General features: G+C 43.7%; 20 protein-coding genes, 3 long non-coding RNA genes, 1 other non-coding gene and 1 pseudogene across 41 annotated transcripts; 14 read left to right on the top strand and 11 right to left on the bottom strand.

Moving 5' to 3' along the window:
* Nucleotides 1-910: 910 nt before the first annotated feature.
* Nucleotides 911-992, top strand: TRNAL-AAG (transfer RNA leucine (anticodon AAG)). Its single transcript has one exon. It is a non-coding gene; the product is annotated as a tRNA-Leu (tRNA).
* Nucleotides 993-1,147: 155 nt separating this feature from the next.
* On the top strand, nucleotides 1,148-48,734 carry POLR3E (RNA polymerase III subunit E). Of its 3 annotated transcripts, none has more exons than XM_028706837.2 (21): nucleotides 1,148-1,306; nucleotides 3,572-3,654; nucleotides 3,941-3,991; nucleotides 4,787-4,864; nucleotides 6,566-6,681; nucleotides 8,442-8,524; nucleotides 9,532-9,639; nucleotides 12,100-12,149; nucleotides 15,168-15,287; nucleotides 17,146-17,231; nucleotides 17,887-17,931; nucleotides 18,915-19,006; nucleotides 19,863-19,983; nucleotides 21,067-21,148; nucleotides 21,966-22,025; nucleotides 23,328-23,485; nucleotides 26,158-26,222; nucleotides 27,697-28,187; nucleotides 42,150-42,227; nucleotides 44,468-44,593; nucleotides 48,309-48,734. In XM_028706837.2, the coding sequence occupies exons 2-21, from the start codon at nucleotides 3,619-3,621 to the stop codon at nucleotides 48,372-48,374; spliced, it is 2,112 nt and encodes a 703-aa protein (XP_028562670.2). In that variant the 5' UTR covers nucleotides 1,148-1,306; nucleotides 3,572-3,618; the 3' UTR covers nucleotides 48,375-48,734. The 3 variants fall into 3 exon arrangements, with proteins under 3 accessions (XP_028562670.2, XP_028562671.2, XP_077774730.1); XM_028706838.2 differs by having other exon boundaries at nucleotides 1,154-1,363; XM_077918604.1 differs by lacking the exons at nucleotides 1,148-1,306; nucleotides 3,572-3,654; nucleotides 3,941-3,991; nucleotides 4,787-4,864 and having other exon boundaries at nucleotides 6,566-6,685; nucleotides 8,446-8,524.
* Nucleotides 48,735-49,617: 883 nt separating this feature from the next.
* Nucleotides 49,618-64,718, bottom strand: CDR2 (cerebellar degeneration related protein 2). The gene is made up of 5 exons (XM_077918605.1): nucleotides 64,439-64,718; nucleotides 57,419-57,531; nucleotides 54,345-54,493; nucleotides 53,554-53,718; nucleotides 49,618-52,682 (listed from the first exon to the last, which is right to left on the bottom strand). The coding sequence occupies exons 1-5, from the start codon at nucleotides 64,515-64,517 to the stop codon at nucleotides 51,788-51,790; spliced, it is 1,401 nt and encodes a 466-aa protein (XP_077774731.1). The 5' UTR covers nucleotides 64,518-64,718; the 3' UTR covers nucleotides 49,618-51,787.
* A 174-nt stretch (nucleotides 64,719-64,892) lies between these two features.
* On the top strand, nucleotides 64,893-82,590 carry LOC114584765 (transmembrane protein 180-like). 2 transcript variants are annotated; one of them, XM_028706841.2, is made up of 7 exons: nucleotides 64,893-65,023; nucleotides 69,106-69,284; nucleotides 72,986-73,717; nucleotides 74,930-75,084; nucleotides 77,669-77,752; nucleotides 78,326-78,469; nucleotides 81,371-82,590. In XM_028706841.2, the coding sequence occupies exons 2-7, from the start codon at nucleotides 69,132-69,134 to the stop codon at nucleotides 81,492-81,494; spliced, it is 1,392 nt and encodes a 463-aa protein (XP_028562674.2). In that variant the 5' UTR covers nucleotides 64,893-65,023; nucleotides 69,106-69,131; the 3' UTR covers nucleotides 81,495-82,590. The 2 variants fall into 2 exon arrangements, with proteins under 2 accessions (XP_028562674.2, XP_028562675.2); XM_028706842.2 differs by lacking the exon at nucleotides 64,893-65,023 and adding an exon at nucleotides 65,063-65,210.
* A 2,043-nt stretch (nucleotides 82,591-84,633) lies between these two features.
* Nucleotides 84,634-112,937, top strand: METTL9 (methyltransferase 9, His-X-His N1(pi)-histidine). Its single transcript, XM_028705847.2, has 5 exons — nucleotides 84,634-85,090; nucleotides 89,352-89,542; nucleotides 94,985-95,194; nucleotides 98,243-98,427; nucleotides 112,192-112,937. Exons 1-5 carry the CDS (start codon nucleotides 84,734-84,736, stop codon nucleotides 112,395-112,397), a joined length of 1,149 nt encoding a protein of 382 aa, XP_028561680.2. The 5' UTR covers nucleotides 84,634-84,733; the 3' UTR covers nucleotides 112,398-112,937.
* Nucleotides 101,440-109,227, bottom strand: IGSF6 (immunoglobulin superfamily member 6). 2 transcript variants are annotated; one of them, XM_028705850.2, is made up of 6 exons: nucleotides 109,085-109,227; nucleotides 108,361-108,714; nucleotides 106,397-106,503; nucleotides 104,806-104,844; nucleotides 102,986-103,066; nucleotides 101,440-102,278 (listed from the first exon to the last, which is right to left on the bottom strand). In XM_028705850.2, exons 1-6 carry the CDS (start codon nucleotides 109,149-109,151, stop codon nucleotides 102,237-102,239), a joined length of 690 nt encoding a protein of 229 aa, XP_028561683.2. In that variant the 5' UTR covers nucleotides 109,152-109,227; the 3' UTR covers nucleotides 101,440-102,236. The 2 variants fall into 2 exon arrangements, with proteins under 2 accessions (XP_028561683.2, XP_028561681.2); XM_028705848.2 differs by lacking the exons at nucleotides 101,440-102,278; nucleotides 102,986-103,066 and having other exon boundaries at nucleotides 104,614-104,844.
* A 9,239-nt stretch (nucleotides 112,938-122,176) lies between the features above and the next one.
* On the top strand, nucleotides 122,177-161,910 carry OTOA (otoancorin). The gene is made up of 29 exons (XM_028706610.2): nucleotides 122,177-123,187; nucleotides 124,710-124,738; nucleotides 124,831-124,861; nucleotides 124,956-124,983; nucleotides 125,482-125,569; nucleotides 126,920-127,051; nucleotides 128,025-128,260; nucleotides 128,529-128,632; nucleotides 132,261-132,367; nucleotides 132,985-133,124; nucleotides 133,993-134,116; nucleotides 135,013-135,228; nucleotides 135,466-135,633; nucleotides 135,886-136,026; nucleotides 136,881-136,936; nucleotides 137,391-137,508; nucleotides 138,249-138,322; nucleotides 139,704-139,839; nucleotides 140,383-140,573; nucleotides 140,991-141,084; nucleotides 141,968-142,100; nucleotides 144,523-144,716; nucleotides 147,902-148,057; nucleotides 150,320-150,462; nucleotides 152,447-152,583; nucleotides 153,673-153,770; nucleotides 156,094-156,286; nucleotides 159,751-159,846; nucleotides 160,398-161,910. Exons 1-28 carry the CDS (start codon nucleotides 123,106-123,108, stop codon nucleotides 159,816-159,818), a joined length of 3,417 nt encoding a protein of 1,138 aa, XP_028562443.2. The 5' UTR covers nucleotides 122,177-123,105; the 3' UTR covers nucleotides 159,819-159,846; nucleotides 160,398-161,910.
* A 7,355-nt stretch (nucleotides 161,911-169,265) lies between these two features.
* KDELR2 (KDEL endoplasmic reticulum protein retention receptor 2) lies at nucleotides 169,266-187,526 on the top strand. The gene is made up of 5 exons (XM_028705873.2): nucleotides 169,266-169,529; nucleotides 175,301-175,401; nucleotides 181,501-181,659; nucleotides 184,138-184,390; nucleotides 186,385-187,526. Exons 1-5 carry the CDS (start codon nucleotides 169,439-169,441, stop codon nucleotides 186,417-186,419), a joined length of 639 nt encoding a protein of 212 aa, XP_028561706.1. The 5' UTR covers nucleotides 169,266-169,438; the 3' UTR covers nucleotides 186,420-187,526.
* Nucleotides 175,412-177,388, top strand: LOC144325440 (uncharacterized). Its single transcript, XR_013390591.1, has 2 exons — nucleotides 175,412-176,308; nucleotides 176,535-177,388. It is a non-coding gene; the product is annotated as an uncharacterized LOC144325440 (long non-coding RNA).
* A 2,919-nt stretch (nucleotides 187,527-190,445) lies between the features above and the next one.
* Nucleotides 190,446-225,088, top strand: DAGLB (diacylglycerol lipase beta). 3 transcript variants are annotated; one of them, XM_028706996.2, is made up of 16 exons: nucleotides 190,446-190,592; nucleotides 193,049-193,173; nucleotides 201,000-201,151; nucleotides 204,047-204,221; nucleotides 205,767-206,028; nucleotides 206,592-206,717; nucleotides 206,909-207,036; nucleotides 208,663-208,789; nucleotides 209,703-209,786; nucleotides 211,429-211,506; nucleotides 211,701-211,781; nucleotides 211,931-212,058; nucleotides 219,035-219,103; nucleotides 219,209-219,281; nucleotides 220,832-221,085; nucleotides 224,015-225,088. In XM_028706996.2, the coding sequence occupies exons 2-16, from the start codon at nucleotides 193,079-193,081 to the stop codon at nucleotides 224,208-224,210; spliced, it is 2,028 nt and encodes a 675-aa protein (XP_028562829.2). In that variant the 5' UTR covers nucleotides 190,446-190,592; nucleotides 193,049-193,078; the 3' UTR covers nucleotides 224,211-225,088. The 3 variants fall into 3 exon arrangements, with proteins under 3 accessions (XP_028562829.2, XP_028562828.2, XP_028562830.2); XM_028706995.2 differs by having other exon boundaries at nucleotides 190,487-190,644; XM_028706997.2 differs by lacking the exon at nucleotides 190,446-190,592 and adding an exon at nucleotides 199,661-199,800 and having other exon boundaries at nucleotides 193,046-193,173.
* A 1,235-nt stretch (nucleotides 225,089-226,323) lies between these two features.
* Nucleotides 226,324-243,976, bottom strand: RAC1 (Rac family small GTPase 1). 2 transcript variants are annotated; one of them, XM_028706998.2, is made up of 7 exons: nucleotides 243,706-243,976; nucleotides 235,510-235,581; nucleotides 234,525-234,642; nucleotides 231,033-231,089; nucleotides 229,521-229,583; nucleotides 228,141-228,300; nucleotides 226,324-227,950 (listed from the first exon to the last, which is right to left on the bottom strand). In XM_028706998.2, the coding sequence occupies exons 1-7, from the start codon at nucleotides 243,738-243,740 to the stop codon at nucleotides 227,820-227,822; spliced, it is 636 nt and encodes a 211-aa protein (XP_028562831.1). In that variant the 5' UTR covers nucleotides 243,741-243,976; the 3' UTR covers nucleotides 226,324-227,819. The 2 variants fall into 2 exon arrangements, with proteins under 2 accessions (XP_028562831.1, XP_028562832.1); XM_028706999.2 differs by lacking the exon at nucleotides 231,033-231,089 and having other exon boundaries at nucleotides 243,706-243,969.
* Nucleotides 243,977-244,220: 244 nt separating this feature from the next.
* LOC114584853 (uncharacterized) lies at nucleotides 244,221-247,224 on the top strand. Its single transcript, XR_013390590.1, has 2 exons — nucleotides 244,221-245,164; nucleotides 246,471-247,224. It is a non-coding gene; the product is annotated as an uncharacterized LOC114584853 (long non-coding RNA).
* Nucleotides 247,225-250,262: 3,038 nt separating this feature from the next.
* On the top strand, nucleotides 250,263-279,555 carry FAM220A (family with sequence similarity 220 member A). 2 transcript variants are annotated; one of them, XM_028705529.2, is made up of 6 exons: nucleotides 250,263-250,401; nucleotides 256,297-257,198; nucleotides 263,386-263,486; nucleotides 271,812-271,971; nucleotides 276,737-276,917; nucleotides 279,300-279,555. In XM_028705529.2, the coding sequence occupies exons 2-6, from the start codon at nucleotides 256,374-256,376 to the stop codon at nucleotides 279,467-279,469; spliced, it is 1,437 nt and encodes a 478-aa protein (XP_028561362.2). In that variant the 5' UTR covers nucleotides 250,263-250,401; nucleotides 256,297-256,373; the 3' UTR covers nucleotides 279,470-279,555. The 2 variants fall into 2 exon arrangements, with proteins under 2 accessions (XP_028561362.2, XP_028561361.2); XM_028705528.2 differs by having other exon boundaries at nucleotides 276,683-276,917.
* Nucleotides 279,556-283,600: 4,045 nt separating this feature from the next.
* Nucleotides 283,601-285,309, bottom strand: LOC144325439 (uncharacterized). The gene is made up of 2 exons (XR_013390589.1): nucleotides 284,931-285,309; nucleotides 283,601-284,033 (listed from the first exon to the last, which is right to left on the bottom strand). It is a non-coding gene; the product is annotated as an uncharacterized LOC144325439 (long non-coding RNA).
* A 755-nt stretch (nucleotides 285,310-286,064) lies between these two features.
* Nucleotides 286,065-364,035, top strand: CYTH3 (cytohesin 3). The gene is made up of 13 exons (XM_077918601.1): nucleotides 286,065-286,683; nucleotides 330,944-331,026; nucleotides 332,033-332,097; nucleotides 333,629-333,695; nucleotides 337,630-337,748; nucleotides 344,400-344,480; nucleotides 345,664-345,776; nucleotides 346,290-346,438; nucleotides 347,656-347,767; nucleotides 356,417-356,493; nucleotides 356,585-356,656; nucleotides 357,389-357,543; nucleotides 358,287-364,035. The coding sequence occupies exons 1-13, from the start codon at nucleotides 286,653-286,655 to the stop codon at nucleotides 358,357-358,359; spliced, it is 1,197 nt and encodes a 398-aa protein (XP_077774727.1). The 5' UTR covers nucleotides 286,065-286,652; the 3' UTR covers nucleotides 358,360-364,035.
* Nucleotides 364,036-364,742: 707 nt separating this feature from the next.
* Nucleotides 364,743-401,596, bottom strand: USP42 (ubiquitin specific peptidase 42). Of its 5 annotated transcripts, none has more exons than XM_028706860.2 (17): nucleotides 401,420-401,596; nucleotides 393,043-393,292; nucleotides 391,512-391,715; nucleotides 390,813-390,923; nucleotides 390,161-390,263; nucleotides 389,990-390,057; nucleotides 389,800-389,870; nucleotides 388,072-388,154; nucleotides 386,981-387,092; nucleotides 386,308-386,448; nucleotides 376,707-376,807; nucleotides 375,549-375,699; nucleotides 374,186-374,932; nucleotides 372,929-373,020; nucleotides 370,109-371,404; nucleotides 367,597-367,912; nucleotides 364,743-366,266 (listed from the first exon to the last, which is right to left on the bottom strand). In XM_028706860.2, exons 2-17 carry the CDS (start codon nucleotides 393,281-393,283, stop codon nucleotides 366,198-366,200), a joined length of 3,906 nt encoding a protein of 1,301 aa, XP_028562693.2. In that variant the 5' UTR covers nucleotides 393,284-393,292; nucleotides 401,420-401,596; the 3' UTR covers nucleotides 364,743-366,197. The 5 variants fall into 5 exon arrangements, with proteins under 5 accessions (XP_028562693.2, XP_028562695.2, XP_028562696.2 ...); XM_028706862.2 differs by having other exon boundaries at nucleotides 370,109-371,401; XM_028706863.2 differs by having other exon boundaries at nucleotides 367,593-367,912; nucleotides 401,420-401,595.
* A 3,740-nt stretch (nucleotides 401,597-405,336) lies between these two features.
* On the top strand, nucleotides 405,337-430,016 carry EIF2AK1 (eukaryotic translation initiation factor 2 alpha kinase 1). 2 transcript variants are annotated; one of them, XM_028706151.2, is made up of 15 exons: nucleotides 405,337-406,129; nucleotides 408,967-409,125; nucleotides 410,496-410,632; nucleotides 411,716-411,747; nucleotides 412,803-412,902; nucleotides 414,660-414,740; nucleotides 415,577-415,676; nucleotides 416,173-416,227; nucleotides 417,009-417,297; nucleotides 418,180-418,288; nucleotides 419,173-419,279; nucleotides 426,301-426,421; nucleotides 426,512-426,591; nucleotides 427,212-427,445; nucleotides 429,814-430,016. In XM_028706151.2, the coding sequence occupies exons 1-15, from the start codon at nucleotides 405,991-405,993 to the stop codon at nucleotides 429,940-429,942; spliced, it is 1,872 nt and encodes a 623-aa protein (XP_028561984.2). In that variant the 5' UTR covers nucleotides 405,337-405,990; the 3' UTR covers nucleotides 429,943-430,016. The 2 variants fall into 2 exon arrangements, with proteins under 2 accessions (XP_028561984.2, XP_028561985.2); XM_028706152.2 differs by lacking the exon at nucleotides 405,337-406,129 and adding an exon at nucleotides 406,477-406,640.
* On the bottom strand, nucleotides 420,478-422,986 carry ANKRD61 (ankyrin repeat domain 61). Its single transcript, XM_028706154.2, has one exon. The coding sequence runs from the start codon at nucleotides 421,696-421,698 to the stop codon at nucleotides 420,757-420,759; it is 942 nt and encodes a 313-aa protein (XP_028561987.2). The 5' UTR covers nucleotides 421,699-422,986; the 3' UTR covers nucleotides 420,478-420,756.
* LOC144325438 (uncharacterized) lies at nucleotides 424,991-425,655 on the bottom strand (annotated as a pseudogene).
* Nucleotides 430,017-430,346: 330 nt separating the features above from the next.
* Nucleotides 430,347-436,005, bottom strand: AIMP2 (aminoacyl tRNA synthetase complex interacting multifunctional protein 2). 2 transcript variants are annotated; one of them, XM_028705973.2, is made up of 4 exons: nucleotides 435,902-436,005; nucleotides 433,908-434,114; nucleotides 432,201-432,432; nucleotides 430,347-430,883 (listed from the first exon to the last, which is right to left on the bottom strand). In XM_028705973.2, the coding sequence occupies exons 1-4, from the start codon at nucleotides 435,914-435,916 to the stop codon at nucleotides 430,498-430,500; spliced, it is 840 nt and encodes a 279-aa protein (XP_028561806.2). In that variant the 5' UTR covers nucleotides 435,917-436,005; the 3' UTR covers nucleotides 430,347-430,497. The 2 variants fall into 2 exon arrangements, with proteins under 2 accessions (XP_028561806.2, XP_028561805.2); XM_028705972.2 differs by having other exon boundaries at nucleotides 435,761-435,966.
* A 271-nt stretch (nucleotides 436,006-436,276) lies between these two features.
* On the top strand, nucleotides 436,277-452,522 carry PMS2 (PMS1 homolog 2, mismatch repair system component). The gene is made up of 15 exons (XM_028705971.2): nucleotides 436,277-436,503; nucleotides 436,858-436,997; nucleotides 437,279-437,365; nucleotides 438,791-438,893; nucleotides 439,127-439,310; nucleotides 440,124-440,291; nucleotides 440,709-440,806; nucleotides 441,687-441,786; nucleotides 442,026-442,110; nucleotides 442,900-443,052; nucleotides 443,916-444,783; nucleotides 445,319-445,486; nucleotides 447,003-447,103; nucleotides 451,039-451,208; nucleotides 451,409-452,522. The coding sequence occupies exons 1-15, from the start codon at nucleotides 436,484-436,486 to the stop codon at nucleotides 451,550-451,552; spliced, it is 2,589 nt and encodes an 862-aa protein (XP_028561804.2). The 5' UTR covers nucleotides 436,277-436,483; the 3' UTR covers nucleotides 451,553-452,522.
* A 1,707-nt stretch (nucleotides 452,523-454,229) lies between these two features.
* On the top strand, nucleotides 454,230-486,862 carry LOC114584521 (radial spoke head 10 homolog B-like). 4 transcript variants are annotated; one of them, XM_077918598.1, is made up of 21 exons: nucleotides 454,231-454,758; nucleotides 459,261-459,577; nucleotides 461,148-461,223; nucleotides 462,006-462,074; nucleotides 462,343-462,516; nucleotides 464,931-465,016; nucleotides 466,558-466,678; nucleotides 468,013-468,189; nucleotides 468,465-468,606; nucleotides 469,999-470,120; nucleotides 471,174-471,363; nucleotides 472,226-472,334; nucleotides 473,614-473,693; nucleotides 473,822-473,970; nucleotides 474,424-474,531; nucleotides 478,574-478,750; nucleotides 481,023-481,148; nucleotides 482,836-482,926; nucleotides 483,447-483,572; nucleotides 485,080-485,278; nucleotides 486,066-486,862. In XM_077918598.1, the coding sequence occupies exons 2-21, from the start codon at nucleotides 459,333-459,335 to the stop codon at nucleotides 486,277-486,279; spliced, it is 2,781 nt and encodes a 926-aa protein (XP_077774724.1). In that variant the 5' UTR covers nucleotides 454,231-454,758; nucleotides 459,261-459,332; the 3' UTR covers nucleotides 486,280-486,862. The 4 variants fall into 4 exon arrangements, with proteins under 4 accessions (XP_077774725.1, XP_077774724.1, XP_028562282.2 ...); XM_028706449.2 differs by having other exon boundaries at nucleotides 454,231-454,967; XM_077918597.1 differs by having other exon boundaries at nucleotides 454,231-455,008.
* Nucleotides 486,863-489,532: 2,670 nt separating this feature from the next.
* Nucleotides 489,533-512,682, bottom strand: CCZ1 (CCZ1 vacuolar protein trafficking and biogenesis associated). The gene is made up of 15 exons (XM_028705939.2): nucleotides 512,327-512,682; nucleotides 509,876-509,973; nucleotides 509,134-509,227; nucleotides 508,255-508,329; nucleotides 507,428-507,475; nucleotides 505,913-505,996; nucleotides 504,201-504,376; nucleotides 502,365-502,446; nucleotides 502,171-502,232; nucleotides 501,395-501,506; nucleotides 499,589-499,622; nucleotides 498,677-498,794; nucleotides 493,042-493,200; nucleotides 491,879-492,006; nucleotides 489,533-489,894 (listed from the first exon to the last, which is right to left on the bottom strand). The coding sequence occupies exons 1-15, from the start codon at nucleotides 512,423-512,425 to the stop codon at nucleotides 489,839-489,841; spliced, it is 1,425 nt and encodes a 474-aa protein (XP_028561772.1). The 5' UTR covers nucleotides 512,426-512,682; the 3' UTR covers nucleotides 489,533-489,838.
* Nucleotides 512,683-525,714: 13,032 nt separating this feature from the next.
* Nucleotides 525,715-536,141, bottom strand: LOC114584681 (parvalbumin, thymic CPV3). Its single transcript, XM_028706713.2, has 5 exons — nucleotides 535,850-536,141; nucleotides 535,021-535,087; nucleotides 531,873-532,005; nucleotides 528,782-528,891; nucleotides 525,715-526,127 (listed from the first exon to the last, which is right to left on the bottom strand). The coding sequence occupies exons 2-5, from the start codon at nucleotides 535,079-535,081 to the stop codon at nucleotides 526,102-526,104; spliced, it is 330 nt and encodes a 109-aa protein (XP_028562546.2). The 5' UTR covers nucleotides 535,082-535,087; nucleotides 535,850-536,141; the 3' UTR covers nucleotides 525,715-526,101.
* A 13,925-nt stretch (nucleotides 536,142-550,066) lies between these two features.
* LOC114584859 (parvalbumin, thymic-like) lies at nucleotides 550,067-557,715 on the bottom strand. Its single transcript, XM_028707012.2, has 4 exons — nucleotides 557,588-557,715; nucleotides 554,609-554,741; nucleotides 551,946-552,055; nucleotides 550,067-550,587 (listed from the first exon to the last, which is right to left on the bottom strand). Exons 1-4 carry the CDS (start codon nucleotides 557,646-557,648, stop codon nucleotides 550,559-550,561), a joined length of 333 nt encoding a protein of 110 aa, XP_028562845.1. The 5' UTR covers nucleotides 557,649-557,715; the 3' UTR covers nucleotides 550,067-550,558.
* Nucleotides 557,716-570,526: the final 12,811 nt, after the last annotated feature.

Genomic DNA, 570,526 nt, shown 5'->3' with positions numbered 1-570,526 from the left:
AGGGGAATGAAGGCAATTGTTGCTCTCCCCATCAACTGGTATTCAGAGATATACTGCCTCTGAATATGGAGGCTCCATTTAGCCTTCATGATGAATAATCAATGAAATCTTTCCCCAAAGAGTTAGCTGGTAGCCTAATTCTGATTATAGAGTTGCTTTCCCTCCTCCAAGCTGACCAGCCACACAAAATAATAATAATAATAATAATAATAATAATAATAATAATAATAATAATAATAGATTTCCATAGCATAACCTTTATTTTCAATGCACCTATTATTATTCCACACACTGTGCTATCTGCACAAATACAGCTCTGTCTCGTTTCAGACCTTGATGGGGAAAGAAAATAAATTTATTATTATTTAACCAGGGATGACTAAGATATGGAAGGCTGACTCAAATCTTGATGGAGAAGGGAAATAATAAAAATAAATAAATAAATAAAACAGGGCCAGGTAAGATATGGAAGGTGAACTTGGGATCTGGATGGAGAAGGAAAATTAAATTACAGTATTAGTATAATGATAATCATGATGGCAATTATTTAAACAGGGATGTCTACAGCATGGAAGGTTGACAGATCTTGATGGGAGAAATAAATGTATGATTATTATTAAAACAGGGCCAAGTATATGGAAGGCCGACTCGGATTCTAAAGGGAAAGAAAAATTAAATCAAAGCAATAGTATTATGGCGATTACTGTCATTTAAACAGGGAAGAATAAAATATGGAAAGTCGAGCTATACACCTTGAAGGAGAGTGAAAACCAAAATTACTTTTATTCCAACGGGGTGAAGAAAACGAGGAAAACAAACCATAAACTTTTATTATTATTACTATTATTATTATTATTATTATTCAAACAGGGATGGGTAAGAAGATATGGAAGCCGATCTTTCTCATCTCGGTAGCGTGGCCGAGCGGTCTAAGGCGCTGGATTAAGGCTCCAGTCTCTTCGGGGGCGTGGGTTCGAATCCCACCGCTGCCAATACGCTTTTGCTCGCTTCCTTTTATTCAAGGGAGCCTCTCCGTGAGGAGGCTGCGGCGGCGAAGCCTGCGCGCACACAGCGCCCCCTGGTGCCCGCGTCCTAGCAGGGCCGCTTCCCCGGCGAGCATTATGGGTAAGAGGAGGAGCTGAGGTGTGTTTCCCCCCCCCCTCCCACGTGCCTGCCGGAGTTACACCAACATGGCTGCTGGCTGAGATTTCCCCCCGTCGGACCTGCAGGCACGTTGCCGCGAGGAGGAGGAGGAGGAGGGGGCCGGGAAAGGCAGCCTCTCCCCTCCACCCCTTGGAGCCACGAGGTAGGAGAAGCGGCGGCGAATTGCCTCCCCATCCCCGGACTTTTGCAAGCTTCTGGGGTTGGTTGCATGCTGCTCTTTTTTGCAAGGCCCGGGTCGTGTGGATCCTCCCCCCCCCCCACCTCTTTCTCCCTCTCTCTCCCCCTGTTGCAAATCTTGGGAGTGGGGGGAGCAGGAGGGGAAAGTAAGGGGGTGGGGAGACACGCGCCAGCCCTGCAATCTTTGCCTAGCAAAGTGGGTGGGCCCTATAATCTAAGGGGGCATTTCAAGGGGGGGGGCGGTGAATTGCATATGTGGCGAGGGAGCCTTCACGCTCCTTTTCCTCCTCTCCGGCAAAAGTTACAAGGCCAGGGGTTCGAGATCCAGCGCTCCCCATCTCTCTCCGCACCCCCCCCAACTCCCTCCCAAAAAGCAACCTCCCTGAATATGTGTGAGCTCTGCAAAGCCTTCCCATTGCTGCATAGTTACATCAGCCGCACTCCTTCCCAGCAAGGAAAATAAATAAAATAAATAATGAATGAATGCTTTGAGTGAGTTTTTCAGGCTCTCCTTCCTGAAGTCTTCCCTGGGAAAATTCTCTCCTGATCAGGGAGAGAGTTGTTTCTGCTGGGGCAAAAATCCGTTTCCTCTTTTTCTCTTGTATTGGTTACATCAGGGTGACTTGACTTGGGAGGTTTAGTCACTGCCCAGGAAAGGAGTTTGTTTTGGTTTTTTTAAATGAGCAGGTGCCAATGGACACCTTGCTTCTTTTCCCCAGGGCGGAGGGAGTTATTAGTAAAGTAGAATAACCTCAGTTTCCCTCTGCCACGAGTTCTACCTTACATTGCAAACTTATTGAGATCTCCTGATAGCTCTGAGAGAAAATAATTGTCGTCCAGTTCAGCTTGAGCTTTGCAGTCATGGTGGGAGATTTATATATGTGGAAGGGTTCTTAGATCAATGACATTGGACTGGCTGTTTTTCACCTTATCCTTGGTGGCTGCTCTTTTACCTTTAGGAGTTGAATGTGGGTTTTGAGTGTTCAATGCTAAATTACTTTAGAGCAGGGAGTGGCACTCTGTACTTGGCCCAGCCTTGCACAGCAGTTGCGCTGACAATGAATGAGCTTTACCAGGGAGTGACTGACTGACCACCTGACCTGCCCCTGGCTCCTGAGTTGGCTTCTATTTATTACTCTGCCCTAACACAATATTGGATGATGGCTGTCCAAATAGATTCCTCTGCTAGGGTTGCCAACTCTCCCCACCCCTTACAGTCCCTGGTTGCTTCTGTGCCTATAGCAGCACTTTGCTCAGCAAAGCTTTGTGGGCGTTAACATTTCACAGGCTGCTGGCAAGAAATTAATCCGCTCTGAATTCCTGCAGATTGAGCAGCTGACCTTAGCAGGTAATTAATACACACACACATTATTTTCATAAAAATACAAGGACTGAATAAAAAACAACAGCCCTGTCCCTACCAATGCAACAGCAATGCTACACTTCCATGAGGATTAAGTCTTACCTCAACCCAATAATATTTATTAATTTTTACGCATTTACGCCACCTTTTCTCCGGGTGGCATCCATGGTTCTCTTCCTTCCTAATTTATCCCACAACAACCCTGTGAGGTTGGTTAGGCTGCGAGACTGTGACTGGTCCAAGGTCACCCAGTGAGTTTCATGGCTGTGCAGGGATTTGAACCCAGCTCTCCCAGGTCCAACACTCTAACCACTACACCACCTTGCGAGGGGTTGGGGGAGGGGTTGCTGGGTAGTCTGCCGTTCACATATGTTAAAAAAACGACAAACTATTCCTCTCCCCAAGTCATTGTCCTATCCTCTTGCATCTCTGAACTGACTTCTCAGCTCCTCTGCTATGGCAGCTCATTAGCAGGAACCTAGCAGTTCGAAAGCACATCAAAGCGCAAGTACATAAATAGGTACCACTCCGGCGGGAAGGTAAACGGCATTTCCGTGCGCTGCTCTGGTCCACCAGAAGCGGCTTAGTCATGCTGGTCACATGACCCGGAAGCTGTCCGCCTGCTCCCTCAGCCAATAAAGCGAGATGAGCGCCGCAACCCCAGAGTCGGCCACGACTGGACCTAGTGGTCAGGGGTCCCTTTACCTTTACCTAGTATTATCATTATTTGTTTACAGCATGGAGACAAACTTTAACACCCATGAAGTTCTGCACATCAAGCTGCTGTTATGTCAAGTTTGCTAACAAATGAGAAAAAAGAGTTCTGGCTTAACTGAATTTTGTTGATTTCTCTTTCTTCTTTTCCAGTTCTCTCGAAACAATACTAGCAACACCACTTTTCTTTCCATGCTACTATGGCAAATGAAGAAGATGACCCAATTATACAGGAGGTAAATACATACATGTCTTCCATTTGCATTGGCTCCAGGACAGATTAAAGAGCATTGTATGTTTCCTCTTGGGGTTTTCAGCTTTGTGGTGGTTTTGGCCATGGAAATCAGTGGCGAGTAATTGGTTCAGGTTGGGCTCCGTGATGAAGCACTCTAAATATGGTGCTGAGCCTGAGTGGCTGCCAAAGGGGGTTGTATAGTTCTTGGGGATGATTTTGTAAACTTCTATGTGCTAAATAAAATGTAACATGCCTTTTTTTTTAATCCCCCCTCCTCCTTTTGCTAGATTGATGTGTACCTGGCCAAAAGTCTGTCAGAGAAGCTGTATCTGTTCCAGGTATGTTAGTTGTCGAATTAACCTGTTTAAAGGGAAAACTAACTAAAGCAGGGGGCAAGGAGTCTGTTCTCCTTCAGCCAGTGCTGCCTCATTGGGGGGTGGAGGCAGTGGTGTCTTCCTAGCAACAGCAGTGCTGGGTTTGCTGGGATGGAGAGAGGCGAGGCAACAGCGTTGAAGTCAGGGGAGCTTCAGGGCAGTGGCTCCACAGGTGCGCAGACACCTGGGGGAGCCCCTGTGACAACCTGGAGCTTCCCCAAGCTTCCTGTGACTTTACCTGACCTCCACTTACCCTCACACCTTGAGTCACTCCTGACTCCAACCCGTGTCACTTCAAACCAAGCAGGGCCAAGTGATCGGAGTCGAGTTGTCATTCAACATCTAGAGAGTGAGAGATACAGGCAGGGTCTGGGCAACAAGGCCAAATACTCCCAACTAAAGAGATAAAGGCTAGTTTCTAACAGTGAGGAGAAGGGTGCCAGCACATCTCAAATCCTACAGATATAGGGTTGTACCCATTGTGGCTGTTGTGCTCGCTCAACAGGGCTTCTCCCTCTGCTCATCTTCCCTGCAGGCAAAATTTGCTCCAGAAGGTCAGGGGGAACCCCCAAAACGAAATAAGCCCTCTTATGAAGCATTGGATTTCAGCTGGAAATCATGGTTCATTGGGAGGAGGCTGCATCTTCTCACCCCCCCCCCCAATGTGAATGCCCCCAGTGACATGTTCCCCCCATTCTTGCACCAAAGGTAGTGGTTTGTTTTAGCCTTAACAGCAGCAACATCTTTGTATTTTCATAGTATCCCGTTCGCCCAGCTTCGATGACGTATGATGACGTAACTCATCTTTCAGCAAAGATAAAACCAAAGCAGCAAAAGGTTTGGGCCTATTCTCTTTTTTGGGAAAAAGTTGTTTAATAACCAAATTGAGTTATTTTCAAAAGGTTATGGCTTAGTAGAGCCACTGCAGTCACTGTGCCAGACCTAGGACAGCTGGGGTGGGGCATCACCAGGTAGGGCTGGGAGCATTCTTCATCCTCAACCCTGGAAGGCTGCTGTCACTAAGTGGAGACTGTGTTGGGCTAGCTGTACAAAGTGGTCTGGCTAGTTATTTCATTTCCATAGAATTTGTATAACTCTTGGTCATAGGAAAAAACCTCAAAGCGATCTACGAAAGGATAAAGCAATAAAATGATCACTAAAATATTTACAGTGATAATGAAAACCACAATAAACCACAGGTAAAGGTAAAGGGACCCCTGACCATTAGGTCCAGTCGTGGCTGACTCTGGGGTTGCGGCGCTCATCTTGTTTTATTGGCTGAGGGAGCCGGCGTACAGCTTCCGGGTCATGTGGCCAGCATGACTAAGCCGCTTCTAGTGAAACCAGAGCAGCGCACAGAAATGCCGTTTACCTTCCCGCTGGAGTGATACCTATTTATCTACTTGCACTTTGACGTGCTTTCAAACTGCTAGGTTGGCAGGAGCAGGGGCCGAGCAACGGAAGCTCACCCCGTCTGTTGCGGGGATTCGAACCGCCAACCTTCTGATCTGCAAGTCCTAGGCTCTATAGTTTAACCCACAGCGCCACCCGCGTCCCCTAAACCACAGTAGAATAGACTTAAAACAAATTAAAACTCATACAAACTTTTTAAGCACCTGAGAAGGGTTGTCTAAATAGGAATGGATTCAGCAGGCGCCGGAAATAATACAGTGAAGGTGCTCGCCTGGTATCAATAAGCAGGGAGTTCCAAAGTGTCGGTGCTGTCACACTAAACAGCTGAGTTGCTACAGATGCAGTGAGAGCACTGGCGGAGGAAGAGGCGTGCGGGGGGAGCGCACCGCAGCACGATCCTGGTGGGGTGCCATTGCGGCTGCCCCCCTGCCCATGCTGGGCGCCACGCCCCCAAGACGCACGCCAGCCCCGCCCCCTGGTGCCAGAGCATGAAGCTCCGCCACTGAGTGAGAGTATTATTTGGCACCTGTAAATGTGCCAGTTCCACCAATTGAAGCAGTCAACCATTCCCATCAGGCTTGCTTTCCAGACCCTTGATCATCTTGGTTGCCTTCCTCTGCACACGTTCCAGCTTGCCAACATTCTTCTTAAATTGTGGTGCCCAGAATTGGACACAGTATTCCAGGTGTGGTCTGACCAGGGCACTTAACGTATTTTTCCATCTATAAGACGCCCCCATGTATAAGACTCAGATTTAAGAAACTGAGGGGAGATGGCCCTGTGTAGAAGACACCCCCTAATTTTTGACATAATTTTTAAGGTAAAAAAACCTAGTCTTATACATGGAAAAATACGGTACTTTTCTTGAACTGGACACTATACTTCAGTTGATGCAGCCTAGAATAGCATTAGCTTTTGTATGTTGTCACTCTTGAAAACCTAATGCGTATTTTTTAAAAAAAGATTTAAACACATCTTTTTAAAAAAGATCTCTCACTCCAAATACAGGCTTACAGTTACTGTTAACAGATTTTAATCAGACACTTTGTGTTTTGGTTCATCTTTCCCTAATTATTCTATTCTCCTTATTAATTGTCAATGTACTGTTGATCTACCGGTGCTTAGGTTGAGCTGGAAATGGCCATTGACACTTTGAACCCCAATTACTGCCGCAGCAAAGGAGAGCAGATTGCGCTCAATGTCGATGGCACGTGTACAGATGAAACCAGCACGTATTCCTCGTAAGTACCATTTTTGCTGTAGATCAAGGAGCTGGGTTTTGACTCTACTATTGCTTGGCCAGCAGAGTGAGGCAGTGGAGATGTGCTGGGCCTGTAACCGAGACCCCAAAGCCCTAAAACGTCCATCGCTGGCATCTCCTCGGAGAGACTCCTTGTCTGCAAAACCTGGGCACCAGCTGCATGCCAGTGTTGGTGATATTGAGGTAGATGGACCACTGGGTCTGGCTTTTGGCATAAAGCTGCTTCCTGAATATAAGATCCTGAGTGTTCTGGGGGACGGCAGAGGATCTGCTTTGCAGGTGCAGTCCCTGGTGCCTCCAGAGAAGGCTGTGGAAAGCCTGAAACCCTGGAGAGTGGCTGCCAGTCAGAGTAGACAACACTGAGCTGTATGGACCAATGGCCTGACCCATACTAAGGCTGATTTCCCTGTTAAAATCGGAATATGCATATAGCCTGAAAGCTGAGCAATGGAGCAATTTGTTTTGCAGCTGCTCAACCTGTGGCTCTTTTATCACGTCTAAAAATATACGCCTGTGTTCTTTCCCTCTTCTGAACACAGAGCATCCTTCCACCCATTCTACACATCATTGTTTTCTCTAGTAGAGTTGCTTTCAATTGTCATCCTCTACTTGAATCTTTGGATCCAAACTTAATTACTTAAACGTAGGTCTCTTTCTCCTCCTCTTCCCTTTTCTCTCTCTGTCTTGGGAGTGCATTTCCATAGTAGACATACTAGTTTAGCGGCCACCCCTCTTCCCTAAAAAACTCTTTTTATTGTTTGTGTATGTGTGATAGAGCTCTCAAAACAGCAGCTGGCATTGACGATCCCCCAGCTTTCCAGGGTGGAGAAGCCAGGTTTAGATATAAATATCTTGATTGTGTCTGCTCTCTCTTATCCCCGAACTTGACTTCATATTCTGGTTTGAAGTCAGGAATTTGAACCACAGTTTCCTGGTTCAAGTTTCAATGTAAACGATGGATTGAAAAACTCAGGAAGCATAGAATTGCGATACTCGGGGAGAAAGTTCATGGGCTCAATGCTCATTCCCAATCTGAAAGACCATGGCTTATCGGTTATGTCAGAGCTTTCCAAACTGTTCATATCAGTGAAACACTTTTTATGTGTGCATCTTTTTTCGACACAGTAATTCAGTTTTACTAGCAGACTAACCCCTTTCCAGCCCCAGGAGGAGAATGGGGAGCGTTCACGTGACACAGCTACACACTGCAGCCATCCCACTAATGTGTGGCGACACACAGTTTGGAAAGCTCTGAGTTATGTACAGTGGTACCTTGGGTTACATACGCTTCAGGTTACAGACTCCGCTAACCCAGAAATAGTTCGTCAGGTTAAGAACTTTGCTTCAGGATGAGAACAGAAATCGGGCTCTGGCGGCACAGTGGCAGCTGGAGGCCCCATTACCTAAAGTGGTGCTTCAGGTTAAGAACAGTTTCAGGTTAAGTACGGACCTCCGGAACGAATTAAGTACTTAACCCGAGGTACCACTGTAATTTACAGGTTGTTAACATCTGAACTGGGCCTTGGATTACAACCCTGCGCATGTTTGGGGGCAAACTCTGCGGGCCTTCCTTCTGAGCAGACATGCAGTGCATAACTAGAATGTATACATTTGTACTGTGGACATTTCCCCTGTTTCTCCTTAAAAAGCAGTGAATGGGGTCTGATCCTGGGCTGTGACCTGCTAGTCGAATACCACTGCTCTGGTAGATATAATTGAGGTAACTTCCTGTCCTTGCAGGAAGATGATGGACAAGCAAACGTTCTCCTCCTCACAGACGACCAGTAACATATCGCGATACGCTGCTGCAATCTACAGAAAAGGTTACTTTTTACATTTAGCTTTTTATTAAGTATTTTCTTGTGTAACAAACAAGCAAAGAAAGAAAAGTAGAAAAGTTGACACTTGAAATCTCAAGACTTGTACCAATTTTGGTAGAAGGGATGGGAAACCTGTGGCCTTCCAAGTGGTTTGTTGGACTCTAAAATGCTATTAGCTTCAGCCAACCTGGCCATAATGGGAGTTTGCCAGTGAGCTTCCAGACCCAATTCAAGGTGCTTGTACTAGCATGCAAAGCCCTATATGGCTTGGGATCCAAATATCTGAAAGAGCGCTTTCCTCAGTATCAACCATCTTGATACTACAGTTGGCAGGTGAGGCCTTGTTGGTGGTGGCACCATTGATTGACCTGTGGCAGGGCTTTGTCAGTGGTGGCTCCCCAATCATGGAATGCCCTCCCTAATGAGGTGCATCTGCCTACATTAGCTTTCAGTAGGCATTTGAAAATCTTCCTGTTGATGCAGGCATTGGGTGGCTGAAGTATATTGTTCCTGGCAAATCCGAGATCACTGGATGTTTTTAACTATGACTGCTTTTATTTTATTTTTAAAAGATTTTTATTGGTTTGGCACATGCTTTTAGAATCTTTTAAAACTGTAACTGTTCTTAGAATGTTTACGGTTTTTGTTTTTCAGTTGTGAATCTGCCCTTGGCTCCTTTTAGGAAGAAGGGCGTGATATGAACAAACAAATTTACTAAATAATTGAAATAAAGAAATTTGCTGAATAAATACTAGTCCAGATGCCCCTGAAGGGTCACAGATTCCTCACCATTCCTTTAACAATTCAAATACTTGAGGACTCGTGTGTGTGTGTGTAGATATAGAGATATAGATATGGATATGGATTTTAAAAATGTGATTCTGTTAATGAGATGATTGGCGACAATATTTCCATCATTCCGCCTGCATGCTCAGGGGTGTGGCTCTGCCTGCTTGTTTCTTCCCTGGAAAGTGAAAATGTCTGTGAAAATGCCCATCTTTTCCCTCCAGGTGAGCTCCACCTTACGCCTCTCCATGGAATCCTGCAAATGAGGCCGAGTTTCACCTACTTGGACAAAGCAGATGCCAAATACAGAGAGCGAGAAGCTGCTAATGAGCGTGAGTGGCTTGCTAGGCTTTCTCTGTCAACTAGCTAGTCAGACTATGGGCCTTTCTCAGCGGTGGCTGCCAACGTAGATGGCTTTAAAAGGAGGATCAGAAAAATTCGTGGAGGAGAGAGAGGGCTTGTCGACAGCTACTAGCCATGATGGCTGTTCCTCCTCCACAGCTGTGCTTCTGAATACCAGCTGCTGTAAGCTGCAGGGGCAGAGGGTGCTGTTGTGCTCGAATCCTGCATGCAGGTTTCCCTGCAAGGAGTCTAGTTGACCCCTGGGAGAACAGGATGCTGGACCAAATGCACCATTGGTCTGATACAGCAGGCTCCTCTTTTAGGGTGCAAACGGCTACAGTCTTGGATGGCTCTAAAAGTGTGTTTGTGGAGGATCATCCCGTCAAGGGAAAACTCGGTGATGAATATATATTGCACACAGAGCTGGAAGCTACCGTATTTTTCTCTCTATTACATGCAGATTTTTTCTCCTAAAAAGGAAGGGGAAATGTCTGTGCGTGTTATGGAGCGAATGTGGGGGGGTCCCTGGAGCCGATTAGGGGAGCGCAGGAACAAAAATCAGCAAAAATCAACCGTGCGTTGTGTCGGAGAGGGAAACCTGAAAAGAGGAAGTGGCAGCTTTCCTGCATTCTGCCTCAGGGTCTTACTGCCCACCCTCCTCTGTTTCGTTGCTGTGTTTGCTCAAACGGAACAAAGAGCAGGCAAATCCCCTCCCCTCCAGGCAAGCAGAGGGGAAAGCAGAGGTCTTTCCTTCTAATTCCTCTCCGTGCTCCTCGCAGGCAGCCAGAAAACATGCAGGAGGAGAGAGAAAGCTGGCTTTGGTTTGTGGAAACTTTTGCCTTTCTTTCCTCCCTCCCGTAAAATCCCTCTCCTGCTTTCTTAGCCAGCTGCTTCTCTGCACACCGCTCTCTTGTCCCTTCTGTGTTTTTCCTTCACTCCCCACTTAAAATGTAGTTACAAAGCATGGATCCACATGGATCCTCAGGATCTTTGCATTGGGCCACCCCAAATTCACCATCAGATCACATAGCAGCCTGCCCCCCAAAAATCACACACCCACTGTTGCCTGGGGCTGCAATGTTGCAAAAATGTGGTTAAAAAGCATGGATCCACATGGATCCTCAGGATCTTTGCATTGGGCCACCCCAAATTCACCATCAGATCACATAGCAGCCTGCCCCCCCAAAATCACACACCCACTGTTGCCTGGGGCTGCAATGGTGCAAAAACGTGGTTAAAAAGCATGGATCCACATGGATCCTCAGGATCTTTGCATTGAGCTACCCCAAATTCACCATCAGATCACATGTCTGTGGCCACAGCATGAAGCACAAAAATGATACATCCACTGTTTCATTCAGAATTTTTTTCCTTGTTTTCCTCCTCTAAAAACGATGTGCGTGTTATGGTCAGGTGCGTGTTATAGAGCGAAAAATACGGTATGTACGAAAGAACAAATTGTCATTATCATTGTTATTAACGTTTATATTGTGTCCTTGCTCTCAAAGGGTGGTTATTGCTTTTGTGTTAATTATTATTATTATTATTATTATTATTTATTTGTACCCCGCCCATCTGGCTGGGTTTCCCCAGCCACTCTGGGCGGCTTCCAACAAAGATTAAAAATACATTAAAACGTCACACATTAAAAACTTCCCTGAACAGGGCTGCCTTCAGATGTCTTCTAAATGTTAGGTAGTTGTTTATCTCTTTGTCATCTGGTGGGAGGGCGTTCCACAGGGTGGGTGCCACTACCGAGAAGGCCCTCTGCCTGGTTCCCTGTAGCTTTGCTTCTCGCAGTGAGGGAACCGCCAGAAGGCTCTCGGCGCTGGACCTCAGCGTCTGGGCAGAACGATGGAGGTGGAGACGCTCCTTCAGGTATACTGCTTTTGGATCTCCCAGAAACAGCACATCGATCCCTATAGGGAAGCAAAAACGCTAGATTAGATAGGCCTGTGGTCTGATCCAAGAGGGCTCTTCTATCAGGGGTGGGTGTCCTCAGACTCGGGGGCCAGGTGTGGCGCTGTATGCCTCTATACCTGGCTCTCAAGATTCTCCTCAGGCCTCACACGCCCCTGCTTTGAACCCCCAAGTATATTTGTCTGGTTGGGACATATACCGGCTTGTTGGGGTGGCGGATGTGAGGAGGGATGTGTGAATGTGTGTTGCCTACTATGTACCAAAGTCAACATTTACATTTGCTGCTTTGCCCCTTCTTGGCCTCTGATCCTTCCCACCACCAGCATGTGGCCCTCAGGAGCCCATTCAGAATGGAACACGGCCCTCGGCCTGAAACTTAAGTCCCCCCACCCCTGTCATGAGGTTCCCCTGGCAACTCCAGAAAATGTAATGGCATCTATCTTGGAGATGGCACATCCCTGCCTGGAGAAATGTTGGCTGTCAAGGCATTTTAGTAGTGATTTTCACGTTCCCTTCCCCCTTGTTAACAGCTGGCGATTCTTCCCAGGATGAAGCAGAAGAAGACGTCAAGCAGATCACGGTAGGCCCAAACTCCCTGTTTAGCAGCACTTCAGAACCTGTAGCCTAGAAATGTATGCAGGAAGCTGCTTTGTACCAGCTTGGACTATTTGTTTATCGAACCCAGTAGTGCCTTCTCTGACTGGCAGCTTCTCTAACTGGAGAAGCTGGGGACTGAACCTGCGACATTCTGCCACAGAGCTAAGGCCTCTGTCTCTATAATAATAATAATAATAATAATAATAATAATAATAATAATAATAATAAAAAAAATAATAATAATAATAATAAATTTTATTTATATCCCGCCCTCCCCAGCCGAAGCCGGGCTCAGGGCGGCTAACAACAATCAAATCATCAAACAATCAAATAATCAATCTTTAAACTCCCTGTGTTTCTTTAACCAAGAGTGGCAAAACTACAACTCTTCCAGATGTAAGGAACATAGGAACCTGCCTAATGCCATGTCAGACCATTGGTTCATCAAGCTCAGGAGTGCCTACACTGGCTGGCAGCAGCTCTCCAAGGTTTGGGGCAGGGGGTATTCCTAGCCCTACTTGGAGATGCCAGGGATTGAACCAGGGACCTTCCGCATGCAAGACAGATGTTCTACCACTGAGCTGCAGCCCTTCCCCTTGCTCTTGCACTACAACTCCCATAATCCCTGGCCCTTGGGCCATACTGTCTGGGATCGAGTCCACTAGTGACTGGAGGCTACAGCTTCCTTGCTTTAAGGCTGTGCTTCTCAAATGTGGGTCCTCAGCTGTTGTTGGACTACAACTCCTATCATCCCAAGCTAGCAGGACCAGTGGTCAGGGATGATGGGAGTTGTAGTCCAACAACAGCTAGGACACCCAAGTTTGAGAAATGCTGCTAAGGAATGCAGTTGGCAGGGGGCATTAGACCCAACCTTTCAAACCTATTTCCTTGATTAGTTGAGTCTCATCTTCCCTTTACAGTAGTACCTTGGGTTACATTCGCTTCAGGTTACAGACTCCGCTAACCCAGAAATAGTGCTTCAGGTTAAGAACTTTGCTTCAGGATGAGAACAGAAATCGTCCTCCAGCGGTGCGGCAGCAGCAGGAGGCCCCATTAGCTAAAGTAATGCTTCAGGTTAAGAACGGACCTCCGGAACGAATTAAGTACTTAACCCGAGGTACCACTGTACTATCAGTCACATCTCTTTGTCTAACTTCCTGGCCTCCCACAAGTCTTCTTCTGCCTCTCCCTTCGCTAGAGAGCCATCTTGAGTATGCTAGGACAATGTTCTTCTAGACCAGCCATTCTCAACCTGTGGGTCCCCAGATGTTGTTGAACTACAACTCCCATCACCCCTAGCTAGCAAGGCCAGAGCTCAGGGATGGCGGGAGTTGTAGTCCAACAACATCTGGGGACCCACAGGTTGAGAACCGCTGTTCTAGACAACGTCCTTCAGCACCATCCCCAGATGTTGTTGGACTATGACTCCCATCGTTCACAGCAATTGTAGCCCACAGCCAGGGATCATGGGAGTTGTCGTCCCAACAGCGCTTGCGTTGAAAAACACTGGTCTAGGAAACCTCCTTGGGCTCCTCCCCTCCAGCTGTGTGCTTCCTAACATGTGCATGCCCACATACATGCACAGAGACACATCTCCATCCCCTCTGCTTCCTTATCCTCTCCACACTCGAGGATATAGTCCTGTATCTCTGGGCATCACCACTTCAGACAAGGAAGCAAGGGATCTCGTAATGCTGCTCCGTGCCTTTTGCCCTGCACATAGTAAACTTGGTGTGATCCATTAGTCTGCATAAAAGGACTGTGAAAAAATCCGGAAATACCGTATTTTTCGCTCTATAGGACGCACTTTTTCTTCTTTAAAAATTAAGGGGAAATGTGTGTGCATCCTGTAGAGCGAATGTAGGCTCCTTGGCTTCAGCGATAGCAACACGAAGCCTCCGAAGCGCAGAGGGAGCTCCGGAGGCTTCGTGTTGCTTTCGCTGAAGCCTGGAGAGCGAGAGGGGTCAGTGCGCACCGACCCCTCTCGCTCTCCAGGCTTCAGGGATAGCCGCCTGAAGCCTTCGGAGCGCAGCGCGAGTTCCCGCTGCGTTCCGGAGGCTTCAGGTTCCTTTTGCTGAAGCCAGGAGAGTCTTCCTCTCCCGGCTTCAGCAGAGAGGGAGAGCTGCGCAGCGCCCCTTCAGCCAAGCGGGAGGAGAAATGGAAGGGGCTCCGTTTCTCTTACCGCTTCACTGAAGGGGCGCTGAGCAGAGAGGGGGAGAATTTTTTTTTCTTGTTCTCCCCCTCTAAAACAAGGTGCATCCTATGTGTCCTAAAGAGCGAAAAATATGGTAATTCATAGGTGAGAACAGCGTAGAAAAGTAAAGGCAAGTCGTGTCCATATCAGCCATGAGGCCTAGGAACCCTTTTCCTTCCAGAAAACGGGAGTGATAAAAGGTGGAGCTGTGAAAAAGTGCAAGCAGTGGCGCTGGCCGCAGCTGCATTGCCAGTAATTTTGGTTGGCGTTCTTATTTTTTTAATTGTGTATTCTTTATTGAAAAATAAAAATGACAGAATTACAAGTGCACAGAGTAAGAGAAGACACAAAGAAGAAGAAGAAACAAGAAATAGTGCCCATGTAGAAAACAAAACAGAATGAAAAAGAAAAAAATATATTATGTACATTACAAAAAAAGGAGGGGGAATTGCTATTGTAGTTAACTAAACCTCTTGGTATTTATAAAAATGAATTTCAAATATTGTTAAAGTCATGTTGATTGTCTCTATTACCTCCTGCCAGATTTTTTTTGATGTAGGACATTGTACAAATAAATGTTTTGGGGAAGAATTATCCCAGTCGCATCTCCAGCAGCTTGATGTCTTAGAGACAGTCCTTTCAAAAACAAGCTTTCTGGCTTCAGTACATTTTAATTCCTTGAGAACCACTGTGGACTCAGAGAGGATTTCCATACATGGGATTGGGGCTTTGACTAGGTTTCTTCTGTCTGACATTTTTGACGCTTGGATCCTGTGGCTAATCGTGGGGAAATGACACCTTTTCCAGGTGAGGTTTTCCCGCCCCGAGTCGGAACAGGCCCGGCAACGTCGGGTTCAGTCTTACGAGTTCCTGCAGAAGAGGCAGGCGGAGGAGCACTGGGCTCACTTGCATTACTACGGCTTAAAGGTAGGCACATGTACTTGTGTTTCTGCTGCAAAAATAGTTATGCTAAAGACGCTTGAGTGTTTGCACAATGAGTTTTGCATTTTACACTACCCCCTTTGCAATAAACAGAGAGCTGCAGTTGCATGCAGTCGGGTCTCTGGCCTCGATTGATTGAAGGCCACTGGACTAGACTAACTCTCAGGGTCCCTATGATACTAGCAGCCTGTTCCTGTGAAAGTTTACTTCTCTGTATGGGGCAGCTGCATATTCCTGCATTGCAGAGGGTTGGACTAGATGACTCGCAGGCTCCCTTCCAACTCTATGATTATGTTGTCTTTTCGGCACCTGCTAAAGATGTTCTCCTTTCAACAAACCACCTAAGGTCTTTATCTCAGCTGGTATCTGTCTCAGACTTGAGCTGATTTTACATAGGCGCCATCGTCGATTTAAATTGTTTTTACATATGCAAATGTTTTAGCTGCTTTTATTTATTTCCCCCCATTCTAAATTTATTTATTCAAAGATGTATAAAAATACACATCCATTGCAAAGTATATATTTTTTTATAACATGCTGAGATAAAACAGCTACTTAGTCTAAAAGGGAACAAACTCAGAAGGAGGAAAATATAAGGAAAGTTTAACGCTAAAGAAAGAGGAAAGTGAGAGAAAAGGAAAAGGAAGAAAAAAACTAAAGAAAGATAAAGAAGAATGTTATACTGTAACTGTTTTATGTTGTGACATGGATTGCTTCAAGATGGAAAGCCATTAATAAGTGAAATAAATATTAAAATAGTGTGTTTTCTTGAATACATTAGAGATTAGTTCCAAGGAAGCCTAAGTAATACTTGTACAGTGTTTTTTCTCTGTCCCCCTTTTTATAGTCCCTTTTGGTGGTGATTTGGGGAGAGGGGCAGTGCTTCTCATGCTATATTATGTGATGGACTGACACACACACACCCCCCCGTCCAATTGTGCCAAGGGACCAGTTCACTTGGTAGACCATGAGACTCTTAATCTCTGAGTTGTGGGTTTGAGCCCCACATTGGGCAAAACCATTCCTGCATTTCAGGGGCTTGGACTATATTACCCTCACAGTCCCTTCCAGCTCTACGGTTCTATGATTTCCATGATCTTTGAAACATTCCACCAAACCTGGACTGTGGTGGAGTTACTGCAACCACAAGCCAGTGGCTCGTGGACCAGCACTGGAGTAAGAGATGTGTGACACAGGAAGTGTCCATATACCATATTTTTTGCTCTATAGGACGCACTTTTTCCCTTCTAAAAAGTAAGGGAAAATGTGTATGCTTCTTATGGAGCAAATGCAGGCTGTGCAGCTAAGCCCAAAGCCAGAACAGGGAGACAGAGCACTGCGCAGTGCTCCGTCTCGCTGTTCTAGCTTGGGGTTAGCTGCGTAAAGCCTCCGCTGCCCTGCGGAGGCTTCACAGGCTGTCCCCAAAGCCAGAACAGCAAGAGGCTATCCCAGAAGCCAGATCCCTCTGGCTTCTGGGCTTCAGAATTTTTTTCTTCTTGTTTCCTTCCCGCCCCCCCCCCCCCCAAACTAGGTGCGTCTTATCGTCCAGTGCGTCCTATAGAGCGAAAAATACTGTACTTCTGGTTTTCTCAGTGCATCCAATAGGACTTAAATTTGTGGGGGATGTGGGGGAAAGCTTTGCTTTCAAAACCCTTCCAAGTCTGTCTTACAGCAATTTGAGGGGAATGCCAGCTATTCTGTTTCATATTATATGGGGAAATGTGGAGATTAAGCACAGCGGGGGTCTGAGCAGTTGCTCACAGAGTAGCCCTTAAGCCTCTAAAGATTGCTTGGAATCTGTACCCCATCATGAATCTTGGGCTTCTCACCCCTTCTTTCCTAGGACAGCCGTTCCGAACACGAGCGCCAGTATTTGTTTAGTCAAGGTCATGGCATGGCTGGGAACACTGAATTAATTAAATCTCCAAGGTAAAGGTCTTTCTTTTAATTCCTCGAATTGTTTCGTTGGTGGCAGTTCTGAAGTTGGGGGGTCACAAGCGCACTTTTAATGCATTTTTTATTAGCATGGGAAATGGCATGCTTACCGTCCCCCTCCCCCCTGCATTTAATAAATTCCAGGCCTGACAAAAAGCTTGAATACATAGACTTTCTGTCGGCTTTTCCACCTCTGCAAAGTTAAATGGCCAGTTCACAATGCCTTGGGCCTCATTCTGCCACTGCTACCATCTCCCCAGATGATGTTTGCTGCTGTTGCTTTCTCACAGCTGTTCCCCTAGGGCTCAAATGAGCTGTGCTGGCAGGTTTCGTGTTCCTTGTGTGTGGGAAGGCAAAATGGGAGACGAGTTTCTTTTTTAAAAAAATGTATTTTTATTAAAGATTTTCTTGATTTACAAAGGTATGTGCAATGTCTCTCGTGAGATGAGTTTCTGAATGAAGATTCCCTAGATTCGGGGTGGAGGGGCTAGTCAACCTGGTGCCCTTCAGATATTTCTGACCATGATTCCCATCAGCTCTCATCATCGACCACCCCAGCAAGGGATCATGGGAGTTGTTGTCCAGGCCGCCATGTTGGCTATCCCTTCTCTAGGCAAGCAATGTGACCTATTCTTTCTCTTTCCCGCAGTGAGTACTTGATGATGCTGGTGCCTCCGAGTGTGGAAGATGAAAAGTAAGTAAGCCAAGGGCCACATTCCGTTCTGACCCATCTTCCAGGGGCCGCATGCCAGTAGTGGGCAGGGCCTGAGGCAAAAGTGGGTGGGGCAACAAATGTAAATTTTGCCTTGTGCAAGTGCCTGCTTTCTACCCAGGCATTTTTCACATCCAGGGGAGCAAGGGGCATTGGAGTTCTTAGGGACACTTTCTAGGCAGGAGGGACGCGGGTGGTGCTGTGGGTTAAACCACAGAGCCTAGGACTTGCTGATCAGAAGGTTGGCGGTTCAAATCCCCGTGACGGGGTGAGCTCCCGTTGCTCGGTCCCTGCTCCTGCCCACCTAGCAGTTCGAAAGCACGTCAAAGTGCAAGTAGATAAATAGGTACCACTCCGGCGGGAAAGTAAACGGCGTTTCTGTGCGCTGCTCTGGTTCGCCAGAAGCGGCTTAGTCATGCTGGCCACATGACCCAGAAGCTGTACACCGGCTCCCTCAGCCAATAAAGCAAGATGAGCGCTGCCACCCCAGAGTCGGCCACGACTGGACCTAATGGTCAGGGGTCCTTTTACCTTTACCTTCTAGGCAGGCAAAACAAATCAAGCAAAGGGGGCATTTTCTGTGAAGCTGACCTGTTCCCATTTGTAATAACCATGGTCGCATCTCCTGCTCTCACATCCAGTCCCCCCCCCCCCCAAATCTGGGCTGATTGGTTTCTCCCAAGCCAATATGGTGTAGTTGTTAAGAGTGGGGGACCAGGGTTCAAGTCCCCACTTGGCCATGCAGCTAACCGGGTAACCTGTAACCAATTGATCAGCATCACCTACTTTGCAGGGTTGTTGGGAGGGTGGAACGGGGAGGGGGAGAGCCACGTATGTCGCCTTGAGTTCCTTGGAGTATAAATGAAATACAACTTGCTGAAACGGGGAGGGCAGCTTTCCATAAATCACCAAATCCCAGTTCTCTGTGGTGGTTTCCCAAATGGTACCTTTCTTTCCTTACGTAGGGACAAGCCTGTAGCCCCAAGTAATGTGCTTTCCATGGCTCAACTGAGGACTCTGCCCCTTGCGGACCAGATCAAGATCTTGATGAGAAACGGTATGCTGTTCGACATTACGCAACTCACACGGCCTCTGTGAACTCTTTTCTTCCAGCCTCTTTCTACCAGCCTCTCCTGCTCCCGTGAACTCTTTCTACCAGCCTCTCCTGCTCCCGCTTCCTGGTTAATGGGTGCAGCCTGCCATATTAAACAGGGAGACACCTGAAATACATATTTAAAGCAGTATCTTGCCGCTAGAAGCAGTCATGGCTCCCCTCCCACAGCAAAGGATCTTGGGAACTGTAGTTTGTTAACGGTGCTGAGAGTTGCTAGGAGGTTCCTATTCCCCTCACAGAGCTAGAATTCCCTGAGTGGTTTGACAGTCCATCCCTCTTCCCAGGAATTGTTGCTCTGTGAAGGGGAATAAGGGTCTCCCAACAACTCTCCGCATTCTTGACAAACTACAGCTCCCAGGATTCATTGGGGGAAGCTGGGATAGCTCAGGCAGTAAGAGCATGAGACTCTTCTCAGGGCTGTGGGTTCGAGCCCCATGTCGGGCAAAATATTTCTGCATTACCGGGAGTTCTTTCAACCCTTCAGGTCTATGATTCTAGGATGGTTTAAAGTGGTCTGATGGCGCTTTAAATGTACTAGGGCAGATGGGCCGTATTTCACTGCTTGCAATTATTTGCTCTCTTATCCTATGAACTTTTAACTTCAACCAGAGATTGGAAAGCCTGCAGACATCCAGATAATTGCTAGACTCCAGCTCCCATCCGCCCCAGCTGGCATGGCCAAGGACAATGGGATTTGCAGTCCAGCAAGGTCTAGAAGGCCACCGGGACTCCATCCTTGACTTAGGTATTTGAATCTCTAAAGGAGTATTTGCATTTTCTGCTTTCCCCCCTTCTGCAGTGAAGGTCATCGCTTTTGCAAACCTGATGAGCCTCTTGGCTTCTGGGACGGATCCTACGGCAGCCTTGCGGTGCATACAGCAGGTGGCGCTGTTGGTGCAGGGAAACTGGGTTGTGAAAAGGTAAAAATGCCTTTTGTTCTTCAGGGACTCACCCCTTGCAAAGAACGCCAGTCCGTTGTTCGAATTACGGCAGCTCTTATTCTTGTTGTTGCTGCTTTTTTTACAGTGATATAAACACAATAGCACACAATGCAAAGCATGACAGTTTGTTAATGCAAGACAAGGGAGTATTGCCTGTGTGCCCATTGCATATTTTCAAGCTGGCTCCTTGTTGGATACAAGCGATGCACCTGAGCCATGCGGGATCATAAACAGTGACTCCCGGCACCCAAAGATCTCAGGGATCAGGCAGGGATATGAGCAATCAGGTGACCCTTGAAGTATCCTGGACCAAAGTTGTTAACGGCCTTGTAAGTGAATGCAAGACTCTTGGAACCTCATGCAAGAGTTGTGCAATTATATAAGTTCAGAATTCTCCTTGGGAGTTTCTGATTAGAGGGAACCGCTTGTACGTACACCTGTAGAACCACTTTTTCTTCCTCCTTCTCCTTTTCTTTTAAAATTTACCGTATTTTACGCTCTATAAGACGCACCAGACCACAAGACGCACCTAGTTTTTGGAGGAGGAAAACAAGAAAAAAAATATTCTGAATCTCAGAAGCCAGAACAGCAAGAGGGATCGCTGTGCAGTGAAAGCAGCAATCCCTCTTGCTGTTCTGGTTTCTGGGATAGCTGCGCAGCCTGTATTTGCTCCATGACGCACACATATTTCCCCTTACTTTTTAGGAGGGAAAAAGTGAGTCTTATAGAGCAAAAAATATGGTAGTTTTGAAGTTATTTACTACACCATCATTGTACACACCTGCATTGCACACACCTTTCTGGTTCTTTCAAAACCCTGCCAAATAGAAACCGGTCGTGTCACATGCACTTCTATGTAGCTTTCACTATTGTGAAATTCTTTCCGGCTTTAATATATACAAAGCGTTTTGGTTTCTCCTTGGAATGCCTTTAGCTGGTGGCTTGCAATCCCAGGCAACGTTTCAAGGTGCCATTGGATGGGTGCCCGGAATTTCTGTACATGTGTTATTACTGGGTCGCACTGTGGGGTCCTGCGGCTAATAAATGGTTTGTCTTCAACAGCGATGTCCTCTATCCAAAAGATACCTCCAGCCCGCACAGTGGGGTCCCGGCGGAAGTGCTCTGCAGAGGAAGGGATTTTGTTGTGAGTATCAGAAAATAAAAACAAGAAAGTCAAATCTTCCTTTCGCTGCAACAGCATTGCAAAGAAGTTTAGGAAATCCGTTTGCCCACTTAAACATTGATCTTCTCAAGTCCAGAAACCCTTGGAAGCCACCCAACACAAAATGTGTGTTCTCTACCAACCCTGCCCTTGTTTTGTTTTTTAAGTGTTCAGAAGCGTTGGGGGAGTGGGCAGGGGTTTGTTGGTCCCTCCCAGACCTCCATACAAGGCTCACTCCTTGTCCAACTTTCACTCGGCACTGTGGCAGGTGCTCGCCAGATTGAAATGTATGTTTGCCCTGGCAAGCACACCTGTGGGTTCCTGCTTGTGTTAATCATTTGAGGTTTAAAATTGAGGGGGGGGGGGAGAGAGCTTAGGATGGAATCCAACACAGCAAGGCCATTGTTCTGTCGGCACAAGGATTTCTGCTTGTTCAACAGAACATTTGCCCCCTCTCTCTTGTTGGTGTGTCCCCTTCAGTCTATCTGTCCAAGGATTTTCCTCAACCCTCTGGAACAGCATTGGGTGGGAGGCAGGTGTCTTGTTGCGTAAGAGGAAATCCTTGAATTGGTGGAACTGGTTTGTAGAATAATGCCCTTTTCCTTAACCGTTTTTTGCCCAGAGGAGGCCTTTACTTGCTACCAGGCTGGAACTTCAGTACATCAGGTTCAACAGCAGTTCCCTCATATTAACAGTTGTGCTTTTTTTAAGATTGTGGCTGTATTCACACTGGAGAACGGCCTCTTTTTAATACAATGGTGTCCTTCTCTCCCCTTCCCATGGCGTTTTCCCTCCTCAGATGTGGAAGTTTACACAAGACCGCTGGGTAGTTCGGAAGGAAGTAGCGACAGTTACAAAAGTGAGTTCCTTTTATAATTCTTTTGCTTCGTTCGGGACACTCATCTTGGTTCAACCTTCTGTTTTCAATCCAGGGCTTCGATAACTTCTTTCAAACCGTTCAGTATATGGTGAGCCTCCTGTCCCACAGCAGAGTGGCGAAAGGGGCCTACAGTTTTATAGGGGAGAGCTATAAAGAATTGGGCCTTGCTGATCTCCCCCTTGCTATGATGTAGCCTTCTAAAGGTAGAGGCCCAATGTGCTTCTCTTCAGCTCTCCAGTCTGAGGACAAAGCTGTTCTTTGGGTCTTGAACCTCCTTGCCAAGACATCTCCCCCCCAAAAGGAACAAAAAAATCCACAGAAAATTTGCAACCATGACAAATCACACAGATCATGCATGCTTGTTGCTGAAGTGTTTTGTCATGCACTCCCACGTACGCAACATTATTGTTATTTTTAAATCATCAGGCATAGGCAAACTCGGCCCTCCAGATGTTTTGGGACTACAATTCCCATCATCCCTGACCACTGGTCCTGTTAGCTAGGGATCATGGGAGTTGTAGTCCAAAAACATCTGGAGGGCCGAGTTTGCCTATGCCTGATTCAAAACAATCTGCTGCATCTTTTGGTACTGTGTCATCAGGGTTGACCCTTCCAAAACATCAACTTCGCTGCTACCGGTAAATATCCAGTTAATGGTTTAAAAGGAACAGTCGGGTTTTCCCCTTGCAGTGAATTCTTGTCACGTCCCTACCACAGGTGTGCAGGAAGCGTCCCTTAATTTTGCACGTACACACCACAATGCTACGGGGTAGGAATCGGATTAATATGCATGAGGCTTAGAGGAGCATGTTTCCGCTTCTGAAGTGTTTCCAGTGCATTTTCGTTATTTATTTAATTTTTATTGGAGTTTTATTTACAACATAACACAACCCTGGCCTCCTTGTTTACTTCTTATAAACTATTTCCTTTATGAATTATTATTAAGATTTTTCTAATTATAACTTAAATATCCCCAAAGTCTCCTGCATTTTCCTTAAATGAAGCGGCAATTGCTTTGTAGGGGAATTTTGCCTTTCCATTTGCATATGTACAAGTTTTATGCCCTAAGCATAGGGATTGCACAGGCAAGTTGGATCTGGTTTACCTATCGGACTTAATGTCATCTCTGAGTTTCGGCTTCTTGGAGGTGCAGTTTAGCCTCCCATGTTTTTCTTGCGGGGCCACACCCTGACGCTTTGTGTGGCCACCGATCTCATTTAAAAAGGGTTTTGGTTTCTCCTAAGCAGCTGGTTACATATATCTATTGCTTCGTTTGTGCAGCTCGGCCCAGAAGATGTGAAAGATTTCTTGGAGCACATGTCATTCCTGAGGATAAACAGGGGCTGGGAATTCAAGCTCCGTTATGACGAGGATTTTGTCCAGAAGCACCCAGATGTGGTCCAGAGGCAGCAGATGCTCTGGATGGGCATACAGGCCAAGTAAATGGTTTGCTTTTCCTTGGGGGCAGGAACAAAGCCAAGATGGGAAAGAAAAAAAGTTGGTTTCTCCCTTGCATCTTCATGCTACTTGTTGCAATACAGTTATGTACAGTGGTGCCCCGCAAGACGAATGCCTCGCAAGACGGAAAACCCGCTAGACGAAAGGGTTTTCCGTTTCGGAGGCGCTTCGCAAGACGAATTTCCCTATGGGCTTGCTTCGCAAGACGAAAATGTCTTGCGAGTCTCGCCATTTCCCCCCCCCCCCCGCTTTCCCCCCTTTTTCTAAGCCGCTAAGCCGTTAATAGCCTTTTAACAGCTTAGCCGCTAAGCCTTTAATAGCCGCTAAGCCGCTAAATCGCTAATAGCACTAATCCGCTTACCCGCTAATGGGGTTGCTTCGCAAGACGAAAAAACCGCTAGACGAAGAGAATCGCGGAACGGATTCTTTTCATCTTGCGAGGCACCACTGTAAATGGAGGCCGGTTGCTTAGACGGATTTAAGGGTTTATTTTCTGGATCCTATTACATACGCCTGCTTGGGCCCGATCTTATTCACAGCACATGGTGCCAGCAAAATACCTCAGAAACTTGTAAAACCATCTGCACACACCTCAAGTTACACTCAGAGATTCATAGTGTTAATGCCAAAAGAGAATAGGCTAAATTGCACATGGTATACTCCTCGGTCTTTGAATTGGAAAGATCGGTCCAGTATACCTGAAGGAGCGTCTCCACCCCCATCGTTCTGCCCAGACACTGAGGTCCACTGCCGAGGGCCTTCTGGCGGTTCCCTCACTGCGTGAAGCCAAGTTACAGGGAACCAGGCAGAGGGCCTTCTCGGTAGTGGCGCCTTCCCTGTAGAACGCCCTCCCACCAGATGTCAAAGAGAAGAACTACCACCAGACTTTTAGAAGACATCTGAAGGCAGCCCTGTTTAGGGAAGCTTTTAATGTTTAACAGACCAGTGTATTTTAATCCTTTGTTGGAAGCCGCCCAAGGTGGCTGGGGAAACCCAGCCAGATGGGCAGGGTATAAATAAATTATTATTATTATTATTATTATTATTATTATTATTATTATTATTATTATTTGCTGAGCAACACAGCTGGGTTGGCCAGACTTTCTGTGACATCACAGCAGCTAAGCCAGTGGCAACTCCAAGAGCCATGGCACTTTCACCTTACCAAACCCCATTGGTGAACATTCTGAGCAGAATAAACCAGTGGTATTAGGAGAAGCAAGACAGGCAGAGATGTCGGGCCTTGCAAGACCTCAAGGACCGTCTCTCCCCCCCCCCCCCCAAACCAACCTGGAACCTGTGTTTGTTGTTTGAGGCTCTTTTCTCCATGCTCCCCCTCCAATGAGAACAGGGCCTTTCCAGTGGTGGCTTCCTCCTTGTGGAATGCTCTCCTGCGGAAGGCAAGCCTGGCACCATGCATCCTATATTTTTAAGTGCCAGACAAAGACATGTCATTTCACTAATGCTTTTTGGTCCTTAATTAAGAGGGCATTAGGTATACCTGTGTCCTCATCCTCCCCCCTTTTACTGGGGTGGCTTGTGTTAGACCCACCTTTTTATATACATTATGGATACGTTTTTAGATTCTGTTTCGTTTTGGTTTTAATGTTTGCACCGTTTTTCAAATCGCTTTGGGTATCTTCCTGTGAAAAAAGTGGCTCTAATAAACGCAAGAAACATAAGCAGCAATAACCAGGTTGGATTCCATGAATACAGACGCTCGCCTTCCTTTCCACATCATCGCCAGTCTTCGCAGTTTGCAAAACGTGGCACAGAGGTCTTTTTGGCTTCGTCGACCTGGTGGGCACCAGGTCAATGCAGTCTGCTCTAGCACACCTTGGCTGTTCCCTTATTGAAAGGCTAGTACATTTGCAAAGCTAAGCAGGGTCTGGTATGGTGTCAAATTGGATGGGGGACCATGTGTTGATTCCTGCATTACAGGGGGTCCCTTCTGACGCTGTGATTCTGTGTGGTTCTTTCTGGACTCCACTGCTGAGAATCATAGAATTTTAGAGTTGGGAGGAATCTTGAAATTCACCCAGTAGTCCACTGTGCTGCTCGAGCAAGAATCTGCCACATTGCTGACAGATGCTTCAATACCTCCAGCAGCAGGAGAGAGCCGACCGCCTCCTGTGGCAGACTCTTCCGCTGGCCGGCGGATCTTACTGTGTTAAGAAATCCCACCTATTCTTGAGCTGCAATCTGCTTCCCAGCAATTTCCACCCATTGACTCCAGATCTGCCCTCTGGAGCAACAGAAAACAAGTCTCCACCAACATCTACATGTCAAACCCTTTGGTTTTCTTTGCTCCAAGCTAAGCAGCTCCTTCAGGCTGCAAAAGTATGATCGGTTTTTAAATGCATCTCTCCATTTGTATTCTCCCCCACATGTAGAAAGCTAGTACATCAGTACTGGGCCTGAAACCTCTCTTCCTAGACCCGGTTTTTGCAGGCTGATGTGGTTCTGTGCAGGAAGGGAGCTTGCTGTGTGGCTTGGCTATATGTCACAGCTCCACAAAGATGTATTTCATTGGGTGCTTGACATTTCCTGGGTTTTTCCTTGAACTGTATGGCGGCGGGATAAGTTGTTAATGGTCGTGATCTGAGTGTAGCTATTCGCAAGGCACTGAAATGCTCCTCCCACCCAATTTCAGGTTGGAGAAAGTCTACAGCTTGGCCAGGGAACACGGAGCACCAAAGAAACAAGCTGCGCAAGCAGGTGAGCCAACTTGATTGTTTTTATTTTATTGCATTTATATCCCCACTTTTTCTCCCAAGGAGCTCAGGGTGGCGTCTGTGCTTCTCCTCCCCCCTCATGCAGTCTTCACAACAGTTCTGTGAGGTAGGATAGGCTGAGAGTGAGTGACTGGCCTGTGTTCACCCAGTGAGCTTCATGGCTGAAGGGGGATTCGAACCCTGGTCTCCTAGGTCCCAGTCCAACCATAATGCCACACTGGGAACCAGAGGGTTTGATGCAGATTTTGTAGGTCGGTCGATAAGTTCTGTGGACATCTAATGGTGATATGCTCTGGTCTCCGTCCCCCCCCCCCCACTTTTTTCCTTAACATTAGGGCTAGGTGATGTCTGGTTTTCAACATCACAATATTATCACCAGCCCAAACATTGCGATATTTCAATATATCACCCTGTCTGAAATAATGAGGTGAACATGGGCTTGAATTCTCCAAAGGACCCTGTGTGCGTGTGTGTGTGTGAGAGAGAGAGAGAGAGAGAGAGAGAATGATTAATTCTGTTTTTTAAATCAAATTTATACCCCACCCTTCCAAACAAGTGATAAAACAATAAACATATTTTTTTGGGCGGGGGGAACCAACCTAAAGAAAGCATCTGAAAAAAATCCTATAGAGATCGAGACTGAGAAAGATTTCAGCTTTAAAGGCTTGTTGAAAGAGCGGGGACGCAAAAGAGACAGCGAGGACAGCTCCTGTCTAATATTCAAGGGGAGTGCATTCTAAGGGGCAGGTGCCATCACACTAAAAGCCCAACGCCTGCATTGTGCAGAGCAGACCTCCTGATAAGGTGGCATCTGCAGGAGGTCCTCACATGTGCTCGATTGGGTATATAAAGGGTTAGGTAATCTTTCAGATACAGTGGTACCTTGGTTCTTGAACAGCTTAGTTGACAAACAAATCAGCTCCCAAATGCCGAAAACCTGGAAGTAAATGTTTTCTAACGTTTTTCGGAAGCCCAGCGTCCGATGCGGCTGTCGGCTATTGGTTCCGGGGTGCCTGCGCCAGTCAGAAGCCGCGCCTTGGTTTTCGAACGTTTCGGGAGTCGAATGGATTAAGTTTGAGAACCAAGGTTCCACCATATTATGCTCCCAAGCTCTGTAGGGCTTTATGCAGCAGAACCAGCAGGACTCTACGTATATTGTACGCTAGAAACTGACTCTTCTTCCACCAATCCCTTCCCAGGTGTTTTCCTCGGTGTAGTCAAACTTGCTCCCTAGACACCCTACCTTGCTTTTCTTTCTCAGGAACTCTTGTGTGGTCTGCCTCCTTCTCACATGTGCTTAATACAAGGATTGGGAACCTGTGGCTCTGCAGATGTTGTTGTGTTCCATCTCCCAGCAGCCCCTGCCAACATGGCCTATGGTCAGGGATGGTGGATGAGAGCCAAGGTTTACTCAAACCACGGTTTACCCTCACACCCCTTCCGCTTGTTTTTTGCAGCTGCCCCCTTGCTGGTTTCTGGAGAGCAGCGGGTCAGTCTGGCGAAAGCAAGAGTCAAGCAGACCTACGGGCAGTTGGAGCAGGACTTCCAGAAGCTGAAAGCGGAGGGCAAAGCCAGCCAGGGCACTTGCCCGGTGGACATATTTGGCGTCCGTATAAAAGAGGAGCCCGTGAGCGATGAGGAGCCTATGGACACCTCTGTCTGCGACGGCCTCAATAATGGACTGGCCAACGGCATCCATTCGGAAGAGAACTCTGTGGACTCCGTGAACGGCCTCTTGCCGGTCCAAGAGAGAGTCACGCAAGAACTCAGAGCCTTTGTGGCAGCGACGTTTAAGAAACAGTATGTGCTAACCCTGAACGAGCTCAAACGGTTATTTAATCTCCACGTGGCTAGTCTGCCTCCTGGGAATCTCCTGTTCAGCGGCATTTCCGACAAAATGTTACAGGACATGGTGTTGGACATGGGCTGCAAACAAATTATGGTGCCTGTAAGTGATTTTTCTGCTCCTTTTGCTTATTTTTTTGTTTATAAGTGCATTTGCAGGCTGTAAGTGGCAGGTTCAATTGATGTGGCAGGAGGCTGGTGCAAGAGGTGGGGTCATGGTATTTCTGTCCATTGGCTTGGCTGCTGTGATGTCATGGAAGTGCTAGGCAGCCACGGTTTGGAAGGGCCCTCATTAGACCTGGTAGCTGGAATTCTACTTCTGTTTTAATGTGTTGCTGAAATACTATCTGCAGGCTTTGGGATTCAGATCTGTTGTGCAGTTCTAGAGCCTTTTAATGCAAGCTATTGGATGGGAAAGACCTGGTGTTAAAGCAACTGCTTTGCATGCAAAAGATCCCAGATATAGTCTCTGGCATCTCCCTGTTTAAAAGGATCAGTTGTTGTTGGCATCAGTCTTGAGAGACAATGGAGTGCACCTCTGGGGGTGAAGTCAAACCGTTATGTTAGCAGCACCAAAGTGACCTTCCTGGGGTGCACTCCTGGGCAGGTGTGTATGGAGGTCCTGGGCTGCTCATGCAACAAACCCTCCCTTTTGGCCTCACTGATGTGGTCCAAAGGAAAGCAGAACAATACCGTCTTTTTTGCTCCATAAGACACACTTTTCCCCTCCTAAAAAGTAAGGGGAATGTGTGCGTCTTATGGAGCAAATGCAGGCGGGAGGCTCTGCTGAGCGCTCCCTTTCATGAGTCGTGTGGAGCTTGCTGGCTTTTCCCCGAGAAGGGAGAAGGGCAGCCCGTCAGTCCCTTCTCTCTCCTCGGGGAAAAGCCCCCAAGAGCCGCACACATGCTCCACGCGTCTCTTTAAAGGGAGCGCTAAGCAGAGCCTGTATGCATCCCAGATGCGAATGCAGGCGGGAGGCTCTGCTCAGCGCTCCCTTGTAAGGGCTCCCTTTCGTCCCTCATCCTGCTTTGCTGGGAAGCCATCAGAACAAGAGGCGCTGCGCAGCTATCGCTCTTCCTCTGCTGGCTTCAGCAAGAGCTGCGCAGTTTGCTCTGCTGGCTTCTCAGCGAAGTGGGAGGAGGGACGGAAGGGTTCAAAGCAAGAAAACCGCGAGCCGCTAACATGCTCTGCGCAGAATATTTTTTTTCTTGCTTTCCCCCTCTAAAAACTAAGTGCATCTTATGGTCAGGTGCGTCTTATGGAGCGAAAACTACGGTGCATTTGGCACCAGCTTGGCTGCAGGAATTTCCGGAAGGAGGCATACAAGGCCCCACCCAACTATCTCGGGGACTCCACTCCGGATTTGTGTAGGTTTGCTCCTTAGCCCTTTCTTCTCCCGAAGGTATACCACAAAGCAGCGGAGGCTGAGGACCAAAGTTTTTTCCCTCCTAGTTAGGCAAAAACTCCATGAAATAAAATAGTTTTTAAAATGGCTCAGAAATCTCAAAATCCATCAAGCCATTAAGTCCTTTTAGGCCAGGGGCAGGGAAGCTCTGGCCCACCAAATGTTGGACTCTGATTCCCTTCGGCCCCATCCAACATTGTCAGTACTCGGGGGTGATGGTTGTTGTCGTCCAGTGATATCTGGGGGGCCAGCATTTCCCCAGCCCTGCTTGAGGCAAAGGCTGCTCAGAATAGGTGAGTTCTGAAGGCCCACTTAACACCCATATTGTAGCAGCCATACGTAATTCATTTGGGAGGGAGTGCCATAACAGAGGGGCCACCACTGAGAACGCCCTGTCTCTCATGACTGTCACCCTAAGTGATGTTTCTGATGAGCACAGAAGCAGGGCCTTCAAAGTCAAAGGTCGCTCCTTTGTACATAAACATTCTCTCCATCAAAAACTAGCTTAATAGCTTTTTTAAATGGCCTAGTTTTTACAGAGGTGGCAAATTCCATGGGCTTACCATTTCAGGCTGCAGGTGAGCTCTCATACAAAGGAATGCTTCTCCATACCACCACCCCACACACAAAAAAATGCCTCCCTGATATGCTAGTTTTCTGTGTGCAGGGAATTTAAATTTATTTATTAAGGAGCATTCCAGTATCTGAGGTCCCCACAGACTTTTAAATCCACCTTTGAAAAAGGCAGGTTTCTCCACTTGTTTAGTTGCATACCCAGTACTCCCTCCTGTACTTGCATGTTGTAATTAAAAAATATGCAGAGTTCCTGGACTCGTTTCGTTTGATCTGTAAGGAAGACGGCGGTGCCCATGATACATACCGTAACTGCAGGTAGCTAACTGGAGTGGAACAAATGCCATCTTGTCACAAGGAAGGGTAGTTGAATTGACTGTGTATATCTGTGTCTATAACAGTAATTTAAGGAAGTTACTTGTCTAGCTGGAATAAAACGATCATGGCTTAAAGGCGCTGGCATGTTGGAAGGGAGTGACTGTTTCATCGGTCTTTGTTAGTCAGAGCTTTGAGGCATATGTACTTTAAGCTGGGAGAGTTTTATGATGTTCCCTGTGAATGAGATTAATGCTGTTGCCTCTGGATCGCAAGGCACTTCCGCAGCCACAGATGTGATTAAAAAAAAATCCCACTGAGTAAACTTTGAAGAAAGCCAGACTCTCTTCTCCGCTTGCAAAGCGACAAGCAAGTATTGACAGTTGCAAGTATTGAAAGTTGCCTCTTTTCCCATGACTTCCAAGAGCAGGGCTTTTGGCAAGCTAAACCATGGTTCTAAGAAACCAGCAAACCCTGGTTATCACTAAGGTTTAAAATGTTATGTCTGCACAGGGCCCTTCTTGGAGTATTTTAAACCAAGATAAGGGACTAGGACATCCCTTTTAAAACATAGGTTTCTGATCTGCCACACTGTCCCTTTCCAATCCTTATATCTCTGCATGCTCTTTGCTCCTTGTGTTCTTTATCTCTTTCCATCTCTTTGGATTGTGAGCTGTCTGGGCAGTGGGCAGGATGGGCTTCACTTTGTTAAGCAGCTCATATGTATAAGGGACCGTATAACCATTGGAATTGGAGAGGACAAGGTTTCAGTTATCCCACTAAACCGTGTTTAAGGAATGTCATTTATGGTTTACTGTGATGTCACGTCAAACTAGGGTTTTTTGTAGACCGCAAACCAGCATCAGGCTTGTATTATTATTATTTGTATTATTATTATTATTATTTATACCCCATCCATCTGGCAGAGTTGCCCCAATAACTCTGGGCAGCTTCCAACATAATATAAAAACACAACTAAACATCAAGAAATTAATGCTAACCACGGTTTGGTGTGACTGCTGAGCCATAGTTATGGTCCCAACCCCTCTTCCTGGAGGTACCCACATCCTAGAGATGAGAGTGAAGGGAAGATGGAAAGACACAAACTATTCTAAACCATTGTTATATCTCAAACACTCCACAGATAACACCAAAGATTGGTTTGTGTTAACCACAGTTTAGGTTCAGGCCAAAAGTACAAACAAGTAACAGTTTGCATGGTTTTCCCCCTTCCTCAAAAAATCCCCACGTACTGTCCCAAGTAGTGGGCTTGGTGGATGGAGCAACGACCCAAACCATGACATGTTGGCTAAGATGTAACGCCCAATTACAGTTTACCCAAGCTCTTGTTTATAAGAGCTTGCTCCACTTCCCCACTTGGTGGCCACCTGCATGCCATAATTAGCCATGTAGTTTTGATTCATACATTGCAGCAAGCCATAGTTCGATGTTGCACCTGATTCGTCTTGGAGGCCTGATTCAGACCTCATGCAAATCTGTAATGGTGGGGAACCAGATAATGTACAGTTCCTGTTCCTATCAGCCCCAGCCGGGGGGGGGGGATGCTTTGAATTGTTGTCCCAATAACATCTGGAAGGCCACAGGTTCTTGGCCTCTCTGTTCTCCCTAGCCAAGTTGGAAAGCTTCTTTTTAAGCAAACCAAAGTTCCCTGGGTCATCTGAACCCCTGGAACTGTGGCTTGTTTAAACTTGGAAGTGAATTCTAGTCTCCTCTTGCTGGCATGTGAAAGGGGAAGCCCAAAGCTTGCTGTGGCTTGTTTAACCTGTTCTAGGTTAAAAATCTAGGAGTGAGGCACAGAAACCTAAAATGAAAAGAAGAAACTTGTTCTGAAAAATACCAGCTAGGTGGATTAACTACAGCTCACTGTGTTCCTTTTGGAGGAATCTAAAACTTCCAAATTATGTAGCACAGAATGAAGCATCTTGCACAGTTATTGCTGCCCGTCTTGGCACCATTTGAGATGGCTCCTGAAGAAAGGAACCCAGGTTCCAAAAGGCATTGGGCTGTAATAAATCTTTGCAGATGGCACTTCGGAGGAACAGCATTCTTTCCTACTTGAAGCAAGCCAGTATATTTTGGGTCGCGGTGTCTGAATTGAACCCAAACTGAGCTTGTTTCAAATGCAGGAAGTGAGAGACAAAGGAAGTGGTGCGGTCGAGAGTGTGGTCCTTTCTTTTAGGAGACCGGCGAATTAGATTTATCGCATGTCTGCAAAACTGTTGCTATAAATGGTGTTTGTTTTTAACAAGTAAGGGTGGACTCCTCCAGAAAGGCAATAAAACTGATTCACATCATAGCATACAACAGCTCTGGGCACTGCTTGGCCTGGAAACCCATCTTTTTGCCAGTGCGCTGTTCATAGGGAATGAATTCATCTTCTCGTTGCCATGAAAGCAGCTTTAAATATTTTAAGTGCGCAAATTGCCGCTCCTAGTTCCTGGGTGTGTGAGCGCGGGTGTAATTCTGGGAGCTGTAGCTTCTTTAGAGTGCAGAGAGTTGATAGGGGACCCCTGTTACCTTCGCAGAACTGCAATTCTGAAGGCAGCCCTGTTTAGGGAAGTTTTTAATGACTGATGTTTTAATGTATTTTTAATCTCCTGCTGGAAGCTGCCCAGAATGGCTGGGGAAATCCACCCAGAGGGGCGGGCTATAAGTAAATAATAATAATAATAATAATAATAATAATAATAATAATAATAATAATAATAATTGCAATAATAATAGCAATAATAGCAATAATTGTTATTACAGTGGTACCTCAGGTTAAGTACTTAATTCGTTCTGGAGGTCCGTACTTAACCTGAAACTGTTCTTTTTTTTTTTTTTTTTTAATTTTTTTTATTAAGTTTCATTTAATGCATACACATAACACAGGTAAATAAATATAGAGAAAGAGAGAGGAAAAAAGAAAAACTAAAAAAGAGAAAAAGGTAAGAAAAAAACAAAAAAACAAGGTAACATACAAATTGACTTCCATCCCTCTTGACTCTGGATTCCTAAATTTTTCCAAGATTTTGTCTTTACAGCTGTTGTTATTTAGTACCTTGACACATCGAAAGTTTTATAATAAACCAACTATATTTGGTACGTTTTCATAATTTCCTTCTATATATGTCATAAATTTAGCCCAATCATCCCTTAACTTTGTATTCTTTTGGTTTCTGATTTTCTGCGTCATATTTGCCAATTCAAAGAAGTCATATAGCTTATTTTGCCATTCCATCATCGTTGGGGTGCTCGTGCTTTTCCATTTTTGAGCAATTAGCAGTCTGGCCGCTGCTGTTGAGTACTGGAACAAAATTACATCTTCTTTCTTAATCTCCTCTCCTATGATGCCTAATAGAAAGGCCTCTGGTCTTTTTAAAAATGTGTATTTTAATATTTTTTTTAGCTCGTTGTATATAGTATCCCAGAATTTTTTAATATCCTCGCAGGCCCACCACATATGCATGAAATTTCCCTCCTTTACTTTACACCTCCAGCAGGCCCCGCTACCAATCTTGTATAACCTATTCAGTTTTTCTGGTGTTAGATACCATCTGTGAATCATCTTTTCTATGTTTTCCCTAATTGCGGCACACGCCGTAAATTTTATTCCCTTCTTCCACAGTTTTGACCACTGCTCATAGGCTATGTTATGTCCTAGATCTATCGCCCATTTAACCAAGACTTCTTTGATCTCCTCGTCTTTTGTGTCCCACTCCAATAAAATATTATACATTTTAGATAATAATTTAGTGTTACCTTCAATTATTTCAATCTGAAATTTCGATTTTTTTTCATTCATTCCAATTTTTTTGTCTTCCGCCCATATGGCATTGATTTGATGATACTGTAGCCAAACTGTCAGTTTTCCCTCCAGCTCCTCGTATGGTCTTAATTTCCACGTGTCTTCCGATCTTACCAGTAGGTCCTCATATGTTAAATTCTTTACTCCCGTATTTGTATTTTTAGTTGTTATAATATTAACAGGGGACAGCCACCAAGGGGTTCGCCATTCCAGTAATTTTTTATTTCTATTCCAGGCTTCATACAAGGGGCCTCTAATAATATGATTCGAAAATCCCCTATGCACTTTCCCTTTATTCTGCCATAGATAGGCATGCCAGCCGTATCTATTGTCTGCCCCTTCCAGGTCCAGTAGGTCGCTATTTTCTAGAGTGATCCACTCTTTGACCCAGCATAAGCATGCGGCTTCATGGTACAACTTTAAGTTTGGAACAGCGAAACCCCCTCTTTCTTTTCGGTCCGTAAGAATTTTAAATCTGATCCTTGGTCTTTTCCCCTGCCAGATGAATCTGGAGAGAGTCCGTTGCCAATCTTTAAACAATTTAGTCCCCCTAATTATTGGGATATTTTGAAAAAGGAACAACATCTTAGGAAGTATGACCATCTTTATCGCCTCCATCCTGCCCAACCATGATAAACTGACTCTATTCCAAACATCGAAATCCCTTTTGATCTCTTTCCAAACTACCGAGTAGTTGTCTTCAATTAAGTTTATGTTTTTTGATGTAAGCCAGATTCCTAAATATTTTATTTTTTTTGCGATTTTTATTCCGAATTTCCTTTCTAGTTCTTCTTTTTCATCACTTTTCAGATTTTTTGTCAGCATTTTTGTCTTCAGTTTGTTTAATTTAAAACCGGATAGCTTGCCATATTCCTCCATGATCTCTAATGCTTTGCCAATACTCTCTCGGGGTTCTTCCAGGGATAATATCAGGTCATCTGCGTAGGCCTTTAGTTTGAATTCCTTCAGACCTATTCTAATCCCTCGTATCTCAGACACGGTTCTAATTTTATTCGCCAATATTTCTAAAACCATAATAAATAGAAGCGGGGAGAGAGGGCAACCTTGTCTTGTTCCCTTTTCTATCTTAAATTGGTTTGTTAAATTATTATTTATTACCAATTTGGCCGATTGAGTTGAATATATAGCTTGTATTCCTTTCAGAAAGTCGCCCTCTATCCCCGCCTTCTCCAAACATTTTATCATAAACATCCATGATACGTTGTCGAACGCCTTTTCGGCGTCCACAAACATCAATACTGCCGGTACATTGTTATTAATCTCCAGGTACTCAATTAAATTTATAACGTGTCTAACATTATCCTTCAAAAACCTGTTCGGCAAAAAACCGGCCTGATCCTTATGGATTAAATCCGTTAGATGTTTTTTCAACCTGTTTGCCATTATGTCCGCAAATATTTTATAGTCATTATTTAATAGAGATATTGGCCTATAATTTTTAATATTTAATTTGTCAGTGTCCGATTTTGGAATTAAAGTTATGAAAGCCTCCCGCCATGACTCCGGTATTTTTCCATCCTTTAAAATATCATTCATGACCTCACAGAGGGCTGGCGCAAGTTGGTTTCCTAGGATTTTGTAATATTTTGCTGATAGGCCATCCGGACCTGGAGTCTTCCCCAATTTCATTCTTTTAATTGCATTCTGGATCTCCTCTATATTTATGGGTTTGTTTAGCTGTATTTTCTCTTCGGCCGTTAAAGTCCTCCCTTCACAGTTCTCTAAGTACTTTTCTATTAGGGTTGTGTCCTCCTCTCCTTTTTTATATAACCCTTCATAGAACTCCAGAAAATTTTTTTGTATCTTTTTTGGATCTTCTACTATTTCTTCTTCTACTTTTATTTTGTTTATCACGCTTTGCTTTTGTCTTTTCCTCAGTTGCCACGCTAATAATTTTCCAATTTTGTTGGCTGATTCAAAATATCTTTGTCTCATTAACCTGATTTTCCATTCAATTTCTTGATTCACTAACGTCGAATATTGTGTCTGTAGTATTTTAATTACTTGTATACTTTGTGTATCTTTTGGGTTGTCTGTCAATTTTTTCTCTAGCTGCCTTATATGATTGAGGATCTCTTCTTTCTTTTGTTGCCTTAATTTCTTTTTGTAACTGTTCTGCTGAATGAAGAAGCCCCTCAGCACCGCCTTACTGGCGTCCCAGGTTATTTCTGGGCTCACTCCTGTGTTAAGATTCAGTTCAAAGTATTCTTTTAAAGTGGCTTTTGCTTTTCCAATGACTTCCTCGTCCTCTAAAAGTTGTTCATTTAGTCTCCATCTAAAGCCTCCTTTTAATTCACTTTTTAATTCCAATGTTATTGAATTGTGGTCTGAGAGAGTTCTCGGGTGAATTTCACATTTCGTAGCTCTTAAGGAGAGTTCTCTCGACGTCCAAATTTGGTCTATTCTGCCCCAGCTCTTATGTACTTCTGAGAAGAAGGTAAACTGCTTTTCTATTGGATGTTTATATCTCCAGATGTCTATTAAGTCCATGTTTTCTTCCAAGTCTTGGAAAGACTTTGGCAGCTTTCCTTGGTTCTTTTTCCCCTTTTCTGTTTGTCTATCAATTTCTGGGATTGGCACTGCATTAAAATCTCCCAGCAGTATCGTCCTGTTATTTTCTAATTCCATTAAAACTTGTTCTAATTTTTTGAAAAACTCTGGCTTGTTTGAATTTGGGGCGTATATGTTTACCACATTTATTTTTTCTCCCTGGAAGCTGATTTGTACCCCCAATATCCTTCCTTCTTCATCCTTATAAATCAGTTTAGGTTCCCATTTTTCTTTAACATATGTTACTACTCCTTTTTTTTTCTCTGCCGTGGAGCTTATAAATTCCATTCCTAGCTTTCTATTTATTAATACACGATTATGCTTTTTGGCTACATGAGTCTCTTGTATACAGATTATGTCCAATTTTTTCTTTTTCAAAACATTTACAACTTTATTCCTTTTCGCTTTGTCATTCACGCCATTTACATTCCATGTTAGAATTTTTAGGTTCATTCTTGTTTACTTACTTATAAAACAGTAGTTTGCGGATTTAAGTTTCAGTTAGTTTAGATTCGAGTGGTTTTACTTTCTGTTTCTTCACCCTCCGCTCCCTCCGCTCCCTCCCCCCCCTCTCCCCCCGAGTCCCCCCCCAAACCCGCGCCATCTCCCCCGCCCCCACCCCCATCCCCGCCCCCCTGTACCTCTCCCGCCCCACCAAGTTCTCTCTCATATCTTCGTAGAAACTTCCTGATTTCCTGACTATCAGCAATTTTAAATCTTTTTTCTTTGTAAAAAAAGGAGATCCCTTCTGGGAACTCCCATCTATGTTGAATGCCATTCTTCCTTAGGATATTTACTAGCTGTTTGTAACCCTCTCTCTTGCGAAGGAGTCTGATTGGAATTTCTTTGAAAATAATGATTGGTCTTCCATCTATCACCAGTTTCTTCTGGTAACTTTCTCTTAAAATCTTATTTTTCAGCTCCGTCGATTTGAAGATTACCAGGCAGTCTCCTGAAATCTTTCTTACTCTGTTTTGTTTAGGTTTTACTTTTATTCTGAAGGCATTTTCTATTTCTTGTGTGACTTCTTCCTCCTTTAGATTTAGCCATCTTGCCAGTTCTCTTATCATTTTCCCTTTGACATCTTCGTTGACCTCCTCTCCTACCCCTCGGAATTTTAAATTTAGTTGTTTTTGTTTCATCTCCATCATTGCCAAATTGTCCAGAATTTGCTCCTGGCTCTTTCCTAATTCCTCAAAATTCTCTTTTATTTTCTCAGCTTCCTTTCTCTGATCTCTTATCTCTTTTTGTGTTTTTTTATTTGAGTCTTCTAGAGATTTGGTTCGAGTCGTTAAATCTTTTATCTTACTTGATAGTTCTCCCACCGCCCCTTCTATTTTCCTATCTATTGATTTCTGCATCTCTCCTAACTTTTCCTCCATGTGAATCTCATTCTGCTTAAACTCCTCTTTTATTTTCAACCAGAGTATATCTAAGTCTTTAATTTCTTCATGGCGAGACGTTTTCCTTTCTGCCGGAGTACCCACTGCTTTCTTCCCTTCCTTTCCTGCCATCTCCCCCTTCCTATATTTGCAAAACAAAATGCGTTTTTAAGACTCTCCCTTAGAGGGCGTACAATCTTATAGAAGCCACTTAATTATTCAGGCAATCCCGCCCACCACCGCCCCTTTGGCAGTTATCTTTGAAAGGAATGTTGTAAGGATGGGAAGATAAAAAAGGGGGGGTACACAGGAAACGAGGGAAATTTGAAGCGAGGGGGTAGGGTCCCAAAATAAGTGTCAGGGGGGAAACAAAGATGTTCGAATACCAGGTTCTATTGTGTTGCTCCTCTTCTGAAAACTTCGGCCACTTATCTGGCCTAATCCGCTTTTATATATCAGAGGGCTTTGTCAGGAAAAAGGAGTCTGTTGTCATCCTGCTGGAGTCAGTAATAGTGATTGGGAAAAAGGGCTGGTGGGGCGCGGAAAGGGGGGGAAAGCGGGGAGGAGGGGGGAAGCGGAAAAAAAGGGGGGGAGGGCAAGGGACGTCACAGGGAGAGGGGGATTCCAGGGAGGGGGGAAAAAGGGGAAGGCGTGGGAACAAGCAAGCTCACTGAAGGTGAAATAGTAGTTCTGTCTCTTTATATTCCAGGATTAAGCCGCAGAGAATGTATAAAAGAAAAAAAGAAATCGTTTTTGCGAGCGGTTTCTCGACTTTCTTTCTCTGCCTTCTTTCTCTTTGGGACGCGATTCTATGTTCTTCCAGCAGGGGACTAAAAGATCCCTCACTTGTAGATTAACAATGTCCCCACAATGTCCTCGCGTTGCTGCCGTTCTTATCCCACAGAGTCCCCCGGATCTCCAATATTCCAATTATATCCCTCCGAGCTTCCCCAAATTATATAAAAAATATCCGATCCTACAGTTATGAGGATGGTGCCTCGTCTCGCTGTAGCAGGCGAAGTAAAGAAATAAAGAAAAAGGAGAATGGATGTAGATGCTAGCTGACTGCGGGGACGCAAACTTCTGCAGATATTCTCTCCCGTTGCTAGTCACTAGCGGGAGGCGGCAGATTCCAAAGGCTGGAAAGAGGAGGGGGTTTGTGGGGCTTTAGTTATTTCGAGCCCAGCCGTGTCCGGGGGGGGAGGTGAGGTGTTTTCCCTTCTAGTTTTCTTTCTTCTCTCCCCTCCTATCTCCCAATCTAGTTAGAGCCTCCGTTCCGTCTCTTCCAGTCCCCTCCTGTTCTTTTTTGTAACTGCCCAAATGAAACAAAGTCTCTGAAACTTACTCTTTGTCCCGGTTTTATCTGTCAGTCATCCACTGCCTTGCAGTAACATTAGCAAGGACTTCACTTCTCTCTCGCTACAGCCGGTAAGTAACTAAGTCTCTTTGTTACAAACTTACGATTTAGTGTCCAGCGCCATCTTAAATCCAGAAATCAGGTCAGGCTCTTTAAACTAAATCCATTTGCATCCTTCGTTCCTCGGACCTTTTCATTCAGATTTTACCTCTTCCGTTGTCATACGATGTTAAGAACGTCAGATTTTTAGGGTTACAGAGATTTGTCGCTCAACTTCGGTGGGAGCTTGAGGCATAACTGCATGGGGTTCGCAGGCCTTACCGATGCGCGTCTCTCGATCCACTGCCTCCGGGTCTTCCTCCCCGAAAACGGAGAGAAAAAAACCTCCAGAAGCTTGCGGATCACTCCAACGCCGCTGGTTGCGCTTCTCTCAAGGGGGCCCCCCTTGAGATTAAAGTTGGGGTCGCAGTGCCTATGCGTAGCCCCTCAAAGTCCCCATGTAGTTCGGAGAAGTCTCTCCGCGCTCCCTTCCCGGTGGCGATCCAAACCGGAAGTCAACCTGAAACTGTTCTTAACCTGAAGCACCAGTTTAGGTAATGGGGCCGCGCTGCCGGAGCACGATTTCTGTTCTCATCCTGAAGCAAAGTTCTTAACCTGAAGCACTATTTCTGGGTTAGCGGAGTGTGTAACCTGAAGCGTATGTAATCTGAGGTACCACTGTATTGCTATTATTATTATTATTATGACAATTCCCAGAATGGTTTAATCCCTCTTCACAAAAACTCCGAGAATTGTAGTTCTGTGCGGGGAATACAGACCTCCTAAGAACCCTTAAGAAACTATGGCGCCCAGAATTCTTTGGGGGAATGCATGACACACCAAAGTTGCAGGTTCAATCCCCACATGGGACAGCTGCATAGTCCTGTATTGCAGGAATCGGACTTGGTGATCCTCAGGGTCCCTTCCAACGCTACAATTCTATGATTCTATGGCTGTATAAAGTGGTATGATACTGATTTAAATGCAGAGTGCAGATGGGAGTAGCGAGGGCCAGCAATAACTGTCTGAGCAACTGTGAGAGGGCCTCCCGCTTACAGACAGCAGTGACACAGTGCTTGCAACAGGGTTGGGGTTATTTTATATTTGGCCTCTAGAGTTAACGTACAGTCATACCTCAGGTTGAATATGCTTCAGGATGAGCGCTTTCGGGTTGTGCTCCGTGGCGACCCGGAAGTAACAGCGCGCGTTACTTCCGGGTTTCGCTGCTCGCACATGCGCAGATGGTCAAAATGACGTCACATGCATGCACAGAAGCAGCAAATCGCAGAACGGCAGTCACGGTTTGCATTCACTTCAGGATGTCAACGGGGCTCCGGAATGGATCCCGTTTGCATCCTGAGGTAACACTGTATGTGGTTAATGTGACTTGCTGGAATATTACAGCTAGGTAAGCATACAGGGTTGCAGGCAGCCAGCTTAAGTTCTGCTCAGAGTAAATCCATTAAAATTAACAGACTTAAATTGGTCGTGCCCGTTTGTTTGAGTAGGTCTTCTCCGAGTAGGACTAGCGTTGAATCCAACCCATAATTTCTCCATCAGACTATGTGTATAGAAATCATTAACTATGAAAGAACAGAGGTATTCAAAATCTTCACAGCAAAACGTTCTGGCTTCTGATGCTCATCACATTAGAGAAGCTGAAGGTGGACGTCAAAACGTTTTGCTTCAAGATTTTGAATACCTGTTCGTTAGTCACTGTAATAAAGTATATGGTGTTGTTTGTGCTTAATTACATCCTTCCAGGACCCAGAGCAAACCTGTCTGAAGTATGGTGTGATGATGCTTTTAAAAAACTGTGTTGTTGTTTGTCATGCATAACATTTGACTCCGAAAAGACTGACAACCTGCTCTTTCCTTTCCATAATTACGGTGCTCTGGAGGCATTACGGCAGCATTATGTGGCTTTTTAGACCATGCCCCAGGTTGAAGCAGAGCTGTAGGCAATCTAAAGCAAATAAATAGGGTGTTTTGTCTCAAGGGGTGTAGGAAAACCTCCCCCGCTTTGGCGCTAAGAGTCCTTTTGAGCCCCCACAAGACTGGTTCAAAAGTTCTGTATTTGTCACCTGCCACCATCTAAGCACATGTCAGACGCGCATGTGCCTAGGCATGAATGAAGGTGACGTAGAAAAGCTTAGACCTCTTCGTCTCCAAGTGCTGGCAAACCTATTTGCTTGGATCCAAGTGGGGTGGCAGTAATACGATCAGAATTGTGGGGAGTTTTCCAGTGAGAAGGATCAGGCACTAGATGCTAAAGCTTTGTGGCGTTTGTTGGGCAGGCTGCCATTGACCTCCTCTTTGCTTTAAATGCACAGAAGCAAAGTTTGCTATGTAAACAAGTTTTAAGTCCTCCTTATGTCCTCAAGATACAGTCTTAAAGGCTTTCCGCTCAACTACTCTCTTGCCAGGGGATACTGAGTTGTTGTTCTTCCTGCATTAAGTTGAAGCTTAAGATTGTAGCCTCTGCGTTCAGTCCCCCCCGGGTGCAAAATCCTAATTGAATTATTCTTTTTTCCAATCCTGTCTTTAAATACCCTAAAGCCAATAATCCTAACCAGTGCAACCTGTTTGATTTATTTATTTCTTTATTTTAGTTTCCCCCGCAGACGACTGCGTTGCTGGATGAACAAAAGGTCTTTGCACTTTGGGAAGCTGGCGACATGTACGATCAGGTAAGCTGGTAATTGGAGCTGTTGCTCCAGCAGAGTCCAGCCTAGAGCAAGGGACATTGGCACCCGGCAGCGTTTACGCATTTGCTCATCCTTCGTCCAGTCAGCAGCAGTGCACTTTCAGCTCATTAGGAAAAAAGGCTGGTCCAAGACGCGGTTTTATCCTCTGGGGCTCACTGTACCATCCACCCTTGATGATGTGCTGCTTTGATCGTTTAATTCCTCCTGCCTTAAATGATAATTTTAGGTTATATTTTAGTGGCTTAAGTTTTAATTTATATATATTTTTAACTGTTGCAATATCTGTATTGTCCCTGTTATAAGGGTAAAGGGACCCCTGACTGTTAGGTCCAGTCGTGGCTGACTCTGGGGTTGTGGCGCTCATCTTGCTTTATTGGCTGAGGGAGCCGGCGTACAGCTTCCAGGTCATGTGGCCAGCATGACTAAGCTGCTTCTGGCGAACCAGAGCAGCACACGGAAACACCGTTTACCTTCCCACTGGAGTGGTACCTATTTATCTACTTGCACTTTGATGTGCTTTCGAGCTGCTAGGTTAGCAGGAGCAGGGAACGAGCAACGGGAGCTCACCCCGTCGCGGGAATTCGAACCGCCAACCTTCTGATCAGCAAGTCCTAGGCTCTGTGATTTAACCCACAGCGCCACCCGCGTCCCTGTTATACCCAATTGCAAATTCAAATGTATCCCTATCGTGTTTTATGACTTCCTTGATATTGTATGTGGGCTGGAACTGGCCTTTGACCGAAATAATAAATTCATTCATTCATTCCTCCTGCACAGAAAATATTCGATTTGCCTCCTGCAAGCAGATAGTCATGTGGAAAGGCTGTGACTCACGGGTAGAGCGTATTCAAAATCGTAATCTGCTTTGCATGCAGAAGGTTTCGGGTTCAACGTATAACCCAGCTCAGTTGGTTAGAGTGTGGCATTGGTAACACCAAGGTCGCAGGTTCAATTCCCATATGGGACGGCTGCACGTTCCTGCATTGCAGGGGGCTGGGCTAGGGGATCTTCAAGGTCCCTTCCAACTCTACAATTCTAAGATTATAATCCCAGGCATCTCCAGGCAGGGCTGGGCGAGAACCCTGCATGAAATCCTGGAGAGGAGACAATACTCAGCTAGAGGGGCAGTGGTCTGACTCAGTGTAAGGCAGCTTCCTGTGTAAGGTCCTAGTTTCAACCCTGGCATTTCCAGTTAAAAGAGCCGGGTGGCAGGTGGTGGAAAAGACCTGCAGGACCCCTGCCAGTCAGGCAGGATTCAGGGAGGCTGGAGTCTGACTTGGGAGAGGGGGGCAGTGGTCTGTGAGGACCTGTGCCAGCCAGGAGGCAAGAATCAGTGGCAGGGGCAGAGTCAGATCTGGAGGAAGAGGAGGAGGAAAAGGCAGGCAAGGCAAGTGCTTCTTCACTCTCCCCTGCGCCACTGTCTCCCAGACCCAGGAGAGAATTGAAGTGGAAGAGCAGAAACAGCTTCCATGCTGGCGCCATGTCTTGCTATGTGAATGCAGCCCATCAGGGGAAGAAGGAAGATAAACTGCTACAGGGGAGAGGTCCCCAGTTGCTGCAACTGCTCCATAAAGCATGGACCTGAAAATAGCTGCCTAGATGCTAGAATGTTGTGTTCCAGAGCAGTAGAAGCGACTTTGTTCCCTTTGACAATGAAGAATTAACACTCCGCCATGTGCATTCCTTGGCTGTGAAGTGCCAAGGATGACCATACCCTCTGGTTGAGCCCCATGGACATCGCATTACTTCACAGTTGGCACAAACCAGGATCTACTTTGAGCCAGACTTCCCAATTCTGACTTTCCAGCTGGTTTCAAATCGTGGTTTGTCCATTTAGGCACCAGTCAAGCCTTGCTGTGATTTCTGAACTGAACCGCTCTAAAATTAGTGCACTTAAGTTGTTGTTTTTCTCAATCTTGCTCTTCTGATCAGTGCAGTGGGATGAATCTCTTGCAGCCGGCTGAGACTTGGCTAACTCAGTTGTTTTGCATGATGCACTGAACAGAGCAATCGGTTTCTCGATGCTGATAGACCATCCTGCTGGTCCGGGATTGATTAGAAGGAATCTGCTGAGAGGGGCTGTTTCTATTCCTAAGTCATCAAAGAGTGGTGCAAATTATACTTATGCCTCTAGGTTTTGTTTTATGCTGACATGAGCTTTTTCTTTCTTGTTTCCCTCTTGTACTAAATTGAAGTTCACTCGTTCTCTCCCTTTCTCAAAGCACCGGCAAATTTTGCTCGAAATCTTTTCCAAAAACTACAGAGTGCGCAGAAACGTCATCCAGAATCGGCTGGCCCGGGAATACGGAGAGGAACTAGATAAACAGGAGATCGATAAAATCTTGAAGGTATATATTGAATGGGGTGCGTGCAAGCAGTTTTAAAAGGAGACAGTCAATGGGCCCCCTGTTAATAGGATCAGTCCCTCTCTAACCCAGGGATGGTAACCTTCCAGGCTTAACTGGACTACGATTCCCATCATCCCTGCCCATTGGCTTTGCAAGCTGGGGCTGATGGGAGTTGAGAGTCCCGCAGCATCTAGAGGTCACCACCCTTGCTCTTAATTCATTTTGCAAATAGAGCTAGAGAGGGAGTAGACAGACTCTGCGAAAGAAGAGAGGTGGTTGGTATTAGGGGTCTGAACGTAACATTTGAAAGCTGACTTCTGCAGAGTCAAACCATTGGTTCATCTAGTAGCTTGGTATTATCTAGGCCCATGGGTAGGCAAACTAAGGCCCCGGGGGCCGGATCCGGTCCAATCGCCTTCTAAATCCAGCCTGCAGACGATCTGGGAATCAGTGTTTTTACATGAGTAAAATGTGTGCTTTTATTTAAAATGCATCTCCGGGTTATTTGTGGGGCATAGGAATTTGTGTTTGTTTTGTTTTTCAAAATATAGTCCGGCCCCCCACAAGGTCTGAGGGACAGTGGACTGGCCCTCTGCTGAAAAAGTTTGCTGACCCCCTGATCTAGGCTGACAGGCAGCTGGCATCCAAAGTGTCCTACCTGTGTCTGGGATTGAACCCGTGCACAATGCATGTGCTCTACTATTCAGATGCAGCCGCTCCCTAAGTATCTCTTCAGAACCTGTCCATTCCCGATTGTAGAGAACAGACCACTACCTGCTCTTTAGATGCAAATTTCTAATGATTTGCTAGAACGTGTTTACACACGTGTGTCCAGATACTTGCAGATGCATTGATGTCTGGGTGATAACACACTTAGCTTTATTACTGGATTGCTTTGCTCAAGGCGATTCCCAAAGGCCGCTGCCTTTTAAGTTTACTTTTAATCCATCGCCCTAATTGCATTGCATAACTGACTTACAGCAGGTCTCTACCTGGGGCATCTATATTGCTTAAGCTTTAATTAAAATCACCTTTAAAGATTATTTATTAGATTGGCCAATTAAGCAGCCGAGCAAGGGCCAGCTGTGGTATTGAGGCTGGAAGGTGGTGTTTGAAGCCCTGCAAAGCTTTGAAGTCCCCTTTTTCTCGAGCTGTGACCCTCTTTGCAGAGTGGCTGCGAGAGGTGCAGTCAGTTGTGAAACGCTGTTTTATAACAAACTATACATAGCTACTGTTGGGTGGGAAGAAATAATAGTAGTAGTAATAATAATAATAATAATAATAATAATAATAATAATAATAATAATAATAATATTTATTTGTACTCTACCCCTCTGGTTGGGTTTCCTCAGCCACTCTGGGCGGCTTCCAACAAAGACCAAAAATGCACTAAAATGTCACACATTAAAAATTTCCCTGAACAGGGCTGCCTTCAGATGTCTTCTAAATATCAGGTAGTTGTTTATCTCTTTGACATCTGATGGGAGGGCGTTCCACAGGGCGGGCGCCACTACCGAGAAGGCCCTCTGCCTGGTTCCCTGTAGCTTTGCTTCTCGCAATGAGGGAACTGCCAGAAGGCTCTCGGCGCTGGACGTCAGTGTCCGGGCTGAACAATGGGGGTGGAGATGCTCCTTCAGGTATACTGGACCGAGGCCATTTAGGGCTTTAAAGGTCAACACCAAAACTTTGAATTGTGCTCGGAAACTTCCGATATTGCAGATTTTTAGTGTATGGTTCTTGGTTTCACGAATTCTTGGAAATCTTGCTGCTCCCATCCCTACGTAGGCTTTTAATAACCCTGGGAGGTGGGGTCCCATTGATGCCCTCACACCTGTAGAATATTCTTGGAGTTCAGGGACTGTTTTCAACCCAAAGACTGCATACACTGCTCTGCAACCTTCTGGGGGCCACATACCGATGGTGGGCAGCGCCAAGGGCAAAAGTGGGTGGAGCAATGAATGTAAATTACCTTCGCTGTCCTTTGTACCTTCTTTCCAGGCAAGCAAGAGGCATTGGAGTTCAAGGTCACATTCCAGCCAGGCAAAAACAGAGCAAACAGGGAGAGGCCAGAGGGCCAGATAGAGAGACCTGGAGGGCCACATTTGGCCCTCAGGTTCAAAGTTGTCTAGCCATATTCCCCCTCACTTCCAAACTTCAGAGGTGAATACCAGTCCCCATATAACCAGAGTGGGATATTCCATGGATATATGAGCAGGCTTTGGGGGAAACCCCTAAGGCTTGCACAAATAAGGACCCCCCCCATCGGCGGAAGCTGAAAGGGCATGCTCAGTGAATGGCCATGCTACGCTGAACAGGTGGAATGGCATATTCCCAAAAAAGGGTACAGCTAGCTGGGGGGATTCCTTAACTAGGGTGTGCTATGCACTGCAACGTTTTGTTTCAGATCCCAATCTAGTGTCTTAATCTGACCGGTTTTGTTCTCTAGATTTGGGAGCTGTATATAGCACGGGTTGGTGGGGAAGCTGAAAAGGAGACAGGCCAGATGGCTGGATGTGATCTCTGGGAGTGCATGCACTCTCTCGCTCTTTTAATCTGCATTCAGAGGGCTAATTAGTTAATTGCACCAATTAGCGAATTCATGCTTTCTGGTCTCTAATGGCGCTTCCAGCCAGGTAACGAGTTGCAATGCTGTGTTGTGATTGTTTCTATAGGAGGTGGGAAAGGGGTGCCAAATGATTCCCATTGGAAGTGTTACCAGGGCAGGTTGCATTCTCGGAGGATCCATCTAGTTGCTTAGATTGTATCAACAGAAGTTGGCTGCAGGCACCAAAGCAGTTGCTTTTTCCAGCCGACAGCTCTTCTCTGTGGCTCCCCTGGGTTGCTGCCTCCCTTGAAGCTGCCGCCCTGTTCACCTCATGGGGAGCGATGAGGGAGAGTCCTTGGAGTTGTACAGTTTAGAGGAGCTTGGCAAGTAGCAAGGGTGGCAGTGAATTACACAAACACACCATACCTTTTTTTTAACTGCTTGGGGCTGTTGAGAATGATGGCTCCTTTCCTTTTAGTTTCTCAAAAGTACGTGTTGGAGGCACATGTTGAGAATCCTGAGTTCATTGAATGAGCGTTGACAATCCAGTTAAACCCCGCCATTCCTAACCTTCTGGGGTCCACAGATTCACTTGCAGTGGGTGGGAGGCTGATTTCCTTCAGGTGACAAGCACAGAAAGGACAACCTCCATTTAAGGATGTAGAGCTGGGGAAAAGCAGGTATCAAACCCGCAGACTAGCCCTCCACCTGAGTTTTAGAGCTGGAAAAGCAGCAGGCCGATTGAAGGTGCTCAGAAGTCCCCCTGATGTTGTGCTGGACAGGGACAGGGCTCAGGTGACCACAGTTTTTGTTGGCTCCCAACATCCGGCAGTTGCTGCCTCTTTACCTATTTTGCATTTCTGCATCCTTGTGAAGTGTGCAAATGGTAAAGCTTTATAAATAAGTTGACACACTTTATTTTAAAAAAATGCTATGCAGTATAGAGTTTGTAAAGAAAATGGAAAGAATTACTGTATTCCTTCCCCCACATTCTTGGTATTCTCAACATAGAGAGGACAATGGCTGCCTGTTCACTCTTCCCTCACCCCTCCACCCCACCTCACTGACCTTAATTCTGGTGGCATGCAATTGGGGGCAGAAATCTTCTGTTCCAAGTCTACTTTAGAAGATTATAACAATACTTCTCAACAGCTTTCCCCTTTCTTCCAGGACTGCTGTGTAAGCCAGGGTGGCATGTGGTATCTTAAAGGGACAGTACAGCAACCAACATCTTGACGAAAGGGGTTTTGCTTTAATCGCATCGAATGAACTCCAGGACTGAAGCGGAAAAGGTGGAACAGGCAGGAAAGCAAAATGATGAGGGGCAGAGCCTGTTCTCACAGCCCTATGGATGGATGAAGTTATGGACACGGAGCTGCTCATTTACATGTCTGCATGGCATCCAAAATGCCACCGTTCAACACAAAGAGAAAAAATGGATCTTTGCGAGTTGTTAGGTTAATTTGGGATTCCTAATATATTAACTTCTCATCACAAAAAAGGGGGAAAAAGCCCACCTACTGACCCAGATGTTACAGATCATGATCTAATGTTTTATTTTGTAACTAATGCCAATAAATTGCAAGTTTACACTTAGATAGTGGGAAATTATTTTTAAAATCCCAAATGTTCTTCTAGTTCACCCCCATCCCTTCTTTTTTTGGAAAGCAAGGAACAACCCTACCTCTGGTTCTAGGGAAGAGGAGTTGTACTAAATACTGTCTTGTGTATGAAGCTGCCAATTGTTTCTGGAAATAGGAAGATACACTATGGTTGGGGGGGGGGGTTCTTTTTTGCATAGCTAGCAAATGGTGCCTCGGCTATGTGCAGTTTGAATCACCATACTTGGTGCCAGTACAGAGCCTCCATTGCTTCAGATAAAATTTTACCTTGAAGGCTGACAATAGCATTAGCTTGAGCACCACCACTTTCTACCTTTGCCCTGAAGGTGGGTTTTTCCTATGAATCATAGAATGAATGCTGTAATAAACTGCAAGTGTAGTTAAATGTGAGGGTTTTCTCTGCTGCTAGTTGGGAAATCTGTTGAGATTTATTCCAGAACAAGTGGGCTTGTTAGCAGCTATGTATTTCATTTTAAATGTATAGGGTCATTGCTAGTCATCTTTCATACAATAGGTGCACCCTGTAGTTGTGATTTTAATGATCAATGATAACACAGCTCATCAGCCTCCAAAAAAACCATTTAGGCACATGAGCTGGACTGCAGTGTTCTGAAGTCAATGCAGGTGGAGAGACTTTATTCTTTTAAACAGACATGTGCCTAATACAGCAGCAATACCAAGTATACCAGTGATAGACTAAGGCTGCCCAGAATATCCTTCCCCTTTCCCACCCCCATAGTTGTAAAGGTATTGAAAAAAGCATTAAGTGGTTTTTCTACATGCTTCCAAGCACCTAGTTAGTAATCAACTGGCAAATCTCACTTAAACACAGACATGCACACACAAACTTCAGAAGCTTATTTGTTGAAGGGATTTATTTGTGATGGGATTAAAAAAAACAAACCAATATTCAGAATAGCTTACAAATCTTTAAATAAGCTTAAATACAGTTTGGTGGAGTGTGCCCATATCCAGGAAAAACATGTAATTCAAGAACAAGAAGCCATTCCCATTTTACACTGTACATAAGGCAGAGATGTTTGCAATAGCAGCAACCAAGTTAAAGCTGCGATATCCCTTAAGCCGCACATGTTCAGTTTAACTAGTAATGTAATAACAACACTACTGTTGACAGGTACAGTACCTTTTACTCTTGAAAAAACATGTCATCTTATGCAGTACTGGTAAACCCTTCTAAATCCTCAGCTCTGTTACTTATCATCTTTGTGTATTTGAGAGCAACTTTAGGGAACAGAGGTCTGTTCTTAGAGCTATGTGCTCAGTAATATAAAAGCACTGCAATAAGATTTGCTTTCAAGTTCAACTTGCAATCGCAGAAGATTCTTTTGGGAATAGTTTTGTACAGCCTAGAAAATATGCATAGTAACACCTACCCATTCCTTTTACAGCTTGTTCAAGGTTTTCTAGGCTACATGAAGCCATCCTCCATGTTAAATACAATATTCTTAAGACAAGTGAACAATTACATGCACGTGGTCTTGGCAACAAATGCCATTATTAGCAGCAGAACAGTGTGTTGAACCCATAACCTTCTGCCATAAGACAACACTCTATACATTAAATAAACCTCAAAAATACCCATCACACCGTAGTCCCTTTTACATACAGAACGTTTGCTACTCCAATGACAACTCCATGCATAAGAGGCATGGTCACTGGTTTAGGCAGCTATGATGGGGCCCATCTGATACTCAAAGCATTAATGTTCAAAATCTTACCAATTTAGTCTTAAACTAGATATGTAATAGGGGTGAAAGATCCAGGAAGAGAAGCTTAAGCTGCCAATTCATGTGAAATCAAGGTCCTGCCTGAAGAATTCTCTGGCATTTTTCCTTTGATGTGACATTATAATCACTGTACCTCATATAAAGTAAGCATTCAGCTCAAGCCTTGTTTAGTTCAAAGTACTTAATGTTTATGCAGTGAGAAATCCTGCCAATAGAATAGCCTAGGCTTCCTCAACCTCGGCCCTCCAGATGTTTTGAGACTACAATTCCCATCATCCCTGACCACGCTAGCTAGGGATAATGGGCGTTGTAGGCCAAAAACATCTGGAGGGCCGAGGTTGAGGAAGCCTGGAATAGCCGGACCTATTTGAGATGTTCAGTGAAAAAGACTGCCCATATTTCACATAACAGTGGAAGCAATCTTTGCTCATCTTTTCAGGGGATGAAAGCTTCCAAAACTCCCAGCTAGTCACTGAAAGATTGCTTGCTTCCAGGAGCAATTTGAAGTAGCATACACATAGAACGGATACATACAGAACGCTTGTTACCCAAATGTAGCACACTCTGCAATGGCCACTTCTCTGTTCCAATCATTCCTATAGCAACAATTTCTTCTCAAGACAGCAACTGTACTTTATTTCCAGAAGAACCAATGTCCATCTACTCAAGCAAATTAAACCAGTGCTTGATCTCTGCATGGACATTTCTTGTTAAATTTATTACTTTAAATCACAGGTCTGACAAAAACAAAAACATATTTGGAGTCAAATATTAAATGCAAGGAGGTTGCCTTTTAAAAATGTACCAGACTTGCAATTTAATTTCATACCATGTTTAATAGCCGAATTGCCATTGTTGAAGAGAAACACAACACTACAGAAGAATTTCTACTTTCCAACTCGGGACCGCAGAAAGAATCCAAAAACTAGACCTCCGTAAGTGACAACTATTTAACATGCAGCCACTGGGTGGTTTCCAATTCTCCAAAATACAACTTTTATTACCAGGCATTAGGTGCAGTTAGCAGAGTCACGTAACCATTTCATCTGCCAATTTAGCATAATCTGCAATGCCCTGAGCAAATCAGTGGCAACAACTGTGTCAAACACACACACACACCCCAAATCAAGTGGACCCAACCCATCCTACAAGTTCAAAAAGTCAACCTACATATACTCTAGCAGAACAGACATGCAGCAATGTCTCAAATGAAACATTCAGACAGCTACTTCTCAAGAACAACGGTTTTCTAAGGTAGTAGTGATGTACAGAAAGTTTGTTAAGGCTGAGAAGGAAAGGATTTATACTTTGCTCGGTGTTCATCTATTTCCTGTTTGGTTTTCTTGATACAACTAAAGATTTCCTTAAAGAGAAGCTTGTATTCGGGTGGAGGGTTTGAAGGCAAGCTGGCTGGGGCTGGGTCAGCATTTGGGGGTTCAGCTTCTGCAACACACATGTCCAAGGATTTATTCCCCACTCTGACATCTTTGGAATACTGTTTAGAAGTTTGTACAGCTTTGTGTTTCAATGACTCCTCGTCTAGTTGACACTTCTTCAGGAGTTCTTCATACTTGACCTTCAAAGCGTTATACTGTGCATCAACCTCGTTAAGCAGAGAGATGCCCCTTTGCTTTACAGCTTCTGCCCGCCGGATACAGGTTTCTTCATGGCCCTTTATTAGAAGATCCCCACCTGCAACACTGCCAAGGAAGGTCTCGCTGGTGCTTCTTTTGAGTGCCCTTCTGTCGGGTTCTGGGACAGGTAAAAGAACCCCGTCAGAAGAGCTCCAATCTGAAGGGCTCTGACTCAGATCTCTCTCTAAAGAATCTTTGAAGGAAATAAAAAAAGACTCTGGAACAAGCTTTTCCACCCCGTTAGCAAAGGTGCTTTCAGACTGAAATATCTGCTTCATTTCAGCCACTTCAAACTCAAGCTCTTCAGCTCTGGCTCGGTATAGATCGACATCCACCAACCTCTGCTCAAGATCACAGTTCTCCTTCAGCATGAGATTGTACTCTTCCTCCATCGTCATCCTCTTCTCTTTTTCCATGCTGAGCTGTGCTTGCAAAAGAGTCATTGCCTTTTTTAACCTCTGGTTTTCTTCCTCCAGAGGACTCAGTTGGCTATCCACAGAAGTAATTTTTTCCGCAAAAACATGGTCATAAACAAAATACCTAGACACAAACAACAAGAACCAATGAAAAGCATTAGTTTGCTCTTCCCAATAACTCGCTTTTTTTGTATACAAAGGGTAACTTTATTATGGATGAATAAAGCACAGCGGTGTGTGCCAGTTTCTAGACATGAACCCTAAAGTGAAAGAGCTGCCTGTATTAGGTCTCTACAAAAACTAGAGATTGTACCTTGTCTTTGTAAAAGGCTAGAAATACCTAGGTAAGCATTGTAGAGTTAAATCAACAACTTAGATAAATTTCTTCAGAAAGAGGATCTGGGTTGGACAATTTTACGGTTTCTACTGTCCTGAAATTCAGAGAACGCACATCTATATCAAAACTTGTAACAGTCACCAACAAGTCTCCATCCCTATGACTCTCTACCAACCTTCTGAAAGCCATACTGTTCATAAGGATACAATACCAGTTCTGACATAAGGCAAACACCTTAATGGTTGACCTTAAAGAAAAAGGTCTGTCACTAGTTGGCCTGAAGAGAACAGGAAATAGGCTGATTTAGAGACCTTTGAAGGGCTAATGAAAGAGACCTAGATTTCCCAGGAACTTCCTTTACAAAAATTCCCAACATCGTTTTCAACTAAAGTGCAGAAATCAGCCCAAAGTTATCCAGAGCGTCAAAAAGGTCAGAAAAATATACACACATGGCTATGTATGACAGGTTCACTTAAGAGCTGATGAGGACAGGTCTTCAATAATCTTTGTTTAATCATATGTCATCACTAAACTTGACACATTTCCTAATCAGAATATGCTTGACTCTTTTTTTTTTTTACTTCTCTACCAAAACTGAACAACATTAAATAACTTTTCCACAGAAAAAGACTGCTTTTAAAATGAACTTGAAACTTACTTGCGAAGGTCATACAATTCCTTCAGACATGCAAAACTATGAACAGATCTTGGATGCTCACACCGTTCACGATTCGCGTACCCTTGCCCAGAATTCTTCAACTCTTCCACTTGTCTCTGGAGATCATCAATATGTGCTTGAAGACTTTCAATAGTCTCAGTAAGGCTGGAAAAAAAATTTCACACACAGAAGTACACAAATTTGTCAGCATAAGTCAAGTTTGACACATCTACAATTGTTTAAACTGCAGATTTCTTTGAGAGATGTTTGTGTTCCAGGATATTGACTCTGGGAGTCAGAAACTCTGTCTTTTGGTTATTACTTGACCCCCAAAGTATCATTGGGAGAAGGCATCAGGGTTCATTCTTTTTCCACCACCATCCTGAGGAGGAAAAGCTAACAAGTACCTCCAAAGGCTCCATGTCACTTTAACAGACGTCTCCCTCACCCAAATAAAGACTCTGCTTTTCTAGTGGATTCCATTTTGCAAGATTAGAAAGAAGCTATATTCAAACAAGGACGGAATCTTTCAGTTCAGCTGTTAGCTTAATGAAAGTGGTGGCAGGAGGGATATAGGGAGACACAGGGAGAAAGGTCAGTCCCTACTCCCTACCTCAGCCCAGGCAGAATCCAGGAGGGTCAAGCAACAATTGAATTATACAGACATTGTTGGAGTAAAATATGCAATATATATATGGTGCACGTTAAGGAAGGGAAACAAAGTGCCATATTTGGTAAGCATATTACCTTATTATCTTTTGCATATTACCTTATTATCTTTTGCATATTACCTTATTATCTTTTGCTGCGAGGCTCTACTATCAAAAACTAGCTTTTGATTAGCATCTTCCAGTTCTCTGGCAGTGACATCAAGCTGTTCGTAAACTTTGGCATGTTGATCATTCATTTGACGCAGAAGTTCCACCTGCTTTGTAAGATACTACAAAATAATGTACAGTTAATGTTGCAAATGTAATTAAAGAGGGGTTCCTTAACCAGCGGCTGAAATTACATTATTTTTGCTGCTTTCCTTGCAATCTCAAGCAATGATAGTTCAGAAGATTAGCAGGACGATACTGAAGTACATACGCCTTCTTCTTACCCCAAATGAGAGGCACTATACAACTAACCTTTTCCAAACAACTCAGGCCAGAGTAATCCCTCAGACTGCTAAAGGTCTCTGCAGGAGTAAACACAGAGCTCTCCCATTTTACTCTCCAAGCACACAAGTCACGGTAAAGTTACGTAACAAGGAAGATAAAATTAGGCCTAGGATTCAACATAGTTTAAGTACATGGCCCAACAGGCTTTCTGTCTCAAACATTACCTCCCCCCCCCCTCCACCATGGCAAATCACTTTGGAAATTGATGGGAGCATAAAGTTTGAGACTAACTACCGTATTTTTTGCTCTATAAGACCTAAAAAGTAAGGGGAAATGTGTGTGCGTCTTATGGAGCGAATGCAGGCTGTGCAGCTATCCCAGAAGCCAGAACAGCAAGAGGGATTGTTGCTTTCACTGCATAGCAATCCCTCTTGCCGTTCTGGCTTCTGAGATTCAGAATTTTTTTCTTCTTGTTTCCTCCTCCAAAAACTAGGTGCGTCTTGTGGTCTGGTGCATCTTATAGAGCGAAAAATACGGTAATCTCTTGTTCAAAGTGAAACACTCCACTGGGCATGCTTAACCCTTAGGCACACTTGAAGGAGAGCTTTAGATTTTGACTCAAGGGTTTATTTCTAAAACTACAGACACTTTCAAGAAGCTGAGAAGACATAATGGGTAAATAGGGCAACACTGCATAGCATATCTTGTCAGCTGATAGCGAGTTCCTACTTTCCCCGTTATAAATTGAGTTACTCTTGCAATCCCCGTCAAGGGGCTCCTGTTTTAAATCTATATTAAATGTTTAGTGCAAGCCTCTTTATTCAAGAAATATAACAGGTTGTTTATTTTTAAAGCTGTGAAAACTACTTTCAGAAAGCCTTGGCTAAGAGGTGTCCGGCATAAGAATACTAAACCATTAACTTTAAGCTGCTTTGCAAGAGAGGCAAACTCTGGATTTCCGCCTCAAACACTATTCAATCGCATGTTCCCAACTATGAGAAACAGAAATGCAGTAAAATGACTTGAGATAACTGGTGAGAACAGTTCCATTTAGCATATTTCAAGTCAATCAATATGCCAAAGAAGTTGCACAGGAAGAATTATGATAACTGAATGCTGGAATTTTGTACACATTGCTAATACATGAATCTTTCAGAGAACCTGAAGTTTAAAGCCACTACTCTAAGTATCCGAGTAGCCTATTGATTATATAATCAAATCTTCTGTGCTGGAATCTTTTTATTTCCCTCATTAAAATGATTGATAGGCTTACATTTTGAGAAGTCTAAAGCAGGATTACAAGTTAATCTACTACCACCTGCAACCTTTACCCTATTAGAATCAATTAGACATATTACCTGTTGCAATTTATAGTCAGCCTGTGAGCAACACAGGGTTTAGCCAAGGTTAGCATTAACCTGAATCTCAGTGTAAACATGAACCAGATTAATTTTGTCTGCTATTCTGAAAGCAAGCTGAAGATCTTGTTATAATAAAGCACTGCCAGCTAAAATGGCATCTACAATGTCATGTTATCAGAAACATGGAGAGGAAGCTTTCAAATTGATCAGAGCCCACTTGTAGTTGAGAGTGCAACTAGCAATGCAATCTTGTATATTTTTGCTTAGAAGAAAGCCCCACTGAAATCAATACAAGTTATACCCAGGTAAACTGGCACGGTTGCAATTTAAAACATGCTTTATGTACAACTTCAAATGAAGTACACATAGATGCGCCACACCAGCTTTCCTCAACCTTTTGCCTTCCACATGTTTTGGACTTACATTCCCATCAGCTCTGACCAGTGGTCAGAGACGATAGTTGTGGTCCAGCAACATCTAGAAGGCAGCAGATTGGAACTTTATTCCGTACTCTTCTCATTCTGCAAACTTCCATACTCTAGAGGAGCCACATACTCCTTCAGCAGAAGCAGATTTGCACCCTTGGTTGGAAGATACAAAAAGCTGAATCCATGTAATTGAACAGAAAACACCACCCTCAATTGCAAAGCCTTTTACTGGGGGAACAGGCAAACTGCTGTGTTTATTTGGTACATTCATATTCTATTTTTATTTTTTTATTTTTTAACTATTATTATTATTATTATTAATTGAATTTATATACCGCCCTATAACTGGAGGTCTCAGGGCAGTTCACAGAATAAAATCAAAACATAAAACCACAAAATACATAATCAAAATAAAAACAACCACCCAATACCCCCCCCAAAACCCCACATTTTAAAAGAGCATTCTACCCATTAGTTCTACAATTCCCATGCCAGCTTGTAATACAAAAGTTAAACATAAAAACCAAATTGATAGGCACTGAACACTACAGCTAACTTCAATAGCTGGTGTCCTTTATTTTATCTGTTTTTAAAAATACATTCATACACCAATATGTTATTTCTCCCCTAGAGCTAGAAAAAAGGAAGGAAAAGGAAAATCCTCAGTGCCTTGTACACACCGAGCCTAAGATTAGCAATATTAAATATTTGGCTTTCATGTGCTCAAACATTTCACTTCCATTATCTTGCAGTAATTCTAACCATGACCCCATAAGGAGTAACCTAATATTGCAGGTAGGCAATGGGGCCATGTGAAAGATAGCTTGCCTGGGCCATCTGTGAGTTCATGACTGAAGATTCAAATAGAGGACGTTCTGGTCTGAAGTACAGTCACTGCTCTAGGCCAGAATAATGGGCATATAGCCTTTGGGCTGTACATTATGCTCACTTGCCCCCAATGTGCAGTTGTTACCTCTATCTCCTGCAGTTGCTCTTGATTGGTGGAATACATCTGCTGCAGGGATGTCTCCAACTCTGTGTTTCGATCCAAGAGTGTCTTCCCAAGCTCAGCAGCAAGATGGAGATCTAAAATGAGTTGTGTGTATTTAAACTGGTGCAAATGCTATTGTGTTTTTCAAGGACAAACTTTGGTAACAATGGTTATGGCACATTAAAAAAACAACACACCCTACAATTCCTAAGAACAACTAATCACAGCTCACATTTTTCCAGTTTTGTTTTTTTGTGTACTTTATGAATGTTAGAGTTCTGTCCATCTCTTATTTTGACTCTCTCTAATACATCCTCATTGCAACGGAAGTAGAGAGAAATTAGTGATGCCCTTCTAGGACTTGCCTACTTCAATCAAGTCATACAGTTTGAAAAGCAGGTGCTTCAAGTACTCTACCCAATTTCCTACCCGTGTTCTAGTGCACTAAGGTGCCACCTGACCACTAAGTTTTCAAGTTCAGGTATAGAGCTGTAGTGATGACTAGGTATCAGAGAATGCATGTTATTTAAAAACAGGTCAACTTCTGATGATACCAAAGGCTGAAATTCAACAGATTCTTAAAACCTGCACACCCTAAATACTATCATGAGAAGTCGGTAAAATCAAAATCTGTCATTTTAGCCATTTATGAAGATCAAGAGCACTCCCTGCCATCAGCACCCCCTTTTCCAACTGTGAGAGCTGACATATATTCATGTTGCCTGTCTGTGATGTGTCAAGAACCTGGTATAACCCTTAAAGATGAGTTTTGCTTAGATATCATGCTATTTGTCAACATGACATTTCTCCAATTCATTTTTGGAGCGGTGCTCCCTTGAACAGCATCACCTAAGCCCACAATTTGTACTATTTCATACACATTTTTATCCTTTTTATGTTTCTAGTTTTAAAAAACATTTAATAACTAATATGCACCTTTTAAGAAGAGACTTCTCCTAGCAGTATTTGCAAGACTTAAAAGCAGATAATTTGCAACTGACTGAACAAGTTATTCTGGTTACCAAGTGCTTAGAATACACAATTTTATTTAATGCTTTTCCTTTACAGCTACATAGATCAGCATCTTAAAATATATCAGGAAGAACTCACAGACTTAACAAGTTGCCTCCTCCTATGCCAAGTTAGCTTTTTAAGTAACAAGTGACCATTTTTTCTCTCTACGCCAAAGTTAAACTAAAATATACCCAAGCTAGAATTCAATACAATCCTCTAACAATCTCTGGAACTGCCATGAAGACAGCTGTTATCAGGTTTGGAGGAGAAAATGAAGAAAAATGCAGAACCTCTGTTTAAATGCCACCCAGAAGAGTGGCAATGCAAGAAAACTTGGTTAATACTTGAGACACAACCTTCCTAATCCATTACTCAACCATAAAATGCATTTGCCTATGCTTAACTGTTCAAAGTTCAGTTACTCCATCACTAACAATTTCCTGAACGTGGTATTAGATTCCCTACGAAGCTGCATTCAAAATTTAAACAGCAACAGGACAACAATCCCATTTCAACTCTCATTTTCTACATCCATCGTACTGCTAGACCTATGACAACACTGCCACACATATGCATAGTGTAAGCAAGTGCACAATCACTGTCACACCCATGCAGAGCCAGTGTCGTGAAGTGGTGAGAGTGCTGGACTAGAATATGGGAGTCCAGAGTTCAAAACCCCATTCAGCCATGAAGCTCACCAGGTGACCTTGAGCCAGTCACTCTCTTTCAGTCTATCCTACCTCACAGAACTGTTGTGAGGATAAGATGGAGAGGGTGGGGGGAAACAACCATGTGTGCTACCTTGAGTGCTTTGGAAGAGAGAAGGAACAGAAATGTAATTTTTAAAATGGACACTGGGGATGTAACTGTTAAAAGTTTAGATTTGGAGCAGCGACTGGGAATCTGTGACCCTCCAGGTTTGTTTAGTTCATGAAATTCATATACCTTTCTATATGATTCTTAAGATTCTCCCTAGGCCTTGCCCCCTCCCCTTCCTCAAATGCTTTTTTTGCCTGTGTAGAATATGCCCTTGAATGTCTCATGCCTGCCTGGACAGGTAGGTGTATGTGTGTAGAAACCTCTGATTTGTGTATAGCTGGAATGTGAAGTTAAGAGTAACCTACTGCTTCACTCACTTTCCCCTCTGTCCCAACAGTGGCAAGCAGCCCCCCCAGAAGGTCCCCCGTGGGGGAATGTAGTACTCTGGCTGAAAAAGGTTTCCCACTCCCGTTCTGAATGCTTGATAAAATGATATCTTTAATAACGATTCCATCACAACAGATGTTATACCAGCTGGCCTGCAGTTCCCTTGATTTCTTTTTAAAAAATCAGTGTTCTATTGGCTGCTTTCCAGTCCTCTAGTACAGAGGTCAACCTTAGGGACACGTTACATATTTTTGCTAAACAGTCAGCAATTTCATATTTGAGCTCTTTAACTCTAGATGCCAGACAGACAGACTTGTTAATTTTTAATTTGTCCATGACATCAAAGAACTTCGTCTCTTGTCACCACTGTTCACTTGAATTCTCCACACGCTCCGCCTGGAAAACTAAGTTCAGGCATCTGCATCTTCTGCAATCATAGTAAGGAAGCCATCATCCAGCGCCGAGGGCCTTCTGGCGGTTCCCTCATTGCGAGAAGTAAGGTTACAGGGAACCAGGCAGAGGGCCTTCTCGGTAGTGGCTCCTGCCCTGTGGAACGCCCTCCCAGCAGATGTCAAAGCAATAAACAACTATTTTACTTTTAAAAGTCATCTGAAGGCAGCCCTCTTTAGGGAAGTTTTTAATGTTTGATGCTGTACTGTTTTTAATATTCAGTTGGAAGCCGCCCAGAGTGGCTGGGGAAACCCAGCCAGATGGGCGGGGTATAAATAATAAATTATTATTATTATTATTATTATTATTATTATTATTATCAGTGAGACTAAACAAGGAATGCTTCTGCAAATTAAAGTCTCTTTGCAAGTTTATATTTCTCCACCAACATCTTTAGTGCCCGGAGAATTACCGGTTTTGCAATTTGTCATTCCAACTAGATTAAACAGTCTTGAAGTAGCAAGGCACAGTATGCTGCCTGAGGCTGCAAAATGAATCATAAATGCCACATTCCAAATATTGAAATGCATTAGCAGTATAAAAGAGGGGAGACTGAAGCTATTCAAGACAACTGCTTAGATAATGAGACATTATAAATCATTTGTCCACATGGTGCAAGACAAAAATTACAAAGCTTAAGGCAAAGTTATACATGTTTATTGAAATCTTCCATTGGAGAGACAAAAGCATATATTTTAACTTTAAAAAAAATACTTTGAACTGGAAATTTCAAACAATGGAAAATCATTTAAGTGTCTCAGAAACTTAACACTGTGTGTGTGTGTGTGTGTGTGTGTGTGTGTGTGTATGTATGTGTTTTCTAAATCACACCTTCCCTTTTCCACAACTTGAAAATGCCAATTTAAAATTGAATGTTGGCAGAAGAATGGTTAGTTGACTGCAATAATGCAATAAAGTTGGACTGTCAATGCAAGAATAACAAATATCAAGCTGACTTATTAAAGGAGCTACATATTCAAACATTTGTATAACAATGCAGTGAGCAAGAGCTTTGACTATATAAACACATCTCAGATGTGCCTTTGACTGTCCCCATTTCCTGGCTATTTCGAGGTTTTTAAACTGGGTAAGACAAGTCCTAGATACTATTTGAAGAAAGAGCTCTATTTTTAAACACACTGCAGTTTATTGGCTTATGAAGAAGTAATGCCTGTTGAAGTTACTGAAACTACAAGAAATGCTGTTACGTGAGCAAGAATACATATATCACATCAGCTTCTGCACAAACCAATATAACACAGAACAAAAAAAAATTGGAGAATTTCTACAGTTACACTTCCAGCATCCAAAGGTGAATTATGTGACACCCTCAGCTTCCTAGATACATGTCAGAGTCTTAATTCTTGGTCCTTGAAAAAACCAAGCAGAGCTGTACTGTAAAATATTGGCTGCTTTTACCATAAGAAAGGCACTCTTTCTACCTCTGTACCCCACAAGCCTCCTCCAGACTGCATACCAAACTCATTTTTCTTCTATACATACCCTACTCAGCAGCACAATTATGTTGTTGCCAGCTTTATGGCACATCTTATAGCACAACCTGCCTTATTCCTTGAAAAGCTATTTATTCTAAATACGAATACATGGGCACCTGTAATTTTTAATATTTAGGGTGCAAGAACAAGGTCTGAATCTTTCTATGGCTTACTTAGTCTCATTGAAGTAAGTAGTGCTAGAGTAAAATCTTGAAGGTCTTCCACCAACTGAATTTCTCCAGTTTAATTTATATTTGTTAACCTAGAATAACTCATACCCCAGTTTGATAATGAATTCAGACTAGAACCAGTGCTTCTTGCAAATGTGCATTAAATGGTGGGGAAACTGCATGTTTAATTTCACCAGTCTGTAAAGAGCTTTCCAGAAATCTAATTACATACTGTACATGTTTATTTGGCAGTTAAATTTCACCATGTTCAAAGGGCTTACTTATGAGACTTTCAAGCACCTTCACTCTTGAGAAAGTCCCACTGAAGTCTGAAGGATTCAATTTCCAAATAAAACTTGTAAGGAATTAGCCTGTACCTATATCTTTAGAAGAATCTAAACAGATTTAAATGCCCCTGAGCACACATAAGATACAGATACTTTTTTATGCGACCAGAGACCCAAACTAAATAAAACCAACAACTGTACAAGTAAAATACAATTGCATACAAAATCCATTAAAGTGGTTTGCAATGCTGGGCATGCATTTTGAGAACCATGCCTTCCTAACCTTCCATGGTCCTCTCCCCTCATCATGCATCCTCAATGCGTCTTCCACAAATTCTCTTGTCACAATTCCAGTTCCTCCCCTCACAAATAGAATTGTAACTGGTGTCCCCAAATCCCCATTACAGTGGTACCTCGCAAGACGAATGCCTCGCAAGACAAAAAACCCGCTAGACGAAAGGGTTTTTTGAGCTGCTTCGCAAGACGATTTTCCCTATGGGCTTGCTTTGCAAGACGGAAACGTCTTGCAAGTTTGTTTCCTTTTTCTTAACACCGTTAATACAGTTGCGACTTGACTTCGAGGAGCAACTCATTGAACGCGGTGTGGTAGCTTTTTTTGAGGTTTTTAAGACTTTGGTGATTTTTGAAGCTTTTCCAAAACTTTCCCGACACCGTGCTTCGCAAGACGACAAAACTCACGGAACGAATTAATTTCGCCTTGCGAGGCACCACTGTACTCTTCCCCAGACCACCGTCAAGTAACTTCTCTCTACCTAAGTGTTCTTCCCACTGGACTTCGGTCACCCTCAAGCCACTCATACCTCATAGCATACTACCTCCCAAGCCTCTACCCCTACATCCCTGTTTTTGTTACTTTCTCCCCATAAGTTCTCATTATTACTTCTTCCCCCCTCTCCTTCTCTAGCCCCTTAGGTGTGCTTTTATTATGCCACAAATCACATTTTGGGGTCTAAATGACTAGGGATACTCACTTATGGTGGAGATAAATAATTAAAGCTGAATATAAAATGTGCTTTGATGACGATAAAAGATATGACGGGCGGGGGAACTAAACCCATTAAGCTGATGGGTGAGGGATGGGGTGACAAAGAACTAAATCTGTGATCCTAACCATGTGTACTCAAAAGTCCTAATGAATTCAGTGGGGCTTATTTCCTAAGTCACAAAAGGTGCAGGTGAAAAGCGTGAGATGAATGATGAGGGATACACCCTAAAAATGAGCTAGTTGGGCGGGAGAAAAAGCCATGAGCAGGTGAGCATGAAAGGCATGATAGAAATACTTATCTGATACCAAAAGAAAAGAAAACAAGAAGAGATAAACTATGACTGTGAAATAAAGGAAAGACAAGCAGGGACCTACTGCTGCCAATATCCATTAATTGCTCTCTGCTATTGAGAGGCAGCTTGGCGTAGTGGTTAAAGTCCAAGCTTTCTCCAACTTGGGTCTCTAGAGGTTGCTGGACAACAGTTCCCATCATTCCCAGCCAGCATGGCCAGTGGTCAGGGGTGATGGGTGATGAACATCTGGGGACCCATGTTTGAGAAAAGCTGAGTTGGACTGCTGGACCAGAACCAGGGAGAAAGGGATTTGTTATCCCCCCTCAGCCATGAAGCTTCCTGGGAGACCTTGAGCCAGTCACTCGCTCTCAACCTAACCTACCTCACAGGATTGTTGTGAGCAGTGCTTTTTTCTGGGGCGACCTTTTTCTAAGTTTGGCCTTATTGAGGGACATTCTTTCAATAGGAGTCGGAAAATGAGCGTACCCCTCAACATTTTTTTTAAAAAAGCACTGGTTGTGAGAATGAAATGGGGAGGAGGAAAACTATGGACATTACCACCATTTCATATTTATTCATATCCCACCAAAGCGCCTAACCGCTAAAATAGAAACGTAGAATGCAATCATTTTTTAAAAATAATGTACTGTGTATCACCTTCGGCTCTTTGAAGGAAAAGCGGGATACAGTGCTGTACAAAGAAAGAAAGGGGCGGACACAGGCTGTGCTTTTTACATCCCGCTGCCCTTTAACGCCAGCCTTCGCTCTTCTTTCGCCTGGGCGCCCGGCGTCTTCTCCACACGGGCGTGTCCCGCGCGCATCTACCTGCGACACGTGAGGATGGATCTCCGCGCTTCTGAAACCCGCTAGTCCTCAGCGAGGCGCCACAAGGCTCTTCACTTATTCGAAAAATTAAAGAAAAAACCCCAACCGCCTCACTTTCCGTTTTAAGGTCTCTCTCCTCTCTTTCCCGCAGTTTCCACCTCGGCTCCCCTCAGCCATTGTCCCCCCCCCCCCCTCCATTGTCCCAGTCCCACCTTCTTCCCTCTCCGGCGGCTTCTCCTCGCCGCCTCTTTCCCAGCCCCCTGACCCACCCGCAGCCCCTCAGGACCCTCGGCCGACCCGCTCCTCCGCCCTCACCTTGCTGCAGGTCCTGCTGGTCGTACCACGGCTCATCCTCGCGGATCTCGAACTCCTCCACCAAACTGTCGGTGAGCATCGCGGAGCCGCCCTCGCCCTCGCTTCCCAACCCGAGAAGCAGCGCCGCCAGCCTCCCGGGACCGACGCCCGCTCCTCGCCGCGCCTCTTTATCCCCTGCCCGCCCGCGCTTCGCCTCAGCAGAGCGCTCCGCTCGCCGCCGTTTAAACCCGCTTCCGAACTTTCCCGAGCGCTTCCGGACTGCGCCGAACACCCCTCCCCACCAAGCCCGGCATCACCGCCGAAGGGGAAAGCGCGGGGGAGGGGGGGAAGGACGCCGAACAAGGAGACGGGCGGCTGTTAGCAGAGCAACGTGGCAAGAGGCTGGGGCGGTAGCGATTCAAAACACGGAGTCAGCCGGAGCCCACCCTGAGAAGAGCCAATGGCGGGCCGGCGTCCGCGGCTCCTCTGGCTTATCCCGTGCGGGCCGCTCCCGGTTTGGCCAATGGGGTGGAAAGGGAGGGGCCAGGCTCGAAGGCGAAGACCCGCCCTCCGAGTATTTCTGAGCGGCCCAAGCGCGAAGGCTTGGTTAGTATACACGGGTCGGAGGGGGGGGGAGGGTCGGGTTGGGGTGGTTGCTACGAGGCTCGCGCGAAGCGGGTTGCTAGGGAGGACGAGCAGGCGGGGTCCGCGCGCGGTGGGCTTGAGGGGGGGCGATGCTGTGCACCCTTACCTGCGAGTAAACCGCGTGCACCCCGGTGGGGCTTACCGTCGGGTAAGGATTTCGCGTGGTTTTCAGAGCTGTGGGGGAAATGGACGAAATGGAGTAGGGCTCTCTTATCAAATACCGCTGAGGAGGAAATAAACCTTGCAATCCCACCCCCTCAAAACCCCAACAACCTCGTCACATATTATATTTTGGGAGAGGACTTAACTAAAATTGCATTATAAAATCTTGAGGATGATATATGGTGTCCTCCTATACCTGTTTAGTCGGAAAGTCCCAGGAGGGCTTTACTCCCTCTTAAATTAAGATTTAAATAAATACATTTGGGGCCTAGTCGTCACAACAAAATTATCAAAGCCTGTTAACAAAACAGCAGCTTAAAAACAAGGAGCTCTGTTAAATGTTCATAGAGGTTTTAAAGCAACTCAGCATTGGAGCTTCAGAAATGGAAGAAAAACAAGAGTGTTGTATTTTCAGAAACAAACAGCCTTATGATAGAAATACAAAATAGATGGCTTTCGTTGAAGTAGCCGGATAATGCTGTTTTGAATTGTGGGTGCCTGGTTCTCCTAAATTCCTGAGTTTGATAGGTGTTGGAACTTAATCAATGCTTGGAGTGTTAAAAAGGCTGACAGACGCTGGAGTTAGCAGTATTAAAATACAGGCCAAACCAGCTTCCAGGTCAGGAAACCACCTGGGAAATTAGTTAAAGGCAAAGGCCATTAGAAATGTAAGAGAGACAAGACTCTGGGCCAGCCAGCAAACAGGCAGAGCCACACCCAGAACTCCGAGATAGTTAGCTGAGACAGAATAGTTGCAGTCTGTAAAGTGTGGCAAGATGGAGAAAGGGCGAGCCTTGGCTGGTGTCTTTTTGAATCCTAGGGTGTTGTGGCTATGGGAGAATCCATAACCTCTTGGGAGTGTAATGCTGGGAGCCCTCCATTACAGGCCCAGGTTGTATATATGTATAAATAAACCATATATCATAAAGAGACCACAGTCCCTGCTTTTCCTCATTTCCAGACCCTGGAACCTTTGGGATCTCGCACAGCTTGGAGATTGGGGCGGTGTGTAACGATGCAATTACTGTAACTGCCATTTGAAATGGACTGTCAAGTCCCACTTGTAGATCACAAATAGATTTTAAGTTACAGAAAGTAAAGAGTTGGCAATAGTGAACAGTTCTCCAAATGGAGAAAATGGAAAACTATAGAGTTAGGAGTGAGCAGTGAAGCTTCTACGTTTGCTGATAAGGTGTTTGGGATCTTCCCACAGGCGTCTGGTGGGCCACTGTGAGAAACAGGATTCTGGACTAGATGGGCCATTGGCCTGACGCAGCAGTTCTTATGTTCACTGCTGCTACAATAAATGTTAAGTTTTAAGGTACTGCGAGACTCATAAAACTGTCCCTTTTGTTAGAGACAGCTTGTGAATCAGGGTAGCCATATTAAAGGAGAAGGAGAGAGGGGCCTCCTGTATCTTTGATAATTGAGTAGAACAGGGAATCACGGCAGGACAAGCTGCACCTGACAAGCTTTCCTCTTGTATGCAGCTATTAATGGGCAACCTTTGTACCTTCAGGTGTTGTTTGATTACAGTTCCCATAATTCCTGACCATTGGCTGTGCTGGTTGGGGCTGATAGGGGAGCTGGAGTCCCAACAGTTTCTGAAGGGCCGCAGCTCCCGCCACCCCTGTATTTAAAGGTTATTATTCTGAGAGGGGGCAGCCTTGCCTCCTTACAGCAGAAACAGCAACAATAAATTGGCATTTCAAAAGCTGGGGAATGTGTTTGAATCATAAGCTTTTACTGGATTAGAGGTCACCTTCAAATAATTGCATTCTTCAGTTTTTATATTTAAATTGCTTTTTCCTGATGAAATTATTTGGACTATTCAGGACTTTTCTGCCGTATGTAAATAGCTTTAAGTAAGAGTTCCTTCATCTTTCCAGTGACATTGGAGGCTTCTGCTATTCATACTTTTAATGCAAGCCCTTGTTTTATACAATACATACTGTGGCATCATCAACAGACAGAGTTTGAGTATAATGGAGGTTACAGAGAAAACCTGACTAGTGCTCACTGTTCCTTGTGTTGATTATAATGCCATTCATGCTTACCTCAGGCATCTGTTTAAATGGAGGAATCGATTTACTTTAATCAATGTCATTATATGTCTACTTCATCGGTTGGAGCTAAATATTGATAAAGGTCACCTTTGCCATCCGATTAACTGTTTTTAGATTGCTGTTTCACCATTCTATTCAAGCGTTTCTAACAGTTTGTTTTATGATTCAGGTGACTTAAGTATCCCAGTTTTTGTTACAGTATCCTAAAAAAAAGATATGTTCTTACTCCATCTTCTCCCCCACCCACTGCCCCAGATAGATGGTGTGAGAGAGAGGGAGAGGTGTTCCCCTTTCAGTTTCACCTTCCATGATTTTTTTTTTTACTGGGAGACATTGCTGAAGAGACTACCACCAGAAAGCATTTAACAACACAGATATGGGATAGAAGGGTTTGATCCTGTTCTTGTCAATTGTAAAGTGGAAGCTGTGAGGGCTAAATATTTATCACAGTGTGAGACAAGGATAAATAGATGAGAAAATGTTGCCCTCTTGTGGATCATGTGAAGCCACTAATCATACATAGATTTATGTCCTCTGACAATATTCATCTTGATCCATGGAAGGCATTTTGCATTTATGGATATTAATAAAATAAAAATAGGGTTTTTTTTACTAGATTTGGAGTGTTAATTATTGTAACTTTCAAAATATTCAAATTCTGGCAACTGCAAAAAACCAAATAAATGTAAAGCTTAAGATTTAAAAAATACTACATATATATTCCATCACTTTAATTTTGCCTTGTACCTTCCTTCTGCTCACTCCTTGTGTGCAGGCATATACACATCCATCTCATGACAAAATTATTCCGAAAGGGCATTTCTTATTTTTTACAAAATTGTGGTTAATAGTCTCAAAATAGGAATCCATATCAAACAGTGACTTCCCTCTTAAAGCTGAATTGGAGATATGGTAATGCTCACAGTTAAATCTGCAAATAAAAATTGAAAACTCTCTTCCATACAGCAGCAAATCACACAAAAGTGTTTCAGTTTATTAGGCGCAACTATTCAGCAGCGGAACTTACTCCCTTAAGATGTGGTGGCCTGTCCTTCATTGGACATATTCAAGTAGGGATAAACCCTCCACAAGTTGTTTGACTACTCCCAATTGCTTTAGCTGGCAGGACCACGGTCAAGGATAACATGAGTTGTTCTCTAACATCTGGAGGTCCTTGGGTCCTCTATCCCTGAAGCAGAGCCATTTGTCTGTGACACTATAGTTAAACTGAAAAAAAGAGCCTTCTGGATCAGACCAAAGGCCCATTTCGTCCAGCATCTTGTTCTCACAGTGGCCAGCCAAATGTCTCTGGGAAGCTTCCAAGGAGGACTTGAATACAGCAGTTCGCTTCCCCACTTGGGATTCCCGGCACTAGTATTTACATAGAGACAATGGAGGTAGCACATAGCCTGTAGTTACCCATAGGCTTATCTGCTATGGATTTGTCTAATTCCCTTTTCAAGTCATTTAAGATGAGCAGCGGGCTTGAGGTATACAATCTGCAAGCTGATTTCCAACTCTAAAATTATGTTACTCTATGTAAATGCTTTAGATAATCAGCAATTTGCCTTTCTGTTTCCTATAATGTCGAGTCATGTGCCATATACTGTAGTGTTACTTCCAGCATTGTGATTTCGTTGTTTGCTGTTTTCCTCCTCGCAGTCCTACAAACATTGCACAGATATGCAAATGCCACAAAAATATCCAACTTTTCATTGGAATGAAACTACAAAAATCTATGCAGTATCTGAAGGCAAAAACTCCATTGGAACTGTAACAGCCTGTAACTGTTTTATCATATTATTTACCTTCTAGGGGAAGAAAAATACCACTGTGGAAAAATGAAGTTTTTTTCAAGAATTCATCCAAATGCCCTGGCATACTCAATGACGACTTTAGGTGCTGGGATGATGAACAGCATCTTTAATTTTTATTATGTTAAACTCTTTTTAAACAAATACAAGATATCTGAATCAGCATTCCATCAAGCACAGGTACAGTCAATGCCAACATTAGTTTTTCTGTTGTTTTTGGGTGTTTCCCAGGTCATTATTTTGAATACAGAATTAGCAGTGTTTCATTTAATGTAAGCAATTTCTATACTGCTTTTCAAGTCCTCACAAGGCAGCATGCAGTAAAAAAGTCACAGCAAAACAATGAAGTCCTTAATAATTACCAGCACAATTGAAATGAATATGTTCTTTTAATCAATAAAAACAAACCAGCAGCAGATTAAACCATATAAAACACCACTGTCTGCTCCCTCATTGCCAGCTCAGGATACTAGCTATCCTAATTTGACTAAATGAAAAGATGGTTGGAAAATAAAAGTTTTATGGCTTTCCTAAAAGAAATCAAGGACACTACTGTAATTCATTACTGTTTGTATGGTTATGTGTTAGTTTTGTGTTATGTATTCAGTGGTGTGGGCCTCAGAGGTGGCCTCGTCAGCTGAGAGTTGTTGATATGCCTTGTTGAGGGTGCACTTAAGGGGAATGACAATTGGGGTCTCCCATCAAGTGTGCAGAACTGGCTCGAGGAGCCCTTGTTCAATGAGGTGATCCAGCTCTGCATCGATCTTGGGCTTCAGGGCGAATGGCACCCGCCAAGCCTTCATGCAGATCGGTACTACAGCCGGGTTGAGTCTCAGTGCAACCGGTGGATCCTGAAATGTTCTGTGATTGTATATCATGATTGGATATCATGTATCAAATCAGAACACGGGCTCATAATCCTTAGTCCAAAACTCAAGCTCAGGCAAACACAGATCACTGAATGCATAACACCTTGTACATATGTTTATGATTAAAAAAATAAAAAATATATAAACTATTACTGACATTGCTTTGTGACATATGAGGAATGTGGTTAATAAATTATAAATTTTAGTTGGAATTTTATTTTAATGCTGCTGTTTTAGGTAATTGTATTTTTATATACTGGGACGCGGGTGGCGCTGTGGGTAAAAGCCTCAGCGCCTAGGGCTTGCCGATCGAAAGGTCGGCAGTTCGAATCCCCGCGGCGGGGTGCGTTCCTGCTGCTCGGTCCCAGCGCCTGCTAACCTAGCAGTTAAATAGGGACCGCTTTATAGCGGGAAGGTAAACGTTTCCGTGTGCGGCTCTGGCTTGCCAGAGCAGCGATGTCACGCTGGCCACGTGACCCGGAAGTGTCTCCAGACAGCGCTGGCCCCCGGCCTCTTGAGTGAGATGGGCGCACAACCCTAGAGTCTGTCAAGACTGGCCCGTACGGGATGGGGTGCCTTTACCTTTACCTTTTATTTTTATATACCAGTTATATATGTACCTTTGAAAGATACATACAAATATTTTCAATGTATTTCCTCGTGTACCACTGGTACATTTTCAAGTGGGTTTTCCAGAGTCAAAAAAACACCATCAACATATGCTTTTAACTTGTAATTTTGTTGGACTGTTCTTATGCCCCTTATTTTGTCATTACAGTGGTGCCCCGCAAGACGAATGCCTCGCAAGACGGAAAACCCGCTAGACGAAAGGGTTTTCCGTTTGCAATGCGCTTCGCAAGACAAATTTCCCTATGGGCTTGCTTCGCAAGACGAAAATGACTTGCGAGTCTCGCCATTTCCCCCCCCCCCCCGCTTCCCCCCTTTTTCTAAGCCGCTAATAGCCTTTTAGCAGCTAAGCCGCTAAGCCATTAATAGCCGCTAAACCGCTAATAGCGCTAATCCGCTTAGCCGCTAATGGGGTTGCTTCGCAAGACAAAAAAACCGCTAGACGAAGAGAATCGCGGAACGGATTCTTTTCGTCTTGCGAGGCACCACTGTATTCCTTATCTTTTGTGCGAATACCTTCAAAATCAAAATAAACAATAATGGAGACAACAGGCATCCTTGTATGCTTCCTTTCATAACCCTACATACCCATCAGTTGTATTATTTACAATAATATTTGCACGTTGTTCAGTATATATTGCTTCTATGGCCTTTAGGAAGGTTTCCCCCAGGTCCACTTCCCTCAAAACACTTTTCCTAAATAGCCAAGTCATGTTGTCAAACTCTTTCTCCATATCTAAGAATATCAACGCCTGTTTTTCGTTACGGACTTCCAAGTATTCTATTATGTTAATTATATTTCTAACATTGTCTTTTAACCATCTGCCAGGAAGAAAGACTCCTTGGTCCTTATGTATTAGATCACTCATAACTTTTTTAAGCCTGTTGGCCAATATTGCTGCAAATATTTTATAATCGCAGTTTAGTAATGAAATCGGGCGAAATTTTTTAGGGTTTGTCATGTTTAGGTATCAAGGTGATATAGGCCCCTTTCCAAGTTTCTGGTACTTTTCCTATTTCCAATACTTTATTCATAATGTATTTCAATGTAAATTAGGGACATGGGAGAGGGCCTTCTTGGTGGCTTCTCCCAGACTTTAAAACTCCCTCCCTAGAGATGTTAGACTGGCTCTCTCCTTGTTCTTCTGTCAACAGGTGAAGACTTTCCTGTTCCAACATGTTTTTGTGAACTGACTGCTTTTAATGAAAGGGCTGGTGCTATGCTGTTTTTATTGTACTTGATTGTACAGTGGGTGCGTGGGGATGTCTCTCTGAGCAGCATTTGAAACTTCCATTATTCCTGGCATGTTTTGCGACGGAATTTCATTAATGTGAGCAGTTTCTGAGCTCTAGGCACAGTACTGCGCCCAAGAGTTCAGATTAAAACTGCCACTGCTGGAAGGAAAGGAGGACCTTTTTTCTGCCTCCCCACTTCCAGCCACTCTGAAGACTGCAGAAGGGACTCTCTTATAAGATTATAAGGAGGGTGGGCAGGGGAAATGCAGCTTTCTTTCTTTTTTTTCCCCATTCTTAAGATGAGGACTAGACCATGTGAAAAATGAATTTAAGATTTTAGCTGCAGTTCATTCATTTTCAGCTTTGTATTCTTGTTACTAATAAAGTTCTCCTAGGCACTCATTGCAGTGCCCATAACCTAGGTTTAAGGTGCCATTCAGCTCCTAGCTTTCATATCTTAGTTTCTAACACTGTCTGTGTCTGTATAGATAGTTGTTTTTCTATGTTTTTAGTTCTTATTTTTACCTATAAGCCACTTTGAGTCCATGTCAAGGAAAAAGGTGGGATATAAATAAATAAATAAATAAAAAATAATAATAATAGTGTTTAGAATCAGTGTTTTTAATTATATGTGCAAATTCAGCAAACAGGATGGGACACACTCACAGCTTGATTTTTGTGGAAGTTCTCCTTGGCAGCTGCCATCAGCACAGACACTAGAAAATTATTTTCTTAGGCATCCCTAAGCCCCAGTTTCCCATCTCTACTCAACTCAAGAATAAAGCTCATTTGGTGATCTTGGACCAGCCGCTATCTCTTAACCTAAGTTAGGCTTGTAGTAAAGGCAAAAGGAGTGAGGGATATCCAAGCTTCTTGGATGAAGGTTAAGAGACAAATAGAATGAGTGCAACATTTTCTCCTGAGTTTTAAATCGCCCCCATTCCAACCACCTTTTCTTTACGTTACTAGTGTTGATTTGTCATTTATTTACTGATTTTAAACATTTTTCATTTTATAAACCATGTTATATTTTTATTGATACGATATGTTTTCAGTTGTACAAGCTGCTATGTGATTTCTGCTGAGCCATGAAAAGTGGTGCAAATGTTTGTAAATAAATAAACTGGTGTTCTTTTTTATTTTACTCAGGTTGTTTTTATGATCTGGAATGCCATTAACGACCCTCTCTTTGGCTATATTCAAGACAACTCCAAAGTGCCATGCTGCTCCAGGCGTCGGTTTTCCATTTTGTATGGAGCTCCCTTGTATGCTTTGGCCTTTCTTCTTCCTTGGTTTCCTTGGAAACAATATGAAGAAGGTGACTGGCTTAGCGGACTTCATCTTATCGTTGCTTTGTGCGCTTTCGATGGCCTGCTTACGTTTGTCTTGCTGGCACAGTGTGCCCTCTTTGCGGAAATTTCAACTAGACACGAAAATAGGCTCCAGCTTATTAAGTATAATCAAGTGGCAACCTTGGTTGGCTCCACCAGCATCCTTTTCTGTGGCTTAATTTCAGATAACATGGAGAACTTCACCTATTTCCAAGCATTTGCTGTTCTGGTAGGAGCAGTTGCCACTGCTTGCATGTGCTACACTGGAATGTATAGCACCACTCAGTATGAACAAAAAGAAACTCTAATGGAGGAATTTGAGGAAAATGCTGAGAGCTCTCTCTCTTGGTCCTCTGTGATTTTGTTGACAAAACAGATCATGACTCAGAAAAACTTTTTGCTTTTTGTGACCATGAACTTCTTTCAAGTCTTCCACTTGGCCTTCTGCAACAATTTCATGATGATCTTTGCAGATAACCTCATCCCTAAGGACGTTCTATCATCATCTATCAGAAGTATCATGTATGGGGCAGGTTTTATTTGTCCTCAGGTAGGCAGAGAAACCTTTTGTTCTTTTCTCTTAAGACGAAAATATGCTGGTTCTCAGCAGATTTATTTGCTTACACTGATTGCCAAGAATAATTATGCATTACCTTGCAGAAAACCTTTATACTGCAAAACTAACCTTTGGTGCTACTGATTTCTCCCAAAGGAATTCAACTGATGCACATACGGTTTGACTAAAGGGGAAGCTGGCTCTTCAGTGTGTGTGTGTGTGTGTGTGTGTGTGTTTGCTTTTTGGTACTTTTGTAAAAAAAAAGGTGGTAAAAACCTTTAAGAACAAGTATGGGATCAAAAATTGTGAGGGATCACATTTTCTGAAAGCCAGGTAAATCTACGGTGTTGAACCTGGAGCAGTAATTCTCAAATGATAAGGCTGGCCTCTCGAGGGCAGGGGAATTTAATAACAAATGGGCCCTTTACTATTCAGGGTGGAGGGCAACATATTTTACTTACTGATTTCCTTTCATTTTTTCCTATTCATTAGTACTGTTTTTTCCTCTGTTCTTCTCTTCCATATTTTCCCCTCACTAAATTCGGAGATTCCCTATACTTTGAAAATGTGAATAGGAGAGCAGCATCTATTTCATAGGGAAGGGAGGATAAAGTGTGGGACAGCAGTAGCTGGAGGGGAACACCACATGGATGAGGAGGAATTAAGAGACACAAGGGGATCATGAGCCACATTAAGCTGAGGCACATAGATGGGCCCTTAGCATGTTACACTGGAAACATGAATAAGCTGTTTACCTAGTACAGTACAATAGCTATGTATTTGCAAGTGACATTTTGATGTGGGTTTATAATTATTAAAATCCAGACAATGCAACACAGTGTGTGTGTGTGTGTGTGTGTGTGTGTGTGTGTATGGCTCAATCTAAAATGCCACTTTATTTTTATTGCTATTTTCAGAATGCAAATAGAACAACAAGAAAGGAACAGCGTCGGCTTCCATTAACAATTTAAAAATCCATCAGTCCTTTGGGCAGTCATTTGTCCAAACAGATATCCAAACAAGATTGGCTATTATAAGGCATATGTTCAAATGTTGATGATGTCATGCTGATGTTGCCTTTTTGAAGGATTGGATGGTCAGGGTATCTACTGTGGTGCTTTCTTTCTGGTTAGAAATAATTTACCGTATGTTTGACAGGGTTTCAATACTGTATTAATGTAGCTTAATATTTCTGTTATATTTCAGTGCCTTGTGCTAATCAGTCAAGCTTTGTTGAAGAAATTTGGTTACTATAAAGTGGTCTTATTTTCCTTCTACTTGGAAGCAATAGCTGCCGCTATCATGCTTGTTGTAGGTCCAGAACACTACTACGTATTGGCTATTTATCTTACAGCAAACATGTAAGTAACTTTAGTTTTAAGAGCATGACAATTTTGACCGGGATTCAGAGAGATCTATGGCCCAGGGGTGGGGGGTAGAGGAGAGAGGGGAAAGCAAGATACCCCTCAGTAGGATCTCCATGTATTATGGATGGAATCAATAGCGGTGGCTTGCTCACATCTGTGCTGTTCTGGGCCCAAGAAAAGCCTTTTGATTCTCCCTGTCTTCCCCTACACACCAACCATGTCAGCCCTAAGACCTAGCACCACTGTTTTAATCCCCCCACTATTCTATCATAGCATTGTGGAGTTATAAAATGGTAGTGCCTGAGCACTGGGGGAGGTAAAAATGTATTAAAGGTCCTCAAGTAGTGTGGGTCATGGAGGCACCAACACTAGGTCTCGTTGCAGAGGTCCTCTTACGTTAGGTACATGTGGGGGGTTTCATTCCTAGCCCCAATGTGCGTTGGTGGAGCATGCATAACTCCAAAAATGGTCACTGTCTGTACAAGCAGTAATGTCATTAATCAGGAAAATGACTGGTAGTTCTTTGGGGATTCTTTAAGGCAGATGGGGTCACAGATAATTTGGAACTGATTACATTTTTTAATAAGTAATGGTAATTGTCTTAAAGTGGAGACTATTGGGAACCACTTTTTCTAGTTTCCCAAATCTGGAATGTATTATTTTATTTACTTATTTATTTAAATGTTGCTTAATTTCCCCAAAATCTCTTATGTTGCTTAATTTCCCCAAAATCTCTTAAGTGTTATTAGAAAAATGAGACAACTTAACAGTGAGATCTTTGGGAGGAAAGCCAAGATTACCGTATTTTTCGCTCTATAACACGCACCTGACCATAACACGCACATCGTTTTTAGAGGAGGAAAACAAGGGAAAAAAACATTCTGAATGAAACAGTGGATGTATCATTTTTGTGCTTCATGCTGTGGCCACAGACATGTGATCTGATGGTGAATTTGGGGTGACCCAATGCAAAAATCCTGAGAATTCCTGTGGATCCATGCTTTGTAACCACGTTTTTGCACCATTGCAGCCCCAGGCAACAGTGGGTGCATGATTTTTTGGGTGTAGGCTGTAGCCATGGACATGCTATGTGATCTGATGGTGAATTTGGGGTGACCCAATGCAAAGATCCTGAGAATCCCTGTGGATCCATGCTTTGTAACCACATTTTTGCACCATTGCAGCCCCAGGCAACAGTGGGTGTGTGCTTTTTTTGGTGCAGGCTGTAGCCATGGACATGCTATGTGATCTGATGGTGAATTTGGGGTGACCCAATGCAAAAATCCTGAGAATCCCTGTGGATCCATGCTTTGTAACCACATTTTTGCACCATTGCAGCCCCAGGCAACAGTGGGTGCGTGATTTTTTTGGTGCAGGCTGTAGCCATGGACATGCTATGTGATCTGATGGTGAATTTGGGGTGACCCAATGCAAAAATCCTGAGAATCCCTGTGGATCCATGCTTTGTAACCACGTTTTTGCACCATTGCAGCCCCAGGCAACAGTGGGTGCGTGCTTTTTTTGGTGCAGGCTGTAGCTATGGACATGCTATGTGCTCTGATGGTGAATTTGGGCTGACCCAATGCAAAGATCCTGAGGATCCATATGGACCCATGCTTTGTAACCACGTTTTTGCACCATTGCAGCCCCAGGCAACAGTGGGTGCGTGATTTTTGGGGGGCAGGCTGTAGCCATGGACATGCTATGTGATCTGATGGTGAATTTGGGGTGACCCAATGCAAAGATCCTGAGGATCCATGTTGATCTATGCTTTGTAACCACATTTTAAGTGGGGAGCGAAGGAAAAACAAAGAAGGGACATGAGAGGGGTGTGCAGAGAAGCAGCTGGCTAAGGGTGGGAGGAAAGAAAGGCAAAAGTTCCCCCCCCAAGCCAGCCATCCATCTCTCTCTCTCTCTCTCTCTCTCTCTCTCTCTCTCTCTCTCTCTCTCTCCCTCCCTCCCTCCTCCCCCCCTCTCTCCCTCCCCCCCTCTCTCCCTCCCCCTCCCCCCTCTCCCTCTCCCTCCCCCACTCTCTCTCCCTCTCCCCCAGCAGCAACGGAGCACAGAGAGGAATTAGAAAGAACGACACTCTGCTTGCCTGGAGGGGAGGGGCTTTCCCTGCTCTTTGTTCCGTTTCAGCAAACACAGCAACGAAACAGAGACGGGTGGGCAGTAAGACCCTGAGGCAGAATGCAGGAAAGCAACCACTTCCTCTTTTCAGGTTTCCCTTCTCCGTGACTCGAGATTTGACTTTTGCTTGATTTTTTGGCTCCAGGGACCACACATTCGCTCTATAACACGCACAGACATTTCCCCTTCCTTTTTAGGAGAAAAAATCTGCGTGTTATAGAGGGAAAAATACGGTAAGTTTTCAACAGAAATGGACTTTATTCATTAATTTCTAGAACCCTTATTCTTCTGGGTCCTCATATCCTATTTTCAACTTTGCTGTTTTATTAATGTATTTATGTAGTAGTTCACTATACTGTACAAATATTTTATGGTACTAAAAATATCCAAATTTAATTTTTCTTTGTCCAAGGCAATTCAAATCTAAGTCACTTCTCTATTTATTTAGGGTCATCGTTCAAGCTTCTTTCAGTCTGTTTAATTTGCCTTTGGCCGATATTGTTGATGCAGATTTAAAGAAACATAAACGGAGGTAAGCATGGTTTGTTTACTTTTTTATGATATGCAAACTTTCATTGTAGATAATAAACGTTAAATTGTTTTTCAGTTTTTATTCAAAAGCCTCAACTCAGTATGCTCATTACACTACATAGAATTCTAACACTTTTCAGTGTATGGAGTGCTTTATCCCCCCCCCCCCAATACCCAAACAATTTGTCAGTGACCTTGAGTTGAGCAGTTTGGAGCCTGATTTTCCACTGTTTATTAAATTATCCCTATAAATTGCATACAAAAATACATATATTAGGAGAAATTCACACTAAAATGTTGATGGATTTTCATAAGGACTTTAAAAAAAAAAAAAAAAGGTGCAGCTGAAGTATAGAAAATGGAGTTTAAGATTGGAAAAATGAGAAACTGGGGAAAGCTGAAGTTGACATATTCTTAGTATTACTATTGAAGAATTGAGTATAATCCTAATAGTGGTACATTCCAGCATATTATAATGCTTTACTGTGTTTGACTATAACTTTCTGCTGAAGTATTCAATTTGCAATTTAAATAATCACTTGCAGTCTATTAAAATTATTGCTTAACATTTCAGATTACCACTTTCCTCCATGGTTTTTGGAACAAATGCCTTGTTTACAAAACCAGCCCAGTCTTTAGCCCCTATGCTTGTGGTTACCATACTAAATCAATTTGGTTATGCAAATCTGAATGGGAAGGTTGCTCATCTTGACCCAAGGTAAGTAAGAGACAATTAATTGCCATGGTGATGTTTTAATCTGATGAACCCTTTGGTCTATTTGGCTATTACAGCTTTCTTTTTTTATTCTGAAATTAAATTGTTGGGAATTTGTGTTCTGAAACATGTTATCTGGAAAGTTGCAATGGTTGAAGGTAATTTTTGTTTTACTATATTCACAAAGAATTTCTCTTAAGTGCATTGCAGTTTTCACTTGTGCTTCTTGAACATGAAAGTTTGCAGGTTTGTCCAGATAAAGCTAGGGACGCGGGTGGCGCTGTGGGTAAAACCTCAGCGCCTAGGACTTGCCGATCGTCAGGTCGGCGGTTTGAATCCCCGTGGCAGGATGCGCTCCCGTTGCTCGGTCCCAGCGCCTGCCAACCTAGCAGTTCGAAAGCACGTCAAAGTGAAAGTAGATAAATAGGGACCGCTTACTAGTGGGAAGGTAAACGGTGTTTCCGTGTGCTGCGCTGGCTCGCCAGATGCAGCTTGTCACGCTGGCCACATGACCCAGAAGTGTCTTCGGACAGCGCTGGCCCCCGGCCTCTTAAGTGAGATGGGCGCACAACCCTAAAGTCGGACACGACTGGCCCGTACGGGCAGGGGTACCTTTACCTTTACCAGATAAAGCTAGTGACCTTTCCCATGCAATCAGTCTAGTCCAGGCATCCCCAACCTGCGGCCCTCCAGATGTTTTGGCCTACAACTCCCATGATCCCTAGCTAACAGGGCCAGTGGTCAGGTATGATGGGAATTGTAGTCCTAAACATCTGGAGGGCTGAAGGTTGGGGATGCCTGGTCTAGTCTGTACTTGGTTAGATCTTCATTTGAGTATAGCAACAGTGTTTCCTGTGTTTGCAGCAGCAGGATGAACATACCTGACAAATCACATAGGTCCAGTTCGCATGACATGCAAAACTGTTCTTAAACCATGGTTTATTGAACAAACCACCCTTAAACCAAAGAACATTCTGCAGTCTATCAAAGTAACTGGTTTGTGTTGTCATCCTCCATCCCGCCTAGTTCCAACCCACAACTGTCTCTCCATCTGACACCCTTCAAGCTTTTGTGGCAACTGCTGGCATTTCCTCACCATGTCACTTTCCATTGGTCAGGTGTGGTAATCTTTGTGCTGATCTTCTGCAGCAGTCCTCAAGGAACTACTTTCCTCCCTTCCCCAGAAAAAAAAATGCCTATATACCTTTGCAGCTTGTAGGGTTTTTTAAAACAATTTTGCAACTGCTGTTTTTATATTCACAACCGACAACCACTTTTTACTGTACATTTATGCTTTTAGATTAGTAATCAGAACCTGTGTTGGTTGTCTCAACAAATGAAACTGATTTGTAAAAATGTTACATGGAAAAAATACAAGAGACGTTACACATACTTCTGTAAAGCAAGAAAATCTTTAATAATAATAATAATAATAATAATAATAATAATAATAATAAAATAAAAGAACCTGTGTTGGAGCCAACTTATTACTACTTCCCTATCTCTCATAGGAGGTTTGAAAAACTTGCTTTTACTAATGCACACTTAAATATTTTCATTTGTGCATTCTAGTCACTGTCAGGAACAGAAGCTCATTTTGAAGCCCCCTCACTCAACACCTGCTCTGTTTCAAAACAGCATTTCATTCACACTCCCATAAACACAGTCCTTAATGTTTTTATTTCAGTGTGTTAAAATGCAAACCTTTTCCATCTCCAAAACTTTTTAAGAATTAATATTTGCTGCCTGTGCTTTTCCTTGAAAAGTTGACAAGATTTATTGAAGGTAATGAATAGATGCCGACTCAATAACACGACCCCCCTTGGAAACCTAAGTCCTGTTTATTTGTGTAACTTTGGATTTATTGTTATTTTTCTTTTTAAAAATCCAGATTAATTTTTTTATATATATAAAAGCTGACCAAATTTATCATTCATTCATTTACCAACCAATAACAGTTAATCATTCTGCAGTCAAAACATCTGCAAAGCAATAGTTTAAAGAAGTTGCTTTTAAGTGTTCAACTCTCCAGTTCAGGCTGCTGCCACGAAGGGGGTACTGGGTAGAGTTGGGAAAGGAAGAGGATGCTGTTACCAGACAAAATGTGCAGCAGCAGCAGCAACTTCAGGAAATGCACCAGTGAGAGCAGCTGGGTACTCAGGGCAGCTTGTCTAGTGTCTCTGTTGCTTGGTGGGTGATGACAAAACAAATTATGCTTAAACTATAATTAAGTATGTGCCCATGTTTTCAGGTAACACTAAGCCATAATTAAGGCAATAAGCCAACAAAACAAACTATCTGAACAGACTATAGTTCAGACATTGCTGGGTTCAGATGTACAGCTAAGGCATGGTTTGTTAACTAAGGTTATTTAAACCCTGGTTTAACATATTATGCAAATCGGGTTATAGAGAAAGTAGTATCTTTTTCTCTTTTTTTGTAAACCGCTTTGCTGAAGTAGCCCTAAATATAGTTGCATCAGCCTCAGACGTCCAGAGACCTCCACAGAATACCATATAGCCTCTCTGAAATATTGTTAAAATGAACAAGACCGTTCACAACACGTGCTAGTTTTCAGGCCCCTTCTGGGTACCCCAGCATATAAACAGAATGGTAAAATGCTTCTGTAAAACAGGGTGTAAATGGCATTGTTCAGTAAATTCGCATTCAACACCATTGATTTCTCATAATCAGATAAAACAAGTTAAATTTTATATAGTATTGGTATTCCACTTAATTTATGTATACAAATGGGGATAGATGATTTCCTAATTTGAATTAAGCATGATCTTGTTGAAGTGCTGGAACACAACTCTGATAAATATATACTGCAATGAGTTTTGTTTTGTGGTGATTGCTGAAAAAAACTGAACATTTAAAAAAAACACCTTACTTCTCTTCCAGTTTGTTTCTAGGTCTCCACGATGCCATGTTCTACATGATCTGCCTGGTTCCTCTTTGCATTGCAGTTATACAGATTCTGACATGGACACCCTTTTCCATTCAGAATAGCCACCTTACACTTTGACATTGAATTGCAAATGTGTGGATCGGGAACGCAACTGTTCTTTTTTACAGAGGTCAGATGAACAAGAACATTGGACTTCCTTGATTCAGGGGGATCATCTGCAGCCTGAGCCAGTAAATTCTTTTCTGTTATATCTGTAAATCTTGTGTGTGCCTTATCATCATGCCATATCTCTTTCTAGTTCAACTGTACGCAAGTTAGAGATACCACATAGACTTACTGAGTACACCAAAATGCCACTACCTCACTGGACCCCCGAGAGATAAATGCATAATGGTGTGGTGTGATTCTGTGAACAATAAACTTGACACTCTTTTTAGAAGAACTAAGGGCCCGTGATAAATCATAAGAAGCTGCATTTGAGCACCCTCTCTCATAAAATGTGAAATGCTACCTCTTTGCTGCAAGCAAAACAAGGTCATTTCCCCCCATGGAATATTGGAAAATGTATGTTAGATTTCTCTCCCCCAAACTGGTATATGGTCTGCAAAACACAACATGGTTTCTCTACATGGGATACCTTAGCTTTGCAGGGGTTGGAAAGAAGGGCAATGACAGCATTGGAGCACATTGGATAAATTTGTACAGACTGTTCAGCAAAGAAAGCTTTGGCAGTATTTAGAGGGGGAGGCATGCATAACTGCGCTGTGGAGAGAACATGAACTGATGTTTATGTTTACATACTCATGACTACACAAGTAGTGCTGAAGATTGTCATTGGCAACGGAAAAGGGGGAGACGGGGGGGGGGGAAACAGTATAGTTGATGCAGCATAGTGGGAAACCCAATTAATCCACATGGTGGAGATGCAGGTGGCTGCCTGAAGTGGAGGGCAGAGGAGCTTGCACGGAAGCCTGTGGCTTGTGATGGGAAAACTTGATAATGAAAGAAAAAGTGTTTGGGCATCTCCAAAGCATAATAAATGTGATTAAATCAAACTGCTGGGTTTATGGGACTGTGGGGAAAATAAATTTACTGGGTGGTAGGCTCGTAAGCTTTGGATTTCTTGGCTGCTTGATGCCATGCAAAGAGGGATAATCATATGTAAAACTGTACTATAGCCCTTGGAACTTGCATTAAAATATACTATTTGAAATTGTCTGTCACATTTCCTTTATTGTCAAGTAGCTAAATGCAGCATTTTGGATTTGCCCCTGTTAAAGCCTTTTCCATTTTTCCTCTTTTGAAAAGATGGCGATTAAAGAGAAACTAATGCTGCTTGATATGTTACAAAGTCCGAATTATGCCATAATAAATCCTACCATCCTGTTCTTTATCCAGTAGATTATATATAGTAGCACTTTTATTTCTCATAAAGCAGTCTTTTATTTTATTAAGCCAATTCTTTATAGCTCAGTTCTTAATTCAACATTGGAGGAACAGACTTCTTAGCCTGTTTAAGGTGGGTTTTTTTTGGCTCTTTCCCAGATTTGTTTTCTTGTAGAAAAGAGAATTGTATCATTTTCTAGCCTATTTCTTACCCCATTCATTAGCTACTGTAACAGATAGTGCAGGGATCTCTAATTCTGCCTCTCTGCCACCCTGTACATTTATCTAAGGCTGCAATCCTGATGTGGGTAGGAGGGAATCTGAAGGCAGTTTAACTGCCAAATCTAGTGCTGGAGCTAGCAGGCTGGAAGTGAGAAAGTAAGAATGCTGCCCCTGTTGCTGTGAATCTTCCCCAGCCCTACCTGGCGATGCCAAGGATTGAAACGGACCTTCTGCATGCAAAGTAGATGCTGTACCGCTAAGCCAGGGGTAGGCAACCTAAGGCCCGTGGGCCGGATGCGGCCCAATCGCCTTCTCAAGCCAGCCCACGGATGGTCCGGGAATCAGCGTGTTTTTACATGAGTAGAATGTGTCCTTTTATTTAAAATGCATCTCTGACTTATTTGTGGGGCCTGCCTGATGTTTTTACATGAGCAGAATGTGTCCTTTTATTTAAAATGCATCTCTGGGCTATTTGTGGGGCATAGGAATTGGTTCATTTCCCCACCAAAAAATATAGTCCGGCCCCCCACATGGTCTGAGGGACAGTGGACCAGCCCACGGCTGAAAAAGGTTGCTGGCCCCTGCACTAAGCAATAACCCTTCCCCAGGCATAATGAAGTGACTGAACATAATGCAGTGCAATTCCCCTCACATCTTCTTGCTACTCTTCTGAAGCAGCTGTTTTATTTGAGCCAGGGTTCCCAAGATCTCGGTAGGAAGGCTGGGTCCTCTTGAGTGAAAAAATAATGGGTGAGGGAGCTCTCTTGAGCATGTACATACCACACACTCATACAGATTAGAAACAGCCCTGTTCTACCCCTACACATTTGCAATTTGAGCAAACGGGGCTTGGAAATCGGTGAGCGTGGGAGAGTGGGCAGAACAGGCAAAATTCATGGGAGGGAGGGAGATCTCTCAATGGCAGTTGCCCACCATACCTAAATAGAACTGCAAAGGCCAGAGGAGAGCCACCACCTTCTCAAAGAGGCCAGTTTGGCCACGGGGGGGGGGGGAATGGATGCTGGACTAGATCGATCTTGTCAGCCACCTCTTGTATTCTTGGTATATTCTTGTCACTCCTGCTTATTAGACTGAAGACAATAGCAGACGGGCCACCACCTTCCTTGCCTGTTTTGTGGGATTCCCAGGGACGTGTGCTTGGCCACTGGGGGAAACGGGATGCCTAACGAAATGGTGCGCTGGTCCCGATCCGTGGGCGCTACGTTCATGCCTTCCTGGGTGCGAAATCTGGGCTTTTATTTAGCCACCCCACGACGCCCTTTAGTCCTCTGCACCCCTTATTCCTGTACAATCGGCCATTCCCGTTCAGCACTGGTTGTCACAGCCGTGCCGCAGGGGGCGTCCTCGCCCACTCTCCCGCCTCCGAGTGAGCGCAGCCTCCGTGTCGAGGAAAGGCCGCCTTGGGAAGTGGAGGCGCCTTCCTCCTCCTCCTCCTCGCCTCCCTCCTTCCCCTCCCTCTGCGCATGCGCCCCGCAGCGGCGGCCATTGTGGCGCCTCTCGTTTTGAAAGCAGCGCCCCCAGAGGCGGTGCCCTGCGCCGCGCCCTGATTGGCCGAGAGGGCGGACAGAAAGGCTGGGCGCCCGCCCGCCCGCCCACCGGCCCGCGCGCGAGCGAGCGAGCGAGGCGTTCTCTCGTGCGGGTGGGTTGGGTTGGTTGGTGTCTCCGGCCATCCCGTCCGGCCTGGGCCCTCGTCCCTGGGCTCTCGGGTTCCGGCCTCGCATGTATGCATGTGTGTCTGTAATGTATGTGTGTGCGTGGATGTGCGGGCACTGAATGGGGAGCTCCGCGCTGGCCGCCGCCGCCGCCGTTGCTGCAGCCATGGAGAAAGGAGGCGGTGGTTGCGGGAGGGGGTGATTGAGCGCCCCTTTCTTCCCTCTCCCACCCACCCCCCACAACCCCACCCCACCCTCATGAGACTCTGCCTGGTCTGGCTGGGCTGCTACACCTTGTCTCTGTGGGTGCTGAGGAAGAGGATGTGGTCTGGGCCTGCCAGGTACCTGAGGAGCCCTTTATCCAGGTCTCTCTACATGAATATGATGGGCAGCCACAGCCAGCCAGCCCCGGGCATCAAGGAAAACCACCAGGTATGGACCCACCAGCAGGAGGAGCAGTACTTCTAAGCCCCCCACCCCCCCACCCAAAAACCTTTTTGTGAGGGGGGAGGGGCGGCAGGAGGAAGAAGGGGGAGGGGTGTGTTTTGAATGGGCCCCACATCGATCGCCTAACCCGCTCCTCTTACCCCCAAATAGGGAAGGATTTCAGGGTTTGGGGTGTAGGGTAGCTTCTCTTTTATATTCATCTCTCACTTCTTTTGGAAGCGTGTGATTTGAGGTGAGATATGATGTTGTTTTGGGGGAGAGAAGAGAAGAAGAATAAAAAGCTCCTTGAGGAGAGTTAACCTCTGCCCCACTCCATTCCCCGCACAACACACACACACAAAAAGAGGATTGGAAGAATCTCTCCATACTTGGCCTAAGAGACAGAGCGAGAGAATATGGACACATCCGGGTGAGAGATCAGGAGAAAGATTTGTGTGTGTTGTGCTTTGTGCATTTAGTCTGTGCACAAAATAAAGGAGGGGAGGAATAAATCTCTTATCGGACATCCTTTGGTTGTCGGGGAGATCAGCGAGCTTCTGCTATTTCTGTGGGTAACAAGACTGGCTCCTTTGCCCCCCTTTGAGTGTAGGGCAGGAGACTTCGGAAGAGCACATGCTACTGGTGAAAGGTGGGGATACAGGGGTGGGGGGGGAGGCGAAGCTGAAAAGTTGCAAGGAGGAGATGAGGGTTTACTTGGACCGTGATGGGACAGGGAACAGGGAACTTAACGTAGTATAATTTTTCTCTTCCTTTCTCTGCCTCAAAATGTTCTGAAGTACAATCGGGTGAATTTGTGCTGAATGTGCAAATATAAAACAGCGGGGAGGAAACACAATCTGTGTTCAAAAACAATAGTTCTGGCCATGAGGCAGCTTTGTGGCTTTTGTAAGTATGAGCTAAGCAGGCATGGGGAGTTGCTAGGGAAAACAAGGCACAACCCAATTTTTGTATGCTTGTACCTGTATAGACAAGACTTCTGCACACACTTAGAGCTGAAAATTCCAGCAGTGCTGATTGCTGTGCTGTTGCAACTTCCTCTCTCTCATCTTTGATATGTGATAACGATTCTCCTTTGTGTCCATTGACAGTATGGGATGGATAATTTAGCAGTCAATCCCCAAATGCTGCCCTTTATTCAGAACTCACAATTGGACTCCCAAAGTTTGTTTTCTTCTCCCAACTCCAATACATTTGTCATCACTTTGTGTTCTTTTCCTTACCCTTGTGACCCGAAGGACTGGAAACTCGTTTGCAAAACCTGTGTGCACCCAACCCATCAATCCAGTTTACTGAACATGACACCTGCCTATCCATATTTCTATCATTGCTTCCTTCCATCCTGACCATATATTTATTTATAAATATATTTTTAGCCTGACATTCATCACATGATCCCCAGGGCATTTTACGACCCGATTAAAAATACATCAGTTTGAAACAGTTAAGAGCAGAGAAAAACACAGTGCTAAAATTCCATGAAGAGTTTAGTCACAAATTGCATTAGCCAGCCTCCCATAACACCTGGGTAAATAAACTGGCCTTTGCATGGCACTGAAATGCCATAAGCATCAGCACTAGACATGCTTCCAGGGGAGAGATGTTCCATGGAGTGGCCACCACAGAGAAGGCCTCACACCTGTCAATCTTTCTCCTCTCAGCGTTTTTTTCATCTGAACAATCACAGATCTAGCCACTGAAGTTATCTCCCAACCTATACCTGCCTCTCATTCCCACCTCTAATAAGGCCCTCACGTTTCCTTCCTTCCCCAAGGACAAATGTTCTGCTTTGAATTGATGCATGTGGCCTCACCCACCTCTTTCCGCTGCTAGCAAAGTGCAGTGCAGTGGTACTGAATAATGTTGCAGTTTGACCTCCAAGACAGAAAATGTGAACTTGCATAGTGAGGTTGAAATACTCTGAAATGTATGCAAAGAGAACAGGAATCAGTGAAGCAACAAGATTAAAGGAGCTGTGGAGTGGTCGTGTGCAACAAGTTAGGTACATGTTTGTAATGTATTATGCATGGCTGGAAAGCTCCCAGGCATGCTTCTGGAAACTTAACACCACCTTCCGAAATCTGCAATATTTTTCCAGTAATGTGGTTGTAGGTAGCTTTGGGCTCTCTGTTGGCATAAATTGATGACTTCAGGGAAGGAATGCTAGTTTGATATGCTGGCATTCAACCTGGAACACTGCGTACAGACCACTGTGCTTAATATCTTAAAAGCCAACTGGAAAGAATGGATTTGTGTATTAAAATACCCAAACCATTTTAGATTCTTCCTTTTAGCTCTTTTGGTAGAGTAGGGTAGCAAGATTGAGAGTTGTATAGAGCTCATTTCAAAGCACAAGATTTGAATTGTTTGAGATATAAATATAAATTGTGTGTTAATAGTGCCAGTAGGCATTTATATGCATAAGTATTTTCAGGCCTTGAACAGGGAATGGCAAATGCTGGAATGTTGAAGTTTGAGCTGCGAGAGCTTTGTAGATACCACTGTCACACCGATTAGATATTATTCTGAACACAGTTGATTTTAGGTGAATTTAGCAGTCAAAAGCCAAATAGTTGATTGGGCCAAGAGTGTCTTAAGAGCTATCTGCTTCTGTACAAGCCTGTCTGACCCTTAGGGGAGGTCCTTCTTTGTGTACTCCCAACTTGAGGCAAGGCAAGTGGTGAGTGAGGATGGGACACTATCTGTTATTGGCACCCCAACTGTAGAATGCCGTCCCCAGCTAAGGCCAGTCTCATGATGCCAGTTCCTGTGAGCTGTAGTTTACTGCTTACATAGTACAATTTTCAGCACCCCTAACTAACTACAGTTCTCCAGATTCTTTGGAGGAAGTCATGTATGATGTAAATATGACCTGAAAGACATTGACACTCAGGGTCACAGCCAGAGGTCCTCATCACCTGATTCTTCTGTTTGCAAAACATGTGCTTTTCAACTAAGCTGCCACCCCTCCCCAATCCGAAGACAGTGTTAGAAATTGAGATATGAAAGCTAGGAGCTAAATGGCACCTTAAACCTAGGTTATGGGTGTAATAATGGAATGTCTAGGTGAACCTTTTTATAACAAGAATACAAAGCTGAAAATGAATGAACTGAATCTAAAATATTATGTTCATTTTTCATATGGTCTAGTCCTTCCACTGCCCACCCCCCCAATATTCTTAAGAGAGTGGCTGGAAGTGGGGAGGCAGAAAAAGGTCCTCCTTTCCTTCCACTCTGCAGTTTTAATGTGAAATCTTAGGCGCAGTACTGCACCCAGAGCTCAAAAACTGCTCACACTAATGGAATTCCCTATCGCAAAATGTGCCTAGAACAATGGGAGTTTCGAATACTGTCCAAAGATCATTCTCCTTTGCTTAAGCCTGGCTTGGCAGTGCCGACTAGGGCTGGGCGATGTTAGATTTTGAACATCATGATCTATCCCCAGCCAGATATCGTGGTTTGGTGATGTTGAAACAAGCTGCATTTGGCCCCAGCCAGCTAGACACAGGGTGAAATGGCCGCTGCTCTCACCGCTGGACCTGGGGCCCTTACACCCCAGTGCTTTGCAGGCTAGTGCCAATGCAGCTGAGTGAGCCCTGACACCTGAGCAACATCGGGGTTCACTCAGTTGTGGCGTAGAAGAAGTCTTCCCCACCCCATCTGATGGGATGGGGGGAGACTTCTTCCAGCCCCCAATCTGAGCGATCTGACACCACAGCAGCATTGGGCTTTTCACAGCTGGGGCGTAGAAGAAGCTTCCCACCCACCCCCAGCTGAGCGATCTGATGCTGCTGAGGCCTCGGGGTTGCTCAGATGGGGGGCAGTTTCACAGAGCCCCCACCCCACTGTCAACTTGGGCAAGCTAAGCGCAGACTAGGGGCTCTGTTAAACACTTGGCTGAAGGGAGCAGCAACCGGGTGCCCATCGGTTGAGCAGTTTAAAGATGTGGAAGGAAGGAACAAGCACCTTGCCGATAGAGCTTGTTCCTCCCTCTGCGCCATATGAGGGCAGACATTGGTTTCACTCAACGGTATATTGCTGGTGAAACCTCTGTGCTTCCGAACCCCTCTGCTAGCAGCATCTCCTGGATGAAGCTGCACTGCTAGCAGAGGGACTCAGGAGTGGAGCTGAGTGAAACCAGCATCACGGTCTGCTCCTCATACCGGTCCTGGGTGATAGGTCGCTATATTGCCCAGGCCTAGTGCCGACATGTTAATAATGATTCTTGTCCCTTTTCCTCCCCCTGCAGTGGTACGTGTGCAATACAGAGCAGCTGTGTGAATCTCTTCAGCCTATCTTTGTCCAGAGTTACCTTGACCAAGGAACACAGATCTTCTTAAATAACAGTATTGAGAAATCGGGCTGGCTGTTCATTCAACTCTATCACTCCTTCGTGTCCTCTGTTTTTAGCCTGTTTATGTCCAGGACGTCTATCAATGGGTAAGTGCCAAGTGGAAAGGGGCGAGGGGGAGGGTGTGTAGGTCTCAAGCTCAAACAGAAACCTCCTTGCTTCTCTTGTGCGGCTTGACTTTTGCACCAGGGACGTCCACTTCCAGATCCTAGTTAAATGAATTATCTAAGTGTTTTCCTAAGTGGTGTCTTATCAGATGACTCGGGGGCAGCTATGCCACGTGATTGCCCTGGTTTTTGGAGGGGAGCAGGAATTGTTGCTTTGACAGTGCAGCGACAACTTTTCCACGAAGAATGAGCATGCATCTTCTGATGTGTCCATCTCATTCAGTATCCTGCTTCCTGTATCTTGTTTCCAGATGCCTCTTGGGAAGCCCACAAGGAGGACATGAGTCCCTCAGAGACTGATATTCTGAGAGCTTACCGTCGCCATGGCTGATTGCCATTGATGGCTGGTCCTGACAGCCATCATACCTTGTAGCATTCGGGATAGCTCAGTTAATATTGCCTCCTGGTATCTTGCTCGCGACCGAGGCTGTTTTTTAGCCGGAACTCTCAGGAACACAATTCTGGTACCTCTCAGTTGGGCGCCATTGCCATTCTAAGAGAGCAAGAGAGGTGTTCGTGGTGGGATCCTGCACCTCTTTTCTGGAAAAATAGCATGATTATGACATTTGCAGCAGGAGCGGCTGGCGAAGAGGGACATTGTCATATACCTGGCCTCCTAGCACTAGCACTGATGCAGCTTACCTAGGGGGGGAGAAGCAAAGAGGCAGGAAGGTGGGCTCTGTGTGGATGTACCAGTGCGAGTGCTGGATTGCCTCTGCCAGCGCATCTCCCCACCCATCCCCTCACCCCCATCTTTCTCTCCACGCTAGTGCCGGGGGAGCCACTTCTGATTTCTAGAATTCCCCCATAGGTAGCATCTCTGCATGAAACATTTAAGTGCCTGCTTAAGACATTTTTGTTCAGGAAAGCATTCCTGGAGATGTAGAACGCTGAAATGTACTTTAATCTCTTTTTGCTTGCTGTTTGATTTTGATTGTTTTAAACAGCACTTTTAATAATTGATCATTTTAATCCTGTTGTGTGTTTTTTTGTAAACAGCTTAGAGGTGTTGTTCCAGTTGTGAGTGGTATATCCAAGTTGTGAAATAAATAAAATAAAAAATCCCATTTGAGCCGGAGCATTTCAACCGGAGCAGTTCTCTTTGCTTCCAAACTCAAGAGGAGCGTGCTGTAAAGCTTTTGCTCTCAACTTCTATATATCAGTGTGTACAGATGGAAGCAGGGAGAGTGGTATTCGATCAATAATCAAGTGGTTCTCCATTCTTTTTAGCCTAGGAAGACTGAAGATAGCCAAGTACAGAATGGAGTTGCTTGTCTTGGAAGGGTCTGTTCAAACTGGTTTTTCACAGGAAACTTGGAGCAGATACTCAGCATGGAGAGAGCTGCCCTTTAGTGTCCTTTGAAAAAAACACAACGCCAGTTCATTTCTACACATTAAGGCCACCTCCTCTGCTTTGCCTGAGCTTTGCCTGAGCTGACAAATTGAACTAATATGCAACTGGAGCCCTCAACCAAATTTTTCACTGTAGCAAATTTCCTTAGAAATGAGCCCATAACTAAGCATTCAAGCTGGGTGAAGACCTAAAAGCTGCTTTATTGCGGGGAGGGTCTCCAAATTCAATCAGAACAGTGATACTGAGGAAGAGACCTACCACTACCCAATCAGTATTCTTGAAATTACACGTACACACTAATAATACCTTTATTGTTAATGTACAAGCTGTGTACAATGAAATTAACCGAGCCACCCCCCCCCCTCACTCAATCCCATTGCACTCTGTGTGCTTGTCGCACAACACACCAACCCCAAACGTCAGTTGCACTATATTATTTTCTGTTCAGCAGCCTAACAGCCCATGGATAGAAACTGTTTTTTAGCCTGTTGGTACAGCGCTGTGGGTTAAACCACAGAGCCTAGGGTTAAACCACATAAATTTGTGAAAATGCCAATAAATATCTTTTTTAAAAAAAATAAACCACAGAGCCTAGGACTTGCCGATCAGAAGGTTGGCGGTTCGAATCCCCGCGACGGGGTGAGCTCCCGTTGCTCGGTCCCTGCTCCTGCCAACCTAGCAGTTCGAAAGCACATCATAGTGCAAGTAGATAAATAGGTACCACTCCGACGGGAAGGTAAACGGCGTTTCCATGTGCTGCTCTGGTTCGCCAGAAGCAGCTTAATCATGCTGGCCACATGACCCAGAAGCTGTATGCCGGCTCCCTCTGCCAATAAAGCAAGATGAGCACTGCAACCCCAGAGTCGGTCACCACTGGACCTAATGGTCAGGGGTCCCTTTACCTTTTACAACTGATTATACTTCTACATCTCCTGCCTGAGGGTAGAAGATTAAAGAGGTGCTGGCTGGGGTGTGAATCGTCAATGAGAATTTTTCTCACTCTCCTAAGGCAACGATCCCTTGCGATGTCGTCTAGCGGGCTCAGGGGACAGCCCATGATATCATGGGCTGTGTTCCCCACCCTCTGTAAAGACTTTCTGTCCGTGACTGTCAAGTCAACGTACCACACTGTGATACAATATGAGAGGACACTTTCTATTGTGGTCATCAAGAAGGAGGTCATCAATTGTTGTTCAACATTGTTCTTTTGCAAGACCCTGAGGAAATGGAGTCTCTGTTGGGCCTTCCTAGCCACCTGAGTTATATTTGGGGAGACGTGCGTTATACCTGCCAGGGTGGTGTGTCTTGCCTAGCGCCACCTTCAGTAATATAGAATCATAGAATCATAGAGTTGGAATAGACCACAAGGGCCATCGCGTCCAGTCCCCTGCCAAGCAGGAAACACCATCATAGCACTCCTGACATATGGTTGTCAAGCCTCTGCTTAAAGACCTCCAAAGAAGGAGACTCCACCACACTCCTTGGCAGCAAATTCCACTGTCGAACAGCTCTTACTGTCAGGAAGTTCTTCCTAATGTTTAGGTGGAATCTTCTTTCTTGTAGTTTGGATCCATTGCTCCGTGTCCGCTTCTCCGGAGCAGCAGAAAACAACCTTTCTCCCTCCTCTATATGACATCCTTTTATATATTTGAACATGGCTATCATATCACCCCTTAACCTCCTCTTCTCCAGGCTAAACATGCCCAGCTCCCTTAGCCGTTCCTCATAAGGCATCGTTTCCAGGCCTTTGACCATTTTGGTTGCCCTCCTCCGGACACGTTCCAGTTTGTCAGTGTCCTTGAACTGTGGTGCCCAGAACCGGACACAGTACTCCAGGTGAGGTCTGACCAGAGCAGAATACAGTGGCACTATAACTTCCCTTGATCTAGATGCTATACTCCTATTGATGCAGCCCAGAATTGCATCGGCTTTTTTAGCTGCCGCGTCACACTGTTGGCTCATGTCAAGTTTGGGGTCAACCAAGACTCCTAGATCCTTTTCACATGTACTGCTCTCAAGCCAGGTGTCCCCCATCTTGTATTTGTGCCTCTCATCTTTTTTTGCCCAAGTGCAATACTTTACATTTCTCCCTGTTAAAGTTCATCTTGTTTGTTTTGGCCCAGTTCTCTAATCTGTCAAGGTCGTTTTGAAGTGTGATCCTGATGTGATGCTGGCAGACAGCTGCTTGAGAGCTATGCATCCTGCATCCCAGTCATAGATGCAACCCTGGCAGTCTTTCCCATGCATTTGCACCCAGCTGCTCAGTTTCCTTTAGTGCCAGGCCCTCCCAAGGACCCCAGGCCTTATGTTTTCCTTTGATGCATGCTTGACTCTACATCCTCTTTAGCTGAGTGAAGGAAATACCACGACTCTTTTTTTTTTTAACACACCCTTTTACACGTTATCCTGCTATACAGTTTGATATGAGCTGCTGTGTTTTCAATGAGAGAGAGAGAGAGAGGAATTATGTCATGAGCCAATCATATTTCTCAGCTAGACGTTTCCTGTGGGGTGCACAGTCGACTGCAGTGCCTCGCTGTATCCCCTTGTATCCTCGCTGTTTTTGCTCCAGTCCAAAAGGTTTCTGTTGCTTTGAATGCCTTCTTGCGGTGTCTTTAGGAATCATGCCCTTGAGCCAATTTATGTGAGGGATGCTCAGATGTACTGCCAGGGGGTTGGTCTTTGAAAAGCGAATGCCACTTGCTTTCATGTTTTTCTTCCAACGCCCGTTAAAAAAATGGCAGTTCCCTCTGGACCATTCCGTTCCACGCACATTGGTACGTTTTTACTTTTTCCACTTTTTATCTGCTCTCATTGTCTTCACCAGCCGTTCCCTCTCCTTCCCATGTCCTCTCTCTTGATCATGATTCTGCTCTTTGCGGCTGGGACTCGCTGGCACAGATCACCTTTTTACCCTTCAGCTTGGGCTCCTTCCTGTGGTTGACCTGACTAATGCATTGCTTCCCTCTTGTGTCTCTTGCTAACCAATTATTTTCTTTCCCCCCTGGATTCTCCCACTCCTTATTCTTTCATTCACTTGCACCTCTGGCACAACTACTGTAATCTTACAATATAGACTTCAAAGTGGGACAAGCAGAGATGCCATTGATACAATCCACAGAGACCCCAATTGTCCCTGCTGCAGATTCCTTAATGAACGGCTCATTTGCCATTCCACGTTCTTTTCTATCGCACAAGGAAGCTTCGGATACCTACTGTGGTCTTTGCTGCTAGTTTATACCGTTTTAAAATATTAATCTCCTTTCCCACTGCTCTTAACGATGTCATCTTCAGCATCTCTTTCAGTCTGTTTCTTCTTCTGTTCTTTTACATCTTCCTTGTCGCTCTTGTCTTTTTAAAGCTAACCTTTTTTGAGTCCTCTTCTCCTCTAATGCCTTTGAATCTAAAGTCAGCATGTAAGGCAGGCAAGTCCAAAGTTTGCCGGTTGGTTTAATCTGGTGCCTGTGGCAGTTTATTTCCTGGGGTAAAATAGTAAAAAAAGCTCAACAATTTTGGTCGGCCCTTTGGTCGGCCCTCACACATGTTCACGTCATCAAATCTGTCCCTCTTTGAAAAAAGTTTGGACACCCCTGATAGGGCTTCATGGCATTGCAAGTTGGATGTCGAGTAGGTGGAATGTTGTCTCTCTTATTGGGCCAGGCAGCTTGTTGTAAAATGCTGCAGTTCTTAATTAGGCAATTTTAAATGCTGGTTAAAGGCCAACCCAGGTCAAGCCCTATCTGCACTATTCATTTAAAGCAGTATCGTACCACTTTAAACAGTCATGGCCCCCCCCCTAAAGAAACCTAGGAACTGTAGATGTTAACCGTGCTAACAATGGTTAGGAAAACCCATAGGGACTGAATGTTAAACCACTCTGGAAATGGTTAAAAGGTTTCCCATTACTACGTCTACACTGGTTTGAAATTAAAGAAATGTTGTCTCCACTTCCTAAATTTGCCCACTTCGTTCATAAGCAAATAAAACCTCATCGTCTTTTAACATTTCAGGTTACTGGGAAGAGGTTCCATGTTTGTGTTTTCACCCGAACAATTTCAGAGACTGCTTAAAATAAATCCAGACTGGAAATCCCGCCGGCTTCTCGATTTAGGAGCAGGAGATGGAGAAGTCACAAAAGTCATGAGTCCTCACTTTGAAGAAACCTATGCTACCGAGTTGTCTGAAACTATGATTTGGCAGCTTCAGAAGAAGAAATACAGGTATATTGCTTGCTAAGTGGGCTGCGTGCTACATCAGTGATACTACGTTAGCTATCTTCTCCCCCACCCCTGCCATGGTCTATCAAAGCATACAGGCTGTTACAAGATTTCTATCTGATAACAATAATTATTTCTGCAAATTAGGGAAGATACTATCTGTTTGCTTTTTTAAAAAAAAAATATCTCATTAGGATTTACAGTCGTACATTGGAAGTAAAATGGAATCCGTTCTGGAAGTCCATTTGACTTCCAAAATGTTCGGAAACCAAAACACGGCTTCTGATTGGCTGCAGCCAAGCGGAAGCTGCGCCAGATGTTCAACTTCCAAAAATTGTTAGAAAACTGGAACACTCACTTCCGGTTTTGGATCGGAAGTCGAAACATACGTGTTCCAAGGCGTTTGGCAACCAAGGTACAAATGTATATCCTCTCTGCAAAATATCCAAGGTGGTTTTTCAGACATGGGGCAGTGCGGTAATGTGTGTGTTTCCCTTGCGCTTACTGAAAGAAGGAAAGCTGAGCAATAGCCATGTTGTAGTTGTAGTAAAAAAGGTAAGGTAGGTAAAAGACCCAGTTAGTCCGGTCAAAGGCGACTATGAGGTGCGGCACTCATCTCACTTTTCAGGCCGAGGGAGCCAGCGTTTGTCCACAGACAGCTTTCTGGGTCATGTAGCCAGCAGGACTAAACCGCTTCTGGTGCAACAGAACACTGTGACGGAAACCAGAGCACCCAGAAATGCCATTTACCTTCCCGCCACAGTGGTACCTTTTTATCTGCTTGCACTGGTATGCTTTCAAACTGCTAGGTTGGCAGAAGCTGGGACAGAGCAATGGGAGCTCACCCCGTCACGGGGATTCGAACTGCCGACCTTCCAATCAGCAAGCCCAGTGGCTCGGTGGTTTAGACCACAGCACCACCCTGCTTCCTTTGTAGTTGTAGTAGTGCAGCAGCTGGGACCTTGGTGCCATGAGGCCAGCAGCAATCAAGACTCTTGAGTCACAGGCTGCAGAATCTCCAGCTAAGGAGCCAAACAAGGAACCGGACCGGCTTTAGGGCTCTAAGCCTGTTGGTGGAGACCAGGAGTCCACTAGGCCTGAGGCTGTCAGACAGGAGCCCCCAGAACAACTGTCAGGACTTGTAGGTCCAGAGCGAGGACCATCACAGGTATCAGAGCCTGAGAAAACAAAGGCTTCCCACAGTACCTCACCAGTCCATTGGTACAGGGAGCTAACAAGGCAAGAGGCTATGGAGAAGTGCCAGACGGTTGGTCCTCTAAGAATCCTAAGGTTATCCACAAGGGGTGGAGCCTTCAGACGTAGGCTAGTGGCAGAGGCTTAAAGATGTTCTGTCTGCTCTCAACCTTCATCAGAGCAAGTTGCTCACCTGGAGCTATCTATCAAAAATTTTTCTCCTTGTGTTTGAATTTCAATTGCTACAAATCTTCTTTGATCATCTTTAAAAACAAATTTCGCTGATAGGCTCTCTTTTGCATAAATAACTCCTCCTCGCTTTTTAACCTTGTCCGATGAAATAAACTCTTGGCCCAGTGTTTTATTAATCAATACTTTCCTGTGTAGCCTTATCACATGTGCTCTAGTGTCCAATTTAGCCTGAATTACCTTTGTGGGTCTCTTAACTTATAACTCTTGAAATTTTTTGTTCCTCCTTCCTTTCTCTCGCCTGCCCCCACCCCGAATTAAATATTGTGCCTGCAGTTGGACAGAAGCTATAGCTTGTGTTTTGCAGGATGACTGTACCATGATGATTTATTTTCTTTTTTAAAATAACCCATTCTTATTTTTCTGAATGAATATAACGAAAACAATGAACATTTAGAACAGGGATCTTCAGCCGTTTCAGACCCAGGATCTACTTTTAACCCAAGCAAGCATTTGGAGGCCCATTTCTTAAACCTTTACCATATATTTGCATTGTAGTAGTGCTCCTGCTGTGACCCACTTTGGATCAGACCAAGACCCACTAGGGCAGGCATGGCCAAACTTGGCCCTCCAGCTGTTTTGGGACCACAACTCCCATCATCCCTAGCTAACGGGACCAGTGGCCAGGGATGATGGGAATTGTAGTTGAAGACCAGTGGTTTAGAGCACATTAGAAGTATGGCCATCAGAATGCATCAAGCAGGTTTCCTTTCAGATACTTTGGACCAGGGGTCTGCAAACATTTTCAGCAGGGGGCCGGTCCACTGTCCCTCAGACCTTGTGGGGGGCCGGACTATATTTTGAGGGGGGGAAATGAACAAATTCCTATGCCCCACAAATAACGCAAATTATCTGAAGGACTCCAGATTGGGTAATGCTGATTAACATGTGCAAAGACCTGTTTGGCTTAGGTGAGTTTCTGGCAAAAAGATGCTTGTGACTCTGGGAAGTTGTAAGCCATACTCCCTTTTCTTTACAAATGAGAGAAATTCATCTTGTTTTGATTGTCCCCTGACGAAGCCCTCTATTATGTGTCAGCTTCTGCAGCCCCATTATTTGCCAAGTTCTGCTGTATCAGCTGTGGCTGGTATAACCTCTTAAAGTTTTCTAGTGTCTGGCGATTTCAAGACAAGCTGCAGCTAACAGAGCTAATACAAGCCCTTTGTATAAAATTGTCATTTTAGAGTTATTGCAAACAGATAATAATGCTAACACTGGCTCTGATGGAATTATTGACTGTATTACATCTGCGATCGTGACAGACACTCTAGGCTGCAACTGTTCTGCAAACTTCTCTGCGGAGAATATAAAGGTCCTGTCTGTTTACTCCCTCTTCAACATGTACCCAGCAAATTGCTGTTCGTGTGATGAAATCGTATTGGAGTAAGACGCACAATGTTGATTTGCAGATCTCCCACTGCAAAATAGATGCTAACGCTATAAAGCCCACACTCCTTTTGCGGAATCATCTGCATAGCGGCCTAGACTTAATGAGCAGAGGTTAACCCATTATTTGCTTACTTTGCCTCACATCGTTGTAGGCAGAAAGAGAACAATCTCTCCTTGTCTGGTTGTAACCCTCAACACTTTCCCCTCCTACCTATACAGAGTGCTCGGCATCAACGAATGGCAGAGCACAGGGTTCCAGTACGATGTCATCAGCTGCTTGAATCTGCTCGATCGCTGTGATCAGCCATTGACTGTATTAAAAGATATTAGAAGTGTACTGGAGCCGACGAGAGGCAGAGTCATCCTGGCATTGGTTCTGCCCTTTCATCCATATGTGGAGAATGGTAAGTGTTAAACAGCTGATTGATGGGGGTTGGGAGGGAAGGGAAGGGGGACTTCCTCACTCCTGCAATTGCGTGAGAATCTGTTCTGCAGGGGTTTCCCAAGAGCTGTTTGCAATTGCAGACAGCCTGCCTAGAATCCATGGGCGCTTTATGTCTTGCTTGGAGTGACATGGCTGGCCTCACTTCCACAGTTGCTCTGAAATGTTTAACATGTACACCAACAAGTGCAGCCAAACCACATTCCCAGAGCAGCAATGGCTCCACGTATGTAAAGTGCCTCTTAGGAGGAGTTATTTAGAAGCTTCAGCCAGTCATAGCTTGTAGTCAGAATAGAAGGCTGGACCAAGTTAATTTTTTAAGGAGCAATACCTGGTTGAGGCTATGTCTCCACACCCAAAGGACTCTGGTTGTAGTTGCAAAGGAACTACTCCACCCGTGCTCCAAGTTGACTTTTATAATAGTTCATTTTTTCCAATACTCTCTCTTTCTCTCTGGTGTGTGTGTGTGTGTGTGTGTGGTTCTGAGTTTTTGTTTTGTTTTGTTCTGAGTGTTTTTTTAAAAGTTTATTTAGTCTTAACTAAGTACAAAAACTCACATATCCAGCATTTTGGTCAATAATGCCCACTGTACAAAGCAAATTAAAAATAACCAAAGGAAGGAAACTAAGCTTGCAGCCTGTTTGTCATGCACAAAAGCTACAAAGACAAATCTTTGCTGGCTATATCCTACAAATACCCATACCTCAACATCATACAGATGACAAATTGCAAGAAAGTACTTTGTATACATTCAAATTTTGGCAGTCATGTTTTGCTGGTGGTGGTGGGAGTTAACATGCAAGAAAAAGAGAAATGAGGTGAGGAGAAAAGACTTGTTCTGGCTTTGAAATCCAGTCTTTCTTCTTTACAAGTTCAGTTTCTGCATTACCTTCTATTCCCACCCTTTGTTCATCCACTCATGAAAAGTGGGAAGGATGTGTTGTCTCTCTTTCTGTCTTTCTTAAAAAAATATATGTAAGCTTATAAATCATCATTTGTGGCAATAATATATCTTATGAGGAAGAGGTAGTTCCAAACTGGTTTGCAAGAAAAGCACAAACCAAAGTTTCCTGGTTCGGACAAAATGCCAAACTATAGTTTGCAACAAACCAGGATCTGTGGTTGGGAGCTGATGGTGCATGGCAGGGGACAGGGCACAGTCCAGAGCCCTTTCTGCACACTACCGTTTGGGATTCCATATGAACCAACCCAACAGATCTCTTAGCTTTTGTACTGTTTTGAACTACATATGTGCAAAAGTAGAAACATTTGACTTCCCATTAATTTTGATAAAATGCCATGTTGACAAAGAACTTTTTTTTTTTTGTCTTGCTTGAGCACTACTGAGGAGTGCACACAATTGTTGTTGTTGTTAGTATTTATATCCCATCTTTCTCGCAAATTAGGATTCTGGGTGGCTTACAGCTTTTAAAACAGCATTATAAAATACAAAGCGATAAAAACAAACTAATTAAAAACAATAATTAAAATACAGCAGAACACATTCAAAACCAAAAATTAAAACCCACTTTGCCCTGACCGCAGCCCAATGTCTGCAACCTCCGTTTTCAAAGGCCTATGAAGGCGTTAGCCTGCTGGTGGAAGGATACCAAATAGGGAGCCAGTCTTAACGTCTCTTGGGAGAAAATTACACAATGTGGGAGAGCAGCCACAGAAAAGGCTCTCTCTTGTGTCACCACCAACTGTGTCACTGATGTCGATGGGACTGAGAGAAGGTGCTCACCTGAGGATGTTAGCACCCGGGCAGGTTCGTGTAGAGAATTACGATATTTCCTGTATTTCAAGCATATAGGGCTTTATAGGACATAGCCAGCACTTTGAATTGTACCCAGAAACGAACCGGTAGCCCGTGAAGTTGTTTTAATGACAGAGTAAAATCATAATAATAAGGCTCTCTGCTACCGGTACCAGTCAGCAGTTTGGCCCAGAATCTGAACCAGCTAAAGCTTCCAAATACAGTGGTACCTCAGGTTAAGAACTTAATTCATTCTGGAGGTCTGTTCTTAACCTGAAACTGTTCTTAACCTGAGGTACCACTTTAGCTAATGGGGCCTCCCGCCACCACGCGATTTCTGTTCTCATCCTGAAGCAAAGTTCTTAACCTGAGGTACTATTTCTGGGTTAGTGGAGTCTGTAACCTGAAGTGTCTGTAACCCGAGGTACCACTGTACTTCTCAAAGGCAGCCACACATAGATCACGTTACAGTAGTCCAACTGGGGCGCATCTAAGTCACACATCACAGTGGCCAGATCCGATAAGGAATGGGTGCAGTTGGTGCCTGAGTTGCAATTGTGTAAATGCACTTCTGGTCACTGCAGCACCCATGTTCGGGGCAGAATCCCAGTTGTATGCCTGGAGATGCTTCTTAACCTCAGGTGTGTTGCCACTTTTGAGGGGACAATGGGCAAAGTGCCCTTGCAGGGGGAAGACAACACCGCCCTGGTTGCTCTTCTCCTTTCCTGCCTTGCCCTGGCTGCTTCCCTGCTTCCTTCCCACAAAGCCCTTCCCTGGTTGCTCTGCCACTTCCTGCTTTCTCCTCTACTGCTCCCTGCTCTGTGTGTTTAAGAGGCAGCAGCAGGAAGTGGTCTCTTAAAGGGAGAAGAAGAAGAAGAAAGCAGAACTGGGGAAATTAAGATGTTTGGTGCAGCTTGAACCTCAGCAGGTCTTTCCCTGCATAGCAAACCCACCCAGCTATTTAAAGGGGATACTTCAGCAACTGTCATCTGCCCCAGTATGTGCCCTGGACTGGTTGTTCACACCATTCTCCACCATGGACCAGTGCTGCTGTTTCTGGTCCATTTAGGGGGGAGCCCCCATAATGTAGCATGCAAGACCTAGGCCCCAGAACCTGTGCTTACACTGGCCTGAGTTGTGAAATGGTCCTCGCCCTTGCATTTTCCGTATCTTACTTTGCAATTCTACAGTTCTGTTTCTCTCTCTGGGCTTGTAACTTCCCAGGATTTCCAGGGTGTTGCTGTTTCTCTCCCACACCTTTATGTCCGGGATCCTGTTTGGTAACTGTACAATAAAACTTAACGCAACTTCCTGGCAAGGCAACCCAGCACATACTGGCATTTGTTTCCTCGTGGTTCAAAGACCAGTGTTTGCTTTGAGATCAGGATGCTAGATATGTGGGCCGCTGAAGTACAAGATGGGCTCGCCTTTTGAAGAGGCACAGGCAGCTCTAAAGCTAAGCAAAGAAGGGCGAGGGTGGGCGAGAGAATGTGGGGAAGATGGAAATCAATGAAGGGAAAAGGAAGGAACACCACTAAAAACTCAAGGACATTTCTGATTAAATAGGTTGTATTCCCTGTTAGCCCCCGCTCAAAGTAAAGCCACTGAAATTAATTCCACTTCTAGGCAGCTCCTGGCAAATGTGTAAATGCTACATTTTCATTTAACATTCTGGGTTAACTGTATTTCAAAAAGTAAAAAACCAAGACACCCTGAAAGTTGTTGAGCTTCTCTTTTCTTTTTTCTTTTTTTTACAAAAACGCCAAGAAAAAGTGATTTTTCAATTGATTCGCCTAAGATCCAGGACAAAGCGCTGCCTTTCAAAAATTCCCCCCTGGACGTCAGTTCCGCCTTTGAGATCCCGGTGATGTCCGGGAAAATCCAGGCGTATGGCAGCCCTAGCTTAGTATGACACAATAGGAGCTTTTTGCTATGTGAAGCTCACTTTTTCCCCTTCGGATGTTTAATGTGTGAATCACATTTCCAGTTCTACCGAACCCATGAAAGTGCATCTGCTATGATAATTCATCCATTTTGTGGCATTTATCCAAATGTCCCTGCAAGAAAAGAAAAGAAGCATGTTCAGTAGTTTGCTAGTGTGCAATAAAACCCCAAAATACTTGATCCCAAAGAGTCATGTTCACTGCAATGGTGCACCGCACTTCTCTGTCTCTTGTTTTTTTTAAAAAAAACCATATATATGGTTTGTTGTATCCATATACCAGCAGAAGAAAACGGCTGAATCATAAGCTTCCTAAACAACTGCAAATTCTCCGAGAGCTTACTCAGTGAAGGGAACTCTATACCATACTGGCATCCATTGGCAAGCTCAAAAGGATTAGCTTTCTATGAAATATTATTCTGTCCGGAATCTTTATGTGTAAGACTGGGTTGTTTGTTTTTTAAGCCTACTTTCTGTAGCTTGTTTTTCATTGCGACATTCCCATTTATACAAGATACATTTTTGTGTGAGTTGCAGGAAGGATTACTCCATTCTCAGAACAGCTATGCTGCCTTCTCCAGGTTGAAATGGATAAGGAAGGATGGGTGCCAAGTCACAGCACAGACAAGACAATAATAATTATTCTTTTTGCATTCATTGCTAAACTTAGAATGCTGGAGCAACATTGGCATAGCAGCATAGCCTATAACCCGGCCTCTGTGCTGCCGCCCAATTGGTTCCTTTCCCCTTCTGTCACCGATGCACTGCGATTGCCTGTATGAACACAGTTCCTGCCCCCTTTCAAGGCTCCTGGCTACTTACATGCCTCCGCTGCCTGTTGCGCTTCTTTTTGCCAAACTCCTTTGCGATCGCTCGACAAACAGCTACTTTGCTTCCCCCACTCTGGAAATTTAAAAGAGACTTTGAACACTTGTCCTCACCTAGCAGTGTGGGGCACATTGGCGTGTTGTTGTTTTTAAAACAGAAACTGAGAAAATGACCCCTTCTGACACTGCCGATGCGACAGGAAACATGACTGTTACTAACAGTTGTGGGGTGGGGTATTTATCAGCTATAGGACCGTAGCCTTATACAGAACCAGATCAGACCATCCCAACCACCCCTCTCTTCCTTGCTGTTATATTATGGAAGGGAGCACAAGTTGGTCAGTGTGCCCTGGCAAATAGCAGCAAGGCTATTATTATTATTATTATTATTATTATTATTATTATTATTATTATTATTATTATATTGCTCAGTGCCCAAATAGACTTCCAAGCAATCTCCAAGTATGAAAACCAGTTACACAAACCTTAAAATGCAAACGTTCATAATTAGCTACAGAGCCGTGTACGTTAATGGCACAAAATAACTAAATAATAAAATTGAAATACGCAATCAAAAGTACCATTTGGAATACCAACGTCTGTAATTATATCATGCAATGAAAACAATCCCATTTAAACATGGCAGCAATTAAAAGAGGAAATGTGGGTCGAGGTGCCTCTGAAAGAGAAGGGGCGGCAGCTTTCGCCAAGCAGAAGCCCAGGCCTCTTCCTTGCATTGCTTCGTTCCCTGCTGGTCCCTCTCTCGCTTTTGTTTCGGTCTAGCCAGGTTCCCATCTCCACAAATGCAGCACACCTGAGTGCAGCCCTGTGCCCATCACCTGCCTGTTCCCCATGGAACTCTGCCACTAGGCGGCTACAAAGGCAGACACAACAAGGAAGGGGCGTTGCTGTTCCTATTGCTAGCCATGCAAACTGGCTACTTCTAGAGCCGCCCACTCAGCATGTGCTCCCTTTCTCTTCCCTGTAACACCACAAGAGGAAGGAGGAGGAGGAGGAAGCAACCCTAGCAGAATTCTGTGTTTCCATCTCAGCATAAAGTGGTGCATTGTGGTGCACTTACTTTTCTGGTCCTCCTTTCCAAAGCAGAAATGGATTAGGGGAAAACTTTCGCGTCCTGGATGTTGTCGGACTCCAACTCCCAGCTTCCCTGAATACTGACCATGCTGACTAGGACTGATAGGAGTTGGAGTCCAGCAGCATTCAAATCGACCGCAGTTTCCCCACCTCTGTTCCAGATTGGCAGCAGTCATAGTCTGGCTCCATTTCCCCAGCTGGAGAAATTCAGTCAGGAGATGAGGCTGCACACATCTGTTTTCAGATGTCATATGCAGCAGCAGCGGTTCCCTGCAGGCTTTGGATTAACTCGCTATAGATAACCAAACTGCTGTGTAGCCTACAAACTTTGTGATCTTCCAGCTGCTAAGTGTGTATAAGATCGCAGGGTTTGAAATGCAACAGCCTGGACATGCAGCCATGTGGAAGGCTCCTATTCAGGGTTCCAGCCAGCCATGTCTTCTTTCAGGATAATCCCTCTTCCCCAAGTTTTCTAAGATGGTTTCTCTCTCAAGGGTGGCTACTGAGCATGCTTAGGCCTCACTGAGTAGCTTGGAAGGGTGTCTCTCTTAAGAACTGGGGTTTTAACTAAAGTTTTTTGTCCCTCTGTAAATCTCAGGGTTCCCCCAAGCTTGCTGATACCTCCCTCCTTTGCGTGGGTAGTTCCTTTTCCTGCTCATATAAAGATTCACCCTTGGAGAATGCATTAGCTACCTTGTGTACAGGATTGCAAACACTTACGCAAACATTGACAGGCCTCTCTGTTTTCTTGCGTTTAGGCTGTGGAAACAAAGGTGAACAATGCATTTTAGCAAAGGGGATTGGTACCTCTTTTTTTTTTAAGCAAACATTACACAGATTGGGGATGATGTGGTAATGGGTATTTTTGCTGTTGCGTTCAAGGAATCATAGTGATGGGAGCCACCTGTCACATGGAGAAGTAAAATGTTTGGGAGGTTAAATTGAAGAGCGGGTCATGTGGGGTGAAAAATGGAGATAGCAGGAGCCTGTGCACAGGGTAGAGTGTGGGATTTAAACTGTGGCGTCCCAGGTTCAAGTTACTGCATGGGCAGGAAGCTCTCTGAGTAATTTGGGCAAACTGCATCCTCTGTTAACCTAACCCACCTCCCGAAGTGATGATTGCTAAGATACAGGTCACATCCACACCACGCAATTAAAAACACATGGCTTCCTGCAAAGAATCCTGGGAACTGTAGTTTACCCCTCACAGAGGTACAAATGCACCCTTAACAAACTGCATATGGTGTGGATGTAACCGCAGTGTACTCGGGGATGGGTGGGGGATATAACCCACCCTGAGTTCTTTAGTGGATACAAGGATATTGTATAAAATTTATTGATTCATTGGATTATTAAGAATATTTATATCCTGCCTTTTCAAAAGTGGCAAACAAACAATGACTACATCAGTGCCAACACATTTTAAAACTCCCCCCCCCCCAAAAATCATATACAAATGAAATAAGCACAGTACCATAAAAAAATTCTAGCACTCAATGATATATGCAAGCAGCAGAAAACATCCAGTTAAAAGTGGCCAACTGCTAGACCAAAAGCCAGGCCCAAAAAAGAGGGTTTTGTCATCTAGACAGAATGCCATCAAAGAGGGAGCAATGCAAACCTTCCAAGAGAGAAAATTCCAATGCTTGGGTGCAACCACTAAAAAGGCCCCTCTCTTGTGTCCCTACTAAACACACCTCAAACTGGGCAGGAGAAAGAGAAGAGGTTCATCTGATACAAGTTCGTATTGGGGCAGGTATCCCTTGAGGTACCTTGGTCCTTAGCTGTTTAATGCTTTGAAGGCTGAGGCGAGCACTTTGAATTGGGTTTGGAAGTGAACCAGTAAGTCAACAAGTTGTTGTAACAAGAGAGTCACATGCTCCCTATAACCTGCTCCATTCAGCAGAACCACCGCAAATTCAGGCCAGCTGCAGTTTCCATAACTTTGTAAAGGCAGCCTTACGTAAGGACTATTGCAATAGTCCAAATCAGAAGATTCACCAATTGTATGATTCAGCATAAGGCAGCTTACTATGTACATTCCCAGTTTTGGGGTGTTTTGTTTTTTAAGAAGTGGATGTGGCTGACATCATATCTAGCTTGGCAGCAACCAAATTTGCAGAAGTGGCAAGGGTGTCCTAATCACATGCCCTCTTTTTTCTTTTATAAAAAAATATTTTCACAGCATGCAAATAGACTTGCAAGCCAAGGCTGGTCTTGGGTTTCCTTCATTGAAAGCATTGGAAAGCTACTAGGATCTGGTATGGGAGAGAGATTGAGAGAGAGGAGACACAGAGAGAGACGAACATACCTTAGTGAATAACTTAAAAACTGCCAACAAGGCAACAAGGTAGAGGAACAGCACAACTGAGATGGCCAGCATGCTGTACTCAACTCCTCGGCTGTATGTTCCACTCTCTTTTTTAAAATAAGAACAACAAAAAGAATATCGTTAGTTTAGTTTCAGTTTGCATTATTGGCATAGTACGAATGGTGATTTTCTTGCGCTTTTTAATGATTTCATTAATCAAAAGGAACAAGGAACAATCAGCGGAGACCTAAAAACAGTGATAACACCGCATAAAGTAAGGAAACCACCGGCTCTTCTATGTAAGGAAGGGGATGGGAAGGAGAGAAAAAGTAGGTGTGGAGGAAGAAAAGGGAGAATGTAGACCTGGGTGGCAGGAGGTCGCCATGTAATCCAGTTGAAGACCCAAAGGCACAACAGGTTGTGCAAGTTGTTTGTACATAGAGACCTATGTAGATGTCACAAAGAGTTCCATATAAAGTTATATTTTGCAGGTTCAATGTTCAAATGGGAACAATTCTTCATATATGTCCTAAAAGTCCACGAAAGAGCTGCAGAGTCCCCAGGTTCTACGTTTCTAGTTTCTTGTTCTGATTCCACCTTGAGGAGTCTAGACCATCAGAGCATAAGAAGAGACTGCTGGGCCAGTTGAGATGTAACGGTTCCAGCTTTATATGCCGCTGTTTATAAAACCGGTCAGTTCTCCAAGCTCCTCCCCTTACTCCTTCCCTGAAACACCAGCTTCAGCACTTCAGTCAGGTTCAAAGCAAATCGCCACTTCCCATTACACTCAAACCTTGCTGCTTAGGGCTGGTTTCCTAACCAGGATCTTAAACTAAGATCAAACCGTGGTTTTAGAAACCTGGTTATCAAACTGACATTAAAACACAGTTTTCTGTTTCTGAGATAGCAAGACACTCTTCAAATTGGGCTGAAGCACCAAAACAAGGGAGGAACACGCAGGACAAAAGCCCGTTCCCAGCTTCGTAAACCATAGCTTGTCACTTAAACTATGGTTTAAGAACAAAATTTGTTGGTCTGTAAGGTGCTACTGGACAATTTTATTTTTTTACATAGTTTATCATGTGTGATAAGGTTGTCACGTGTGAATCAACCGAGTTAGAGAGAGTTAGGCTTGCTTTGTATCTCTCTGGTTCTGATTAGTTTGAATATATGAAAATCCTTATGCAGAGCCAGAGCATTAGTCCAGCAAACCTTGGGAGTGTCTGCCCTGCCTGTCTACCCTGCCTTAGCAATTTTGCTTTACAGTTTATTAAAATAGTATTCGTAGGGAGCAGTCTTTGACCTGCAAGTGAGATATAAACAGTGGGTTTTTTCCTGGGGGGGACGCAGGGGTACACATACCCCTAGACATTTTGTGAATCTAAGTCTGGCCTCATTGAGGGGCAGTACAGTGGTGCCTCGCAAGACGAAAAGAATCCGTTCCGCGAGTCTCTTCGTCTTGCGGTTTTTTTGTCTTGCAAAGCAAGCCCATTAGTGGATTAGCGCTATTAGCGGCTTAGCGGGTTTAGCGGATCAGCTGATAAGCGGCTTAGCGGATCAGCTGTTAAGTGGCTTAGCGGATCAGCTGATAAGCGGCTTAGCGGATCAGCTGTTAAGCGGCTTAGCGGATCAGCTGATAAGCGGCTTAGCGGCTTGGGAAAGGGGGGGGGGGAGGAAAAAAACCCTGCAGGAACTCGCAAGACATTTTCATCTTGCGAAGCAAGCCCATAGGAAATTCGTTTTGCGAAGCATCTCCAAAACGGAAAACCCTTTCGTCTGGCGGGTTTTCCGTCTTGCGAGGCATTCGTCTTGCGGGGCACCACTGTATTTCAATATGAGTAGGAAAATGAGAGTACCCCTAAACATTTTTTTTAGAGAGAAAAAAAGCACTGGATATAAATCTCCTTAAAATAATAGAGAACCCTTCACCCCCAAAAAATAAAATAAATAAAGGAGACACCAACCTCTTATCACTAACACTGTTCCGCTTCCAGTTTGCTTGGAGGTGGAGGAATTTGAACTTGAAATTGCTACCCCACAAAAATAAATTGCGCTGTCTTCTTCATTGATTTCGTTGATCCCAAGCTGAGCCTGGTTCTTAGATGTTAAGTGAGACACTTTGAACTTGGTGCTGTTTATGCAGTTGGGAGTGCACAAGGCTTCGTGGGTATGCGCAAGATATCGAAACCACAGAATGGTTGGAGTGGATGTCGGGCATCCCTGAGCAGAAAAAGTACATGGTATAGCAATATATTTTGATGCAGGGTAGCCTTCCATGAGTGGAGGTTGAGACACTGTCACTTTGCAAAGGTTGGCACCTATTGAGGAGGATTAAACATACCCTGATGAGAAAGTCAATCGAAAAAGGGTGAGGAGTCGGTTCTCTGCATATTACAGTTTAGGAGCTGGCTGTTACCTGTTAATTGCAGTTTCCACAAGCCATTTGAAGGCTCCAGTCATCACCTCCACTAGTGTGACTTACAACCCAATCCTGTGCATTATTCTGCAGAGATAGAGGAGGATTAGCTTCCCCCTGCCCCCGCTGTTTTTTTGGCCATTTGCCTCACCCCACCCCTGCCCGAGTTTTGCTCAAATAAATCTGCTTCTGATGCTTTCTGCAAGAGCTGTTATTTTTAAAGCTTAATGACAACAGAAAGGATTAAGAGAGAGAGAGAGAGAATTCCTTACCTGCATAACATGTCACCCAGGTAAATTGCAGCACCAGAATCAGAACCCATTGCTTGAACGTTGCCATTTTGCCTGCAAAGTTTCCTCTGAAAGGGTTTCAGCTCAAGAAAGTGGAACTGAGGGGAGCCTGAAGTGGAAACGGAATGGGAAGCCCTTGTCAGTTACAGTTCTTCATATTGCACAACTGAGGAAGTTCCTAGCTCTGTATTTACATGATGTGAAATAAAGCACAGGGTGTCTCTCGGTGCAACTGTTTTCAGCTTATTTGCTGGGTTCTGTTTAGTAGCTACCCCTCAGGAACCTTTAAAAATGGAGGGAAAACAATTATTTAACTAAAGTTAAAAGTAAAGGACCCCTGGACGGTTAAGTCCAGTCAAAGGCGACTATGGGGTTGCGGTGCTCATCTATCTTTCAGGCCGAGGGAGCCGGCATTTGTCCGCAGACAGCTTTCCGGGTCATGTGGCCAGCGTGACTAAACCGCTTCTGGCACAACGGAACAAACACCGTGATGGAAGCCAGAGTGCGCAGAAATGTCGTTTACTTTCCCACCGCAGTGGTACCTATTTATCTACCTGCACTGGCGTGCTTTCGAATTGCTAGGTTGGCAGGAACTGGGACAGAGCAATGGGAGCTCACTCCTTCATGGGGATTCGAACCGCTGACCTTCCGATCGGCAAGCCCAAGAGGCTCAGTGCTTTAGACCATAGCGCCACCCGCGTCCCAAATTATCCTTTCCTGAAAACAGCAGATTCCTATTGTTACATCTCGTTCAAGCAAATGGGAAAGACACTCACAGAGTTGACAGATTATAAACATCATGCTTTCTTATCCCATCTTTCCTTCAAGGGGTGTGCACAGTTCCAACTACACCTTGGTTTCTCTTGGCCTTCACAGGAAGCCCATCCAGGGCCCCAGTGGTGCAAGGCAGTACAGTACTATGGAGAGGGCCGTGTGAGCAACAGAGTTTAGGGTCACAGCCACACCAGGCATCGAAAGCGCATGGCTCCCCCCCCCTCTGTTTTTCCTCTCCGTCTCTCATAGCACTAGAATCTGAGAACATCCAGCAAAGCTGAATGTTGGAAGAAAGTGCATGGTTAAGATGGAATTTGCAGTGGTGGCTGCCAAGCTGCATGGCTTTTAAAAACAGATTAACAATCCTACTCTTATCAGTACTAATGCCGATTTTAATTTTGAGCTGGGAAAGAGGAGTACATGGTTCACACCCGCTCCTCGGTTAATCTCTGCGACGACCCTATGAGGTAGGTAAAGAGGCTGTGACTGTCCCAAGGTCATCCAGTGAGCTCCATGACGGAGTGGGGATTTGAACCCTGATCTCCTAGGTTCTAGTCTGACACTCTAACCACTACACCACACTGGCTTCCTAGAGTTCTTCTGCTATGGGGCAGCTATATAAATTAAGCAGGTAAATATATGTGGAAAGCAATATGTCTGAAATACTTAAGGCCCCCAACCCTACAGTTATAAATGTGGGTAGCCATCTGAGTTTATTTTGATTTTAATCTGATTTTAAGCTGTATTTCAGTCGATTGCTGAATTTTTATTTTAATGTATTATATATTTTGCTGAGCCTGGTTGTGGCCGGAGAGGGTGAGATATAAATAAAATTAAATTATTATTATTATTATTATTACTACTACTACTAATTAAAGCTTGAATTTGTTTTATTCTGGATTGTTTTATTTGATGTCTTAATGTGTTATAAACTGCTTTGAGATATTTTCTTCAAAATATAAAGCAGTATAGAAATGAGATTAATCACCATCATCAATGGGGGGGGGGAAAGCACCTAGACATCCCATTGTGGCAACCATAACCTAGGTTTAAGGAGTCATTTGGCAATTAGCTTATCTTTCTGAGTTTCTAACACTGAGTTTCTTGGGGCTGCAAAAGTTTTACCGCCTCTGTCTTAAGTCTTCACATGGTGGCTCTTATGGTCCCCGCACTTCCTTTCTCTTGAAGATTGGGAATGAGGTGGCTCTCGCCTAAACTGCTTTGCCACTTCCCTCGCAGAAACCACACTGTGTGGTGATGAAAGAGCACTTTGAACATTGAAATTAGACTGAGGCAGGCAATAGTTTTCAAGAGCCTTGAAAGTGGTTTGAGAGAGGTATCGCTTCCCACGGTTTATGTACTCATTTTGTCCCACAATTTGAAAATAAACGTTTTGGAGTTTTGAATTTACATATATATTTAAATGCAGAAGCACACACATAAAAGGAAATAAATTCAAGCAATGGGGAATAACTCTCCTACCTATTGTTACAAGAAAGTAGAATAATTTGGAAGAAACCAAATGATTAAAATTATCTGGTACTTATTACAATAACCACTAAAATAAAGGAGCAGTATATATTTTTTCTTTTAATTTTTTTTAATTGATTTTCATTATAGACAAAATGCAGTGCTCATGACATCAAACAAAACCACACCAAACACCCAACACCACCCCTCAGTTACATTCATTAAAGAAATATGGAGAATAGTAATAATAAGATTTCAGGGAGACACACTGTTTAATTAATCTGTTTTGCAGTATTGGGATAAAGAAAAACACAGACAAGTGCATAAATGGTAGAAAGGGGGGGGACCTCATCATGAGTTTCAAACTGAGGCAGATTGCAGTGGGGAATTAATATCATTATCATTAAGGAATTTGTAAATTGGAAAGGCAAACCAGGTTTTAATAAATTTATCTGTTTTAGAAATTCCATCAAGTACTCTCAATTTGTGCACAAGTTTTTCCATATACCCATCAATGTTTCAGTGAGGGGAATTTGCATTTCTTGACCTAATAGGGAAAGGAGGTTTCTTTCCCTTGTTCCCGGTTTTTAGAAGATGGATTAAGATTATTCTCTTTCACCTTCGGATGCTGTCTGGCTGTTTGGGAAGAGTTTGCTCTGAGCTTTATGGCTCTTGGCTGCTCATAGGATTTGTCCATTATTGTTCTTGATTTGTTGTTGAAATTTCTGCCTTTCCTAATGGATTCGCAGCCTGCCTTGTTCGAGTCATTAGGCCAAAAAGCAGGATAAGTGAAACAGATTTAAATAAAGATAAATAACTAACGCGAACCCCATGTGCTTTTTCAGTAGGTGGCAAGTGGGATAAACCTTCCGAAGTTTTGGAAATCAAAGGACAGACGTGGGAGGAACAGGTGAACAGCTTGCCAGAGGTTTTCAGGAAAGCTGGCTTTGCCATAGAGGCGTTCACCAGACTGCCATACTTATGTGAAGGTGACATGTATAATGACTACTACGTCTTAGATGATGCTGTCTTCGTCCTCAAACCAGTGTAAATGTGTCTTCTGAGTCAAACCCAAGAAGCAGTCTGTGAATGAAGCATTTTGATTTTGGGGTTTTTTCTCGGTTTTTATTAATTGCAGGATGGGAGGAAAAACTATTGTGGTTATCCATTCTAAATCGACATCATGTATGAAGTCTAAAGGTCAAAATACTAATTTCTTTGTAGTATGTTTTGGAAAGGGGGGAAAAGGAACTCTTTCTTTAAAAAAAAAAAGACAGAACTTTTCTGTTGATGATTTCTTAACCCCCACGATGCATCTGCAATCCAACAATAAATCGAAGATATTTTTATACCTAACTATGGATAAGGATCATGATCCAGCCATAGCCAGGAAGCTACATAAACTGATCCAGTGCAGCTGGTTTTTCAAGGACATGCGAGAATACTGGCAATAAAGCTGTCCGTCCAGTAGAAAAACTGGATTGATTATCAAGTGTTGGGATGGATTTTCTTCCATGTTGATGAAGTTATTTTATCTGTTGGTCTTCAGCACATGTTTTTAATCATGCTAATAAAACTTTTTTTGAGATGACTCATGTATCCAATCTTCATTTATGCAAACGGAGTCTTGTTTAGCTGTAGATAACTTGGGTGTGTGCATGTAAACATAGGAAGTTGCCTTGTGGTCTGTATCATTCAGCACTGTAAACCCTTAACTTGCAACAACCTGGGATGAACTCTTTCCCAGCTGCCTACAATCCTTTAACACAGGTTAATCCTTTAACACAGGTGGGGGACCTGTGGCCCTCCAGGTGCTGTTGGACTCCAACTCCCATCAGCCCCAGTCTGCTTGGCCAATGGTCAGGGGTTATGAGGATTGTAGTTCAGAAACCACAGGTTCCCCACCTCTTTCCTTAGCAGGAAGTGCTGGAGACATAAACTTCACTAGTCTGCAAAGCTTGGCTGCTCTGCCTGCGGAGTTAAAGCATATGAACAAACGACACTGCCTTATTCAGAATCAGATCATAGGCTCAGTAGCGTCTATTCTGACATGCAACAGCAAACCAAGGTAGCATGTAGGTGCTTTCCAGCCCAGTAATAATAATTTTATTATTTGTACCGCCCCCAACTGGTTGGGTTGCCACAGCCCAGCTGGAGATGTCAGGAATTAAACCCAGGGTGTTTGTGCCCACAAAACATGCGTACTGCTATGGCCAAGGTTCTTGTTGCTATGCAGTGAGAAACGCACACCTAAGATGCTGATTCATCACAAACCGATGTGGAGAACTGATTGCAAGCTTGGAAACATGAGAAGCTGGCATTGCAGAGATTCATCCATCCCTGCATGCAAAGCTGGGAATTTCCCTGTTTTCCGTTTACGATTAAAAGACCTTGTTGGTTTCACTGTTCATTTGTTAGAAGTACATTTGTCCTGTTAAGCGTTGTTCTCATTAGTCCTGTTGTCATGTGTTCTCTTCATCATGGACTGCTTGGCATGGTTTGGCAGCTCCAGGCAGAGGAGGAGCAGATGGTGAGGAGCTAGAGGGCTGGCAACCAGAGATGATGTCCGAGAGAGGGAATCAGATCTGTTGGTTCTCTCTATTGCCCCTCCTACCCAGAGTGCAGAGCCTCATCAGGAAGTAGGAAGGACTCTAACCAGGCAGAGGTGTCTATTCAAATTGCTATCGTTTGGGATTCCTTTTTAATCGGCAGACTCTCCCAGGAAGTCTTCCAGAATCATTTTTCTCAGTTTAGCTCATCTGTTGGTGAATTCCCATGTGGGAATAAACACCTCACCCATTCCAGTTCTGCTTAAGTTATTTACTGAAGAATTAACATTACAACTTGTACAACTGCTGGTCTAAGGAAAATAAAGTAAAACTATGTACAGAGACTCATTCCTCCCCTCTGGACAGAGCAACAGCCCATTCCTTTCTCTCTTCCTGAGCATGTCGAATAAAGAAGTCTGTTGCTGGGGAAGACCTGTTGCTGGGAGAAAACCTGTTGCTAGGGGCAAAACTATGCAAGGATCATTTAAAGTCTATTTATAGATTACACAAAACAAGAGGGAGAGGCTGAACAATAGGAGGTGGCAGAGGGGCAGGGCATAGTCATGCCATCAAAAGCCCGGCACCAAATTCATAGGTGAAGTTAGATGCATCTGCTCAGACAGATCACATGTAAGCGGAGGGAGCATATCAAGGGGAGAAGAAGGCTGGAAACTTTCTCCATAATATCTAGTGTTATCTCTATGAAGATTTTCCCCCTTATGAGCCTCCGAACTACCTTGCAGTCTGAAATGGTACAAAACATGGACAAGTTTACTATCTCATTGAGGCCAGCTCCCATCAGATGTCAAGGAAATAAGTAACTGAAGGCAGCCCTGTTTAGGGAAGTTTTTAATATTTAATGCTGTATTGTGTTTTTAATATTCAATTGGGAGCCGCCCAGAGTGGCTGGGGAAACCCAGCCAGATGGGTGGGGTATAAATAAATAATTATTTTTTTAAATTTATTTGGCCTGAAATGACTCAGTAGCTGCTAAGGATATAAGACAATTGGACTCCTTTGAACTCTTACAACCTGTGAGAGGTCTGTTTTGGGAACTATTTAGGGATCCATTCTTTCAGAATTGGACATTCCTTTCATATAATTCTCCAGTTGCTTCTCTCCAAAGAACATAAGGCAGCATAATCCTTAGAATTTTCACTCAGAAGTAAGCTCCACTGTGCTCCATGGAGTTTCCTCTCAGATGTGCATTGGACTGCAGCCTATTATTCTATGAATTAGTAAGTTAACCAAGAGCAGGGAAGCAAAAAAAAAAAGCCTAATGTTGAAGGGAATCTTGTTGCTGTCCCCCTTCCTTCCACCTAGATGGCAGTGCAGCTCACGCTTTCTGATCTTTGTTCCCTGAAGGTTACGTTTTCCTGTATTTCAAACATCAATAATTCCTTTTCATATATGCGATAATCTCTAAGGAGAGAATTCGAAGAAGGGTGATTGTCATAAATAAAGGGGGAAGCATTCTTAAACTGAACAGGAGTAAAAGACTTTGCGTTTTCCGCATTTCGACACAATAGTTTGAAAAGAATGAAAACTTATATTATTTTGGCTGCCAGAACCTGTGAATTTGTACTTCAGTCTTGTAATAAGACACACAAACACTCCAGGGTTGTAGCTACAGGTAGGGTGGGGGAATCCAGACTATGGGTGCTTGAGAAAGTCATTCGCTACGCATTTTGGAGCAAACTGATACGGATCTCTGTGTGTGGTTTTGTGGCGCAGTCTCCAGTTCTCTGGACTTTTCTGCTGAATGATTCCATTGCTTACAGTATTTAAAACGTTTTCCCAGGGGTGACATTCAAGTTTTCATAGGTAGCAACAGCTGCTCTAAGTGGGAAGAAAGCACAGCAAATGCACTCTGGCAGCTCATTCTCTCAGGAACTTGGATGAAACAACAACAAAAAGATGGCTGCCACAGGCTACTTCAAGGAACTGTTACCTGAGGCAGGTGGATGAGAATGTCAAATCTGAAAGGCAGCCTTTGAAATACCTTGTGAAACTAATGAGTTTTCTTTTCTTTTTTTTGTTTACAAAATTCTCAGCTTGCAGGACAGCAAAGACCCAAAAGCGATGCCATACCCTCCAACATTTCTCCGATGAAAATAGGGATGTCCCATTCCATAATGATAATTTACTATTTATATCACACACATCTTATTGGGTTGCCTCAGCACTCTGGGCAGCTTCAAACATACATAAAAACATAATAAAACATTAAACATTTTTTTTTAACTTCCCTATACAGGATTGCCTTCAAATTGCTCAGGGGACTGGATAACTCTGTACCCTCCAACATTTCTTAAATGAAAATAGGGACATCCTAAGGAAAAGCGGGACATTCCAGGATCAAATCAGAAACTGGGACGACTTTTCTAAATTAGGGGTGTCCCTGGAAAATAGGGACACTTGGAGGGTCTGCGATGCTGATATCGAACAGAAATTGGTTTTCATTCATCCCTAGCCAGGAACCCTCAAAGACAATATTGGCCTCCCCATTATATTTTCAATTGTCATCCAACACCTGTCCTGAGAGATCTGCATTGGCTCCCAGTACATTCCCGAGCACAATTCAAAGTGTTGGTGCTGACCTTTAAAGCCCTAAATGGCCTCAGTCCTGTATACCTGAAGGAGCATCTCTACCCCCATCATTCAGCCTGGACACTGAGGCCCAGCGCCGAGGGCCTTTTGGGGGTTCCCTCACTGCGAAAAGTCAAGTTACAGGGAACCAGGCAGAGGGCCTTCTTGGTAGTGGCACCCGGCCTGTGAAACGCCCTCCCATCAGATGTCAAGGAAATAAGCAACTCTCTGACTTTTAGAAGACATCTGAAGGCAGCCCTGTTTAGGGAAGTTTTTAATGTTTAATGCTGTATTGTGTTTTTAATATCCGGTTGGGAGCTGCCCAGAGTGGCTGGGGAAACCCAGCCAGATGAGCGGAGCATAAATAATAAATTATTATATAACGTATGAGGAAAATATCTGTAAAAGTAGTATAAGGGTTCTCATGGGCATCTAGTTCACCACAGCAAGAACAGGATGCTGAGCTATATGGGCCACTGGACTGATCCATCAAGTTCTTCTTACGTTCCTGTGTTCCCCTCACACAATTGTTAATAGCTTGCAAGCGATCACCTGAAGTCTGCAACATCCCCACACGCAGACAAGCCAACAAATTCTCGGAAGAAGAACAAAAATCATCAAAAAATATGTCCATACAAATAAATTACAGAGGGGCATTCCCTACTAGTATTGATTCCATTACTCATGCTACTTTTCTCAGCAATTTTAAGTCCTCATCTGGATACTTTGTTCAGGCCTGGGCCTCCCATTTGAACTTTGAAAAGGTTAAGAGAAAAGAAAACTTACAAAAATGACGAGATTTTGAAGAGAAAGACTGAGGGAACTCAGCATATTTACTTCATAGGAAATAAACAGATGGGAGTTGTGAGTGGAGAGAGGAAAGGCACATCGGCAATTCCCCAAATTTCGTAAATGCTACCAGAAAGCAAAACATTCATTTATACAGGACAGCTCCATGTGAGATTATATTTGTGTGTATTGCTCAGCTGAATGGATCTTACACCCAAATAAATATCCATATGTGTCTACTCAGAGGTAAGGCTCATTGAGTTCAATGGAGCATAGTGCCAGGCAAATGAGTATCATATAGAATTGCAGCCTAAAATACTCAGTTAAAAATCATTAAGGGTGTTAAACTATTTCTAAACCTCATTTAGAAGTAGTAAAATGGAATTATAATGCTTAACTCTCTACACTAGGGTTGCCATATTCCAAAAAGCTGTATGTGTGTGTGTGTGTTGTTGCACCTGTGCAATAAGGCGGCTTGTCTTCTAATTTGTGCCAAAAGTTGCCCTTTGCTGTTGAAAACCAAACACCATAACCAGCTTTGATACTACAGCTTTGTAAATACAGAATACCTATTAACTCTTTTTAATGTGCCCTTTCAAAATAAGTTTATAAAAGTATATGTTGTTGATGGAAACTGTTAGGGCACTTCCTGGCAATTTGATATTGTGAGGAGGCTTTCTGGGTTAGCATTGCCCCCAGATCTCTCGAACCTTAAATGCAGAGAGTAGTACATGAGAATATTTTGCCCCTGTTTGTAGGGCAGTCCTTTTCCATCTCTCAGGTGACCGACTGCCTTGCTTGGAAGCTACCAGGACACTGAGCTGCAAACCCCAAAGGAACAGCAGACAAACAGAGTCAGGTCAGTTTTCCTGTTTCAAGTCACTTTTTCTTTGACATCCAACCCCTCTCATGTTCTTTCCCTTTTTCTCTCTTTTTGTAGCCTCTCAGCTGCCTTTTGACTTTCTCTTCTGTTCTTCTGTACACCTGAGCCTCTTTCCCAGTCTCCTTGTCTGTCTTCACCTTCCAAGGTGCAGCACTGGCGTTTCGCAGCAATCTCTTTTTCCAAAAAGTAAACCTCTTAGAATTCGTGGTGGAGCTGAGAAAAATAGCTACTTGCGACTCTCAGAACTTGACCTTCACAGATTTTGCAGAAGGTAAGTCACAATGTGAAGTTTGCCTTTTCATTCCACTACCATTGCAAATAGAGTAATACCTCTTTTTTAAATGCTTGCAAATAATATTTGGTTTGTTGTTTGGTCTTTTTTATTGCTTTGGTTTCTTTCAGTCAAAGTTTCTGAAGTAAAACAAGGTGTTGCTTTCCCCCCTCTGATGCTGAGCTGCTCAAAAGGAACAGAATCAAATCCTTCTTTTCCCCATTCTTTTATTTTTTATTTTGGCATTTGGCATCAAAGAAATTAAGGGCTTTCTAACATACAAGGACATAAGTTTGTGTGACATAAATGAATATAATTCCAAATGGTATTCATTTGCCAGAGATGATGGAAACAAAACCTGTGGTTGGAGAGAGAAATCAGGAACACACGATATATTTTCTGGGAATGCTTATAATCCATGAAAATGCCAGAAATTCAGCTAACAAACTTTCAAACTGGCTCAGTACGTAGGGTGGCCCTGTGCCCTGCTTTACGGAGGACAGCCCTCTATTTGCAGGTATCATTTATTTATCGGTTTGTTTGTTATTTATTTGTAGCATTTTTAGCCCACCTTTTTCTCCAATGAGCTCAAGGTGATGTACATGGTACTCCCCTCTTCTCATTTAATCCTCACAACAACCCTGTGAGGTAGGGTAGGCCTAGAGGCAGTGACTGGCCTAAGCCCACCTAGTGAGCTTCATGGCTGGTTGAACACTCTAACCACTACACCACACTGCCTCTGTTTGAGGTTTGCCCAGTACAAACGTAGCTTGAAACTGAGGAATCATACAAAGGAGGAGAAGGAACCCTCGTAATTGTCCATCTACAGCCAGCAGACTGAGTACGCAAGCTGCCTGGTGCCTTTTCCACTCAGATGAGATGCACTGTATTTCTACTTAAATTATATAAATTATCAGTTTGCAATATGCATATACAAATTTTATGCAAATTGATGCCCTATTTTTGGTGTGAAAGAAATCCTCTTTTTCGTCCCTGGGTGTCAAGCCACCTTATCATCACCACATAGGACAGCGATGGCACAGGTTCCCTTCCCAGCTCTCTCTCTCTCTTGCATTCCCTAGCACAGCAATTCCCAAACGGTGACCCATGGGTGGTCTGCAAGCATCATTCAGATGCCCCATGGCATGTCTGTGGTTTTGTTGCTGGCGACAGGCTGGACAGCACGTCAGTCGCATTAAATATTCATATTTATATTTTTCATTATATTTTTTATTGCTCCTTTCGGTTCTTCCAGGTTGTGTTTAATTGCATTGCAGTTTGGATTCTAATGCAACAATACACGATGTGTAAGAAATAAAAGTAGCGTAGTTCATCGCAATTGCTACAACAAGCAGGGAAATGGTTCTGTGTGCTAGGGCAGCAATTTTCAGGTTGTCCGTGGTGGATGGGGAATTTTGAGAAACATTGTCCTGGCACAGATATATGGGTGGGATAACCTTGGCTGCAAAGCAGAACTGCTACTATTAAGTACAGCAAGTAGCCCTCTCACCTGATCTCTCCCCCCACCCTCCATTCCCTCCACCACCCCAGCCCTGCAGAATTTTGAGAGCTCCTTCTCACTGGCAATCACATCTGGGAGATGCTGAGGACAGGTATCTCTCTGTGTGCACCTTTATCGTTGCTTCTGGGTTGTAATGCCAACTGGAGATCAGTGCAAAGGCTTCCACCAGGGCACTGTTTCACTCAAACAATCCAGCGATAAGGCTAGGAATTCATTCCCACTGCTGCTTTGAACTCAAAAGGCAAATAAAAGCTTGCAGTAGTTTTACCTTCTTTGTTTCAGGATCTGCTATCAAAATAATCGCCGAGAAGAAACCTGATAGGTCTTCTGAGTACAAGTTGGATTGTGTGTGGTGCTTTTTCCCCCCTTCCTTTTTTTTAAAAAAAGAAATTCCCCTGTGTATACTGTGATTTGGAACAGCCTCGGGATTTCTTCTTTGATGCACAGTTTTAAAACAAAACAAGATTCTAGTCCTCACTGTTGCAAAAGCGAAAGAAATAAGTGTGTGAATGGGGAGCAATGCCTGCCGAAATCTTAGAGGTGTCAATTGTTTGTTTGTTTGTGACATTCAGTGCCACCCCCATAACATAACATTTTCTGGATGGCTTACAACTATTTGTCTCCCACTGTTGTGCCAACAGAAGCTTTCATTCTAATGGAGAGGAGTCAAAGTGGGTTTGAAACCCCATCAAGAGGCAAAGGGTTAAAGCTCCCTCACCCAGTTCAGAGACTATTTACTATAATAAATTAAAAAAATGCTAATTGAAGGAATTGTGTCACATCTACAACCCTAAAAATTATATTTCAAGCCCATTATTTATTTATTGTCGCTGGGAATTTTATACAATGAAATATAAAGGAAAACAGTAGATACAGGAGTGAACAAGGGAAGCTACAATCCCAGGCTTGCTTACTTGGAAGTAAGTCTCTTATAAACTTATAAACATGCATAAGTAAGCATGCATAGGATTGCAGGATTGCTTTGAAAGAGGAGTCCACTCTGATCTGCAGAATTGGCACTTTTACGAGCACCATGTATGTTTGTTCTGCCCTTGAGAGGTATCAGTCATTTAATGTGGCAGTACTTATTCTCTGGAGCTCCCAGTCTATTGATATTAGCCTTCATTGCACCATTTTTGACATCCCCTCAAAACTTTTTGGTTTAGGCAAGCCTACACTGGCATGCCACTTTTATGCAGCACATTTGCTTCCAAAACTGTTGATTTTATCCATATTTCGATAATGTCTAATAGCAAGTCTGGTGATTCTATTGGTATTTTCTTCTGAATATTTTATATTATTTCATGTAAACCACTTAGAGGGCTATTGTTGTTTTATTAAGTGGTATATAAATCTGGTTAAATAAAAATTTGAAAAGCAGGAATGGCAGAGAACTGAATTTGTCAGTGGAGGACTGGATTTGTAAGCCATGCCATGCAAATTAATAGGGCAAAGGCAGAAACAAGTACAACTGAGTTCATTGTAAGGGAAACTGAATACCTATGAATGACACAGATGTACTGGAGAACTCCCCACGGACTAGCGGAAAGGGGAGTACAGGTAGCTTTTCCACACAGCGAAGATGGATGGGTCTAATAAATCAAGCTGGTTCCCAAGATCAGATGCTCATAATCTTCAATCACACTATTGTTGATGTTATTTTATGCTCCATGATGCATGGGACGCGGGTGGCACTGTAGTCTAAACCACTGAGCCTCTTGGGCTTGCCGATCAGAAGCTCTGTGGTTCGAATCCCCGCCACAAGGTGAGCTCCCATTGCTCTGTCCCAGCTCCTGCCAACTTAGCAGTTTGAAAGCACACAAGTGCAAGTAGATAAATAGGTGCAGCTGCAGTGGGAAGGTAAACGGCATTTCCATGTGCTCTGGCTTCCGTCACGGTGTCCCATTGCTCCAGAAGCGGTTTAGTCATGCTGGCCACATGACCCGGAAAGCTGTCTGTGGAGAAACGCTGGCTCCCTCTGCCTGAAAGCAAGATGAGTGCCACAACCCCATAGTCACCTTTGACTGGACTTAACCATCCAGGGGTCCTTTACCTTTATGCTCCATGATATTTTTGATCCTGTTCAGGTTGGCTTGCAGAAAATGGTAAAACTGTCTTATTCAGCTGTTTAATTTTGTATGATAGATAGATAGATGATAGATAGATAGATAGATAGATAGATAGATAGATAGATAGATAAACTTTCCTGGGCAATTGGTTTGAAGAGTAGTGGCAGTAATTTATGTAATAAACAAATAATAGGGTCAGCCCACATTTTGAAAAAAATGATCAAGCCAGGTGAATTTGGTTTAGGCTGGGATCCTACACCTACAAAGCCAGGGGCAGGTCCTTGAAACACAATTAACTCACAAAGAAAACTGGGCTGGAAATTGATCCTCATATCGTTTTTCTTTTTTTTTTAGTTGTAGACTGAGCCAGGCCACACATGAGGCAAGGTGAGGCAACCGCCTCAGGCAGCAGGATACACAGGGGCAGCAGATCCTGATGTGGATCATCATTCACCAATTGTTCCAGACATATATTTTCACTCACTCCTCCTTCCCTGGCAGGGAGGGAGGCGCCATTTTGTGGTTCACCTCAGGTGCCAAAATGTTTTGGGCTGGCCCTGGTCGTAGTAATACAAGTCCTTGTTGCAGGTGGCCAGGACCATTTTAGGAGAGACATTCCCTCCAGTTTGAGAGAGAAAGGGGTCGTGGTAGCTGGTGCCCACCAGGGCTAGTAGGGCGAGAAGAGGGACTGGTTGTTAAACCGCTCTGGGGATTAGAGCTCTGTGAGGGGAAAGGGGGTCTCCAGACAATGGCCAGCACCTTTAACAAACTACAGTTCCCAGGATTCCACGGGGAAGCCATGACTATTGAATGTGGTATGATACCACTTTAAATGTATTGTGCAGATGGAGCCTGAGTAACATATGCTAACATCAAGCATCGAAAGAAAAAACTGTGTGTGTCCAAGCTCTTAAATTTGCTGCAATTAAAAAAAAGAAAACTACCAAAATTTTACAATCAGGCAACACTACAATGGCAACAAGCAATGCAGATATTATTTTGTTCAAATCACAAAGCTGAGTGAAACCTCTTTCTTCCTCTTTCTTTTGTCATCTGGCTATCTCAACACCAGAAGGCAACAGGGAAAATGACCCTAACCCTGAGGATATTTTTCTTCTTGATGTTAACAAATCCTATAGAGGCTTCGAGTCATCAGAACATCAGTCAAGGTAAGATGAAATACTTTTGTGCGTCGCAGAGAGATTCTGCTTGTGAAGAAATTTACGGCCTATTAAAGTGGAATCCAGTAATACTGAGGAAAATGAAGCAAGTTTCCTACTAAAATAAGGGCAGAGCAATCCTATTCATTAAGTAGGAGACAAACAAACAAAGAAATGGTGGCAATTCCACTGAACAGACCGAGGGTTGAACTGCCCTCATTTAAAAGGCTGGATAGTGTTTAAAAGATGAGATGTTCTTTTGAGCAAGAACATTTAAATGTGTAAATTATATGTCTTCTTCGCAGAGCTAATGTTCAAAAGAATTATTTCCTGCTAGCTAGGAGTTACAGTGGTACCTCGGGTTACATGCGCTTCAGGTTACATACGCTTCAGGTTACAGACTCCGCTAACCCAGAAATAGTGCCTCGGGTTAAGAACTTTGCTTCAGGATGAGAACAGAAATCGTGCTCCGGCGGCGCAGCGGCAGCAGGAGGCCCCATTAGCTAAAGTGGTGCTTCAGGTTAAGAACAGTTTCAGGTTAAGAAAGGACCTCCAGAACGAATTAAGTACTTAACCCGAGGTACCACTGTACTGTTTGACCAGGCTGCGGGAGGTAGTGGAGGACAGAGGTGCCTGGCGTGCTCTGGTCCATGGGGTCACGAAGAGTCGGACACGACTAAACGACTAAACAACAACAACAACAAAACCACTGTACTGGCACTGCACAGTAATTTGTAGAAACCCCAAAATACTGTGGGTTTTTAAACAGTATAATTTGTGAGTTTGGACCCATCACGCCAAAAATCAGGCAAAGTCACACCAAAGACAGTTTGGTCTGCCATCTTGTTTTAAAATGGCGCCCGGCATGCAAGCAACAGTGAAGACTGCCACCCCTGCCTTGTGAATCCTCATGCTGAGTTTGGCAACGATATCCAGAGAGCCAGTCAATGGGAGAAAGCATATCAAATTCGCATTTTAAAATAGCACTGGGTGCCCAAATGGTAACAGTCCACCTTCCCCATATCAGGAGTCATTGTGGCAAGTTTGGTGATTATATATTGAGAGGCAGACAAACTTATAGAGGACAGGAAGACAAACTACTTTCCAAAAGATATATAGTAGATTGGGTGCTCTTTTTCTATCATTAAAAAAAATTGCAGAATCTTTTACAAAATGATCTAATTTCTCTGGCCCACCTTAGACTCCTTCCCAAACTTTTACTTGAATTGCATTATACCGTATTGACCCGAATATAAGCCGCACCCGCAAATAAGCTGCACCTTTAAAATTCGGCGGCTTGGGGGAAAGTGCGGCTTATATTTGGGCCAACACGGTATTAGCAGATATCGCTAATATATACAATGTTCATGATGCCTTAGTTTCTGTGTTTCTGGCAGTGCAGTTCTATACCTGTCTACTCAGAAGTAAGCTCCATTGAGTTTCATGGGACTTGCTTCCAGGTCAGTATGCGTACAGCACTGCAGTCAAAGCAGTTTCTATTAACATTTTTTTGTACTGTTTCCTCCTTCAGATCTGCCACCACAGCTGCAAAGAACCGTGGTCAGTATTTTTACGGTACTTGATATTTTTAGCTACATTCCACAATCCTTGTTATTGCATGCATTTTGTCCTCTTCTATCTCTTTTTTTAAGGAAGAAGTCATAGCTGGAAAGTATCTAAATGGTAATTGCGGACTATATTTGCATTTATTTTTAAAAATCCACTTTATAATATGAAAGAGAGTATTAACATTTTGGATTATTTCCCCCCTTTTTAGCTCTCCTTGATATACTTCACTTTCAAAGGTAATATCTGATTAGTGTTCTTTACTGTATGGTAGAATAGTGGAGAGTGTCTTGGGCTACCTGGGAATTTGTAGAAACAAAAAAAATGTGGTATTTACTGTATTTTTCCGTGTATAAGACTATATTTCACCCAAAGAAATTGTTTAAAATTGGGGGTCGTCTTATACACGGAATGTTGCAATTATTTATTTTGGGCTCAAAAAATAGGGGTCGTCTTATACATGGAAAAATATGATAAATGGATAGTGAGGTTTGTGAGTTTGGCCCAGTTTGGCCTAAAATGGGGCAAAGTCACACCAAAAACATGTTTTGGCCCATCACCTGGATTCAAAATGGCACTTGAAATCTAAACATCAATGCTGTTAAAGGTAAATAGTACCTAGCAATGCAAACTATATAGCTATGTTAGTTAGTATGAGGATGTACTAGTTATAGAAACATTACAATTTCAGAACAAATGATTGAATATACTTTTTTTGCCCCTGTTTTCTTCTATAGCACTAACATGTGGACAACTGACCTGCTTGACCAAATCATGGCAAGTCTCCATGCTCAGGATATTGAAATTACTGCTAGCAGCCTACAGGTTTGTATCACTCTAATATCTCTGCTACTAGAATATTTCAGTAAGGTTGGGTAGGCTGCTGCTGCTGCTGGTGAGTGGTGGAATAAAAAAAAATAAACATTCCTAAACTCCAAACCTCAATGTTGGGCAAATATCTATATGACGACGGATGACAACGTCACAAATTTGTAGGAAGCTTTTGAGTTCTTCAGAGCTCTTCACTGGAAGAACTCACAGCATAGCAAGGAGGGTAGCCAGCTACTTTAGACTGAGACAGACCATTGACCTATCTAACTCAGGGCTGTCTACACTAACTGGCAGTAGTTCTTCAGGATTTTAGAGAGGGGTCTCTCCCAGCCCTACCTAGAGATGCCAGGGACCTTCTGCATGCAAATTCAGAACGCTTGTCAGGATTTTATGACAATTGGCTGGACTTTTGGAACATAACTACCTTTGTTTTGGATGTACATTTAGGAATGAAAAATTGTTGGGTTAGCTATAGAGATGGGGAAGAAATTATATTAATTTCATGTTAAAAGCCAAATCTATTGAATCTGCACTTTCCAAACGCATTATCACAATTCAAGGATAGATACCAGGCAGGCAAAAGCAATCAAAGGAGGGCACAGAACAGGGCTGGTGATGGGTCCCAAGGGCCACCCAGAGATGCCTAGAGGGCCACATTTGGCCCACAGGACTGAGGTTCCCCACCCCAAGGCTGGAGGGGGCACCCAAGGGTTTCATTGGGTTTTGAGCCTCAGTTGATGTTATCCTCAGTCTAATTTAAAATGCCAGCAAGATGACAACGAATTTACGGTAGATTGGAAGGACTTTATTGCATATATACAGAAGCAATGTACACAGGTTAATACATTAGCAGGGTTTTGAAAATACTTGTAATTTAGTTATGAATGGACCGTAAACAATTCAAATGATTTATAACTTTTCAATGGACACGCAGTACATTGATAAACAATGGAACCAAGGAAGGGACTAGGGGGAAGTCAATTTGTTTTGTTTTGTTTTTATATTATTATTGTTTTTATTTTTTGTTATTGTTGAAAATTAATAAAATATACACAGCCTAATTTCAAATGCATGGCAAGGAGAGGGAAATTGAATGAAAGCGGGTGGCAGAGAGAGAAAGTACTGCAGAAAAAGAGAAAAAATGAAGGAGTGCCCTGCCCACTTTTAGCTCTAGTATGTAGCCCTTGACAGATGTGGACCTGGGCCTTGGCAGAAAAAAATTGATCCTCACCCCGATCTATGACCGTGTCTCTCTTCAATGTGAAAGTTCATAAAAAAACCCAAGGTGAATCATATTTGAATGAGTTATATCCATCCTCTCTACCCCTCTACCCTCTTTTTCAGGTGTCTGTAAAAAATTACCTGGGCAACCTCTTATACCACCCCAAAGTGCTGCTGTCAGAGTTTCGACAGATGAATCATCCACATTTTCAAACAGCAATGAAGTATCTCTTCGGCAGCAAGCAGGAGCATTTGGTAAATAGGTTTTGGTTAACGCGTGCTGCAAACTGGAGCAGTCTTGGCCTAGATTCTCTTTTACATACGCTGGTGCCATCACCGGGTGCAGGAGAGAGGTGCTCCTCTTGTGACTCTACATGTCAGAGATGGAGGTCCCAGCTCCCTCCTCTGCCCCTCCAGCAGAGAGCAGAGCCTCATCATGGAAGGAAGAGGGCTTTGGCCAGCCAGATGGAAGTCTGAAAAGGTGTAGTTGGCAGCAGAGCTGAAGGCAGGGAGACTGAGATGCAGGCACAGCCTTTGGATGTGGGATCAGGTGCATCTGCCCAGAGGGAGTGCAGGTGTGCACCTGGAGTAGACCCATAGGCGAGAGAGTCCCGTGAATGAGCTCACTCCACAGGCCTTTAAAAGCTTGGCTGGAGGGGACGTGTCATCTGTTGGGACATCTTTGTAGCTTCCATTCAGTTATGAACCTCCTGGCTTGCTCATATACCTCAGAATCTTGACTTCTGGACCTTGTGCTTGCTGCTGAACCTGTGCCATTATTAGCCTGATCTCTTCCTTACTTGCAAGTCAGTGTTGATGTCATTGTGGTTTTTTGGGGGAAGCCTCATCATTACCAGCATGCCAGTGCAAGTAGATAAATAGGTTTCATTGTGGTGGGAAGGTAAACGGCGTTTCCGTGCACTCTGGTTCCCGTCACGGTGTTCCATTGTGCCAGAAGCGGTTTAGTCCTGCTGGCCACATGACCTGGAAAGCTTTCTGTGGTCAAATGCTGGCTCCCTTGGCCTGAAAGCGAGATGAGCGCCGCAACCCCAGAGTCACCTTTGACTGGGTTTAACTGTCCGGGGGTCCTTTCCCTTTCCCTTTTTACCCATCTAAAGAGGTGTGTGTGGCAAAAGAACTTGACTAGCTGGAGCACCTGCAACGGCTTGTGGCATGACCACGTCCTATGACTAACAGCCATTGATACAGCTGCACTCTTTGATTTCAGGAGTTGGGAAATATTGTTATCGATCTGGCCGGCATAAGAGAGAGAATTTTCCAAAGTCCGGGAGGAAACAGGACATTGTTCCTCGTTACTCTGGAAAGGTGCTTCCTGATGTTGAACGCTGTGGAATGTGTGGACATATTAAGCCAGGTCCTTCAGGCATCATCAATGACCTACCTGCAAGTCCACACCATAGCAAGGCTCCCAAATGATCTGCAAGAAGATGCTTTTCGAAACCTGTAAGTTACTTTTCTGGCTGTAAATAATTCAAGGCAACAAGTGGTTTTATTTTATAACATCAGTATAGAAATAACCTATATGAATAGCAAGTCAACCAAAGCAATCCCTCAATCCTATAAAAATGTGCTGTGTGATTTAATTCACAAATATAGAATATTTTGACTAAGGGTGAGAGCAGGGTGGGGAGGGAGGGAGAATTTTGGCTGACAGGCTAATGAAAGGAAAGTCAGTCAAATCCATCCATCGTGTGCTGCTTTTCTCTTTCAGATCAACTGTGTTCAGAGACCTGTATGACAGAACAGGAGCAAATGCACAAAGGGCTCTATACGACTGGATGACACAAATCCTACAAAAATCCTACAATACCAGTGGTAGGTTGAATACCAGCAACCAACAGGGGCCATATACATCCCTTAAGGCAGTGGTTCCCAAGTGGTGGTCGGAGGACCACAGGGGTTTTGTGTAACCCACCCAGGCAGTCTGTGGCACCATTCACATAACTAAAACTACCAGAGAGATATAAAGATTTTCAAAAGTAGGAGGTCCATGGCTTGACTCTTGAAAAACAGGGGTTCCACAGTACTTAACTAATTGGGAACTACTGCTTTAAGGGCTTACGAATGTGGCGCCCATATGCCCCAATGTACTCACCTGTTCCCCATATGGTGCTTACAAAAATCACAGGAAATACCCCTTCAAAAATTTATAATGCACAGGTGACTGCTGCTGAGTTTCTGATTGCATTGGCCCTGACTCTTCTGCATTGACACCCCCCACCCTGCTTAAAAATGCTCAAATTTCATTGGATGCCAAGTTTGGCCACCCTCCCACTCTCTCTCTCTGAGCAAAGGAGGGATGAAAAGAGCTTCTCGCCATGAGTGAATGTGGTATATTGGAACTGATGTAGGTGCCTTTTCCCTATCTCAAATATACTTGGAGTCCTGCAGTGATTTCATGCTCTTTACTGCAGCTTGTAAAACAGTGACTGAATTTCCCCCCAAACCTCAAGCTTTTATGTACATTATTTACACAATGAGTCCCGTCTGATTGGCTGATTCTGCTTCCCTCCTGGAGCCTGATTGGTCTTTTCCTGCAAGCCAATCAGTTGTTACATTCTAGGATCCTACCTGCCTATTGTTCTAGGATCCAAGCTTAGTACATAACACCATCAATGGGGATTGACTAGAGGGCATTTTGTCTCTCTCTCTCTGCTCTTTTAGATACAGCAGCCATTTTGTCCCGATTTCAGAGCCTGTTAGGTTGTGGGTGAACATATCAGACGACACAGCGATTCTTCAAACAGCTATTGTTTATTCAGAGGCCAGAACAGAACTGAACAGAAGGGCTCAGTCAGCCTGCTTATATAGAGCTCCAGTACAACGTTACTGTAGCAACTTTCTAAAACTATCCAATCACTGAATGTCACTTTCGATCCTTCATTTGCATAACTATCTACAGTATCCCCCTGCTGGCCCAGGGTGAGAACTTCAGTACATAACAGAGCCCAAACCTGAAACCTAGGAGCAGCCTCTGGGGATGCCACAGGGGATAGCCCCCAGTGATGTCATGGTGAGCAGGCAGTTCCTGGTGATGTCATTAAGCATGGCACTTGGAGCTAAGCATCAACCACAGTCTCTGAGAGCATGTCAGTGAACCTAGATAAGTCTATGCAATAATTTTCAGCCAGCTCCTTGCAAGCCGAATGCAGTCTTCTTAATCATTCTTTTTAAAGGCACTATTGCCCACTTGGCAATTCAAGCCCTCCCTCTGCCATCAAGCAGGTGGGGGGGGGAGCAGGCAAATCTGGAGAATTCAGGTCAGCCCTGGCAACCCTAGCAATCAACTACACTCCACAAACCCTGCTCCAGGCTACATTGGGTGTAGTGCATACCCTCTACATTTCTCCAATGAAAATAGGGACGTCCTATTCCATAATTATTGTTGTCATTATTATTTTACTACTTATATCCCACCCATCTGACTGAGTTGCCCCAGCCACTCTGGGCAGCTTCCCGCCTTTATAAAAATATTAAAGGTAAAGGTACCCCTGACCGTTACGTCCAGTCATGGACGACTCTGGGGTTGCGGCGCTCATCTCGCTCTATAGGCCAAGGCAGCTGGTGTTTGTCCACTGACAGCTTCCTGGTCATGTGGCCAGCATGACTAAGCCACTTCTGGTGAATCGGAGCAATGCACGGAAACGCCTTTTACCTTCCCGCCGGAGATACCTATTTATCTACTTGCACTTTGATGTGCTTTCAAACTGCAAGGTGGGCAGGAGCAGGGACCGAGCAACGGGAGCTCACCCCATCGCAGGGATTTGAACCGCCGACCTTCTGATCGACAAGCCCTAGGCTCTGTGGTTAATTTTGTTTTTTAAACTTCCCTATATAGGGCTGCCTTCAGATGTCTTCTAAAGGTTGTATAGTTACTTATCTCCTTGGCTCAGGGGTCACATAACTCCATACCCTCCAACATTTCTCTGATGAAAATACAGATGCCCTAAGGAAAAGCGGGACATTCTGGGATCAAATCAGAAACTAGGATGGCTTCTGTAAATCCAGGACTGTCTCTGGGAAGTAAGGACATTTGGAGGGTCTGGTAGTGAGTTTCCCTTTGGTGTGTGTGGCCAAATGATGGCAAATGGACCTCCCTCCGCTCAAAATCCTTACTCTGACCTCTGCATGCCTCTCCTCTTTCAGAGACAAAATCCTATTGTTTATTTTTGGGGGGAATAACCGTGTCTTTCACGCCATGGTTTATTGTAGGCAATTGTCTAAGAATTACAAGATAGCAATGAGGTAGAAGATAATCTGTTATTGGGAAATATGTTTCCCAATGGACACATGGATTCTGGACACTGTTTCCTGGGACGGATCAATACAGCAGTCTACACAGCATATCTAGATCAATGCTAGGAGCTCTGGCAGGAAGAACTGCACATGAATCCAGCAGAGGGCTCCAGAGCAAAAGCTATAGATCACTGCTGGTTGAAATCTGCCCTTGGAATCAATCACCCTGCTTCCAAAGAAATGAGGAGATCTGCTCAGTTGGATTACTGTAATCCTGTGGGACTGCCTTTGAAGGAAGCTCAAAATGCAGCTGCCCGAGTTTTGACTTTAGGTTGCGTATTCTGTATATTAATAGTGAACTAATTATCTAAGGGTTGTTCCTTACGTTGCCAAAATGATACCATCCCCATCAGTGCCGGGTTTACGTATGAGCTAAACAAGCTATAGTTTAGGTCCCCACTCTCTTGGGGCCCCCAAAAAAAATTTAAAGGGAAAAACCCTGGATGTACATTTCCAAAATATAAGATAAAAAACAAATAAAATAAAACCTACATACAGCAGCAGTGTTTTGTGTTGTGTAAGCTCCTATGATGTAAGTAATGGGCACTCAATCATTTTAAGTTAGAGCTTAATAATTATTTCACTATTAATATACTTCTTCTTAATTGTATATCAGTTCAACAATTACTTAGATAAAATGCATATTTTGTTATGTGCAAATGGCTTTAGATACCTATTAGGTCCATAAATTACCATATAGCATATATTCAACACAAAACACAGCAGCAATTTGTTGTTGACAAAGGACAGCTGGACATATAAAGGGCTCCACTACCTTCAGTAGCTTAGGGCCTCATCAAACCTAATTCCGGCCCTGATCCCCATGCACAAGAGTGTCTGGCGGGTATCAGCAGGCTTGTTGTGGGGGTGGGGACCCCAAGGTTTGCAGAAGTACAATAAATTTTCTCCCTCCAAAAAATCAGAGGGAAACTGAATAGGTCATGCACAGCAGTTGCAGAATGTTTACTGATAGCTGGCCAGAAAACTGGGAGGAGAGGGCACTGAAAATGGCATGACTGGCTGGCTGGCTAGAGCCCTGAATAGAAGCACTTCTCACTGTAACATTTTGTTGCAAGGCCAATTTGTTCGTTTATAATAGTAATGATGCTCACTTGGCTATGAACATTTTTCTTTTGTGGTGTCCCAGAACAGGAGAATTCTACTTCGTGGGTCAGTGCAGACAACCTGTGGATCCTAGGAAGATATATGGTTCACCTCCCACTGGAAGAAATCACAAAAATTAACCCTAATGAAGTAAGTAATGATGAAGTACTCACCTGAATATTGGTTTTGGAATATATAAGGCCGGGTTGGTGTCATTCTTATGGCTCCAAGTACTGCTCTGCATTTCAATCACAGTACCAGTTTGAGTTCTGAGTACACACAGAGAGAGAGAAAGAAAGAGAAATATAGATATATCACTCATGAAAGAAAGCAATATTCTAGCAGTAATCAAATCCACAGTACTGTAATGATCTCTACTTTTTAAAAAACAGTTCCTGAAGTTATAATAGGTCAAAACTGGCTCTCACACACTTTTATTGTTTAATAAAACAAACATTGAACAAAAGTAAGATCTCCTTAGGAAAACAAAATATAAATGTAGATATTTTAGTAGATATTTTATTTTAATTTTTATTATTAAAAACAGTGTTCTGTTTAGAACACATAAGTTGTCAAATCCAATTAGCCAAGGCAACAGGTCTTATCAAGAGCATTCTAAAATGCAGGACTCTTCTTTGCTGGGCAGAGATTGAGGGAAATGGGGGCAGTGGAGGGGATGTAGATAGGTATCATATGGGATATGAACATTTAGTGTATACTGCTGAGTTCAGTCCTGATAACACACCTTTAATCTCTCTTCTAATTAGATGAGATTGTTCATCAGTTATGACAATGCCACAAAACAGCTTGATACCGTGTATGATATCACACCGGATCTTTCGCTGGCTTTCTTGGAAAGAATAAATGCATCAGGATTTGATATGAGAAACACTTCAACTCTCTATAGGCAAGTCATATTTCTCAAGGTTGTATTTTTTGCAAGTTGAGCATGGTGGTGAGGAGGAGAGAGATGAGGCTAAGTGTTTCAAGGATTGTTATCAAGTCATGGAAAAACTGTTCTCTTCTGGACTCCACAGTGTTATATGATGGGTCCTATTATTTTTATTTTATTTCATAAAATCTATACACTGCTTGACAACAGCAGCAACCTCAATTTATTTTACAAAAGGATACAACAAGAAAATCAAAGGAAAAAATGCAACAGTGCTTTCAAACATACAAAAGTTAAAATACTAAGAATATAATTAATATAATTACCTCAACTTTTTAAGCACCTGGGTAAAGGTAAAGGTAAAGGTAAAGGGACCCCTGACCACTAGATCCAGTTGTGGCCGACTCTGGGGTTGCGGCACTCATCTCGCTTTACTGGCCGAGGGAGCCATGTGGCCAGCATGACTAAGCCGCTTCTGGCGAACCAGAGCAGCGCACGGAAACGCCGTTTACCTTTCCACCGGAGCGGTACCTATTTATCTACTTGCACTTTGACGTGCTTTCGAACTGCTAGGTTGGCAGGAGCAGGGACCGAGCAATGGAAGTTCACCCTGTCGTGGGGATTCAAACCGCCGACCTTCAGATTGGCAAACCCTAGGCTCAGTGGTTTAGACCACAGCATCACCCACTGTTGTATGAGCCTTACAACATCTCTAAAAGAGAGTGCAGCATTATTAACCCCCTTTTACAGAAGTCAAACCGGTGACGTTCTGGTTTATAACTCAGTATCTTAACCACTACCCACTATGCTACCCAGCTGCACTGTAGTGATGGGCATTCAGTAGGGGAAGGCTGCCAACTCACTTCCACATTCTTTCATGCAGGTTAGGCTTGCTGGTTTGTTTTTACAATAGCCTGGAGCAGATGGATGCCAACGTGGCCCGGGTACTGCTTCATCAAATGATTAAATGTAACCAGCTGAGGGGTTTCCAGGCTGATGTTCAGAAGGTGGGTATAGACTTTATTCTTGCTAGAATGATTGCATCACTTTGGAAGTGACAGAAATTTGAGCTTAGTGTCATGTCATGATAGCCAGCCTGCTGGTCATTTGGTTCTGTAAAAGTCTGTCCATTTGGGCACCTGAGAATTTTGGTGGCACAGGGTTCCGAAGAACATGGAGCACTATGCCCAGACGTGATAGTTGCCGGCAAACCAAGAATCCACCCAACAAACTGCCTAGGTTGTTACATCTCTTTCCAATTCCCTCTGGGATTTAGAATAGTATATCCTTGGATATTGTCACAGATTGTCCCCTACCAGGTGGGCACAGTACATTCCTGGTAGTGGTGGACTTGTTTGCAAAAACGGTCCATTTCATATCTTGCATCCTGTCCACCAAGTAAATCACTCACTTGTTTATCAAGCATTTTATTCCACCTACATGGGCTGTCAGAAAGTATTATGTCTGATTGAGGTTCCCAGTTTACTACATGGTTCTGGCACAGCTGCTTCCATTCTACTGGATGTAGATCTTTTGCTCTCCATAGCATATCACCAACAAACCAATGGCCAGACCAAATGTACCAACACTACTCTGGAGCAATATCTCTGCTGCTCCATTAATTACTAGCAGGACAACTGGGTAGATCTATTCTCACTTGTGTAGTTTGACTACAATAACTCCCAGCAGTCTTCCACACAGCAAACATTTATTTATTTAGCGAACTACAACTGCTATGGTTCAATGTGGTGTGCAATGCAGGCCTTTATGTGTTTACACCTGGTGAGAATGTTTAGAAAATGTTGCTATTGATCAGAGAAACAAAGGAAAGTTAGCCTCAGAAAGCATACATGTTTTAGCTTCTGATCAGTTCTTTAACACACTTTTTAAAAAACTGTTTCAGCTCAAATCCCAACTTCTTGACATCGCCATGCAAAACCAGACATTGAACGACACTCTTGGGTCACTCTCGGACGCAGTCGTGGGACTAACTATCAGCCAGTTGGAGTCTCTCTCACCTGAGGCCGTGCACAATGCTATTCCAACCTTAAACCAAGTCTCTGGCTGGGCCAAAAGCCAGATCATGATTTTATCCAGCAAATACCTGATGTATGAAAAGGTACTTTGGGGGATGTTGTTGTAAAATGAATCTAAAATGAACTATTCAGAACTGCTCTGCATTGTACCCAGGCAATGCCAGGTAAAAGACTGCTAGTACAATATAAAGTGCAAGTGGCTCAAAAGCCTTCTGCCCTTGATGTGTCGGAGATTTTACATATAACCGATGCATACTGTCCAAATGCAGTCTTAAACTCTGTTAATCAGCTGCTGTTCAATTCTTTTGCTCTTCATGCAGCCTTTGTCGTTTCATAATATAAGTCAAATGGGTGCTTTGGCGACGGGGATCAGCACCCAGGCATTCCACAACATGAGTCCCAAAGAGCTCTCTCAGGTTGTCAGAGGCGCACTGGCGCAACGTGCATCAGATTTGTCACCAGCACAGCACCAAGGGATCCTCCGGAAGGTATTTGCAGATCTTTGTGTGGGAGCAGTAGAGTTGGGGGAGAAATCCAGTTCACTTGACATTTCGCATGTGGGTTCGCACTTTCCAAAACGACACACTATGGGTAGGCAAACTAAGGCCCGGGGGCCGGATGCGGCCCAATCGCCTTCTAAATCCAGCCCTCGGACGCTCCAGGAATCCGTGGACTGGAACAGCCATTGGCCTAATTCATCAGGACTCTTCTTAGCATTGCCTCTTGTGCTTCTTCTGTAGATGATCGAATCCACGGAGCTGATATCAGTGATTGCCGATATGCAAGGGGCCTTTTTTAAAGAGGTGTCACTTGTTACTTTGTGGATGGAGGAAGGACTGAACTCTTCACTGGTGAAAGACAAAGAATTAAGGCCAAGTCAGGTAACTAACAACACAAATATCTCTCAGGTATTCCCAGGGCTGGATTTAGGTTTGATGAGGCTCTAAGCTACTGAAGGTAGCCCTTTATATGTCCCGCTGTCCTTTGTCAACAACAAATTGTCGCTGTTTTTTTGTGTTGAATATATGCTATATGGCAGGCATGGGCAAACTCCGGCCCTCCAGATGTTTGGGACTACAATTCCCACCATCCCTGACCACTGCTCCTGTTAGCTAGGGATGATGGGAATTGTAGTTTGCCTATGCCTGCTATATAGTAATCTATGGGCCTAATAGCTATCTAAAGCCATTTGTACATGTTGTCATGCAACCAGTCCATGCAGAATGTAGGTACTCTATATATAGAAATGAGCAAACCAGTGATATTTTAGGGAGCAGGCTAGCAGGCAGGGTCCATTACTTACATCATAGGAGCCTACACAACACAAAACTCTGTTGCTGCATGTAGGTTTTATTTTATTTGTTTTTTATCTTATTTTTTGGAAATGTACATCCAGGTTTTTTCCCTTTAAATTTTTGGGGGGCCCTAAGCTATACCTTGTTTAGCTTATACGTAAATCCGGCACTGGGTATTCCTAAGTGCAGACCAGGTATGCAGAAAAATCCCAAAGCAGCCTGGCAAAAACCTCCAAGCTTCTGGGAGGTACTGAATCTCACAATGTCAGCTAAGTGTAGCAAGGGAAGAAAACTGAAGTTGGGAGAGGAGACTGAAGTGATGAAAAGGGGCATTCCTTTAGGGACTGGGGAGGCCGTGCGCCATTTTGTTGTAGATCCCATGTGTGTGTGCAGCTAATTTGATTTCAGTACTTTCATTTCAATTTATAATTTAATTTCAGGCCTTGTTTCTGTATGAATTGTTGTCAAAGAAAACCCCTCCTCCTGACCTCTTAAGGTATGAGTGCAAATTTCACACTGACCCTTACCTTTTCATCCTTATGGTGCCCTAATAGGAAGTATTATTTTCTTGCTTTTTTGAAATTTCTATGGGCAGAGCAACACCATGGACATAACAACACGCAAGAAGCAATGTTCCCTTTGTTCTTCCCACACCATTCAAGTGCATTTAACTGTTAATTTCCAAACCACAAAAACCAATTTTTAAAAAGTGGATTTATTGATTTGGGCAATAGAGCACTTTAATGTATTTTAATTACCCAACCTAAATTTACACTATGCACTTCATTCCCACCTGCAAAATAGAGCTGGTCTGGGTGCACCTCTCAGCACACTTCCTGAATGCTATGGAACTTACATATGAATAGACATACATAGGATTGCACTGTGAAAGGTGCCAAGTCACGTTGGGTCATATAATTACTCAACTATCTATGCTTTCTTTAAATCAGCATCAGCCAATTGGTGAAAGGAGTAACGTGCAGTCAGCTTGAGAGTATGAGCACAGTCTCTTTTTTAAACACATTCAAAGTTTTTGAAAAGAATCTTCACCTGCTGTCGCCATATCAGGTAAAATGTGAAAGCACTGTAATGATAATTCTTTGTTCAACAGAAGCTAGCGCCAGGGTGGGTGGGTCTATTTCAGGCTAACACCACCTTCTAAAGCTTTTACCATAATTCTGTTACGTTTCTGCATTACTCTGAGATTTATTTATTTTTTTAATGCCCTCAAAATAACATTTATATGTTTGCCTTCTTTCAAAATATATATGAATATGCAATTCAAATCGATTTTGAAAGAAGTATGCAATTTAGTGTGTTTAAATGGACAAGAATCATGTTTCAACAATAGAAGGAATGCAAAAATCCGGTGGATAGCCAAATTTGGGTTTTGCACACTAGTCTAATTGTGCTTCCAAGTTGGACTTAATTTGCAAGTGAGTCATTGAGAAATTGCAAACCGGTCATTAGCCACAGTTTGTATATGGATGTGTGACTTTGGCTGGTATGTTATGTGGATGTGGTGTCATGTTATATTATGGGGGTCTGGTCTTATGACCCACATCTTCATAGCAGCACATCTACACATTTGTGGATGTTGTGTTATGTGCTGCTATGTTATGTGGATGTCATTAAGTGCTGTTATGTTACGTTGCATGAAGGTGTGGTATGGATAGGTATGTCTGGATATTGTCTAGAAGTTATGAGCAACTAACCTATCGAGAATTATAGCTGCTGCTGCTGCTTTTTCCATTGCTCCTTGACAATCACATATAGCTAAAAATGATTTAAGGATGTCTTTTTTGCAGATCAATTGTCTGGCTTGGAAATTTTGGATACTCTCCAATGCATCTGTGCCTCCCTATCTCTTATCAGTGCTTCCGTAAGTTCTCTCTCTCACACACATATTTTAATAAGAAGCAAAGGTACCCTTGTTGGTCCATTAAAAAGCAAAAACACAGGATTGTTGTGGGGGATTAAATCAGGTGCGGGAGAGCCATGTATGCCACCTTGAGATTCTAGGGGGGAAAGTTGGGATATAAATGGATCACAAGCTTAACATGAGTCAACGGTGTGATGCAGCGGCAAAAAAAAAAGCTAACACTATTCTAGGCTGCATCAACAGAAGTATAGTGTCCAGATCAAGGGAAGTGAGAGTACCACTCTATTCTGCCTTGGTCAGACCACACCTGGAGTCCAGTGTGTCCAGTTCTGGTTGCCACAATTTAAGAAGGATGTTGACAAGCCGGAAGGTGTGTACAGGAGGGCAAGCAAGATGATCAAGGGTCTGGAAACTAAGCCTTACGAGGAACACTTGAAGGAGCTGGGTATGTTTAGCCTGGAAAAGAGGAGACTGAGAGAAGATATGATAGCCATCTTCAAATATCTTAAGGGCTGTCATATGGAAGAGGAAGTGTGCTTGTTTTCTCCTGCTCTTGAGGGTAGTACTCGAGGCAACTGCTTCAAGTTACAAGAAAGGAGATTCTGACTACACATTCGGAAAAAACTTTCTGACAGTAAGAGCTCTTTGGCAGTGGAACAGACTCCCACGAGAGGTGGTGGCCTCTCCTTCCTTGGGGGTTTTTAAGCAGAGGTGGATGGTCATCTGCCATGGATGCTTTAGCTGACATTCCTGCCTTGCAGGGGGGTTGGACTAGATGACCTTTGGGGGACCTTCAAACTCTACAGTTCTATGATTCTATGAAATGCAATAAATGAATGAATGATAAATAATTCCAAGATGGCAATGGCAGACTGAACAAATACCTCTCAGATGCTATAGATTTCAGGTTACACTCATAGGATTCTGGGATAAAGAATAAATGGCTGCTCCACATCTATAAGAGAGTGTAAGCTTTGCTTGTCACTCAGATCTGTCCCACACATTAAAGAAACACAAGGGCTCCTAGATAGACAGAGAACAGAAGTAAAGATTTCTGCTCTCTGCTGTGAAGCCACAATCCTATATATCTGCGTACACACCAGGGTAGGGGGAATCTGTTGTCCTCCATGTGTTGCTGGACTCCATCTCCCATCACGCCCAGTCAGCATCACCAATGGCTAGGATCGATGGGAGATGCAGTCCAACAAAATCTGGCAGAACCAGACGTTCTTCATCTCTGAGCTATAAGAACCCAATGTATGTCATACAGTGCCCTTCAAGGGGAAAGTGGGATACACTGCTAAATGAATTTTAGTATGTAGTGCTCTAAAGATCCTAGTTTCTTCTTCCCCAAAACCGATATTTTAAACCTTTCCTCTAGTGCTGAGTATCTGGAATCCATTTCAGGACCTCTCTGTGCCCCTTTTGTGACCAGCCTGGGGAAGCTTGAACTTGACCGTCTTGTTTCAAATAGGCAGAAGAAAGAAGCAATTCTGCAAAAAGTGCAAGACTGCCTGGTAAGAATATGACACTATTTTGTTTCGTTAAGATGTGTATGTCCCACTTTGGGGTCCGCACAGGCTCTCCCAAGTCTTTTATGGGCAACCCCATATAAAATAACAATTTAAAAAACATAATATAGTGGTACCTCAGGTTACATATACTTCAGGTTACATACGCTTCAGGTTACAGACTCCGCTAACCCAGAAATAGTGCTTCAGGTTAAGAACTTTGCTTCAGGAGGAGAACAGAAATTGGGCTCCGGCGGCAGTACAGACCTCCGGAACAAATTAAGTACTTAACCCGAGGTACCACTGTATACAAAACAACCCAAACTAGCTCATTGAAGCAGCAGCAAGCCAAACAACAAAGAAAACCAGGAAGGAAGCTGGGGAAAAGGAACTCAGCATAATACCCAGAGGAAATAAACCCTTAGGTTTTCTTAACTGTTTTTAATGGTTGTTTTCTCTATGTTTTTAGTGGTTCTTCAGAACTCATTCCATCTTGTAGCTTGAACACAATCGCACACACACACCCCAGCACTGGCTTCTTTATTTCAGAACGGCTCAGCCATTGATGAATATGACATTGACTTGCTTGGAAATCTCATTTGCCATCTACCACCGGAGTTTATTTGTGAGGGAATCTCACGGGAAGCGATGGCAACAGCCCTTCACCAGTTCGGACTATGCCATCATCTCAGCGATGATCAGAAGACAGAAATCAAGCACAGACTTATTGAATTGCACGGGTAAGAGAATAATCTGGGAGGGTTTTGCTCTGAATCTTCGTGTAGCAGCGTATAAATCAGTCTGACACTTAAAAAATTTTAATTCTGTTGTATTCATTTAACAACACACAGTATATAACCATTATTGACAAAGGACTTTCACCTTAAAGTTGATCATTTTCTTCAGTCAGGACACAGGAGAATCTCACAATTTACAGTAGAGGCATGCGGGGAAGTGGTGTCCATTGACCACAAGTCTAAGTAATAATTTCAAAAGATCTTATGTAAAGAAAGCAACAAAAGGGCATTTTTGCATAGCTATTGGCTGTGTTCCAGCATATGGATTTTATTGGTACATTCGCTACGTCATTTATTTCGGCATTGTGGCACGCTCTGAGATTTCTTTGTTCACATCATATTCCAAAATGTATTTCCAAGTTCCCCAAGAAACTGGACAGCTGAAACCACGCGGGACATTGGATCATTCGTAGCCCTTTTGCCAAAAGCTGAATTAAACATCCTCGTGGAAAAGGTACTGTCAGAATTCTTGCTGGGGTATGTGTGGAGTGCTTCTATTCTCAATTCCAGCTAGCCAGAGATGACCTTTTCCAGGATATGCCATTCCATTCCCCCTCCCCTCTACTTTTCATCCCCTTCCCCAACAGGCAGTGTTCTATAGCCACTGAGCAAGTTCTGTCCTCACTGGGCTGTTTGAGTCCCACCCCCCGTACTTCAGAAAACCTTGGGGTTTCACCCAAGGCGGCTACTTCCTTTGACAATACTTTGCCACACACTTGTGTTTCAATTGTGCCATTTTGGCTTCTGAAGGACCCACACTCAGGTGAGTTCAGTTAATAGTATATATAGAGTCTTTGCAAGATGCAACATTTGCCTTGAAAATAAAAAATACTTGCCTTTTTATTGTAATAAAATGACACATAGTGCAGAGAGAGCGGATAGAGGTATGTACGGTAGTTCTCTCTCTCTCTCTCTCTCTCTCTCTCTCTCTCTCTCACACACACACACACACACACACACACACACACACACACTCTACATTAGAACTTGTGGGGGATCACCCAATAAAATGAGTGGGCAATAGATTTGGGATTGACAGTAAAGAATTGCTGCTTCCCATAGCACATCATTTATTTGTGGAATTCACTGAATTTGGATGTAGTGATGGCGGCTGACTTAGATGGTTTTAAAAGGGGGCCAGACAAATTCATGGCTATTAATCATGACAAGCTGGACCTGCAACAAAATGTTGCAGTGTATTGCTATCTAGGGTGGCCTAATGCAAAAGAAGACGGGGCTCCTTCACCTTTCATAGTTGGCAGAATATGTCGTTTCGGCCAGTGCACCTTGCATGATAATAACAACCATCTTTAGTTTGTCCTTCCCTCTCCTTAAAGTTTCCTGATATCATCTCGGAAATAGCATCAAAGACGACTGGGCCAGTTCTGCCAACTGAGGAGCTGCTCTTGGCTCAATTTGAATCTATCCACAACTCCAGCATCCCAGGGACAACACCTGATTTGACTTCTGGTAGGTAGAATGCACTGCTGGCTTTGTATAGCAGGAAAAAATGCTGCTGAGTTTGGCTTCTTTTGTCTATTGTCTCAAATGAATATTTATACAGTGGTACCTTTGTTCTCAAACTTAATCCATTCCAGAAGTCCGTTCAAAAACCAAAGCGTTCAAAAACCAAGGCACAGTTTCCCATAGAAAATAATGCAAAAAACAACAACCCCTAAAACAGCAATTGAACATGGATTTTACTATCTAACAAGACAATTGATCCATAAAATGAAAGCAATAAACAATGTACTGCAGTCACACAATCAAGCAGTAGCTGAACTGGGTGCCACATAGTCACAAAAACAAAAAAAGAGCCACAAAAACAAAAACGCAAAATAAATAGCGAAAACAGACAGACCTCAGCGTAACATTCAAAACAGAAGTGTGGCACTCAGAACAGAAGCATAACACTCAAAATGGAGCATGTTCGGCTTCCGAAAAAAGTTCACAAACTGGAACACACACTTCTGGGTTTGCAGTGTTTGGGTTCCAAGTTGTTTGAGTACCAAGGTGTTTGAGAACCAAGGTACCACTGTACTAGATTTCATAAAGAAAAACAGCAAGCAAGGAGAAGTGGCTCACCAGGTGGAGTGAAGCTGCAGTATTGGCCTCCCAGCAGGTGGGGCGCTGTTGCTTACTGAGAGGGGTGAGACAGCAGACAGGTCAGTGAGAAACCAACACTGACAAATTTGTCCATCCTTGCCTCTTCATGCGTATTGTTTACATCAAAGAGAGAGGATGTGGAGTAAACCCCCTTTTGCTTCTAAAAATGTGAAGCTATTCCAGTTTGACAGATGATGAATGGATTTTTGCTAGTACGACATCAGATTTACTGTTTGTTTATTATTGACCCTCCCTCCATTGGCCCAGCAGACATAATCTTGTTAGAATGTTTTGCTGGCTTCTGTAGTTCTGTTTGATTGAAGCAAATCCTTCCTTTCGCTTCTGTTCCAAGTACAAATCTCTTTGGTACATCCTCGCTGTAATTTGCTTAGTGGGGGAAAACTCGGCTCCTCATCAGCATCTGTGATGTTCTACTTTATTACAGGAGATAGCCCAATGCAAAGTTGCTTTCTTTTTTAGTTAAAATTGCAAAGCCACACTTTTCTAAGGGCTCAGACAGACGTTAACTGATTATTATTTTTTTTTAAAAAAAGATGTTGGCTGATGCATCCCAGTAAATGCTAGTGCTAGTCTAAAAAAATATGGTTCAAAAGCTTAACTAACGGAACTTGTTCCAAAACACTCAAAATGACGTTACATCCAAATAGTTGCATCATATCATGTGCTCGTCCAAGCACAGGTACAGCATCTTAGAAATATGAAATTACTTCATCCAGAACTGAAAAACCAAAGCTCTGTCCCTCTGCACACAGCCTGCATTCCAGCCTGAGGCTGTGTTCCTGGAGAGGGAGTCATTAGCACACCATCCTCCTCAGTTGCTTTCACAGGGAGAACAAAGACTGACTTTAGATCACATGAGAAAGATATTCAGTTGCAAATCTCCATTTTGTGTGAGTTGAACACCTCAGACAGAGGAGCAAAGATAGGTACATTCTTAGTTAATTATCAGTTGTAAGGGTCTCTGCTGCCCTTGCTTAGCTTCAATCACTCGTGCTGCCTTGCCCCTGTAGTTGAGGGGGCCGGAGTTGAGCGGCATCAACATGCCATGCGTGCACACACTCCAAGCATGTATGCATGTCGTCAGCACACCCTGCAGTGCGCTCACATACCCCATGGCATGCTGATGTCCCTTGCACATGATGCAGTGTCACTTGTGCACAACCACCGCAGAACTTTGAGGGAGCCCAGCCCCTTATTGAAATTTTTCAGGGGGGCTGGCCCCCTAGCTCCCCTCCTACTTGGCATGCCTGGCTTCAATGGACTTTTACAATGTTACACCTTGTGCAATACACATACAAAGTTATTTTCCATTTCAGTGTACTGTACAATTATGCTTAATGGTGTGGCCTGGGGAGAGTCCCAAGGGACAGGTAGGGAAGCCTGGAGGGCCAACTTTCCCCCTAGACCAGAGGTCTCCCATTCCTGGCCTAAGCCATCTCAGCCTAACTTATTCAATGTAGGCAATAGCTGAAATCCAAATGCGCTTGGGATATCCAAGGCGAAAACTCTCACACATAACAGGAGCCCTGTAACAGGAGGTTTAAGGTGATGAGCCCCTCTCTCCCCCCAGAGAAATAGAAGTGTCAAATGAAACATCTGCCCTGTGGTAGTAACCTGCCTTATAATGGAAGTTGTTGCTGCCCCACCCCGCCCAACGTGGCAGTAATCTTGCAAAAGATTAGCATTACGATCTAATTACCGCTTAGCATTACAGTCAATGAGTTTTGGTCGGTGATTAACCTCTCTGCGAATATATCTTCTTCAGTACCAGATTGCGCAGACGTCATGGCACCTTCCTCAGAGGAGATTATGAAATTATCAGGAGCCAACATGTTCTGGTCAGCCCAAGAGCTGGCCTGCATGGATCCGGGCACTTTCGCCAAGACTGTGGAATTCCTTGGCTCTGTGGTCCGTTTCGATACCTCTCAGCTTGCTGCGCTGAAAGAGAAAGCTAAGGAGGTAGCTATGAAGCCTTGTTTTTTTACCAAACTTCCTTAGATCTGCATCTACTTGAGCTTGAGGGTGGTTAGTGGGGTCGAGTGATTCCCGCTTTGAGCTGCAGATGTATCATAAAAGACTGTTACATAAAATATCCCCAATCTCTGCTGAGCAGCAGCAAGATTCCATGGGGGTTCCTGGCACTAACCCAGGGTTGTGTTTCAATTGGAAAATCGAGGCACACCAGAATCTAGCGTCTTTAGGAAATATGATTTATTGGGCACATATTTACGCCTAAAGCTTTGAATAGAGGGAGGGTGCAATGGCACATCGGCCCTCTCTCTCCCTAACACCGCTGCGCCAGGCCTCTGTTTCCCTTTCTCTTAGGTGAAATCCCCAGGGGAGAATGAATCACGAGTGACAGTGGGTTTTACTTTTGGGAAAACAGGTTGCAAACAAACTTTATTATAACAGATGTAAGCAAGGAGTTTTGGTTCTTCTTCTTCCACAGAAATGGAACAAGCAGTGCTGTTGCTTTTTATTAAAACGTATACTGTCTCAAGTTAAAGGCTGTATGGGGTTCAGGCTTAAGGTTACTTTCTTTTACACATCTTCCATAGATCAGACTTCTCCACACACACTTCAGGAACTTAAGTTTTTAACTGGGCTGTTTCCCTTACAGACCCCCAAAACCTCCTTGGCCTCGGAATCACTACTGCCCTTTCCTGTCAGAGGATCCTTTTTCCTGTGAACATCGTGTGGGACTGTGTCTTGTCTATTTTTAACAGTATTTTGCGATTCAGAACCTTAGAGCATATATTGAGAGTCCTCTGCTCTCCTCAGCTCTACCACCAGTCAGAACAAACCCTCCTGACAGAATCCCATCCTGACAGACCCCATGAATCTCTCCCACACTCTCTCACTCCCCTGCAAGATTCATGGGGTCCATAGCAGCAGCCAGCCATCACTCCCAGTCTCTCGGTACAGCCTCCTCCAGCCAGTGCCAAGATGGTTCTGCCTTCCTCCTTCTTGTTCCCAGAACACCTTTAAATTTCAAAAAGAACAATTTTTCCTGTTACATCACACCCCCCATCACTTTGGCAGCCTCCCAAACCTCCTGTCTCTGTCCACTCCTCGGAACAGGTGGGGAATGATAGCTATTGCCCTTAATGGCTCCCCATTGATCCTTAATTGCTCTGAAGTTAGCTAGCCTGCCCTGGAATTTCTTGTCTGTCCCAGTTCTGCTGCTTGTATTGTCCCTTCATATCCCAAATATTATCTGAATACTACCGTTTATTCCGCCGAAGAATTGATGCTTTTGAATTATGGTGCTGGAGGAGACTCTTGAGAGTCCCATGGACTGCAAGAAGATCAAACCTATCCATTCTGAAGGAAATCAGCCCTGAGTGCTCACTGGAAGGACAGATCGTGAAGCTGAGGCTCCAATACTTTGGCCACCTCATGAGAAGAGAAGACTCCCTGGAAAAGACCCTGATGTTGGGAAAGATGGAGGGCACAAGAAGAAGGGGACAACAGAGGACGAGATGGTTGGATAGTGTCTTTGAAACTACCAGCATGAGTTTGACCAAACTGCGGGAGGCAGTGGAAGACAGAAGTGCCTGGCATGCTCTGGTCCATGGGGTCACGAAGAGTCGGACACGACTAAATGACTAAACAACAACAACAACACTGTTTATTCATTTCTGCCATTCCCTAACACACTCTGGTATCCTAGATCTATGGCAATAGATTGAATGTCAACTTAAGGCCAAACTAGGGCTGGATCTACACCCAGGGGGAAAAGCACACTATAAATAAGTCATAAATTAAATCATTATAACAAAAGAAAAAGAAAAACTCTATGTAAAATCTCATAGACAAAGTTTTGTGCTCTACAGCACCATCTGGTGTTGCATGTTTATAACACAGTTACTAACATGAATAATGTAGCTGAGTCCTAGATGGGGAAGGGCTGTAGCTCAGTGGTAGAACATCTGCCTTGCATGCAGAAGGTCACAAGTTCAATCCCCGGCATCTCCAACAGTTTTTAAAATATTTGTGATTTGTCTCAGAACAGATTACACTCCCATGTGAATTTGGAGTTGCGTGTATAGGAGAAATTTGCAATAAAATGCTGGTGACTTTTTATGAGGATTTTAAAAAATCACAAATTAAAATGGAAACGTGGAGAGCTGGATTTAAGGTTGGAAAGATGAGAAACTGAGAGAAACCAACACTGACATATTCACCCATCTCTAACTGGCAGTGTGAAGGTCCTAGATGGGGTGTCCTAATCTTCCTCCTCCGAGGAAACCACAGATTCCCAGGGCTGCACAGTGCTTACAATCTGACAGTTTCTGCTCCCACCCCAATGAAAGAAAAGAAAAAAGCCAGTGGCTGCCACCATTTACATGCGGGGAGGAACGCTGCAACCATAGAACAAGCCAAAGCCACTTCAATCTTAACAGCAAGATTGATCCGATGATTTGCTGTCATGAGTCAAAAGCTGCTTGCTGAGTTTTTTTGGGGAAAAAAATTCCTTAGAGGGAGATCTCTCCAGCCCATAGAAATTACCATCAAGATTAGCATGCGCCAGCTGTGCTCAGCTGGAAGATACGTGCTTACTTCTGTAATGTACTAAACCATGCATAATCCTTCAGGCAGCAGGTATTTTTAGCAAAACTACATTGTTAAGCTCAAACCAAAAGACAGCCATAGCTCTGAAATAATTTTTGCAGGAGGAGAACTTGTTTTGTGTTTTTAATATTATTATTACAGTTTTAAAAATATATATAATACAAAAACAATTATACACGCACACCTCCCCAAATATCAAATAAAAGGGGCATGTGTGCATAATTGACATGTTAAATTCTTACCAGTTTTCATCAGATATTTCAAAAGATGTAGATTTCTTGTTATATTCTTAGAATAAATTCCATTAATGTTCCATATGTCAACCCAGCAGATAGGAGTAACCATTGTTTTTATTTATTTATTTATTTATTATTTTTTAATAAAAACTCACTTTACTTGTTTTACCCCTTATGTGTGGCTGTGATCTTTGTTTACTTTATGCCGCATTATTGATTTTAAATGATAATTTGTTTTTTTAAAGTTATCTTTCAAAAAAAGTGAGGTGTCGCACCTTCCGTCCTTGGAGAATTCCTGGCTAACCCCAATATATTGTTGTTGTTGTTTTAAAGTCTTGGGGCCCCCTGACAAGCTGGAAGAGCTACCACATAGTTTCCCTTGGGCACATTGCTGCAGTGCTAAATGAGACTGAAATTGGAATGCTGGATTTGGATTCTATTGATACCGTTGTGGCACTCAGCCAGCAAACAGAATGGAGCCCCACGCAGGTGAGTGCGTCCAATTGGTGAATCCACTGTAGGGTGGTTGCCATCAGTGCTGGATTTACGTGTAAGCTAAACAAGCTATAGCAGGGGTCAGCAAACTTTTTCAGCAGGGGGCCGGTCCACTGTCCCTCAGACCTTGTGGGGGGCTGGACTATATTTTGAAGGGGGAAAAAATATGAACGAATTCCTATGCCCCACAAATAACCCAGAGATGCATTTTAAATGAAAGCACACATTCTACTCTTGTAAAAACACGCTGATTCCCAGACCATCTTGCAGGCCGGATTTAGAAGGCGATTGGGCCGGATCCGGCCTCTGGGCCTTAGTTTGCCTATCCATGAGCTATAGCTTAGGGCCCCACTCTCTTGGGGGACCCCAGAAAATTAAAGGGAAAAAAACCCCTGGATATACATTTCCAAAATATAAGATAAAAAAACAAATAAAATAAAACCTACCTACAGCAACAGTGTTTTGTGTTGTGTAGGCTCCTATGATGTAAGTAATGGGCCCCGCCTGCTAGCCTGTTCCCTAAAATATCACTGGTTTGCTCATTTATGTATATAGGGTGCCTACTTTCTGCATGGGCTGGTTGCATGGCAATATGTGCAAATGGCTTTAGATACCTATTAGGTCCATAAATTACCATAGGGCAAATATTCAACACAAAAAACAGCGACGATTTGTTTTTTTACAAAGGACAGCTGGACATATAAAGGGCCCCATTACCTTCAGTACAGTAGCTTAGGACCTCATCAAACCTAAATCTGGCCCTGGTTGCCATGTAGAAAAACTGGCAGCAGATTGGGAACGTGGGGGGGGGGGGTTGGCTTCTCCTTTGCTGAGCTAGAGATGTTAGCACATTCCTAGCCACTAGCTAGGAATGTGCTAACATCTAGTGGCTAGTGGCTCTTCCCGCTCTACAGCAGCTCCATGTGGCAAAAAGGGCTGGGAAGGGCAACATTGCAAAATCCCCCACCGCATCCCAAATGTTCCAGCTTCTAGATCACTTGTTTCATTTTATTGCTTTGATTTAAGAAAGTGTATATACCAAACTGCGGGAGGCAGTGGAAGACAGGAGTGCCTGGCGTGCTCTGGTCCATGGGGTCACGAAGAGTCGGACACGACTAAACGACTAAACAACAACCAATATACCACTTAAAATGACATAAACTCCCCAAGCAGTTTATAAAGAACAGTGTACAAAAGCAAAAATTGGGAATTCCCCCAAGTGTCAGAAAAGGTTATTTATGTGTGAAACAACTGCGGCCCGTGTTTTGTTAGCCCCCAAAGGGAAAACGAGCGAGGTCCCAACCAAAGAAGAATGGCAACTTAAGTTGACAGAATATGCACAACTTGCAGGCTTCACATATAGAATAAGAGAACGAGAAGAACATACGTTTAGAGAGGATTGCAAAATGTTTATTGAATATATGGAAAATAGTTGTGTACAGCTGAAAACGCTGGCAGCGTTAAGATAAATTCAGCAGTGTGAATATGTTTTGATGGATGTAATAATGGAAAACTGATTGGTATAGTTTTTGTAAAATATGCAGGGATATAAGATATGTAAAGTGAGCCATGGAAAGAGAAGAAGGGAAAGTCATTGATATCTTAAGTATGTAAAATGTTTATTTGAAATTGAAAAACAAGTTTACATTTGAAAACTATCAAAATTTAAATAAAACCAGCCATTTTAGAAAGAGTAGCACATAATAAAACAACATAATAGAATGCATGTTAAAATTTCATGCCTAGGTAGGCATTTAAATGGGCACCGAAAATGATACAATGAAGGCGCCTTATGCATATAAATGGGCAAGAAGTTCCAGTGTGTAGATTCTGCTGCATCGAAGGATTGATTCCTTGCAAGTTGGGAATGACCATTATGTGGCACTTGTAAAAGTGCCAGCTCCACAGATCAAAGGGGTCAAGAAACTATATATTTGGTAAGGCAATCCTTCAAGTAAAGTGGTCCCAGACCTCTGGGACTAGCTTAAAAAGATCCTTTAAGTAAACTTGTTTGCCACGATGACATCCTATAATTTGATTCATGGACAATATTTGACTAGAACATGCATTGTCAGTTAAAAGAAGTTCTTTTTCACTTTCAGTACAAAAGCCACTTTTATCATTATTTTGTGTGCAAACATCTTGATTCCAAGATAATCAGTTGCATCATAACTTCCTGGGGTGCAGAGTCTTGTTGCGACCTTCTAATTTAACTGCTTTTAACTGACTTAGATCTTCGTTGTGTTTGTTTTTCAGGCCAGGTCGATTTTACAGGGCTTTCTGGAAGACTCAGGTCAAGGAATGGACACCCTGAAAAGCTTTGATTTGGCTGGACTAGGCCATAATCTTTGTGCTCTGAACTCCACAGAGATCGAATCTATAAATGCAGTTGAGTTCAGGTACAGCACCACATTTCTTCCATTAACAATGCACTTACGAAAGATAAATTAGAAAAAAGTTAATGTTGTACGGCTTTTATTGTGATCTCTGATTTTATTTTGCATGTTGAGCTAATTTTTTAAAAAAGTTGCTTAGAGACTCTTCATGTACCAAGCAACTAATAAACTGAATAAATAAATAATAATAATAACAGTAAAAGTCTTTTTTTGGGGGGGGGAGAAATGTTCCTTACCAAATACAGTGGTACATCGGGTTAAGTACTAAATTCATTCCAGAGGTCAGTACTTAACCTGAAACTGTACTTAACCTGAAGCACCACTTTAGCTAATGGGGCCTCCTGCTGCTGCCGCGCCACCGGAGCACAATTTCTGTTCTCACCCTGAAGCAAAGTTCTTAACCTGAAGCACTATTTCTGGGTTAGCGGAGTCTGTAACCCGAAGCGTATGTAACCTGAAGCATATGTAACCCGAGGTACCACTGTAAATAAATATATAAATAAATCCCCAGGCTTACAATAAAGAGTACTAAAACAGAATCCAGTTAAAACCAATGTGTGAAATACTAATAGTATTAGCAATAGTAGTAAAAGCATATTAGCTCAAAATCTAGCAGCTCCTAGGGCCTTCTGGTGGTTCCCTCACTGCGAGAAATGAGGTTACAGGGAACCAAGCAGAGGGCCTTCTCAGTAGTGGCACCCTTCCTGTGGAAGGCCCTCCCATCGGATGTCAAGGAAATAAACAACTCTCTGACTTTTAGGGAGCTGCCCAGAGTGGCTGGGGTATGTATGTATGTATGTATGTATGTATGTATGTATGTATGTATAAATAAATATCATCAAGAAACCCTGGCAGTTAAACATTAAAAGGTCTTGGGACTACTGGAAATACGTACCGGTATGTTGTGTGCACCCTGAAGTTCAGGAGAGGACCTCTTCACGCAACAGAGAACTGAATTATGGAATTCGCTCCAACAACAAGCAGTGATGGCCACCAACTTGGATAACTTTAAAAGAGGATTTGACAAATCCATGGAGGACAAGGCTAATAGCCATGATGTGTATTGTTCTACCTCTGTTGTGGCAGGCAGTCTGCCTTGCATTGCCAGTTTCTGCAAATCACAAGCGAGGGAGAGGACTGTGGCACTCAAGTCTTGCTTATGAGCTTCCCATTGAGGCATCTGACTGACCACCGTGAGAGCAGGGATGCAGGACTAGATGGGCCATTGGCCTGGCCCAACAGGGCTAGGGTTCCCAGACCTCCAGTCTTGCCTGAAGTCTCCAGGTTTGGCTGGTCCCCTCCAAGTGATGGATGGGGAGCTCGAATCTACAGGTGGGCAAGATTCCCTTTGAAGCTTCAGCCCAGCAGGGGCTGGCTGCAAATGATAGCATAGGTACGCTTTGGGGTGTCTGCCTTCCACTGCTCCCTTCTCTCAATTAACCTCCATCTCATGGGGTTGCCCTATGACGTCACCGAGGAATGCCTCCATGACATCATCACCAGGGACCACCCCAAAGTCCCAGGTTTGGGCCCTGCAACCTCAGGGTCTGCGATGCTCCTGACCTGAGAACTCTAAGCAGGGCTTTTCTTATGTTAAGCTATGAATCATGAACTAGTGCCAGATGCTAGCCCACTCAAAAAGAAAGAAAGAAAGTGCAAATGATTGCCTTGAGCAACATATTAAATATTATTTGCTATCTCATCTTTTTCCATTTGATATCCAGCTCATGCACAGAGCAGCTTCACACATGGCTTCTTCCGCCGCCCCACGAGTGTCAAAATTTTCAGGTGATAATTGCACATGTATATATGGAAGCCGTGGGAAGCAGCAAGATAGATACTCATCGTGCAAACGAACGTGATATTATTATGATTCCTTGCAGCTGTCTAGGAAGAATCTCATGCGTGAAGCGCCACTAAGTCTACTTTAATATTCAGGCTTTTCCAACTGTGTAAAATTACAGTCCCCCTTTTGCCCTTTCTGCAGTGCTGTTGTTTCAAGAATTGCCTCTCTGCCATGCAGCACAAACGTTTTGAAAGAGTTTAAGAAGAAGGCAGAGTCTGTGTTTGGAATTGCTACAGGGTGGGACAGATCTATCCTGCAGGAGATTGGCAACATTGCAGGTAAGGAGGCTCGCATCCGTATCAAGGATGTTCTAAGAGATGTGGTCCACCTTGTACCCTATATCTCTGAATCAGAAAACGTTAGGGGAAATAGGGAAAAGATGAATTGAGGTTCCTGGAGCATAACAACTGCTCGCCTGTATCTGGTCACCATTAACCTTAGATCCAATATTGGTGGGATGTTGTGGTGGCCTATAATGTAACCACGTTTGGAGCAATTAAACCCATTGGAATAAAAGAGTTTAAAAGTGCAATCCTATGCATGTCTGCTTGAAATATGTTCCATTGTGTTCAATGGGACATGTGTCAGGGTGAGTATGGGAGTTTACTCAAGCTGGGATAGCTCAGTCGGTAGAGCATGAGACTCTCAATCTCAAGGTCATGGGTTTGAGCCCAACGCTGGGCAAAATATTCCTGCATTGCAGGGGGTTGGACTAGATGACCCCCGTTGCCCCTTCAAACTCTACAAATTCTATTATTCTGAGTAGACCTACCGAAATGAATGAACCTAACTTAGTCACATATATTAATTTAAGTGTGTCTGCTCTGGGTGTGACTGCTGTTGGATACAACCCTATGGGTTGTGCCATTCTTTCTGAATAGACCCACTGAAATGAATGGGCATGACTCGCTCATGTTCATTAACTTCAATGGGCCTACTCTGAGCATGGCTAACATTGGCAACTATGTTATGGCGGATTGTGCGACGTTGGCTTATAATATGTGTTTTATACGTTCCTTATATGGATGTTTTGGGAGATGGGAAAGAACACAAGCAGAAATGGCAACTTTTGCCCTTAAAACAGAAACAAAAGGAAAAAGAAAATTGGATTAATAAGGTGCACTTTTACAAGGGCTGCACATCGAACTTTTCATTTAACTGCAGAGAAGCGCCTTGTTTTCTTAAAGGCCTGATTTCCCAGAGGTGTCTGAAAACATTTTAGAATCAAATATTGATCAGCTAAAGCATACAGAGGCTCTGAAATGTACGTTTGCCCCAAATTCAGCCTAATCCACCGTAGTGTGAACTAAGTAAGCTGCATTCTGATCTCTTTTTCTCACTCTCTCAATCTTTTCCTCTCTCTCTAGCTGGCTTAAATGGGGAAGAATTAAAAGCTCTTGATAAAGAATTGATGCCCTATTTCCACCCAACAGCAATAAAATATATCCCTTGTGAAATCTTCAAAGTAAGTGTTGTGGATGTTTTGATTCTTTCCCCCATTACGTCTGCTTTGTTATAAACGGTGACGTGAATGCGTATCTTCATTCGGAGAACACTTTGAAGGGCTTCTTCTTAAGTCTCTAGAAATATTAAAGTAGGGTGTAGTGGCAGGGGTGGGGAAGCTTTGGCCTGCTGCACTACAACTCCCATCACCCCTGGGTATTGGCCATGCTTGCTGGGGCTGATGGGAGTTGTAGTCCAACAACACCGGGGGGGGGGGGGAAAGGTTCCATACACCTGGTTAGAGTTTCAGGAGACTAGGGTCCAAATCCCCATTTTGCCACGAAGCTTACTGTGCGACCTCGGGCCAATTATTACCTCTTAGCCCAACCTACCTGACAGTAAAAGGGCAGCGTAAACAAATCGTCAATAGTAAGTAACAATGGTCATGTTCCAGCAAAGCTGATATCTCTCTATATAATTGCATTTACTCCGTGATGAAGCTAAGGACATAAAATAGTTCCCCTGTGGTTTGCAGCATATAGCTTGTGCATGCTGGATTTTTTAAGTCCAGTGAATGATAGCAATGTGTTATGCACATAACATGAAGTAGACATTGAGGAGATTTTCATTTACTCTGCGTTTTAAAAGCGAACCCAATGTAATTTGCAATTCCTGGACTTATACACAGGTCAGAAAGTGGTTAAGCAGGATCCACAGGCAAGTCGCAAGGCCATCCCAGGTGGGTCACAGCAAAGCTGTTGCCACCATATTGGTCTCTAGCCAAGGCTCATCAGACCACTGATAGTCCATTAATCCTGTCATTGGGGTTCCATATATGTAGCAGAGCTATTTCACTAAACTTTAGCGTCACCCCCTCTCCACCATGTTGCTTGTTGATTTTTTAACCAAAGGGAAATAGCTTTGTGATGCAACCTCTACTGCAAGGGTTGTTGTTTGAAAGTCCAAAAAAAGCTCCTTTCCTCTTGATGAAAGTCAATATCTGGGCTCTCTCATCCTCTTTATTTTTGTAAACTCTAAAAGGGGAAAGAGGTTTTTTTTTAAAGATGAAGAACGTTCTACAAAATCAAGGAGAACTCAGAGGTGCTATTATAGGTGTCAGTCGCACAAATTGCCATCTTTGTTCTACGTGGAAAGATAATTACTGTGCAATTATAACAGTAGCCGGTTTTCAAAGAAGGCTTAATAATATGGCCTCACTTGACAGATTATTTTGCACCTGAAGAAAAGATCCGACAGCCGAGGCAGTCGATGACATCTCTTCGGTTTTGTGGATCACATTGATTGCATCATTGTTTTTCCAGTGTAACATTTTGCAAGCACAAATGAAGACAGACGGTTGACTCCGAAGCTGCTGATGTGAAACGATGGAGCAGAAACCGCTAGGAGGATAAATTGTCATATATGGGAGATTGCTTGGTGCAGGTGTATTGTCTTCTCCAGCTCCTGCATCTGGTTTCCCATCACACACCAGCAAGATACACAACCTTATATGTTGTATAGATGAAAATACAGATACTCCTGGATTCTTGTGATCATACACACGATAGATAGATAGATAGATAGATAGATAGATAGATAGATAGATAGATGATAGATAGATAGATAGATAGATAGAGATAGATATGATAGATAGATAGATAGATAGATAGATAGATAGATAGGAAGGATTTTCAGGAATAATTAAATACATAAGCAGAAGATGTTATCTGTTCAATAAAGTATGTTGATATAACTGCATTACACTGTTATATTTCCCTCACTCAGCAAACAAACATACACAGAACCACTAACAAATTAACTAAATGAAACAACCTAAATTCCCCCAATGTTAGTCATGTCCATTTATTTCAATGGGTCTACTCTGAGTAGGGCTAATACTGGTTGCAACTCTTCCTCCAAGTTGTTCAAGGTAGTATACCAGCTTCACCCCCTCTCCACTTCATCTAGTTCAGCACATGAACTGCTACCCCACACTGGCTCCTGTATACTGAATGCATTTACCCTGCAATGCCCTGTGTGCTGCTCACTTTTCAATCACCTGATACTCCTGTACAGGGAAATCCTTCACGAGTGCTGATGTGGCGTAGTGGTCAGAGTGCTAGACTAGGACCTGGCAGACCAGGGTTCAAATCCCCACTCAGCCATGAAGCTCGCTGTGTGACCTCAGGCCAGTCACTGCCTCTCAGACTAACCTCCCTCACAGGGTTGTTGTGGGGGGTTAAATGAGGAGGGGGAGAACCATGCACACTACCTCCTTGGAGAGCAAGGTTGAGATAGAAACACCAAAAATAAACAACATGAAAATCTGGTTTTGCTTTGTCCAGGAGCTGTCCCCAGATCAAATAGCAAACCTTGGTCCTGAAAATGCCGCCGTGGTGACAGAGTTGCAGCGTCAGCACCTCAATGGATTGCAGCTTCAGAGTCTTCGGCTGGCGATGGATGGAGCCAGAACAAGCACCCAGGAGCTTCCGCTCCATGAGAGCACAGTCAGACCGACATACACATCAGTTCAGAACAGTGAGTTAAAAATAATAATAACTTTCAGGCCATATTCATATTGTTGCATGTATCCCAGTCACTGAGAGGGGTTCCAGCACTATGTTTGGTTTCCTTGGAATGAAGGTCAGTGGAGACGGTGTTGTCTTTAGGACATATGGGTTTCTTTACACAAATATGCAACCTGAGCATAGGATGGAGGGGCTCACAGCATTAGCACTCCAGCAGGCGTCGCTTCTCCTTTAGGTTCCCAGCAAGATCATCAAGCCATAGCTTAAGGTCCATCACAGAGCAAGACAAACTTCTGTGTCTCCAGCTTCCAGCAGTAGCCAAAACTCACACACAAAAATTCCTGCTCGCTCTATTGTTCTTCATCCTAGAATGACATGTCATCCAGCCAGGTGAGGTGGGAGAAGGCCCACCCATTCATCGTTATGGCAACAGGACAACCTCTTTGGACATGTAAATGGCAGTACTTAACGGGACAGCTAAGGCTATGGCTTCCAACTCACTGGATGCAGAATCACAGGCCCAGAAGGGACCTACAGGTGTCACCCAGACTGATGCCCCACAAAAAGCCCTATAACATTAAGTTACATCCTTGGTCCGGTAACATCTGCTTTCTTAGACACGATGAGAAGGAGCAGGGCAAAGGCCCATCTAGTCTCGCATTCTGTTTCCAACCAGTACCAGACCACAGAAGAATAGGCAAACTGCAGGAATTTCTGTTTTCTTTTCTGTTTTTGTCTGAATTCTCTGACATTCATAGCACAGAGTTCTGCTCAAGGTATCTGGAAAAAACACAAAGCTCCACATAAACACAAAAGGATGCTTTCCTTTCTGTAGTATCATGCAGCCTGCTCTATACAGCACCAGAGTGCTATCCTTTCCTTGTTGCATGCATCTCATTATGTAGGACCCATATGGTAGCAACACCCTTTAATTAACACAATGGCAGCTGTAGCTTACCACCAGAAAGCAAAATTCCAGTAAGAACAATTGCTGGATGATAATTCCTTTGGTGGAGACCATGGTTTCTTAGCCCTACGTAACTTAGCATACCAATTTCTTCTTCTTCTATTTTAAAACATTGCCCCCTCCCCCAAAAGTGTAAAACATAATGGTATGAAACAGATTGCAGTTTAATAAGTGATGTTTCTTTTGATTATGAAAGTTACAGGGAACCAGGCAGAGGGCCTTCTCAGTAGTGGCGCCCACCCTGTGGAATGCCCACCCTCCCATCAGATGTCAAGGATTTAAACTTTTAGAAGACATCTGAAGGCAGCCCTGCATAGGGAAGTTTTTAATGTTTGGTGTTTTATTGGAAGCTGCCCAGAGTGACTGGGGCAACCCACTCATATGGGTGGGGTACAAATAATAAAATTATCATCACAACCATGGCAAAAGGAATCAAGGATGGAGGAGCTCTGCAGCCAGGATGGCTGAGCAGTTTAAAGCACTGCAAACAGGTCACAGTCTCCCCTGGAGGTAGAGGTTTGAATCCCACTTCTGGCCAGGCTACGTTTTGGGAAAGGGCCATAGCTCAGTGGCTGAACACTTATTTTGCATGCAGAAGGTCACAGATTAAATCCCTGGCACTCCTTTGTGAAACCCTGGAGATCCACTGCCAGTCAGAGAAGACAGTACTGGTCTGGATGCAACCATGGTCCTCATTGGAAGGGCCCTGGTTCAGTGGTAGAAGATCTGCTGTGCATGCAGAAATCCCTAGCATTTCCAGACAGGGTTGGGAGAAGCTCCTGTCTGAAACCCCGGAGAGTCTCTGCCAGCCAGAGTAGACACCAATGAGCTATATTGACCAATGGTCTGACTCAGTATAAGCCAGCTTCCTATTGCTACAAAAGTTGGGTGCCACCTCCACTCTCTGCTGAGTGGTAGCAAAATCCCAGGTTGTTCCAGGTGCTCACCCAAGGCCTGTGCTTCTTTGGAGAATTGAAGACAGGGTGGAGACTGTTGTACTTTTATGATTTATTCAGATATTTACACCTGGGTTTGGACGGAGGGAGTCCAGCTCTTACAGCATGGTCATCTCATGTTCCCAACAACAGTGCAATACTGGAGTCAAAGGCATCTCTCCCAGCCTGTCTTTAGCCAGCATGCCCAAGATGAATCTCTGTCTTTGCTCTCTCCCTCCTTCTTCCCAGCACACCTTGCAAAAGACATGTTCACACCTCTCTTGGCAACCTCTGAACCTCTGTCTGCTCAGACCCAAGATTTCTCTTAGATGGGCCACCAACACCTTTTGTCAATTTAACACTTCTATCCTGGCTTGGAAAGGAAGCTTAGCCTGTATTTTTCCACTGGCCAGCAATTTGCCCTTTAATACTCCAAAAAAATCAAAATCCTACCATTTATTAATTTCTGAGGTCTAGGGCCCCCCAACTTCACAACACTATGTTCCTATGTTAACTCAGTATAAAACAGCTTCCCAGTTATGGGATCTGTAGGACCTCAGTGGTTCATCCCAAGATTTCTTTATTTTTCAATGACAGCTTTGGCAACATCATCCCTGCCTGTGACATCATGCGTTGCGACAGGTGACCACTATTCCCCTAGCTTGGTACAAACAGAGTAAATCAAATTTCCTTGTACTCACTGGCTTGTTGATTCTTCAGGGATAATCTCTCAAGAGAGCACAGATGCTGCTACCAGTATTCTCCCTCTGGGTTTTGGTGGAGCAAAAACAGCTGTCAGCTGACAGTGGAACTTCATTATCTCTCCTTCATGGAGGCACTGAAGAAGTTCCCATTGCCCAAATGATCTGGCAATGTTCCTTTTATGTCTGCTGTATCTTCTCAAAGGATCCTAGTCATTTCCTGCTCTTTTAACCACACACTGCAGCTAGTTTGTCCTTTCTACCTATGTAATGTAGATAAGGCACATATTGCTTGTGACATCACAAAGCTCAGTAGTCTAAAATACTACGCCCCCCCCGAATTCCTATTACATTATACATGTCCCCCAAACTCTAGTAAGAGGTGTGGATGTAATGCTCTAATGCTTTGCCTATACTCCATAATATTTTTCTTCGTACTCCATACTCTCAGCAGCACTGCAATTCATTTACTTCCTGTATCGCGTAAATTATAGTTTGTTATGCCACCCAAACCAGGAAACTCTGGTTGCATTTGCAAAACAATTTTCAATGTGGCCTGAACGCAGTTTCCATTTCTGATTTGGAAGGTAATCACTAACCATTGTTTATTTTGTTCCGATATAAAAGCAAACTATGGTTTGCATTGAACAGGAAGCAAGTCAACTGGAGCAAAGTGCTTACTGCTGGGAGAGTCCCTTGGAGCAAAGAGATGACTGATAGCTAGCAGCATGCATTACCAATAGGCCAATTTCAGTCAAGAGGATGACCTCTCTGAATCCTTCCCCCATGTTTTCTCAGATAGCTGAATTCACTAAGGTATATGTGCAAGTTAGAGATGCTGTTAATTCACAATACAATATTCTCTTTGCAGGTGCTCCAATTTCCTGCAGTTTAAGTCTTTGGGTGTTTACTGCATTCATCCTGCATCCTGTTTCCTGAATCAAGTTATCACTGTTAAGAGATTATGGTAAGCATGCTCTTTCTTTCTTTCTTTCTTTCTTTCTAAAAACAAAACCTTGTACACTAAGGGCGCGTGATACCATGATAGCAGCTTATTAAGAAAGCTACATTTGTGCTTTCAAACATAGTTTGAAAATGTTTGTTTTTAAATCAGGAAATACTTTTGTGGCTGGTTTTTGCTGTTGTATTCTTATGTATTTGGTAAACTGTTATTGTAAGGGTGTTTCCTCCCCACACACAACTGAAAAAATAAGATATATAAAATAGTAAAAAGATGCCCCTAATTGCCACTTTGACTGCTTAGAAATGTGCAGTGCAACTCTATGCATGTTTACTCAGAATTAAGTCCTATTAAGTTCAATGGAACTTGCTCCCAGAGAAGTGTATATATGATTTAAATCTAAGGCTCCCTAGGAGCAAGTTCCATTGAACTCAATGGGGATTAGGTTTGAACAGCCATCTAAAGGATTGTGCTGTAAGAATGCTATGTCAGGCACTAATTTTTCTGTATATTATTTCTTCCCTCCCAATATCACTCAACCTTGATGCAATTTTCAGAAGGCTACAGCTCACCTGGGTGGATACAGAAACGGTCTTTTGGACAGCCTACTGATGCGGAGAAAATAAAAACATTGCAGCTTTTTAAGAAGTATGGTAGCTGTGAGTCTTAGGAATCCATTCAAGTGATGTTTTCCATCTTCCCATAACCATGGCCATAAGAAGTAGCAATGGCCATTGATTGCCATTGAGGCACTACAAAACCAGATGTAATGTTTGTAGAATAATAGCCATAGCTTTTAGAATGAATCACCAGGAGAACACACTCATGTTGAAATCCTTCAGTTGCTAGGTGTTGGGACGTGAGCCAATGGGAGACAGAACACCCATTTAGTGTCATGTGCTGTTGAATGATGATTCAAATGTACAGATATTGGCTGCTGGAAACAAGATGTTCACTATCCAGACTGCTGGCTCCATCACCCAGGTGTGAATAGTCTTAATTTACGAAAACTCTATGGTGTATTATGTGGAACAGAAGTGGGGAATCTTTCGTGAGCCCATGTGCAGTGAGCTCCCAGGAGCCAGGAAGGGTCGGTGAAACATAAGAATAAACTGACACAACAATGTTGTGGAACTGAAAATCTCCACAACTTTATTGATTACAGACGTCTGTAGGCTTTGACGTTGGGTATGTGTCCTTAGTCAGCTGCCTGATGGATGGCTGACATTGAACAGGGCTATGCCTAAGTTAAGGGTCACCTCAAGACACAGATCAACCAATGTGACCTCCTGGTCTGCCATATGGGAAGTTCTATGGCTCATCCGTCGACCCCCAACCCTGCAGGAACTTCCAGACAGATTCTCCCACCCAGAGCCCTTTAGTAGGTGACTCTGAGATACCACACCTGCTCAAGGAGGTGAGGTAGTATTTCACCCACCGGAAACAGAGGATTCAACCCAATGCCTTTTCTGCAAAAGATTGGGACAAACAACAAAGGCAAAAAAACAACAACCCCTCACTGGTCCAATATGTCTGAAGGCAAACCCTCCCTGGCCATGAATATGGCGACCAATTATCTCCACAGTAAGGTTCTTCATACGCACTGCCCACATTCCTTTAGGGCACTGCCAATTAACAGGGCGGGTAGGTGGGTTGTTCAGCTTCCCCAACTGTGCTGCTGGCACAGCTGGCTTAAATACTCAGTGGCAGACCAGAATGAGGCATTTGTTCTCCTGGTCCACCGCTGAAGCCCTGCCCCAAACCCTGGCCACCACAGGCCAGTTTGAATTGGGTTATCCCGTTGCCCCTCACGGCCGGCTGAGGCCAATGCAAATGGCCAGTCGCAAGGGACTTAGGTGTGTCCCCCAACCTCCAAGGGGCTGTGACGGACCACAATTGCTGGAAGGAAAGTGGTCCTTTCAGCTTGGGGGCCGCTCTCACTTCAGGGTAACCTTCTGAGGGCCACATGCCAGTGGTGGGCAGTACAGGGCAAAAGTAGGCAGAACCCAGCATCCATTTCTCTTGAGGGCCCTTCTGTTGGAGACCAGAGCTGTGCACACCACAGGCCTCTTCATCAATCAATCAATCAAAATGTTTATTCGGCTTTACGCCCATCATGAAACACAACACAACAAAACAAATCAAAACAAATCAAATCAAATAAAACAGCGGACTCGTACAAGCCACAAGTAGTATAACACAGTTCTCAACTCACAAGGACAGATATTAGCCATTCATAAGAAAAGTTTAAGATTAAGATTAAAAAATTTTAGGCACTACACTAAAATCAATATCTGATGTCATTATAGAAAATTCTTATAACTATCAATAATCAGCTAACATGGCCTCTTCATCCACTCCCTAAAGTAGCATACGGCTGCCAGGGGCACTGGAGGTAAGGATGGATGGATCTGTCAATTTCAGTTGTCTTGATTTCTCATGGTTCCAATCTTAAATCCCATTCTCCACATTTCCACAGCTGTTTATGATTTTGTTTTAAAGTCCGATGGAAAAATGGCCAGCGTTTCAGTGCGATTTTCTCCTACGAAGACACATTTTTATATGCAATTTTCCCCAAGGTGAAAATATTTGCAAAGCGATTTCCCCTAATATCATGCATTTTGGTATGTCATTTTTCACTATTATATGCCTTTTATGCACACTTTATGCTAGTGTGTGTATGCTAGTTTGTATGCATTATTTGGCTGGGGAACTGCATTGCAAAATTTGGAGAACTGTGAATTTTGAAGGACGGCTAGGTTTCAGTTCCTGCAAATTTGGTGGGTTTGCCTTTAAATGTGAACTTAATTGAAATTCTGGCCCCATCCCTACCTGTAGGATGCTATCCCATTACCAGTGTGGAAGTAAGATTCAGCTTCTGTACGTGGAATTTGGGTTGGTGGGGGCAGCATCTTATTCCGTGCCTGAGGCAACAAAATAGCTGGGGCCGATCCTGTTCCCCACAGTAGCCAAACAGATGCTCCTGGGAATCTCACAAACAGGATCTAAGGACAACAGACAATCTTGCTGCTGTTGCCCAGTGACTGGCATTCAGAAACATAATGCCTCTGGCCCTGGAACCCCGTGGCCATCATGATGACTAGTAGCCACAGGCAGCCTTATCCTCCACAAATTTGCCAATCCTCTTTTAAAGCCAATCTAATTGGTGGGTATTGCTACAGCGAGTAGTGGAGAACTCCATAGTGTAAAGAAAGGCTTCCTCTTGTTGGTTCTGCGTCTCCCACCATTCAGGTTCACTAGATGACTCCAAGTTCTGACCTTCTGATCGGCAAGCCCAAGAGACTCAGTGGTTTAGACCATAGCGCCACCCGATCAGAAGGTCAGCGGTTCAAATCTGCACAACAGGGTGAGCACCTGTTGCTCTGTCCCAGCTCCTGCCAACGTAGCAGTTTGAAAGCACGCCAGCGCAAGTAGATAAATAGGTACCGCTGTGGCGGGAAGATAAACAGCATTTCCGTGAACTCTAGTTTCCGTCACAGTGTCCCGTTGTGCCAGAAGCGGTTTAGTCAGCTGGCCACATGACCCCATAGTTGCCTTTGACTGGGCTTAACTGTCCAGCGGTCCTTTACCTTTTACAGCCTATAGTCCAGCACCGTAGTCCAGAAAAGACAACCATGTAGTTTTTCTGTGTTTTAATTGTTCCCCCCTTCTTTATTAAGAGTCAGGGCACACTTTTTTAAAGGTGACCTGTGGTTAGATATAATCTTTTAATCTCTGTGTCAATTACTTTAATTGCAAAAAATGGAGATTATGCTTAAATATGATCAGCATTTGATAACATATATCCAATCTATATGATACTTCAAAAGGAAGCAAGCAGGTGGCACAATACTTTCTCCAAGAAGCCAAAATGCCTCATTGAAATATGGATTACAGTATGTTCATTATGCTAAGTGATCAATTAACACGTTGCAAGATTGTTTTTTTTTATAAAAAAAATCTTTGTTCACTCTCTCTTTTTTGGATGAGCAGTTGAAACCTAACGTTAGAAATGCTGTGAAAATTCCATTTGTTTTGTTATGGCAAAAGCTCTTGTGGAACCAAAATGAATTACCATGCTTACAAAGTAAATGTTTCAACTGCAATTTGGTTGTCAGGGATGAAACCTTGTGTGGTCTACAAAGTGTTTTTAATTATTTGTGTGCTATTCTAAAATTAAAAAAAAAAATCCTTTGGAATTACCTTTTTCCATAATTTTGTATTGAATTGTGTTCTGCAAATATAAGTTGGTGGGGGGTGATTACTTATAACAACCTTACAAGTTTATTTGGATTAGTTTATCATAGAATGTAGAGTTGGAAGGGACCCCGAGGGTCATCTAGTCTAACCCCCTGCAGTGTAGGATTTCTTTGCCCAATTTGGAGCTCAAACCCATGACCCTGAGGTTAAGAGTCTCATGCTGTACTGACTGAGCTGAAAAAAAGAATTAAAAGAATTAAAATTGCTGGAAAACCTTCCAGCTTTTCTGGTATGGTAGATAATACATTTGTTGCTTCTGTTCCAGAAGATTAAATGGTACAGGGTGATGTTGTTTTAATTCATTTGCTGATACAAGCCCCTTTATTTACTTTGGAACATGTTTCCTTTGATCCTGGATGCTGTTCTTTTGAACTCAAGATTGAGGATTCATAAAGAGTTGATTAAACCGAGGGTGATTCTGCCTTTGCTCATTTCAAATTTTGAGAGAGCACTGCAGGCACCATAGCTGTCAACTTTCAGATTTGAAAGTGAGGGATCAGCAGCCTCGAAAATAAGGGATCAGCAGCCTGTCCTGGGGTGCAAGTCTATGGGATATCTAACAATCCGGGATAGCAGTGGGAAACGGCACTAGCGTAAGGGAATTTCCCGCAAAAAAAGGGAAGGTTGACAGCTATGGCAGGCACCAGTCTCAGAATAGCTGCTATGGGAGAAGGACATAACACAAAATGGCTGTCGTAGGGAGTGTGGCATAACACAAGACAGACATCCATCCCAAACAACCTTATGCCTGCCAAGGGAAATCAGCTATGTCCTGCTGGTCCTTATTGTGGAGGTCACACAATATTGATCACACACGCACACACACATTACTGTTGAATAGGCCGGCCCAAGACATTTTGATACCTGAGGCGAACTACAAAATGACACCCCACTCCCTGCCAGGGAAGGAGTGGGGGAGTGGAGATTGACACCAGGAGTAAAGGGGGAATAAAGATCTGCATCAGGATCTGCTGCCCCTGTGGATCCTGTTGTCTGAGGCAGTTGTCTCACCTTGCCTCATGGGTGAGCCGGCCTTGCTGTCTAATAGCAGCGGGGTGCAATCCTCAAACCCGGTGGGGGGGGGGAATACACAAGGTGACCACATCATACCCACTCTCACTTCACAGAAATTGCTTACAAGGTTCTTGCACATTTTGCCTTATTATTTACTTTCTAGAGGGGATAAGACACCTCCGGTGAAAGCCCTGCAGGCACCATGGTGCTTGTGGGCACTGGGTTGGCAACAGAACTGTCTTTAGCAAATGTGCCGCCAGGGTGCAAAGATCCGCCCAGCGCCCTCAAATTTAATTTAATTAACTTTTATTGAGCTTTTTTGGGGAGGGGGACAGCCAATGTTGTTGACCTTTTTTTAGGGGGGTGAACTCAAAGTTCTTGAGCTTTTTTTGGGGGGGGGGGAATCGCTCACCTGTAACGACAACACAGCGGAAAAACCTGCTTTTGTTTCCTGACTCGGTAATATTTCACGTTACGGAGTAACAGAGCGACAGAGGAGGGAGGCAGGGACTTTCGCTCCATTGCTTTTCACTGCCGCCGATCGAGAGGGACTGGTATTCAGTGGGTATACATTTGGCGCCCCCCCAGAATTCGGCACCCGGGTGCCCCGCATCCCTTGCACCCCCGGGTAAAGACGGCCCTGGTTGGCGATCCCAGCTTTATGCCCTTTGCATTTGCTCCTTCCACTAAACTAGAATGCCTAGTTTAAAACTATGGATTCCTTGGTGTTTGTTTGTTGTTTTTTTAAAAAAACATTATATAGATTTATGTTCCACATCTGTTGTGGAGACACTGCTGGAATCGGAAAATAAAAATTGGACAGGTGCTGCTTTTTCCCCGCCCGTTGCTAATCTCCTTGCATTCCTGTCATTTACCATCCACCACCACTCAAGGCTTGTTGCTAGGAGCTGCAGCGCATGTTGCAGAGAGACAGAATGAGGAGGGAGCGGAGAATGGTTAATAATCATGGATGGTGACATGCTTCCTCCAGGTTCAGAGATTGTGTTGTTGTTGGCATCCATCTGTCTGTATACCTCTCTGTGAATACCATTCATTGGGAACATCCGGAGGAAAAGGCTAATGCTCTCTTGTCCTGGTTTTTCCAAAAGAACATGAGAATATAAACCGTCCCCCCCACGTGATAACCAATTTCGGGTTGCCATATTTTGAAGAGCAAAGAAGAGGACGCTATGACGACTCTCATTTTAAATACCCCTACTATCTGAAGGCAATAGAAGTTGTGATATATTGCTGGGGGCGGGGCAGGAGGAGGAAAGCAAGTCTTTAACCACCAGTTATGTCTATGTCTCATTGAGAAAGTATAGCCAGTGACATTTTGGCAATTTTTTTAAAAATCCACCCGGAAAGAAATTTTGCACCTGAAAAAGAGGATGTGTCCTGGAAAAAGAGGACAAATGGCAACCCTACCTTCCCCTGTTGAGGCTTCATTGCACCTTGAACCCTGCTCTCTTGGGTGTTTTGTAAAAGGCTTTTCCCTCCTTGCACTGAGACTCCAGCTGCTGAGAGCCCTCCCTGGAGCATGGACACTTAACAAATGAGTTTGTCCCATTACTACTGATAGACTGCACAGTAAATTCCTCTTCCCAGGAAATTCTGGAGACCATAGGTCTATGAACAGGGATAGGAGCCTCCTAACAACATGCAGCATGGGACGCGGGTGGCGCTGTGGGTAAAACCTCAGTGCCTAGGGCTTGCCGATCGCATGGTCGGCGGTTCGAATCCCCGCGGCGGGGTGTGCTCCCGTCTTTCGGTCCCAGCTCCTGCCCACCTAGCAGTTCGAAAGCACCCTTAAGTGCAAGTAGATAAATAGGTACCGCTTTATAGCGGGAAGGTAAACGGCGTTTCCGTGTGCTGCGCTGGTGCTGGCTCGCCAGAACAGCTTCGTCACGCTGGCCACGTGACCCGGAAGTGTCTCCGGACAGTGCTGGCCCCCGGCCTCTTAAGTGAGATGGGCGCACAACCCTAGAGTCGGACACGACTGGCCCGTACGGGCAGGGGTACCTTTAACAACATGCAGCACCTGTTATAAACTACAGTTCTCAGGATTCCTTGGGGAAAGCCATGACTGTTTAATGTAGTATGATACCGTTTTAACTGCACTGTGCAGATGGGGCCTTAAATAAAAACACAGCAACTCATAACAAAAGCACTACATAGCATGGGCATAGCCTGGGAGGTGCAGGGGGAACAGCTGCCCCCCCCCCTAAATCAAGTAAATAAATAAAAATACAGTACTTAACTAATCAACTGCATCACAGATACCTTGGTTCTGCCCCCCCCCCCAATAAATCCTGGCTACTCCCATGCTGCATAGCAATTACTAATGGCAGCAGACAAAGTAAATTTTATTGTCTAATCAGGCCTCCTCTTGCTGAAAAACCTGTGTCTTAATCAGTTACCTGGAAGTATGAAGAGATTGGGCCAGACATGCCCAATTTATTTATTTAAACAACAGTTTAGCATAGGGGGCGCATTCCTGACCCCTGTGCGCATCAGTGGAGTGCATGTTAAGTTTGCTCCACTCTGTTCTCTCCTTGCCCCGTCCCTACCCCCTGTTCCAGCCACTTCTGGGGTCAGCATTATGCGCGCGCACACTCCTAAAACAGTTGCTGCCTGCTCACAATAAGAGAAATAAAAATTAACAACCCTACTTTAAAACAAGCAAAACTTATTAATACTAAAACAGATCAAAATTATCTCAACTTTCTAAACATCTAATGATGTCAAGGCAGAAATTTGGGGCAAATGCACTAGTAGTAGATTATCAGTTTGAAGGAATTGAAATGTGGAAAGGACAGCAACCAGTATGATCAAGGGTCTGGAAACCAAGCCTTATGAGGAACAGTTGAGGGAGTTGGGTACGTTTATCCTGGAAAAGAGGAGATATGATAATCCATCTTCAAATAGCTATGGGGCTGTCACATGGAAGATGGAGCAAGCTTGTTTTCTCCTGCTCTGGAGGGTGGGACCTGAACCAATAGATTAAAGTTACAAGAAAAGAGATTTCAACTAAACATCAGGAAGAACTTTCTGACGGTAAGAGCTGTTTGACAGGGGAATGGACTTCCCCAGAAGGTGGTGGCCTCTCCTTCTTTGGAGGTTTTTAAGCAGAGGTTGGATGGTCATCAGCCATGGATGCTTTAGTTGAGATTCCTGCATTCCAAAGGGTTTGGACTAGATGACCCTTGGGGTTCCTTCCAACTGTACAGTTCTATGATTCTAGTTAATATAAGTTACCACCTTGTGATAAGTTGTGTATGGTCTAATGATAAATTACACTAATGATCTACTTACATAATTTATACTGTGCTTTGTGTGAAAAGTGACACATATATATCATTGAATGAATACTTTATAGTTGAGCTAATATGTGCACCATAATAACTTGACCCTGTGCAATTATTTTTTGTTTTGTTTTTCAAACTGCAGAAAAACTTTGCTACTCTAAAGTCGATTTTCTTATGCATTCATCTTGTTAACAGTTACAATGTAACTGTTATAGTACAACAATTATAGTAAAAATAACAGCAGGCCTGAGCCGCTTCGGATGCTGTTGCCCAGAAAAGCAGCTTAAAAAAAATACTTTTAAAAACATATTTGCACACTTTTTTTATATAAAAAGCACACCCAACGAAATTTCGACTTCAGCCTAAAACAATGCCCGAGCACTCATAACGCAATAGAACGCCAGGGCCAGAGCAATGCCAGTCGATCAAAATCATTTGTGGGTTTAGCAACCGATATCAAACGCGGCAACACGTCTGGAACCGACTTTTTAAAACCCGCTATTGTGGACAACGGGCGAAACGGCGCAGGCGCACTCGCGTCCCGGCTACAAGCCTTCCAGAATTCTTGCTCCTCCATACAGCGCAAGCGCAGCTCCACCTTCTAAGGACGGAACGGCAGAGGGCGAATTTTGTGTCGCGGCGTGGGAGATGTGCGCGCGTGCGCAGAAGAAGAAGAAAAAAACCCGTCGTGCGCCCTTCGCGTGGATGCGGGAGGGGTAGAGGGAGAATGTGCGCGTGCGTAGGAAAGGATCCCTAACAAGCCCCGCCCATCGACTGTGAGGGAAAGAAGGGGGCGTGGCTCTTCCTCTCTTCCCCCCGCCTTCTCCGCTTTCCTTCCCTCACCCCCCCCCACTTCTCCCGGCGTGCACCGCGCCCGCGCTGGCTGTCTCTGGCCACGTCCCCGGGCCACGTCGCTCGGTGTCCGCTGCGCTCTCGCCATCTTCGGTCCGGTCGCCGGCTCCTCTCCCCGCTTCACCTCCTCCTCCTCCTCTTCCTCCAGCGCGGCCGCCGGCGCCATGAACGTCTTCCGCCTCACCGGGGACCTCTCCCACCTGGCGGCCATCATCATCCTCCTCCTCAAGATCTGGAAGACCCGCTCGTGCGCCGGTGCGTCGGGCTCGGCGGGCGGTTGGCGAGGCTGAGGCGGCGCGAGGGACGTCGACCCACCGGCCATTGGGGGGGGGAGGACCCGCCTCGGCCCCTCGCCTGGGAGGGGGAGTGGGGGGGACTGGTGGTCCTGCTCCCTCGTCACACTGCGAAACGAGCGGGGAAATTTGGGGTGCAGATTTTTTTTTGGGGGTGTGTGATTCTCTCCTCCCTATGGTGTTTCCTTTCAGAGACTTTGGTGTGGGGAGTGGGGAGGGTGCGTCCCTCTTGCCACCCCCTTTTTATTCTTGTCTTCAGTAGAGGGGGGGATTTGGATGGGGTGCTCCCCATGTCCTCTTGTTTTATGGGGGTAGTTCGCCTCCTTCAGTTGTGGTGGACCCTGACTGAGGAGGGAGTGCCTACTTTATGGGTGGTGCCCCCGTATTCTCCTCTGTGTGTGTTGGCGGAGCAAGCTTGGTTGATTATGGGATGTTGAGGTGGAGCGATTTCCAACCCTACCCCCCCCCCAAAAAAAATGCTGTCTCCTGTCTGTCGACTTGGGCAAGAACGTCAGATGAGGGGCAATTTTGGAGGTGTGGAGGTGGGTGGGTGATGATGGGGTGGAGATTTCTTGTAAGTGAGGAGCTTATGGGAGGCTGGAGCAGGTTAGGAATTTGGGGGTACTCATTTGGGGCGAGTGGTGGGTTCCCCCACTTACTCTTGTGTTTGGAGTAATTGTGGAAGCTCATAGAATGCTTGGGGTGTGTGTGATGCTGATTTGGGGACGGTATTCCTGCCATGCCTCCTACCTCTAAAGGGGGAGATCTGAGAAGTGACTTCTTTTAAAGGTTATGGGATATTGCAGTAAGTGGAGTTCTGCTAGAGAAAACTTGTGGGGTACTGCAAAGTGGGGTCAGTGTAGTTCAGTGCTAGAGTGTTGAACTAGGGCCAGGTACACCCAGGTTCAAATTCCTGGTGGAGGTTGTCAGGTGACCTTAGACCTCTCTGAACCGTAACTGCCTTCACAGGGTTGTTGCTAGGGTAAGGATGTGGGAGATCATGTGTTTTGCTCCTGAGTTCCTTGGAGGAAGAATGTAAAATGTGATAAAATATATTGATTGGGGGCCACTCCTGCAGTTGCATCAAATAAAGAGTTGGTAAGCCTATACTGCACAGGAAGATGTGAAGTCTAAAGAATAGAGGTTACGGTCACTGTCTTTCAAAAAGGGGAGGGTAGGACAACTCTATGAATATCTTTGAAAGGGTATCCTGAAAACAGGGCTTTATGTTCATTATATGTATTCTGTTTGGGATATATTTGTTGATGAAGATCCCATTGGAGTGAACTTAAGTGCAGAAATGGTTTGGGGTTTTTGTTTTCTTTTAATAGTGTTGTAGGTAGAGAGATTTCATAGTGCTAGTGAAATTGAAGCTAAGTCAGTAGAGACTTGCAATGAGTCAAAATCTAGGCAACCTGATTTGCTGACTCCTCCATAATGATGAATATTCAGGGCAAATAACTTTGTCATCTCTTTCTTGCTTCAAGAAGAGCACAGTAATATAAATGAGATGAATGAACAGATTAAGTGCCTTCTTAGCACACAATGATGTAGTAGGTGAAAGAAAATTCCTGGTGCAGCATTCAAGCCCAAGCAAAATCATGGTACAGTGTGAAGGGAGCTGCAGGAAGTATGACTTTCTCTCTCTCCGTCCTACCATTCAGACATTGTATTTATTTTGAGGCAGTTGTGCACAAATAGAATGAATGGACTTAAAGCAAAGGGGATGGTAGTTCGCTTTCCTGAGGCTAGAACTTCCCTTTCAGATTCTGGACTTGCAGGAAAAAATGAGTTTTACCATCCTAATCAAGATGCATTGTCTTTTTGCAGTAGTTCTGAAATCAAAGAAATATGACATAGCCTAAATTGTGCTTTCTCTGAGTGCTTTGCAGAAACAGCAGGTTTTTATGCATAATTTGCAAGTTCCAAGGTTGTTCTTCTGAATCCTGGAACCTCTGTTTATAGACTTTCATGCTAGACCCTTTATTTATTTGCAACTGAAGGGGTTAACCTGTGATCCGACTTGATCTGAGAGCTTGGCAAGCTCTTTTACTTGCATTGCCAGCTGCATTTGAAAATTGGAAGCAAATGACTGAATCAAGGCTAGGGAGAATAGGCGCTCAATTGGGATTCCTGGCCTAGTCTGACGTGGCAGCTAACAGAAGGTGTGGTGAACAGAGCTGCCTGGAAGAGAGAGATCAGTTGTATTCTTGCTGCACCCCCATGTCATTTCCTCAATAGAAACTTATTCAACTGAAGAAATCCCTGGTTATGTTGCAAAACTTGTTCCCAAAAGGGCTGTTTTAATCTCTTATTTTGAAGATAGATTTTTGTTATTTTAACCTAGAAATGAGAATTTACTCACTCTGATGCTTCTGTGTGCCTGTTTGTTTACAGCATTTACACCCTGATTTTAGTCTCGGAATAGATTTTTGTAAGTTGCTTTAAGATGGCACGCCCTTAGGCTCACAGTCTAAAAAGACACAACATGACAGGTGAGGGAAAAGGAAGGGAGGAAAGGAAAGCAAGCTCAGTCACAAGTTTTTTAAGCTGCTGAAGCTATTCAGTACATTTCACTTAGACACACAGTCCTTGTTTATCCTGCATTGATGGTTTGACTTTGAACTGTGTTCTTATGTCTAAATACTATTCTAGACTGATTCTGTGTTGGTAATTTTGTTTGTAGTCTTTATGATCAAGCCAAGTAGATTTTGAACTGTGAACTTTGTAAGGCAGAGGAAATGCTATCTGGTGGCAAAATGCATCATTCACAGTTGACTAATTCCTGGGAATTTAATAGAGCTCTTTTTAAAGCTGCAGACTGGAGTTATTGTATAGAGAAGTAGCCAGAGTTTGAATAAAGCATGAGTCCCCTCCTATGCAGAACTGTTTAGAGTTAGAATTCATTAACTTTATATGTATTTCTGTTTTGTAACCAAGCAGTCTTATTATTCCTACAGCTTGATGCTATGGCATGCTTACGTAAAAGTAAGGCTAGTTGACTACAGGGCGGCTTAGTCCTTAGTAAGCTTATATAAACTTATATAAATATTGTAAACTGGCTGCAATCATGTATACATGTGTGCTTGGGAGTAAACCTCAATGAACTGAAACTTCACTTTTTGATAAGGATTGAGCAGTTATATATGCAAAGGCACCTGTTTTAATAGCACGTTAATAGCTATTAAATTAAATAGCTATTAGAGTATGACCCATTCATTGTTAAACTTTGTTCCATGTACTATCCTAGCCTGCATACAGCTTATTGTATATTTATTTTGAATGCCTATAACACTATGTATTCATAGTGTATTCAACACTAGCAAGCCCATGAGGAGCAAGTGAGATCTGGGTAGTTGGGAGACAGCATCTTGTGCCTTTGAGCAAAGCATCATTGGGACAATTGGTTGTACCTTTTCTGACTACTATTTTGCCCCAGAGCAGGGATAACCAGTGTGGTGTCATCCAGAAGTTGTTTGGACCACAGCTCCCATCAGCCTCAGGCAGCATAGACAATGGTCAGAAATGATGGGAGTTGGAAATCCAGCAACATCTGAAGGGCACCATGTTGACTACCCCTGCTTCAAGGTGTCCTTGCAAAGGGGGAAGGTTGGTGGAAGCCAGCAGAGTATATGTAGTGAGGTCATGTTTGGGTAGGGATCCTTTGCAAATCAATTAATGCAAAAAAATTCATAACCAGAATAGCTTATTCTTCTAGGGGCTTAGTTGTTATCACTTCCTAAGACTGACAAGAAAAAATTGTTTAGCACCAGCATTGTTAGTGTAATGTGAAATAGTTACATTGAGTCTAAGTGTGTTACTTCTAGAGAATGCTGGCAACCAGCAGAGATACGCAGCCTTCCAAATTTAAGGCTTTAAAAGCTAATGTTCAAAACAAAGATATTTGCTTATTCTTTAACACAATTTCTTTTTGAATAAACAATGTTGATCGACAGAAAACAATTGCATCAAGATGAGAGAGGGAGAGTAGATGACATTCTGACATTTCACAGGAAAGTGGTTAAGAAAAACAATTATAACAGGGAATATTATTACCATCTACTTCCCTTTTGAATAAAATACATCTGATATTGTAATGAATTAAAATGATACAAATATGAATTGTCATGGGGCTACTGAAATAAAAGGAATGTATCTGGCACTAAGAGTACTTATAAGCAACAAGAGGGCTCTAAGAGTGTACCTCCGCTTACGTATCTCTCTGGATACGTAATCCTCGGGATGTGAACGCGGCAAACCCGGAAGTATTTTTCTGGGTTTCGTCGCATGCGCAGAAGTGGTCCTCTGGTTGCAAATTCCTCGGGATGCAGCTGGACCTCTGGAACAGATACCGTTTGCAACCAGAGGTACCACTGTAACTTAAAATTTGGGACCTGTGGTAAGTTTTTGGTTGTTGAACACTTCTTCCTTAGTATTGGACATCTAATTCTCATGCTTCCATCAGCACCCTTTCTCATCAGAGGGAAAAACAAGAGACTGCAGGGTCAGTTAGCTCAGCCAGCACCAGTTGCTGTGTGACTCCTTCCACCTCAGAACTTTCTCCCTTGGTGGCCATTGAGTCTGGTCATTACAACAATTACATGACACTCTATACCTGGTTTTCATTCCCTTTTCCATTTGTAACAAGTATATTGGATTGTATACCGTTTTTTGAATGCATTGGCAGAAAGGTGGTATCTAAACAGTTGTCTTGACAAAATAGCATGACAAAATAGGCTGAGTCATAGAGTGCATCCATGCTTTTGTTTTATGTTGCTGAAAAATGCAACCTCTGTTGCTTGCTTTGTTCACATTGAGCTGAATGGAGCAGAGCTAATAAATAGGCACGTGATGCCACATTATGACAATGTAATGAGGCATGTATTGTAATCAACACCTATTTTACATGAAGTGAGACAATCTTTATAAAAATGTGGTCTCTGAACTTACTGTAGTGAGTTTTTTAAAATGACTTGCCCCTCAGAGTTTCAGTTGTAAACAGTGGGAGATGGGAAGCATGTAAATGTGCTCTAGATTGATGTCTAGTGTTGTGTTATAACCCACTGTGTCCTGCCTGAGGGCTCTCAATGCAGATGGTTCTTCAGGTAAAGGGCATGGAGGATGTTTCAGTGGGAATTTCTCACAGTTTGGGATCAGATCTGGTAGTGGATCCTGCCAGGGTTAGATAGCCTCATTGTGACCATGATGGGAGTTGGGTAGAAGGAAGACCCTAGGAACTGGGCTGGGGTGGTAATTGACTGTATACTTATTTAATAACAGAAGGGTTTGAGTGAAAGGTGGGGGTCCAAGTGATGATATGGCATCTTCCATTAGTTTGGGAGTGGAATTGAGTCTTATGAACATAGAGGCTGATACAGACCCAACTCTCCAGTGACTAGTATTCAGTGAACCTAGCTTCTTTTCTGATAAATCTTCCTTTTGCTCTTATGCAGAGGGTTTATGATTTGACCTGTTCAGTATGGTGCCTGGTACATTGTTGGTTATGAATAAAAAGCTGAATAGTAGCAAAAGAGGTAAGTAGCAGAAAATTGCTAGCAATAGATGGCAATATATGAAACTTCTGGGTTTTGCATCTGGAGCTCAGATTACCATAAGGTTCTGTTGCAATGCAGCGGTGGGTGTGCAGTGAATCTTGGTGTTTGAACTAAGATAATTCACACGGCTTGGGTTTTTAAATACCCTTTCTCACACGACTTCTTTTTATTCCTTTAGGTATATCTGGGAAAAGCCAGCTTCTCTTTGCACTGGTGTTCACCACTCGTTACCTGGATCTCTTCACTTCATTCATTTCTTTTTATAACACTTCTATGAAGGTATGATACATTCAATATGCAAGAGGGGCTACTGAATTTTCCCCACATACCTCTTAATGAATTCACCTCCATGGTAATTTCGAGTAAAGGCTGAAAGAAAATTCAAATGTGCTTCTCCCTGTTCATGTTAAAGTTAACGTGGGTCTGTTGATTAAAAAAACAACAACCACTGTGTTGCAGCCGTAGGGAAGAAGCAGGTTTGCAAATGCCACAATAAATTACCTTTGTATTGCCAGTCATCTGCAGTGTCTTGAGTCATACGAGTTTCACTCCTAGATGACAGCTTTCTCTGTTTTACACATGAATAAACTGTTTTGCCTGAAAGGGTTGAAGTCAGCTCTTGAGGCAGTTTGCTGCATTGCCTGATGGCCACAACTTAGTTTGTCCTCCCACAGCTTGATCAGGTTCCCCCAGTTTTATTATCGCTATGACTATGTTCTTTAAAATTCCTATGACGTATCTGACCAGCAACAAAGCCAGGGACTATTTTGTGTCCCTGGAGTATGCCCGACTCTAGGGCTGATGCAGTCCTTAGGTGGGGTGAGGCTGCTGCCTCAGGCAGTGGGAGCCCCCAAGGCGGTGCCCCTACAGGTGCCTCACCTGCCCCACCACAACCAGCACTGGTGCTGGTTTTGGGCAAGATCAAAATGGTTTGAGATCTTGCAGAGCGTGCAAGATCTCACCCAATATTGGCGTGGAGGTGGTGAGGCAGGCAGTGCAAGCTGCAAGGTGGCAGCGGCAGGGCAGAGTGGCATTTCACATTTTGCCTTAAGCGGTGAAATGGGATGTGCCACCCCTGTCTGACTCTTCACCTTCCTTGCTTGAGGGGTTTCTTAGTTTTGGAGCAGAACAACTAGGTGTGTATATATGTGATCATCCCAGTGCCTTTGGTGTAGAAAAAGAAAAGGTTCATGAAATGTATAGGGTCCTCAGACAGAGTGTCTTGCTAATTAGTATCTATTTGCTTTGCAAAACTGGCTTTAGGTTTCTTCACTTTCTTGTCAAGAAATGAAAGAAGACATAAGATGATGGGGATGACAGTCGAGTTAGAGGGGAGTGGGAACAGTGTTTGGAACAGCAGTAGAACTCTGCCTTGTGTCTCCTTGAAGCACTCCTTATGCCCCCTCCCCCAGGTTATACTTTTAAAATGGAAACTGAAATTCTTAAGATGGTAAAATCTGTGTTGTAGCAGGGATGCCTTGAATGAATGACAACGTGCTCAAACGGACCTGCCTTAATTGGATGCACATGACCCTTTTACAGCTCTTTTAGTCTACCTCCATAAGTTCAATACACCAGCTGCTCCACAAGCAGGCATGCAGCAATCCTGACTTGGGCGCTTTGCTGGGAGAGCGTGGTGGAGAAAGCCAACCTTGAGCCAAACCCACTTTCAAGGCTGGGTTTCTGGTGGACTTCCATTTTGATATTAATGTGAATGTTTGCTTCTGCAATTCTGACTACAAATACATGAAGGGGATGAGTATTGGTTGGGCTTGAGGATGAGTTTGGCCTACTTGTGCTGATATATATGCTCTCTCAAGCAGCTGAATTTTTATTGGATCCCAATGTATGCTGGTTGTGTTATGAAATATTTATATGAATTGTGAGCTGAGTAAAATGACTTGGTGTAAAGAGTTACACGTGTAATACAAAAAGATAAAAAAGCAGGTCCAGTGAGGGGTATGGGAGCACTTGGTGCTGCAGAATCACTGGTGTTAAACAGATGTGTAGATCTGATTTGTCCCTTGGTTTTGGGATCACCCCATATGAGAGCATGAGAGAATAAAAAAGTGATTAGAAGCTTGTCTCAAACTGCCATTGAATGCTTGTTGCTACTAATGAGGAGTGCTTATCTGTACTTAATTCGTTTTCCTTAGAACTGTCAAAAATTCCCTGTCTAGTCAGGGAAACACAATGGTCATAATTGCATCTTGTTCACACAGCTTTCTTCATGCCTGTGAGCCCTAGAATAAGGGCTGATCCTCTATCTGATTCTCGTTTTAATTTGGTCTACCAGAAAACTGTTTGCCCAGCTTTTTTTCTATTCATAATGTGCAAAGAATCCACAAATCCTTCAAGTTCAATTACTTGGAAGTAAATGATACTGAAATGTTTATGGAGCTGTGCTTAGTCACAACCAGACTATTTCGAATGTTCGTTCAGAACTATTGCTATTAGCCAGTTGTGTAGTCTGTAAAGACAAAAATATGAACCTGCCATTTTACTGATGAAAGGTTGGCTCCAAACTTAGAATTGTTTAGAGTAGACCCATCAATGGGGCAAGCTTGTCATGACTAACATAAGCTCCATTGATTGCTGTGGGTCTACTCCAAGCCTGACTAAGTCTGGATCCAACCCCAAATAATTATCCTCTTGTGATTCTTTGGCAGAGTAGAACCACCATAATGTCAAGAGAAGGTAAAGAAGATCCAATGTCTACCCTACTTATGATGGGGATGCAGCTTGAAATCTTGGGAGGCTATGGAATTGGCAGTGCCATCTTTTATATAGCCTGCCCTTTTCTCATCTGTGGACCCAGGGACGGGGGGAGTGACACCCAGATATCTGTGTGTGCTTTGCTTGCTTATGCAAGTGTATGTGTAAATGCCAAAAGGAGGCACAAGAGAATTGGCAAGGAACAACCTTGGCAACCCCAGGAGGTTCAGTTTGCTTCCTTGTTTGTAGCTTTAATTCATTGTGTTTTTGTATGAAGATATTGTGTGCCATCCTACAATCATTTCAATGAAAGGCAGCTAGCAAATCCAATGAAGAAATTGGTTTAGCCTAAGGGTGGGATCTTGTGGCCCTCTAAATGTTGTGGACTCCCACTCCCATCAGGCCCACAAAACGTCAAATTGACTACAGAACCCCATTGCCTGATCAGACCCCTCACCTGTAAAATTAACCAGCATCTCTTAATTTTCTCTGCCAGTGGGACTGCTTTGAATTTATGTCTTTTCCCCCAAGTGTAACTCTATCCAAACCATGTTTCTTTTTTATCTTAATAATCATAACCAGTTATTATTGGTGAGTTTTCTCCAGGCTAGCCCTGGCTTTTGCACTTTCCAGATGTTATTGTTGTTGGCATCCTGGCCACTGCTTTCTAGGGATTTTTCTGTGATTCATTGGCTACTTGAATACCACCTCTGGGATGGTGACTCATGCTGTCCTTTCTGTGTGCTGCAGTGCATGGAAACTAGGTTCCGCTTGTTGAAGTATTCTAAGTATTAGTTCCCTGAGAATATGCTTACAGATGGTGAGCGGAGAACCTTGAACATTTCGCCTGGGGTTGCTGTGGCCTAGTTAGTTAGGCAGTGACCTGGATTCCACATCTGACACAATTTGTGTGACCTTCAGCAAGTCATTTAATTTTTCTTAGCCTCGGCCTTCTCCACTTGATAATTAAGTCTGTGTACAGTATTTTTATCATGAACGTAATGAAGCCCAGTTTCCTCAAGGTAACCTCGTCTGGATGAAGCTCTGAAAACAGAAGCTGGGAGCTGCCCCTTTAACTGTAGGCTCATTAACTATGTTGGATGCCTCTTGTGTTAACAAACCCACTACCAATGAAGTACCGTATTTTTTGCCCTATAGGACACACTTTCCCCCCTCCAAAAATGAAGGGGAAATGTGTGTGCGTCCTATGGGGCGAATGCAGGCTTTCGCTGAAGCCTGGAGAGCGAGAGGCGTCTGTGCACACCGACCCCTCTGGCTCTCCAGGCTTCAGGAAGATATCCGCAAGCTTGCGGAGCCCGGCGGGAATCCATCCCGCTTGCTGTCATGGCTTCTTTGCTCTTTGGGGCTCGGGGGGGGGGGGAAATAATTTTTTTTCTTTATTCCCCCCCCCAAAAAAAATAAGTGCGCCCTATGGGCCGGTGCGCCCTATAGGGCGAAAAATACGGTACTCTTCAAATATACTAAAGCAGAATATGTGTATAATTCAGATAGTGATCTGAACCCACTTCCAATCTAATCTATCCATGTCACCTGGAAGAACCAGGAGCTGCAGGCTGCCTAGCTGAAGTGGTGCCTGTCCCTGAGAGACCATGACATCTGCTGCTACCTGGCCCTGGTTGCCAGGCCATTATTTCAGATTGGTTGCTCTTCTCCTCAGTAGTCATAAAGAGAGCAGCGCATCAGTTAAAATATTCACTACAGTGGTGTAATGAAACTCCTGAGAGTGGACACTTTATACCAGGGCTCAGCAAACTTTTTCAGCAGGGGGCCGGTCCACTGTTCCTCAGATCTTGTGGGGGGCCGGACTATATTTATTGGGGGGGGGGAATGAACGAATTCCTATGCCCCACAAATAACTCAGAGATGCATTTTAAATAAAAGCACACATTCTACTCATATAAAAACACACTGATTCCCAGACCGTCCGCAGGCCAGATTTAGAAGGCGATTAGGCCGGATCTGGCCCCCGGGCCTTAGTTTGCCTACCCATGCTTTATACCAACGGTTCCTAAAATTTCCCCTCCCATGGACCACTTGAAAATCCCAAGGGTCTGACTTGGCAGACCACAATGCTTTTTGGGGGTGGGGCTGCTGTAGCTATTGTAATGTGCTGTGCAGATGTTGTATGGTTTTAAATTTATTTTTAATCCATTTATTTAGAGTATTTGTACCCCAGGCTTTAGCCGAAAAGACTCTCGGAGTGCTTGACATACAATCAATTAAAACAAGGCATTTCCTGCCCTGTCAGCTTACAATCTAAAGAACAAGGGGAAAGGGACAGGGAGTAAAGAGGAAAAGGGCAAACTCAAGCACCAATTCTTAAATGGTAGTTCTTCTAATGGCCAGCTAGCACAAAAACAGCTCAGGAGCAGGAAGCAGGAGATGGAATCCAGGCATAGGCAAACTCGGCCCTCCAGATGTTTTGGGACTGTAACTCCCATGATCCTTAGCTAACAGGACCAGTGGTCAGGGATGATGGGAGTTGTAGTCCCAAAAAATCTGGAGGGCCGAGTTTGCCTATGCCTGGAATAGGCACTGCTTCCTGTTGCTCCCAGTAAGTAGAAAGGTTACAAACTGCAATACAATAAAATGTGATATAAGAAATAAAAGTTGCAATAAAAATCAATATGAATATTTAATACAATAGATGTGCCACCATACATCCACAACAACTCCACAGATATATCACAGATCAATCTGAATGAATCACTGGTGGCCCACAAACCACAGCTTTAAATTTTAAAGTAACAGGCATTTATAAACTCCACGTGGCAATCACTATTTTAGGGTAAAATGTTTCTAAGAAGTGGTTCTTGCTTCAGAACTGTCACTTTTAGTCATATGCAGATTTAATAAATGATTGATTTCCTCAGGCAATGGCCATAACGTTTTAACTTTCCATGTTGGTGACACACTTTTTAGACGTGCATCATTTCATGACATAGTAATTCAGTTTTAGTTAGTAAACGAACCCCTTTCCAGCCCCAGGAGGAACACAGGGATCGTTCGCACAACATACCTACATACTGCAGCCAACACACCAACATATCACGACACACAGTTTGGAATGCCCTGTATTATTATTGTTTCTTTATCAATGACCGATTTTGGAACCTATAGAAAATTGCAGAAAGATTGTATGGGAAAAGCCACTGCAGTAAAGCGAGCACATGTTGCAGGTTTACTGTAGTTGCACCTTTTCTCACACAAATGCTCCAGCTGCAGTAAGTAGGGGGACAGAATCAATGAGATTTTACAACTTAAGCATCTATAGTTGAAGCTGCAGCATTAGAATTGACAAGATTTATGTTGCTTTCAAGCCATTAAGATCCCACTTTCCTTAAACTTCTGAAGGAACCCAAATCAATCAGTTGGTAGGTATGGGAGGGGGTGGGAACTGTACTTCCTTATGTTCCAGGTAACCATTTTCTATGTTAAAAAAGAGCCGGTCCCCAGAAAATGAATAATAGCTTTCCTGTTGTAGACGGTGCAATATGTTGATGAATGTAACTGAGCAAATGGGAGCAGGAAGGGGGACCATGCTTCAATGGTCAACATTGTTCCTTGTTGTATGTATAAAATGCTTTTTATGGAGGAAACAGACTAAAAGCCTGATAACTCATCTGGGTCTTTTCCTTTCAGCTTATCTACGTTGCCTGCTCGTATGCCACAGTCTACCTGATCTACATGAAATTTAAGGCTACCTATGATGGAAACCATGATACATTCAGAGTGGAGTTCCTTGTGGTTCCAGTTGGTGGGCTGTCTTTTCTTGTCAATCATGACTTCTCTCCCCTGGAGGTTAGTTTATATGAATAAAGCATTGGCTTCTGAAACAATGTAAAGAGAACTTGGGTAACTGTGAAATAAAGCAGAACACTTTGTTCTTTATGCTGCATCGTAAGCTTGATGTTTCACTCAAAGCTGCACAGTTTGTTTGATATAGTATTTGTGCATGGTCCAGTGGCTTAAAAGAGCTGGCGCTAGTTGTTTGGCTGGCTTAGATTTTGCTTTGGTGGGCTGCTCCCATGTAGTGCTGAAAAATCCCAACCAGGGTTAAAAACAAAATTCTTTAGGAATTTTGAAATCAACTTCTTGTAAAACATTGCTTGTAAAATGTCATTAGCAAAATCTGTGTGTGATTCGGTGCAAATTGCTTTTCTGTATTTAGGCAAGGATTTTTGTTTAATGAGTCCATGGGCTCCAAAATTATTCACGTGAAAGCTCATTGGTGCCTCTGTGCTAGTAGAATTAGGTTTAGTACGCCGCAGACAGCTCAGTGGGCAGGTACATGAAGAATCTGGGGTAGTTCAGTCGGTGGAGCTCAAAACTCTTAATTTCAGAACTGAAGGTTCGAGTCCCATGTTGGGCAAAAAGACTCTTTCATTGCAGGGGGTGGACTAGAATGACCGTCATGGTTCCTTCCAACTCAGGAAAGCCTGATTGATTTCAGCCAACCGTAGTGGAGAGCAGATGTATAGGTACATGCTAAAATTCAACCCCAGTTTGATCTTCAGGCACAAATGGGTGTTAAGCCCGAGTGCAGGAGAAGGTGGCTCCACCATCACTTCTGCCATCTTAAACCAAAGCAATACAGGGATTGGAGTTAGAAGTACATCCAGTAATCCCAGTTCATACCATTGTGTGTTGGTGGACTTACTTTATATCTGAGGAACAACGCAGTGACCATAATCCTAACTATGTAAACGTAATTAGTTACTCAAATATTTGTGGCGTGTTCAGTGCACTAAACAAAAACAGTGAAAAATTGGTCTGGCTCTTATGACCTTCACTTCATGTAATTTAAGTTCCTTAAATAGAAGTTGAGAAGTCTTTGGTGCCATCTGGATAATTTAAGGAGAACTACAATTATGTAAAGGGTGTGTTAAAAAGTAGGGAAAATGGAAAATACAGGCAACATGTATACATCTTATATTTGCACAGGAAAACTTTCATATATCAGTACTGCCCACCTTATATCCTACTACATTTTTATTCTGCTTTCCTGTAGAGGAAAGCCTCAGCCCCATATTCTTTTTATTCATTTGTTTTCAAAAGAAGAAAACAAACACACCAAATGGGCATACTGTTGCTAAACAAAAAAACACAGTATAAAGATAATTGCAAAGCATTATTTCATAGTTGATTGCTTTTAAGTATGTCCATCAAATTGTAGGATGTTTTGAGCATTTATTTTAGCTGCAAGGTGAAATAATATACTTCTAATAAAAGTATCCCTACATACTATTTCAGGATAGTACACTTAAAACATGGACAAAATTCCATAGAGGTATTGCTTTGGTTTTTACTATTTCAAGCCACTACTAATTTCCCCCCTGTATATGAGTCACTGCGCTATCATATTACATACCAGACTTTCCTGCACCTGCCATCAGTTTATAGAGGTTTTAGATTCTTCTTGTTTACCTATGAATATCCATTATTTTGCTAAGAAGCTACTCTCCAGGACAATATGATTCAGTCTTTTCCCAAATATGTTTAAAAATTACATGTGTGGGGTTTGCAGGTGAGAACTCGTTATTACCAAAGTTATTCCCATCATCTCTCTCAAAATTCTTAAATTTTTAAAATTTAAAGTAAGTCCATTGTTTTTAGGTTTGAGGTATCTCAATTCTAGGGACGCGGGTGGCGCTGTGGGTAAAAGCCTCAGCGCCTAGGGCTTGCCAATCGAAAGGTTGGCGGTTCGAATCCCCGCGGCGGGGTGCGCTCCCGTCGTTCGGTCCCAGCGCCTGCCAACCTAGCAGTTCGAAAGCACCTCCGAGTGCAAGTAGATAAATAGGGACCGCTTACAAGCGGGAAGGTAAACGGCGTTTCCGTGTGCGGCTCTGGCTTGCCAGAGCAGCGATGTCACGCTGGCCACGTGACCCGGAAGTGTCTGTGGATAGCGCTGGCCCCCGGCCTCTTGAGTGAGATGGGCGCACAACCCTAGAGTCTGGCAAGACTGGCCCGTACGGGCAGGGGTACCTTTACCTTTTTATCTCAATTCTGGGTTGAGCTTTTAAGGTTTTTGTGTAGGGCAAAATTGTCAATTTATTGAAATTTCAACCCCTCATAACTCACAAATGGGATGAGATAAAAAATTAAAATTTTAGATTTAAACTTAGTTTTGATCATTCAACAAGTGTACAGAATATTAAGATAATTGGATGGCAATTGGGTGGTAAAAAAATGGGATCACTTGATATGGATTGACCCATACTAGACGCGGAAGCTGCCAAGTGATGGTATCACTTTTACATTTTTGTCTTGCTCTTTCAGATCTTGTGGACCTTCTCAATCTACTTGGAGTCTGTTGCTATTCTCCCCCAACTTTTTATGATCAGTAAAACTGGGGAGGCAGAAACCATCACTACACACTATCTTTTCTTCTTGGGCTTGTACCGTGCCTTGTACCTTATCAACTGGATTTGGCGCTACTACTTTGAGGGATTCTTTGACCTTATAGCTGTCGTTGCTGGTGTGGTCCAGACTATTCTGTACTGTGACTTCTTCTATTTGTATGTTACAAAAGGTAAGGAGTGGGCCTTCCTGTTCTGTAGGCCTAAAGATTTTATGTATTATAGATCCCTTGCACATGCTTTCTGCAGTACAGTGGTACCTCAGGTTACATATGCTTCAGATTGCATACGCTTCAGGTTACAGACTCCGCTAACCCAGAAATAGTACCTTGGGTTAAGAACTTTGCTTCAGGATGAGAACAGAAATTGTGCTCCAGCGGGAGGCCCCATTAGCTAAAGTGGTGCTTCAGGTTAAGAACAGTTTCAGGTTAAGAACGGACCTCCGGAACGAATTAAGTACTTAACCCGAGATACCACTGTATATTAATGCTGTGTATAATATTGTAGCTCTGTCACTCTTCCAAATAAGCACAGCTCTTCAGTACTTTGGAGGTTGTGGGTGTGCTCTGGGGTTTCCCACTGTTGCGTAACACTAGAGTCAAATGCAGCCAAGATCTGAGTATATTTATAACAAAGCATTATCTGCGAAACAACATGAGAATGGATTGAAATGTGGGTTTTGGTCCTGGTTTGCAGGGCAAGCAAAAGCCATAGTTAGGCACAAGTGACGTGCAAACACAGTGGCTGAGTGGCAAGCTGAGCTTTGCTGCAAACCAGAAAGGGTGGAATTGTTACACACAAGGGGAGAGTAAGTGAACCCAGTGGGCCTTCAAAGCTCAGTCCTGTATGAATGTGGCGCAGTTCATCCAGTATTGTCACCTCTTCCTTATCTTGCCCCTGGCTCAGCAGTCTGCATTACCAGCCCAATATAAGCAAAGCAAATGTATTTTAAGTTTGCTTTGGAATTCTTCTACAGTGGTACCTCCAGTTACGAACTTAATTCATTCCAGAGGTCCATTCTTAAGCTGAAACCGCTTGTAATATGAGGCGTGCTTTCACTAATGGCGCCTCCCACTGCTACGCGACTTCCGCTTGCATACCAGGGCAAAGTTTGCAACTGTGAGCATCTACTTCTGGGTTAGCGGAGCTCGTAACCCAAAGCATTTGCAAGGAGGACAGTACATAACACGGGGTTCTACTGTACTGTATTGAATATCAGAGTTTAAACATTATAAAATATCAGAGGTACACCTCTTCCCATATAGGCCTGCCGCAGTGTTGAGATTTGCAGGGAAGGTCCTCTTTGTGGATCTGCTGCCATATGTAGTTTGTTAGGCAGCAGTGCATGAGAAAGCCTTTTCAGTGGTGGCCCCAGACATGCCCTCCGAGGTCTGTTTCGCCTTGTCACCTTTTTGCATAGGTCTTTGGGTTGCACATTGTGACATGGTTTAATTGTATTGAGCTGTATATAACCAGCTTTGGGATTGCATGGTGAAATGCAGGCTACAAATGCCTATAAAATAATAAAAGGCTAGAGATTAATTTTCACAAATTCTACTAATATTAAAAGTCACTGTTTCTCACCATATCTCCCCCTTTACCTTTTTGTCTCCTGGGGGTAGCAAGCTTCCTTTTTTGTTTATTTCGTTAAATATTTATAAACTGCATAAAAATGCAAGGTGGAATACATCAAAGAAGATGGTACAGTGGTACCTCGGTTTAAGAACAGTCCGGTTTAAGAACAATTTGGTTTACAAACTCTGCAAAACTGGAAAGAGTGTCTTCGTTTGACAACTTTACCTTGGTCTGAGAACGGAATCCGAACGGTGGAAGGGCACCGGCGGCGGGAGGCCTTGTTAGGGAAAGCGCGTCTTGGTTTAAGAATGGTTTTGGTTTAAGAACGGACTTCTGGAACGGATTAAGTTCATAAACCGAGGTACCACTGTATATGCTTTGTTCATATTATTCCATAAAACCCTCTGAATTTGTATCCAAGTGCATCATACTTTGAATAGACCTCTTTACTTCAGTGGGGCTTCTCTGAATATGACTTACTTGGGTGCAAACCAGTGTATCTTGGTGATGCATGACAGAATAACATTAGTTTTTTGGTGGTTGATAATTGGATGCATGCATTTAACAATGCCTTGTTTTGTCTTTTTTTTAGTACTCAAGGGAAAGAAGCTCAGTTTGCCAGCGTAAGTGCCAAAACTAATCGCCAGCATCTGCCATCCTGGATGCTTAGACAGAACAATCCTTACCACAAGCGAAAGGTGAAGATGCTTGAAACAGACAGTCTCCCACGTCTCTTGCAAGAATCATTGGTGGGCTGTATAGGACCAGAGAACAACCAGCTGACTTCTGTTTGATGCATCTTGCCTTTATCTTTTTTTATTACTATGTATAAAGATTTTTTACATAAAGAAACTTAATACTGTGTGAATTTAATTCAGTGTGTAGTTTCAATTGGAATAGTTCCAAAAGTGAGGTTTTGTGGGGTTGTTTATGACCAGAAATAAGTGCAAACACTTCTTATTTTCAAATGATTCTTTTTGAATTACTGACTTGTTTCGGTGCACACAGGTGTGTGCTGACTGATGGATGGTAACCGTTCTTCTCTCTTGATTTCAAATTTCATCCCACTGTATTTATTTACCCCCTAAAAAGTTGAACATAGTGTGTCAACTGAAATCAAACTACAAATGACAAAATTCTCACGGTAGGATGTCACCATTTCATGAATGTCCTTAGTTATAATTACTCCATTTTAAAGTAAGAATCTTTCTCCTATAGTGTCTGCCAGTGCATATTGTCTGATACCTCTCTTAACCTTCTGAATACATCAGCTTGAGAGTATTTGGTGCCAATGCAGGTTTTTTAATATAGATTTCTTTGCTTTTGTGGTTTAGCAGCAGACAATTTTTATTTCATTTTTTCATTCAGGATAAAATGGTTCCTCATTTTTTGAGTGCATAAAGTTCTACTTTCATTCACAGCAGCCTTAGTGTTGCAGCTGTAAGGATGAATCTGTGATAGTTGTCCAATTGAAGTAATCTTTAGGTGGCAATTTTTAACTGTCTACAACTTTTTTTAATACAAACACTTTTACAAGTAATGTCCATGTTCAGCTTTCAAGCAGTTCTAGATGTACCAGTTTTGGACAATGAGTGTGATTTTTTATAAACTTATTCCTGAATCAGCAGCACCAAGTACTATACTTCATCAACTTTACATGATTCCCTTTTTTACTGAGCTGTTGCATGACTTATCCTGTGTTACCATCCTAAATAAACATTTTATGAAGTGGTATACATTGTGGTGGTGTTCTGGAACTAAGTCTCTACAACTTTTCTTTAAGATTGGTTGTAGCAATGTAAAAATAATTTGATTGTGCTGACTTATAAAAACAAAAGAGCTTTATCTGCAGATTAGGCATGGCTTCTAAAGACACAAATTCCCTCACATCTTGACAGTTATGAGTATTTCACTGCATTAGTAAAAGCCACAAAAGAGTAATTAGTGTAACAAAGGTGTGAACATAACATATTTAACTGGCACTTTGAAGACTGAAAAAATAATTCCTGAGAAATATATCATACAAGCCATTTCATCTACATTGTTAATTACCAGCCTATTTAAATACGTACATGATTACCTGTAATCACCAGTTTTTAAAGCACAGAATTCCCTAATAAATGAGACATTTGGATTTGGGCATAGTTAGCCAAATGGGGTTTCCTACTCAGATGCTGGAAAAGTCTGAACAAACTGTTGAGACTTATTTCTCTCTTCCCTCCCCAACTTTGCTCATTAATTCTTTCCCCAATACTTCTCCAAAATGAGGAAGGCAATTATTGGAAGTGGTTAAAGAATGGGGGCAAATGTTGCAAAGACGATCATCCAGAAACGTGAAAGCTTCAATCATACCTGGAAACTAATCTGGAAAAATGCAGTCCCCAAGACTCAAACCCTACTCATGTATATGTCTAGTTTCTGTTACAAATATATTTTCTCACTACACTGTTGTGTTGCATTTATTAAATGTATGGTTTGGGTAGAAACTTCTGTCAAAAGACTGGAGTGCTGGATAGAGTGAAGCAGCAGCAAAATGAAATTGCAGCCTTGCAGATACACTGAGTAACTTATGACAGCACAAAGTGTCTCAAAAGCCTGCTTTATTGAAAGTGACAGATTGTATGCGTATATGTTGTGGGTTCCGTTATGTACTGTATTTTCACAAGCACACTCTGCCTTGAGGGCTGGCTGCTGAACAAAACTTATTTGTATTTAAGTACACTCCTTTCTGCATTTACAGGACATGGTTAAACAGGTGTCAAGCATGCCAATAGCAAAACACTTGTTAGAGGGCTGAATTTTGAGGCTATTTGGACATAACCAAGTTAGTGACTGAAATATGGGGGGAGGGGAGGTAAACACCCACATTCGACACCCTGACTTTCCCACAGCAAAACAACTCTGCTTCCTGTAATGCAATCATGCTAGGTCGCCACCCAGTGTGATTATTTCGAAATAACTCCTATCCATTAACAGGAAGGTCTGTCTATGTATTTTATATACCGCCCTATACCTGAAGGTCTCAGGATGGTTCACATAAAATATCAAATACATAAAATCAAAACCAACAACCCAATTAAAAAAACAACCCCAAAGAGCCAGCGTTTTTCAAAAGGGTATAGGATGTAGATCAAGTCAGGCAAAGGCCTGGTTGAAAAGGAACCTCTTTGCCTGTCACCTAAAGGTGTATTACATTTTCACCTTGTTGACAGTTGAGTCCAAGTCCCATTGAACTGACTTGAGTTAACATACATGGGGCTTGAGTTATAAAGTGGTCAAGTGTGCAATCTTGTTCTCTACGCGGATTAACCAAGGCGCTAGTCCTCGTGGAGTTCTCAAAGCAATATCTGAGAGGCAGTACTGGATCGAAGTTTCCGCCAGGAGCCGCTGCAAAACGACCCAACGGGTCTTCTCCCCATTCCTTGCCAGGCGCTTCTCCTTGCAGCGACGTCCCCTGGTACTTTGTACAGACAAAGAGTTGCGCTCTCCACGGTTCCCTGGTAAAACGTCTGGTTCCCATTTGCAGCTGGCAAGTCCTTCTCCATGGGCGGGGCACAAACAGCAGAAATGCAAAAGAACTCATTCAAAGACTGTAAGCAGGCAATCGGTTCTTTTTCACGACAACGCTTTGCAGTCGAAAATTTAGTCATGCCTACTCCAAAGTGAATCTTACTGATTTCAATGAGACTTACTCCCAGGAAAGCGTGACTAGGACTGCAGTATGAGAGGGGTCGGGGAGGCGGAAAGCCAGACGTCCCAGAGAAAAGCCATCCTCTCGCAAACTTTTTTGCTACATTTTTGGGGTGGGGTGCAATTGCATTTTTTTGCGAAGCAACGCATCCTAAGGGAGCCTCAGTCTAACCCTAACCTGCCTCTTTTTTTCAATTTTTTAAATTAATTTTCCAAAAATTTTAAAGACAAACAAACATACATACATCCTAATTGTAATTGAACCAATCTTAATAGCATTGTTAAGTGACTTCCTCAAATCCCCCTGGTTGAATTTCATTGTATATCATTTTAACAGTTCAAAAAAATTTAACTTAATCACTTAACATCTTTCATTCTTTCTAATTTAGCTTTAAACATCTTAAATCCTATCCTTACATATTTAAATCCTAAGCTTATCTGGTATTTGCATGCTTTTCCAATTAAGTTATCTTAACATATTTAGCTAAGTAGTCTTTAAATTTCATCCATTCTTCCTGGTACTCCTCCTCCTTCTGGTCGGGGACTCTGCCAGTCAGGTCAGCTAGCTCCGAAAAATCCATCATCTTCATCTGCCAATCTTCCAACTGTTGGTACTTCTTGTGTTTTCCGATTCTTTGCTAACAAAATTATTGCTGCAGTTGTGGCATACAAAAACAATTTGACATCTTTCTCTAACCTGCCTCTTTTTAAACATCCTTTTCCAACCTTGCGCCCTCCAGATGTTTGGGGGGGCATCTGTTCAAGAGTCGTCGAAAAAAACATCAGGTTAAAGAAAGCTGTCCTCAAAAGTCGGCTCAAATTCCTGGGCAAATATTTATCCAGCGCATGGAGGTGTCTAATCAGAACCGGTGTGCTCTCGTGGAACCCTCTCCGCTTAATGTGTACCTCTTTGGCATGAAGCCCCGGCAGCTCCGCCTCCTCTTCTCTGCGCACGCTCGCCTTCCGACGCCCGCGACAAGAGTGGCAGCAAATACACACCCCCACGTGCCCGAGGAGGGCGCGTGCGTAGATGAAAGTGGCCAGTGGTGGTGAGAGGCAGGAGTCGGAATCGCGGCGCGGACGTCAGTGCGTCATGACGCCGTGTTGTCAGTAAGTGACCTGCTTTTGAGCGAGAGGCGTAGAGAGAGCCGGTGGGGAGCAGGTAAGAGGCGGGCAATTCTGGAGCCGCAGTAGGGGGCGCTGTGGCGAGGGCAGCTTCTTGGGTGAGGAGACTTGAAAGGGGGCTTTTTGGCGGGAGGGGGGTGCAGTCCCCGGATGTAACTGGAATAGGTAGGGGGGCTTTCTAGGCAGGAATAGGTTAGGGGGCTGTTTAGGTGGTAATGGGTTAAGGGGAAAATAGGCGAAAATAGGTTAGGGGGCTTTCCAGGCAGGAATAGATTAGGGGGCTTTTTAGGCAGGAATGGGTTAAGGGGCTCTTTAGGCGAAAGCAGGTTAGGGGGCTTTCCAGGCAGGAATAGATTAGGGGGCTTTTTAGGCAGGAATGGGTTAAGGGGCTCTTTAGGCGAAAGTAGGTTAGGGGGCTTTCCAGGCATGAATAGGTATGGGGGCTTTTAGGCAGGAATGGGTTAACAGGCTCTCTAGGTGGGAATGGGTGAGGGGGGTTTCTAGGCGGGAATGGGTTTGGGGAATTTTTAGGCAGGAATAGGTTAGGTAGGGGGCTGTTTAAGTGGAAATGGGTTAAGAGGCTCTCTAGGTGGGAATAGGTTAGGGGCATCTCTGCACATCACATGAGTAAAGCCCCGTTTAGGGAAGCTTTTAATGTTTAATAGACTATTGTATTTTAATATTCTATTGTATTTTAATATACCCAGCCAGATGGGCAGGGTATAAATAATAAATTATTATTATTACTGTATTATTAAGCAGGGGCCCTTCTTTGCATGGTGAAAATGTGGTTTCTTAATTTCCCCAGAGGGGTGTTTGTGTGGCAGACGGGTTGGGGAAAGGCAGAGGGCATCTGTAAGCAGTACCACAACACTTAACATATAATAACATTTGAAACACACACCTGCACATTAAAAAAAAAGAGTGTGTTGTGGCAGCATGAGAAAGAGTGGTGTAATTGTGGTAGAAGAAGCACTTGTGGGCTTATGAAAGGTTGCTCTTGCCGGTGAAAGTTTGTGCTACGAGCCTGAGTCTGCGAGAGGAAAGGACGCCCCATTGCACTTCCTGGGGCTTGCTGCCAGGCAAGTGTATACAAGATTGATTCTGTAAGTCGGTTGCAGTAAATGCCACAAAGAGGCTTGTGGGACTTGAAAGATTAACAGGCTTAACGTGGACTCTGGTCCCTGAAAGCTAATGCTATGAGGCTCTTCGACGAGTTTGCTGTAACTGACTAAGAGTCTTGTGGCGCTTTAAAGGTTAACAGAGTTACTATAACCTTTTATGGACGAAAGGCTGCTTTGGTCCAGAAAAGCATATGCCACAATAAGGCCTTGGTGTTTAAGGTGTCATAAAACTCTTAAACGGGGTGTATTCATGTTTTGGAGAAAGTCTCCCCTTTAGGGAAACTTTTAATGTTTGACGAACTATTGTATTTTAATATTTTGTTGGAAGCCGCCCAGAGTGGCTGGGGAAACCCAGCCAGATGGGCGGGATATAAATAATAAATTATTATTGTTATTTATTATTATTATTAAGCTGTGGGGCTTCTCTGGTGCTTTTTCAATAAAGTGTGGTAATGTTAACGCAGTAGACTGGATGGAGATTTTGGTTGATGGTGATGAGGAGAACAAGTGAGAGGTAATTCAATATGTTGTGATCCTGGGAAGGTGATCCTGACAGTGCAAAATGTATGAAAGGGAAGGAAGGCTTTTAGACTGTGAAAGTAGCCTGGGTGATTTTACAGGGGCAGATTGGATAGGAAAAAAGAACAGGCACAGGATGCCATATACCACAGGTTTTCAACCTTTTTGAGTCCATGGTTTCCTTGACCTTTCTGTGGCACCCCTGTGGGGCTGAGGAGCCCAGTTATGTCACTCCTCGCCTGCAGAGTTGGCAGCCTCTCACTCTTTTTCAAACACCCTCCCTTGTGGAGTGTTCCCTCCGCCTCCTCTCCTCTCTACCTGGGAGTCCTCTGGGCAGCTGCAGCTGCTGCCCCTGTCTCTGAGCTGCCCCCCCAAAGAGAGGTGCCTCACTGCCCCACAGTGGCCTGGGAAGCACCCCTGACCAGCCCCAGAGGCACCATTCGCCTGGGGAGCTTGTAGCCAGAGCTGGTGCAAGGATCAGCTGTGCTTTGGGAGGCAGAGACGCAAGAGGGCATCAGAGGAGAGAGGGAAGGAAAGAGGGACAGAGGCCAGTGTTGCTTGCGGCACCCCTGACTATCATTCAAGGCACCCCAGGGTGCCACAACACCACTGCCATATGCCATTAGATCTAAAAATTGACCAGTACCATTGATTGGGGGAAAGGAGGAGAGTTGGTTCAAAACCTGATAAAGTGGACTCTAATTGGTTTCAGTGTATCTGGAACAAAGACAGATGTTTATATTTGGGCAGGAAAGGTATACTCACAAGATTCTATAGTGTTTGTATGTTCTCCTTCAGAAGCTGAGGATCCACACCAGTGCATCCACAATGCCTGGGATGGTGATGTTTGGAAGGCGCTGGGCCATTGGAAGTGACGACTTTGTCTTCCCAGGAGCCTTTGAACTTTTCATCAGGTTGATCTGGTAAGATTTGCTGCTTAACATATTAATGTTGTCAGTAATGAACTAGGCACTACTTGGGGAAAATAAGCACTACTTAAATTTTAAAAAAGGGGTTTTAGTAATTGAGCTCATGTAGACGTTGTACTTATTCCCCTGGGAATTCTGGTCTTTCTTGTGTTGCACTGATGTAATGGTTTAAAAGTAAGAGGAAACCTTTCTGTGCGTACCTGTCTGGATTTTAAAGCAAGTTCTGGGGCAAAGCAGTAAGGAGCTGCCGTTTGAGTCAAGGACTGTAAATAAGGGTGTGTCTGTAAAGAGGTTTCACTCCTGTTCTAACTGTGGTTAACTCCCAACCAGTGGGCTGAATACTATAATTCAGTAAGGTAGATAGGAATCTAGGGAGGCAGTTGGAGGATGGATGGTGGCTAACAGATTTAGGTTGAATCCTGACAAGACAGAAGTAAAGTGGTACCTTGGTTTGCAACTGTTTTGGATTACAACCACGTCAAACCCGGAAGTGCGTGTCCCTTTTTTTTGGATTACAACCCACTGCTGATGTAGTAACAACCAATTTTTTTGGATTACAACCCTTTTTTTTGGGAGGCCCCATTGGTGAAAGTGCACCTTGGGTTACAACCTGTTTTGGTTTACAACCGGATTATGGTTGTAAACAAAGGTACCACTGTACTGTTTTGGGGGAACAGGGGGTGGGTGGGTATGGAGGACTTCCTGGTCCTGAGAGGGGCAACTGTGCCTCTGAAGGACCAGGTGCACAGCCTGGGAGTCATTTTGGACTCACAGCTGTCCATGGAGGCGCAGGTCAATTCTGTGTCCAGGGCAGCTGTCTACCAGCTCCATCTGGTACGCAGGCTGAGACCCCACCTGCCTGCGGACTGTCTCGCCAGAGTGGTGCATTCTCTGGGTATCTCCCGCTTGGACTACTGCAATGCGCTCTACGTGGGGCTACCTTTGAAGGTGACCCAGAAACTACAACTAATCCAGAATGTGGCAGCTAGACTGGTGACTGGGAGTGGCCACCAAGACCACATAACACCTGTGCTGAAAGACCTAAATTGGCTCCCAGTATGTTTCCGAGCACAATTCAAAGTGTTGGTGCTGACCTTTAAAGTCCTAAACGGCCTTGGCCCAGTATACCTGAAGGAGCGTCTCCACCCTCATCGTTCTGACTGGACACTGAGGTCCAGCGCCAAGGGCCTTCTGGCAGTTCCATCACTGCGAGAAGTAAGGTTACAGGGAACCAGGCAGAGGGCCTTCTCGGTAGTTGCATCCACCCTGTGGAATGCCCTCCCATCAGATGTCAAAGAGATAAACAACTATATGACATTTAGAAGACACCTGAAGGCAGCTCAGTTTAGGGAAGTTTTTAATGACTGATGTCTTAATGTATTTTTAACCTTTTGTTGGAAGCCACCCAATGGCTGGGGAAACCCAACCACATGGGTGGAGTAGAAATTAATAACAACCACCACCACCACCTTTTTGGCATCCTAACAAAACTAGTTCTCACCTAGATCTTTATTAGAGGAAGATTCTAAACTATCATTACTGCCAACTAAGCATGCCAGTGTCACAGTTAGCAGTAAATTTTGGAGCTGGCCTCAACAAGGGCCCCATACCTATATGCTAATTGTGAAAATGCTGCATAATCAACTGTGTTTCCACCATATTTTGAAAAATGTGTATGTTCCCCATGCTGATCTCTATCAGCTGTACCATTTAGTATTCTCAAATCCCCCTGCCTTGTAAATGAAACTAAACAGAGTCCTACATAATTAACATTGTGTACCTTTGGAAACCGTCCCAATGAATGCAAGTATCTGATTCCCATATCGGGTGGTAATGGACTTATAAACTTAAATCATTGCTCCTTTGCATGCATTGAAATCTGCAGTAAGGAGTGCAGCAGCATATAAATGTCCTAAGGCAGGCATCCCCAAACTTGGCCCTTCAGATATTTTGGGACTACAATTCCCATCATCCCTGACCACTGGTCCTGTTAGCCAGGGATGATGGGAGTTGTAGTCCCAAAACATCTGGAGGGCCGAGTTTGGGTATGTCTGTTCTAAGGTCTTAATATAGTTGTCACAGATCGGATCCAGGCACTCTTGGAGGAAACTGATTTTTCTAGATGCATTTCAGTTGGGATTTAGGCCCGGTTTTGGCGCAGAAACTGCTTGAGTTGCCCTGTATGATGATGAGCTTAGTTGAGAGAAAGACAGGAGAAATCTGACCCTGTTAATTCTCCTTGACCTCTCAGTGACCTTCAATACCATCAACCATGGTATCCTTCTGGAGTGGCTATCTGAGTTGGGGGTGAATAGCACTGCTTGGTGGTGGTTCCGATCCTACTTGGATGGTTGTTTCCAGAATATGATGCTTGGGGAGTGCTGTTCAGTTCCAGGGAGCGTTCAATGCAGGGTTCCTTGTGGTTCAGTCTTGTCCCTCAAGCTGTTTCACATCTACATGAAACTGCTGAGTGGAGTCATCCAGAGTTTTGGATACAGCTCTGCTTCTCCTTTACTTCTGCAAGTGTGACAACGGATGTACTAGACCAGTGTCTCGCCTCAGTAATGGAGTGGATAAATAAACTGAAATTCAGTCCAGATAAGATTGAGGCACTGTTAGTGGGTGGGTGGATGGGAGGTGGCCTGCTGGTGATGGGGTTACACTTCCTCTGAAGGAGCATGTTCACAGCTTTCGGATCCATTGCTGTCTCTTGAGGCTCAGGTGGCACCAGTGGTGCAGAGTGTCTGGCTGATGCCCCAGCTGTGCCCCTATCTGGACAGGGATAGGCTACCTTCTGTCATCTGTGCTCTGGTAACCTCTAGGTTAGATTAAAAGGTAAAGGTAAAGGACCCCTGACAGTTAAGTCCAGTCGCAGATGACTCTGGGGTTGCGGTGCTCATCTCGCTTTACAGGCCGAGGGAGCCGGCGTTTGTCTGCAGACAGTTTTTCCAGGTAATAATAATAATAATAATAATAATAATAATAATAATAATAATTTATTATTTATACCCCGCCCATCTGGCTGAGTTTCCCCAGCCACTCTGGGCGGCTCCCAATCAAGTGTTAAAAACAGTACAGCTTTACATATTAAAAACTTCCCTAAACAGGGCTGCCTTCAGATGTCTTCTGAATGTCAGGTAGTTGTTTATCTCTTTGACATCTGATGGGAGGGCGTTCCACAGGGCGGGTGCCACTACCGAGAAGGCCCTCTGCCTGGTTCCCTGTAGCCTCACTTCTCGCAATGAGGGAACTGCCAAAAGGCCCTCGGCGTTGGAACTCAGTGTCCGGGCTGAACGATGGGGGTGGAGATGCTCCTTCAGGTATACAGGACCGAGGCTATTTAGGGCTTTAAAGGTCAGCACCAACACTTTGAATTGTGCTCGGAAACGTACTGGGAGCCAATGCAGATCTCTCAGGACCGCTGTTATGTGGTCCCGGCGGTCACTCCCAGTCACCAGTCTAGCTGCCGCATTCTGGATTAATTGCAGTTTCCGGGTCACCTTCAAAGGTAGCCCCACGTAGAGCACGTTGCAGTAGTCCAAGCGGGAGATAACTAGAGCATGCACCACTCTGGCGAGACAGTTCGCGGCCAGGTAGGGTCTTAGCCTGCGTACCAGGTGGAGCTGGTAGACAGCTGCCCTGGACACAGAGTTAACCTGCGCCTCCATGGACAGCTGTGAGTCCAAAATGACTCCCAGGCTGCGCACCTGGTCCTTCAGGGTCATGTGGCCAGCATGACTAAGCTGCTTCTGGTGAACCAGAGCAGTGCACAGAAACGGCGTATACTTTCCCGCCGGAGCGGTACCTATTTATCTACTTGCACTTTGACGTGCTTTCGAACTGCTAGGTTGGCAGGAGCTGGGACCGAGCAACGGGAGCTCACCCCGTCACAGGGATTCAAACTACCGACCTTCTGACTGGCAAGCCCAAGAGGCTCAGTGGTTTAGACCACAGCGCCACCCATGTCCCTTATCTAGGTTAGATTACTGCAGTGCATTTTACGTGGCGCTGCCTTTGATGATGGTTCAGAAACTTCAGCTGGTGTAGAATTCAGCAGCCAGGTTGCTCACCAGGGAAAGACTGTTTGAGCATATAACAATCTGTGAATAAGATCTGTGATCTGCTCAAGTGGAAGCAAGGATGCCTTCCCTTCTACACTCTCCTTTCTGACTGTGATAGCTGTGATCTGAGTGTGTCTTCAAAATGTTGAAGAGGCAACACCCTGTTCTGAATTCATTTAGCTTATATGTTTTCATGATGCCCTGAAATTTACACTTTTTCAGCAGCTCCTGCTGGCTATCTCTCCTTTTTGTTCTTGGGCTCTTTTGTTCATCTTTGGATGAGAGAGGTTAATAAGAAGAACGTTTATAAGCTGGGCTTCTCTCCTGACATTTTGGGCATTTATGGGCTAAATAAAGCCAAAGTTGTTATTCAAAGATCATTAGACTTAGATCAACAGCATCTGATAACTGCAACTAACAAATAATTGTTCTCCACTTCTTAATAACTCATTAAACTGTGTAGAATCATGGCAGCTTTGTACTTTGCGCATTAACTGTCTCAAAGTATAGGAGAGCATTTAACTTTCCTCATTGTAATTTGCTGCCTTTGGCACTGTTAGAAAGACAATTCAGCAAAAACCCCAGGAAGTGAACGACCGAGTTTGTGTGGAGCTGGAGCAACAAAATCTGTTGAACATGCTCTCCTGCAGTGGCGTAGCGTGGGTTGTCAGCACCCGGGGCAAGGCAAGTAATTTGCGCCCCCTAACCCGTGGATTTGTGCCCCCTAACCCGTGGATTTGCGCACCCTAACCCTAACCCCCAGATGTTGCGCCCGGTGCGGCCGCCCCCCCCTGCACCCCCCACACTACGCCACTGCTCTCCTGCACTGTGATTTATATGGTGAGTGTAGTGAGAAATTGATTCTCCCTCTACTAAGAGCTCTTACAGGAAGATCCCTGGAGATTCAGTATTGTTTTACTTAAATAATGTTTCCTTCTATATTACTGAAAGTGCTGCTGATTTTTTCCTGGCTTCAGTGCAGATCAGGAAAAATTTTCTGCTGGCTTCTTGAGATGAAAGAAAAAGTATTATTTCTTCCAGGTATTCTATAGGAAGCACCTCATAGACGGAAAGCCATTGATAAAAACGGAAGAAAGAATAATCAGTTGATAGTTTTCCCCCATCATGAATTGGTCCAATCTCCATTTGAAGCCATGTAAATTAGCAGCCACGGTCTCTTCTTTGTGGCAGCGAATTCCGTAAGTTAGCTATGTGCTGTTCCTCAGATCCCTGTCTGACCACGACTGCATTTAGTGGCAGGCAGCTCTAGCGCATCCTGAGCATTCTGAGGGCTGTAGCCATGTTGAGAGCAAAGCTGTGAATTTCCCTGTAGCCGTCACTCGCAGTTGAAAGCAGGTTGATCAGCAGTGGGATGCAGATGGACCTATATCCAGGCACTTCTGAGCTCATTTCCATAAGTCTTCCGAGGCAAGTCACACAGCAGCAATCGGTGAAGTGAGGGCACCCTCACCTGATCATCCATCGCCTGTGGTGCAGCTGGTTACTGGGAAATGGGGGTGCCTGGGTGGGGTGAAGTTTGGGTGAGCACCACCTTCCTGCTCCCCTTCTACCTCTCAGTAACTAGCAGCAATGGGGGCAATAGGGAGGTCAGGTGAGCATTGCCACCCCACTGACAGCTTGGCTGAAGGTACGGTCGATGATCAACTTTTCCCGTCAACTTCAAGCTTGAGAGCAAAAGCTGCTTACATTTTAGCTAACAAACTCTCAAGAATCGAGCCTCAATCCTAATTCTTCTTATCTGGAAGTAAGCTCCATTGAATTCAGTTGGATTTCCATCTGAGCAGGAATGGTTAAGGCTTGCACTGTGGAACAAATGCATTTTTGGGGGTTGAATGCACCGTTCTGATTTTACAGCATGCCCAACTAGCGCAGTTTTCAGTTTCCTTCAGAGGTTGCTAATGTGAAGCAAAGGGCATTTGGAAAATTAAATTCATGAGTGATTTTATAAGATGTCTAGGGTTTAACGAGAGGGAAGCTTTCCTCGAGAATGCTTGTCACTGGAAAAGAATATTTTAAAAAGATAGGTAGAAAGATGACTACCTTACCAAATGCACAGTGCTTGCTTTTGTGTTCAGTTTATCCCATGGAAATAAGGCTGTGCAAGGCAGATCTTATTTGTGTGACAATCTCAGGTGTACAAAAATGCTGTCACTCAAGCAAAGTTAAGTGGTTGTGTAACGTTAATTACTTGTTGCAGCACAGCAGAAGGTTTCGGCTTTGCTATCCCTGAATGAGGTTACTTAATTGATTTAAATTGCTACGGATGTTTTGAACAATAGACACTACCGTCTAATGCTTTATTCCCCCCCCCCCCGCTATGTTGTACTGGGAGATGCAACAGCCTATCAGATTAGTCTAATTGTAGTAAATTTCTTTTTCTCTGTACCCTTGCAAATTAGTTTAGTGAAAATGCAACTCTTGGATGAAATGAGGTTGCAGTCCAACGGGCGGAGAACGTTTTTCAGTCCAGGGGCCACATTCCATCATGGGAAGCCTTTTGGGGGCCACTTGCAAGTGGTCGGTGGACCCTGAAGCAAAAGTGGGTTGAGCAATTATTAATATGTTTACATGCTACTTTTCTGCCTGAAAGGGACTCAGGGTGGCTTACAGCTAAAATAGAAACAGCAAAAAATATGGGGGGGGGGGGAGGACTCAGTCATTGAAAACAATTAGACTTCAATGGAATTAAAATGTCATTACAATACACAGGTCATTACAATAAAAACAGACCACCCTTTCTGTATAGTCAGTTCCCAAAAGAAAGTATTCACCAAGATCATGAGACTCTTACCCTCAGGGCTATGAGTTTGAGTCCCACACTGGACAAAAGATTCCTGCGGTTGGACCAGGTGACCCTCGTGGTCCCTTCCAACTCTACTATGAACCTGCCAGTGGAAGGACAACAAGGCGGGAGACAGTCTAATTTCTCTAGGAAGAGATTTCCAAAGTTTGGGAGCAGCCACCGGGAAGGCCCTCTCCTACATCCCTACCAACCGCACCTGTGAGGGTGGAGGGATTGAGAGACGGCCATTGCCTGAAGATCTTAAAGCCCAGGCAGGTTCATATGAGGGAAGATGGTCTTTCAGATAGCCTGGACCTAAACCGCATAGGGATTTGTAGGTGATAACCATCACTTTGAACTGTGCCTGGAAACAGACTGCTAACCCGTGGAGCTGTTGTAGCAAGCCATAACCAGCCCCTGGTCAACCATTTGGCTGCAGCTCTGTGAGCCAGTTGAAGTTTATGAGCACTTTTCGAATGCAGCCCCACACAGAGCATGTTTCAGTAATCCAAATGGGGTGTAACCAAGGCGTGTGTCACCGTCGCCAAATCAGGTATCTCAAGGAACAGGCTTCTTTATGCAATAGGCTACATTCCAGGCATGCGGAAGCCAGAGGTTTTTGTGCGTAAACACACACATGTACTTTTCCATCTGCTAGCCGGCTGGCAGGGGGCATTATCAAAGTTCAAGGACACTTTCCAACAAGGAGAAGCCCCTGATGTGGGTGCAGAGTAGTGCCAGTGAGAGGAATGGCCGGGGAGGAGTGTGTCCTAGGGGAAAGTCCCAAGGGCCAGATGGAAAGGCCTGGAGGGCCACATTTGCCCCCAGGTCTGAGGTTCCCCACCCTGTATTTTTCTTCTAAGTGCATTAATACAGGATTTCACTGAGGATCTGCATCTTGACCCAGGCTTCCTTCCTAGTTGACGTCTTGTGCCTTCTTCTTTTTGTTCTCGCAGGTGGATTGGAATTCTGGTTTTGTACTCCATCCACAAAGGGCAGTTTAACTGCGCCGGTGGAGCGTTGCTGCACAGTTACCTGCTGGTCCTCCTCATTCTCCTGGCAGCCATAATATGTGCTTTGTGTTCTATTTTGTATGTCAGCATGCAAGGTGAGTGGCATTCTGCATTGCATTACAATTGTTTAGCCTGTATGAAAAGCAAAGTGATGCCCGTCCAAACTGCTCTTAGACTGCCAATAAAGAGGCTTGGCATCCAGCATTAATACAGCAAAGGTGGCTGGGGAGGCCAAGTTGTTGTTCTTGTTGTTGTTCTTGTTGTTGTTGTTGTTATCCTGAATTCCTTGGCTCCCGAACAAATCAGCTCCCGAACAATTGAAACCCAGAAGTGAGTGTTCCGGTTTTCGAACGATTTTCGGAAGCCAAACGTCTGACTTCCAATTGGCTGCCTTGGTTTCCAAACATTTTGGAAGTTGAATGGACTTCCAGAACAGATTCCATTCAACTTCCAAGGTACGTCTGTATGTCTCTTAGGTGGTGAGCTCACAGCAGGCAACTATTTTGTTGTGAATGCATCGTGCAGCATCCAGCAAATGATAATTCTCAGTGTAGAGTTGAAATAATGGCAGCGATGTTTGGAGATTGGTTAGTAATAATTCTTTCCCTCCGATTATTAAAACTCAGCCAGAGGAAATATATTTCATTTTTAAAGCAGTTCGGGGATGGTGCATTTTCCCTTCCTCCCATGGGAGACATGGCAGCGCTCGCCCTGTTACCTGCATTTAGATGTCAGGTTAAGACTTATTTTGTGCTTCGGGCCTTTGGAAATAGCCCAGTTAAGAATGGCATTTCCCCCCCTGCTCCTGGATTGCTGTTTTACAATGCACGTTGGTTTTAAGGGATATTGCCGTATTACATTTTAATGAATTGTTTGCATGCTGCCCAAAGAGCTTTCAGGCTGAAGGGTGGGATATAAATATAATAAATAATATCCTTTGAAGTTTGTGTCAATTTGTTTTGTTTTGTTAATAAAAGGTCATAAGTTTTACTATGTATTAAAAGTGTGCTGTTCAAAACATATTACGTATACATGTGTGTATGTCCCATTAGAGGTGAGTGGGTGGGTGTATGTGTATCCCATATGTTTGTGTGTGTTGTATCCATTTGTGCAGCCGAATTTTGCCCTCCTCACTTCTCCCCTGCAGCCCTCCATATACAGTGGTACCTTGGGTTAAGTATTTAATTCATTCCGGAGGTCCGTTCTTAACCTGAAAGTGTTCTTAACCTGAAGCACCACTTTAGCTAATGGGGCCTCCTGCTGCTGCCGCACTGCCGGAGCATGATTTCTGTTCTCATCCTGAAGCAAAGTTCTTAACCTGAAGCACCATTTCTGGGTTAGCGGAGTCTGTAACCTGAAGCGTATGTAACCCGAGGTACCACCGTATCCTCAGAATCTGCTCTAGAGGGTTGAGGGTTCATGGGGAGAGGTCAGAACAGTCCCTTTGGACACAGTCAATATAAAATCTGTAGGAGTGTGTGTTCTGTATTGTAATCATTTTCATCAGGAATAATTTTATCATCGACAGGCGGTAAAGGTCTTTATTAAATTAATTACCGGTAATTATTGCATAGCGACTCTGTTATATGTGTTTTCCATCCCAAAGGGTCAGGTTCAGTACTGTATGTTGTTATCAGCCGGTCAACGGCCTATCGCCACAATGATGTTGTTCCACCACAATTTTTGGAGGTTGCTGGGAATCACAAGTGCTGTTGTGCTTCGGTCCTGCGCGTGGGTTTCCCAGAGGCATCTCCCTCGGGAGGTGGCAGCCTCTCTTTCTTTGGGGGGTTTTCAAGCAGACTTCGGATGGCCATCTGTCATGGATGGATTAGCTGAGATTCCTGCCTTGCAGGGGGTTGGACTAGATGAGCCTTAGGGGTCCCTTCCAACTCTACAGTTCTATGATTCCATGATCTGGTTGGCCGCTGTGAAAACGGGATGCCGGACTAAATGGTCCACTGGCTTGGTCCATGGCTTCTTATGTTCCTGCATCACTTTCTGGAATTGGACGCATCTTTGCATCTTGCATTGCAGGATTTATTCCCTCATCTACAGATGAAGCCCTAAATCTAGAATAACATTGTGTTTAGCTTGTTAACTAGGGCAGTGGACACCTAGGTTCTGCCTGGGTGAGGCGAGAGCAGCTGCAGCTCATCTTTGTTAACACTAAACCTTGGTTTGGCATTACGTGCGGGCACAGCCTTTGTGTCTTTGGTGATACAAACTGAATGGGCTTGCTTTCTTGGAATTTGTACAGACATAGTTCACCACATCATCATCATCATCATAAACTTTATTTATACCCCGCCCTCCCCAGCCAAGACCAGGCTCAGGGCGGCTAACAACCAATAATAAAAACAAGCTGATTGAAATACAACTTTAAAAACAGGATTAAAATACAACATTAAAATGCAGCCTCATCACAGGAGGAGAAAGGAAAAAAGAAAGAGGGGGAAGGAATCAAATTGATTCCAAGCCAAAGGCCAGGCGGAACAACTCTGTCTTACAGGCCCTGCGGAAAGAAATCAGATCCTGCACTTTATTATTGTGAATACTATAAACAATACCTTCTAACTGGAGAGAGATCGAGATCCTTAGTTTCGTTTCATGTACACTCTCCTCTCTCTCTCTTAGATGAATGTTCAAAGGCTGCTGCAGCCCCATGTCCACTTAACCTGGGAGCAAGCTGCCATTGAATTCTGTGGAGGCTATGTCTGAGTAGACATATTTAGGAGTGTTCCACTATAGTGCTGTGAAGTGTTTATTAGGGCTAGCTTATGCTATCTGTTTGGCATGCCCATATGTGAATATCTTCCCTTTATCCATATTAACACATTGCTTTATTGCTTGTGACGTAGTCATTATCTGCAAAGTTAGTCTTTTTCAGAGGTATGGGCAATATGAACATTTAGGCCACGATTATGCTTGCAAAGCCCCTTTTGAAACCAGAGAAACCATTTTATGCTTCTTACTTCAACTGTACCTTCCAGGAACCATTTCCAACCCTGGGCCAAGAAAATCTCTTCCTAAACTGCTGTATCTGCGCTTGGCCCTCTTCTTGCCAGAGCTGGTCTGGGCTGTTGTTGGAGCAATATGGGTGTCGGACCGCAGAGTGAATTGCGAAGGGGCTATGATAAGTGCCATATTTGGAACAGTCATTGCCAGGTAAGGATGTTCAGCTGCCTCCGCCTAGGAGCGTCTGGGTTGGGTGTTAGCATACCTAAGCATCCTTGCCCTATCTGGCGGCTTCCACATATTGTTGGGCTCCCAACTCTCATGCACCCCAGCCAGCATGGCCAATGGTCAGGGATAATGAGAGTTATATTGTCGTTTATATTTATTAGATGCTTTCCTCACTAAAGTGACCCAAGACAACGTATACAGTATAAGGTTGCAGGGAACCAGGCAGAGGGCCTTCTCGGTAGTGGTGCCCGCCCTGTGGAACGTCCTTCCATCAGATGTCAAAGAAATAAACAACTATCTGACATCTGAAGGCAGCCCTGTTTAGGGAAGTTTTTAAATGTTTGATGTTTTATCATGTTTTTAATATTCTGTTGGGAGCCGCCCAGAGTGGCTGGGGAAACCCAGCCAGATGGACGGGGTATGCGTGTGTGTGTATAATTAATATTATTATTATTATTATTAACACAAAAACCAATTACAACAAACGATAGCTACGAATACCTAAAAAAAATGTATCTCTACAAATAACAGACCGGTCTTACAGATCCTGCCCCACTAAAAGAGGCCGCAAGTACAGTGGTACCTCGGTTTACGAACTTAATCCGTTCCGGAAGTCTGTTCTTAAACCGAAACCATTCTTAAACCAAGGCGCGCTTTCCCTAATTAGGGTGCCCTTCCACCATTCAGATTCCGTTCTTAGACTGAGGTAAAGTTCTCAAACCAAGACACTATTTCTTGGTACCACTGTACTTGAAAGTACTTAAGGGTTAAAAGCCTGGGGGAGAAGAAAGTTTTTGCTTGACGCCTAAAAATAGAGATGGTGCCTGGCAGGCCTCCCTGAAGAGAGCACACCACAAGCAGAAGAGCCACCATTGGGCGGGGGGGGGGGGGGACTGTTGTTGTGTTGCCACACTCCTGTGGATGAGGCACACAGGAAAGAGCCTCATATTACAATCACAGGGTCTGGGTTGGTTCATTGGGGAAAGGTGGCCCATATGGTTCAACAACATCTGGAGAACCCCAGAATGGGAAAAGCTGGTGTACTGTATTTTTCCGTCTATAAGACGCCCCCATGTATAAGACGCTCCCTATTTTTGAAGACTCAGATTTAAGAAAATTTGGGGGGAGATGTATCCATGTATAAGACGCCCCGTAATTTTTGACATTATTTTTTAGAGGGGAACCTAGTCTTATACACGGACAAATACGGTAATTGGATATTTCTGTTCAATTCTATACAGTTCTTGGATGTGGCTTATCTTGGGGCCTCTTCCATTGCCACTGGTTTGGGCAAAACGGTTGCAGGCAGGAGTTCCCCGGGGCTCATTTCCCGAAACGCATCTGCTGCTGATGCTTCTATCCACCACTTACCTCTCCCAGTGCAAACATTGTGGTGGGGTTTTTCCCCTGTTTGTTGGAACTTGGAATTTCTTGGCGCAGGTTCCTAGAAGGTGTGAACGGAGCTGGCGTGTCATGAACAGCCCTCGCCAGCCAGAGTTCATGCAATTCTTCCCTTCTGCCCGGCAGCTGGATTATCATCGTTTTTACCGTGGCGGCCATCGTCATCGTCTTTGACCCGCTTGGCGGAAGGAAGACTGTGTACCTTCCCGATTGCGCCAATCGCGACCTGGAGAGCAGCCAGTCAGGCCAGCTGTTTTACAATGTTAAGAAGTCTGCGACTCGCGTCTGGGAGAAAAGAATCCGATTGATGTGCTGTTGCATCGTGCAAGATGACGACCACCGAGTCGCTTTTACAACCATCGCCGAGCTTTTCCGCACCTACTTCTCGGTAAGAAGGAAATGCTTGCTTTCCCCCATTTTTTTTTTTCAGAGAAAGAGGCCCAAGGTGGGCTTAGGGGTGATGGACATAGGGGTCATCTCTGATAATAGGCCAAGCCACACGAGCAGCCCTAATAATATCTGGGGAAGAGGGTAAAGAGATTGCTCTTTGCTCGTAATGGTGATGTGTCTCTCATATATGTGCTTTTAAAAATAATTTGCTGTGTGCGATATCAAGCATGTTGAAAAGGGACCAATCACATGTCTTTCTTTTGCTCCTCAGTACCTTTTGCATGTGATACTGAGGTTCTCTGTACAGGCGACTCCTAATTCCTTAGGGGGTTTCGTTCCAAGGCACTGCATGTTTAAGTGAAATCAGATATATTTGAAACGCCATTGGAAAAACCTGCAAACACCCCATTCCGCCCCTTTTCTTGAGGTTTTTGGGTCACTTCTGTGGTCAGTGCGATGTGCGCATGCATGATTCTGCTCATATTGCATGTGCCAAATACAGTCGCTGCCTGTAAATGTTTTTGTTTTCTTCTGAACGTATCTGTCACTTTCTCTCTGCAGGACACCGACTTGGTGCCAAGTGACGTTGCAGCAGGGCTGACTCTTCTCCACCAAGAGCAAGATAAAGTGGAAAATTGTCCGAAGGAGCCTGAAGAAATTATTACTCAGTCCCCATTAACTCCTGTGGTAAGACAGCTGGATGTTTTGAACTCGTTGTCCAGGTTCAGATGCTGCATATATGCTCGGATCTTCTGTGGGAGGGAAACTCACCTCTGATGGCCCTGTCTGGTGGGGCACCTCTTCAAATTTTCCACAGTTGATATAACCATACCCATGTTCATCACCATAGCCACCGTCACTCTCTGTTCCTTCCCCAGGCCGACGATTTGGATGCAGAATTAGAAAATGCCGCTCACTACATGAAGTTTGCCGTGGCTACTTACGGTTGGGCCTACTACATAATGGCAAACCCTTTTACAGGCCTCTGTAAGCTTAAAGGAGACTGGTAGGTTGATTCACTGTCTAAAACAGGTTGGCAAATTTAATTCTTTAATGTGTCATGTGAAACGCGAGAAATGTGGTGGCTCATCGTATAAGAAAGTTGCTGTTTGCAGTGTAGCATTTGAGAAAGCTGTACTCTGGGGGTTAACTGGTTAACATGTCAAAATATGATTGTTGTTTTTCAGAGAATTGTTAGCTTTTTATATAGGTTCAAAAAGCTTGGAAACAGAGAATGGGTGGTGTAAACTGAGTTGTATAATTGGGCCATTTTAAATTAATCTTCATAATGTAGGGCGAGGGAACCTGATGCTCAGGGGCCAAATGCGGCCCTCAGGCCTCTCTGTGTGGCCCTTACGTCTTTCCCCAGGCCGCAACCCTCACTGGCTCTCCTTGGCAACTCCAATGTTTTTACCTGTCTGGGAATGTGTGCTTAAACTCTGACAATTCCCCTTGCTTGCCTGGGTGGGGGACTGAGTCACAGGAGTAGACTTAAGAAAATCCCCGGTAGATCAGATGAAAATCCCATCTAGTCATAGATAGAATCATAAAATTGGAAGGGACCCTGAGGGTCATCTAGTCCAACCCCCTGCAGTGCAGGAACATGCAGCTGTCCCTTACGGGGATCGAACCTGCAACCTTGGCGTTATCAGCACCACGCTCTAACCAACCGAGCTATCCCAGCATTTTGTCCCCACATTGGCCACAATTCGGACGTGCGTGCAACAGCACTCTTTGCACTTGTGATTCCCAGAAACTGGTATTCAGAGACACGTTGCCCCTGGTTGCAGAGTTTTTCTGCCTTTCCTTTTATCCTCCCTGCCCTCTGTTATCCTTGCACCATCCCTGTGAGGTCAGTCGGTCAGAGAGAGTGAGGAAAGCTGGCTTTGTGTCTCAGTGGGGGATTTGAACCCTGCTCTCCCAGGTCCTTGTGGGTTGCTCCAACCTGGGCTTGCCAGTGTGGCACCCTCATTCGATTCAAAATCCCATAAACCCCAGCCAGCTTGTCCAGTAGCCTTATATGATGGGAGTCAAAGTCCACCAACATCTGGAGGGATGTAGGCTCCTCATTCTGCATTAGGGATGAGAACCCAGAGATTGATTGATAGGTGAGGACAGTCTCCCTCTTACAACTGAGTCAGGGGGAAATGATACTGATTTCCTATGCTTCTGTTATGCAATTTAAGAATTTGTAATGCAACCTATGCGGGTTTTACTTGATAGCAAGTCCCACTGAGTTCAGTAGCACTTGCTCCCCATTTACCTTTATGACTCGCAACGCAAGGAGAGCCAGTGTGGTGTAGTGGTTAGAGTGCTGGACTCAGACCAGAGTTCGAAACCTCACTCAGCCATGATGCGCACTGGGTGACCTTGGGCCAGTCACTGTCTCTCAGCCCAACCTGCTTCGCAGGGTTGTTGTGAGGGTGGGAATAAATGAGGAGGAGATGTATGCATGCCACCTTGAGCTCCTTGGAGGAAATAGTGGGATATAAATTCATTAAATAAACAAAAATGACATGCTAGCAATCTTCATACACTGTGTGCTTGTGAGAGGCTTCTTTTACTTGGGAAGTGTAACCGATTTGAATTTTGCATGTCTCATTTCTTCTTCTTCTGTCTTCAATTTATGAAGTTGTAGAAGCAGCCCAACAGAGACCGACATAATCGGCAGCGATCGTCTTAACATGAATTTTGGAGCGATCTTAAAAATCACAGGACTTCAGTACAGAGATTTCATTCACATCAGCTTCCACAATAAAGTAAGCCGTTGGAACAAAAACAAACCAAGTTGGTTCTTAGTAATTTCTTAAGAGGTACCACTGTACATAAAAACAGTGCTTTTTTCTTGGGGTACACAGGAGTACGCATACCCCTAAACATTTTGTGAATCTTTGTACCTTCGTCCATTTATGGTACAGTCATACCTTGGTTTTCGAACAGCTTAGTTCTCGAACATTTTGGCTCCTGAACGCCGCAAACCCGGAAGTGAGTGTTCCGGTTTGCAAACTATTTTTGGAAGCTGAATGTCTGACGGGGCTTCCGATTGGCCGCAGGAGCTTCCAGCAGCCAATCGGAAGCTGCACTTTGGTTTTTGAACGTTTTGGAAGTCGAATGGACTTCCGGAACAGATTCTGTTTGACTTCCAAGGTATGACTGTATTTGAACTATAAAATGGTGGTTTTCTTGAGTAAAAATGAGAGTACCCCTAAACATTTTTAAAGAAAAAAAGCACTGCATAAAAGAATATGCTTGGCCTGTGGGACCCGCTACCACATGACAGTTCAACGGCCACTGCCATAACAGACTTTTTAAAAAGGATACATAACTCTGTAGAGGCTGGATCCATCAGCAGTTACCAGGAGGAGCCAATGAAGCAGGAATTGCATGGAAACCATCTCTCAAGGATGCTGTAGCTGCATCCTGCATTGAGCAAGCAGGGGGTCAGACTGGTGTGACTGGTTTCCATGCAATTCCCACCTTGTTGGCTCCTCATCCCGCAGGCAGTCCTCATCATCTATCAGTCAGAGAGATCCTCACAAAGAGACTGATCTCTCCCTGCTTGACAAGCCTTCTGGAAGCATTTGGATGGTGCAGTGGCTGAGCTAAGCGGACCACTGGCATGACCCAGTGTGGAAGATCTCATGCTCCCATGCCCACCCTTGTGTTTTTTAGATTTATGAGATCCCGTTCTACATTGCACTGGATCACAAAAAAGAGGCCGTTGTCGTCGCTGTGAGAGGAACCCTGTCATTTGAGGTAATATCTGTTTCATAAAATTGAAAAATTGGGAGCACGGCTTACATTACTTCTTGTTTTCTATGGCTTGGCATGGATAATCGCTGGTGAGTTGTTACAGAAATATTAGTTCTGACGTGTTGGGTCAACAAACATAGTTTGGGGATTCTAGCTGGGACTTTTAACATCTAGGGCAGAGGTGAGCAGTGTGGTGCCCTCCTGGTGTTAACTGGATTTCAGCCTCCCATCAGTCCCAGGCAGGAATTATGACAGTTGTCATCCAGCAAAATCTGGAGGGACAAAGATGCTGCTCTAGTATGAATGGGAAGCTTATACAGGAATAACTTGTTTGTACGTCATCTAAATGTGTGGTGCATCCCTGTGTATTGCACTTTTATTTTAATCTCCACCGGTTGCATTTTCAGTGGATTTCAAAATAGCTTGGACACCTTTGTGTACACGATGAACCAGCAGCATGTATGCAAATCCCTGTAGTGCCACATGTAGTACTTCACATGAGAATCCTCTTCTTACTTAATTTAAAAAAACAAATTTTAAAAATTAAATATCTTAAGAAATACTACACAACAAATCAAATGTATCAGTTATATGCAGCAATACTACTATGTCTTTCCACTTCATATATCCCAGAAGTCTAATCTCATTACTTCTTTTGCTGAGAAGTGTATTCCAAAAAATAAAATAAAATAAAATAAAAACCGCACTGATTTTAGCTATGATACCTTATTTGGGCTATCTCTTTCCTTTGCTTGCTATATTATTATAAACAGTGCCCTCCATAGTCCATATAATCAGCCAAGCATTTTTAAAATATAGTTTTATTAAATATTTTCTTTGGTTACAAAAGCACATGCTTGGTCTCTTTCAGCCAAGCATATTTGTTTTGGGTTGTTGTTGTTTTTTTTAAAAAAATTGAGTTATATTGCAAATACATACAAATCAAAACTTTGAAACGTGAAAAGAAGAAAAAAGATTTTAAAAGGTTACAAAGAACAAAAGAAAGAAAAAAGAAAAGAAAGAAGAAAAGCAGAAATCTAAATAAATTACATAAACTAATACAATTAAATCTTAATGAAGATAAAAAAGATCATTGATGGAACAGCGTTAATTCATTCATTATTAAAGGAAGACTTTGCAAATCAAATACATACACTTTAAACAGTTACCTCTTACATATCGTCTGTTTTCCTAAGAAGCTAACACTTCTTAGGTATTTCATTTTTCATATTCTTTTGTTCTTCAGACTGCCAAGCCAAGCCAAGCATATCTGATTCCTCCACTGTCTTGGTCAGTTTCTGTGAAGCCAAAATGAGTGATGATCAGGGGTGGCCAACGTGGTGCCCTCCAGGTGCCGTTGGACTACAATTCCCATCAGCCCCAACCAAGCATGGTCAATAGTCAGGGATGATGGGAATTGTAGTCCGCAGCATCTGGTGGTCACAATGCTGGCAGCCCATGCTCTAGATGTTAACGTGCCTTCCAGAATATCTTGAGTATAAAAGCCTCTGCCACCTGATGTCCAGTGGTGTCAACTCTGCAAGAAGGTATCCCTGATCCTGGCAGTGGGTGGCTGTTCTTTGTGTGTGTATGTTTGTCAGGCAGCCAAAATGCTGAAACTGCATTTCCTTTATTTTGCATGCAGGACGTCCTCACGGATCTCTCGGCAGATTGCGAAAACTTGACATTGGAAGACGTTCTGGAAAACGGTTTCGTGCATAAGGTCAGCAGGTAGTTCTGTGACAACTTTGCAAAGCCTGGAGATCCAAAACTGTTTGTTCTTGTGTGTACAGTGAGACGCTGGGCAGACTCCCAGGGGATCCAGATAAAGGGTCTACCGACTGAGCTATGGATTTAAGCACATATTGCAAACACAAACGAGCTTTCAAACTGAGACACTGTTTTTTTGTCTCCTAGGGGATAACCCAGGCCGCCAACTATATTTACAGAAGGCTAATAAATGATGGGATTTTGAACCAAGCCTTCACAATTGCTCCTGTAAGTTGTCGCTTCCAATCTCTGGGCGTGCATCCCCCTTGCCTCCAACCTACTCTCCAACATGTTCTGTTGCAAGCATTTAGCTGAGCTGCTCAGTTCATCAATATTTCTGTTTGTGTCCTAGCCCTCTCTGTGTTTTTTATCTCTAGGAATATAAACTAGTTGTCGTTGGCCACAGCTTAGGAGGGGGAACGGCCTCCATTTTGGCGATCATGCTCAAAAACGCATTCCCCAATGTGCGATGTTATGCCTTTTCTCCACCAGGGGGTTTATTAAGGTAAATTATATTAATTTTCTATCTCCATTTCAGGACAGAAATCTGTTGGCAAATAGAGCAAGGGAGTGCAGCCTAGCTTAGCACGGTGAGCTTTTAGAAACCAGGGGGTATTTGGACATGAAATGATGTAAAGATAATGTGGTGGGATGATGAGCTGCTTGTGCGTAAAATGCAAGTCCCTCAGAGTTTGATCAGGTTTTCAAACCTCTGCCTGTGACGGAGCCCCTCCGGCATGGCTGCGTCAATCGCTAGTAGAATCCGAAAGTGGTTGCTTTCGGAAACGTTTCCAACATAAAAGCTCTTTCACGGAAACACGTCTTCTGGACTCTCTGCGTGACAGTTTCCGGCGAGGCGTGGGTGTCCCTATAGGAGGTCCTGAGACCTCTCCACTGTTTTCGCTGGAAACGTCTCTGAGCCACCCCTCCGACTCACTTTCCCTGGAAGTTCCTGCTCGCCCCCTACTGGTTCCCTCTTCAGCTGCTCCGTCTCTTTCAACCTGAGGGAGCCTTTGCACCTCCTGTCCTTCCGATGGCAGTTCCCTGACATCCACCTCCCCTCCAGGGCCCCCTTCACCCCCTCCCGTCTCCTCCCCTCCGGGCTGGGAGGAAGTAAAACCCCTGAAAGAACCTTCCTCATCGTCCGAAGTTTCGAACACTTCCCTCCACCTGCTACTGTCCCTCGTCTCTTGATACTCCTCGTCTTCGGAGTCTATTCCCTCTTCCAACTCCGACTCCGTGAATCCTTCCATTTCCTGTTCCTCGTCGGTGGTGCCGAAGTACTCCCTCCTAAACCTTTCTACCGGCTGTGGTTTCCTAGGGAATCTTTGGTGGAACGTTTCTGTTAAAACCTCGTCATTGACCTCCCCTGCAGTCACCCAGGTGTTTTCTGACTCCGGTTCCCCTTCCCACGCCACCAAATACTCTACCTGATTTCCCTTCCACCTGGAATCGAGGATTTCCGCTACATGGTTGCTGCTTTCCCTCTCTTCCAAGGCTGGTCCCCTGACGTGCTCCCCTTCACGTCCCCCCCTGTATGGTGACAGTAACGACCTGTGGAACACTGGGTGCAATTTCATGTGGTTGGGTAACCGGAGTTTGAAAGCCACCGGGTTGACCTGCTGAATGACCTCAAAGGGTCCCAATCTTCTGGGCCTCAATTTCTTACAACCCCCTTTGAACGGCAACCCTTGGGTTGACAGCCACACTTGATCCCCCACCCTTATGGTTTCACCTTCCCTTCTGTTCTTGTCTGCCTGCTTCTTATATTGTGCCTTGGCCCTTTCTAAGTTGAGCTGGAGCTGATGATGGATCGCTTCCATCTCTTCTACAAAATGTTCAGCCGCTGGAACGCTCCATCTCTCCCCTCCCTCCCCTGGAAATGCCCTGGGGTGACACCCGTAATTAGCCAAAAAGGGGCTCATCCCTGTGGACACATTCTCCGCATTATTGTAGGCAAATTCTGCCAGCGCCAACTTTTCGACCCAATCGTTCTCTCTGTCATTGACATAACACCTCAGATATTGTTGAAGAATGCCATTTGCTCTTTCCGCCTGCCCGTTGGTTTCAGGGTGCCGGGCCGTTGAAAAATTGACTTCCACGTGCAGCAAGCTCATGAGCTTCCTCCAGAACCTGGAAGTAAATTGTTTGCCGCGGTCTGAGATCACCCTCAAGGGAGCCCCGTGCAACCTAAAGATGTGTTCTACAAACAACTTCGCTGTTTCTTCCGCTGTGACTGCATGTGAGCATGCTACAAAGTGGCACATCTTTGTTAACAGGTCTACTACTACCATGATGGCTGTCTTCCCCTTGGACTTCGGCAGATCCGTCATAAAATCTATTGATACCGCTTCCCAAGGCCGTTCTGGTGTGGGTAATGGTTCTAATAACCCTGCCGGCGCCCGTCTTTCCCCTTTGGCTCGCTGACATTGGTCACACCCTCTTACATACTCCCTTACATCTTCCCTCACCTTGGGCCACCAGAATTCCCTGGTAACCAACCACATGGTCTTGTGTTGCCCAAAATGTCCCGCCGTGGGGCTATCGTGCAACTGCTTGAGTACTCTCCCCCTCAATTCACCTTCGGGTATATACAGTGCCCCTTTGTAATACAATGCCCCATTTCTTTCCTCAAAACCTTCGGGGCTCTCGCCCTTCCCCCTGAGTCCTCTGAGCTTATCCTGGGCATATTCATCATTTTCCGTTTCCTCTACCAGTTCTCGTTGCCCCACCAGCGCCGCCCCACACACCCAGCGGTCCTCAGGGATGACATGTCTCTCTTCAATCGCCCCCTCCCCCTCCCAATACTCTGGTTTGCGTGAGAGAGCGTCCGCCCTGACGTTTTCTGGACCTGGCACATAACAAATTTCAAAGTTGAATTTAGAGAATTCCTGTGCCCATCTCACTTGTCGTTGGTTGAGCACTCGAGCTGTTCTCCAATACTCTAAATTCTTGTGGTCGGTGCACACTTGCACCTTGTGTTGTGCCCCAATTAATAAATGTCTCCACCTCCGGAACGCTTCGTGAATGGCAAGTGGTTCCCTGTCATACACCGTGTAGTTCCTCTCGGATTTATTCAGCTTCCGCGAGAAGAAGGCACACGGTCTCCACTCTGACATACTCCTCCCCGGTTGAAGAAGTACCGCCCCTACCGCCCGGTCGGACGCATCGGTTTCCACTCTCATGGGTTTTCGTAAATCCACATGCAGAAGTTGTTCTTCCGAGGCGAAAGCCCTTTTCAGTTCTTCAAATGCTCGCTCCGCCTCCGCCGTCCAAACAAATTTCTTCTTGCTGCTGAGGCAGTCGGTGATGGGCGCCGTCAAGTGGGCAAAGTTCTTGATGAACTTCCGATAAAAGTTCCCAAACCCCAAGAATCTTTGCACATCCTTCTTGGTCTTCGGTGTCTTCCATTCCAGTACCGCTTGGACCTTGCCTGGATCCATGGCCAATCCCTTGTCTGACAAGCGGTACCCCAGGAATTCTACCTCCTTGGTATGAAACTGGCACTTCTCCAGTTTCACCCACAGCTGGTTGGCTTGCAGCCTGCCCAACACTTCTCGAACGTCCCTCACATGCTGCTCCTCATCCTCCGAATACACCAACACGTCGTCTAAAAAGGCCACACAGTTCTTGTAGAGCAAAGGCCCCAGAACGTGGTTAATAAACGCTTGAAAGCACGCGGAGCCTCCTTGTAGACCGAAGGGCATAACGAGGTATTCAACGGCTCCCAAAGGGGTGAACATGGTGGTCTTCCATTCATCTCCCTTCCTTATGCGTATCAGATTGTACGCCCCCCGCAGGTCCAGCTTTGTAAAAATCTTTCCCTTCCTTACCCTGGTCAAAATGTCATCAATTCGGGGCATAGGGAAAGCCAGGGGTTCCGACACTGCATTCAAGGCCCTGAAGTCACACACAAGTCTCGGCTTATCTGTGTTTTTTTTGTCCACAAAAAACACTGGGCTGCCCCCCACCGCTCGGGACTCTCTGATGAAACCTCGCTTCAGGTTTTTGTCAATGAACTCCCTCAGCTCCTGCATCTCCCTGTCGGACATGGCGTACAGCTTGCCCACTGGGAGTTGGGCCCCAGGGAGTAGGTTGATTTGACAGTCAAAGGGTCTATGCGGCGGCAGTTTGTCTGCTTCCCTTTCGCTGAATACGTTGCTCAGATCTGCGTATTGCGGGGGCACCTTCCCTCTGCCCATTACTTCCATCCCGGCTAGGGTGACTCTGTCTCCGCCCTGAACCTTCCCCTGCTTGCAGTGTTCTAGGCAATGCGCTGACCCAAAGGAGACCACCCTCTGATGCCAGCCCACTAGCGGATCGTGTAGCGCCAGCCAGCTCATCCCCAAGATGATGGGAGCTCCTCCCAAGGTGGCCACATTAAACGCTATCCGTTCGGTGTGCCTTGCCACCCTCATTATCATCGGGACAGTCTGTTGGCTAACTTCTCCTCCCAACAGCTCTCTGCCATCAATCGTGGTCACCTGCAAGGGATTACTTAAAGGGATGGTCTGTATCTGGTGCTCAGCTGCAAACTCCTTACTCATAAAATTACAGGAGCTGCCTGAATCCAAAAGCGCCTTGACCTGTAGGGGGTGTCCATTTGGCAGCTCTAGTGACACTTCTATCACTAAAGCAGGTCTGGGTGGTTCTGGCGTGGGCACTTTCACTGCTCTTTGGCCTGGCTGCTGTGCCCCGACGGTGGCAGCCAGGCGTTGGCTTTTACTTGCTCCTTGTTTTCCTCCTCCCTTTCCCCCACAGCTCCTGCCATCCCTTGCCATTCCTTTCTTTGTGGGCAGACTCTGGCAAAGTGCCCTGGCTGTTGGCAGAGATAACATTTCTTGGCGCTCTTTCCCTCCTTCTTCCGCCCTTCACTGGGATTTGAAACTGCGCGCGCCCGCGCTGTTCCAACTTCCATCGGCTCTGCCGGCGGGAAAGGTGGCTCTGGAATGTCCGGAATGCGCAGTTCCCTCCAACGTTCTCCTTTCCCTTCCCGCCTTTCCAAAGCTCTCGCTTCCTGGCACGCTCCTATGGCCAGCGCGGATTTGGTCAGCTGGTCCATAGACTCCGCCCTTGGCCCCCGGGAAAGTTCATCTTTAACGGCCGAAGAAAGCCCCTCTTCAAAAAGCATTTGGATGGGTTCCGCCGATAGGTCCCACCCCAATTTATGAATCAGCATAGTAAACTCAGTCCAGTACTCACGGACAGATCGGCTCCCCTGTTTGCAAGCCATTAACTGCCTTCGTACCACCCCCTGCTCAATGTCACTGGAAAACATCAGGTCCATGGCACGAAAAAACTTCCTCGTGTCCTTTAGTATCTCATTATTCACTGCCATCAGGGGTCGAACCCAATCCTTCGCCCCCCCTTCGAGATGGCCAATTACAAAAGCCACTCGCGATTCCTCGTCGGGGAAGTCATCATACTGCAGGTTGAGAGCGTATTGCATCTCAGTTCTAAAGGCATGATAGTTTCTGGGATCTCCCCCGAATTTCTGCACCAATCCTGGCACCTTTCTGGCTATCGAGGTGGTTTTCTCCTTTCCCTTTTCTGCATCCTGAGCCCTCCTCTCCTCAAGCCTCGCCGTTTGCATGGCCAGCTGGATCTCCAACGCCCTGTACCTTTCTTCCAGGCTTGGACCTCCTCCAGCTGCTCCTGCTCCTCCGGTTCCGGCTGGGTCGCTCATGATGCCGCTGCTTGCACAAGCTGGCTTTCAGTGACTTTCGGATTGCTGTGGTGGGATGATGAGCTGCTTGTGCGTAAAATGCAAGTCCCTCAGAGTTTGATCAGGTTTTCAAACCTCTGCCTGTGACGGAGCCCCTCCGGCATGGCTGCGTCAATCGCTAGTAGAATCCGAAAGTGGTTGCTTTCGGAAACGTTTTCAACATAAAAGCTCTTTCACGGAAACACGTCTTCTGGACTCTCTGCGTGACAGTTTCCGGCGAGGCGTGGGTGTCCCTATAGGAGGTCCTGAGACCTCTCCACTGTTTTCGCTGGAAACGTCTCTGAGCCACCCCTCCGACTCACTTTCCCTGGAAGTTCCTGCTCGCCCCCTACTGGTTCCCTCTTCAGCTGCTCCGTCTCTTTCAACCTGAGGGAGCCTTTGCACCTCCTGTCCTTCCGATGGCAGTTCCCTGACAGATAACTTGGGTCAGCTTAGGAAGAACTTATGTGAATTGAACTGGTTTGGTTCTGCATATAGATTTCTCCCCTGTAAGAGATCGGTTGGTTTAAAAAATGAACTACAGTTCCCCTAGTTTATTTCAGACTCCTTTTATTAAGTGCAGCGTGTTCATCCCCCTCTATCCACAACGATCTGAGTGGGTAAGAACATTGTGTTCTTGAATAACTGGTAAGCAATGAAAAATAAATTGGCTCTGATAATGATATGGCTCTTTTTAAAAAGCAAATAAATTAAAAGCACAGGGAGACCATTATTGCTCCAGACTTGGTCATCCGCAGAGAGGTTTCTGCATCTAAGATCAGATAGGATCGTCTGTATAAAAGAACAGAATGGCTTTCCACCCTATGTGATCCCTCCTGCCCATCTGCTTCCACATGTACACAGACCTGTACATGTGGGAATGGTTTAGTAATCAACACAAGGTTCCTCCCCCCCCCTTGAGCTCAACAAGGTTGGCACTGGGACTGTGCAAGTGGAACAGCTTCCCCGCTAATGCAAGCCCTGCATGGCGGACAGACAAGTAATGTGTAGAGATCTATCGATGGGCAAATACTGTGTCTTTGCGTGCATGTCTATATGTGCGCATGATGTGCATGAAAAGGGGAACCGTTGTCTTGGAAGATAATTCTACCAAATGCTGGTCCAAAGGGAAGGTCTTACACTCTGGAAAGCATTCCAATTATTCTGTCTTTTTTAAAGGGAGGGAGACATGATTGTGGTGCAAACAGCGGTAATATTTGGTCATATTTTATTTACCAGTGATAGAAGATGCTCAGTGTAATTCTCTCTTGCTTAAGGGCCTTTTCTGAATGAAGTAATTTGGAGCACTTTTAAAACTCTTGTAATGCATGTCTGGAGACGCGGGTGGCGCTGTGGGTAAAAGCCTCAGTGCCTAGGGCTTGCTGATCGAAAGGTTGGCAGTTCGAATCCCCGTGGCAGGGTGCGCTCCCGCTGCTCGGTCCCAGCGCCTGCCAACCTAGCAGTTCGAAAGCACCTCCGGGTGCAAGTAGATAAATAGGGACCGCTTACCAGCGGGAAGGTAAACGGCGTTCCGTGTGCTGCGCTGGCTCGCCAGATGCAGCTTTGTCACGCTGGCCACGTGACCCGGAAGTGTCTTCGGACAGCGCTGGCCCCCGGCCTCTTGAGTGAGATGGGCGCACAACCCCAGAGTCTGTCAATACTGGCCCGTACCGGCAGGGGTACCTTTACCTTTACTTAATGCATGTCTGTATAAGGAAACTGACAGTAGGTTTCCGTTAGCATTTCTTTTCTTTAACACCCTCCCTTTCTTTTTAAGCAAATCACTTGCGGACTATACTAAGCAGTTTATCATATCTGTCATTGTCGGGAAAGATGTTGTTCCAAGGTAAGGATGCAGCTTATTCGCTGATTCAGTTTGAAAGTGATGTCCTTGGTCAGATGGCTTAATGAGTGCTTATCTCCTTCCTCCTCATTGTTGTGTACCAAACAGGCTAAGCATGCCCAACATGGAAGACCTAAAAAGAAGGATCATTAGGATAGTTGCCAACTGTAACAGACCCAAGGTAAAAATTACAAACCGTTCTTATTTGTTCTAAAAATCTGAATGCTGTTTTAATGGTCACAACCTCTGTGAACACAAGGTATGCGTTAAAATTCTCAACAAGTATACGTAAAACGGGACGCAGGTGGCGCTGTGGGTTAAACCACAGAGCCTAGGACTTGCCGATCAAAAGGTCAGTGGTTCGAATCCCCGTGACGGGGTGAGCTCCCGTTGCTCGGTCCCTGCTCCTGCCAACCTAGCAGTTTGAAAGCACGTCAAAGTGCAAGTAGATAAATAGGTACCGCTCCGGCGGGAAGGTAAACACCGTTTCCATGCGCTGCTCTGGTTCGCCAGAAGTGGCTTAGTCATGCTGGCCACATGACCCGGAAGCTGTACGCCGGCTCCCTCGGCCAATAAAGCGAGATGAGCCCCGCAACCACAGAGTCGGTCACAACTGGACTTAATGGTCAGGGGTCCCTTTACCCTTTATACGTATAACCTGTCGTTTAAATATATGCATTATTTTTGTAAAATAAAGCTTCCCGTTAAGATACATGTTAGCCATGTATAGCTGGGCAGGCAAACGAAAAACCTTTTTTCCAGCAAGCACTGAAAACCAATGCAAACCAATGCAAGGAGTTTCAGGGTGCAGCTCCTGTCACACTGAAAAAGATACTCATTACTAGTGCGAAAGAGACAGTGCATGGCCCTTGTAAATGTACTAGTTCCACAGATTGATGGGGTTGCGATGTATTGGGTAAGGCGGTCCCTCAAGTAAACCGGTCCCAAGCTGTTAAGAGCTTTGGCTCAGTATCCCGTTCAGCCAGTGCAGAACTCTGAGCACAGGTATTATGACAGGGTCTCACTCCTGTCGGCAACCGTGTTGCAGTTTCTGGACCAAGTGCACGGGAAGTCCCAGATATAATGTGTTGCACTTCCTCCCTAGACCAAGCCCAATAAATGCTGACGCAGGTGTACTTGTAGGGATTTTCATAAGCAGCTAGTTGTATATAGCGGTGAAAGGATTTAGGATTCTAGGGATCATGTACATTAGATGCAGAAAATTCCATTCTAGGTTGACTCTGGCATCTTCCCAGTTCAAAAGCTCTTTGGTGCCAGCGTGGGAAAGATATTGGGGAGTTGTTGCTGTTGTCAGTCAGGACAGCCAGAAATAAATAAAGTTTCATTTTTTCTCAATCAGTAGCCACCTGTGCTACCCAGGAAGTTTCAAAAGCAGTTTTTGACATCGCATCGAAAAACAGAGTCATACTCTCTAGGATAGTATAGACCTATTCCATGAGCCTAGCAGTCTGTTCGACTCCAGTCCGTTAGTAATGATGGAGCTGTCTGTCAAAGATGTCTGAGATTTCACTTTTTTGCTCTGATATGCATTGTGGGAGCAGGGAAGTAATTGCCCAGGCATCATACTTTTGGAATAACAGCACAGAATTATTGTGGGTGTAGATGTTCTAAAAAAACTTCTCTGCACAAACCGAAATGATCCCACTTAGCCAAATGGCTTCGCGGTTTCTCATATGCTCTCCTTTTGTCTTTCAATTTCTCCTCGCGCAGTACCAGATCCTGCTACATGGCTGTTGGTATGAAGTATTTGGAGGAGAGCCTGATAACTTTCCAACGGAACTGGATGGTAGAAACCAAGATGCTTTGACTCAGCCTCTTCTAGCTGAAGAAAACTTAATGGTTCATCAGTCTCCTTCTTACACTACTCTAGGTGGCGACTCGCCTTTAAGCTCCCCGGCTCAGTATCCGCACCTCTTTCTCCCTGGGAGAATCATCCACATTGTAGAAGAAAGCAGCACAAGGAGGTAAACGACTAACCTGTTACCAGTGACCACGTGCTCCCCAGCCCTCTCTCTCTCTGCCCCATATCTGCCTTTTACATTCAGAAAACTCTTTTGGCAAGGATTGAGTGAGGAAAGGTGCATGGATGTGGAAATGGGGTGAATGAAAGGTTTGAATAATGATGATGATGATAATAATAATGGTATTGTATGGCTCGCAGAACGTTTCCCTCGATCTGACCAGGTGTCCCAAGAAGCTCAGTTGTTGCAATTATTTATTATCCTAAGCTATATGGAACAGTCTTTCCTTCCGGCGTGTGGTGGCCTGCCGCTATGCTATAAGTCTAGCATTTTGTTTATTGAACATAGGTATTTACCACTTTTCTCAAACTCTAGGCAACTTAGATAAAAATAAAGCATCACAACAAAAGCATTTTAGCAGGCAAAATGCAGGAATACAGAGTGCCCTCTCAACCATCAAGCCAGCCTCTTCAAAATTCACCCCAGATTGGGTTTGCAGCTTTTTCGGAAGTCCTTGAGGAGTTGTTTCTGATAAAGGAAATCATTCCCAAAGCCTTGGGGCCCTTGCATTGAAGGTTCTGCTCAAGGTCATTGGACTACTTGACCTAAAAGGCGCATGGCTTGACCCAGGCTTCCTCAACCTCGGCCCTCCAGATGTTTTGAGACTACAATTCCCATCATCCCTGACCACTGGCCCTGCTACCTAGGGATCATGGGAGTTGTAGGCCAAAAACACCTGGAGGGCCAAGGTTGAAGAAGCCTGGCTTGACCCAAAGATTTTCACACTGAGTTATGGAAGTTAATGCAGAGAGACAACTCTCTTAACACTGGTTCCGGGCTTTGAAGGGCATCATAGGTGTGTACTAACACCTCACATGTTGGTTTTTTGTAAATATGGTGTTGATTGCCTATCAAGCTAGCACTGTGCTCACTGTACTAGCCAGTTGTTGTCTCAGTGAGAAGCAGAGGGCTATCTAACTGTAGTTTTCTTATGCCTTCATTATGCACTTTTTCCAGGGGCACGGTGTTTCAACTTGCCATCTGTTTTGCTCAAAGCAGAAAAGGAACTTTTATTTTTAACCACCACCTAAAATCGCTGATGGGGTGAGGGAAAAGCTTGAGGACTCACGTCCACTGGTTTCTTGCCCTAGACAGCCTGCTCCATTTTTGCACAACTTCCCTGTCTCACATTTTTGTTGACCTCACAAAAACAGAATCTATTTTAATAGCTTTCTGGAGCAGGGCAGCGTTAACACATTTTCAGCACTGAATAGTTGCAGAAAACTATTTATTACTGCAAGGTTTGGAAAACTTTTGATAAGAACATTATTAAAACCCTGCCGCTGACACCCCCCAACCCCCCGCTCTTGCTGTATTTTGCAATTGAACAATATAGAAGTGATTTTCTTACAGTACTGTAGTTTCCTTCCACAGGTAAAAAAAAAAAAAGTAATATGCGCTCAGGCATCGAGGCTCGCTGAGTAGCTATTCTTACTGTGTGTCATATTTTTTGCATTGTGCCTCACCTCACCTCTTCTGAATCGGTTTAGATGGTGGTATGTTTCTTTAAAAAAAAAAGCAAGTAAGGTAAAGTTTGTAAAAAGCAGGGGGGATTTCAAAAAGAAAAAAAAATCAGTGAAACAGAGTACCGTATTTTTCGCCCCATAGGACGCACCGGCCCATAGGACGCATCAAGTTTTTTGGGGGGGAAATAAAGGGGGAAAAATTTATTTCCCCCCCAGGCGCCTTCAGACCAAGTCCGGGGACAGCGGGGAGACGCGCTGCGCCTCCCAGCTGTCCCTGGAGCTTGCAGGGCAGGCAGCGGGGAGAAGTGCTCTTCTCCCCGCCGCCCGCCTTCAGACCAGGTCCGGGGACAGCGGGGAGACGCGCTGCGCCTCCCCACTGTCCCCGGAGCTTGCGGGGCTGGTGGCGGAGTCTCCCCGCCGTCAGCCTCCAAACCACTTTGGGAGACAGCGGGATGGCGGCGTTCCGCCTCCCCGCTGTCCCCCGACCTTGTGGGGCTGGCGCTGGCGCTCTCCTGAAGCCTGGAGAGCGAGAGGGGTCGGTGCGCACCGACCCCTCTCGCTCTCCAGGCTTCAGCAAAAGCCTGCATTCGCCCCATAGGACGCACACACATTTCCCCTTCATTTTTGGAGGGGAAAAAGTGCGTCCTATAGGGCGAAAAATATGGTAATCTCCAAAAAAAGAAAAGCGGTTTGACAGTATGAAAAATTTCAAAGGGGGGGTAGTCATTGCTAGGTACAGAGGGTGTTTCACAAGTGGGGTGCCATACCACTCAATATTATCAGCTGCTCCTTACAAAATATCTTGAGAGAAGCTCACATTCCTGTCTCAGCACCTGGATGGAATGGCATGGGAGAAGGGAGGCGTTTCACTGCCTCCTAAAAAAGTTGTCGTTGAGATTACTTCTACAGCTGCTGGCAGTGCATTGCAGGTGGAAATCACAGTCACAGGAGGCAAGTTGTCTTTCAGGAAGTTCAGGCAGATCGTGTTGGCTTGGCTGCAGCTATTTCTAAAAATCAACTTCCTTTTCCTGTCTACCCTAGGAAAGAAGACGCAGCCTTTTTTAACAGAACTTCCAAAATCACATGCACCAGGGATGAGGAGCCTGTGGGCCTCTCCAGATGGTGCCTGCTTCTCAACTCATAGCGGGGCACAGAGGGCAGCCTAGGCGGTGGTCAGGTTTGGGGAGTTGCAGCCAAGCCTGATCCACTGCTGGCAGGCAGCTCCTGATAAGATTGTCCCTGTCAGAATGCGGCCATCCACAAGGCAGGGAAAGGCTTCAGTGGCCGAGTTCAAAGTCCTGCTTGAGTGCTTGGAGCTACATTATGCATTTACAAAGATCAGTGTTCGAAATAGCTGCCGGAATCAGGGGTGGAAGTATTCCACTGACACGTTGTCCTTTTTCCAGGTGGTGTTCTTCAGACGTCAAGTACACTGCAAGCTGGTCAAAAGAAACCGCCTTTGGTAATATTTTAATAAGCCCCAAGATGATAACTGATCATATGCCAGACACCGTCCTCAAAGCTCTAAATAGCTTGGCTCAGGAAAATGCACCTTGCATTTCTTGTCGAGCGCAAGGAGACTTTTCTACAAACATTGTATAATTGAAGACAAAGAGGACAGCAGCCTATCAAGTGTGTTTGGACAGGCAGGCCTTTCGTACGTAACTCATGCCCCCAAAGTAGGAGCTGAGCGGGGCAGGTCTTCAACATTTTCAGGACGAAGCAGAGGACACACTTCTTTGCATTGCAGAGATTTTTCTGGGGTCCTTTTCAAGGCGAGCTGTTTCACTTTAACAGAAGCAAGTGAGCCCATCGTGATTTCTAACCATCAATCAGTGGCAGCTGGTACAGAGAACTGCGAGGCTGATGGGAAGGAAGGCAAGACTAGCTAGAGTGACCATATAGGTTCATACTTTACGGTCTACCTCTGCCTTACATCTGTTTCACATAGCAGAGCTGTCCACCCTGCCAGGTTGGTAAAGCACTTGTAAAAAGGAGACATGGGAAAATGAAAATATTAAATTGAAGACAACTCTACCACCGTTCCGGATATACAAAAGTGACACCCCCACCCCCCAAGAGGTGAGCTGAACTTCAGCCTATTATTGGCACTTCCCTTCATGGCAGAAATCTTGTTTTCTTTGCTGTTGAAGGAAGCCTGCATTTTATAACTTTTGTAGGCTTAAATGCTACTTGGGTTCATGTGCAATATTTGTCTACTTTTGCTTACCGTTCAGTGCTGCTGAATGTGCATTTAATTATACAGAAGGGTTAAATCCTTGCTCATGGTATTATTCCACATTGCCCCATTCTAGGAGAATTGTGAAAGATCATTTGAACTAGCTATGTAAAAAAAGTTTCAATTTTAAAGTATTCCTACTTGCAATCTTGTACAGTTAAAACGATTGTGCAGCAAATGATGTCACTAAAATGATGTTTTACTAAATGCAAGTCCTTCAGAAACTGCTTGCCAAGCAGAATCAGTGTTTTGTGATGGTATTTGTTCATAGATTTAGGTTCCAACTGAAAATGGAAATAGGAGATAATCTTGTTGCATTACGCTATACTTTGGCTTGTTAGTTTTCAGTGGAAAACACTAAGAAGCCTATCCCACAGTCTGGATCACAATAGATGGGAGGTATTCCTTAGCTGGGCTTTTCTCTATGCTCCGCCAAAGGGATTTCTGTAAGGTAGTGGTTAAAAACGTTACCACTTTACCTTGGTTTTTTACATTTGAAATTGATGACTGAAGTGGAGAACAAGTTGAAATTAGTGACATCTGCACAGCAAGCACTCTGGTACTTGTTTGTAGAAGGGCAATCTTTGTCAAAATCAAAAAATGTTATGTGTTTTTCCCAACATGCAGATGCTTCCAAGCATAGGTAACCCACTCCACAGTGGGTTATGCATTCACATGAAAACAAAAGACTTTAAAAAAACACCAAACACTTCACTGAGGAATCCTGTGATCACAAATACTGTCCCAGTTCACAAACCACAAAGGTTAAAATTGTGGGCTTTCTAAACACTCCAACGCAAGCATGACTAAAACCAAACTTTCCATATGGCTGGAATTGCCCAGTCTGGGTCAACTAATCCATGTGTCAATAGATTCAATCTCTCAGTGGTTTTCAACCAGTATGCTGTGGCACCCTGGAGTGCCTTGAATGATGGTCAGGGGTGCTGTGGGAAACCTAGACCTCTGTTCCTCTTTCCTTCCCTCCCTTCTCTGATGCCTTTTTGTGTCTCTGCCTCCCAAAGGCTTGCACAGCTGTTTGTTGCAGCTGCCTTGACTACAACCTTGGCAGGCAAATGGTGCCTCTGGGGCAGGCTGCCAGGAGCTGATGTGGCCTCGGAGTAAGCAAGCCAGTCTGCCAGCCCTTACTCTGTAGGGAATGGACAGACAACTGTGGGGCAGTGAGAGGAGGCACCTCTTTTTGGGGCAGCTCAGATCAGGGGCAGCAGCATTGGCTGCCCAGAGGACTCCCAAAGAGAGGGGAGAGGAGAGGAGGCTGAGGGAACACTCCACAAGGGAGGGTGTTTGAAAAAGGGTGGGAGGCTGCCAGCTCTGCAGGCAAGGGCTGACATAACTGGGCCCCTGAGCCTCACAGGGGTGCCGCAGAAAGAAGATAGTCAAGGGAGCCGTGGACTCAAAAAAGTTGAAAACCTCTGCAATATATGAATTCAGTTCACAAATTCAAGCTTGACCACCAGCGTGATTCAAGAAATTTATTAAGTCATACATGCAAAACATACTGCTAAATTGCATTACCAAAAAGATCAATGTAAAAACTTCACAATCTTGCAAACTCCATTTATTTTTATTTTTTTGTTCTAGTAGTTGAAAGGTTGTAGCTCAATGTTGTGTTCTTGCCAGCATCTGGGATGTATGGAACATGGTTAGCACTAGGTTACAGAACCTCACATACCAACTGCCATTACTAGATCAATCAACAGGAGGCGAGGTCGAAAGGGCGATGTCAGCATTAGTAAAATTACAGCATCAGGTTACCTGGCAAATGGTGACATTAAAGGAAGGTGATTAAGGTGGTGTGAAATATAAAAAAAGTACTAGAAGTGGTAAATCTGCTGAACATGATTTTTACATCAAGTCACCTGAAGACTAAAGGAAGCCTTTCAAAAAAGCATGTATACTATTATGACAGGAGAAGAGGGGGGAAACAGAAACAAGGCTATGCTTGAATATATCTAAACTACAAAAAAAAAATGCAAATATATCAGAAAGGTTTTAAAATACAAGTTATATTGCTCAGGAAGAAGATTCTACAATAAAGCATCTAGCAAGAACATGGGAGGGAATGACCAGTTCAAAATTGTAGCAAAATGAATGCGGCACTGGAAAATGCAAACAAGTGATCCATAAAAAAATACCAACCTTCCCCCTTCAGTTACTGCTTAGTTGCAACAGAGGGTTTCAGTTTACTGGTTTTATTAGACAAGAGAGAAATCCACTGAGTTTAACCAACTTGTGGACAATGTAGTGTAAATTGATCTTTACAGTGTCAAAATACTGTTGGGCAGTTTCCCTTGACCAATCCAGGCATCTTTCACCAATCAAAGCAATATACTGCTCTCAAGGAAGACAATACATTTCAAGGAAAAGTTTAAATCACAGTCCTTAACAAACAGGAAAACTTTTTTTTTTTTAATTTAAAAAAGAGGGAATCTGTATGCTGTCAATTATTGCGGTAGTTCAGGCATGAAAGAAAGATACTAAGACCATCAGTTGGATGAGTGTATTAAACAGCAGCATTTTCCTACCAATAGGATATCGGAAGGGAAACCTATAAAGTTTTGCAATTCCTAATAAAACATTAGTATCTTTAAAGACACCTGTTTGTCTTAAAAAAAACCAAACAGGTTTCGTGCTCCATCTACAAAGCACAACAATACAACATAGATGAGCAGGTAATTTGGCAACACTCGATTAATCTGAGCAAAGGGACTTGGGAAAATAAGGCTTTATATAGGTTTGTCTTTTTTTTTAAAAAAAAGGATATCTTTAGTAGAAGAAAAACAAAATCTAACTTTTGAAACAAAGGGGAAAGAGATAGTGATGATTGGTTCAAAATTTTTGATGTAAGAGAACTAATCTTTTTTAACAGAAGAACTTGGCATTGTTGTGAATGCTCCATTGTTCCAAGCAAAGCACAGAAGGTTCTGAGGAAGGGGCTGGGACTGGGGGCTGCATTAGAGTAGCAGACATTTTCTCTTCCTCTTCTTTACAGGAGGGGGGCAGAGAACTGCTCGAATAGCTTCGTCAAAGACTGTCTTGAGGCCTCGCTGTGTAAGTGCTGAGCATTCTAGGTATTTTACCGCACCTGCAGGAAAAAAACCAGAACAAATCTGAGCTACTTAGAAATCCAAACACCCCAACCCCATAGAATAGCAAGTCAAAAAGGAGGCTGAAGTCCGTCCCCCACCCACTGAGACCGAAATTCCACAGCCCTTCAGCTGAATTTAGGTTCTGCAAGAACCATTAGGGCTCACACAGATAAATCAAAGCCCTACCAATCTCTTTTGCCATGGCAAGGCCTTGTGGGTAGGTGATGGGAGTCAGCTTCTTCTCCTTCAGCTTTTCAATGGTGTCTTTGTCATCTCGGAGGTCAAGTTTGGTTCCCACTAGGATGATGGGAGTGTTAGGGCAATGGTGTCGCACTTCTGGATACCACTGGAAGGAAAAAGGGGGCGATTAGCTTCTCTGCATATGCAGACAGAGCATGCATATTAAGAACATAAAGCAAAAATACGGGTATTCGTTGGGTTGAAATTCACATCATTTGTCTGCAAGTATTAGGCATGACCAACTTTATGCCAAATGATGAGCCTCCAATGCATTAAACAAGCTTAAGAGCCACCCCCTCTACTTCTAAGCAGAAGCCTCCAAAACAGAGCAGAACAGTTCCCAGGACCCAGCCTTTCCCTTTCGTCAGCTAGAACAGCTCTGAGACCCAATCCGCCAGTCAGGAAACTAGATTTATTTATAATGCACTAGACGTTTTCTAGGATGAAGCATAGATCCTGCCTGTAGCTTACAACCAGGCAGACATGATACAAAAGGAATGGAGGTGGGGACTGGAAAAACAAAGAGGACTGGCACTATTATTTATTTTATTTTTACAAAATAAATTTTACAGCACAAGCGATGTCCCACAGGGGGATAACAAAATAAGGACACAGTTCAAGGAGAGAAGCCAAATGACTGTTGGTTCCAGCCAAGCTGATGGGTGAGAGCTGTGTAGGTCTCTCTCTCATCCTGCTGCATCCAGGTAGAATGGCTACCCAGCAATTCTCTCAAAGGGTTTTCGTTCCAAAAGCCAGAAACACTCTGAGGAGGTAGTTGCATCGTCCAACATTCTTGACTAATGGCTTTATTATAACTTACCCAAAATGAGGTTTGTCATAAACTTTCACATTTGATGTTAGCACAAAATGGCAGGTGGGTTGATACCAATTTTGTTTTAAATAATAATAATAATAATAATAATAATAATAATAATAATAGAACTACCAGCATTATTTTTGCAGATGAAAAAGTGACTATTGCATTCCAGTTGCCTTTCAAATGACAGCAGCCCAAAGTATCAAAATTTGGCATTCTGACACTTTGGGCATTCATATTTTACTTCCAAAAAATAGTTCTCAAATGCTGCAGAACTAATAACAAACAAAATCCAACCTCTTATGTTTAAAATAAGTTACGTATATTCAGCCTGAAATATTCCTTTTAGAAACGAACACTCTTTCAGTTTTAATTTGAAGACTTTATTAAAAACAAACAAAACAGAAACAAACCAAACCACTAATTTATTTTACTGCTGTCAAATAATGAAGGTTAAAAATTTGTGGGAAATCTCCCAAGGGAAAAAAAGACAAATGTTTTTCACTCACCTTTGCACGGACATTTTCAAAGGATGCAGGACTCACAAGTGAAAAGCAAATTAAGAACACATCCTGAAAAAGAGTATTTTAAGAATCTTAGTCTCTGGTGGTTACTTTCCAGGTATAATGAGTTTGCCATATAATCAGACTTCTAGTTCCACTCGTGGACATTCCCAGTTGCTAATGGACAGCAAGCTGAGCCAGCAGCACAGGAGCCCCAGAACCTCTTTTTTCTTTCCAGTTAAAGCTGCAATGCAATATTAAAACACGATAAAATCCTGGAAGAACTTAGCAACCTGAATCCTAACCCTGTACCAGTTACCTTCTAACCTATTAATTTATGCACTCACATCATTTGGCTCACTACTTTAGGAATCTCCTGGGAAAATTGTTGCTGTTTCCTCTAATCCCAATAAGGTTGCTAATCTGGCCACAAACTGGAAATATAACATGCCTCTTTTAAGCTGCTTAGGAGCATAATATTTAAATATGCTTTCCTAGAAGTACACCCCAGAGTTCATGAGGACGTACTTCCTAGCAAGTATATTTGAGGCTGCATCTTCAATTTTACTATTACTAACCCAGTTCTTCTCTTACAGACCAGGGGAAGTTGGGGGCTGGTGACTTACCTAGAACAGAGGCACTGCCTATTTCAAGAAACGGACAAGAGCAGCCATTTGTGTAATAGACCAACCCTGCCTTATTGTTCCAAGTGCTCTGAAATTCCTGGCACTCAAATTCAGGATAACATAACATCTTAGGATGCAGCAGTTAGTATACCTCGCCCTTAAGTAGGTCTCTGCTGATATAAGACTGCTAGTCTTAGAAGCTAATGGGGACAGTTTTACACAAGCTAAAGTGGTGGTCAGCTGTCATTCATCCCCAGCAAGTCTCGAGCACCCAAGTTCCATTTGCAAGCTCCTGCTTAACTCTTCACATTGGGAAAGTCATATTTTCTGCTCTAGCCTCCTTCACACACCCTTCCAGTTTACCCCACGTACAGGTAGCAACTTGGCTACCAAAGAATCAGAGGCCCTTTGGAGTGTTAGTTGATTGGGTTGCAGCTCCAGGCTGTTAGGTCAGCACCTTGACACCTCCAGAGTTTAGCGCTTGCAACAATAATTATCCATGCAGCAGGACACCTGGTGAAGAGCAGTGCTGTAAACTCATGTGCTCCCATAGCCCCTCTGCAGCTCCTCCAGCTTGCCAGATACTGAAGTGCCTCTTGTCCTTTTCGCCTTCCACCAATCCCAGACACTCCGTGGTTTTCCCATTCAGGAAGGACTAGCTGAAGCCTTTTGAAGGAAATGTCCTTGGTACAATAAGGGTCTGGTCTGATGCGACAGCTGTGGTTTGTTAAATAACACGTTTACTTTTAAGAGAAGCAGAAATTCAAAGGACGTTTGGGACCGTAAGGTGGAAAGGGACACCAAAATATGGGGAGCCAGTATTATGGCAGCAGGAGAAGCAGCAAAAGAAGATGAAAGAGCTTGGAGCATAATGGTTGAAAGTTTTACATACGCAGAACGGTTGACGTTTCACCCTGGGAGTTAATTCCTTACCATTCGTTCCTTCAACCTAGTAATAGCATGAAACAACTTAAGATTAGGAGAGACTTAAGAGAAAAATAAGCCCTTTGCTCATCATTTTCCACTCCTATAAGGTCAACATAGTACAGTCCTCATGGGGATGTACAATGTCAGAATTGGATGTGAGCGAACCGCGAATGAAATCTTCCTCTATATAAAAATCAATAATCTCTCCTTTACCTGAAGGAAGCTGGTTTTTCTGAAGTGTTCTAAGCTGAGTTCTTTTCTATATGTGAAGAGGTTGAGTTTAAAAAAAATGTTTTTATTGATTTTCAGGGGAGTTAATTTTTTGATGCAGAGAAGCCTTTGGGCATGCCCCCCACAGATGCATGTTTTCTGAGCTGGGGCACTGCCAGGAATGATCGCCTTTGCAGGTCAACTGAACATGTAATTCCAAGCGCAACAACATTAAGCATGCTATACTTGGAAGTTAATTTCTACTGAAATCATGGGCCCCCAATAAGGATATTTAGAATTTATTTTAAAATGGTGCATTTGCAGAACTTTCTAAGAAATCTGTCTTAATTGCAATAGGAAAGCTCTGCCAATTGCTAGAGGCACACGATGTTATAGGCTTCATCACATTTGGCCCAAAGCATTGCAATGCCCTTCCTTGAACTTCCAAGTATGTATTTGCATGAGCATGTCTGGAAAGTAGCTAAATATTTTGGTTTCAAAGCACAGAAAGGTGATTTAGGTTTGCAATATCCAAGTCTTTTGGCAACTTTATCCATGGAAAGATGATTTGTTCTCTAGGTGCTACAGCACTTAATTCACCTTTAATTTGCATCTGGCCTATTAACAGAGGAGGACAAGCCAGCAAATCCAAGTAGGACAGACACTTGGACACTACAGTCACTGATCTCTTTTCATCAAGGCTTAACACAGTAACTCAGCTGCACGTTTGAGGTGTGCTTCTTCCTCATGATTTTGTGGTTGCCCCAGATGAGTCACTCTGCACTCTGGAGTCTCTCTTGGAACAAAGAACCCCTTTTTGTTTTCCTTCTGGCTTTTCCGGCAGCTCTCTTGGAAGCAGCAATATAGCCAATGAGAATGTATTGCCAGCCCCTTAGTCTCAAGCCCTGAAAAGAAAAGGCCCTATTTTGCTGTTTCACAGAGCACATGAGCAGATACAAGGAACAAAATCTGATTTTTTCCGAAATGTAAAGTAGTTCATGAACCAAGCTGGGAAAGGTCACAGTACTAAGAGCTTGGCATTTTTTTTTACTTTCTTGGATGGCAAGAGTTAATTTTTGCATTAATTGAAAGCACTAGGGAAAAGCTCTGCTCCCTTTCTCTGAAGTCCGTGAACCATTATCTATTCATTTTAAAAGCTGTTAGTATGACTTGAGAAGTCTCTGTTTGAATTTCTGCTGAGCCATAAGGAGCAGACAGTGCTCTTGCTCAACTTGTGTTCCACAATCAGTGACAATTCCACAGCATGAATGAGATGAAGAAAAGAGACTTTCACTCTCAGTCTATGCACAAGGCAAAACTGTAAACCAAAAAAACAATCAGGAAGAAATTCAGTGAACCACTGTAGGTTTGGCCATTACTGAAGATTTAGGGAAAATTATTTGCTTCCTGTCTAACAGAGAGCAATATGTTCCATTCAGAGCTGCAAGATTTGCTGGAGCTGCAGAGAACGCAAGTTAAAAATTTAATGCAGCAAATGCGGTTACCCATCAAAATGTCCCTATGTATTGGGATGTGCTTACAAACAGATTACTTATATACACCCTGTTCTGTTGCTTGTTTGCTTTTATTATGGGTGTGGTTTTATTTAATTTTTGATTTTATCTATGTGCAATGAAGTTTTGTTATAACCCAATTCATTAAACAATAAATTCTTCACTTGAAATCAAACCAATCTTAACCTATCATATAGGAGAAAGACAAATGCTAGCTAAGAACAAGGAATTAATCTGAGTAATTAGTTATCTTTGGGGAAGTGGAATTTGGAAGAGCTGAGATACAGTAGCCGCTCATCATTCATTCTGTACTCCCTGCCCCCAACAGCAGGAACGGACAAATGGCAGCACAAGAGCAATTCAGAAGGCAACGTGCAAGGAGGCTGCCAATATATTTTGTGCCCAGTGCTGCCAATACATTTTGCCCCTACTACTGCCATCCAGATCTCCTCATTTCAGAGCTATAGCCTTGCTCACATTTTCATTTAAATGAACCCCTGTGTCACAATTCATCTCTTGCCCCCCAGTGAAAAGCTGAACATCAGTGCTTAGCAATGATAGTGTCAGACTGTGCCTGAACAGCAAGAATGAACAAAGGCTGCTTTTTAGCTGGGTTGCTGACCTCCCATCAAGGGCCTTGCTGATGAAACTATTTTGTACCCTAGATTATTTAACAGTGGCGTTGTTCTGGAATATTCTAAGCACAGCACAGATTAACTGTAACTATTTCGGCAGTGCCGTTCAGCCTTGAGATCCAATGGACACTGCTAAATCAGAAACTTGAACAACGAGCTCGGCCAAAGGAAGGAATGGATTGTTCTGGGGGGAAACTACTAATGCAGTCTCAAATTCCATTCTAAAAAAAAATGGGAGCAGCAGAGCAACAACTCCACAAGACGAGCAAGCTAAACATTTTAGAGCATGTTAAAAATGTAACGTTAGCAACAGTGGTTAAATAGCAGTAAGGAGGCAGAAAGCTTTTGCATTAAGGAGTTTGCAATTACAGAACCTGCTTATTAAGGATTAGAGATTTTGACACCCACCGGAAGCTCACCTTCACGAGCCCCATAGAAACAAATGAGTCATCATGCAGAAGTAAAAGCTTATGCACAAGAGTTATATCAGGATGGCTTCAGACATGGTAATGCTGCACAGCCAAGTAAAGATGAAGTTACTTTCATGTTTGGCTGGCAGCACGAGATCATGTCTGAAAAGAATCTGTGAAAGAAATTTGTACAGGCATGTTGTTGTCCAGACATGATGATCTGGTATCACCTGCTCAACTGGCTGTGCAAGACATTACACCTGAAAATGCTCTTGATGTGAACTTACACAAGAGGCGTTTCCAGGAGCTCAGTCAGATTTCTTCAGCTGCCAGCGTCTAACACAGCTGGCTTGGGATTGAAGCGGTAAATTAGAACTGGTCGGAAAGTTACCAAGAGACAGACACCAATTAATGGGAAGAGTTTGCTCAACAATTGTTCTTTTGAACTCTGCTTCTCACATAGCTGCTACTAGCCCCTGCTTAGACTAGCAAGGATTAATGCAGGCTTCACCATAGTCCCTGTGCAGTTTAAGTGTCTTGGCATGTTGGTTCAGCACATTTTACACTCAAAGTGAAAGCATCCTTAATCTTCTGCAAGCCTGCAATTAGACACACACACACACACACACACACACACACACACACACACACACACACACCAGTCAAATCTTCCACTATAAAAGCTTACTGTCTGCGGGTAAGATAACGGGCGTAGTCTGTCATAGTCCTCTTGTCCAGCTGTATCCCACAAGCCCAGATTGACTGGCTTTCCATCAACCATCACATTGGCAGAATAATTGTCGAAGCTACGGAGTGAGGGGGGAAAGTTAGTGTATTCTCTTTGAGCCCTATCCCTCTGTGCATCACACTTCTGTCACTTTAGAGCAGGATTATCACCTAAAGGGATTTGCGTGGCACCTTCTCCACTGAGTTTTAGGTGCCACGTATGTGTATTTCACATATATAAAACACTTTAAAATGTTTTGTCACATGAGGCTTAATCCACTAGGAACAACTCCTGAGCAAGTCTCATTAAAGCAAATGGGATTTATATAAGTCCATGACTTTGCCCTTCTACAGTCCTTATTTGCTTCAGTCAATGTTGCTTCCCCCAAATCCTATAGCTTGCATGCTATTTAATATTGCATCCAAATAACTTTTCTCCAGATGTGCTAGCTTTTCACAGGCAGGCAAGCATAACACTACTCCCTTGTTTGTAGACAGTAGGACTGAAATACTATTTAAAGGGTTGTTTCTCTGGTTACAAAGGGCCAGACACATTTTCCATCACCTATGCATATCCTCAGCCTCTGGCAAATACACCCTTTCAGACATAGAATATGACTGAGGTAAACACACCTTTTCTTCTGACATATGCATGACTTTTTGACATGTAACATGCACAGCTAGGAGCCAACTAATTCAAAGCACACGGGTGTCACAGACTGCTGCTTACAAGGTTTGAACAATTAGCTGTGTGTTTATGGCTGTGAACCAGTGGTCAGAGATGCAAGTCCAACTCATGATCAGCTACCAAGCTCATTGGGTGTCCTTGGATATAATTTCATTCAACTCAACCTACCTCACTTCACTATTGTAAAAAGAGGCAAGTCAAGTGCTCTACAGCCCTTTGGACACAAAAAAGTGCTAAAGATAAAAAAGGAAATACTTACACAGTGGGTATATATTCTCCAGGAAATGCATTGGTTGTATAACTGATGAGTAGGCATGTTTTACCTACAGCACTGTTAAGAGAGAAAGAAAAAGTCCTGATAAGAGTCCATTCACAGGATAATATAATATATAGGGGAAATGTGAAGAGAAGTGCATTGTTTCATCTCTGGTTTAGACACGGAGATCCAGCTCCGAGGGCCTTCTCAGTATGGCGCCTGCCCTGTGGAACACTCTCCCATCAGATGTCAAGGAAATAAATATCTGACTTTTAGAAGACATCTGAAGGCAGCCCTGTTCAGGGAAGCTTTTAATGTTTGATGTTTTATTTTGCTTTTATATTTGTTGGAATCCACCCAGAGTGGCTGGGGCAAGACAGTCAGATGGGTGGGGTGCAAATAATAAAATCATCATCATCATCATCATCTCAACCTATCAAGTTTCTCCAGAACCGTTTTTGTGAAGTTGGTGTTGAGATCCCAATTTCACTAGTTCTTGAATAGAGAATGAATCTGTACCACCACATGAAATTATCTTCCACGTTTGTTTGTCTCATTCAATCTTTGCTCTGTTAATCTTCCCATCACGGTTTATTCCCATATTAAAATTTTCCCTTACTGAAATGTTCCTCCATCTTCAGCAGGGGTCGGCAAGGTTTACCTCGCCTGGGCCGGTTCACTCCAGTGCAGATTCCTCTGTGGGCTGGGTTGCACGTGTGCGCCTCTGATTTCTAGTGCTGCGGAAGCAAATCCCTGCACTGCACCAGTTTAGCGCAGCGCGCAGGGACTCGGTTCCGGGGTGGCTCATGGGCCGGTTAAATGACCCCCGTGGGTTGTTTGCGGCCCATGGGCCTTAGGTTGCCTACCCCTGATCTTCAGCTTTCCAATTTCTTGCTATAACCTGTGTAGCTGCAGCTTAATGGCATTGTAAACATCTCTCTATATGGTATATCTTAATTTTGGTCATCAAATAATAGTTAACAAGCCTCATGTTGGGGAAGCAGATGTGTGTGCTCCATCCATGTACTTTCCCAAACATTATCACTTCTTCATACTTCACATGGCCAGGTAATCTTCAGGTAACATCTAGACCAGGAAACTATGGTTACATGGTATGGAAAAAGATTTTAAACCACAATTTAAAGTTAGTTTAGGATTGTTGCTTGTTCTAAGCCTCTATGTTCTTGGTTTAAATGTAATTTAAGACTTCTGGGGTTAATTTTGAGTCTTATTAAACCAATACAGTTGTACCTTGGTTTTCGAACAGCTTAGTTCTCCAACGTTTTGGCTCCCGATTTGGCAATGGTGATACTTAATGGTGACTTTAAATTGTTAAACTGTCTTCTGAAATCCACTGGCTATTGCTCCTTCCTCCTGTTTCTTCTAGCTTTGTTTGTTTCTTTAAAAACTTCAGATTTGTAAGAAAGAGGGAGCATACACATCCTGCTAGATCAGACTAAAGGTCCTTCTAGTTCAGCAACGTTCCCCTCAACAAGAGGGCTCTAGAAAGCCCACAGGCAGAACATGAAAGCATTAACTCTCCTGCACTATTACCTCTCCCCCACCTGCAACTGGTATGCTAGCCCAGTTTGAACAACTGCTAAACTTTCAGAAGACAGTTTAATCATTTAAATTCAATACTAGAAGAACTTTTCAACTTGCAATCCCAGCTCCAGGTCACAGTCTCTTCAGCTTTCTTAACTTGAGTGGTGAGGTAATTGCTTTGCAATTACTAGTGTTTGCAAAGTGCTCTGAAGATGAAAGTCACTGTGTAAGCACAAAGCATAATAGACATTTGTGGAGGAATCAGGCATTGCCAGGTGTGGTTATGTATCTTAGCACTCCTTGAACAGCCTGTTGCACACATTTCAAAGCTTGGAATATAGCAGACCTATCCAGACAACAGTTCACCTCAGAGCTGTATCCAAGAAAGATCCCTTGCCACAGGCCAAAGTATATCAATGGCGGGATCTCACCATTTCATTTATGTGAATGCAGAATCTCAGGTATCATCCTCTGAGATCAGAGAGGTGCCACATTAAAGTAGTCTCTGGTTTATTTATTAATTTCTCCCCACAACAGCAAAGAATCAGGAAGGGGCAGTCGGGAAAGAGCACGCATGCAGCGCTAAGAGTGAAGTAGTACCTGAGCTGGTCCAGCGCCTTGAGACCAGTGCCAGTAAGGTAGCATATATTCACACACAAATGTGCACAAATTTGATTTTAGCTAAGACAGTACCACACAGCACAGATATATTTCAGGGTTAGGGAGTGTGGCAGAAAAGCCTGAATTTTATTATCAAGAAAACACAGGAATCTGAATGCATAATAGTTGATCTGCATGCCATATTAAACCAGTTTATTTTAAACCATGGCTTAATTTGAAGAAGCAGCACAAAACCACTCAAACACATTTTGGAAAGAAGTGGTGAAAGATTTCAAGTCTAGCACAGAAGGATCAATAGCTGCCTCTGCCATGACTCTAAAAGCACATCAGGCCATTCCACTAAAACTAATAAGGAGATGCCAACAAGAACAAACAGGTCCCACCGGCCTCAGCTCTACAGTTCTTCAATTCTAGGCTTCCTGCCTTCTCAGTTTGCTGGCTCTTTGCCCTATGAATCATTTCTGCACAGATATTCCGCTCCAAAATGAAGGTTTCATCTCCTTAGACTTTGTAATGATTCACTCAATTCAAGTACTGTACATGTAAAGCTTTGAATAGTCTCAGTAAACCCAACTCCTCTCTATGGAAAAATGTAAGTGCTAGATGTGCAACTTTTTAAAGCATAGAATTAAGTCAGAAAGTTGTAAGTTAGGTGAGCATTGTTTCAGCTATGCTCTGCCTGACCTACTTGCACTAACCAAATTAATAATTTGATGGCATGATTAGAAAGTTTTAAATAAATATAGCATTTCCTTCCTACTCTGCAATAACTTTCTAGTTTTGTTTTAAAAAATATTCCCCAGATTTAAAAACAAAACTAAACTTTTACATGCACTTTTTTTATTACTATAATATGGTTTATTCAAATACCCTTAAGTGAACTGTGTTGTGTGTCACAAGTTAGACCTAAAACAAAATATTTCACTATAAAATATTAGCCTCTTGATAGTAATATTATTATAACAAGATGTTTCTGCATGGGTTACATACATCAAGTCATTTTTCCCCCAATGAGCCAATGGATGGTATGAAAAAGGTTTGTGACTATGGCACAGTATGGTGAATTGGTGGGAATATACACCTTCCTGAAAATTTCACTTTCATATTTAAGTTGTAAGCTCTTGTTGTTGGAGAATAGTGCCTCAGAACTATAAAAAACAGAAATGGAACTTCTGGTGTCAGTAATCAGGATTTCTGCATACTCTCCTAACTACTCCTATCCAAATCCACCCATCTTTCCACACCATCCCAATTCTCACCAAGAAATGGTTACATGCCGATACCTACATTCAAAATGAATAACCTATTCAAAAGGAATAGACCAAACAGGAAGGGAGGAGTAGCAGCATTATAGGTAAAGGAAATGTACACTTGTGAAGAGATCCATGGCTTGTAACATGGAAGGCAAATTGAGAGTACATGGGTAAAAATCATAGGAGAGGGAAACAACAGTGGCCTTACTGTGTCTGCTATAGGCCTTCAAGCCAGACTGAAGACTTGGATGATGCTTTTCTATAGCAGATTACCAAACATTCAAAAATGAAAGATACAGTAGTCATGGGAGACTTCAATTACCCTGACATCTGTTGGGATTAAAACTCGGCCAAGAATGTTAAGTCCACCAAATTTCTCCATTTCCTCAATTATCATTTCATTTCCCAGAAGGTGGAAGAAGCAACAAGGGGGTCATCTATCTTGGACCTATTCCTCACCAACAGGGAGGAACTGATTGATAAAGTGGGAGTACTAGGAACACTGGAGGAAGTGATTATGTCCTCTTGGATTTCATGATACAGAGGAAAGGGAAAGCAGAGTATAGCTGGACATGCATTCTGGAATTTAAGAAGGCCAATTTCAAAAAGCTTAAGAAACTACTGGTTGATATCTCATGGTCAGAAATACGCAAAGAGGAGTCCAAGATGCAAGTTTCTTAAAGATGCAATACTGAATTCAGAAATGCAGACAATTCCAACAAGAAAGAAAAGCGGGGGGCATCTAAAAAAACTGATGTGGCTCCATAAGGAGCATACAGATGAGCTGAGATTTCAGAAGGGCATGCATAAGAAATGAAAGAAAGGGGAAATATCATTAAGGAGGAGTATATATGAGTAACCAACAGCTGGGGGAGGTCAGGTGGCCAAAGTTCAGAATGTGCTCAGGCTTGCAAGAGAGGTTAAAAATAATACTAAAGGTTTCTCTGTCTATGTTCATAGGAAGAGGCAGAACAAGCAAGTAGGAGATCCTATGCATGGAGAAGACAGAGAAATGCTGTTGGGTGGTAGTGGAATTGTAGGTATGAGCATAACACTGTGCCTCCAACAGTGTCACCACACTGCTCCTGGACGATACGCATTGTTGATGGTACCAAAAGTCAACATGAGATCAAGGTGAATCAACAGGGTCATATTCCCCCAATACAGGTTATCAATTAGGGCAATCAAGGCTGTTTCAGCGCCAAAATCCAACTTGGAATGGGCCTAGATAATCCACATTCTCCAAGGATTACTGAAATGTATGAGCTTTGAAGCCTCAAAGTATATGTTAAGCATAGACAATAAGTTAAGGAGTTTAACAATAAAGAGTAGTGTTTTGAAAACTGGAGTATGGTACCAATATTTTTATTGTAAACACCAAATTAAACATTTATCAACAATTTCTGCTAAAAATGTGATATTAACAATGTGTCACTTATGTGAACTGCATATTACTTCATGCTTATCAAAATAATAAATAAAAAGTGTTGCTGACAACGCACCCCCCCAATAGCAACTAGACATTCTGTTTTGGCGCCCACAACCCAGGTCCCAGAAGCCATTTGGCTCCCAGCTTTTCTATCTCAGTTTCTAACACGGGTTCCAAGTAATCTCTTCGGACAGGTAAAATGACGGGCTTACTATCAAGCTCAACTAATTACTGAGCTATCATCAATCTTTAGACTTTCAGCCCTCATACATATACTTTGAATTATATTTCATCCATTATTTTACAAGAATCTTCAGATTTATTTGTAATCTGAAGACTGAACTACACATCATATTACATGGAGATAGCAATGGTGATACGCAGAGCTGTTATCTGTACTTCTCAGAGAAGCTACACAGATTTGTTGTAATGCTCAGTTATAGACAACACAGGATTTTTGTTTCTATTTGGGGGGGAAAAAATCTAACGGGATAAGACTAGTCTTGTTTTCCAGCTGGCCTCCAATGCTCCTCTGAGCTGACGTCTAGAAGAGGGGGGAAAGAGACACACAAATGATGGAAACTGCCTTGTCTCGATAATTGAAAAACACCAGAGTTGAAACACACATACATTTTAGCATAATCTTTATAACAGAAGCCATGTGTCACATCAGTTTGGAGAACAAAAAAGGGTTCCTCTGTGTGTGCCACCTTTATGGAGCACTATCAATGCATAAACATATTTTCATACCTGTTGTGTGATGGAATAAGCAAACATTACCACTGTGTAATCCAATACTAGTAGGATCACCTAAATATATACACTTGTACCCAAGTTTCTGTAATCTACAATAACCAAGAGAAGCCTTATGTTTGACTAGGACTGTAGAAACTGGAGTTAAATCCCTATTCATCCAAGAAGCTCTTTCTATATATATATATTCTACTCACAAGGCTGTTAGGGGTTGACTGTAGAAGTAATAAATAAACACACAAACTGAAGTAGGCATAACTTCAATTGCAGAGAAGCTGAATGGTGGGAGACTCAGGACTCACAAAATAAAGTACCTCTTTACACAGCGCATTGTTAAAACTATGAAATTCACTACCACAAGTTGTGGAAAGTTAAAACCATCTGGTAATTTGAAGCCATCTTATGTTGGTGGCAAAGCAGAAAAGAGAAGACTAAGACTATCAATGGCTACTAGTCACAATGGCTATCTTCTATGTCTATGATCAGTATGCCAAGTTGCTGAGGAACAGCAGCAGCAGAGAGGGTTTCTGTCTGCATGTCCTGCTTATGGGCTTTCCAAAAGGCATCTGGTTCATCACCATAGGAAACAGAATACTGGCCTAGATAAGCCTTTGGGCTGATCCAGCAGGGCTCTTCTGCTCTTAGAGGGAAGAATAGGTTTATCTGTTTGTTTGTTTGTTTGTTTGTTTGTTGTTATTAAATTTATATACTGCCCTATACCCGGACTCAAGGCAGTTCACAATATAAAATTACAATATAAAAACACAACAACCAAATAACCCTTTTTCTACAAGATAATTTGTATCAAGTTAAACTTAGTGAAAAATGTGTTGATCACTTTCCCCTCCATATGTATGTATGAAGGTTTTGGGAAAAGTGAAGACTTCAGAGACAGAAAGTTACTAGCTTAAGTCATTGTTATATAAATGCTTATTTTTTTTACTTTACACCAAATTCATCCCAAGTGCTCCAAGCAAGCAACATGTCTTACTTCTGAGCAAACATTAGGAACAAGCCAATTCATTCAATGAGATTTACTACCTAGAAAATATACATGGTAGCACAGCCTTGAACAACTTATGAATGATTTTAGGAAGTGGGTTTTCTTTGTTAACCTCAAAACAAAGCAGAGGTTTGACACCAGTGCTACAGCAGGCAAAAAGCAATTCATGCAAAGCCCACAAGACTAGTCACTGAATTTTGGAAGCATAATCGTATCTAATGATTGCAATAAATCTATACCTCACTGGAATCTACACAGGTAACATTATTGCCTCAGTTCAAAACTTGCAAAGTCAGATGTTAAAGTCTCATTGTACATAAACATCTATTCAGAGATTACCTTCCTCTACCACAAAAGCAAATGCTGACCCCTTAAGTCTTGGAGCACAGTTAATGCCAACACACCTCCCATGGAAGGAAACCCCTCCCTTTGTATAGGTACCTCTAGAACTACTGGGTGCATTGTAGTCATTTCCCCTCTATGCCCAGCCCTCTCCTTACTGCTGGAGTTAGTGAATACATAAAGTTCTGTGGCACTTCTGTCTGTTCAACAGCAAATGGCTAGTGGCTGCTCTCAGCAGCAGTCACCCCAACATCAGGAAGCACCCTATGTTTCATCCTAGTAGAAGCAGCGTTATCAGAGGGTGGGTGCTGAAATTCCTCAGGACTAACCACATACTACATGTTGAAAGAATACCTAATATTAGGAGCAGCTAGTAAAGGGGAGAAAGGAGAAGGGGAAAGCAACAGTCCAGGTCTGGCAGACTTGGGAGGCGATCCTATGCACTTCCTTGGGAGTAGCACAAGACTTCTGCAAGTTACGCACGCTCATTTATGAAACTAAGTTCGAAGGGGGGTTACCCTGAAGTAAAGATAGCCTTGCTGTACAAAATCACCGCAGGCGCAAAGTCCTGCCCAGCTTGCATGGACAAACCGTGGCGACTAGGGCTACAACCCTCACAGTTCTTACAAGGGAGTAAGGTCCTACTGAGCACTGTGGCAACATCTGGATTCTAGTTGTGTTTACTCAGAACTATATTGAAGAATTAGGAGACCGGCAGGGGGTGGGGAGGAGAGCCAAACTCCACATGGTCGGGTCCATGGAAGAGAGCGCCCCACCCCACATAGCCAAAAGGCACAGAAAGGCAAGTGGAAATTAGGGTTTGGCACAGGACGCCCATTCTTCCTGGAGTGTGTATGTCTATGTATTGAAGGTTGGGGAACAGAAATGACTGCTATGTTGGGGTGGGCTGTGCTTATGCATGTATTTGGAGGCGCACAGGGAAAAAAAACCAATTTCCGTGGGGTTCTTTGGGGGGGGCACATTAAAAGTATATTTCCTTCTCATAATCCCAGAGATCCAGCATTGGACTCCGCTGCAAACCTTCCCCCTCCTGCGCCTCCTACACTCGGCAGGAAAAAGTCGCCCCCTCAGCCTGCGCTATCCAGGCCCGCCTGAGTCAGAATTTCCCCTTCTTCCTCCCGTTGCCGAGGCGGGGGGCTGGAGGCGAGGGCCCTGGCAACCCAAATATGCGGGAGGCCCGGGCGGGAGAGGAGGAGGCTCTTATCCCGTGGGCAGGGTCCGCGGCGACTTACCCGTCTCCCACCACCACACACTTAATGGCCTGCATCGGGGCGGCTGCTGCTGCTTCTTCTTCGTCGTCGCCGCCGGTTCCTGTTGCTCGCCGAGGAGCCCGCGAGGCGTCGTGGCGGGGAGGAGAGCGAGGAGGAAATCCCCAAAGGGCCTCGGCTCTTTCCCGTGGGAGGAGAGGAAGTTGACTGAGGGAAAACGGTCACGGCGCCGCCGGAGCAACGGCCACCACCCAAAGCGCGGGGCGGGCGAGCGGAGCCTGTGAGGAAACAGGAAGCGGCCGCTCCGCTCACATCCGGCCTCGCGGCCTCGCCCTCTTCCCTCCTCATCGGCGGGACCGCCTTCGGGAATGTCTCGCTGGGCCTGGCCTCACTCAAGCCCCGACGGAAGTTGGACGGAGAGAGGAGGTGGGGGGGGCGGGGTAGGGAATAGCGTCACGTTTCGGGAGCGCTCGGAACGACTTCGGGGAAACTCGGGTCAGTAGGACGGGGTCGGCCGTCGTGTTCTTCTTTAAAAGACACTATTCGGAGAGCGCCCCTCCCGGCAGCATTCGGAAACGCTGTGTTTTGCCGGTCTTTCGGGAATGTTCGGAAGGACTCGGGGGGGGAGGCGTTGAGGGGGCGACGGCGTTCGGCCAGCGTTCGGCTCTTCGTGTGCGTCCTCGCGCCTCGCCCTCGGGACAGTATTTACCCCTCCCTACCCCGCTCGCCTCCTGTTCGGACATTTCCGCTGCCGGCCGATTCGGACATTGGCGTCGGTTGAGGAGGGGTCGCCATCTTTGTGCTACTAACCTACTCAGAAGGCGCGAGGGGAGCTGTGGGTCAGGGACGGGGGCGGTTTCCTATCAATCTCCGTCGTAGCCATTTATATATATATATTGATAGGAAACCGCCCCCGTTTCTATATATATATATGCATACTTAAGTGTATGTATTTTCTACTCATTATATATTTAATATAAAAATATTGATCATTTTCTTAAGCAAAGCGCCCCATCTAAATCTCTTACCATCTCGGGAAAAAGTGGTTTTAGTTGTAGTGAAAATGACATGCAGTTTTCATAAAAGTGCACTAAAATGATTAAAAACGACTCACCATAACAATATTGTCTTCACCACTATTTATTTTTATGTTTATGTCCCACAAAGGAGCGCAATGTGTGCATAGCTCTCCCCACCATATCCTCGCAACATCCTAGCAGGTCAAAATTCAACAGGTGCGGTGCGGGGGACAGGGAGAGGCAGTGATAAGTCTTACAGTTCAGTTATGCAACTTGAGAACTGCAGGTTTCCCCAACCTGATGGCCTCTAGTTGCTTCAGACTACAGTTCAACATCTGGAGGGCTCTAAATTGCAGAGTATGGCAGAAACCCCTGTAAGCCTGTAGGAAAAGCCAGCATGGAATTTACTGTAATTGCTCTTATTCCAGATGCTAAACTGTTCTGAGGACCTTGCAAGCTGAAAGGTAGGATACCTGTGCTTTACAAAAATTAATAAATGCTGTAGAATGAAGCAGCAGACTGGACAAATGGCAGCAGAGTTGAGGAAGAGAGGCATTCTGTACTCATCCTGTACATTAAAAATATTCTACCACATAAGGTTGTGCATTAATGTCAATGCAAATTTGTTAATAAAAAATGCAAAGTTATTAATCTAGTTCAGGCACAGGCAAACTCAGCCTTCCAGATGTTTTGGGACTACAATTCCCATCATCCCTGACCACTGATCCTGTTAGCTAGGGATGATGGGAGTTGTCATCCCAAAACATCTGGAGGGCTGAGTTTGCCTATGCCTGATCTAGTCACCCCACAGCTAAATTGGCTTTAAAAGGTAAAGGGACCCCTGACCATTAGGTCCAGTCGTGACCGACTCTGGGGTTGCAGCACTCATCTCGCTTTATTGGCGGAGGGAGCCGGCATACAGCTTCTGGGTCATGTGGCCAGCATGACTAAGCCGCTACAGGGTCATGGGGCCAGCATGACTAAGCCGCTTCTGGCGAACCAGAGCAGCGCATGGAAATACTGTTTACCTTCCCACCGGAGCGGTACCTATTTATCTACTTGCACTTTGGCGTGCTTTTGAACTTCTAGGTTGGCAGGAGCAGGGACCGAGCAACAGGAGCTCACCCCGTCACGGGGATTCAAGCCGCCGACCTTCTGATCGGCAAGTCCTAGGCTCTGTGGTTTATCCCACAGCGCCACCCGCGTCTCTTAATTGGCCTTAAAGCTAGTGTAAATGCCTTGTCCTGATGTATCGATGTGCACCAGCTGAGGGAAAGCCCTGCTGGAAGAAGTTAAGTTGGCAGAAGTTACACTAGTGTAAAGGACCAAAAAAAGTCTGTAAAGGGGATGGGAGTGTTGGGCAAATGAATAAACAGTTGTGCTGCGTCAGAACTTCTTTCATCCACTGGTCCCATTCCTGAAGCTCTTACACCCCTTACATCAACAAAAATACAATTTTGATTAAAATTCACCCCACAGTAGTCAATGGAAGGGTATAAACTGAAAGTTTACACTGCCTTCCCAGCAACCTACCACCAGGAACAGGTGTGATACAGCTTAATTTGCACAGGAAATATGTCAGTGTATCTGCCTTCTGTCATATCTGTCTGGTTAAGATTGCTCTCCTGGCTGCAATCCCTTATCTGGAAGCTAGTTCCATTGAACTCAGTGGAACTTACTTCTGAGTAGATGTGTATGGGGCTGTATTCCAGCTGTGATCTGCAAGATTTGCGTTTCCAGTAATAACTATTTTTGTTATTTCTTTCCCAGATCAACACTCCGAAACCATTACTATACACCTGTGCATTTTTATGTCATTCTGTTGTGAAGACTCACTAATGATGAGTACATCTAAGAACATAGGAAGCTACTTCATACTTATCCATCAGTTCATCTAGCTCAGTATAAGAGCAGCTCTCTCGGTTTTGAGGCAGGGGCTTCTCCCTGAGTCCCAAGAAATGCCAGGGATCGAATCCGGGGTTTTCTGCATGCAAAGCAAATGCTTCACCATTCACCCATAGCTCAGTGGCCTGTATTTCTTTTGTTTAACTTTTTGCCCCATTGTAAAACACGGAAAACAACTCACAAAGTTTAGGAAATCTGCTTCCTGTTAATTTTTTACTTTAGACATTAAGTTAGTTACTAAACCGAAACCGGTACAGTACCTGCGTAAATGATACTGAATACTCTCAAAATGTGGACAAACAGTTCTTTAACTACCTGATGCAAAGAGGAAGTCTATTTAAAAGTTTTGAGAAGTTGTGTAATGTGACTTTATATGTGTATGTTGGCAGAAGAACAGCATGATTCCTGTACGTGGGTGTGGATTGCTAGAATAATCATGCTGATGTAATCCTGGAAAATTTGACACAGACTATAAAGGCTAGGGGAATCATGTTCATGCTGAGTTTTTCAAGGAACACTGCCTTTTTTATTTTTAACGTCGGCTTATATTGAAATATGTTCAGTATTGTTTGGAATTGTCATATTCACTGCAAAAAAGAGAATTAAATATTAAAACCTACTTGCAGCACTGTGTTATACATTTCTACTCCCACTGTCTTCAGTGAGGTTTACTACCAGATAAGTAGGCAGAGGGTTGTAGCCTATAAGTTGAGTAATATTCACCATCCTGACCGGGTTACCATGCCCTGTTCTTTTAACATCTTCTTTAAGCTCCAACCTGTACAGTGGTACCTCAGGTTAAGTACTTAATTCGTTCCGGAGGTCCATTCTTAACCTGAAATTGTTCTTAACCTGAAGCACCACGTTAGCTAATGGGGCCTCCTGCTGCCGTTGCACCGCCGGAGTACGATTTCTGTTCTCATCCTGAAGCAAAGTTCGTAACCTGAAGCACTGTTTCTGGGTTAGCAGAGTCTGTAACCTGAAGCGGATGTAACCTGAAGCGGATGTAACCCGAGGTACCACTGTACACGGGAATGAGTCCCATTGAATTCAAAGGGACTTAATCCCGAGTAAATGTTATTTTTAGTGGATATCCTACCCCTTATCATAAGGTCCTAGAGTAGGTTACAGCAATAAAAAATACAGTATTAAAATCAGTGTTTATAGGATTGTGGTTAATTTTCTATAGATTTTTTCTGTTGTAGTACTGAGGCTATAAAACAGTTTAGTTGTACTGAAAAGAAAGAAAAAAATAGCAGCTGATAGTTGCAGTTTTAGATGTTCTAAGAAAGGCACTAAAATTAAAATGTTGCTTCATAAGGTTCCATGAGTCAATGGAGGGTGAAAACTACGGTATGTCTTAACAAAGTCAATAAAAGGATACCATGTTGTATAGAAGGTGTGATTTCCCCCTCCCATATCAATATTCCCTTTCTTAAATTGTTAATTTGTCCACAAGCACAATGTCCCAAACTTGTGAAATCCAGGCTTCAAAACGATTTGCATTTAAAGTTTTCCCATTTTTTGCAGTCACTAATCTAGCTGCAGTTAATAAATGGATGGTGAGGTCTTTATTGGTTATGTTCCAAATCTGAGGAGTAACATAATATAGTATAGCTAATTTGGGGCTGGTTGTAGTGATTTGTCTCACCATTTGATTGTTTGAAAAGCTTTTCCCCAAAAGGGATTAATTTTGGGGCAAAACCACCACATCTGCACTAGAGAGCCAGGTAAATCACATTCCTGACAGCAAGGATTAGATGTGTACAATCTGTTTGGGCACATGTACCAGTGATGCACTATCTTTAACACGTTTTCTCGAGTTCCAGATGAGTTGGATGCACATGGTAGTTTATTTCAAATTTGTTCCCAGAGCTGTTCCTCTAATTCTTGTCCAAAACCTTTTCCCCATTGTAGTCTTAATGAAATGAGAAGAAGGGGAGCCAATTGTGTGAGGATTTTATATAGTTGGGAGATTATTTTCTTTCCCAGTAGGTTGGTTGAGTTGAGTAGCTGCTCAAAACTATTTAAGCTATGTAATGCCCTTTGGACAAAGCACCCAAAGAGCAATGCACACATGACACGCAGAGGGCCGGATTTAGGCTTGATGAGGCCCTAAGCTACTGAAGGTAATGGGACCCTTTATATGTCCAGCTGTCCCTTTGTCAACAACAAATTGTTGCTGCTTTTTGTGTTGAATATATGCTACATGGTAATTTATGGACCCAATAGGTATCTAAAGCCATTTGTATATCCAGAATGTAGGCACCCTATATATTTGTTGTTGTTTAGTCATTTAGTCGTGTCCGACTCTTTGTGACCCCATGGACCAGAGCACACCAGGCACTCCTGTCTTCCACCGCCTCCCGCAGTTTGGTCAGGCTCATGTTTGTAGCTTCGAGAACACTATCCAACCATCTCATCCTCTGTCGTCCCCTTCTCCTTGTGCCCTCAATCTTTTCCAACATCAGGGTCTTTTCCAGGGAGTCTTCTCATGAGATGGCCAAAGTATTGGAGCCTCAGCTTCAGGATCTGTCCTTCCAGTGAGCACTCAGGGCCGATTTCCTTCAGAATGGATAGGTTTAATCTTCCTGCAGTCCATGGGACTCTCAAGAGTCTCCTCCAGCACCATAATTCAAAAGCATCAATTCTTCGGCAATCAGCCTTCTTTATGGTCCAGCTCTCACTTCCATACATCACTACTGGGAAAACCATAGCTTTATGTAGGTTTTATTTTATTTGTGTTTTTTTCTTATATTTTGGAAATGTACATCCAGGGGTTTTTTTCCCTTTAATTTTTTTTGGGGTCCCCAAGAGAGTGGCGCCCTAAGCTATAGCTTGTTTAGCTTACACATAAATCCGGCATTGGACACACACATACGGTGGCTCACACCCTAGAGCAGGCATAGACAAACTCGGCCCTCCAGATCATCCCTAGCTAACAGGACCAGTGGTCAGGGATGATGGGAATTGTAGTCAGAAAACATCTGTAGGGCCAAATTTGCCTATGCCTGCCCTAGAGCAAGAGCTGCTAAAGTGTGGTCCCCTCCGGATGCTGCACCACAGCTCCCATCAGCCCCAGACAACCTCTGTGGCCAAGGACAGGAGCTGCCATCTAGCAACAAGTTATAAACTCCACAGGTTAGCCATAAACCATGGTCTGTTTTGGCCCTTCAGATGCCGCTAAACTACAGCTCCCAGCATCCAGAACCGCTGACCTTGCAGGCTGGGGCTGATGGGAACTGAAATCCGTCCGCATCTGGAGGACCACGAATTCCTTCCAGTTGTTTTTTAATCTCTCTTCCCCCGCCCGCCTCTCTGGGAAGAAGTGATTGGTCAGGAAGGGAGCTGTGCGTCGTGACGTAGAGGCGCCGCGACGACGCCGGCCGCGGCGGCAAACCCTGTTGCCCGAACGTAAACACCTTGCTCGGCCGGGGCTGCCTTTCCCTTCGCTCCTCCGACATCCGGGGTTTTGCGAGGGGTCAGCGCGAGCCCGGCGGGCGGGGGGGGGGGGGAGGGCGGTTAGGCTCAAGCTGTTTGGTGGGGGGGGAGAGGAGAGGGCGGAGCCTATGAGGCCTGGCTCTGCAGGTGAGTGTATATGGCGGTGGCGGCGACGACGCTGCTGTCCGCCCTGGTTGCCAGGTTCTCTCAGTCGGCGGCCGCCCGGTCGTACGGGGTCTTCTGCAAAGGGCTGACTCGGACCCTCCTCATCTTCTTCGACTTGGCTTGGAAGCTCCGCATCAACTTCCCCTATCTCTACATCGTGGCCTCCATGATGCTCAACGTCAGGCTACAGGTGACCCTCGCCTTGTGAGGGACGGGGGGTTGGGGGTTGGGGAGGGGGCGTTTGAGGGGAGAGGGAAAGGTGCTCTCCCCACCCCACACTTCCCTCATGGGTGAGGGTGCCGGTCTCTTCCGGCCAGAGGGTGCTTCCCTATCAAGTTTAATTTAATTTGATTTAATTTAAAGCACATTTAAATTAAAAACAAACCACGCGCACGTTTTTATGTATCTTCCTCTTATAGGGGATATACAAAGTGAGTCCTTTGAAAGAGGCCCCGTGGTACGTACCTCAGGTTAAGTACTTAATTCGTTCCGGAGGTCCATTCTTAACCTGAAACTGTTCTTAACCTGAAGCACCACATTAGCTAATGGGGCCTCCTGCTGCAGCCACGCCACCGGAGCACGATTTCTGTTCTCATCCTGAAGCAAAGTTCTTAACCCGAGGTACTATTTCTGGATTAGCGGAATCTGTAACCTGAAGCGTATGTAACCCAAGGCACCACTGTATAAGCTAAACAAGCTATAGCTTAGGGCCCCAAACTGGATGTGCATTTTCAAAATATAAGATAAAAAACAAATAAAATAAAACCTGCATACAGCAACAGTGTTTTGTGTTGTGTAGGCTGCTATTTGTTAGGTGCAAATGGCTTGAGATACCTATTAGGTCCATAAATTACCATACAGCATATATTCAACACAAAAAACAGCAACAATTTGCTGGACGGCTGGACATATAAAGGGCCCCTTCAGTAGCTTAGGGCCTCATCAAACCTAAATCCAGCCAATATCCCACCTTTCCCCCAAGGTGAATGGCTGTTCCCTATTTGTCACCCCTGCTCTTCCTACTTCATCCTCACAGCAACCCTGTGAGGTAGTCTAGGGTTGAGCTACTGGGTGGGGAGTGGAGTTGAGAAGGAAGGAGGTGCTCCTTGGACTGTCCTCAGCTCCCCGTTTGAGCCGTAGGGCTTCAGATTGTGGGAGTCTGTGCTTGCATACCGAGTAAACACAAATGAACCCATCTGGCACATATTTCGTGTATTTGTTTTGTTAAGATATTTCCTGGGCAAACACCTGTCCAAAGTGGCTCACAGTCACAACAGGAAATGAAAATGATTGAAATTTACGAAATAGTTTTTTAAATTACTGCATTTTGTAATCTGGCTTTCCTCCAGTACAGTCATACCTTGGGTTGGATGTGCTTCAGGATGAGCGCTTTCGGGTTGCGCTCTGTGGCAACCCGGAAGTAATGGAGCACGTTACTTCCGGGTTTTGCCGCTCACGCATGCGCAGACGCTCAAAATGATGTCATGCGCGGAAGCGGCAAAACGTGACCCACACATGTGCAGACGCACAGTCGCATCTTACGTTCTATTCAGTATGCGAACGGGGCTGCGGAACGGGTCCCGTTCGCATCCCAAGGTACCACTGTATTCACACTTCCCGCCTCAGTCCTTCATTTTATTCTTGTGAAGCCAGTGGTGTAGTGGTTAGAGTGTGAGGCTAGGACCCTGGAGGCCAAGGTTCAAATATCTGCCCAGTTATGAAACACTGGCATATTTTATTGGCATAATCAGAAGCAGTATATAATAATGTTGCTTTCTGGGTGATAGAAAAAGGTATATTTTTAAGCTGACATTTCCTCAGTTACGTGGTAAGCTTTGATATTGGAACCTGTGGAAAGTGGTGTGCTCACTGCTAAATTTTACTTACCGGTAATTTGCCAAACTTTGGGCAGTGTGTCTGCATGTTTTGCTCTTTCTGTTTTTTTGTTTTTGTTTGCATTTGTTGCAAATGGACACCATGGCCATTGGGCTAAGAAAGTCAAAGATTACTCAGATTCTGACCATTCTCTTGATCTCTTTTTCTAGTGCTGTAGATGGATCTGTAACTTAAAAAAAATAATCAAATTTAAGAGTTTGGATTTCTTAGTAGAACTGTGTATTGCCCCCTCCCCTCACAAATTATACACTTGTTTTTTCCCCAGAGGTCTCAGAGAGAATCTGGGACATTATCAAGGAGGGCACAAAGCATATTCGCACCTTCCCAGCAGCAGTTAGTTTCATAAAAAGGGCTCTTGTGTTACTATACAAAACCCTGAGCAACTTGGGTCCAAGTAATCTTAAGGACCACCTGGAACCTTATATTTCAGCCTGATCACTAATACAGTGGTACCTCGGGTAAAGAACTTAATTCGTTCTGGAGGTCCGTTCTTAACCTAAAACTGTTCTTAACCTGAAGCACCACTTTAGCTAATGGGGCCTCCCGCTGCTGCCGTGCCACTGGAGCACGATTTCTGTTCTCATCCTGAAGCAAAGTTCTAAACCCGAGGTACTATTTCTAGGTTAGCGGAGTGTGTAACCTGAAGCATCTGTAACCCGAGGTACCACTGTATCATCTGGAAAGGTATTGAGAGTTGTCCCCCATGATACAGAGACCCAGCTGGCTTCAGCCAAAAGCTGCACATTTAGAATGACTGACCCCATGCTATGGAAGACTCTTCCAGCAGAGATTTGACAGGCATCCTCAGTTTTGAAAACTATCTAAGATTATGGTCTGAAGTCGCATGACTTTACTGACTCAAAAATAGTCATTGTCTAGTCATTGCCTGTATGGGAGACCACAAGGAAACCCTCCCTGTATGGGAAACCACAAGGAACCCTCCCTTTAGTTCTATGGAAGAAAGGGAGGATATAAATGTAATTCAATAAATCATGTCACTTGTAACTAGGTTACATACATTTTTTGGGTAATTGATGGCTTCACTGATCGCAGTCTGTCCTAGATGTAATGTGGGAGGTAGTGCATTGTATTCTGTATCTCTGTTCAAATCTATGTTCACCCTTACTGTACTTAGTTCCTTGACATGGGTGTGGTTTCACAGATTTGTCTGGAGTGCTGTGATAGGAACAAGCTGGGTGGGAGGGTGGAGAATTTTCCATGGCTTTTATTTTTTTGTAGAAAACTCTCTGTTTCATAACTCGATTAGTAACAATGAGTGGGTGCCTATAGCAAATTTATTATTAGGCAATCTTGGAAGTTGCAAAAATTTAAATTTGTATTATATAGAAATAAAAGAAACATGCTTAATAAAAGAAACATGCTTAAAAACTCTCTCTAGGGCATCAGAATTTTGTTCTGATGCAGATTGATAATGTTCCAATGCAGACCACAAAACAGACTAATTTGCAGTTTGCAATTTTTTCCAGAAAACCAACATCACTGGTAGCAAGATTAATATAGCTACCTGCAAATTGGCTTGTCAAGTTGCAATAAGAACAAACGTTCTGTGTGACCACCAAACTTACATAAGGGTCTGTTTACGGTATATCAAGGTGCTCTTGTTGTGTTAAATAGTTTTGCCATAGCATGATCTCTTCATCTCCTGAGTTTAAAACTGTATGTAGATCAATGATTGTTGTACAGAAAATGTGATGCTCTGCATTTTGATACATGTCCTATTGTTGCCATGTTAAGATGGAAATGCCTACAGTCTCCTGGTCTCTCTTCTGCTTAGAGGAAATTATTCCTTGTTCAGTAGAGAAATCAAGCCACTTGTCTCAGCAGAAACCAATTTTTTTAAAAAATGAGACTTCTCCAACATTTTGCTTAATATTTTTAAAGAAATTGTGCTCTAGAATGATTCTGGATTGTGACATCATAATTTACCTCCTGGAATCTTATTGGTTGAAGTTAGCAATTGTTATGACAGTTGTGTTGCATCAGCTCACAAAAGGGCAAAACTAAATTACAGTATTCTAGTTGTAAAGCGAAACAGAAGGTAATGTGTACTAGAATAGAGGAATGTTTGGTTTTGAACTGCCTTTCTTTATGATCTCCAAAATGAGTACAGGCACACCCACACCCAACTTGTGATTGACTTGCGCACGACCGCATATATGTGTGGTGGTGGGAAATAATTAAATCATATAATTCATACCCGGAAATGGAGGGAGAGAGCTGGAGAGTCCTTGGAGCCTGAAGAGGACTTCAAAGAGGGCAGAGAAGAGACTGAAGGCACAACCGGGCCTTGCTTAGACTGCACAGCCTCTCTGCCTAACAGCTGGTGTGTGGGGTAGCGCATCACCAGCAGCTGCTTTTCTGCTCATCCTCCAGCCTCCTGCCAACCCCAGAGCTTCAATTCCAGTTGAAGTTTTTTGGTACAGTATTTTTGATCTGGACTGGAGAGAGAGCAGTAGAGAGGGCATTTAAAGGGTGTTTAGAGGGTTCTCTCCACATGTGATTTTCACTTATGTGTGTGCAGGATGCTAGAACATAACCCCTGCATAAGTGGAGGGTCGCTTGTATAATATTTGAGTACTCCATAGGGTGGTTTATGAGGCTAAGGAGCAAAAAGTAAAGTCAGAACTTTCTGTGGTAAAAAGTAAGTGGGTTCAGAAGATCTGAAAATAGGGTATAGATAGATACTCTTACTTTAGAATGGGATTTCTGTTTGCTTAAAACAAATACTTGGATATGAGATGGTGGTTAGAGTTTCAACTTTAAATCTGTTTACTCAGTAGATTAGCAAACCAGTGTTAGAAACTGAGATGTGGAAGCTAGGAGCTAAATGGCACCTTAATCTGAGGTTATGAGCGCAACAATGGAATGTCTAGGCTAATTTTTTTAATAACAAGAATACAAATCTGAAAATGAATGAACTGCAGCTAAAATATTATGTTCATTTTTCACATGGTCTAGTCCTTTCCCCCCATATATTCTTAAGAGGGTCTCTTCTCCAGTCTCCAGAGAGTAGCTGGAAGTGGGGAGGCAGAAAAAGGTTCTCCTTCCCTTCCACTCTGCAGTTTTAATCTGAAATCTCAGGCGCAGTGCTGCATCCAGAGCTCAAAAACAGTTCGTGCTAATGAAATACCCTGTCACAAAATGCACCTAGAACAATGGGAGTTTTGAACACTGTAGCAAAAAGATTTATGGTAATAATGATGATGATGATGGACTGCTTTTCCCCTCCAAAATGAAGAAAAAAATTACGTTGATCCAGGGACAGGCCACACATATATTGGCCTATTTCTACCTTTTTTCTTAATGGTGACACAGACCATTCATAATGTAAGAATATTCTTCACAACTGTGAACAGGGCAGAGGGGTGGAGTAAGTGAAGACAAGCTATAACAATTAACTATAACGTTGTTCACTGCTCCTGCTCAGGCTGCGCAGAAAGAAGCATCTTGGATCCTGAAATTCATTCTGATGGTGCAAATAAAATGTAACTGATAGAATTACAGTGGTACCTCGGGTTAAGAGCTTAATTCATTCCGGAGGTCCGTTCTTAACCTGAAACTGTTCTTGACCTGAAGCACCACTTTAGCTAATGGGGCCTCCTGCTGCCGCTGCGCCGCCGGAGCATGATTTCTGTTCTCATCCTGAAGCAAAATTCTTAACCTGAGATACTATTTCTGGGTTAGCGGAGTCTGTAACCTGAAGCGTCTGTAACCTGAAGCGTATGTAACCCGAGGTACCACTGTATACAGGATGTGTTCTTAGTGTGTGAAAACAGTCAAGATCCAAGGATCTCCAGGCATGCCCCTCCAGATGGTGGAGATGTCAGGCGCCATCCTGGAGCCCAGGCATCTTCGCTGGTTATAAGTAGCCAATAGCCAGGGTGCAAAATGTGCCTGGCACCTGGCTAATTTTGAACACTGGAGAGGGAAATGGACAGCATACAAACCAAAGACCACTTGTGTACATAACGGTAAATGGGCCATTTCTTCAGTATCTTAGAAAAACACCTGCATTGAGGTTTTGGTAATGTGCAATGATTTAATCAATTAATCTTTCAGTTCATTTTAATCTGCCTAAAGGCAGATTAGTGCATTAGAAGAAATCTTTGTTGTGCTTTATAGCCCTAGTGACAACAAGTAACTACTTCTGTTTTTTGTGTTGTTTCAGGTACATATTGAGATTCACTAAATCGTGACTTATGCTACAACTAAAAGGCATTCCATTATTTACTACAGTTCAGTACAATGCAGAGTTTGGAGGACAGACGGGTGATGCATATCTCTTATATTAATATGGAACAGGAAGATGATGTAGGACACCAACACCTGCGTAAAAATGCCCTGAATGAGCAGAATGAAATTCTTCGTCTTCCAAATATCCAGTCGTTAGTGAACAACTCTCAAGTGGATAATAATCATTTGCAAAAGGAGTTCTTCTCTCTTAAGATCAGGAACTGCACTCTGTTTAAAGCTGTCCCATTGCCTCATATTGGCAAGAAAAGGCCACCACGCTTGAATGATGCGGCGAATGGAGCTGCATCTTCCAAGGAATCGCTAGGTCCACTTTTTTCTCCTGAAAAAGATATATTTGAAAAGCTCTTTAAACACTTTGATAGCACTGCAGTGACAGGCTGGCTGGAGAAGGCACACAACTTCATTAGTGACATGGGCACGTGGAGTTGTTGTGGAGATAACTTTGTACGCTTTGCACATTTCTGGCTGTCTGAACTCCAGTACAACCACAAAGAGCAACTGTTAGAACTGGAAATGGGAGTTATTGAGGATGAAGTACGCCTTGCTTTTGAGGGGTCAGGCTCCAAGGAGTTCCAGCCATCGGATTTGAATTCCATTCTTGCAGCTGCGCTGAGTGAATATCCCATCGGACTTGTGAACGACCAGAACCCATATGTTTTTCTTGACTATTTAAACCTTATGTCTTCAGCGGACACATCTGAATATAAGGAAATGCTTTCAGCTATACAGTACACAACCAAGAACCCTCAGATAGCTCAGTGGTTGCTAGCTATACGAGCATTTGCACTTGCAAATCTCTGGCATGCAATAGTGAAGGTAAAAATGCAATAGTTTTGAAATGCTAGTGCCAGTTTGTTGTAATGTTCCTTGTAAAATACTTTTAAGATCTGTCAGTGGCCAAGAGAGATAATAACAGGAAGTGTTGTATTAATAACCTTTAGGCAACCGACATAAAAAAAACTTTAGGGAGTTAGTGAGCTATCATACCTTTTATTATGGTGTATGTTGATGGAGAAGATTTCAGTATTTTCAGGCCTGTTGAGTAAAATGTGTAGAACTGGCTGATAACAGGCATTAAGGACCCCATCCTGTTATTTCTTCTGAATTAGTATATAAATATTACTAGGACAGGGTTGTATCCAATACTAGTCCTATTGCAATTAGACCTATTGAAATTAATGGACATGCATAATTTAGGTTTATTAATTTCACTGTATCTACTTGGAATATAACTTAGTTGGATACAACCTGCCATGTTTGAACTTTGCACCCCTTTGGGCTGTTTCAAATGTATTATGGTGACAAACCTATATTTTTCATTGCATTTACACTCGTCATGAAAAACCCCAACTTTCTGCCTTGTGCATGATAGTTGAATGCAAGTATTGTGAGTGTACATTACTTTTTTAAACATAATCTGTTAAGCATCTCTGTTGGGCCTTCCTAAATCTACTTGCCCTTGTTCACACTATGGGATAGTTCAACTGTAATGCCAAAATTGCCACCATCTGACAGATGCATGATTTGCGAGTGGCCACTGAGCCAGGATCTGAAACTGTGGCTTGAACTGTTTTGCAAACAGCAGTTTGGTCAAGCTGGTTTGGCATTCCACCCCAACAAAAATCACCATTGCATCTGCTCTTGGAATCCGTTGTTTGATAATTCTCTGAAAAGACAGTGGCAGGGGGAAGCTGCAAAGCCCATGTTTTCCCTGTTTGGCATTTCAATTGAACAAATCCTACGAGAAGTCTCCCTACTCCAGCAACGTTAGTAAGGTCTTTTTATTCTAAGCATATCTCTGATACTGAACACACTCATGTGCTTCTTTTAAAAGAGCTGGTTATTTATCCGCAGGCAATGAATGTGTCTAGAAGTCAGCACAAATGTCTCATTATTAATCTCAGCTATATTCGTCTGGGGTGGAGTGTTGGCCATGGTGCCTGCCAGCAGCCACTTAAAAAATTGAACTTTGGCAATGCAGATAAGCATCTTGCCTTGGCTGCTATTGGCATTGAGGGGAAAAGAATAGGTGAGGCTGTCAGGGATCCTTAGGGCTGGTTCCATTGCTACTCATGACAGTGGTTTAACTTGTTCCTAGGCAAAGGTCTTTAGGTGACTAAGCATGCTGTTAAACTGTTTTTAAAGGTGATTGTACACCAGCCTTCCCCAACCAGGTACCTTTTAGATGGTTTGGGCTACAACTCCCATTGACCATAGCCATCATGGGGAATGGGCATGGAAGATGGTAGTTCAAAACAAGGTGCAGGAGGAAGACTGGTGTTCAATATTGGGTAAAAAATTGCCATGGATGCAAGCCTTCATCCTACTTAATAAAATAAACAAGAGTTGGAATGCTATAGGAATCTTGTGTCACACTCTTCTTATTTGTTTTATTTTTCCTAAGAGGAAATTATTATTCCTAAGAGGAATAGCTGTGCTTAGTTTCTTACAGGAAGAACAATAACCAAGTGTCATGGGGCACCCTAAAGACTGACATACATTGTGGAATAATTTCTTGGGGATCAGCAATTTCATATCCGTATTCTCCCTCTTTTTGTGCATTTGATGAAGTGGACTCTGGTCCATGAAAACTTTTTCCATATTAAATCTGGCAGTCTTTAAGGTACTGCAGGATCCTTTTGTGTGTGTGCTTTGCTACCAAAGTCACGAAGACTTCTGTCTCCTTGCAGCTTTTTACTGATTTTTGTGTGCACACACATGCACTCAACCCCAAATCAGAATGCTTGTAATAAAAGCCTTAATATGAAATTGTGGACTGTGAGGAAAGTCTTCCATTTTAAAAATGACATTTTAAGCTATTAAGAAAACATGTTGGATAGGTGACTTAGCAATTTTCAGCTAGATCTGTGAGGCAATATATATTATAGATGTATAGCCCTTATGTCTTTTAACAGCATTCAATTTATAGTTCTGTCCCTAACGGTTCATTGCAGAATTTTTATCCTTATGCCAAATATAGAGGATATTGTGTATATATAAGCACCACCAATAAGGCTTATTTTTTTCCTTACCCATAATGTAGTTATTCCAAACAAATGCCAAAACTACTGCTTTGTCCAACTGTATGTGACTTTAAAAGATTGGATGACATAAACTTGATTTTTTTTTAAAAAAAGAAATCCATATCCAAATGAGAACTAAATGGGGGGGGGGGACAAATTCTTATCCAGTGAGCAGAATATAGCTGCCCCCTTTAGGTATTAGGCTCTTTGTGGGCCCCTATATGATTGAAGCATCTGATTGGGTGGAGGAGTCAATGGTGGTATCCACCTAAACTGTTCTGCTGGCACTATCAGCTCCCCTAACCTATCAGAGCAGTTTGACCAAACTGCGGGAGGCAGTGGAAGACAGAAGTGCCTGGCGTGCTCTGGTCCATGGGGTCACGAAGAGTCGGATACGACTAAACAACAACAACAAACCTATCAGAGCAGATCTATAGGGTGCATCAGGAGAGGAGAGGGTGGGGAAGCTAACACTTATTGTACTAGTGGAATAGCTGGCTCTCACTTCAGGCCTTTTCCCAATGTGTAGGATGTTGGAGGAGCAGCCAGGCATGGTGTCAGGGCACCATGTTCCCCTGTATTCGTTTCTTAGCCCTTCATGCCGCCAGTGTATGACAAGAGCTAATCAAACCCTTGAAAGATAGAGAACATCCACCCACAAAAGGACAGGAGTATTCACCGGTGTTTAGTTGTATGGTTATGCTCTGCTTTCAGCAATCATCTTTTGTTTTAAACCTTTTTAAATCTCCTTGAGCCAGAGCAGACATAATGTTTCCCATCCCTGAACCATGCTCAAAGGATTGAAAATGCACCATAGGTTTATTAGCTTCCTTTCTCCCCAACCCCTTTTGCCATACTTCATTGTTTTGCCAACATTCAACAATAATGAGGATTTGCTCCTGACACTTTGGATTTGAAGTCATAGCTAGAATCTGGTTTCACTTCTTGGATTAGGACCAAATCCTAGTTTGTGTTAACCGTGGCTAACATCCATGTACAATAGGTAACAACATCAAGCCATGTTTAAGGGATGAAAGTAATGTATATTGATTGGCTCATTGTCTGGAGATTACTTATCTTTAACAGAAGTTTTGGCAGCTTTACAGTGGTACCTCGCAAGACGAATGCCTCGCAAGACAAAAAACTCGCTAGACGAAAGGGTTTTTTGTTTTTTGAGCTGCTTCGCAAGACGATTTTCCCTATGGGCTTGCTTCGCAAGACGGAAACGTCTTGCAAGTTTGTTTCCTTTTTCTTAACACCGTTAATACAGTTGCGACTTGACTTCGAGGAGCAACTCATAGAACGCGGTGTGGTAGCCTTTTTTGAGGTTTTTAAAGACTTTGGTGATTTTTGAAGCTTTTCCAAAACTTTCCCGACACCGTCCAAAAGTTTTCCAAAACTTTTGTCCAAAAGTTTTCCAAAACTTTCCCGACACCCGAAAAAAATCGCAAGATGACAAAACTCGCAGAACGAATTAATTTCGTCTTGTGAGGCACCACTGTACTTTCTTTGTGTTTGGCTGGCTTCTTTCTGCAGTCTTGCATCTCGCACTGGAACATTAACATAACTCAGGTGTGCATTGGTTTTCTGTGCATTTGTCATGTTGAGGTGTCAGAATAAGCCATTGGAGCACTTAGGTTTTAAGGCATTTATGAAGGCAGAAAGCATAAATCTTAACTGGAAATCTTAGTTAACTATGCTTCTTGTTTAGATCAGAGCTGGGGAACATTTGGTGCTCTGGGTGTTACAGGACTACAACTCCCATCATCCCTGATCATTGGCTATTCTGCCTGAGGCTGATGGGAACTGGAATCCAACAAGTTGCTTCATTTAGATGCTGATTGATATTTTAACTATCATTTAGTTACTGTGAAATACAGTGGTACCTTGGTTTACGAACTTAATCCGTTCCAGAAGTCTGTTCTTAAACCAAAGCATTCTTAAACCAAGGCGTGCTTTCCCATTGCAGCGGAGGACTCAATTTACAAATGGAACACACTCAACATGTTCTGCTTCCAAGGCAAAGTTCACAAACGAAAACACCTACTTCCGGGTTTGCAGCATTCTTAATCCAAGTCGTTCATAAACTAAGCTGTTCTTAAGCCAAGGTACCACTGTGTCCCTGTATTCGTTCTATAGTGTGTTGATCCCATAGTCTTTTCTGTGTAAAATGTTGGTTGGTTTTACTTCTACCCATAGCAATTGCTTGACAGCACTCCTGTTGATACTCTCATCTAGAGGCATAAATGGCGCATTTAGGTGTCATTTGGTAACAGAGGCAGAATTACAGGGATTTGGTAGAGCTTTGGGGGAAAGAGATTTCAGAGCCCTCTTACTGTTATACAGTTCAAGAGGTGCCCCCCAAAAGCAGTGACTTTCAAGAGCACCTTTCCCCGCATACCTCATAATAATCAGAGACATAGGTGCTTCTGAAAAATTATCACAAGTGGTCCAAAATATTTGAAAACTGAGGTAGTAATTGAAGCACCCTTGCCCTCTCTGAATGACACTTCTGCTTAAAAGAGGCTGCATGCATTCACCTACCAAGTTGCATTGTGCAAAATATCAGAAACCTTTGGGAATAGATAGACACAGATGCATCTTAAAGCTCTGTGTGTTTAAAAGCCACAGGTGGCTCTCAGTATTTTGCTGTAAAACATCTCATCAGTCCAAGCTGCAATAATCATTATGGCATTAATGATACAGACTCATATCTGGGGGACGATGCAACAAGTTCTGCGAGCCCAAGAAGACTTTGGGTTTGTGTTTCTTGAATAGCAATGCATCGTGTCAAAGTTCTTTTTGAAATGAAAGTTTCCAAGAGCCTGCTGGCCATAGGGTTCTGCCTAAAATGTGTGTATCTGCGTGTATGTTAGCTTTCTAGCATCTCTCTTTTAATGTTTCGAGTGAATTTAGTGCACTTGTACTTTTAATGAAAATTGTGTACCTGCCTTGAATTTTAACTTTTAAAAACCTGGATGGTAGTTGAAACATTCCAGCAGAACTAAAAGGAAAGTGGGTTTAGTGAAGTTACTAATAGTATGATCCACAGCTGTGTTAAGCTAAGAGAATGTTCAGCCTGATTGGCTGTTTATCCCCTTGTGTGTTCTCAGGCTTACTCTCAGCTAAGCACAGACACGGGAATATGACTTTACCTTTTATTTCAGAGGGACTAGCAGCTTAGTCCTAACCACATTTGTTATTCAGATGTCCCATGCAGTCTGAAGAGGCTTACTTATCAAGTACATACATTTAGAAGTGAAGCCTACATTGGCAAAGATTTGAATACATCTCCTTAATTAGGCTGTGGATTGTATTGTAACAACATACTTGTAGAGTCTGCACTTTATACTAGGGTGGGGTGGGGAGGAATCTATTTTTAAAGAAGTTTCTTGCACTACTAGAATTATTTAAGTGACAATGTATTTAGATGACAATGAAGGCTTATATAAAAATATAATGTTTTGTTCTTGATGAGGGGGTGAGGAGTAAGGGGTGGGTATAAATCAAAGAAGGGCTTGTTTAATATCTAATTAGGGTGCCCACCACTTTTACTGCATGTGGCTTCTTGGTCCACTTTTGTGGAAAAAGAGACTTTAAAACTGAAGGTAGAGTTTGAGCTCCTAGAAAGCCGAGGCAGATTTTGGAAGTATTCTCTGCAAATGCCCTTTTTAAGCTACGAATTAAAACAACAACTGCATACTTGCACCTGAGTGAGTTTTGCCCTTTTGAAAACAGGGGTTGTAGCAACGTGAATGGTCCCTGAATTGCTTTCTAAACGTCCTTGAAGGTTTACTGTGAAATAGCAAAATATCATTAGAAGTCTGGGGGACGGGGAGGACTATTGCCCACTCTGCAGACTCACATGCCTTATTCATGTGACATACATTCTCTAGACGAGTTTATATTTCCTGAGTATTGACAGAATTGGAATTAAATTATAAGATTATTCGCTAAATGTCGTGCTTTTTAAAATTCAGTTCTATAAGGCATTGGTCAAAACCCAGCTCTCTTCTGAACAACCTATCAAGAGTTCTGTTTCTGCTACTAGAAAGCAATCCAGCGAAGTGGTTAAAGAAAGGTAAGATTACTTGCATTTAGAAAGTGAAACTTTTTGATAGCATATTTCCTGACTTAATATTGTGTTTAAACTAGAGCTGATGCAAAAGCTGCACTGCTTTGTGAAGTCATTGGGCACCACCCACCACGATGTATAATTTTCCACTTGCCCAGCCGAGATGGTTGCTGGTGGATTGTGGCCATTGTCTTAAAGTTATGTTGTGCTTTATATATATATATATATATAAGCTTGAACTGAATATGTGCCTGTACTAAATTTTGTATGCAACGCCAAAAATCACAGCACAATAATGATTTGTTGATGTTTGTCAATGGTCTTGCTTATTAGTCGTTTTTTTTAATAACCACACAAGTATGTAGGAAGGCTTTTTAGAATGTAGTATATAAGTTGGTAATGCTTATAGAGGCTACATATCTAATTCACAGTGAAGCCTTGCATGACTGAAATATTTGCTGTACGTGACTGACCAATACTCACTTGCTTCATAGAAGAAACTAACATAGCATTGTATGTTCTGTAGAACAAAACCGTGTGTGTTCCTTTTTCTTCCTCCTCAAGGGTGCAACTTCTCAAATCAGCATCCTATCTGCAACATTAATTAATACCAATGGAATTTGTGCAAGGACTCTATTGAAATGGATTGATGTTCTTTCTTACTCAGCACAGCTTAGCCAATTGCATTTCTGGGTTTCTCCCTCTATGCACAGTGGGGCGCTGGGTGGGATGCTAAAACGTCAAGGTTTCAAATCAGACAGACATGGGCACAGTACCCAAATGCGGGAGAGTTCTGCCAGGCCTCTGTCCCCCCTAATCCCTTGACAGAACTGCAGATCTAAGCAGCATGAAAGACAAAATAGATTCGCACCTCCAGTATATCTGTCCAAGCCCCATCAGTGCACATCAGTTAAATGGGAGCACAAGAGGTGCACTTAGACCACTCATTTTCTCCACTGCCTCCTGGCATTGTCTGTATGCATAACAACATAAGAACCTTGAAGGGTTGCATCAAAGGTTCACCCATTCCTGCATCCTGAGTCTTTCTGTGGCCAGCCTGGTACTTCCCAGGCATGACAATGACAGCGCTCTCCCACGGTTTCGCCCCAGCCACTGGCATTTAGTGAAACACTGCCTGGGAGCATGGGAGTTTTTAGGCCTAGTCTCTTTTCTTTAGTTTTGTCCAATTCCCTTTTCAAAACCTCTAAACCTACCCTGAGGCCCATTTCCAAAATGCCTTGTGGCAGCAAGTCCTTTAATTGCTACAAGATAAAAAAAAATTCCTTCCAGCAGCACCTTAGAGACCAACTAAGTTTGTTGTTGGTATGAGCTTTTGTGTTCATGCACACTTCTTCAGATACAACTGAAATTTAATTGCTATGCTTTGTGTGAAGTGTTTTCCCCATGCCTTTGCACTGGGATGGGGAAACAGAGCTCCAGTGAGCATTATGGGATTCCTCTGCACATGCTGTGCCTGTGCACCACTGGATTTCCTATCAAAAAAATGTTTATAACTTCTGCTCACAGCTTTCTCTAGTAATAGTTCTAGATTTTTATTTGGACCACTGTTGAAGAGATGCAGCAACTTTCTAGATTTTCGCATTTTATTAAAAAATAGCTTAATGAATGGGGGCTCATGTACCACATTAAAACTATGTTTAAAAGAGAGTTGCAACCCAGGAGTGCATTGGTATCTGTACAAATACACAAATTTCCAGAAGCTGATGGTGGGATTGCATCCTTGCACCACAGGAGGGAGATAGAGGTCAAATTCAATGTTATTAAAAATGTTGCAGCATTTTTAAGTATCTATATATAACCTGCGAATCTGCTGAATTTTAAATTTCTCTCTCACTGTTGTCATAGCAATTAGCATAATATATAAAATCTGAACACGAAATGCTGCTGGATGGTTTTTACTGAGCTGCGTGGAAAAAGAGAAATAAAAAGTTGTGGTCGAAAACCCAGAACCAGTTTGCTTTTCCTGTCTTTTCCCAGTCTTGTCGTTCTTCTGTCTGTCTCTGCAGGAAACAACACTGCTGTCAGCTATCCTTTTCAATCTGTCTTTCTGCTGTCACATAAAGTTGAAAGGGCAAATATACTGACACTGTCCAGGGTCCAAAGAACCGCTTTGAGGCTTTTTACAATCAAGCAGTGTATAAACTGTATGAAATAAATAAGTAGATAAATGATGGAACAAGCTCTGTGGGGCCTTCTGCAAATAGTTGTCTGTCCTTTACCTCTTGGCAAGGAGAGTTTCAAAATCAGTTTGCAATAGGTGGTGGCTGCAGTGATGGTAGTCAGAAATCTGGAGCAAAAAAATCAAATACCACTCTGTGTGTGTTTCATAGGGAGTTGCCAGCCAAGTATTGTCTACTCTGATTGGCAGCTCTCCAGTCCTCAGAACCGCCTGGTACCTGATCCTTTTCACTGGATATGCCAAGGATTGAACTAGAATCTTACCAGTCAATCATAGTATTTCCTTTTTAAAAAATAAATAAACTGTATATTTTTAGTTCAGTGGCTATGCATCTTTGGAAAGGAATGAACAGACTAAAAAACTAACAAGGCACATCGTGGATGTAGCAGGTATATAAGAGAAGAAAAAAAATAGCATAAGTATAGATTTTAATATACTGAAATAAATAAAAGGCCAACAAAAGAGCATTGACATCTAATTGTAAGATGTATTTTAATAGAAATTGTATTTTAATATTTTGCTGGAAGCCGCCCAGTGGCTGGGGAAACCCTGCCAGATCGGCTGGGTATAAATAATAAATTATTATTATAATTATTATTTATTGTAAGGAAATAATTGAGTGGGGAGGGGAATAGACAGATGAGTTAAATCATGGATGAGGAAAACAAATAGGGGGGAACACTAATTAAAGCTGCTTCCAGATGAATTCATACTTTGCGGGGAGACTACATTGAGATGGGACGATTATTAAGGTAGATCATAAAGGCCTACCAAATACAAGCATAATCCTCAAGCTCTGCTGGCTCTTGGTATTCTGGTTTTTGAAACTGTTTTAAATATTTTTTTGATCTTCTCCCCTCCACCCCAGAAGAACTGTTTTTCATATTGAATTTTAAGTTGTAACCTGCCCTGGGACTGTATAGCAAAGGGTGATAAATGAAATCTAATGATAGTTATAAAATATTGAATGTGGTGGACCAAGGGGGAAATATGTCTGTGTAGATTGCAGAAGCGACTGAGAGGTCAGTGCAGTGCAAACACACTGGGAGGAACACCTGATTGGTCCTGCCAGTGTGTTTGTATGGCACAGACCTCCCCACTCCCTTCCCCTCTTCCTGTCAGTAAGCAACAGCTACCCACTTGCTGGAGAGCTGGCATAGATGCTACACCCAACCCAGTGAGCCAGTTGTGGTAGATTGAGAATGCCCTCCCTCCCTTACAAAGCGATTATGAATTTGCTTGAAATGCAGCGAAATTTCACGGGGGGGATAACAAAACTAGTCTTGGTATGATTTGCTTTTAGTTTGAGGTTGCCTTGCTCATTGAAGATTTCAGAGGTCCATAGAGCATGTGCTTATACAGAATAAATTTTTAAAGTAGGTGCAAAGTCATGGTATTGAAAGGGCTACGAGCAACACTACATTAGTTGCTTTTCCTTTGTGCAGGAGGCCAGTTCTAGCAAAATGCACTAGAGGGAGCTCATGTATGTGGTACTGGAACATATCTGGTCAACTGTTTTCTGTTGTGTTCCAAGCCTCTCTTCACACATTCACACATTATGCATTGGCAGAGGCCAGTGTCCCCATATGCCTCATGCTTCCATATGTATTGTGCTTCCCTGCACATTTATATGAAAATCTTATATCCTGTTAGCCAAACGTACTCGCCCCCAGTTAGAATCATGCACAAATAGTTAACTGTGCACTTCAAAAGAGAAAAGAATGGCCTGTCAATTGAAATGCACAAATAAACTTCCAGAAACCCCACGTTTTAATCTGTATTTGATGAGGGATTATGCTGATGGGGACTGATGGGAGTTGGAGTCCCACAGCTTCCATTGGGCATCACATTGGCTACCCCAATCTAGCACAATTCCTCTGGCACCCATTGTTCCTGACTTTGGGACTTTGTCAGCTGCACAATAATATTCTCCTGGAATGTCTTGTTGAATAAGTCAGGTAATAAATCTGGTTTCCACCATATAAATCTGTGCGGCAGAAAGGATGCAGGTAGAGCTGGAGTTAGGAGTTTGGTATTGGGGGGGGAGTGTTTTTAAAACAAATTTTTATTTATTTTTAAACAAATACAAATGCAATAACTATTAAACACTTATCCAGCAGTACAGCTAATGGTGTTCGTTTTAGGAGTTTGATATAGTTGAGTTCTTGCCTGCCCAATAGCATCATAGGAAGTTAGGCTCTAAAAATCAAAGTAGTTTTCAGCTGGCTGTCCCTAGGAAGCATATGTTTTTATGCCAGACAGAAGCTTTACTGCTGCTGGTGAAGAGTCTGACTAGCTGTGTGTAAGACTACTGAGGGAGGGAGAGAGAGAGAGAAGCAAATGGAAACACCTCCTCTGATCAGGGCCCAATTGAGAACCAGGAAGGTGTGGATCCCCCCCTTCCTATGAAGCAGGTTGTTGCCTGTGGCACCTCATGCTGCAATAAATCAGTTTGTCTCTATAGTGCCCCAGATTTCTCAGCATTGCTGCAACAGATGTATTGAATCGCTTCCACCTTGTGACATGCTGACAGTGAGGTTGCATTGGAGTGGAATTGCTGTCAGCAGCAGCTTTGGTTTCCTTTGATGTACAGATTCTCATCTGCAAGTTAAAAGAATCCACGGGTTTGTTGATTTATTCTCATCCATGGTTCATAGGCAGATATTTGCATCAGCCACCAACCATTGCAATTTGCTTAGAAAGTGCCAATGTATATAAATACACCTATGCATATAAGATCGCCATACTATATTTAAAATTATACCATTTAAAACTGGGAGAACATCCTTGTGGGCCTTATTTTAATATCAGTCACTAGAAATTATGCCGTCCTAGGCGTCTTTGATTTAGGCTCGCCCATGGGTTAAAGAAAAGCTCTGAAGATGGCGTGCCCTTGTCAGAGAAGTTTTCAGCTTCTTTTGATCTGACAGAGATCAGGCTATTTAGCCTGGAGCAATTCACTGTGATCTCAGTGTTTTCCGAAGTACTTCCATCCACCTACTGATTTTATTTAATTCTAGGCTATTACCAAGCTAGCGTACTTGTGTGCCCCTTCAGGTCACTTGATATAACATGCATAGCCTTCATTCTACGATGCTCAGAAATGACCATAATTAGAGCGGCCCTAGCGATTTCTGTCCAGCACGGTTTGCAGACATACACAGGCATTCCTAGATGTTGCTCAATCCTCAAATGCGTTTGTATCCTGTCCCTGTGTGAAGAAGGAGCAGATGTACTGCTGAAGAATAATCAGAGCCAGGTAGACAGGAGTTCTGTCAGCGTTCAGCCCTGCCCAGACCTTGAACCTCAGGTCTCCTCAGGGGCAGGACCTTCTAGCAGATCTCAATCTTATCAATGTGGAGGAGACATCCAATTGGAACAAGCTCTAGCCTTCCTGACCTTGGGGAAAGGGACTCCTACTCATGCAGAAGCTTCTTCTCTTTTGTGATGAGAATGTTCCATGTATGCATAGGGATGTTCCACGTATCAGTATCATTATTAATTTGTACCCCACCCATCTGACTGGGTTGCCCCAGCCACTCTGGGCGGCTTCCAGCATATATAAAAACATATTAAAACATTAAACCTCAAAAAGCTTCACTATACAGGGCTGCTTTCAGATGTTTCCTAAAAGATATATAATTATACATCTCCTTGACATCTGATGGGAGGGCATTCCACAGGGAGGGCGCCACTACCAAAAATGCCCTCCGCTTGGTTCCCTGTAACCTCACTTCTCGCAGTGCAGGAACTGCCAGAAGGTCCTTGGTGCTGGATCTCAGTGTCTGGGCTGAACGGTGGCGGTGGAGATGCTCTTTCAGGTATACAGGGCCGAGGCCATTTAGGGCTTTAAAGCTCCGCACCAACACTTTGAAATGTGCTCAAAAACGTACTGGGAGCTAATGTAGGTCTTTCAGGACCGGTGTTCTATGGTCCCGGCGGCCACTCCCAGTCACCAGTCTAGATGGCACATTCTGGATTAGTTGTAGTTTTCAAGTCACCTTCAAAGGTAGCCCCATGTAAGCGCGCATCGCAGTAGTCCAAGCTGGAGATAACCAGCGCATGTACCACTCTGGTGAGACAGTGCGCATGTAAGTAGGGTCTCAACTGGTGTACCAGGTGGAACTGGTAGACAGCTGCCCTGGACACAAGTATGCAGGAGGAGTTTCTCCTGTAGACGGAAAACTATATGAGGGAACGATAATACTGTGGATGCTGTGTGAGAATGTGCAGACACACATGCTGAGATTGCTGTGTAACCAAAAAATTATATATATGGGAGTTGTAATGTAACAGCATCTCAAGGGACACAGGTTCCCTTCCCCTGAACTAGACAAATTGCTTTTTCAAGTCTTGTCTATAAATAGCTGGTCATTGATTTGGAAACAGTATACTTGCTTGTTGTTGTTGTTGTTGTTGTTGTTGAGTCGTTTAGTCGTGTCCGGACTCTTCGTGACCCCATGGACCAGAGCACGCCAGGCACTTCTGTCCTCCACTGCCTCCCGCAGTTTGGTCAAACTCATGCTGGTAGCTTCGAGAACACTGTCCAACCATCTTGTCCTCTGTCATCCCCTTCTCCTTGTGCCCTCCATCTTTCCCAACATCAGGGTCTTTTCCAGGGAGTCTTCTCTTCAAATGAAGGACGTTGGGTCTTTCTGCTTTCTTTGCTTTGTTTCCACCTATTCTCCAGCAGCAGTATAAATCCTGCTGTCCTGAAACAGGCTTTTGAATTGAATTCATTCTGTATATTGATGAAGAATGTGAGAAGATCCTGCTGGATCAGGCCAATGGCCCAACTAGTCTGGCATCCCAGTGGCCAACAAGATGCTTATTGGAAACTTGAAAGCTGGACCTGAGCACAACAGCACTCCCTACTCCTGTGATTCCTAGCAACTGGAATTCAGAGACAAAATTGCTCTGACAGTGGACATAGAACCTAGCCATCGTACATACACCATCAAATTGAAAGAGACAATACAGTGTAACTGTAAATTATTTCCTAATACCTTTTGGAATAATAATAATAATAATAATAATAATAATAATAATAATAATATGAAGACACAATACATTCCTTATCGTTTGCTATTATTAAAGAAAACATGCTGACTTTCTCAAATCAGTTAAGTACTTCAAAAAAATATTTTTAGGTAAGGTTGGTTTACTCATTGAGCAAGCCAACACTGGTATAAACTTACATGGCAATACATCTCTTAGTGTGAATCGTAAGCATATTTACATGGAAGCAAGGTCCACTGAAGTCAGTGGGAGACTTGCTTCACAGGTTAGGGGTGGCTAGCCTGTGACCCACAAGATGCCCTTGGATTTGGCTCCCATCATCCCTTACCATTGGCCATGCTGGCTGAAGTGATGGGAACTGGAACTCAGTGACGTATGAGCAACCACAGGTTCCCCATCCCTGATCTAGGTGATATGGGTGAGATGACTGGATCTGAAGCCTGACTTTCCCTAGGGCTTTATGAATGAAATTGGTTTCTGCCAGGAGCAGGGCCTTTTTAGTTGTGAACCCAGAGCCAAGGGGTTATTTTCTGATCTTCTTTGATCATGTCTTCAGATATATGTAAAAACCTTTGGGTAAGATGAAGAAGGAAACTTCGTGTTTACCCAAAGGGCTCTCATATATGTATATATATACCCTGTTGGTTCACTGCCATCACCTGTACTTGGGACATTGAACTCCCGTCTCCTATTGCAAACTGCTGTTGAAACTCTCCAAAGGGAGGCTGGCTTAGGAGGGAAAATACCAAATTAAATGCATAGTTCTTTGGAGTCTGGCTGTTGATCGGACATAACAGTGTCCAATCACAGATAGGTAGCCGTGTTGGTCTGCCATAGTCAAAACAAAAAAAAATCCTTCCAGTAGCACCTTAAAGACCAACTAAGTTAGTTCTTGGTATGAGCTTTCGTGTGCATGCACGAAAGTGTATCTGAAGAAGTGTGCATGCACACGAAAGCTCATACCAAGAACTAACTTAGTTGGTCTTTAAGGTGCTACTGGAAAGTGTCCAATCAGTTTGCATGGAATGTAAATGATCGAAATAGTTTTGCCTTTCTGTCTTCTTTTCCAAGCAGTGTTAACTGTTAACATATTTGCTTTTTCCCCTCCTCAGAGCTTTACAGACAGTTCAGTTGGGATATGCAGATGTCTTGGATTACCTTGTTAGAAGCCAGAAGCTTGATCTCAGTGTTGCTGATGAAAAGAACAGAAATCTAATCTTTTTAGCCACTATATATGATCAGTCAAAGATCTTGGATTATTTCCTTGAAATGGTCAGTCACTCAGAAGATTCACATTTACATTTATTTTTTAGGTTTTTGAAACTCTTATTATAAAGCAGGAGGTGTGGAGGATGTTACGCCTGCAAACCTATGCACATTTACATGGGAGTAAGCCATGTGGGAGAGAATTACATTTACTTCTGAGTAAGCTTGTCTAGGATTGCACTGTAAATTGCTATTTAGGTGTAACTTTGATTCTGATCTGTGCTCTCATTCCTTTAGATTTTAAAAATTTCGGATTCATTTTTTGTGATAACGTGAATTTGCAAACATGCCACATTTACACTTTAGATGTTTTGCCATCTACCGTATTTTTTGCTCTATAAGACTCACTTTTTCCCTCCTAAAAGGTAAGGGGAAATGTGTGTGCGTCTTATGGAGCGAATGCAGGCTGCGCAGCTATCTCAGAAGCCAGAACAGCAAGAGGGGTTGCTGCTTTCACTGCGTAGCAATCCCTCTTGCTGTTCTGGCTTCTGAGATTCAGAATATTTTTTTCTTGTTTTCCTCCTCCAAAAACTAGGTGCATCTTGTGGTCTGGTGGGTCTTATAGAGCGAAAAATATGGTACTTAAAGCAGGCGAGGGGAACATTTGGCCCTCCAGATGTTGCTGAGCGACATCCCCTAGCATCCCAGGCCACTGAGCATATTTGGTGGGGCTGATGAGAGTTGTTCTTCAGCAACATCTGGAGGACCAAAGACTCCCCATATCCAACCTAAAATGTCTTTGGTACACATCTGAAACTACAATGTGTGAAGCAACCTTCAGGGATATGAGGCTGAGTTAAATGGCTGCTTCTGAAAACTGCACAGCTGTTGATCCATTATCCCCCAAGGGTAATGTGCAGGTTTATGGAGTGGTGATTGTTCAAATTCCACATGGTGTTGCAATTGTCTTTTTGCAGAAGCAAGCTGGTGTCAACTTTATTAGTTCAGGGAAACGTCTGCCTCCCAAACTCAGTAGCATCTCTCGGAAATTGTTTTCCTTGGAAGCGTGAATTACAGGGAGATGAGCTCCTCAATAAGCTCAGAAGTAATTTACAGTGAATTCCTCGGCTTATCCACTCAGAAGTAAGTTCCACGGAGTTCAGTGGGACTTATTTCTAGGCAAGATTAGCACAGAACAGAAAAAGGCCAATGTTGCAATCGGAATTCTTATAAAAGAGTTTATAAGACACCAGACTTACAGTAGATGCCATAAGTATTGAGAGGCTCTGCAGAGGTACTGTTTCTTCTTAACACCCAAGAGGTCATCGTCTTGATCAAGAGCCATCATTATCTTCATAAATGGTGGCGTTGGTGATGATGACAACAATTACTGAGGAGGTTATACAAGTTGAGCATGCTCAGTTGGCATGGAATGCTGACCTGGGGTGGGGGCGAGAGCAGGGTGATGGAGTGACAGGGAGAATGAAAAATCCAAGCCACTCTTCCTCTGGGTCCTGCATCTCGCATTTGGGTCCCTCCTCCAGCTCATTCCATTTCAACCCCAATTCTTTTCTGCAACTACGTTCATCTATCACAAAATTTAGATACAAAAGCTGTGCAAAGCTGAGCATTTAAAGACATTGAGAAGAATTCTGCTGGATCAGACTGAAGACCTAACTTCTTAGTCCAACATCTTACTTCCCACAGTGATCAGCAAGATACCTCCAGGAAGCCAAAAAGCACAGGGCATGAAGGGACTGGCCCTCTCTTGCTACTCAGTGGTATATTGCCTCTGAACTTGGAGGTTCTATCCGAGAAAGCAGCAAAGGGCCAACCACCCCTCCCCCTCCATTACTAGATCTCTGTTGCTTCTTGGAGAAAATATTTTTTCCCCACATACAAAATGAGAACTGAATCAAAGTGGAAATTAAAACAAGGCTGGGACTACTCTCATGCACCCAAAACCAGCGTTAAGCAGGATTGATCTCTCAGCTGGTGCATGGAGAAGTCAACCCTCCTCCCCCTACCTCTACAGGCCAGCCTTGACAGGTGGGCACCATCACCCACCTGTCAACCATCTGATGTAATTAAGGTGTTTGGTGATTGACAAGCGGGCCCACCGCCTGTCATAGTTGGCCCATGAGGTTGCCAGTGGTGGTGGGAGATAGAGATGGGAAACCTTTTTGGCCTTCTGGGCCAGATCTTTGTTATACGGCAGTGGTCCCCCATTAGCCAAGTACTGTGTACCCCCTGTTTTTCAAAAGCCAGGCCATGGAAACCCTTCTTTTGAAATAATGGATGTCTCTAGGGTAGTTTTTGTTATGTGAATTGTGCCACAGACCCCCTGGGTGGGTTACTCCCAGGGGTCCTCAGGCCACCAGTTGGGAACCACTGTTATATGGCATTTGCTTTTCCATTTCATTTGATAAACCTGTCCTGTCATTGCAAAGGCAGACAGGGCTTCTCTTTCTAAACTCCTGATAGTCCAGAAAGCTATGTGCTCCACAGGGAAGGGAATGAACTTCCTTTTGTGGTGAGGTCACTTGGGTAAAGGGTAAAAAGGTTGCTGTTGCCTCCTAAGCAGGCATTGCTTCCTAGTGCCTGGATTAGCAGGAATTCTGTAACTCCCGTGCTGATGCACAGTTCTATTTTAAACTGCCGTACCCTGAGTCATGACAGTCTGGAGTAGTATTGCTTCCCTTGCGTATTGCTGTCTTTCCACGATTTCAACAGGGATCTTTCCTATCTCGGGCTCTTTAGCTAGAGATTGCAGGAATTGAACCTGATTCTTCATGTGTGGGAAGCTTCAGATCTTCCAGAGATGTGCCCCATTCCACGCTCTGTTGCTGCATTGCAATAGTGAAGTGGAACCTCCAGGTTCAGAAGCAGTATACTGTTAAATAACAGTTCCTGGGGGCCAGCAAGAAATGTGTGCAATTGCCTTCATGCCTTTAATGTGGACTTCCCAGAAGGTACTGACTCTGCACTGTAGGAAATGAGACGCAGTACCAGTTGGACCTTTGTGATCTACAAGGGCTTGATTTATCTCACTGTAAATCTTTTAAAATGCAAGTCTTTATACGCTCCAAATCCCCAAGTGTAAAACTCCAAAACCGTCAATGAGATTTCTGATGCTGCTGTACTTACGTAGTTAAATTTATTTCAACATCTAGCCTATCTGAAGAGAGGTGAGGTGGGTTTTTTTTTGGGGGGGGGGTGTATTTTTACATTAAGACCTAATTGAATAACAAAACTTATTTCTCCATGAGTTTTCTAGGTGGTTTAGAAATGGAAATTACTTTAGTTTTAAAACTTCAAGGCAAATGAGAATTAGAGATGAAAGTGACCTAGAAATCAAAAAAATTAATGCATTGACAAAATGGGTCCAGCAACAAAATTTTGCAGCATGGCGTGTTTCTGTTTAGGGTTACAACCAACCATATTCTTTACTGGGAGAGCTCTTTTATTCCCCTTCCTTGGGTTTTGTCCAGTCCAGCATTCTATGTCCATTGAGTATGCTCAGTCCTTATTGACCTGTTTTTAGGGTTCCCCCCTCAAAAAAATATTTATATGTCTGGAAATCAGGGTTCTCAAAAGCCTGATGATAATTCCTTTGGTGTGGATGTGTGCAGTTTTGGCTACATAAGGCTCTACATTCACAGAATGAGTTTGCTATTAGTATACAGTGGTACCTCGCGAGACGAATGCCTCGCGAGACAAAAAACCCGCAAGACTAAAGGGTTTTTTGTTTTTTGAGCTGCTTTGCAAGACAATTTTCCCTATGGGCTTGCTTCGCAAGACGGAAACGTCTTGCAAGTTTGTTTCCTTTTTCTTAACACTGTTAATACAGTTGCGACTTGACTTCGAGGAGCAACTCATAGCACGCGGTGTGGTAGCCTTTTTTGAGGTTTTTGAAGACTTTGGTGATTTTTGAAGCTTTTCCGAAACTTTTCCGACACCGTGCTTCGCAAGACAAAAAAAATTGCAAGACGACAAAACTCGCGGAACGAATTAATTTCGTCTTGCGAGGCACCACTGTACAATGGTACTTTGGTTCTCAAACTTAATCTGTTCTGGAAGTCTATTCCAAAACCAAAGCATTCCAAAACCTAATGCAAAATGGATTACTTCGTTCCAGACTTTTAAAAAGAACCCCTAAAACAGCAATTTAACATGAATTTTACTATCTAACGAGACCATTGATCCAAAAAATGAAAGCAATAAACAATGTACTGTAGTCACACAATCGATCCATCAGTAGCCGAACTGGGTTCCACACAGTCACAAAAACAAAAAAAAGAGCTTCAAAAACAAAAATGCAAAATAAATAGCAAAAACAGACAGACCTCAGCATAACACTCAAAACGTAAGTGTGGCATTCAAATCGGAAGCATAACACTCAAAACGGAGCACATTCAGCTTCTGAAAAAAGTTCACAAACCGGAACACTTCTGGGTTTGCAGTGTTTGGGTTCCAAGTTGTTTGAGTACCAAGGTACCACTGTACAATATACTAGCAGTGTTGCTCAGGAATTCTAAGAAACCAAAAAATCAGTGCAATTTTGAAAGGTTTAGTTTGCCATCTTCATTCTAAATGGTGTCCAACTGTATCCAAACATAGGTGAAAACTCCTTGATCTCATGAACCATCGTGTAAAATACGCTTACGTTATCTTAAGAAGAGGTGTGCAAATGCATAACTTGCAAGATTTCCCCCCAAATATATAGGAGATTATGTAGGAAAGTGCACAAAATGCCGGCTTTCTGATTTTATTCTAGCTGGCCCTTAGCTCTGCTTCGGTGGGTGAGCAGTATTTCCTGCTAATTTTCCAGGCTCTTCCTGTGCCCAACATAAACCAAGTAGCAGAAAATGGAAACACAGCACTTCATGCCGCAGTAAACACCGGGAAAATGCATCTCGTGTCTTCGCTCTTGCATTACCCTGGAATTAACGTGAACGTCCCAAATCCACAGTGCGATGGGGCCACTGCGTTACATCTTGCTATTGCTTACGGTAATGCTTCAAACCTGTTTTTAAATAAGTTTTGATTTTAAGGTAGTTCTGTTCATTTTACAAGTGCAAGGAGTAATACAGGTGTTTTGCCCCTCTTTCGTACGGCCAAATTAGAGGAAACAGTGGAGATTGTGGTCAGATAGAAGCAGCCCAGTGTTGGGGGGAAATTGGGAGTTGGAGGAGGTTTTTCAACCCTTTCTCCCTATGCAAGGGGTGGGGGAATCTCAGGATTGGGGACCAAGTCTCTCTGTCTGGGTGGAAAGCCTAGTTAGCGCTTCCCCAGTTTTGGGAAGGCGTTGGGAGGGCTCTAGGACCCCGCCAGAGCCCTCATACCCCCTTACCTGCATTTGGGAAGGCGGGTTGGGGGTGGGTTTGGCCTTGCACAGGGTGTCATAGTACCCAATTCCACCACCCCCTCATCCCAGGCCACACCCCCTCCCTGGCCCCGCTTCATGCCCTGAGATTGCCTAGCTCAGGGGTCAGCAAACTTTTCCAGCAAACTTTTGCCCCACAAATAACCCAGAGATGCATTTTAAATAAAAGCACACATTCTACTCATGTAAAAACACCAGGCAGGCCCCACAAATAACCCTGAGATGCATTTTAAATAAAAGGACACATCTACTCATGTAAAAACACGCTGATTCCCGGACCATCCACAGGCTGGATTTAGAAGGCGATTGGGCCAGATCCGGCCCCCGGGCCTTAGTTTGCCTACCCATGGCCTAGCTGGAATGTGCTCCTGAACTCTGACCATGCATCTTGCATGTCTGGATGGAGGTTAAGAGAGGGGGTGTTGGTAGAAACTAGCCAACTTCACAAAGGTAAACTTTACATGTGTTGCTCCGCCTATTTTTGCATCTGGCACCACCCACCACTGGCATGTGGCCCTTGGAAGGTTGCCCAGAAGGGAATGCGGCCCTCAGTTTGCAAAAAAGATCCTGCCCTGTGCCATTTTCCTGATGAGAAAATCATTCCCACCCATTTGCTCCCTAAAGGAAAGCATATGCATGCCATTATCCATAGGTCTTAATGGGGCAAATAACAGCTTTGGGCAGTGGTGCCATCCTGGCAGGGATTTGGGCAAATGTCTAGGGCCCCACTGAATAAAATTGACAGGAAGATCCCCAAATGTAGCCGTGCCGGCTTACCACATTTTAAAAGTTAAGTTATTGTTGTTAGCATCCGTCTGTCTCGAGAGGCAATGGAGTGCACCTCTGGGGGTGAGACTGCAATCCTATATACCTGTTTACCTGGGAGTGAGTCCCACTTGACTCAGTGGGCGTTTCTTTTCCGTAAGCATCGGATTGTGTTATAAGTGATGTAATACACATTAATACACAGTGACTGCATGCCTGGCATCAGGGTGTGTGTGGAGAGGTCAGTTTCATAAACCACAGTGCTAAATATGCTGCAGAATAGGGACACTGGGAACTCTACTCCAGCACATCTGCCATCTTAGAGGAGCTCTCTTAGAAAAGTTTCTATCTGCTCCCAGTGCTGGGTTCCTTTATCATTCAGGTGTAGAGGAGGGAGAAGCAGTCTACATTGACAGTGTTAAGTAGATCTCAGAATACTTGTTGTCTGCCCTGTTTGACCTGGAAAATTGTCATGCATGCCACATACTATACCACACATACCTGTCAGGTTGTTTGTTTGTTTTTTAAATCCAGAACATCTAGTCTTGTCCCTGCCCTGACCTTAAAGTCCCAACAGTTTCAAACCACAACAAAATTTAAAGACAAAAAATGAATAAATCACAAGTATTCTAAAACGTGCATTAATATTCCTAAAGGTCGTGTTAACATAGACATCATAATTAAGATGCTTCCTGTTTTCATGTTTTAAGTCTGAAAGGTAAATTTGAAATATTTCACTTGGTAAATTCTAATCCACACATCTGTTGCTAAGCTAGGTAGGAAATTGTTAAGAAACTTTGCTAAACCAGATAGATAAAATCAAAAGTCTTGGAAGACCTGGATTAAGTTCCTGAGATCTGAGCAATACAATTGAAAAATGCACACCAGGTAGCGGGTGATGGAGGACCTCTGTCTGGTACCCCAGAGTAAGAGTGGAGACTCAAAACGTTGTGAGACTCCCAACTCCCATCAGACTCAGCCAGCAAACAGGGATAGTGGAAGTTACCAACACCTGAAGGGGCACTAGTTCCCCATTCCTGTCCTAAATTGTTGGAATTTGTTGGCATCCGTTTCTGGAGACAAGGGAGGCGTGCACCTTTGGGGTGAAGTCAAACTACTGCAGAGCATGCTAGATAAACTGTTGATATTGTTCTGTGTGAGTCAAGTTCGGGTGGTTGTAGAAAATATATTCTGTGCCAAAACACACTTACCTCTTTCTCTCTCTCTTTTAAAATCTATTTAGGGCACCTGGGAATTTGCTATTTGTTGCTGAATGCCACCGCTGATGTAGAAAGTCCCATGGGAGGGTTGACACCTTTGCAACTTGCTGAGATGTTTGGGAATGAAACTATAATCGCCCTTATAAAAATGCACGTAAAGAAATTTAAACTTGAAAATAAAATGTTTGCCTGATCATCTTGTTGAACAACATCCCGTAGAATTTTTGAAAATATACCACCTATTTTAATTTTTCTATTAAAGCTTTCCCCCCGCACAAACTTGGGAGGTGAGTGTCTTTCTTTACCAATGGTGCTCCTTCGGTTATGTTCAATTCTGTTTTGAGTGCTTTATTTTATTTATCTCAATCTGTGGCTGCTTCCTGGTTTTCTTATATTTCTGGGTTCTCAGCTGTGACGGAAGGGACAAACTGCTGGTGGGAGAACAGTATGCTGCTTTGGGGGCAAGAGCAAATTGACTCATGGAGAACCTGAGAACAGGGAAGGGTGAAAGGGTATAAGTGACAGCTAGTCCTGCCCTGCCTGGAGCAATTAAGTGAGAACATAAGAAGAGCTTGCTGGATCAGGCCAATGACCCACCTAGTCCAGCTTCCTGTTCTGACAGTGGCCAACCAGATGCCTGTGGAAAGCCTGCAAGCAGGACCTGAGTGCAAGAGCATGTTTGCCTTCTGCAGTTTCTAGCAAATGTTCTTCAGAAGCATGGTTGGAGGCAGAGCAATAGCCATCATGGCACGAGTTCTAGTATCATGGAGCCAGTGTGGTGTAGTGGTTAGGAGCGGTAGTCATGTAATCTGGGGAACCGGGTTCGCGTCTCCGCTCCTCCACATGCAGCTGCTGGGTGACCTTGGGCCAGTCACACTTCTCTGAAGTCTCTCAGCCCCACTCACCTCACAGAGTGTTTGTTGTGGGGGAGGAAGAGAAAGGAGATGGTTAGCCGCTTTGAAACTCCTGAAGGGGAGTGAAAGGCGGGATATCAAATCCAAACTCTTCTTCCTCTTCTATCATGAGACCACGGGGGCAGATTTTCTTCACTTTCCACTTTCTCCATGATCTTAACTAAAAAGTCCCAAATGCTTCAAACTTTCCTCATAGGAGACCTGGACCCACCATGAACCAGGGTGGAAGAGTAGGAAAGAGGTGAGATTTTTAGGGAGGGCAAAGTACCTGAGATGTTGGGGGAGAAGTGGGAAAAGATGCTAGGATGGTTGGGGTGGAAAAGAGAAGATGGGGGGAGACGTTCCCAGTATTTATCAAATTTAATGGACATTTACATAGTTTTGGGATATTCATATACCAGACTCCTTTTGCAGTGGGATTGAGGGACTGAATACAGTTGTACCTTGGAAGTTGAATGGAATCCGTTCCGGAAGTCTGTTTGACTTCCAAACCGTTTGGAAACCAGGGAATGGCTTCTGTTTGGCTGCAGGAAGCTCCTGCAGCCAATCGGAAGCAGCGTCTGACATCCAGGTTCCAAAGAACATTTGCAAACTGGAACACTCACTTCCGGGTTTGTGGCATTTGGGAGCCAAAACATTCGATTCACAAGGCATTTGGGATCCAAGGTATGTCAGAATGAGCCCCAGAATAAAACAGCTTTCCTTCCAGATGCAGTTGACATAAGCTGAGTAACATTTACAGGAATAGAGAGGCCATGAAATCACATTATGCCGATAATGTACTAATATTGTCCTATGAAACTCCAGTTATTAACCCCAACAACTGATGAGTCAACCATTAAAGAATCATGCAATGGGCTTAAGAGCCAAGGGAAGTAAAAGACGGCTTGTCTCCTGTCTCCAGCTTTTTGAACCACTTGCTGTAACGTTGCATGATAACTATGTAAAATCCTGGGCATAGTTATCTGGAAGTAAGCTCCATTGAGCTCAGCAGTACTTACTTCCGATTGCATAGGTTCAGTTTGTGAAACAGGTTCAGCTTTAGCGAAATATTTTCAGCCAGTCAAAGTACAGCTTTTAGCTTTTAGCTAGAAACACAGACATCCTTGACCATTTAAACTGCTGGCATGAAGTAGGAACCCCATCCATGAAAAGTTAATATGTATCCAACCTTTGCTTTATTGTTTAACTCATTCTCTGCCTTCCTCTATGCTAATCTGTCACAAACAAACTGGAATGGGTTATAACCACCTCATTCACTTGCCAGAGAAAGAAGGATCTGTCAATTCCCCTGGTGCTCTGGCAGATGACTTAATTGCTCCTGCTCTGGAAAAAAGTATTTGAGCTGCATTCCTCTGCAATCCCTCTGTACTGCACCACAGAAGCTGATTACTAATCACTGCAGCCCTGATCTGTAGCCTTCTTGACTACAAAGATGGTTCATAGCATAGCAATCTTTCATTTGAAATCACAAGGTAGTATACAGTGAAATAAAATATTGAAATTACAATTAAAAAATAATCAGCAGCCAATAGGTTAGGGCATACATAAAATTAATGATCTGGAATAGTGCATTCTTGTTTCAATTTTGCAAAGAGAGCCAGTGTGCTGTAATAGATTGTTCAACTGTGACCTGAGTAACCAGGGTTCAAATCCCCACTCAGCCACAAAGTTCACTGGGTGACCTTGGGCCAATCACTGTCCCTCAGCCTCTATCCTGCCTCACAGGGTTGTTGTGAGGATAAAATGGGTAGGGAGAACCACGTACACCACCTTGATCTCTTTGGAAGAAAATATGGTATATAAATGTAATAAACATAATCATAACAAAAACAATAAACATCACAGAAATATGCTAGCATAAATTTCTCATTGATGTTTGCAGAATACCAGGTACAAAATGAGATGGGCAACCTAGTTTTTAAATCTTGGTTAGGACTCTTGTCTTCTTAGGGTAACAGCCATGGAGCAGTTAGAAACCCACATGCTAAATATATCAGAATCTGGGCTGCATAGTGAATTGTTTTCCTACACCGATGATGGTGTAAATCCTATTCTGGCCACAAAGGGAATGTAAAGTGCCAAATCCATCTCAGTTCCAGCACCATAAACCACAGTGGGATTTCATCAGGTATTTATTTGACTCCTGTAAGCTTGCAGCTTCCTCGGAAAAATTCCTCTATTTAGTGTTTTTTTCCACTCCAAAATTCCTTCTTTGCCTTCTGAAATGCTGGGCTGATTTTCTCCTCCTTATGCAAAATTAACGGAAAATATAGACTGCGTCCCATTTTCTTAATTAAAATACAGATTTTAAAAATGGTAACCAATCCTTGCTTCTACACAAGTCTTTGTTGTGCAGTTATTCTATGCTGCGAATTAATGTTTCATTATTCTCTCTATGAATGCTTAATGATCTTTCAAGATTATTTTAAATGTTTTCCTGGAAGCTCAGCCATTACAAAGAAGCTGCTCAATAACATATATATTTTATGCTTATATGTTTATATTTTAATATTCATTTGGAAAATCCACCCTAAAAAGTTGTGTTTACTCTTTATAACAATGTAGGAAGGAAGGCTTGTTAAATTGTCAATAACCTTCCTCCAACTGTGAGACATCTGGCTAATTAATGAAATTTAGTTCTTTTATGGTGTTATGAGTTTGACTGACTCAGTTAGCAGTAATGAGACGATTTGCTGGGGTTTTGCCTGACAGACTTGATGGGTGATTTGGGGACAAGAGAAAGGGGCTTCAGTGATCCTTAATGTTGCCTGGATTGCAATGTCTATCCAGGCTATGGGTTTTGACACACCTGAAAGTGTTTGGGGTGGGGTTGGGGGTTCAGAACAGAAAGTTAGAAACAAGTTTGGATTTGGGAAAAGACAGCTATGTAAAATGTGTAGCTCAAGTCAGCTAGCCTCGGAGCAGATGGGTTTGTTGCTTTGTAGAATCTGAAGCAGCCTCATTCCACCTAATGATAAGGCTGGTCCTACCTGTAGGATCCATAAGGGAAAAGCTGGATTTGTGATGGTTTGGCTTGCCAAGTGTAACAAGCTCTCAGGGTACTGCCAGAAGGTTACCTTATATCACAAACTGGTCATTCAGGTCTGATTTTTCTTTGTGCACATCTGGTAGGTTAGAACCTACACATTTACATTTTTCAGTTATAATACTCACTGGTGTGCAGCCACTTGCCAACCATATCAGTGGTTGGAGCTCACTCAGCCCCAAGTGCTTTCCTGTCCCTTCCCTCAAGTACTCCCGCACACCTCAACTACTTTTTTCATCATCATCATCATCATCATTAGAGCCTGATGATGCACTGTGACTGCAGTCTCGCAGCCAGGTAATCCCCCACATTTACTCTCTGGAGATTCTGAGTATCTGATATGATCCAGTATGAACGTGGCTTGTAGCCATCAGCGGATATAAGTTTATTTGTGTCACAGGAGCGTGCAATTCAGTAATCACACAATTCAAAACTGGAGTTAACTTATTATTAGCCAAAGCACAATCTCTACAGTCTTGGTGGAGTGTCAGGCCTAAAGAGCAGAGCAGCTCATTCCTGGTGGACTTATTCTATGAAAATCAGTTGCTGAGGCTGAAAGTCCCTGCCTCCTCACAGCTGCCTAAGTCCCCTCCTGCTCAGGGTTTTTTTCCAAGTAATCGGAGACTGTGCCTGCATGCAGCCAACCTCTCCTCCGCCCTTTGTATGCCTCTTCTGGTTCTGGGAGACAAGTGGGGAGGGGAGGACTCTTCACCAGCCTGACTCATCTTTGCCTCTTGGCCTCCCTCTTCCAACTCTCCTGCTTCAGCTTCAGCCTCTGATTCCTTCCACTCTTCCTGCATAAATGACAAGTTTTTAGCTACCAGCTATTAAGTAAACAACACAAAATTAGAGTACAGTGGTACCTCGGGTTACACACGCTTCAGGTTACACACTCCGCTAACCCAGAAATAGTGCTTCAGGTTAAGAACTTTGCTTCAGGATAAGAACAGAAATCAGGCTCCGGCAGTGCGCCGGCAGCAGGAGGCCCCATTAGCTAAAGTGGTGTTTCAGGTTAAGAACAGTTTCGGGTTAAGAACAGACCTCCAGAACGAATTAAGTACTTAACCCGAGGTACCACTATACAGTAGTAATATTATTGCATGTGAAATTCCTCAATATAATCTGAATATGTTAAATTTCCTCACATGCGTAATAAACCATTTACTCAACCTTTATTAGCCTTCCCCTGAACAAAAAATTAACTGGAACAAATAATCCCAAACTGCAATAAAAGCAACAAAGTGAATGTAGGGAATCTGATCTGTTTGGGAAAAAAATAAGCTAGGGCCTAACAAAAAGGATCGGAAATCTTTGAGCCCCTCAGAGACGAAATCTGAACTGTGATATTTGAGGAACACTTTGAACTTAAACAAGAGTGTCAACACAGCAGTAATATTTGTGAAGGAGCAATATAAAAAAAACAAAGAATAGTTCTTTCTAGGGATTAATAAAATGACAGTAGAGAACTTTAAAGGTATTGTGAGGAAGGTCAGACCCAGCAGTTTCTGAACTATGAACAAGGAAATATATATAGACAGAGAAAGGGAGAGAGGGAGAGAGAGAGAGAGAGAGAGTTTTTCACACCTTTCATATCATCCTTCTATGGCACTTACAACAGAAATCCTGGACATAGCACAAAACGTGGAAATATTCTAAAACGCTTCAGATTAATGCTGCAGCAACAATCTTACCTTGGTTACTAACAGTCCCCGTCCCATTTCCAGTCATCATTTGCTAATCTCTCAATGTAAGGAGCTCAATATAGGGAAAATAATTATTATAGGATAGGCTTGTCAGCCCTACTGTGTACACACAATACCTTTAAAGCACATTTTAAGGACATCTCCCCCCTAAAAAATAAATTGTAGACTCTGTCCTTTGTTAAGGGTTGCTGGGATTTGTATCTGTGAGGGGTAAACTCACAGAAAGAGTGTGTTTGAATGTTCTTTAAAGGTATACAGTAGTATGTATTGGCTGCCCTAACTTTGCTAATACTGCACCCTGAGTGAGGAAATTTTTGGGCACAATCCCATAATATTTCTTATTATCACAGTAATTCATTCCCATACAGTTGCTTTCTTCTCTGTAGGTGCCTGTATTGTTGTTATTCTATTATTATTATTATTATTATTATTATTATTATTATTATTATTATTATTATTATTATTAAGTGCCCCCTTTGTCTTGGCACCCTATGCAGTGGAACTGCCTGCACCGCCCCAAGTTTGGAACTGGCTGCAGTTATGGGGTAAACCAAGACTTTTTTGGGGTGCTAATGTTGTGAACCCCTCCACTGCAGGCTCAGGGTGAGTATATATGTGTACACAAACTATATAGCCCCTAAAGACACTAGTCTCTGCTATGTCTCACCCCAAAAGGAAACATAAACCCAGAGTAAGCTCCGGGATCCCCTGGAATCTCGCACCGCTCCGAGATTGGGGTGCCAGGCAACTGGATCCCCGCAGCTTCCAGACCGCTCCTGATCACCTAAATGTTTGCATATACATCCATGCAAGTAACCTCGCGTCTAGTTTGGCCCGAGTTAACACCCAGGCGGGGCGAAAAGTGTTTTTAACCTTGAATTTAAAACTGCCGTGAGGCGACCCAGGGGTGCCAACTTGAATAAAATATGGGAGGCAAGCACCGCTCCGCATAATCGATCACTAGACACGGTGCACTATTTGAATGGCAATGCCGACCGACTTTGGGGGAACCCTGCACCCTCCAATATTTTATTGGAGGGCCGAAGCCCCCTCCTTAGTCCTAAGGAGCTGGCTCCTCTGACCCGCCCTGAATGAATAACAATAGCTGCCGTTGTTCAAACGAATCGCTCGCGGAGGTGGGCGCTCTTTTGAGTTCCTCGGGCAGTTGAGGGGGACGGTTTTGGGTTGCTTCGCTTCTTCCCAGAGAAACTATGCGCTTTATTTTTAACGGCGGTTTCCCGAGCGATTGGGCAGCCTTGGGAAAAGGGGAGCGGCGGCGTCCCTTCCTCGAAGGTCGCCCGAGGGAAGCCGCAGCAGCCCCCCATTTCCCCTCACGGAAACCCGGCCTTTCGGAGCGGCAGCGGCGGCACTGCTGCCTTGTGGCGGAGCGAGGCGTCGAAGGAGGGCCTGAGCTTGAGGCGGCCTCTCCTCCTCCTCCCTCCCACATAATATTCCTTTCTCCCTTCCCCTGCGTGGGTCACATGAGAAGGGGCGGGCGAGCCTCGCTAAGCAGCAGCAGCAGCTGCGACGGGCGGCAGCGACAGTCGGAGAAGCTCCGCTGAGGAGAAACGAGGCGAACGAGGACATCGGCAGCCGCCTCGGAGCTGAGGGGAGCCGGAGCCGCCGGCCGCCAAGCGCCCCCCTCAGGAGTCCGCACGGGCTCCTCGCGACGCCTCTAACATCGCCCAGTGCTCGGCCAGCAGCCCCAACATGGACGAAGACGGAGGAGGAGGGGGAAACGGTGAGTAGTGGCGGCAGAGGAGTTTGGTTTGGGAGCTTTATGAGGCGGCGGCGGCCGTAGCAGCAGCAGCAGCGGCGGCGGTGTGGAAGACCACGGATAAGGAAGACTCCCCCCTCGCCCTCACACGCAGAGAGACCAGAGTGCCTCTGAGCGTGTGCAGAGTTTCTCCCTTTAACGCAGGGATCATTAGACATTTTTGGGAACAGCCTGTCAGCTTCATCCAGGGAGGATCAGGGGAGAGATCTGTGTGTGTTTGGTTTGGGTCGCCCTATTTCATCCTTGCAACAATCCTGTGAGGTCGGTTTCCAAGTTGGGCGGTGTCGGTCCCAAGAGTGTGACAAACTGGAGAGCTTCTTATACCAGCGCAACTTGACTTCCACTATTTTGTTTATGTTTTTGGCTCTGCGAATTTTAATGCCTCTTGTTTGGTTAGTCCCCATAGCGAACATATATGATTTGGGCGATCAGCTGCATCCTTCCTGTCGAGGTCCAGAGCAAACTTGCCTGAAGTGCAGTTTGATACTTTAAAAAAAAGAAAAAACCTCTCTCTCTCTGTTTTGCTTTGGTAAATTGTACGTGTGATTCCTGTGTGGGGAATGAAACCAAGTACCAATTTCTCGCTCTCCCAGTTCTGCACTTGAGGGAGTTTAAAATCCTTTCCAACAACACATGATTACATTGTCATGTCAGTGAAGTGCATTTTGATTCAGAGAAGAATTGAATTGACAGGGTCAAGTATGCAGATATATTCCACCCTCTCACAATAGTCTCCACACAGCTTGAGGATTTTTTTGGGCTTCAGTGGACTTCTGCTCCTGTTCTTGACACGTACCCCAAGCACAAAGATCACACCCTTGCCTTCCATGTACTGGCCTGTTTCTATACAGTACTTGCAATCACCAATGAAGATTAAAGTCCTCCTTGCAACACCCGTAAGCACGCACTGAATTTTGGAAACAGCTGACTCCTTTTACTATGCTTTTGACCAGCCCAATTGTAATCACAGTTTTGAGGGACAGGCTGATTGGCATTAAGTTAACCATTTAAATGATTTGAGTGATGACTGATCCTTGTTCTCCTGAATGACGCCAGTCACCATGTCCCTTGCTTCTTTTGTTGCCCCACTTCTCAGTTTCCAATTTTAGTTTTGCGATATGTCAGAGATTGAGTTGGGTAGTTTGATCCAGACAGCTCAGAACTGTGTTGCTTTTTACTTTTTTGCAGGGCAGGGAGGAACTCTGTGAGCTGTCAGCTGCTGTCAGTGTGTGGGGCTAGCTAGCAACCTGTTGCAGGTGACATATAACAGTGGCCGTCCTCTGTGGTGACTCTGATCCCTATACAACAGTTTTTCCTTTCATTTTACCATCACAAATATTACTATTTCCCCTACTGTTCCAATCCCCATGTGTTCCTATGTATACTTAGTCCCTTGTTCTAAATTCCACTGATTCACAGACGAAATGGGATCTCCCTTTTTTACATTTTTGAAGCTGTACACAGTTTCACTGTGTTTCTGTCCTTTGCAGTTTTATTTTGGCAACATAACCTCTTCTCCTAAGTTTTCATCCTGTTGCAGTGAGTGACCCCCTCCCAATAGCTACTCATATCATGTCTCCCATTCTCTATAACCACTTCCACTCTAAAAAAAAAAAAAAAAAAAGCCCTCCTCATGCGAATCTCTTGACATGGTTTGTTCCTATCTCCTAACTGCACACAACTCCCATTCATGTATATTTTTCTCTGCCCCCACACTGTCGCCCACGGATTGCTTTTTCACATATTATCAGTGCCTCTCGGGATGGGGTAGAGGATTGAGAGACATGAATATAATAAGGAGTAGTGAGTAGTTTTCAGGCTGCTGCCTGCTATATAAAGAGGAGTGTTGTTGAAGGAGGAGCTGGGTTAATCTTTCTGGCAAGGCAAAGCAAGCACTGCCTGTTTTGCTAATTCTAATGTAGGGATGCTGTTCTGATTGGGACTGTTCCATTCAGCATGGAGGACAATAGCGAACTCTGTGTCATGGCATACCCTAACTTATTAATGTCCCCTTCCCATTTTCTCCCTTGAAAGGTCATCTGTTTCTGGAGGAGGAAAAATGAATGCATAGTGTTTAGGGGTTGTGTCAATGGTTGCAAAAGGCAAGTTAGTGATGCAAGATGAGGCCTGGGTATAAAAGATCCTATAGAAAGGGGAGAAGACTAAGGGACATTAGAAGCCACATGGAGATGCAATGAACAGTTTCAAATGGTTGATTTGTGCCACCAGTAGTGTTAAGGTTGATGACAAATTGTTCGTTCTTTCACAGTGAAATCCTTGTGTGTTCTTTAGCCTGCCTGAAATTGTGTATACGCTTTGCTGAAAACAATGTGTGATAGAAAGGTTAATTGTTTCTTATAGTTTGACATGGGCACTGCTGCTGCCTCAGTCTAGGTGCAGCAGTAATTGCTAAGCAGTTTATCCAGTTTGAACAGGCATACAGTTTCCATAGACATTTGCTCAAATGTTTGTAAACACATACCTTTAAAATCTAGGGCGCGTATTTCATAGTGTCCTTGGGTACTCCTTCAGGCTGTTGAATTATAATGGATGTGCCCATAGTTTGAACATCATATAGGATTTTCAACGAAAGGGATTGGGTTAAGACATTTGAGTTAAGCTTTGCCTAATCAAGCAGCACACAAAGGACAGTGGTAATAAAATTGTAAAAGTAATTTATGTAATTTCAAGACCAAGGCATTTTATCAAGAAGTCCTTAGAACAACCATGGGACCCTGTTTCCCTCCAGGTATATGCTAGACTGCAGCCCCGATCATCTTTGACTTTTGGGTATGTTGACCAGGGCTGATGTTAATTGGAGCCCAACAAAATCTGGAGGGTCACAGGTTCTCATCCCTGCTTTAGAATAAGGAAGCTGAATTTGTTCTGTGTTCCTTTATTTATATTTGTTGTGCAAATATATGAAGAGCTAGTTATGTGGCATGAGTAATAGTTGCATTATGATCTCTTGCACTAAGACTAAGAAGCTAGAATTCTGAAACCAAGTGGGTGTGGTGTGTTTATCTTGACATAAGGAAAAAATGCTCGGATTAATCAGTGACATGTTGCAGGAAGGCATCCTATAAACAAGCAATGCTGCCATTAACATTTCTCAGCAGTTGTTTCCTGAGCTGTTTAGTAGGTATTTGAGACTGTTCCTTCAAAAGCAAACATGTGTTTTTGGCAGTCCTGTTTTCTACAAACTAGGTAGGGGGTAAAATGTTAAATAGGCTGCCAAAATGAGCAAAGTTAGACTTTCCATATTTAAAACACTTTTGTGTAGGTTGTAGTATGTGTTTATAAAGAATAATGGGCTCCACGTGCAGTTATCGAAACAAAAAACTTTTGAGACTGTCTCCTCCTTTATCTCAGCCTTAGATGAAAATTGCCTTTTTCTGTCAGTTATGAATGATAAGGGGACTTAGAAGAACCCTGTTGGTAATTGTCACCCATCTTTAAGCACTTCCCTTTGGAGGTACTCCCAAACTTGAACCTTAATGTGTTCCAGTTTGATATGAATGCAGAAAAACAATCACAAAGGTGTTAACAACAATATATTGAACAAATATAGTGGAAACTCTTCAAAATAACATTAGTTATTGTGTTGAACGTTACTAAGGTTTTGCACTTTATTGGTTGTTTTATATTTACTGCTCATAACTATACTGTTGCTGGAAGATCTCTTGCAAATTTAATCAAGGATATGTAATTCATCAGGCCCTGATTATGGGTCCAAAACTGGCAATCCAGCTGGTGGTGCTTCCTTGTAATGTCTGGAAGAATGGGCAATGCATACAGTGAGTTTGAGTCCCATATTATTTTTCCAAGCAGGCTAGCATTGTGCTGTAAAATTAATTTGGGGAAATAAATTAACTAAAGACAATATAGAGATGCTTTGGAGATAAGGGGATAACTGAAGAGGAGTTGAATTGATTTGGAGCAGGATCTATTGGGCAATTAATGGGATAAATGAATGAAAGAGGAACTGATTTGGGGTAATAATAGGGTGGATTGCAAATGATTTAATTTATCTGGAGCGATTTGGATGGGGAATTAGTTGGCTTGACTTCTACAACATTTGAACTCTAAATTTGCATATCCAATCACATATGCAAATCTGTAAGGAAATAACAACAAGCACACACTCCAAATACAGGCATAGCTTGTGAATGGCCCCAGAGACCTTTTCCTTCACATATTAAAGACATGCTTTGCCAGCTGAATAAGGGACGCGGGTGGCGCTGTGGGTAAAAGCCTCAGCGCCTAGGGCTTGCCGATCGAAAGGTCGGCGGTTCGAATCCCCGTGGCGGGGTGCGCTCCCGTTGTTCGGTCCTAGCGCCTGCCAACGTAGCAGTTCGAAAGCACGTCAAAGTGCAAGTAGATAAATAGGGACCGCTTACTAGCGGGAAGGTAAACGGCGTTTCCGTGTGCGGCTCTGGCTCGCCAGAGCAGCGATGTCACGCTGGCCACGTGACCCGGAAGTGTCTCCGGACAGCGCTGGCCCCTGGCCTCTTGAGTGAGATGGGCGCACAACCCTAGAGTCTGGCAAGACTGGCCCATACGGGCAGGGGTACCTTTACCTTTACCTTTGCCAGCTGAATATTCACACAGTCACTCATTTGGCTCTGGTTGGCAACAGCACTTGTAATGTGCAAAGATGTTTGTTGGACAACATTCTTCTTGTTGGTTTATGGAACTAAAAATGCCAAGTAACATTCAAAACGAAACCCAAGGATGTTTTGTCTCATTACACCTCTAAAGTAGCAAGTATCAACATTTTAATGTGGTTTCCTTTTAATATTCACAGCTTGTTCAAATTAGACTTTCTGAGACTGTGCATGCATAGCTGGAAATCTGTTCTCTCTTTTTTAGTCCAAATTTATTTTGGCTTTTTAAAAAACCTCTCCTGTGTTGACACCATGTTTCCATCTTTGTATTTTTAAGTGTATTGTGTTTTCATTTATTAGAGCAGTGGCTGCGTCAAGCTTCCTTGCAGTGATCTTTTTCATGCAGAGAGATTATTTGAACTGCAGTTAATCTGTGCCTGCAGATGGGAAGGAGATTTCCCATCACTTGTCCTGTGTTCAGAAGACATGGAAATCCAGATATTTATTTATTTATTTATTTGCAGTATGAAAATAGAGGATATGAAATTTTAAGCATTACTCTTATTGATGGTTGCCATTGGACTGTCAGCACTGCTAATCTAGGGTTAATTTTGTTCATGTCCTCTTTCCTGTTAACTCAGCAGGCGGAATGTGTATTTCTTGGTTTTTTGCAGTCCTCTTGACATGAAAAACTAATATCTTCAGAGATGCTAATCCTAGAGAAGGATTCTAGTGCTGCTTTCTATACAACTCACTGGATTTTAATTGAACATTTGGTGCTGTTGGAATACATTGATACTGGTTGAAAGTATTTGCAGCTGCATGCTCACATTAGCAGTTATTTTTTTGCATAACGGGCATATCCCAAATGATTCTCCCTGCTTTTAGGTAACTCTGATTGGTCAGTGCATTACAGGTGGTGGTGATCTCATTTTAGAGAACATGGAGGGTTGTTTCCAGTTTGTATCCTGAACTAGGACTCACTATGCTGTTTGGGAATGTGTAGCTAGAACACCTAAAACTGTAGTAACTTTTACATATTTAACCTATAATAGTGTTGTGCCATGTGAAGCCACTTACTGGGGGTCTCCTGTTCCAGAGTAGAGTTAGCAGTGGCTGAAGATGCTGAAGACTATTGACATAGAGTTAAAGCTGAATTTTAGTTGTGCCTTGTGCTTGTCCCTCTGAATCAGTATCTGTTAGCTTTATCTCAATGCTAACAGATTTATTTGCTTCAGAATTCTTTGTGACATTGTGGAGATATTTGGGTCTCATCCTTAAAGTGCAGAGCAAAATCAGTTTTTCTCCTGGCAATACCTTCTTTCTCCTTAAGAAGATCTGACTCTAGTTGGAGTTTAATGGCTCTGGCCTAAGCTATTCAAAATATTTCTGACAAATGAAGATGAATGTGAGTCTTTGATATTGGTGCGCACCCACACCCACCCACACCCACACACACTTATGTGTGCACACACAAACACATCCAGTAAAAGTAGATGGAAGTCCTTACACAAGAAAATTGCATCACTTGTACTTATGGTAATTCTCTGTACAGTATTGGCAAAATATAAGGGTCTCATCTTGTAAACAGTGATTTCCTTGGTTTCTTTGGTATGCAGAACTTTACAAAAGCTAGTTCTTTCTTCTTCTAGGCTACAATTACTAATATATGATATGAGGGTTGCTCATTAAAGATTTCCCCTGACCCACTTCCAGTTATTGTAGGAGGATGAAATTGAACATGTATAATGATACATCTCTCAATAGGTAATGTGGTAATTTGTAGCTCTGAACTCCTACCAGTTTCTCTGTTATGGGTGCTAACGTGGAGTAACGTCTGATAATGGAACCAGTTGAATGCAGAGCGGTCATCGGGTTCCTGTACTTGAAAGGGAGCATATCATGGGAGATGTTCAATAAGATAAAAGGGACTTATGGGGAGGATGCCCCATTGTATGATGTAGTCAAGCACTGGCATCGTCAGTTCAAGTGTGGTCAGACTTTGGTGGAACGGCTCCCATTCCTGGGTGACCACAGTCTGCCATTGATGAAGACACCATCCGGCAAATGAAGGCCACCATTTTGGAGGATTGCTGCATAACCATTCGCCAACTAGCTGCATATGTCAAAAGCAGTGTGGGCTCTGTAGAAAAAAACATCCATGACCATTTGCACATGGGAAAGGTGTCTGCACGGTGGGTTCCCTGGCCGCTGCTGCCTTTCCAAAAGCAGGAACGAGTCACATGCTCACTGGCTCTTTTGGCCATGTGTCACAAAAACCTTGATGACTTCTTCGCCAGACTAATTACTCAGGAAGAAACATGGGTCCATCCAAACAATGGAAACACTCTGCCTTACCACCTTCAAAGTAGGCACGTGTCTAACTGCCAGTGGGCAAGGTCATGCTCACAGTCTTTGGGGACCAGTGTGGAGTAGTGATGATGGATTTCCTGGCAAAGGGTACCATAATTACTGGGACATACTACGCTTCACTGCTGCAGAAATTGCAGAAGGCCATCGAAACCGAGAGGCATGGTATGCTGAGCAAAGGCATCCGCCTCCTACAGGATAACACCCCAGTTCACAAATCGCATGTTGCTCAGATGGAAGCATGGTCTTGTGGCTATGAAATCCTTCCTCACCCCCCTTATTCTCCTGACCTGGCACCATCGGACTTTCACCTCTTTCCAACCATGAAGTTATTTTTGAAGGGCAAGCTTTCTTCAGATGATTAAATGCTGATTTCTGAGTTCAAGTCGTGGCTTCCGACACAACCTGCTGACTTCTAAAGACGAGGTCTCTACAGCTGCATAAAGCGATGGGCGAAGTGTTTGACTCTTGCTGGTAGCTATGTACAGAAGGACTAATAACGGTGCCCAGTTTCGTTTGTCTGTCTACGGGAAGTACGTCAGGGGAAATCTTTCATGAACGTCCCTCATAGTTAGCTGTATGTCAGCTAATTTGCAAGACAATATGATCCCATTTTATACAATTTATCTTTTGACCTAAAATATCCTTTTACTTAAGTAGAGATTAAATAATGCTAGGTTATGACAGACAATTATTTCTATTGAGGTCCTAAAGTAAAGTACTTGGAAATATATCCTACTAGTTTCACTGGAACTTCCTTTCCCATTGTGGTCTTAGGGTTGATATGACAATTGGTGCTAATCATCTATTATGTTCTAATTACAAAGATCTCTGTATTTAACTGAATTTTTGAAATGATACTGCCTTCTCCATTGATTGCTTGAATTCTCATCTTTTTATGTAGCTTCAATTGGAAGAGGCTTCCCATTAATCATAGCTCTTTGGTGTTGGTGTCTTTGAGTAATTGAAATCCTGGCATCCAGTATGGCATTTGATAGCAAGCTTTATGTTCTGTTAAAATTGTGAGTGTTTGTTTTGAGGATAGAATACTATCCTGAAATTAAGTAAGGACTCTTCTTGAATACAAATTCATAGTACAGTATGGCTTCAGTTATCTTGTGTACTGCTCATACTTGATTTATTGCTTCCCATCCCTTTGAAATAAAGTCTAAGCTGCAGCTGCTTTATAAATTATCTTTTTTTAAATAAGAATTCCACTTATGTATAAGTTTGTTGCTGGTTTTTTGCACTGTTGTGAATGATAACATGCTTTTTATGTTTAAAAAAAGATAACATTTAAATGCAGTGATGGAAAGCTGAAAATGGCAGAAACATTTACTACGATATGTCTACACATTAACCCTGAATTTCGGGAGTGCCTTCTTGGAGTGGGATAAATAGTTGCTTGCTCGTCCTGTTCTTGGTCTCTCTGTGGCAAATGTCTTTCTAAGAGTTCCTAGTCTGGTATTTTATTTTTTTGGCACAAGGCACCTGTTCCTCCAGAACTGGACTGAATCTATTCCACTGAGAATGTGAGGAGTGGGGAGAGAATGCAGATTTAGCACTATGTGTAAATTACTTATGTTTAGGTTATAAACCAAGATTGCTTTTGAAGGAAATAAAATTAAACATTTTAAAATAAATTGAATGTCTTACAGCTGTGGCTTATCTTTGTTCTCATCAGGAAAGATGAATGAATGCTGGAGAAAAATTGAGGCAAATGGCAAGTGGCATAATTTAGCCCCCACCCCCCGTTTTATGTCTTGTACAAAAATGCAAATAGCTGCCATTCACTCAGAGAAAAACCATGTGTAATGTTAACAAATGGATTTTGTTATGACTTCATGACGGTCCTAATAATACTATTACCAACTGTAGACTTGGGAATTTTATCCTATGGGTCCACAAGACTACCTTTGCTTTTTATATGCCTGAAGTACAGTATACATAATCTATCCATTCAGGGGAGAACCTGCAACCAGAGGTGGATAATTTTCTACCATCTGAAGATGGACTCTGCTTTTTCAGATCCTCTAACTGTTAGGTAATGCTGCACTGTTTGGCTTCCATTGACTCTTTTACGTTATACAAGATCCAAAATTAAGCTCTGGCTTTGCCAAGGTAAAAACTACCATGTTTCTCTTTAGTTCTGCTCTCTGCGTATCCAGCAACCTGTATGCTATGCTTAAGGTATTGGACTGATCTGGATTACAAGCTAGGCTTTATTTTCTCAAAACTATGGGGAAAACAGTCAGTGCCGCTTCATTCCAGAATCCTAGGTGTGTAACCTGATATCTGTAGCACCTGGGAGGAAATTGTACAGTCTGCAATCTCCATTGTGGAATTGAGTCTACTAGATGATCTCATGGCTACAACATTGAACTTAATTTTGTACTCCCTCATCCCTTGTCCTGCCACCTCCTGCTCTGTGCAACAACTTACCCAAGGAAGAGTTCTGGAGAACTCAAAAGCTTGCCACCTTTTTGCCCCTTTTTTGTTGCTCTTAATAGAGGTATTGCCCAACTATGGACTTTGTAAGAATAGTCTGATTGTGTAACTGGAGTCTAATGTAAAACACACACACGTACCTTGGATCAAGAAAAAGTTTGTGCCTGCTGCTTCAATTTTGGCATGTCCCGTGTCTGAGTGATTCACCTTGCAGTTTGGACATGCTTTTTATTTATTTATTTTCTGCTGCAGTGGTTTAATCTCTATAAAGTTACTTGGATATTTTGCATGATTGTTACCTCATTCGGATTTTGACTGTAAGCTTAAATCCAGCAGATGCTTCATAAAATACTGGCCCTGCAAACTGTTGTTTTGGACAGCAGCATTTCCTTTTTCTTGGCACAGACACACACAATCTGCTAGAAAGCCATGTGTTTTTGTGGACCCCTGAGATTTGTCTGAAGAAGGAAATGGTTTGACCTGTTTGGTTGCTATGAAGTAAAAACACTCTTGTTTGTATTTTTGTGAACATCTGTGTTGCATTTATTTAATTCCCTTTCGGAGATTCTTAAAACCCTGTAGCATGATGTTATAAGGTTTCATTAAAAATACATTGGTGCAGCTATAGTCAGTTCTAATGTCTACTTGTAGACAGGTCTTAAGTGGTGCTTAACCAGATGTTGAAACTGCCTGTCCCAGCCATGTCCCCAAAGGGGTATACAATACTCATAAAAGGGGAAGATGATAGGGCAGGGGTGTAGCCCTGATGATACATGCCTTCATAAAAATAAAAAAAAAAACTGCAGGATGTGACTGTATCATTACACAGGCAAGCCAAGTAGAGAGGGTGTACTGTTCAAAGTGTGTGTGTGGAAACAAGACTACTAAGGTGTGCCCCCCAGCACTTTCCCAGCTTTGGGAAGGAAGTGGGAGGGCTCTAGGGCCCTGCCAGAGCCTTGCACCTCTTTCCAAAAGCCTGGTGCCTCACTTAGGGAAGACAGTGTGAGGGTTGGGTGGGGGCATCAAATTTTGGCCTCTCCCCACCATGCAACAAAGCAGTGTGAGGCCCGCGGGTTCTTTATTGAAGTACTCTTGCAGCCCACATGATATGAAAAGTTGGACCACCCTGGTCTACACTGACTGGCAGTAGTTCTCCAGAGGTTCAGTCAGGGGGCATTCCCAGCCCTACCTGGAGTTGCTGAGTATTGAATCTGGCACCTTCTGTACACAAAGCAGATGTTCTTCATCGTAACATGTTATGCATTGCAGGTTATTTTTACAGAATGGATTTTCCATAGTAAGAGGAAAACGGATTTTAAAAATTTTAAAATACAGACTCACATTTTGATGGCAATATCATCATGTGGATGATGTTAACAAACTTGTAAGTATGAGCAGCACTGATTCCACAGTCAAACTGTGTGCAATCACTGCTGGTTGTTTTGGTGCCAGCATCATATTTTTATGACACATTCTCCATCCCTGAGCAGGTCTTGCACCATTTGAAGGTGGTTCCTAAAGCATCCTGCCATCTAAGCAGTTGAAAGACTTTGGAGATTGAAATCACCATCAAAGCATTTTCTTCTGTGTTCATTTCCTTGGCTTATATATCCAATTATGCTTTACTCAGAATAGACCCTTTGCAATTAATAGACCTAAGTTAGTCATGCCCATTGATTTCAGTGGATCTTCTCTTAGTAGGACCACCATTGGATGCAACCTGTTATTGTTTAGTGTTTTCTTCTTACTCCCTTTCCTATCCTTAGCTCTCAGGACTAGAGACTTAATTCTGAATGAAAGCCAGGACTACTTTCTCAATGAAAGCTAATGTTTGTATGTTTTTAACATGGATGCCTCAGTAGTCCCCTGCAGGCTATATGTTGTGAACTTTTTCCATAACTAATTACATCAGCACCTTTTGATGTTGATTAACTATGAATCAGAAACTTACCTGTGCAGTTTTAGGAGTGTAGGCTGAAAAGTGTAGCAGGGTAGGATAATTTTTGTAATCCTGAATCCTGAATGTAAAATTAGTCTTTATTAATTTTAATGTGTGAGGGAAATGTGGGGGCTTTAAAAACATTTGGAATGCACAGTTGTAAAGATAAATCTCTCCTGTGTGTATGAGAGCATCTGTAATTTATAGAGTTGATTCATTACACAGCACGTCATTAATTCTCTGAATATGTTTTAGCATGAAGCCGAGTATTTCCTGCTAATTTATTCATGACCTGTTGTACCCTCCAGGTACTTTCTTTCAAAGATTTTTGTTACTTGGTAATGGATCATAAGTCTAGGAAACAAGGACAGTATTTTTTACGGGTTTGCTTTTTTAAAATTCCTTGTATGCCAGTTCTGCAAAAAGAATCTTGGAGGTTTAAAAAGCTGTATAGGAAACAATGTCAAGCTGGTTTTCAGTCTGGTTAGTAGTGGCCGGTGTGGCAGTACAGTAGAGCTGCATTGCTTTCTTGCCTTCCAAACACTGTGTGTTGTTGCTGCCACTTACTAAGCGTGGGAGGTGTGTGGTGCATGGGGCCTGGTGTTGTGTGTGGATGCAAGAATGTTGGATTCAATGCACTGCACCATATCGAGCTCCCCATGCTCATTCCTTCCTGTCCTGGTAAGTGACAGTAACACATGGTGTTGGAAAGCCAGGAAAGCGACACAGCCCTACCTGTGCCACCCTGCTGGCCACTGCTACATCTGGTGTCATATATGTGATACTTGCGAATGTAGAAAGCTCTCTTATACTGTGTCATGCCATTGTTCTATTTTGTTCAGTATTGCCCATGTTGATTGGTAGCAGCTCTCCAGGATTTCAGGTAGGGAACATTTTCAGCTCTACCTGGAGATATCAGGGATTGAACCTGGGACCTTCTGCTTGCAAAGCAGATGCTCTACCACTGAATCACAGCCTTCTCCAAGACTCTTTGGACCAGCCACATCCCTGTCTGCTCTAGGAATCCAGCTTAGTGCCAGGGAGCGACTGCCACAAGCACAGTCTTTCTCATGGCACTTCCACATTGCAGTTTATTGTGGACTCAGCACTACTTATGCAGGAAAGCTTTGCACAGCATCTGCACAGCATCGCCCCTGATCAAAATACCAAGCTATACTGCTTTCCCTATTTACACCAGATTTACTGTTTCTGTGGAAAACCCTGCAGAAATGGTATATCCGGGGGAGAAGGTGATGGTGGAACATGGGACGGGATTTTGATAAGCGCAACTGCATGGATGCTGCAAAAGCACACACAAAACAACAACAACAACAAAAAGAAACTTGCACGCATGAGAAGCATCAAGTCCATTGCCACGTGGAAGGATCCTCAATCTCAAATCTCCTTTTGAAAAACAATACAATAATGCCCCCTCACACAGACACATTAAAAAGGCAATAGAATGTTAGTCAGCCAAGTGGCTGTTGGAATAACTTTTGATCAACAAATTGTTATTTGTTGAATGTGTGACCACATATGAACATATGTATTTGGGACTCTAGCTAGCTAGGTTGGAAGTGGACAGTTTTAGCACCATGCACTGAATTAGGTCAGCTAATTTCCTAGGACATGGCCTGCCAGCAGATGAATCTGTATTGTGGTCTTAGTGCTTCTGAGGTAAACCTAAAGTTGGGGTGTTGGATGGACTGCAGTTGGCGAATGACCCCAGTAAGAGTTAGTTTGGTTCAAAAATAAGACTTCACAGGCCAACACTATTAATCATCCCTGTTTTAAAACATTTAAAATCTTGGACACTGCATACCACCAGGCGACCTAAATATGACCTCTGCATTTAGAGCAATGGTATGTCTTGAAATAGCTCCAGAAGGGTTGTTTGTGGAATTAACATTGCAGAACAGATTGAGTATGGGGGAATTACAAAGTATTGTGGGAATTACAAAGTATTGGAGGTATTAAGTCTTGTGTGTTCTTCAGCCAGTCTTTGAATACTTTTCTCATAAGACCCACCAGTCCGCTTCCTGACTCCAACAGACCGTTGAAATGAAACTTTCCTAACAGGATTGTGTATTTTGTCCCGTCTTGAAAGCACTAATGATGTACTTGTGCAAATTGTTTTGTAATATCCTCTTATAGAAAAAGAAGCCAAGGCACCTGGAAGAGAATGAGATCTAAGCTACAGCTGTGGAACAGAAATGTGCATGAGACATTTGGAAGGGAGTTGACTCCATGGAGAAGAGACCTTGTTCTGCCTGATCGTTTAAGGCTGTGTCTGCACCATACCTTTTAAGCACATCCCCCCTCCCCCTGCAAATATTCCTGAGAACTGTAGGTTACCCTTCACAGAGCAACAAGATATATAGTGTCCAGTTCAAGGGAAGTAATAGTACCACACTATTCTGCCATGGTCAGACCACACCTGGAATACAGTGTCCAGTTCTGGGCATCACACTTTAAGGAGGAGGACAACCAAGATGATCAAGGGTCTGGAAACCTAACCTTATGAAGAACAGTTGAGGAAGCTGGGAATGTTTAGCCTGAAAAAGAGGAGACTGAGAGGAGATATGTCTAAAAGGCTGTCAAATGGAAGATGGAACAAGCTTGTGAAGATGGAAAGCCAGTGTGGTGCAGTGGTTAAGAGCGGTATCCTCGTAATCTGGGGAACCGGGTTCGCGTCTCCGCTCCTCCACATGCAGCTGCTGGGTGACCTTGGGCTAGTCACGCTTCTCTGAAGTCTCTCAGCCCCACTCACCTCACAGAGTGTTTGTTGTGAGGGAAGAAGGGAAAGGAGAATGTTAGCCGCTTTGAGACTCCTTCGGGTAGTGATAAAGCGGGATATCAAATCCAAACTCTTCTTCTTCTTCTCTGGCTCCAGAGGGTAGGACTCAAACCAGTGGATTCAAGTTACAAGAAAGAAGATTCCGACTAAACATCAGGAATAATTTTCTGAGAGCAAGAGCTGTTTGACCGTGGAACAGGCTCCCTCGGGAGGTGGTCTCTCCTTCATTGGAGGCTTTTAAGCAGAGGTTGGAAGCTTTAGTTGAGATTCCTGCATTGCAAGCGGTTGGACTAGATGAGCCTTGCAATCCTTTCCAACTTTACAGTTATGGTTCTATGAATTCCTAGCACCCTTAACAAACTACAGTTCACAAGGTTCTTTTTGTGTGAGGAGGGGGAGGGAATGTGCTCTAAAGATACAGTATGTATGCAGCCTAAAGTCTTCCCAGCCCCAGCTGTGACTTTTTGAAGGTTCTTTCTTTTGTCTAACCATGGCTAGAGAAGAAATGAAGTGTATGATGGTTGAAAGCTTTAATATGCCTAGCCCTAAACAGCCTACTGAATCATGCAGGTAGATTTCCTATTATGATGGAGTATGTATCTACTTAAAAATTTATTTGTCCATTATGTTTGCTGGAAGGTCTTTCAGTTATCATTCTGGCACTCAGAGGGCTCTTGCAGTCACCTCAATTTATGCTAACAGAAGGACAATATATTAGCTCTTTCTCATCATGGAAGGGAGTGTTGGACCCTAAACTATTACTGCTTTTTTCTGTGTTTTTTTGTTTTGTTTTTTTGAAAAACACAATTGTGCCAACACTGAGAATCTTTGATGAAAGGACAGGATATAAGCCCATGGAAAGAAGCCTGACAGTTTACATTATAGTTGTGGCAATTATCCTAGGAGGGAAGGAAGGATATGCTAACAGAATCAGGGTGCATTTCAGATGGAGTGAGGATCTCCGTGGTTTGGTGGGTCAAAGAGGTACAGGAAAAGAATTGGCTAGGCTGGAGCAGCAAGGGCCAGGGAGCATCTTCTTAAATTTCACAAGTTTATAATTATTCACTGTAGTCATTGTAGACATTGTAGCTGTCACATCATTTTCATGAGCTTGCCCTTGCTTTGGGGTAAAGCTATTTAGTTAAAGTTTCCTAAAGTGAAGCGAGATTTCAGGGCTGAAGCAATAATCTTATTGTGGGATAGTAGCTGGGAAAAGATTTGTGTCTCTATGTGTATAATAAGTTGCATGTGATATAGCTTTGCCTCAGAGGAAGTTCTTGCTGCTGCTTGACTGTTCCATAGCAACATACATGGAGGTTGAGACACTAGCAGATGCTGGCGATGAGAAAATAGAGTATTGCTCTGTTTGAATAGTATGTTTTCATTCTTCCAGCAGAAATGTTTGTGCATGTATTGGAGGGAAAAGAAAATCTAGATATTTTAAAAACTTTGAGCACCTTATTATCATTCCCTCTAATTGCCAATTCAGGTGATTGGGTGCCAGTCAGTTTGGAAGGGAAACTGGGCCACCCAAAAAAGATACATGGGGGCCCTCCCTCCCTTAGCATTACAGAAGATTGGAGATTGGAGAAGAGATTCAAACAAAACCCACACCACCATAAAAGGTCTGACAAGGACCTGAGAGTTTTCACGGTGAGGACATAGGGATAAGAAAATGAGTGAAGAGTTAACATCTGGGTTCATATTCAATTCCTGGCTTTGCTCCCCAAAATCAGCACCAGATTTAGGGTGGTGTGGGTAGTTCCTGTGCAGAGAGTGCTGAGTTGAGGAGGTGCAAAATTGAGAAGATCCATTGAGGACCACCAAATTTTGGCCCTACACAGGGTGCCATATTACAGAAGGTTACCAAAGTCTGTCCCTGCCCAAACAGAAGGTAACAGCCATGCTAAAATCTCAGATCTTCCCATTGTTGGTTTTCTATGGCTACCTTCTGCTTACACATCTACCCTGGAGGTGAAAAAAGGACCTAAAGCAGGGGTAGGCAACCTAAGGCCTGGGGACCAGATGCGGCCCAATTGTCTTCTCAATCTGGCCCGCTAACATCAACGTGTTTTTACATGAGTAGAATGTGTCCTTTTATTTAAAATGCATCTCTGGGTTATTTGTGGGGCATAGGAATTCGTTCTCCCCCCCTCCCTTCAAAATATAGTCCAGTCTACCACATGGTCTGAGGGACAGTGGACTGGCCCATGGCTGAAAAAGGTTGTTGACCCCTGACCTAAAGACTCCAGAAGTTTGGCAAACTCTGAGAAGCTTATCAGTTTAGTAAATGGGCGAGAGCATTGCTATGGTGGTGGCCAGAGAAGGAAAAAATAAGGGAAATGAAGGGGAAGCCCAAAGAGGAAATAGTTCTGCTCAAGCCCCTACATATTGTGAGTAGAAGGAGGATTAGGTTGGAGGGATGAATGCCTTGAAGAAAAGCAAAACAAAAACAAACTCCTCCCAACCCTGTACCAAATGGGAATGTTTCAGGAAAAAAGGAAAAGGGACATCCTTTCCCACTTCCCAGAGCCACCCACCCACTTTATAGCAACCACGTCCGAACCCAAGCACCCTAGTATTAATTTAGTACAAGAGGGGAAGGCCTTTGAAGGGGAGGAAAAAATGGTCTTTTACTAATTCCTTCTGCTCAGTCTCCTAAATCTTCACAGGGTTAAAAGGTTACTGTTCCAGGCTGCTTGGAATAGGGTGCTCCTAGCAGGTGAGGTTACACAGCAACATTATGTTACAGTGCCCACTCGTTTATTGGTGAAGCAGATCAATAAAGATTGTGTTTGGGATGTGCTAGTTCATGGGTAGGCAAACTAAGGCCCAGGGGCCAGATCCGGCCCAATCACCTTCTAAATTCGGCCCGCGGGTGGTCCAGGAATCAGCGTGTTTTTACAAGAGTAGAATGTGTCCTTTTATTTAAAATGCATCTCTGGGTTGTTTGTGGGGCATAGGAATTTGTTCACACCCCCCCCCCCCACAAATATAGTCCAGCCCCGCCCCCCAAGGTCTGAGGGACAGTGGACTGGCCCCCTGCTGAAAAAGTTTGCTGACCCCTGTGCTAGTCCTTAATAAACTACTTGTTTGACAATTGATTAACGAAGGGTCTCATGTGTTGGCTTTGAAAAGGTTGGTGTGCTTGTATTTAACTACTTGTAGAAGTGATTGTACTTCCCCTATTAGTTATTCATACTTTCCATTCTTCTGAAACCCCTCACAGATAGTTTCTTGCTTGGAGCAGAAATCAGAGTGAAAACTGTGGTGGTGAGTGCTGCCAATTAGTGGGACCGTAATTTGGCTTCTCCTGGTTCCACTCCAGAACTTTAAACCAGTTGTGGAGGGGAAATGTTGGAGAGTGTAGCCCTGAGCCTTTTTGTCTTTTCTCTTCAGAGCAGAAATGATGACATCAACTTGGGAGCACCAGGGTAATTTATTGACACCCCTCCTTGCTCAGGCAAGTGATTGATTGATAAAAGGGCTTTAGTGTTTGTGACAGATTAGCATAGGGGAATTCCTCTTCCATGACTGTCAACTTCCTACCCCAATCTCTCCTTCCCCATTCCCAGCTTGCCCTGGTGTGTCCCAGTCCCAACTGCTGGGATCCTGTTCCTCTTCTTCCTTCTCTCTGTTGTCTTGCCAGTTCATGCCAATCCCTTGAAAACTTTCTTTTATGCAGACTGTCCTTTGCAGCTGTTTAATTTGCCAGTCATTTTGATATTATTTGTATTGTTTTTAATTGTGCCTTTAATTGTTGTACACCAGCCTGATACTTTTTGATATGGTGGTATGGAAATATTCTTAAAGCTCCCTGCTTTAGCAGTGTTGCTGTGAATTCTCCCTGGGAGCGTGGCTATGGGTGCTGTCAATGTTAGCTCATGTACTTCAAAATTTCCACTGTACCATTGCTTAAAAAAAAGTTACTGACACTTGTGGTGAACAGTTTAAGTTAAAACTTCTTTCTGCATTAAATCGATTGAAGCTTGGCCAGTTATTCCGTTACAGTGGTACCTCGGGTTACAGATGCTTCAGGTTACAGACTCCGCTAATCCAGAAATAGAACCTCGGGTTAAGCACTTTGCTTCAGGATGAGAACAGAAATCGTGCAGCGGCGGCAGCGGGAGGCCCCATTAGCTAAAGTGGTACCTCAGGTTAAGAATAGTTTCAAGTTAAGAACAGACCTCCAGAACGAATTAAGTTCTTAACCCGAGGTACCACTGTACTTTGCAAGGAATTGCATGATGGCATGTGATAATCTCTGGTCTGTAGGTTGCATTGTGACAGATCAAGTGGCATTCCAGTTGTTGCAAGTGGTGCAGAGATGTCCCATTCTGACTTACCATACCTCTCTCTTACGCCAAGCCTTGGGACCTGAACATCCCCAAGTGTAGGTCAAATAAAGTCACAAAGAATTTACAGCCCGATCATGGGAACTAGCATGCTGAGACAGTAGTTCATAAGTTGAAACATACAGTACTGACTCAATGGGAATGATACAACCTCTCACACTTAACGCTGGTAAGCAACCCCAGCTCAGCAACTGGCGTATGGCAACAACTACAGAACTTTTCTCCTGCCTGACACAGAAGCCCTATCCCCATGGAAAAACAGCTTGCCAGATATCATTGTAATTTGTGACCAAGTTTATCTAGTTTTGGGGGATAACTAACCTTTAAAAAAAAACTGTGTTAAATTGCTTGATACACTAAATTGCTTTTTACTGTTGTTGGAGGTTGGATGAAACTAGTTACCTAAATGAATTATGCATAATTCTCAGAATTCTAATTTGGTGGGTGGGTGGACTTGGCACATGTATTCATTCATGGTGTTCTATTTAAAAGTCCATATGGAGCTGATTATTTCCTCAGCTTTCTGTAGTAATTATTTTGCTTTTATTTTAAATAAGGCTCTTCTAGTATTTTAAAGCTCAAATTCAGAAAATATGTGCATGCCTTTATATGTGACAAAACAGGAAAATGTTGGATTACATGATGGAGAAATAAATTGATTAAAATGTAGGGAAATTTCTCTCACGCTTTTCTTGGCTCTTTGCATTATAAATGTAGCTCAAGATCACTGTGCATCTGGGAATAATGCAGGATCCAGCTGTATGGGTGGTTGTGTGTGTGTGTGTGTGTATGGTTCAGTGGTGGTCAAGTCTAAGTCATGGTGTAAAAATTCACTACAGGAAAAAGGCAGGGTGGGGAAAAAATGACGCTGTGTAAAAATATTCAAGGAATAGCAACAGGAAGTTGGTGCCTCCATTTCAGGCTTGTTCTTCAAACCCCATGTTGAAATAATTAGATGCCAAAGCTTACAAGTTTAGATGAGATTAAGAATAGGCGACTGTGAATTTTCATGTTTTCCTTCAAAATGAAATCATGTTTAGATAACAAAAAATTGATACATTTCCTGTCCCAGCCTTTCTCATTCTGGTCCATGTGATCCATTGCTTTCTTTGCCATCAGATAAATAACAGGGTTTTTAAAAGTTGAGTGTTTTGATGGAAATGTTTCCCAGTCTCCAAGATGCATGAACATTTTACTTTTTTTGAACTAGGGGAGAAGGAAGAAGAAAAATGTGGGAAGCTGAATGAGGTTTAGAGTGGACAGAAAATGGTGGTGATGATGATAACTGCAATTATATTTTGTGTGTCTTCTTTGTGGATACGTGTGCTCATGATAGTTTGAGGAGACATTTATACAATTTAGAAGTGGGGGGGGGGGCTTGTTCCCAGCAATAATTATTATTATGTTAAGTCTCAAGTTTGTTCTGAACAACTGTTAACATGACAGTAGATATAATTATTTTAAATAGATTTGAAAATGTGTTGAGTGTCTGCCTTTTGCAGTTTTGCAAATTGTGATAACTTGCTGCTTTGCCAGCTGGGGAAGAAGAAGAAAATTATTCCTACACCTCTTGAATACTGTGGGAAACAGAATGTGAGGCTTTCCTTTTGCTATGTGCCATGAAAGCAGCCCACCTTCTGTCAATGAGCATGAAAGAACTCCATCTATCCTTGATGATATAAGGCAGAGGTTTTCAACCTTTTTGAGTCCACGGATCCCTTGACCAACTACATTCTTTCTGCAACACCCCTGTGGGGCTTAGGAGCCCAGTTATGTCACTCCTTGCCTGCAGAGTTGGCAGCCTCTCACCCTTTTTCAAACACCCTCCCTTATGGAGTGTTCCCTCAGCCTCCTCTCCTCTCCCCTCTCCTTAGGAGTCACAGCCACACAAGCCTTTGAGAGACAGAGATGCAAGAGGTCATCAGAGGAGGGAAAGAAGGAAAGAGGGACAGAGGCCAGTGTTACCCACAGCATCCTGACCATTATTCAAGGCACCCCAGGGTGCCACGGCGTACTGGTTGAAAATCACTGGTGTAAGGGATTGTCTCTACCTATACCAGATTAGGGTAATCATAGGAATAATGTGCAAGAATTCCCTCATAACAAGAATAAGGTAACATAATGTGGTAAGGCAGCCCCTTCCGTACACTTGTAAGGAATTTTCTTTTTCTCTCATATTTGGAGGTGAAAAAGTTATGGGTTTGCTAGGATCCTTGGAGCCCATACCCCCAGATAGGTGAGATAAAGAATACCAGCTTCTATGTACCAGTAAGTGAGGAAGGGTTGCTCCAGGGCCCTGAGTAGGCTGTTCAGGGAGCAGGAACAGCTTCCTCTCTCCCAGCTAGCCACAATCCCTTTCTAGCTTTGACTGGAATTTATTTCCTTTATCTCAGAAGTATTCCAGTTTGAGCTTCCTGGGTCCAAGCCTACCAAACTACACTGATTCTCAGGGAAAGGTGATAAATATTTTATCTAGTTATTTCATAAAATTTATACACTGCTTGATTGTAAAAACAAAAACCCCTCAAAGGGGTTTACTGTCTTTTACTGTAATAATACATTCCCTGTTGATCGGGAAAAGGTATCTTCCTGTTCAGTTTCTGTTAATTGGTTCTCGTGGGAAACTTGCAGATTCTAGCTTCGCACAATTAACTCAGGCTGGTGTCAATTTACTCTTGGCAGAAAGCCCAGGTCTGCTTGACCTAGAAACTTCTCACTCTGATTGGTTAATGACCAGCACTCTGCTCTGTTATCAAGGGATTGCTAGCTCAGTTTGATGTGAGGTGTTGTTAGGAGTAGAAGTGCTGTGTATGGTTATGAGAGAGAGAGAGAGAAAGAGAGGATTTATTTTGCTTTGTTTTGTATGCAGAAACTCTGCTGGTTTTATTTTCTCCTTTTAATAAATCCTGTAAATAGTTATTCTGAGTCTAGCTGACTAGTCATTACTGCCGCAACTAGCTTCCTCGCTGTGCAGGAAAACTCTGCTACGTTTGGGCTAAAGCCAATAGGGCTATGCCTGACACTTCAAAGTTCCATGAGGTTATGGGCATTGTGCTGCCAGCCTGAGTTGCGGTGGTGTCAGCATCAACGGTGTCGGTTCCAGTAGTTCCAGAAGTTGTTGTTCTCTGGCTGGTTCCTGACCGTGGTGAGCTGGTGACGCAGCGGACACAAGGACAACAGCTGCAGCGTGTGAGTCCTGGGTGCTGTGGTTCCTGTTTTCTCTCTCGGTGGTCGTGAGTAGCTGGTTCCGGGTTCCAGGGACATCGCTCTCAAGATGGCCTCACAACCAGTTCAGATGGCTTTTGAGCGTCTGAATGACTCCAATTACTTGCTGTGGTCGGAACGCATGCAGGCAGTGCTGCAGAGGGATCGTCTCTGGCAAGTGGTGAGTAAGTTTCCTGCGAAGCCTGATGATGAAGACCTCGATAAAGACCAAAGAGCAAGGGCCACAATTGTCTTGGGGCTGGAAGATTCCCAGTTGCCGTATGTGAGGGGAATCAAGACAGCTAGAGGTGTGTGGCAAGCACTTAAAGAACTCCATGTGCGTGAGACAGCGGTTTCCAAGCTGTTCATTCGCAAGGCATTGTACAAGGCAATGTTATAGCCTGGGGTTACAATGCAGGAACACCTACACTGTTTACAGTTAAAGTTTGCTGCGCTACAGGAAAGAGACTGTGCGTTAGACCAGCAGGAGAAGGTGGCTATTATTTTGAGTTCTCTCCCGGAAAGCTGGGATAATTTAGTTTTGTCTCTAGAAGGCATGCAGGAGCATGATTTATCAGTCAGTTACGTTACTGGGCGTTTGATTGAAGAATGGCAGAAGAGGCAAGAAAGGTCATTGGCTGCAGAGGCTTCTACAGGTGGGCGGTTTGGGAGGAGTTCTCATGCCGTGCCAGAGGTGAAGCAAAAGCAGCGTACCGGTGAGGAGTCAGCGTTTGCTGTTAGGCGTTGTTTCCGATGTGGGTCTTCAGCGCATCTAAAACGACAATGTCCGGAGTTGGTCAAGTTTCAGTGGCCGGTGCAGGAGCAGAGACGAGATCAGCAGCAGCAGCGTAAAAAGAAATTCTTCAAACGAAAGCAGTCGGCTCAGCTGGTGACCGGCGAGGTCAAGAGTGCTGATGAGAAACAAGCGATCTGGGTGGTCGATTTGGGAGCATCTCGCCACATCGTGAATTCAGATGAATTGTTTGTTTCCAAGAACTCAGCACAGCGCAGCCAGGTGGCTCTAGCAGACGGAAGTACTTCCGAAGTGATTTCGGGGGGTGCAGTTTTTGTTCCTTGTCTTCGTGAATGCCTGCAAAATGTACTTTGTGTGCCGTCATTAAGGAGCAATCTGATGTCTGTAGATTGTTTGCTAAAAGCCGGGTTTAAAGTGCATTTTGAAGGAGACAGTTGCATTATTAAGAAGGCTGGTGAGATTTTAGGCACTGCTAAGTCAGAGGGAGGCTTGTTTTGGCTTAAAGCAGGATCTCAAGTTGCAGCAGTAGTCAGTAAATCTCAGCCTGCAGTGAATAACAAAGCTATACATGACAACTGTGTGCACTTATTGCATAGGAAAATGGGGCATGCTTGCTGGAAAAGTGTACTAAAAATGTCTGATTTGGCTGATGGGGGTAATTTAAAGAGTTGTAACAAGTACCTTGATTGTAATGTGTGTAAAAAGGTTAAAACCCACAGAGTCTCTTACCCCAGAAGTGACAGAGTTAGTGAGTCACCGCTACAGCTGGTTCACATGGATGTAATTGGTCCATTTGCTGTAAGCAGGGGTGGATCGCGCTTTTCACTAACAATTGTGGATGACGCCACGCGTTACTCCTGGGTTTTTCCCATGAAGAATAAGGGTGACGTGTTCACTAAGTTTAAAGGCTGGGTGGCATCTGTGGAAAGATTTCTGTCCATTAAACTTAAAGGGATTCAGACGGACAGAGGTGGCGAATTTATGTCAAATGCCTTTAAAGATTGGTTACAAAAGCGTGGCATTGGGCATAGAAAAACGAACGTTTTTTCCCCAGAGGAGAATGGCGTTGCAGAGCGAAAAAACAGATCTTTACAAGATATGATGTTTGCCATGCTTGATGATGCTGATTTGCCCATGTCTTATTGGGGGGAGAGCATGCTCACCGCGTGTTATCTCCAAAACAGGCTCTTTCATCAAACAATAGGTACAACCCCGTACTTTAAATTGTTTCAGAAAAAACCCAAAATTGACCATTTGCATGTGTTTGGATCAAAAGCCTGGGTATTAATTCCAAAACAGATGAGGAAGAAGGGAGATCCTAAGACCAAACAGTTAGTGTTTGTGGGTTACCAGGAGCTGGGAAAAGGTTTCCGCTTTGCTGAAGGGACAAATGGCATTGTGATCTCCAGGAATGCCAGTTTTTGTGAACATAGTGGCTGGGAGAGACTACATGCCAATACTGAGGTTTGGTTTGAACCTTCCCAGGAGCTTCATGACTCTGAAGGTAAACACAGAGAATCAGAGTCTGAGGGGGAGGAAAGTTCAGATAAGAGCTCTCAAGAAAGTGGAGTTAGCCAAAGACCAGTTGCTATGCAACAAAAGAGAGGTCGTAGTTCTGAGGAGGAAAGTGGGTCAGAAGAAAAGTTTTCTCCCAGAAGGTCTAAAAGACAAAACAAAGGAGTGCCTCCGGTGCGTTTTTCCCCAGATACTGCAAATGTGTTTAGTGTAATTGCAGAACCCAAGAGTTTTCAGGAGGTGTTAAAGTTACCAAAAGAGGAGGCAGAGCGCTGGAAACAGGCAATGGAGGAAGAGATATCCTCTCTGAATGAACACAAGGTTTTTACACCAGTAGCAGCGCCTGAGGGGGCAAAGATTGTAACAATTGTCCAGTAAGTTCAAAGTGAAAGACTTAGGCCCGGTTAGGACATATCTAGGGTTGGAAGTGTGCTGGGCCCAAGATGGCAGCTGTCTAATTAGTCAGCAGAACAAAGTCAAACAACTACTGACTACATACAGGATGCAGGATTGCAAAGGGGCAGTGGTGCCTATGGATCCAGGTTTCATAAAAAACACTTCATGTAGATGAGAGTCCTGAATTTGAACATCCTGATGTATATCATTCTGTAATTGGAAGTTTATTGTATCTAGCACAGTGGTCCAGACCTGATATTAGCTACGCAGTAGGCATATTAAGTAGATTGGTCTCAAAACCCACACTAAATGCCTGGAAAGGGGTAAAACAAGTTCTGAGGTATCTCAAACAGACAATTGGCTATATGTTACAATTAAATTCTTCAGAGGATGAAATGTTGAGTTGCTTCTGTGATAGTGACTGGGGAAATTTGCCGGATAGAAAATCTGTCACAGGACTAGTCATAATGGTCGGTGGAGCTTTAATCAGCTGGCGGTCACGCAAGCAAGACGTTGTAAGTGTGTCATCAACGGAATCAGAGTACGCCGCATTGAGTGAATTGTGCAACGAGGTGATTTATTTCAAGCATTTGTTAGCAGATTTAAATGTAAATTGTGGAGAACCAGTACAAGTTTACATTGATAATCAAGCTTGTATAACCTTAAGTAAAACAGAGGGTTTCAAATCACGTTCCAAACATATCTCTGTAAAATACCAAAATGTACGTTGCTGTGTACAAGACAATGTAATCACCTGTACTTATGTATCAAGTGAAGAAAATGTAGCAGATGTGTTAACTAAACCATTGGCAAAGATAAAGAACAAGCGAATGTGCAAGGGTTTAGGTTTGCTGGAAAAATGAACTCCTACATAGGTGTATTTGATGTTAATTGTTCAGCAGAATCTGTGAGGGGGTGTTCAGTTTCTGTTAATTGGTTCTCGTGGGAAACTTGCAGATTCTAGCTTCGCACAATTAACTCAGGCTGGTGTCAATTTACTCTTGGCAGAAAGCCCAGGTCTGCTTGACCTAGAAACTTCTCACTCTGATTGGTTAATGACCAGCACTCTGCTCTGTTATCAAGGGATTGCTAGCTCAGTTTGATGTGAGGTGTTGTTAGGAGTAGAAGTGCTGTGTATGGTTATGAGAGAGAGAGAGAGAAAGAGAGGATTTATTTTGCTTTGTTTTGTATGCAGAAACTCTGCTGGTTTTATTTTCTCCTTTTAATAAATCCTGTAAATAGTTATTCTGAGTCTAGCTGACTAGTCATTACTGCCGCAACTAGCTTCCTCGCTGTGCAGGAAAACTCTGCTACGTTTGGGCTAAAGCCAATAGGGCTATGCCTGACACTTCAAAGTTCCATGACTTCCTTCACCAGACTTAAAAGTGCCCTTTACGTAGCCGTGGGGATATGCTTCTGCTCTCCATTTTTCTAGGAAGTTTTAACAGAACAAATCAATGGGGTTGTCTTTCTCAGCCCTTGGACAGTGTTAGAAACTGAGATATGAAAGCTAGGAGCTAAATGGCATCTTAAACCTAGCTTATGAGTGCAACAACAGAATGTCTAGGCAAACTTTTTAATAACAAGAATACAAAATGAATGGACTGCAGCTAAAATCTTATGTTCATTTTTCACATGGTATAGTCCTCATCTGAAGACTTAAAAAAAAACACAAAGCCATGCTTCCCCTGCCCACCCCGCTAATTTTTTTAAGAGGATCCCTTCTACAGTCTTCAGAGAGTGGCTGGACGTGGGGAGGCAGAAAAAGGTCCTCCTTTCCTTCCTCTTTGCAGACAAGCCCTGGATTCTCCCTACATTCCCTTTCCTTCATATAAATATATCTTTTTGGCACCACAATCAACACATATTAAAGGCCTATACAACTGATGGCAGAGACACCCACCTTGAGAGTCCAGTTCACAAACCTAAGACTTAAGGGTCCTTCAGTGATTCCACTCCAAAATTTGTTTCGATTTTAAGCATCACTGTGAGAGTCTGAGGTAGATAATGCTTTAACATGCACAGCTTAAATCATCATACAGGTAGGTAGCCGTGTTGGTCTGCCGTAGTTGAAACAAAATAAAAAAATTCCTTCCAGTAGCACCTTAGAGACCAACTAAGTTTGTTATTGGTATGAGCTTTCGTGTGCATACATGGTATCTGAACTAGTGTGCATGCACACGAAAGCTCATACCAGAGATCTGTTCAAGAAAATTGGAGATATGAAAGGAACATTTCGTACAAAGATTTCCATAATAAAAGACAAAAGTGGAAAGGACCTAACAGAAGCAGAAGACATCAAGAAGAGGTGGCAAGAATACACAGAGGAACTATACCAGAAAGAAATGGATGTCTCATATACCCCAGGTAGTGTGGTTGCTGACCTTGAGGCCAGACATCCTGGAGAGTGAAGTCAAATGGGCCTTAGAAAGCATTGCTAATAACAAGGCCAGTGGAAGTGATGATATTCCAGCTGAACTATTTAAAATTTTAAAAGATGATACTGTTAAGGTGCTACACTCAATATGCCAGCAAATTTGGAAAACTCAGCAGTGGCCAGAGGATTGGAGAAGATCAGTCTACATCCCAATCCCAAAGAAGGGAAGTGCCAAAGAATGCTCCAACTACCTCACAATTGCACTCATTTCACACGCTAGCAAGGTTATGCTTAAAATTCTACAAGGCAGGCTTAAGCAGTATGTGGACCGAGAACTCCCAGAAGTTCAAGCTGGATTTAGAAGAGGCAGAGGAACCAGAGACCAAATTGCAAACATGCGCTGGATTATGGAGAAAGCTAGAGAGTTCCAGAAAGACATCTACTTCTGCTTCATTGACTATGCAAAAGCCTTTGACTGTGTCAACCACAGCAAACTATGGCAAGTTCTTAAAGAAATGGGAGTGCCTGATCACCTCATCTGTCTCCTGAGAAATCTCTATGTGGGACAAGAAGCTACAGTTAGAACTGGATATGGAACAACTGATTGGTTCAAAATTGGGAAAGGAGTACGGCAAGGCTGTATATTGTCCCCTTGCTTATTTAACTTATATGCAGAATTCATCATGCGAAAGGCTGGGCTGGATGATTCCCAAGCCGGAATTAAGATCGCCGGAAGAAACATCAACAACCTCAGATATGCAGATGACACAACCTTGATGGCAGAAAGTGAGGAGGAATTAAAGACCCTTTTAATGAGGGTGAAAGAGGAGAGCGCAAAATATGGTCTGAAGCTCAACATCAAAAAAACAAAGATCATGGCCACTGGTCCCATCACCTCCTGGCAAATAGAAGGGGAAGAAATGGAGGCAGTGAGAGATTTTACTTTCTTGGGCTCCCTGATCACTGCAGATGGTGACAGCAGTCACGAAATTAAAAGACGCCTGCTCCTTGGGAGAAAGGCGATGGCAAACCTAGACAGCATCTTAAAAAGCAGAGACATCACCTTACCAACAAAGGTCTGCATAGTTAAAGCCATGGTTTTCCCAGTAGTGATGTATGGAAGTGAGAGCTGGACCATAAAGAAGGCTGATCGCCGAAGAATTGATGCTTTTGAATTATGGTGCTGGAGGAGACTCTTGAGAGTCCCATGGACTGCAAGAAGATCAAACGCATCCATTCTTAAGGAAATCAGCCCTGAGTGGTCACTGGAAGGACAGATCCTGAAGCTGAGGCTCCAATACTTTGGCCACCTCATGAGAAGAGAAGACTCCCTGGAAAAGACCCTGATGTTGGGAAATATGGAGGGCACAAGAAGAAGGGGACGACAGAGGATGAGATGGTTGGACAGTGTTCTCGAAGCTACCAGCATGAGTTTGACCAAACTGCGGGAGGCAGTGGAAGACAGGAGTGCCTGGCGTGCTCTGGTCCATGGGGTCACGAAGAGTCAGACACGACTAAACGACTAACAACAACAACAACAACAACAGCGACAATTTTAATATGAAATATTAGGCGCAGTACTGCGCCCAGAGCTCAGAAACTGCTCACGTTTATAAAATTCCCTGTCATGAAACGTACCCTTGGGAGAAACTTCCTGGACACCCGTATAGGAAACTGCAGTTTTATAGCTTGAAGTAAGTAATGGATGCAATGTCTACTCGACTACTGAAGCTCTTTCTTCACTCTTTCTTCTCAGTCAACAGATCATTGGGCTCTCTTGCCATTGCTGGCTGCTGAGATCTTCTGGCTTATAGAAATGATAGGGATAGCATGCATTAATGGGAGTGAAGTGATTGTTTTGTGTGGGTCTCTGTAAATTGTCACTTTGAATTTCCATTAATTGCTATGGAAACAGTGCTAGCTGTTTTATATGAACCCATTCACTGTAGCATGGGAAATTATATTGAACTGCTACAACACCCTTCCAGAGCATTTGTACAAACTAACTCTTTAAAGTGTTGTGCTAGAAAATTTATTCAAACTCAGAATTATTTTATTTTATTTTTAAAAGTACACTTCTTGTTTACACTTCCCACCAAAAACATAAATTAGCTTAATAATAATAATAATAATAATAATAATAATAATAATAATAATTTATTTGTACCCCGCCCATCTGGCTGGGTTTCCCCAGCCACTCTGGGCGGCTTCCACAGAAACCGAAAATGCACTAAAATCACACATTAAAAACTTCCCTGAACAGGGCTGCCTTAAGATGTCTTCTGAATGTCAGGTAGTTGTTTATCGCTTTGACATCTGATGGGAGGGCATTCCACAGGGAGGGCGCCACTACCGAGAAGGCCCTCTGCCTGGTTCCCTGTAACTTGGCCTCTCGCAGTGAGGGAACCGCCAGAAGGCCCTCGGTGCTGGACCTCAGTGTCCAGGCAGAACGATGGGGGTGGAGACGCTCCTTCAGGTATACTGGACCGAGGCCGTTTAGGGCTTTAAAGGTCAGCACCAACACTTTGAGCTGTGCTCGGAAACGTACTGGGAGCCAATGTAGGTCTTTCAAGACCGGTGTTATATGGTCTCGGCGGCCGCTCCCAGTCACCAGTCTAGCTGCCGCATTCTGGATTAGTTGTAGTTTCCGGGTCACCTTCAAAGGTAGCCCCACGTAGAGCGCATTGCAGTAGTCCAAGCGGAAGATAACCAGAGCATGCACCACTCTGGCGAGACAGTCTGCAGGCAGATAGGGTCCAGATGAAGCTGGTAAACAGCTGCCCTGGACACAGATTTGACCCGTGTCTCCATGGACAGCTGTGAGTCCAAAATGACTCCCAGGCTGTGCACCTAGTCCTTCAGGGATACAGTTACCCCATTCAGGACCACGGAATCCTCCACACCTGCCCGCCTCCTGTCCCCCAAAAACAGTACTTCTGTCTTGTCAGGATTCAACCTCAATCTGTTAGCCGCCATCCATCCTCCAACCGCCTCCAGACACTCACACAGGACCTTCACTGCCTTCACTGGTTCTGATTTAAAAGAGAGGTAGAGCTGGGTATCATCCGCATACTGATGAACACCCAGCCCAAACCTCCTGATGATCTCTCCCAGCGGCTGCATGTAAATGTTGAAAAGCATGGGGGAGAGGACAGAACCCTGAGGCACCCCACAAGTGAGAGCCCAGGGGTCTGAACACTCATCCCCCACCACCACTTTCTGAACACGGCCCAGGAGGAAGGAGTGGAACCACTGTATGACAGTGCCCCCAGCTCCCAGCCCCTCAAGACGGTCCAGAAGGATGTTATGGTCGATGGTATCAAACGCTGCTGAGAGATCCAGCAGAACTAGGAAACAGCTCTCACCTTTGTCCCTAGCCCGCCGGAGATCATCAACCAGTGCGACCAAGGCAGTTTCAGTCCCATGATGAGGCCTGAATCCCGACTGGAAGGGATCCAATTTTCTTTAGATCATGTTCTAATAGCTATGTTATTGGGTTCCCTTATGTTACCCCCAAAAAAGTCTCTGGAGTCAAAATCTGATCTTTTAGGAGTTCATAGCAATTTTAAATTAAGATATTTTTTTTAAAATTTCTAGATATAACAAAGGTTCCTTTATAAGTAGCATCATGGCCAGAGACTGTTGCAGTTGCGGATTATGTGCTGAAATTTCTGCCATCAATATTCTTCCTGGCCGCTGCCACCTGCAGTTTTGATTTGTGCTAAAAAGTGTCTGAATGCCACTGATCTGTGTCCTCCCATCCCCCCAACTTCTGAAAGTGTTGTGTTGGCTGGACTGAGCACTCCGCCCCAAGTTGGCATCAGAATGTGCTTAAGATCACAGTCCAACACCCTGATACTAAGCCATTGCACCATTATATCTGCTTTTGAAGTTCAAGCGTAATTATGTTGTTATGTAATGTCATGTTTGTTTTAGGCTGTGCTAGCACATCCATTAACACATCTAAATAGCAATTAGATGTTGCTGCAGACTCCAGCATTGATATATTAGCTTTGAGTCTCAGGTCTGTTGGTGCCTTCTTGATTAAAATGGTACTCCCTCCCAGCTATTCCACGAGTGAGACATTCCACAGTGCTGGGAGAAGGAATAGGCGATTTGGTGTCAAATTCATTTGGAAGTAACTCTTTTGTTTGTGTGAATTTGACACCTCTGATCTTAAGAGGTCTTTCTTTGGAATGGCTTCATTCTGGGAAGTTTATATTATTAGAAAGAGAGGTGTCAACAAATGCCTTGATGCCCCCCCTCAAAGCATCAAGGAAGTGTTATTATAACGTGATAATTAATTTTAAGAGAAATACCTCTCATCTATCGGCAATACAGAGGTTGTTAGTGATAGTGATTATGCTTCCCTTTTTAGTGCCAGGTGTTGTTGTTTTTAACAGTATTGTGTTTTTTTAAAGTGAAGTGTGTTTTCCTGTATAAAGAAAATGGAACTTCCATTTGGTAACAGGGATATTCCAGTGGTATGTGTGACTATTGTGAAAGTTCTGTGCTGCTGAGGGGAAAAACCATCTGGGGATTAGAGTACATATACAGAACAAGAATGAAACACGATGTCATGGAAAAACAGTGAAGTCCTGGGGGAAGCAGATTACAGGCATCTTAGGGAGATGAAAAATAACATGTGCCAATGGCAACACACAGTCCTTTTAATTTTGCTACAAAAATTTACATTCCTTTCTCCCTCTGAGATGCATTATAAATATAAATCACTATCTTAAGCAGGACTGGATTTCCTATAGCCAGTCTCTGTTTTCGACTGAGCTTAAATTCTTTTTGTTTTGTTTTGTTTAACATACCAGAAGATTTTCCCCCTTGTGTTTCAATTTCTGTTTTGAAATATATATTTTTTGGTATGAGGCATGTCCCACCCACTTTTGTAACATGTGGTACTAATATCTCTGTTTATATTATTGCAAGGCATTTTCCCTTTTTCATGGCTGAAACATTACTTTTATTTTATTCTTTGCTTTTCTGAAGAAAAAAAGCTCAGCTAGGAATCTCTCAAAGGTGCTTTATGTTGGAACTGGATGAAAAAGGTTTTATTGCTTATCTTCCCATTCCTTATTCAGACTGTAAAATTCATTTGGGGTGATCATATCTTATATGCTCAAATACATTTGAATTTTCTTTGTCCTCAGGAGGAGAAGCTTGGCAGAGGACCAGACTATTTTCATTTTTCATTTTCTTTTCCATATGGAGTTTGTATTGTTGTAGCAATATAATTAATGTTTCATTTTGGAAGATTTGGGTTGTTATGGCTCTGAATTAGATGCTTTGTAATATCATTTACAATGTGATGCCTTTATCTCAGGCAGCTTAACATGCTGAAGTCAGCAGATGACCATTTAACTAATGGACTTTGCTCAGAAATGCAACTAATGGCTTTAGTGTCTTTTACTCTTCATGTAGTATATCTGAAGTAGAAACATGGGCAGCTGCCTTATATCGCATCTTCTGCAAACAGAAGCATGACTATACCCATTATTACCTTTGCAGTACAGCACTGGAGGCCATATTCCTTCTACTTACTTAAAAAATCGTCTTATATTGAATGAAACTTTCTAGCTCTCTGTATTACACAGCATACTGTCAAATGCCTTCTTGAAATGAGTTGTATTGCTTTGCAGGGCAAAGTTCATTGTTTGCTTCTGTGCTCTGTAGTTTTTGTTCTTAGTTTGGTAGTTCAATAAATCCAAAATTTTCTTTCTTTCTTTTTTCTTTTTAAAAATAATTTATTTACAACAACTCATACGTACAAATAAATCCACCACCATTGACATTTTAATTATCAAAATTAAACTCCTATACCCTTACATAAAGAAAACATAACATAAAAATAAAAGACTTCCTTTATCCTGTAAATGGCCTCCTTATTTACTTCTTGTATACTGTTTCTTTTATATGTGATTATTACAATTATGACTTTAAAAACTGCAACGTCTCCTGTAGAAATTAAGCAAAACAAGTCCAGATATATATTTTGGTGCACTGTTTGGTAAAGTATTCTCTGCATTTCCCCCATTCTTTTTGTAATTCTTGTCTGGGTTGTCCCCTAATTGTCTCTGTTAATCTGGCCAGTTCAGTATAATCTAATAATTTATCCTGCCATTCTGTTTTTGTTGGCACAAATTCTTTTTCCCAATTTCTGGCAAATCCAAAATTTTCTTTTCTTTTACATCCCTGTTATACCCATGACACAACAAACTTGACAAGCAATGTCTAATGCAGCTTAAGAAAAGCAACCCAGGAAATCATAAGTTCATTTTTGGAAAGGAAAAGGTTGTGTGCGTTATAAATTTCTCAATAATTTGCCCTGATACAGCATCCACTTTTTCAAGGGACCCCCCCCCCCCCGGTTGTATTCAACTAAATTCTAGGAATAGATCCAGTGAATTGAATGACACTAAGTAAACTATATCCTTTCATTTCAGTGGCTCTGCTCTCAGTATGACTAAAATTGGATACACAACCCATAATATTCCCCAAATTTGTTGACTTCTGGATGCTCTAGTCACACAGTTTGCAAATCAAAATCCTCATAACTTTATTCTTACATATAATAATACCTTGGTGATCTGATAATTCATGAGTAGCTGAAGGGCACTTTTAAAAATTCTGGAATGTTGCCTTAATGCTGCAAACTCTTAGATGCAGATAAAGGCATATTTTCTTTTTATGTTTCATCAGAAGAATATAAGAAGTGCTGCTTTTGTGTTTGAAAATGAAAGAGATGAAAAGTTGGCTGAGGTAAAATATGTCTTGAATGAACAATGTGGGTTCATTACTTTTTTGTAGACCTTGATGGGGCCTGGATTTCTCCTGCTTTGCCTAAAAGCAGAAGTGTGAGTTTTAATGTACAAGTGTATGTGTGTATGCACACATGTGCACGCGCGCGCGCGCGCGCACACACACACACGTATGGATGGATGGATGGATGGATGGTGCAAGACTTTGTGTGTGGTTATTTGTTTGAATCTGATTAGAAAGACTTAACACTAAAAAGGAGCTTTGTCTGGACTGTTCGCCCTGAGCTTAGAGCAGCATTCAAAACTCCCATTGTTCTAGGTGCATTTTGTGGCAGGAAATTTCATTAATGTGAGCAGTTTCTGAGCTCTGGGTGCAGTACTGCGCCTAAGATTTCAGATAAAACTGCCACTGCTGGAAGGAAAGGAGGACCTTTTTCCGCCTCCCCACTTCTAGCCACTCTCTGAAGGCTGGAGAAGGGACCCTTATAAGAATATTATGGGAGTGGGCAGGGGAAGCATGGCTTTGGTTTGTTTGGTTTTTTTAATTCTTCAGATGAGGACTAGAACATGTGCAAAATGAACATAAGATTTTAGCTGCAGTTCATTCATTTTCAGCTTTGTACTCTTGTTATTAATGAGTTTCCCTAGAAGTTCTGTTGTTGTGCCCGTAACCTAGGTTTAAGGTGCCATTTAACTCCAAGCTTTCATATCTCGGTTTCTAACACTGGCTTAGAACTATAATGTTTAAGCTTCTTCAAGGATAAGAAAGGAAAGGCAAAGTTAAAATGCAAAAGAGTAGCACTGATGAAACAGGGCTGTGTTTGAGCTAATGTATCTTCTGCTTAAAGTTTACAAATAAAGGAGCTGGAAGACATGCACAAACTGGGTTGGATGATAAATCTGGGTTGATCATGCTAGCAGCTGTACATCTACAGATTGCCTGAAACAGGCAATGCGTCCCAAAGTATGAAGCAATTAGTATTTATGGATACAAAACAAGAAGGTGGGAGCAAACTCTGTCCTGACTTAATAGCGTGTAGAGAGCTCTCTGTACATGCACTTATAAACGTGAATACCTCAATAGATGTTTGAATGGATGCATCTGGGCCAGGGGAGGAGCTGGCTGTGAAATAGGAAAAAAACCTCCCTACACCTCTTCTTGGTGCTAAATAAATGGATTTCATATTTGTCAGGGAAATAATATTCTGTGGATTATCTAAATACATAAATGAGGTGGTAGCAGTTGTAGTAGCTCATCTTCTATATCCTTTGGCTGTACCAGTCTTACCCAATGGGCACCAGCCACCACTGGATTGCCTGACATGTTGACTGTTCTCTTGCTACCACCTGCAGTCTTGTTGTGCAGGTGTAGAAACATAGTGCATTGGTGTTGCCGGTGCATGTCAGTGGAGGGAGTGTGGAGACACAGATGTGGTACATATGAAGTTGCCTTATGCCAAATCACACCATTCTAGAGTAAGTTCTCTAATATTCCAAAATCTGTCTTTCAGCTGATGGAATAATCATAGATCGGTTTGCAATGCACAGTGTGAGCTGGTCTTTGACCGTAATAAATTATCTGTCTATCTATTCAGTATGTTTTGCTTCTACCTAGTTCTGACAATTGTTCTGGAAAGCAGCATGGAAGGCTTTACTCTTAAAATGGCTTTTGAGTAAGTGTACAGAGGCAGCATAATGAGTTACTGTGCCAGATAAGCAAAAAATCTTCACAAACAAGTAGATTTTAATTTAACGTAATACCGCTTTTGGTGCCTGCACACTCATGCCTCATTGGTGGAAGTAGGTAATCCTGCCATATGCAGGATTAATGGTTGTTCTAGCTTAAATGATTATTTGAAAACTTTCCACCACAAAACTCATTTTATTAGAAAGCCCTTAGTGTGCCCTCATTCAGCTAATCCCTTTAATCCAATTATAAATATTAAACATGCCTAATAAGGTCTCAAGAGAAATAATATCTGAACTATGATTTTAAAAAGCTACCTATATTTTGTGTTTGAGTTAATTTTGTCACTACCATAGCAATAGAATCTCACTAAAAGCTACAGAATATTTTTTGGCCCCTGCACACCACTGTATAGCAACATGATGGCATGAAGTGCTTATTAGCATTTATTTTTTCAGCATGATACTTTGCTGAATATCTTCTGGTTTGTCTGTTTTATTTGTAGGACAAGTGCTCTCTCTGACTGAGAAAGAGGTCCTATACTTCTCCTTACAGCCAGATTTCATACAGTGGCCCCTTGCAATGTCACACTTCAGAGTAGGGGTGAGGAATCTCAGGCCAAATGTGACCCTCCAGGCCTGTTTGTCTAGTCCTCTGGCACTCCCCGGACCATGCCTCCATCACAGGTCACACACCCCTCACTAGCCCTACTCAGCTTCCCCACTTAGTGATTTTACATGGCTGTAATGTCTCCTTAAACAGTGGCAATGTCTCTTGCTTACCTGCTTGGATGAAAAGATCTGTGCGCGCGCAGAAACATGACTTTTGCATGACTGGTATGTAACCTAACATACAAGACTTAACAGTTGCACACATTGGTCTGCCCAGTTTTGCACCTTACCTTGCCATCCACTGCTTTGTGGCCCTCAGAAGGTTCCCAATGAGGGAATGTGGCCCTTGGACTGATAAAGGTCCTGCATGCCGACTTTACAGGCTGAGTTTGGGACAGGGGTGTTGGTAAGTACCGTGGTACCTCAGGTTAAGAACTTAATTCGTTCTGGAGGTCCATTCTTAACCTGAGGTACCACTTTAGCTAATGGGGCCTCCCACTGCCGCTGCGCTGCCGTCACGTGATTTCTGTTCTCATCCTGAAGCAAAGTTCTTAACCTGAGGTACTATTTCTGGCTTAGCCGAGTCTGTAACCTGAAGCGTCTGTAACCCGAAGTACCACTGTACATAAAAGACAGGCCCATTGCGCAATGTTCCGTGGGTATAGATACAATTTCACTAACACTGCACCTTGCAACATGCACAGCTGCCCTGTAAGCAAATTAAACATTTTTAAAAGTTTTTTTTTTAAGGAGTGAAAGGACAGGAGATCTGGGGCCCAGTACAAATTCTTGGGCCCATTGGGCCACTCCTAACAATGCCCCTGGTTTGGGAAGCTTTGAATGGAAGCATGGGGCAAATGTATTTTCAGCGGGAAAGTGGCCTTAACGCACTCTTCATATTTGCCATGATACCTCTGTATTTTGTGCTTTAGGAATTGGCATGGAAATTTGTAATGCCATGTAAGAAGGGACTCCCCATGATGAAGGAACGAGAAATAAAAAGTGAGTGGGAAGCTAGATTTAGGAGGAAAGATACCGTAAATGTAAAATTTCTAATTTTATTTTTTGTGGTTTTTATTGTATATAGATTTTGCTGTTTTAAACCACTGAATTTTTATATAATATAGTGGTATATACATGTTTTCATAAATAATTTTATTGCATTTATATCTCACCCTTAAGAAGCTCAGATTTAAAACACAACGAAGTTTCTTTAAATACTTAAGAAACAGGAAACCAATCAGGGAATTCATTGGAATGTTAAATGAAAAGTGTGAAGGAGATTTGCAGAGACATGAAGTGAATTATTTGCACTGATTGTCCCTGTGGAAAATGTTGCCCAGGTACCCACAATCCTGAAACTTAGAAGGGGGAGAGATTTTTTATTTTATTTTGTTACTGTGTTGTGTATTGTTGTGCTTTTGTGTTGTCAGCTGCCCTGTGATCCTTGGATGCAGGGTGGCATAGAAATTTGATAAATAATAGAAATAAAATAAAATAATCCCATGAATGTGCATGTTTCTCTCTTGTCATTTTGATCCTTTTTCCAAACCGTTCTTGGATACAATTGTGTATGTCAAATTGGATTCACTTGCTGTCTGTAGATACACGAAACTCGCTGACAGGAATTCAATATTGCATTGAGAGAGCAGTTATCCAATACATATTAAAAGGAATGTACCTGTTGGACAGTTTTTGCAGTTGAGGCAGAACTGTAGCAAGGTGGAACCGTATAATAATCAGGCATGTAGATCTTCTGAATAACGTTGTAGTTAAATTGGCAGCAGCTTGACAGGGTTTGCTTGGGGACAGGGTGTCTAGCCCATCAACTGGTCAGCTTGATGTCGATACCTGGAAAGCTCCTAGGATAAACAGTTGGTCTGTGAGCAAGTCATGCCAGATGAATCTCATTTCCCCCCCCCAATAGTTAAAAACTTGGTGGATCAGGGGGATGCTGTGGATATTTCAGTAAGGCTTTTGGCAAAGCCCCCATGATATTCATGCAGAGAAGCTGGTAAAATGTGGGCTAGACAAGGTAACTGTTAGGTGGATTTGTAGTTGGTTGACTGACCGAACCAAAAGAGTGCTCAGTTCCTCATCATCCTGGAAAAAAGTGACAAGTGGGGTGCTTGCTGCAGGTTTTGTCCTGAGCCCGTTGTTCAATGTCTTTCTAAACAATTTGGATGAAGAGGTTGAGGGGATGCTCATCAAATTTGCAGATGACACCAAACTGGAAAGGGTAACTAATGATGAAGGAGACCCTGCTCTTTGTGTCTTCCACAGCAGAGATTAGGAGGGCAGTAACATGAGAAAGTGGGATGCAGGTGGCGCTGTAGGTTAAACCACGGAACCTAGAACTTGCTGATCAGAAGGTTGGCGGTTCGAATCCCCGCAACAGGGTGAGCTCCCGTTGCTCGGTCCCTGCTCCTGCCAACCTAGCAGTTCAAAAGCACATCAAAGTGCAAGTAGATAAATAGGTACGACTCTGGCGGGAAGGTAAACGGTGTTTCCGTGCGCTACTCTGGTTCACCAGAAGTGGCTTAGTCATGCTGGCCACATGACCCGGAAGCTGTACGCCGGCTCCCTTGGCCAATAAAGCGAGATGAGCATCGCAACCCCAGAGTCGGTCATGACTGGACCTAATGGTCAGGGGTCCCTTTACCTTTAAGGTAAAGGTAAAGGTACCCCTGCCCGTACGGGCCAGTCTTGACAGACTCTAGGGTTGTGCGCTCATCTCACTCTATAGGCCGGGAGCCAGCGCTGTCCGCAGACACTTCCGGGTCACGTGGCCAGCGTGACAAGCTGCATCTGGCGAGCCAGTGCAGCACACGGAACGCCGTTTACCTTCCCGCTGGTAAGCAGTCCCTATTTATCTACTTGCACCCGGGGGTGCTTTCGAACTGCTAGGTTGGCAGGCGCTGGGACCGAACGACGGGAGCGCACCCCGCCGCGGGGATTCGAACCGCCGACCTTTCGATCGGCAAGTCCTAGGCGCTGAGGCTTTAACCCACAGCGCCACCCGCATCCCTATCCCTTTACCTTTACCTAACATGAAAAAGGGTGTCACCACCAAGAATGTCCTATCTGTGAAATTTGCTCTGCCTTTACTGCAGAAACATCTGAGAGAAGGCTTAAGACATAGTGAGTGAATAATTTTTTGGTGTGTGTGTGTGTGTGTGTGTGTGTGTGTGTGTGTGTGTGTGTGTTTTACCTGGTAAAAATCTTCCCATCTAATAATTACCATACTAACCCTGAATGGGACATGAAGAGTGTGGGAAAAACTTGGAGGAAATTGCATCAATCTTATGTAATACTGTGAATCAGCCTGTAAGGATGTGAATGTGTGGGGAGCTGAAACAAAGAGAAATTGGAAGGTAGAAAACTTGATTAGTTTCTGGTAGTGCAACATGGTGTGTTTACATCCCCAGACCAAAATCGTGCTTCTAAAAGATGGAAAATAAAATATGAGAATGCCTGCTTGAAGGGGATTCCAGAGGACTTTACAAAATTAGACTGTGTATGTCAGGCCCTCTTTAACTAGCAGCATCTGTATACCATGGCAGTCATCCAAAGGGTCTGTGGACCTTTTACACACATGACTTCCTGCTCTCCTCTGTGAGAAGGGAAACCGTGCAGAGGATTGCTGATTCTGCTAAGAATTATAAATACACAGTTTGCTTAAAACCCTGTAGTAGTTAGAAAAGTAGGTGGCTGAAGATGAACTTGTGATCTGCTGTAAACTGCAGTAGACGGGCTTTGTGTGAGATAGATTTCTGGAACTGAGCCACTGATTTTTAGAACAGCTTAACCTTTATTTTATTACATTTATATCCTGTATTTCTCCCACCATGGAATATTTGAGTCGGGGGAGTAAAAAGGCTTGAATATTTGCTTAAATAGGTCCCATTAATCCTGGTCAGGAACACCTTGAACTTGAAGCTCCAAGGGAGCTGCTGCTTCAGCAGGGAAGCAGCTCAGACTTCAGTCTCATATAAGAGTTGAAGGTTTTACCTGTTGGTTGCTCTCAGCTAGTCATTGATCTAGACACCTGCTAACTCTTCCACCTGAATGCCTGACTCACTAGCTTTTCTCTTGTGAGCCTGGAGGTGAAGGATAAGGTCTGAGAGCCGAAAAGGAACATAGGCAAGGCAATTGGTGTGGAGACTTCAGGTCCCAGGGTGGAAATGTCTAGATCTGATGACTCGTCAACATTGCGGGAGATACAGAGATCTGTTGGGGTGGTGGTGGTCTTGCTGCCTGCTCTTCAAGGAGTCCCCAGGTTTCAGTTCTGGACAGGGGTGAACCTTGACAAATATCCTGCTGGGATTGTTCGTATTGAAAAATATTGTCCCACAATGAAATCTGACCATGAATCTATCATTGTAGGAAAATTTTGTGAGATCCTAAGTGGCTTACAAGTGATGACCTCTTTATTTATAAATGTTATATGGAAGTTGGGAAAGATTCTAGTGATTAAGTAGAAAAGTCGTGTGTGTGTGTAGAACAGTGGACACAAGAAAAGCTGTTCGGAATAATGGACTAGGCCAGTCAGTTTAGTTTTTCCAGTTGTGTTTGTAATAGGTATTGACTTGAAAATGACCATGCAATTCAATCCACTGCCCCCCCCCCCCAAATATCATACAAGCTTTACTGGAATATAGAGCAGGCATTTTTGTAATGATAACATGTGTCTTAACAAAAAACAGAACACCATTCTGTATTTTACTGAAAATGACTGACCACACTCTGGAACCTTTTAAAGTATCTTTATTACTGGGATTGTGTGCTTAATTGTCACATGATACCATTTCAATGCTACTGGTCTGTCTCTTGACAAGAAGCAAACTTGTTGACAGCACCCCTTTTTTACATCTCTTCTGTGGTGAAAGTACTAGTCTAAATTTTTCACAAAGCCGGGCTTTGGGGCTTGCAAATGGGCATCATATTTGAAACTGTTCCAAACAAAATTCTGTGACTGGAACTTAGTCTGCTAAAGAAGTACACTGACTGCTAATAAAGACATAAATGGAAATTTAGTTCCATAACTTTCAATCCTCAGTTTAGCTTTACACATTAACTTTAAAAAAAAAACCCTGGCATGGCCTACAAGTAAATTACCCAGACTTTGCATGGAGGAAGAGACCCTGAAGCTATGGTGAGGCTGTTGGCTTGGTTTAATTCAGGTATCTGTGCAGTGTGGTGGCCTGCCCTCTGTCTAGGATAGTGCAAGGTCCAAAGTCTGGCGGAGGGTTGAGGCCACTGATAATCTGACATTTTTTCTGCCTAGCTGTACTCTCTCTATTCTTTACAGGAAGTAAAAAGTAGTAGGCAGTTCTCTCAATGTAGAAAGCAGAGTCCCTCAAATATTGGAACCTGTGTTGTTTTATCTAGCTCATAAATGATTTAGAGTTAGGGGTAATGAGGGAGGTAACAAAATTTGCTGATGATACCGAATTGTTCAGGGTTGTTAAAAAGGGATTGTGAGGCGCTCCAAAGGGTATCTTCAGACTGAGTGAATAGAGAGTAAAATGGCAAATGCAATTCAGTGTAAAGTGGTTCACTTTGGGACAAAAGATCCTAATTTCACTTATATGCTAAGCAGGTCTGACAGTGACTGCCTAGGAAGGATAACTTGGGGTTGTAATGGATAGCTTCTTGAAGATGTTGACCCAGTGTGTGGTGGCTGTAAAAAGGTGTATTACAAATGAGGGATACTTAGGAAAGGGATTGAAAATAAAACTGGCAACTGATGTACTATGTTTTTTAAAAATGAAAGCATTGTTCTGTTAGTCATATAATTTGCATTTATATGCAAAGACACTGAGCGGGGCATACACATCATGGGCCAGGCTATCTGTGTTGCTTGTTCTGCTGGCGAAAGTTCACTTAAGGAAAGAGGAGTAAAGGTCAGTGGTTCAGGAAGAGTTGATTGGGAGCTTTTAAAGAGTCTTCAAGCAATTTTCTTCTAAAACCATCTTATTGAGGTTAGCCTTTCCTCACTACTCTTTGAAACCCATCTTAAAAATAGCCCTTACTGTGGATGGTTCTGGTTATCATTTACGAAATGTGAATTAACCAATAGATTTTGCATTTTCTTGCGTAGAATGAATTTGAAACAAATTGTTTCATGTGCCCTGGTAAGTGACTTTTTGTATGCTCTGGCACTAAAAGAAATGGAAACTTCTTTTGTAACTGTATCACTGAGGCTGTAGTGGCGACGGAGGGATCCCAGTACCTGGAGCGCTGGAGCAGTGCTGGTGGCAAACCGTTATATAGCGATTATATATATGTGTGGAGTTACTACGTACAGCGCATGTGTGCGATGCCGCACTTGCGCTGTACTTAGCAGATTGCTGCCGGTGCGACTCCAGCGCCGTACGGACAGTGCTGGTATCCTCTGCTCACGGCTGCAGCCATGAGTGGAGGATCCTCCAAAGGCGGCTGCGGTGGCGCGATGGCTGCTCGTGCCCCCGTGAGCCCCTGCGGGGTGACTTCTTGTTACCCCCGCAGACATGGAACCCGGGGCATACTGCCCCCCCATTGTGACGCCACTGCATGGTTTAGTGGCATTTTGGGTAGCGGTATTTTTAAAATAATGGGTGGCAATATGAATCAGAAGTGAATCAGAATGGGTGGAGGTTACCTTTCCTCTTCCTAATTTCAGAGGAAATATGCCTACACTAGCACGTTTTATTTCCTCTTCTCATTGCACCTGGGTTTTTCTTTTTTTTTTAACAGTGCTGTTCCACAGAAGACTGAATTCTAGAGCAAACCACCAATAGAGTTAAGACTTTGTTTAGGATTGTCTTGTTACACTGCACCTAAACTCAGACAGTAGCAAACCCTTGTGTTGCATGACTGGAAGCTTTGTCACTTACAGCTTAGTTGCATAATTTGGGTCTCATACCATAATGTCTTCTCATAATTTCAGCTCTTTGGCCTAGTTTCTTTGTTGCTTTGGCTATAGTTTCCAAATCCTATGATGTGTAAACAAAAAACTATGGCTTAATGTAACTGCTGAACAAATTTGCTGGCTCCTACTTCCTATATATATGGAAGAGTAAATTTGATTAGTTGGCAATGCTTTGTTATGTTTTATGGTTGATATTCCTAATTTTTTTGTTATTTATATTCAGAATACCAAGTATTATGAATGCTTCCAACTGGTGTTTATTTGTTATTGAGAGTAACTTCAGTAGTGGTCAAATTCATTGAAGAAGATACAAAAATATATATTTTTTTTAAAGTAACATTTGCTGCTTCTTTTTATCCAGTTTTCTAAATGTTTGTGTTTTTAGATAAGCAAAAAGCATTTGCTGTATAAATGACTTCATTTATCACACTTTACCGTTAATGTGGAAAAAGTAAAGTTGCTAATTATTTCAGTATTTGTCTATCATGAAGTCTGAGACACGAACTTTTATCATTTCTTTAAAGCAAACAGTTTCCAAATTACCCTGTGCTGTACTCCTCATTGAAAAGATGTGTTAGTCCAGTTTTTAAGTTGACAGTGTTGAATTATGTATGGAAAATGTGGCAGCCTGAAGGTGTTTACTGTTAGACTCATACTTCCCCTAAATGACAAGAGCTTCTCTTCACAAGAAAACATATTATAAATATGCTTTGTTATGTCAGAACTAGCACAAACTGAGGTTAGCTTTAATGATGGTTTGTTCAGATGAGCCAACTTCATATTAAGATTTTATAATCCTGGATTGTATAGTGAAAACTAATTACAGTTTCCAGTTCAGACATAATGACAAATAACAATTAATTAAAAATAGGGGGGCTGTATCCAACTAAGTTTTATTGTCTCCATTAATTTCAGTGGGTATGCTTGGATTCAACTCAACAGCATATGTTCTTTACCGCCTAATGAATATGAGGGCAGTGGGGTGGGGGGAGTGGGAAGCAGGCTTATGCATGCAACAAAAAACTATGGCTTAATGTAACTGCTGAACAAATTTGCTGGATCCTACTGGTTCACGAAGTGCTATTGCAATCCCTTTGCTGGCTGTACTTGACTTGAGGCACAACTGAGGATAAAACAGATTTTCAAGAGAACCAAGATGAAGGAAGACTTTAATGCCCTTTGATTAGTGGAATGATGCTTGTAATATGAATGTAATACACAATAGAATGGAAAGGAGTTCACTTTTTATAATGTGAAAACTATCTGCCATTCGTATTGAAAACCTGAGACAATTGCATTTGTTAGTTAATACCAAGTACTGTATACGGGCACCACTATTTTCTCCAAAGTTGGTCATTAAGAATGTTGTCTGTGCTTTCTTGGCACAAACTCAGTTGATGTGAATGAGGCTTTTACTTGTGAAACATGAAGTACCAGAGTATAAAGCAATTATACATAATGGTGTGTGTTTTCCCCTCCAGTGCCTGATGATCTTTCTGTAGAAGAGAGAGAAGAGCTTTTCAATATTCGCCGTAGAAAAAAAGAATTAATTGATGATATTGAGGTAAACATTTTCCTTAAATCAAAATGTTGGTTGCTCTGAAATTAATGATACAAACTGTGTATTGAGTTGTAAAACACTATGGTAGCTTTTTGTACTGTTTTATTGTTGTTAGCCGCCCTGAGCCCGGCTTCGGCTGGGGAGGGCGGGATATAAATAAAAATTTATTATTATTATTATTATTTTTACCACAGTCTGAAGGGGTTAATTTCCAATAATTGCTATTAAAATTAGATGTTCCAAGTGCTGTACCTCTGCGGAAATTGATGTCATATTTGTTGGCATCCATCTGTCTCAAGAGACAATGGAGTGCACCTCCAGGGGTGAAGTCAAACCACTGCACATAGTGACCTCCCCGGGGCGCAAGCCTGGGCAGTGTGCATGGGGGTCCTGGGCTGCCCGGGTTTACTCCTTACTCTTTTCTTTTCTTGAAGATATCCCACAAGACAGCAGAGGTTTAGGATCAGAGTTTTCCCTCTCCTACATGGGCTATCTTCCCAGCTTGACAAGCCCCATCTGTCCCTTACTTCCCTCTACATGTGCAAAAACTGCCTTCTTGACCATTGGACCCACAATTGGTCTTATGCGCTCAATCCTGCAGAGCCTGTCTTCTCATGCAGGGGAAGTCCCTAACTCACTGAGGGTTTGAGACCCATTGGCTACCAGCCAGTCAAAACCATTTGCTAGGTGTGGCTCTTGTTGCATGCTGAAAGCTTCTAGGAGCCACATGTGAGAACTGAGTGCAGGGTGAAGACCAAAGGTGGACAAACTACCCTAGAAGGAGCACGAGGTGTCCCCCACCAGAGGTACTACCCCTCCCCTAACACCTCATACACCCAGATGTCATAGTGGTGTGTGAATAGTATGATATTGCAGGTAAATACATCAGAGCAGACTTTTGTGATAGGATTGTTGCTCCATTTCTAAATTCAAAAAGAAGCCAGGGAAATCCACCTATTTTTGGAAAAGCTGTTTAATGTTCACTTGTATTCTTCTCTCATTTTGGCAGCGGTTAAAATTTGAAATAGCAGAGGTTATGACTGAAATCGATAACTTGACAAGTGTAGAGGAAAGGTAAGCTAACTTTGTCACATGTGTGCTTTATGGAAAAGCAGCATTCTGTTGCTTCAGTGTTTTTGAGGGCCTTGCAGAAATAGCCTAACTTCAGGCAGAGACCTTGATCATCTTCTCGGCCGCTATGTACTGCCTGTCTTCACGGGGCGGGGGGGGGGGGGATATAATTAGAAGTAGTTCTATTATTGAAATTTACTGCTTATTCCCACAAAGAGCTAGTTTAGCAAATGTAGGATGGGGTACAGCAACTAGTTAGCCCCATGATTATGATATTCAGCACCACGGGCACTACAAAGTTGAGAAATGGCAACTGAGTGCACTATTTTGGGATGTGTCTCTCCCTTTTACCTTGCACATAATACCACTGTTCCTGTGTCATTGTAAGCTTCCCCTTGATGGCTGTGCATTTGTGTAGGTCTTCACATTTAGTATTAAACTTGGCTAAGATGATTATTGCTATTTGGTCCATTAAAATCAATGGAGCCCGTGTCTGGATCCTATAGGACACAAAATGATGCTGTTGTTGTTAATTTATTTATACCCCACCTTTCTCCCTTAAAAACTGCTAAACATATAGGAAAAACCATGATTAAAAACATTGATAGAATTAAAGCTATATAATCTATAAAATACTGTATATTTAAAACATACAAATAATTGTAATAAAAATAATTGTAATGGCACACGCCCTTTAGTTAAAAGCAGTCATTTCCCAAAAGGCTGTCTTCACCTGCTGGCAGAAGGACAGCAAATAGGCAGCCTGTCTAGCTTTTCCAGGGAGGGAGTTCTAAAGTTTGGGAAGCAGCCACCAAGAGGGCTGTGCAATTTAGTTATACACCAAAGTAATTAAGTAGCATCCTGATCTTAGCAAATAGGGTGTATCTAGCCTGCTGTGCTGTCTGCCACTTTCAGTACTTTTGTTAAAGTTAATACTCAGTGTGTCACTCTGGGTGCATTTGGGTTTGTGTTGACTGGAATGCCATTAGAATGCAGTGTGTCCTCGTTTCTGCAACACTTTCTTCTGTCTTTGTGTGATGCAGCTAACATAGTGCAGACTCCCACAGCTTCTCTGGCACAATGTTCTCAGCTGGCATGTTCAGCCACTGCAACATCACAGGCTGCTGTTTTGTGCTAGCGCTGCAGCAGACCTAAAGGCTTATTTGCCAGCACAGAGACTCCAAAGATTGCACCGCCAATTGGCTTGGATTGAAATAATCCAGTTTAACTGGTTTGTGAGTTTAAGCCATGCACATTATCCTCTTTAATGCCCTTCCTCTAATGTATGTCAGGAGGGTTTAAACACAATGTATTAAAAATCTAAAATGAAGTCAAAGCTACTTTGAATTATTTTTGAGGGTAAATATTTCCCTTTCACTTTGGGAGTAAAAGTTCAGCTGTTCCATTCTATTCATACTAGCTGTATAAGAGGAACATGTAAATAACATTTAAAATGTAAACATCAAAGATGTTTAACCAAATACATCTGTGTAATATTCTTTTCCTTTTATTTCCCCCCCTTAAAAATATACAGCAAAACTACACAGAGAAATAAACAAATAGCTATGGGAAGAAAAAAGTTCAATATGGATCCCAAAAAGGTAGGACTTTTGTGTTCTTGAGAATGTATGCTTCTTATTTATTTATGAAGTTTTATATCCTATTTTTCAGTTACAAGAGACCCCAAGGCAGCTTGCAAAGTAGATTAAAAACATATATACAATAAAAGCACAATGAAGTACAGTCGTACCTTGGAAGTCAAACAGAATCTGTTCTGGAAGTCTGTTCGACTTCCAAAACGTTCGGAAACCAAAGTGCGGCTTCTGATTGGAAGCTGTGGAAGCCCCATTGGACATTTGGGTTCCAAAGAACGTTCACAAACTGGAACACCCACTTCCAGGTTTGCAGTGTTCAGGAGCCAAAACGTCTGAGTACCAAGGAGTTTGGGATCCAAAGTACAACTGTACAGAAGAATGGAGAGTTAAAAAGCCAGAGCAACATCAAACCATTTGTAATAGTCGGTACAAATAAAAAATGACCCCAAAGACTGGCAAAATAAGACTGTCTCAGCCATTCACCTAAGGCAGGGTGGTCCAAAATGTGGCTTGCCAGGCCTTTTTTGGCAGCCCCAAGCAAGGCAGGGAGCTGCAGCACGGGGAAGGAGACCTGAGGGCTCTGACAGAGTCCTAGAGTCCTCCTGTCTCCTTCCCAAAGCCTAGTTCTGTGCATTCTTGGTGGGGATTTTATAGAGACCTGTGCTGGCATAAACGCTAACAGACAGCCGCTGCCAGGGAATCAAGGCTGACTTCACAAGGATGATCGCAAGATGGAGCTTCATGGCTGATGCCATTGTTCTAGGAGGACTGCTCACCTTCCCCTGTGTCACATGTGAAGTGCTGCAGTAGGCAACTGCCTTAGATTGTTTGGCATATACTGAATCACACCATTCACCCATTGCTCAGTATTGTTGCTGCTGGCCAGTAGCCTAGCTATCCAGATTCTCAAACAGGGAATGTTCTCATCCCTACCTGGAGATGCCAGGGATTGATCCTGCACAGAAAGCAGATACAGCCCTGCACCCAGGACTAGTCCCTGGTCTGTATTTCTTCATGTTATTGTTCCTCTGAAAGAGCACAGCAGATGTTGCTGCTCAATGTTTACATATACTATATTTAATAATATAAAGTACTTTATTCTCCTTATCTCATATCTTTGAGAGACAGCTTAACCAGCACATATTTGCCTCTTCTTTCAGTTCTTTGCCTTTTTCTTGTTCTTTTTTTCCTGCTCTACAAGCTTGACTAGGTCTGGAGTCTTGTTTTCCTAAGTGGTTCGTTTCGGAAGATGACAAAATATTTGCTTCGGGCATCTGAATTTCCAGAAAGCAGGCTATATTGAAGCAAAGTAATTTCAGAAGCATACATATTTAAAAAATGGAGTCTATTGATGAGATTTTGAATTGTAACTAATTTCTTAGTTCTCAGTGGTTTCCAGCATGAGTGGAAACATGGCTGGCAGACATGTTCCCCTTTGCAGTGAAATGTGCATCTTTCTTTGCGATTTTAAAAAATGAAGTTGATTGTTGGTATTCATGTTCCAGCTGGGTGTTCAGGGAAGTTTTCTAGATAGTAAAGCAATTCAGAGGGAGACTGGGTAGAGGAGAGGGAAGGTGGGGTGGGGGAAAGAGAGAGCATACAGTTTCCTATACTAAAAATAGCTTCTCAGACTGATAAAATGGCATTGAGTTTGCCCTGATAAAGTAGGTTGCAGTTGTTGATTGAATTGTCCAGCCGCAAAATATTTTACTGCTGTTGTTTCTGCAACCTGTCTGCTTGCATCCAAATGCTTGTTCCATTTGTTCACAAATATTGTTTTTCATTATCTCCAGCTTATTTTTAAAAACCACATTTGAGCTTGCTGATTTTAAAAATGAACCATTGCCATTTCTGTTGCATTGTTGCAAGTGCCATTGCTGCTTAAGATAACAGCAATAAAACCAGTAATAAAAACATGATTAAACTCATTTAAATCCTGTTAAAATGCACACATGCCAACCTGAATAAAAAGGTGCAAACTTGCTTCCCAACAGAAAATAAAAAAGGGGAGGACATACCCTAATGTGGTCTGGATTAGAGAGAACATCAAGCCATGATTTGGTGCAATATTAACAAGCCTTTCTTTTAAGGACCATTGGGCTCATCTGCTGACTTCTTCCGCTCATGCATCATGATTTCCTCCCTCCCTTCCTCCTTAGTGTTTGGCAAACCATCCATTTGCCTTTTTCCAATCTGGTAAACCAGAGTTTGTGTTTGCCCTGCAAACCACCATTGGAAATGATGGTTTGATCCTGGTTACCAATCCTGGTTTGCAGGGCAAACACAAACCCTAGTTTGACAGTTCAGATGAAACAGCAAAATAGGATGTGCCACAAGCCAGGAAGGGAGGGAATAGCATTGTGTGAGTCCATGTATCTTTTAAAAGATTTAATTCATGTACTACCAAATCATAACTGTCTGTTATGTCTGAACCGGCTCACATGTCTGTGCTCTATTTCAAAGTCATTTGACAGAATTGGAGATTATTTTATTGACTTCTGGACATACCATTATATGTAGCTCTTTTTCAATCCTATGTATGTTTACTTAGAGGTAAACCCCATTCTGGTCAGATTACATATTTCAGCCTTAGCTGAAATAAAGACACAAGTTTAGATTAAAATACAGTGCATAATATATAAGGCTATATATAATTTTATAGATACAAATGCACTGAATTCTAATGTCACAGTTAGCTCCATGGCTCAGATTACTATAACTAACTGCTTTATCTGATGATACAGTTGTAATTACATGGTGTTATCTATTTTTCTATCTACTCACATTGAAGTTTCCCAAATCATGCTGTGTGTCAAGTCATTAGCATGATGAACAGACAAATATTCAGTTATAAGAAGATTATCTCTGTAATTTGCATCCTGAGGGCTAACATGGAATAGATAATAATTTATATCATTACTATTTGTTTAGTAGATCTTCTAAAATGATTTAATGTAATAATAAAAGACTTGCAAACAACAAGCATCAGTTGCTTGTCAACAATATACCTGCATTTAATAAATATTGAAAAAGAAAAAATAGAGAAAAGAAGCAGGGATTAAAGATGCGGCAGATTAAAATTCCTTAATCTGTTTATAAACATACGTAGGTCTCTTGTATTGACTCAGACAACTGGTGCATCTAGCTGGGTATTATCTGTTTCAATTTAGGGTCATGCAGCCCTCATCTTTATGAGTCTTCAAATGTGTATTGAAGATCTATTTATTTCCAGTTTATTTTCCTTGAAAGCATATTAGTCTGCTGCTGATGCTTCATCTGGTGCTGAATTGCTTTATTTGTTTTTAATGATATTATCCTGGGGTGAACAATATTGTTGCCTATTTCCACTGCTATCTTTTCGGAGGGTTTAAGGTGAATTGTGATTGTACATTTTATGTTTATATCTTGTAAACTGCTTTAACTGCCCTTTAGTCGGGCTAAAAAGTCCTTAATCAATATACAAAGCAGCTGTCCAAAGCCTTGGGCAGAGTTATTTTCCATTTTGTACTACTTATAATCTTTTATCTAGTGATACAAGGAATTTATATTTGGATGCTATGGAGACATGATTAGGCAAGGAAGAGTGCCATTGTGTTCATGTCTTGTTTGTGGACTTCCCCTAAGCACCCGATAGGCCGCTGTGAGAACAGAATGCAGGACTTTGTTGTGTAATTCAGCAGGGATGTTCATAATAGCTGATTATTTTGAATATACGTATTTTGATTTAGTTTCAGTAAGGTAAGGGGGATGATCCAAAGGCTTCCCATAAAAGGTGAGCTTTGAGGAGGGGGTGCACAGGTGAGGCTGCATCTCATCTGCATAGGCAAACTCCTACTTATCAATGAAATCAATATAATAACTCCACAGCTTAATATTTCCAGAACATATAATCTTGTGAAGACGAAAGCAACTGAATTCATTTCCTCCTGCTGCTTTTTAGGGAATCCAGTTCCTCATAGAAAATGACCTATTGCAGAATACTCCTGAGGACATTGCACAGTTCCTCTATAAAGGGGAAGGGCTAAATAAAACCGTCATTGGAGATTATCTCGGTGAAAGGTAAGTAGAGAACAACCTGTGTGTCTTTTTATGTTAAGCTTGACATGGGGAGCCATGCTTTGATTCTTCTTGTTCTCTTTGACCATGGCTATATATCATGCACATCTGTAAGAATATATACGCCATGCAGGAAAATAGGAACACCTGAGAAGTTTTTCAGTATGACTGTGATGCAGAAATATCACCCCACTACCCAACAGATGAAAATGTACTTTGAGGTTTTTGTTTTTGTTTTAAAATGGTTAAATATTTATGTTGAAAGCATATGGTGACCACAGTCCAGCAAACCAGCAGTGCATCTCAATCGGCAGCTGTAGAAAGCAGAGAGTCTGTAGGCACAGACTTTATCCTATCAACTGTGGCCTCCCTACTAGGTCATTTGCAATATTCAACTTACCTCCTTATATAAGCACATTTATTATTTATTCCTTTGATAGGAACATAGGAAGCGGCTATACATGAGACCAGGTTGTTTGTCCAAACCATCCCAGTACTGTCAACTTTGTTTGGGCAGTAGTTCTCCAGGGTCTCAGGTGTTCACCTCACCTGCTGCCTGATCCTTTTAATTGCTGTGGATTAGACCTGGGGCCTTCTGCATATGATGTATATATTCTATGATTTAGCTGTGGGCCCTTCCCTATCTGTCAGGGAACTGACATCGGAGCGAGAGGCGAAGAGGAGGCTCCCAAATGATGTTGGCGAAGGACCCAGCAACAGGGGGAGAAATGGCTCAGTAGAGGGGGAAGCAAATCAGCGCAACACCAGGGATAAAGGGGGGCAGATGGGGGAAGCGGAGAGAGGGCTCCAGGACTCTTCACTGGACATCAGTGAGGAGAGCACAGGTCCTCCGTTACCCACGCCCTCCCTGCGCAGAAGACTCCCGCGCAGTGAGAGGAGGAGGAGACTGGGTGTCAAACAGCTTTTATGTTGGAAGAGGTTTAAGAAACGCCCACTGACGGATTCTGCTAGCGACTGAGGCAGCCACGATGAGAAGGGGCTGTGCAGTCAGAAAGGTTTAACCAGGCAAATTAGCCTAGAGAGGCACCAGTTTACGCACGAGTAACTCATACCCATTACACTATCCTTGTAAGGGATCTCCAACATTGACTCATAGCCTTTCTCATAACTTGCTTCCTGACCCTTCTTACTGGAAATGCCATGGATTGAATGTGGAACCTTCTGTGTTCAAAGTGTGTGCTCTACCACAGCTCAAAGCAGCTCATATAGGTTTGTGAATTCCAAGGGGCATTTTCTCCATTGCATTTCTTTTCTTCTGAAACTCAGAGATCTTAAAAATAAAAATCTAGATAGGAATGCATGTGGTTGGACAGGGACTGTTTCTTCTAACTGGAAGCAAAACGACACATTGCACAGGTGTATCTTCTTCACACATGCTTTCCTGAGTAGAGGAAACACTTATAAAAATAAGTGTATAGGATTAATGATAATTAAATGCTTGGGTTTTGTGATGCAAATCTCGGGAGGTTTCAGAGTTAGATTTTGACAATCATGTGTGGCATTTAATGTTGAGACCAGAGAGGAAGAGCCTGCTAATCTTAGGAGACAGCTGGCTACATAATTATTAGCTATCAGCAAGGCTACTGCCTGTCCTAATAATAGTTCTTTTCGTCTGTTTAATGTTGTCTTCTGTGAACATCTTATTGGTGGTAATATATAGTTTAAGCAGCACTTCAGAGGAATTGCAGCATCCCCTAGCTTTTAATGTGAACAAATATTAAACATAAAGGCCATTCTGGCTGCAAATTTGATCTTTAAAATGTAGAACCAAAACTGCAATCAACATATAGCAAAGACTGCAAACTTAAATCATCTTGAGAGCTTCTTTATCCAATTTAACCTGGATTTCCTGGTCTGCAAACAGCTTCAGGTCCCTCACCCCCCCCCCCCCTTATACGTGACTGAAAATAGTACAGACTCTGGCAGAGAGTATCTTAATAGATACCAGATGCCTTATTGTGATGTAATGCTTCTTGGAGATGAAAATATGGGGTATCGTTCACAAGCTCCGTTGCAGTCACAAAATGGCATGAATAAAAGTAGTAATTCATACTGGAGGAGTAGATACTCTCAGTCTCTTTGGGTGTGCATATCTAACATGGTATTTCAGAGTTTCTTAGGAGTAAGGCTTTCTTGTGTTTCTAATGTAGGCAGTTGAAAGTTAAAGAACATTGTTCTGCAACAGAACTGAGCTGCTTTTTTGTGTTGTTCCTAATTTATGTCAATAAACTGTGGCTAATACAAATTACATTTTTAAAAAAGAAAGTGTAGCTAACTATGTACATCTAGAGTGGGGAACATTTGTTCTGTGGGTCTAATTAAACCTGCTAGGCCTTCATATTTGCCCTGTGAGGCCATTCTCGCCAAGCTGCGCCCACCTGGCCTATACCTGACAAATAGCTCAGGAGGCCAGGCCTAGTGAACACAGCAACTCTTCCCAGTAGATCTTGCCCCAATGAGGCAGTTGTGTGGACTGTATGAAAGTTTTGTAGCTTAATACTTAGCAGCACGGTGGAACTAGGAAGTGTTTAGAACTGCAGTCCTAGCCATGTTTACTTGAAAGTAAGTCTCATTGAATTTGGTAAGATTTACTTCTGAATAACAAGCTTAAGATTGTGCTGTACCACTTGTGAATGGCATGTCAGTTCAGGGGAGATAAGTTTTAGCCAAGTGTGTATTATCTTTAGCAAGTTATTTAGTGTCTGAGAATTTTCCAAACACTTTCTCGACATTTCTTCCGATGGTTAAATGTCTATATGTATACTAAAAATATATTTAAAAGACATCCTCATGTGCCCATCTGTCTTTGGGGAGGATCAGCTTGCAGTGCAGAAATGTACAATGTATGCAATAATTTAAATGTTTGAGATGGGAAGTTCAAACTGAATTTTGTAGCTTTATTTTATAGCTTTAAGGTTTTAAAATTTTATAGCTTTAAGGTTCTGGGCAGGCAAAACTATATTTTTTTTCTTTCATTTATCCTCCCCAAAATCATGTGGTCATTATTTATTTCTATTTTACAGATGGATGACAACTGTGTTGTCACTATTTCTGTTTTATACATGAACTGAGCCTTGGGGAGAGTTTCTTGTCAAAAGCCACCCAAAGAGCCCATGGCTAAGCTACAGTTGGTCTTCACATCCACATCTAAATTTCAGTTCCAGAGCACTGTTCTTTATTGGTGGGTCAGGACCCACAAAAGGTGATACCAGGACCTAATATGGGTTACCCTAGTGGTACCACCACTACTTTCTTTTTTAAAAAAATCATTAAACAACAAAAAGAAAGTCTGAAATCTTGTGAGTGTCTTTATGTGTGTGTGCCTGGGAGAAAGGTGGGATAGAAATACTACTAGTAGTAGTAGTGTGCAGAGACAAAGTTCTTGCACTCAGCTGAAAATACTGCATTTTTTTTTACTCTGAACTAGTCTTAAACCTTCTGCATTTACCACTCGCTTCTTATAGTGAACCAGATTTGCATGCAGGACAACAAATAGTTTTGAATAATTTTTTATGTAACTGACAGATGGAAAATCAGAAGTCCTTTTTATTCTTCTCTCTTCTCTTTTCTCTCTGTCTTTTCTTCTATAAGTTTGTTCTTTTTCTCTTTTCTCTTTTGTTTTCCTTTGGTGTCCTCTGCTCTGGGCCGTTATTGGGGTCCAAGGATTACACACACATGGGTGGATGGATGGAAGGACCCTGAGTGAGAAGTCAGAGAAGGGAAGACTTCCCAGGGTGAAAGACTGGGAGAAGAAAGGAAAGCTCTCAGGCAAGAGCTGGGAGGGCCCACCACTTTGTGTGAGACGGGGCTTAATGGCTGCCTTTGAGAGAGGACTGTGTTTTCTTTTCTCTTTCTCTGTTTTTGTGTTTCGTTTTAGAATAGTTTCTTTTATCTTATTGTATCATGAAAAAAGCTTGAATAAGAGCTTATAAAAATTGGATAGCAAATAGTGCCCGGTTGCCATAGATGGCAAGGCATTGCATGCAGGCACTAGCTGGTCCACCCATTAGCAAGGTGAGGTGGTAGCCTCAGGTGGCAGATCCAGCCTCCTCTGCCGCCTCTTACCTCCTCCTCCTCCATGCCCAGCCACCCCCTTTGCCACTACCTGCCACTTCGGAGGGGGGAGGAGGTGTCAGGGTGGGAGCAGCATTTTCTGTTTTGCCTGAAGCAAGCTGGCCCTGTGGAAGTGAGTCAGTGGACCGTCATTGGCAAGGGCAGGGAGACCAGGACAGAGCAGTTCAGCCTCCCTCTGCGTCCAACATAGAAAGCAAGTAGTTTGCCAAAAGAGGGAAATCCCCTCTTTTGAACCCAGCATAGGACTGGACAAGGGACAGAATTTTCTACCCCTCCTCTACCAGCTTCCACCCTGCTGGAAAATACAGACTAGAAATGACTGTACCATGTCCAGATAAGGTTGAAGTTGTGTACTGTATAACCAAGAGGGAAACCTAGAGGTATTTCTCTGAAGGATTCTTCTTGAGTGCATTTTCTAAATAACGTTAATTACTTTCTTTATTCCATTCCCATTGAGGATAAAAACATTCCTTTTGATGCGTTGATCTACTAATTTCCCCTTGGCAAGAGCTTCTATTGTATTTATAACAGCCACAACTTGCTCACATCCTATTTAATGAGTGGAGTTTTCAACATATTAATTAAAATACTTGAAAAGGTTTGTTATGTACACTTAAGGAGGCGATTCAGGCACTTGCTTGCTTTAGAAACCCGCCTACCTGTTGTTGAGTTAGAAGCTGATCTGCAACATTTTCATTTAATGATGTGATTCAAACACACCCTAAGGATTATAGGGCATCTGAGTCCAGTAGTATTGAAATTCAGAATGGTGCTGAGTCAAAGAATAACTACCTTAGTTGTATTACCATTTTTCTCTTTCTTAAAAAAGAATAAAACAAGCATAGTTCATAATTCATGCCCTTATATGAGTTTACATTTTGTACAGTGCATAGGAGAATAAAATGTAAGTTGCTTATTAAAATATTAAATTGACTGATGCTCTTCTGCTGCACAGCTTTAATAGCTCATAATGGCACTGGATTTTATTAGAGTCCTGAGATTTCCAGGTTTGATTTAAAGGGAGAAAATTTTTCTAGTCCTCACATCTGTAATGCCAAGTTTGAAAATGTAATGGCAAACTGAAGCCCAAGCTCATCCTTTCTTCCTAACTTCTGGGAATTCTGGGAAGCCTGTAATTCTGGGAATTGCATGTTTGTTCCATTGCCTTTGAGATGGGAAACTGCATGTACAAACAAGTTGCTTGTATAGCTTTTTACTCCCACTACAGGCGACTGAGAACAAACATGGCTCATATTCGGTTCAACTTGACTGCCAGTTCAGATACAGAGGGTTCTTGGGTCCTGCAGGTGACTACTTGCAAATTGAACTTATTTGCACCCTGTTTGAAAGCAAGCCAGAAGAAGTTGAGTTCTGCACTGGCTGGATACTTGATGCATTTATTGCCGTTGTTAAATATGTATCCTGCAGTTTTCAACAAAGATTCCTTCTCTCAGGGCAGCTAACAGCATGGTTATTTGTTAAGGAGGGCATTGCGTTGGACTACCTCAAATTGGATGTTGTCTGGCCTATGCTAAGCATGGATGTCCTTGTTGAGTGAGTAGTTACTCCACAACTTTAGCCCTGCTTTAAGTATCATCATATTCTGGATCCCTGCTTCCCCTTCTTGTGTACATGTGGTTATTGTGCAGGATCATCTGAGGAACAGTGTTGGTATATGACACACCAGTGCCACGCCTCTTAACTGGGTCAGCTTGGTGTGCATCCAGTATTTCACTGTGGTTGGGGAACTGGATGTGGGAATATTGTTGGACCTCAGTCAAGATTCAAGTTCTAGGCAATAGGGACGTGAGACCAGGAGTTGGGTGTCAGTCAGCCCTCATGGGCTAGAAGTGAGTGTGGTCTGAAACAGGCAGAGGTCAGGTAACAGTGAAAGGATCAAAGGGAGCAGGAGCGTAGACAGCCATCCCTACCATTTTAGGCAGCTGAATTTGGGGGCAACAGATAGTTGGCTATTTATTTTTTTATTATTGTGTTTTTATTGCCAGGGGATGGCAAGAGGCACTTGTGAGATTTTCTGCCGCAGGTGCAAAAATAACTCAACTGGCCTTGAAAACCATGCAGCCTGATTGTGGAGGGGAGGATTTGCTGCTCCCCTTTAGGCAGCAAAGTGTCTTGGGTCAGCAGGGAGTCTCACTGTGCAAGAGAGGAGCGCTATAGGCTTAAGGAGCCAGCTCTGAGGCTGGGGCTTTATAGGACCTGGGACAGGTGGGTGCAGCAACCTACAAGGCAGTTCCAGAGTTAAGTCCTGCATTGGACACTTGAGTGCTGGTGCCATAAGAGATAAGGCACCGGAACCTGAGTGCTGGGAAGCCCTAGTTCAAGTTACACATGTATGTATCTGTGCACACCAACGCCACCTAGGTAGCAGAGGCTAAGCAAGAGAAGGGACAAAGGACCATTGGGACACCTGTTATTGATGAAGCCCAGATTCCCTTTGGTCATGTGAGCAGCCAAACCTTGTGGATAGGCAGGCTGGGGGGAAAAGAAGTCAGAATATTGAAATGAATTGCCGCTGACATTGTGTGTTTTATTTCACAGGGATGACTTTAATATTAAAGTACTTCAGGCTTTTGTTGAACTCCATGAGTTTGCTGATCTCAATCTTGTACAAGCCTTAAGGTGAGCACACACACAAAAAACCTCTCTTACAACTTTTTCCTAAATATATTTGCAGTTTTTAAGCAGAGGCCACAAAAATAACAGAATCTGCCCCCCAATGCCTCAATTTGGTGAGCAACACAAATAACAGTGTGTGTGTGAGAGAGAGAAAGAGAGAGAGAGAGAGAGAGAGAGAGAGAGAGAGAGAGAGAGAGAGAAATATAAGGTTACGAATCATATAGCTAAAGAAAAGAAGAATTCCAGGCCATGTTGATAAGTCACAGCAAATAGTGTTAGAGACGACCTTGACCTATTATGGTTTGAACCTTCACCACTGATAACACAATTTTACCCAAAACAGTAAATAACTCCTCTTTCAAGTTTGGCATGCTGTTAAATGAAGGATATAAGTTTTGTTGCCTATATAATTCAATGTTACCATCAAATAATTTGTTTCATGGTGCATTTCAATAATGTATTTTGAAGGGTCAAAGGGGTGTTATAAGCAGTGCAGCATTGCTGGCAATAGTGTTAATGAACTCTGCCAGAACTCACCCAGGTGGAGATGAGTGATTACTCTAGTTGCCTTTGGACTTAATGTTAACCCATAGCATTACGGGAATGGTTGTGCAGTGAGAAAATTGCAAGCTTCTTTTTCCAATTAACTGTACTTTTGTGTTGTAGCCAAATCCTAAACCATGGTCAATCTTAACTGTAGTTTACTAATACAAGCCAGTTTTATAAAAGCATGGTATGATATTGTTTAGGTTAGTAAGTCCTAGTTAGTACTAATTGTGGTTTGTTTGATTCAGATGTTATGAGTCATGACAAGATATGATTAGTTGAAAACAAAAGTGAAAGGTCCCAGAACTGTCCATGTGGTCACACCGGACAAGAGGGAAGGGAGGAACACATACCATGATCCTGGGTTGGGTGTAATATTAAGCCAGGAAGCATGGTTTTCTCCCACAATGCACAAGTGGAGAGCCCTCTTGGGCTCAGTCGTAGTAAACCATTAACTGCGGCTCATTGTAACACATGACTGGGGCATCTGAGTAACGTAAGCTGCTAGGCTACCAATTTTATTTTGGGGAAAAACTTGAAATCAGCGCTGATCTACAGAGACATGGTGTTTGATAGTGTTGTAGCAGGAGATACTGTAGTGGGTGATATCTGACATGCAAGTTAATGTATATCTTTGCAGGCAGTTCCTGTGGAGTTTCAGGCTTCCGGGAGAGGCTCAAAAAATAGATCGCATGATGGAGGCTTTTGCTTCACGTTATTGCCTTTGTAACCCTGGAGTCTTTCAGTCTACAGGTTAGTGGTGACGGCTTTCCTAGCCTGATTGTGTTTATTGTGTCAGTAATATTGGGTAAAAATTGGATGACAAGAAGTAAGCTAGAAACCTGTAACAATCTTGACTGGAGAGAGCGCAAGAGTCCCAGCTCATTTCTCTGGCTCAGTGTCTCCAATGAGACCCATGGTTCCTCTCAAGAGACCCAGTGGGAGAGGTGAACTGTTTATCTCTTTAGTCTACCCTGCTTTGGAATGTTGTTTAATGGTAATTAAGTTACGGGAAATTGAGACTAATTTGTGAGTGGTTCAGGCATGCTCTTTTCTAAAAGCAGTAAATCTTCATACAATCACTTTAGCTACCTCTTTTCTGGCATACATAAGAACTTTGGGTGGGTTCAAAGCTCCGGTTGCAAAGTCACCATTGGGGTTTTGGGAGAAGAGAAGGGGCTTCTCATGCCCTTGCTTTCTTATTAATAACTAGCCATAGGCTGGTTTTTCGAAGAGTAATCATTCCACTTTGATGTTGCATTTCAGATACATGCTATGTGCTATCCTTTGCAATCATTATGTTAAACACTAGTCTACACAACCACAATGTCAGAGACAAACCAACAGTGGAGCGGTTTATATCTATGAATCGAGGTATTAACGAGGGCGGGGACCTCCCCGAGGAACTGCTGCGGGTAAGCTGCTTTTACAACGGCAAGTGTGCCGACTTTCTGCTTTTGATGTGGGGCCAAGAAACAAGTGCATCAATTTTGGCACTGATCTCTTTGGGAACCAACACAGTCGGATTTATTATCATGTAACATTGGATCTCTGGAGAAAGAATTCTCTCAGTAATGCTAGGTTGAGAATAGCTGGCTTGCCCCCAAGGACAGCAATCAGTCTTTAGGGACTGTGCTGGGAACTGAACTGGGGTTTCCCCAGTCTCCAGGTCCACCACTCCAGCCACTACTTTACACTTGCTTTTGTTCAGTTGTGTTTATGCAGCATTTTGAACTAACTCTCTTGTGTGAGCAAGGGGCCATTAACTGTGATGGTCCTCCACACATCTACATAACTGACGTTGGTACATAAGAAGCTGAGTCAGACCTCTAGTCCACATTTGCTGTGTGCAAATGGCTCTCCAGAGTTTCTGGCAGTCCTAAACTGGAAATGCCAGAGATTGAATCTGGGGCCTTTTTGCTTGCAAGATGTGCTCTACTACGGAACCTTCCCTGGATAGGAGATCCATCTTTGAAGATGAACAAATGCTTCCAACACAAATGGTTAACTGTACATTCACCTATCATGGTTCTTATGTGTTGACCAAGCTGGCCTCTTGCTTCTTCCCTCACATTCAACTACCATAGTACCTCTATGTCCTGCTGAATATGGAAATATGTTTATGATTATGATTATATATATATATATATATATATATATATATATATATATATATATAAAACACGAGTGTGTATCTTGCAGGTAGATGCTTCTTCCTGCAGATTTCCAAAGTAGAACTACTATTTTCCAAGGAAAAATCTCATTAGCCTTTTTGCTTTCTGTAAAGTGGATGATTCTCAAAGTGAGAGATTCATGCAAACCCATTTTACCTGATTCAGGTGTTTCCTGGTGTGTTTTGAATGGTTGAACATGTTTACAGATTATTTAATTTTCAGTGCTTCCATTTTTGCCTTTTCTGTGACCTACTGTTGAACAATTAACATAGCTAGCACAATACATGCTTACCTTGCCCATGAAAAGTGCAAAATTATTTGCAGATATGACCGTGCATATAGTTTCTCTGAAAATAATTGATTTTAGTTTCTCTTTGAGGTGCTTTGACAAAACCTGCTGGCTGCACCTTGCAGCCCTGGCAGTGGTGTTAAACTTTTCCTCTCCTGTTTTCTTCCAGAATTTATACGAAAGCATTAAAAATGAGCCCTTTAAAATCCCAGAAGATGATGGGAATGATTTAACTCATACGTTTTTTAACCCAGACCGAGAAGGTTGGCTGCTGAAATTAGGTCAGTAAGTGGATAATTTCCCTGATACTTTCTTTTGTGTATTAGCATGTGCTGCTTTTGTTATCCCCCCCCCCCGCCCCACTATTACGTTGAAAATTTAATGCAATGGAATCAGTATTAGTTTCTGCTCAAATATTGCCAACCACTTTACATAATTCTTTTGTCTTATTACTACTTTATTATCCTCCTACTTCACAATTTTGAGTGAAGTTTGATTTCCAGCTTCTTGGGGTTGAAAACCTCAGCCGAAACCGAGTCCCGGCTTTTTCTTTTGTAAAGGTAGCAGAATCTGATAGATTACAGGGTTGCTGTTGTTGTTGTTTAAAAAAAACTTTAAACCTTTTCCAATAATGCTCTTGTGTTGATTCACAATTAGGTTTTCTGTGCGGTCACACAAAAGAACACACCTCTCTCTTCCAAAGGTTATTCCTGTATGTCTTTAGTCCCCCCTCCCCAAACCCTGGTACTTGTTTATTTCTGTTGGTTTGATTTTTGGCTATGATTTTTTAATGAGTGGTTTAAATGTGCCTTCTTGTTTTCCTTATGGCCTATGACCTATCACCTTTCTGTTCTGTGACTGGCTGTCTCTGCTTATTCTGCATTAGGAGGTACGTAACTGATGGCTTTCTATCCCCTCTCTCTTGTTCTGTTGCTCATTCTCTCTTTGATTTTACCCTCCCCGCCTTCCTCCTTGTCTTCCTCGTTGCTCAGTTTCCATTATTACAGCATTTGTGGGGTTACCATGCTTGTCACTTAATACCACTAACTTTAGTCTGGCGAAGCCAATGAGATTCTGCTCATGCATAAGATGTTAGCTGCTAGCTCATGTTTGAAATGCTCAACACTTAGCAGTTGACGACCTCAATATTCAGTACCAGTTCTGTGCAGCTTGATCCATATGGGATTGGTGAGCTAAGTGCCCCCGATTTATTCATGTATGTATAAACAAACAAACAAACAAACATACCCTATCTGTTTTCCCGACAAAATTTATTGTAACTTTCCCCTCTACCCTTGATGCCTCTGTGACAGGCTTGGACAGTTTCAGAAAGCTACTGTAACCCTAAAAATAATCATGCAAAGACATTAAGTGTCATGGACTTACCACAAGACTCTAAATTAGAGATTTTGGATTAGTAAGTGGAGACGTTTGTGGCTGCTTGTTCAGACACAGAGATGTCTACATGAATGGGAAAAGCAGTGTCGGTTCTGAAGAGAGGCTCTAGAATCATTTCGCAGGAAATAAATCTGAGAGGAAGGATTCTTTAGACAGTATCACACACAACCTTCATGTGCTTCAGAAATAGAATCATTCTTGTAAGGAAACAGTATGTTAAGATGTTAGCACCCCTTTTCTTTTTTTGAATAAGTATTTCCATCTGAACTGTATAGTAAGTCCAGGAGCCTATTTGTTCTGTGCACATTTTTATGTGTATGTTAAAGAGTTTATTTGAACAAAGCTGGAGACCTCCTGAGTCAGTAAGAACCTGAAACTTTTGGCAGCTGGTTGGTGTTTGAGGGCCAAAGTGTGCGGAGTCCATTCAGGCTCTTTTGAAATGTGAGGTAGCTTAGTTACAAACTTGGTCTTAACAAGACAGTCTTGCCAAAGATCAGGTTTTGTTTGGTCACCAGTGAATTTAGACCTTGCTTCTGCGTTGTTTGTTTTAAAATGCTGATATAAAGGCCTAATCCCAACCAGGTTCAGAGGCAGCTTTGGGTTGTTGTTGAAAATCAGGTGCATTGAGACCCCCTTGACACTTTTTCCATAAAGACTGGCCAGAAGTCTGATGTTTGTATTCTCCTAGTGTAAAGTTTCCTTGTAATCAGGGGGGCCAACTTGAATAAAATATTGGGAGGGGGCGGGTAAGCCCTGCCCTGCATAATTGATCACAAGATGCAGTGCGCACACACCATTTGAATTGCAGTGCCCATCCACTTTGTGGGGCCCCAGCTGGTCAAAGAATACACCATGCTTATTTTAAGAAGTTTAACATATAATCGCTTTAGAATTGTTTAATCCTACTTCTTCTTATCTTTCTTTACATAGATCAATCACCTTCTATAAAGCATGACAGTGATTGTATTGGAGTGTGTTTGTGTGTGTGTGTTTGGAAGGAGACTGCAGACTGGGAATAGCTAGCCAAAGATTTTCCTAGCAGCATCAGACTCTAGTTTATTTTGGGTTAGTTTGCAGGCCTTGCATAAGGATTAATTGTGGGCCAAATGAGGGGGCGGTGGCTGTAATAAAATCCCTCCTTTTGCCCTTTCTAGTAGACATTCCAGCTGGACAAAGATCTCACAGGCGACAGATCCCGGGATGCAATACTTCTGTACCAGAATTGTTTTTTCTTCTAATAACACTGTCTGCTGGCAATAGCTCAGCTAAACTGTCTAGTACTAAAGCATTTGTTGTACTTAGCTGAGGTCTGGCTTTAATATTTTCCTCTTGTGCTCAAGAGGCAAATATGTTAGTTTCTTGGGTTTATTTTTGGCCGCTCTGAGGCTTTTACTGAAGATGAACTATTTTGCAGTGGGAATTAGAATGTGGAAGGGTGAGGCATCATCTGCCTTCTTTCTACTGTGCCAATTTCTGCACAAACTGGTGCCTTCCAGATGTTTGGGCCTTGGCTTGCCTGGACCTGATGGAGGGCACTAGGTTGACGATGCTTGCGATGTGTCAGTAATGATTCCCAAAGCCTTTTAGTTTTCTTGTAAGGGAATGAGTCAATGAGTACTTGTCTAAATGGGTGTCCTTTTTACCAGCAAGTTTCTTACCAACATTTTGTGGAAAGGTCCACTGTTCAGGATATGCTTTTACATAGACATGGTAGCTGTTAAATCCTACCTCATTTACCATCTTTTTTCATCATAACTCTTGGTGAAGCTTTTAGGTCTCCTTGATACAAGATTCCTTTATTTTTAATTTAACACCTATGAATGAAGGTCATTGTTCATTTTTTCCTGTGTTCTAAAGTTTCACTTAGCTGCTTTTATTGATTTCCTTATACAGTAATGTGACTTTTGTAATCTACAAGGTGTGTGTGTTTGTGTGTGTGTGTGTGTGTGTGTGTGTGTGTGTGTGTTTGTGTGTGTGATGTTTTATGCTTCCTGTTGACTCTTCTTTCCCTTTCCATTATTAACTGACCTTATGCTATGAATGGGGTACTACTACTACATATGATTTCCAGATGACCTGTCACTTGGTTTGCTTTAAATGTTTGCCTCTAGAATTATCCATTAATTTTATAAAATGCTTGCTCTGTTTGTGGAGGGAAGACAGATTGCTTTGGGAGATGCTCCTTCTTTTCAGCTGTCAGAGTGAGGATGATAGGAAGGGAGAGCAACACCTTACGCCAGAATAGTTGCTGAAAAGCAGGACGTCTCTTGGGCTCCAGTTTAACTGCTTAGGTCTGCTCTGTTCTGTACACGAACACACAAAATTTGGCTTCATTTTGTCTTTTACCTGCTTCATCTCCTCCCCTGTTATTTTTATTAGTGGCTGTGGAGTGATTAATGCTCAGGTTTCCTTCTTCTGAAAAAGAAGTCTGGACTGTCTATGTAGAGAGACATTAGAGAGAGAAACAGAGCGATTTATCTAAGTAGAGTATTATGAACATTGAAACAGACTGGCTAAGTTGCCGGGCAATGGATCAAATGGAGTAGACTGGGTTCACAACTTGAGTGCCTTCTGCCAGATAACAAGAGCACAATACGGAAGTGCTACATTTTTCATGTTCTGGTGAACCCCAAGAATGCCAAGTTCTTTTCCAGCATTTTGGTTTTTGTATATTGGCTGATTCAGCCCTGACATCCATTGACTTGACTGTTCTTGGATTCCATTGACTTGACTGTTCTCTGATTCCAAACCGGATAAACATTTGCGAATGTTGGCTTTTTCCTGTTTGTTATCTGCATGCTACCACCTCTTGGCACTAGTTTAAGTTAGTAGTCTTTGCCATTTATTTTGAAGAGGAGTTTCATCAAACTTACTGAGTTAAGATGTAAGGATCAAGATGTGGTTTAACTTGTAGAGGCTTTTACGTTGAGTCAACATGCAGCACACCACCAACTTGACTTCATCAAGTTCTGCATCTTAGCCTTCCTCTGCTTCTGCTCCTTGACCACACCCAACAGAAAAATGTTTTGACTTGTTAGGACTATGAAACATAGGCTTGCATGTGGTAGGAAACTAGAAATACACATGAATGGAATGTAAGAGCAGCACTGGGCTACATCTGTGAGCCCTGTAATCCCTTTATGTGCTATAAGCCACCCAGAGTGCTGGGGAAACCCAGCCAGGTGGGTGGGGTATAAATAATAAAATTATGATTATTATTGCTTTTGCTTTTAAAGTCATATTGGACATAATATAACCTCTAACTTTAAGAGCTTACATTGCAGAGCAGTTTGAGAAAACTGCAGGATATCCAGCATATTCCTGTAATTGTTCTGCAGTTCAAGATATTGTTTGTTTATTTTTACAATGTATTGTGCCAACAACAAGCTCAGAGAGACAAAGCCTTGTTGACCAAGGAAGAGCTGCAGATGCTTTTAAAGCTGTGCCCTGGGTTGAGCAGCCTGAGTCACTTAAAATGATTAATCCTTGGGTGAACTATACTGTTTAATGAGAGCCTGATGTTCACGGTGTTCAGTAATAAGATCAGCTGTGCTGAGAGTGAAGGCTAATGGGATTAAATAGCGGGTAAATGGATGAGGCACAGGAGGTGATGCAACTCCTAAAATCTCTTAACTGCAGAGATACGAAACCTTCAGAGTGAGAGCATCAAATCCATATCTGCATATGATTTCTTGTCTGAGGTTTGTTGATGTTTAGAACACAAAAGTACCAATATTCTGGACCTTGTTATAACACATTTCTGAGGTTTTTCTCTCCTTATATTTGTATCACCTGTTGACCACAAAATAGGGGTGCTAAAATGTGAATGGTGTGTGTGTGTGTGTGTGTGTGTGTGTGTGTGTGTGTGTGTGTGAGAGAGAGAGAGAGAGAGAGAGAGAGAGAGAGAGAGAGAGTCTTCCCAGCCTTCCTCTCCATGTTTGTGTGCTGAGTGGTGTTTCTGTGATAATTGGTTAGTGATAAAACAGATTTGAGTTTGCAGTCCTATTATCACTGAACTAATCTCTAATTAGAAGCATATAATCTTGTGAATTTACTCCTAATTCTATTGATTTACTGTAACTGATTAGGTTAGTTTATTTGTACCTAGTCACTCCACCCTCATGAAACAAAAGTTTTAACAGTATGAAAGTAATGAAAGCAACGTCAATAGAAGTTAACTCTGAGTCAAACAAACTGCAACTTAAATATAAAATGCCAAATTTTCCTGGCCATTACATGTCCCCCTTTTTAAAAGGAAAAATAATTTACTTCCTTCAGATTAAGAAACTCGTGTAAGTAACTTGCGAATCCAAAAATCATTCAGTCTCTCTTCCTTTCATGGCACTATCCAGTGAGCGACTTGTGCTTTTGGAAAGTGGGGCACACAAGATGAATAAGAAATCTATCAGACAATGGCACCTTCTCTCTCTCTCTCTCTCTCTCTCTCTCTCTGATGTGTGTGTTCTTAAGTGCACAAAGTACAGTGTTATTATGAGCAAGGTATAGTGGCTACTTGTGGTCCAATGTAGGGAAAAATGCATATCCCACCTCCACCCTCAAACTGACTGTCAGTCCACCAAAATCCAGTTGGGTTGGGGTTTAATTAGTGTTGAGGAAAGGACACTCTGCAAAGATTAATTTTGTTCTTTGATATTTGAGTGCAAAACTGTTGTCCAAGCAAGGTGCTTTCATGGGGTCTGATAGCTTGCCATCAAGAATAAAAGTGCATATTGGCTTACTGTCTATAGAGCCCACTTTTCATATTTTGGACAACCCAAATTTTATACATTTGTATTACCCACATATAACCCTCAAAAATATTAAAATGTTCACAGTTTAAATATCACAGACACACTGGTTAAGTTGTAAGTTGTATGGTAGTGATTCGAAATAAAACCAGCAATACTGTAATATAGACAACTGTTGGCATGCTTTGATACAGATTTTGTGCAAGCAGGTTTCCTCTGCCTTCAGTGAGAGCATAGAGACTGTATCCATCAAACAGATATAGAGTTGGCAGTTTTGTAGTGCATCCTGTTTTAAAATAGTCAAGCACAATAAGAAAATTGGTGGCTGTGTATGTGAACTGGAATAGCCTGATAAAGCAAGTTCAGCTGCTCCTTTGATTATCTGAGCAAACTAGTTTTGATGCTGTGACAATGTTGTGATTTAGTGTCAGCTCCTATCTGACGATGAGCTTCCGGAGAAGAGCTCCACTACTTTTAACATATGCCGGAAAGGGAAGTTGGGGTCTTGGTGGTTCACCACTTCATGCTGCCTAAGATATATTTTGCGGTTTGAGGATGTCTTGTGTTCCTTTTCAAAGACATGGCTAAATTATTGCACGTTTCATGTGTGTGTGTGGAGAAAAATGGAAAAGGTGGTGATCTCTGATCAGCACCCATTCAAGATGACGTTTGCATATTAAGCAAGGACTGCCCTTGCTTATTTGTGTGTGTGTGTGTGTGTGTGTGCAGCCTGATCCTACATGAAAGTACTTTGGTCGCTAGGTCTTACCACCAAGTAATGGTGTATAGCCTGTTCGCTGTAAGAGACTAACAGTGGAATCGTATGCATGTTTGCAAAGAAGAAGAGGTGCCGTCCTGTGCCCAAGATTGGGGGGGGGGGGCGCGATGCTTGTGATGTCATTATGCACAACGTCGTATCATCAGGAGGAGGCTGAGCACAGGGCAGTGTAGTTCAATGGCTGGCTTCTCCTGAGTGCAAGAGAGGAAGCTGCGCCACACTGGACTTCCCACTCAGCCTCCTCCTGCAATGTCATTCGTGTGTTGCATGTATGATGTCACATAAGTGCAACACGCATTGTCAGGAGGCGGCTGATCAGGGAACACAGTGTGGCTTCCTCTCTCATGCTCAGGAGGAGCCAGCCATTGAACCGTGCCACGCTCAGCCTCCTCTGCCCTCTCAACATCAAGGAGGCTCAGCTTCCTGCCAGCAAATACTGAGGTGGCTGAAAACCCCTTTGCCCCTAGGAGTTGGCACACCTGCAAAAAAGTAAGTCTTAGTGTTCAGTGAGGCATCTTCAGAGACAAGCATGTGTAGGGTTGTAGCTTTATTGTAGTATCAGGCTGTAATATATTGTAGTAAAAATACTGGGCTTTTTTTGGATGAAAAAATATAAATTTGATAAATAAATAAATTTAAGGGGTATTTTTTAAAGTTGTCCATTGGGTGTATTGCTTTGAGCATTTTGTGAAGCAGCTTATACATCCTGAAAAGGAACACATAAATAAATTTTTTGAGCCACTTCAAATGTTTGGGCATACAGTGATTCTTCATATGGAATTTAAAGTAATTACTCTTTCATATATCTTCAGAAGCTGATCCGAATGGGAAGAATTCCTCCGTTTCTTAAAGAGGAATATGAAAAACTGTCTCTAATTCCTCTTCCCCATCCCTCCACCCTTGCACAGGTGTCTGGATCATACATTTATCATTCACATGGCCATCAGGTGTACTCACAGAACAGAATATGTTACTGCCAGGCTGAATGTCTGAGCTGGCACCCTTTGCTGAAGTGGAAACTGTTCTGTTTGAAGATGATATCCCTGAGAGGTGATAGGATAGCCATCTTCAAATATATTCACATGGAAGATGGAGGAAGCTTTTTTCCTGCTGCTCCAGAGAGTAGAATCTGAACCCATGGATTCAAATCAAAAGAAAGGAGATTCTGACTAAATATTAGGAAGAACTTTTTGACATAAGAGCTGTTTGATCATGGAATGGACTACCTTGGAAGTGGGTGGACTCTCCTTTCATTGGAGGTTTTTAAACATAGGTTGGATGACTTACCTGTCAGGGATTCTTGAGCTGTGATTCCTGCACTGTAAGGGATTGAACTAGATGGCCCTTGGGGTCCCTTCCAGCTCTTCACTTCTATGATTCTGTTATCTCTTCTGTTCTGCTGATTCTACATTGAGAATGAATTAGAAATGTAGAGAATGTGTACTGTACAGTGGTACCTCTGGATACGAACGCTTATGGTTGCGCACGCGTTGGGTTACAAGCTGTGCTAACCCAGAAGTAGTTGCTCCTGGATGCAAAATTTGCCCCAGGATGCAAGCGGAAATTGTGCGCCAGAGGTGCGCATGCGCAGCGGGAGATGCGCTTTCGCTAATGGCGCCTCATGTTAAGAAAAGTTTCAGGATAAGAATGGATCTCCAGAACGAATTAGGTTCGTGACCAGAGGTACCACTGTACTTGTTTCCCCCCCTTTTGGTAAGAAAGGGTTTTGATTGGGGGAGGAAGGGGGAAAGGGACAAGAATTTCCATTTCAGATGCAGTGGGGAAGATGGCATTCCAACACCACCACCCTGTAACATCAAAAGGATATTCCCAATAACCCCTTACATTCATTCAACCTTGACTCATATGTTTGCTTTCACCGAAGCCTGTCTTTTGACAAGCCTAACCATTTAATGAAGTAACAAGTTAACCCAATTCCTGTTTGTCTGCCGCACAGAAGCTTGGCATGATCTGGTGTAACTTGAAGGTGCTTTATGTCTTTACAGGCGGAAGAGTGAAAACATGGAAAAGGAGATGGTTTATACTGACAGATAATTGCCTATATTATTTTGAATACACAACAGTGAGTATTCTGGGTTGCAAATCATAATGTCACTTCTTCCAAGCGCAAGCTCAGGGCTGTTTACTGAGCACTGTCTTTCCTGGGCTTGTAGGACAAAGAACCCAGAGGAATTATCCCTTTGGAAAATCTCAGCATAAGAGAAGTTGAGGATCCGAGAAAACCGGTAAGGCCTTCTCCTTCTTCATGAGATACCATTCTGTCAGGAACCTCTGCTTTGTAAACACAGGAAAAATCCAGATGAGCTGCATAAGAGCACAGCTTTGATCTTAATCAGCTCCTGTTCGTTTGAATAGTGATAGTACTGGAGGCGTCCTTGGTGGAATGCTTCTCTAATATGATGTTCTCTTAAATAAAACTCATTATTTTGTACTATAATCCAACCTTATAGCAAATTTATAATTCTGCGCAACTCTCCCTTTCTGTTTAAAGATTTGGAAAAACACTAAATTAGAGAGAGAGAATTGCACATATGCCGTAAGAAGCCCTTGACCAGAACAGGCTGGATAGGACAAGAGAAATGACATAAAGATAACAAAAAACCAGGGTTGGTCTAATATAAATAAAGCATAGAATATTTGCTGGGGGAAAGCCTTATTTGGTGTCGCAGTAAAGTGAAGAAACCGTATCCCCAGATTAGCAACAGCAACAAAAAATTCCCTAGGCTAGTCTGATTCTTGCTTACTCCTAATTAGTGATACTTTTCCCATGTTTGGGATGTGCCAAGCTTCCAGACACTGCTTTTAATACCCATTTTGCAGTTTGTTTTCAAGCTCAGTTTCAAAGACCGGCTGATCTTACATCATCTTCAATTCATTATATATTCATTATATATCATTTCCCAGTAAGCTTTTAACCTTACTGCAAGACTACCCCATATGTGTTTCTGTTTCCCTAGAATTGCTTTGAGTTGTATAATCCCAGCCATAAAGGACAAGTCATTAAAGCCTGTAAGACGGAAGCAGATGGCAGAGTGGTAGAAGGCAACCATGTGGTTTACAGGATATCTGCCCCCACCCCTGAAGAAAAAGAAGAATGGATCAAGTCAATCAAGTGAGTTCTCTCTCTAATACAGAAATGCAACTTTCACCTAAAGCAGTGGTTCCCAATTAGCTAAGTACTGCAAACTGCCTCTTTCTCAAAAGCCAAGCAGTGGAGCCCTACTATTGCAAATGTTGATATCTTTGGGGTAGTTACATGAATAGTGCCACTGTGCCCTACAAGATGTCCCAGAGCAAAACTGGGTCATGCTGCTGTGCGAGTCACATGACCTGCGCGAAAGCATGATGCCCCCAAAAGGCATGTTTTAGTTTTTCTCTGCCTCTTTTCTCTTTTGCAAGGAACTGTAATATTCTCAAAATGGGATTCCTCAGCTTAGAGATGTCTTTTTATATTAAGCAGGATAAAAACAAAATAAAATATGATTTAGCTTAGCCTCTGAAACAGCAATGGCTTGTGTTTGACTGGAAAGCCAGAATAAGAGACCATTTCCTTACATAGTTTTGTGGATGATGGTTTGTGCTCACTTTGATTTGGTGAGAGGCCTGATTTGATAGACCCTAGTTACAGCTGTTTCTGGAGGCTGCTGCACCATAGATATGGTGAGCAGATAGAACGTGAAAGCAGACAAGTAAGTAGCTTTAATCTAAACCACGGTTTGTGTGGATACATGATTTGAGTTCTAAACTATGGTTAGCACAAACCATGATGTCTAAAACAAATCTCTTTGGAAATTTGTCAGTGTGGCTAGCAAATGTGCATATGTAAAAACTAATTCACATCTCCTGTTCTCTTAGGGCAAGTATCAGCAAGGATCCCTTTTATGATATGCTGGCAACGAGAAAAAGAAGAATTGCTAATAAAAAATAGCACTAACAGGGGACTGTTGTGGATCTGCCTTAGCCAAATTGCTAGTACATTATAAAGCCAAGGTAAAGTTCCAAGAAAACAAGACTTGTATTGGAAATGTAGTCACTTTCCTGCAGCATCTACCTTCTCTTTGCCCATTTATAATATTCCATGAGATGCTGGAAGAAGTTTCAAGCACATGGATCTATGTGAACTGAAAATTTGGAAACCTTATGTGCCGTTTTGTGTGTGGCAATGTGTCTCATTGAACCAGGAGGTGATGGTATGTAATCTGTCCCTCTCCTGTTTTGGGGAGCCCGTGTTCTGGATTATGACCCGCTGCTGAATCTAGCATTCACAGCTAGCAGATTACTCTTCTTTCTGGGTATGCAGAAGTATTTTTCTCTTCCTTGTTCAAGCCTTCCCTTCCCTTCGCAATGCAGAGGAGTTTGAGCCCTGATTCAACTCACATCCGGTCTCTGGTGCTTTCATTTAGAATCCCCATCCTCCAGCTTATGGATAGATAGGAAGGTTGCACTGAAAAAGAAACAACCGCCACAAGCCTGGCAGCTATATGATTAAGAGGCCTCCCTCTCATAAACAGATGGTCGTGCACTGAAAACATGAAGTTCTCGAAGATGAAAAGGTTACAAACATGCGTTTTGGCAGTATCCGTGTAGCTTATCTTTGGTTTTTGGATGCTTTGGAGATGTGTGGCATTGCCTCTCCAAGTGTTAGCCTGAAAAGCCTTTCCCAGGTCTCCTTTCCGTCTGGTAACATTCAGCATCATCTTATATTTGTGTAAGGATGTACTAATAATGGTTTGCAGGGCTCCAGAGTTATTCAAAAACACCAGCTTTAATTGTTCTTTATTTATTGCCACACAGGAAAATCGAGCAAGATTATTTTTTTTTTAAATGGGAGCAAGCCAAAAAAGAGAGAGTATATGTGTGTATGTGTAAAATATTAGTTATCCACTGTTAGTAGAGCGTGCAGAATTGCCTGAATCTTTGCTGGGCTTTGCATCTTTCTTAATGAAGATGTGTGCATATAGCTGATCATTCGAGTTTTCATAAGCCATAGTTTATGAAGCTGGCTCCAAGCCCTCCCCACTTTTCACATTCTCCTGTTGTGTGCCAGCTTCCTGTGAAGATTCTGGTTTCTGTTAAACCAGAGTCCCCTGTTGCATCTGAACATGCGAACTCTGGCTTAACGTTGGTTAACAAACCAGGACAATAAGCCAGGATCAACACCTCTGGTGGGTGTGCAGGAGAACAGGGGATGGTGGGTCCTGCTAGCCTGGGGCATGTTCAAGATTTGTGCTAAAGCACAGGTAAATGTGACATGCCAAAATGACCACTCTGTATGGTTTGAGGATAAGAAGACTCAGATTTGATTCCATTGTACTTCCAAGTACAACCAATAAATAACAGGAATAGGAAATTTGTCTGCAGTGATACCTTGGAGCTTTGAAATCACCTGTCAGTCAGGGATTGCATTTTTGTTTTAGTAAGCATAAAGCAAAAGCCTTAAGATACTGTTTGTATATTGTATGATACTGTTGGTTTATTGTATGTATGTAATTAATATCTGCAATATTCATAGGAGGAAAGCATTGGCCTGTGCAAGCAGCCACTGCTGTCCTCTCAGGTGGCAGCATCTCTTATGGTTAGAGCTGTAGATATTATGGGAGGTGTAAAAACTTGATGGGGAAGGTGTTACAGGATCAGCACTGCAGCCTCATAGGAGAATCTGAATATAAATAGCACAGTGGCTCTAGAAGATAATGGAGGCAGCCTTGTATAGGGTCAGTTAAGACATTTTTATTTAGATGTTTCCGTTTGCTGAACTCTGAAATTAGATGTGGCTTTGCAGAATCATGACCAGCGGCCATGTTAGCTGGGACTGATGGGAGGTTGGAGTTCAATACCACCTGGAGGATCCATAGCTTTGCAGCATTTCACCCTAAGATTGTAGGCAATTATTATCTTTTAAATATTTTACAGAACTCTGATCCATAGTCTGGTCTGGCTTTACGCTTCCCTGGTTTCAAATTGTCACATGTAATCCCTCAGTGAATGTGTTGAAATTACTGACATTTCTAACCCATCTAATTAGCAACCCTGTTTGCAAATACTGTGTAAATGGAGTAATTGCAGTGTTCCATGAGCTTCTTGTCCAAGTGGAAAATAACACACTTCTTAAGGGGAGAGAATGTTTGCATGGCTGCAGATGTTCTTATGTAACTGAATGATTAGGGATTGAAATTGGGCCAAACCTTTTTGCTTGCCCATGAGGCCAGTGAAAGAAATTACCTAATTTGCAGGTACAGCTTTCCATATAGGTGTAATTTTCCAGTATTTTTCAAATACTGGAATCACTTTCAAAAGGAAGTTTTATTTTTATCTATTATTTCCCTCAAATTTGTTAGTAGAATGCCTGGGGGCAGGGCAAGTTATGAAAATGTCTAATTTTAATATAGTTATAGTCATTGGTACCCTACCTTGCCAAAAAACATTTGTTGAATGGCGATTTAACCAACAATGGAAAAAAATTCTTTTCTGCCTGCATTTTGGACAGATTACTGGAAGGCTTTTGTATCTTTGGGGAGATTGCGCAAATATTTTTTTATCCTTTACCGAGAGATTGTAAATACTAATTTTGTTCCAAATCTCCTTAGGCAGATTTGTTCCAAAGACCTTTTCCCATTCCTGAACATATCCGAGCCTTTACTTCTGCTATTATCCAGCATACTTTGGATAAGTCTTTTGAGTTCTTCCAAGGCTAATCTTTCAGATTGTGTAACTTGCCTCAATTCTGTTCCTCAAACTGCTTGAGTTTCTTTACCAGATATTTAAAGGATGCCTTATTTCAAAGGTTTTCAACCTTTTTAGTCCACGGCTCCCTTGACCAACTACATTTTTTGTGCGACATCCGTGGGGCTCAGGAGGCCAGTTATGTCACCCCTCACCTGCAGAGCTGGCGGCCTCTCACCCTTTTCCGAACACCCTCCCTTGTGGAGTGTTCCCTCAGCCTCCTCTCCTGTCTCCTCTACTTGGGAGTCCTCTGGGCAGCCGCTGCTACCATTGCTGGTCTCTGAGCTCCCCTCATCCCGGCCCAAAGAGAGGTGCCTCTCAGAGGCACTGTTCACCTGGGGAGCTTATAGCCAAGGATGCGGCAACAAATAGCTGTGCAAGCCTTTGGGAGGCAGAGACGTGAGAGGGCATCAGAGGAGGGAGGGAAGGAAAGGACAGGCCAGTGTTGCCCGTGGCACCCCTGACCATCATTCAAGGTACCCCAGGATGCCCCGGCACACTAGAGAGAGAGAACTAATTCATAGGTCTAAGTATGCAGATACCAAAAGATATCTGAGGGTAGAGATTATTTATCCCAAGCATCCTGCTGTTTTTGCAGTACTGTAATGGTGCAGCTACTTCCACCATGTGATTTCTTATCCAGAGTAGTTTAATGGCCTCCTAGCAAGTTTTGTTCTAGCAAACTAAGAAAATTTTGATTGCTCTGTACCATCTGTAACAAACAACCTAGTAATATTCACAAAGATCTGCTTCTGAAGATCCCTTTTCTTCTTCTTCTTTGTTAAACATAGGTGTAAGTTAATTCTAGGGTTTTTCCTTCCCAGATAATGAATATCTTTCAGTTGTTTGCCATCTCTTTATAATCCTGAAAAAATATTTGTAGGAGGGCCAGTGTGGTTTGCCATCCTATTGCTTGGGTGAACCTTCTTTTGCTTCTCTTGTCTTTTCTCTATATCACCTTCTCGAGGGAATTCTTTGTTCTTAGCAGACTGGATGTAGGGTTCCTCTGACCAGACCTATCAGGTGCTCCTTCCTTTTCTGAGGAAATACTCTTGCCTCCAGATCCTAGTTTTTACTGGGCAGATCTAGTGCAGACTGATGCTAGAAGGGCCTGATCAATTTGCCCAGTATTTCATTTAGGTCAAATTTCCCTAGATCACCCCAGAAGTTCTGCAAACATCACTGTAAAATTTTTGACCTTTTAAAAATCATGCGCTCCGATCCCTGTTGGCTTTTAAACAGCCCTGCTTTTTCTAGCACGTGCATTTAGGGGATTGAATTTAAATGGGTTGGCAATGCCGGTGATTCTTCCCTGGTTTATTTTTGTCTGATTAAGAGTCCTCTGTCAGCAAAGAACGTGTAAACCGAGTAACCATGATGCTCTATAAGCATCCTGCTAAAGTGCAGCGCAGCATCCTTTCTCCAGCTACAGAATGGTTGCAGATGTGTGTACGGAACAGTATTAGTAGGGATTGAATTTGAGCCAAAACCTCCAGAGGCCAGTAAAGAAACAAGCTAATTTGCAGGAGTGGCTTGTGAAAGCTTTTGGCTTTTGTTGAGGTACTACCTTTTTGAAAATACAAAATAAACCTCTTCTTCAACCAAACTCTTGGTCTTAAGGAATTGTAGCTTTTGAAAGCAGCGAGAATCGCAGAGGCTGAAAGCAGTGGAGGCAAATGGCATTGGGTACTTCTGTGGGTGTTATTCAGGAAGTTGTCTCCACTTCTGCCCTGTTCACATTCCCTGACCTTGTTCCATGAAGTAATAAGATTTCCCCCACCATTCTCTTATTGTGTTATCTGAACTGGGACTCATGGTTATGCACTCTTCTCCTTAATCATGAGCTGTAGCATCCCCCCCCCCCTTATTGTTTGTAGTTAAGGAGCTTAGCCATGAGGCAGGTTCAGAAGACATGCTAAGCCACAGGGACCAGGGTGGCACAAAGCGAATGCAGGCTTCCTTCCCCTCAGGAGTCAGCCTGTTTGCCTGGTCCCCCCTAAGCCATAGTCATGCAAACCAGACCCACGAGAACAGAGTTAAGCTTAATGCCGTTTTCCCTTTTGCCCAGTGCTACTTTTCAAGCCTTGAGGACTCTGGTTTTTGAAGGGGCAAGTTTTAAAAAGCACTTTAAGTTCAGCTGGCCTGACAGGTGCTGAACCTAACCTGAGGGAGGTTGGTGGTGGGTGGGTGGGATGGAAGAGAGAATTTTGCTTTGCTCTGTCACTTAAGGTTTTGGATGTGTTGAAGTGTGCAGTACTTTATAAAGTGAGCAGCATTTACAGTGCTTCGTATTAAAAATGCCTATTTTTTAAAAAATGTAGTACATATCTTTCTAGATATGCTTGCTGGAAGAAAGGTCTCTTGGATCCAGTGCAGATGTAATACTCTCTTACTGACCACTGCTTTCAAAATCAAGATGCATCCGCAGAAGCAATAAGCACTCTCTCTCCTCTGCCCACAATTTCCTCTTTGAGAGTGGAAATCTTAGCATTCCATTAACACTGATGCTGCTCTGGTTGAGGGGGAGAAAGTGCGCTGGCTGTTGGCATGCAAGGAACCAGTGTTACATCTGCACAGGCCATTAGAGACCACATGCTGCAAACTAACCTGTAGCTCACCACCTTTTCTTTCTATATTTTCTTGAAGAATGTTTCTTATTGATAGTTAAATGTATATACTGTACATCTGTGTATTATTGATTTTGAAGGTTTGTTACTCTCGTATGCCAATGAATTTGCATGGACTATTCTGTATCTATAAACTGTTATACAAATATCTATGGTAATCTTGTATGACTGTTTTAAATCCACTGCAAGTATTTAGTTAACAAAATACATTGCAGAGGGAACTTCATGCTCAAAAATAAAAGTTTGAGTTCCAAGTGCTGCTTTTCTATAACATACACACGCGCCAAGCGCCTGGACCCAGAGGCATTTTGTTGTCAAGTGTGTTGGCAATCTTACATCTGAGCACGCAGACATAGGCATGACACTGGTAATTGTACTTAAATCAGACGTACACCCTGTCAGACAATATACCCCAACCCTCTTTTTCAGCAGTGATGTCTCATCTGAGGGTTGAAACACATCAACAATCTCTTTTACTCCCAACTCCTTTGGCATATCTTGACGACATCCATGTTTTCAGCTCTGCACTTAAAGGGTTATTTTAAAACAGGGGTGGGAAACCTGTAGTCCAGCAACTGGAGGGGCCAAAACTCTCATTAGCCCCAGACAGCCAGTGGGCAAGGATGGTGAAGAGGTAGTTCAAGAACATACGCTTCAAAAACTTGATCCTGTAGCAGCCAGGATGCTAGCTCTCTGCAACTGCAGCAATGGGGCATCAACCAGAGTGCGATTTCGTGAATAAAATATACAGCTGCTGTATCACTTAACCAGAGGACACACACACACTATACAGTAAGTGAGTAGTTATTACATTAAACGAGTCACCCTTAGCTGGGGATATACAAATACCACCATGAGCAGACAGCCTGAGCAGAGAGCATCAAGAATATAAACTTCGTTAAAAGTCATTGGTGTAGAACAAAATGAAAACATAACACTACACACTAGATGGAAACCAGTGTACATTGAGCAACATTGTTTTGACTTGTTGTATTTATATACTATATAAATTTTACATGCCATATATTTACAAGTGGGGCAAGTGCTTTATCTTTAAAAAAACAAAAGATCAAACTTTAGACATCTCTGAACAACACAGCTTGTATAAACCAGACAGATTATTCAGATGAACTGTATTTAATACAGTCTTCCCCACTCCGTCTCCTGATGCAGGACCAGTGAATTAAGTGTATCACAGTTTGATAGCAATTCATCATAAAAAAATTAAATCACAGTATGAATGTGTCTGTAACTAGAAACTTTTGAAGGGACAAGGACCAGACAACTGAGACCCCGTCAAGACAAGCAACGCTATAGTAAAACACAAAAACATAGTGGATGTATGAGGATGGCTCCTGCAGGCCGTTGTCGGAACGACGCAGGGGGACCCGCTGCCGCCACTGCTGTCATCTGTGGGCGCCTGAAAGAGCCATGGAACAGATGCCCGGGACAGGCAGCTGCAAGAGTGGAATCAAGGAGAGGCGGAGAGGCAAAGAGACAGGAGACAAGGGGAATAGAAGCTAAACATGGGGCGGGGGGAGAGTAGGGGAAGGAGAGAGAGAGAAAGTGCACAGAACAGGAAAGAGGAAGCCCCACAGAGTGAACAAGAGCCAACGGCAGAAGCCTTCAGTGGAGGAAAACTGAAATGCAGCGAGAGAGTGTAGTGGGAGAGACAGAAGGAGAGGGGGGCAGACATCTGCCGGAGACATCCCTGCACCAGCCTTCACAAGTTCATGGGTGAGACGACAAGCCTGGCCATTCAAACACCCTGAAAATGGCCGGCTGGCAGGTGGTTGGCGACATTGCAGGGCCCAGAGAGACAGCCCTATACATGGGAGTGGCCGCAGCAGGCAAGGGGTCTTCAGACATGTTCCAAGATACATTCAAAAACTGGTAAAGAGTCCGAACGGCACGTTTCACATAGTCCAAGACTGGAATCCGACGGGGTGGGAGGGAATGGATCGAGTTTCTAGTAGCAGACATCACAGAAAAAACAGATGAAGCTCTTGCAAAAATTCTAGTTGTATGTGAAATTTTTAAATAAGTCTTTAAATTAAATAAGAGACTATCAGTTGCAGCTTGATAATTCTGTGGTTTCCTCGCCCCTTTGCACCAGGTGTGTAGACTTGGAGCAACATCACATGAATAACACAATCAACCTGAGTCTGTAACTAAGCAGCATTTGAGATGTTCTAATTCCAGGGCATTAATTACTGTGACATTTACAGGGTATATTTTATGATGTTCAGCAGTTGTAGAAAGTTTCCATCCGTTTTTTTTTTTTGTTTTTCTTTTTCTTTTTTTGGATTGCAGGTAATTTAAAAAAAAGTCTCAAGGTAAAAACTAAAAAAAAGGGTTTCTTTCAATGGTAAAATTCTGTACAGTATTTCTGAAGCACCAATTATGAATTAAAGAGTTAATCGCTTTTCGGTTTATAAATATACTGCGAGCTGTGGAGGGATGGCTTCCAGCAGACACTCTGGATCTGAAAGAAGAGAAGAGAACCAGGTTATTATTGGATGCCTAGATCTGAGATGAGCTTTTATCTAGTTCCTTAATGGCACAGCACAATTGTGCGGCTGTGTCACACAAGCTGTAACAACTGCATCACTGACAATTCCAGCACTGAATAATCCTCGAATTGTTTCCTGCTTTCCTTGAGCCTTCAGCAGCAGAGAGTGAAATGGGATCACTCTCCCATCAATCACTCTCCATCAGTCTGGCTAAGAGACCAGCTGCCGTTTGGCTCCACCCCTCCCTGAAATGTCTCCGTTCAAGCTGGTCATAGGAACAATTATATTAGTACCAGAGTTTGCTGGTTTTCCCATTCCTTCCCTCTTTTTATGACATAATCATTGGCCTGCAAGCTTGTGGACAGGAACTGTTTCGTTTTCTAACTCTTTGTACAGCACCTAGGAAACTTTGCAGGTTTTATAAACGATCCCTAATAAACCATGCTAACCAAACTCAGTGGTTCAGCATCTGCTTTGGATGCAGAAGGTTCCAGGGTCAGTTCCTGGCTGGCAAAAGACTCAAGTCTGAAGCCAGGGACAGGCGCTGCCAGACAGTGTGGACAATACTGAGTCTGACTCAGTATAAAGCAACTTTCTATGTTCCTATGATATTTTGAAGCCCCTGAGGAAGCTTAGGATTACATCAAGCTATTAGCAGCATAATGAAACATGCACTGTTGACTGAATCTCGGGTTAAACAGCACCTTGATGCAATCATTTGTCAGGAACGCAGCCATTTTCCATTTGGATACAGAAGGTGGGGAGCTGTTGACATGTTGGGACAGTCCTATGGTTGGCCTGGGAGCTCTGAGGCAGCGCAGACAAAGCAGCCTTAGCATGATTCTGGGTTCCCAAACTGCTGTCATGAATTGTCCAGGTTTATGAAAGCGAAAGGGAGGACCACTAAGTCTTATGGGTGGGAATGCCTGCTAGAGGTTATCTCACAGACAGTGTGATATAATGGCTATAAGGCTGGACCAGGGAGGGCCATTTCCAAGTGGAAAGCTCTGCCTGACCTACCTTCACACAGATCCTCATAAGGATAAAATGGAAGGGGAACAGTGCATGCCGTGTCTTGAGCGGATGAGATAGAAATGTAATAAAACAAAATAAGAGGACTCCAGAGGTTGCCCGGGAGTGGGAGGGAGAGCTGCTTTACAGCAACTTCTGCCAGCGTGGGGATCCCCCAGGGATTCTGGGTGGCTACTCTCATCAGCTCCAGCTGATGACCACTGGAAGCTCCCCATGAAGGCGAAGGCTGCTCTACAGACACCACTTGGAAATTCCCCTCCACTTACCTACGTTACGATCTGTAGGTGGGCAGCAGCTCTCTCTGTTGCTACCTTCTAAGCTCTTGGTTTTCTGGCAAACAGTCTCTCCATCCTGAGGGCCCTTGCCCTGTTTCCTATATGCCTCCGAAGAAGAAGACTCAGTCATTTCCCATGCTTTGAGATTCTTGGTTTCCAAGCCGGTTGGCTTGGGAAGACGAGAAGCTGACGTTTCGGCACGCTCTTCTTTCTTCGTGCGTTTCTTCTTCTTCTTCTTTTTCTTCTTATGTTTATGCTTGTGAGTCTCGGCCTCGGAGCTGGATACAGACGGGTCCGAATCCTGGTGGTACCTGAAGGAAGCGGAAGCAAGTTAACAGGAAAATCCGCAATGCAAGCTCCTGGAAGGCAACAGGTTCTTCAGCCAAGAGGAAATTGTCCTGAGTGGGTCACTCCTCCCACTTATCCCGGGGTGTGTGTGCGTGTGCGTTCAAATGAGCGCAGACATTATTCCTACCCAGTTCATAATGACAGAGTGATTTCAGAATTTCTGCTGGGTTTGACTGGGTTTTGAGCCTCCCTACATTTCATTAGGTAATGTGGAAAGGGAGCCAACCTTAAGAATGCAAGATGACCAGTGGTCCACCAAGTAGTCTAATCCTCCTTTAAAGACATCCAAGTTAGTGGATGGGCAAGGAAACTTAGGGAAGGGCCATGACTCAGTGGTAGGGCACTGCTTTGAATGCAGAAGGTCCCAGCTTCCATCCCTGACACCTCAAGGCTGGGCACAGAGAGACCCTTGTCTGAAACTCTGAGGAGCCATTGTCACTCAGTTGTGATGATACTGAGCTAGATGAACCAATGGTCTGACTGGGGATAAGGCAGCTTCCTTTGCTGCTGTTCACCTAGAGAAGAGGGCATTCCCTCCATGGAGAGGCTCATGGTCACAGCTCACACACAGCTCAGTCTGCTATGAGTAACATGACCTGCTTGTTGTTTGCTGCCTTGGGATCAAAGACACGCTATATTATCTTTATTGCTTTTGTTTTCCCACCCTGAGGAAGAAGAGTATGACTATTCCCATTTTCCAGTTGGGGGACTGGGGTTGAGAAATAACTGTCAAGCCCAAGGTCACCAAAGTTATTCCACCGGGGGTTTCTTGTTGTTATTATGTTATGCGCTTTGTGTTCTTGTGTTGTAAACCACCCTGTGATCTTCGGATGAAGAGTTGTTTATTAAGTAAATAAATAATGGCTTACGTGAAACTTCCTACTCGATCCTCAGTGTAATTCACTAGCACCACAAAGTTCTAGTCACTTTCCTAATTAATAAGGCAATAAATCAGGGCGGCCCAGCTTTTCATACCAAGTGGGTTGCAAGAGTACTTCAACATGGAACCCGTGGGTCACACACTGCCTTCTCATGCGGGGCAGGGAGCATAGTGCACTAAATCAACCCTCTTCCCACACCGCAATTTAAGGTCTGCTAAAGGATTCCATTTCAAGAAGCAGGACCTTTCCTGCTGTGGCCCTAGAGCTTAGTGTGCCTCCCCCCCACCCAATGGGAAGAACAAAAGGTCCCCTTCTTGCTTTTGTGCCACAACCAGCGTAAGCTTTTCCTCTTCAAACCTGCCTTGGGCAGCTGATCTGCTAATACACTTTGGACCTGAGATTCGCTTCGTTTATTTTATTAGTGGATTTTAAACAGAAAGTGTTTATGAATGAAACATAGGACGCTTCCATACACCAACGGAGTTGTACCGCTGGCTCCATCTAGCTCAGTATTCTATACACTGACCAGAACCGCTTCTTTGGGATTACAGGCAGAGAGCGAGAGAGAGAAAGCTATTTCCCATAGCTGGCACTTCCTGACCCATTTCAACTGGAGATGTTGGGGATTGAACGTGCAAAGGAAGCTATTGCCCCTTCCAAGTGCAAAACAGTAGAATTAAAAATAATTAAAAAATAAATGCCGGTGCACTGCAGAAACCACCACATTGCACGGGTACCAGCTAGTTCGAGAAGCGGCAAGTCAGTTCCCATTCCAGGGTCATAAGCAACTGTCAGGGGAAGACCATAAAGCTTCACAAAAGTTGGGTGTGTGCTAGTCGTACTTAAGAGTAAGACTCTATCTCCCTTAGGCCTCCCCCCTGACAATAGGCACGGGGAAGCAGCCATTCCATTAGACTGCCTCCGTGGGACAGACAGGAAAGCTCAGCACCTCCTACCATTGGAATGTGCCAGCCGGTCATTGTAAAAACTGCTTAAGAATTGGTGCCTGAGTTTGATTCCACCCCCTCTCTTGTGTGCTTTCCAGATTGCAAACCTGTGGGGAGGGACTGTCTTGCTAGGTAAGCCACACTAGGAGCCTTCTTAGCTGAAGAGGACTACAAATGCTCTAAAATAAAGGAGTAGACCCGCAGAAATTAGCAGACATGGCTAACGGCGGGTCATTAATTTCAGCTGGTCAACTCCAAGTAGAACTTATTTGGGAATAGCCCTGGGCTCCTGCCACTGGCTTACCCCCCCCCTCACCAACTTTGCACTAACCTGGAATCTCGCTCTCTGTGTTTGCTTTTCAACTTCTTCTTCTTCTTCGACTTCTTGTGCTTCCGCCCTCTTTGTTCCTCAAGAGACTCACTCTGCGAGAGCTTCCTATACCTCTTTTCCGGGGGGGTCTTGCTCCCCTCGGGGCTCTGGCACCTCCTCTTCCTTTCCTGGTCGTGAGTCCACCTGCTTTTATAATGATCGTACTTATACGGGCTACTGTAAACATGACTTGATTTGCTATAGTCTCTCTCGCAGTGAGTGAATTTCCTATCTTGATTGTACCTGGGGCCGTGGGAAGAATAGTAGTAGCTGTAAGGCCTGCAGCTCTCCCATCTCCTCGGGCCATCTTGGTAATACCGCTCCTTGCTCCACGACTGCTCCCCTTTCCCGTAGCAATGCCTGCTCCGTTCAGGGTCCGTTTTGCCTCTACTGCGAGATCTGTAAGAGGGATATTTCCCCATGCCCCTCTCAGGATCAGGGCTGCATGGGAATCTGTAAGAGTTTGCATTGTAGTATTCTCGCCGGTAGTGCTCCTGCTTGGCTCGCTCCCTGCTGTAGGAGCACCACTTCTTGGGGTAGTGCCCTTCTGGCTGGCCCCGGGGGGCCACTGCTGCCTCCTCCTCCTCGCTTTCAGAGCGCTTCCTTTTGGAACGGTAGTGCTCTTTGTCTATTTTTTTTGAGGTGGATATTTTTTCCTTAAGGGGCGAATGGGATTTCAACTCTTGCCTTTCTGTATTTCCTATGAACTGTTTGCTGCTGCTGCTCTCTCCCAATCTGCCGTCGTCCTCCAAACACTGGCTTCCTCCAATGGGGTCCAGCCTTGTAACGGAAGGTTCATCAGGAGGCGGGACATCCTCGTAGCGTTCCGCACTGTCTTGTGTTTCTTGGCATTTTTCTGCCACGTTTACAGTGGCAAGCTTTGGAGAACTACATTCACCGTCGGACCTTGTAAGGAGGGGGCTATGCACCCCCTTTTCTGCTGCTCCCCTGACAGGCTCAGGGCTCTTTTCCCAAGCTGCTTTCCTTTCTTTTGGTCCCCTCATCTTTTCCGGATGGTCCTCCACATCACCTTCCCTAGGGAAGTCTTCCTCTGCTCCCAACGAACTGGATTTAGGGTCGTGCTGCCCATCACTCTCAAGAGGCGTGCTCTCTGTTTCGGCAACAGTCCTTTCACAGGGGTCTTCCGTCGTAGAGGTGATTTCAGGGTCTGAAGGGGCCAAATGAGTCTGGATGTTGTTGGGAAGAGTACTGGCTCCCTCTTCAGAAGGGCCGTCTGTTTTTTCTGTTCCACTACTGCTGCACATGAGAAAGAGAGAGATGCCACTCACCAGAAAAACAAATATACAGCAAACATTACATATACCCTCACACTTTTTTCAGCTTCTGGAAAACACTTCTCTCAAAGCAGAATAAAAGTCACAATATAAAGTACATGTACCAAGATGGTTTTAGAAACTCTGTTATTGCGTGGACACAGTAACTTCATTCACGTGTCACAGTAAACCACAGGTAATGTCTAACTGTGATCCCTACCTTAAGTGTTATGTCTAAACCAGGGATCAAGCTTTATTTTGCCTCAACAAACCACAGTACGTAGAAGAAGAAGAGTTTGGATTTGATATCCCGCCTTTCACTCCCCTTCAGGAGTCTCAAAGCGGCTAACAATCTCCTTTCCCTTCCTCCCCCACAACAAACACTCTGTGAGGTGGGTGAAGCTGAGAGACTTCAGAGAAGTGTGACTGGCCCAAGGTCACCCAGCAGCTGCATGTGGAGGAGTGGAGACACGAACCCGGTTCCCCAGATTACGTGACTACCACTCTTAACCACTACACCACACTGGCAAATATCCCCCCCCCCCCTGGCTTACTGATCATCATTTATTGGGAGTGGAACAAACACAATCCCTGCTTTGGGCATGATGTTAACCCAGGGGGTTGGTTTGTTTTCTTACAGCACAAATGGAAGCCTCAAAACAAACCAGAAAGGGGCAATCACGGTAAACTATTAACTATGGTTCAGGTCTAATTTTCTGATGATATTATGAACTTATATGCTTTGCTTCTATGTTTTCATTTTCCTGTATTATTCATGTTTGCACTACGTATTGTTACAATGCTGTTTTTGAAAAACCAATCAACTCTGCATTTAACTCCCCCCCCCATAAGTTTACTGTGATGCGCTAACTGACTGGGCCAATCTTACACTGAAGCAGAATTTTCAGAAATCTGCCTTGGAGCCCCACTGTTGATAGAACATTAAATCCCACAAGGTATAAATGCTCCAAAGTCTTGTGTTCTTTTAAGGGAATGAAAGAAGATGGTAGCTTGCCACAATCGAGAAAGAATTTGTTCTACCATAGCTCTTACAATTCTATTTAGCCACGGAATACACTCTGTCTTTAAACGAAGTCTTTGGGTCACTAATTTACATCAGGAATGTGGACTTCCAGATGTTGCTGGACTGCAATGCCCATTATCGGCTGCGCCTGATAAGAGTTGGAGTCCATCAACATCTGGAAAGACAAAGGTCCCCATCCCTGTTTTAAATGCTCAATGTTGCCCAAGCTTTAGAAATCTCAAGAGAGATCATGTTTAGACCGTTTTCAGGACAATTATATAGAACTACTTTCTGGAGTATATTAGCATAAGGTGCACAACACCAGATGTTGTTGAAGAGAAGGCAGAGCCCAAAGATTAAGTTCTGATTTAAACAAACCCTGCACTTATTTCCAAACAAATGGCTGCAGATCCTACAGAACTAGGCATCAGCAATATACTGTGCCTGAAGGAAAGCGTATTGGAAAAAGCACATGTGTTTTACCTTATTTCCTCCGATGAGGTTTTCAGTTGATTGTATCTGAAAGAGTCTAAGATCCTGTCTTCAGGGACTGGGGGCAAAGCTGTAGGCACACCCTATTATTGAAAACAAATAAGGTTAACATGCAGTATCAACCAATAGGGACAACAATTACTTTAAGTGCTTGTGAGAAACAAATTGCTGTCCTTCCTCACACGGGTAAGAGGCGTATTAGCTAAGACTGGCTCCCACCAAGTACCATGCTCAACAAACACCAACTAGAAAAAAGCAAAAGGAGTTTAAGTAGCTGCCTTATACAGAGTTAGACCCCTGGTCTGCTGAGCTTGGTATTGCTAAGGGCTTGCTAATGTGGTGCCTCCAAACTTCACTGAAGCTGTTTTGGCACTCCTTGAATAAGAAGCAAAGGTCTTCATCCAAGTCGAGCAGTACGAGTAAATGACACCAGCTTTTGCCATCCCTCCAGATGTTTTGATTTACATCTAGATGAATTACACAACCCAACCAACTCTGCCTATATTGGCTTACATCAATAACTTCACTTGTGGGATGGTTTGGACTACTCAGTCATCCCTGACCTTTGGCCATGCTAGCCGTGTCTGATGGGAGTTGTACCAGGTTGTGGAAAGCTGCCATAATGCAATGGCAGGTGTGTGGGGTATCCCCACAGCCATGCTGATAAGCCACAAGTCCGATGCAGACGGAATGGTGGTTTGGAATCTGGGAAGTGGCCCCAGAAATGCTCACTCACCAGCAAGGATGGATAACCTCTGCCCTTCCTAGATTAGCCGTGGTTGTCTACACCAGCGCCAACCATGGTTAAGGTTGCACCAGGACTCCCATCCCAGCTGGAATATGAAGTGGATTTACAAACCCCGGTTAAGAGGGAAACTGATTAGCGCTAGCCGCCACTGTTAGCATCATGGAATGCCGAAGCACAGGTAAGATCTACAAAGGGAGAGGGGAGAAAGAATTCATGCCACAGTGCAGAAGGAAAGGAGCATGGGTCTTGCTATCTACAGCTTCAAGTTTATTTGTATCCAGCCTTCCTTCCATAGAACACAAAGCTGTGTGCACAGGATTCCCAGGCAGTCTCTCATCCAGGCCCCAACTATACTCAGACCCTCCGAGCTCCAACAACACTGTTGCATCATGGGACTTCAAGACCACACCCTAGACCACAGACTTTGCAGGCCATGGTTTGAAGGGAGCTGGCATCACACCTGCACTGAGCCACAGAAGCTGGAGCGGAAAAATACTCACTTTCCCAGGCAACCCATTTGCTTTGGAGAACGGGTTTTCGGCTGATTTAGCAGGCTTTGCTTGGCTAGTGGAATCGTTGCATATCTGTCCGTTTTGTTTAGGGGTATCATTTATACTAATGGAAACAAGAACGGTAATGTTTTTCGGTGCTTCGTGCTGCGGAGCCTCCTTCTCGGCGTTGTGACACGACAAACAAGAGCCCTCCAATGCGCTGGCTGCATTTTCAGCTAGAATGCCGTTGAGAGGGGCAGCGTGGCCGTTCTCTTTCACCAGTCCTTTGGACTCCTCGTCGGAGTCTTCAGAAGATTCTGCCCCGTAAGGGACCAACGTGCTCGGGTTCAGCTTGGACTTGCCATTCACTACCAACTTGGAGCAAGGTTCGCTCGGAGGCATTTGCTTGGGGACTTGGTTAGGAGCCGAGACGGCAGGTGCGCTTGAGGTAGATTGCACAGCAGCAGGGCTGGAAATGGTCGAGGATGGGGCAGGCTTGCTGGGGTTGTCCAAGGTGCAGCTGGAGTGAGAGACACTTTGGCGAGCGGACAGCTTGTTGTGAATACTGATGGTTATTTTTTGCTTCTTGGAAGGGTCGGGAGTGGCGGCGGTGGTAGGCCTGTTCATCGTCCAGTTTGGGATAGACATGGCCGGAGGAGCGGAAGATGGCCTGGTGAGGGTGACGTTACTAGCGATTGCCACAGAACCGCTGGGAGTTTCTTTCAGGGATGCCGTTCCATTCAAATGATTCGAATTCTATGAATGAAAAAGAAATCCTCTGAGAAAGCGAAGCCTATGTAGAAACTAGCTTACAGCAGAAAGGCAAAATTTATATTTGTTGCTCCACCCACTTTCATATCTGGCTCCACCTACTGGTATGTGGCCCTTGGAAGGCTGCCCAGAAAGGAGTGCGGCCCTCAGACTGAAATACATCCCCTACCCCTGCATTAGAGCAACAAATGTACATAATTTGTTGTATCGAAAACCCAGAGTCCCATTAGAGTCGTACCTCGGAAGTCGAACAGAATCCGTTCTGGAAGTTTGTTCGACTTTCAAAGTGCGGTTTCTGAGTGGCTGCAGGAAGTTTGGCTTCCAAAAGAACGTTCGAAAACCAGAACACTCACTTCCGGTTTTTGATCGTTCAGGAGCCGGAACTTTGGCTCCCAAGGTCTTCGGGAGCCGAGGTACGCCTGTACTTGTTTGAGAGCAAAATTTCTGTAAATGTTGCAACATTTACTTTCCAGGTGTTTCACCTGCATTGCAACAAGAGGCACAGAGCAGTTACAATAACTTTTAGAGCTACAAGATTTCAGTAAACCCTTGCTGCCTAACTTGCTACCTTTATGCCGTTGGCTTCAGAAGAGAGAAGTACCTTAATCATGTGAGGGGGTAGTTGTGGTCCAATAAACCCTGGCGCAGTCTGCTTATTGACCACCCGCTGATTGATAACAGGTCGAGGAGAAGACTGCCCAGGAGTGTGAACGGAATGAATGTGTTCGCCGCCATTTTTCATGTCATGGGACCTAACAAATAAAAGACATATTGATCCACATTTGTTGACTTTCTTTCTTTCTTTCTTTTTCTTTCTTTCTTTCTTTCTTTCTTTCTTTCTTTCTCTCTCTCTCTCTCTCTCTCTCTCTCTCTCTCTCTCTCTCTGCACAAACCTATTTCTACCATGAAATTCTCCCTAGGGCTCCTATGACTTATTTGTCTATCATGCTTTCAGTCCTAGTCGACGTTCTAACCACTACACCACACTGCTATGGCTAGCAGCAGCTGCCAAAACACCATAGCAGACTTGCTACACAAGTTGCCCAAAGAACAGAAAAGGGAAGGCAGATAACATGCTTTTGACGTATTTGCAAGACTGCTTTCATTCCTTGCAAGGCAACACCCCATAATGACTGCGGAGGGATGTCAACCAATTTAGGTTACCCAACTGGCTAAACAGCAAGTGCTGGTCGGTTTGTGTCTCTGCTTGAACCAGCTCCTCCAAAATCCGTGTGCCAGATGCCGAAGAGTCCGTGAGTGCAGAAGGGCATTTGTATCCAGTGACTAGAATTGTCTGGCTAACAGGCTTCAAGTTAAGCCAAGAGTGGGTAAACTTCAACTTTGTGGAAATCTTCCTTTTTTAACAGAAACCCAATGTCTACCAACTGGAGCCAAGTACACAGTTGTGGCCTTTAAGGTGGTTGAACCAGATGTACTAACACTGGCCAACAGTTACAGGAAGGCTTGGTGAGGAAGACAGCAGTTAGCACACGTGCTTCAGAGACAAGTAAGGCAGGAGAAATCAGCACATTTTTAAAAAACCAGCACATTTTTGCTTGCTCCTGCTGTCGCTACAATCTTTGGTAGTCGGAAACCCTTTCCGATCTATGGCAAACCACCCAGATTTCTACCAGTAGATAGACCTTCTTTCTGCCTGCCCCAATTTCAGCCCTTGAATTAGGAATAATTTCTCAAAAACCAAAAGGCTTTAGATGTAACTAACAATGGCATAGCGCAAGGGAAATCAACTTGCATATACCTGATATAAAAAAGCACGTAGGCTTGTTGATTCAATACAGTCCTGATGTCACTGTTTGAGACGGTGGAGTCATTCATCTGGTACCACTGCCCGTTACTGGCCTGCAAAAAAGAAGAAGAAAATGTTATTGTCATCTTTGCAACTGGTTACAACATGGCAGTGTTTTTACACAGTGCTTGAGCACACAGTGACATCTCAAGGTATTTTAGGACGATGTGATTATCTAGATCAGGAATGAGGGACTGGCGGCCTTCCAGATGTTGCTGGATATTTATTTCATGAAATTTATATGCCCCTTGATTGTAAAACAAACACACATCTCAAAACGGTTTACAGAAAAAAAGGCTGCCTCTCCCATTACCCTCTGCCTGCAACTGATGGAAGCTAAGAGTCCAGGAACATTTAATAATAATAATACTAATAATTTTATTATCTGTACCCCATCCATCAGACTAGGTTGCCCCAGCCACTCTGGGCAGCTTCCAACAAATATAGAAGCATAATAAAACATTTGGTGGACTAGTAGCTCAATGCCCTCCCATCAGATGTCCAGGAAATAAACAACGATCTGACTTTTATAAGACATACGAAGTCAGCCCTGTATAGGGAACTTTTTAATGTTTGATGTCTCACCACAGTTTTATAATTGTTGGAAGCTGCCCAGAGTGGCTGGGGAAACCCAGTCAGATGGGCAGCATATAAATAGTATTATTTCGATGGACCTCTGCAACTTTCAATATCATTGGCAATAATATCTCTAGAAGTGCCTTTCTAGGATGTGGCTGAAAGGAACTGATGAATGGTGGGCACTTCCTGGAAGTGGTGCTACAGGCCTCCTAGGCCTGCCCCACATAGTTTTATTCTATCCCCTAGTAGCAGGATCCCATCTAACAAGCATCCTAGAGACCTCTGCAGAGGAAGATGCAGATAACCTTACCCCAGCTGAAGACCAGGAGGAACCCACAGTAGCTCAAGGGCAGCCTAAGAGACACCTCATCTGTCTCCCCATTTTAAGTCCGGCCTTAATCACCAATTTCTCCAACACCAAACTTAGACCTCAGGAGCGAAGGTGGCAATAGAGCTAATGGGAAGTCCCAAAGTCACCAGAGGAACGTTCATCTGGTTGCCAAGAAAGCTCTATCACCAGGGCTCTATTTAGAAGGGTCTACGTGGGAGGAGGACAAAGACGCCACTGCAAGCAGTGACAGAGATGGAGATGGCAGTCTCTATGTCTTTTCTGGACATTTGCTGGGTTAACAGCTCCCTTCCAAGATCATTAATCTCCTGCGCTCCTTGGCTCAGCTCCTGTGCCAGTTCTGACTCTGGTTCCATCCTCCCCACCAGGTGTTGCTCACACCCATTTGTAGTCTTTAACATCCATGCGGAATCGCTGGGAGGACATCATCCAGAGTTTTGGAATGTCCTGTCATCATAACGCAGATGGCACACAGTTCTACATCTCCTTTCCATTAAAAACCCAGTGGGTCATGAAAGTCTTGGTGCCACAACTGAAAAGGCCTTCTTCTGCCAGGTACCTGCCCACCATATCAGATGGTGGCAGGACCAAAGAAGTGCCTGCAAAATGGAACAAAGGTCCTGGGGAAAGTTCACACAGCTGAGGAGCAAGGGATTTAATTCCTGAGATATCATAGGAAGGTAGACCAAATTCTGAAGCAGCCCAGCCTATGTTGGCCAGCTAGTTCTCCCAAATTATTCCATCTCGCAAGCATACTAGGTATCATGTCCAGCAGACATGATAGAAGCAGGAAGAGAAATTTGTGTGTTTGATGGCACTTTTGAGATCAGAATTTTCAGAATGCCAAGTTGAAAGAGAAAGTAAAGTGGAAAAGTTAAAAGCTGACTAAGAGTTCATCCATCTCCTAAATATATTTTTTAAGGGACAGTAAATAGCTTAAGTAGACTGTTTATAATATGCCAGGAAACCATAATCTCTCTTCTGCCCCCAAATAATGCATTCAAGTTTTGGCATCTTTTCCGTCCAACTTTTTTGCTCCATGCATCCACATAATTTGTAAGACCTTGTAACAGGCATAATTGTTAACTGTACCCTATTATCAACATAAACAGAGCTGCTAAGTGCACCTAATATTACCATACGCCATATCCACTGATGTCTCCCAGTGTGATGTACTTAATTTCACGCATCAAAATTCCAGCAGCAGTATACACTGAATAATTTATATTCATAATTTCTCACGCTTCTGAGCAATGTAGGTGGTTGATTTCATATGCTCCAGATTCTAACATAGGGACAGGGGACTGGAAAGCACTAACATCAAGTGGATTTATGATATTTAGAAACAAAATGTCCCAATCTTAATTGAAAAATGGCACTCTTGGGACCAGGCAGCAAGAGAAAGCCTGCCCTCCGGTGGAAGAAATGTGAAAGAAGTGCACCATATTGCTGTACTACTAGTAGTTAAATGTGGAGATGACGTAAAGTTTGGCAGGTTAGCAAAAGGAACGGGAGGAATGCCCACAGGATTCATGTTTTAGAGAAGGCTTCCTTTTGAGCAAGATCTATGCTAGAAGTCCGTAGCAGGGATGGGGAACCTGTGGCTGTCCAGATGTTGCTGGGTCCAGCTCCCATCAGTCTGGGATGATGGAAACTGCACTGCAGCAACATCTGGAGGGTCCATGGTATGTTCCTACTGAAAGGCATAGGAAGTGGGGTGCAGCAGTGCACATACGTCTTGGACTAGGGAGACCCAGGTTCAAATCATCAGTCAGCTGTGACTGTCACTCTCTTAGCCCAGCCTACCTGCGGAATTCTTAGGATAAAATCACATATGTTGCTTTCAGCTCACTGGAGAAAAGGAAGAATTTAAGTGCAACAAATAAAACAGGACGATTCTGAAGTTATCACAGTCCATACTAGCCATTTAGTCCTCCCAAATTATTCCACGTCAGAAGGGCAGGATCACATTTCTACAGGCACAAGACAGTAATGCTGGATAGGTCAAATCGCATCCTACCATTATAAAGCCTGGACATTATTATGTTAATAAAACCCGTAAGATTTGTCCCAACTGTCTGAAATTTGGCAGAGAGGGTTATTTGTGTGTTAAGTGCCGCACACTGCCCACATTTCAGACGGGTTCGGTGCAAAACGTTTGAGATGTAGCAGCTTAAAGAATTCACCATTTGAGACAAATCTGGCTTCTTCCATTCATTTCTGCCAGGTATAACATACCTTCAGAGTTCTTGTTTTTTGCCCCTTTAACCGAGTCCAAAAATTCGAGGGAATAGCAGAGGCCTTGCCCTTCCTGTTTTGATAAAAACCCATTGTGTATTTATCAGCTTACACAGTTTTAAAACCTCAGTACATTTCCCAGCAACAGCAGTAACTACAAGGAAGCCCATGCTCAGAGCCTCTGTTCACATGCCCAGGTTGAGTCTCTTCCCTAAACAAAGATGGCCACCCTGCAGGGAGTTGGATTAGATGACCCCTTAGGGTCCCTTCCAACTCTATAATTCTATTCTATAACCATAAGGGGAGAAAGGCTGGTTGTGAACAAGTTTTTGTGTGTGTGGTGCCTGCAAGTGGCTATGCCTATAGTGACTAGACCACTTAGGGGGGATCTTTATTGCTAAGAATTGAGTCCACCACATCACATATTGATGAGATACTCAAGGCATGTCACCATGCAGGAAATGATCGAAGCGGTAATCAGAAAAAAGGAAAATAACTAAGGGCTACAGACAGTTAAGCTAAAAACATGATCAAGTATAAAGACAAGACATAGGCAGTTACACAGGATGAAACTGTTCAGGCTTATCACCACAAGAGACAAACATTATTTTTCATCCAAGATACTGCTGGATGCTATATTTCAATAGCTGAAATAAATGCATCCTGGGACTTGCAGCTGACAGCTAATTTTACTAACAAAACAGCATTTCAGACTGTTTTCGAACAATCTTACTTCAGAGGATTAGTATGAAGTTTCTAGTGTCTAGCATAAATCATCCTCTCCCCCCCCCCAAGAGTCTTGTACGATTTTGAAATTAGATTTTTTTGGCAGCACAAATAAATCTGTTGTGTTTATTCGGCTACTCAAACACCTTAACTGACAATACAACTGGTACATTACAAAATAAGAAAATGAATTGTGGGGGAACAGATATCTTGATCACGTTTATTCTACCTAGAAATGTACATTTTAAAGCATGTCAGCATTTTAAATTGGAGTCCATTTTGCTAACTGAAGGGAAAAAATGTTTTTACTTAGCTTGGTATTATTGCCAGATAGCCAAGTGCCACCAGTCCAAAAAAACCTACTGATTTTTCTTGCCACAGAAACTAGTCCTAGTTTCTCAACTTGCTAGTCCAAGAATTCCTAAACTCTGTTTAGGCTGGTACCACAGATTTTTGTAGATTAATTTTATACCCTGCTAACTGTATAATGATGTTTATAAATTATTGCTTTTACTGACAAAGACAAGTCAAGGCAAAAGACAATGCGTCTGGTTTGGATTCTGTGTGCAAGCTGAAGATCACATATCAGGAAGAAGAGATCAGAGGCATCCATTTCTGATTGACTAACCACAGCTACTTGTCAAGCTCAAATTCGGGGCATTCTTGTTTGAAGTCTACTTAGTTCAAACAAACCAGGATCAAACCATGGTTTATGAACCATGGGAGTTCTCCACGTCTGGTCATAACAGGCAACTGTGGTTTAATATTAAACGTAGAATCTTCCATTTAATCTCCTCTGGCGTGTGAAAGCAAGCCTTGCATATGAGCAGTTCATCACCGGTTGTCCTTCAGAAGCTGTTCAATCCCATCTTTCCTGACCACCAGCCATGCTGGCTGGGATCAATGGGAGTTAGGAGTCCAGCACCATCTGAAAGGCCACAGGTTCCTCATTCCTGGCTTAAGGAATCAGTTTTTCACACCGTGAGGAGGCTCACAGAAAAACAGCAATCTAGCAGTCAACAACTGTCAAATTAGAAAAGGCTACCACCAAGTCGACCAAATGAACTCCAGAATAAGTGGATTTTATACGCTTTCCAGAAGAACAGTTCTAAACCCGCATCAAGGACAGATTCCACAGCCCTGTGGCCATGACAATTAAGGCCCAGTTCCACGTGGCTGATATGCAATGAAAACACAAGGGAGCAGGGTCTGGCCCACAGAAGCACATGTTGGGAAAGGTGGTCCCTCACTCCGTAGAATCTGACCTTCAACTGAACCAGGAACATGAAAACCAAGTGAAGCTGAAATTTGTGAGGAGGCTTTGGAATCTGAGCAGAGGCAAGACTACTGCAGCAAAACAATAAGAGATGACAACCAGCTTCAAGGCAAGGAACGGGCTAAGAGGAACACAACAGAAGGATTTTCCTGTGTATCCAAGCAACAGACAGCTGCTTCTCTTTCCTGCTCAGAGAGAAAGCAATAGGATTATATACACAGTTACAATGAGCAGGGCCCTTTTCACCCAGCCACCATCCAATTACAATTAGTCCTTAACCTTGTATTGCTTCAACAACAGTCAAATTTCCTTATGCTACAGCTCAGGCTGAAAATCAATTACAGAGCAGTGGTGGCCAGACTTCAAGGTTTAGCGACCTTGTTTAGTATTCTTGTTTCACTAGAATCTCAAGGTCCACAAATTGGAGCCAGGTGCGAAATAGAGGCTGGAGGCTGCAGTGGTAGAACCAGAAGTAAAACGGTGGCGCTGAAAGTACAGCCAACTATCCGAATCGCTGTGTACTCCATGAGCCACACAATGAATTAAAGAAACCAGGATCTGCACTTGAGTTACTATGAATCAGGAATCCCAACACAAAACTAGAGCGGCAAACAATTTATATTTTATAGAAAAGCTTAAAAATAAACTTTTAAAAATGTGCATTTCTACCTGCTTTTGTTAACTGGGCAGGCTTCTCCAACCTGATGTCTAGATGTTGTTGGACTACAACTTAAATCACGCCTGACCAGTGGCCATGCTTGTTGGGGCTGATGGGTGTGGTAGTTTAAAACAAACTGTACGGCACTAGGCTGGGGAAGCCTGCTGCTGATAGTCAAGAGACCCTTGCTGACCCTCAAGCACAGAGAGATCTACCAGTACCTCCAAGACCCCCTTCTGCCACCCGATACAGAAGAATGTTCACTGCCCTGTGAACTCCATGTCTGCACACCAACTGCACATGGCAAACTGAATGCAGAGACTTGCAACTGCTGCTGCTGCCCCTACCACCTCCAGCAGGTGACTGCCCGAGACAGAAGAGGTTGTGCAGCTTTCCCTTCATGTCTCAGGTGTCTGGCAGCGGGGTTTCCCAGTTGGAGACAGGGATGGAAGCAACAGGCAGGCAAGCGAGGAGACAAGAATGCCAAGTGAGCAGCATTTGATATGCTGGCATGCCAGAGTCAGGTGTTGAGTGCAAAAAAACCTACGCTCCTTGTCCTCCTTGTACTGCCACAGCAGGATGCTTCTGAAGTTCTAGGATGAGGCTGACCCCCAACAGCGCAGACAGAAATGTATTCTAAAGCATGATGGTCAAAGCGATCTGAATACACATAAGCTGTGTTTGTTATCAGGATGGACAACATGTGTCTAAAGTCATTACCAGTCTACTTTGAATGTCTGCTTGTTTTCACCCAGATGCCTTTCACCCCTGTGGCTCAATTTGTTACCAGCCCAGCCCGGTAATGCAGGGATCCAAAACCCTGACCTTCCCAGTGCTGTTGGGTCTCTAAGGGACAGCCTGCCCTCAACCTTTCTTGGAGAGATCCAGGACTGGGCTCCAGCCTGCCTGCAGCATCTTCTAGCCCACTTGAGCCTTGCCTACACTGAGCTGTATACATCTAAATCACTGCACACAAAACAACTTCTGCAAAACTTCTCCTCTCCATCTACCCCCTGCACACCATCCCTAAATATTTTCCAGAGGGATGGGAGGAAGGGAGGCTGGGGAAGTCCCATCTCCTCCACACACAAACACACATACACACACACAATTTTTTAGGTGGATACAACCCACTGAAAACACACACAAGATGGTAGTGACACTAGGGGAGCAACACAAATCACAACCTCCTGGCATCACACAGATGCAGGGTGGAATCCACCCCCCCTCCATGCTTCATTTTCCTACCAAAAATAAAACCTGTTTCAGAAGTTCAGTGTTAATAATGAACAGATGCCAACTGTAAATAAATACTAGGAAAATAAATGCAAATAAATACTAGGCAAGCATCGCAGTCAAAGCGATTTAAATTTCCTCTTATTAAATAAAAGTAAAACAAGCATGATAAATTAAGTCACATTCTAGGGCATCAGAACATTTTCTGATTCAAATTGGCCAGTAATTTGCACAGGAAAATTTCCCAACTCAAAAAATTTCCAGAAAACCTGAATACCTACTAAAGAAAACAACTTGACACCACCTCAAACACATGCCTAACTGTTTAGTGAACAACTTGCCCCTGGGCTTGTATGATGACCTCAACATTATGGATTAATCAGCACTCCTGTGTTAGTATTTCGACTCTACTGAAATTGTGTTGTCTTCTCTCTGTTTGTAATGTCATGTTACGTTTGCGTGAAAACTTTTAGTAAATACAAATATATATCCAGAAAACCCACACCACTTATTTCCACCCCTCTCTTCTTTCAGGGTGGCAGATTCACAGAGCTGGATCACAAACGTTTCTGAGAGCTGCTTCAGAGACCATGTGGAATTCCAAGTCACAGGCCTACTGAGCTTCATAGTTGTCTTGCATGAACAGAAAGTATACCCCCCCACACACACACTTGTGGCTGAACATTGCAAGAGAAAATAAATAGTGGTGGACAAACTGTCTTCCAAGGAAGTATGTCCTAGTTGTCTGCCGTTTGCTGCACTTCTCATTCAAGAACTCCTAATAAACTTCCAAAGAACCCTAGAGTTCCCTGAAACATAGCGTGAAAACCACTACACTGAAAAACAGCCCTTTGCTTTTGCTAGTGGCCTTGCTTATGACATGGAACACAATATATTTTTTAGTTGCTGAAACCATCCCTGGCACTCTGTCCTGGTGCAATGACCTCCTAACAGCCCAGCTAAAACAGATGCAAACACCTAAAATTACAACATGCAAGTATTCTGCAGCAGCTGAGGGCTGCAAGAGGACTATTGAGATGTCTCTATAGGAAGAGAACATGTCCTTCCTTTTATCTGCCTCCCCTACCTAGCTTAGCATGTGTTACCTTTGTGTTACACCTAAGATATTTTGCCGCTGAGGCAAAGGATGAAACATGCCCCCCCCATACCAAAGCTGACCACAGTGGCAATTGAATATTACTAGCAATGGGATAGTAACCTGAGGACAGCAGACTAGCTTAGGGGATACAGCTCTGCCCTCTAACTCCTCACTGCCATCTCCTTAATTCTGGCTTATGTGGTCTGATATGGGTCTACCTAATGGTAAGGCTACCCCTGATTTTATTCTTCTGAAAATGAATTGGGAAAGGTATACATGGGGGTATCATGATTTATCCTTTCAACAAGTCTATGAGGCAGGTACATAGGAAAATAGGAAGCTGCCGTATACCAAGCCTTGATCTATCTACCTTGGTATTGTCTACACTGATTGGCAGCAGCTCTCCAGGATTTCAGATGGGGAGGCTGAGAGAGAGAGAGAGAGAGAGAGAGAGAGAGAGAGAGAGAGAAACAAAAACAGAAACAAATACAGAGAGAGAGAGAGAGAGAGAGAGAGAGAGAGAGAGAGAGAGAAAGAAAGAAAGAAAGAAAGAAAGAAAGAAAGAAAGAAAGAAAGAAAGAGGAAATTGCCCAGGGCCAATCAGCAAGTGTCTCACAGCTGAGTGGAGATTTGAACCCAAGGCTTCACAGTCCATTGCCAACACATTGTCCCTCCACACTTACTTGCTGGGAGTCCTCTGGAGCTCTCGGCTCCACAAGCACTTTCTTTCCTTTGCAGCAAACTGTGATCCAGATTGCATAGGTAGGCTTGTCTTTGTCTTTTGGTCAGGGGGTTGGACTAGCTGGACTTTTGCTCCTTTACAACTCTATGGTGCTGTGAAATTAATGGGAGGTTTTTGGGTAGTGCTAAGACTCAGCAGTGCAGAAGAGAAGCCCCATCTAGAAAGCAACAACAATGGGCCTCTTTCAAAAGGACAAAAAAAAGAGGGATAAAGGACAACCTTTTTACGGGAAGGGGCCAAAGGAGGATATATCACAAAAAGTGCCTGCCTGCAAACACACTGAGCAAAGACTTCAGTGCAAAGAGAAGGAAAAGAAATTCTTAAATGGAATTTTAAAAAACTGGCTGCATTAAAGGGAGAGGCAACAGAGTGGAGCCCCCTCTGTCAGCCGGACTGGGATCAGCTGCTGTTTAGTTCCTCCATTCCCAGAACTGTTTCCACCAGCAGCCAATCCACTAGGCTGAATCTGAGGGAGGAGGTGACTGCAAGGTTCCCTCCACTGCTAGCTGGTGCCTCCCCTCCCAGAATTCTCTCCTGCAGTGACAATTCCACATTACATAGTTTAATGTAACCAGTAGCGGACAGTTGATTCCTCTTCCCTCCCCATTCCTTTTTCCTCTTGTATCGTGACTCTTATAAATAATATTTACCTTTATATAGCAGTAGTAATGTCCTGCATGACAGCTGAAACCAGTATGTACCAAAACTGCATACAATGCATAAATAATTGGCTCTCCATTTGGCTGGGACATATATGGCCGAATGTCCAAATACTCAGGGTATTTCACCTCCTAAACAGAAATGAAAGGGGGGGAAACACTTGCATTTTTCTCAATTCAGCAGAACAAGGTTTTGGTATGAACATAAAAAGCCCTATACAGCTGAGGACCAAGTTACTTGGGAAACTGCCTTATCCCTTTTATCCCTAGTAGTTCACTGTGTTCTGCAGGACAGTTTCTCTTTCAGGCTCCCAAGGTATCAGAAGCCTGATCTGTAGCAGGTTGGAGCTGGACTTCTAATGTGGCCCCCTCTGTTCTGTGGGGATATTCCTGTCAGGATACAACAGGTGTCCACTATCTTTGCTGAAGGCAACTTTTGTTTCTAGAAACTTGGACGAAAAGATGTACACCTATATGTACATTCTGTGTTGCTTTTAAACCTATACTCTGCTGTTCCTGTACTATATCACTAGTAGTAGGATATAAAACCATTTTTATATCGTCCTTCACAATATTTGCTTCCAGGCTGCAGAATGCATTTTAACATGCGTCAATATTTATATCTGGGGCTATAAAATCCAATCCGGTTGTAGCACTGTGTTACCTTTGTAATTTTGCCACCACTGAAATTTGCGAACCGTTTCAAGGACAAGGTGAGTACGTTTGAAGCCCGATGTATTGTAAACCTCTTTGATGCAGGAACCATTTTTTTACACCTACAACATAAGCAGAGGACACCCAGTTCAGCTTTCGAGGCTATTTTCATTTGGTGTTATCCCATTTCCCGAAGTTCAAACAACTGCCTGCCCTATTTGAACTAGTATATGCAGGCTCAGATTTTCATAAATAAATTATGTCCATTCACAACAGCAGATTCAAGAAGGTTGGGGCAAAGAGAAAATAAAATGCCCCTGCCATTTCCTGCCTCCCACATGCCCTTTGAACCAGGCCAATGTCAAAGGTCAGCGTGGTTGGACACTTGACAGGGGGCCCATACCACAGCAGGGGCCCACTGACGAGAAACCCCAGGCTCCTGTCCTCCTCTTCACTGCCAGCTGCTTGTCACCTGCTGTGGGCCAGAGGGGACAAGCAAGGAAACAACAGTGGCGAGAAGGAAAGGTGCCACTGTTTGCTTATTCATTAGCCCTGTCTTGCAACCAACCGTGATGCAGAGGACCAGCAATGCCTCCAAACAACGGCAAGAAGATCCATGGGCTTCTGAAAACCTGGAGCCAGCGCTGTTCTTATTTTTCATTCATTCAACTTATATCCCACCCTTACCCCCAAAGGAGCCCAGGGCAGCAACGACATAAAATCTGGAAACATTTTAAAAAGCTTTATGAAAAACAGTTTAAGATATTTTCTCCTCCAATGGTTTCAGGGTTGCCAGGAACAGTATTTTTTAGCTGCTCTTCTAAATGCCCCATTCATTTGCTTCTGAGAATGGGGAGGAGAAAATACAACTTCCAGTTGTCCTCAATGAATTTGGATTGCTTTTAATACGCAAACAAGTGTCAAAATAAAGCTTGCTACACCACAGATCACTAAATATCAGGGATAAATAATTTAGCAAATGCCATTTTGCCCTGCAGTTGCACATTAAGTGAAAGCCAAACTCTTTTTTTAAACTATGTAAGATTCATATGACAAATTGGTATTTTATTACAGAGAAACGTTAAATTTATTTCTTCTTACTTGCTACATTTATAGGCATTTTCACCATCCAGCTGTTCTGGCTTGACAAACTGCTCCAGAGCTTTGTTAACACTTTGAGCTGACTAGAAAAAGAAGAAGAAGAGGAGAACTGAAGTGAGCGTCGCAAATAAAACTATTCCAAGCTAACTCTAGTTCATGGCAGAATCTTCACAGTGCATTTTAAAGGGAGACACTCTTCCAACTAGCAAATGCATTAATAAATGCATTAAATAAATCAGTGAATTAGGCATTCCAAAGTCATCTCTATCTATCATCCCCCAAAGTACAAACATTGTAAAATCATTTCCATGTTTTTAAACGACGGCATAAAACCATTTTTGCAGGGGGCATGCCACCTAAATACTTCTTGAAGTACTTCTTGAAGAAAATACTTCTTCAAACAATAAAAAAGTAAATTATCCAAGGGGACCTGCAACAAAACTGCAGAGTGCTCCTGCCCATTCTCCCAGTTTTCTGTTTCCCCTCCCGCAACAGTCAGTCAGCATTCCACAGCCAATAAGCATGCTCAGTCCTCACTGAGCTCTTTCTGAGTTCCTCTGACTCCTCCAAACCTTGGGGTTCCCCCAAAACAGCTCCATCTTGTGTGTGCATGGTTTCATTTTTGCTTCGTAAGCAAAGCTCACCCTAGAACACTAGAAATGGGAGAGAATGCCGGAACTCACGGCCACAAGGTATGCTGATGGCCACTAACATACGCAGAGGAAAGACCTGTCAATGTCTGTTAATTACAACAGCTATATGGAACCCTCCATGTTGAGAGGGAGATGATACCCCTGATTGCCAGTTGCTGGCAGGGAAGGCAATAAGAGGCTGCCTTCTTGCATTCATGCCATGCCTGTGGATTTCCTGGAACAATCTGGTTGGTCATTGTGGGAAGTAAGATGCTAAACTACTTGGCCCTTTTGGTCTAATGAAGTAGGTCTCGTGTTACAGGGAAACATTTACTTTTCATGCACGCAATGATGAAGACAGTTTTTGCAGTACAAGCCTTCATTGTGGGGATTGATGGGGACTCTCAGGCCTGGGGCCAAATGCGGCCCTCCAAGTATCTGTCTGGCCCACGGGACTCTCACATGCTCACCTCAAGTGCTTTTGTCTGGCTGGAATGTGCTCTTGAACTGTGATAATGGATTGTATCCAATTAAGCTCTACTTAGAGTAGACCCGTGGAAATTAAGCCATCTGTTAGCTGTGTCCATGGGCATAGCCAAGGGGGAGGGGGCAACTTCCTCCTAAATCAATACATATCTGAGGTTCTGCCCCCTTAACAAAAATCCTGGCTATGTCCATTACTTTCAATGGGTCTACTCTGAGTAGGACTAGCATTGGCTACAATCCAATGCTTCTTGCTTGCCTGGATGGAGGATGAAGAGCTGTGTGGGCAGAAACTGCTAACTATTGCTACAACATAATCTGTTGTGAAAAGTTAAGTGTCACATAGCTGCCTGATCCAATTTTTGCCTCTGGTCCCAACCCATCACTTGCATGTGGCTCCCAGAAAGCTGTACATGAAAGAATGTGGCCACTGGGCTGTAAAACGCACACACACACACACACCCCGCCGCCCAGCTTTACTGAAATGGAATGGAACTAACCCCATTGGCAGATTTCTTATATTTTGGAGTAGAAAAGCACATTCCTAATATAACCAAACTGCATTGCTGTTTGAGATTTAAACAAAGCTTTTTCTTTTTGCAAATTAGCATACCTTTATCTCCAATGTAACATCTAGGTATGGATCAAAAGTATCTGAAACTCCTTTGCAGTTCATACATTTTACTGAAAGGGAAAAAAAGAAGTTTAGAATAATATACAGTGATCGAAGCCAGAGTTCAACAGCACTCAAACAAGACAGATTGTCAACAATACGCTAAGATCTTGGTGTTTTAGGAACCTACCTCTAGATCTTAGGTATCCTCCAAATATTTGATGAATGAATGTGGTAGCTTGGGTATGTCTGTCCAATCTAAAAACAAATCACAGAAGTAGACAATTTAGGTCAAAAGAGATTTCACAAACACAGTAATAGTTCCGGGGGGTGGGGCTGTATTACTCCAGGTACAACTTACTTGTTGCTACCATTCAGACACGCTTTCTGCATAGCATCAACGGTGTACCGTAGAAATTCGTGTGCATCTTCCTGATTGCCAAAACGGAAATGTTTTGCTATTCCTAATATGCAAAGAAAGAAGTTACATTGAATATATCACCTAAACCAGAGGTGGCAAAACATTTTGGCCCAGCAGACCAGATCTTTACCTCCCCTCACCCAGCAGGCCAACTTTTAACAGGTGGGTGGAACCACCCATCTGATGTCAGCTGATGCAAAGAGTTCAATCTTGCTTTCCCCAGGCAATGGCTGTGTGGGGCTGTCAATCCAGCCACGTCTCTACCAGCCCACATCTGACATCACATATGACATCAGGTGTGGGCATGGTTTTGGAAAATGGCCTGGTGGGCCAAATTTGGTCTGTGGGCTGAGAGTCCCCCACCCCGATATAAAAGTCAGGCTTACACAACCTGCAACTTACCAAACTGAACTCAAACCCATCGGGGCACAACATCCCTCCTGTTTTTGTTGCCTGCCTAAGACGGCAAGGCTAGGAAAGTTGGTAGGCTACAATATATGGCTTTACGCTGTGGTGGGTTTTGTGGTTTACATGTCATGCAGACGCTATGTAGTTTAAAGCATACTAGATGTCAAAGAAGATAAACGCTTACGTCTAAGATCATTTATGACAGGCATAGGCTTGATGACATTGCCGGAGTTTGAAAGCGCCTGGGTGATGTGACCTTGCATGGTGCACATCATGCAAAATCCTTGTTCGTGACCTGAAAAGAAAGGGGGGCAGGGGGAAAATACCCATCCTGTATTATAAAACAAACAATTGGACAAACCTTTTTGCAGCTTACAAAAAGCAGTCAGTCAAACAAACAAACAAACAAACATTGCTTCAAAGATAAGTCATTGCAATTGCTTCAAGGAGCAAAATTATTTAAATCCAAGGGGGAAAGGGATGAATTTTTAAAAGGACACATATTATATGCAATTATCTCCAAAACAAGCAATAGACACCACTCTCAACATCTAACAAATCCTGAGCAGCTTTAGTAAGCAAAGCAATTCTATATGATATGTGTGAGGCCTAACAAAAATGGGCTGGTTCTCACCCACCTGCCTTCATTCATACCTATAATTTGAGCAGCACTTACAGCTCAGGATAGTAAAAACACAGGGGTGTATACTCAAGAGTAGATCTACTGCAGTTAAAAGGCACGACTAACTTAGGTTCCATAGGAACTGCTTTACACTGCTTTTAACTTAATAGACCATGTTCTTAAGAAGCCTGCCATATTTAGAATCATAGAATATTGTCCACATTTTTAGAGAAAGTGTGACAAACGTTAAAATATACTCACAGGTTTTGGAGTGTTCATGGGAAAGCATGTAGTTGGCAAGAGGTGGGGTGTAGGTCAGACATTGCAGTGCAGAGTTGAGGAAGCATGTGTTGCCAAGGTTTTGGAGACCGGCTCCAACTCTGTGTGTTTTTTGCCATTTCAAGCATATCTTCTCTGCCGGAAAGAGGACCTTCTGCGGGGCAGTAATGCCGTCACCAACAGCGGCTGAAGACCAAAGACACATTTTAAAGATACTGAAGCAATTTAAGATTTTGAAAGAATGATTACTCAAAGATCGAATTTTAAAATTCAGAACAAAGGATAATGATGTTTGGGAAGCTCCAGCTAAAAGGTGGCCCAGGGTATGTGTGGAACCACTTTTAAATAAGTAATTTACAATAGTAAAGATAAAGAAAAAGCCCATTTTAATTACCTTCCTGATCTGAATGCTGTATCTTTTTAGTGTTAAAAATGTTAACTATTGAAGAAATCTTAGGTGATTAATAGTATTTTGTATTTTGTTCTACTGATATACTGGGCATGCGTATCACAGGTTTTTCTCCTTTTTTTCACATTTCTATTCCACCTTTCCTCCAAGGAGCTCAAGGTGGTGTACATGGTTCTCTTCCTTCCCATTTTACCCTGACAACTCTGTGAGGCAGGCTAGGCCGAGAGTGACTGGCTGATCCAAGGCTACCCAGAGAGCTTAACAGCTGAATGGGGATTTGAACTCTGGTCTACTAGTCCAACACTCTGACCACTTCTTCACACCAGCGCCACAAAAGAAAAGTAGCATTTTCTCTGTTTATATAGAATGTGCATGTGTATCTTAGCAGGCAGCTTCTTAGAAGAGGCGCCCTCTTCTTTCCTACACAGGAAAGAATGCTTCTCAATATTATGCTTGCCAGTTTCAGGTTTTTAAAAAACGAATATTGAAAAACACTATTACGACGCATAAAAATCTTCTTAATCATATCCTCAATCAATACCATTTTTAATGTGCTTAATGGTTCATCCCAACTGCTAACTGTGCCTTGTTTATAGTTACCAAGGTAACTGTGGCATAACTACTTCAATAGGAGAATATGGCTTTCTCCTTTGGCTCTTGCCACAGGTGGAACAAATTTTCAAAAATTAAGGTTGCACGAGTTGCACAATAGGCTTAAGAACGTAAGAAGAGACTGATAAAACATGCCAGTGGCCCATCTAGTCCAACACCCTGTTCTCACAATGGCCAACCAGATGCCTCTCCTGGGAAGCCTGAGTGCAATAGCCATCTCCCCGTCCTGCAGTTTCCAGCAACTGGTATTCAGGTGTATTCTGCTTCTGACAATGGAAGTAGCTTGCAAATCCAAGTGCTCTGGTTGCTGTGTTTTACTGCTTAGTGTTCGTTTTAATTATTGTGCATTGTATTTTTCTCTTGTTTGTAATCAGACCAAGGAATGTTTATTGATGGGTGAGCATGTGAATTTCATAAACAAAATAAAATCGTAAGAAGCTTCAGTGTGTATTCTCTTTTTTCTCTCTTTGTTAATAGAGCAGCTTTACTTACACAGATCCTTCTGAGCCGAGGGCTTGGATTTATCAGGTACTGATGAATTAGAGTACACTGCAGCTCCTGGCACTGGCCCCAAAGATATTTTGTGTTTTGGAGCTTCTAAAGAAGAAGACACAGCACCCCATCCTGCAGAGCCCGAGTCCATTTCTCCAGAAGCTGGTGCCACGGAGCTGAAAGGCTGTTTCTCAGAAGCCGAAGGCTTTGAGGACTCAGACGTCTTGTCAACTATGGTCATTGTTCATCTCTGTAAAACAGAGAGAGAGATGGAGAGAAAGAGAGAGAGAGAAACATATCGTGGATGAACGGCAAAAGGAGTAGAAATCTTGATTCACTTTCTAAATAGACAACACACAGTTCTTTTTATACATGACGGAAACTCAAGCAAAGAAACGTGAACTCCTCAAACAAAAGAAATGGACTGGTCCTTTGGCCATAGCATAATGTTCCCAAGTAGCACCCACGCACATAATCTCTCTTGAGACAGTCGCTCGGTGTCTCGGAGTGGCCACACGGGGCTGGTCTGGCTGCCCCAAGAGGTGCTTCTACAGCTCCCCCAACCTCTCTGGCAAATACACAAATCCATTGTGATGACCGCAACCTAGGTTTAAGGTGCCATTTGGCACCTAGCTTATATATTTGAGCTTCTAACACTGCTGCAAGGTCAGAAATGATGGCTCACTTGGTTTTTCAAGGAGGCTGCTTGCAACTCAGTAGGTGTCCTGCATAAAGTGACAAGGTCCTTCAGCATCTGTGCATTGTTTTCAGAGAACACTAAGGCTTCCATGTAGGTGACAGATTGCAAGATTCAGTATGGCCTAAGGCATGTGTGAGTATCAGCAGCACATTGGAAAAGAAAAAAAATCCCACCTTGCCAGACTGGATTGACCCTAATCAAGCATTTAAGAACCACAAGCCCCTCTTTTTGCCATGCCTGTTTTCATAACACGTTAAATAACTGATGTTATTTTTTATAAACAAGTTGCATACAACTAAGTACTGTATTTTTCGCTCTATAAGACGCACCAGACCACAAGACGCACCTAGTTTTTGGAGGAGGAAAACAAGGGAAAAAATATTCTAAATCTCAGAAGCCAGAACAGCAAGAGGGATAGCTGCGCAGTGAAAACAGCAATCCCTCTTGCTGTTCTGGCTTCTGGGATAGCTGCGCAGCCTGCATTCGCTCCATAAGACGCACACACATTTCCTCTTACTTGCCATTGCACATGACATTGTGTGGCATGGCAGTTTCTTTGGATTAATGCTTCCCCCCCCCCCCCCGGGCAATAAAAGTATTCCAGTTCCGTAAATGGCCGCTTCAATCTCTAGATATAGGGGGTGAAGGGAGGAGGAAGAACTAGCTTAGTTGCAACATCCTTGGCCAACCCTGGCTCCTAGTGGATGGTGGGCCAAACAGCACCATCCGTCTACTTGATGATGCTGATGTTCACAAGGCTCTCTGTGTTAATATTAGTCTCAGAATTAATTGTCTGTCTCCTATCAGCCTACCAATTGAGCCTGACCATGGCAACATGCTGCAGCCTGCATTATCCCAGTTCCCAACTTGGAAAGACGGTGCTGCATTGCAGGAGATGCCAAATTTATGGCTCTCCCAATTCCTTCTGGCGTTAACGTCAAAAGAGGGTACGGTCACACAGCTACCCTAGCACTGCATATCCTCATTTAAATAAATACATACATGCTGCACTAGAGCTGCTGCCATCCATATGATATTTTCTGTCTTGAAGGCTGAAAAGTGGGGAGAGTACACACAGCTGCAATAGTGCTATAGCAGCTCTGATTGTGACACTGTCTTTCGGCTGTAAAAGGCTAAAATAAAGAGTAGTAGTGCTACACTACTCCGGGCAGAGGAAACCAATTGCAGCATGTGCTAGTTTGGCTTGCAATTCAACTGCTGGCATGCGCAATTTCTTCGTGTGCTAAGAGAATGGCACACGCAAGGCTGGACCAAAGAAAATATTATAGTAATGCAGCCAGTAATGTCCCACCAGTGCATATCATTTTGAGTTTGGGAGGGAAGCAGAGAGAGGGAGGATCCAGCAGGCAGGAAGAGCCCATGTTAGTGAAAGGAACTGCTGGAGAGGGCTAACTGTAGCATGTACTATACTAACTCCCTACTGTATTTTGAAACCAGAGAGATCTTAAGCAAATCTAATCTCTCTGGGTGTCTAGATCAACACAAAGCCCAGAGATTGGCTTGACAGTAACTGAGAACTGAAGGTTACTGGAAGTGTTTCACACATATGAGGTTACATAAAGTAAATCTAACAGCTTTCATTGCTCTGTTAAACAACACATTCTCAGAGCTCCCTATTAAATCTGGCTTCCTTTTGGAATTACAGGGCTCAGGTTACCAAAATTGCCCAATAACGTAGCAGAAACATACTGAGAAGCACATCTCTGCGCCAACACTAAACATGCTTAAGTATTTACTCATTTCCTGCATGTGCCTGTTCGTTCTTAATTGGAATAGCAATGAAAGAAGAGCACATCGGAAGCACAATTCTCTTCCCCCTATTAACTAGGAAAAGGTACAATGTGAAAGGGCGCGGGGAGGAAGGGGCAGAAGGTCAAGGAGCCCTCAATGTACAAATAAGTCAGTAACACAATTGCTGAGCAGGAGTTCACTTGCAAGTCATCTGAGAGAATTGTTTATAGAAGAGAATGAACACAGCAGCCAAAATTCATTTGGAAGATAGTAAACTACAGTCCAAGTGCATCATTCCGGAGGTGCCTGGAGCAAACGTAGTAATAAGAGACAACTCCAAAACTGTCAACTGCTCAGATAAGATTATCCGACAACAAACACAGATGCGAATCCAGACAAAGAGAACGTTCCATTAAGCAGCGGGGTGGGGCAGGGGGGAAGAGGAGAAAAAAAGAGGTTTATCATCTTTTCTCCTCTAGGAAACAAGGATGCTTCACCACCACTTGGGAAATGTAACAAAAATGAAAAAAGGCAAAGAGGAAATTGTCACAAAAGTAAAGAGTGAAAAGTAATTCTACAGCGCAGTAGCTGTGATTCACTATTTACACAAGCACTTTCTTGTTAAAATGGCATGGCTCTCAATACTGTTGCCAACAACACATTAAGAGAAAATATTTATGACTCCTAATAAGCCACAGAATGTGGTGTGTACCTAAATGGTACCCAATCAGCGACTAGTGTTGTGTAACTTCCATTGATTTCAATCGGGTAGGACCTGCAGGTCTTACACAATCCTACGTGACTGGATGGTGAGTTACTTCACATGGGCATACTTACTGGCAAGTAGGCCTTACTAAATTCAGTGAGACTTGCTCCCAAGACAACAGGCCTAAGATCAGCTTTCATGGGAGAGGTCTCTGATCTGACTTAACAAGCCATACTGCTCTGCTTCCAGTTCACTGCTCCCTGGGAGTAGCAATCAAACCAAGAAGTGGGCAGGCAGCTTATGACACATGCTGTGTCTCCCCAATCTCAGCCTATACAACACTGACCCAGGTAGCCACCGGTCAAGGCACTGACCAGACCTGCTTAACTTCAGCAAAGGTCCTGCATCATGTGCCCTCAGATAATGCCCTGGGACTAGTCTAATCACCTGCTTCATAGCAGGACTCTCAGCTTCTGTAGGTCAATCTATCCAACGTAGAATACAATACAAAGAACAGGAAGATGGTTGCATAGCAGTTAGCTCCTGATGACTCAAAGCAAGTAAGACAAATGGCATGCACTATATAGCAATGACAAACCTAGACAGCATCTTAAAAAGCAGAGGTATCACCTTGCCAACAAAGGTCCGTATAGTTAAAGCTATGGTTTTCCCAGTAGTGATGTATGCAAGTGAGAGCTGGACCATAAAAGAAGGCTGATCGCCGAAGAATTGATGCTTTTGAATTATCGTGCTGGAGGAGACTCTTGAGAGTCCCATGGACTGCAAGAAGATCAAACCTATCCATTCTGAAGGAAATCAGCCCTGAGTGCTCACTGGAAGGACAGATCCTGAAGCTGAGGCTCCAATACTTTGGCCACCTCATGAGAAGAGAAGGCCGGCCCCCACAAGGTCTGAGGGACAGTAGACTGGCCCCCTGCTGAAAAAGTTTGCTGACCCCTGCTATAAACATTGAACAAAACAATATTACAGGGGTAGGAAACCTGGAACCCTTTTTATGTTGTTGGATGCCAATTCCCATCAGCCTCAGTCAATGGGTAATGGTCAGGGATTATGGGACGTGTAGTCCAGCACTTCTGGAGGGCACAGGGTCCCCATCCCTGTAACAAAACTGACCAATCTGAGAAAATTGCAGGGGCCAACATTTATGCTTTTTAACAAGTTCAATAAATTGCAATGCATCAAGTGTTTAGAATTTATTTCCTGATAATTTAAGGCAGATACAGACTGGAGGAGGGGGTTAATTGTTTTTGTTTTTATTGGGTATTTTATGTTTTTTATCTTGTATTTTTATTTTGAAACCGCCCTGATATTTACAGAGGAAGGGTGGTACACAAATAATAATAATAATAATAATAATAATAATAATAATAATAATAATGGGAAATTATATTTTATAATAGCATAGCAGGTGGATGGATAGATGGCTCAGCTATAAACTTCAGTAACATTTAGCAACAGGTAACTGCCCAATTTTCAGTCTGTTTGAAGAAATGTTGTACACCACATTTACAAGGGCACACCTTACAATAAAATCAAATACCTTAATTGGAAACATCAGGTCTCTCATTAAAAAGCTGTAATTATTTTCAGAACACCGACCATTAAGAATGTAAAGTCCCAGCAATTACCCCCAGTAGTTCCATTTTGTTTTACTTTTTTTGGATTCAGAACCTCTCTGCACAAGCCCTGTCTCTCCCCCCACCCCCCCACTGGCCGCCATTTCTGTTCTCAATTATTTATTCTCCCCAGCTTCTTGTTTCCGTTCCCACACAATTGTCGACCTTGTGCCTAAATCTTTCAATTTAATTTCACTATGGTCTTTTACAACAAAGTTAACTGGTTCTTCTAACATATTCCATTCCGAAAGAAGCAATTTACTTGCAAAGAGGCAGCTCTGTGTGTTTTAAAGGTGCCTTCAAGATACATTTGTGTTTGCAATTTTATACTTACAAAGCATCGTTTATGCCAGGAGAGCCTAAAGTAGTATGTTTCCAGCTACTGAAGCTATAAAATGGGTTTTTAGTAGGGGGCGTGGTAGTCAGTACACACAGAAGGTAGAATATCTGTAAAATGTCTATCTCCCCTATCCCTGGAAATTAATATTACTGAAGGTAGAAGCATTTGATACATTCCTCCCTGGGGAAGGTGGATTTTGCAAGGAACAGAAGAGGCATATTGATACTTTCCCTCCCAGCTCTACTACACAGGAATCTATTGTGCTGCTGCTATAATATCATTCATGCCAAATACAGAGCAACGCGGCTCTGATGTCAACATGTCACACAGCCAGCGTGCATACAGAAAATGTCCATGCGGGAAACAAGATTCGCCGCCCTTGTTCAAACCCAGCAACAGCTGCTGCAACATGTCTAATCAGATGTGGCAAAAGGATGAACTGGACTGAAAAGGTGGACACGTAAGCTATGGACCTAAAAGATGCAAAAGGACCCGGGTCTCTGTTAATTCCCATCCCCACCACATCAAAGCCCGATTTCCAGACACAGGGGGAAGAATGAGAAGAAGGGAAAGTACAGGAATCACTCATTTGAGAAGTAGTGTCCATGGCAACCAAGCAAAGGAAGTAATACTATATAGAGAATGACAGGAGACTTTCAAACCCACCCACCCCTTCAGCAGCAAGGGGGAGGGGCATGAGCAGGGGCACCAGAAGGAAATGGCAAAGTGAAGACCATCTTACAAATCAGAGGGAAATAAGATATGGGCACCCACAGGAATTTTTCCAAGGGAGAGGAATAAACATATATACATAATTGAAAGGTGAAAGCAGGCAAGTTTCTCACAAAACAAATGAGAATATCTCTGGTTCTACAAATATTTTATTTATTATTTGGAGCATTTGTATCCTTGCTCTTCAACCAAAAAGGCCCTCAGACTGATTTACATACAATCAAAACAAGACAGTCCCTACCCACCTCTCTCTTTTTTTTAACCACAACAGCCCACATGATACACAAGGAGAAAGGAACAGGCAGGCAGAGGAAAATAAAATAAAGAAAAAGTTACATTTTTCTTGGTAATGGAATAATATTTTTTTTAAAAATCTCAAATAGTAAACGTCTCAAGAGATGTGCATCTCTTGAGAAGTACAAGAAAGAGTGTTTATTACATCATTACAACAGGCACCAATTTCTAAAGAGTTGTTTCTGTAATGACCAGCTGGCACAAGTCTGGGCCTTATGTCCCCAGATGACAGCTGAGGGGAGAGGGAGGCCTGATGGAGCTGACCTGTCACAGAAGCTGATGAAGCTCTCAAACTGCTGGAAGGGCTGCACTTCTTTTTTCTATAAGAAAGCTGACAATCTGGGGCTAATGGTCGGTTGTGTGGGGACTGCCCCCCCCCTTTACCCCATGTGGACAGCCAAAGTGAGGAAAAAAGACAATGTAGGCTACTCACAAACTGGGAAGGAAATGGGAGAAAAAGCAGTACAGTGGTACCTCAGGTTAAGTACTTAATTCGTTCTGGAGGTCAGTTCTTAACCTGAAGCACCAGTTTAGCTAATGGGGCCTCTTGCTGCTGCCACGCCGCCGGAGCCCGATTTCTGTTCTTATCCTGAAGCCAAGTTCTTAACCTGAAGCACTATTTATGGGTTAGCGGAGTGTGTAACCTGAAGCATATGTAACCTGAAGCGTATGCAACCTGAGGTACCACTGTATATATGGGACCAAGAAAAGAGGGAATTCTGTAATTGCCTCCCCCCCCCCCCATGGGAGGTCAGAGGAAGCAAGGCCCCTGCTCCACACTAAAGCTCAAGTCCTTCCTAGAGATGGAATTAGACCATGGGTAGGCAAACTAAGGCCCGGGGGCTGGATCTGGCCCAATCACCATCTCAATTCGGCCTGCGGACGGTCCGGGAATTGACATGTTTTTACATGGGTAGAATGTGTCCTTTTATTTAAAATGCATCACTGGGTTATTTGTGGGGCATAGGAATTTGTTCATCCCCTCCCCAATATAGTCCGGCCCCCCACAAGGTCTGAGGGACAGTGGACCGGCCCCCTGCTGAAAAAGTTTGCTGACCCCTGTGTTAGACAGCTACGATGCACACACGAAACCATGCTGAAACAGAGAATGGAAGAGTGGGGCAAACTATTCAAAAGCCTTCTGACAACCATACGCACAGAGCGAAGTGCACACACACAAAGAATTGGATGTATAATACCCATACTTCTCTGCCAAAGCAAAATGACTATATACGTATATGCAACACACACACACATGCACACACTAATACCCTAAAAACCAAATGTACATACACCTCTCTGAATGTACATAACACCAGTGGTGTGAAACGCACGCTTTGCACCCCCAATTATATATAAAATGTGCATAGGAACGTATATATGCACACACACACTTGCCAGTATACAGACACACACTGAAAGAAAACCAACTTTATGCGGACGTGTGTGTATACGACACCAGAAATACACACAGTAGTACACAGACATAAAACACAGGTACATATACACACCTCTTTCCCTCCAAACCACCCAACTGCCTTCCCTTCCCTTCCCTCTCACTAGCCCCCCCCCCCAAACCATATAAGCAGCAAAGCGGGATTGAAGGGGGGGGGAGAGAAAGCATTTCACAAGCTCCCCCCATTTCTCCCCCCGCCACAGAAAACAAGCCCACGCACGTATCACGGAGCCCATCCCCCGCGGATCTCCAACGCCCCAAACCTCGGGCCCCATAATGCCTCCACCCCCAGCCCCCACTAGCACTGTGTGAGCGCGGGGGCGGCGTTTGCAAGAGGAACGGGGGCTGCTGGGGGGGGCGAGGCGGGGGTGGGGGGGCCGGAGGTCACCCCGGGGCAGAGATGCCTGAGGAGCGGGGGGGTCGTGAGAGAAAGAGAGAGAAAGAGGGGAGGCAAATGGCAGTGGGCGGGGCGGGGCCAGGACACGCATGGGCCTAGTGGGGAGGCGGGAAGGGAAGCGCCGGGAGAAAAAGCGACGGGCGGAGGAGGCGGCGGCTGAGGAGACGAGGAGGGGGCGCTCCCGCAGCAGCAGGGGGGCGGGAACGGGCCGCGCCGAGCAGCCCCGGCCCGGGGAGGGACGGAGGGGGCGGCCTAGCCCGGCGCGGCTCCCCGGCGCAGCCCATCCGGCCCCTCGCCCGCCCTCTCCCGCTTTCCCCCCTCACGCTCCCGCCGTCCCCCCTCAGCCTTCCCCGCTTCAGTTACCTGGGACGGCGCTGCCGGCTCCCCTTTCGCCTCAGCCCGGCCGCTCCGCCTCCCTCCCCTCCTGCTCCTGCTTTGCCCGCGTCGGGGAACAATGACGTGCCCCGCTCCGCCCGGCCTCTTGCATCCGGGGCCCCGGCGAAGGCCGGCGCGGCTCTGGGTCACACAGGGACCAGCGCCGCCCCTGCGGCTTCGACAGGGGGCCGGCAGGGGGCGCTGCGCTCGCCGGCGTCTGTTTTAAAAAAGAGATGGAGGGCGGGGCAGGGGCTCGGCGGAACTGCGGGTTTAGGGGCGGTCGGCAAAGAGGCAGGAGGAGGCGGCGCCGTCGCCGCCGCCGCTGCGGCGAGGGGCGGTCTCAAAAGTGCGAGCCGCGAGTGGAACGCAGACTCGGAGTTCGGTTGCGGCTGCTGTTTAACGGGGTGTTTGGGTTGTTTGTTTTCGCGCAGATCGGCGGTTCTGCGCACGCCTTGGTCGGAGGCAAGCCCCGCTGATCTCACTGGGGCTTCCTCCCTCTGTGTGCCTTGCAGCCTTAACGGTGCAGCCCTAACCATGGCCCCACATTTAAAGCAACACGTGGCTTTCCCTCCAAAGAATCCCTGGGAATTGTAGTTGAGAGATGTTAGGAGACATCCTATCTCCTTCAGTTTGGAATTCCCAGCGCCCGTGAACTACAATTCCCAGGGTTCATTGGGGGAAGGTATGTCTGTTAAAGGGACGTGGGTGGTAATGTGGGTTAAACCACAGAGCCTAGGGCTTGCCGATCAGAAGGTCAGCGGTTTGAATCCCCGCAACGGGGTGAGCTCCCGTTGCTTGGTCCCTGCTCCTGCCAACCTAGCAGTTCGAAAGCACGTCAGAGTGCAAGTAGATAAATAGGTACCACTCCTGCGGGAAGGTAAACGGTGTTTCCGTGCACTGCTCTGGTTCGCTAGAAGCGGCTTAGTCGTGCTGACCACATGACCTGGAAGCTGTCTGTGGACAAACACCAGCTCCCTGGCCTATAGAGTGAGATGAGCACCACAACCCCAGAGTCGTCCGCAACTGGACCTAATGGTCAGGGCTCCCTTTACCTTTATGTCTGTTAAAAGTGGTATGGGAGTGCTTTAAGTGGGTGATGAGGATGCAACCTGAGTCTGCTAGGGTAGTGGGTTTAGGATTGTAGCCCAGAAGGCTCTTTCTCATTTCTTCACCACCGCTGCCACTGAAGCTGCTATTATGTGGAAGAAATATAACAGCAGCTGTCGAAAATCTTTGGACCTCCAGGTACTGCTGAACTAAAACTTGGACCATAAACCACTGATGATGGGAGTTGTAGTTCAGCAACATCTGGAGAGCCAAAGGTTCCCCACTCATGGTATATAGGATTGCAGCCTTACTTCAAAATGTAGGCAAGACCTGCTGCAGTTGGGGACCCTGCTGCTCTGTCAATGCCTCTGATTATGCTCAAGGAGAGATTTGAACAGGTACATTTTCTAAAGCAACTGGGAATTTTCTAAATACCCAGTGGGGTTGTAAACACTAGTCTTTGTCAAGAAACACAGGAAGCTACCTTGTAACTGGGCCAGGCCATTGGTCCATCCATTTCAGTGCTCCCAGGAGGGTGTGGGGCAGCAGGGCAAATCTTTTTAGCTGCAAATGTTTCCACGTTTTTGTAGGAGAAATCTGTGCAATTATTTCAGCAGGTCATGCAAAACTATAAGGTCATAAAGAAGGTGGAGGTGCCCCATGTTTGATGACTAGCACAGACAAATGACACCCCGCTGAACCAGCTCTACAGATGGCCCAATATTCTACAACTACTCCACAAGTACCTCGTTTTCAGACGGGGGAAATGGTAAAGATTTTGGGCTGTAGAATGGTATCTTGTGGATACAGAGAAATTCACATTTTCAAATCGTAGCACTTCTAAAGTGTCTAAAAATAGCACCCAGCAGGCACACTCTTTGAAAGCAGAAAGGTTTTGACAGGGTACAAAAATCTCGAGGAAAACCATGGTGAGTGAAACATCAAGGTGAACAAGAGTATCCATATGGAAACTTTATAATGGATCATGAAAAGGCACAAGCCATTAGCTGTAATGTTCAATTACCAGGGCCTGAAAAAGATATGTTCTAATTAGTCACTTCTCAGTTTGCTATCAGAAGATTTCTTGAACCAAATATGCCCTAGTGAAACTGATGGCCCTATTAGCTTGACACAGATGGCTATGCTGAGTAAAGCACTGCTTGTCTTTAGATTTGCTAGTGGTGGTGGAGGGAAAACCACACGCAAACAAAAATCAGTGGCCATCTTTTCTTTGTTGGTTAAAAGAATGCAGATCCAAAAATACATATTTAACAACGAGGACATTTATTTATTTATCCATCTCATTTACAATCCACCCTTTACCATCTGGTCCCACCCAGGGTGGACATGCATCACATAAAACTTCATAAAATATAAATACCATAGGTAAACACATACACACAACATCAATAAACAGTCTGGTGTAGTGCTTAGAACTCAGCCATGAAGCTCACTGGGTAACACTGGGCCAGTCAATGCCTCTCAACCTAACCTACCTTACAGGGTTGTCACGAGGAACCATGTGCTCCTTGAAGAAAAAAGGTGGGATATTAATGCAGATTTATTTTTTTAAAGCATATTAAGTAGGGGATAAAAACAGAACAAAACAGGAAGCTTGGGTAAAGTCTTCAGCTGCTGCCAAAAGGTCAACAATGTCAGGGCTCAGCTTACTTCAAAGTGGTCATTCTAAAGATACGGGGTCCCTGGAGGGAAAGCCTGTCCATCCACCATTGTCCAAAGCCTGCCATCCACCATTGTCCCCCAAGTTTTCCTCAAGTGGTGGGATCATCATCAGACACTAATTAAAGGGCAGGTCAGTATGGAAAGAGGCATCCCTTCAGATACTTGGGTACAAGGCTGGCCCACCCATGAGGCAAGGTGAGGTGACTGCCTTGGGTGGCACGCTCCACAGGGGCAGCAGATCCTGACCGAGATCTTTATTATCCCATTGTTTCTGATGTAGATATTCACTCACCCTTTCTTTCCTGGGAGGGAGGGGGCACTATTTTGTGGTTCACCTCAGGTGCCAAAACGTCTTGGGCCGGCCATCCTTGAATCCCATGTCATTTATGGCTTTACATAAGCACCCTGAATTGGGCTCAGAAGTGAATTGGCAACCAGCACAGCTCTTTTAAACCCCAGTTGTATGTGAGTTTAATGTGCCTGTCAGCACTCTGGCTGCAGCATTCTGTTCTAGTTGCCGTTTTTAGACTGTTTTCAAGAGCAGCCCCACTGAGCGCATCAACTCCTATTCCTTTGTCTCTACCTTGTGCGTAGACAGTACAAAATAAACTCTTGCATGGGGCTCGCTTCCCTCCACAGCTATCCTTTGGTTCCCACCCAAGGGACCTAGATCCATTACTCCCTGGCCCCATATGCACAGTAAGAATAATGCAGGTGGCGCTGTGGTCTAAACCACTGAGCCTAGGGCTTGCCAATCGGAAGGTGGCAGTTCGAATCCCAGGGATGGGGTGAGCTCCTGTTGCTCGGTCCTTGCTCCTGCCAACCTAGCAGTTCGAAAGCACGACAAAGTGCAAGTAGATAAATAGGTACCACTCCGGTGGGAAGGTAAACGGCATTTCCATGCACTGCTCTGGTTTCGCCAGAAGCAGCTTTGTCATGCTGGCCACATGATCCGGAAAAACTGTCTGCAGACAAACGTCAGCTCCCTTGGCCAGTAAAGAGATGAGTGCCGCAACCCCAGAGTCATTCACGACTGGGGTCCTTTACCTTTACCTTTTTAATAATAATAACAATAACAACTTAAAAAAACCCTAAATCATCATCAAGGTCATCATAAGACCAGCAGCCATAAAGGCCATAATAAAGGTTATTATAATGATAGTAACAACCAGTGTGAAGTACTGTAGTGGTTAGAGTGTTGGCAGACCACGGTTCAAATCCCCACTCAGCCATGAAGTGGGTGACCTCGGGCCAGTCACTTGCCTACCTCACAGGGTTGTTGTGTGAGGGTAAAACAGGGAGAACTGCAAGCACCACCTTGAGCTCCTCGGAGGGAAGGTGCAATAGTAGTAACAAGCAATTACAACGCCTGGGCAGCAATAATAACCCTTTCTTGCCTTGATCCTTCCTCGCTGCAGGAAAGCCCCAGGGGTCTTGGTGGAAAGTGCTGGGTGTCAGCCCCATTAAAACCGATGGCGGCTTCCTTCCGAGTAAACGCGCCTGGCAGCATCGGGCTGTGCTCTGTGGCTGCCCTCCTAATACCCCACCCCCTTACCTGGGCATTATTATGGGGCCTCAGTGCGCGACTTGCTCACTGAGGAGACCCGTCCGGGCTCGCCCTCTTTCGCTCGAGAGCGGCCGCGCTTTTTTTCTGTCCCCGGGCAGAGCCAGGGGGCGCCGGCGGGGCGGCCGAGCTTCCCTGTCAGGAGACTCCGGCCTAGCGAGGGAGGCCGGGCTCCGTCCCCGCCTTCTTTCCCTCAGCGCGCTGCGCGTTCAGGCCCTCCAAGCTGGGGGTGGGAAGAAGGGCCTCGGCTGGGAGCAAAGCAGCCATGTGGCGAGAGGACGACGCCGGCTCCTCCGGGCAGCGGCGACGGCGGCCGTGGCGGGTTGAGGAGGTTTCGCCGACGCCTCCCGCAGCCATCGCGTTCCCAGAGGACAGCGACGAAGGGACGGAGCTGCCCTTCGACGGTGCGTTAACCGAGGGGGTGCAAATACAGTGGTACCTCGGGTTACAGACGCTTCAGGTTACAGACTCCGCTAACCCAGAAATATTACCTCGGGTTAAGGACTTTGCTTCAGGATGAGAACAGAAATCGCATGGCGGCGGCGCGGCTGCAGCGGGAGGCCCCATTAGCTAAAGTGGTACCTCAGGTTAAGAACAGTTTCAGGTTAAGAACGGACCTCCAGAACGAATTAGGTTCTTAACCCGAGGTACCACTGTAATGGTTTCGAGAGGGAAGGAAGCGCGATGGGGGGGAAGGCCTCCCCTTTTGCACGGTAGGGGGGAAACTGAGCATGCTGAGCCCGGTCATGCTAGCCCTACTCAAGAGTAGGCCCGTTGAAATGACGGGGCACGGTTTGCCTCGCGGTCCATGGACTTCGCTGTGGCTGCTCTGCGTTGGGTGCAACGCTTAGGAGAGGTTAAGTTCCCTGCTATGGTGTCTCCTCAGAAGTAAGGACTAGTGGGACTTGCTCCCAGGTAAGTGCTGCAGATTGTGGAGCCATTATTATTATTTATTATATAGTGTGCTAGAGATAACAGAAGAGAAGGAGATCTCTGCCTCAAGGGGCAGTATAAAATTTGACACAAGGGAGCCAACCTATGGGTAAGGAGGGAGAGACAGAGGCTAATAATTATACCCCATAAAGGGCAATTTGCCTTTCAAGACCCGTAATAATAAAATCTAATTGGTGGCGTGAATTCTATTTTCGTCAACTCCCACTGGCAATATGAAGCTTAGGCTGTGTATACACCGCACTTTTAAAGCACAATTCCCCATTGCGGGGGGGGGGGGGTTTAGATAATGGGAACTGTAGTTTACCCCCCCCCCCCACAGAGCTACAATTCCCAGCACTGCTAACAAACCATAGTTCCCCGGTTTCTTAGCGTGGCCGTGTGTTGTACATTGTATGGTGTGTACATAACCTTGGGCTGCAATGCTACTCCAACTTAGCTGGGAGTAAGCGCCACCAAATTCAATAGGACTTCAGAGTTGACATGCTTAGGATCCTGCTGTTACTGGCCTGTCCCAGTTAATGTGTGCTTGGAAGTAACTCCACACTGAAATTCACCGGACTTGCTATCAAGCAAAGGTGAAAGGAAAGGTTTATTTCACAATAAACTCAGATCACAAGTGGTAAAGCGTTTACTGAGCCACGTCACTTTGGACAAGGGCTTTATCTACGTATTTAAAAACTGCTCTGCTGGAAAATGTGCCAATATCCACCCACCCTACCTGAAAGGGATCAGGTTTAAAAACAACACATGAATTTGTCGTATGTATAAATTCCGTCAATATTTGTGTTTGCTTTGGGATAAGGCTTGGTAAACGAGGCTTTAGAATAATTAATGGATAGAATAGAATAGATTCTACTGCTTTGCACTGCAGGAAAACAGCGGGCAAGGAAGGGGGATTATTTGTGCCCTCACAGGAGACTAGCCATTGGAATTATTTTAACGGCATGGAAGACAATAATATACCGAGAGTTATGCAACTAAAGCCATCTAGCAGGGACTGTACATGTCACAACATGCAGGAGACATCCAGATCATAGGGCTTTTGAATCATTTTAGTTTTGCTGCTCTTACTGTTTCTGGTTAAACAACATATTTTGACATAGTCTCCTGCCTGCCGTTGGGTTGAGTTCCACCCCCCAGCCCCGTTTCAGAAATGTTAACCTTATAAACCAAGAATGGGGTAGCTGTGGCCTACCAGATTTTATTGGACCACAATTTCCATAATCCCTGACCATTGGCCTTGCTGGCTGAGGCTGATGAGAATTGGGAGCTCAGTAGCATCTCGAAAACCATAGGGTGCCCCCCCCCCGTTAGTTAGAGAAGCTGGATTATTTAACAGTTTTTGTGTTAGGAATGGAAGAATGTGTATGACTGAACAGTTATGTAGTTACATCATTCATCTTCACCTTGAGGCAGAGTTAGGGGGCAGTTTCATCATTCCTACTGATCTGTCTTGTGACTTTCTCTTTAGGGCCTCTGGGTACTCTATAATTGCATCAGCTGCCCTTTTTATTATACTGATGCAAACCATGTCCTTTATCATTCCAAACTTAAGCTAACTTAAAAGCAGCCTCCTTATATGTTCTGCATCCTGGGATGGGGTGGCATCAGGCCAGGGGAGGTGGGGAAAGGCCCACCCATTTGTCTCTATGGCAACAATCTTTTTGGGCATGTAAATATCAGTGCTTAACAGACCAGCTAAGGTCATTGCCTTTCAAAGAAATTGGTCTGACCGGTTCAACAGCTTCTTCTAGAGTCTAAACCTCACTTGATGCAGAATCACAGGCCTGGAAGGGACATGAGGATATCATCCAGACTAACCTTCCACCAACTCATAAGAATAGTTTATTTTTAATGATATTATTTCATCAAATGTTACGTCACTTCATTGTTAAAAAACCCCAACAACAACACCCTTAAAGATATTTGCATATCAGCCTGCTAGATGGAACTATCCCTACCCCATGTGCTGTTCAGGAGGAGGTTTTTCCAACTCCTCCAGAGCCAAATTCAGGGAGGGCAGCAGAGGGTGAGAGCCCTGTTGCACAATGGAAACCCTTGCGCAGGGCTTCTGCAGATGGAGTTTGTTGGGTTAGTCCTGCCTTTTATCTGGGAAATATGTGGTCCTCTCAATAACACTGTAAAACATTCCATCTTTGATATTTCTTAGAATAGAAATATTACATAAATTGCCGTTTAATTCCACGGTGTTTTCAACTGCTCATGAGAAAATGTGCTGGTCAGCAAGCCTGCCTTTCAGCTTTCATTTTTGCCTTGTCTATTTCAGATTCTGATTGGCCCACAGAGCTTCGAGGTGCAAATGGTTCTCAAAAGTTAATGAACATTACAACTTCATTTGCGAACCAGCTCCTGCTCGTTTCACTGCTAGAGCATCTTTGCCATGTGTATGCACAAGATCCAGCACGTTCAAGACGTTTGTTTCAATGTTAGTAAGAGCTTGACTTACTTTTGCATGGTAGAGTGGTGGTTGTCAGTTCCAGCAGCGGAAGAATTGCATTATTTTGTCTGAATTTATTATATTATATAAATATATTAAATAAGAATGTAACTAATAATAATTTGAGCACATTAAGTTGCAGTCCTATAACCCTAACCCTATAAGTACTTCAAGGGTCGTAAACCTCATTGAACACATCGGGTCTTACTTACAAATAAACATCAATAAGCTTTCAGCTCACCATACATCTCTACAGGTGGTCCACCTCAACTTATCTGAATTTCAACTTAATCTTTAACTATTCTGTTGTGTTGTTATTATCTTTGCTCCATCAAGTAGGAAAGCAAACACTTTTAGCTGCCAGTTCAAAGTCTTAGATCACTTAACCAGTTCAAAGTTCTCATGTTGCTCTTGAAATGGACGTATTGTAAATTTTTTTTAAAAATCAGCCATATTAGTTCATTTAGTTCACATTGGGACAGCTCAGTTGGTAGAGCATGACTCTTAATCTCAGGGTTTTGGGTTTGAGCCCCACATTGGGCAAAAGATTCCTGCATTGTAGGGGGTTAGACTAGATGACCCTTGTGGTCCCTTCCAACTCTAAAAGTCTATGATTCTATGAAGGCAGAATTTTATGTGTCATTTTGAATGTAAAAGCTAACCCAGAGCTTAATGCTAGAGGTATAACTGCAGCATGTTAACATGCATAAGTGGATACCTGACATGGTGTAAGGTATCAATAAAACACTATAGCAATTTAAAAATCCCACTAAAATCCCAAAGAATAACTACAAAATGCACAGCATTTATTAAATACAGAAATGCATATATTAAATACGGAGAGGCACACAATTCCATGCCACCCACATTTCCACCCACCCACAAACCATCTGCTATTCAGACTGATTATTAGATCCTGTTTGATTTGTGTGGGGCAGGAGGGGTTTTTCTTTGAGATAATCAACCTCCTGGAAGCTCCACCCATGGTTACATTTGAACAACAAGAGTGTTCAGAGAGGAATGCTGAAACTCACCACAGTCCAAGCCTGGCATTAAAATACAAACAAACAAAAAACCCCAACCCCACAGCTTTTGAATTGGGGCAGTTTTTGGAGACCTTTTATTTTAAAAGTGTATTCTAATACTTAATTATAAAAAAATGGTTCCATAGTTTGGCTGAAACATTTTTGTTGAGTGTCAAAATGTTTCAGATTGCAAAGATCATTTCCTTGTAGGTAGCATCAGCTGTCAGTGCAATTTAAGCAAAGCTAGGCCATGAGCTGTTTTTAATAATCTGAGTGTTGTGTAAAGTTCAAATGTTTGATTTCTTTTCAAATATTTTCCCTCCTTTTGTACAGTACTGTGTAAGACATTTACTGGAATGCACTTGCTATCTGATTTTGCTGTCCGCGAAGAATTCAGTAGTTTGCGCCTGCAGCACAATCGAGCCATTACTGAATTGATGAAAGCAGCCAACCAACAAATACTCAACGAGGTAAGCTTACTTCAAACTTTATTCCATTTCTCTGCTTCTCAGTTCCCATGACTAGCATAAAAAATACATGGGGAAGAGTATAGGACTTCAGATCTTTGGTTTCTTTTTGTGATGCTTATGCAGACCAGAGAATTCTACTCCAGTGCTCTCCTCTTTGCTCATACTCCTTTACATGGGCATGGGCTACATTATCTTTTAATGTATGTATAGGTACTTTATAAGTGTTTAATAATAATCTGGAGACCACATCATTAGGAACATGGTGACGTTGGTGTAACAAGATCTATTCTTCTCCATGTGTCAACAAATCTTTTTTTTTAAAGGATTATAGTGTTTCATGGAAGGATAAAAATACATTGCAGCCTGTTTGGTCATTGTGCTAGACCATGGGTTGTGCTAACTATAGTTTAGAATCTAAACCAGGGTTTGAGCATAAAAAACCCCATACCGCAGTTCAGCACAGTTTGTCTGCTTTTATTTTCCCTATTAGCTCACAGCTTTGTATGTTTGCTTCCATCTTTATGGTTCAGAAATCTCTGGAAGTGGAGCTGCAGCTATAGCCATAGTTCATTGGTTTGAGCATTATGCCAACCCATAGTTTGCAGATCAACTTCAAATCATGGTTTTCCGTTCTGGTTAGCTGACTGATCCCAAACAACATTTTTAAAATTTAAATATCATGCCAAACCATAGTTTCTGGTCTAGTATGGACATAGGTTAAAGTACTTGCCAGGAGTTCACAAATTTGGTTAAGGATCTGAGTGACACACTGACATATAAATGTACAAAACAAATAAACAGTGGCAGCCAAATGTGTCCCTGCACTTCACAGAACAGTCAGAGTCTTTCTTCTAGTGTGGCCATTGCACAACTGCTGGCTCTGATGGGAGCTGGAAGACACCAAATTAGCAAAGGCAGTCTTAGCGGCCAAATTTCAAGTTAGAAAAGTAAAGAATTTTGCTTTACCTCTGCCAAGAAAGTCTGCAGGAAATCCATAAGGAAGTTAAAATAAATGAATACACCCTTCAAAGAAACTGCTGCAGGAGCCCCTCCTCATTGTCTGTGTGTTTTTTATTTTTGTAGGAGTTTGGGAAGAGTGATTCTTACACAAACAGGTATGTGTTCAAAGTGCTTCAACGAATGTTTAAAATTGCTTGTTGGGCAATTAACACATTAACTCCAAAGTAAGGTTCACTGAGCTCAGTGGGGCTTACTTCTCAGTAAATGTGTTCATTTACTCTCTCTGCCAGAGTCCTCAGTATTACAAATATAAAATGTTGATTATTAGAAGTGTTTTAAAAAAATCAAAACAGGAGTTTCGATATTGAAAGTGGAAGTTTTAAAACAATATCTAGAGTTTCCCACGAAACTCTAGGATTGTTGGAACTATGCTTTTGAGAACCAACTGGAATTATGAAACCATGAAAGCATGGTTTGATCCTCCCCTGTTCTTGCTTACACTGGTATTTTTCATCAAAAATAGGTGGATTGTACCATAGTTAGGAAACCAATCCTGCAGGACTTGCTTGTTTTCCGCCCAAGTGTTTACTACAATCAGCCGTCCCCCAGCTCAGTGCTCTCCAAATATTTCAAACTACAACTTCCTCCATCCCTAACCACGCTGGCTGGATCTGATGAGAGTTGTGGTCCACAACATCTGGAGGGAACCAGCTTGGTTAAGGCTGGTCTGACAACTATGAGAAATCCTTTCTTTTTTTAAAAAAAGAATGTGTATAAAAAGGTGTCTGAGAATAGCAAATTATGTCACTATGGATTTGAGTGATAGAGATTTGTGTTCCTTCAGTGTCACAAAATTTGTCTGGATGGAGAAGGAACCTCAAAATTAATATATAGTAGCATCACTCCATATTTTTGTAGTACCTTATATATTCGTCTTTGAGTCAAAACTACATGTCACGTGAAGCTGATTGATATCTTCTAACATTTTTTTATAAATGAAAAGTAGCCTTGGACAGTGTGACTGAAAGCATGGGAGGACAGGAAGGTACTTAAACTACTTAAATCCTACCATTTGAATGCTAAAAATGCATGCCCCCCCGTTGATTTCCTGCCCATGAAGGAAAGTTATATTGTTGGTGATTCTAATACCTTTTTATTTGTGATGTATTTTGTTGCTACAACCAGTGATGCTCATCTTTTTAAAAACTAGGGAAAATGAAATTATCTTTGAAGCACAGACTTCTCGCTATATCAATGAATTTGATGAGATTACAAGGCTAGGAAAAGGAGGGTACGGCACTGTATACAAGGTATTTTTTATCCTTTGTTTTAACAACTTTGTAGTAATAGTTTATATTACTGGGTGAGCTTCTATAATAAGAAATACTCAAAGAGAAGGGAGTCCAAGATAGATGGGAGTTTTCTAAAGCAGAGGTTCTCCTGTTTATTAGAGCTTAATTGGACTAAAATACTGGCACGTGCTAGAAGAGATGAGATCACAAACTGTGGAACAAACCAACCGTAAGGACTTTAAGGTTTGAACTCATTTGGTGCAAATGACGGTGGGGGGGGAGGGGAGCCTACGGGTTCTTCTCTACATTTATGATTCGGCAACCCTCCTCTGAATGTTAGTTTAAATTATATTTGTACAAGCGAGGATGGAAAAAATTGGATTATAAATATGGAATATAACATCAAACAGAACTGTGTGTGTAACAAAAAGGAAAAAAGGAGGGAAACTCTGTTTTGCAAAAGGTTTATGATGGAAACTTAGAGATGACTTTCCCCCATCCTTTATTATCTACAAAGTGAACCAAATAACGCTAAAAGGACTTGGAATTTAATTTAATAGGAAGTATAATTGTTCATATGTCTTAAGCTGGAAGGAAGAATGAAAAGAGTCTGTGAGCTGCTAAGGAACTGACCGACCACTCTTCTTCCCAGGCTGAGAGGAAAAATTGTGACAACAGCTTATTTACTGGGTCAGAGTGACTTTTGCAGCTGTTGTTAAAGTTCTCGGAGCAAAACAATGAAGCACGGGACAAAGCGATGGAGAAATTTCTAGAACAACAATGGGATATCATCTCCGCCCGAGGCAGGGGTCGGCAACGTGCGGCCCATGGGCCGGATGCGGCCCATGAAGACAATTTTACCGGCCCATGAGCCGCCCCTGAACCAAGCCGCCCGCTCGGCGAGTCCGCCGCGTGCTGCGCTAAACCAACGCAGTGTGGCACGGGGACTCACTGAGAAGCGCCAAAAATTGCGTCTGTGCGCATGCAGATACTAGAAATCGCATTTGCACAGGTGCAATTTTTGGTGTCTGGGCATACACAGAATCAGTTCTTGGTGCTGCAGCCATGCGCAGACACGAATTCCAGCGTCGCGGTGCGCCAGTCCGGTCCATAGATGATCTCCGAGGGAGTGATCCGGCCCATGGCTGGTAAACCTTGCCAGCCCCTGGCCCAAGGCATGATGGATAACAGCAACAATTGGGTGGAAAGAAAGACATAACATCTTACAAGGACAAGAATAATTGGGCAGAATAATTGCCACACACAGGAAAAAGTATACATGAGTAGCCAACAGTCACAAGGTGAAGGTCAGGTAGCTGATAAACCTCTGCTCTTGCTGACCCTAGTTTTAAGCTGCAACCACCTGTTAATCTTTCCCTCTGCCTGAACTGGGTGGTTTATATGTGTACATGGGGAACACTCTGTTCAATACTATTTTCTTTTTAAAAAACAAACTATTGAAAATTTTAAAAACCATTACCAAGCATAAAGCATTGTATTTCAGGACAAATGCATGTACAGATGTTAAGTCTTGTGTGCAGTTGTCTACATGGCATTAAAACAGACTTGGGAAATCTTTTACATTACAGTTTAAGCTCATATCCACAGGACATGCTTTAATCTAAGGCATTAAGGTAAGTTCTCCATAGTGGCTGCTGGGACTGAGACAGAAGGGAGTTTACTACACAATTGTTAATGTTGTGAGTGGCCAGATAAAAGAATGTTGCATGCCAGTTGTCATTTGGCCATCTCTGAGCTGCTGTATCTGATTTCAGGTACGAAACAAGCTAGATGGCCAGTTCTACGCAATTAAGAAAATTCTTATCAAGAAGGCTACCAAAATAGATTGTATGAAGGTATGCACTTATTTTACATCTGTTCATGTGTTTTGTTTGGCCTGTGGAAATTCATGACTCAGTGTAATTGGTTTCAAGATCTGATATTTAATGTTAGAGGAAAGGGATTATGCTAAGATAATGAAAGGAACAGAAAAGACAGAAAAGAAAAATTTCAGTTGCTGTATAATTCTAATGATTCTGTAATCAGCTACTGTTTATGTAGATAAACAATGCTCCACAAGATACAGAATTTAGGTGATCTATCTATCTATCTATCTATCTATCTATCTATTGTAACATCTGGAGGGCTGCAGTTCCCCATCCCTGCTCTAAAAGCAAATGGTATAAGAATGGGTCATAGCTAGCCTTCTCAGTGCAGGTTAAATTTAGCCACTTAGCCCAGTATTCTCTGCTTTTGACTGGCAGCACTTCTGCAGAGCTCAGGCCGAGGTCTTTCCTGTTACTTTCTGCCCAATCCTTAATTGACTTTTGCTAGTATCTGAAAGGCTTAAATAAGAGTGCAAAGTCCTCTCCTTGCAGAATACTTTGCAGACAACTAATGAAGCTGCTAACAGCTGGATGGTTTAGCACAGTGGTTCCCAAACATCTGCCTGAAGATGCTGAGGACTGAACCTGGAGCCTTCTGCATGCTAATACTGTGCCGTACCACTGACTTAGAACCCCTTACTACAAGAATAGCACCCTTTGGGGGTTTTTTTTGGGGGGGGGATATAAGAATGAAGTGCACCTCCAGTTTTATTTCAGGAAAAGTGTTCCTCAGTTCTTGAAATTCTGGTAAACAATGGCTTGCCAATGATAAGAACAGGATGCATTCCGTCTTGTTTTTTTTGTAGGTGTTGCGGGAAGTTAAAGTGTTGGCTGGGTTGCAGCACCCTAATATTGTGGGATATCACACTGCTTGGATGGAACATGTTCAACCAGCAAGCCCAAAAGGCGAGTACAACATTAGTTTTGTGGCTTCTCTCTGTCGTACATAACACATCGCACATCCTAAACTGGCTGTTGGTGCCCATAGAAATATTTTGGGATCATAATAAACAGCTTTCTGAAATTTCCCTAGTCCCTAGTGTGGCATTAAAAAAAGAGACAACTCTGGTGCGGGAAAGGTTAAAACAAAAGCAATAAATATATTGTAGGACAACTCCATGGTGTATCAATTTTGGGAAAGCCGTGTGCTGTTCTGGTCACTCCATAAATGATTTGAAGATATAAAAATTGTTCGTGGGGTTGTCTTTTTATAGGTTTTGCATTCATAAATATAGTATCTGATCTTAGTTAATATAATAATTTGTTCTTATTAGCTATTGAGATTTTAAACCACCTACATGTTCATAAAGTAGGCAACTAAAAGGTATAATTTTACTATAATCCAATGGTACAGTCAGTCTGTCGTTGTAAAATGTTGTGTTTCTCTTCATCCAACTTGTAGGTGAGACAACTTTGAATTTACTATCCCTCAAAATGTCTTCTGGGCAGAGTTCTGAGTATGTATCCTATGTATCAGTAAGAACAATCTCTTTTGGTCTTTTTCAAATAAAAGCCAAAAATATAGCAGAATGTTGTCTTAACCTATAGCAAGGATCTTTTCTTAAACCACGTAATATAAAAATATATCTTTACCGTTGTTATTCCTTTTGTCAGGTTGAAAAACAATACTGCTTCACCTTGTTCTTCATTGCTGAAAAATGTTTCCATGACTAGTTATTTTAAAATTTGCTGGAGGGGAGAGCAGAGGTTTTCTATTTCATGGTCTCTGTGAAATCCTACATATGTATCTATGCCTATAGAAGCCACAGACCACTTCTAGAGCCCAAGCATGGGAAAGGCTGCATGTTTGGTAGGCATGAGATTGACATTTTGCAGCTAGCGATTCCATTCCTACCTGCTATAGTGCAGCAGCTAACAGCTTGCTCATCCAAACAAAACATTTTAATTTCACATGTTTTATTTATATAAATGTTTGTGCAAGCGGAAGCACGGGAACTGCTTTTGAACTCTAGAAGTGGGTCCTGCAGCAAAAGGTTTCAGTGTGGAGTGCTGCTGTTTGCTCCTCCACCTTCTCTTTCCCACTCCAGCTGTCAGGAGACTTCCTGGAGAAGGGTGGTCTGATGCAGAAGAGTGAGAGGTGACAGCAGACCCTGTTAATTACACTATGTTAACCTTGTTAACCAATGCAAACTCTGGCACAGCGTTTGAGGAACAGCAGTAGCAGGTATTTTCTCTCCCGCTCACAGTTCTTTGTCTCTCTCCTTACATTTCTTGCAGAGATCAGTACAGCGTTCAAGATATGGAAGACAGCAGTTCCATTGTCTTTGCTGAATCTTCCGGTGGCAGAGACCGTAAAGGAAATAAAATGGATGCATGTGCGCTACCTGTTGAATTGCCCGAGAGCAGCTGCATGAATAACACAGTCGATGGATCAAGAGATAATGAAAATCATCCATCAATTGTATCTCCTTGCAATCATGCTAGCCTTGGCAGTGTTAGTACAAATGATTCTTGCACTGATGAAGAATACTCCCAGAAGGGGATATCTGTGCGGCATCAGTGCCAGGTAAATGCGGGTTCCTCTTAAACATACTTAGTTACCCCTTGACACATGTGGAGAATAATCTTCAGCAACTGTGCAGCATAAATCCAAAACCTAGCTATATTTCTAGAGATGGCTTTTGGACTTGTTTGACTGATTTTATTTATAATATTTTAAAGCTTCTCTTTCATATAAAATATCGCAAAGTGGTATGCAACCTTAAAAAAAAAAGTGCTGGAATAAAAACACCAAATGTCAATAGAAGCTGTTTGGCAAGGAATCTTAAGTTCAGAAGATCTGTCTGAATAATACTGTTTTCTGAAGGTGTCTGAAAGTGAGCAGGGATGACTTCTGCCAAACCTCTACCAGCAGGGAGTTCCATAGGATAGGACCTGCCAAACCACAGGGACATGCTGCAACACCAGAAGTGCCCCATTGGAAGACCTGTTATTTATTAAAACGTTTATAGACTGCTTTTTATTATTGAGGTTGCTTGCAGGATTAAATAAACGTTGATATATCTGATGAATTTTGCTTTCCGATTCTACGATTGGCAGCTTCTTTCTTTGGGCCGCCTCCTTCTTGGTTTACTTTATTCTGTTTGTAAACATGTCCCATCTGACTTAATTCTTGAATATGCACATCCTAGTTTTATATTTACTTTTTTTTAATCCTTTCCTACTCTTGGGAGCTGAAAAGGGGTGGAAATGAACACACATTTTCACCTATAATGTAACAGCCCTAGTGCTCCACCCCTCAGGATGGAAAGACTGGGGGAAATGGATGGACGAATGAATAAAAATTTATTTTTAAAAATGTTTTGGAAGTTGTACATGATCTGATAAAGTGGTGTGTGGGTGCATGTGTATGTATAACACACTGAAATGTTTGTATTTTTCTTCCCAGATAGAGTATCACCTAATGCTTCACATACAGATGCAGCTGTGTGAAATTTCATTGTGGGACTGGATTGCTGAAAGAAACAAAGTATGTTTGAAAACAGAGGATGCTTCCAGTAAGTTTTGTTTTTGAAGGCAGTGTGGTGGGGGAGATTCAATGTTAACGTGATTTCCTGCCTTTAAGATAGACTTAAAATATAAATAAATATTCTTCTCTGGGCAGCTGTAAAAAGTGCTTCTAGTATTTGCCTGTTGTTTTTTAAGCTGATTTCCATAACAATAAAGGCAATGAATCTTAGTCTGCATTTGAAAGCGGCAAATGTTTTCTTCCTTATTTGTAAATCCTAAAGCCAGGTTTCCGAAAAGCTTTTTTCCATGGGCGGGTGCTCCTGCTCAACCCGCATGATCCTTCTCCCTGTCTAGCTGGGATGTGGAGAAGAGAATTCTCATCTTTGTACTGCTGAGGTTTTGCCTCATCTGCACACACCACAACCGAAGAAAATCCCCATTGAAAGGAATGGCTTTTCACGTTGCACTCTGGAGTTTGGGAGCTGGCAGCAGAGGGACAGAGAGGGGGGCTTCATCTGCCAGCTCCAAGACTCAAGCACTATATGACATGCACAAAGAACTTGGGAGGGTGGAAATGGTCAGTAGCAAGTTGCCACCACAAATGTGTGGGCCCCTGCTTATAGTTGCAGAGGTGCTGTAGTTCATTGCATGCAGGAGGTCAAGACTTCAATCTCTGGCATTGGCAGGTAGGGCTGGGGAAGACCCTTTGCCTGAAATATTGGAGAGCTGCTACCTGTCAGAGCTAGATGGACCTTTGTTCTAGTTCTGTTTTCCCCAATCCAGTATCCTCCAGATCTTTTAGCCTATTCCTCCCATCAGCCCCAGCCAGCACTGCAGATGCTGTATTTTCATATTAACGTCTTTGTTGAAATAGCTGGATGTATTATGCTGTCACTTATAAAATACTTCACTCCCCACCCCCTTTTTAAAGGTCCTTATCACCATGTGGACAAGCAGTGGACATTAAAGATCTTCCAAGAACTGCTTGAAGGAGTGTATTATATCCACAGTATGGGAGTCATGCATCGGGACATTAAAGTAAGTAAAATTCTCACTCGGAGCTTGGAATTGTGGAGGAGGTGGGGATTATCTCTGCAACTGGGGCACAGTTGGTACAATTTCTGGGCCCAATTTTAACCTTTAAGCCCTAAACAGCTTGTCATGAGGCTACCCAAAAGACCGACTTCTTCCATATGTAGCTACCTGAACCTTAAGATCTCTCCAGAGGCACTGCTCCAGGTGCCCCCACTGGGGAAAAAGGTGGGTAGCTACCAGGGAGAGGGCCTTCTTGGTGGTTGACATCCTGGTTATGGAACAACTACACCAGTAAAGCTCACCTAGTGTGTTCTTTGTGGTCTTTTCAGTGCCAGGTGAGACAGTTTTGTGCACCAAGGTGTGGTCCCCCAGAAGTTGTTGGGACTCCAGCTCCCATCATCCTAGGCTATAATGAAGCCACTATCTTTTGAACTGACCTTCCTCACAGGGTTATTGTGAGGATCACATTGTGTGTGTAGTGGGGAGAAACAAATACACTATCTTGAGCTTCTTTGAGGAAAGGCAGTACAGTGGTGCCCCGCAAGACAAATGCCTCGCAAGACGGAAAACCCGCTAGACGAAAGGGTTTTCCGTTTTGGAGGTGCTTCGCAAAACGAATTTCCTATGGGCTTGTTCGCAAGACGAAAATGTCTTGCGAGTTCCTGCAGGGTTTTTTCCCTTTCCCTCCCCTTTTCCCCAAGCCGCTAAGCCGCTTATCAGCTGATCCGCTAAGCCGCTTATCAGCTGATCCGCTAAGCCGCTTATCAGCTGATCGCTAAGCTGCTTATCAGCTGATCCGCTAAGCCGCTTAACAGCTGATCCGCTAAGCCGCTTAACAGCTGATCCGCTAAGCCGCTTATCAGCTGATCGCTAAGCCGCTAATAGCGCTAATCCGCTAATGGGCTTGCTTCGCAAGACGAAAAAAACGCAAGACAAAGAGACTCGCGGAACGGATTCTTTTCGTCTTGCGAGGCACCACTGTATAATGATGATAAGAATGAGGAGAAGGCAGAAGAAGGAAGTAGAGGGAGGAAGGAGGAGGAAGAGGAAGAAGAAGAAGTAATAATGGACAATAAAGCTGAGATGCCTATAGCCCATACCTGGTAAATCCTTTTGTGATTTCATTCCGAGCTTTGGGAGCTGATTCCATTGCATCAAGGGAGCTATTGCTATGATAACAATCTTAATAATGACCAAGAAACCATGCCATACAAGTGGAACTTTTTGTATGTAGAAATCTACTCCCATTATTCTTACAAATCTTTTACCCTAACAGACTAGTTTAAATGGACGTTATTCAAATAACACTCGACAGAATTTGTAATGCTTCAGAAGATAAAGCCAAATTCAAGTTTCTCACTAGTTTTTTTTCCAAATTTTATTTAATTTAAACAAGGAAGCTTATTTTTGAAAGCTTTACGGGGCCCTCTTTCTGCTCTTCTTGTCTGATAGCGTTCCAAAATGTGTGTTGCACAGTAAATCAAAAATAATTTATTTTTGAAGCATAGGAGAACTCTTGATTGATGTATATGGAATGCCACAAGCTGGTTGGAATCACTCCTTTTAGCCAGAATTTCATGTTACCTCGATATACCTTCCTGATGTTGAATTTGCAAATATCCTCCAAAGACAAGACCTCTGAAGACACTCTCAGGAGCATATCTTTCAGCAGTCCACAGCATGGATGGCTGAGTGCTTTGGGTAAACGACCTTCCCTGTTTGTTAATTTCAAAGGATATGATAAGCTTAGCAATCTCTTCAGTACGTCTCCCTGCCTTAGATTGGTCTCTTTTTCAAGAAATAGAAAAAGTGCAGACTCCTCCTCCTGCGTTAAAGCGTTAACATCTGCGTCATTATCAAGCAAGAGGTTTATTATATCTCTTCTGCCACTTCGGCAAGCGCTGTGAATAACTTCTTGCCCTTCCCAGTCTTTCATGTGTACATCTGCTCCATTGCACAGCAGTAGCTTAACACACTTATCACCTGCTGCTAAGACTATGCCAGCCTTGCAGGCTGAAGACCAGACAGCAAAGTGGAGAGGAGTTTCTTTGGTATCTGGAGTTGCGAGATTGGCATTCGCTCCGCAGAGGAGTAACATGGTAATTGCCTGCTGGTCGAGGATTTCAGAAGCTAGGTGAAGAGCAGTTTGGCCTAACCTATCCCTGTCATTTATATTGGCTCCTTTCTTCAGCAGGTGTATTAGAGTTTGATGATACCTGTTGGCTACAGCTAAATGTAGAAGGCTATGACCATGGTAAATGATTGCATCAGAATTCACCTGGAAGTCTTCCTCTGGTTTGATGTGAGGGTAGTTTTCTTCATTGCACTGTGCAATTCTCTGATGCATGTTCAAGGGGCATCGGGCAGTTCTGTATTTGGGAAGTGATATAATAGGTGGTAAAATTCCATACAATTCTTCCATCAGCCACCACCCTTATTAACCGCCGGGTGGTTTTCTCTAAAGAATTTGTCCAGTATTACCCTTCAACAATCAAGCAAAAACTATATTTCTTATAGTTTCTTCTTTCTTCTAGACCTTTATCAGTACATGTTGTTTGGGTATGAGGATGCAAAAAGTATGATAAGGCATATATCATGGATCATCTTAGATTAGCTGCAACCACAGAGCTGAACCTGAGGGTTTGGCTACTAAAGGTTTGCTTCCCTCTGCTACTGTCCTCCTTAGCACCACAGCCTGCTGGATTCCCAACTGCAAGGTGCCTTGCTTTATAAAACAAAGCCCCTTCATTTAAAGGAGTGGAGATTGTGCCACACACAGGCGATTCTTTGTGCTTGTGTTGGCCTTCAAAGGACTTGGGGGTCCACTAGTCAACTCCAAATGAGGTGGTGCCGTTCTAATGCATATGATAGGTTTTCCATATGCAGCCCCCATCCCTTGGTGGGGCCTTTAATCTACTGAGCTGGGGGAGCGTGTGGCAATACTAGCACAATGCTGGAAAGGCATACAAGAGTGTAAGCTTGACTCTTAGCTGTGGGCAGGGCTGGTGTTAGGAATTGGCAGCTGTGGGCGCCTGCAGAGGGCTGGCAGAAGCCTGGAGGCCATGGTCTCTTTGGTGTAGGACGTTCCAGAGAAATTCTACAATTTGGCTCTTCTTGGCATGACCCAACCAAACCTGGCTAACGTCTCATTACTTTTCTGGACTTTCCGCTGAATAGCTTTGGCCAAGCATATAGGGTTTGTATAGAGGCGGCATTTGGGAATTATTCTGCCCACCAAAGGATTCCCAGATCTCTTACCTAACTATAATATATAGTTAAACATTACCTTATTTCAGGAGGTTCAATTTGAAAGGTACTTTTCATATATCTTCCGAGAGGCTTCCTCCCGAACTTTTGCTGCCATATTGGTTCCGGGGGCAGGGAGAGGAGAGAGATCCAGAATAGGTATCAAAGTTTATCTGATAACCCTTTTATGCATGTTTGAAGTACAACTAAGGATTTTTATTAGCCCTATCAGAAGGGCTTATATCAGATTGCATTTATGATGCATGTGGCCCAATATACAACTGCCCTAAAACTGTCTTTCCACTCTGATTTGAAAGGGTGCGTGCTTCTATAGAGTACTGTATACAATGACTAAAATGTTGTGGAAGAAAAGCTACACTTATTTTGCATGCATGGAAAACTGTTCAGAGATTGTTACAATAAGGTATCTTGCACAAGTGCCTAGTTTTTGAGGTGCTTTTATAAATCTGTAATTATTTAAAAAGTTGGCCAGTTTTATAAGAAGTGCATAATAGTTATTCTCAAATCTTATTTTACATTCAACATGTAGCCCCATGCTGTAAACTGAAAAAAGTCCACTAATTCAGTAAGTGTGCTTAGACTTGCAATCTTACTGCAGTTCTATGCAGTTCTACTCAATGGGGCTTAGTAAGTTTTGGAATTCCTGGGTTATTGAACATAATGGGGCTTACTTCTGAGTAGACATGTAAAAGACTGTTTTCAGCCAGCCTGTTCTTTTAGGTATCAGTACCAAAATATGGTGGCTTTTTCAGAAATCAGAGGAACACCTTAACTAATCAAAGGCATTAATATTCTGTTTGGTATTAATATAGGATCTGTGTCCAGCATCTGTATAAATAGCCTCTTGAACTTTCTATATGAAGGTCTTATTGTATCCAGACTGTTGTCTTTTAGATTATAAGGAGAATAGCAAAAACAAAGTTCTGTCATATAACCTTAAAATTCTATAGCTTATAGAAATATCATTTGCCAAAATGTTGACTTAAAACTTGGCATACATGAACTACCTGCTGAGGTCTACAAAAAGTGCCCAATTTCTAACTGACCTGGTAAAAATTGCCACAGTCACAGCAAGTTAAAAAGTGATGAAAATTCCCCCCTCGGGTATTAAGAAATCTCATATTCTTTACAATTTTGGTGAAAACTACTGATGTACTTTCTTCAGGCTTGCTGCAGAGCACGTACGTACTTTCATTGGTTAGGTGAAGTTCTGGTCAGCAGTTTAAAGGTTGTTAAGGTTTTCCTGCCCCATTAAAATATATTAAAAACAAATACTATCAAAATAGTGTCAGGCATGACAGAAAACAAAATGGAAACTAAAGTTTTGCCAGGAGAACAATTTTTGCAGAGGGAGTCACCTAGTGGCTTATATGTAGAATGTCTGTTCCTTTACTTATGAAATATAAGTGTGTGGTACAGCAGTTATATGAGGTTTTTTTTGGCTCTGTGGACACATTTGGAAGCCTAAGAAACTGTCATGGGGACCATATGTTCCATATGATCACGTGCACCCAGTTTGCCATGGATGGCATGCATCCCACCCAACACTGAACCTTCTCTCACAAATCACCCTGTCCCAGGAAAAGTGAACGGAGGCCAAGTTGTAATCAAGCAGTTTGTGATATTGCATCATTGCTGATCATCAAGCATGTCTGTTAAGACATAAGCCTTGGCTTCCAATTTCCTGAGTTTATGGAGCCTGAACCAGCATGAGGTAGCTTTAACTCTGATCTTAAACGGGGAGGATTCTTGATAATGGAACATTAAGTAATTTTAGGCATATGATTACCCGGAAAATAGTTGGTTCGTGGACCAAGAGGTAATACATTAAACTTTGAAGTGTAGCCCCATCGTTGTCCATTACAGCGTCAAATAGCATTTTCTGCCTTTCATCTAATTCATGGGGTGGTTTCTTCCCATAGGAACCTCTAATCAGATTGCCCATGTTTACCAAGAGAAAACGTGCAGCTGAGAACCCTTAGTTTGGAGAAAATGCAAAGGAATCTTGAGCCATCGTTCCTTTGTGATTATGCACAATGCCTGGTTCTAGAACCAGCCAGATGATGCCATGGCTCTCCCGTGTGGGCAGAGGGAGGGCCAAGCTTAGTTTGTAAAGAAGCTGTAGAAGAAACAGAGGGTTTGCGCAGCAGAAGCATATGTGTTGCCTTTTTGCACTGTTTACCTGTTTCGAAACAAAATTTTTAAAAAATTCCTTCCAGTAGCACCTTAGAGACCAACTAAGTTTGTTCTTGGTATGAGCTTTCGTGTGCATGCACACTTCTTCAGATACACTGAAACAGAAGTCACTAGACCCATATATATAGTGAGAGGATGGGGAGGGGTATGACTCAGAAGGGTGGTGGGAATGGGAGATTGGCTGATTGGTGTGGTAAACCTGTTGATGACTGTTAATGACTACAATTGGTCTTACAGGAAAAAGCAAGGGGTGAGATGGCTAAAAATAGCTTTATCATGTATAATGAGATAAGAATCCAATGTCTCTATTCAGACCAGGTCTCTCCATGGTTTTAAGTTTGGTAATGAGTTGCAATTCAGCAGCTTCTCTTTCCAGTCTATTTCTGAAATTCTTTTGTAATAAGACAGCTACTTTGAGATCTTGTATAGAAAGTCCTAGGAGATTGAAGTGTTCTCCTACTGGTTTCTCTGTCTTGTGATTCCTGATATCAGATTTATGTCCATTTATCCTTTGGCGTAGGGTTTGGCCTGTTTGTCCAATATAGAGGGCTGAAGGGCACTGTTGGCATTTGATGGCATACAGAATGTTAGAAGATGAGCAATTAAATAGTCCTGAGATGGTATGTTTGATGTTGTTGGGGCCAGTAATGGTGTTGTCCAGGTGTATGTGGCAACAAAGTTGGCATCTGGGTTTATTTCAGGCTCTGGTACCAGTGTCCATGTTAAGTCTGGTTGTTGTATTACTGTGGGTGAGGAGTTGTTTAAGATTGGGTGGCTGTCTGTAGGCAATGAAAGGTCTTCCTCCCAGAGCTTGAGAAAGGGAACTGTCATTGTCTAGAAGAGGTTGTAGATCTCCGATGATGCGTTGAACTTGTTTACCTGTTTGTCGATCCTGCCCTACACCTGCATGGAATTGTTATTTCATCTGTCAGTCACTTTATACAAAAGTAAAAATTCTCAAAGCGTCTGAACAAGATAAAATGCAACAAATTTAAAACCGTAAAAATGTAAAACAAGCAATGAACAATACAAAATGAACCTACCCACCCCACTAAAAGATTAGCACCATATAGAAAGGTCCGAGAGCCCCCCCCCCCCAAGCCTGGTGCCTAAATGTAGTGAAGGCACCCAATGTGTTTCCCTTGGGAATACATGCCACAGACAGACCACCCAGCACTGAAAAGGCCCGTTCTCATGTGGCTATTGGAGTAACTGGACATGAGGGGTTAATTTCCTTCAAGAGCGTAAACCACTCCATGGATGAGCTTGACGCAGGTGCAAAGTCAGCCAAGCCAGTTGCTATGGTAACTGCCCAGTGCCTCAGCTATATCTTTGATAAATGCATGTCAGATCGGTAGTCTGTCTGTCCCTTTGCTGCCAACTCATCTCTAGAGACAGACCAAAAATAAAGGCAGCTGAGAAGCTTGGATTCTGCGCCAAGTGCAGCTTAGTTCTTAGATTAAATGTAACTAATGAATGAGTGAGAAATGCAAGGTTTCATGCATAAAATATTCAAATTTTGTAAAATATATAACCAGCTTACATTATCCTGTTTTCACAGCCCAGAAATATCTTTCTACAAGGACCTGACCACCATGTGAAAATAGGAGATTTTGGGCTGGCCTGTAGAGATATTATACAAGAAGATACAACCCAGTTGCTAAATGCAAATAAGATAAATGGTAATTTCAAAGCAATTTGGCCTTTACTTAAAAATTGGCAGTGTGGTATCCTAAGAATTAATTCTAAATTTTGTCTTTTTTGTTGCATAGATCTAATACATACTTCTGGGGTGGGTACTTGCCTGTATGCCTCACCTGAACAGCTACAAGGCTCTCACTATGACTTCAAGGTACAGCCACTCAACCCTTCCTTTTTTATTTATTCATTCATTCATTCATTCATTCATTCAAACAAACACTTTACCTCCGTTGTGATAATTGGGCATACATGTTCAAGAGCATTATTGATGGGTGTTAACAAAAGCAAGCTGATGGACAGGAGCTGGAGCAAAGTCAGTCAGTTCAAAAAGAAGGCACTAGAGCCATGTGGTGTAACATTCAAAATGGAAACAGCTAAATGCAAAAAGTAAAAATAGAGAGTTCTATTTGCAATGATGAGAGGGAGCAGAACAGCTGCAAACAATTATTTATGCCCACAGATGAGGTAAAAATGGACCGTGTATGTCAAGTGGCCTGATTTTATGGTGGACAAAAATAAAATGGCACTCCAATGTTTGTTTGAAATTTCATGGCTTATTAAGTATGGTTGCATGAAAATTACCAACACCTGTTTTTTTAAAAGGCATTTGTTTCTAGGCAAGCTTCTTGAAACATTAGGAGGTTATTTTCTGATATTTTTACAGCTGTATCGCTGAATGCGATTTTAGGCCATTTGTAATGCATTCATAATTTCTCTTAAGACGTAATTATTTTGTGCGCTAATGCTCATATTTCTCTTTTCTGCCAATAGTCAGATATGTACAGCTTAGGTGTGATCCTGTTAGAACTCTTCCATCCATTTGGAACAGAAATGGAAAGAACTGAAGTTTTGATGGGCTTAAGAAAGGGCAACATCCCCCTCTCCTTTAGCAGGAAATGGCCTATACAAACTAAATACATTAAGCTGCTTACCAGTTCGGTATCATCGCACAGACCAACTGCAGGTCAACTTCTTGAAAGTGAACTCTTCCATAATTCAGCAAATGTAAGTTTTTACTATATATTGGCTTTGGCTTTGTAAAAGAAGGCCCCTTCTGATTCTACATTCCATGATATGAGGGAGACTTCTGCAGGGTGAGCTTCATTCTTCAAGATTTACTTGCTGTTTGGGTCAGGCTAAAGGCTCACCTGCTCCAGCTTCCTGTCCCACAACTAATCATATTCCTATGAGAGTCCTGGAAGCACTTTCCCCAGGTTACCAGCATAAAATTATTGGAGTCTGTTCAACTCCCGAAACTGTTCGAAAACCAAAGTGCGGCTTCCAGTTGGCTGCAGGAGCTTTCTGCATTCATTCGGAAGCTGTGGAAGCCGTGTGGGACATTGGGCTTCCAAAAAAAGTTTGCAAACTGGAACACTTCTGGGTTTGCGGTGTTCAGGAGCTGATTACTTTGACAACTAAGCTGTTTGGGAACCAAGGTACCACTGTATTGCAAAAAAGGAATTGTGCAGGCCATTCAAAACTGTTCTAGCAAGGAAGGTAGATAATTATTTCCTGATGTTCCTATACATAAGGATAAAATGTACTATATAGCCAGTGTTGGCATCTCATTACTTTAAAAAAATTAGGTTTTTTATGTAAAATGGCAGTTTTATGGTGTTAAAATCCCGTGTTCTTTTATTGTCATAGTACAGTGGACCCTCGGGTTACATAACTTTTGGGTTGCAAACGTGGCAAACCGGAAGCGTATACTTCTGGGTTTTGCCACGTGCACATGAGCAGAAGCGGTCTACATGTGCGCAAAAGTGGCACCTTTTCTTATGAAATTTTTGTAATTCGTATCCGGAGGGTCCACTGTTAAAGGAGACTCCTTAAACCCCTTCTCACTCACAAAGAACATGGGTTTGTTTTAATAAATCACCATTTGGACTGAAATGATTTTGTTTTACTACCTTATAGTATTCTTGGTTTATTTCTCTTGAGCATTAGTAGTTTTCTTTGAGACTTACTGGCGCTGTGGTCTAAATGACTGAGCCTCTTGGGCTTGCTGATTGGAAGGTCAGCGGTTCAAATCCACAGGACGGGGTGAGCTCCCGTTGCTCCGTCCCAGCTCCTGCCAACCTAGCAGTTTGAAAGCAGACCACTGCAAGTGGATAGATGATGTTGCGGCAGGAAGGTAAACGGAGTTTCTGTGTGGTCTGGTACTCATCACGGTGTCCCGTTGTGCCCGAAGTAGTTTAGTCATGCTGGCCACCTGACCCGGAAAGCATTCTGTGGACAAATGCTGGCTCTCTCAGCCTGAAGTGAGATGAGTGCTGCATCCCATAGTCACCTTTGACTGGACTTAACCGTCCAGGGATCCTTTACCTTACTGTAAGATAGAGTTGGCCATGCTGGTTAGATCTAATGGAAACTGTAGTCCCCAACATCTAGAGTTACCAAGCTGGAGAAGGCTGTATTAGCATTGTGACTACTGCTGGGAACTACAGTGGTGCCTCGCAAGACGAAATTAATTCGTTCCGCAAGTTTTTTCTTCTTGCAATTTTTTCGTCTTGCGAAGCATGGTTTCCCATAGGAATGCATTGAAAATCAATTAATGCATTCCTATGGAAACCTGGGGGGGGGGGGAGACAAGGGCTTTTCTTCCCACCCCCAGCATTTTAAAAAACCCCGGGACAGCGGAGGGCTTCTCCACTGTCCGGGGTGATCTTAAAATGCTGGCGGGCGGCATTTTAAGATCGCCCCGGGACAGCGGAGGACTTCTCCGCTGTCCGGGGCGATTTAAAAGCCCCTGGGAAGGCAGGCAGGGGGGCGAAAGTCTTTGCCCCCCCCCTGCCTTAAAGCCCTCCGGGACAGCGGAGAAACGCGCCGCCCGGGGCGATTTTAAACCCGCTGTCCCGGGTTTTTTTAAATGCTGTCCCGGGTTTTTTTAAATGCTGCCCCGCTGTCCCGGGGTTTTTAAAAAACCTCTCCGCCCCCCCGCAGGCTTCGGAAGGCTGCTCCGAAGCCTGGCGGCGGGAGGAGGTCTCCGCCCCCCCCCCCGCCAGGCTTCGGAGCAGCCTTCCGAAGCCTGGCGCGGGGAGAAGGCCTCTCCGCCCCCCCCCGCCAGGCTTTGGAGCAGCCTTCCGAAGCCGGGAGGAGGTCCGAGGACAGTGGGGAAGACGTGCTGCGCTTCCCCCGCTGTCCCGGAGATTTCCCTATGGGCTTTCGTCTTGCGAAGGAAGCCCATAGGGAAATTCGTTTTGCGAAGCACCTCCAAAACGGAATACCCTTTCGTCTAGCGGGTTTTCCGTCTTGCGAGGCGTTCGTCTTGCGGGGCACCACTGTACATTCGTTTTCACTAAAATTGCAATGGTACATTGTACAAATACCTTTGTGCATTGTTCAAATACATTGTCTCCTGTTTTGTTTTTAGGTTATTTACAATCTTCAGCAGAAAGTGATGCAACAAGAAGAAGAAATTAAGTTGCTTAAAGAAAAAATCAAGCTATTGCAAGAGAAAGATGAGAGAGACAGAATTCAGCAACTTGGCTCTCCTGTTTAAGTAGAAAAACAAAACCAAGTATTTATATCATGTTATGCAAGATACATTGTTTTTATATAAAATTGCTTAAAACAGCTTGTGTGCATATGTCGTATGTAGTTTGCCATTGTCAGAAAGAAGAAATGCAGACATAGGCGTCATGTACATAAATGAATGGGTTGACAGTACAGTGGTACCTCTGGTTATGAACTTAATTTGTTCTGGAGTCCGTTCTTAACCTGAGGTACCACTTTAGCTAATGGGGCCTCCCACTGCCGCCGCTGTGCGATTTCTATTCTCATCCTGAAGCAAAGTTCTTAACCCAAGGTACTACTTCTGGGTTAGCAGAGTCTGTAACCCAAAGTGTTTGTAACCAGAGGTACCACTGCGCTGTCTCTAAAAGAGGGACCAAGCACTAAAAGATATACACAAAGGGCAAGTGATGCATTTTATTGACATAAGACCTTTGACAGTTGCCTTCTAAAACTTCATTCACAGGCTTTATAAAACCCAGGCTCACAGCACACATGTAAATATAGAAAATATTTCAACTGTGTCCCTTTCTATAGAACATGTTTAATTCAGCAACTTGAGAACAGAGTTAAAAGGTGCCAAATTCTCACAAGATTTTAGCCACTTCTGCACATTGGCTGGAACAGCATTGGTGCTCCCTGTCTGCTGAAGTGCACACCAGGCCACGACGTCAGCTACTGTCAGTTCATTGCCCACCAACCAGGATGTCTTGCCGAGGGCTGCATTCATAGATCGCAAAACAGCTGCCTTTTCTTTATTGCTCCCTTCTTGCAGTTGGAAGATGGCTGTATCTACCCAGCTGTCTATCAGAGTTGCTGTAACCGCATTGTGCTTCTGACCAAGTAAGGAGAACAAGAACCTAGCAATATTTCCTTCTCCTTCAATGGGACACATGGTCTGAACGCTGAACTTCATCTGGGATTTTGGCACTGAAACAAACACAACGCAACAGAACATTAGACAAGAAAAGCAGGCGCCTTGAAGAGACAGATACATTTCATTCGAACCATTAAACACAATTATAAACAAGTCCCATTATGCCAATAATTGCTAGCCAGATTTTATATATAAGATACTGAATTTTTATCGAATACTTGCATATAGTCAGCCATGCTACCTTTTACTTATAGCTGCTAGGAAATGTCTCCATGAGAGATTACTGAACAGGTAAACTAACAGATTCCTCCTAATCCAAGCCTGGCAATTGGGATAACTGGTGCAATTTCCAGCTTCAACATTACAGCATTATGCCCTTTCTTCAAAAAGTAGGCAGTGTGTAGTGTTACTTTTTAGTTTCTTCTTCCAGACACACCACCATAGGCCAGCGTTAACTTAAAATGGCTTTGTCAGTTAAGGTAGCATAATAGCAGAAGAACTTAATTTTATTGTTTGAAACACTGAAGACAGAGTATTATATGCTCCTTTTCTACTTTCACAACTGACAGTTTTACTTAAGCTAAACACTAAACATCTTAACTAGAGCAGAAAGCTTAATTCATCTTGCAGGTAAAAACCAAGGACTGCCTAACAATGGGACGTAAGTTTATTTGAGCAGTTAAGAGCAAGTTAGCAAACACACTAGGGTTATTAAGATGCTTTATAATTCCTCAGCTGAAAGTTAATTTCACAATTATAGTTTTCTTGTAGAGATTATATAATAGAAGCTTCATAGCAATATTTTTGAAACTGCATTCCGAGGAACTAGGTTACTCAAAGAATGAAAGACTATGATCTTCCCTACAACGTACAGCTATTGACCTATCAACCTGCATGAATGAAAAGTGAACACAAGTTAACTCATGCAACAGGGCTTCTTCCTCTTCTGTTCCCTGTGCACTTCCAAAATGTGGGTGCTTGGGGGACACCCGGAGCAGATTTGGGACATGGGAAAGGGGAGAAGGGAGTCCCATTGTGCAGGTGGGTGGACATAATTTGAAGTCATCATAAGTGTGCCTATCAGATCCTTCTGCATCATACAGGAAGAGAACAGAATCTTGAAGGTGAGTTATTGGCACTAGAAGTGACTACTACGGCTCTTCTCACAATGTATTCTGTTGTCTAAAGAATGACCATGTTGTGGACAAACTAGTTGTTGAGCTGCCCAGTTGCAAATTTATTCATGGCCAGCGGCTGGCCCATTTGTTGCAGATACACATTTATTGTCATTAGACATCAAGAAATTGTGTGCTACTCCTAACATGTTAACATTAATGAATGCGTCCCTTTTCCTAATGTGCTGGACTTACCATCTTTCCAAATTAATGTAAATCCCAACTGATACTCATGACGCGATTGCTTCTTAGGCTGATCACCAAAGCATTTCAGGAGATTTTCTGGCACACTCTTCACAGATGAGTGTGTATGAACAGCTGATAGTATCTTATAACGCTCACACAGCAAGCTGTGGAGTATTAACAATGACAGTGGTGGGTGATTGGGGTTTGCATTGATCACAATATCCTTCAGAGCTCCATAGTCCTGTGGGAAAATAAGTCGCCATAAGTAAGTTGTTCAGCTGACACATTCATGCATTGATTCACATCCCACTCCTGCTTAGCACAACACACAAACACCCTCATTAATTGACTGCAAGACACACAAAACCAATGAAGTTCTACAAAAGGTTTTTACAATTGGTAGCCGACATTTAACATCCACCAGATGGAATGGTTCAGCTGAGAACTACAAAGAGTCGCAGACCTTTAGAAGAGTTACTGGATGTCTATTTATGCACTGGCTCATGAAGAGAAATCTTGTTCCACTTTATAAAATAAAAAATATCTAGTTAGAAGAAAAGGTGGCTTCCGTCTCCCATGATTAGTAGTAGCATCCCAAAAATGTTTACTTTCAAAATTAGTGCAATGTGTCTTTTGGGAAACAACTCTATTCCTGAAACAACAAAAAACTACAGGAAATGCATTCCAGCCCAAATCTACCTGTCTCTCATTTATTTTAAAACACTTAATAAATTTAAAAATCATACAATAAAACTGATAAGTAAAAAAGATTAAAATACAGAACCCACAGTAACTAGCAACTTGAGCCACATCCAACATAATGGCCATAAAATGCCTGAACAAAGCAATATGCAACCAGCAACCACCAAAACTGATAGGTACTGATAGGTAACTGAAGTTATGGAGCATTTTACCTGCACTTTAAAGCCAATTTTGTCTCATTAGGCATCAATCAAAGAACTAGGCACAAATTTCTTAACAAGTCCCACAAGATCTTATATCATTAATTCAGTTACTATTTAATTATTTTGTTGATACTTTGAAACAGAGGCCAGATTTGCATACAATGCTGAGGGACAACTTGTTTTGAGTTTTTGAACCAACCACGATAAATCTTAGACAAGCAAAGCAATGGCAGCAAACCAGGGTTAAACAAGGATGGTGGGCTCAGACATAACAAGAAACCACTGTTAACAGGAGCAGAGACAGCCATATGTCAGCTTCAAAATACAGATTCATATTCTGCTTTATTGGACACAACCCAGTTAGTTGGCTGGGGTGGGTTTAGACCTGCAAAGAAACCAGTTAAACAAAACAAACCATGTCTTCAAGTTATATGGAAACCAGGCCACTGAATTAAGCTGAGCTTTTGTTTCTTTCCAGAATTGTTAAATGCTTGATTTCTGGTTGGTTTTAAGAAATATTTCAGATCTATTATCAAGCTTAGTTTTAAAACAATGAGACCCCGTTCACTGAATTCATTTTGAGTGCTGGCTTGAATGCTGATAACCTCATTAAAGCTTAGCTTTAAAATAATTCTGTACCCCTCCCACCTATCACAAGGTGCTTCTGTGGATTTCAGCTATGTTTTAGTGATAAATCATTCTGAGTGTTGGCCTGAATGCTAATTACTCCATTAGCCATCATAAAAACTCCAACAATGGTTAAGTCAAATATACAGGAATTGTGGTGTAGAGAAAGTTAATCTGAACTTGCCTTCCCAAGTAAATTGTCAAGCTCTGCAGCACTAGCAGATAAAGGAATGTGTTCATCTGCTTGGATTATGTTTGTTGCATCAAAGTCTGCATCTGGTGTTTGGATCATCTTTGAAAGCCCATCCACAGCAGCTTTCAACTCATACAAGCGTTTCAAGATCTCCTCCTGGCGGGATTCAAGTGCCTGAAGAGCCGGATCAACTTCCTCCTAGATAAAGTTCAATTGGTATTCACTTAACTGTTTTAATATTGTGTAAAACAGACGGATATTTCCCACGTACCTCAGCTTTAACACTCTACAAGTCTCCATGCTAGTATTATCCAACATCCATGCATATGGGAACTCTGCCAATATATCAAGGTTCAATACAGGTCAAGGGGCGGGAAATACAGGTGGGAAACTGGAAAAAGATGTAGGGCTGGATTTTATTGGTGTTAGCCGCCCTGAGCCCAGCCTCGGCTGGGGAGGGCGGGATATAAATAAAAAATTATTATTATTATCTGGCCCACTGTCTACCGGCCATTTTGACAAGTAGATATTGATTCAGAGTTTTCGTGCTTTGAAACTGCTAGCTGCCTTTAAACAACAGGGCAAGAGGCTTATATCCGATCTTAGTGCTATGCTACTCAGTGCTAAGACTGAAGAGCAAAAGATCCCTGAACTCCAATCATAGGCTTTTTTATTATGCAAACCACTTCAGAGAAATTTGTGATCAAATGGTCTATAAATGCAAAGTAAAATTCCCTAAGTTGTCAGGTAACTGACAGGTGGGTGTGTTTTGCGTACAATGGCCAGGCACACCCTATTAGGCCTGCGGGCTGGTTGTGTCCTCCACCACTAGCATAGGTAAAACAAATTAAGTAAGACATTTAACCCAACTGCAACCATGAACAATATGTAGAGGCAGCATATACAATTACTCCCAGATAACCTTTTAGTCAAGTGCAGCTCTGTCCTAAAGCTATTCCGAAAGAAGAAACTTGGAACACCTGACTTGTGCTGCCCTGCAAGATTCCTGGAAGAACAGCAGCCACATATACCCACTTCAGCTGCATATACAAAAACATTTGATAATATAATAATATTATTATTAAAGGTAAAGGGACCCCTGACCATTAGGTCCAGTCGTGGCCGACTCTGGGGTTGTGGCGCTCATCTCGCTTTACTGGCCGAGCGAGCCGATGTACAGCTTCTGGGTCATGTGGCCAGCATGATTAAGCCGCTTCTGGCGAACCAGAACAGCACACGGAAACGCCGTTTACTTTCCCGCCGGAGTGGTACCTATTTATCTACTTGCACTTTGACGTGCTTTGGAATTGCTAGGTTGGCAGGAGCTGGGACCGAGCAACGGGAGCTCACCCCGTCACGGGGATTCGAACCACTGACCTGATCGGCAAGTCCTAGGCTCTGTGGTTTAACCCACAGCGCCACCAGTGTCCCTATTATTATTATTACTATTGATTAAATTTGTATACCACCCTTCCTCTCTAGATCTCAGGGCAGTTCACAACAATGTAGAGGGGAGGGGGTAAGCTACAATTCCCTGGATTCATGGTGTGGTGTGTGTGTGTGTGTGTGTGTGTGTGTGTCTTTGTGTAATGTAAGAATTGAGATTTAAACGTATGGACTGTCAGCCGCCCGGAAGTACAACGCGAGGCTGCCTCAGGCCTTGGCGCAAGAACCTCCCTCAGCCCGGGTTGGGAAAGTGAAAGCGCTGGCGAGACGGCCAGGCCGGGCTGAGGAGCCGCACCTCGCGGCCTAGGAAGGGAGGCCAAGGAAGGAGAGCCCTCGCCCGCCCCACCCCGACCCTGCCCGCTTCAGAGTGCGGCGCCTCTGGGCCGCCTCCTTCCTACCTCGTGAAGCAGCGGCGGCGAGGCGGCTGAAGGGGAGCCGCCCTCGGGGCAACGGTGCATATTTCCAACCCGGTACATGCAGGCGGGAAGGTGCTCAGCCAAGACCGCCGCCGAGCCAGGCCCCCCGTGAAAGGGCCTCACCTTGTACATCGGCATCGTGGCTGCCCGGCCGGCGGCTCCTCGCTGACTGACTGACTGGCACAGAGGCAGCCACGCCCCGCGCGAGCGCCACACCCACTGCTCTTCTGCCATTGGAGGGCGTTCGTCCGTGACCCGCCCCCGACTTCGCTTCTTATTGGCCTGCGCCGGGTGGATGAAACCTCGAAGGTCTTATTGGCTCCCGCTGGCGGGAAAAGGCGGCGCTTCTTTTCTGCCGTTGGCTTCGTCGCCTGAGGAGAGTAGAATCTCATGCAAGCGCGGCGCTAACGAGGGAACCGCAGGCCGCGCCTGCGCAGTACAGTCGAAGAGGCGTGGAGGCCCGGCGCTTCCCCCAAAGAATTCTGGGAGCTGTAGTTTGTTCAGGCCCAGCGCGAAGTGGGTCGCGTCTTCCGAGGGGGACCTTCTGAGTGAGGCGCTGCTTAGACCTTCGTGCTTGCTCTTGATTCATTCCCCTATGATGAACGGGGTGGCGTCGTTTTCATATTGCATTTTGGACATTTAACAAAAAATAACTTCAGCGCCGCCGAGGAAGAAGGAGAAAAACAGCAGCCCCGAAGCAACGCCATGGAGCTGGCTCTTCCTAGGTAAGCGCGCGACAAGGTTGCAGCTTGCTTTGCATTTGCTGTGGTTGCTTTTCTATGTCGCTTTTCATTCACATGACCCCCGAAGCGGCATGCAAACAATAAATAGCAATAACGTCAGTAAAATATAATAATAGAGCACCACAAATGCAGCACAAATTGTATAAAGTAATTGGCCAACAGTCAGCAAAACGATTGCAATCTATAAAAACCTGCGGGATTATTTTAGCCAGTCGAGCGTGAGACTCTTCATTTCAAGGTTAATAATGATCTGATTTATGAGTCTCAAATCCGGCCGTTCGGATTATTTCAACCAATGTTTGGGCTCGAAAGCCAATTCTGTTTTTGTTTTTTTAGGGACCAGCCTTCTAAAGCTATCAAACCAATAGACCAGAAATCTGTCCATCGGATTTGTTCAGGACAGGTGGTGCTGAATCTGTGTACTGCGGTGAAAGAACTGGTGGAAAATAGCATAGATGCTGGTGCTACCAGTGTTGGTAAGCTTACTGTCAAGTGTGCGTGTTTAGCAATCTTATTAGCATGTTGCTTATGTTGGTGTTTGCACGTGCATGTCTGCAAACGGGCAGCTTTTACAAATGGAAAAGAGAACAGAAGTACCATAATAAAAAACCACATTTGACTAAGAGTGCCCTTGCATACATTTTGAACATTAAAAGGAAAATGTATAGAAATTCCTTCACTGCTGTAAACCTGTATGTGGCAAAATGTGGTGATGCTTTGTAATTGTTATGTGACAAATATTCTTTATAATTTGTAGAAGTGAAACTTAAAGATTATGGAGCAGACCTTATTGAAGTTTCTGATAACGGTTGTGGTGTAGAAGAAGAGAACTTCGCAGGCTTGAGTAAGCTTTGTTTCATGCCTCGTTTTCTATATGCAAATCTGTCAGATCAGTTTGGTTAAGAGAAGCTATTAATATAATCTCAGAACCAATTTTACTTTCCAGATTCGTGTTTATGGCGAAAAGCAAAAAACATACAGCCAGGTCACACCACATACACACCAAAACTGCATTTTAAAAACCATTTACTTTAGCAGCAGTACTTTTGTCACCCTTAGAAATATTTGTTTAATGACTATATATCTCACCCTTGAAATAAAACTTTTCAAGTCTTCTATATAATGTAGCGAGAGAGTTAAGAGCCACAGATGAATAGGTTTGACCTCAACAGAACAGAGAGTTCGGTGGAGTGTATCTTTTATGTGAATTGTGGGGTGGCAGTTGGATTGGGGGGAAGTAGCAAAAAGGAAATTGTCTCCACTACTTCCTGTCCCTCCTCATTGCTTTTGCTAGCAAAGTCACTTAAATGACAGTCATTGATAGACTCAGAAATCTTGATAGCACTTTACTGAACAAAAATGAACAAAAATAGTGTATGTAATGTTCAGAGGAAGAAACGGAGAGGTTTTGTCTTTCTTTATTCAGGCCTTGTACTCAGTACAGAAATGTTAAACCAGATATATGGAGGAAAAACTCCCCCAGAACTCACAGCCAATCAAGGCACATGCTACCTCCGCCTCCACTTGCTCAACTGACTGACTGACTGACTGACAGCAGAATTAACTCTTGAGATGCAAACTGAATGAGCCCTACTGTTGCAGTTATAACAGTTTCCTTGACTAGGTTTTTGAGTAAAGGCAACTTTGTCTTTTGACACTGCCACTCTGGGTGATCAGAGAAGTCTGGGCTTCTCCCCAGTGTTGCTGAGTGGGACATTAGTTTACTGGGAAGAAGCAGACTTGATTTCTGAGTGGCTTGAGAATTGGCAGTGTCATCAAGGAATATTTTTGGGCAGAAGTCCAAGGTCCACTCAGAAGAAAAATCAGGAGGCTCCTCAAGCACACATTTTGAAATAATGCATGTTGCCATCTTTAAAGAAGAGGTAGGGCACACAAGTCCATTAATTCCAGAGTCTAAAATTAGGTCATCTCAAACCAGGTGTGGCAAATCTTTGGCCCTACAGTTGTTGTTGAACTACAACTCCCATCAGCCCCAGCAAGCATAGTCAATGGCTAGAGGTGATGGGGGTTGTAGTTCAAGTTCCCTGCAAATGTTTTACACTCTGGACTTGATGGACTTATGGAACTTACTGCACTACTGTGGGGAATACTGTGTTATTTGCAAACCAATAATTAAACATACGCCAAACCACATCACGGATATAAAGCAATAAAGTCTTGACTCAATTGTTTTAATTATTTTATGCTAGGTAATATTATACAAAAGACATCTGAATGTCTTGTTTTATCTTACCATTTATTTTTCCAGCTCTGAAACACTATACTTCTAAGATACAAGAGTTTTCTGACCTTACACGTGTTGAAACGTTTGGCTTTCGAGGTGAAGCTCTGAGTTCCCTATGTGCATTGAGGTAGGATTCTTCTCTGCTTTAGTGCAGAGCTCTGGCCAGATCAGTTGGTACATCTTATACCACAGTCCTTTCCCATTCCCGTAAGAATCTTTGAGCAGAATGGGAGCCCAAGTTTAAAAGAAGCAAGTTTTTACAATTTAAAATTGTTGGCATTAAATGCGGTGTGGTTTTGTTTTTTTTAACTCCTGGAAGCTTTTGTTCCCCTGTAGCATTTATTTGTTCTTTTCCTCCAGTGAAGTTTCCATCATTACTTGTCACAAATCTGCAAAGGTTGGCACACGCTTGGTATTTGACCACAGTGGGAAAATCACTCTGAGGACCCCCTGCCCACGACAACAGGGGACAACTGTCAGTGTGCAGCAGTTATTTTATACCTTGCCGGTACGACATAAAGAATTTCAGCGCAACATTAAGAAGGTAGGAGCAGCTTACTAGTAACATTGTTTTTAAGAATGAATGTAAGAGATCCTAACAAAGGCAAGGGCCATTGGAGGGAGTGAACAAAGGTGTTCCTTTACCAGATGGTAAAGTCAGATGGCAAGGATCCAAAAATAAACAAGAAACTAGTTCTGAGTAAACACCTGCCTTCCTTCACAAATATGCCTAGTAGATGCAAAAAAAATAATGTTGATCATTATCATTTTTATTATTACACTTGTGAGTCGTTTTTCTCAGAGTGACCCAAAGCAACTTACGTTAAAACCAATTAAGAACCTCCAAAAAAACCCCACTAAAAACACAGCTATGCAGATAAAAGGCAGGACTTACAGATGCCACCACACGAAAAGAGGCCAAAAGCCTGGGTAAAGAGAAGAGGCTTTGCCTGGTAATGGCAATAGTAGTAACTATTTTTAGTTTATATAGTGCTTAAGTGTTCAGTGTACTTCACATGTGCTTATAGTGTGGTAATCCCTAAAACAACCCTTTAAGGTAGGTTTCCATGTTGCAGTTGTAGGCCAGAGATTGAGAATATGATAGCCTTAGACAAGCTATCTTGCAAGCTCATGATGGATGCAGGTTTAAGTAGGAGGCTTAGTCTTTTAAACAGTTCTATTCACCAGCCCTCATTATTGTGTTGTTATATTCTATACGATGAGGTAGGATAATAAGCCATGAATGAAAAGGTGTTTTGAAGTGGGAGGGAAATGGCAGCGATCACGCATAGTCTGTGTAAGCATGCTTCATTACGTAGTCACTGGAAAATCATCATTATCTCTTTGTTTTTGCCAGGAGTATGCAAAAATGGTTCACGTGTTGCAAGCATACTGTATCATTTCAACAGGAGTGCGTATTAACTGCACCAATCAGGTTGGCCAAGGGAAGAAGCAAGCTGTGGTGTGCACCAGTGGGAGCTCAAACTTAAAAGAAAACATTGGAGCAATATTTGGACAAAAGCAGGTATTACTGTTATTATTATTATTATTATTATTAACATCCGTATTGTTACAACTACTAGTCATACGGCTGCTGCTACTGCTACTGCAGTGAACTAATGCAATAGGTACTTCTACTCCTGCACAGTTAATGCTTTGTACAGTTAACGACAGAAAGTAAGTTGTCCTAGTGACATCGGGTGGTGGTGCTGTGCTTTGAAGCCCAGAATGTTGGGCCTTCAAAGAGCAGCATAGAGCTGTTTGAAAGCCCTTTGTCAGCAGCCCTGCACTGCTTCTTAAACCTCCAAAAACCAGAGGCTTAAAGAGAAGTGTGGGGCTGTTTACAGTTTCTAAGCAGCCCTGCGCTGGTATATGAACCTCTGGTTTTTGGGCAGTGGCTGGGAAGGAGAAGCAAGTTCCATCAACTACCACTTATTTCCAGGTGCAGAGCTTGGTTCCTTTCGTTCAGCTACCCCCTAGTGATGCTGTCTGTGAAGAATATGGCCTGAATGTTTCTGATATGCCAGCCAATTTTTATACGTAAGTAGAAGATTGTACGTACCTCACAGTCTATGCAGCTTCCCTATGTTTAATTGGCTTAAACTGCAAATCCTAATTCCCTCCTTACATGAGGGTAATGCCTACTGAATTCAGTGGGACCTCTGAGTAGATATGTTTAGGATCACGGCCTTAACCATTCAGCTCTACAATTTTAAGGTGTGTCAGTCACGTCTATTAGTCTTCCTTGCCACCTGGAACCAATCGAGGAGACTGCATGAAAATTATTGCGTTCTCATTTTAAGCGTTTAGGGCAAATATATACTAAATTAGGCTTAAGTGAAGTGAGTCCCACAAGCTTCCTGGTCGAAGTTCTGGGTACTCTGACAGGTGTACAAAGCTATGTCGGGCATGTCAAGATATTCAGCTTGGAATAGTCATTCCCCACAGTTCAAGGGCAGCTGAATAATAAAAAAGGAATGAATATTGTAATCCATTTATCTTTTATATTTAAGGATGTGCGGATAGTTATTTTCTGGATATGGGTAGACCTGCTGTGACAAAGTTTGAGAACTTTTGAAGAAGGACCCAGGAATTAAAAGCTCATCTTTTTTTTAAAAAAAAAAGCCAGTGTACCTGGCATAAGTGCTTAGCTTCCTCACTCGTTCAGCAGTGAGTGAGAAGTTTGCTGGAGGTTGCCCTTTCCCAGGATGAAAGTCCATTGAGAAGTGGTGACAGATTTGTTGGTGTGTGAGTCTGTGGCAACCCCACAAACCTCAGCTTTAGTCTTTTAGAAAGAAAGAAAGAAAGAAAGAAAGAAAGAAAGAAAGAAAGAAAGAAAGAAAGAAAGATGTGTCAAATTGCACAGCTTCTATGCTTTTCTTCTTTGGAACAATATCCTTGACATATTTACTTTGATCAGTATCACAGGCTTTGTTTCCCGTTGCGATCATGGTGTCGGGAGAAGTACCACAGACAGGCAGTTCTTCTTTATCAACCAGCGGCCCTGTGATGCAGGCAAGGTATGGCTCTCTCTCACAACACACACAATGCCTTCGTTCTTCGCTTTTACAGCCTTTGAGCTGTAGTTTGTCTTTCCACCCACTGTGTCATGGAAGTGGCACAACATTACTGTATTTTAATATTTGGTTGGAAGCCGCCCAGAGTGGCTGGGGAAGCCCAGCCAGATGGGCGGGGTATAAATAATAAATTATTATAATTATATTATTATGTCTGCAACACCTTCTTCTTTTCTGGACAGGTTTCCAAAGTTGTGAATGAAGTATACCACATGTACAACAGACACCAGTATCCGTTTGTGGCTCTTAATATATGTGCAAATTCCGGTGAGTCACACACATTTCTCTAGGAAAAACTTGAAAGATGAAGTATGTTTATGTGTGCGGTTGTTGTTTAGCAGTTGGGATAAACATCCTGATTCTTCATCACTCGGTTGGCAGTAAATCTCAATTCCAATACTCACAAGCCAGGTTGCCACCAGGCCATTTTTTTAAAAAAGAGCTTGGTTTCCTTCTTTCCTTTTAATAGAGGTTTGATAGGCAGAAATCAACAAGTGAAGCTTTCCATGATATGCTGCTTGACTACCCGCTGCTGATAAAAAGCAGCAAGAAGTCTAGTTCAAAAGCTGATAACCCTACTTCAAGCAAATGTGTGCTGTTTTTTTTCCAGATTGTGATGTAAATTGATACACAATCTCTGCACTCTGAAGTGCATTAGTCTTCAAATTTAACCTGTTGATAAGAAATCTTCTAAACTGGGGTGCAGTGCCTGAATTGGCTTGTTCACTGCTAACAAACCACAATACGAAGCCATGGTTTGTTGTTTACTAATGAGCTTTAGTTTCTTTTAACTAGAGCTTGGAGGTGCATATTCACCTAACACCCTTCCTTAATCATGGTTTGTTTGCCCACCCAGATGCTCACCAAATTGCAAAGGCACGAGGCAAAAAGTTGCTAGAAGATTTTGGAGAGACAAGGCGTGGTTCATTTGTTTTTTGTCTGCAGGACAGCTTTCGATTAATTCATTTGTTAAACATGCTATGGCTTCGCTTAAGAAAACCATGACTAAATGTTAATGTGAACCAAGCCAATATCATTTTATGTCTTTGTTTTTAGAATGTGTTGACATCAATGTGACACCTGACAAAAGGCAAATAATGTTGCAGGAAGAGAAACTTCTATTGGCGACTCTAAAGACTTCAATGTTGGGGATGTTTGGCAGTGATGTTAACAAACTCATCGTCAACCATACATTGCCAGATATTAAAGGTAGGAATGACACCAGCCATTTAAACCAACTCCCTTTCTAAGTGGATAATTATGCTTTTTTTAAAGTGCATTGTTAACGGGCTGGTTCAACTGATTGTGTTCGGCTACACACAGTGCGCATTTCCTCAAATGTCAGCCCAGCTGTATTCCCTGGGGCTCAGGGCCAATCACTTCCGCTTAGACTTGTGGCCTCGTTTAGTTAGACAAACTCAGGCACAGTTTTAATGTGATTTCCTGCAGTGCCTTGCGTTACGGACAAGGCATCAGGTATCAATGGATTTCTGCCTGCCTCCATTTGTGAAATGGAGCTTGGCATTTTCACAAGATGGGTCCCAGTTTGGCCTGCTAAGCTGTTTTCAAATCTGCTTGCTCCAAACTTGATGTGTTATGGGCCAAGTAGAGAAGTGGCGGGCGGTGCACAATCTGGAGCCTTAAAGTACACTCCCAATTGTTATCAGCTTCAATTGATGGTGACAGCAAGCCTGCTGGATTTGCTGCAAGACCAAGTTCCCAATGGGAAACTCCACTTCACAGCTGATCAGTGGTGGCTTCAAGCCTCACTTGACTTGGATTTCCTTTTGTAGCATAGCTTGCCACACTACAAAGAAAAATTTTGTCACCCAATGTCATTGTGAAGCCAGGTGATTGACAATTGGGCAGGCCTCCATCCAACTGTCAGAGTGATCCACTGGGGTTGGGGGGATCTAGGATCCAGCTGGCTGGCCAGATCCATTTCCCCACCCCTGCTCTCGCTGTTCTTTCTCTAAATGGAGCCTCGGAGTTCACTATTGGGGCCTTGATTTATTCCTGTGGGTTGATTTTTAATTGCAATTTAAAACTCTCCTCTCTTCACCCTTTCTTAGGAAATTTCACAGTGCTAAAAGAAGAGGCAGAAAGCCCTGCCTTGGAAACTTCGCGTGGCTCCTCCTCTCAGAATCTGAGTGCAAAAGAAAAAACAGCAATCACTGTTGCCAAACTTAGGGAATCATTTTCTCTCCACCAAGTGAAAAAGGCCCGTTTTCATGGTGTTGAAAATGCCAGACGTCAACAAAGTTCCTCTGGGCAGAAAGAACTTCCGGCATTTTTTAGCATTTTGGATTCTCCAAATAAGAAGACTGGCTCCAGCAAAGAGGCGGAGTGTGGAAGAGAGGAGGATCCAGGTACATTCATGCTTTTGGGCAAAAAACTCAAGAAATCAGCAGAAGATAAAGATTCTGGTTGTGGGAGCACCTCAGCAGAATCGGAAGTGGGTTTAAGCACGCCAGAAAATGGTAGCTGTTCCAGCTGTGAAAACGCAATTGGCTCACCTCTTGAAGATTTCCCTATTTTCAGAGAAGTTCAAAGTGGCAGTCTTGAGACGAGGGGAGATTTCTGGGGAGCTGAATGCAAATTGAACCAAAGCAAAGAGAGCCAATTATCCCAGCAGGGAGACAGTTCACCCCCCAAAATGAAACGTTTTAAGATGAGCCAGCCTCTTTCTCAGGTGGCCACTCTGTCAAAGACTGAGAATGACTGGGGTTCTTCAGCCCTATCGCAGTACGACGTACCTGTAGAATTGGAGAAGAAAACCGTACCGTTGGAGTTTTCTCTGAGCGCACTGATGGGCAGAGTAAAGAAGCTAAGCCAGGAACAGGAGAAGAAAGAAGCAGCGCTAAAATTCAGAAAATTCAGGGCAAAAATTAGCCCAGGAGAAAATAAAACAGCAGAAGACGAATTAAGAAAAGAAATAAGGTATTTGACCTTTTAAATTCCTCCATTGGCAAAGCAATGGTATCTGTTTGACTTGAAAGGAGTTGGGATGGTACATCTGGAATATTTGCAGTGACCAGGAAATCCTCACTGTAGAGTAGGTGAAACTTTGCTTTGCTTTGCACCGTGAGACACAGCTTTCCATCTTAGGCTCCCATGCAAAATTCTTCCCAGGCTCCTATATACTCTGCTTGAGGGACAGCTGGGCAATGCTGCTTACACATCTGTCCTTGACCATGAGGTGACAGAGAGAGCTTTTCACAACTCACTGTGATGCTCACTGTAACTTTCTGGAACGAGTTGCTAGTCTTTTAGGCAGCTGGCCACAAGACCCCCAAAAAACTGCAGACAAACTCTGGCTCCCTCAGCCAGTAAAGCAAGTCCTTCGCGACTGGACTTAATTGTCAGGGGTCCTTTACCTTTACCTTTTTAGGGAACTTAAAGGGCTGATAGTTCCCCTGCCCTAAAATGTAAACACATTTTTAACCTGCTTTCCCCACCCTTTCCCTATATACAGGAAAGAGATGTTTGCTAAAATGGACATAATCGGCCAGTTCAATTTAGGGTTTATAATAGCCAAGCTGAACTCGGACCTCTTCATCATTGATCAACATGCTTCAGATGAGAAGTACAACTTCGAGATGTTGCAAGAGCACACTGTTCTGCAGGGGCAGAAGCTGATCACGTAAGTGTCCCAAGACGAGCAGCTGGCCGCTCAGTGCAGTCAGCAAAGGCCCTACTGTTGGACCAGTTTCGTTGCTTTTTTATTGCATGGTAGAGCTTCCTTGGGAGTTGCTCTGGGTGTTCAGGGAGCAGAAGAGTGGGGTAGAAATACTAAGTACAGTGGTACCTCAGGTTAAGTACTTAATTCGTTCCAAAGGTCCGTTCTTAACCTGAAACTGTTCTTAACCTGAAGCACCACTTTAGCTAATGGGGCCTCCTGCTGCCACCGCGCCACTGGAGCACAATTTCTGTTCTCATCCTGAAGCAAAGTTCTTAACCCGAGGTACTATTTCTGGGTTAATGGAGTCTGGGTTAATGGAGTCTGTAACCTGAAGCATATGTAACCTGAGGTACCACTGTACTAGCTGAATGGCAGTGATTGGATAAACATATTTTTAACTTGTGGCTGTTTAAAGAAGCACATACTTGGGATGGAGTGAGATACAGCTAACAAAGGTAATAATTTGAATGCAAGCTGATTTAAGGGGGGGTGTATGTTAGGGCTCATAAAAAGGTTCTTTATGTGAGACCCTGGAGCACTTTTTCCTCCCGCCTCACTTTTTAAAGCCTTTGTGCTTTCCTTTGCTTATAGGGTGTCTGGGTCCACTGCCAAGTACTTTGCAAGTTGAGGCACCAGCAGCCCTCCATCTTAATTTCTCAGGGGTAATCTATAAATTAGCATATGGAAATATGTCCTATTAACCTGTGTCCTGAGCCCCTTAGGTCAGGCACCCCCAAACTCGGCCCTCCAGATGTTTTGGGACTACAACTCCCATCATCCCTAGATAACAGGACCAGTGGTCAGGGATGATGGAAATTATAGTCCCCAAACATCTGGAGAGTCAAGTTTGGGGCTGCCTGCCTTAGGTACTTAGCAGTCGGGCTAGAATTGAAAATTGGCCACAGGTTATGGTGGGTTTTACAGCATTTTAAATACTTTTTAAAAAGAAGTTTAGCTGTCCTAGTATTCAAAGTTCCTATGAATGCTAAGATTAATGTGAGGATGGTCTTTTGATACATTTGAGGTTAGGCTTGGCTTACTCAAACCCCTTTCCCCCTCTGAACTTCATAAAAAAGAAGAGGAGTAGTAAAAAAAGCATTTCATTGGATGTATATTAAAATATCTCCATCTGATCTTTGGAGGAGCTTTGGGATCCCATCTGCTTTATTCATTTAAAGTAGACTATACCATTTAAGGAGAGTCATGGCTTTCCCTAAACAGTTGTGGAAACTGTAGTTTAAGAGCTACAATTCCCAGTGTGGTTTAACAAGCCCTCTTCAGGGAAGTCTGGGATTGGTTGGTGGGGAACAGGGGTCTCCCCACAAATCCTAGCACCCTTAAACTACAGTACCCAAGTGGCATGAGCCTGCTTTAAATGTATCATGTGGGGCCTAACTTTTGCCAGAATGTATACAGATAAACACTTGCACACTAACTTCACTCCCTATTCTTTTTTCAATGTCTCCCATTATTTCAGGCCTCAGAATCTTAACTTAACTGCTGTAAGCGAAAGCATTTTAATGGATAACCTGGAAATTTTCAGAAAAAATGGATTTGATTTTGTTATTGATGAAGATGGTGAGTTTCCGCCTAAATGGGATGCTAATATCTAGGGTACAAAGATCTGCCCAAGTTCCTTTGCCCAAGTGGTGGTTGCTGTCTCTTTCTCTCCAGCACCAATACCCACCGAAAAGCAGCAGCAGTGTATAGTATGCAACAATCGTTTGCATAGGTCCTTGAGAGTAATCTCCATCCAGCTATGTGGCAAGTAAGTAGGGATTGCTTTGGACTGCATTGGTTCAACTTGTAGAACACACTGAGCTTTTTTCACCCAGCTGAAATGCAAGCAATCTTGCAAAGGTAGTGTCACCACTTACACCGCTACCATGAAGTCAGGAACCCCATCAAAGGAAAGGAAAGATGTATCTAGCCTCTGCTTCATTGTTTTCTTCCTTTTCTGACTTCCTCCATGTAAATGAAACTTCAAAATCTTGTTTGCTTTCACTTGCCAGAGCAAGAATAGTCTGTGAGTTATGGTGCTCTGGCAAATGTCCTTGCTCCTGCCCTGAAAAAAAGCCCGGAAGCTACGTTACACTTCTGGAAATTTCATCAGCTTTACATCCTAATAGGAATTATTCTTTTCTCTTAGCAATGCCTTGGGGTTTTCTTCTCACAGAGTTTATGCAGTATAGACCAGTGTTTCCCAACCTTTTTTGGGCAAAGGCACACTTGTTTCATGAAAAAAATCTCGAGGCACACCACCATTAGAAAATGTTTAAAAAATTAACTCTGTGCCTATATTGACTATATATAAAGTAACTCTCTTTAATAGGAATCAAATAAACACAAAGAAAGTATTTTATAATTACTTTATTATGAAATAGTAAGTAAACAGAAATATGAAAAATTATAAAATACTTTATTCAGTGCGCAACCTGGGCCTGTTTGGCTGAACACAAAGCTGATATTCTGGCTGGAATCGAAGAAAGACACACACGTAGCTCTTCGTCAACAGCTCTCAGTCTCTCTCTGTATTTAGTTTTTATAGCAAATGAAGGAAGAGTAAGCAGGCTGGGGTGGGTTAAGTAAGGGCTGAAAGTGCCTAGATGAAGTGGGGGAAGCTAGAGAGGAGGTACATTCTGACGTTTGAGGATAGACTAGGTTCTTTATGTGAATGATAGGTGAGTTATTTGACAGATCGAACTGAGAGCAAGGTGTGGCTTGTGTAGCTGGGGTGGACATGAATGTTTGGGGTGCAAACCCCAGGCCGGCCAGGTCCGAGGGGGGGCAGGGAGAGACGGGCCTGCTTGCCTCTGCCTGCGCTGTGGTGTGTTTTGCCCCGACCGACGGACGGACCGACCTGCCAGCTGTCTCCGCAGTAGCAGCGCGGACTGGAGCTCCGTCATTCTCCCCGCCGGTGCCCGGGGAGGGGAGTGTGGGGCGGCCGCTGTGGAAGCGACGGCGTGTTCCTCCTCCTCCTCCTCCTCTTGCCGGGCTAGAGCCAGCCGGCTAGCGCTCGCCCCTCCTTGCTCGAGCCGACCCGGCCGCCGGGGGCCTTCCCGTCCTCTCAGCGGCGCCGCCTCGCGTCCCTCATCTGGGGGTTGGGAGGGGGCTGGGGGGGAGGAAGGGGGCGAAGGGGAGCAGCCGCAGCCGCTCCTGAGGAGATTCTGAGGCGGTGGCGGGCGACGCGTGGCGGAAGATGAGGGGTCCCGCCAGCCCCGCGTTTCTCTCTCTCTCTCCCTCACGGAAACCTTCCCCTCAGCTTCTGCCGCTTTTTCTCTTCTTTCCCTCTTCCTTTTTTTTTTTTTAAAAAAATGAAAAATCTTTCCTTTCTCTCTTTTCCAGCCCCCCCTCCCCTCTTCACGGAATTTCACTGCACTCGGGCGCCGCGGCGTGCAGGCGCACTGCTCGCTCCTCTTTCCGCGCAGGCGCCTTCTCTCGCTCTTTCGCCTCCTTTTCTTTCTCTCTCGATGGTCCGCCTACAAAGGAGCGAGGGAGGCGCCCGCCATGTTTGGATTTGCATCCAGCAGGAGATGCCGCCGCCGCCCCGCCTCTCGCCGCCCGACTCGCCCGCCTCCCTCCCACGGCACACCAGGCAACGTCTCGCGGCACACTAGTGTGCCGCGGAACACCGGTTGGGAAACACTGGTATAGACAAAGGAACCAAGTAGGTGGGCCCAAGGCTATGGTTCCTTCCCACAGTAGTGCTCTCCGTCCTGGTGAGCAGTTGTCAACCTGAACGTTATAGACCTTTCATGTTGCTATGGAATAAAGCAAGACTAGGGAAGCAGCTCCCATGTTGCTATAGCAATAGTCCGGAGTGCAACCTCTCCACTGTGATATTCATGCAAAGAAAACAGGAAATGTTCTGCCTTGTGCTCTCTGTTTTTCACATCTCTCTCTACTGTCTGAATCAGTGCTTTGATGTTTAAAATGAACTTTAATATTGGGTTTTTGAATTGTAACCCACCTTGGGACCTCATGGTGAATGGCTGGTAAGAAATCTGTTAGTATTAACAGTTCCTACCTCCTACTCAGGGACGCGGGTGGCGCTGTGGGTTAAACCACAGAGCCTAGGACTTGCCGATCAGAAGGTCGGCAGTTCGAATCCCCGCGACGGGGTGAGTTCCCATTGCTCGGTCCCTGCTCCTGCCAACCTAGCAGTTCAAAAGCACGTCAACGTGCAGGTAGATAAATAGGTACCGCTCCAGGGGGAAGGTAAACGGCGTTTCCGTGCACTGCTCTGGTTCACCAGAAGCGGCTTAGTCATGCTGGCCACGTGACCCAGAAGCTGTCAGCAGACAAACGCCAGCTCCCTCGGCCAATAAAGCGAGATGAGCGCACAACCCCAGAGTCGGCCACGACTGACCTAATGGTCAGGGGTCCCTTTACCTTTACCTTTACCTCCTACTCTCATAAGAAGAGCCTGCTGGATCAGGCCAAAGGCCCATCAGAGTCCACCATTTTGTTTTCACAGTGGCCAACCAGATGCCTATGGGAGGCCCGTAAGCAGGACCTGAGCCTAAGAACACAAATTCTAGTGTTAATGAGGCAGGGAGGTATGCAGACTTGTGAAGGTGGGGCAGCGTTCATCTCTGGAGGCCTGGGGTATGAAAGGTTCTATTTTGGACATGAGAGAGAGAGAGGAGAAAGGAGAGGAAGTGAAACAGTTACGCTTCCTGTTTGTCCGGTAACACGAAAGTAGAAATGATTAAATTTTAAAATTATTTTTGAGGCACGCTCAATCTTCGAACAGCTGCCTTAATCAGGGTATGTGTGTTTATTGGGTCGTTTCTATTTTGATTTTATATATTTTATATATATATATATATATATATATATATATATATATATATATATATGCAGGTTTTGGTGTCCTCGGGTGTCTTCCCGTGTAAAAGTTGGGGTGTCTAGGCGACGTTTCGACGAGGTCTCACTCGTCATCTTCAGGCTGGTGCTTTCGGCTTCTTGTTACTGGAACAGAGCTCTGTTCCAGTAACAAGAAGCCGAAAGCACCAGCCTGAAGATGACGAGTGAGACCTCGTCGAAACGTCGCCTAGACACCCCAACTTTTACACGGGAAGACACCCGAGGACACCAAAACCTGCATTCCTGTACCCGTGAAAATCTACGAAAGCAAATATATATATATATATATATATATATATAATGTTTTATATTTTGATTTTGTTCTGTGAACCACCCTGAGACCTCCGGGTATAGGGCGGTATTTAAATTCAATCAATCAATCAATCAATCAATCATCAGCTTAATCACACACACAGATGAAGATCTACATTCGCAGAGCCACATCAGACGCTCTTGCTGCATTAAGAGCATATGATTTAAAAATCTAAATTTCAGGTTTTAGATTACAAGTGGGAATTTTTCATTTACTTTTGGCTTTTTAAGAATGTAAGCATGAAAAGTGTGGTGTAAACAATGTAAAAATTCCCCCTCCTATCCTTACAGTGATAAAAGGGCTATTAAATCATTCATTTAATACCTTTCAGCTCCTGCTACCCAAAGAGTTAAACTCATTTCTTTACCTACAAGCAAAAACTGGACTTTTGGTCCACAAGATATAGAGGAGTTAATCTTCATGTTAAGTGACAGCCCTGGAGTGATGTGCAGGCCTTCCAGAGTAAGACAGATGTTCGCTTCTCGAGCATGTAGAAAGTCTGTAAGTATTAATCCGTTAGAGATTTCATATTTATTTCTTGCTTTTCTATTAAAATAACGCTCAAAGCTGCTTACTGGATAACGGGACATAGGAGGGAACTTCCTTTTTTAAGATTAAGGAAGTAAAGTATGTCAACCAAAAATAGATAATGGTAGTACTGACCCTCATGAGACTTTTAACATTTTATTTTTCATCTACAGGTGATGGTTGGAACAGCGCTTAATGCAAATGAGATGAAGAAACTCGTCACCCACATGGGTGAGATTGAGCACCCTTGGAATTGCCCACATGGAAGACCTACCCTAAGGCATATAGCCAATCTAGATCTGATTTCACAAGAATAACGAACCTTTATGCACGTTCGTTAGGACATTTTTAGCATTTATTCCATTGGCGGATGCTATTGAGACCTCTTTTATAGGATTGTGTTTTATCACGAAAGTCTTTTTCTCCCTTTGAAGCACAAAAGATCAAGCTTACCATTTTGTTCAAGAAATAAACTACTAGATGGGCAAAATGTCTATGCTGATGCAACTAAGTGTGTGTAACTGAGGTTATAGCTGCTCATCTCTTGCAACTCCCACCATGCACCAAACCCCATGATCCTTGGATCTCTGCAAGTGTTTTATCACAACACTGGCATAGATCCACGGTGTCTCCCCTTATCCCTGCACAGGTGAACTGTCATTAAGTCCTGCAACACCTTTTACCACCCTTTTAGAACAAAAAAGGCCGGAAGATCAAGCCAGCACCTGTTTCTATGGATTAAGGCTTGGTTTGAGTTATGTTGCTGCCTTTGGTCTACATCAAACTACGTGTGAGGCAGGGAGAAATTAGGTTTCTCTCTTCAGGGTTTCCCCCCCACGGCAGTTCCTTTTCACCTGCCCTGTAGGTGAACAAAAAGCGAAGGAGCAGGCTGAGATACTTTGTCCTGTGCACCAGACAATTGTCTCAAAATTATGGGACGGTAGGAGGCAATTTGTGGTGTTTCCCTTGGTGGTTATCCAGAGTAGTTCAATGTCTAATAATCTTGAGAGCCCAAGAAACTATTTTCTGCCCACTGGGTTGGGGCAGCTCTGCCCTGGTTGGTTAATCTATTACAGAATGATCTGCTGGTCATTTATATTAGTGTAGCTTCACTGCTAAAAACAGTTTCCTTTTATTAAATAACTTGTACATAGAAAGGATTTGTGTACATACGTTCTTACTATGGATGGCCTTTTGTTTTTATAGCAGATATATATTTAAAATATTTTTTTAAAAAACACAAATGAACGTTCTCCAGCTTTCTCATTAAATGATTTTCCTAAAGAATTTGTTGTGGTGTTTCTTCAGTATCTTCATTTACCCAGACACTTCAACCAGAAGCTGACCCTGGGGGAAATCTTGGCTTTTGTCTTATGGCACCTGCCCTTTGGAATTCCCTCCTGTTAAATGTTAGATGCTGTCTCCCTTTTCAGTGTCACCTCCCTCTTTCAGCAAGCCTTTCAAGCAGAGTCTGCATTTGTTGGGAGTTAATTTTAGATGTTCTAATTCATGGGTAGGCAAACTAAGGCCCAGGGGCCGGATCCAGCCCAATCGCCTTCTAAATCCGGCCTGTGGATGGTCTGGGAATCAGCGTGTTTCTACATGAGTAGAATGTGTGCTTTTATTTAAAATGCATCTCTGGGTTATTTGTGGAGCATAGAAATTCATTCCCCCCCAAAAAAAAATATAGTCGCCCCCCCGCAAGGTCTGAGGGACAGTGGACCGGCCCCCTGCTAAAAAAGTTTGCTGACCCCTGTTCTAATTGTTTTATTGCCTGAGTGTTTGCCACCTTTAGCTTCTTTGGGGTAGGATATAAATTTAATAAAAAGTATATGTGCAAACGCCTAGGACTTGCCAATCGCATGGTTGGCGGTTCGAATCCCCGTGGCAGGGTGAGCTCCCATCGTTTGGTCCCAGCTCCTGCCCACCTAGCAGTTCAAAAGCACCCTTAAGTGCAAGTAGATAAATAGGTACCGCTTTATAGCGGGAAGGTAAACGGTGTTTCCGTGTGCTGCTCTGGTTCACCAGAGCAGCTTCGTCACGCTGGCCACGTGACCCGGAAGTGTCTGCGGACAGCGCTGGCTCCCGGCCTCTAGAGTGAGATGAGCGCACAACTCTAGAGTCTGTCAAGACTGGCCCATACGGGCAGGGGTACCTTTACCTTTACCTTTATATGTGCGAACGGTTGAACTTAATTGAAATGCCAAAAGGAGGCTAGGGTAGCTAGCTAAATCTCAATTTATGAAGCAAGTAAGGCAAGACAGGAAATGCTATTCTTTGCCGGTGTGAATGAATAGAACATTATGAGATTAACTTGTGCTGGGGTAAGAAAATAATGTATCTTCAACTTGTACAAATTTCAGCTATCTGAAAAGCAGCAGTGTGTAATTCACAAGTTTATAGTTTCACACACACCTCAAAAAAAATGGTCCACTGAAAGAGGTCTCCAGCTTTTTCTCAGGTACGAGTTACTGGAGCAGATATTGAAATTATATATAATCTCAAATGTATTATTCTGCACATTAACACTTGGCACCATGGCTTACACTCAGGGAGCTTGTGGCCTTGGTAAATGCTTTACGATGCCAACATTTTCTGGACTTCAGGGTTGCAGAGGTGATAAACATAGAGTGCAAGATACAATTTCCATCCCAATATCTCCAGAATACAGTGGTACCTCAGGTTACATACGCTTCAGGTTACATACGCTTCAGGTTACAGACTCTGCTAACCCAGAAATAGTGCTTCAGGTTAAGAACTTTGCTTCAGGATGAGAACAGTTTCAGGTTAAGAATGGACCTCCGGAACGAATTAAGTACTTAACCTGAGATACCACTGTATATTTAAAGCTTTAAACAGTCATGGCTTCCCCCAAAGGTTCTTGGGAGATGTAGTTTGTTACGAGTTATAAAGGTTGTTAAGAGGCCCCCTATTTCCCTCCCAGAGAAACAATTCCCAGAGGGGATTTAACAGTCATCCGTGCTTCACAGGAAACTCTGAGACTTGTAACTCTGTGAGGGGAATGGGGCGTCTTCTAAGGACTCTCTGAACCCTTAACAAACTACATCTCCCAGAATCCTTTGCAGGGTGAAGCCACGACTGTTTAAAGTGGTATCATAGCGCTTTAAATGTGTGGTGTGGATGTGGCCTTTATCAGAATTGAGCCGAGAGGAAAATGGGGACAAAGCTGGGGCACAACCAATAATTGGCTTTCCCTCCACCCACTGTTGGTTTCTCTTCCTTCTGCCCCATAAGTGCCCGTTTGGGCACCCCCACCACTGGCATAGAGCTTTTTTGTTGTTGTTAAGGAGGCTGTGGCAATAGGCTAATAGGTGATGGTCCCTTTAAGAGGAATAAATACTATCCTCTTCCCCCTCCCGCCCTGAGAGTGGTTACTATGGTAACTGTCCGGGATTAAGACGCTGACGCTGCAACCGCTGCTGTTGTTGTTGCTACTTAAATCTCTCTGCAGAGAGTTTCTGCTGGAGGTTGGAGGCTAGAAATTCTCTGTCCTTTTGCTTGTGTGAGTAAGCGATGGACACCAACAGCCCCATCCAAGTCTGAGGGAGGTACTTTTGAGCAGTCCCAGCCTGAAGAATTTTTGCGTCTTCCAAATATGTGGACTGCAATTCATTTTTTAAATAAAATCCTTTTTTAAGATAGCTTTAAAAATGCCATTACTCAGGGACTAGATCCATCGTGCTTCCAGAAGGGGACTTGATGTTGGAGAAGGTTTGTTCAGTTGCCGTAAACAGGTCACAAGCACAACAGAGGTGTGTGTGTCTGTCTGTCTGTCTAAACAGGATTTTCCAAGGAAAGATAAATCTGAAGGGAGTGGGATATGAACTGGCTATTTTGCGTGTGGATGCTGCAAATAATAATAATAATAATAATAATAATAATAATAATAATAATAATAATATCATGAGGAGCACTGTTCACACAATAAGCTCTCATCTCCAGGCACCTCTATACGGTCAACTGTGTTCTATGCTGCCAAAAAAGCCACAGAGTAACAATTGGGGGGACGGGACACAAAAACACCTGTGTTGTGGCATGAGTGAACTCAACTGGAGAGGTTTCGACTCCTTTCCAATTTCCCTATTAAACAGAAGCCATTTCCCTATTAAACAGAAGCCTGCATATGTGTTCATTTTTATTTTTCCCACTAAAATGAACACACTTTTATGTTCATTACTTAAGTATGAAATTGACTTATGCAAAATTAAAAGGGCAGGAGCCTTGTCTGATTTGGCAAAAAACAATGATTTTCGCCTCCTTTCCTGAATTCTGGTAGCAATCCTATGTGAAGAATGTTATTTATGACTTCAGTTATTGTCTGAATTAAAACAAGGAAATCCTATAGGAAGTGGCTGACAGGCCCTCTATTCTTAGAGCTCTGTTTCCCCCTCCCTTAATTCTTTTTATTGCCCTTGATACCTCTTCTGATAACCCTCTTCCCATGTAAATGCCACCATGTAGAGTGGTAGGGACAGCTGGTTAATAGCCTCTGTCTCTTGACTTACACTATTGTTTTAAGATTAGTGTGTTAAGCTCTTGTTTCCTAGTGCAGTGATGCTCCATCCCATGATAAGGCAATGCTTCCCTTGGTGTTGACCAGGCATAGGCAAACTCGGCCCTCCAGATGTTTTGAAACTATAATTCCCACCATCCCTGACCACTGGTCCTATTAGCTAGGGATGATGGGAGTTGTAGTCCCAAAACATCTGGAGGGTCGATTTTGCCTATGCCTGGTGTTGGCTGATGGCAAGCTGTGCTTCAACTCCCTTGTTCACCAGGTGCTTAAGAGTGTGATTGTTTTGCTGGACTCAGGTAGAGGAAGGTGTCATCAGGCATGTTTATCAACAGAATATATATATATATATATATGCTTTCGTAGATTTTCACGGGTACAGGAATGCAGGTTTTGGTGTCCTCGGGTATCTTCCCGTGTAAAAGTTGGGGTGTCTAGGCGACGTTTCGACGAGGTCTCACTCGTCATCTTCAGGCTGGTGCTTTCGGCTTCTTGTTACTGGAACAGAGCAGGATCTCAGTGTTTGAGTTCCTATAAATACTGTTGAGGAGGTGTGGCCTCCTATGTTCTGGGCAGAGAGGAAGTTCCCAGGCTAGTGTGCCTTTTCTTCTTTTGTTCCTTAATTGCTTGAGGGATATCTTGAGTGATTTCTTGAGTGATATCCTGAGTACCACTTAGGTGGGTCATTAGGTGTGGATTAGTTGCTAAAGCCTTTGTGTCTTGACCTCTTGAACTTTGTGAAGAGTTTTTCTGAGAAGATGGGTGTACTACATTTAGTTGTGCTCTGGCTTGGCTTCGTGTATAGGGGCGAGCTGTGGTTTTGTGGCCTGTGCCAGCCAGATCTGTGTAGGGATTGCAGGGGGGTGCAGCATCCGGAGGTGCCACCATGGTTTGGCTACTGGATGGTGTCTGTAATTTATCTGTGGAGAGGGTCTGGGTTTGGGTCTGGTGTGGTTGATTGGTGATGGCGTTCTGTGTGCCTCTGGATCTGGTGTCAGTTTTTGTGGGGAGGGCTAATTTCCAGATGTCTGGCAAGCGGGATGTGTCGTCACGCTTGTTCATGTTGTGAGGGTGTTTCTCTATCTCGATGGCTTCCATGATTATTCTCTTGTGGTGATGTTCCATGTTAGAGAGCAATTTGGAATCTGCAAAATTAATTTCGTGTCCTGTTTCTTTCATGTGTTGGAAGAGAGAGGAAGTTTTTTCTTCTTTTTTGACGGCATTCTTGTGTTCTGCGATACGTGCATTTATTCGTCTGTTTGTTTGTCCAATGTACGTGGCTGGGCAGACTTTGCAGGGTATTTCATAGACCCCTTGGTTTTCCAACTGGATTTTATCCTTGGGGTTTCTGAGGATATTGGCTATTTTTTGGTTGGCGCAAAAGGCTGTTTTGATATTGTGTTTATGGAGGATTTTGCTAATTTTATCTGTAGTGCCCTTGATATAAGGAAGGAGGGCCATGCCATTGTTTTCTTCTGTGTCTTGGTTTTTGGGGGGTGTTTCTTTTTGGATTAGCTTCGTAACCCTGTTTTGCTGGTATCCATTTATTTCTCGCCAAGCAACTCCAGCCCTATGCAGAATCCATCTCTTCACACGTTCCAAACTCCTTCCAGTTCATAGAAACAATAAAGAAGCAAAACCTACATCCCAATGACCTACTTGTGAGCTTCGATGTTGTATCTCTCTTCACACAAGTGCCCATTAATGAAGCCTTGACAGCCATTCAAAACAAATACAATCCCCCCGAATACATCTTGGACCTGACCAACCACTGCCTAACCAACACGTACTTCATCCACAATGGACAAAGATACAAACAGATAGAAGGAGCACCTATGGGATCACCCCTCTCACCGGTCATCGCAAACCTGTACATGGAACACTTTGAAACCAATGCTTTAGACAAGTCAGAACACAAACCCAAACTTTGGCTCAGATATGTTGACGACACCTTTGTAATTTGGCCACACGGGAAGGAAAAACTGGACAGCTTCCTCACACATCTCAACAGCCTACACCCCAAAATACAATTCACTATGGAAATAGAAGCCAACAACCAACTTCCCTTTCTTGACGTCCTAATCTACAAAAAACCTGATGGCTCCCTAGGACACACTATCTACCGGAAAAAAACACACACCAACCGCTACTTACATGCACAATCACACCACCACCCTGCACAAATAAACTCCGTAGCCAAGACTCTCATCTCCAGAACCAAACACCTGGCTGACAAAGACCACTTGACAACTGAGTTACAGAATCTCTCAAATGTGTTAATTGCCAATGGATACCAGCAAAACAGGGTTACGAAGCTAATCCAAAAAGAAACACCCCCCAAAAACCAAGACACAGAAGAAAACAATGGCATGGCCCTCCTTCCTTATATCAAGGGCACTACAGATAAAATTAGCAAAATCCTCCATAAACACAATATCAAAACAGCCTTTTGCGCCAACCAAAAAATAGCCAATATCCTCAGAAACCCCAAGGATAAAATCCAGTTGGAAAACCAAGGGGTCTATGAAATACCCTGCAAAGTCTGCCCAGCCACGTACATTGGACAAACAAACAGACGAATAAATGCACGTATCGCAGAACACAAGAATGCCGTCAAAAAAGAAGAAAAAACTTCCTCTCTCTTCCAACACATGAAAGAAACAGGACACGAAATTAATTTTGCAGATTCCAAATTGCTCTCTAACATGGAACATCACCACAAGAGAATAATCATGGAAGCCATCGAGATAGAGAAACACCCTCACAACATGAACAAGCGTGACGACACATCCCGCTTGCCAGACATCTGGAAATTAGCCCTCCCCACAAAAACTGACACCAGATCCAGAGGCACACAGAACGCCATCACCAATCAACCACACCAGACCCAAACCCAGACCCTCTCCACAGATAAATTACAGACACCATCCAGTAGCCAAACCATGGTGGCACCTCCGGATGCTGCACCCCCCTGCAATCCCTACACAGATCTGGCTGGCACAGGCCACAAAACCACAGCTCGCCCCTATACACGAAGCCAAGCCAGAGCACAACTAAATGTAGTACACCCATCTTCTCAGAAAAACTCTTCACAAAGTTCAAGAGGTCAAGACACAAAGGCTTTAGCAACTAATCCACACCTAATGACCCACCTAAGTGGTACTCAGGATATCACTCAAGAAATCACTCAAGATATCCCTCAAGCAATTAAGGAACAAAAGAAGAAAAGGCACACTAGCCTGGGAACTTCCTCTCTGCCCAGAACATAGGAGGCCACACCTCCTCAACAGTATTTATAGGAACTCAAACACTGAGATCCTGCTCTGTTCCAGTAACAAGAAGCCGAAAGCACCAGCCTGAAGATGACGAGTGAGACCTCGTCGAAACGTCGCCTAGACACCCCAACTTTTACACGGGAAGATACCCGAGGACACCAAAACCTGCATATATATATATATATATATATATATCTCCCCTCTCTCCCTTTACAGGATCTGTAAAGTTTGAAAAGTGAAGGAGGCAAGATATCTAGGGAGTCCTGATTTTGGTACAATTCAGCTGTGATGGGTAAAGAAAAGAAGAGAGACAGTAAGAAAGGAGAAAAGTCTTTGCCTCCTCCTTCCGCACACGAGCCCTCAGTAGAACCTGCTACTTCTGTACAGAACATCCCACCGGCTGTAAATCAAGTGGATGAACAGGCAGCAGCCCAAACAGTTCCCCAAGAAGAGGTGAAAGAAGCAGTGGCCCTTCCACCCACAGAACCCATTGAGTATGAGGAGCCGATTCTGACTCAGCTCATCGTTGAAAGGTAAACTAGAAGGACAGGGGTAGGGGGTGGAGGACTTAGACTATGTGTGGCTGGTAAAGGTAAAGGGACCCCTGACCATTAGGTCCAGTCACGGACGACTCTGGGGTTGCGGTGCTCATCTCACTTTATTGGCCAAAGGAGCCGGTGTACAGCTTCCGGGTCATGTGGCCAGCTCTGGCAAACCAGAGCAGCGCATGGAAACGCCGTTTACCTTCCCGCTGGATTGGTACCTATTTATCTACTTGCATTTCGTGCTTTCGAACTGCTAGGTTGGCAGGAGCAGGGACCGAGCAACGAGAGCTCACCCCGTTGTAGGGATTTGAACCGCCGACCTTCTAATCAGCAAGCCCTAGGCTCTGTGGTTTAACCCACAGCGCCACCCGTGTGCCTGTGTGGCTGGTACCTAAGGTTAATAACAGGCTTAAATTTATCAAGTTCATGGCAAAGACATACATTTAAATAACTCTCATACTACTTTAATAGCTCCTTCAAAGCATCCTGGGAAATATAGCTCTATGATGGGTGTCCTAACAACACTTTGCACCCCTAGCAAAGTACATTTCCCAGGATTCTTTGGTGGGGGTATGACCGTTAAAGTAGTACTTTGTACTTTATACTACTGTTAAAGTAGTATAAAGATGGTTTACATGGCATTGAAGATGTGATCTTGCAATTTACTAGCTAATTAGAGGCTGTGTCCTCTTCTTTCTGGCAGTGTAAACAGAGCAAGGTAATTATAATATAATAATTATATGTATTTTGAGTTTATTTGCTAATATATCTCCTACTTTAGGGTTGACATATTTCAAAAAGTAAAAAATCAGGACACCACATTTTAGAAATTCCCCCTGGATGTCAATTCTGTCTTTAAAATCCCGGATGCATAGCAGACCTACCCTCTTTAATCCAAGGGCTCAGGGCAATTTGTAAATTTCAGACAAATATAAAAAGATCATGCCTACTTCAAGGTTGGGAGTCATTTAATTAGATGACTCTGTGCTGGTTTCTGAGTGAGATTTGTTGTATCTTTTGCTTACCTTAATGCCCTAAGGCAATATTTTTCATTCCTGCATCTGCTGGGGGTTCCATTCCATTTTGCAACCTTACACCTCCAAGACTTCAGTGATGTTAGAATGAATAATTAGTACCAAGTTTTATATTTGAATCTGTAAATGTTAAAATAAATTACTCGTTCTCTGTTTTTGCTCCGTTTTTTTCCTTTATTGGGGAAGCAGGGAGAGTGGGCTGGCCTTCTGCTGAATACCACAACTTGTTGCAGAAGTTTCTCAACCCTCAAAGAGTATAAAAAACCCACTGTTTAAAGGGGTCGTGTGTGTGTGTGTGTGTGTGTGTGTGTGTGTGTGTGTGTAAGTAACTGCATTTAGGTGAAAACTTGACTAGTTGCACCTTCTCCACCAGTGATGTACCCTGGTGAGAAAAGTTGTTTTACAATTTGATATAGATTAATGCTTCTATTTCATGCTTGAAATTATTTTGTCTGCTCATTATATGGATTTATTCAATACCAGTTAATTTTAATCTTAAGTATTCCCCCCCCCCCCCCCCGTAGCTACGAAGGAGAAAAAATCTGTGGGTTATATGAGGGAGAAGGAACAGCTCATTTTCAAGGAGGCAATGTATACAAGGTGAGTACATTTGATGGTGGGCTCTGTATGTAATATTTTACAGGTGGTGACCCGAACCTGTGAGCTAGGCTCAGATTATTGCTTTTACTACTCCGTGGCTGTAGTGGTGTAATTACCAAGAAGCTGCTAGTGTTAGACTCTAGATTTAAGTTGCTCCTCAGGCAGCAAATGTGAGTTAAGGTCATGTCCACACCATACCTTTAAAGAACTTTTATGCTATTTTAACACTCACATCTTCCTCCAAAGAATCCTGGGAACTCTAGTTTGTTAAGAGTCTCCAAACAACTCCCAGCACTAACAAACTACAGTTCCCAGGATTCTTTGTAGGAAGACATGAGTGTTAAAATAGTATTTCTATATTGCCCTTCATCTGAGGATCACAGAGCTGATTATAATATAATACAATCTCTCTCCAGGGTTTCAGACAGGACTGTTTCTCAGCCCCCACCCCCCCAGAAATTCTCTTTCAGGTGTTTAGATATCCCTATTTTCCTACTGTTTTGTTGTTTGGAAGTTGACAAAGCACAGCTATATAAATCATCACAAACTGCTATAGTTCTTAGCTAAACCTTTTAAGCTTTTATGGTGTTTATTTCTCTGGATACGTATTTTAAGTACGCTTAATTAGTATATTGATTGTTAACCCCAGATCAATTGTTTTTATTGTTTATGTAGAGAATTATGCAGAAATTCTTGTTTAAATATGCTGGCCATTGGCTGTAATAAACACTGATTGATTGATTGATTGATTGATTGATTGAAATCTGTGTTTCATTTTGAAGGGCATGTTTTCTGAAGGCCTCATGCATGGACAAGGAACATACACATGGGCTGATGGAGTGAAGTATGAGGTAAAGTGTCATGTTAAATGGAGCATCATTGCAACTACCTTGACGGCCCTTAACTTGCAAGTACATGTCTTAGAATCTTGGCACAAGGATAATTTCCATATGCGTATATTAAATCTTATGTCGGTGCTTGTTTGTAGTGATAAACCGAGAACCATACTTTTCAATATTTTTATGAAAAGGTATAATGCATAAATTTCCAGGTAAAACAAGAGATCTCTTTCTTCTAGCTGTGAATCTCTTTTGTCCCTCCCCTCACCCCTCTCTCTAGGGAAACTTTGTGAAGAACCTACAAATGCATCATGGTAGTTACACCTGGCCGGATGGCAGCGTCTATGATGGAGAGGTAAAGAGCGGGATCAGGCATGGCTTTGGCATGTACAAGTGTGGCACCTACCCTGTTTCGTACATTGGCCAGTGGGTCGAAGGCAAAAGGCATGGCAAGGTAAGTAAAGCACCATGGCTGAAGCATCTCCTGGATTGCTGGGGGAATCTGGGGCAGGAAGATCTCGCCTGTCCTGTGCTCAGAGCTGCTACCAAGTCTAGACACAGATTTAAGATTTGCTGAGTTGCCTGAAAGGGGAGAGACTCCATCAGGCAAGGCCTCTTTCCACCCTCTAGTCTCTGCTTCTCAATTTGTATTGTATTATTTTATGTACTGTGTCTTGCCGTTGTTTTATTGATTATAGTTTAGAAATTATTTATTATAACTGCTGAGTGGATTTCTGTTTAACTTTTATATGTTATTATTTAATAATATTCTAGTGATTGTTGAATGTTACTTTTTTGATATTGGTTACCTATTTTAAGAAGGGACGCTGGTGGCACTGTGGGTAAAACCTCAGCGCCTAGAACTTGCCGATCACATGGTCGGCGGTTTGAATCCCCACGGCGGGGTGCGCTCCCGCCGTTCGGTCCCAGCACCTGCCAACCTAGCAGTTTGAAAGCACCCCCGGGTGCAAGTAGATAAATAGGGACCGCTCACTAGCGGGAAGGTAAACGGCGTTCCATGTGCTGCGCTGGCTCGCCAGATGCAGCTTGTCACGCTGGCCACGTGACCCGGAAGTGTCTGCGGACAGCGCTGGCTCCCGGCCTCTAGAGTGAGATGAGCGCACAACCCTAGAGTCTGGCAAGACTGGCCCGTATGGGCAGGGGTACCTTTACCTTTACCTTTACCTATTTTAAAGTTATGTTTTATTGTCACATTTTTGTATTGCATTAGATTGTTATAAGATGTGCATTTTTTGTTTCTTCAGCTTGTAAACCACCTTGAGTATTGTAAGATAGAAAGACGGTATACAAATTAAAAATGATGATGATGACAAGGTGACTGATAGCAGTCCTCCTTTCACTCTTTGTGAGTTTTCTACTTTGCGATTGGTGTCATAGTTAAAAAGCAAACAAAACCGGGCCAGATCCAGACTTGAGGGGGCTCTTGGCCTCTTCTGGACTTACCTTTTAATTATGGTAGGTTAATTATGGTAATTATGGCAGCCGAGCTCCAATGAATGTGTGCCAGGTGCAAGGAAGCAAGATGGCATGGTTTCCATTCTGACCTGTGTTAGTCAAATGTAGCACAATCTCCATTCTGCTGCATGTTGTCTTTAGACAAAAAACACACGTTATTCTTCTTGCTGTCCACTGTGGCTGAATTTTAAATAATTAATACGCTTCCACCCCCATCTCATTCATTTCAGTGCAAAGGAAATGCAAATACGGAAACAGTAATCAGTTACATATTGTCCGTAGACTGAAAGCAACAATGGTCAGCACTAATCATATTTGCAGGACTAATTTCCATTCCAACATGCTTCCTCCCAACACCACTGCCTCACAAGCTGGTTTTGAAATTGAGCAAATCTAACTGTTTTGGTTTCTCAGTTTTTCCCAGCCTTTGGTTCTCCATATTTCCACATTAGTTTTCAGTCCTGCTGAAAAATCATGACCATTTTAATGCTGTTTTCTCCTAACCTGCACTTTTTTGTATGCGTTTTTTTCCTGACATCCGTACAGTATAATGAGCTTTTGGGTGTCATTTTCATGGATTTATAATGCACACTTTATCTGACATGCGTACAGTATAATGAGCTTTTGGGTGTCATTTTCATGGATTTATAATGCACGCTTTATCTTAAAAGGTAAAGGTAAAGGTACCCCTGCCCGTACGGGCCAGTCGTATCCGACTCTAGGGTTGTGCGCCCATCTCACTTAAGAGGCCGGGGCCAGCGCTGTTCGGAGACACTTCTGGGTCACGTGGCCAGTGTGACGAAGCTGTTCTGGCGAGCCAGCACCAGCGCAGCACACGGAAACGCCATTTACCTTCCCGCTATAAAGCGGTCCCTATTTACAGTGGTGCCTCGCAAGACGAAAATAATCCGTTCTTCGAGTCTCTTCGTCTAACGGTTTTTTCGTCTTGCGAAGCAACCCTATTAGCAGCTTAGCAGATTAGCGCTATTAGCGGCTTAGTGGCTAAAAGGCTATTAGCGGCTTAGTGGCTTAGAAAAAGGGGGGGGGGAGTGGAAAAAAATCGCAAGACTCGCACGACGTTTTCGTCTTGCAAAGCAAGCCCACAGGGATAATCGTCTTGCGAAGCAACTCAAAAACGGAAAACCCTTTTGTCTAACGGGTTTTTCGTCTTGCGAGGCATTCGTCTTGCGGGGCACCACTGTATCTACTTGCACTTAGGGGTGCTTTCGAACTGCTAGGTGGGCAGGAGCTGGGACCGAAAGATGGGAGCTCACCCCGCCGCGGGGATTCGAACCGCCGACCATGCGATTGGCAAGCCCTAGGCACTGAGGTTTTACCCATGCAAATGTTTAGGCACTGGTTGATTAATGTGCTTGTATGATGTGCTTTCAGGGCACCATTTATTACAACAAGGAAGGTTCTTCCTGGTATGAAGGTGACTTCGTATTCAATGTAAAAAGTGGATGGGGAATAAGATGGTAAGTTTTAGAACCTTTCTGATTCAGCAGATCTTTGGACACATATCAGCAGGACACATATCTGCAGGAAACTCACATTTTCATTTATTACATGTGCATCAAGGAAGCCAAGGTACCCTCTGTTGGTTTTCCCCATTATGTCCTCATAACAGCCCTGTGAGGTAGGCTAAATGGAGAGATTGAGGACCAAACCACATATTATCATGATTGCATGTTCAAAACAATATACAGTGGTACCTCGGGTTACAGACGCTTCAGGTTACAGACGCTTCAGGTTACAGACTTCACTAACCCAGAAATAGTACCTCGGGTTAAGAACTTTGCTTCAGGATGAGAACAGAAATCATGCAGTATTGGTGCGGCAGCAGTAGGAGGCCCCATTAGCTAAAGTGGTCTTCAGGTTAAGAACAGTTTCAGGTTAAGAATGGACCTCCAGAATGAATTAAGTTCTTAACCAGAGGTACCACTGTATTTACGATGGGCCACACATTTATTTTAAACCAGCCATAGTGGCCCTTCCAACTGGATTTTGTTTGTTTGTTTAACGTAGAATGATGACCAGTCTTAAACAAACCACCAAGGCAACTTGTGATTTGGCCTAAGATTTGCCAAAAGCGAGCTTCATGGCTAAGCAGAATTCATGGTTTCCTCATTCCTATCTGAGCTTATCAGTCACTATCCCACAATTACATATTAGGTATCCTAAACATGAATCAAGTGGAAATGCGCTAACTGTCAAATATGGTGTTATGCGTTTGGTTGGGCTATCTAAAATACTGTGGGTAGCCAAGGACTAATGAAAAAATATTACTGGAGACCTCTCTCCCACTTTTGGCATGTAAAACCCATCAGAGTTTGGGAAGGTGGCGTCTTGGGAAGTTTTTCATTTTATATGCACATCTATTTTTAGAAATGCAAATACTGTAGCAGCTACTGGTTGAGGGAAGCGGTAATTATCAGGATTGAAGCACGTGAGGAGGGAGTACACTGGTACCTAGGGATACATACGCTTCAGGTTACATACGCTTCAGGTTACAGACTCCGCTAACCCAGAAATATTACCTCGGGTTAAGAACTTTGCTTCAGGATGAGAACAGAAATTGTGCAGCAGCAGCACAGCGGCAGCAGGAGGTCCCATTAGCTAAAGTGGTGCTTCAGGTTAAGAACAGTTTCAGGTTAAGAACGGACCTCCGGAACAAATTAAGTACTTAACCCGAGGTACCACTGCATTTAACCTTTTCTTCCTTGCTGCAATGAAAATTACTCCTCCAAGGTTGCTGTTCGCATTGGGAGCGAATCTAGTGACCTTCCAATAAACATGGAGGTTCCGTTCAGCTTTTATGGGTAATATAATTCTCCTCCACCGTAATTTTCCCTTTCCCTTTCCCCCTTTTAAAGCCATCTGCTAGTAGCTGCATCACATCTTGGGGAAATGACTTCACATCATCCAGAAATGACTTTATGAAATGTCAGTCTATTTTAAAACAATATTCGTTGGGATTGCCAACTCTGCTTTCCTTGTGCGTTTGTTTCTCTCCTAGTTATAAATCTGGAAATATCTATGAAGGCCAGTGGGAGAGGGACATGCGTCATGGAGAAGGGCGGATGAGGTGGCTCACGACAAATCAGGAATATACCGGGCAGTGGGTTAATGGCATACAGGTAGGGCTTGAACTGCTTGGATGTTAAAGTGGTACAGATTTTTTGTGTGTGTGGAATTGTGGGAAGGAATGTGGAAATAACTAAATTAATGGTTCTTATTACCCTGAGTAGTACCGAGTTAAAAAACAAAGAGGAATGTAAATGGGTAAAATTGATGGTAATTGCAGCCAGACAGATTATAGCAAGTAATTGGAAAAATGCAGAAGAGCTGGGGTGAACCAATGGAGGAAAAAACTGAATAATATTATAATTTTAGAATACCTAACTGTGAAGATACATAGAATGAAAGGGCTTAAGGTCAGTGAGAAAGAGGAGGATTGGTTTGAGAAGATATTGAATTATTTGGGTAGGTTTGAACAATTTGGGGCATTAAAATGTTAAAAGTTAAATAAACCTTGTGGAGGGAGAAGTGTTAAGGTATATAGAAGTGTACATATGGTTGATTTGAATATGTTATTATTGAATATTATTGAATATGTATATTATTGAATATGTATATCCAATGTATCAGCCACCTGGGGGGGGGTTTCACTGTTTGTGTTTTGGTGGTTGGTAAAAAGTAAAAAAAAATTTTTTGAGTGGTACAGATAGGACTCAAGTAATCATTAGATTAATTGTGTGACTTGGAGCCACATCAGGGTTTTGTTTTTAAATCCTCTCCATGGGAGAGCAATTTCCATTATCCTGCGGTGTGGAGGGGTAGGAGATCCATCTCTTTCTTCTCACCCAATTACCTCACAATGCGGCAATTGGCAATAGAAGTAAAGCTCTCATTAACATATTTGTGAAAGCTACTCATTACACGGATGATCACCATGGCTAATAATTTCGCAAGGATCATAGGCTGTCAAAATAGGACTACCTTGTTAATTTGCACCCCACTTTTAGATGTGTGACTCATGCATGGTCCATATATCAGGCTTTCCAAAACCTGGGTCTCCAGCTGTTTTTGGACTACAGTTCCCATCATCCCTGACCACTGGTCCTGCTAGCTAGAAATGATGGGAGTTGTAGTTCAAAAACAGCTGGAGACCCAGGTTTGGGAAACCCTGGTCTATATGGAGAGCAGCCATAAGTGGAATTTTACAGAAACCAGGAATGCTCCTAACTGACACACTCTAAATCAGCATCTTGAGGTTCCTCATCTAGCTTCTACCATATTCTCTGGTTAAGTTGGGAATTCTTGGGAAGCTGGGACATCATTACTTCAACCAAAGGCTTTCTTGAAGCAATGTTGCAATGCAACAGATAATCTGTCCTACAATGCTATTTGGTGTTGTTCACCTAATTCTAGTGCACTCGCTGAGAGTTGGTTTTTTAAAAATCTTTTTCAGCACGGCTATGGTACCCATACTTGGTATCTGAAGAGAATACCCGGATCACAATACCCCCTAAGGAATGAATACGTGGGAGATTTCGTCAATGGGGACCGCCATGGACATGGGAAGTTCTTCTTTGCCAGTGGAGCAATGTATGATGGGCAGTGGGTTCACAATAAGAAGCAAGGCATGGTAAGATTTGGGGTATGGAAAGCTCAGAAACATGGCATGAAACCTCAGCCTCCTCACTGGAGCTGTAAAACAAGTGATGCTGTAGAATAAAGTGTTAATTAGAGCATTGGCAAAGCCTCTATATCTACCCATCAATAGCTACCGTAGTTCTCAGCATTTTGTTGCAATGCAGTGTGGCCCACAGAATCCTGCCTACAGTGATGCTAACTGGTGTGTAGTTGGCCTGTTTTTATCTCTGTCATTGGGGACATAAATTTCCCTTTCCCCCCCTTCAGGGTAAGCTTGTGTTCAAGAATGGCCGTGTCTATGAAGGCGAATTTATAGATGACCATATGGCAGAATATCCATCTTTTCAAATTGACATCATGAATAACCAAGATCTGAGCGGCATTCGGACGACGAGTCCCTTTGGCACCGGTGAGGAGCCTGAAGTGTGGCGGGAAATAATTTGGGTGTGTAGCCCCTTGGACCCTCCAAGAAGTTACTGAACTACAACTCCCCACAGCCCCAGTAAGCATGGCCAACAGCCATGAATGATGGGAGCTGCAGTTCAGCAACATCTAGAGGACTAAAGGTCCCACACACCTGGACAAAAGTGAGGGCAGCTGGAGTTAAAATGCATGAATATGTTTAGAAATGCACATTTTTGTGAGGATTTCAGTATCGCATGTGTGGCGTGGAATTATGGCGGACACCAGTGGCGTGTGGTGATTTTTTTCTTAGGGGAACAGTTAGGAACAGAGGAGCCAGCTTACGAGAGCAATTACGGGGATGTTGCAGGCATGAGCATCGCACCTCCCTCCCTAAGCCAGACAGAAGCTCCCCTGGCTTTGGGAAGGAGGTGCTAGGGGAACATTTAGGGGGCTGGCCTTGTCCCCCTAGTCCACTGACCACACACCACTGGTGAACACAGGCAACACAACGTCGACTCGAGAAAGGTTAATAGCGCAATCATTTTTATTTGATTTTTCAAATATAAATTTACAACAAAATCAATTACAAATCCATACAAAGAGGTTTCTCTGAATCGCAAGACCCCATCCCCTCCATGGGTCCTAATTTCAATGCTTACAACTGCCTATCAGTCCGTTATCCTCATTTTTGTCCATCTCGTTTATCCATCGTATTTGTTACTTTACAAGCGAGATTAAAATCCTGCTCATGTTTCCATTTGCTTACAATGGTCTCTTAAATAAATTGTAAATTTCCCCCCATTCTTTTTTAAAGTTCTTGTCCTCTTGGTTCCTGAGCTTCCCAGTTAGTTTTGCCATTTCAGCATAGTTCATCAACTTGGTTTGCCATTCCTCCCTGGTTGAGATTGTTTCTTCTTTCCATCTCTGGGCTAGTAACATCCGTACGGCTGTTGTCGCATACATAAATTGTATTTTCTGATCCTTTGGAATCTCGCTACCTATAATTCCTAATAAAAAAGCTTCTGGTTTTCAAAGGAATGTTATTTTAAACATTTCCCCCCATTTCATTATATATTATCTCCCAAAAGGTTTTTATTACCTCACACAGCCACCACATATGATAAAAGGTACATTCTTTTTCTTTACATTTACAGCAGGTATTTGTACTTGCTCTATACATTTTTGAATAGCGCAAACCTAAACATGCCTGCTCAGTCCTGTTGAATTCAATGGGGCTTGCTCCCAGGTAAATGAGGTTAAGATTGCATCCTGATTAATCCATCAGGTGTCCACTGGGGTCCTCAGGTCTGCTTGTGCTGATGTTGCTCTTTAAATTTTTGTAACAAATAATTATCAGTTTGATTTCTTTCCTCCCACCGCCTGCCCCGTTGCGAAGAGAGTATCAAAGTTGTTGATGGCCCAGATAGTACATCTGCACTGGGAACGAATATAGAAATAGATATATCAACTTTGTTGGCTATATTTCCAGAAGAAAACAGGGAAGAAGAAATCAAACAGGTAAAATGGCTTACATTTATGGTTTTATTAAAAAAATGATTTTTAATTTCAAGGAACAAAACATACCCGTACAAGAAAAATACAGCTTGGTAGTTGTACAGAAAAGAAAGAAAAATAGAGGCTGATGGTTGTAGTTTTTAGACCTACCCAAAAAGGCACTGAAATGAAAGTGTCTCTCCATAAGGTTCCATGAGTTGATGGAGGGTGAAAACCATATTTGATTGCCTTAGCAAAATCAATAAAATGATACCAGGTTGTATAGAACAGGCATGTCCAACAAGTCGATCGTGATCTACTGGTTGATCGTGGGATGTCCATGGTCGATCGTGTGATCCTTAGCGATCCCTGCCCCCCAAAAAGCTCAGCAACTTTGCCTGTCAATGACAATGGGTAGATCACAGGTGGCATTATTATACTGTGAGTAGATTGCAGTCTTTTGGGAATTGGACGTGCCTGGTATAGAAGGTGTGAGTCTTCCCTTCAAGCAGTGTTGGAAATGTAAACCTTCAATTTCTCTGTCAGTCCGTCCATCTCTTAATATCTGGGCAGGATTCACCCACCAGCCCTGTTGGTGGAAGTCCTACACAAGGACCTCTCCTTGTGCAATATGACTTTCCCTTCACTCTCCCCCCCAACAATACCCACTAAAATTATCTCCTCATGGGGTCAGGAGATCCCCCAGAACAGCACACTGGAGTAGGAGATAATTTGGTCTGGCAGACTGAAATGTTTGAGCTGATGGAACATTCAATGTAGCACACCATTGAAATCCTCCTTTAGTCTTAATTATTGCTACTGATCATAGAGTTTTCAAGGTAGAATACAAAAGGGACAATAATAATAGTAAGATAATACACAGACACAATTAATGCATAGAAAAACACGTTCCCCAAAGAGCTTCATTAATAAGTCAGACTGGCAAATATTAATAAATATGAGGTATATAAATACAAAAATATTTTATTATACATATTTAGCTTATTTAATACGACAAAATACTTATACTTTTTTATTACTGGTTTTCTATCGAAAACTATATATATTTGTCTCCAGACAGAGTTTGCTGTACTGAGATATATCTCGGAACTGAGGCGAATCTACACCTTCTACAGCAGCTTAGGATATGACCATTCTCTTGATAACACTTTCCTGATGACGAAGCTTCAGTTCTGGCGATTTCTAAAGGACTGCAGATTCCACCACTGCAACCTTACGCTTGCCGACATGGATAGGATCCTGAATGGTTTGCATTCCTAATAGAATAGATTGCCCATGTTATTTTAGTAGTGGCAGAGCAGCAATCAGTAAGCGTGGGTAAATAGCCTATTTGCAACTTAATGAAGCCAACGCTTTGCGTTGAAGTTGCAATGATTGGCCCAGTTCACATGTGCCACTAAATCATGGCGTGGCGGTAAATGGAAGAGCCTCCACAAGTTTAAGCAAAGCCTTAGGTTTGCGTGTGTATACACACAGAGTCACCCCACATGTCCCAATCAGTGGGTTGGATCCTGCCTGTCGTTGGCTCTGGCTTCACCTGCTGTTGGTCTTCCTTGCTTCTGGCCTACCAGTCCCAATGGGCACAAGCCACCACTGTGTGGGGTGAGCCTGATATTATGACTTAACTTCTGGTACAGTTCTCTTGCTATTGTTCAGTTAGGGTAGCCAGTAATCCATACTGGATGGAAGGGATATAACTGTTTTATGTGCATGACATAAGCCAGTTTTCAGAATGTCTTACCTTAAAATAATTATACAGTGGTACCTCGGGTTAAGTACTTAATTCATTCCGGAGGTCTGTTCTTAACCTGAAACTGTTCTTAACCTGAAGCACCACTTTAGCTGATGGGGCCTTCAGCTGCCGCTGCGCCACCGGAGCACGATTTCTGTTCTCATTCTGAAGCAAAGTTCTTAACCTGAAGCACTATTTCTGGGTTAGCAGAGTCTGTAACTTGAAGCATATGTAACCTGAAGCGTCTGTAACCCGAGGTACCATTGTAATTAATTACACAAAACTTAAAATACACACCAAGATTTTCAATTAAAGTCAGGAATGAAAACAAGTTGACCTTGTTGTATGCAGTACAGTGTTTTTGTTTGTTTTTCAGATAAAACATTACTTGAAGAGATTCACTCTCCATATGAGACTTTGCTGCTCCGAATGTTTTTGACATATCTCATCTATTTGTCCTTCCACATCTATCATAAGGAGTTTGAGTAAGTGGCTTGTCTAGTTCATCAGCTAAGGTATCGCTGAACCTGATAATAGTTTGCTGAAAAGTCACCAGTTTAAAATCTCAACCCAAGGCACCTCCACGCTCTCAGTAGGTTGCTGGAGGGGTTCAAGTGTATATTGGATAATGAGAATTGTGCCATTAAAGTTGATTAAAGTGCTGTGTAGCCCTAGGTCAAAAAAACCCACTTCTGAAAAATAGACTTCTAGAATTTTGGAAAGTGACAGGTAATTGCATTGAAAAGTGTTGAATGAGCAAATGATTAATGGGAAGGTATACAAACACTCCACAAGCAAATCAGGATTAATGCTTGTCATGGAACTTCCTTGCAAACAAATTGGAATGAATGTTCAATTCAGTTTTTAGAATGATTTATTTGATTCTTCCAACATATAACATGTACACACAGAGACACACAAAATAATGTATAAAGGTAAAGGTAAAGGTACCCCTGACCATCAAGTCCAGTCGTGACCGACTCTGGGGTTGCGCGCTCATCTCGCTCAAGAGGCCGGGAGCCGGCGCTTGTCCGCAGACAGCTTCCGGGTCATGTGGCCAGCATGACTAAGCCGCTTCTGGCGAACCAGCGCAGCACACGGAAACGCCGTTTTACCTTCCCGCCGGAGAGCGGTCCCTATTTATCTACTTGCACTTTGAGTTGCTTGCGAACTGCTAGGTTGGCAGGAGCAGGGACCGAGCAATGGGAGCTCACCCCGTCGCGGGGATTCGAACCGCCGACCTTCCGATCAGCAAGTCCTAGGCTCTGTGGTTTAACCCACAGCACCACCCGCGTCCCATTAAAATAATGTATATAATAAAGTAAAACGGGCACAAGGTTTGAAGCATAAAGATTCTTTTGAAACTGACTGGTATGGCTTTATTATATATGTTCTTAGAATGAAGACAAAGAACATTATAAAACCTTTTGCTTAATGTAAACTGTTGATTGCCTTCTATATAAACGGTTGCACACGATAGGAACTTAGAACGTTGTTTGGATGTTCCTTCGGATGCAATGCCCAACTCCCATCTTCTGGATTAGGGAGGGATAGTTTCTAAAAAATTATTGGTTTTGGATCCATAAATAGTCAACATAGTTTTTAAAAAACCAAAACAAAAATAACCAAACCAATTAACTGATGGAAAAACTGCAGCCCTACAACACATAACTCTAAAATGCAATCTCTTCTGAATTTCTGAAACCTGTTTCCTCCGCATATCGCAGTAGTGACTTCTATATCGAATTCCTGTTTTAACTCCAGCAATACGAGTCCCCGCCTCTTCAAGTGCTTCTGCAAGTTGATGGTCAAGAATATCTGTCCTAACGCCTGCCACATAAAAGGTGGGCTATGCATTTTGGTTTGGTTTGGTTTCCTACATTTCCCCAGATTTCATTTACGCACAGGTGTTTGGGCCTTTTTCATCATCTGGCTCTTCTCTCCCCCCCCCCGCCCCCGTTTGCCTCTGCAGGCATCTTGTTCAGCGACCGGCAACAAACAGTCTACGCAATCAATTACATTGACAAGTGTTGGGAGATATTCAGGGCCTTTTGTCGACCAAATCCCGTTGCTCCGTACGAACCGACCATGAAGATGAGGCACTTCCTCTGGATGCTGAAAGTAATCACCATCTCAAGGATTTATTTCGGGTCTTGTTAGCGACAGATGTTATCTGTCAGTGTTGGTTCATTTCAGGTTCTCATTTTTCCTGTTATCCATTCTCTGCATTTCCACATCAGTTTGTTATTTTGTTATTTTTTTAAAAAGCCCTCATGAAAAATTATCAATATTTTAGCACAAATTTCTCATACTATACAATTGCATAGAATTTTTTTCAGTTTTTGTATGCAATGGCGGCCTAATATACACATTTTCACAAAGCATGTTTAAGCTAATATTGGCATGTTTTCACAAATATATGCCTTTGTATTTACAGCTTATTGTTGCTTTTGCATTTTTAGCATATTTTGGCCCATGTATCATTTGGGAGAACATGGACTAGGTAGCAGCACATGCCAAATTGAGAAATTTGGATAACACTAACCATTTTGTTGTTGTCGCTTCATTCTCCAGGATTTAAGACTCGTAAGCAAGCAGTTAACCGCTACCAAAATTGTGAATATACTGGCCAAAGACAGCCCTTGTGTGCGTGATGGAGATGACACTAACTTAGAACATGAGGTATATGTATTTCGGGAAAGTGTGGGGAAATATGGTCTGGGTGTAAATTTCTGCAGCTACACTGAAAAGAGCCAACCCACTTCAGGAGCTGGTTGGGCTTGGACTGTCCTTCGCCCAGAAGGAACTTTGTTTAAGAACAAAAGCTTTTGCTAGTTAATCAATATGATGAGTCATATAAGTTTCTAATGTAGAGCTGAGCCACTCCAAGTGGGACTTTGGGTGAGTGAAATTAAACTGCCCCATTTGCTTTTTCCTGGCGTCTGTTTCATGATCCGGCCAGCATCAATTGCCCACCAGGCATCATTCCCCCTTCTACCACAAAGATCCAGAAGCATGGTCCTCACTCTGATTTGGCGTCGTTATTGTTAAGTTGTGGGTGAACATATCAGACGACACAGCGATTCTTCAAACAGCTCTTGTTTATTCACAGGCCAGAACAGAACTGAACTGAAGGGTTCAGTCAGCCTGCTTATATAGAGCTCCAGTACAATGTAACTATAACAATTTTCTAAAACTATCCAATCACTGAACATCACTTTCGATCCCTTATTTGCATAACTATCTACAGTATCCCCCTGCTGGCCCAGGGTGAGAACTTCAGTACATAACAGTTATGATGCCATGTCATCATGTGGTGCTGCCATGATGAGGCAATCAGAGTGAGGGCTGTGCTTCCTGCCTTATCTCGAGAGCTTTGCAATGAAACAACATACCTGTCAGCAGCCAGATAGCCCATGGGTAGGCAAACTAAGGCCCGGGGGCCAGATCCGGCCCAATCGCCTTCTAAATCCGGCCTGCGGACTGTCCGGGAATCGGCGTGTTTTTACATGAGTAGAATGTGTCCTTTTATTTAAAATGCATCTCTGGGTTATTTGTGGGGCCTGCCTGGTTTTTTTACATGAGTAGAATGTCTGCTTTTATTTAAAATACATCTCTGGGTTATTTGTGGGGCATAGGAATTCGTTCATTCCCCCCCAATATAGTCCGACCCCCCACAAGGTCTGAAGGACAGTGGACCAGTCCCCTGCTGAAAAAGTTTGCTGACCCCTGAGATAGCCGCTTTCACATCCTTGCCCCTAAAGCTGCCCTCACTGTATTTCACATCAGGCAAACAGTATTGCAGGATTGGGGGCTCTGTCCAATTCTGACACAAACCAGCCCCCCTCCCCAATTAATTGGTAGAACTGACAACATACAGCCTTTCTCAACCTGTGGGTCCCCAGATGTTGTTGAACTACAACTCCCATCACCCCTAGCTAGCGAGGCCAGAGCTCAGGGATGATGGGAGTTGTAGTCCAACAACATCTGGGGACCCACAGGTTGAGAACCACTGGACAACAGGTTGAGAACCACCTAGAAGACCCACAGAAGAGTACTAAAGAAGCTTTACAAATAATTGAAGAATTCGGAGCGGTTGCAGGGCTCAAGGTAAATAAAGATAAAACCAAAATGTTGGTCAAAAATTTAACAAAGGAGGAAACGATTGATCTAGAACAAAGGGTAGGAATCACGGCAGTTAAGAAAGTGAAATATCTAGGAATTTGGATTACGGCTAAAAACTTAAATCTGTACAAGGACAATTATGAGGTCACCTGGAAGAATATAAAGAAAGATATGGAAATCTGGGGAAGACTGAAACTCTCCTTTTTAGGAAGGATAGCAGTAGTAAAAATGAATATTTTACCCAGAATGTTGTTCCTGTTTCAAACTATCCCAATACTTAAAGGTATAAAACAGTGTAAAGAGTGGCAAAGAGCCTTAGCGAAATACATCTGGCAAGGGAAAAGACCACGGATAAAAATGAAAATACTAATAGATAAAAAAGAAAGAGGGGGCTTTTCCCTTCCAGATTTGAGTTTATATTATGAATCAGCGTGCCTACTCTGGATAAAGGAATGGATAAAACTAGAGAACAGAGATATACTGGATCTGGAAGGCTATGATAATAGGTACGGGTGGCACGCGTACCTGTGGTACGGGAAGGTGAAGGTACACAGGAGCTTCTTAAACCATATTTTCAGGGGACCAATCTACCAGGTGTGGGAAAGAAATAAAAACCTCCTTGAAAGGAAAACCCCCTGGTGGATCTCACCAATAGAGGTTCTAACGGTTAAGAAACTAAATATGGAAGGGAACAATGCGACATATGAAGATCTTCTAAGAAAAACAAATCAAGGGCCCAAACTTAGACCCTACGAAGAGATACAAAGCCTACTCACGGGTTGGTTGCAATATCATCAAGTGCATGACTTGTTAAAAGAAGACAAAAAGAGTTTAGGCTTTGATGATAAAAAATCAAAATTTAACGTAGAGGTTATAGATAGCAAGAACAAAACATTGTCTAAAATATATGAGATCTTATTGGAGTGGCAGACAAAAGATGAGGAGGTCAAGGAGGCAATGATTAAATGGGCCATTGACTTTGGGTATAATATTGATTTTGTAAGGTGGTCGGAACTGTGGAATAGTACCATAAAATTTACGGCCTGTACGGCATTGAGAGAGAATATTTGGAAGATGTTATATAGATGGTACCATACACCGGTGAAGCTGGCCAAAATGTATAGGTTACAGAACAACAAATGCTGGAAATGTGGCGAGGTGGAGGGTAATCTTTATCACATGTGGTGGCGTTGTAACAAGGTGAAAGGCTTTTGGGAAATTATTTATAATGAGCTTAAAAAAATATTTAAATACACCTTTCCCAAAAGACCTGAAGCCTTTTTGTTGGGACTGATGGGCAAAGAAATTAAAAAAGAAGATAAGACCATATTTCTTTACGCCACCACCGCAGCAAGAATTATATTGGCGCAAAATTGGAAAGTGGAAAATATACCCAGTTTAAGTGATTGGCAGGCCAAAATGATAAATTATGCCGAGTTGGATAGGTTAACAGTTAAAATTCGAGATCAAGACGAACAGAAATTTCAGAAAAATTGGAGTAAATATTGGAATTATATAGGAACAAATCTATAAAGCACTGGTGGGGATAGGAAAAATTTACTAGCGACTAAATTTGATTTGTGAAAAATAAGTACGGGAGTATGGAACATGTTTGATACTTACCAAAAGGGTGGAGGGGAGTCCCAGGTCTGAAAGAGTGTAGTATATTATGGTTTGTTAGAAATATGTGGTAAACCAGTTTCTTTTTTTGTATAGTCGAGGGAAGGGAAATAATAATTTAAGTAAACAAAGTATACTCTATATGTTAATGTATTATAAGATACACTTAGGTTGGACTTTGAGTATTTATATGTATTCTTATTGTTACCTTCTCTCCTTTTTCTTTGTCCGTGTTTTTTCTTTTTGTATAATCTCAATAAAAAAGTATGATGCAAAAAAAAAAAAAAAAAAAAGAGAACCACTGGACAACAAGAAATAACTCAGTGATGTGGGACCTCTTGAAGTTCCATCACTGAAACCCACAGTGAAGTAATCTCAGACTCCAGATTGGCTCCACCCATCCAGGCTTCTCATTGGATCCTGCTAGGTTGGAAAGGGCTATGAAGAATTTCCTGGTCATACTGCGTCCCTGAGCAACAACGATTGTCCTACCTCTGGTGTGTTTTGGCGTGTTCCTCAGCGCTGACTCCTGGTTCGAACGCCTAACACAATTGCTGACCTGGCTCCTCTCTGACAGCTGCTTGCAGCTCAGCCCTTCCACAGATCCCTAGTTAGGACCCCTCCAGGAATATTTTGCCACATGTTCTTGGTGGATTAGAAGAGGATTTATTCCTATTTAGTTTGTTCTGCAGCGCTTCTCCAGTGCAGCCAAATTAGGGGCTGTAGTGCAACAGAAGGAGGACAAAAATAAACCAGAACATTTGTGGTCTAAAAAGTAAGTGGATTTCAGCAGGAAACACATGCACTGGTTGGAAAAGAAGCAACATGTCCATCCCAAAACTTTCGCAGGTACAAACAGTACTGAAAGTGGGCATGACTCGTTAATCATAAGAAATGTGCAATAAAAAGATGCCTGGAGGACCCTTTGATCTTGTCGATTAGAAGTAACTTGTTCTCTTCTTCCTTTGTTGTGCTACAGCTTGTTTTCCTGGAGTTTTTCGAAGCTCTGCTGGACTGTGCCCTGTTGTACGTCACCGATGAGATGCTGAAACAGCAAGCGGAAGAATCCAGTCGTTCAACAAGTTCCTTCAGAACAGATGAGTTCATAGACCCGGCTGCAGGGCCTCCATTGGCTCAGGACTTGTCCTCTGGTCAGGTTAGTTCTCCGAGCGTAAACATTGACTCTCTTACCCTACAGGTAAGGGATGAGTTAAATGCAGCAGCAGCAGCAGCCTTTCACGAGGTTTGCTGGCCTCCCAGATTGAGTGTGGGCACTTTCTGGAACGGAAGCCAGACATTTCAAGCAAACTTAAGATCTTCAAAGAGGGAGCAGGTTTGACAGGGTACATTGGCCCTTTACAACCATCAGGAGCAACGCCTCAACACCTTCCACATCAGGAGGATTTGGGGCATCACATGGCCAGACAGAATTCCCAACAACGTGTTCTCTCAAGCCCTCATTCCCAGCAGATTTGCGCTCCTGTCTCAGCAACGTCTATGCCGGCTTGCTCATGTCCACAGAATGGAAGATGGTAGGATCCTCAGGGACGTGCTCTACAGGGAGCTGGCTTCTGGCACCAGGCCAATCGGCAGGTCTGCTCTGCATTACAAAGATGTCAGCAAACATGACATGAAGGCTGACAACGTCAACTCTGCCATGTGGGAATCCCTCGCGGACAACCACAGTGCCTGGAGACCGGCAGTCAAGTCGTGTATCCATAGCAGTGACCAGAGGAGAAAAGACCACTGGGAAGACCGCAGAGAGAAGAAACGCCATGGTGCATCTGCAGCAACACAGCTGGACACCTTCACCTGCCCCAGCTGCAACAAAACATGTCTTTCCTGTATCGGTCTCTACAGCCACTGCAGGCGCTGCAGCCTTCCAACAGCTTGACCTCACCTCCAAGGCGCATTATTACTCCCAAGACAGATGGATGCCAACAACAGGCCCCTGATGTGAATTCTACCACTCAACATCTTCTGGGAATGAAAAGGAGTTTAAGGCTGTATTCATGGACACAATCTTGTTTTGACTTCTCTGGGCCTTAGGGTTAGAAGTTGCTGGCAGCTCAGGGGTAGGGTTAACCCTGAGCTAGATTGACCAGTGGTCTGCCTTTGGGGGTGAGGGGGCTCCCTATGTTCCTCTGGTGGTAAGACTCCTGGGGGCCAAAGCACTAGCAGTTCTGAGGAACTATGATATCAAATGGTGCTGACCACCGCCCTGGAGAACAGGGGGCAGGGGATCTGGTCACACGAGGACAGTGCAAGTTTCCTCTGCCACAGAACACAAGGACTCATGGAACGAGCCCATTGTGGGGCAAAGGGCAGGCAACATCATAAGGGTCCTAATTTTTAAAAAGCGACTCTTAACTCAGTGATAGTACACAGGATTTTTTTTGTAGAATGTCACAGGTTCAGTTTTTTTAAAAAATCAATTGACGGGAAATACTTCTGCCTGAAAACCTGGAAGCTCAGTCGGTAGAGAGCATGAGGCTCTTAACCTCAGGGTTGTGGGTTCGAGCCCCACGTTGGGCCAAAGATTCATTCTTTGCAGGGGGGTTGGACTAGATGACCCTCATGGTCCCAGCTCTGTAATTCTATTATGCTTCTAGGCAATGCTGGGCTTGATGGACAAAGGCCACATCAGCACCATTCATTTAAAGCACATTTAAAGCTCCTGGGTTCTCCTGGGAACTATGGTTCAACCCTCACAGCGCCACAGTTCACAGCACACTTCTCAAACTACAGTTGCCATAATTCCTTGGGGGAAGCCATGTGCTTTAAAAGTATGGTGTGGATGTGATCACGCTCAGAAATGAAGTTCTGGTTCTGGATCTAGACACATCAAAGAAGCATTTCAGTTAAACGCGTTGTAAACTTGTATGAGAAATCGGGTTGGCAAAAATGGAGCTCCACAGCACCATCTGGTGCCACTGTGTTAAAAGAAGAAGAAGAAGAAGAGGAGTTTGGATTTGATATCCCGCTTTATCACTACCCAAAGGAGTCTCAAAGCGGCTAGGATTCTCCTTTCCCTTCCTCCCCCACAACAAACACTCTGTGAGGTGAGTGGGGCTGAGAGACTTCAGAGAAGTGTGACTAGCCCAAGGTCACCCAGCAGCTGCATGTGGAGCAGCGGGGAAGTGAACCCGGTTCACCAGATTACGAGTCCACCGCTCTTAACCACTACACCACACTGGCTCTCTGCATAAACAACACATATAAAGTGCTTTTTCTTTGCCAGTGTGGCTGAGTCCTTGATCTAGACCTATGTGCTTGCATATCTGTAAAGCACAATACCTCTAACTGGAGTTCAGAGGGATGTTTTCTTTTGGGTGTGTGCAAGTGTCTTTTATTCCCCCCCCCCATATAGCACCTCCAACTAACTACAGTATTGCTCTTATTTTATTCTATTCTTTTAAAATTATCAGTCCGTTCAAACCAGAAGTCTAAGCAGTGGCGAAACAAGCACTGAGACCACAGAAACCCTGCATGTCAAGGCTTCCACAAGCAAGATTGTGCATTTTGTGGATGTTGGCAAGGGAAAGAAGTCCGAGGTCAGTGGGGTGATGAAACATAATGGCTGTTTTGAGGTCCCAGGTCCAGGAAGGACTTGGAGAGATTCTTGCTTGAAATCGCGGAGAGCTGCTGTCTGACTTAGTACAAAGCCACTTTCTGTGTTCCCAGGAAAGGGCCTTTTCAGTGGTTGCCCCCCTAACTCTGCAATTCTCTTCCCTGGAAGGCCCGCCTACATTCCTCTCTTTAGTTTCCCGAAAGATGATGAAGACAGTTATTTCGGAGGTTCTTGGGCATTGTGGCAGTTGAATTGCCCGTCATTCTCTACCACTGCTATCTGTTTATTATGTTGCTACCGCTGCTTGCTTTCTCGTAAGTTGTCTGATGTGATCACGTGATGGAAGCAGGGGATCACCAACTGTTTGGGGCCACTGCGCACGTTTGGAACACTGTGGGTGCCAGTCACAAAATGGCCGCCGGGGTTGCCTAGCATAACACAAAAATGGCTACCACACCCAAAAGAGCAAAAAAAAAGAAACAGGGACACAACATGGGTGTGGGCATACTCTCCTATTATACCCCCCTTTCAAGCTGGGGAGGCACTTATAGCAGACTTCACTGTACTCAGCCGTAGAGAGAAGCACTCTGTATTATTATTTTTTGTTCAGAGTACAGTGGTACCTCGGGTTACATACGCTTCAGGTTACAGACTCTGTTAACCCATAAATATTACCTCGGGTTAAGAACTTTGCTTCAGGATGAGAACAGAAATCGTGCTCCGTCAGCGCGGCAGCAGCAGGAGGCCCCATTAGCTAAAGTGGTGCTTCGGGTTAAGAACAGTTTCAGGTTAAGAATGGACCTCTGGAACGAATTAAGTACTTAACCCGATGTACCACTGTAGATGCGAGGGCAAATGTTCAGACTTGGCGCCCAGTGAAATGTGGGCATGTGGAAGAGGCCATTTTCAATGTAGGCCAAGCTAGTGCAAACAGGTATTGAGCAGGAAGAATGGTGTAATGTGGATTTTTGAGGGGATATTTACCGAGGCTTTCTGTGGGTGGCGTAGGAAGTTCTGGCAGTTAGGCCTGTACATTGGGGCATTGAGTTGGGGCATTGAGAGTTCCCAGTCAATGTTAGTTTACCTCTTATCCCCCCACTTGGGCACATGACCAAAGCATCTTCCAGACAGAATCTTGTGGGTATACCTGCATGACCTCATTGTGGCAGCACCTATACTTTGGAATTCCCTGCCTCTTGACATCAGGCAGAGGCACTTTTGCTGTAATCTTTTCAGTGCCGGCTTCAAACATTTTTCTTTAGGCAAGCCTATTCAGACAGGTAGAAGCTACATGCGTTTCATTTCTTTTTAGCTACTGTTGATTTTAAATCAACTTCTGGATATTTCTAAATACTTGGTTAACTTTTTAAGGCTAATTTTATTTAATGTTTTTGTAAACCGCTTAGAGGTTGTCTTTTTCTTTCTTTTTTTTTTACAGTCAAGCAGTGTTTCAAGTTTGTTAAACAAATAAATGGAAGAGTAAAGAACATTGACTCTGTTCTCTTGAGTCTTTGCCATGAACTGGTTTTTGAACAACCTTACCCGGACATATATTTATTTTTGCTTTATGTTTTATCTTAGTTACGGTACCAGATTTTGAAAATAACACCATCTCCTAACTCAACAACTCATTTTTTTATTTTTTATTATCTTTTTTCTCATTACCACAGAAAGGAAAAGGCAAGAATGGAGGAAAAGAGGGCAAAGGATCCCGGCACGGCTCAAAATCTCCCAGTAAAGAAAAAAGTCTCTCTCCTCAGGGTGGGTCCTTGGAAATTCCGGTCCTTCCAATCTGAGCCTTGTCTTTTTTTGCTCTGAGGGAAAAACTAGTGTTGAAATTAATGTGGTTCAACTAGGCCTTTGACAGTTTAACATCCTGTAATGTTTTAAATGTGTTTGTGGGACGGGTGTGTGTGTGTGTGTTATTGGCTTATGTAGTTTTTTGTTTGTTTGTTCCTGTTATTGCATTTTTTGTGTTTTCATCTTGAATCTTTATGTTGAGAACTGTGCCGAGTTCTACGGGTGATGAATAAACCAAACATTTTGGTGCAGTATCGACACCAGCGTTTAAAGTCAGTGCAGCTTAGAAGGGCTCAGCCCACCACCACCTTGAATCAAAAGGGCATCTGGTTGTAGTCGACAGAAACTCGCTCCTTCATCTCAAGAACTATAGTGCAAAATTTGGTTGTGGTAACTTAAGAGGTGTCCGAAATGCATAGAGAACAGGCAAAGAGACAAATGACTTTCCAAAATATTTAGCAGATGCTTTTCTTCCTTTCAGCCATGAGTTTTAATGTCACCTTCTCTGCTATCGTGGAAGAGAAAGAAGAAAGTTCAGCTCCGTCACTATCAAGCGCGGAAGCAGGGCAAGAGTCAATTCTTAGTGCTCCCATGAAGGAATTAGCAGGTGAGAAAACTAGAACTTTTTAGATAGCAAGCTATCAGGTATGGATCATCTTTTTATCAACGTAAAGAATCATTTTTGCATTTTTGGAGTTGTTGTTATTAATATATGTATGTTTATGTTTGGCACACATACACACAATTTCATAACCCAGAATGCAGTTTCCAAAAAACTTTGCTAGGATTTATTTTGTTTGCTTTCCCGTTTAACCATTGGGCAAGGTAAAGATGTTGCCCTTTTAGTATATCTCTTTGTTTTCCTATATTCTGGGTGTTTTATTTCTTTACTTCTGGATTGTGTTGGCATCATAGCTGTCAACTTTCAGATTTGAAAATAAGGGATCGGCAGCCTCAAAAATAAGGGATCAGCAGCCTCACCTGTCCGGGGACAGTCTACGGGATATCTAACAATCCAGGATAGCAGCGGGAAACAGCGGGAAATGGCGCTGGAATAAGGGAATTTCCCACCAAAAAAGGAAAGGTTGACAGCTATGGTTGGCATCCATGATAAGTTGGCCTTTATTTATTTGAAAAGCATTCCCTTCTCTATCTAATCTTAACTAGAGGTGCTGCTTTTTGGAAGGGTCACCCTGAGCTGCAGATTGTGCAGTATTTGAGCACACATTCCTGTAAGATTTCCTGCTGTCACAAGAGGGCAGTAAAAGAACACCAGACCAGAACACAATAACTTGCACCTTCCTTTTTTGAAGGCTTTCACAAGGGGCCAAGTCCACTGTTGCTCCGACCCCACAGCTAAGTCCCAAACGAAGCGTGCTTGAATTCTGCAGTGGATTGCAAGCCATAAGCCCTAAGCCAATAATAGTATTGCACAGATGGGGAACCTTTGGCCCAGGGTCTAAATACAGCCCGCTATGCATCTCTGTCTGCCCCCCAGGACTCTCCCCGGGGGCATACACCTGCACCCTCCTTTGAAAAAAGAAAAGAAAATGTTACTGATTTTTCCAAATAGCAAAATAACAATCCCCACAACCAACATCCCACCACCATCCAAATGAAGGTTCCTTAGAAGAAAGCATTGTTGCAAAATGTCAGGTCTGTGCACCCATCTTGGGTGCTTTTGTCTGGTTCGAATGGATCCCTGGCCTCTGATTATGCAGCTCGCTTGCCTGGGCGGAGGATGGAAAGGAACTAGCTTACCGTGCAAAAGGTGAAATTCACATTTGTTGCTCAGCCCACTTTTAATTCTGGCCCTGCCTACTCCACCTCCACCGCCCCACCTTCCTCCGCCCCTGGATCCACCTAGGATCTTCTGCAACCTAAGCGTGTGCTCTGCTATGAAGCTATGATAGTCTTTCCCCTACAACAGGGGTTGGCCAAAGGGGGTGCTCTGCTGCAGAAGCTCCCATCATCCTCAGCCAGCACAGCCAATAGCCAGGGATGATGGCAGTTGTAGGCACCACACATAACTGGAGGGTGCTTTGTTGGCCGTCCCCTGCCCTACAACTAAAACTCCATTTATTTCCCATCCCCCCCACCCCGCCGTCTTGCAGATAACCTCGAAAGTGCAAAGAACGAGCAGAAGGACAAACTTGGTTTATGGATGAGCCAGATCTACATCTTTTTTGTCAACAAATTCTTTGCCGGCTACAAACACTTGGAAGTCGTGAAAGAAACCATTATAGACAACAGGATTCGGCACGCTGAATTCCTTGTACTGAAGAAGATCCAAGAAGCTGAAGAAGAAGCAAAGTGAGTTTTCAGCTTTTGCTTGTGGATCATGGTTTCTAACCTGCTCCCAAATTTGGCAGGAGCCTTGCCACATGCGTTCATAGAATCATAGAGTTGGAAGGGACCATGAGGGTCATCTAGTCCAACCCCCTGCAATGCAGGAATCTCTTGCCCAATGTGGGGCTCAAACCAACGACCCTGTCACATTCTCTACCAACTGAGTTATCCCATCATAAAACAGGGTGCTTTGCTAGATGGCCCGGCTGTTTTCATTGGAGACATGCTGGCAATACTGGGCCTTCATTGCTATAGTCTGCCTTCTATTATGCCAGATTGAGATTACATGTTCACATGTAAGGCTAAACTGTGCCTTAGCGTTAGAAGTAGCTGTAGCTCTATGGAGCTAAGGAAGCAAAGTGATCAAGGTACCTGGAAAAATGAGAAACTTGAAGGAAAGAACATACTTATCCATGCCACTTCCAAGTTTGAGCCTTAGCATCAAAATGCTCAAATCAAGAAGACAATGGCAAGTACCACTGGTCATCTTTAGCAAAAGAGTTAATTTTCTTCACTAGGGGATAATTTACTTCCTTTGCTTAGGCTGATACGATTAAGCAAAGTTTGCATCTGAGCATGAAGCTGGCTGTTTCGATAAGGGATGGCTTCTTGATATCATCCTAACATTTGTGTGGGTGCCATTTATGGATTTGTTGTTTTGTGGCTCACATGTTCTGAATTGTGTTATGACTTTTTGGTTTAAAAGAATCTGACCCCCCAACTTCTCTGTCCCACCCCACTCTGGCCACAGGCTTAATGCTATGAGGGAGGCAGAAGAAGCCAGAAAGCTAGAAGAAGCTGCAGCAGAAAAAGCAGCTCAGGAGCTGGAAGAAAGTTTGTGCAGAGAGCTGGAAGAAGCATCGATACAGCTGCAGTCTTCGCCAAAGGAAGAATCCCCTGTTTCACCGCAGGCGCCACCAAGCACCAAGACTACCGGAGGTGGGAAGAAGAAGAAAAAGGCATAAAAGGAGCAGCTGTACAAGAACAGATTATTGTACGGAGGCATGCGGAATCCAAACATGCGGAATGCAATTCATGTTAGCTTTGGATTACAGGAGTAATAAATATCGGAGCAATAAAACTGAATAACTTTGTGAAGAAAACCACGCACAAATAATTTCAGATGCCACCAGGTTTGTCAGAGAACTTTCAAACACAACCGCTATAAGCCTTTCTTTCATTTGGTTGCAAGACTGTGCAGTTCCATGAGACTATAAGTCAAGAGGACTTGCTTGCAAGTAGACAGGCATTGGATTGCAAGTATCCAAACTGCTGGTGTAATGCCCAGGTAGGGTCAGCTAGGAAAAAATATAAGAAAGAAATGGGATCTCCACTTATTTCCAACTGAAATGTGCAGGGGTGAGATCACACTTTAAATATCTCACACCCTTCCATTTTTTTAAAAAAAGTTCAACACTGATAAGACAGAGATGCTTCTTCTAGCTCTGATTCAAGAATGGGATGTTTACGATGCTTTCTGTAACTTCAGTTGAACCAATGTATATAGATTAAAATAAAATAAAGGGTATGTGTTGTTATTTCACACAACTTGGCTATCCTGAAGATGTGTTTCCATGTAAAAAAAAAAGGTATAGAAGACAAGGACCTAGAGATAAGAGACAGAAGCAGGGCTTGCAGAATGGTAATCTGGGAAGAAACACCTTTGCAGCAAAACTTGTTCACTATCTGGCATTTCTGTTGCACAAACTGCTCCTTTGACGTAGGATCACAAAGCAGTAAGGGATCAGTAAAGTCATTAAATTCAAGGCAACTCCATTTTAAAAAAATGTATTTTTATTAAAGATTTTCTTAGTTTACAAAAGTATGTGCAATGTCTCTCTCCCCCCCACCCCCCAAGTAACATTTTTTACAGATCAGTTTCATTTGTTGAGACATTAGGAAGAAAAGAGGGAAAGAGGTGGAGGGGGGGGGGGGAAAGGTGAGTGGGGGTGGTGTCAGGTGGTGATGTTTCTATTGTACTTAATATATGTGGGGTTTTGTGTCAGTGTTGCTTGTGCAGGTTCTCTGCTATTCATTTGTGTTCCTTTGGTGGTGAGAGAGGTTGGGGTTGGCCTAGGGTGTGGTTGTTCATTTGTGGTTGGCTGTGGTGATCTTTGTTTTCTTGTGTGAGTGGGGTGGGTGGGTGTTTTTGAATCAGATTAGCCATATTGATTTGTATGCTGTTGGTGGAATTTTGTCATTCTCTTGTTGGGCTGTGTATGTAATAAAGGGAAGCCATTACAGTGTGAAGGTGTCTTCTTCTGTTTGTCCCCCTGTCAGTTTCAGGTTATTGGTTAATTTTTCTAGTAAGGCTGTTTCCCATACTATTTTGTACCATTGGTCCATGCTCACTCCTGACAGGTCTCTCCAGTGTCTGTTTATGGTCATTTTGGCTGCTGAAAGTAGGTGTGTTATGAGTTATTTGTGGTGTAAATGGGCATTATTGTCTTGGAAGATGTTTAGTAGGGCCAATTCTGGGGTGATTTCTAATACTTGCTTAGTTATTTTACATATTTCTCGTATGGCTGTTGTCCAGAATAGTTGGATTTTGGGGCACTCCCACCACATGTGGAGGTATGTTCCTGTGGAGGTGCAGCCTCTCCAGCATTTTGGTGAGGTTCCTGGGTGTATTAGCACTTGTTTTCTTGGTGTTATGTACCACCAAGTTTCAGAGTGAGTTCTTTTCTTTTCGTTGATATGGATTTAAAGGGGGGTTTAGACCACATTCTGGTCCATTGAGTGGGGTTAATCTCATAGCCTATGTCATCCTCCCATTGTTTTTTAATTGCGTCTAGGGGGTTCGTGGGATTTTGGAGTAGTCTTTTGTATACTGAGGATACCATCCCTTTACTGTGTCCCTTTGTTGTTAGGAGGAGGCTTTTGAAGGTTGTCAGGGGCCTAGTTGCTGCTGATTTTACTGCTGGATTGTTTAAGAGGGCAACTCCATATTTGAGGGGAGCACAGCTCGGTGGCAGATGACATGCTTTGAAGGCAGAAGGTCCCAGGTTCTGTCGGGTATCCCCCAGATCCTGGACAGAACCATCTGTCAGCATAGACAAGCTTAGAGTGCACCACATCATTCTTCCCTCCCCCAAGCCAAATGCAATGTATTCACCTGGCACCCCAAAAGGTTAGATTTTTGTTGTTGCTGCTGCTGCCGCCGCTTGCCTAGAACAATAGTAACTGGGGGCTGTCAAGTCCTTCATGGCTGGGGCCTGCCATTCAATTTTGCAGTTCAGGTCTGGTTTAAGGCATTGCAAAAACATCCTCATTCAGCAGAAAGCTCTGATCTAAACTGAAACATCTAAATCTGTTTACTGTGTTCCCTTTCCCCACATTAATCAGGCAACAGATTTTAGTTCTTTAAAATGTTTTTAACAGAAGTGTTTTTAATGTATGAAATGTGAGAAACTTTTTTCCTCCCATGTGATGGTAAAAATGCATTGAGATTATGCATACTGCAATGAAACTTTGATGAATAATGATTTCCTCCCTTTTAGAATGGTTTTTTGTACTATGTAGTTGATGCATATTTAATTGATCAAGTGATTAACTTGGAGGATTGATCAATCAAGGTGTCTTTATCTGGGCAATAGTTCTACTAGCAATTTATGATGGCTTTGTTTCAAATGCAGACAATCTTTTTTTCCTTTTTCTTTCTGGAAGTTGCTGTGTGCAAAATGGGGTATGAATAGGCTGTCCTTAATTTCCTAATGGGACGCGGGTGGCGCTGTGGGTAAAAGCCTCAGCGCCTAGGACTTGCCGATCGCATGGTCGGCGGTTCGAATCCCCGCAGCGGGGTGCGCTCCCGTTGCTTGGTCCCAGCGCCTGCCAACCTAGCAGTTCGAAAGCACCCTCGGGTGCAAGTAGATAAATAGGGACCGCTTACTAGCGGGAAGGTAAACGGCGTTTCTGTGTGCGGCTCTGGTTCGCCAGAGCAGCTTTGTCACGCTGGCCACATGACCCGGAAGTGTCTGCGGACAGCGCTGGCTCCCGGCCTCTAGAGTGAGATGAGCGCACAACCCTAGAGTCTGTCAAGACTGGCCCGTATGGGCAGGGGTACCTTTACCTTTTTAATTTCCTAATGCGGTCAGATAGCCACCTTCATGAAACAGAGGGATATCATCTCAACTTTACAAACATTTTGTCCCCCACAGAAGATGAATGATATAATTTTATAAACTTTTCTCCAGAGTCAAGAAAGATGAAGAAAGTCCATTAAAATTGTAACAATGACTAATTTTATTTTTCCAGTAAAATATTCACATAACATTATCTGAGAAATGGAATGACACATGTTTAATTCAGACTAATTTTAATTCATTTGCACATAAATACTTTAAAATCTAAAAACCATATGATCAGAATGTAGAGTTTTAGTAGAAATTTGATTCTTACAAAGCAAGTATTGCTCTACTACTGTCATTATTCCAGTCAGTAATATGACTAATAACCTGTCACAGTAAACCAGAATTCTTTCAGGATATTTTAAAGCCGTCTTCAAAAGAGTTCGCCCCCAGCTGATCAATCCAAGAAGAATATATTGTTGAACTGTGTTGCACAAAGTTTCTTTACTTCTTCTGAGGGAAAAAAAAGAGGAAATATTATTTTAAGACTTAGAAGTATGGCACCAATTACACGCTACAAATTGATCCTGTGTGCCTTTCCAGTGACGTGATCCGTAAATGTTTTGTAGTCATTTACAGATCACGTTACTGGAAAGCCACACAGGTTTGCATTTTCTCAAAGATTCAGCTTAAATTTAAAAATCACAGTTGACAGAATAAACTCTAAAAGCCTTCTGCATAACCCCTTCCTCTCCATGCACCATTGTAATGCAAGAAGTGTGTTGTGCAGTTCAAAAGTCCACAGGAACAAACCTTGGTTCACCATCATGACTTTTAAGTGATAAACAAACCATGAGTGCTGATTCACAAGCTAGTCTCTGGTTTGTTTCCTCCTTGGCACACTCAAGGGAGCAACCGCATGAGGACTTTTGAGCAGCACGGTCATTTACATTAAACCAGGGGTCACTAATATTTTCGGAGCCATGGGCACATCTGCAAACTGGAGAAACCACATATACCCACCGCAACCTATTCTACTGGCTACAATCAACTTCGTTGGACTGGTCATGTTGCGCAGATGCCTGATTATTGTCTTCCAAAGCGACTACTCTATTCCAAACTTAAAAATGGAAAGCGTAATGCTGGTGGTCAACAAAAGAGGTTTAGAGACTCTCTCAAGGCAAATCTTAAAAAATGTAGTATAAACACTGACAACCGGGTAACACTGGCCTGCAAACGCAGCCTTTACCAAAGGTGTCATGGGCTTTGAAGACACTTGAACTCAGGACGCAAGGGAGAAATGTGCTAAGAGGAAGGCACACTTGGCAAATCCACACCGTGATCAACTCCCGCCCAGAAACCAATGTCCCCACTGTGGAAGGACGTGTAGATCCAGAATTGGCCTCACTTACGGACTCACTGTTAAAACCGTGTTCATGGAAGACAATCTTACTCGGCTATGAGTGATTGCCAAAGAAGAAGAAGAAGATTGGCTACAATTTACATGCTTCTTTCAAAACTAATTTCAGAGCCAGGGGAGGCCCTGTGGGCAGCAAGGCACTTGTGTGTCCATGCATGACATTAAATTCTGGTTTAGTGATGTGTGAGCCAGGCTCTTGTAACCCAGCTCAAGTACATTGTTACTGTTTGGTCGTTTAGTCATGTCCGACTCTTCGTGACCCCGTGGACCAGAGCACACCAGGCACTCCTGTCTTCCACTGCCTCCCGCAGTTTGGTCAAACTCATGCTGGTAGCTTCGAGAACACTGTCCAACCATCTCGTCCTCTGTCGTCCCCTTCTCCTTGTGCCCTCAGTCTTTCCCAACATCAGGGTCTTTTCCAGGGAGTCTTCTCTTCTCATGAGGTGGCCAAAGTCTTGGAGCCTCAGCTTCAGGATCTGTCCTTCCAGTGAACACTCAGGGCTGATTTCCTTAAGAATGGATAGGTTTGATCTTCTTGCAGTCCATGGGACTCTCAAGAGTCTCCTCCAGCACCATAATTCAAAAGCATCCATTCTTCAGCGATCAGCCTTCTTTATGGTCCAGGTTACACTTCCATACATCACTACTGGGAAAACCATAACTTTAACTATACAGATTTTTGTCGGCAAGGTGATTATCTCTGCTTTTTAAGATGCTTTCTAGGTTTGTCATTGCTTTTCTCCCAAGAAGCAGGCGTCTTTTAATTTCATGACTGCTGTCACCATCTGCAGTGATCATGGAGCCCAAGAAAGTAAAATCTCTCACTGCCTCCATTTCTTCCCTTTCTATTTGCCAGGAGGTGATAGTTGAAATAAATGAATACTCTACTCTTGCGTAGCTCTGCTGCAGTTTCCCTCCCCTGTGTCAATTTTAAACTGTAAGCTCCTTGGGACAGAAAGCTGTCCCCTTATGTTTTGTAAAATATAATGAGTTCTAGATATAAGTAATGAAAGTGTTTTAATAACACTTAAAAGTGGTAAAACTAAAAAAACCCACACTTTTAAAAAAGTTTCTTACCATTCACTTCAATCAGGTTTGCATTTTTCTGATTCAAAATTACATACAGCTCCCGTTGATCAGATTTCTTGCCAACAATCCAGTAGTCACTCATTGCTTTCACTATGATTTCCTCATCATCATCAACCCTAAAAGGAAGAAGTTGGCATGTGCAAATCTTAGGATGCCTCAAATAAGTAACAAAGGAATAAAACCAAGCAAAAGACAGTAACTAACATATAAAGCAGATTTTAAACATCAGCAAGTGGATCGAGCTTTGGTTTATTGTTTAAAGTTTTCCTCAAGTCTTAATAGATTAAGCAATTCTTATATCTGTGGTAGGATCTGTACCACACTGACACAGAATTCCTGGAGTATTTGCTAATAATAGGATCTAGCAGCTTCAATTACTGGGACTGCAAAAAACATTACACACAGCTTCACCTCCTAACAGAAATTTGCCTGTTCAATTCTGCGGCACCACAGAAATTCCATCTAAAATTCTCCAGTTGTGATATGTATGTATGTATGTATGTATGTATTTAGCCAATGTGGTCTATCTGACAATGTGCTGAGCCTGGATCTGGGAGACCTCTGTTCAAATCTCACCTCACCATAAATCTACTGGTTTACTTTTAGAAATTCCTTCACTCCCTGCCTCACTTTCCCTATCTGTAAAAAGAGGTAATAATATAATGATAGACTTTACAGGTGTTTTTTTCTTCTTCTGAGGATGAACAAGATAAGGAAACATTGCTCACTCAGAATCTTTAGTAGTAGTGAGATTTATAACTATTATCATACTACGGAGATTTACACTCCTGGTGTATTTCTTTGACTACAGCATTACGGCTAAGGAAGAAGAAAATTGCTTCCAAGTACAGTGGTACCTCAGGTTAAGTACTTAATTCGTTCCGGAGGTTCGTTCTTAACCTGAAACTGTTCTTAACCTGAAGCACCACTTTAGCTAATGGGGCCTCCTGCTGCTGCCGCACTGCCGGAGCCCGATTTCTGTTCTCATCCTGAAGCAAAGTTCTTAACCCGAGGTAATATTTCTGGGTTAGCGGAGTATGTAACCTGAAGCGTATATAACCTGAGGTACCACTGTATGCACTGCCAGATCTAACTATGCAAACTGAATGATATTCAGATTTTAACAAAGGCGGGGAAGAATGCTACGTCACCTGGTGAAGTCACTGTTGATATCACCAAGAATCTTCATCAAGTCAGGATGAACTGATGTGAGCGAGATATTGGGCGTTCTCCTCAAGTGAATTGTACTTTTCTCTGCTAGGTTCATGTGATTGAAATAGATAAATTTAAATTGAGGTTCCTTCTCCGACCTAGGAAACAAAGAAGGAAATGGTCAGGTAAGCAAGAGGAAGGCTATTTTTGCAAAGAGAGTTGAACGTCTATCTAGAGTGGCTTACTACCATATTGCCATATGCTTTAATTTTTAAGTCAGGATTGAAAAATTGTTCCCGGAAGCCATTAAAATATTAGCAGCTGTCAGACTGTGGAGTGATGTCTACGGTTTGCTAATGCCACTTCAGAATCAGGGAATTCAGAAAGGCTAAGGAGCTGATCCTGAGAACTGCTGAGCCAGAAACAAAAAGAGACAAGAAGTCTGGTGCTGCAGTGCAACACCAGAGAGCATGAAGCCTTCACATTTTGTGATACATTTCTAGTGAGGTCCTCAGCTTGGCCCTACCAGAGTTGGGAGATCAGCTTGACTGACAGCCCTTCCCCAACCTGGTGTAATCTAAAATATCAGGAGGGCCAGCATGGCCAATGGTTGCGTGTGGCGGATGTTATAGTCCAGCAACACCTGGAGGGCACCAAGTTGAGGAAGGCTGCCCCCGGTGAAATTGGGGGGAATGTTTTCTTTTGGCTACAAGATGCTAAAATTCAGGTTGGCCTGCAAGGTGTTCTCTGCCCTCAAACAACATCTAGCTGTCCATCTGCTGACATCACTGGGGGGGGGGGAGCTTTGATCCTGCGACTTTGCCACTGCATTCCCTTGGTGAAGCAGACCCCTGCAGCCAGCCAGACTGAACCCTCTACTCATCAGCTGGTGAGCAGTGTGTTCAATCCTACAGGGAACACACTGGTGAAGCAAAACCGCTCCCCTGCCCCGTGGGTTGACTTTGACAGGTAGGTGGGATTGCTTACCTATCAGCCACCTGACATCATCATGGCCTGCAGAGGTGGGGAGATAAAGAGGTAGCCTGCTGGACTAAAAAGGTTCTCCACCCCTGCTATAGTCCAAGAAGCATTTGTTCTTGTTCAGCAGACAGAAGTCAGGAAATGGTTCAATATTCTGGAGAAAGGTTAGGAAAGCCATAGAGAGTCTTGTATCATGTCTAGCCCTGCACTGTCGACTTTGACTTACAACAGCTCTCCGCAATTTCAGGGAGAGGTATTCAGCATCACCTGCTGCCTGATTCTATTCACTAGAGATGCCAGGTATTAAACAAGGCCTCTCTGCATGCAAAGCATATCTGCTCCCTCGTTGCATTGCAATCACATCCCAGCTAAGAACTGCTAATGGCTGCTTGCTCCAAATTCAACAGGTCAACATTTGCTAAGCAAAACTACATAGAAGTTTGTTTTAAGCTTTAAAAATACAATACAAACAGACTGCACTTTGAACCACAAAATGCACCTGTAATTAGAGATTTACAGGCCTGGGGAGGGGGGAATGAAAAAAATTATCTGGTCCCCCCCCCTTATTTGTTTCTGAAAATTTGAAGACGATAAAAAAAAGCCCTCGCCTTTTCCTGTCCCGTCCCACCCCACCCCCGGCCTTTACACATTTACTGCAATCTGAGAAACACATGTCAGATCAGGAGCTGGTCAGTTTGATCATTCTAAACTTTACAGATACTAGGGTGGATGCTGTTGTCTACGATTCTGGAAAATCAAATGTATTTTGACATTTGCAGCTTGGTGCTTCCCCTTGCAATAGATGTCACATGACACCTCAAACTAAAGCTGGTTAACTTGCTCCATACGAGATCAACCCAGCTGTATTAGCACTAAGAGACGCTGCAACAGGTTCTCAGGATGCCACCACATCAAAGTTTAAGGCAGGCTTAATCAGATAAGCTTCCATCACTCTCATCTGCCAGCACCATTAAAAAAAACCCGAGCAGTTTGGTCCAGTTACAAGCATAACTGGCAGCTTTGATAGATTCAACAGTGGGTTTTTTTTTAAGATGATGAGCAACATATGTCCCCAGGGACAAATAAGCTGACTAAACACACACACACGTAACTTTAAACTGTGGCTGAATCTCTTAAAAGTCAGTAGACACCATAAATGTTGTGGTTTTGCTACAAGACTGAAAAGCAGCTCAGAAACGGAGCAGGAAAAAGGTTCCTGGGCATGTGCACATGGCTCCAAAGTCTTTATAGGAGCCCCAAGATTTGACTTTTTTTGCTTTTTAAACAGAAGTTTATCTGTCTTTTAAGATCCCAGAAGTCATAAGGGCTGGCTGTAGGTTTTCTGATGTGCTGAACAGAAAAGGGCATAGACAGAAAGCACAATATGTTCCCTGGGCAATTTTCCTGACCTCCCAGCGGATGAAAATGTGATGTAATGAATAGCAATAACAAGCAGCTAAGAGACAAAAAAGGCCCCCACCCTAGTGGTTACTGACTTCACTTCGTTTGGTGGGGGCACTCAAAGCAGCCCTGTGAAGAAGAGCTTAAGGTTTGGGAAGGTACGTATGAAACCACAATATTAACTACAGCCTTCTGGTTTTGTAATATTTTAAGCCTCCTGCCGACATCCCCAGTTAATCACTTGCTTTCACACTATTAGTGGCCCCAGCTTTCAGAGAACGTCTTTGCAACAAGCCCCTTGAGTCACAGAAGCTGGGATAGTTGTTTGGTCAGTAGATCTCTTATAGTTTGTTTATATTTTACTTATAAAATTTAAATGGTGTCTCATTACTGTGCATTTATCTGCATTTCTGCTTGTCCCATGCTCTGAGCGGTTTCCCGCTTGCCCTGCTCATTTCCCAGGGAAAACCCACGCTTTAGTGCTAAATTGGAGCAATCGTCAATCCGGAGACAACCTGAATTGCCATTTGCTTTGACTGAGCGCTAAAGAGCAGTTTTCCCCAGAGGAAAGCAGCAGGACAAGAGGAAATGTGGATGACCTGAGGCTTCTGAAGAAAAGGGTCTCAGGAAATAGAATTGTTAACTGTTTTTACTGTTTAAAAAAGGAGCCTTACCTTGTGACTTCTTGCATAGTCCAACTGCTTTCTCATTCTATTGCAAATAACAAGGGCTAACCTTATCCCCCTCCAAAAAGGAACTTTCTTCTTGCGTCACCAGGCAGCAAGTTTAAATGAGTGGCAGGCTAAAAGGATTCAAGGTTTTAGAGCTCTGGAGCTCAGGGCCCCTCCACCCACCCTTTTTACAAACCAATCAGGATGAATGCTCATTAAATAGTCAACATCTCTAAGCAAACAGATCAGGCTTATTAAAGAGGTTGGCCGAACCTCGACAATATGTTGCGGAAGAAACCTGCAACAAAACACCCTTACCAGGAACAGATTTCTGCTGCACATTCATTTTCACCATCAAATAGGTCCTCCTAACCTCAGGGAGCCGCAGAGTCAGCTGTGTGTCTCTCCAAGGAAGCACAGCCATTGGATAGGAGAAGGCTAGCCCTTTTATCACCCTGGTTGTTCAGAAATGGGCTAGGAGGCAAGGTTCTAACCTCTCTCCCCAGCCCCATTCCTCATACATCCCAATGTGTGCCATAAAACACCAGTGAAAACTGCATGCTCCTTGCCCCACTGTACTGCTTTGACCATGCAGGGGTGAGTGGGTGGGTGAAGCAACACCATACCCAATTTTTTGAGGCTCCTTTGCTTCCCTGGGGAACATACCTGATAGGACACCTGAGAGGAGACCTGATGGGGCAGTGCAGACCTCTGTGGCCTGGCTCCCTCCCCGTGCATTGCATCCATTTGCCTCCAAACCTGGGATGAGAATGAAACCAACCAAGCAAATCTACCTTTGTCATCCTTGGAGGACAAGGTCTCTTTCTTGACACTAGGGCAAAGTCTGCAAAGAAATGACTCTTCTATCCAACCTGCAAACAGCCACGAATTGTATAAATGGGCTCCTTATCTCTGTTTCTTTCTGGGGAGGCGGGGGGACCCAATTTATTATAGGGGGTGGGAAATAAGGACGACAGGAAAGAGGATGCTGCACTGCCACAAGGTAATAAACTGGGGGTGGGGAACCTTCGGCCCAAAGGTCTAATTTGGCCCACTAGGCATTTCCCCCCAAACCACACCCACATGCCCCACCCCTGATGTCAGGTGTAGTGTCCGGTGTGGGGCAGCATAACTGAGGGCAGCCATTCCCCCTTTCTACAGTGGTACCTTGGTTCTCAAACTTAATCCGTTCCAGAAGTCCATTCCAAAACCAAGGTGCGCTTTCCGATAGAAAGTAATGCAGAATGGATTAATCCGTTCCAGACTTTTAAAAACAACCCCTAAAACAGCAATTTAACATGGATTTTGCTATCTAATGAGACCACTAATCCATAAAATGAAAGCAATAAACAATGTACTGCAGTCACACAATCAATCAGTAGCTGAACTGGGTTCCACACAGTCACAAAAACAAAAAGGCACAAAACCGCAAAATAAATAGCGAAGACAGACAGACCTTAGTGTAACACTCAAAACGGAAGTGTGGCACTCAAATCACTTACTTCCGGGGTTGCAGTGTTTGGGTTCCAAGTTGTTTGAGAACCAAGGTACCACTGTATTGTATTTTTGTTTGCTTATTAAGACTGTAAGCCTGTTGGTGGGGAGTGTCTTGTTTTGATTCCATGTAAGCCGCTCTCGGGGGGCCTTTTTGGCCGAAGAGCGGGGTACAAATGCTCCAAGTAAACAAAATTAAAATAACTTTGAAGTCATTTTCCAAGCAGTTTGCACTGACGCCTTTCAGCACCAACCAGCTGATGGGTGCTGAGAGACGTCACCTTTGAAGTCCATTTCCAAGTGGTTTGTATTGAAATCACTTTCAAACAGACTTCAGAAGGTGAGGCCCTTTCAAGTTGTCAGCTGCCCTCGTCTACCTGCCAAGAGTTGCCCTGCAGGGCCGGGGGGGGGGGGAGGGAGGGGAAGGATCCAGTTCCCATCTCTCTATTATATAGAGCATTTCCTCACCCAGCTGTAGTCACTGGTGAAGGAACTGTCTTATTCGCTCACTAGTGGTAGACCCAGTTACCTGCTGCATAGCATCGCTTTGCACGCAGCGGCCAAGAAAACAGTAGCAGACATGCTGTCAGCCGAAAGGCAACAGAGAAAGAGGTAAGCAGGCCCTCCCTGAAAATACTGCCCATGTCTGCAAAACTGGCATCTTATAGAATTGTTGTGCTGTATACATTCTTCATTCAGTAGGTAAGAGTATTTGTCTCTTCAGACAGACAGTGAAGGCTTCTAGGTAAGGACTAATAAATTGGAGGCTCAAAGTTATTTGGGGATAAAATGCAAAGTGGTTGCCACTTGGCCCAATGTAGCTTCTTCCATTCCCAGAAGAACTCAGCTGCTTAGATTGTAAGCCCAATTATAGGGACTGTCTTTTTCCATATTGTGACAAGGGCTCTGGGGGCCTTTGTCAGCTGAAGATCAGGGGGAGGGAATGTTTCGAAACTTAAAAATAACACAGATTTTTCAATATGTTGCCATGAATATGATTTGCTTCCTATTTTAGGCAGTTCTTAAAATATCTGCGCCCCTGTTAAAAAGCTGATGTTGTGAAACAAGAAATAAAGAGAGTACCAACCCTGAGATCCTTTTGTTGATGTTGTATTGTTCGCATATATCTGAAGCCAATACTGTGAGCTGAGGCCCGACAATGCTGTCAAGTTTACGGCAAAAATCCAGCGTAGGCTGTGTAGAGGCTGTGAAACAGTTTGGGGAAACAAACCAACCAACCAATGATACTTCCCTTCTGTGTGCCACAACCACATCACATTTAGAAGATCACACCCAATATTTACAGCAGGAATTGGCAATCTGTCCACCTCCAGGTGTTGTTGGACTACAACTCCCATCCTTCCCAACCTCTGGCCATGCTAACTGGGGCTTGATGGGAGCTGGAGTCTCAATGACATTTGGGAGGGCCAATCGTTCCCCAACCCTGATTTACAGGGATAATGGAGCAGATTCAACTGTTTGTTACACTCGAGGCACTGGGATTCTGTACATGCGGAATAAGAACTCATACCCAAGAAGCCCCACCTGACCGAGAGGTGATGTTAGCACTGAAACAGCTGGAAGATCAGATTATCTAACAATTCTGTGCATAAGAATATTTAAGAACCTACAGCATTTTTTGAAATTCCCTGTACTCTGCAGAGTTTCCTATAAGCAATCCTCACTGAATTCAGTTGTTCGTACTTCTGAGTAAACATATATTGGATCAGGCTGCCTCTGTGCTTCTACTCCATTATCCATATTTACCCTTTGATGACTCATTAGCAGAGTGGATAGAAATTTTACCCTTTTGACTTGACACAGTTAAAAAAAAGAAAAACATTTTCATTATAAGATGCTGGTAAAACTACATACAGCAACATACCGTTACAGTTAATGCCCAAATAACCATGGATAATGCTCTAATGTCAGGATTTGTCAAAAACAAGAAGACTTAAAACTTCCATAGCTGTTTCAAAGAGTATTACTTGATACTCACCATCAATCATAAAGCAGACAGCTGCACTCATAGCCTGCAAGGAAGAATACGTTCATCATAATCTGTTTTCTGTCTCATGGATACACTTGACTATTGGGAGTTAAGCTCTGCTCAAGAATGTTGCTGTACTTTCCTAAATTTGTAATTCTGGGGAAGCTCCCATGGGACATGGAGATATTTTAGGCGACGGCTTCTGGAAGACCTGCAGCCTTCCTTATGCAGTTGGACTCCCAGTTCCCATCCATACCAGCCAGCATGGCCAAAGATCAGAGATTTTAAAAACTGGAATCCCACAATAGCAGGAGGGTCACAGTTTCCCCATCCCTGGTTAAGACCTATGAAGATCTGACAGGGGTGGAAGAAGAGGAGTGTCATCTAGTCTTCTATCTCTGACCTCTGACTGACAATGGGTCTCACACCTACAAGCCTCAGCTTTCCCAGGCCCAGGATCTTAGATTCATATGAACTGCAAAATATATACCATATTGGTTTGAATATAAGCCGCACCCAAATATAAGCCACACATTTAAAATTCAAGGGGGAAAAAGAAAAAGAAGACAATACCTGAATATAAGCCGCTCCCTTAAAATTGGCAGTGACCACGTGGTCTGAGGAAAAAATTGCAGCCCTAGAGGGCCCGCACGGCACCCTGGGAAATGATGGGGGCTGCCGAAGGTGCCCTGACACTCCCCTGCAACACCAGCCCTACATGGTGCAGCTGGGGGGAGGTTTGTGTAGGGCAACAGTGGAGGCAGCTGCCCCCCCACCAGGCGGGCACCCCCTGCTCCCTAACAGTGGCAGGGGCTGGCCAGGCAAGAAGCGGTGGCACCAGAAGCCACCCGCCAGACCCGCTCGCCAGGAGGAGTTAAAGAGGAGGAGGAGTTAAAGAGTTATGGGGGTGGGGTTCACTGTATGCCTGTTTCAGCAGCGATATTGGGCTTTTTGTAAGGTTGTGAATATAAGCCGCACTTTAACTTTTCACAGTCAGAATTTGGAAAAAAAGTGCAGCTTATATTCAGGCCAGTACGGTACTCTAGCACTACACTTTGGTTCCTGCATGATCTGAAATGAACTCTGAGCTGCATTAGAGCAGGGGTGGCCAACGTGGTGCCCTCCATATACTGCAACGACAATTTCCACTAGCCCCAGTCGGCATAACCAATTGTCAACCATAATTTTTGTGCATGGGATAGCTGGTAGTCACTTGTAGCCATGGCTCCTCTTAAAAAAAAAGCGGCCGGATGGCGGGGGGAGATGGAAGTTGCAGTTCAACAGCACCCAGAGAGTACCACATTGGCTACCCCGGGTTTGAGTTCTTTGCATCCTCAGAGACCTCTCACAGTTTTTGCAGCAAACTGTGGCTTATACATTATCTGCTGGAATTATAAGTCTCCAAAGCCTGGTGTCATTAAAATGCTCCTCTCCTAAAAAATGAATGACAGCTGGCTACTCTCATTGCTAATTGTTATGGTTAACTTGGGGCTTTTCTGTGTTTCCCAAAACAGTACTGCAGTGCATGATGACACAGAGTTGCAGTCGAATTTTATGCATGCTTAGAAATACTTCTGATTTTAGTGAGTTTACTTCAAAGTAAGTTGGCACAGGACTGTGGCCTTACAAAGGCTCTCAGACGGACATAACCGGAAACTATTTCGGGGTTCCTCCCCAGCTCTATAGATCATATTGCCCAGGAAATGAGAGAAGCTGAACTCTTTCACTCAGGGCAAGATTTCTACATACATACCTAATTACAGAATTGGAGTATAACTTCATTTTTCAGTGAACAGGGAAAGGTGCAACGGTTACCTTATAAACAATTAAATGAAGTTCTTCGTAAGTATCCTCTGTGTTTACAAATATTTTGGGAAATCTACATTTTGCTTCTGGATCATTCAGGTTCAAAGGTCCAGTAAGAAACCTGAAAGGCAAAGATGGGACTTTATTTATTTTGTTTATGTAAAAAAAACCTATATACCACCTGTAATCAGGCAGTGTACAAGAAGGTAAAATGGGCTTGATTCAGACACAATGCCAAATTTTAATATCTTTTGTATTTGTATTGTAAAATTCTAAATTGTAAACAATACAAATACAAAAGATAGTATTAAAATTTGGCATTGTGTCTGAATTGAGCCCATGCCCACCTGATATTGCATTGAGCCAGTTATAGATGCTGCATAAGCAGGACAGACTACAGCTCAACTCAGAATGGTTTGATATTGCTTTCAAACTATTATGGGTTCAGTCCTTTTTAGAGGTGGAAGGACGCACAACTGAACTAATCCACCAAGTTTCCCTTTCCCTTGCCTTTAATTTACTGCAGCATCCGATTCATGTTAGTAAGTCAGAGGTTGAAAGGAACTAAATTATTACCTCTGGATAACTGACCTTGTAAAAACAAACCGCAAGCCAGGGTAGGGGGAGCTGTGGCTCACCAGAAGCTGTTGGGCTCCAACTCCCATCATCCCCAGTCAGCATGGCCAATGGTCAGGGATTATGGGAGTTGTAGTCCAACAACACCTGGAGGTTTCGATTCTCTGGCCTGGTGGCAAGAAAGACTACAACAGATGTAAAACTGCTACCTTCCATAGTGCTGTAGATTTCCAGACATTTCTGTATGTATTGGGGAATCTCTCCCTGCCAACTGAAACAAAAGAGATTGCATGGTTAAGGAAATTTCCTGCCCCCCACTCCTAGGAGAAGAAAAATTGAACAGCTTTTTAAGAAGGAAATAGTAGTAGTTTCCTGTTTAAGTAAGCCAAGCCACACGACTCACCTCTGGTTCTATATGCCTTGGAAACAGGGATGTGGTGAGATATTTGTATAAAATTCTCATGTCATCTTGTTCCAATCCACTCCTGGAATGTTGAGAAAGACAACAATATAGCACGTGATGACAAGGCTGTCCACTGTTTCAAGTACTGTTAATTGCTTACACATAAAACTGCCACAGGCTGCGTCAAAACAAGCTTACATTTCTTGCCCGACACTTTCTCCACTGATTAACAGCAGCTCTCCAAGGTCACAGCCAAAGGATCTTTCCCAGTTCTGTGATCGTTTATCGAGAGATGTAGCCTGACTGACTTTCTGAATGGAACTCACGGTGACCTGCCACTGAGCTACAGCCCAGCATCATTAATGAAATCAGGCTACACAAAGAAATAGCTCACAGATGACCCACAAGCTGACAAAGGCAAAGCCTCACCATTCACAAGTCTTGTGCCTTATGTACAGTATGAACACGACAGGTAAGATGTTGGCTGCCTAATGTAATTTGCAGGAACACCTAACACATCCAAGCTTAGTGTGATGATTTTGGATCCATGAATATAAACCATAGAGTGAGCACTGGAATCTGCAGAATTAGGCAGAGTTCTGCAAAGTAGACTCAAGCCTTTCTGTTCCAACGTACAGTACTTGAAAGTCATGGCTACATTTCCAGTTTCACTAAGCTTCCAAAATAAAGGAATGTCTCCAAATTATAAAGCACTACTTCATTTAATAACTAGCTTTGACACACAAGCACTGATAAAGTCTCAACCTTGGTTTATAAACAGATTATGGGTAGGCATAAGACCTAGAAACTTGAAAAACAAACCTAGGCTTTGGTCCTAAGTTTCTGATCTGAGTCCAGGGCTTAGCTGACTCCCAATTGCAGGAGTTCTCATTCCCTATTTCTCACTGTAATGTACAAAGCATGCCCACACAATTTAGTTGCTCTGGTAAGTTTTTGAATGAATTCTATATTTCATTACTGTGGAGCTCCTAATATAAGCTTACTGTAAAAGGGAAGAAGTGAAAAAGGGAGAGGAAGAAAAACAAACCCAGGAAACCCTAATCTGATTTAATTATTTTATGCAGTCACACGTAGATTACTTCTTGTCTAGGCTTGGAGCACATTAGTCCTTGACTCCTTAATCACTTTTGAATAGGAAACCCTTGAACTGCGACTCTCAAATGAAACTGGATGCTTGGTGCAGCTGTGCCGTGTCAATAAACACCCTGAAAAGAAAGGCAGCTGAAGGGGAACTGCCAGGTTTAAGTTACAAGGATGCTGCAAACAGCAGACATTTCTTTGTTTCTTTTTAAAATGCAACATTTCATATCATTGAAGTCATGATGGCAAAAGAGAGCTGTGGATTGCTGGAAAACATGCCGCCGTTCCAATTTTCGGGTTCCTTTATTTATTTACACACCTTCATATCTTTTACTTCAAAATTAAAGACTCTGAAGAATGATATTTTTAGTGCCTCAAGGGACTAATTATTACCAAGATCCTCAGAGATTGAGGATGATATCCCATGTTAGTCGTAAGAGAAGACCCATTGAAATCAATGGACTTTTTTTTTTACTTCAGTGCAAGCATGACTAAGGCTGGTTGAGTAGAAACCACATTTTTCCTTCCTCCTCTGCACTACTGATTTCAACATGGAACAGTTGATGTCAAAGCCTCCTGGACTGCTTTGGATTGATTTTACCACAGAAATCTGCAACGTATCTCTAACAAGGAGATAAACAATGAGATACAAATTGGTGGATATACACAACTAGGTGCCTTTGAGGGGGATGGATTTGAGGCGTTGCCCTGACATCCATTCACTCAGGTACCCACCAGATGAGCTGATCATTGTAGAGAAAGGCAGTATATTTGACTATGCTCAAACTTTCTTCCATCTTATTGATGAACGACTGGATTTTCAAGTAAGTCATTTTATCCAATGGGAAGAAGCTGATCCCACAAAAAACATCCAGCAGGTCACACGACTGTAAATGAAGTGTTTGCAAGTACTGAGGAATAAACATAGAAAAGCTGTATTAATGACTGCCTTTGTTTAAAAACAGTGGCATGAAAGACATGACAAACACAATCTGGCACAAGTCTCAGGCTCATGCTCTCTCTCCTGTTTAGATGCAAGGTGAGGATATTGAAAGCTTCCATTTCTGCTGTGTTCTAGACAGAAGTTTTCCACTTCCACCCAAACCTCATTAATAAGCCAGGATGCAAGCTATGGCTTGTTGTTACATCTAAACAAAATAGCCCAGAGATGGAGTTCCTTCCCAAATGTGGTTGGACTCCAACTAAGCCCAGTTAAGGGTTTTTAACAGGAATTACAAAGAAAACCAATAAAAACAGTTGTTCAAACAAAACAACAAAACAAGGAATGGGAGTCCAACATCTGGAGTGCCAGAGGTTCCCCACCTGCAACAGCCAATCCTAATTGCAGGTTCATGACCGACACCAGTGTACTTTTCACATCTGTGTGACAACATCTCACTGACTTATACTACAAACATTGGAAAATGTATTTGGGACTCTCAGAAATATGAAGCCCACCTTTTTCTAGCACACCAGTGGGCAAATTCCTGGGAGGCATGTCTGGGTACTGTATTTCTCTATGGTGAAAACAGTAATCAGCAGCCAACAATGCAATAAAGGCATGGGTCAAGGCAGTTTGGCACTGGATACCTCTGTGTTGCTTCTCTGTTGCCCGACTGGAAGCGGACGGCAGGAGAGGCAACTGGCCATTGCAGAATAGAAGCCTCAGAGGATAGATAGCCGGGTAAAAGAAGTACTTCTGGAGTACAGGAAATTGGTCACAAGAGGAAGAAGGTGGCCAGAGGAGAGCTGGAGATTAAGAGGAATAGAAAGGAATACAAGAAAATTGCCCTTGCCTCAGAGGAGACAAAGACAAGAGGTGAAGGGGGCAGTAAGAGGAGAAACTAGAGTTGTGGAGCCTGCTGGCGAGTCATGTGAAATGAAAGAGAATGCATTCAGGAGTAATAGGAACTGCTACAATACAAAAAACTGTTGTATAGCATCCTGTAAGGAAAGGACTGCCCAAGCCCTGAGAGTAGCTTATGAATTAAGGGAGACTGGGGCTCTGCATATTCTATGGAACTTAATAAGGGGGCAAGATCCCAAGACCAGGATCATGCAGGTCTGCTACATCACTCAAATTTAACAGCTACGTTCTAGCAGTTATCATTTGGCTAAAAATAAAGCTGATCCCCATTAGTCTTTAGTCATATTCACATTTTAAGTACTACAGATAAAACACATTTTTAGCATCACTCGTGAAAGCAACAGACTTACAGCTCGCACCCAGTTGTAAGTGGGTGCAAAGGTTTCAGAAGTGCAAGCAGGTTTCTTCAAAATTATGTTGGAGGATGCACACAACTTTTTTTAAAAAAAAGATTTTACAGCAAGGCATGTCTGCTTTCAGAGCATTCTACACCCAAGACAACACAGATCATCAGGCCCCCAGTGCTGAACAAGCTGCCAAATTCTAACACTCTATTGCTGCTTTGATAATAAAAACTTACCCGATGGAAGAATTTCTCTAGTCTGTCTTTTAGTACTCTTACACCTCCATCTTCCATGGCTTTTCGGAATGTTCCATTAAAAAGCTAAGAATTATTGGGGGGCAGGAGGGAATAATTGGGAGTACTGAGTCATTACAAGCACATACACTAATCAAGATATAATCAAATGACAAAGGAAGTAGAAGTGCTAATCCTGTAATTCCAGTTCCCTAATTTTAGATGCTTTAGGAGCAATAAATTTGCATTGCACTTAGGTGTTTATTCACATACAGAACAATTGTGATTAAGGTGAAGCACCAGATTTCTGCGATATCCTCCCCATTTCCTGCACACACCTTAACCAGCATATTGTGCAAATTATGCAAATAGCAACAACTACCTATGTAGGTTTGTGAGAGATGAGCTTACGTGACTTGAGCCAAGACAGACATGTATTTGCTCAACTAGCAGGCTGGTTTGCAAGGAAAGCTAAACTTTGGCAGCTTTGAATGAATTTGCAAACTATGGTTTGCCACAAACCAGGGAGGGAGAATCACAGAAATCACAGGAGTTGAAAGGTCCTTAAATGCTTATCCACACAGTGCCAAACAATAGTCCAAAACAGGATCCAAAGAACACTGAATCCGGTGCTGCACACCTTTTTAGCTTTGTGCAGAAGCACATGGCAAGCTATTTTTTAAAAGAAAAGACTTTCCAAAGTGTTTTGGCATGCAAAGATGTCTTCACTTCAAGGAAAAAAATCCCACTGGGCACCCCCAAATGTTTTTGCACATTGAAATTATCTCTCCATGTGTCAACGCTGTCTCACAGGGTGAGCAATTTTTTGAAAAGGGGAAAAATGCACATTGCACATTATAAAGTTAATGCTGTATTGAGCCAATAATCAGCTAATTGCAACAGTCCTTTGCCAAAACAGAAGTAGGAATTTGATGTTCACAGAAAATGTCAATGTTGCTGCCATTTTGAAGAAACTGAGTTACCCCACCCAGCCTGTTACTTTGAGTGGGACCATTTGGCATCTCCCTTCCCAGAACTGTTTCCTGCAGAGGCCATAATACCTGAATTTGCTCCCTTCCCCTTTCCCCTTCTCTATCAGACTGTAAGCCACTCTTTTAAATTACAAGCAACTCTCAATTTACACGGGGGTTACGTTCCAAGGCACCATGCACTTAAGTGAAATTGGGTATATTTGAAACACCACTGGAAAAGCCTGCAAAGACCCTTTTTGTGACATTTTTGGGTCACTTTTGGGATTGGCATGGTCGAGCAGGTATCGGATGTGCCTAAAACAGTTGCTCTCTTTATTAACTTCCATGAGTACAATTGTCAGAAAGGTGGCTTGTGAATGTAGGAAATAAAGTGTTCAGCATCAAAGAGATGCTTCTGCAACCCAAACTTTGGAAAAGAATGGCACTCCATGAATCAGAGAGTATGATCGGGTTCTGCTATGGAGGTGCAAAGATGGCTTCTCACATCCCAGCATGAAAACTGACAAAAATCATAGCTCTAACTTACCTTGTACATGTTATAACACTGCTGTAACACTGAGCTATACACTTTGTCCTGTAAGATAGCCAGAATCAGAGAGTTACTACAAGAAGAATCCTATGAGGTCATCATTTAAAAGGTTAACTTTGCTTTTCTCTGTCGAGACATCAAGAAAAACAGTGCTGCAGCACTGATAACATCAGATCCAAGAAATAAATAATAATAATAATAATAATAATAATAATAATAATAATAATAATAATAATTTATTTATATCCCACCCTTCCCAGCCAAAGCTGGGCTCAGAAAACATATAGCAGTTGAAGAAATGCTGCACAAAGTTCACAGCCATTGCTGAGAGAGCCTTATCTGAGTTAGCTCATATTTTCCCAGCAGCAGGTATGCTGCATGCGGATCACTGTTCAGGTGAGGTCCACCTGAGTCATATTCTGGGCAGAGGGCACAAATACTCTAACTTTGTCATTGGCATCTGTATACGTCTCTAGAGACAATGGAGTGCACCTGCAGGGGTGAAGTCAAGCTGCTGGAGACTCACAGAGCATGCTGTGACTGCAGAGACCGGTAACTTCTAACTGCTGCTTCCTGCGCTGTTTTTGCTGCGTTAGCAGCAGCAAAGTGACCTCTCCGGGGCACAAGCCTGGGCATTGTGTACAGAGACAAGAAGACCCCTCTCTTGGCCTTGCTGATGTGATCCAAAGAAAGCAGAGCAACACATAGGCACCAGCTTGGCTGCAGGAGTTGCTGGAAGGCGCCATCCAACCAGACCCAAATAGGGCACACTGTGGACAGGTGGGGAAGGAGAAACAAAAAGCACAAGTGATGCTAATAATTACCAGTAACTCTTCTTCTTGATACTCAACAACCGGTTTACCATCTTTGTGTTTTTCTACTATGGGATTCCGTACAACCTTGAAAGTGGAACAAAACAGACGTTATTCATTGATTTAGAGTTGCTGGCTCAAGGTGATCAGCAATACACTAAAAGGAGAATCAAATACAAAAGGGAGACTAAATCTCTAACAGTGAAATCCTATGTACGCATCCTTGGGAGTCCTACTGTGCTCAATGGCTTACTCCTAGGAAAACATGTGTAGGATTGTAGCCTATGTTACCCGACACCAACTTATTCTTTTGAAGCCAAACTAATGGAGACCTCTCTGTCTAATTTATTCAAGTCTGTAGTGTATCTATTATATTTTTATTTATTATATTTTTATTTATTTATTTATTTATTTATTTATTTTATTATTTTATTTATTTAAATTTGTATCCCACTGAACTGTAAATAAAACCTCTAAGCAGTTTACATAGAAGATACATTAGAATCACCAATCGAAATCAGTGTTAAACGCAGGTTTATAAAAGCAAAACGAATAAAATCAACCATTAAATTATGCATTCTAAAGTATAGTAAAAATACGTTAAATAATGAACAATCTGCCAGCCTTTCATGACAACCCAAATTTGCTGCCGCACATTACCCAATGGTAGGGCTGCCCCTGTGGGAACCATTTACAAATAAGCAATGACAGGGGGAAACACAAGCAAATTATGCTTCCCCTCTCCATATTTCCATTCATCTCCAAAAGGGGAAGATGTGCTTTCTTCCAATGTAAAGTCAGAAGGCTCCTCTCCCCGCTTTAGACTACTCAAAGCAGCTTTGATAAATCCTAAATAAATGCTTAATAGAACAGAATCATGCATTTAGGTACCATAACCATCCAGAAATTTTCTTCAGGTTCATTGAAGAACTGTCTATTTTTCTGGGTGTGCAGGGATTTTGCCGGTTTGGAAGGACTAAAGGTCCTAAAAGAGGAAAATATTACATGAATGAACACTTTAGACATTGGAGTGTTAACCCTTACCTGTTAACTAGGGATGCAACATATAATTGACAAATTGATTTTAAAATAGTCTAAATATATACTCTAATTAATTGAACAGAAGACCTGCTTCTTCTTAAATGGTGACTCCTAAAACACATAGGTGCATCATCAAAGAACAAAAAAGGCATGCTTCTTGTTTCAGAACTACTGTTTTGTCAATATGCAAGCATAATCTGTGTGAGAACCAGTGTGGTTTATTGATTAGGGTGTGGACTAGGTCTAGGAAAACCCAGGTTCAAATTCCCACTCAGCCACAAGGCTCACTTGGGTTAGTCGTTCTCTCTCATGCTAAACTGTGGGTGGCAGGAACCATTTATGCCACCTTGAGCTCCTTGGAGGAAAGGCATGCTATAAAAGCAAAAAATAAATAAAATAAAACTTACATGATTAATTGACTAAGATTTCTCTAAATTGGCTGACAACCTACAACTAATAAAAGTATAATACCAGATTGCCTAGCAACATGCTTTTTAAAGCTTATTTGTAAATGCACCTAAAACATTTAAGGTGCCTTATAAATAATTAAATCATAAATAAATGGGATAGGCAAAAATGTGGAACTTAGTACCTTGTGAACTGAACTATGGCTTCACATAAACCAACACTTCTAATTTTTTCATTCTTTTCAACTTCATTGGGGTAATAAAAAAGAATCTTCTTTTCTTCCTGAAGTTAGAAAAGTAAACAGCAACAATTAATACAAAATAACTATGTTCAAATAAAGTTATCTAAATTAAGTCCTGACACCTCACATTGTAATTGCAGTATGTATTCCTTTCATAGTAATCCACTTTAAGGATTCAGTCAAATCCTTAAAAAGCGCCTTTCTGCCAAATCCAGTGTGCATTTTACTTTGTTGTTTACTATAGTGCATCTATTAGAAACATTTTTTTTAAATCCTGGGAATTTACAGATGCACATATATAGCATAGGTGAAGATGACAAGGAGCTATTTATTCAAATCAAAATTATCCAACTAGTCTAGGTACATCCACAGTTGTCAGAAAGGAAACTCCCATGTGGAATGCCAACACAATCTCTTTAGATACAAAAGCATCCCATTTTTGTGGCTGTCAGAAGGTCATCTGCATGACCATAGCTGTAAAAGTGGCCCTCTGTGTCAGCCCCATGGCCCATGTAGTTCAGCATCCTGTTCTCACAGTGGCCAACCAGATGCCTACAGAAAGCCTGTTAGCAGGACCTTTTGTATGTCTTTTAGATTCAAGGGTAGAATGCCCTTTTTTATTCTACAGTGGACCCTCAAGTTACGTACCGCTCTGGATACGTAACTTTCGGGTTGCAAACACAGCAAACCTGGAAGTGTATACTGTACTTCCGGGTTTCACTGCGTGCATGCACAGAAGCGCTCTGCGCACCATGTGCGCGCGCAGAAGCACTCTATTGCGCCGTGTGCATGTGCAGACGCGCTCTGTGCACTGCAAGCATGGGCAGAATCACTCTATCGCACCGCACACATATGTAGAAGTGGTCCTCCAGTTACAGACTTTTCAGGTTAAGTATGGACCCCCGGAACGAATTTAATTTGTATCTGGAGGGTCCACTGTATATACAAATGCCTAGAAAATTTAAGAAATAATACTGTTAACTGCTACTACATCTAAGGATAGCTATCGTTCTATGCCAAAAGAGGTTCATCTGGTCTCCTTGCTTTTCATTTTCCATTTTCCATTATCTGCTTAAGACAGTTTTGTTTAGCCCCCACCCCCCATTCATCAATGCTTTTAAAAAACCTGATCTGCCCATTGTACTCTTTTATGACCATATTAAAGTTGTTTTTTTAAATGTAATTTGAATTTGTCTTATGAATTTATTCCTAGTCACCTAAGCACACTCTCTTAGAATGTAGGATATAGAACATCTTAAATAAATAATGCACAACACCACAAAGATCCCAGGTTTCAGTAAATGTTATACCTGGATCTTGTCCTACTGCCATCTCCACCCAAAAATACAAGTTAAAAGTCTCGAAACCTGGTGGTGCATTGGTTGCATTAGATAGGCTTGCATTAGAAATGAAACACATACCATTCACTTACAACACATTTAAAGGGCATTCTGGAGACTATACTATACCCTCCACAAATCTACAATTCCCAGCATCCTTGACAAACTACAGTTCCCAGAATCCTTTGAAGGGGGAATTCTCAAATTATTTGAATGTGATCAAAAGGTATGTGTATGCATATGAGCATGCCGGCAGAGGCAAATACATTTTAACTTATGTTCGGCGCTTAAAGAGAAAAATGTAGGCACTTTAACAACTGTTAAATAGCACCGATCAATTAATTAATTTACTTCCCTCTTGCGCCTACTCAAGCATGCAGCTTCCTGCCACTCTTTATAAAAAGTTTTCAAAAATGGTGTTTTGCACTGTTAAACTCTATGCTACGCCTGCAAGGAGGTTCTTTTTAAATGCGAGGATTCTTTTCCTTTTCTGAAAAATAAGAAAATTTAAAAAACAACACCGTAATATAAAATATTTAAAAACGCCTTTCTGGTTTAAAAACAAAACAAAACATTATGATTCGACCTATTTGCCAAGCAGCCTGTCATTTTAGAGTCTTTGGGCTGAGAGACTCCTTCCTCGGATCTGCCCCCTCTGTCTACTCCCGTGTTGACTTGGCAGCCGGAAAAGCCACCGCGCTACGTCGTAGCCTCGCTGGTTTCCGACGTGACGTTGACCCGTGCGCAAAATATCGATCCGGGCTTAACTGCATTGAGCATCTGCGAAAACAAACCACCTCTGCTCTTCCTTCCCGAGTCTGGCTTTGCAACTCGTTGCGTTGCTATCTTTGGAAAATCCAATAAAAATCGATTTTTTTTTTTTTTTTTTAAGGGAGAAACGAAGGAGAGTAAATGAGAGCAATAAAACCGACGACAATAAGGACGCTTCCCCTCCCTCTTCGGAGCCTGTCACGCCCCCCAGTTTCGCAGCCCTTGTCCCTCAGACTGAGGGGCCGCTTTCTCTCTCCCCCCCCCCCCAAATTCGCCCCCTTACCTCGCCTTCTTTGGGGCCCAGCCTCGGGTTGTAGATGAAGAAGCTGAGCAGGGCCGGCGCCAGCTGCTTCTCTTGCCCGGCTCCCCCGGACGCCGCCATCCTGGGCCTGAAGGGAGAGCCTCGCCTGCTGGGCCCGCCTGACTCCGACGCCGCCGCAGCCGACCATCGGAGGAGGAGGCGGGGGGAGCGGCTCTCAGGCGCCTGCCGCTGCCGGCCAAGGAGCTCCCCTCACGAGCACCGATCCGCGCCTCGCCGCCCCCGATACTTCCGCCGCTTCGTCCGCCCCGGAAGGGATGCGGCGCCGACCCGGGCCTGCTCCCTTCGCCTCCCGGTTCTCTCGCTGCCGAGGGCCGCGGGGCGAAGAGGCCGAGAAGGCGCCCTTGAAGGGGGAGGGGGGGTCGGTGTGTCTGCCAAGGTCTGAGGCGCCTGAGAAGCGAGGAAGGAGGGGAGAAAGGCTTTCTGGTGCTTTTGTGTTTCTCCCTCCAAATTACTTATTTTTATTTATTGACATTATATGCCGCCCTATACCCGGGGGGGGGGGGGTCTCAATGCACTCAAACACTAAACAGGAACCCAAGGAGCATAGCTGTCAACGTTTCCCTTTTTTAAAAAGGGAAATTCCCTTATTCCGAATAGGATTCCTCGCAAGAAAAGGGAAAAGTTGACAGCTATGCCAAGGAGAGGCACTCTGCACATACTCAGAGGGACCCTGGTTAGTTGGTGTGGCCTAGGGTTGAGCTCTGCTTGGCTCAGCTTGCAATCCTAGCACACTTACTTATTATTATTATTATTATTATTATTATTATTTTCATTTACGGGTTTTTAAACTTTTTTTCCCAGTACGCAAAAGTGGCAGCAAAACAAGCGTAGTCAGAAAGAGGAAGCGTACAGACATTTGCAGGTGTTTATCTCCCATAAATGTTTCCCAGCGAATGTGTAATTTCCGTTTCCCTCCACCTTTCTTCAGAATGGGATTGGCATACCAGTTCATTCGGATGATCGTTTGCGATGCATTATCAGTGCCTAGGATTTGGCCAGCAAACACCTCCCCACCCCCACCCCCTCAACAGTAAATCAGGTTCTTAATCATAAGACAAAAATGTTGTAAATCTGGTGCTGATACAAAGGGATTTCGTGCGCGGCTGATGTGTCATTCTCAACATCGGTTTAAAGACAGTGTTACTGTTGGTGCCCTTCGTAATGAAATGTTTCGCTGGACGTGCTAAGAACTGTGACTCCGTAGGTTTCCCTTTGGACCAGGGTCGCTGCCAGCGACAGGAAAGTGGTAATGCTGCTTAAGATCTGGTCTTAGCAAAAATAAAAACCGGTTAAGTCTGATGCTATTGGAAGATGCTGCGCCCTGTGGCTAGAGGCACTCGAGGGTTTTGTATTTGTGTGGAGGACAGCATGCATGCAGCTGCCATGAGCGGACGGAAGCATGTAGCACCTTAGAACTAGGCCAAAAAGCCAAAATCCTTTGTTAGTACGCTCTGGAGGGGAAAGGAAAGAAAGGCTACAATCTTGCACCTATTTTTTAGGAAGTAACCCCATTAGACATTATTTCCATTGGAGAAATAGAGGGTGCTCTGATTCTTCGACGCCCCTGTGCTTTCAGGTGCCAGAGTAGATACCATCTCCTCTTGAGTAGATACTTTTGTGCCTTTTCTCTGTATCATAGTGGGAAAGTATATTCTACCCGGTTCGCTCTTCACCATCTCCAGAGGTCTCTCCTCAGAAACATTTATAATTATTATTATTATTATCATCATTTTTTCAATTTATATACTGCCATATACCTGTTGATCTCAGGCTGGTTCACAACTCAGGAGGGTTTTTCTTCTTCTCAGCAGCCACTTCCCTCTCTTTCCACTTTCCTAAAATTTCATTAATGCCAAATCACCTCAGCTAAAGTCTGTTAGTCCTCTGGAGTTTCAAGCCCTTGAAAAAGGCAAAGATCTCCTATGGGTCCCTTGGAAGCATTTCCTGCGTCTTAACTGCTGGGCAAAGTTCAGCAGTTGTGTCTGCAGCAACAGGAATCTTGTCTTGAAATAGAAACCAAAGAGGAACAATTGTAGGGAAGTTGCTGGGGAAAGGCGCAAGTAAAATTTATAGAATGGGAACTTTCATAAGCACAAGCAAGAAATACAATGTAAAAGGCTACTCCTTCCTGCTATTTTCTCATCAGAACAACCCTGTGAGGTAAGTTGGATGTTCCTGTTGGGTTAGGGCAGGCTGAGATAGTGACTGATGCAATGTCACCCCTATCAGCTTCACAGCCAAGCAGGAATTTGGGTTTAAGCACTTCCATCTCACTGGCCCAAATTATATAGTTCAATGAACACTATTTATCTGGGATAACCCCTGATTTTTTTGCCCCCCTATAAGCCCTATAAGGGTTGGATGCTCCTTTCTATACGAGCATATTATAAAATATAATTTATTTATCCATTTTACTTCTCAAAGTTGTATACTGCCCTATACCCGCAGATCTCAAGGCAGTCCACAACACAAAACTGCAACACAAAAATAATAATTAAAAAACAAACGAACCAATAATCATGTACAATGATAAAATAGAAAGCCCAACAAAAGCAATACAATTAAAGCAACTGGCTTATGGAAGAAAAGAAGTGCAAAAGCCAGCCAGCATAAAAAAAAGTCTTCAAGAGACACCTAAAAAAAGTGAGGATGCCTGTTTGCATCTCTGCAGGAAAAGTGTCCTGCAGCATGCGAATGGTGACACTAAATGCCCACTTCTAGTTGAGATTTCTTGGGCCTCTGTTACAATTTACAGTTGCGTGAGGGGGTGACTGTGCCTGCTGGCACTGCTTCTGCCATCATGTCCCTGCCATCCACACCTGGTGGTGAGGAATTTTTACAGGTGAGTTTGCTGTACATACAAATGCTCCTCCTGAGATATGGAACCTCAATTGTATAAGGGTTTGCATCATAGGGGGATCCTATGTATGTAGAACAAGCTGCTCTTTAAAGTGCTCCCCATCAACAAACGTTATAAGAGAGGAATGATTTTGAGCAGGAACAGAAACTGAGGTCCCCTTTAGAGGAGCAGTTAGGGCAATGGGGTGATTTGGGCAATAGTTATGGTAGAATGCCAGACACAGTTCTGGCCATGTATGTATCAGGTAATATGGTGTAAGATAATTTTTGTGGTTTAGGAACTACACAGTAAACACCAAGATAGAGGGCATTACGCCGTGGTTATAAAATAAAATAAAATAAAGATGTCCTGGGATGACACAGGCTTTTCATAAGCAGTTACTGTATAAACCATTACAAGATTAGGCAGATTACTGCAATGCTAGTGTACAAATTAACATTAGGAGGAAAGAATGATTGTGGTTCCAATTTCACCCCATCTTCTTAATTGTGTGCATAGTAACACCAAACCTTGACATTTGCAGAGCGATATTAGATAGTTCCCCTGTCTGAAATTTGATTCTTAGCCTTCCCATTACACAAAATTAAAGTGCTTGTCAAATGTATTTAAAATGAATTGTGACAGTGGATAACCTCTGGCAGCATCAGAGAATGAAAAACAACTTTATTCCTGTTTCAGCGTTTGGTATGGGTGAAGCATAGATCTTGGGGGGAAATAGGAATAATTTAATAAACAGCAGGACACTGTGACTTAAGTTCTGCTGACTGTGTTTCTAGACACTATTTGCAGCATTTCCATCAGCTAGAGAATATCAGACATAACATAACAGAAAAATACCCCATAAATCACTCTGGGTGTCGGAGATGACAGCAGTAAACAAATACAGTTGACTGGTCAAATAGTTCGTTGACAGCCTGTGGTCTAAAAGCGTTGGTAAAAGTGTGAAATTATAGTCAGCAGTTTGATGTTGCTTCTTATAGCAGAGTTGCAAAACGAAGAATCTGGTTCTCCAATAACCCTTGTCCCTTCTTTTCCAAGTATACTGTAGGTGCCTATTTCTCCAGCTATCTCCGATTTGATCCCTGTTTTTAAAATTCCTCTGTCCTCTACTTTCCACCTGGAAATGTCTGATTCCCATCAGGTCTCTCAATCTCCCTAACATTTGGCTGTCCCTGAAAAGCTTTTGAAGAATCTAGGTTCCTAGGAACACAACTTGAAAGACAAGCTGCTGCCTTAGCATATTGCAAGGCCAGTATTCTGACTTTGTCTGAACAGAGACTGGGAAGATGGTTGAATTAGGGCTGCCATATGTCCAAAAAAAGCTCGACAACTTTTGGGGTGTCCTGGTTTTGACTTTTTGAAATATGGCAGCCGCAAGTGTCTAGCAGGTGGTTTTCTTGCTACATAAATCTAAACAATGGCATTTGAATATATCCAATGTTTTACATTACAACAAAACTCAAATATGGGGAAAAATGTGTTTCAGCAAACATTGCTGCATGTTCAGTCAGTGGGAAAACAGCAAACAATAAGTTCCTGGCAGATTGTTTTGTGGCTTGGATTTCCTGCAAGAGGAAGTATGTAAAAATGTTGGGAACATTTGCTTCAGGTCTATACTTGTGCTTTCTCATTTGTGATGTTTGAGTTGGAAATGGTAGATTTCATGTGACTGGGTGGATTTCAGAGAAACTTATGTACTAAGCTTGGATCCTAGAACAATAGGCAGATAGGATCCTAGAATGCAACAACTGATTGGCCTGCAGGAAAAGACCAATCAGGCTCCAGGAGGGAAGCAGAATCAGCCAATCAGATGGGAACCATTGTGTAAATAATGTATATAAAGCCAGAGGTTTGGGGGGAAATTCATTCACTGTTTTACGAGCTGCAATAAAGAGCATGAAATCACTACACGGCTCCAAGTATATTTCACTATGTAATGTCACTTAAAGACAAACAGTCTTAATTAAAGATTTATCTACCCCTTACACTAATGCACATACTTAAAAGAAGGCCTTGTCCCGAATAGCAATGCTTTGATCTCTGGAACTCTGAAACAACCTTTGGAAGAGATCCTTTATTATTTTTTCTATGGTGCCTCTTTACTGAGATCATCATCCAAAACCCTGCTCTGATTCCTCAGGCCTTTCCACTGGAGAAGGATCATGCCTTAATGAGAAAGCAGATACAGTGGTACCTCGGGTTACATACTCTTCAGGTTACAGACTCCGCTAACCCAGAAATAGTACCTCGGGCTTCAGGATGAGAACAGAAATCGTGCTCCGGTGGCGCGGTGGCAGCGAGAGGCCCCATTAGCTAAAGTGGTGCTTCAGGTTAAGAACAGTTTCAGGTTAAGAACGGACCTCCGGAACGAATTAAGTACTTAACCCGAGGTACCACTGTACTTTGCATGCAGAAGGTTCCAGATTTAATTATTGGCACCTTCTGTTAAATAGACCAAGAAACAAGTGATGGCATATCTCTGCTTGAGACCTTGGAAATCCACTGCCCGCCAATGAAACAGTAATGGGCCTTGTCTGACCTGGAATAAGACAGCTCCCTATGTTTATTATTTTATGTCTTTCTTTTATTTAAACAGCTTATGTATACCGCTTAACAATCACTAAGTGGTGTACAATGCAGAAAAGGTAAAAACGGGTTGAACCGTAACATTGGACTTCAATTAAAATGCCTGCTGGAATAAACAAAAAAATATTCAGTTGGCACCAGAAGTTCAGTAGGGAGGGGGCATCTGACCTCACCTGGGAGTTCCATAAAACTGAGCCCACAGTACTGAATGCATGACTCCTGGTGGATGTACAAGCCAAGCATCTGAGCCACAAGGGACCACTGATGCTGACTCCCCTGAAGACCTCAGTGATGAGGCAGGAATATAAGGGAATATGGGTGGTCCTTGATGTATCCATTACATTCTAATGGAGATCCAGCGGTGTGGGAATGTTGTGGAAAGGAGGAGACGATATATTGTTTAAATATTATCCCTCCCCACTCACACTAGTGAGCAAGTAGCAGAGCACCTTCCCTTGCACATTGCTGGAAGCAAGTTGATGGATTTGTTAGAATAATTTAAGTTAAGCAATCCGGTCTGGCTTGTCCAGATTGGAATGTTCCTGGCAAATTTCCCCTTTACAGTGGTACCTCGGGTTAAGAACTTAATTTGTTCTGGAGGTCCGTTCTTAACCTGAGACTGTTCTTAACCTGAGGTACCACTTTAGCTAATGGGGCCTCCTGCTGCCACCGTACCACTGGAGCACAATTTCTGTTCTCATTCTGAAGCAAAGTTCTTAACCCGAGGTACTATTTCTGGGTTAGCGGAGTCTGTAACCCGAAGTGTCTGTAACCTGAAGCGTCTGTAACCTGAAGTACCACTGTATTTCCCTCTTAAAAATAATAATAACTTGACAGTCTTCTTTCAAAGTAATGGTAAAGTTGACTTACATTCAGTACATGGTAGTATCCTGAAGGCAGGCTTTATCTTGTGGTTAACAGTTACATTTGTAGAGAAAAGAAGTCTGAGCTAGGCCTCAGACTTTCTAACTTGTGGCTTCCATCCTCTGAAAGGATGAGCCATGTGCTACTGGCTAAGAGCCAGCAGAGAGGAAGATGGCAAAAGAGGAAGATGGCTGTGTGGCCTTTTGTAGGGTCTGCTAGGGTCACGCCCCTCTACCTGGTCACACACAGGCAGAGGATGCTTCAGAGCAGGTATGACAGGAACTCCTCCCTGTCTGGAGCAATATTCCCCTGTGTGTCCACTCTAGGAAACAGTAAATGTTGTATTTGACTGCTTCAGTGAAGATACATCCCACAAGTGGATGATTACGTACTGGAGGAAGGCCTTCTCAGTGCTAATCCCCAGGCTACAGAATAGATTCCTAGGAGGTGCTTTCTTGACACCCACTCTCAGTTCATTTCAGTACCATAAAATATACTTTATTTAAAATACCTTTTTAAGGATACATGCTGCTGCGTAATGGTTGTGTGTGTGTTTTTTTAAGCCGCTGCTGGCGTTTGTTAAGATCTGCTTCTTTTTGAGTGTTGATAGTGTATAGATATGTTGGTTTATATGTATGCATATTTATAAAATGATTTTGCGTTGTGGTAAGTAAGGATAAAAATATTATAAAGAAATAATACCCTCTCAGTTATGGTCTGATAAAATAAAAAGAAGCCAAAGAAATTTATAGCTGGACATAAACTCCATGCTGCATGGGCCATTTTCCCATTAGGGTCGACCCTACCTAGAATATAATAATAGTCAAGTGATACCTGTCTTTTTTTTTTTTTTTTTAGGGACGCGGGTGGCGCTGTGGGTAAAACCTCAGCGCCTAGGACTTGCCGATCGTCAGGTCGGCGGTTCGAATCCCCGCGGCGGGGTGCGCTCCCGTTGCTCGGTCCCAGCGCCTGCCAACCTAGCAGTTCGAAAGCAACCCCGGGTGCAAGTAGATAAATAGGGACCGCTTACTAGCGGGAAGGTAAACGGTGTTTCCGTGTGCTGCGCTGCCTCGCCAGATGCAGCTTGTCACGCTGGCCACATGACCCGGAAGCGTCTTCGGACAGCGCTGGCCCCCGGCCTCTTAAGCAAGATGGGCGCGCAACCCCAGAGTTGGACACAACTGGCCCGTACGGGCAGGGGTACCTTTACCTTTTTACCTGTCTTTTTAAAGATAAGGCCTGATTGATAATTCCACTTACCATCTTATAGGGATGTGGCAGCTTTGCAGGACAGCCAGCCAGCCCCACCAGTGATGCAGGGCTATGTGTTGGGGTCTGATTCTTGCCAGGGCAAAAGCTTAGGCTTGTGCTCCCGGCTTGAATTCCTGCTCCGCATCAGCATGGCGAATTGGCCAATGGCGGGTTGGCTCAGAGGGCTCTCTGGGGATGGGCTTGAGGGAACAATCAGGCTTCTCTTGACAGCGGTGGAGCAAGCTGATTGGGCGCCTGGGGTGGCGCGTGTGCCATGCACCCGGGGGCGGGGCCAGCTGTGCATGGGGGCGGGGCCTCCAAGGAGTCTGCCTGCCTCCTTCCACTCAGCCGTCCTGCAGCTGAGGGGGAGGCGGCGGGCGGACCGTTTGGGGCAGTGTGGGGCCTGCGGGTGCCCAAGCCACCGCGTCACTCCCAGGAGAGATGCGTGACTCAGGTGCGCTGCAGGGCCCCCCTCAGTGGTTACACCCAGGGAGACCCTCCCTCACCACACCCCCTTCCTCTGCCCCATCCCTTGGGTCTGCTCCCGGGAGGTTTAAATCAGCCTGTGAGATTGTACCCCCCTTTTCCCCTCCAGAAATAGGTTATCCCATTAAAGGGATCCTTGATGGAGTTGCCTCTGTCCATTTGCCCAGACGGGGGTCTTGGGACTCGGTGTTCCTAGAGGCTGTGATCCTTGCGGGGGTCCCCCTATTTGATGTAAGTTATAGGAATGACTTATGATGTCATTTCCGGTAAGCAGCCCTGAAAACAAATGGTTACCCAATGGCTATGCCAAACCACTTTGTCTGTAGTCAATAAAAGTTGTGGAGTGATTCGATCCCAGTCAGCTGTGTGGTCTCCTTTCTTGGTAGCGCACCTGAGCGGAGGAGGGGGCAGTGTGTGGCCCTGGCCTGCAAGTTAGTGATTGCTTGTGGATAGCTGCTGAAGAGCTGTGCCTTAGAGTACTGGCTGCTGGAGGGTACTCCTATGGTTTTTTGAATAGGTTGTTGCATTTTGTACTTACTTCTCTTGTATAATTTGGCTTGTTGTGCAATAAAGAAGACAGTCTATTCATATACCAAAAGGTAGGGATGGAAGGATCTGTCAGTTTCAACACCCAGTTTCTCATTTTTTCCAATCTTAAATTCAGTTCTTCACATTTCTGCAGCAATTCGCGATTTTTGATTAAAAAAAAAATATTCATGAAAAGATTTCCGGGTGAATTTCTTCATAATAAACACATTTTTGTATGATGTTTTAACCAATGCTCACATTTTTTTGCGTGCAATTTTTCCTAACATAATGCATTTCTGTATGTTGTTTTCACTAGTACTTTCATTTCTATGCACATTCCCCACTCAAAGATTCATTTTTGTAAACGTTTGGTTAGAGAACCAAGCACCTTGAAAGCCGTCACACAGAAGAGGACAAAGATAGATTCTATATTGCCTTACTTGGCCTTACTTTACAGGAGGGTTCCTTGACCAAAGAACTCATAAAAGCTGGAGTTGGTACAGCTCTAGAGTAACAAGAATCAAGTCCTGAAATTCCCTCCCATGGGCTTCAAACTATTTTGCACTTTGCCTGAGTCTAGACCCTCATAATTCAAGCACTATCCTTCTGTTTATATGGAAAACTGCCAGCAATGCCCCTCTGTTGAACTAACCCAAAGCCATTAGGGCACTTATAGCAGTGATGTGTATGTCCATGGAAAATGTGTAAGAGAAATGTATCGCAGCATAATCCTAGGCCACAGTCCTATGCCCACTCACCTGGGCGTAAGTCCCATTGAACACAGTGAATAAACATGCATCAGGTTTGCCTGCACACTTGACTGGAGATGCTATTGAATCTTTGATCTTGTTCTTCTGAGACAGGGATGGCCTTGAATGTCAGATCATAAATAAGGTCCTTCAGATTATCTTTGCTGTGTGCTGCAAAGGAGATTTTCCTAGGGGAGGATTTTGATATGAAACTCTTCTCCAGGCAGGGGTGTGCCAGCTTTTGGCCCCCCCCCCAATATTTTAGGGGTGGGAGCTGGGCCCCCCAATGTCCAAAAAACATGGAGGCTCCTCCTCCTGCCATGGAGAAGAAGGTGAGTCAAAGCAGCCTCTCACCAGTGGTGTTGGCAGCAGGAGGCAAAGGAAGGGCCACTGACCATTAGAGCTATGCGGCCACTGTGTTTGTCTCCTCCCATCTCCTTCTGACTTTCTGCGCACAAACTTTGGCCCCCCTGCCCCCATCACCCTTGTAAGCTGGTGTCTCCAGGTCATCAGTTTTCCCTTAAGTTTGGTGAACATTTTTTAATTCAAGAAGGAACTGACTTCCGGATGCATTTTTAATGTGAACGGATAGGCGAATTTAAGCCTACACCATCAGACTCTACCTTCAGTTACAGAAATGCAAATGAAACAAGATGTTAATCAGTAGTTAATCAGCACCAGTTAGTTGACAAAATGCCTTTAGTTCCAAATGTGAAGAGCACACCAAAAGCTTTTATTGTTTTCTACCATGGTTTCTACTACCTTGGAAAGACTGCAATTTCTTTGTTTTAATCCAATCCGAACACAAATCTAAAACCAGCGTGGGTGGCATTATATATACCATTTCTCTTCTGTTTTATTCGCTACACAAAGAAGCGTAAGGGAGACTCAAAGCACATTTTAATGTCACATATGAACACATCTTTTCATTTTGGTTCAACCAACAAGACAACTTGTTGAGTCATAAAAGCGCACCACCAGTAGAAAATCAAAACAGTGGTCTAACAGTGGAGGGTGTGTCAGGGATCTGCTGGCCTGGCAGAGATGCCCATGCAAATGTTTCAGAAATTTAGTAATCCTGCACTCAGTCCAGCAAAGTCTTCTTACAAAGAACTCCCAACTTCCTTAAGCAAGAGGGCGGAAGATTGTATTTACCCTTTTGGTTCAGGAGTTAGCATTCTACATTATAAACTGTTAAGACTCACAACATTCCTATGACCAAGAACAGGCTGATATGATTTAGGGGACCTGCAGATGTTGGTCAGAGCAGTGGTGGTAATAAAGAACAGGAAGTGGAGCAGGAAGGGTAAAACCTGAAGGCCATGTACGCAGTATATTTTTGAAGCACATTGCAAGCACATCCTTTCCCTCCAAGAATTCTGTACACTGTCTTTCATTTAGGGTTGCTGGGAATTGTAACTCTGTGCTTTAAAGCTATAGTGTTTACACAGTCAAATGTTACTGAGCATTTTTTTAAAAAGCATATTCAACACTGCCACTGCTATTTTGAGGAAACTAGCAATTGTTGCTGGTGAGGAGTGATGATCAAACAGGAAGCTAAATAGCAATACCTCTTCTCCTGCAGCAAAGACTGGAAAAGAGTGGGGGAGAAGGACACACACACAAAAAACAGGAAGCTCCTCAGATATATCCATAGCTGTCAACCTTCCCTTTTTTTGGTGGGAAATCCCCTTATTCCAGCACCATTTCCCGCTGCTATTCCGGATTCCCATCAGTTAGATATCCCGCAGACTGTCCCCAGGACAGGTGAGGCTGCTGGTCCCTTATTTTTGAGGCTGCTGATCCCTTATTTTCAAATCTGAAAGTTGACAGCTATGGAAACTCTTGAATTTTTTAGTTCTGATACGATTTAGGGGACCTGCAGATGTTGGTCAGAGCAGTGGTGGTAATGCAGAACAGGAAGTGGAGTGGTAAGGGTAAAACTTGAAGGCCATGTACACAGCATACATTTGAAGGTTTCTTTAACACAGGAGCCCTAGCAACATCACCAAAGTACAATTCCTAGAATTGTTGTGGAGGAAAGAGCAATGGCAGATACAGTGGTATAAAACCAAGACATAATATGATGTAGACCATCCAATAGAAATAGTACATCTTAGGGTGAAACTGTATGTTTTTCAGTAGCAGATAGTGTGCTTAGGAAAAGCACACCATTTTATTAACAAAAAGCAATCAGGGTCCCACGCTCTGAATTAGGGCTGTGGCACAGAGAAGGGTTAAACCTTTTGCCCTGTGCTGCTTTCCTGGTGGAATAGCACGCCCAAAGCTTGTCGTTGCCCCATGGCGCTGATATATATACTGCAAATAGCACCTTCAGCGGCAAAGAGTAGAAACAGGGGCAGCTGTTTCTCATAGGAAAATGGTGCAGGAGGAAAAAACAGCATCACCTCCCCCAACCCTGATGCAAATTCATTTAAGGATATATTTGAAATAAGTAACATATGAAGGAGGGTTATTTATGTGAAGGATTATCGCATGATGACTGGACTGCCAGCTCTCATGTTGCATGGCCAGATTAGTGGTGGCCCCTGATATCTGCATGTTGAGCATAGATATCTGAAGAGACGCCTTATATGTGCGTAGCTGCTCTCACTCAGGGGCTCCATACAATTAGGATGTCAGCGCAATTAGGGAGCCCAGTCATAAGGAAGCCTGTGCATTAGCAGTTGCTTGTGAGTGAGGTCTCCTCTTCAGAGCTCAGCCTGTGGACATCAGGGATTGGCTAGGCCAGGTGCATGACACCAGGGATGGGGCAAGTGGATTGCTCTGTTGGGCATCTTATGATGCCCCTTCGTGCAAGCAATATGTCCTTCAATGAGGGACAGCAGGTTCTTTCACTTCCAGCTCTCTAGGTTTCTAATTTTTCCAATCTTAAATGCAGTAATTTGGGGGCAAATAATCCTCATGAAAATTCTTAAGCATTTTGGTGCAAATTTGTCCTGATAAACACATTTTTCTATGTTATTTTATATGCAGTTTCTCCTAATATAGTGCATTTTTATTTGTATTTTCACCAATATCTTTATTTTTCTGCACATTGCAACCATCCCCATTGTTCTGCCCGGACACTGAGGTCCAGCGCCGAGAGCCTTCTGGTGGTTTCCTCACTGTGAGAAGCGAGGTTACAGGGAACCAGGCAGAGGGCCTTCTTGGTAGTGGCCCCCACCCTGTGGAACGCCCTCCCATCAGATGTCAAGGAAATGAACAACTATCTGACTTTTAGAAGACATCTGAAGGCAGCCCTGTTTAGGGAAGCCTTTAATGACTGATGTTTTAATGTAATTTCAATATTTTGTTGGAAGCTGTCCAGAGTGGCTGGGGTATAAATAATAAATAATAAAGCATCTGGTTGGAGAACTGCATTGCAAAAATTGGATGGATGTGAATTTCAAAGGATGGCTCTGTTTGGGAGTCTCATATTGTTGTGAAAAGTGACAATTTGCTAGAGTCACATTTAAATGTGAACTGTATGAAATCTTTCCCTCATACCCACCTGTTGTGAGGCCAACAGTTAGCTTAGCTGCAGCTACATTGTACAAGAGAAAAGCCTGTGTACAGCATTCTGCCTTAATTGTTCATGTGTATGCAATTAAATGAGTGTGCTTGGGCTACATCCAGCAATTTCTTACTTAACGTCTAGGGACCCTGGGGAGGAAATTACATACCGAAGAATGGCAACCATTCAAAATTTAAGCAGGGCATTCGTAAGAGACCAAAACAAGGACTGTAATTCACCAGAAACGTGGGCCAGAAATAGGGACTGATCTTAATGTCTATAATGACATGAAGATTGACTGCAAAAACATGAATTGTTGTGGGAATGGCTTTTTAATTTTACAGTATTGGTCCCCAACAAAGCCCACTTTGTGGAACATCCATTGCTAAGACCACGAGCTTTTCAAAATAGATTTTGAGATTTGAGTCTGGGTATCAAAAATCACACTCACCATAATATATCCACTATACATTTTGGAATATTGTTTGGGACAGGAATGGGGAACCCATAACCTCCAGATGTTGTTGTACCCCACTTTCTACCAGTCCCAGCCAGCATGGTCAACGGTCAGGCCTGATGGGAGTTGTAGTTCAACAATACCTGGAGAGCCACATTTGCCCCATCTCTAGGTCAGAAGGATAGGCTAGGGCAAAAGAACAAGAATATATAGGTAATTTTCAGTGCAGTGACTGATGAGACAATGACCAAGGTCTACACTAGCATGACATCGCCTTTATTAACTAGTGTAGCAATACCTCATTAAATCTATAAACCATTGACACACAGTCAAGAGAAAAAGAAAATTAGCAATGGGTTCATGGGTTTACAAGCTTTCGGAAGATCGTCTCCTATAGATGCCTCAGTTCTCCTGACACGTGTGGTCATTTTCAATGCCTTAGGAGAGCACCATTTCCTGGAATTCTGCACCAAAAGCGGAAAAAAAGTCATTTGCAAATCTGACTTGTATAATTCAGACAGTTGCTTGTCTACACCGCAATCACTCATGTAGTGACAGCACAAGATATGGCAGCGAGGGAGTTATGAAATAGGTGTGAAAAATATTGGAATATAGTGGCTGAAATTGTGGAAGTGCTACAGGTAGGGGACTGTGGGTCTTATAGCTTTGCGAGTGAGACTTTGCAGTGCCAGGGAACAAAAACGACAAATTTGGACAAGGCTACACTATGTGGACAGAAACTAGGTTTCATCAAGGAGAATGGGTCCATGTATAGCTAGTAACCTCCAAATTCAGGAGCAGTATACCTCTGAATTGCCAGTTGAGTGGAGAACAACTGGGAGAAGCTTATTGCCCTTAATGTCCTGCTTTTCGCGTTTCCAGAAGCATTTGGATAGCCACTTTTGGAAACCAGGAAACTGGGCTAAATGTCGCAACAGGTGACTCTTGTCAATTTTGGTTTCTCACTTGTGATGCTGATTAATAATAATTCACTTACGAACCACATTTTACATGTGCCTCAAGGTGACCTTTGCCTCAGTTTGTAATACTCCTTATGAAAATTTGTCAGCATATTGGTATGTATTTTCCCTAATGTATGTATTTCCCCTAATGTAAATAATTTCCCTTAATATAATGCATCTTGGGGTGTTGTTTGCGCATTTCTGTACACCTTTTTGATTGTTTGTTAGAGAACTGCATCAGCCAATTCGAATCCTACCTGTATTTCTGCTCATATAGCATTTTAGGAAGGGTGTAACCACAGCTGATAAAGGTCACCCATTTTATTAAAGCCACCTCTTTCTCCCCCCCGGCCTGCTTGTGCAACAATTATGCTGGGGGGGGGGGGAAGAGGCCCTATTCCTATGAATGAACCTTTTTGTAATGCTAGTTGATAACTGGCTTGAGGCTGCGGCAGCAGTTGCTGTTAGATGAGGAGGAAGGAGAGGCAGAGGAAGTCATATGTGGGGAACAGCCCAAGAGTAAGGATGGGTACCCCAATACAAGGGGGACAGTTCTGCTGGCTCTCTGTCTTGCCCCATCCTGTCCTCTCCCCCTAGAGATTGCGTAGCACTGGGGGAGGGTGTCAACAAGCCATGGTAAAGGTAAAGGAGCCCTGGACAGTTAAGTCCGGTCAAAGGCGACTATGGGGTTGCGGCGCTCATCTCACTTTCAGGCTGAGGGAGCCGGCATTTGTCTGCAGACAGCTTTCCAGGCCACATGGCCAGCATGACTAAACCGCAACAGAACACCGTGACGGAAACTAGAGCGCACAAAAACGCCATTTACCCTCCCGCCTCAGTGGTACCTATTTATCTACTTGCACAGATGTGCTTTTGAACTGCTAGGTTGGCAGGAGCTGGGACAGAACAACGGGAGCTCACTGCCGATCTTCCGATCAGCAAGCCCAAGAGGCTCAGTGGTTTAGACCACAGCGCCACGCACGTCCCATGAGGGGAGGCTGAGCAGCAGGTGGAGCCATAGGGGCCAACCCCATTCTATCATTCTATCACCAAGAACTTGGTGATTTCTCTGCTGCTGACAGCAGACCCTCATAGGTTTCATCTGGCCTCAGATGCCTGATGCTGTTCTTGAACTCTATAGCCTCACCTTAGGCATCTGTACTTGTACCATTGCAAACCTTGATTAAAGCTTGCTTTCTTACACACACACACACACACACACACACACACACACACACGAGCCTCTGTTGAAGTGGTGTTTACCAGGCAAGGAGATGATTAATCCTTCCCTCTCCAGCTGTCCAGGGACACAGGTGGCTCTGTGGTCTAAACCACAGAGCCTAGGGCTTGCCGATCAGAAGGTTGGCAGTTCGAATTCCCATGACGGGGTGAGCTCCCGTTGCTCGGTCCCAGCTCCTGCCCACCTAGCAGTTCGAAAGCACGTCAAAGTGCAAGTAGATAAATAGGTACCACTCTGGCGGGAAGGTAAACAGCGTTTACGTGCGCTGCTCTGGTTTCGCCAGAAGCGGCTTAGTCATGCTAGGTACATGACCCGGAAAAACTGCGGACAAATGTCGGCTCCCTTGGCTAGTAAAGCGAGATGAGCGCTGCAACCCCAGAGTCGTTCGCGACTGGACTTAACGGTCATGGGCCCCTTTACCTTTACCCCAGCTGTCCATGTTGAAAATGCAGCAATTAGGTAGGCTTAGTAAATAAAAGTTTCGTTTGCATAAATGGAACCTTTTCTAAGTCCAATCACTTCATGGGTGGCTGAGGGAGGGAGACTATGGGGCAGAGCTATTTCCCTGGAATTTAAGAGCCACATACCCAGTTGGTCATGGCTCTTTGACCTGGTTCACTATGAGAGTGAGCAGAACATGAAAAAGTCTGTTAAGTCAGATCCACCCCCCCCCCCGGGAGCCAGTTTCTAGGATAATACTTGCAGAATGGAATCACCAATAGGTGAAAGAGCCTACCCTCATGGAGAGATGCAGGCCGGCCCATATATTTGTTGTTGGGGCATTTGTGCTTAGTACTAATCTCACAGAGGGTGCCAGTCAGGCAGTTTCTAGGAGAAAGGGAAGGGGGCAGAAACAGTGGATAGAGGTGACAGGATTAACCTATGCTGGACCATTCAATATCAGCCACATTCGTACCTTCAGCCCCAATCTTCCCATCTCCATCGTGGTCTCCCGCTGCCAAAAGGGTTTTGGTTTCTGTAGCTGTTAACACTCGGGCTCCACTATCAAACCTCTGGAGGAAAAACCTAGTAAGGGAAGAATAAAGTGCACATAACTGAATGCCATTGAATATACAACTGCCTGAAGAGGAGTCCTGAGCAACATGAAACCTTGTTAACCTCAGTTACACACTGACCTAGTTTGCCGTAACACTAAGACCACATTCACACCACACATTTAAACTTTAAAGCACTGCGACAATGCTTTTAGTAGTCATGGAATTAAGTCTCCAAAGAATTGTGGGAGCTGTGGTTTGTTAAGGGTGTTGAGAGTTGATAAGCGACCCATATTCCCCGAACTGAGCTACAATTTCTGTGAGGAGGGATTTACTGTTAAACCACTCTAGGAATTGTAACTCTGTGAGGGTCTCATAGCAACTCTTAGCCGCAGGGGTCAGCAAACTTTTTCAGCAGGGGGCCGGTCCACTGTCTCTTAGACCTTGTGGGGGCCAGACCATATTTTGAAAATAATAATAATGAACGAATTCTTATGCCCCGCAAATAACCCAGAGATGCATTTTAAAGAAAAGGACACATTCTACTCATGTAGAAACATGCTGATTCTCGGACCGTCTGCGGGCCGGATTTAGAAGGCAATCGGGCTGGATCCGGCCCCCGGGCCTTAGTTTGCCTACCCATGTCTTAGCACCATTAACAAAATACAGCTCCCATATTACTTTGAGGAAAGCCAAGGCTGTTTAAAGTGGTATCAGAGTGCTTTAAATGCATGGCCAAACCATGGCTAAGCACAAACAGGCAAGTGTGCAAGAACTCGGGTGGAAAATCACACCCACTTTGCTCCTTTGCTGCTGCTTGAATCGCGAGCTTTCTGAATCAGACCATGAGTTGGAGGCATTTGAGGACAGGGACTCTCAATGTGAGGAGAGGGGAGAAGACTATGCAAGAAATCCTACTTGATGAACCCCCACTCTCTGCCTCAGACAATCTCAGGCCTGGGCAGGACAGGAGCACTAAAGCACTCTCCTGCTTTTGATCCTCAGCACATGGTATTCAGAAGTTCACTTCCTATGACACTAACTTGAGGTAATATAGGTAGCCGTGTTGGTCTGCCATAGTCAAAACAAAAAAAATTCCTTCCAGTAGCACCTTAAAGACCAACTAAGTTAGTTCTTGGTATGAGCTGCCAATCACCCATTCCCACCACCCTTCTGAGTAATACCCCTCCCCACCTTCTCACTATATAGAAGGATCTGGCAACTTCTGTTTCAGTGTATCTGAAGAAGTGTGCATGCACACGAAAGCTCATACCAAGAACTAACTTAGTTGGTCTTTAAGGTGCTACTGGAAGGATTTTTTTTTGTTTTGAGGTAATATATTCATTGGAACAAAGAGGCATCAATAGCTTTATCCTCTACAAATTTGTCTAATCCACTTTGCCTAGGAGATTTTCTTCTCCCTGACAGATGAGGAGGGAAAACTGGGCACCAAGTCTACCAAATGGAGAATGGTCGGTGGAGCAAGGAACTAAAGCAGAAATTGAGAACCTGTAGTCTTCAAGGACTCCACTCCCATCAGCCGGAGCCAGGTCTGATGGCAATTGGATTCCAGCAACATCTATAGGGCCACAGATTCCTCATCCCCCAGTTTAAAATAATGTTGTTACATAAGGTGGGGTGCAAATGAATAGGCATTTTTTGCCTCCCATATTTTAAAGATTTCTCGCAATAGGAGTGCTATTTTAAATCACGCTGATTAGGTTTTACGGTAGGAGTGACTACTAGCAGATTCCCCCAGGAAATCATTCTGCGCGGTTCAATAATTTGCATGTTTATTCAAAAATAAACCCTGCTGTGTCCAGTAGGGCTTAGGCAGGGGCAGAGGAAGGGGGGTGCAGTGGGGGCAGGCTGCCACGGGTGTCACCACTGAGGGGGGTGAGAAAATGCTGGGTGGCACTCACTGCGGGGCCGGCAGCGCGCCCGAGCCACGCATCTCTCCTGGGAGTGACGCGGTGGCTTGGGCACCTGCAGGCTCCTTGCTGCCCCAAACGGTTTGCCCGCCACCTCCCCCTCAGCTGTAGGGCGGCTGAGTGGGAGGAGGCAGACAGAGTCCTTGGAGGCCCCACGGAGCGTCCTGCGCCAGCTCCCCCCACCCCCGCGGGTGGCTGGCCCAGGCACCTGATCGGCTTGCTCCGTCCCTGGGCTTAGGTTGTGTAGATGCTGTCTTTGAAGCACATTCTTTCCCTCAAAGAATTCTGGGCACTGTAGTTTACCCTTCCAGTGTTTACAATCCCCAGCAACCCTTAACTTTTAATGTTTAATAGTCTGTTGTATTTTAATATTTTGTTGGAAGCTGCCCAGAGTGGCTGGGGAAACCCAGTCAGATGGGTGGGGTTGTTATTATTGTTGTTGTTGTTGTTGTTATTATTATTATTATTATTATTATTATTAACAACAAACCACAGGGACGTGGGTGGCGCTGTGGGTAAAAGCCTCAGCGCCTAGGGCTTGCCGATCGAAAGGTCGGCGGTTCAAATCCCCGCGGCGGGGTGCGCTCCCGTTATTCGGTCCCTGCGCCTGCCAACCTAGCAGTTCGAAAGCACTCCCGGGTGCAAGTAGATAAATAGGTACCGCTTACTAGCGGGAAGGTAAACGGTGTTTCCGTGTGCGGCTCTGGCTCACCAGAGCAGCGATGTCATGCTGGCCACGTGACCCGGAAGTGTCTCCAGACAGCGCTGGCCCCCGGCCTCTTGAGTGAGATGGGCGCACAACCCTAGAGTCTGTCAAGACTGGCCCGTACGGGCAGGGGTACCTTTACCTTTACCTTTAACAACAAACCACAGTGCCCGTAATTCTTCGAGGGAAAAGAATGTGCTTGATAGGCATAATACCCAGAAAGAGTGCACAGGGTGTCTGTTAAATATGCTTCATGCTTATTTCATATTCATACCAAGGATGTGCCAAAGAAATGAGAGAAACACAAAAGGAAGAGAGATGTCTAGGCAACTTCAAAAGTCAGAGAAAGAGAGAAAAGGGGAGGTGGAGCCTCACTTCAGTTCATCTTCTTCAATATAGCCGCTTTGATCATTGTCTAGGATGCGGAAAAGATCCTTCAGTTGGCTGCTGCTCTTTTTGGACATGCCACTTATCTGAAAGAATTTTTTGTAGTTGAAACTATCTGGAGCTAAGACAGAAAAAGAAAGCTGCTGTTACCTAGGAGCTTGGGATACAGATGAAGATGGTCACTTCTTTTGTACCTATGCATCCTGACTCCAAAAGTTGCTCAGATCCTCTTATGGCTTCTGTGCATGTGTGCGCCTACAAGCGGCATTTTAAGATTTCTTTCACACATGCCTGCTTCTCACTGCATTATCTTTGTGAGGGATCCATTGTCGAGTGGATCAGACTTAATGCATTTCTGTCTCTGGCATGGTTTATTTATTTGATTGTTTCATAAAATTTATATACTGCTTGACTATAAACCCCCCCCCCCAAAGTAAAAACACCAAACCTCGAAGCAGAATAAAACAATGAAATCATTGCCAAAAACAGTGTAAAATAACAATTAAAAACATTAAAAAAAATAATTAAAATCAACGATAAGATGAAAACAGATTAAAAACACACAGCAACATTGTACACATCTGGGTAGGCCTGCCTAAACAAATATTTTTTTTTGCAGGTGCTGAAAAGATTACAGTGGAACCTTGGTTCTTGAACGGCTTAGTTGACGAACAAATCGGCTCCCAGACGCTGAAAACCCAGAAGTGTTCCGGTTTTCGAACTTTTTTGGAAGCCAAACATCCAATGCCGTTGTTGACTATTGTTTCGGCGAAGGGGGGGGCTGCGCTAATCGGAAGCCGCGCCTTGGTTTTCAAACGTTTCGGGAGTCGACCGGACTTCTGGAACGGATTAAGTTCAAGAACCAAGGTTCCACTGTACCGTGAAGGGGCCTGCCTGATGTCAATAGGCTGGGAATTCCGAAGTGTGGGATGCTGCCACACGAAAAGTTCATTTTATTACAAATGCAAAGCAAGTATTGTGTGGCACCTGTTACCGTGCCAGTTCCGCAGGAGGATCCCGTGGTCAAGGTACTCAAAAACCAACAGGAGACCAAGAAGCAGGAACAGGGTCATACTCCCCAACCTCCTCTCTTCAAAGGTCATCCATCGGGGTGACCAATGTCAACTCAGACCCGAATCCTGGTTGGGAAAGATCTAAGAAATCTGTGGCGTCCAAGAATGCTTGGAGGTGCGCCCTGCCCAATCCTGTCCACCACCTTCCCCCCAAAGGAAAGATTTGAGACTGGCCGATAAGGGGGTCCAGAGCTGGTTTCTTTAGGAGTGTGGGGTCCAGAGCTGGTTTCTTTAAGACAGGGGTCAGCAAACTTTTCCAGCTGGTCCACTGTCCCTAAGACCTTGTGGGGGGCTGGACTACATTTTGGAAAAAAAATAATGAACGAATTCCTATGCCCCGCAAATAACCCAGAGATGCATTTTAAATAAAAGGACACATTCTACTCATGTAAAAACATGCTGATTCCTGGAGCGTCCACGGGCTGGATTTAGAAGGCGATTGGGCCGGATCTGGCCCCCGGGCCTTAGTCTGGCAACCAAACCAAACCATACATTAAATGTGTGATTGCATCCTTCAAAATAGCAGCTGCAGGGATTTATTTAACTTAGAAAAACCTACAGGCTGTTTAATGAGAAAAATAACATAAGTAGCTCACAAAATGAACTTACCAATGAAGCACAGATCAAATACAATGATGAGACATAGATAAAATAACTGAATTGGAACCTGTGTATTCAGAACACTGGTGTAGTTAGGTAATTTAAGACTCTGAACCTCGAGGTCTCTTGGAGGCCTTCCTCTAGGTGGCAATGTGCATTATACTTCATTTACTGCTGTGTTTGGATGCCCTCCTGCTTATTCTGTTGTCTAGGGCTGGGAGCAAACTATAGGTAGGGGATGTCCTGCTTGTCAATGTCCTGTAGGCATCAGGCTAACTACTACCTTGAGCGCTTAACCTCTTTAAGATCTTCAGAGAGGAAGCAGACTACAAATGGAAATGCAACAATACAGTTGAAGACAGCATCTTGGGTTAGGTCAGTGACGGAGAACCTGTGGCCATGGGGTGAGGTGAAAGAATTTGCCACAGGGGCAGATCTGACCTCTGCCCCACTGTCACCCTACTGCCACTGTTGCACCACTGCCAGCCATGCTGTGGTTCTGCTCATGCCACCTCTGCTGCCGCCACAGTACCCTTGCCCTCACCCCAACACTGCGTCTTCACCACTACCACTGTGTTGCAGCAGCAGCCTGGATGCAGCCATGGCATACCTGCCAATATTTCTCTGATGAAAATAGGGATGAGGAGGAGGATAATAATACTTTCCCATCTGACTGGGTTGCCACAGCCACTCTGGGCAGCTTCCAACATATATATAAGCATAATAAAATACGAAACATTAAAAAAACTTCCCTATACAGGGCTGCCTTCAAATATCTTCTAAAGGTTGTACGGTTACTTATCTCCTTGGCTCAGGGATCATGTAACTTCAACATTTCTCCCTTGAAAATAGGGATGTTCTTAGGAAAACTGGGATATTCCAGGATCAAATCAGAAACCGGGACAGCTTCTGTAAACCTGGGACTGTCCCTGGAAAACAGGGACACTTGGAAGGTTTGCCATAGGCAAGGCTGTAGTTTCAGCGGCAGGACGGGCGGCAGTACAGACGCAATTTTGGGGGCAGGGAGGGTGCCTGGATTTGTGGGGGGAGAGTGTTGGGCAGGGGGAGGCAGCGGGGCGTTTTGCCTACAGTGGTAAAACCTCCTGGACTATGCCTGTCTGTGTGGCTGTCCAGAAGTTGTTGGAATCAAACCCTAATCAACCCCAGCCACTATGGACAAGGTAGAAATTATGGGAGCTATAGTACAACAACATCTGGAGAGCCCTAGATTCCCCATTCCTGGACTAATGGACCTTTGGGTCACATTCTTGCCATACATTTAAAGCCTATCACTTCACCCACAGAATCCTGGCAGCTGTGGTTTGCTAAGGGCGCTAGGAATTGTAGCTCTGTGAGAAGGAAACTACAGTTCCCAAGATTCTTTGTGAGTAAGCCATGTCTGCTAGGGTGGTATTAAAGTGTTTTAGATGCAGCTCTTAGATTAGTTACACAGACAATTTTACCTTGACAGTCTCTGATTGCAGCAGCAATATCAGAAGGGCTGATGATGTCGCTGATACTCATATTAATCTGTCCCAAAAGACAAAAAAGCAAAGTGCTATAACAAGGGAAACGAGCTCACCCTTTCACTCAGGGAACGGAAGAGATACGAGAGAAGAAAAAGCAAGGGGCATTGCATTCGGCTTTAAGACAAAACCTATTAATATGTATCTTTAAAACTGTCTACACAATCAGCATAACCAGGGCTGGATCTAGAAAACATCAAAGAAGTGTTTCAGTTTAAAGCACTGTAAATTTAAACAGGGAAAACAGGTGGAGAAAAACGGGACTCTGCATCACCATCTAGTGGCACAACGTTATATCGCATATACAACGCATATAAATTGCTTTTTCTTTACCAGTCCAACTGAGTCCCATGTTTGGATAAACCTTGTTCTCATACCGAGCGTCAAAATCATTGGCCCCCTCTTTGACTCAGGCCTACGTCCATATCCGATGTATCTTACATATTTTTGCACAAAACAGCATTGTATTCTGAGATGCACAGATATGAGAGATGGAGATGAGAGAGAGAAATAAGTGCCCCGGCTGAAAATGGAAAGGGTGGAATATTTTCACTAAAAATGGTTAATCATCCTAGTATTGTGGACAGTAACAGGTAAAAGGATAGCCGATAAATACATAGCAGGTTCATCTTAGAGAAGAAGCACTATGCTTACTGCTCAGAGATGTTTTGCTCCCTTAGTCCCTTCCATGGCTTTTCCAGGCAGGGAAACAGTTCACCGGCAAATAGATAATAGCTCAGTCTTAGAGACAAAGCTGTATACTTACAGTGTAGTTGGCCAGGCACAGGTGTCTCTGCCCTTTAATCTCTTCACGGGCTGCTCACCTTTATGGTTTCTCTGAGCAGGGAAGAGGTGGGAGGGGGGGAAAGCCGAATCAATATCAGGCAAAATTGTACCTTTGGCTTGGAGTTGTCCACCTAACTTATATAGGATTCAAAAGGTGACAATAGCGACTTAGGTTACCCTTTCATGGATTAGATGCTCAATTTGAGACCCTGCTCAAATGTCTTGCTTAACTAATGAACTGGGTTTTTTCCCCTTCTATTTATACCCAAGGAGAATATAGTAGAGAGAATTGCCGACACTCCCATCTTGGCAATATGTTCTGGCACTGACTTTAATTAGGCCTGCACCAATGGGGGGAAAGTGTGCAGGAACAGTTTTTATAGCAAAGCAGGGCCTGGGCTGCACCTAGCTCCCAACTGTGCAATACTCAACCAGCAGAGAGAATTACGGACACTCTCATCCTGACAATGAGTTATTGCACTGGCTTTCGTCAAGCTTAAGTGATGAAATTGAATTCCACATGAATTCAATGTGAGGGACCAAAAACATTTGCTTTGGTTTGTAATGGCAAGCTGGATGCCCAGGAGAAAGTCTTTAGCTCAGTGGTAGGGTTCGTGTGTTGCATGCAGCAGGTTCACAGAATTAATGCCTGCCTTGGTTTGGACATAATGTTAAACCATGGTTTAGATTTACACGAGTTACAAGCTTTGAGTTTGTGTGCCGTCTCTTTCCTGCTCAGTATGATTCTGAAGACAATGGAAGCTTTCACTTCTGCTTTTAGTTAACCACACTTTATTGTTATATCCAACTCCAAAACTGTGGTTAATTATTTTGAAACGGTCAGCTTTATAAACCAGAGTTTGAGGCTGGCTTGTTTCAGCATATCATACTTCAGGCAAGCCACAGTTTGTCAGGATTCAGACTGCTCCCCAGTGAAAATTTGCTTAACAGGGAATGCAAAAGTGCGAAACAGACATTTGAAAAATAACACCGCCTTTCCAAATATGGCTATTTGCTACCATTCATGCGGTAGATATAGAAAATAACTGTGATCTTCAAAATGTGCAAGATCCATCACAGGTTGTTATTTTTGCTGCACAGAAGCAAAATATAGGGGCTGTTAATTAAGATCGTTATGCGTTGGTACATATGTAGGGGGGTGATCTGGAATGAAAATGCAATTTCTATATATGTTTTGTGTTTGTAAGTGTAATACAAGCTTGTTGCACCTGAAAGACATGACAAACTCCTCTGGGGGTATCTTCTTTGGGTTTGCCCCCACCAGAGATGCAACCAGCTGACCCCAGCAAGCTTGCCATATCCTTCCCAGCACCAAAGCAAGGTGCAATGGTTTGGGGAGTATCCTGAGCAGCTGCAGCTAGTTGGGCAGATGGCATTCAGCCACAGTGGGGCCCAATTATGCTGCTTAGTATCTCCCAGAAAACAGCCTCCTGGAGAGAGCTGCGTCTGCAAGGGTGCAGAGGGTCCGAAGGTAAGCTCAGTGCCTCTCCCCACTCGCCCTGTCTCAGCTGCCAGAGGGAGGTCCATACCATTGGTGATGTGATGGCCTGGGACTTGGGCTCGGAGCCAGAGGAGACTCAGTCTGCACCGAATCCTTTGCCTCAGGCATCACCTGAACCAAGTCTGGGGCCTGATCCTGAAGAGTCCCAGTCTGCACAGGTTCCCCTGCAACAAACACCAGCTGGGCCGAGTCAGGGGCCTGAGCCTGCCCTGGCTCCAGATGCGGGGATTATCTTGTTGCCTCCAGCTGGGCCATCACCTCCAGCTGCTCCACTGCCGGTTGGGTCAGGAGAGGCTGAGGCGGCCTCTGGGTCTAGTAACCCACCGACGTTTCCCGAGCTGCAGAGACTAAGGTCTGAGAGAAGGAGAGGCCTGAGTACTCGCAGGAGGAGTGCTCACCTTCGGGCGAAACAGGGAGGTGAGTCGTCGGGGGATCAGGACCAGCTGTTACCGGTCCTGTTACCGGTTCAGGCGAAACAGGGAGCTGAGTTGTCGGGGGATCAGGAAAGGCTGTCGGACCCCGCCCCAGGTTGTGGGAGCAACATTGCTGTATGCTAGATCCTGCACCTCTCCTTGCCTGGTTTCCAGCCTTGGCCCTGTCTGGGACCTTCCCAGCGGAACCTTCAGATTCTGGACCGGTCCTGGACCGTGTTTCACGGGTTACCCCCAGGCCCAGCACAGGTGAGAAGGGCAGGAACAGTGGTGAGGGGGGCTGAAACCACATGGTGGGCCGCCCCTGTTCTTTCTGCTGGCCCTTTTCCCTTTTCACTCAGAGGTGGAGCAAGGTGGGTGCGGTGCGCCCCAGGTGTCATCCCTGAGGGGGGTGATATTGCCGCTCCGCCCCCCCCCGGGATGCTTGGCGTGGGCGGCACACCCCTGGGACACTTGCCCTGCCCCCCGGGTGCACTTAGACTTGGGGAAATGAATCACGTTTGTGCAAATGTTTCTACCTAAGTTTAATTGCTGTGCATTAGAGGTGTTGGGTGTGAGTGGCTGCATACATTGAGGAAAGGGCTCACCCTTTTCTCCCCAGCTGCCATTTCTTGGGAAACCCCTGTGGCAGTTAGGTAATGTACAGGGAAACGTACAGAAAATGCTGGTTTTTATCCCTCCATGTTTGCTGATCCTATGGAAGAACCTGGAGGTGAAAGACGCCGAGTGACTTCGTGCCAGCCTGACGAAAGAGAAGCTGTCAGCCGGACAGAAGAAACCTTGATACGGTTTGGAGCGAACTGCCTTTATCAAGCTTCACTTTCTCGTCTACAACAAAGCCATTTCCTAAAACGTCGCTGCTATCTTGGGAAAAAGAAGAATGAGAATGTAAAAACCTTTTTAATGACAGTGAAAACTTGGACAGCTCTGACAGGACTGTTGTTATTAAACAGAGCTGTGTAAGAGATGATCTGCACTTCAGTTTTGGAACTTGAATACAAAAAAATGCCCCATTGTGAAACACAGTACAGTGGTACCTCAGGTTAAGTACTTAATTCTTTCCGGAGGTCCGTTCTTAACCTGAAACTGTTCTTAACCTGAAGCACCACTTTAGCTAATGGGGCCTCCTGCTGCTGCCGCGCCCCCGGAGCACGATTTCTGTTCTCATCCTGAAGCAAAGTTCTTAACCCGAGGTACTATTTCTCGGTTAGTGAGGTCTGTAACCTGAAGCGTCTGTAACCCGAGGTACCACTGTAATGCGATTTGCAATTGAAATATACAATAACAAGCGGTGAAGGGTTATAGCTCTGTAGCAGAATTCCTGCTCTCTGCTTGGAAACAGAGGGATTGTTAGAGAGAGTAAGCTAGGGAGCCTGGCTCCCTATTCTTTTGCAGTGGGCCCTGGATATCCTGTGCCTCCCCACCCCCTCTTTAAAAACAACACAAAATTATGGTTTTTTATTATTATTATTTCTTCCAGCTTTGCTTATAGTCCTTTTGGGCATACTGTAAGGTGCAGTGCACGGACAGCTGCTATGTGGCCACCTTATTTATTCCAAAAGTTAGTTTTCTAGCAAACTGAATATGTATTAAGTATAGAACATAATAGGATTATGTACTAGGTGCAGAATGTAGTAAGAGTAGAACTTTTGGAGTCTCCAAGATATACTGTTTGAGATGCATAGGGATGCCTGGCTAGAAGGAATAGTTTACTATAAATAGTTAAAATAGTTATTTTTTTCTGGAGGCTTGGCTGTGAAATATACCCACGTGCCATCTTTCCTGTCGACATGCATTTTAAGACAAATTCCTTAAAAAGCACATTCTAAAGGAAAAGGAACTAAGATAGGAAGGAACCTGTCTTAACTATCTGCAGGGATCAGACTACCCCACCGCTTCTTCCAACTTAATTATACTTCTTTATCCCATATAAATGGATTTCTACTAAAAATGTAAAGAAGAACCCCACCCACCCCCCAGAAAAATAACAACCGAATGGCTAGCAAAGTGCTTTCCAGTTAAAATTATTTGGAAATGTTTAAATAAACGAACTGCATAGTGAAGAGACAACAAGGTCAGCTAAAAACATGAAAAGGAAGATGTCACCAATCAGTGACTGTTAAGAAAGAGGTTCTTTAAGGTTGAAACCGGACGCCAGGGACCAAAGTGACACCAATCCTAGCTGAAAGGTTGGTTACAAAAGCTAAAAAGAACTGTATTTCAGAACGAAGGCAATACTTCTGTATAGCGATACAGGTGGTAATCTACAGTTACTGGTATTTATTTATTAATTAATGACACTCTTATCTGAAGCATTGCTTTCTGTCCACCTTAATTAGAATGAATGAAATCATCAGGGGCAAATAAAAAAAGAGGCATCTTAATTACATACACCGGACCAAAAGGCACTTGAGATATGCCTGGTTTCTCTTTTTCATGCTAAATGACATTCTTTGTCTTAAGCCATTTACTTTTCAGTAGCATTGTTGCTCAAAAAGCTCGAAAAGTAAGGTGGTAAAGCAGCAGAAGGCAGTCGATGCAACACTAAAGAGGAGAGGAAGAGTTGTTCTTGACTGGGGATGGGGCAGAAATTCATCATCCATAGAACTTCGCAGTTCTATGAATTTTGCCAGACTGGTCTCCAGCCAAGTGCTGTGTACAAAAACACCTATACTATGGCAAAGTATGCACACGGATGCAAATATTAATGAAAAGAACAGAAAAATGCATTGCATGAGCAAAAATTCTGCTTTGCAGAAATGTCTGTATCAGGAGAAATTCACATTGAAATGCTGACAAATTTCCAGGAGGACCTTTGCATTACAACAACAAAAAAATGCAAACTGAAATAAAAATGGGGGAGAACTGAACTTGGCTGGTGAACTGAATTGCAAATTTCAGAGAAGTGCAAATTTAAAGGGATTACTGTGTTGGTTCTTGCACTGTCTCAGAAAGTGAAAAGCAGGTAGCTTTGTCTTTAAATGTCAACTGAATCAAAACTCTCCACCACCCCTAACCCCAGCTCATTTATGAACAGGCAAAAAGCTACTTGCATTCAGCAACATACTAGTGAATAGAGCATGTGATAAAGGCAGGGAAACCGTTTTGCAGTAGGCAGGTTGGAGCTGTGAGTTGACTGACAAAGATCTGCTGCCTGCAGTAGGAGCCTTTCCTTGTGATCAAAGACGCCATAAATTCCCAGTGCTCTCTCGTTCGTTCAGAGGAAACTAAAGCCTTGGGTAGCTTGGACCCAAGAAACTCTCATTGGTTGGAAAGGGGGTGCACACAGCAGTAGAAAACATCAAAGAAAGGGAGCCTAGTTTTGTAAATAGCATATCAATTCCAGCAGTTTGTGTCCTTAACTGTGTGATTGGCTTACAAGCTTCAAAGCAATTCAGTTCTCTGCTGCCGTCGCTACCGTTTGATATACTCTATGATGATCATTAAACAGATTCTTGAGTGTCGTCAATGACCCAGTAACATTATCTTGTGACCGTGATGCTACATGCAATTGTCCAAGATGTTTCTGGTTGCTGTCAGCAGCATAATCAGGGAGGGCGATCTTTCGATTGCTGAATTATTCAGGTTTTCTCTGTTATTTTAACAATAACTCTGCCCTAAAGGTTAAAGGATGATTAGAAAATGCATCTGGAGAATCGGTAAAAGCTATGGGCAAGAGATGGTGTCGGCTGCGTATATTGTTACCGGCTCCTCTTCTAAGGTTCCAGCGCTTGTGATCATTGTCTTAAAATAATTATCAGTGCAGCAACTCAGAGCCCAGCGACTAGAAGAAGCTGATGCTACAGCATTGTCAGAGCTGAACAAGTGCAGACCTGATGAGTCCCTTGCATCGCAAATGGATTGCTCATAGATTCAGGACAAACAAAACGAGTTATTTATTCATGGGATGTATGTTTAACTCATTTCCACAAGATGTGGTGATGGGAGGGAAGGTAGTTGGCTGCAAAAGAACGGGAGACAAATTCACAAAGAGCAGATTCGTCAATGGGCATCAGTCATTGCATCCGGAATCACATGCCAAAGAGAACTAAGAGGCAAGGATTGGCCGTCTCCATCATGCGGTGCCCCAGTTGTCATGTCCCAAAGGCATCTAGATTGGAGGATGAAATTCAAGAATAATTCCGAATCCAATTTGGTATTTACCATATTGGCCTGAATATAAGCTGAACTTTATTTTTCCAAATTCCGACCATGAAAAGTAAAAGTGTGGCTTAAGTTCGCGACCTTACAAAAAATGGGCTTTTACGATATCACTGCTGAAGCAGACATAAATGGTAAAAAGGAACAACAAAAAACAGTTTTATTGCCGATTTGCAAGCATGAGACTGTTGTGCAATTAACCCTTAGGATTTTCTTCTACATTCGCCATTTGCAGGTGTGAGAGCCTACGGAATTGTAGCAACTGAATTTGTGATTTTAGCGGTTGTACGGTAACTTTTGCGGGCTTGCAAGATCAAAGGCTTAAATTGGCTCAGAGTTACAATTCTACCAACCGCAGCGGTTTTCAGCCTGTAACCCAATTTTAAGGGAGCAGCTTATATTTGGGTATTGTCTTTTTTCTCTCCTCCCTCCCAAATTTTAAATGTGCGGCTTATTTGGGGGTGTGGCTTATATTCGGGCCAATACAGTACTTTTATTATTTAGTAGTGATTCCTGCCAGGTGACGCTTGGGGTCCCTTCCGACTCTACACTTCTATGAGTCTATTTCATTTATATCCCACCTTTTCCCCATGGAACTCAAGATGGCCCCTGTGAGATTCCCAGGCAGTCTCCTACCCTGACACAGACAAGATCCAGGCTGTTTTAGCTTCAGTAAGTTTCTGTGCTTCCAGATCATATCCTAGTTCCTATGGGTCGGCGGTTCAAATCCGCACAACGGGGTGAGCTCCCGTTGCGCGGTCCCAGCTCCTGCCAACCTAGCAGTTCAAAAGCATGCAGTGCAAGTAGATAAATAGGTACCGCTGTGGCAAGAAGGTAAACGGCGTTTCCGTGCGCTGCTCTGGTTCGCCAGCAGCGGCTTAGTCATGCTGGCCACATGACCTGGAAGCTGTACGCCGGCTCCCTTAGCCAATAAAGCGAGATGAGCTCTGCAACCCCAGAGTCGTCCGCAACTGGACCTAACGGTCAGGGGTCCCTTTACCTTTACCTAAGTTCCTGTGCTTCCAGATCATATCCTAGTTCCTATGTCCTCTATAAATATAGTGGCACTGTTCCAAACAAGCAAAGGCACTGTCCTTTTTGACGTTAACTCTTCCCCAGGACTGTTACAAAAAGAAAAGCTTCTAAGGACTTCCTGGATGCAGGGTTTTGTTTTTGTTTTTCATTTTTATCTACTGTTAACGATCAACGAAGCAGACACCGCACCTGTCTTACCATCAATTTTTCATAGTCCCTAATGTAATGGTAAGTGTCAAAAGTGTCTCAGATTTGTTGAGCTAGTGGGGGAGCCTCAGTGTCAAGCCATGAGACAGTTTGCCTGGAAATTAGATAGCAAGCTCAGAATTCAAGTGTTTTGGAGTTCTATTGCTAACTCTTGCGGGATGCTAACCTTATCCAGTCACTGGACACCTCTCCTGCCATCTCTTGATAGTTGCTTCCAGTTGCCTACCCTGCAGCCCTCCATTGCCTCCTGGTATTGTAATTTTGGGGCAATTGCAACTCTGGTCAGGTTGGTGGTTTGTAGAATAGACTTTATTTACGTAGCCGACAGGCCATAGCATCAAAGGACAAACACCGACAAAAATACATTACAAATATAAATACCATAAAATCTTATGACCTATTAAAACCCTAGGTAGAAGCTGGATTATCATTCATCAATGACCCTCTGTCCCATGGGCGGCGGCCTTTTCTCTGGTAGATTGTTCCAGGTCGGTTAAGTAAATAGACCGGCCAAATTGCAAGATTATAAATATAAATATAACCTCGGAGGGATGGTCAGGACAGGGTGGTTCATCTTTGGCACAGTGGTTGTCAATAGTTTATTAGTTATTCCAGTGGGGCTGCATTGGTTTCTAGGTCCTAAACATGTCTGCACCCCCAAGGCAGGAACCAATGGCCTGCCTTGGGGGTGCAGACATGTTTAGGACCTAGAAACCAATGCAGCCCCACTTTTCCTTTTTTCCCTGCAGCCTCAAGTGATCAGTGGAAAGAGCAACAGCAACACACAAACCACCACCAGCAGCAGCAACAACAATTTTATTATTTATACCCCACCCATCTGACTGGGTTTCCCCAGTCACTCTGGGCGGCTCCCAACAGAACACTAAAGACAGAACAAAACATCAAATATTAAAAACTTCCCTGAACAGGGCTGCCTTCAGATGTCTTCTAAAAGTCAGATAGTTCTTTATTTCCGTGACATCTGATGGGAGGGTGTTCCACAGGGCGGGTGCCACCACCGAGAAGGCCTTCTGCTTGGTTCCCTGTAACCTCACTTCTCGCAGTGAGGGAACCGCCAGAAGGCCCTCAGCGCTGGACCTCAGTGGTTTGAATCAAAGTCCACCTCGATGTGTTCATTTTGCTGCCATCTTGACTGTAAAATTTGCATAGACTACACTCTTCCACCTTTTGAATGGGTATTGTAGTGATTTTCACCTTTTTTACTTACTTACTTACTTACTTCATAAAATTTATATGCTAGTTGAATGAAAAACAACCTTTTTAAAGTTTCTTTTGAACATAATCTAAGTTTCCCATAATATCTATATTATAAGCATAGAGCAAGTGAGACTGTGACTTACTGAAATGTTTTTGATGCTACTAGTGAAGCTTTAAGCCAGGCATAGGCAAACTTGGCCCTCCAGATGTTTTGGGACTACAACTCCCATCATCCCTAACTAACAGGAGCAGTGGTCAGGGATGATGGGAATTGTAGTCTCAAAACATCTGGAGGGCCGAGTTTGCCTATGCCTGCTTTAAGCTCTTCAGATTTCTTCTGCCGGCAAAATAAAGACAAACATAATGTGCACACAAGCCGCAAGCTGCTCCTGAGTTTTCTCCTCCACTGAGGAAAACGCTACCATTTCTTCAGCGCTTGCCACCCCTCTAGCGCATGCACACTTGAAAACACCCCCTTCCTCTTCCTCAGGCACACAGAAAAGCACCCCCTTTTCCACCAGTGTAATAACTAAGGTAGGAATACTTCCTGCATTTTGCTGGACCTTCGGAAGGCGAAAAAGCAGAAAATGCAAAACAGCATTAACTATTGGAACAGAGTCAGGGATTATTCTTGAAAGTGCACTCGGGTCGCAGCTGGTGTCAGCAATTGCCACCATTAGGCCCTTGCCAAGGCCCACAAACCCGGCAAGGGGCCATCGATTGACCTCTGGAGCCTTTTGGCCCTGCTGATTTCCCCACCCCTTGCTGACACAGCAAGTACTGTATTATTCTTCCCCAAAGGCACACCACTTCATTCTCTTTCTCTTGAGATAAATAGAATCACAGAGATGTGGGGCCACCTTCTGAACATCTTGCCTTTGCCCCCAGAAAGCTGGAGCCAGTACTGATGAGGTTAAGAACCAGTCGACATGAATTACAGTGGTACCTCAGGTTATGAACTTAATTCGTTCCGGAGGTCCGTTCTTAACCTGAAACTGTTCTTAACCTGAGGTATCACTTTAGCTAATGGGGCCTCCCACTGCCGCCGTGCAATTTCTGTTCTCATCCTGAGGTAAAGTTCTTAACCCGAGGTATTATTTCTGGGTGAGCGGAGTCTGTAACCTGAAGCGTCAGTAACCCGAAGTACCACTGTATAGTGGTTTGGCTTTTTGTTGTTGATATCTCTTAATTTCAACCTGTTGCTACTCAATTACACATGTGGTGGCAGTGGATATATAAGCTGGAAGAGCAAATTATAGATTATAGCAGGGGCAGACTAAGTTGTGGGGCTGCTAATATTGATCAGCTCTAAGCAACTGCCACTTGGTAAGGTAGTTCTGGAGAGAAAGTAGCTTCTCTGTCAGTTCAGGGTTGGGATGTGCCAACTTATCTCCCTGGGCCTTTTTGAACTTGTCCTCCTAGGGCAGAGTAATTGAGCAATACCCTGGATTCCTTGCGTTGAGCTCTCTTTATTGTGGGCACTTGCCAGAGTTGAGTGATGCAATGAAGACAGGCTTGTGGAAATAACCCTGTCTTACCCTGGTATTCTGAACCAGGTACAAACATTTGGTTGTGAGCAAAACAAGAGTGCCATCAAGTGGTCGATTATTTCTAGGTAATTCTTTCTCCGTACAATTTTTTATTTCTGTGCTGAGCTACTACTACACATAACGAAATTAAGCCTGTCTTGATTTTTGTTGATTTTAAATGAACTTAAACAAATAAGCGACCACATAGGCATGATCCCTGTCCATCAGTCTTAACGTCACACAATTCTCTCGTCCCCCTTGCAATTCGCTGATCTTGTTGCATCCCAAACTGCAAAGGTGCCAAAGCCAAAAAACTCTTATGGCCGTTTGCAGCTGAGCCAGATGCATCACCTGCGTACTCTGAAGTACACAAGGGCTGTGGCTCAATTGTAGAGTAGATGCTTTGCATGTGGGAAGATCGCGGGTTCAATTCTCCAGCCTGGGAAAGGCTTGAAACACAGGACAGACAGCAGTCATTGTGGACCAGGGACGAAGAATCTCCATCCTTCCCACATGCACAAACACTGCCAGGGTCCTTCCCCCCTCCCCCTTTGAGGGGAGGTGGTTGGGAGCCACATAGCATTGGAGTATACAAACACACAGTTACACACACAAACACAGAGAGCCCAATAGCTATGGGAATGGCCTGGGGGGAATCCAGCAGGCCAGATTGAGACGACTGGTAGGCTGCATTTGGAGCATGAACTGGAAATCCCCCAACCCTGATACAGACTATATTGACCCTGGTAGACCTATGGTCTTTTTCAATATAAACACCATTCCTTTGTTCCTTGGCATCCTTAAGAATATTGCCACTTCAAAATGTTACAGGAATTCTAAGGTCTCAAATATACCATAAATGTTGATAATTGCACACATACCTAAGTACCGTATTTTTCGGACTATTGGACGCACCGGTCCATAGGACGCACCTAGATTTGGGGGGGGAAATAAAGGCAAAAAAATTTATTCCCCCCCCCCCCCGCCAGGCGCGGGGCTGGGGCGGGGAAGCCCGAGCTTCCCCCTCCCCCAGAACGGGACCCAGAGCCATGCCGAAGCTGCGCGCAGCTTTGGCATCGCTCTGGGAGCTTGCGGGGCTGGGGGAGGAGGAAGCCTTCCGCCAGCCTCCAAACCATGTCGGGAGACAGCGGGATGGCGCGCTGCGCCTCTCCCGCTGTCCCCCGAGTTTGCGGGGCTGGGCCAGCCTTCTAACCAAGTCGGGGGACAGCGGGAAGGGCGCGCTGCGCCTCTCCTGCTGTCCCCCGAGTTTGCGGGGCTGGCGACGGGGAGGAGCAGGCTTCTCCCCCCGCCAGCCTTCTAGACAAGTCGGGGGACAGCGGCAAAGGCGCGCTGCGCCTCTCCTGCTGTCCCCCGAGTTTGCGGGGCTGGCGACGGGGAGGAGCAGGCTTCTCCCCCCGCCAGCCTTCTAGACAAGTCGGGGGACAGCGGCAAAGGCGCGCTGCGCCTCTCCCGCTGTCCCCCGAGTTTGCGGGGCTGGCGACGGGGAGGAGCAGGCTTCTCCCCCCGCCAGCCTTCTAGCCAAGTCGGGGGACAGCGGGAAGGGCGCGCTGCGCCTCTCCCGCTGTCCCCCGAGCTTGTGGGGCTGGCGGTGGGGCTCTCCTGAAGCCTGGAGGTTGTGGGGCTGGTGGGGGGGAGAAGCAGGCTTGCTTCTCCCACCCCCAGCCTCCAGATCAGGTCGGGGAATAGCGGGATGGCGAAGCGCCGCCATCCCGCTATTTCCCGACCTGATCTGGAGGTTGTGGGGCTGGGGGGGGGGGGGAGAAGCAGGCTTGCTTCTCCCACCCCCAGCCTCCAGTTCAGGTCGGGGAATAGCGGGATGGCGGAGCGCCGCCATCCCGCTATTCCACGACCTGATCTGGAGGTTGTGGGGCTGGGGGGGGGGAGAAGCAGGCTTGCTCCTCCCACCCCCAGCCTCCAGATCAGGTCGGGGAATAGCGGGATGGCGGAGCACCGCCATCCCGCTATTCCACGACCTGATCTGGAGGTTGTGGGGCTGGGGGGGGGGGAGAAGCAGGCTTGCTTCTCCCACCCCCAGCCTCCAGATCAGGTCGGGGAATAGCGGGATGGCGGAGCGCCGCCATCCCGCTATTCCCCGACCTGATCTGGAGGTTGTGGGGATGGTGGGGGGGAGAAGCAGGCTTGCTTCTCTCACCCCCAGCCTCCAGATCAGGTGGGGGAATAGCGGGATGGCGGAGCGCCGCCATCCCGCTATTTCCCGACCTGATCTGGAGGTTGTGGGGCTGGGGGGGGGGAGAAGCAGGCTTGCTTCTCCCACCCCCAGCCTCCAGTTCAGGTCGGGGAATAGCGGGATGGCGGAGCGCCGCCATCCCGCTATTCCACGACCTGATCTGGAGGTTGTGGGGCTGGGGGGGGGGGGAGAAGCAGGCTTGCTCCTCCCACCCCCAGCCTCCAGATCAGGTCGGGGAATAGCGGGATGGCGGCGCTTCGCCATCCCCCTATCCCCCGAGCTTGTGGGGCTGGGGGGGGGAGAAGCAGGCTTGCTTCTCCCCCCCCCCGCCAGCCTCCAGATCAGGTCGGGGAATAGCGGGGTGGCGGCTCTGCGCCTCCCCGCTGTCCCCAGCTTTTGGGTGCAGGCTGCTGCCCGCAAGCCTTGCGAGCCCGCGGGACATCCCGCCGGGCTTGCAAGACTTGGGATAGCTTCCTGAAGCCTGGAGAGCGAGAGGGGTCGGTGCGCACGGACCCCTCTCGCTCTCCAGGCTTCAGCAAAAGCCTGCATTCGCACCATAGGACGCACACACATTTCCCCTTCATTTTTGGAGGGGAAAAAGTGCGTCCTATAGTGCGAAAAATACGGTATATAAACCACATGTCTAAAATGGTACAGGAAAGCAATCCAAAAGTCATCTTGGCTCTCCTAAAGAATCTCAATATTTCTGCTGCCTCCTTAATCCCCCTTGCCTGAGAACAGGTAGGCAGATAGCAGTCAGGGGAAGTTCCTGAAGGGGTTCCTCTTCTATAGCTATGAACCTCCTTTGTATTGATCATCAGTTTGCCCAGATGCTCTGCATTGAGGGATGTCTGACCTGCATCCTGATTGTCTTATCAAATGCTAATGTTTTTTGCAAACTGTGTCTGGAACTATGTAAAACTTGCTAAATCCTCAGGAATATCACAGCTTGGCCAGCCTGAGCCACATTAACCTCACCTTATGTGTGATGTAATTTTTGACTTCTCCACGCCGAAATGCAAACCCTTAAAAAAGACGTTTCTCCTTAGTTTTTGGTCTCTCTTGCCTCCTTGCAAGGAGGGGAGGGAACTCTTTTGCAACAGAGAAATAAAGATCTGCCTTGCTTTCACAGCACTCTGCCCCAGTCCACTCCTCTCTGACCGATCATGGACTTAGGGGAATCAGTCCCTTGGGGGAGTTGAGCAGCAAAAGCCAACCACCCCTATTTCTCTATATCAAAAGGAATTGCTGGGGTTGTTTGTCAGGTCAGAGCAGCTTTGAGGACAGAATCCAAGCAGGCAGAACTGACCCTCAAATTTGTCCTAGCACTTCCATAGCTGACCATGCTGTGGGAGGTCTAAATATCCAGTTTGCAACCATTATTATATGTCTCCCACCCCAGGGGCTCCTTTGTCAAAGAGAAGAAATCAGTTGTCCACACCTAGTTCCTTCTCTGCCATCATCCAGAAAGATCAACAAGCCTTCTGCCTTTGCCTTTTATCAACACATAATTCCTGCCTTCCTTATATTGCTCTGTGACTCCATGCCAGAAGGAGGCCTTGTCTCTGGGTCCAGGAAAATGCAGTATATGTTTGCTGGTGTGTGTTATTGAGTGCTATTTCCATGCTGGGCTTGCCAGTTCCATTCTGGCTCCCTTCCCCACTCAGCTTTCCATCTTCCCATATCCACACCATCAGCTAAAAACGAATGCTTCCAAAGCATAACAAAGCTAACATGTTGTGTTGCTGGTTTTTTTTTTTACATTCGTAATGTACAAAAGAAAGAAGGGAAACTTAACAACATAAGTTAAACAAGTAAAGAACGATTCCCTAATTTGTGAATGATGAAGTCTCTTTATATGTACAAATGAACAATTCCACCAGAGTTAACTACAGCAAGGCATTTAATGAAGCTGGTTGTGTTAAGGCAAGGACCAGTTTAAACATTCTCTTTAAACATTTTTGTTTAAACATAAACAAAAATCAACATGATTCTCCCATTGTCATTTCATATACCTTGATTGGAAGGAAGATTGGTGTTGGTTAACTTTTGATCCAGAGATCTCTTTAAAATCTCACATTTATTGAGTGTTCCTACTAGCGCCTACTGCAAGTGAAACATAAAAGTTCGAAGTTCTTCTCCTTAGATTCCAACTTTGTCTCTGTTTGATGCAGACCTCCTTTAACTACGAATTTGTGACACCAGACAATAAGAAAGATCAAACAGCGCATTGGGAGTTTAACGAAGTCCTCTAACAATAAGAAACAATATATTGGCAACTGTCAATGCCATTTAACTGTATAAAATGTATAAATAAATAGTAGATTTGCAATAAGAAATAGTGTTTTACAATACAATAGCTTGGTCTTCCATTTGATCACTTGCTTGTAACCAGTGCTTGGAACTCTAGAAAAGCAAAAAGAAAACCCAGATTTAATTATTTTGCTCTTGAGAAAACTAGACAGCTTTATTTTTCTTTTTCAGAATCCATACTGATTCTCTCTAATGATGTCACACAGAGACTTCTGCCAGAGACTGAATTCAATGGTTGCATACACACCATACATTTTAAGCGCCCCTCAAAGAATCATGGGAACTGTAGTTTACCCCTCAGAGAGCTACAATTCCCCACACCCTCAGCAAACTACAGTTTCCTAAATTCGGGGGAGGGAGGGGTGTGTGCTTTAAATGTATGGTGCTATAAATACACCTCTCTACCATTAACTGCCAGGTTTTTTATTGTATGTATATTTTACCACACTTTGCCAGTGTGAGCCACCAAACCCTTTCTCCCCACTGTGCTACCAATCTGTGTTCCCAGTCTGGACCCCTCCCCACATGCCATTTACAGTGGGGAGGGAACTTCTATTTTGTTCAGTTTGAGCTCCCTTCTTCAAGGGAAACTCTAGATTGAGGGCCAGGAAGAGGGGAAGGTTAAAGACCCCTGCTCCCCTCCTTTGCATTTTACCAAAGAAGTACATCATATTTACAAAGAACAAGAATCAAATTCTGGGCAGACACAAGATCTACCCACACTGGGAGAATGGCAGATGAAGGTGATGGACTATATGGAACTGGCAGAGATGACTGGCAGAATCCGAGACCAGGGAGAAGAGTCGGTGGAAGAAGATTGGAAGAAATTTAAAGACTATCTACAGAAATACTGCAAAATTAATGAATGTTAGAATGATGTTGGAATGAAGTTAAGTGGGTTTAGCAGCAATGTTATTAAGGTCTATGTAAAAATGGATTGTTAATGGATGTGAACTTGAAGTAATAATATACTAAGATAAAGGATTAAGATAAGACCAAAGAGGGAAAGGATTTGCTGAATTAACTAACTGAACTGGAATGCAAAAAAGGGAGGTGTGAGGAGGTCAGGGAAACAAGTGAATGAAAGACAAGATATGGAAAGACTGATTTGTTTTTAATTGTTATTCTATTTTTTCTGTTTTTTGTATTTTCTTTTTTCTACTTTTCTTGTATTATTGTAATTTTGTTTGAAACTTTAATAAATATTATTTTTTTTTTAAAAAAAGAATCAAATTCTGGGCAATTTGCAAGATAGAATCATAGAACCTGAACTTTCTGTTTTTGGATTTTAGTTTGTCTCGGAAGAAAATTCCAGAAGCCCTGATCACTTTTAATTTGTTCATTGTCATAAACTCCCTATCCCTATTATATTAAGGATAACAGGACAAGCAAGGCATACATGTCAGATCCAGGTGAATTAATAGGTAAGCATTCCGCTAATTTATCCCCACCTTCCACTCCAATTTTGCCATCTCCATCGGTGTCACCTGCTGCCAGGAAAGCATTGGTCTCCTTGTCAGTCAACACTCTGGCGCCTGGTTTGAAATTCTGCATGAAATTTCTGTCAGAGAAGAATTGATTGATGAGTGATAGGTTAGCAAGCTACAGTGAGGCTACAGTGTGGTTTTATCAACATTCGCCATGAAGCATTCCTTTCCGCTGGGGGAAAAAAGCCTATGCAAAGCCTCCCCTCTTGTCAAGAAAAGCCATAGGGCAGGAAGAAATATATTTGTAATCGTCATAATAATTTGTTAACCTCTGGCATCCCCGCACCTCCAATACCCCTTTCATATAAGTTACTGCTTGCGCCCCCCAAATTCTTTCACATGCCAAAAAGTCACCCACCATCCAATTGTCCCGCCAACCAAAACATTCTTATTATTCAAGCTTTCATAGGCCATTGAGATCTCTTCTGCATTCTGCCACTTGGGCTGCCAACCTAGGTGAAATGCAAAACAAATTCCACACGCTTGCTGTGCTTCAAAGTGCTGCATTTCCATTCCCCTGTATTCTCCGCAGCCCCTGCGCTTTAATTTGATGGGAGAGGTAGGTGAAGCTGATACTGTACTAAGGAATGCAAAAACAGCTACTGTTGGGTCGGCCTCTTTGTTCTGCTACGTTTCTTAACCTCTGAGCCCTGAATATGGTTCCGTAATTCGTATGGAATGTGGCAAAGGTGCCACTAGGGACTTAAGTTACACCTGGGGTCTTATATTCGGAAAGCTCTGAAAGTGGCCAAAAAGAGAGAGAGAGGGAATGGCATTACCAGAAAAGAGGGCACTGATCAGCATAACATTTGCATTTGCTTCTTTATATGTATAGGTGTAGCTTTAGGATAATTGTAATAAAAATGCAGTAGATCTCACCCTAGTGGGGAAGACACATCAGGAACAGGTGTTTGTCTGCTCTGTCTGCTTTCCAGATGCTGCTAACTGTTGATGGACAACTTCAAGTCCCCTCCTGCTCTCCCTTCGGAGGGTTCGTTATCTTTAAACCAGACAGCCTTTCAACCAGAGGACTGTTCTCTAAGACATGTGATGACCACCCTATGAAAAAACCCTAGTTCAAGTCTTAGCTTTGGTGCTGAATATCTGCAGGCAATGCATGAGCCTTTGCACCTTTGTCGTTAATTGTATGTATGTATGTATGTATGTATGTATGTATGTATGTATTTAACATGTATACCAGTTTATATTTCAAGAAATGACTAAGTGGTTAGAATATATATACATAAATTCTGCATTCAGTATGAGTGCAATAGTTAATAATAACAGTTTTTATGGCGATGTTATTGTTGTTGCGTTCAGCTAAGCCCCACCTAGAACAGACCCACTGAAATCAATGACTCTAAGCTAATCATGTCCATGAACTTCAATGGGTCTACTCTGAGTGGGCCTAGCACTGAATACCACCCATCACCACCTTCCATATTACAGTATAGGAATAATACAGTGCTGAAATAATGCATATGTAGCACTCTGATCACTAACGATGGAGTGTTTTCAAATGCTAAGGGAACAGTGCAGACAGAATCAAGCACTTCGAAGCATCCTTATTTTAGTGGGAAAGATGTAAACATATATTTACTATTTATTTAAAACATGCATATCCCACACAGTGTATTTATGTGACTCGTACTTTTTCAACTGATATCAATTAAACTTAAAAGTACTTAACTTGGGCTGGATTGTGCCTAAAGTATTGTGTGTGTGTGTGTGTGTGTATGTGTGTGTGTGTGTGTGTGTGTGAGAGAGAGAGAGAGAGAGAGAGAGAGAGAGAGAGAGAGAGTTGTCTGAACTATTTGCATACATCTCCACTTTGAGGAACATTTATGCTCAATGGGTTGGTTTCGGAGAACTGTGAATGAAAGGGCAATAGTCACCAATGCTACAGGGACACAGGTGGTGCTGTGGTCTAAACCACTGAGCCTCTTGGGCTTGCTGATCGGATGTTTGGCAGTTCGAATCTGTGTGGTGAGGTGAGCTCCTATTGCTCTGTGCTAGCTCCTGCTGACCTAGCAGTTCGAAAGCATACCAGTGCAAGTAGATAAATAAGTAGGTACTGCTGCGGTGGGAAAGTAAACTGTGTTTCCATGCACTCTGACACTCATCACAGTGTCCTGTTGTGCCAGAAGCGGTTTAGTCATGCTGGCCACATGACCTGGAAAGCTGTCTGCAGACAAACGCTGGCTCCCTCGGCCTGAAAGCAAGATGAGCACCGCAACCCCATAGTCACCTTTGACTGGACTTAACCGTCCAGGGGTCCTTTACCTTTACATTTACCTAGTCACCAGTGCTGTTCTGTATGTGCTTAAGAATTTGTGCTATGCTATTACTGGAAGGCTCTATAACTGTTCTTCTGTTTCTGATTGTGTAAAAGGTTGCACAAGTTGTTGAACCAGCAAATCAACTTCTTTGGATCTAGTTTCATTTTGGATCTAGTGTCAGGTATGAAATAGTTTGTCCATAAGTGGAGCGCACCTTTCATCATGAACATAAGATGCCTTCTGCACAAGGGGGCATATTTGGATCTGACCCAATGGCATGCAGGTTAACTACCGATTGTAAAACTGAAAATTGTCTCTGGGAAAGGCATTTCTCCCCCTTCTACTCACTGCAGTTCTTCTTTCTCAATGAATCCACTCTTGTCCTGGTCAAGGACTCCAAATACTTTCCCCAGTTCTTCCTTAGATTTTTTGCTTAGACCCGTTTTCTCAAAGAAGCTTTTGTAAGTGAAGGAATCGGGAGCTTTTGAAGCAGAAAAATGAAAAGAGATGGTGAAATATTGGAAGAAAAAGGAGGGGAGAAGTTAAAGGAAATAGATTCCCCCCCCCCCCCCCGACCATCGTACATGAATGAGGACAACTTGTCTCCCCAAAAATGTCATATTTAGCCTTCCATCCTACCATATGTTTTCAGGGAAGTTTGCCTTTGGGGTAGCAATTCTGCTCGAATCAATTATAGGACTCAATAAAGGGTCCAGGACAAATCAAATTACCATGCCTCTCAAAAAGGCACAGTAAATAAGAGTTGCATTTTAAGTTGGATGTGCACTGATACAAAAATGCAAAGCAATTTGCAACTTGAAATTCACATAGTTTCAGCTGTGCGCGTTGGGTTTCAGCAGCTGGGAATTATCAGTCTAAAAGGAGCCCTGAGACCCACAAGTTGGTCTTGTTTTCGAAACCAGGCTGGGTAGGTCTAAAAAAGGACAATCATAGAACTTCCTTTAGGAATCAGGAAATGCCCACCATCATCTTCAGCTAATGGTTTGGCACCAACAAGCAGATCATGCCCCGCAATGGAGGCGGTTAAAAAATGTTCGGTTTGCATGCATAAATATAAATATATATATATTTAAAGAAGATCAAAACAAATAGAAGTGAATGCCATGTTGCAAGTTGGAGATAAGGTGAGTCCCACCAGGTAGAGGAGCTGTCAGGCCAAGACTTTGGGGCAAAGGTCTGGGGCCCCACTATGCAAAATGAGCCAGAAAAGCTCCCGGGCTGGTGAAGTAGCAGATGCTGTCATCTAACAAGTGCCCTCCCTCCCCATAAGGTCACTGAACCCGGAGTCTAAAATTACCTAACTGCACTATTGGCCCAGGGTCTGAAAAGTTTGACGACTCTGGCTCTAAATCATGCTAAGATTGCAGAGTTCAATTATAGCTTAGGGAATATTCTCTCTGAGAGGCTTGGCACTAGGGATGAAGGTGAAATCCGATTCTATGGGCATTTAAAGCCGAATTTATCAAATCCACACTTTCCGAAACGATATGTGAACCAAAATGCAGCTATCCTTCGAAATTCACACTTATTCGAATTTTGCAATGCAGTTATCCAACCAGTGTTAGCAAAAAACCGCATAAATTAGAAGGAAGTGTGCAAAACCCCCCGAATATATCAGTGGAAATAACATTAAAAAATGCATTATATTAGGGGGAACTGCTTGCAAATAATGTGTACATTAGTCAAAGCTACATATAAAAATGTGTTTGGTCAGAGAAATTTGCACATAAATGCTGATAAATTTTAATCAGGATTATTATTATTATTATTTTTAAAAAATATTTAGCTTGTTGCAAAATGTGGAGAACTAAATTTAAGGCTGGGTAAATGAGAAACAGAGAGAACTTAAACTGATAGATCTTTCTATTCCAACTCAACATGTTGGTCTTGCACATACACACGTTGCTGTGGTTTCTAGACAGATATACATATCAGGTACATACAGGAAGATCATAAACTCTGTTGTCTGAAGCAGCCTTTGGCACTGGCCTGAAATGACACCACGTCCAGGCAATTTTTAGGAGGAGGAGGAGGTCAAGCTACTGGCACAGTTGTGGTTGCCGCTTAATGGGGTGGGGAAAATCCCTTGCGGGGTGGGGTGGGGAAGGAACTTGTGCTACTCCAGCTGCTAGAAATTGTTAAGAGAATTTCTACCCCCTCCAACCCCGAGAATTTTGGTGAAATTGTTCCTGTAATTTCTCTGCAGGCAAACAAGGTTGGGAGTTTCAAGAGGCTATTTGCTCCCAGCTCTGGAATTTCCTTTTGCTCACCCAACAGAAACCAAAAGAAAAAGAAGGCTGCTTTCCTGATTTTTCTGCAAAACTTCCGAATCATTTTTGAGCGGCACCCACCATTCTCCCACAGCTATGCCCACAAATAACACATTGGGCCTTTGAAATCAGGGTTTTTTTCCTATTAAGATTCCAGACAATAGCAGCAAAGAGGGTAGCTATACAGTAATACATCCGTTGGTTGTATTGCTCTTATAGCCCATTATTATTATTATTATTATTATTATTATTATTATTATTATTATATTGCCCACTAAGCACAAGCAATAACAACCATTTTTTTGGTATCTGCAATTATTACAAATAGTGTTATCACAGTTGTCATTCAGGGTTAGCGCAAATTTTAACCAATTACATATAAAATGAATGTTGGGGGAAGCAGAGGACACACCTCCTCTTTGTGGTAGTTAATATACACAAAGAAGGCAGACTGTGAATTTGATATAACAGATATTAATCACATTGGATACAGCCCCCATATTTCAAAAAAATCATCCCCACCCAGGGCTAACCTAGTTTTGTATAAGCTTCTTTGCCTGTTTGATCTGACATCTCCTGTAGTACAAGTATCTAACTGAAAAGCCAGATGTACACTTTTAGAAACAGGGATTGTTTGTTTTTTGTTTATTTAAATATTCTACATCTCTATCTGTCTTAAGTCTGTCTTCTTTATGAGGTGCAGACAACTCAGTTAGTGGTCGTGACAAGCTCAGTGCCGAAATTATTTTGGATAGAATTCGTTCAGTTCATAGACACGCAATTTCTAATTTACACAACGTTGTGGCTTGGCTAGCTGGTTAAGTTATTTTGTCTGCTTTGAAGAAGAAAAAACTTTGGGGGAAGGATTGTTTGTTTGTTTTGCTTTGCATTTTTAGGAAAGCGTATTTTAGAAAAGTGTCTGTTTCTCCACTAGCGCTACACAATCAAGTCCAGGAATGGAGAATGGAAGAGCAGGGAGAAAGTTACAGATTTCTTTAAAATATATTGTTTGCCTGAGGGTAGGGATAGAAATTACCTTGGCAGCTTTTCAGGGCAGCTTCAATGTCCGCATCAGACAGGATACCGGCGAAAGCCATTATCAAACTATAGGGGAAGGAGGGAGAAATGGTTAGCTGAGGTTAAAGACAGAAAGGAAAGTTATGAGGGCCATAGGGACATGGGAGGCTGCCTTAAACTGAGTCAGACCATGGGCCTTTGTAGCTCAGCATTGTCTACTCTGGCTGGCAGCAGCCATCCAGGGTTTCAGAGAGAGATCCGAATAGCATTTTCAAGCAGAGATAACTAGGTGCAGGAGGTCTCAAGAGTAGTCGGCTCTAGCTGCCAGAGCTCAAGTTGTTCTTCAGCCACCAGATGGGGTAGTGGCATGAGCTCTCCTTGTATCGCTATGATATAGCAGCAGCAGCAGCAGCAAAAGCAATGATTACAGTCCAAGGCAAAGGAGCTGCCGTTCAAAACCAGCGAGCAGAGTTCCTTCGTCAAAAAAATATTTTTTTAAACAAAATTCTGTTGTCCACTCAGGTTGTGTTCCCCCCCCAATCAGGATGGTCACGAAGAAGATTAATTTGCTCTTCTCTGATCATTGTCCCCCCCCCCCCCCAGTTTGCACAAACGCCAAAAACAAGCAAAAAAAAAAATTTGTGGTAATAAGAATAATAAGAATAAACCTCTCATTGCTTGACAGCTTCTTTGGTCTGAGGATCTTGATAAGTTTCCATGCAGGTGGCTATTTTTTTAATGGCTTGGTTGTTGCCAATGGCTGGAAAAATAATAAAATAACGGCAGGGAAAAAATCTCTAGGCTGAAAGGCTAAACTCACCTTGTGGATGTTTCCCAAAGCTGAGAGAAGAAAAGGGGGCAGAAAGATCTAAGATCTAAGGAGAGCTCTTCTCTTAGGGTATTTGCCTGGGCAGAGACCTTGTCTTATATAGGCTTTAGTTAAGACCCCCCAAGCCTTTTACAGAAGTCCTGGGACCACGTCATTGCTCAAATGCCCCAGGGGATAAGATACTGTAGCTGACAAGACCTGCTAGCTAATCAAATTGATATTTATATCCCAAAGGAATGTACATCGGGTCTTAGACAATATAGCAAGTTTTCAGAGCCACACAAAGTCGCCCCGCAACTGCTGTCTCCTAATGACACCCAAGTAAAAATGATATTTATAAAATATAAAGTTGGAACATTCCCACCCACCCCCCATTTAGAACTTTTATCTAGTTTTCTATTAAGTGATACATCCGAAGACTTTGCAGGACAGTCTCTGTGCTTCCAGGAAGCAAAAACTCTGGGTTCAAAGAGGCTAGTTTGAGAGTGAATTTGTGCTGAGTGGGTCAGTCTCCAGAAATAAATCATGGGTTGCATGCAATGCAATTCAAAGTGCTGGTTTTGGCTTATAAAGCCTTAAAAGGCTCAGGACTGCATGGCCTAAAGGACTGCCTCTCCCCATATGAACCCGCTGCCCATTAATTTCAGTGGTCTACTCTGAGGAGATCAGTTATGAATTCCCACTTACCCTGCCCCTTAGTCATCAATCCTACACACCCCTGGGAATAAGTCCTGCAGTATATATGAAAGAAAGATTAGCAGTCAACAAGGTACCACGGCAGTATCATACCTCATGTCCCATTAAATTCAGTGGGATTTACTTCTGAGTAAACATGCATAGGATTGCACTCCATACTTAAGTCTTCGCCTTTACAGTGGTACCTCGGGTTACAAATGCTTCAGGTTACATACGCTTCAGGTTACAGACTCCGCTAACCCAGAAATAGTACCTCAGGTTAAGAACTTTGCTTCAGGATGAGAACTTTGCTTCAGGATGAGAGCAGAAATTGTGCAGCAGCAGTGCAGCGGCAGCGGGAGGCCCCATTAGCTAAAGTGGTACCTCAGGTTAAGAACAGTTTCAGGTTAAGAACGGACCTCCAGAACGAATTAAGTTCTTAACCCGAGGTACCATGTTCAAATATATAAAAGGATGTCATATAGAGGAGGGAGAAAGGTTGTTTTCTGCTGCTCCAGAGAAGCGGACACGGAGCAATGGATCCAAACTACAAGAAAGAAGATTCCACCTAAACATTAGGAAGAACTTCCTGACAGTAAGAGCTGTTCGACAGTGGAATTTGCTGCCAAGGAGTGTGGTGGAGTCTCCTTCTTTGGAGGTCTTTAAGCAGAGGCTTGACAACCATATGTCAGGAGTGCTCTGATGGTGTTTCCTGCTTGGCAGGGGGTTGGACTCGACGGCCCTTGTGGTCTATTCCAACTCTATGATTCTATGATTCTACCACTGTCTTTATTTATTTAAAAAATGACACACACCCCTTTAATATTTTCAATTACCTTAAAAACCAGGTTACTAACCAAACCGACCTGGAACCTGTGATCGTCATCTGAGGCCCTTCGTTGTGTGCCTCTTCCACGAGAGGTCCAGAGGGTGGCAACACGAGAAAGGGCCTTTTCTGCATGGCTCCCCATTTGTGGAAAGCTCTCCCCAGGGAGGCTCTCTTGGTGCCTTCATTACACATCATTAGGTGCCAGATGAAAGTGTATCTCCATAACCAGGACTTGGGCTGATAAACATTCTATGGTCTTCTATGTATTTTATGTTCTCATTTTGTATTTTTACGTTGTGAACCGCCCTGTGATATTTGGGTGAAGGGCAGTATACGAATTTAAGTAATTAATAGAAGGGAGTAGGAGGTTTAAACTGAGGGCAGACCAGAGGTTTCAGGAGAGCACATGGCTTCTGTTTGAAGAGCAAAGCCCAGAGCTCTAGGCCTCCAGGACTACAAATATGGTGGCCCTAGGAGTCGACCATCTAAGCAGGACTCGGCCTTTGCATCTGCCCACCCTTGTTAATCATTAGCAACAGTTATGGTTGCTTATGAGGTATTTACAAGGATAAACAATAAATAAACAATAAAACCCATCCGTTAGGGCCAAACTCTGATTCCCCAAATTAGCCAGCCTCTATGGCATTTAGGATGGGACGCGGGTGGCGCTGTGGGTTAAAGCCTCAGCGCCTAGGGCTTGCCGATCGAAAGGTCGGCGGTTCGAATCCCCGCGGCGGGGTGCGCTCCCGTTGCTCGGTCCCAGCGCCTGCCAACCTAGCAGTTCGAAAGCACCCTCGGGTGCAAGTAGATAAATAGGGACCGCTTTCTAGCGGGAAGGTAAACGGCATTTCCGTGTGCGGCTCTGGCTCGCCAGAGCAGCGATGTCACGCTGGCCACGTGACCTGGAAGTGTCTTCGGACAGCGCTGGCCCCCGGCCTCTTGAGTGAGATGGGCGCACAACCCCAGAGTCTGGCAAGACTGGCCCGTACGGGCAGGGGTACCTTTACCTTTACCTTTATGGCATTTAGGTACTGCGGAGGCCCCTTGGATTATATAAATTCAACTCTAAATGCTCCGTCTTAACTGGCTCGTGGATTAAGCTGTTTGGCTGCTTCCCTGCTCAGAGCTGCTTCTCCTGGCAGAAATTATACACATGCTTGAGAGAGAGAGAGAGAGAGATCTGGAACCATCCCAGAAGTATGTCAGCTTTTGAGAAGGAACTCCCTGTACCATAACTGGCTGGAGGTCAGCCCATTCCAAAGCAGTGAGCTCCCTTGCACTCGGCAGCTGAATATTGCTTCTCTGGTTCAGGGGGGCAAGGGGAATGGAAGATCTTCTGCTACGGTCTAGCGAGGGACTGGGAGGGATCTGAAAAGTTTGCGGCAGAGGCAGGGGGCCTGGGGAATGACCCAGAAGAGGGGGCCAGCGTTTTATGGGGTTTGGTGCTGCCTGCAAGGCAAGAGTCAAGGCGGGGTGAGGAAGAAGGTTCAGAGCGGTCTGAGACAGAGGGAGGCACACAGGAAGTCTCAAGGGTGGAGGAAGAGACTGTTCAGGTAGGGACAGGCCAGTAGACTCCCCACCATCCCCTGTCCTGCCATCTCCTAGAACCAGGTGGGGCTTGAAGGGGTAAAAGCATCAATTGCTGGCGCTGTGGGTTAAACCACAGAGCCTAGGAATTGCCGATCAGAAGGTCGGCGGTTCGAATCCCCACAATGGGGTGGGGATTGGTTGCTCGGTCTCTGCTCCTGCCAACCTAGCAATTTGAAAGCACGTCAAAGTGCAAGTAGATAAATAGGTACCACTCCTGCGGGAAGGTAAACGGTGTTTCTGTGAGCTGCTTAGTCATGCTGGCCACATGACCCGGAAGCTGTATGCCGGCTCCCTTGGCCGATAAAGCAAGATGAGCACCGCAACCCCAGAGTCGGCCACGACTGGACCTAATGGTCAGGGGTCCCTTTACCTTTAGGTAGAGCCTCAAGATGCATGTGTATGCTCCATCAGATGAGGGTATGTAATCTTGGGGGTGGTGGTGGTGTGATCCCACTATTAGGGCAACTGCTCAGCAGGGCACAAATCTGGGGGCAGCTGCCTAGAGGCGATAAGTATATGGAGCCCCATGGAAGTTGTTGTAAATGCATTTTTTGTCAACAAAGAATTAATTATCAGACATGTACCTTCCTTAGCTGGGGTGCCTAGGACCGTGGTGTTGAAACAGCAGTCCCAAAAGTATTGGGGCTTGGTGCCTTCAGACCTAAGAATATTTACCTGGGAATCAACCCAAACGAACACAGAACAGCTGACTTCTGAGGAAACATTCACAATGGGGTTGTGCTCTTCCTGGTGAGCACAGCATGAGTGTTTAAATTACAGTGTGGAAGTGGACATCCCATTTATCCTTCTCTGAGATTCACAGCGCACCATTCATCAGAACAGGTGTATGCAGTTATGCAATCTCTTGCAATGTGCCAATAGGTGGCACCAGAGGAAGGTAAGTACCAGAAATAATGCATCTGGTATAGTCTGTTCTCTAGCTCCATAAACTAAATAAGGTTCAAGTTTGGTAAATATATATGTGAAGAAATAAATAGTCTGGTCAGACTGCTGGTTGAAAGGAAAAAGAAAAGTTGTGGTTTATTATTCATGGCAAACAAAGCCATTCTCTAAATATAAGTTTTACATGTGGCCAAGATGGAGTCAATAAATTAACACCGCCACATGCTATTTTATACTTGGACTGACCAACTTGGAGAAGAAGCAGGAAGCAAGTGAAATCTGAGAGGAAGTGATCCCATTTACCAACAAGTAGTTATTAAAAGAGAAGGAATCGGTGAGGGGGGAAATAGGTTGCCTTTCTGTCTATCGCCCCCAACTGGTTCAGGTAACTTACTGCAAGTGTTATTGCACTACTCCCAACCAATAGAAAGCCTATTATTTCAACCCGTTGGTGGCACAGAGGGACATGCTCAGCTCAAGTTGTGTTCCAGGCAAATTGGATTATGTTGCAATGGTTGTGCGTTTTCACTAGAGACTGGCATACTTGGGTACCTGCTGAAACCCACACCATTTCACTGCTGACCCCTGGAGTCTCCCAGTTCTGTTCCTCCTCCTCCTCCTCCTGGGACTGCCTGAAAACATGACATGAGGTAACAAATGTCACCCTGCTCCAAGCCAAAGTGCAAAGTGCCCAAGACCAGCTGCATCATTAAGCCCTGATGCAGAACATTTAATGAGCCCCTGCCGTCCTCTGATTTAAATACGAAACACCTGAGTAACCAAAAAGGAGGCAAAACATCACCACCCCAAAAGAGGGTGCGGTTGCATATGTTAATTAATATGGATTGAGGCATGCAAATGTGGAAATAATGACTATAATTTAAATGAAAAATGCAGTACACCCGAGTGAGGAAGACTGTGATGATGCAAGTCGTGTTCCTGCTCCATTTGTAGTCCCAGTGCTAATGGTTGATGGGCAACTTCAAGGTTCCTTCTTTTAAAAATATATATATATATCTTTATTAATTTTAAAATAAATACATTTATGAGAGAACAGACGTACATACAAGTAAACAAACATACAATCAAACAAACAAATAAGAGAAAAATCAAACAAACCACCACACTATAAGATAAAAGAAGATTAATATAATTATCATCCTTCTGCTCTTTTATCTTTAAACTAGGCTCGGATTAGACAACCCTTCAGATAGAGGGCTGTCTTTCACAGAACAGGACACGCTGTCATCCTGGTGACAATTAGGCAGTTGTCCTTTGTGGGAGGGATGTATGCCTTCAACCAACGTTCTCTAATACATTGTCGACTTCTGGTAGTGGGTCATATTGGACCCAAAGCCACTGATTCTGTGGCCCTCAGCTTGGGTGCTGTACTTTGATGTGGGGCGTGCCAAAAAACAAACAAAAAAAAACCCCACTTGCTTATGGACAATTCACTAATTTCTCAACCTATTTGCCTCAGAAGGTTGTTGTGCACAGCAAAACCGCCGCTCTGGACTTGGAAGAAGAAGGGTAGGATATAAATGATAAAATATCCATGTTGGAACCGTGTCAAGCAAACGAACAAAAACGCAAACACGAAAGCTGCTTTGAGTTTTTGAATCCTGCCATGCAGAGAATTCATAGTCAGCCAAGAGGCGTTTATTTCAGTACCTCCTTCTGAGAAATAAATCTAACCCGTGGCTCCCTCGGCCTCCCCTGCTACGTCCCCCTCTGCCAGTTCACCTCCCGCTGTCTCTGTTTCTGTGAAATGACCGAGTGTTTTGCCAGGCTGCTGGGCTAAGACCACCCCCACGTGGGTTGGCTGCTAATTCAAAGGAGAAACTTTAGCAGTCTGGGTGTGAGTGTGGGATGACTGCTTCCCTATCCTCTTTCCCTTTCTCTGCTCTCCTCCTCCTCAGTGGAGCCATTTGGACTGCTTTTCGCTTCTCCTACAGATTCTCTCAGCCCAAGCTGCACACACATCTTCCACAGGGCCGGCCCTACCATTAGGCAGAGTGAGGCGGCAGCAGCAGCAGCCACCTCAGGCAGCAGGTGAGCAGCCATGAAGTGCTGGAGGACAGAAGACTGTGTGTGCCCTGCAGCTAGAGCCCTCATGTGTGCCAAACTACGAGACCCGTTTGCCAGTGCTGACAGATAAAGCTGCCAGTCCTTTGTTTATCAAGGAAGACACTATCTTACCCTTTGTCTCAGGCAGCATAGTATCTTCTGCTGTCCTTTATCTTTCACCATAGGCAGCATGATGTGTGCAGGTGTGTATTGGGGAAAGTAGCCTTGCTCCTTGCTTTCAATATATGTGGATCTAAGCCTTCACTGACACCATGGCTCTGGCTACAATGCATTGGCCGTAAATGACATCCCATCCTCTCTTTTCTCAAAGTTGCTCTGGATGGCGTGCATCACTATCCCCCTCTCATTTTAACCTCCCAACAGCCCTGTGAGGTAGGTTAGGCAGAGAGTGACTTACTTGCCCATTGATATTTCTTAGTTGTTGTAATCTGACATGCAAACCAGTACACCGCTCTGGCTCTCAGAGGCTGGCTCCGTCTTTCCTTTTCTTGGGTTGGGTTCCTACTTCATGCCAGCAGTATAAATGGTAACACCTCTTTGCAAGGTTGTTTACATTTCTCTCTAGAAGCTTAAGGAGGCATTTCAGCTGGCTGAATATATTTTGTTAAAGCTCAGTTTGTTTCAGAAGTGGAGCCTTGCCCAATAAATTATGCGTAGGATTGCAATAACGAGAACCCCAATAAACTGGAGTACCGTGCTATGTGCTGCTGCTCTTTAGTGTGTGGGTTTGTGCATGCATATATACATATCAAAGCTGCTTGCATTTTGGGGTGCATGAAATAGGATTTTGGGTCTTTCTGGGTGCTGTGGGGGTTGTCACAATGAGCTCTTGCATAACAGAAGTTTACCACTACGCTACTGATAAAGGAAGGGGAAGCCATGCATGCTGTCCTCAGCTCTTTAGCGAAGCAGCAGTATAAAAGAAAGAAAGAAAGATAGGCAGCATTCAGGAACAAGTACAATTGAGATTGGTTTCAAATATGTAGGGATGAAAAGATCAGCCGATTCCCAGTCTGTGCCACTTTTGCAAGTGTTCATTCACGCATTAACCTTCATTTTCTATTAAAAAAAATAAACCGACATGAAATATTGCATTTAAATACTTGTTTTAAAATCATTTCTCTCCCAAAATGCACATTTCTAAATTTATTTTATCTCAAAACACACTTAAAAAAAAAAAAAGTAATGCTTTTTTTTTAAAAGCTGAGAACTGCATTACAAAATTCCGAGAAGTGTGGAATCCAAAGGATCGATGACATTCCAATCTGAACATTGGTCTGTATCGCAGTTCCCAAAGATCGATTTCCTTTGATTGTGTACACACATGGCAATTAAAGAATGAGCTCTTGTGTGCTGCTTGTTGCTTCACACGTGAATATTAACACAGCATAGAATGTGGAAGAGAAACTGAATGGATGTCGCAGCCGACGTGAGATTTGCATTAGAAGCTTAAATGCAAAGTGATTTATGTCTTATCTGTGAGAACACCCTGAGGAGTTCCCAAATGACATCACTGGACAAACACCATCAAGGGATATGACCACTGCGTCTGTCCCTATAAAAAGGAGTAACAGAACTTGGCTGGGGCAAGTGGCCATCGTACCCTGATCAGGACTTGATGCCCCGTGCCCAAGAGCCTCAGGGGTGAGTGACGTCCTCCTTATTCCTAAGCCAAATACTCTCCAGAAGGACACCAAGCACTAGCTTGTTAAAAGTGGCTCAGACACGCTAATAACCAAAGCAGGGTGAAATTACCTTGTGATTTCATGCATGTGCATGATTAAACTTGCACATTATTACTGCACCAGGCATGGGCCCCATTAAAAATGTAATCAAATCCATTGTGCAAAGAATAGTTGCCAGTAATATCTTACTCAAGATCTGGGGCATGCTCCCTAGCCACCCCCACTAACACCCCCCCCCGGGCCATAGTCAAGGGAATAAGCAGAAAGAAAGCAATCTAATTGGTTCACCATTTGCAAATTGCAGTCCGGCATTTGGCACCAGCTCTCGTTTCAGCCAAGAATTAACATCAAAGACTTTGAGGAGAGTCTTAGGATTTATAGTCATGATAATTCTGCATTATGCTTGACTGCCAAGGCATCGGGGGATGTGCACTGCTAGGATTCCTTGTCTGAGTTCATAGTCTTACATCTGCCAAACAACTCAAGCTTCATACTTGGCTGTAATTGAACTGCCCCAGGCATTACGTGATCGGCTTGCAATTTGTGGCTATGTCAGTAAACGAAAGTTATATAAATGTTCCAGCGTGCTTTGTTTCTGCAGTTCTGGAGTGTGGGGTGGGGTGGTGGGGGGCAGAGAAGCAGAGCCCAACAACTGTTTGTTGCCCCTAGGCTACATTCCTCACTCAATTCCAAAAGAGATTATAAAAATTACGGCAAACATATGACTTGGAACCAAATCAGACTAAACAGGAAGACAGTTAATCAATTGAATCTTGCAAGGGTACGTTGCATCTCCTTCGCATAGAAATATAACACAGCTACTCTTCGTGGACAACTTGGCACTCCTAAACAGCTATGATGAAGTATCTGCAGGGCTATCCCATCCATCAGATAGGGTGAACATTTGTCCCGAGTGCCAACTGTGCAGAAGATGCCAAACTGGCGGCTTGCATATGAGTATCTGGGAGGAGCAAAGTGGAACAAAATAGGAGGAGGTATCAAGGCTTATGCTGAAACAGCCACAGTGCAACCCTTGAAACTGTGCGATGGGGTATTCCATTACCATTGCCTTCTAAAGAGCATCTATGCCAGAGGTTTTCAACCTTTTTGAGTCCACGGCTCCCTTGACCAACTACATTCTTTCTGCGGCACCCCTGTGGGGCTCAGGGGCCCAGTTACGTCACCCCTTGCCTGCAGAGCCGGCAGCCCCTCACCCCTTTTCGAACACCCTCCCTTGTGAAGTTTTCCCTCAGCCTCCTCTCCTCTCCCCTCTCCTGGGGAGTCCTCCGGGCAGCCTGGTCTCTGGACTGCCCCCCTCTCGCCCCAAAGAGAGGTGCCCCCTCTCACAGGGGCCTGGGCAGGGGATGCCCCCAGCCCAACAGAGACTGGTCAAGGTGAACATAAGGCCCAGCACATTACCTCGGGAGGCAGCAGCGACAGCAGCGGGTGCTGCTGGGCCTGCGTGGTGGAAAGGCTCCCCTTCAGCATTGCACACAGCAAGCACAAGAAAGGCCAGCGCAGTGCCTGCCTGGCTTCCCACTTGTCCATCCATCCCCAACAGCAAGGTCTTGTGGACTGGCTAGCTGGGCTCCCTCGCCCACTTGCTTGCTGACTTTGAGGCCGCCTCAGCTCCTGGCAATCAGCACCCCCTGACCAGCCCCAGAGGCACCATTCGCCTGGGGAGCTTGTAGCCAGGGCTGCTGCAGCAAACGGCTATGCAAGCCTTTTGGAGGCAGAGACACAACAGGGCATCAGAGGAGGGAAGGAAAGAGGAACAGAGGCCTCAAAGTTGCTCGCAGTACCCTGACTATCATTCAAGGCACTCCAGGGTGCCAGGGCACACTGGTTGAAAGCCACTGATCTATGCTGTTATTCATTGAAATGGGTATAGCACAGGAGCTGTATCTAGGTGTGCCTCAGGGTAAGAGATGGTGGGGGGATTCAATTCAGTTTGCACGTAAAGGTGAACATTCATTATTTGCACTTTCCAAAAACAGTACAGAATCGTCCTCTGAAATTTGCACTTCTCTGAACTTTGCAACACAGTTCTCCAGCCAAGTTGTTGGTATCCGTCTGTCTCAAGAGACATTGGAGTGTACCTCCAGAGGTGAAGCCAAACTGCTGGAGAATCACAGCGTCTGCTGTGGCTAGAGAGGTTTGTAACTCATAACTGCTGCCTCCCACACTGTTTTTGCTGCGTTAGCAACACTGACGTGACTTCTCTGGGGAGCAAGCCTGGGCAGTGAGGTTGCCCAAACGACCCCCTCTTGACTTCACTGATGTGGTCCAAAGGAAAGCAGAGCAATACATTTGGCACTCTCTTGACTGCAGGAGTTGCCAAAAGGAGATGCACAAGACACCATCCAACCGCCTTAGGGAGTCACTCCAGATTTGTGTAGGGTTTACTCTTTGCCTTTTCTTCTCCCAAAGGTGTCCCACAAGGCAGAGGGTACAGATTTTCCGTCAGGTTTACTCCCAAACCCTTTCTCACAAATGTGTATAGCTGCAAGGCAGTTGAGGTTTAGGATCAGAGATTCCCTTCTCCTAGATGGGCTACCTTCCCAGGTTGACAAGCCCCATCTGCACCTCTACAGTGCATGCAGAAACCGCCTTCTTAACCATCGGACCCACAATTGGTCTCATCCACTCAATCAACCAGAGCCTGTCTTTGCATGCAGGGGAAGTCCCTAACTCGAGGGTTTGAGACCCATTGGCTACCCTCACCTGGTTTAGCTGGCCAGACGGAGCCTCTTCTTCCTCCCTCCATTAACTTGCATGGGAGGAAGATATAGATATCCCCATTAATTTGCATGATACAGGGGCAGAAGAAGAGAATGCAACCCTAGAAACAGCTGGGGATTGAGTGGGAATCTCACCCTACTGATAAGGACTCTTGGGAAACAGGGCCCTTGGTGCCAATGAAAGATTTCCTCCTCATCCAAATACTTATCTTCAGAGGAGGGATTTTTCTCAGGGCCACAGTAGGGGAGGAAAAGGTTAGATTCTCCCCATGCCAGTTATGATCCTGCTCATTATCAGCTAATGCAATTTGCATTTAGCCCTCCCCATTGCATCTAACATCACAAGTAGTTTGGCATTGTCTTTATGCCACACTGTGACATCATTGCATTAGGACTGTCACACCAACAGACACGGGGGGGGGGGGGGAATTGCTACCAAACACAACTCTGCTTTGCCAACAGCGACGAAGGCTGCAAATGGCCAAAGACATTGTGCCTGAGTTAATCTGTTAAAACAAAGAATAATTGGTAAAGTGTAACAATATTTCAATTTTTATATCCATTTTTCTCCATTGTGTTGTGCACTTTCAAAAATAAAATCATTGTCATTAAAAATATAATACCATTCATACTTATTTTAATCTTCCACTGGATTAAAAATTTAGAAAGGAACCAGGAGTTTATTCCTTGCAATGAGCTCTCTTTCAGTTCCACTTGAATTTCTCTCCCAAGCTGGGACTGAACTTGTTTTATTTTTAGCCCTCTTGTTAGCAGCTCTTTTCCTTAAAGATCACAAGAATTAAATTCCAGAAAAATGAGACAATAAATACACGAGGTGTCAAGGCCATGGAAATGTGTCTTTGGCACAAAAGAGGAGAGGGAGAAGCAGGGAAACTTGTAAAGAGCAAGGGCCCCCACCCACCCTCAAAGTCTATTTATGGTCTCCCTTTTTCTTTCCCCAGCCAAAGTCTCCATATTGCAGATGATATTGCTTTTGTGCTAGTAGTACTGTTAACCCTAGGGAGCTCATTTGCAGAATCCCATTGTCCTGGACTAGGTGGATGCAGAGGAATGCTTGGAGACAGCAGCTGGAGAACCCACAAGGGACAAAGGCGGGATGGTGATGAGTGGTCAGAGGGAGAAGCCTGGGAGAAGGCGGTGTTGGGAACTGAGAGGTAACAGGGCTTGGTCAGCAGGGAGTCTGTGTCAGAGAGAAGTCCTGAATCAGAATTAGAGGCGGAAACAAGAGAGGAAGGGAGCCAAGAGGCAGAGATGAGTCAGGCTGGCAAAGAAGCCATGGTGTCTCTCACTCCTGCTGCGACAAGCTCCCCTCCCCGGCCCGATCTCCCAGGACCAGAAGAGGGATGAAGAGGGATGAGCAGAGGCAGATGCACTGGCGGAGTCTCAGATTGTTTGGGGAAGACCTGGGGGGGGGGATTTAGGCATCTGTGGGAAGGAGGGGACCTTCAGCCTCTGCAACTACCTCATAGGGACAAGTCATGCCAGGAAGAGTTGCTGTGCTCCCTAGGCCTGGCACCCCTGAGCAGCCCTTGTTTCTTCTAACAAAGATTTAACTTCATATACTCTGTGTGAGTATTGTTGCTGGCTGGCTCCCTGA

Source organism: Podarcis muralis, chromosome 14, assembly GCF_964188315.1.
Source record: "Podarcis muralis chromosome 14, rPodMur119.hap1.1, whole genome shotgun sequence".
NCBI lineage: Eukaryota > Metazoa > Chordata > Lepidosauria > Squamata > Lacertidae > Podarcis > Podarcis muralis.
This window is presented reverse-complemented; position numbering and strand designations above follow the sequence as displayed.

Coding starts and splice junctions, on each gene's coding strand:
- DAGLB (XM_028706996.2), top strand. CDS start 193,079: ATGCCTGGGATGGTGATGTTTGGAAGGCGCTGGGCCATTGGAAGTGAC. Junction 193,174..200,999: donor CTTTTCATCAGGTTGATCTG/GTAAGATTTGCT, acceptor TTGTTCTCGCAG/GTGGATTGGAATTCTGGTTT. Junction 221,086..224,014: donor GAAGAAAGCAGCACAAGGAG/GTAAACGACTAA, acceptor TCCTTTTTCCAG/GTGGTGTTCTTCAGACGTCA.
- CCZ1 (XM_028705939.2), bottom strand. CDS start 512,425: ATGGCGGCGTCCGGGGGAGCCGGGCAAGAGAAGCAGCTGGCGCCGGCC. Junction 509,228..509,875: donor GCCATAGTTCAGTTCACAAG/GTACTAAGTTCC, acceptor TTCCTCTTTTAG/GACCTTTAGTCCTTCCAAAC. Junction 493,201..498,676: donor ATCAACAAAAGGATCTCAGG/GTTGGTACTCTC, acceptor TTTGTTTCCTAG/GTCGGAGAAGGAACCTCAAT.
- AIMP2 (XM_028705972.2), bottom strand. CDS start 435,916: ATGCCGATGTACAAGGTGAGGCCCTTTCACGGGGGGCCTGGCTCGGCG. Junction 434,115..435,760: donor CGCCGCCGCTGCTTCACGAG/GTAGGAAGGAGG, acceptor AACTTTATCTAG/GAGGAAGTTGATCCGGCTCT. Junction 430,884..432,200: donor TACATTAATTTGGAAAGATG/GTAAGTCCAGCA, acceptor TGTTTGTTTCAG/TGCCAAAATCCCAGATGAAG.
- METTL9 (XM_028705847.2), top strand. CDS start 84,734: ATGTGTGTCTGTAATGTATGTGTGTGCGTGGATGTGCGGGCACTGAAT. Junction 95,195..98,242: donor CTTCAGAAGAAGAAATACAG/GTATATTGCTTG, acceptor CTACCTATACAG/AGTGCTCGGCATCAACGAAT. Junction 98,428..112,191: donor TCATCCATATGTGGAGAATG/GTAAGTGTTAAA, acceptor GTGCTTTTTCAG/TAGGTGGCAAGTGGGATAAA.
- POLR3E (XM_028706837.2), top strand. CDS start 3,619: ATGGCAAATGAAGAAGATGACCCAATTATACAGGAG. Junction 6,682..8,441: donor GAAACCAGCACGTATTCCTC/GTAAGTACCATT, acceptor CTGTCCTTGCAG/GAAGATGATGGACAAGCAAA. Junction 21,149..21,965: donor GCAGAGGAAGGGATTTTGTT/GTGAGTATCAGA, acceptor TTCCCTCCTCAG/ATGTGGAAGTTTACACAAGA.
- OTOA (XM_028706610.2), top strand. CDS start 123,106: ATGACCCTAACCCTGAGGATATTTTTCTTCTTGATGTTAACAAATCCT. Junction 132,368..132,984: donor CAAAAATTAACCCTAATGAA/GTAAGTAATGAT, acceptor TCTTCTAATTAG/ATGAGATTGTTCATCAGTTA. Junction 141,085..141,967: donor TAAACATCCTCGTGGAAAAG/GTACTGTCAGAA, acceptor CTCTCCTTAAAG/TTTCCTGATATCATCTCGGA.
- EIF2AK1 (XM_028706151.2), top strand. CDS start 405,991: ATGTGGCGAGAGGACGACGCCGGCTCCTCCGGGCAGCGGCGACGGCGG. Junction 409,126..410,495: donor TTCAAGACGTTTGTTTCAAT/GTTAGTAAGAGC, acceptor CCTTTTGTACAG/TACTGTGTAAGACATTTACT. Junction 426,422..426,511: donor AAATGCAAATAAGATAAATG/GTAATTTCAAAG, acceptor TTTGTTGCATAG/ATCTAATACATACTTCTGGG.
- CYTH3 (XM_077918601.1), top strand. CDS start 286,653: ATGGACGAAGACGGAGGAGGAGGGGGAAACG. Junction 331,027..332,032: donor AATTAATTGATGATATTGAG/GTAAACATTTTC, acceptor TCATTTTGGCAG/CGGTTAAAATTTGAAATAGC. Junction 337,749..344,399: donor GGAGATTATCTCGGTGAAAG/GTAAGTAGAGAA, acceptor TTTATTTCACAG/GGATGACTTTAATATTAAAG.
- LOC114584521 (XM_077918598.1), top strand. CDS start 459,333: ATGGGTAAAGAAAAGAAGAGAGACAGTAAGAAAGGAGAAAAGTCTTTG. Junction 472,335..473,613: donor ATCTATCATAAGGAGTTTGA/GTAAGTGGCTTG, acceptor TTTTAACTCCAG/CAATACGAGTCCCCGCCTCT. Junction 478,751..481,022: donor AGGACTTGTCCTCTGGTCAG/GTTAGTTCTCCG, acceptor TAAAATTATCAG/TCCGTTCAAACCAGAAGTCT.
- KDELR2 (XM_028705873.2), top strand. CDS start 169,439: ATGAACGTCTTCCGCCTCACCGGGGACCTCTCCCACCTGGCGGCCATC. Junction 169,530..175,300: donor GAAGACCCGCTCGTGCGCCG/GTGCGTCGGGCT, acceptor TTATTCCTTTAG/GTATATCTGGGAAAAGCCAG. Junction 175,402..181,500: donor TTTATAACACTTCTATGAAG/GTATGATACATT, acceptor TTTTCCTTTCAG/CTTATCTACGTTGCCTGCTC.
- PMS2 (XM_028705971.2), top strand. CDS start 436,484: ATGGAGCTGGCTCTTCCTAG. Junction 440,292..440,708: donor CAATATTTGGACAAAAGCAG/GTATTACTGTTA, acceptor ACTTATTTCCAG/GTGCAGAGCTTGGTTCCTTT. Junction 442,111..442,899: donor TAATATATGTGCAAATTCCG/GTGAGTCACACA, acceptor CTTTGTTTTTAG/AATGTGTTGACATCAATGTG.
- RAC1 (XM_028706998.2), bottom strand. CDS start 243,740: ATGCAGGCCATTAAGTGTGTGGTGGTGGGAGACGG. Junction 231,090..234,524: donor CGTTATCTTACCCGCAGACA/GTAAGCTTTTAT, acceptor TGCTATTACTAG/GTTGAAGGAACGAATGGTAA. Junction 227,951..228,140: donor TGCCATGGCAAAAGAGATTG/GTAGGGCTTTGA, acceptor TTTTTCCTGCAG/GTGCGGTAAAATACCTAGAA.
- CDR2 (XM_077918605.1), bottom strand. CDS start 64,517: ATGCTCACCGACAGTTTGGTGGAGGAGTTCGAGATCCGCGAGGATGAG. Junction 53,719..54,344: donor TCGCAGCAAAAGATAATAAG/GTAATATGCAAA, acceptor TTTTTTTTCCAG/CCTTACTGAGACTATTGAAA. Junction 52,683..53,553: donor GAATTGTATGACCTTCGCAA/GTAAGTTTCAAG, acceptor GTTTGTGTCTAG/GTATTTTGTTTATGACCATG.
- USP42 (XM_028706860.2), bottom strand. CDS start 393,283: ATGACCATAGTTGACAAGACGTCTGAGTCCTCAAAGCCTTCGGCTTCT. Junction 390,058..390,160: donor TGTCTGAATGGTAGCAACAA/GTAAGTTGTACC, acceptor ATTTGTTTTTAG/ATTGGACAGACATACCCAAG. Junction 375,700..376,706: donor TACGTGCTTTTTTATATCAG/GTATATGCAAGT, acceptor TTTATTTGTTAG/GTCCCATGACATGAAAAATG.
- FAM220A (XM_028705528.2), top strand. CDS start 256,374: ATGCAGAGTTTGGAGGACAGACGGGTGATGCATATCTCTTATATTAAT. Junction 257,199..263,385: donor TCTGGCATGCAATAGTGAAG/GTAAAAATGCAA, acceptor TTTAAAATTCAG/TTCTATAAGGCATTGGTCAA. Junction 271,972..276,682: donor TGGATTATTTCCTTGAAATG/GTCAGTCACTCA, acceptor ATTTTATTCTAG/CTGGCCCTTAGCTCTGCTTC.
- LOC114584765 (XM_028706841.2), top strand. CDS start 69,132: ATGAAGTTTTTTTCAAGAATTCATCCAAATGCCCTGGCATACTCAATG. Junction 73,718..74,929: donor CAGGTTTTATTTGTCCTCAG/GTAGGCAGAGAA, acceptor GTTATATTTCAG/TGCCTTGTGCTAATCAGTCA. Junction 75,085..77,668: donor ATTTATCTTACAGCAAACAT/GTAAGTAACTTT, acceptor CTATTTATTTAG/GGTCATCGTTCAAGCTTCTT.
- LOC114584859 (XM_028707012.2), bottom strand. CDS start 557,648: ATGGCTTTCGCCGGTATCCTGTCTGATGCGGACATTGAAGCTGCCCTG. Junction 554,742..557,587: donor TGCCCTGAAAAGCTGCCAAG/GTAATTTCTATC, acceptor CTGCTTCAAAAG/CTCCCGATTCCTTCACTTAC. Junction 550,588..551,945: donor TGGCAAAATTGGAGTGGAAG/GTGGGGATAAAT, acceptor TTGCTTTTCTAG/AGTTCCAAGCACTGGTTACA.
- LOC114584681 (XM_028706713.2), bottom strand. CDS start 535,081: ATGAGTATCAGCGACATCATCAGCCCTTCTGATATTGCTGCTGCAATC. Junction 528,892..531,872: donor ATTGAAGAAGATGAACTGAA/GTGAGGCTCCAC, acceptor TTCCCTTACTAG/GTTTTTCCTCCAGAGGTTTG. Junction 526,128..528,781: donor TGGGAAGATTGGGGCTGAAG/GTACGAATGTGG, acceptor CTTTTGGTGCAG/AATTCCAGGAAATGGTGCTC.
- ANKRD61 (XM_028706154.2), bottom strand. CDS start 421,698: ATGGAAGAATTGTATGGAATTTTACCACCTATTATATCACTTCCCAAA.
- IGSF6 (XM_028705848.2), bottom strand. CDS start 109,151: ATGGCAACGTTCAAGCAATGGGTTCTGATTCTGGTGCTGCAATTTACC. Junction 108,715..109,084: donor CTGGGTGACATGTTATGCAG/GTAAGGAATTCT, acceptor CCTCCTCAATAG/GTGCCAACCTTTGCAAAGTG. Junction 104,845..106,396: donor TTTTTAAGTTATTCACTAAG/GTATGTTCGTCT, acceptor TTGTTTCCACAG/CCTAAACGCAAGAAAACAGA.